The 576,716-nt window shown below is 36.3% G+C and overlaps 2 protein-coding genes and 1 non-coding gene across 4 annotated transcripts; 2 read left to right on the top strand and 1 right to left on the bottom strand.

Moving 5' to 3' along the window:
- The first annotated feature begins 118,525 nt into the window (after positions 1-118,525).
- On the top strand, positions 118,526-346,464 carry LOC150101959 (forkhead box protein P1-like). Its single transcript, XM_090399943.1, has 14 exons — positions 118,526-118,708; positions 146,590-146,712; positions 176,393-176,605; positions 195,921-196,194; positions 201,047-201,359; positions 209,127-209,331; positions 214,083-214,326; positions 222,653-222,730; positions 222,957-223,033; positions 226,030-226,131; positions 245,632-245,762; positions 336,685-336,790; positions 339,736-339,917; positions 345,781-346,464. Exons 1-14 carry the CDS (start codon positions 118,526-118,528, stop codon positions 345,965-345,967), a joined length of 2,418 nt encoding a protein of 805 aa, XP_090256069.1. The 3' UTR covers positions 345,968-346,464.
- Positions 346,465-452,380: 105,916 nt separating this feature from the next.
- Positions 452,381-556,958, bottom strand: LOC150101957 (protein shifted-like). 2 transcript variants are annotated; one of them, XM_090400024.1, is made up of 9 exons: positions 556,293-556,958; positions 532,411-532,550; positions 512,110-512,215; positions 489,662-489,805; positions 486,513-486,617; positions 484,513-484,608; positions 475,986-476,081; positions 469,607-469,732; positions 452,381-452,585 (listed from the first exon to the last, which is right to left on the bottom strand). In XM_090400024.1, the coding sequence occupies exons 1-9, from the start codon at positions 556,420-556,422 to the stop codon at positions 452,545-452,547; spliced, it is 984 nt and encodes a 327-aa protein (XP_090256150.1). In that variant the 5' UTR covers positions 556,423-556,958; the 3' UTR covers positions 452,381-452,544. The 2 variants fall into 2 exon arrangements, with proteins under 2 accessions (XP_090256150.1, XP_090256151.1); XM_090400025.1 differs by having other exon boundaries at positions 512,110-512,212; positions 556,293-556,957.
- TRNAV-CAC (transfer RNA valine (anticodon CAC)) lies at positions 555,069-555,141 on the top strand. The gene has a single exon. It is a non-coding gene; the product is annotated as a tRNA-Val (tRNA).
- Positions 556,959-576,716: the final 19,758 nt, after the last annotated feature.

The raw sequence follows: 576,716 nt of genomic DNA, 5'->3' as shown, positions 1-576,716 counted from the left end.
ATCTAACTGTCATAACTGATGGGGCTGCAGTTTTGAATCCCCAATAAGGCATCGATGTTTAAAGTTCCACTTAACAAGCTTAATTGCTTCGTGATTGTGGTGTGTGTGTGTGTGTGTGTGTCTTTATGCCTACGCAAGCAGTTGGAAGAATGACAAGACGATGTATCCATTAATTCTCGACATAACGAGAGAAATCTTTTTTTTTTTTTTTAATTTGAAGGTGTCAGTTGTTTTCGTACAGAGGGAGCAGTGTTTGTTTATCTTTGAAACTTGGTTTTATATCCCTCATACAGGCAAATAGGCTAGTGAACACACGCAATTAAAAGAAACAAATAGACAAAAAATTAGTGAGCGCAGAGATGGTGGATAGCATACTGTGTAGATCGTAGGTTATCTGATGTAAAGCGCCCTCCAGTGATGATTCCTTGAACTCCATGGAGGTCTCACGTAATAATAATAATAATAATAATAACTTAATCCTCAGAGCTTAATTGATCAACAGCAACAAAAGCTTTTCTTGAACGAAAGCATTTATATCGTGTAAAAATGCAAGTCAACTGATGAGCACATGCAATTAATAGAAATAACAATCACCAATTGTTATTTCTGCCTCAAAATTAAATCCAACATCTCAACTCACCAACCAACTATCGCGCCTTGCTCAAAGTTTGATTTTATGACATGCCCTGCCATAATTCATCACGCAGATAATTCTGTATCTTGCTGTAATTATCGTTGTTCTACATTCTTCTTTGCAGCCATTAATCTAATTTATGCCATAATTAAATGGTCATCGCGAGGCCGACACTCGAGTTGTGAATTTAGCTCTTTCCTGTGTTTCTTTTGCTTATCCATCTTCCTGTTTCATCCCTTCCTCTCTCGCGGTCCATTTTCTGCAGTTTGTCTACCTGATAGCAACATCGACCGAAGACAAATGACCTTCGTGTCTCAATGTAACGACGGTTAACCTCCGAATGACCACTGGCAATCGTAGTGTCAATTCTAGCCCGCCCTTCCGTGATGGGTGCCGGTGGTTAGTTCTAATGACCTCCGGAGAGGATGGCTAATTGGCCTCTAAGGTATCTACGCTGCAGAATGGAGGTCAGCAGAGAGCGGCTACGGACAACCACCGTGTGACGGGGAGGGAGAGAAATGGATACGTGAATGCTTGCAGCTGGGAGGAGCGGAGTTCGCACACTAGAGGGAATAAAGTGGCCCTGTTATTGCCTACATGATTCTTATGGCTACTGGGAAGAACACAATAAATCTGGACAATCCTCTCAGCTAATCCCTTAATTTTTTTTTTTTTATTCTGAGGATGAGTAATGAAGACCAGTTTTTCGCTGAAAGTGCCCGAAACATCTTGCTATGCATTCTCTTTTTCTATGGTGTGCAGCGGTTCTTTCTCATTGCTTCTTTTTCGTATGTTTGTGTGCTAGGAGTTCCGTATTGTGTACGCTTTTAGAATTATCGTTCTTGTTTTTTTTCTGTATATATATATATCGTTACAAATGTAATTTGTGTTCAACTTCAGAAATTACGACTTGTTTTTCTTTATGAAAAAACTCCGATGATTTCAATGATACGAAATTTAATAAGAAACTCCATATGACAGAACAAAGATGGCTGACTCGTGTACAATGACAATTTCATCCCCTCATAATGTCGACTATACATCCTTAATGATAATTTTTTTCGCTATAGGATTACGTACAGTTGAGGATATACCCATCAAAAGTGACTTCACTAGTACAAGCATGAAAAAAAATTAGACAGGCTGTAGCTGTGGTTGCTTCGGAAATGTCGAAGCGACTATAGTAAGAGATAAGTTACAGATAAGATATATGCCAAGTACACGTGAAGATCACAGTAAAATGATTCATTCTAAATGAAACATTTTATGCTTCGGCCTGTCATTTGTTTTATTGGTTAATACCATATCTTCATTTTTTTCAATAAATATTTGTGTTTAAAATATCTGTATTATTTTATGTAAAGTTTGAATTATAATCAATGCACAGCTATAGTTACAACAGGAAAATGTCGTGATTTGTACTGTTAATGTAATCTTAATTTTTTTTTTGGAAACCTTGGATTCATCCATCACTCATACCCATGATTCTTTTTTTTTCTGGAGTTAGGTAAAAAAAAAGGTTATTACTTACTAGCAGGAAAACAGTTGGACGGTTGAAGATCAACCTTCCAAGCTGTACATGCGGTTTCGCTTAGAATGTTAAGAAAAGTGTCATCAATCAACTCAGCCTCTTGTATCTGTGTGAATATCAGTAGAGATCATCTTTAACATCACTTCTTAATTAATGATAAATATCGATAACTTTCGCCATAATTTTTGTCATCTCATCGATAGCAATTTAGTAACAATCTTACTTTTTTACCAAATATTTCCAAGATGGGGAGAAAATACTTCATTTCATTGAGAGTTAAGTTCGTTTACCATCCTCGCTGAATTCCCTGACAGATTAATTTCCTATAATTGTTCATTATAATTCCTTTCTGTTTTTCTATAATTTTATTGTTCATCTCGTGAGAAACTTAGTCTATTTTATATCAGTTAACTCTCTTATCAACGAACAAAAACTACTTTTTCTATTTTATGCCTTTTGTATTATGGAAAGAGAGGTGCGATAAATTAGAAAGAGAGAGAGAGAGAGAGCGATTGAATGAGAAAATGAGAGACTGATAGAGGATCGGTTTGATTTGAATTACTGTAAAGAAAAAAAAAGGCTATAAGGCAGTGATCCAATGTCATATGTTCGTTAACTGCGTGTGTTTTTCTCATCAGTTTGACTGCGTTGAGCAATGAAACATCCTGTTTTTTCCGGGAGAGACGATCGTGTTTCTTTCGAACCGACTAACTCATCTTCAGTTGAAAAAGTCTTTTTAAAGCTTCCTCAGATTCAAGAAAGGATTCTAACTTAAATTTTCCAACCAAAGTACATCATCACTAGCTTCTGAGCTGTGAAATGGGAAAGACGAAAGTTCTTGATAGTGAAGGTAGCGACAGAGCGAAACAGAAAGAGAGAGAGAGGGGGGGGGGAGAAGGTAAAATAAGAAAGAGAAAGAAAAGAAAGAAGAAGAGAACAAAAGAGAAAGAAAACAGAGAGGGAAGACGTAACATGGAAGGAGAAGGAGAAGGTGGAACTTGCTGAAGAAAGACAGAATGAGAGAATGGATGATAAAAAGAGATTAACGAATGAAGAAAAAGGCTTAAAAATAAAACACAAAAGGAAATGAAGACAAAGACAAATCGTGAAATAGAGATAAAGAAACGAGAGAGGGGAGAAGAGGGAAGAAGAGAAGGAGGAGAAAGAATAAAGATGAGGGAAATCGAGCAACAACCATCTTAAGCAGTTTTTTTTAATAATCATTTTTCCCAAATGAAATGGCCGAGAATATTTTTATGAGATGTTGTCTTTTTTGAAAACTAGTCATCATACGAGCCCTCATTACGAGATGATACTAAATTATCCCAATTATCTTGCAACGCACCGCGCACACTCTATCAGGAAGTGATTTAGAATAATTACTCGTAATAGACCTGTCGGATGATCGAGCAGTTACTCCTGCATCTCTTCAGACACTGGTGGATTATGTCCTCTCTGAGAATTACACATTTCGCAAGTTATCTCAGAATGGTTCTGAAGTCAGTATTTTCTATTGACGGCACGGGAATGGATAGAATATTGGATTGCTCCGAGTTTCGCTAGCCATGTAACTGTGGTTATTACTGCCTCGTGAAATATAGCCTAATAACGCGTTAAAACATGCAAAGGTATTTATGATGGACAATAATGTTATGCTGGTTATTCAATAATATGTTCAGTATGCTAAAATAGTCCGTTTGATTTACAGAGCAATGAAAACAGGGAAAGACTGCTGGCATGGAGTTAGGGTTTTGGAATCTTCTGTCATTCCAGTTCATTAGAAGAAATAAAAGGTGGAGACATTTTTTTGGGCCTAACACCGAAGCAGGTAGGTCATATTTATTTATTCTCACTAAGTTATTAAGAATGAAAATTAAATCAAAACTAATAATTCTGTTACAGATATTTCGAGGCATTATCAAAAACTGAATGGAAGACTAAAATAGCTCGTGGTATTGTGCAGTCTGATAAATGATACGCCATGGCGCGCGCGCATGCATACACTAGAACATTTGCTGTTCTATCCTGTTGTACGAGTAGATCCCCCCCCCCAAACAATTCCACACGACGGAATAGGGGATGGTTAATCCTTATTCCCGTAACCTCCCATGTCTGTATAATGTGTATGTGTTCTGGCTGGTTTGTCTGTTTGAGGGATGAAGAATCCGAGTTTCTGGAAAAGTAAAAACCGTTCTACCGCCGTATGAGACAGACTAACTCAACTTCAGTTGAAAGACTCTGATAAAGCTTCTTCACGTCCGATTTGAATTCGAATCCAAGTCTTTAAAACCTAAGGACATCGCCGAAACAGACTATGCTACGGCGGTTCGCTTATGGATTTAATATTGTTTAAAAAATATTAAATCTTTCTAACCTTGTCTAACCTTTACGAATTGTCATCAATTCCATCAGACAGAAGAGAACCAACACTGAGAATCAAGCGACTGGCTGATACACCATGACAATGCGCCAGCACAATGATACGAGATTACGTATCATTGTAACTGTCCAAACACGGTAATTCTCGTCATCCCAAAGATCCACAATTTCTTTCACTGAAAGTGTCAGGTAGGATGCGATAAATGCCAGTTCCAAAATTACCAAAAATGTCCAGTTTTAACAAAACAAACTTCTTTTTCAGAGCAGTAACCTTCCTGTGGAATGTCTTCTTATTATTAGACATCTTCAAAGAATCTAATGATTCATCGCGGGAGGGCACTCCGCTTCACAGAATCCACTGTCTACTCTACATAATCATCCATTTACACAGAATGCCATTATCGTATATACAAACTACGCCACAATCCATCAACTACACACAACGCCAAGTCCTGAGTTCATGTTCGATGATATATTGAATGAAAGATAGCAAATTGGTTGTTGTCAGCAAGTTGTTGCAGGCTATGATTACAGTAAACAGAAAGCCAGAACGATATTTTTATTAGGAGTGTTTTTTAAACATTTCATAAAAACCGATACCATCGCGTGACTTTTGGTGTAATAACATATGAAATGCACATAAATGACCACGTAAAAGATTTTAGCCGAACACTAGTGCCACCTGGTAGTTATTTAACTGGATATTTAATTATCAAGAACACGTGTCCTACTTAACATATAACCCACCACCTTTCGGTTCAAAAAAAAAAAAAAAAAAAAAATCCCCATCGAAGAAAGAGGAAGAAGAGATAGGGATGGAATTAAGACTACACGAAGATTCTATTTTTATATTAAGAAAATATTGAGAAGGGCGTTGTTCATGAAGTCAGTGTGGCCTCGAGATTAGAATGAGATTTGAAAATGGCGTTCATTTTCATGTGATTCATTTCGGTACGCGTGCGGCCAGACCTGATCAATGTAGCCACCTGAAGTCTAATGCAAATTTTGGTGTCCCCTTCCCTTCGAAGAACCACACACACACACACACACACACACATACATCCTGGGTAATGATGAAAGTGACGTCATTAGGCAAAAATAGAGCGGCTTAGATCGCGTGCTGGAAGGGGCAGACGTAGATGAGTTTAGATGAGACAAAAAAACACGCTTTAAATAATGAATGGTGAATAATTGATGAAGAAAAAGGAACGAAGTCTTGATTGAGAGACATCAAGGTGGGGTCTGGCACATAACCAGGGCGGTTTTTATTCTCCTTTTCCCTGACTTTAATCCCCCTGCAGATTTATGTGCATAATCAGAAGTTTATGTAGTTCGTGGGATAATAATCACCTACAAGGTAACTGATGCTCTCTGCGCGCATACACCACACACATCGAAAGACGAGTTATATACTGTATTGCACTGATCCACCGCTCGTTTTTCTGCAGATATATCCTTCTATCTATCTGTATATTACATTCATTGTTATTTTTATATTTCTCTTGGATTAATCTCATTTCTCCACCGCTTTTCACTTTTCATAATCTCTTTTGTTAAGTTTCCGGAGCAGTCTGAAGAATACATACAATTGGTAGGCATAATTTCTCCATGCTCATATTCTTCGCTGTTATTGCATAATACTAAAAATTTCTCTCTCGCTGGTACTATTCTGGAATTTCTCTTTATTATATCTATTCCTCATCATTTTTCCATTCCGATTCTGTACGTGTGGACGCGCACGTCTCGCTGTCTCATTTTTTGTTCTTTTTCTTCTCATTCTCCTCTTGCTTTTCTTAACTTTCTCCCTCTCTCTCTCTCTCTGAAACATAGCCTATAACATAGCAAGTCATTTTCGTTCGGTGTCATAGCAATTAGTGTATGGAGACAGCAGTGAGTGTATGGTTCATTAGGGAACATAGATTAAGTGATTACCTTTTGTCGATTGGCAGATTATTATTCCAAGCCGTTAAGAATTAAATCGGATCCTTTGCTATCGAAAAGATTGTATCAATCTCACAATGACCTTCTGGAAAGCGAGAAACGAGATAAGATGCCTTGCAGATTGGTGTATGCATCCCCCTAACTATGCTTCTATTCACGACTGGAAGGCGCCATCTACAGTGCAAAAGACAAACCATCAAATCAAATGCCGTGTATATCGTTAATTAGTATTTATTCGATGTTTCTAAGAAACCGTTCTTGCCTAATCCTCGTAAAATTCCAAGAAGCGCCCTCTTGTGCCACACATTAAGTTTCGTCTTCAAACACTGGTGGTTTCCCTTAATAGAGAGCCTTTTCTCTCTTAGCTTCTTTTATTTATTTGTGAATCGAAAACAAACACGCGTAGAAAATGTCTGGTGCACAGTTGGGGAGGGTGAAGGTGAAGGTGAGGTAGCGGTACTGAAATGGAGGCGACGGCCGAAGTTAGAAGCGCTCTCTCGTGCCGCGATTGGCACATGTTTATCTCTTTCTTCCAGTGTAAACACCACACACATAAACATTCTGTCTCCCACCGCTAAATGATGAGTTAACGCCACGAAAAAAGAATATCGACCACGTGGAGCCAAAATGTGCACGTGGAAAACTGAAGGTCATTTTTTTTCTTCGTACAAAAATCGACTTTTTATTTTTTTCTATCGCGAATCAGACTAAAATATCTTCCATCAGTGTATGAAGACACAAGTAATCTATCAGACCTACGCTTCTCTGTGTGTCTATAGATTGAATGTCTCTATGTATCTCTTTCGATCAATTTATTTCCTTGTCTACCTTATTTCTATTTCTATCACCGTATTTGTGTGCCTACCTTATTCCTTATTTCTATTTCTATCACCGTATTTGTGTGCCTACCTTATTCCTTATTTCTAACTATTTTATCAACTTATTTCCTTGTCTACCTTATTTTAACAATTTATTTTCTAGTCCACGTTATTTCTATCTATTTCCACCAATTTATTTCATCGTCCACCTTATTTCTTACCATTTCTATCAACGTATTTCAATGTCTACCTTTATCCATTTTTACCAACTTATTTCCTCATCTGTCTTGTATCTATCAGTTTATGTCCTTTTGTCCGCATGCTTTTATTTGTTTGTTTGTTTCTCTACAATACTCTCTCGTACGAAAGACATTCAAACGGATAGACTCATTTAGTTTCTTCTATTTAACATTAAATTCCATAAATTCCAATAAACAACCCAGTATAACTTACGGAATTGGAGCAGGTTGATAGATACCATCGTGAACTGTTGAAATGTTGCCACACATGATCACTGACGATTTAGTTCATGTTTAACAAAAAGGGTGGGAAAATTAAAGATATTTAACATGTACTTGCCTTCCGTGCTGCTTACCAGACGAGAGAACCAGGTACAACAAATAAACATAATCAGATTTGTTTTTCAGATGACTATACCTGTGATTATATCCGAAGAGGACCTTTGACTTCCCATGGTATAATACCTAGTGGCCATCTTTTCTTTACAATCCGATAATCCCTTGCTGAAACTTGTCTTCTAAAATGAATAAAGGTTTATAACATTTTGATCCAAGCAGCTAAACCAGGGAATCCTTTACCATTCGAACAAATCGCTGTACTGTGACTTACCCAACACGGACAATCACTAAGCATGATGCTGTGTGGTTTGGGTTTGAAGTAGAATGCCCTTACCACCCCTACTATGTTGATAAATTTAAAATAAAATAACCAGAATTTTCAGAAAAGTGCATCTTCTGTGACCATGTGACCAATTTCGGCTTATCTTTTAATATATATACGTATATAGAGTATATTATATATATATATATATATATATATATATATATATATATATATAATATACTCTATATACGTATATATATTAAAAGATAAGCCGAAATTTGAAACGTTTTTATGTCACGTTTTTTGTCTCCAGCTTACCGGCTTACCAGCCCGGAACTCGGGGGTTTGGGCGCCGTAGCCGCCAGGGGGGGAAGAACCCCCCCTAGTATATATATATAAAGGATCATTTCGTGACACAAAAATGTAGATATCACTTGTGGCTTAGTTTCATTACGATACTACAAAGTTCCATCTATTTATGCACAATTAATCAAAATTGCATAAAACCTGCATTGAGATAAGCTGCTGAGTTCCAGAAACATCACCGTAGTGGAAATTCTATCCTTGACCTTTTCCATATATATATATATATATATATATAGAAAGAGAGAGAGAGAGAGAGAGAGAGAGAGATTATGTATGTATGTACCTAAGATTTATGATAACCGCTAATAAACACCACCTAATTTCCCCACCTTTGCTGCGAGTTGCCCTAGTTTGTACTACGTACTTGAACTACGTGCTTTAGCTTACGCTAGTAGTCGCCGATACTTTTATTGTTACTTTATATATATTCGGCATGAAACTCTTTGATTCCGATCTTTTAGTTTCTTATTCGGTTTTAAAACAATGTGGGATTTAATATCCCCTTAATTTAAATAACGCTAATAAACACTTTATTCTGAAATTTTATTTCTATTTTTATTACCTTTAAGTAATAATTTGTACCATTCAATTATGAATAATTAAAATTCTCTGCCTAAAAGCAAAGATATATGTAATAACTAAAGTTTAATGATTTTTTGTATGAGCTTGCTATTTTATATAATATAATATAATAATAATAATAATAATAATAATAATAATAATAATAATAATAATAATAATAATAATAATAATAATAATAATAAACTTACTGATGAATGCTTTGAATCGCTTCTTGGATGCTTCTACTAAAATGGCAATCCAAATCTTTCGCAAAAGTCATGATTATAGAAAAGACAATGGATTTTTTTTTTTTTTACAAAGATAGATTAGGAATACGTACACGCTTACATTTCACCGATATCGTAATCTGTACGTTAAATCGCTGTATATGTGAATTTAAAACTGGTGTAAATCAGTACTGTTAGATTTAGCCAGATTTATATTAAATCAGATATCTGTTTATCACTATTATCTGTCCATTTTGTTTGGTTTTAAATGTAAACTTACTCACGAAAGGTTGTAAACTTGGTAACATTTTTCAATCCACTTCAGACGACCAATAAGCAGGATGATGGTGGTGTTTATCTCATAGTGAGTGAAGAAAAGCATTTACTACTGAAAGAACTTTCACAGTCTGTTGATTAAACAGTAGATGAACTGTTCACTCGGACAACTAGGCCGGCTAATCTATAAATTATCCACCATATAAATCTGTAAAGTATTCAAAATATTACCTTTCTTAATAAGGAATAATATCTATTTTATGTGGTATACTTTCCATAGACTTTCATTCTTTCAGCCGGACCATCCTGATTTCTTCCACTGATGCTGGCTTCCAGAGATGTGTCATCCCATTCCACTTCACTCCATAAATTTTTAGTGGGATTTAGATCGCGGGGGTCTGAACTGTTCAGTCCATTGGAGGTACGTTCTTATCCTCAAACCAAACCACAGAAGACTCTGGCACAGATACAAATACAGAGCATCACTGTAAAGCTCCTTAAGAGTAGGAAGTGCAGCATTAACTAGTTTACAGTAGTATTGATAAGAGGGACAAATTCTATACTACGACAAACAATCCTCATCGCGCAATCATAATTCCGGCAACATATTTAGCAATTACGACAATACGGTCCTCTTCGTATCGTTCGCCAAGCTCCGCCAGACGTTCTCCCATCCGTCAAAGTAGACCGTAGCGAGAATCATCGCTTCAAACTATCCATTTTACTTATCCAAAATCCACTTTTTGTGGTTGAAAAATCTCTGTAGCTTGTACCGATCAGGAAGTCGTAAAGCCCTGGGGATCATTTTAATTCAAACTAAAAGTGGTGCTTATTAACGTCTTTTTTTTCTTTTTTTTTTGACACCGACGAATCTTTCTAGAACCATGATCTACGTCGCTTGCATTATCTCTAATATGTCATGCAGAGTTTCAATATTTTGGCCAAGCAGTGTACCAAAACCTCTTATGAGCCAACATAAATCTCTTTCTCCCGTTATGTATTTAATTTTGTTTCTCTTTCACCATTTTCTTTTGTCTCTGCATATTGAGAAGAACGGCTTTTATCCTTTGAATAAAAGGAATTAGGTAATCTCGTCTAGAACGAAAAGTCTTTCCCTCTTGGAAAGTCGAGTTAGTTTTTATTTTAGTAAAGCGGACGAACCGACCAGAAGAACACACGTAAGTGCAGTAACTGATGGTCTCACAGTTTTAGTTGCTTTAGCATAATCTGAGCAACCTTAACAATCCTTATGGATCTTTGTTTCTTATCCTTTTTTCCTTTATTGTTCTCTAATTTATATCATCTTCCTTTCCTCTTTTTTCCTCTGGTTGTTCTCTTAGTCATTTTTTATGTTTTTCATTTTAATAGCATTCTTCGTGTCTGTTTTCCTTTCATTCTTTTTGTTTTATCTTACTTTTTTTTCTTTTATTCTTTGTTATGTAATATCTTTCTCGCTTTTTCAATAGCTTTCTACATTTAACTTTCTCTTGATAAATATTTGATCTCTCAATGTAATTTCTACGTCTCTATTTCTCAAGGTCACAAAACAGTTGTTTAATTTATTTTAATCTACAGTGTTTATTCTATCTGTTTATTTTACTCTCTACATCCATCTGTCTATCCATTCATTAAATTTTCTTTGTGGTTTTCTGCTTGCTTTCATCCGTTTCTTTAACGTTTCTTCATTTGTCGTTTCTTGTGTACTGATCTCATTATGAGAAGAGATAAAAAGAAAACATTTCTCAAAGCTATTCAAAAGGAGAGCAAATATTCAAATCAACATACAGAGTTTGTCTAAGTATTACAATGCTATTCAACAGATTCTGCCACCTATTAGATATAAGTTTCCAACGATATTGTATGTGTTTCTCAATCAATGGGACTGACCATTGAAGACGGCAGCAGAATAATTAGTTACTTATTTTAATAAACTTTATTGTTTTTGTTTCTCAAAAGTAATTCACCTTATCACCAACACTTGAAATGAGTACATAAGTTAATACAGGGATTTGTATCATATACTGGCTGCATTGACCTAGCGGAAAACTCGAGAATTACCTTTTAAGTAATGCGTTGGTTTTCCATCAAAGGTTATCTCAGGTGAGCCACCATGCATGGGCATGTTTTTGACAAAAAACAGATGAATGTTTATATCATTAACTATATCAATAGATTTTTCTACCACATTCCCACCCTAAGTACAAACAGCATCCATTAAAACAACAATCCTAAAACAATCTCATTTCAAAAGAAGTTATTTAACTTATATTCTTAACTTTGAGCTCAGAATAGAAAAGCAGTTTTAGATAGTTTTTTGAAGTTGAGAGAAACTAAAGTTATAAAAACGCGATAGCTCTGTGCACAGCGAAGTACATCGGAGCCTGTATTTCCTTTATTTGTTTTCGTATAGTGCGAAGATGTAAACCAACCAAATATAACAGTAGAAGTAAAAATATTACAACGACGTGTGTGTCCACATGTTCTAGATCGTTGGATCCCTTCTCTTCAATCCCCTCAGGAGGGAACGTTTGGTCGCTCTGCAGATCAAACACCATTTTAACGTTAGGCCACTAATTAATAAAGTAGGATGTAGAAAACAAACTTATAGTTTAAAATATCTCCTCGAAAACATCGAAGCACACTGATCTGTCGTGTCAAACGACTAGAAGAGAAGCCAGCACACACACACTCACAGAGAAAGAGAATATTTGTCGCCATACACAATTCATTCAGAGGAAACAATTCATTTAAAAATATCATCGTAAAATTTCCAGTCAAATCAAACAAATTTTACCAGACTTCGAGGCAAATATGACGACAGCCAAATTACTCTTGCGATCTCTAAATAAAAGTAGTTCAAAAATCAGTCATATTAGTGATACAGATCAGCTATCTTAACCAAATTCCAAGGAATTTTTTGCAATTATGCAGGGGTGCTCACTCTGACGATACGAAAAGCCATCGACAGGTTAAAAAGCGTCGATCTCAACACTTTTCTTCGGCTGCCTTCAAGAGCGGCACCTTATTTTATTATTTTTTTACACATTATGACCCCCATACTTAGAACGATCATTTCCAGTTGGGTCGGGGAGGAAAAGGGATGGAGGTGGGGGGAAAAGAAAGAAGGGGGAGGAGAAAGCTCACTTACATACCACTACCCTGTACTTGAGTACCCTCAGTATCGATTAGCTGTGGTATTAATCGATCTCTTGCACGTGCATTCGAAGCCTGCCATTGGATTACGTAATCATCGCGGCTATTTGTAGAAGGGATGTTTGGCCGTGGCTGAGGAAACAAGCTAAGTTAATATTACGGGCACATTACGGCCCTAGCGGTTCCGACAGCCTTCCCGCCACTTGGACTCATAAAAGTTCGTTTCTTAATTAAGCGAAGAGAGAAAAGACGCGAAACTAAGTAATATAGTTAGAGACGGTCATTTTGAAAAGGGAAGATTCTATGACATTCATGTGTATGTGTGCGTGTGCACCTTTTTTTTTTTTCATTTTTTAATGGAATCTAGATTTTCATTTAATATTAGAACTTCGAAAGTATTTTATTCAGCGTTTTTATTAATAGGAAGTTTAGAAGGCACGTATTTCAATTTTCTCTTAATTTAAAAGTAAAACAGAACACCCTACGTGCCATTTTGAATTCCCCAAATGTACAATTTTTTTCTATAAAAAAGTGGGAAGCTCAGAATGAGATGATTTTGACGCTAACTCCCTTTTTAGCTGATCCATTTATTGATTATCCACTCAATGGAGTTTGCCAGAGGTCGGGAATGTCTACACTTCTGATACCGACACTTTAGTATCTTATAACGACTCGTTTTTTAGACCAATAAAACTTTATTTTATTAGGATTGATCCAATACGGATTTGATGTTTCATCATGGGATGATACAAGTTTATTATTATACACGAATTTAAATTTTTTAGAAATACTTTATATACTTCTGAGAAGCAGATAACTTTCTTGAAATAAGAGTAAGAAGGCTGATGGGTTGCTAGATCGATAACAGACTTGATTTTAGAGGGCCTAAGTTTCTTTTTAGGCAAAAAATATTATCATCAGTAAAATAAACACTGACAAAAAAGAAAAAAAAGTCTTAAGAAGTCCAAATTATCGGTCTGGTTGGCTAAGAAAATAACGTCTCCACTCTCAAAGCAAGTTACGGGTTCAAATCCTCTTCCCCCAATGTGCATACATGCTTATGAATTTCTTTAGGTAGGAGATAAATTTTGTCAAACGATTTGAGAATGCTAGTTGCTTATTGGAGGCCTGAAGTGGCTTAAAAATTTCATGTTTGATATCAATAGGAGGATTTCCAGAATATTTAACTCTTAGCCCACTCACAGCACTAATACTGATGTAGGATACGTTTACACCCTTTTCGTGGGTGGGATTCGTATTAAAAAATTCTAAATAAGTTAATAATTAAGTGGTTATTATGAGATATTTTATTCTTTGGTGCGTCTTGTTTATTAAGGAAACTGCAATATTATTAGTATAGCCCCTGACAATCATGATCTTCACAGACAACTGTGAAAATTCGTACACTATGTTTTCTTGCAATGTATATTCGATTAATAAAACTGATTTTTTTCAATATTTGTTGTACACTTCCATATGACTTTTATATCGCAACAGTAAGTGTGCATGTAAATTTCTGTGTTAAAATTATGACTGGCGCGTACACGTAATATTTTATATTAAAGTTTGAAAAATTATTATCAGTTTAATGTTAATAAATCGCGAAAATCCGCACAGAGATGTCGTTCCAGTCACTGCAGCTAAAAACAGTTGCGTGAGCTCATTTACCTTCATGTGTTTTGGAGGGAAATGTGGAGAAAACCTTGATCATATCAGATAGAACGTCCTTGTACATCTCGAAATAATACTGTGATGCTGCCTGCCAAGCGACACAGGGATCATGAGTTTATCAATGCTTTGCTGTTTCTCATTTATCTAAGTTGTATTTTAAACCTCTCAACTTCTCCAGTATTTTTTATTCCCTCTTACTATTTTATAATTAACGTTCCGTGCTTGTCGACAAATAAGAAGGCAAAGTATAAATTGTAAATGAAATAAATAGTTGGGAAGAATTTCATTCTGCATATTTCACGGGTTTTTTATTATAAGATTTATTTCACTTGTCCAGTTCCAAGCTTATAATAATTCTATCTTATTTTTGAGATTAATGACTTAGATTGTAAAGATTTTTAGTTAACAGATTGTAAAGATTTTTAGTTATTTTTAATTAACAGCTATATCTTATTAATGTTGGGTAACTTTCAACGAGACTACCATGCTACTAACCATTAAAATTATTAAAATATGTCGCTAAAATCCTAAGCGAAATAAAACTGAAGGCACCCAATAAACAATGCTTTAAAACCCATGTATTTCATTTATGGAGGATACTTTGCCTTCTTATTTTATTAAATTATTTTTTTCCTGAAGTTTTTATTCTTCTAGAGCAAGCAGTCCGGATTTAACATACCTATGTGACTCAGTCGAAAGATCGACACGTGACCTTTTGGAAGACGTGGATTCGTATCCCTCAATGAGGAGTGAAATATTTAGGTGGTTTCAACTCGAGCCGAATTATCCGGTCTCAGGTAGGTGGAAGGGAGCCTCCGTAACTCAGTCGGTATAGACAAAGCCCTTTGGTCGAAAAGACCTGGGTTCGAATCCCGTCAGTGACGTGAGGAACCTTTATCTGGTCTCTTTCGACGAAAGGTTAGTCAGTCTCATACGGAGGTAGGGGGGGTTTTTCACCCGGAAACTCGGGGTTTTCGTCCCCCTGAACAGGCAAACAGGCCCCATAATAGGAAACACTGGGAGGCATAGAGCTAACCACCTTATCCTCGAGTGGCGGTTGCGAAGTCCAAAAATACTTGGAAAGGTCGTAGGCGCTTAAGTGCCTGTTAGGACCACTGATAGGATAGGATGATAGGTACTGTAGGTGGAAGGGTCTTTCTTTCAGACACTGTTTTTTTTTTTTTTTTTGGTTTGTTTTTAACCTTAGTACTGAAACAGACAAATCGGCTGAACATATCTGAAATACTGTATAATATACCCACTGTAGCCTTGCCTTCTTTGCCATAATTCCAATAACCCCTAAACATTCTGTAATGTGCATTACAGGATGAATGACGTACGCTATTTCGTAAACAATCTAGGACTGGTTGTGGTTTCAAAAGATTTAGTCTGTCAGTGTCAACAAAGGACAGTAGGTAAACCAGTATGGAGAAACAAGTGGGGGGGGGGAGATAGAGTAGGAATTGTATGATTGATTTTCTGAGCACGTACACGTTCCCGTATGTCATATTTCGAATACTTTCTATCGCGTTGCATCACATACTGCTGGTGCAGTATTATATACATGTTGAGGTTATTTGCATTCATTTTTAAGAAAGAAAGACAACAATGGATGCCCTTTACTTCTTTTTAAATAGGGATTTCGGTGTTTTCTAACCTATCCAATATTGCAAATAGTAATTAGATTTAAACGGAGTAAACTTCTCTTCATATACGTTTGCAAATCTTACAGTTCAATCTGTGAGTAACTATAGAAAGCAGCTGCTGTTTGAAATTACGGCCGAAGCAACTACGGCTATGAGGCCAGTGTAATTGTTGATTTTGTGTGTTCTTTTGGGCGGTTTCCCTGTTTTTCGAGATAAAAAGCCAGAATTTTGAGAAGGAAAAATCTCCGCTACTCCACAATTGAAAAATCCTCATAAAAATTCTTCGTGACTTTTACGGGATGCGAACTTAGATTTTGCCAACTAAAGGACTTCGTCGATACCGAATGAGCCACAGACGCTGTTCGGAATGGTACTAAATTTCAACAATATTCTCAAATTCTAGATACGCTGAACCTGAAAATATCAACCATTTTTTTATATCACGTGCATATTTATTCAGAAAATATCCGCATAACTGTGTAATCTTATCTAATACATTTAGTACCTTGGGATAAAGATTAAATAATCCAGAACGTTGTTCTAAAGGCCAAACATAGAGCTATTCAGACCTCCGATAAGTGGTGGGTTGTCTCAAACCGGGAGATGAAGATTCTGAACAACACTTAAAGACCTTTACATTTATCCATCCCATGGATAAATTCCATGGGATGGATAAATGTAATGGGATAATTCCAAACCACAGACATAACAGTCTGTGGTTTGGAAATCCAAACCACAGACTGTTAATAGAAGAATGGGGACGATATCCACCCTGGCATTATTCGAATAAAATCATTAAATAATAATTTGTGTATGTCATAGAAATATCTGCATGTTCATGATAAAACGTTATAGACGTGATTATATAAATGGTTAGACTATCGCTAGGGGTATCCAGAGAGTTCACTGAAAAGGCAATTAATCGAAAGACAATTCATCGAAAAGGCAATTAATCGAATGAACAATTCATGGAACGACAATTCGTCGAAAATGCAATTCATAGAAAAAACAATTCACCGAAAATTTTAACTTTTCGAAAATGTTATTATAAAAGTGATCCATTTAGAGCAAATACTGAACCGTGCAGAGTGAGAAAACAATGTGCTACTTAGGGAATAATTATGGAACAATATGGTTTCTTATTGTCTTTCTTGTCCGATAAGTGTTTCATGTCTGTTCATGGGACTGATTTGCCTGTTTCCGGGAGGAAAAGTCCAGGCTACGCAGGCTCCATTATTATTATTATTGTTACTAGTAGTAATATGCGACTTCAATGCAGCAATTATTATGGGATAAATTTTATCTCATCTTCTTTATACTCTCTTTTACCTTGCAGTGTTGAGGGTCCATTGATCATCTGACCTCAATCCGTTTACAGGATAAGGTGGTCAGCCCTATGCCCCGGTATATCCTATGGCCTGTAGTGTTAAGTTCTCAAGGCCAGTTTGCCTGCTTTGCTTGATGAAAACCCCCAGAATAAACTGGGGAAAAACCCTGCTGTCCACGCCCAAGACTGGCTAACTTGGCTATGGCTGTGGAAGATCCTTCAGCTCCTCACGTCACCCCTACGGGAATCGAACCTAGGACACTCCTTCCCCAAGCATATGGTTGCGAAGCGCATAGCCACTAGGCTAACCGCGCGGACGGGATAAATCTTATTCATCCCATAATAATTGCTGTGTAATAATTCAAATAGAATTATTATGGGATGAATAAAAGTTTCAAATAGCGAATCTGATTCAGATTCGCTATTTGAAACTTTTACAAGAAAATGTCGAACAGTTCCAGTTTTCAGTTCAGCTATGTTCGGGGCAACAAAGAAATAACGTGTCCAAATTATGTCATACAGTAACTCTGTGACTAGCGGAATTAGTAGAAGTTGTCAATACAAGAAGATGTCTGCGCGGTTCAGTTTTTGTTCCAAATGAATCACTTTTATCAAAACATTTTAGAAAAAACGTTTTGAAATGATATTAGCAATTCCGCTTTGACTGGATCAATTTATGAAATTTTAGTTAAAATTTTCGGTAATTTGTTTTTTAGATGAATTGCATTTTCGACGAATTCTCGTTCGATGAATTGTCTTTCGATTAACTGTTTTTTCTATGAATTTTCATGGAACTATCGCTAGGAAGCGTTCAATCTCAGTAATTAATTTTAATTACGTATATCATTAACAGGTTTATAAATAGTCTGACCATATTTTTTTATATCTACATCTGTGGCAGTTTTATATAACGAAGTTTTTTTTTTCTTCTTCAGAATCTACATGTGTATTATAACAAGGTTGTGTGGTCTTCCCTCCTCTTCCAAAATATTAATATAATTTTTGAAATAATAACTCAGCTGTCGAAATGGTCTCAGAATGTTTTGAATCCTAGAAAAGCGTTAAATTCATTACACAGAAATAATCATTTGATAATAAAAGAACTTAACATAAAATCCATTTCTTTGTGATATAATTATACTGACATCTATTTTCTGGACAAGCCTCACTTGAAGATTCTGTCATGGTGCTCCCATAACCATCGAAAAGCTGGAAATTCAAACATTTCGACAAATGGTAACTTGAAAACGATATAATAAAAATGCAAATAAATAACAAAACATTGGGAACCCATTAAAACATGAATGTACTGAAAGGAGGAAGAAACAACACACGAAAAACACGCATAATAGCCAGCATTATTATTATTATTATTATTATTATTATTATTTTCATATGAATTCCACCTATAAAATGTGCCTATTCTACTGTAGATCGCAGTCCTAAAACAACTATCGAACTTTTTCAAGCTATTTCAGTCCGAGGGGAAAGGTTAACATCAGCGACAAAAGACAACTACGTCTATAAGCAGAAGTCTCAATCTCAAATCAGGAATCTCAGAACCACGCTCAAAGTTTTAAACACAAGTATTATACGTATATATCGAGAAATTACTGTGATTGATAATAAATCATATCATATTAATTAATACTAATATCATATTAATTAACATTAATAACCGAGTTATTTCGTCCTGATTGATAATAATTTATATTAATAAAAAATAAAATAAAGTTTACTTTTAAAAAACTTCCTTTGCTATTTGTAGTTTATATAATCAATAATTCTTTGAAGAAATCACATTCAATACATAACATTATGTTGTATTCTATTTGAAATATGTATATAATTCTGATGCTTGAATAATTAAATGTATTTTTACTTTTTTGTACAATCTTTCGAATATCGATCGTAGTGCCATCTTATGTCAAGTATGCCAAATGCGGTCATCGAAATATCGGAACTCGTATCTCTATTATTGGTGTATAAATGGTCCTCATATGTTTTTTCCTATATATATATAGGAAAGTAAAGCAAAAAAAGTAAAACTACTTCATAGACCTTTGCACACAGAAGCCAACGCAGGCACGGATAAATAAGCAAATAATATGATACTTTAGTTGGGAAACTGCATGACTTATCAAGTAACAGCGTACTTTATTATTTTTATTTACCAGTGTTTCTCAATCGAACAACGTTCCTTTGAACAACGTGGCCTTTAGAACAACGTTCTTGATTATTTAACCTCTATCTCAAGGTACTCTTCATTGAAAAGATTTCAATGAAAAGAGTTACCTGCATATAAAATCGACTTTGCTGTCAATACCTTTATTGGTATTATTGGTCCACTGCGATATATATACTGCTTGGAAAGAAGTCAACGAACGCACTGTGAGAAACAAATACTCATGTCGCCACTTCAATAAGATGTAAGACATCCTTTCACTGCGATTACTGCAGCAATCCTACGGGGCATACTTTCCACAAACGCACGATTGCGATCAATGGGAATTTTGGACCATTCTTCCTGTACGCATGTAATGAAGTCCCAGACTATTGTGGGGAAGACGTCCCACAACAGTCTAGGACTTCACCTGACGCTCCAGTTAATTCCACAGTTGTTCAATAGGGTAGAGATCAGGGCTCTACTGAAGCCAGTCAAGTGTAGTGATGTTCATGTCCACAAACAACGCAGTTACAGCAGCAGCCTTATGGCATGGTGCATTGTCTTGCTGAAAGAGACAATGGTCAGTTCCGTAGAAACTCCACAAAGTAATTCCATTGTCCAGAATGTTCAGACAGCTCTCGGTGGCACCACAAACAGAGATCCGAGACTAAGCCAAGAAATACAGGACCATACCATCACACCGCCACCTCCGAATTTCATAGTTGTGGTTACGCACTCTGTTAAGAGTGTTCACGTGCATCCATCTGCTCGGTAGAGGTTTGTAGCGTGATTCGTCGCTCCATAACACCACAACTTTCAAAGCTTTCACGTCCCACTGTACACGCCCTTTGCACCACTGAATACGATGCTGCATCTTGGTTCGGGTAATGTGGGATTTGCATATTACGGTTCTAACATGGAAACCCATGTTGTGAGCCTCGGTTCTGAATGTCCTTGTGCAGATTCGTGTTCCATTCGATGTCCAGAACTCCGCATTCAACGTGTCGGCCGAAGAATTGTGGTTTTTACATATTATCCTTTGTAGCACCCTACGGTCACGTTCGTTGCGTGTGGTGGGTCGTCCAATGCGGGTAACACTTGCAGTTGAATCCTCCCCTTCCACTCGGTGTGGTATCATTAATTGTTGATCTGGAATGGCCAATTTGTGAACAATTTGCCGAACAGATAGGCCTGCGACATGACATCCTATCTTTCACTCTGTAAGAAATTTCACTCGGACACAGCTGCTTCATCCCATGTGACTTGTTACATGGCACGATGCACCTTGTCCATGGGGCGGTGTCCCTTAACTTCTTTCCAAGTAGTGTATATATACAAGGTGGTTCAAAATTCCACGTACAAACTTTGAGAGGGGGGGGGTAGAGAACATCAAAATCAACCATATTCACATAAGAAAGCATGACCGGAAACGCCACCCGAAAGTGATAGGTGGCGCTGTTCGCCAGCGCTCCAGGTGAGTAACTGGGGCTTCCTCATTCAATCTTTCGACGTCGTACGAAGAACATGCGTCGTTTTACGAACACTGAGATGGCAGACATGCACCTCGTTTACGGGTTAGTTGACGAATGCATCGCGAAAGGTACCCAAACAGACGTGTACCGCATCACCTGCGCATTTGCATCAGAATTTGTGTGACTATGGATCATTCAGGGATCGCAAGTATGATAGTGGGCGGCCACGATCGACGCTAAATCCCGCCATGGAAGAGGAGGTGTTGCATGCGATGGACAATAATCCAGAGACAAGCACACGTGCCGTTGCCTCTGCTATAGGAGTATCTCGATCCAGTGTATTGCGTGTTTTGCACTCTGAGTCCTTACATCCATTTCATTTGCAACGAGTCCAGTTACTGATGGCCGAAGATTATCCTCGACGTGTGGAATTTGCACAGTGGTTTCTGCAGAAAAGTGCCGTAGACCCAGATTTTCCAACTTGTGTTTTGTTCACTTGTGCTAACTGCCTTGTGTTATTTCTGTATCTTTGTGTCCCTGTTAGTACCTTCCGGTGGCATTTCCGGTCATGCTTCCCTATGTGAATATGATTGATTTGATGTTCTCTACCTCCCCTCAAAGTTTGTACGTGGAATTTTGAACCACCCTGTATATATACATGTATAGACTATGGCAAATTAGATACAGAAATAAAAAAATAGAATAGATAAAGCTTGCATGGTGGAGAGCTAGTTGAATAAATTTATATGGAACAGAGAGAAGCCAAACACTACACTAGAAGTATACAATACAATGTTCAAACCTACTTGAATTTATGGATCTGAGAGTTGGGTTAGAAATAGGATAGTTGATTAACAGTCGAGACAAATTAAGGGAGTGAAAATATGCTTTCAAGGGTGGAAACATATTAAACATGAAGATATTAGGAAAGAACTTGACATTGTTAGCATTCAAGAATGGGTGGCCAGAACTAATCTAAAGGTGTCGTAGGTCACGTAAACAGAAGAGGAAAGGAAAGGTTAGCAAAACATGTGTTTGATGCCAAGATGGCAGGAAAAAAGAGCTCTATCTACGTGGATTGATGCAGTCAGAGGTGTCCTGCAAGACAAACATATGATCTGGCAATAATAGTGTTTACAAGTCACAGACTAATGCGAAGGAAAACTCTTGACAGGAGATAAGTAATAATATAAACTTAATCATATATAGTACTGTCACAGTACTTTGTATACTTCTTGAGGATATATATCAAGATACTGGTGATGATGATGCTATAGGAAATTCAGTGGAGTAGTTCGTAGCTCCTTTTTTTTGTCACTTTTTTGCAAATTCGATGATCCCATTATGTGATGTTCAGTTATCCCGAAAAAAAGAGTGCAAATTACTTAAAAAAAAAAGCCTAGTTCTCATTGGTTTTCTGTGCATCATTATCCAATCAGTATGTATTACCTGCTAAATAATAGAAACATAGGCAAGTACTAGATTTAGTAATCATGCCCAGTTAAACTTAGGTAAAACACAACAAACCATCAAAACATTTAGCATGTATTTATAAACACGTGTCATAACAGCAGTTTCCAGAAATGAAAAACAAATGAATTTTATTTTATAATCATCATCTTTAGCTAGTTTTGTTTTGACTTCAACTCTTTTATAACTGGGAATCACGTGGGGAGATAAGAGAATCACTCTGAAGTGGAGTAGTTCGTAGCTCCTTAATTACACAAAGAGATCTTGCATGTTTCTTCGATCTAATTTCTCTTAAAAATATACTTTTTGAAAAAATATTATTTTCTTAGCCTTTGATCATTTTCTGGTGTTTTTAGATGCTTACAACATGTATAAGTATTATCTATTAAATTAGCTTTATCTGACTGGATGGAATTTAAGAAATTAGTTTCAGAATCTCTGTTAAATTTGTCCATTCATATTAATCCTGGTTTTCATTTAATCATTTAGTTGAAAAATTTAGGTTGTTGAGAATTACTGCCAAAAAATTGCTGTTATGACACGTGTGTATAAATACACGTTAAATGTATGTTATTTAATCTGTTTACATTGCGAGATTAAAAAAAAAAACCGAAAGGAAAAACTCAGTCGTGTTCTTGCTTAATTGTCTATCTTAAATCCATGTAGGCTTGTTCTACACGACAGTATTCTATTTTAATTTAGTAAGATTATCTTACGATCACTTCATTGTGAAATCAGTCCTGTTCATGCGTTTCCATTTAAAAAAAAAAAGTATATGAAGAGAGAGAGAAAGAAAGAAAGAAAGGGAAAGAGCTGTGTCACGTGTTTGAAGACTGTGAAGAGTTCTTTGTTAGTATGAACAGAAGTGCAACGTAAGAATGCATAAGGACTTTACTGAAAGCAAGATGGCCTACGCGGGCGATGAGGACTGAGTCCATTTGTTTTATTATTCACAGCAATTAAGCACTCGACTGGGAGAATGACAAAAGAAACTCGGCAAACTTTTGTTTATGGATGACGTAGTCATTAACAGCAGAGACAAGTGGCTACTCTAAGAACAGATTTGGGGAAGGAGTAGAAAAGCTTGGAGAGAAGAGGCCTAAAAACAAATATTGGAAAAAAGTGTGAGAGGTGGGAGGGAAGAATCAGGGACAACCACAGCTTTGAAGGACAACCACATGAAAGAGGGATTAAGGTGAGCAGTTTAGTTACTTAGGAAGAGGGTGAGGAAGCTGAATTTGTCGATAAAAATGCAATGAAGAGTGCATGAGAGTAATTAGAGGAACAATGATGTAGGAATATAGAAACTGCTGAAGATATTTCATTACCCTATAGAAAATTGTGTATTGTACGTAAATTTAAATATTTCATCTTGATGCTCCATACTTTTTTCTCTATGTAATAAAATAATTGTGTTTATTTGTTGTTAAATAAGACCGATGTAATATCATGATTCATGTCGCCATGGCAACAATAGGTTCCGTTTGCGCACATATATCAGGGATGCTTCTGTAGTGATCCGAAAGATATCATAAATAAATATACTTTCTTATTTAGCTGTTTGGTACTAAGTTTATAAATTAAGTGATACATTTTTTCTGTCTATATTATTGGATAATATGACACTAAGCCTCCAATAAGCTGAACGGTGGTCTCACACCGGGTGATAAAATTCATCTGCTACCTAAAGACAATCGCAAACATCTATGCCTACAACGGATTCAAACCGCAGCCTGTTGGTTGGAGAGCGGATAAACTACTAGGCTAACTAGATCGCGATAGGTGTGTTCCTTCTGGCAGTTTGCCTGTTTAGCAAAATGTAAAACTCTAGTTTCCAGGAGAACTTTTCTAAAGCGAAATAAAGCACAAATGAAAGTAAAATATGAATTTACATTCTGAATCAGTATTTGCCTTTCGTTTTGGGATAATTATTTTACTCTTTGTTGTTTAACTGGAAATATATAATATTTTTCGCTCTTCATTCTTGAGGGAATGACTGTCTTCTCAGGAAATCAGAGGTAGGGTTATAAGATCCCTATTCACTCTTCCTTCTGGATCAGTCACTGAATATGAGGTTAAATGATCACCATCAGTGTTCCAACATCAGTTCCAACAAGGACTTAAGCGCTCACAACGTCTCGAGTGTTCTTGAATTTTGTAACCATAATACCATTATAAGATGGTTAGCACTATGCCTATAAGTATTCTGTCCGAAATGCGTATGGTCAACTAGCCAGTTTGTGGGACAAAAAACCGAGTTTCCGAGAGGAAAAATCCTTCCGTGTGAGACCGCCTACTCACCTTTAGTGGAAAAACCCTGATCTTGGCGTGCTACACCGGATTCGAACCCAGGTCTTTCCAATTAATTGCTTCGTCTATACCGACGGAGCTGCAGACGCTCTTAAATATTAGGTTACAGTGTCTAAAATTTTCACCGTGGCAGCTAAGGCCATAAAACGAAATAATACCCCTCATTTGGATTGGAGATTGCCAACTCTTTGCAATATAGGCATATTGCAAAGAGTTGGCAATCCCCAATCCAAATGATCCCAATCCTTCCCCAGTTTCTGTTAAATCGGCTACAAGTTCTTGATGGGATACGGACCCAGGTCTTACCAATCAAAGAGCTGATGCCACTTGCACCGGGGAGCTGTTGTGGATTCCGACAAAGCAACAAGATGAGTATATGTCTGTTAACTGTGTCTATCGTCTAGTAGGTTTGACGGTTAAAAACCTTGTTTAGGGGAGGAGAAAACCTACCTATCACTCCGTATGGGACTAAACTCGTTAGTTGAAAGGTTCTTATAAAATCTTATAAATAAAGGGAAATGTTGAAGGTGTATAACTGGTTCATGTCCATGAAGAGAGCATCGCCTGATACTTCCTTTGTTGGCGCTCACATTAATAGCATTCGAAGTTAAAACTTCGAATGCTATTAATTACGAAATCTCGAAAACAATTTTGGAGACCTCTGCATTTGGAAATCCATTTCAGTGGTCTTAATCTCTTCCATGTGAAAACTGTTCGCTCTTGAGAATGAGGCTTAATTTGGAGGGAAAAAAAAGAAGAAGAAAACGCCGACAGATATTGATAAGTCTGGAAGGTATCGCACAGGACTTTTATGAACTTAAAACACATTTTTGTTCTCTTCGTTTCTCCAGTAAGGTTTTCGGTAAGCTATTCACAAACATAATGCAAGCCTAAATTGTTGGTAACTACTGTGGCTTAACAACTTCCATAAAATGAGTTAAATAGGGGTGATAACGCAGGGATGTTTTGTTGTTTAGCATAAAGCACTACGACTCAAGTTTTGTGTATCTTTTTCACTATTTCTGAAGATTCCATTGGCAATTGGGTAAGCCTAAAACAATTTTTTTACTCGCATCCAGTTTAGCGCCTGTCATCACTACAAAACAATATGTCAAGTAAACTGTAATGAAAGTAAAAAAACAGCATTTAACGAGTATAAGGAAGTTAATTGTGTGTGTGGGGGGGATTAACCTACAACTCTCCTAAAACTGAATATCCTACAATTAATATTAGCTAGAATATTCAGTTTAATGTTAATTATTAAACTGGTTCTTTGACATCCGTCAGTAAAGAAATCTGATTTTATGAATTTGCTAAAAATCTGCAGTACCATACCACGTGTATTGCAGATTTTTTTTTTAAATTCTAAATTAGTTCTGTTTAAATTAATTTCAACATTATATTATAGCAATTGTTTGTGAAATATTTGTTTCATAACATGTTTATTTCATATGCCCTTCACTTATACAGGTTCCTTTAGCTTATGTAATATGCTTTAAAAGATTGATTAATCAGAAATACTTTCCAATGAAAAACGGATCTTAACATAACAAAGTTGTCGGTACTCTAGCGCTCAACCTAGGAAACTATATGACGATTCAGTGATGGGTCCATAGATGGCATCGTGATTTTTCGCAAGAAGCGATTTGCATTTTGTGTTCATATAAATAGAAACACATACGTAAAAACGTAGGATAAGCTTTCTATTGTATTATATAAAAAAATCAGTATTTAGATATTTCATTTTTATTTGTAAAAGTTTTTTGTGTCTTATTTTGTGTAGCACGTATACAATGTCTATTCTCTAACTCAGTTTTTCTCATATTCTTCTTTTAGAACAATATAATCATAAGTTAACACAAATTCAACTTTTTGGGGGAAAACGTATCAGTACTATTTCAGCATACAGTAGAAGGACATAAAGGTAAAAGTACATTGAAGGACATATTGTGAAAATAAAATATAAATAAATTTCCCTGCTACACTTATATATTGCTTTTTCGAATGTTATGCAGTTGCAATATTGTGTAATATCCTGGTGTATTTATTTAAATGACAATCTTTCTATCTCTTTCCACTTTAAATGTTTTTTTTGTTTTGTTTTTTTTTCCATTGCGTTAAGTGACTCTTCTTCGTGGTCGTATGAAAGTGGCAAAGCCGTAACAACATCATTAAAATACGCAATCATTAAAACAAGTACATAACTGATACAAGTACCTAACAAGTACTGAGCCGTGATGTCACAAGCTACTGGGCATAAAAGCTGATCACGGGACTATGTGCGGGAATTCAAACCAGCTACACGTGCGCGCGTGTGCAAGGAAAAAGAGACAGAAAGGAAATATCCAGATTTCGTCAGCTACTTCCAATAGCTTCGCTGACTGTAGGGTCAGCATTACAAAGCACACAAAAACTGTGGTTTTAAGAAGTGCTAGGTATTTACCCCCCCCCCCCATCCCTTCCACCTACCATCATTTACTCCCCCCGTTGTTGGTGTTTGGCTATAACCCAACCTGGCCACACCCTTTCTGTGTCACGTAATCCAGCTGTTAACTCGTTCAGTTTCTCCTCCCCCCCCCTTCCAATAGCGACCTCTAGCCGCAGCTCCAGGTTAATTGGAATTCAGCGCCGGTCGTCGGTCCCTATTTAGAAAAAATCTCTAACGCTGCCATGATTAATGTCTCTGGAAACGGGTAATTTTAGTAATTTTTGTCAGGCTTCGATCGGCGGGTCACGTGGCTCTGCGCTGCACATGAAGGCTTGAACGGGGCAATAATGAATAGCGTAATTGCGGAAATGAGTGACAAAAAGGGCACGCATGAGAATAAAAACGGCCCTTTATTATCTCGCAGTAATTACTTTATCGGTGGCGCCATCTCGTGGCGAGGTTTTTTTTCGGTGTTAAGAGGGGGTGGGTGGCAAAGAGGGAATTTTTTTTTACAAAAAAATTAGGACTTTCTAAAAAAAAAAGGAGAAATCTTACATTGATGAAGAAAATTTTTGGTATTATGTTCTAGTAGAATTTTTATGACTACCAAGATAAAGAAATGGAAAAAGGCGAGTTTAATAGTGAAGTTGACTAATTTAAACAATGATTTAATAAGAAAGATATAATTACAACATTAACTGTAAATACCTTTTGTTTTTTTATTGTTTTTTTTATCTCACTTTGCGTACATAAATATCAATAAGTGGATCTGACATGTTAGCACTTCACGCTTAGTTGTGTACATTATTTCACGCTGTCAACTATTGCAGTCGAACAAAGCTCTTCAGTTCTGCCCTCTAGTGACAAAAATGTAATTGCTCTTAAAAACTGTCTTTTGTTTAAAATTCTAAAACATGTTTATCACAAGCATTACGATGTTTTTTTTTTTTTTTTTTCAATTGCAATTTCAAAACAGCACACTTTTATCTCTGGATAATGGATTTCATAAACAATATTCTTGTCATAAATACTTCAACAAGTAGATGCTTCCTAAATGAATAGCGAAAAACAAAATTTAAAAAATGCTTAATGTTGCCGCATTTATATGTTTTCAAAATGATCTAAGTTAAAATGACAATAAAAGAAAATTATTATCCATTTTTTATTGGTTATTTTCTACTTTGTTTTGTGTATAGTGACAATTAAAAAGTTTGTATATTTTTATAAAGTATTTCAGTCACCATTAATAATAGACTTAAAAGAAAACGAAGGAAGGGAGAATCGATTACCAGTTTACAGAAAATATATAAATTAACACTTAGCATTGTTTTATTTAATTCTACAGATTTAAAGTATTTAATGGATAAATATTTCGAATTGAAATTTGATATTTTTTTGTTCACAATAAATGGTAATTATTAATTTCTGAATGTAACGATTGATGCAAAAAAGTAATATTTGAAATGATGATGGACTGTAAACCTTTTATCTATCTAGTAACACTCACACAGTTGTTGTTAGCTTATGGGAATATTAAGGGATACCAGTATTGACATTTGGATCCGCGATGAAGTATTGGTCAGAAGTTAATTAACACTTTGTAGCCGGGAGCCATTGCAGATTAATATCAGCATAAGTGTTGATATTAATCTGCAATGTGCAAACACCATAAGTGTTGTGTGGTCATGGGGGAGTTTGCCTGTTTAGAGGGACGAAAAATCCGAGTTTCCGGGAGGAAATCCTTTACTTCCCTATAAGACTGGCTAAACTCCCCTTTAGTCGAAAAGACCTGATAAATATTCCTCCCGTCTAACGGGAATCGAACCCAAATCTTTCCGACCAAAGAGGTTTGTCTAAAGCGACTGAATTAACTACGGAGGCTCCACACACACACACACACACACACACACACACACACACACACACACACACACACTGAATTTAGCATAACAGTAATCGGCGTTGCAACCCTCGAAACCAAGATGGCGTGATAATAGCAGTTAAATAACTCTCCAGAAGGAAATATAGGAAACATCTAAAATCGACTCAATTGGAGAGGATAAGAACTAGCCGGTCAGCTGACCGCATTCGTAAATCTAGAGTCGCCTACTCGAAGGCATTCGAGAACTTGGTACATAATTCCACAACTTACAGCTCAAAAAATGTCGAGAATGAGACTTCACTTTGAATCGTACTATGTTCAACTATTTTATAGCAAATGTAACAATTTCACTTGTAACTGTCAATTACAAGTCATAGCGTAAATGAGAAAAATGCGATTGTCCCTTGCACATTTGCAAAGTAATTCGTGGATCACTTATTCAGCAGTTCAATATAAAAAACTTAGGGAGTTTCTAATCTGTTTCAAAACAGAAACTTAAGGCGCATACCTACTATAATTATCAGACGGAACTACTCAGTAAAAAAGAAAAAAATCGACAGTACAATTTTCATACGAGTTTTTTGACTCATCAGTACTACAAAATTAGCACGTTCGGTAATGACGAGGCTATTTCGTTAGGAAACATCCTAGGTTCAAATCCCGTCTGGGACACGAAAAACTGTTATAAAGGCATTTTAACTGAAGATGAGGGAGCCTGTCTCATAAGGAGATGGAGATTTTCCTCCCAACGCGAATTTTCATTCCGCAAACCAAACAAACTGATTTTTCTATGGCAGTGGTGTTCAACCTTCTTTACTACACGAGCTACTTTTCTATAAAAAGTTATTCGGCGATCTACTCTCTTATATAGATCACGTTCCCCCAACCTGGTATCTGATTACGCACAAATAAACAACTAAAAAAAAAAAAAATACACAACTAAAAACTTTATTTGTGTATTTAAAAATTTATTTATCACTTTTAATTATTTTAATACAACAAAAAAAAAAAAAATATATATATATATATATATATATTAGAATAAAATACTTATTTCTCTATTTTGGAAAAAAAAAGTTAGAAAAAACAACAGATTGATTACAAACTCACAAGTTACAGGAAATGGTGGTTGATTTAAAAAAAAAAAAAGTTAATGTGAAATTTGGTATTGTTTGGACCTCGCAATATTTTCATAGTCAAGTTGATATGAAGAAGTGACTAATCGCAGACAATCATCCAAATGATCATTTGTAATTTGGTTTCTTAATTGATTTTTTATGACGGTCATATTTGAAAAAGCGGATTCTAACAAGCATGTAAATTCGAAACACGACAGAATTTTTCGCGCAATGTCAGTTAATATTGGGAATTTTTCATGTGCATACTTCCAAATGACTTCATTGTTTATTGATTTTAAATGTAAACTATTCTGAATGTTTATTATCTCAAATTCTACTTCAGCTTGGTTTATATCAAACAGCCCACTAATTTTATTTGAAATTTCTGTGATGTTCAAGTTTTCTTGAAATGGAATATTGATAAAAGATACAATCATTTCAGTTTTATTAAAATCTTTAAATCTTGAATTTATTTCTTCCTCAACTAATTCTATTTCACGAATAAATTATTTTAAATCATAGCGAAGCATTTCTTGATTTTGTTCAAAAAATTTTAATAAATATGGGAGATGTCTAAATTCGCGGTCAGTTATATTTTTCTTTAATAAAAGTAAGTAAGTTCAATAAAAGGAAAGTTTTTATTGAACTTAACATGTCAATTAAATTTTTATCTCTACCTTGTAACTCTAAATTTAAATTGCTTAATTTCGTACAGAAATCTACTAAAAATGATAAGTGTAACAACCATCTTTTATCACTCAATTGTGGATAAATATCTCCTTTTTCATCAAGAAAACTTTTTATATCGTTAATTAATACAAGACATCTTTCTAAAAATTGACTTCTGCTGAGCCAGTAAATATTATTGTACAACAGAAGTTCCCTATCATCATCATCTGCTTGTAATTTAAATAACCGCCGTTGCAGGGCTTTTCCTCGAACAGAATTTACAATTTTGAATGTAATATCTTAAACATCTTTTGTGCTTAATCTTTTACTACACAGCACTTTTTGGTAAATAATATAGTGGTACGTTAAAAAATCTGGATATTTGTCATCGTTTTTACATAATGAAATGAAGCCTGATTTATTACCTATCATTGCAGGAGCACCGTCAGTAGTAATAGACACAAGTTTAAAATGCGGAAGTTTGTGTTGTTTCACAAATTCATCAAATGCCGAAAAAATGTCTTCTCCCCTAGTCCTTCCCAATAATGGTATAATTTTCAAAAATTCTTCTTTACTTGAATAATCTTGAAATACCATGCGAATAAATACCATTAACTGAGCAATATCAGTGAAATCGTTTGATTCATCAAATTGTAATGAAAAGGCAACACATTGGTGAATGTTTGACATTAACCTGGCCTGGAAACTTTTCTCTGGCAATTGGAACTCTTCCTTTCGGCAATTTGAAACCTTGTCTGCGGCCTAGAAGTAGTCTCTCTCTAGCGACGTCTCGAACCGAAAAGCTCCTTTCTGGAAGCGGGACTCCTCTCTCAAGCAATGTGGACCCGGGCAGTCTCTCTGACGGCGACCCTGGACCGGGCGTCCTCCTCTCTGACAGCAATTCTGGAACCGGGACCCCTTCTGCTTGCTTTAGTTCCTGTTTATTAGGCCTCCTCTAAGACCTCGCATGAAGTTTGGCAACCCCTAAAGAATCGGTATGACTCTTTCATCTTAAGTTTCAAGTTCGGCACGCCTTTTGTTCTCCTCCGCTTTCTTTTTTGTTGCCGGCCATTGGAAAGTTGTTTGAACTCTTTCTGACTGACTTCGGAGATGTTTACACTTAGAGCCTGCAAGTCTTTCTCATACATACAAGTTTCAATAAGAATCTTTCTAATGCCGCCATGTACAGCTTCGGCGACAAAAACATTGCCTTTGTTTTTAACACTGTAACATATTCTTATTAAAGCAGTATATACAGTTAGCTTCAAAAGAGTTATTTACAAAAGCATCTAATACAAACTATACTGAGACAAACAAAGTTTATTTTTTTTTACAATATTCACATGGGACTTAACCTAAGTAAAAAGTCGATGTAATGTGCTTTGGAATATTTAATATTTAAGCTACAATCGAGTTTTTACACTTTGCTTATAATCGTATTCACTCGGCTCGCTGTTTGACTTCCATTGATCCAAATTAATTCATTTACCCGGACTTATAAGAAAATTACTGATTGATTTGACAATTTTAACGAAAAATAAATAAATAACGAAAAAAAAATAATACAAAATAATGATAAATAAAATATTATGTTTTCAGTTTTAATTAAATTTGTAAGTAAGGAGGAATACACAAGAGATCGACCAAAAATCGCTCCGCGATCGACGGGTTGAACACCCCTGTTCTATGGTGATCCAATTCATCTTGAGAAAATGTATGTTTGAATGTGTATAAATGAATGAAGGGCATCTCAAACATCTATGCCCTAAGGTGGGATCGAACCCGCTGGAGAGTGGATACGCTAACCACTCCGCTAACTGTACACACACATATTATATAATCTACAACAAGAATTATGTCCAATATTAATCTTGTATATCTACTAAACTATGATAGAATATTTTCTCAAATATTTGCATTGATTATAAAATGTTAAAAGCATCATCTTCGTTCCAATGTTTCCATTTAGTTCGAAAGACCTGTGTTTGAATTCTCTCCGGGATGCGAGAAACATTCATAATGATTTTTTTAATTAAATTACGGTTAGCAGTCTCATATAAAGTTGGCAGGGGTTTATTGACATGTTTTTGAATAACTAGATCTATATCAAGAAGAAAGAAGAAATCTGTTGATATGTTTATTTATTTATTTTAAATAACTGGAAGTTGTAGTCTTTAGGATAAACTGTATGGAGGAGCCTGTATCAAAGGACAGAAGTAGGTGGAATGAAAGAGGACCAGAAGAATTTCTGGTCAGATGTTGACCAGTAGCTGGTCGTGTGTTTATAGGCTTGAGGAAAGTGGAGGAACGATGTCTGCCAGTTTATTGAAAGAGTTATGAGGCGGCAAACTGCAAGCCTGTGAGAGTGGCTGGAGTGGGTCTCAGAAATACAGGGGTTATCAATTAACTGGATGGCATTAAGCATTTTAAAGAGGTTTTCGGTGAACCACCTCATATATCAGAACAATATTCGAAGGCGGGACAATTTGGGGATTTATACAGTGTTAGGAGTATATGCGTAAGAAGCAATGGCTTGGGTGGAAAAGAACATCTAGTATTTTTGGAAGGGAAGAAGGCTATGAATATGGTTGATGTGATGTGATGTGCTATTGCAGGAGATACTAGAGGTGTAAGTCAGTCTAAGAAGAGAAATATGGATGTTATCAAAGGCGAGAAGAGGTGAACTGTGGTTATTCCTCACGAACTAAAATAGAACTGTGTTTTCGTGTCATTGCCCCCCCCCATTCCCCACTGAAATATAAAAGGAAGATCGGTGTTTAAAGCATTGATTACGGAAGATCTTGTAATTTGTGATATATGAGTGTCAACAGCAAAAGTGGGTCGTTTATGATAAATACGTTTAGGGAAAAATTCCAAGCATGATTAATGAGCGTTAGGCATGGGGTCAGCAGAAAAGTTTCCAAGGGAGGACAAAGCAAAATTTTCCCGAGGGAGGGGAAGCTTGGAGACAAATAATTACATCAGTAAATTTTATTTAATTATTTGTTTTTTTTTTCACAAGTAGATCCGGGGGTGCCCCATTTGCTTCTCCCCTCTTTGCGGACGCCCATGGCGTTAAGGCTACTTATCAACAGGTGAACTTTTAAGTTTAATTTCTCTTCATCAAGTTTATGGTATCTCCTCTGAAGTGAGACGCTAGGTCAACAAGGACAATGTAGCCTTGCTAAAGGTAAGTCCATACTATAGATGAATACTAAAAGTCGATTAAGTTCCGTTTTATTTGTTGTAAGTATACTTAAATTTCAACTCTTCGAAAAACATGTCAATAAACTTCTAAGTCCTCACTTGCACCCCACACACGGCATTGATGCAAGGATACTTGCAAATATATCTCTGTAGGTGAATATTTACTCTCCTCTCTCTCTCTCTCTCTTTTACTTCCTATTTTTTAGATACCCAGTACTTTTTTTGCTAATATAATAGATATAAAAAACACTCCACATATATAACAAAATGAGTCAAAGTGCTGAAGAAACTGGAGGTTGGCTGCAATTTAGAGGTATTCACTTTACTAACATTGTTTTTTTTATCAGAGGTGTTGTTGTTATGATATTTCTCGAATTTTAGTGGATAATTTACATTCTCAACACTTAAAACAATGACATCAGCCAAGTAACCACTTCTAAATTGCAGTCAACCTCCTATTCCTCAATGCTTGGCTCACTTTTTTACCTGTGAATTTTTCATGAGATATCACTTTTTTAGATGAAGTAGTTAAAACAGTCGACAAATGACTGGTCGAAATCTGTTAAATAATGCTATCAACAGCATTTTACTTTACCTTCTCTACTTTATTATCCCCACTACCCATTTTGGCCCAGTTCTGCGGAAATTGTCAAGGGACCCTTAAAGAACGTAAGAAACAGCTAAATTCCAAATTTGGTTGAAAGAAGCAATTTCTACAGCAATGTGTGAACTGAAGCTCCTCCCACTCTAATTCTCTTCGTTTTTAGCTCGATTAGGCGGATTTTCTCAAGAACATTCAGCAAATTAAGTGCCAAGAAGAAGAAGAAGAAAAACGAAACGTTTTTTGAGGCGGTTTTCGCTATTTTCAAAGTATTCTAGTAGTTTTTTTTCTGAAAATTAATTAATTGAGTTTAAACTACAAATTTGACAGACTCTCTCTCTCTCTGTGTGTGTGTGTGTGTGTGTGTGTGTGTGTGTGTGTGTGTGTGTGTGTGTGTGTGTGTGTGTGTGTGTGTGTGTGTGTGTGTGTGTGTGTGTGTCCTACCGATGAAAAGTTGTAAACCTATAGTACCAATGCATGGGGTTAAGGGTTAGCTAATCCGGAAACCCTGCTCTAGAAAAAAAAACATGGAATTTTTCACACTTCATGCCTCCAAAAAGTACAGTGGAGTTTTCACATCAGGCGAGCAAAAAAAAAAAAGTCCCTTTCTTACCATGTTACACTATTTGAAAATATTAAAGCATAGCAAGAAAGTATATTTTGTCGCTAGGTCAGGTTATGTCCTAGTATTGTGCTTTATTTTTTCGTCGCGACCCATAAAGAGAAATATATTTTGATTGCAATCTAACAGAACGTTTTGAAATTAATTATTTTCTTTTTCATAAACATCTCAAGATAAAACTCTACGGATACATTAGCTGAAACCCAGTTAAACTTGAAAAAGAAAAAAAAAATTATTACTTGTCATAAAAGTAAGTCAAGTAGTGATGTAGGAGTCAATCAGCATAGCCTTATTCATATTGTTGTTCTTTGCGTAACGAACAGATGATGCAGGTTTTCTGACGTCATATAATTGTATTATAGAGCCTGTTTTTAAACAGATTTTTTGTTCACATAAATTATCTAACATTATGTCCCTTAACCTAATATAATTAACATATGTCATATCTTTTTCTAAATTGTGGATCCTCTTCACTCCCTAAAATATCACACACATTTAGATCCCCTCCACATCATCCCGCCCACTAAAAAAGAAAACAAATATCAATTAATTGTTTAAATTTTTCATATATTTTTGTTAACCGCAAGTTAAATAATTACTGCTCACCAGCATATTTTGACATCATGCGATAAATCAATAAATGTATTTTGTTTTCATTTTCCAATTTCGTGTAACTTTTGAATGATCTTTTTTAAGATTTAAGTTTCTAAAATGAAAAATTGAAAAATTTTAAAACACATGCTCGATTCCACTGTCCCGTGATTTTCCCTACTTTCTTATTACTGGTTGGCACATTTCCCTCGTCTTCCCTTAAAACACGATGACATCGTTTAAGGATGTCAACATGCTACTTATTAATGACAAAACAAAAAAAAGTTATCAAATTAGTATGCGAGAAATGGATGTAAATTTAGTCGGATTTCGATATATTTCTGGTCGGACAATGAAAATAAATGTTAGACCAATATTAATAAGAATAAAAGTTTGACACCACTATCGCTACCTTCATAAATCTCTGTTTAAGTAAAAGTTGGTACAGAGCAGCCGACAATACGGAAGAGACAGGTAAGTGAAGGCAAGAAAAGAACTAAGAAAATCTAGAAGAAATAGTGAACAAAATTATCAAAAAAAAAAAAATATATCATTGAAAGCAGTAAAGGTTCACTCAACACTAGTTAAAAAAAATATGTCAAACACTAGTCACGGTTAGGACTTTCTTGTCCTGATAAGATGAAAGTAGATTATAATCCACCTTTCGATTCAAACAGGTAGATATTTCATAATCACGTGGTATTTCTCAGCCATGAACACAATACACAAACTGCTTCTTTCAGATGATTGCCAAGTGCTCGCTGCTTGTCTGTAGTAGCCCAAATATCCTCTCCTTTGGCAAGTCGTCTACCTGTCGACCGTTGCTCACAGCGACAACCGGAAGTGACGACGTCGCTATATCACTTCCGGAATTTCTAAAAGTTGCCGATATCATCAAGATCATGGAGGCGTGTGGTCAAAGATCCGACACCCCGAGCTGCTGACTACATTTCCAGCGATGTGAATTTGGCGCCAAATCGCTATGGTGACAGGTCATAAATCACATGCGTGCTACGGAAGATCGATGGAGGGCAACGTGGCCGGAGACTCCAATTTAGTCTCCTTGCTGGAGTGGCTGCTGAGCGCGAGGCGCACATTGTCAGTCTGTGCTTCTCGACACATCAATCACAGGAGGGGAAGACTTGTGGTCACACTGGGAGGAGAGGGGTAGAGAAGGTTTCTTCTCTCTCTCTCTTCCTCCTGGAGTTTTTATCCCCCCCTCCCCCTCTCTAGAAACCATTCTCTTTCATGATATTAATCTTTTCCGGTTCATATTTCACTACAGCTCCCCTTATCTCCAACTTTAGCATGCACCATGAAACAGGGGGCGCTGCTGGCTTCGTATTCTCTCGCTTTTTCCGGTCAGATAACTTTGGAATCTTGCATTGAGAAACACCTTCAAAGTGGTCCCGACGTAAAGACAAATTATACACGCTGAACTTAATTGGGTCCTTTCCATACGATACTGTTATTTATTTTAAACTTCTTATTCCTCTAAAGTTAGGCAAAGTCGAGACAATGACGATCCATCACCACAGATAGTGAATCGTGAATGTCCATCTTACCAGCATCCGATCATGCGTGAGTCAAGAAAGTTGTGGTCGCTATTTTGGAACATCGATAGGACCATTTACCTCGGAGTTGACAGGCAGAAATATCTCTAGCGAATTTCCAAGTGCGTTTACTCAATATTCATACTCTCTGAGTTTTTTTTTTTCCCTAAAGAAAAAAGTATTCCATGCAAATAGTCTCGTTCCCAGAAATTCCCAGTGATCAATCCTCGTACTAAGACTAGATTTAATAGAATTCTTTGGATTGTCTAAGGAAGTAGATCTAAAATTTTTTTGTTAAATTTTCCACCCGTAGTGAAAATATCATACTGAGTGAAATAATTAAAAAAAGAAAATAAAAAAATTGTATATATTAAAAATTATTTCTTTTTAATTTTTTTTCCTCAAAAATAATTAGCAGTTTAGGAATTCACTGCATGTTCCAATTATTATTTGTTCAGTTCATACTTTTCTTCGCTGTCGTTATTGTTTGATTTTCCTTGATTTGGTGTCGTGCTATACGACGCATAAATCCACGTGAAGTTTGGGCACCTCCTACTGCCTCTCATATTCCTGCCTAATCCTTCAATGAGACTAGTGATATGTCGTCCTTTCACACGCAATGCTTGTGCTAAACAGAGTGCTTGCTGCACGTGGTCCCCGACATTGCATTATAACTCGATGCTAGGCCATACTTGGTGTATATCTCTCACTACAAAAATTGTTCCGTATAAGAGAGATTTTACGTCAAACATTTCCTTGCCTAATTTAAATCATAGTGAGTTTTGAAAATCCATCTGCTCAGCGATTCTTGATTTCTTTTCGGAGATTTTTTTTTTCCTTTTGTGGAAATTATACTTTAATTCAATATTAATTTAATTACAATTTAATTAATATAAATTGCTAAGACTGTTACATAAAGTGGAGAATATAGGATTGGATTATAAAACATTAGCACGAATAAGATGACACGGCTGACTGACAGATATCAAAAACTGGTATGCGAGTCTGCAAGATTTAAGGTAACCAGTGGTGTACCACAAGGATCAGTCTTTGGTTTACTATATTCAATTTGTATATTAATAAAATTGGGAAAGATCTGACAGGCGACATACGGCTATTTACTGATGATGCAAAGATAGGTAGGGTAATCAAGAATGTGGATGATATGCAGTACTTGCAAAATGATTTGAATGGATGGAATTGTGAGTATGGGAAAATAGCTGTCAGTTCAATGTTAATAAATGAAAGGTCATACATTTTGACGTGATTAGATATCCGATGTCGTATTATATTTGTGGGATTATGCTAGAAGAAACTGATGGGGCTAGGGATCTTGGAGTGTTAGTAGATAGGAAGTTGAAGGTCAGAGGTCATGTAGCAAAGATTGCAAATACAACTCAAAAGGTAACTGCAATGCTGAAATAAACTTCCACATGTAAAGATAAGGATGTCATTTTGCCTCTTTACAAGGCCTTGATAAGACCTCACTTGGACTATTGTGCGCAGGTCTGGTCTCCTGGTTTCCGTTGTGATTCTGATATATTGGAAAAAATGCAAAGGAGAGTGTTAAAAATTATATCAGGATTGTGGAATACTGATTATGAAGAGAAATTGAGAATTTGTAGACTGCAGACACTAGCAAATAGGGGTGATATGATTGACACTTACAAGCTTCTTAAAGAGTCGTACAGGATTTAGGTTGATGGAATTTTTCATTTTATGGAAGGTTGGGGAGAGGACAGAAGGGCAGCTGAGATTCCTTGGAAGCTAAGAATGAATGCCGCCAAGAAGGGAGTGAGATCTAGATTTTTCTGTCATACAGTGGTACGTAATTGAAATGAATTCAAGAACAAGTATGATAGCTCGTGCATGTAGTATGGGATTCCTTCAATGAGTCCCTGACTCCCTAGAGGTCTCTGTTAATAATACTGAACTTTATGGCAAAAAAAAAAAAAAAAAAAAAAAAACCAGCATATTATTTGGAAAACCTCTTTCATAATATCCTAACAGTCGCCATTACTATGATAATATATGTATGCACAGAAATCAACTAATAAGCATATGCTATATAAATATATAAACATATGCAATATGTTTATATATTTCTGCTATTCATTACTAATTTAATCCTTTTGCAACAACACGTGTATAACTACACCAGTACTATTACGTATTTCTTGTTTATATTTGATGCATTTAATATTAATGATATTGTTTTCAATTCAAATGACATTTTACTATTCAAAGAATTAGGTGAGCATTTAAAATAATGTTTAATGCTATTTGAATTAAAAATACGCATTAAAAATATAATACTCTGGTTTCATAACTTGTTTCAACCATAATTCAAAACAACCATGAAAACAATATGCCATTTAGATATGGCGTAAGCATGATGTTATCACTAACAAGGAGTATGGAAATAATCCTCGCATTTCTATGGAGGTAAGCGCGAAATGGCATGTGTCCTAAACAACAGAATAAGTAGATAAGACCAATTTTGTTTTTTCTCTCAAAAATATGGGATTTCGGAAGAGGTGGGAAAAAAAAGGCTTTTTACTGTTCTTGATTTTCCTTTCCACGTCTTTTTTTTTTTTTAATATAAAATGCTAGTTTCTTTTATAGTTACTATTGTAATACGTCTAATGCCACGTTTCTATAAATTGCTGTAACTGTACGGTCCAAAACAATAGCACTCTTGGGGAAAATCACAAATTGCCTGCGCCTATCCTCAGGGAGCAGCAATTAACTACCAGTGGTTCGCTATACTGCTCACGTATTTAACACCTACCTTTCACTAACAACAGGCTTTGGAAATAAAACAAAATTTAAAAATTGGTTCACGCGAATCCAATCAGGTTTGCCGCAGCATGATCCTGACTATCCTGAAAGAGCTGATAAAACTCAATTTTCCAATATACCACTTACTTTATCAAAGTGAATTTACTGAACAAAGCAAATACTATTTATTTTTTATACATTGTTTTAGAAATCAAAATCAAATATATTATTAATATATTTCAATTATGCACATTTAGATCGTAGTAGGGGAAAGTGTTTGGCGAGTGAGGCACTTGACTATTGGGGGGGGGGGGTAAAATAGAAATACAAAAAAAAATTTTTTTTTCAATTAATTTATAGAAATAATTTACCGAAAAGTGTAAAGGATATTTTCCGTAGATTTTGAATTTTTTTCAGATTGTGTACTTACTATTATAGAGTCAACCCATTTGCAAAAAATAGCCTTGAAACATATGAAAAATTTCAGTCGATTAGAGATATTGGAAGAATCTAAAAGTTTTAAACCAAAGCAGATCAAATTTTATGAATATTAAATCAGCCACATCCTTCATGCGTATAATCTTGCGGGAATCTTTTCATCCATTTACTGTAGCCAGAGAAGTTGAAGTAAATTCAAAACAATAAATACGTACCTCAGGTCAATAATGGATATAGGACAATTACCTGATATAGCAATATAGTGTACTGAACATGAGATCAAAAACAGAAACACAAAAAACAGGACCATATAATAGCTTTGCTTCAATGAAAGCCAGAGAAATTGATTTATGAATTTCTTATTGCTTTATTAGTGAAAACTGGTGTATGTTAATCTTATATCTAGTAGACGTATATTTAAGAACGCCTATTGTTATTATTACATGACAACTCCATGGGGGTCCAAGGACTTTTCGTGGAAGAACACTCTACTCCACTATACGCAGCTTACCATCTCTCAACGCTACCATCAACACACAACGTCCTCTACCGCCCATCACTACAGCAAATGGTAGTTTTGTCTGTAAATTGTGTGTGTTCTCATTGCCGATTTGCCCGTACGCGGGAAATAAAACCCGAGTTTTCTGGAAGAAAAACCCTGCTACCTTCTTACCTCCTGTTAATTTAAATATAACTTTCTTAATAACTTAAGACAGCCACGATTTCACAATTAAAAAAAAAAAAAAAAAAGACGAGAATGCAAACTTTACTTCAATTGCAGATATACCTATCCGGTTCTGATTTAGATTATAATATTTAGTCTGATAATCTGTATTGTCCATTATAGACAACCATGCCAGAAGGTGTCGCTCTGGTGCTAGGAAGCATTATTCCCAGATCGTGTATGCACTGTATCTGACGTGCATACACAACCTGAACGTGTGTGTACCTAGGAAATGGTATCATTGTGAGGTTAAAAAAGTACTGATCTTCTGTGCAGGGATTTGCACCTTGTAATGTTTCCTGCCGACTTCAGGCAATACCGTCTTATTTATTTTATTTGCATATGTGTAGGGGGGGGGAGGGCGTACGTGCGTGCATAGTAGGGACATGTTGAGATAGAGGTGGGAAGAGACTGGAGGTAAGGACCATCTTTCTCCTCTGACCGGATCAGGAAGATAGTGACTTTTTCAGGCCTTTCACGCCCTCGGAAAGAAACTATTTTAAACAATGTAGAATATAAGAGCATAAGAAAAACGTCCTGGATATACAAGCAACATAAGATATACTACAATCTAAAATTTTTATTATGTATATAGTGCTAATTTAATAATACGTTTAGCATACATAAAATGAAATAACGTGTGTCCATCCTTTCATTTTTTAAAAGGATTATATGTACCCAGTCAATCTGAAAATAACTATAAATATTAGAAATTGGCCGGCCTTGTTGGCTGAGTGGTAGAGTCTTCGTTCTCCAACTAAGAGAACACATAGAATTGTCGATTTCTCATGCTGATGTCTCAAGACTACATCGTTTCTTACGATTTTCTTTTGAAGTAAACGCCCTCGGAAAGAATTATAGATTATTTAAAATTAAGTAAGGCAATTAAGTGTATTACGTCTGCTAACTTGATGTTCATCAGCCAGGATGTAGGTTTTACAAGAGAGAAAAACCTCCAGTTTCCTGGGCGAGAAAAAAAAAATCAACTCGCGTCTCCTTACGAAATCGGTTTCAATTCAGCTTCGGTAGAAAAGGCCTAGAAAATATTCCTTACATCCTTAATGGCATGTTTAAGACAAGGCTGAGTTAACTCGATCTCGGTGGAAGATGGAGTTTTTCCCGGAAACTCAGGTAAGTTGAGTTTTATCAAACTAAGTGTAAATAAGCTTACTTTGATTATGCAGTTCATTTACCCGAACGAATCGTTTGTGTTATTGATCATTTACACCACTTAAATAAAGTAAAACACAATTTAAAAAAAAAAACATTAAAATTTATAAAGAAATTAAAGATTCGCACTAAAAGACAACAGGAGATCCTAACACTGAAAAGACATCTTTTAACACTTTCATTGCCAAACCGAAAATTGGAATTTCGTGTGGTGGCCAAATTTTTTTTATTTTATTTTTTATTTAGTTAGCGACGTCCACGTGATAACGCGTGATCAGCCGTTTGGTGAGGACTCGCATCGCGTAATCGCGCGATATCGTTCATTGCCAAGCTGAAAATTGGAATTTCGTGAGGTGGCCAACTTTTTTTTTATTTTTTATTTAGTTAACGACGTCCACGCGATAACGTGATCGGCCGTTTGGTGAGAACTCGCATCGCGCGATATCGCGTGTTTGGCAATGAACATGTTAAACGTTGGCATCCACAAACTAAACAAGCAGCTAAAAAAATAAATAAAACATTTATTTATTTATTTATGAGTTTCTATATCCGACTTATTCGACAAACAAATGATTCTTTTATTATAGAGATATATTATAAGAAACTATAACACATTTTAGGAATGTTAGTCAAGTGGGTAATATTTATTATCCTACTAGTTTCACCGATTTTTGCTATCGTCATCTTCAGGGATACAATTGGTAAGCGATATGAAGGTAACAGACTAGGTTTTAACTGACAGTTTTAATTCATACAAAATTAGTACATGCGAGACAATGCGCGTCTCTCGGGAAAATTATTTATTTGTTACGAGACATAATGTAATTGGCGTGAAAGTTCATTTCTTTGATGTTTAGTGATCTAATTAAAGTTTTCCAAATTTCCATTAGGATTAGACCTTGATTCTTATTTAGGTTTCCTGTTGAACGGGCGACCGTAGCCGCCTCCTTGAAGGTTCTGGAATGGCAATTCCCTTCTATATAAGGCATATGACTCTTATCCCACTCAATCAGATAGTTGGTAGAGGCAAAGTGTCAAGAAAGGCCAGAAATATCTTGTCTGTTGTTTCTGACATATCCTATGTGTTCCTTCTGTCTCGTTTCGAAGCTTCTAGAGGTCTGACCAACTTAACTAACACCACAGGAGCGAGGTATATTATATACTCCATAGTACTTGTAGAATGGATGAGGGTCTTTCGGTGATCTTAAAAATTTCCGAATAGTATTGACCGGCTTGAATGCTACTCTAATATTGTGTGGTTTTAGAAGGATAGCCAATTTTTTGGAAATGCTGCTGACAAATGGAATAGTTATAGTACTGATGTATTGGGTGTCATCACGTTGTCTTTGTGGTATATCCGAAAAGAGAATCTTGTTGCAGAGATCTGACCAATGTAATTAAATTACATTGGTCAGATCTCTAGAAGCTTCGAAACGAGACAGAAGGAGCACATAGGCTATGTTAGAAACAACAGACAAGATATCTCAGGCCTTTCTTCCCACTTTGCCTCTACCAACCATCTTATTGAGTGGGATAAGAGTCATATGCCCTATATAGAAGAGAACTACCATTCTAGAACCTTCAAGGCGGCTGCTATGGTCGCCCGTTCAACAGGAAACCTAAATAAGAATCAAGGTATAATCCTGCCAGAAATTTGGAAAACTTTAATTTGATCACTAAACATCAAAGAAATGAACTTTCACGCCAATTGCATTATATCTCGTAACAAATAAATCATGTTCCCGAGACACGCGCATTGTCTCGCACTGTTCTACGTTTGTATGAATTAGAACTGTCAGTTAAAACCTAGTCTGTTACCTTCGTATCGCTTACCAATTGTATCCCTGAAGATGACGATAGCAAAAATCGGTGAAACTAGTGGGATAATAAATATTACCCACTTGACTAACATTCCTAAAATGTGTTATAGTTTCTTATACAAGTAGTCAAGAAAGAAAATCACAGAGATATATTATGTCAGCACTATTATACTAACAATATATAACCAATGCTGAAACAGGAATCTGAAGAGATCTCTCATACGTGTTTGCAAAAATGTACGACAGCTGATAATACAAGGTCATGATTTATTTTATGTGTTTGAATTAATAAGTTGACTACTTATAGCGACCAGTGAAGTTGCATAACTCGCTGTTTATGTAATTCATTCGTATTTACTGCAACAACGTAGAAGTAGAATAACATATACAGTATATTTTTCTTTTTCTTTCTTTTTCTTTTAACTAAAATAATTAATTACTAAAATAAAGGATACTAACCAAGAATAATAATTAATACATTTCCCTAAGTTGAAGTGAAGAAAACAGCCTACAAAAATTGTTTCTCGCTATATTTTTTCTTAATTACATTCTACATGTTCTACGTTTAAGTCTTTTTTTTTTGTAAATTTTAGTTTTAATTTTTAAATATTTGAAACAGAATACCATAAACATTTCGGGTTTGTATTTGGTAGCAGAAAAGTGCTAGAAAAGTATCTTGATGTACACTTATATCAGTGAGGAACAACAACAACAAAAAAAAGTTCACTTACATGATGCAGTTTTAATTAAACTTTCAAAATAAGAAAACGGATGTATGGCAATTTATGATTAATCGTAAATGTTAATAAACATAGCAAATGGAACTAGTGAATCCTGAAAATATTATTATGGATCTACTCCACATCGATCCACTGAATGTTGATCTTCATCTAGGTCTTTTCACAGCCTTCTTGGCATCAAATAATATGATTCTCCCATTGATACTATCGCTTCGCTCCTTTAATTTTTCTTAGAACTTTCATATATGTGGTTTTTAGTATATCAGCTAGTTTAGTGTTTTGGGCTAATTTCTCTCTTTCCATATAAATATATTCAGTTTAATAAGCACCGCAACAGCTTTGTTTATTTTGCTATATATTTCCATATTTAATTTGCAGTCTTGAACTTGGAACTTTTTTTCGTTTATCGATATAATAATTATGCGGTATACATCATATTCAATCAATTTATTAGATCATAAATTTAAAATATTTAAATTTTATTAACTTTAAAATAATTTAAATTTTATTAAATTTTAAAACATTCAAATTATACACTATTGAAAAGAAATATATTTGGAGTCTATACTTACACACACGCACACATCTTACAAAACTTTCTTGCTTGGGGCAGGGGATCCTGCTTTCTCCGTATGCGACTGAAACTTACCTTCAACTGAAAAGCCCTTACGAAGAATTTTCGAAGATTTTTTTTTTTGGGGGGGGGGGGGGGGAAGCAAGCGCGGTAATGTTAGTATTTTTTTTTTTTTTTTTTTCATATTACAATGAAATTAAAGAATGACTTGCCACAATAGTCTTTTTATTATTAGTATTATTATTATTTTCTTAAAACAACCAGCAATGAGTAATCTAACAAGTTTTGGAGTATCTTTTGAAACCTTAACAACTTTCGTCGGCCCTTCTCAACCTTCGGCTACCAAAGCTGTCCCCCCCCCCCCCACACACACGCATAATATGCTTGGCTTGAAACGACAAATAAGCTAGAATCAGCCTTATTTCCCTCTCTCCCTTTCCCATAGACATTCATTAAAATGAAGTGGGCATGTCAAGTTTTAACATATTAAATAAGAACAAAACAACATAAATTTAAATATTTCAAAAATTCGAGAGAAATACCGTATCCCCCCCTCACTAAAAAAAAAAATAGGTGTTATGTATTATCGCCCTCATCCTCGTCCATAAGTGGAGAAATACAGTTTTAATGGGTATCGGGACATCCCATATTAAAAATGGCTTATGGCTTATCTATAATAAAGATGCTACACTAGTTTGGTTGCGTAACCGAAGTACTATAGCAGTCGCCAGGGAAAATAAATAAATAAAATTTATTTCAAATAAAACTATTCATATTAGTTGTTGCTCCGACTTATATATAATTAAATATGCACATTTGCTTAAGTAATTAAACAATATTAGTTATAGTAACGTTACTTTAGTAATAATATATAATGTGTAAACACACATTATATATATTAAATCCAGCTAACGTTTTAAGAATTCATGAATATACTATTGTTCGTTCATTTACAGCCCGAATTTTGAAATGCAAGAATTTATGATTTCATTACCAAAATATAATATGCATAAATCTTCGATAAAAACACATTTAATATATACTTAAAGTTGAAACAACCAAATTAAAAAAAAAAACAGTAATAAGAAAGACCTTAATTTCGCTTTTATAACTGAAGGAAATTGTATACTGGATATAATACAAGCATGCCATCTACTGTAAATAAATGGAAAGCGAGTGAATTATGATGCGGATGTAATTAATTGATTTAGTCGTTTGGCAAAATAAACTTAAACATACTTTTTGCATACGATTTCAGTTGCATTTTCTTTTGCTTATCTGTTCATATAAGTTCGCTTTACTTTTTTTCTTTTTTGTATCGTGTTCTCTGTGTACTGTATTAGGAAGTCGATACGAACAGATGTATCAGCGGAAATGACCTTGAAAATGCGAATGTACGTTACACATGTGGTATCTGTTGTGACGATAACGGACTCTTAAGAGTCACCGTTGAAAGAAGGGAGAAAAAAATGGGACAAAAAAAAAGTAGCCGAGTATTTCTGTCACTGGCTCAAAAGAATATGATTCCTTAGACTAAAATAGTGTCTCTTGACTAAGTGACTATCGATTGGATGAAAAGTGATGGTGTTGTAAGGCGTTAAAACACAGCTGCAAAAAAAAAAAAAAAAAAAAAGAGGAGGTTGGAACGGAATCAATAATTTATTCAGAGCGAATCTTTTAGACATCGAACATTACCTTGTAAATCTGTTCCTCTCGCGAAATCTCCCGCCCTATCTCGTAGTCAATGCACATCTATTTCACCAGTCAAATACGGCACACAGCAACCTGCCATGGCGTGCATTTGGCGTAATAGTCTGTCACTGTTGCTTACAACCATCTCTCACGCGAAGGGAGTGTAAGTTACTCGTGTAACTGAACCCGGCCGAAGTTTCTGCCCATTGCTTAGGGTTTTCGTGCAGCGATGAGAGGTGGTCATGTACGCATGGCCACGCCCAAGGTGTTGGCCGAGCGTGCTAAGGCAAATGTGCCAAAAAAAGAACGCTATTGTTGAATGCGAGTAGAAAAGCTGGCTAAGGCGTAGTGTAGAGTTTAAGGGACACTGTGTTATGATGGGAGTGTTTTCTTGGAAGGGCCATTTGTCAACGTGTATTTATTGAAACCTCCGCACGACATTAAAGTCAAACTTAGAATTGAGGATAAAAAAAAAAAGTGACAAGTTGGTTTTGATGTGCATTTTTTTTTATTTTTTGACAGCTTCTATACGAAGGATAAATACTGTCAGGTGACATAGAGTTATTTATTGAGGTTGACCTCAATATTGTCAATTTCTCTCACTTGTTTTTATTTCTTTTTTATTTCTTTTTTTTTTCTAATGGAAGTTAGAATTCCCAACATTCGAAAGGACTGTTTCGAGTCCATTCTTAAGCATGATTCTATGTTTCGGAAAACAAAACATACAAAAAAGTATAAATAATAAAATAAATATAAAATAGTATAAATATAAAAGTATAAACATTTATAAATATCTGTCGATGTTTTTTCTGCTTATAAATGCCACCATGCTGATCACTTTATAAAATATAACTTTAGATGAAGGTCAACGATTGAACCATCTGAATGCAATACATCAGAAGACAAAGGCATACAACGATATGGACTTTCATCTAAGTTCAATAATCTTCGTTGATGAATACCAAAAGGATCAGATCAACGTTCTTACAATCTACTTCTGCAAACCTAATAATTCCATAAAATTATTTCCGATACCAAGTTTTCTTACTAATCGTTAAAATTATCATTATGAGTTTTAATGATGCTTTTTTTTTCTTATCCTATCGATTCATCCATAATTTTTTTTTTTTTTTTTTTTTTTTGTGGTTGCTTTTCAGCGAACAGTATTTTTTAGCAATTCTAACACACAAAATTCAGTTAAACTTATAACTGGGGATGGATTAACGTTGGAAACAGAAAAGTATCGCTTGCTTTGGAAATACTGATAAAACAGAATTGCTGTAAAAGAAATAACAATAATAAAATAAAATAAAAACGTCGGATGATAAATGAAAAGAAACAAAAAATTGATATGGTGAGTTCGAGTTTCGTTCAGACCGTGTCTAAGTTGCCTCCCGTAATAATATAATCGTATGATGATACATGGCCGTGAGTCCGCTTTACGGGGAAGTACGGCACCATCTCAGTCCCCCAAATTTTATCCGGGCTCCGGAACCGGCATAGCTGACGAATCAGACCTATGGCTGAGGCAGTATTCCTGACTGTAATCCGTGTGTGTTCAGTGGACCGGTTTGCCTGCTTGCGGGATGAAAAACTCCAGATAAACTGGTGGGAAAAAACCTGCTGTCCACGCCTAAGACCGACTAACTTGGCTATGGCGAAGATCCTTAAGCTCCTCGCGTCGTCGACGGGAATCGAACTTAGGACACTCCTTCCCCAGGCATATGTTTGCGAAGCGCATAGCCACTAGGCTAGCCGCGCGGACGTTGCCTCTCGTATTTTAACAAGTCGGAAAGACAATGACGGATTATAGATGCCTGTCCAAATCGCCACCATATAAATAGCTATACAGAAAACATTCAGCAAAACCTTAACAAATTTCGCTAATATACAGATATTAGCAAAGTAAATCCGTGAAAAAGGACATTTATTAACCTGCCCGCTTTCTTATAAAAGCAGGCAGGTTAATATGTTAATCGGGAGAAGCAGCTAAGGCTACGAGGTCAGTATCTTTTAGTTGTATTCTTATGGCCCGTTTGCCTGAACTATTAAATATTAAAGTTCTAAGAAAAGTTTGAAGTGAGTTTCAAGAAGAGAGACTTGCGTTTTCAAAAATCTGGGTGTTATCAAACGTAAAAAACGCAGAAAATACCTTTGAGCTAAAAATAAGACAGAATTGACTTTCATTAAAAGTCAATTATATATGTTTTACTTACGTTAAGTAAAACATATATAACTATAATATTTTATATTTTAACGTAAGTAAAATATTTTACTTACGTTAAGTAAAACATATATATAATTAGGTGTAGTTCATAGTAGCCAATATCTTTTTTAAAAAATTGGTTTGTAAAACTGACCATGTGTATAGTAAGAATTAAGCTTGGTGTCTTTCCGAAATTTGACTGGAAGAGTTGCGATAACAAAAGAACACAGCAGGATTTTTACTTTGCAAAACTCCAAACAGCATAGCATTGCATTGGAGTTTTGAAAATTAATTCGTATATTATGCATAAACATAGTTATAAAAATCGGGATTCACAAACTTTTTTTCTTAATCCCGCGAAGCTGAATTATTAACTCTAAAGGGGATTCCTAAGCGCCTTTGTAGCTCTGTCGACTTCGATAAGCCCTTTGGTTGCAAAGACCTGTGTTTGAATCTTGTCTAGGAAGAAAATAATCTTTATTCAGTTTTTGTTGTTGTTGTTTTAATGAAGATAAATTAACGGATTTCATACGGAGGATGAGAAGCTTTTTATATTCCAAAAACTTTGTTTTTTTAATCCCGCAAACCGGTCCGGAGAACACACGCAATTTACACACAAAAGTATATATTTAGGCATAAAACTTACCACCTTATCCTAAAATGATGGTTACGAAAGCTAATTTTGGCCGGTCATTAGCCTTTAATAGCCTGTAAGTACCGCAGATTATTATTATTATTATTATTGGGTTTCATGATTTCGGGTGGTGATATGTAAGAATTACTTAGTTTACTTTAAGTGTCTATCTTACAAGGAAGTTATATATGTCTCTGTGTAAAAAGGCTTTCTGAAGTTTCAAAATCATTTTCTTATCAAAGTATACATTGAGCTGTTCTCTATCAAACAAGCTTATAGTAGTAGAAGTGAGCAGACACTTAAAAATACACTTTAAGAAATTTAAACCCTCGTCCCGCAGTTTTCTCGAAACGAAAATGCTACCAGACAGAAATTTAAGAATATCATCGAACAGTTTGTCATTAAACTGAGTGGTAGCTATGCACGTAACAAACCGAAAGGGTAAATTTGTAACTTAAAAAATTACCAACGGCATCCATCCTGGCAGGTATCAACACTACATTACACGCTCTTTCTATCAGGGGAAAAAATCTCCATATTCCATATAAGCAAATTCCACTGATTTTAAAAATGAATTGAAAGGTTATTTGCTGTTTATCGAAGTACATCTCTCGGGAACATCACAAAACACGTTTCCAAAAATTAAATGGTAGTAGTTATGCAACTACCATTGGCCAACTAGCCATTTCGAAATAGCCCATAAGTAAGTAGTGTATTACAGATTTGAAGAATCCGTTTTTTAAGATCTTTCAGAAATGCTTATACTAATTTCCAGCTAGTTTAACTCATTGTTTTGAGTTTGTTTTAAAAGAAAACTTACTTTATAGCATGCTTCCGAAATTAAGTCATTAAGGTTTTTTTTTATTTCAACATACTTGTTAACCCCAAAAACTAACCTTATTTCACAATGATTTGACAATATGTGCATTAATAGTCGTGTATGTACTTCTGAGTGCTGATTTATTACTCTGTATTACTACTATTTATTATAATAATGTATTATATTTTTATATATAAATTGATAAATTCTGTGTCCGCGCGGTTAGTCTAGTGGCTATGCGCTTCGCAACCATATGCATCGGAAAGGAGTGTCCTGGGTTCGATTTCCGTCGTCGCCGTAAGAAGCTTAAGGATCTTTCTCAGACATAGCCAAGTTAGCCGGTCTTGGGTGTAGAACAGCAGGGTTTTCTCTCCAATTTATCTGGGATTTTTCCTCCCGCAGGCAGGCCAACTGGCCCAGTGAACATACGAGATACAGCCATAGGATATACCGGGAGGCATAGGGCTAGTCACCTTATCCTCGGGACGGGTACAACCTCGAAGACTCTGTAACAGGCTAGTAGACCTAATATGTAGTAGGAAGAAGAAGAAGATAAATTCTGTACAAAGTGGACAAAATCATTAACAGTTAACTTATTATGTAGAAAGCACATGCCACACAGGACCCTGAATTTATCGAATCTTATTTGAATTCATATAATTAAGCTGGCCAACTTTCTCTAGAAGCCTAATTCCATGCCATCACCTAGAAGAATTCTTTTATCACTAGTCCCACACACCTCTTTCCTCCTAAAAGAAAGTTGTAGTTTGTTAGAAGAGTATTAATACTCTTAATACCCTTCTAATTCTCTTAATACGTTTCCAGATAAAGGCACTGACCTGTTTTTCATTATCACCCAATGCTTCTTATTATCAATACTAAGTACTTCAGAGTTTTGAAAGTGCCTACCATCCGAAGGAAGATTTAAAAAGCCCAGACTAACTCCAAACAGTTCAAAGTTCCACTTGTAAAACACCTATAGGCATCATATTCATATTCAGGACAAGCCAAGCCAATGTGTAGAACTCTTCGGTGATGGTTTAAGCTAAATGGATCAAATCCTGTCAACTCATGTCCTACTGATGACATCTCACCAGTATGTTCGAACTGTACATTATTCTCACAAATATATATATATATATATATATATATATATTTTTTTTTTTTTTGTTCAGTCCGTATCGATAATGTCCTTTGGTCGGAAAGACCTGAGTTTGAAAACCTTATCTATGGTGAGAAGACCCTTTATAAGAACTTTTCAAGTCAAGGTGAGCGAATCAGCCTCATAAGAAGGTGGCAGAGTTTCGCTCCTGAAATCCCGTTGTTTTCGTCTACAACAAGTCAACTAGCAGAAGTATACACACATTTAGTAAACATAATATACTTGTCCCATAACCTTTATTGTTTCTGCCATAATTCCAACCAAAGTATGTACCTCTTTTATATACAAATCTAGCCTATAAAAAAAGAAAAGCAAGGGGCTGTTATTCACGATCGATTAAAATGTAATGGAAACCGCACTATTTCCTGCTTCCATTCTTGATAAGATGGAAGCAGGAAATATCCTTCATTGGTAAGAATAGACGATAAGATATCATCAATTAGGCACAATCCGAGTCGATTTGATAGCAGCATCTCTCTCTCTCTCTCTCTCTCTCTCTCTCTCTCTCTTTGATTAGGTACGTCAATGTCAATCTCTGTGCCAATCTTCATATCGTCCTGCAATGTCCTGACAACAGATCCGAATTAGAAACAAACTAAGCATCTTTTTAAGAAAGTTCTTACACGAAAATCGCAAACGAAACTACTAAGCCACAGAAGACAGATAACCCTTACGATCTGTAGTTGTGGAGCATGCAGAACGTTCGTCATACCCAAATGGCCGAACTTCGTGAAGCAAAAAAATACCTGCAAATTTCCGTAGATAAAATGGTATCAGTAGAAGACACCTGTACTCACACTTAGGGTTGTAAATCGCTCGCTCCGCCGTACTTTACTACCTCCTAATTCACTGTGAAAGGGAGGGGGAGGGAGATTCGATTGGAATTTATCTTCCTAATGTTCCCTGTCTACATGCTGCCAATGTGCTAGGTGAATCCAATCTGTAGGAGCTGCTCGTATTTCTTCTCTGAGCCAAAGCAGGGAGGGGGGAAGAGAGGTGTGATCACTTAGAAATATTCTTTCCCCTCTCTCCCTTGGAATCTGGTTTAAAATCTTTTTTCACGAATGCCCGGACTAACAAGGAATAGTGTCTTTGTGAGAGCTTGTCATTGTTTAATGTAGTGCAAAATTTTAAAGCAGTATTCCTTTCCTGGGGTACAAGTATATTTATTTTATTTTATTTTTTCAAAAATTATTATAAACCAAAGTTTTGGTTCGCCTTCAAGCTCACTTTGAAAATTATTAAAATAAATTTAAACGATGAAAGCCATTTCATAACTCAAGGCATAACTTCTTATTAACTCCTATGTTCCTACAACAAAAAATTTCCCTCTTCCAAATATTATAAAATTAGTGTAACTAACCATCAAAAATGAATATAAGTAATAAATTCGTTCAAGTCATACTAATTGTAGTCGTTTGTCAAATATTATGAAAAACAATTATTCTGAATATAATAAGTTAGTCTATGCCAGTGGTCGCCAAAGTGGTCGATATCGACTCCCAGGGGTCGATATAACATTGTTAGGGGTTGATTCGGGCTCAGGGGTCGATAGAAAAATATAAGCCATCATTGTACGGGTAATATTTAATTTGGTTAACTTGAATTATCTCCATCCTGAATGACAACGCAATTAAGAGTGAATCGTGGGAACAGTGACATGAATAGGACCTGTAAGATGGAGCAAGGTCCTGAAAATAGTTACGGAGGCCAAACAAGTAGGCCAAAATGACGTATTTACCAACACGCGTCTTTTTTGCTTATCCTATTATAATTACGTAATAGTAAAATAGGGTGGGGGGTCAATGAAAAGTAAAGAAACTCTTGAAGGGGTCGACGGTCAAAGAAGTTTGGCGACCTCTAGTTTATGCGGATTAATACAATAAAAACTCATCATCCACCGATAGGTGGCGTTTGTTAATGCATATGAAATATATTTGTTTACAAACGAATGAAAATATGAAACATACATACATACAACAGCATAAAAAAAGCAAGAGCAGTGACTAGAAGTTAATGAAAATATTCGAATGCTTGTTCTTCAGAACAAGCATTCGAATATTTTCATTCTTTTAATTAACTGGTTTTAAACTTTTAAAATTATTATTTTTATGCTGTATTCCACAAGAAATAATAAGTACCTAAATTGTTAGATTTGATATTTAAAAAAAAAAATAATAACGGATTATGTTTTCTCCAAAATTTGTACAAAGAGAAAGCGTAATTTGCATATTTGCTTTTTTCTAAAATAGCAATTTAAAGATAAAAGGATTATTCTTTTCTGATATATTAATTATTGAGCAAATTATTACTTTGTTAATATAAGTTCTTTAAGTAGCATAAATACCTTTGTAGCAAAAACGAAATACCTAAGCCTAACAGACGATCTCAACTCGTCGCTGTCGGGGACAAAGTACATCGCACAAGTTGCTCTTCCAAGGATAAAATTTCAGCATAACTATACTAAATGAACTTAGTATTTACAGAATTGTTCTTCGAAAAGCATTTGATATGATTCATGTAGGCGTGATTGAACTAAATACGCTTGTTGTATACCAGGTGTGTCACACAAAGTAATAAGAAATAACGCAACTATAAATAGCTTATGAATGAAAGTTGCGCTCCCTAGACTATAATATTAGATTAAGTTTTGCGCGCAATTTTTGAGACACCAACAAATAAACATATAATAAACAACTAAATACAAATAAATATACGTATTTATATTTTATTTAAATTAACATGTCAAAAATAAATTATATATATTTTTTTATTTGTTTGCTACATATAGATGGCACTACGAACAGAACATGATATGTGCAAAAGACATTAATTTTCAGCTACCTTTAGCTGATTAATTATAAATAGCTTAGGAACGAAAGTTGCGCTCCCTAGACCATAATATTAGATTAAGTTTTTGCGCGCATTTTTTTGAGACACCAACAAATAAACATATAATAAACAACTAAATACAAATAAATACACGTATTTATATTTTATTTAAATTAACACGTCAAAAATTAATTAGATGTATTTTTTTATTTGTTTGCTACATATAGATGGCACTTCGAACAGAACATGATATGTGCAAAATACATAAAAGAAGCAATTTTGAGTTGCCGTTAGCTGTTTAATTATACATCATTATTTCACTAAGTACACTTGCGGTCTAAGTTTCAGAAATTCTCCAAGAGTTGAAGGTAAGATAATTGAATCACGTGAAGTGTGTTTGTATAATAATAATAATGTTTTGAAAGCGCATGATACAAGTATAACATAAAATAAAGATGTTCTGATAACTTCGAAATTCAGTTCATAAACTACATGTCGTTTCTGTAATTCTTTCGGATATTAATATTAATATTTCAAATAATTCCAATTATCAGATAAACTCGATCTTTTTATTTATTTATTTATTTATTTTAACTGCTTCTGATCTGAATAGTCTATGTAAATCCACTTTTCCAATATAGAAACTTTATTTTCTTAATTTAAGAAAATTTCTTGCCCAAATATTTAGAAGTTTTAATTACACACCCGTGTACTTTTGAATAACATTTCTTAAATAAAGATACCAATATTTTATGCATAGGTTTTCAATGAATTGAAGTTTTCTAAGGACTGAAGGCGATATACAGATTGGTAATAACATTTCATCATATACTTTAACAGTAATTCGCAATAACTTTTTTTTTTTTTAAATTAAAGTTTGATCCCTGTCAGCAATAGTCAGGCTACTTTAGGCATGACAGTCTATAGCTATATCGTGTTATCATGAACAGCTCAGTAAAAATTCGTGAGTCTGAACTCGCATAGTAGAAACACATATCTGGTAGAGAATAAGTGAGTTTCTCAATTCGAAATTTAGAAATATTTGGAAAATCAAGAATTTGTCTATAAAAACTAAAATGAGAATATTTAACTCAAATGTAAAGGCAATACTAATATATGGATCAGAAACTTGGATGTTAAACAAAAAGATAGTTAACAGTGCCCAGGTCTTCCTAAACAAGTGTTTAAGAATGATACTGGGAATATATTGGCCAAAACAAATATTAAACGAAGAATTATGGCCATGTTGCAACAGATACGTGAAAGGAAATGGAGGTGGTTGGGGCATGTGTTGAGGAAAGAAGATAAAATAATAGTAAAACAGGCTCTAGATTGGAACCCACTGGGTAAAAGAAGACGAGGAAGGCCAAGAGAAACATGGAAAAGAACAATACTGAAAGAAATAACAAATATTAATAAAAACTGGAACCAAATAAAAGCAGAAGCAAAAAACAGAGTCCGGTGGAAAATGATGGTGGAAGACCTATGCTCCCAGGTGGAGTGAAGAGGATTAAGTAAGTAAGTCATTGCGAAAAATCCAAGGAGGTCAGAAGACCTGACAGCGTTTGCGAAGGAAAGAACGCTGACTGACTGACTGACTGTGTGTGTGTGTGTGTGTGTGTGTGTGTGTGTGTGTGTGCGTGCGTGCGTGCGTGCGCGCGCTCGTTGCGTGTATTATCGAAGCATTTCTCTACGAGATATGCCATGAAGGACAGCAAATATTAGTACTTTTAAGCAGTAATTAAGCGGTACTAATTAAACAGTTTAAGCTTGGCTTAAATGTCTATAACTTGCGCGTAAGTTTTACTGTTGTTCAAGCATGAACGGACTGTTCTTATTAACCATTATTTTGTAGGATATGACAACAAAAAGAATGTTCAGTACGAAACCTCAAATACGAAATGCTGTATAGGAAATACTCTTTTCCTATTTTTTTTAAAAAAATATATCTGGCAATTATTTAAATCTTATAGCGAACTCACTTGGGTATGTGGTTTATTATTTTAAGCTATTTATTGAAAGAATAATTCTTGAAGAGGTAAACTACTTTTAACTATCTAAGTTATAGTCTAACTTGCAAACAAGAAATGGCACTAATCATAAAATTCAAAACTACAGCAGAGCATTTAAAATAATTAAACAAGCTTTTAATCTAACAAAGGTACAGAGGCATAAAAGAATTATAGCACGCAATACATTACCAAAACCGATGAGTGAAACCTGGACCATCAAGAAGAATGAACAATGACTTGTAAAAGAAAAAAGAAAAAAAAAATGCCCTCCTATATGAGACCGGCCTACTCGTCTTAGTTAAAAAAAAAAATTGTGAAAAAGTTCTTTGCTTCCTAGACGCGATTCGTATTCTGATCTTTCAAACCAAAGCGCAATCCTTACGAGGGTGGTGGTGGGGGTGTACCACTTTATGACTTTATGAACACACGGATGGTTGTAGTCTTGCCCGTGGACCTTGTTAAAAATTAATAAATAAATAAAAAATAAATAAATTGAATTATTTATATCATTAACATTCAGATGAAACTTGGTTCTCGCGTTAGTTAGATCTGAATTTCTTTATAAACTTCTTGCATATTGTTTATGTTCTATTATTATGATTGTTACTGTTTCATTAACGGTATAATAACATTGTCAGGGGTAATAAACGGCGAAGAAAGTATTTATTTTATATTACCTTTCACTCAGTATATAAAATATTTTATTTTTTAGACTGAGCGAATGAAACTGTGTCTTTTGAAATGATATCGTCATTTTAAAAATGCATAATGTGATTTTTACGTTCTTCTGTTTAAGATTATATTCCTCGATGAGTCTTTGGACTCCCTGGAGGTGTCACATAATAATAATAATAATAATAATAATAATAATAATAATAATTTATTTCATGATCACGCGTTCTGCCTTTTCCAAATGTTATAGTCGCTTTCGATATTGGACCATTGCAATCTTAGCTCGTTCGTTTTTGACATCATGTTTTGTATAATTCTTCTTCTTCTTGGTCTGTTACAGAGCTATCTTAAATTGTTATAAGTCGTATCCTTCACGAGGATAAGGTGACTAGCCCTATGACTCCCGGTATATTCTATGGCTATAGCTGCGTATGTTCACTTACCTGCTTACTGGAGGAAAACCCCCAGATAAACTGTGGAGAAAAACCCTGCTGTCCACGCCCAAGACCGGTTAACTTGGCTATGTCTGAGAAAGATCCTTAAGCTTATTACGACGACGTCGGGAATCGAACCCAGGACACTCCTTTCCCAGGCATATGTAGGGCCGGCTCTACCGACGGTGCAAAACGTGCATTTGCACGGGGCGGGAAGTTTTTGGGGGAGACACAATCGACAGAAACTATATGAAAAAAGAAGGGGAAAGGGGCTGCAAAATTCCAATGGGTGACCCTGGGCATATGGTTGCATAGCCACTGGCTAACCTCGCAGACGTTATTAAACGTCCGCGACATATACCTTTAAAGGCTCTCGACATCCCGGACTGCTTTTTCTAACCATAATATTAAGTTAAGATGGTTGGTCTTATGCCTAAATATTCATTCTTTGAGTGTAAATTACTTGTGTTCTCCTTTGCCGGTTTTCCTGGTTGCGGGATGAAATATCCAAGTTATCGGAGCACAGAAAAAACCCTTCCATAGCATGTGAAACCAGCTAACTCACCTTCAATCGAGGTCCTGATAAAGGTTCTTCGCGTCCTGGACAAGACTCGAACTCAGGTCTTTTCAACCATAGGTCCTAGTCAAAACCACTACGATACTGAGGCTATAATATGGCGTATTTTTTTTCTCTATGCCTTGTGGAAATACGTTTGCATCCATAGTGCTACGCCTCCCAAAGAAAGACCGTTGTAAAGACCGTTTAATTTATAGTCGTCGACTAGAGGAACTTTTTTTTTTAAGCGGTTCTTCGACGGTTCTCTAGTTAGTTGATCTCTGGCACGGCCGAGTACGGTTTCCCCTTCCGGAAACTCGGGTTTTTATTCTCGCAATTCAAGGAAATCGACCGTAGAACTCATTTTATTTCAAACAATAATATATAGTGTGTTCGGGGTTATGTACTACGAGATGGTAGCAGTTGTCTCCTGTACCCTCCTCCTCCTCCTTGGATGTCTATTAAAATTACTGATTTCCTTAAACCACTGTATGTGATGGCTAAGGGTGGAGTTTGGCTACCCATCAGTCTTCAAAATTTAGAGTTAAACGGCCTCGCCTACTCCCTTTGGGAAATAAAAGGCGTTATCGGATTTTTTATGAACGTTCTTTTTCAGTTAAAAATGAATGCTTAAATAATAATAAATCATTTTAGAAGATTTGGAAATATAGGCAGTTATTCGTCTTTAAATAACTACAAACTATGAATAAAGTACTGGATGTCAGATATATATACTTCAAAAATCTTACGTGAAAATTTTCAGTGGTTAGACATTATATCCGTCAATATGCTTTTCGAATATTATTTAATATATATGATATTGACGGAAATTATTCAATAAAATTGTGTGTACGGTATACTGATAATACGACAGTATTTCAAAATAAATAAATAAATAAATAATAAATAAATAGCGAATTCTGGTATGTGAAGCATGAACTCAAATAGATATGCGCCACATAAGTTGTCACTTTTACTGATGATGTGGGAAAACTGTGTTGGAACACAACAATTTCGCACGTTATCGTCCCCAAAATACAGGTAACCCTCGTATAACGCGGATGTTAGGTTCCGCAGAAATGCCGCGTTAAATAAATCGCGTTATGCGAGTCTCAGATCACATAGAAAAAGTAGGGTTATGTTCCGAAATCGTTTTTATTTATTATTTTTTTAAATTATATAAATAACAATGACATATCCAACAAAAAATATTTTTTTATTTAATTCAGGTAATTCACGTAAGTTAAGGAAACATAAACTATGAAACAAATACATAGTATAAAAATTACAAATTGCACTTAAACTTCATTGCACATAATGCATAAATGTTTTAGGCAAAATGAAATAGTGCATATTTTAATCTTTCATAGCACGAGGATTTGAGGATTGGTTAATAAACACTGGTTTTGTCATGTAATCATCTGATGCATTACTACAAAACAGTACAGTAATTCTATCTTTGGAAACTTTGAATCCAGGAGCTGATCTTTCATTTTTCGAAATATAGGTGCGTTTTTGCACTTTTTTCTAATATAACCGGATTCATCCGCATTGAACACCTGGTCTGCACCATAAATGTTTATAAACTTTGAGAGTTTTTTGTTTAATAAGATTTCCATCCATAGGAATTTTCTTTTGAGGTGCAATTTTCTATCGAAATCATTAGAGATTTCTCCATTTTTCCATTAGAATATCGCGTACACGAGCAACGCGCTTTGCACTTATCGTTGACCCAGCAATAAAACACTTTCTCGGATTTTATGTTCATTTCGTTTGGTTGTTCGAATTGTTGATTCATTGAAATTCAAAGTCCCTGCAAAACCTCCTGACCTTTCTCCAGTTTTCAATCGATCCAAGATTTTGAATATTTTTCTTCGAGAGAAACTAATTTTGTTTTCAATGTTGGTTTTTCCCTTTCGTTGCAGGTTGTGGCCATTACTATAAGAATAATTTTTTACACAAAAAAGCAAGCATTACATATTGTATGTAACTCACCAGAAAATAAAGTGCTCAGCTTGAGATGAACACACTTATCATCACACTTATCATTTTTAATGCACTTTCCTGGCAGAAACGAGGACAATTTTCAACAATAAACGTTTTATACGGTAAACAATTGAGGTACATGCGTGCTAAAGGGTATTTCCCCTAATATAAATTCGCTACTTATAATTACATGCGGGATACAGGCAGACACAAATTTAACGAAGATAAAATTTGATTTTTAAGTCTCGCGGTGATTATTACAATTTTAGACCGCGTTATATCGAAACCGCGTTGTATAAGTACCGCGTTATACGAGGGTTACCTGTATTTATATGTTTGTTCCATCATGTCGTGGCTTAGAAGTAAAAGTCGGTATTCGGTATCTTTAACCAAGAAACAACAGCGTGCTGTACATCGCCGTCAGTTGTCCCTTCTGAGGATCAAAGATATGAAGATCTCTGGTTGAGATCAGGACTGTGCTTTGGGTATGAATTTCCTGGTTGTAGCGCCATAACCTTTTGCGCGTATGTAGTTAACACTCAACAAGAAGTCCACTCCTATTATCTCCGTAGTCATGCATTTTGCTCAAGGATGTATATATATTTTTTTCATCTTCAGTTATTTATTATCTTCAGGTTTGTGTTCAAATGTCAAATAACAATGTCGTTATTTTGAAAATAAAATAAAAAATACGTTTTAAAGAACATTAAAATGGATAAAGTTAAATAAACAAGTTTTTCGCCTGTGGCCGAGTGGGCTGCGAATACCCTCTTTCCAACCAAAAGGTGCGAGTTCAAAGCACGCCATCAGCTCGAACTTGAGAAACAACAATCGCTTTGCTTATTGGAGGTCTGAAGTGGCTTGAAGAATTTCCGTGTTTGGTTTCCAGACCTGGGGTTCCAGATTATGTAAAAAATAAAAAATAAAATAAAAAGTTTTTTTAATCTTTTAGCCTACCCACGGTTAGCAGCGTAACTAGGTTTTTAGAGAATTCGTAGCTAAGCATAAATAAACGGTGTAACAATTTCGATAATCAGTAAACTATCCAGTCACCATTCTGACATCGTTCGCCTTGGTAAATGCTCTAATGCCGAAGCGTTCCTACGCCTCTGCCCGTAATACTGATGTTATCGCGAATGATGTCAGCGTTGCACATTAGCTTTTCATGCAGCATGTTATGTGTAGTGATTATTATCATTGTTGTTATTTCAAATCATACTGCCTGAGGGCAGTACCTCATACAAAATATCTTACCGCCCCCTGTATCTACCCTGTCGCTTCTAATTTTCCTGCTCACCGCACATTTGTATAACTTTCAAGAATGATGATCGTTTATGTTTGTTGTTTCCTCTCCTCTGCCTCTCAAGAATTGTAGGTACCACTCCCTCATTCTATCCTTTTTCCTATCATTCTACAGCTTTTCTCTGGGGACCTTTCCAAGAGCTTCATCCTCTTCTCACCTTCCAAAAGTCCAAATCCGTGCCAAATTATCTTGATGTAGCCTTAAAAATGGAACCATCCTTTTCTCTACTTGTCAAGATCCTTCTAATCATTGCATCAATTTCTATATTTCTTTGATCATGTTTGCAGTGTGTACTCCCAACTTTAATTCCCACTACTAACTTCTGAACTTCTGAATTGTAAACTCCACTTTCTCAGATTTAGCTACATTGAACTGAATGCTCCTACTCTTCTCTTCGCATTACCAAAAAAAGTATTCAAATCTCACTGAAAGGCCGCGATATCAGTATCATGTATAACTGTCTCTCCAGGTTTTCATCATTTGCAAACAACTGTATAGCATATGAATATCTCGGTCTAAGCCATTCACCATATCATTAATATGATGATTAAATAGCAACAATCCAAGAAGAGAGTTCTGTGGAACCACAGTACTATCCTCTTGCTCTGGGACTGCTACTGCATAAACATTTCTTTGATATCTGTTTAGAGATCCAGTTACTGTTGCAATTCAGTAACCGACTATTCGATCCTTTTTTCAGTTTAAGTGAACTTGCCATCCTGCAGATGTGTCATTGAAGAGCACAACAAACAAACAACTCATCTCGGGAGATCATTCTGTACTACACAATTCGCGTTACAAACCAGTTGTCGATTATTATTGTGCGTTCTCTGACCGGCATGTCCGTTTTACGAAAAGAAAAACCCTAGTTTTTGGGAGTAAAAAATTCTGCTGTAATTGGTTTAGTAAAACAGGACTTCGTCTTCCCTATTAATAGCTGCCTTTTCTCTTTATGCAGGTCAAAAGTAATGGTGCCCTTTGAGTGAAATTTATTCGAGGCGATTGGCGGTGGTGTGTCATAATGTGAGATTGTTTTCTTGGTTTGGAATGGAATCTCTTGTCTTGGTGTCTGGAAAAAATTAACACGGAACGTTAGATTAATATTCTTGACCTTTTTTGTTTTTTTCCTGTGACTATTCTATGGAGACCGTCTAGTTTAGTATCAACATGATTACGCAAAATAACAGATATATGACTGTGGAGATATGATTTGAGGAAATAGAAGTGCATCGAGTCAACCTGAATCCTATAGAGTAACCGAAGTTCTATCCCCCCCCCCTCACACACACACATAACCAGATAATTTCTTTTCTAACTTCCCAGTTTCGGTCTTCGCGTACAATGATTCATTTCAACATACTGTATCTTACTTTTCCCCCAACCGTTTCTGTTTCACTGTCCTCCTTCGTACTCACTCTTCGCATCCAGTTGTATCTTTTGTTCTTTTTCCAAGCATTATTGCAAGGGATGTAGCCATATCTAGGAACTAATTGTTATAGCGTATTCAGAACCTCTCTTTCGAGCTATTCTGGCTACATTCATAATCAAAGTTCTCTTATTGCTCCTCAGCTAATACAGTTATTCTCTTAACAGTTTCGTCTTCTATCTCACGGTTGCTAACCTTTTTTTGCTCGAATCCTACACGATTAGCACTATCTCTCATATCATGTGTTCCTGCTTCTCCCTTCTCATCACGGCTGGTGTGATACTTTCATGCATACCTCAATCATTCCTTTAACACACATCGATGTGTGTCTTTTTTTAACTCGATTTTTACTTATGTGTAAACCATCTCTCATTTCTTCCGCTTTTCTTGCTTTCCTATTTTCACTCCTATCCTATTCTCTCTCTCTCTCTCTCTCCGCCTGTGTATCTGTTTTACACTACGTTGGAAGTTTTTTTCACTGGGTTAGACTATAAATTATATATTTTATTTAATTCTTTATCCAAGTGTAAGCAAACAAAGTTTGTGCCTGAAGTATCTTCAGGACTGGGGACTTCTGCTTTGCTTCAACCTTGGTATTCACCTCTGGGTCTGGCTCCCACTGGAGAGACCTCAATGAAGGTCGAAACCGATCTGGGTAGTGGCCCTTCCCATAATGCATAGCAGTATACATGTCCACAAGGAGATGTGCTTTGCATTATGAGATACTAAGGAAAGTGATCAGAACTCAGTCCATCTTTTCCACGAGTCGCCCCAATCCTGAAGATACTTCAGGTGAACTTTGTTTGCTTACACTTGGATAAAGGATTAAACGAAATATATAATTTGTTTTACACACCTTTCACACCTTTATTAACTTACTTCCACTATCTTACCCTTTCCCAATTTTTTCATTTCATTTTTTCATGCGAGTGCATGTCCTCACGACATGTACTCGCTTCTCATCCAGTTACTTGCATCTTCAGTCTTCTTTATTGTATTCCCATAATATTATCAGTTCATAAAACTGTTTATATTGTAGTTTGGCTTATCTTTAATTGCTTTGCATAATGATTTTATTGATTGATCTATAGCACTTTCATGCTAAACTGAAAGAATCGTAGTTAGTTGAGCAACAGTTTGCTTATATGGTGTTCTTTGTGCACGGTTCGGTATATTTATGATAATTGATGATATACCAAATCAAAAAATCTTCTCGATAAAGGAGCATGATTTCTATATTATTATCAGAACCTTATAATAGCACAACAGCGAAGCATTACGCTAGGTTGCAATGGGGGTTGGGGTTCAGTGTACATGGTATATAGTGCAAATAGAAAGTTGCTGTAATGGCTAAATTAACAAGTGGATGAATTTCAGTTATTTTATAAAAGTTGGACATTTCTTTCAATAAAATTCAGTCCAAGAAGGATTTGTTTTTTCTTTATAAATCAATATTCTGTTATCTCTTTTTATTTTTATTTTTATTTTTATGTATGTTGATTTTGGTATCCCTTTTAATCTTACTTTGCAAAGTTAATGCAACAAAAAGATAAAAAAAGGTACAAATGATCAGTTTTATTCCTAGATTGAATAAGAGGAAAAGATTGGATCTACTATAATCAGTCTTATTGGTGAACTGGTGCTATTATAAGTAATAGTCAATAAATGAGTATATAGAGTATTAACTTCTAAACCCAAGGCTGTATCATTTCAGGCTAAACAGAATCCTCTTCACCTTATCTTACGTTTTGATTCCTTGTAAATCCTCAGTCAATAATAATAATAATAATAATAATAATAATAATAATAATAATAATAATACTTCCTTATAATAATACTTCCTTCCTTATCTCCTTAACTTAATAATACTTCCTTCTTGGAGTAACAGTAATTAGATTTCTCTTGGATTAAACACATAGCATCCATAGTTGTATATGTATCCATATTTCGCCAGCATTGTTGGCTCGATGGATTGTGTATCCACTCTTCATATCAAATGTTCGAATTCCATCCATAGTAGGCATAGATGTTTATAAATGTCTTTATATGACGGATGAGATTAATTTCATCTCCGGTGTGAGACCATAGCCCTTCTTAGAGACTTGAAGTGGCTTATGGCTTGGAAAAAAAGTTCTATGTTTGGTGGGGATTGAAGGTTGTAAACTTACAGTATATTCGTATTAATAACGTGGGTGGCCTAAGTGTTCAATAATCCAGATGTATTGAAAGGTTACAACCTTCGATTGTGGGATTCACATACAAAAATAAAATATTTGCTATGTGCCTCTTCTACCGATAGCGCATGGGCAATGTTCATACAAGTTTTCATTTATAATTGCATCTCACTCCTCAAAAGTCGGAAACACTTTTGCTGCAACTGTCACTAGTTTAAAGTTCAGCTTCAACTGCCGCTATTTATCCTCTTTACGGGATACTAGCATCAGTATCCCCAACTAACTGTATAACTCAACAGCATTAAAAAAAAGTAAATGTCTTCAATTTTCTTAATAAAATCCAAATATAAAAAAAAAAACTGTAAAACGACTAATTAAAGAGAACATAAAAGATTTTGTCCACGATAATTTTTTGTTGTTGTTCGTTGATTGTAAACGTACGACATATCGACAACAATTATCAATCAACATTGTCACTTGATAGGAAATACACGATGTCTTTAGATACCCGAATCTCGTCATGAAAGAATAATCGAGTTCAAAGTATCTTATTTCGCGTATCAGTAGAGTGATACCCTTGTGTTATCGCCTATCTTTCGTCATACACTTCTCCCCCTCCCCTCTTTCCTTGTATCCCCCAACAAAAACCTGTGATGGCAAAGATTTTTATCGCTAGCTGAAGGTGTTTGTTTAGCTCTCGCGCATAACACTTAGCTTTCCCCCATTCACTTCCCAGCGTTCTCATCGAACGCCGACTTTAAATTGCTCCTTAAAACACACATTGTCCGTTGTGAAAGGGTTTGGAAGACGAAGCAAGAACTACACGCAGAAGTGAAAACTTGTAATGTTTGCGGTACAGATTTTATTTCCGTGGTTACTATGGAGACAGGCTGACTCTCCACGTCCGGGGCTATGTTTGCTCTCGTCCCGGCAGCAAATCTTCCCCCCGAGGTTCTAGGGCGGTCACGTAATGGTGGTTCTTAGTAAGTCCGTGGCCAATGACACGTAGAGAAAACACTACGCCCTCTGTTTGCTGACGTCTGGCTTCCACCAGAATGTCAACAATACCTCTCTTTGTTGCTATGGTTACCGATCACTGGTCGAAGGTTCTTAATTAATGTTGGCACTATTTAATCATCGTGACCCCCCTGTGGTTTGTGATGATATCCTGACCAGTCCTGGTTTGCCTCCAAGGAAAAAAAAATAAAATAAAATAAAATCTTCATGCGTTTGTTTGTGCAGCTAGCAAAGGTTTAATGCTATTTGTCTGCTGCACATTCCTCCATTTTTTTTTTTTTACCTTTCCAATTTGTTATATCAATGAAAATAGCATCTGAGCTCACCCAGATTTAAAATAGACTTAATTGCCGATTTTTCTAATTACTGTATCTGTTTTCGATTCTTGGAATCATTGAGTGTTCCATCAATATCCGATGGTGGCGCTGCTGGACGAGATATTTACATATTACTACCACTACTGTTTCTTTGCTAATCGGAAACGTGGCTCCAGGCTTTGTATTTTATTTATTGATGTCGATTCGTGTCTATTTGAAATTCCATTTTGACTAGAGATTGACAGGATACAGGTTTAAAATCATTTTCGATTAATATCCTTATCCATTGAGGATAACCTCTATTTTGGATGCCATCTTTTTCACTTAAAATTAACAAAAATTTCATTAAAAAAAAAAAAAAAGCAAACCAGCAAAAGGGATCTCTCAAAATAGCCTGTATGTTTATCAGACGACAATAATATCTAAATACTATCGATTTAGATCAATGCAGATTATATTTTATTACTTACTGCATGTAGCCATAGCTTGTTATCTATTGCTATCTATAGCTCAGATAATTCAAGGGCATGATTTCAGAAACAGATTGCTAATTCTGAATTTAAAAGCGTAATATATTCAGTGATTTCTTTATTGTGTTTAGTAGATTACGTAAAATCACTTAAGTTAATTAGGGATTATATATATAATCTATATTATTTATTTTCACTCCACTTCTTCTTAGTTTTCATTTCTTCTTGTTTTACAGAATTTCCGTGAATTGCTTCCCAAAATATGAAGTACATCGTCCCTTAAAAGTGCGAATTTTCTTACCCTTTCGTTTCCGTGAAAAAGCACCAGAGAAACATCAGGTAAGTTTTGAATTTACTGAACAATTTATTCAGGTATATACAATTCAAAACTTTTTAGAAAACTACATTGGTTATTTGAATTAGGATTTAAAGACGTAACCGTGGAATCTTAGAGGAATTCGATGTGACTTCAATACTGGGTTCATGAATCGCGCTTGCCATTAGACAAGCATAATGAAAACAGTTGACAAAGTATCTGGGTTACATGTATGTTTTATATCGGCCGGGTGATAATCATTGTTACGCTAGTGAAGAATACACACACACACACACACACACACACACACACACACACACACACACACACACACACACACACACACACACACACACACGTTCACTGCAAGTTAAGGACATAGGATTCTGATCGCCAGGTAGCGTTTGTCTAACGCGATGAGTTAATGATAAATGTCTTTTGTTTCTTGGAGAATTTTACGATATCTGAAAGTACTGAGCAACGTCCTTGTAGTATTACATTTTGTTTTAAAATTGACGAAACAGCAAGTGAACCATATTACTCATTGGAAATCGAAGAACCTTCTGCGATGAGCGTAATGATTCCATGGAGATCTTGAAATAATATTAATGATGATAATAGTAAACTGCGTATGCAGATATCTCTGTGAGACATGAACATATCGAGGCAAGAACCTCCAGAAATAATAAAATTGTGGATAACGTACGCAGTTTGTTTATATATATAATGTAAATCTCACTCCAAAAAAGATTGTAAACTTAGTACATTAGCGGCCTAATTTGTTTTATTCTTTTCATATTTATTCTGTAAATATAAGTTGAAACCTTTCTCTAGTGACTCTTCAGGCCTCCAGTAAGTGGGATGGTGGTCTTACACGTGGTGATGAAAATCATTGCTCACTTAAAGCCATTTACAAGCAGTAATGAGATTCGATCCTACGACTTATTAGCAGAAGAGTGGACACGCTATTCACTAGGCCAACCAGGCTTGCAGTTCATATGCTTAGGCACTTAGGCTATCATATATATATAATATAATATATATAGATATAGATATATATAAATAAATAAATATATATATTAAAACTGAACACGAAACACATTTATTTCAATAAAGTTTGTGCACACAGATTTGATGACATCAAGGCCATTAAACTAATTTTGATTAAAACACTTTTTGAACATCCGTAAAAGAGATTTCGATAAATGTTTCCAGCAGTGGAAGAAACAATGGACAAAGTATGTTCTGCAAAAAGGGTCACTTTGATGGATACTGTATTCCAAATCCTGTTAAATTTCTTATTCTTTATGCAGTGAAATCATATGATTTATTTATTTATTTATTTATTTTTTGAACGGACTAGAAATAGAAGAAATATAACGGAGGAAACAGAAGTCATAATGGCTTCTTATAAGCTTCAGAGATATCTGTATAGGACGCTTTAATTAAACAAAAAAAGAAAGATGTAACTGTGAATAGGCTGCAGTTTCGATTTCCACCGTGGTTATGGATGTTTCTGAATGTTCTATAGCTGGGAGATGAAGTTCATCGCTCAGCGGGAGAACCACAGTCCCATTTATTGGAGGCCTGAAGTGGGTCGAAAAAGTTCCATGCTGTGTCTAAAGCAGGGTTACCTTCTTAATATATACCTGTTTCCATTGCACATCATAATATGCAGAAATACGGGTGAGAAGCTTGTTTTTTCTTTAGATATATATATATATATATATATATTTAAATATAGTAACCCCATCCGGTAAGGGTTGAAAACTTCCATACATTAGTTCCTAGGTGGCTTAAGTAGTAAGAAAAAAATGAGAGGGCTATTGATGTTTCCTAAAAAGATGCAGATTGTAGTTTCTGGGAAGTACTTACGTTGAAATCTTGTTCCACAGGGCAAATGTAGTAGGCAGTGAATGAATGGGAAGTTAGTTAATATTGTCAGTTGCAAGTTGAAGTGAGAATAGGTGATGGCTAACTAGTGCTTCAATTTTTACTGGTTTTGAGGTGTGCAACGTAGTTATCTATGCACTTTCAGATTAATAATCCTCACAGAAGTCCCTGTAAAAAGATGTAGAACAGATAGCGTATCACGGGCAGAACAAAGTTAGAAAATCGGAACCATGGTTTTGGAGGCTAAAATTAGTCTTTTTAAGGATTGTAATGAGTTTCATCGTTTAGTGGTGTAACACTGGTCGACGAAACTCTTTCATGACGTACTTTTTTAATAATTTAATTATTTTCTTTTAGACAACCCTCACGGAGTTTCAAAGCTGGAAAAAGTGTTACAGGCATGTAACTAGATTTAAATCCATTATTTAATCCTAGAAAAACGAATGATTTACTGACTTGGTCCCGAGGCCAGGAAAATTAAAAAAAAAAAAAAAAAGTTTCTCTCTTTATTATTTAATTACATTACTTCTATCTTTAAAAGCGTAAACTATCCCTGCTGTTGTCTTTGTAACAGCACTTTTAATCCCCCCCACTTCAGAATTGTGTATAAAGGAATAGCTTAACACTTAAAATAGCAGTGTGCTGTTCTAATGAAATAAGGTTTATTTTATCTCATTTTTAAGAAGACAAAAACGATCTCTTGACATACAAACATTCAGTTTTAAATTGGACGATGTAATTTTTGATTAAATTGTAGTTTAATCTTTGTTGCATGGAACCTCAAGGTTCAGATAAGCAATAAAACCATCAAGAGACGCTCTTTTCTGTTAGTTTTCAGAAGGCTATAGCAAGTTTTTCCTCCGAGAACTCCAGTTTTGCTTCTCGGCACACATCAATCCGAGAACGTGCACACGTCTGATAGACATAACTACTCATGGCCTTAGTTGCCTCGTTTATAATTCAGATCCCCTAAGTAAGCTAGCATTGATGTAACTTTTATATGAACGAAGCGACTCTTGTCAAGTGGTTCTCGTGTTTTCGGTAACTCTTGAAGAATGGGGTTTAAGATAGCCACAAGATCGTCTTTTTATTTATTTGTTTCTGAAAGTTATACGTACTGTTTTACAATATGCACAAACTATATTGCTCCTTCGTTTACAAAAAATAGAATAATAGTTGATGTTTCTATCAACCAGATTGCTTTACTGTTAATGTTGAAAATCCGTCCCTCTGAGATGGGTTGAATCCTTGATTCAACCCATCTCAGAGACAATGTAATGCAGTCTACTATCCATTCCTCTGCTGCATCCCTTTAAGAACAAATATTTTTACCTTTAGATATGTGTGTTCACAGGGCCGTTTTGCCGGATGAAAAACCCTAATTTCTTGGAGGGAACCCCTCCACCTCCGTGTGAGACAGACTAACTCACCCTTCAGCTGAAAAGTACTGATAAAGGTTCCTTGCGTCCGAGACGGATTTGAACCTATGCTTTTTTTTTTTTTTTTACCGAAGCGCTTCGTGTATACCGACTGAGCTACGGAGGCTCTAATGTTGAAAATATAAGTCGAAAATAATGTTTCTAGTTGTCATCAACAACAAGAAGATGCTATTCTTTTCTCATAACGTGTTGAAAGACGAGCAAGAAAAAGTTTCATCACATGAAAGTGCTGAATTTGTTGAACGAAAAAGAACAAATGGAAGCTGAAGTTGGCTTCAATAGGAATAAACGAAACGAAACTAACGCAGATCGGGTGAATACACAAAGCGGAGTACGTTTAAGAGGTTAAATGAATAATGATGAGCATAAAAATCAGCGTAGACAGTGTAGACGACCATCGTAGACCAAGCAGCAGTTGATCATCAGAATCAGAAATAACAAGAAATGAATCAAACATATATATATATATATATATATATATATATATATATATGTATCAGCAATTGCAGTTTTGTGTGTGTGTGTTAATTAATTTAATTTACTTTTCCGTTCTGTTTACTTGTTTTACGCGTGCTGAATGTTTTATTCCAATTTTTTTTCCCAAAAACAACACTCTACAATTGACGCAAAAACCGGACGTAACGTCATTGAAGCCTAGCTTCACATCCGCCTTAAACAAAACTTATACTGTATATAAAACCTATTGTACACTAGCGGTGGTTGGACTGAGAATTACAGTAGGTAATCAGAGAACCTTGCTCTGGCAGGCGTCACACCGAGAAATGAAAATCGTCTACCATCTAAGGCATTCACACATATATCCAAACCAAAGTAGGATTCGAACTCACTGCCTGTTGGTTGAAGAATAGAAGCTCTATCCACATGGACAACTGATCCGGTCATCTATACAGCACGTTCTTCATAATAAACCAGTTACTGTATAAATGTAATGATTTTTATTGGGTTTCATTTATTATCGTATATGTTTTATTTCCCAATAAATTATGAATGATATTAACTTTGATAATAAGTCTTGCGATTCTAAATACAGTGATGATCAATAAGGGTTTGATTATATCAGTTCATATTGTATGGGATCAGTTCGTCCTGGATTGTATTTGGTGTCTGATTTGATTTACAGACGGTCTCTCTCTCTCTCTCTAGTTTCCACATCGGCACGTTCATGTGTCATAAATCGCTCCAGTTTATCTTTTCTTTTCTTTTTGTTTAGTGTACACAGAAATTTTTTCCCAAGAAAAACAAATTGTAAATACATTACTCATAAATAACGGTACGATATTTCCTCTTTTAGAACTTGAGAAAGCTTTATTCCAAAACAGAATTTACGTTCTTTTAAGAATTTTAGTGGTGTGCCAACAAATGTCCTCTCATTCCATAAGGTTCGCTACCACGGATCATATGAACAACACATTTTTAGTAAGTCGATAGACCAAGTTTTTTTTATTTTTTTATTTTTTTTAAAGTTGATTTAACCTTGAGAAAAGTTTCTAGGTCTTCTGCTCAGCACTGAGTCGCGTAAATGGAGTGGCTCAGTGACTGAGTCACTTTGAATGAAGTGCATCACGTATCTTTCCACCTACATATCAGGAGATTTTGACCTTGTCATTATGTCTTGAATATTAATTGTAGGCGCTGCAATCTATTATTAAAATTAAAATACTCCATTAACTAATTCAAATCAAGCAAATAACAGGTTTCTTTATTTTTTGATTTTTTTTTTCTCGGAATCGTATAGAATAAGTTTGTAATGGATTCTGCAAGCCAAAGCTACATGATCTGTTCCGACAAAAGAGAAAGAACACCATGACGAGGCTAATTTATGTTGTATATGTCGAGACATGACTGTACACTTGTTTTAGAGATAACTACTGGAATTAATATTCAACTCAGATGTACTTGATGTTGAAAGTTTCAGATGTACTTGTTAGTGCTTCGTTTGAATATTAAATTCATTGCGCTTCAGAGAGAAATTTTATTGTGGTGATGACTCCAGCAAAGTGAATTTCCAACTACATTTTAACAAGCGCAGCTTGTTAAAATGTATGCAAATTCTCCTCTCCCATCGAATCGGGAGATTTACGCTCTGCTGTAACCTTAATAGTCTTTATAAATGTCATATTAGAATGATTGGTCACTTCGAAGCTTCCTCAGTCGGAAGACCTTTGGTTGGAAATACCTAGGTTCTAATCCCGTCTAAAACGCGAAGAACTTTTATCAGGGGTCTTTCAGTCGAAGATGAGTTAGTCAGTCTCATACGGATGTGGAAGGGGTGTTTCCTCCCGAAAACTCGTTTATTTTTTTATCATGTAAAAAGATATATCTAAAGACATTAAATATTTATCCCTAGAGGGATGTAGCAGATGAATGGCAGGATGGCTGCATTAAATTGCTTAAAAATTCCTAATCACCCTGTCTTGGACGAGCGAGAATTGAACGGATAGATTGATGGTCATTTGTGATTGTCGACCATAAAAAGAGTAGAGACCATAGTCCGACAGTGTCACTTACTAAATGCCTTCCGATTCAGCTTTCCTAGCACAGTCTAAAGAATGATCCATGCACTTTGTATAGTTCGCTGGATATCTCTTGTGTTTTGCAGAGATGGAAACCCAAGTTTTCGAGAGGAAGGAGCATCATTTCCACGTCTCAAATCGGACGGCTAATTCACCTTTAGTTGAAAACCCTTATCTGTGTTCCTCACTTCATAGACTGCATTCCCACCTAAGTCTTTCCGGTCAAGACGGCGTCCTTGCTTTCTGCGCATCACTACACAGACATGCATTTAAAGCTTCAAAGATATTTCATCTACAAACTTTTAATAGCATTTCCTAAAAAACAGAAATATACTCGCTTTTGTTGCAAGTTTATTTTTCGTTCTTTTAATAAACTTACCTGGACTGCAAGCGCCTTTCATTATCCTCCATTCAAACTCGGAAATGTTTCTCAGACTCAACACCAATCATAATTGTTCTCTTTGCAGAGATAAATACATCGATGATAAAAAGGAAATAAAGAGGTCTTCTCGGAGCAGATAAATAATTCCATCCATCGAGGATGCTGCCATAATGGTGGAAATAGGTGCTCTCCTTAACCCATTTATTATTTTTTTTTCGTTCTGATTTCTTCCAATAATCCAAATCTCAGTTTCTAAAGCTCGTTTCTTTCTTTGCTTCACTCCGGAACTCTTTATTGGCTCGGCCTTCGTGTGATTTAGTTTATTGCCAATCACAAATGGTTTATTGATAAGTCGGAAACTGGTACGGGAGCGAGGTAGCTATCGGTAAAGTAATAAGAAAAGATGCTAACGCGATGTATGTAATAATGTCGAAATTACCCAGAATACTATTGGATTTCCTTTAGCCATTGTTTCCTCCACTCCTGGCTGTGCATCTTAATTCCCATTCAAAGATGGATAGAAGACATGCACGCACCTAATGTGTATTGGGAGTAGTTATACATCCCCTATAAGTACTCTGGCCCAACTCTCATTATGCAACTTCAGGTATGCATAATGAGATTAACACCTTCCAAACAACTGACTGCAGGTTCGTAGTAGAAAAGACGCAGATAATAAGTAAAAAAAAACCAATAGATAGATGGATGAATAGATAGATTTTTTTATTAAAATAACAATCTTGTGTACAATAGATCAATCGCCATTAATTTGGAGGAACTTCTATTGCATTCAGACAGCGTTTACCATTCTGGCACAATAAAGTGAAAAATCGGGAGTAAAGATAGAGAACAAAGTTTTCAGGCTTCTATTACATGCTATATGTTTATTATTGTACAAATAAAGTCAGTTTAGTATAATGAATTTCTTCACTAATGTTGCTGTTAGTGAGTTGAAGTGATTGGTATTACCATTTCCATGATTATCCAGGAGTTGATCCCGTGTTCCCAACTCACCTTTTGCTTGTTCCAAACAAAAGGTGAGTAGCCGTCGACTCCATCTTTCCGAAAAAGTAGTGCACTTTGTCCTCCAGTATGTAACGGAAGATGACTCGATCTATGTCTTTCGGGGATGGTAAAACCTAGTTTTAAGAGGAACACTTGGAATGTTCATAAAGCATTTTTTGCTCAAGGTAAGTGAGCTGGTTTCATACAAAAGTGCATGTTCTTTTTTTCTCGGAAACTTAAGTGTTTAACCCACAAAACATACAAACCAGCGGGAGAACATATGCAGTTAGCAGATGTAATATACTCCTTGAATGGCCCAAGTCAGAACGCTAATGTTGAAGATCACTACTTAATGAAGAGATATTTGCACGCTTCGTGGTTTGTTGAATTTATGTTCATATGAGATCATACGAGAACTACAATTTTCCGAGAACGAATGAATCACTTTTATATTTACAGGGTATTCTAAATAGCTGTGTATACCGAAGAGTTTTCAGTTCTATGAAAGAGGAAGAACTTCTTCTGCAGCAGGTTTTTTTTTCTCCCGAAACTCGGGCCTACAAACAAATCGGCTTGGGAACACACGCAATTTGTGTCTTTTCCCAAGCGACAAAAGATTAGTGTTGGTGATGATGGTAGTGGTGGTTTGCAGTAGTTGGTGGATTAAGTGATGGTGACGGAGATTTGTAGAGTAGGAGCCCTCCCTCGATGAATCTTCGCACTCCTTGGAGGTATCACGTAATAATAACAATAATAATAATAATAACAATTTGTGTAGGAAAACGTATTGTGCTATTCTCTACTGTATTCTCCTCCAGTATGAAGGCACCACTATAAATGTGGCGTGCTCTTTTGCCTTATGGTGGGACTTTGTTGTGTCTGCTAGATTAGGATGTTGTATGTCTCTTTTATACTGGAATAGGTGTGACTTAAGTATTACCGGAATGTACATTAAAGATAGTCACCAGATCTTCTGCTGTTGATAGCTGAAGTCTCGGATATGATCTCAGACATTGCTAAGAAGCAGATAGTAGATTCGGTGAGGTCTGCTAGGATTGTTTCCTCGATTCCAAAGCTGTGAGTGAAATTCGCACTCCCTGGAAAAGATAAGAAAATATGTCTGAGTTTTTTTTTTTTTTTTACCATAGTTTGCGAAAAAAGGTTTAACGAGTATTTCCAGAGACCTCACTGTTTCGCTATATCCACTGAGAGTAAATTGTTTTAGTTTTTGCCAGACACTGACAGCATTTTGTGTAATTATTACTCTTCCTTTAATGGATGCAGGGACTCATACTGGAGCTCTTCCCCTCCCCCTCCCTCGTAATGTTTAAAGCGTTAGTTAATGTATATCGGCCTGTTTGAATTTCTAAATATTTGTTCTCTCAAAAGAAAAGTTCTTGTGCATAGGAAGATCATTTTGACCTTTTCAGTTGCCGCACCACAATCCAGTAACTTTCTGCGGCTTGCATTTGGCTCCTGAGGGTGCTTGCTGTAATTGATACGCTGCTTTTATGTGCAATAAACTACAGCCCTCCTCTTAGCTTACTACGCTGATGACAGCATCAGCGTAAGCTCTCATAGTAGAAGAGATGAGACGGACAAGTTACGTCGAATTGTTTTTAGGAAATAGCATTTGTACAAATAGGGCTAGGTAATAAAAATCTTATTTTATTTTTCTACCTGTAGAGCATAGGTATGGGAGAGTCGGCCGAACTCCTTAGTCCAACCAAAAGCAACGTTAATGCTGACTGAACTAAGGAGTTCGGCCGACTCTCCCATACCTAGCTAATGAACAGACATAATCTACTGACCTAAGAGCCTTAGTTGCTTCAGCAGTAATTCAAAATAACCCAACCCAGGTGGTGAGGTCTGTTGTTTACTTTCATACAAAAGTAGATGTAACATTCTAATGGCTTGAGCGATGCCCTGACCAAAACTATAGGCTTTCAAGTAGTAATGATTCTTTGATGCCATCAAAAAATTTACTTCGTTTATTAATTAGCCGTGTTTTTTTTGTTGTTGTTTTGTTTTGATTGGCAGTATTTATGAGGAGCAGATTATTGTAATAAATAATCTGCTGCTCACAAATTATATTGGGGATGTCATCTCTGTTGTCTGTCTCTTACATCACTCTTTACACGTTTTGACGATAACTTAAATTTGGATATTATTTTGCTGTCGGTGATGATGACGAGTTGCAAATTTCCCAATTGGGTGAGGTCATCAGCCATTTCTATCTGGAGACTTGTCTTTGAAGAATTACTGCTTTTTGTCATGTCATGAGTGGACTGATATGCCTTATGCTATATCAGGGATTAGAGTTGTCTGATTTCATCGAAGATTTCTCCAACGGTATTCTTAGGTGTTATATCAGCTTTGTACATCCTTTGTAGCCACACAAGAAGATGCAGAAGAATTTCTGATAAACCATGTTTATGTGCTTGCTATTAAATTACAATTGAGCGTCTACCTAAGCTCAACTGTTGGTTGTACTTCAGGGTGGATACCTAATTTTTACATGAAAATACTCCCCCCCCCCTTGGCAGCTATATAGCGATTGTTGAACATACAGCATATTTCTTTTTTTTTTTGTTGTTGTTGCCATTTAATTATAGTGGCTGGGGACAGTGCAGTTATGATCACATACACGTGATATGTATATTGCCTCTTAATAACACTACAAAATAATAGAATGTATGATATCTCTAAAATCGCTTAATTTTGTGCGCTTATAGAGCCTCTCTTTTAGACCTTCCCCCAGGAAAAGACATTTTCCGGGCGGATATTGAAATTTATAAATCTCGATCAACTGATGATTTGAGACTCAATTCCTGGAGGAGTCAAATTAGTAGTATTTCTTTCTATTCATTATTGGATCATGGTTCTAGTTGTTACATGCGCGTATTTGAGATCTTTTTTGAATGAATTCCAGAACTTGGATTGGGGAGAGAGAGAGAGAGGAGAATATAAGTAAAATAGATGAGATATATGACAAAATAAACAAGAGACAGGAAATTCAGAAAGAGAAAAGGTGAATAAATAGTGAGAAAGAGATAAACGTGGAAGAGGAGAGGGGGACAAAAAAAGTAATAGAATGATATGAGGGAAGAATGGGAAGAAAGGACAGAATAAAGAAAGAGAAAGGAGAGAGAGAGAGAGAGAGAGAGAGAGACCCACACACAGGAGGAAGACTTGTAGAGAAAGAAGATGAAGAATGAAGAAAGAAAGAAAGAAAGAAGGAAAGAGAGAGAGAGTAAGAATTGAAAGAAAAAGTAAATAAAAAAGAGGAGTTATAAAGACTGTATAAAGGGGAATATCAAGATAGTAAGAAGAGAGAAAGAAAAAATATAAATTTATAGTAAAAGAAACAGAAGCTGAAGAGTGATTGGCAAAGGGGAAAAAAGAACTAGAGAAAGAGAGAGAGAAATATGAAATATAAATTAAATATGTTGCCTATCTAAGCAATCAGCTAACTAGGGACAGAGAGGCGATGATGCAAAATATAGATTTAAAAAAAAATCGAAAGAGACTGAAAGACAGATAAATAGACTGATGGATATAATGAAAGTAATTTATAATGGAAATCGTGTTGAATTTTGTTTTCGAAATGCATGACAACGGTAAACTCTGTTAGTACGTAGAAGAAAATAGGGATAATGATGCTTAATTGCGCAGAAATTTGTGAAAAAAATTGCTGTGAGCGATGACGAGATAAAGATAAAAAAAAATCTGAAATTTATTGACTGCCATAACTACAATGATTATGCACGGCATCGACTTTATTCCATCCCCCATTGGGCTCCTAAGTCTCCCAACGATGGATTTATTTTGAAAAGACATCACCACGATACACTACTGACCAGGAGGCCCATGAGAAAGACAAAATCGGAACCCAGTGAGCATTGCGCACACGACCAAGTCGTTAATTAGTAATTAAGAAAACTTCGATTCCATAATTATTCGATTAAAAGCTAAAAAAAAAAAAAAAGAAAAGTTTTTGCTCAAATAAAAAAAAAATAAAAAAAATCCTGAGCGCTCATTCCAAACTTTTCGCTTCTCTTTCTCTTCCCCCCCCCCCCAGACAAACGTCCCCGAATATTAGTGAGTCAAAGATAAACAGATTAGCAAAAAAATGATGAAGTACTTTTCTCCCCAGCTTTGACTGAGATGACACGAAAATTACTTTCCCATAATATATCAAAGAAATTTGCATAGATTGTTAAATAAAAACCCGTCCATTAATTAAAAAGAGGGAAAAAGATCTTTAAATGCAAGTGTTTTTAATGAAGATGTGCCCAAGAGAGGAAAAAGAAAGACTAAAAAGGAAAAGCTTCGAAAAAAATGAACACTTTACCGATTCGTCAGACTGTTTGTAATGTTCTGGTCAAACAGAACGAATATAAAAGCAAACAGCGCTGTAATTGAACTTTTGATAAAACCTGAAGCAGTGTAAACAACTTAGTGGTCGGACTGAACCTAAAAAAAAGCGAGATACAAAACAAACAGGAGTTTAATTAAAAATTTTTGTCAGCGAGTTCTTTGTGACAGGCGTGTTTGGTGCTTTGGCAATACGAGAACGGGAGACAGATAATTGATCTATACATATTTGGGCATTTTGAATTAGTTTCTTCTCGCGAGAGAGAGAGAGAGACTCTCTCTCTCCCCTTCGTATATCTCCCCCCATCCTTTGCCCCCCACTTTTTTTTTTTTAACTTGGAAGATTTAACAGTGTCTGTCATCACTTAATTAATGGAAGTATAATGTTCCAAAGTGAGTTATGTGTCTTCGCCACTTACAAAAACCTACCTGCTTCTCTGTTAGTTTTTAATCCGCTCTTTTCCCCCTAAGGGCACCGAAAGAATTGGGGAAAGCATAAAAAAAAAACGTTAAAAAACTGGCAAGAAACTTAAGAATTTTTCTGTGTCCGTTCTGCTAAGAAAATTACCATCTTTAACAATATAACTGTCTTTATTGAAAGTTATAGGGGGATTTTTTTAGCCCTTGGAGACTCTACACTGCGAATTAAATTACTATCTGCTGCAAATCAAGATGCGAAATTGTACATTTAGGTGTTGTTTTTCAGCGATATTTAATCTCTCTCGAATATTTCTTTAACTTTGAAAAAAAAAAAAAAAATTTCCTCGAAGATGATGAAGCTAGCCTTAGAGGTATGCATAAGTTTATTTGACCGGATTACTCTGTATAGAGCATCAAAGTGAATATAGACCAAGGCAACAAATACAACTTTTCCTATTGAAATGCTGTTTACGAAATGTCGACTTTTTTGGAATAGATTTTTTTAAAGTTGAATATTGGAAAATGTGAAATTCACATAAATATAGGTATGCATGTTTAGACCTAATCCTATAGATCGGAAATTAAAACCAAAAAATAAAATAAAATAATAATAATAATACTATTACATATGATTGGATAGCAGCCATTCTCGACATCTTTCTTTAGTAGTATGAAAATATACACTCGTGAGCCAAAACATTATGACCATTTACCTAGTAGCATGCTGGGCTTTGGTCGAGATAATCGCTTGCATCTCTTGGTGTCCTGAGGTATCCTAGACCAACTAGGTTGAATAACGTTCCGTCTATGAGAAGATGCTATGTTCCACAGTATTCCAAAAATATTTGATGGTATTCACATCAGGAAAATAGACGGCCAGGGGAACACATGGAACCCTTGATATGGTATCCGAATTCTACTTGTACTGTACAGTGCGAGTCTTGTGACACGAGGGCGTTATTGTTGGAAGAATCCAGATCTATCGGCTTACATTGTCACCGTGTAGGCCAATGCCAGATCCGAAACAGTCCCCCCCCCCCCCAGGTAAGAATTGGTAGTCAGCGCGTGTTTAATAGATCCGCGCGGTTAGCCTAGTGGCTTTGCGCTTCGCAACCATATGACTGGGGAAGGAGTGTCCTAGGTTCGATTCCCGTCGACGACGTGAAGAGCTGAAGGATCTTCCTCAGCCATAGCCAAGTTAGCCGGTCTTGGGCGTGGACAGCAAGGTTTTTTCCACCAGTTTATCTGGCGTTTTTCATCCCGCAAGCAGACAAACCGGCCCCGTGAACACACAGGGATACATCCAGGAATACTTCGAGGCATTCTATCCTTGTATTTCGGTTACGAAATCCAAGCATGCTTGGAGGATTGTGGCCTTTAAAGGCCTGTTAAAGCCATTGAGATAGTGTGTTCAATAGGGATGAGAGGATCAGTAATGTTCACGGAAACAATCCCTATAAAGGAATATCTCCATCACCGGCCTATTTCCGGCCAACCGCGCAGTTTGATTGACCGAAAACACAAATAGATGGTCCTAATGTTTCGGTTCATGAGTGTATACTTTACTTAAGAAAGTATGAAAGTATTTTATACTGTTGCAATTTTCATCATTCATTTGCTACCAAAACTTGTGAAATTTGTGACTTGTGGTTAGCGGAATTGTATAATGATAATAAGCTGTAGCAATGACAAGGCGGGATTCGGAATCACTTGTGAAATGGAGGCTTTTATTCGCTAAAGTCAGCCACTTGTTTGTTTCTGAATAATGATGAGAAAGGTGTCAGAAAGGTGTCCAAACAATTCCAACCGTAAATTGTATGTAGTCAAGTTCATATATCAGTTTCGTATATCCCGAATAAGGGATGGACGAAGTGGCAGCACACTTATAAAATTATTTATATTTTAATTTTTCCTAGATATTTATTCCCATTACTTCTTGGATCTTCTGGAATCCAGCCCACGCTTTTGTCACCTTTTATTACGAATCCATTAGAAACAACATTGATTTCACGATAATGTGTAATGTACCTCCGAATGAAGTTCCCAATCTCTTCTGTTATTTAAGAATCCGCAGTCAATGTTGGATTTAGTCTTTGCGAGGTCCTAAATCTCGGTATTTTTTTAATTTTATCTTTGTCAACTTCTTCAACGAAAAAGTTGAATATTGCAGTACACCATGAGTGGAACGAGGGTGAGATAAACTAGGATCCCTGCTCTGGTGACTAGACATATTTTTATGCCACTTCAGACCAATCTCCAATAAACATCATGGTTTCGCTGGTGGTGTCACACTGGACGATGAAAATCATCTGCTCACTGTTTATTTATTTATTTATTTTTGTACGATAAAAGAGTTTCATAAATATCTATGCCACCGTCAGTAGGATTCGAGCCTTCAGCTTCTCTTTCACACACAGCAAAGGTGTTATCCACTCGAGCCATTGTGTGTGTGTGTGTGTGTGTGTGTGTGTGTGTGTGTGTGTGTGTGTGTGTGTGTGTGTGTGTGTGTGTGTGTGTGTGTGTGTGTGTGTGTGTGTGTTGTTCTCTCTTCTTCTGGAGGCTTTAGTAAGCATTATTATTATTGTTGTTGATCAATGTTAATAGCTGATGTCTCTTAAAGCTTGGAGCACTAATAGCTCGCTTATTGTGCTTAATAGAAAATCTTTACTGGACCAGTTACAGTTACTGGGTTATTCTCAATAAACTTTCTCTTCTAGAAAGTTCATAGAGCAGTTTGAACTGTTCTGATACTCTGCATGACTACTTTCGCAAGTAGTTATGCCACTGAGTCGATGTATTATAATATTAACGAACCTCGAACCTCAAAAAAAAAAAAAAGAAATCTGTGAGCGCCATTTTTTATTTATTGTAGTTCATTCAGCGAATAGGGAAAATGCCATAGTTGTACATCCTTTCGTACTGCAGTTTTGGTGGGTATTAATAATAATTATTATTATTAATTATTATACAAGCGCCTCCATGGAGTCCATAGACTCATCGCGGGAGATCCATTTAAAAAAAAAGTAATAATCAGCAATTATCAATGCCTGTACAATATCTGTCATATTTTGCCTCGAAATCATTTACCGACAAGGCGCACAACTGACTCTGGTTAAAACATTGATATAAATCAATGTTTTATATCAATATAAAATGGGCATAAACTTAGTCATTCGCACATTCCACAGCCACTAATTCTCTATGTTAATGCCATATGCTAGTGTTAAATGCACATTTTAGTGACAAATAATTCGGCCCATCGCCGAATTATTCTTTACTTCTATTTTGCCTGTAAAAATCTATCGGATTGTGAACATGCGGTTTGCGAGCAGACTTTTTTATCTTATGAAAACTGGGCAAATTTACAAGGCGTCTGTTCAAAAACTTCTTAGATCGTCTGCTATCTTATTTCTAAAGCATAAATAGACGATCATCTTCACAGCTTGCAACGAATTAGGGAAATCATCTACTTTAAGCGTTATTATAAGTTATATATATATATATTTAACTGCGATTAAAAAAAAAAATCTAGTCACGTCAGAATGCCAGTACAAAATGCCTTCACGGCATTGTCACCGTTGCGACACTTAACGCTATCAAAGTCCGCCAATAGAAACAACACAATAACTTTTGTCGATTGAATTCAGTTAAGCGAAATGTCACGAGATGGCAGCACTAGAACCATTAAGTACAAAACTGTGTCGTTTATTGGGAGGCGCATCGATATTTCCGACTTGAGAAAGTTTGAAAACATCACTCCTCTACCGGAAACACGTCATCTGTCACCCTGTCATGGCAATCATCACTCTACGTCTCTATGATCTATGTCGTACTGTCATTTTCCGATGCCGCCGAAGATGCAAAAGCGCCAACAGTGATACGAGTTTACAGGGCGTATATAGGTAATAAAGTTGTTTTCGTAGGGGGCCGTCTCCTTTCTGCCACATGAGAGTTGGCTAGAAAAATTAATGGGAATTTAACGTTTAGAGAGAAGTGATAAGAGAAAGAGAGAGAGAGACTATTTAATAACAGAGAGAAAATATTTCACGTCTTAGCTGAAAACTAAAATCTAGAAGTCATAACCAATCGACTGAGCAAAATTTATGTTCAAGTCGTTTCGACGTTACATCCTTTAATTTTGCGTCGTTATTTATTAACAATAATGCAATTATCCTTTTGGCTTCACGATTTCAGAACTCAATTAAAGCCCAATTTCAAATTATGGTCTCTCTCTCTCTCTCTCTCTCTCTCTTCTTTATATATATATTTTTAAAAAAAATTTTTTTTTTTTAATGTGAAGTTCTAAGGTTTGAGTGTTGTGATGACATCTTTTTGCCGGATTCAATACAACATTTAATTGATAACAAAGAATAATTTGCACGAAACTGTTCTGTATATACTAGAATATTCTAGTTAATAAATAAAACACTTCCTAAAAATATTGTTATAAATGACCTAAAGTATAATATATTGTCTTGGTATGCAAACTTCAATGTAGATTTGTTGTACCTTTAAATTGCCTCCAAGAAAACGTTTACCTTGTAAAAAAAAAAAAAAAAAAAGCGTACTCATCGTGGTGATGGGATATCTCAGTCAGTCCTCTCCTGAATTCAACTGCAATTTGCTGTTATCACATTTTCCATTTTTTGCAAAAATGCGATATAGACAAAGCTCAATCAATCCACTTTTTTTTTACACATAAACGTTCGACTTCTGCTGCTTGCATTTTCTAGAGATGTTTCTTTCATCAAAATTGGCATCGAAAACTACCTACTTAAAATCTATTAAAACGCATCTAGCAACCATTCGATTCCCCTTAAAAAGTTCATTCGTAACAATCATCCTTCTTATGTATTTCACAAAGAACACAAATCCATCGCATACAATTTTTTTCTTTCTACTCGACTCATCCACTGTACTCTTAACGTACATTAGGTTGAATAATCTGGTGGATGGGATTACTATAAAAAAAAGCATTTAACACAAATGTTTAATAAAATCTCTCTAAAGTAGCAGTACAACATGATAATCTTCGCTGCTTCCTTCCATTTGATTGCAAGCTGACCAATACAGTTCAATCCAGGTAAAATACTACTCTAGTGAAGCGCTGCAAGCTTTTTGTTACAGAAATCTGCCCGTTAAAGAATAAATGTTTATAGTATTCTATAACGTCAGTGGACCAGGAGTCAAATAATTCAATACCCTGGAAGACCACATGGTAATGTCACTTCAGGCCTCTATAGCATGCAAATTGGTTCCACATCGAGTAATCTTAATCCGCTACTATCTCCAATTAACTCTGCTTGAAATGTTCCTTCTCGCAAATATATTTTATTTATTTTATTTACCGTGTTAGTCGAATATAATTCGCACTTTTTTTCCCAAAATTAAAGCTAAAAAATCGTGTGCGAGATATATGCGGGGATTTTCGGAAACGAAATTTTTCAAAAAAAAAAAAAAAAAAAAACTGAAAATGGGTATGACTTGCCAAGAATCTCCTATTCTCTATCTCTACTTCTGGTCTCGAGAGCGGTTTCCTTATGTGCATCGTCAAAGTCATCTACCCAAATAGCGTTATCTTCTTTCCTATTATTTCAAGCAAAAATTACCAGTAATTTACAAGACTTGAGATACTTAATGAACAATCCTTCACGAATGACTAATGAGGAGTGAAAGCAGAGTGCGAAGCAGACAACAATGGTAGGCCAGTAGAGAGAGAGAGAGCAGCTATGAAAATGTGCATACGATTGGTGCGACATTAACAAAAGATCGCGTGACCCAACGACAAAGGCAAGCCGACAATTGTGGAGAATTGAAATGCTAATTCTCTTCAGCAGAATTCCATAATATCTGAAACTGCCATAACAACATTCACTATATATTTCTTAGTTTTAACACGTTCATGATAGGGTGGTGTTTGCCCGTTTATCGTTCCGATGGAACTTCTCATTACCATTTGTGTACCGCCTCCACGTCGCGCCGGGGGCTCAACTCACAAAATGTTTCAACCCTTCTGTCGAATTTTATTGCTGCTTGTTTTGGTGCTGCTTCTGCGTCCAGCTGGCGGGCTGACTCACACACACACACATTATATGGCATGGTAATTCAATTTGAAGTTAGCCTTTGTAATCTGTCTTAATGACATCGAAAATTTCAAATGCAATCAAACAAACAAACTCTTATTTCATGTAGAAAAATTGAATAATAGTTTTTAGTTAGATACTGTGTTTTCCGGTGCAACATATGGTTTTGCTTGAATTTATACAGCGTAGTTTCTGTGAGAGGGGACATGTGATTCATTAGTTAGTGCCTTGTTTATTCCAGTTGTTTCTATTGTACTATTTGTTGAGAAGTATATTACACAGACTGCAAATGTCTCTGTACCTAATTCAATGATTCAATAAAACTACTTGTTTTTCTTGCGTCTGCGGTATAGGGACTGTTTGGGAGGGCGTGTTGTTTACCGCGGAGAGCGAGTTACTATCGCCCCGATGTGAACGTGTTTAAACTTTTTTTTTATATGCGAAACTTTTTAATGTCTTTTTTTCGTAAAGTAAAATCAGGGGTTCGAGTTATACGCGAGGGCGATTTATATTCGAGTAAATACGGTATTATAAAACACGGTGATTTTCCCTTTGCTTTTCTTGTCTAAGACTAATCTACGTCTGTAGATATCTGTGTTCACGGGGTCGATATGCCTGTTTTCAGGAACGAAAGGTCTGATTTTGTTACAGATAAAATTCTCTACATCCCCATGAAGCCACCTGCTCACCTTTGAATGAAAAGTCCTCATAAAGGTTTTCTTCGCGTTATAGACAGGACTCGAACCCAGGTTCTTTAAACCAGAGTGTTCCGTACATGTGTCTGTGTGTGTTAATTAAATTATGTAAATATGCCAATACACATAATTGAAAATAGACTGAATATGCATTGTATGCCAAGAATATATTACATCTGACCTATCACGAGGTAGCAATTAAAATTACCTCGTGGTAGGGCAGAACACACACAAACTAGAATTTAAGTAAATATCTTTCGAATTTAGTTAGGATTTGGGTCTGCATAATTGAACAGAGTTAGATTGCATGTATTCTTAGAGTAAATTTCATCAAATAAGTCATTATAGCCGAAGTGATATTCAAAGGATTTCTGTGTTTAACTTTTGCATAAGTTTATTGACAAAACGCTTTGACCCTTTTTTTCCAGTGATGTAGATTTTCTTTGCAGACAAAAATGGTTCAAGACAAGAATTATTTTTCAAAACTTTCAACCTGCTTACCGAAGGAAAATCATAAAGAATTTTTCAAGTGATAAGTTTTTATCCCTTGATTTTCAGTGAATGGATCTCTGTCCACAGAACGCATTCTGTTTCGATCTTTGTTTCGAGGGCAGCACTTATCAAATTAAAGACAAAGCACGCGCAAGTGATTAGAAACAACTGGTGTCGTTTTACTTCGACTCTCGCAGAAAAATCTGAAAACTTCCTCGAAAGCATTTACTTTTAATGAAGGGACACAAAGTTGCATTCACCTCCGTATCTCGGTTAGTAACGACGATACTCATTTTTTTGAAAAGATCGGAGTTTTCGAATTCCGTCTCGGATGTGAGAAATGTTTATAAGGATTTTCGGCCCGCACAAGACGTTTCAGAATGTGTAGCAAATCAAAAGAAAACAAAACAAAAATATAGGTTTATAAGAAGCCAAGTTACTTGACCATAACAAGCTATTGAACTTAATATGGATAACAATTATTCATTAAGAAAATCCTCTAATACTTTTTCATTCCCCCACTGGGAAGAAGGAACAACTTTTTATTTTTATTTTTATTTTTAGCCCTAACGTTTTCAAAATGAACAGCAACTTCCACTTCTCACCGTCAAGGTTGAGTGCATTTTCCGCAGATGCTACAGAGAAATCCTCCTAATCCTAATTATTGTCTTTATGTAGCGGACCTGCTTGACTGAGATAATGGTCATGAAAATATCTCTGTTTGTGAATATCTGCGTAACAGGTGCATTTCCATCACTCAGTGTATGACCACCACTACTTTGCTTACTGGCGGCCTGAAGTGGCATGAAAAAAGGTTATGTTTAGTTTCTAAAGCAAGGTTTGAGGATTGTTTACCCTTAGCTCAACCACTCTAGTAATGTACTGTAGAAATTACAACCTTTGAAGGGTAGGATTTACATTTTAAGAAAATTTACTGTGTGTGTGCGTGTGTGTGTGTGTGTGTGTGTGTGTGTGTGTGTGTGTGTGTGTGTGTGTGTGTGTGTGTGTGTGTGTGTGTGTGTGTGTGTGTGTGTTCTTTCTGCAGTCGATTTTGCTCATTGTGGAATTAAATACTGTTCTTGTCTATGGCAAAGATTTACGTCCCTGGAATTGATGAATAAAAAGGCCAAAAAATGGGACTTGTCGATTATTAGAATCGAACCTATAATAGTCTTAATTCTGGAATCCTAGTTATGGATATTCACATGAGGTTCCGCTGGTCTGAAATAATTATCCAGCACTTTTATTATATAAAAGAAATGAAAATTGCATAAAAACGGTAAAATCTATTAAAAATGTACTTGAGTAGTGCCAGTTTTCAGTATTGGACTTCTGCTTATAGTCCGGAGAGTACTCCGGACTATAAGCAGAAGTCCAATAGTAATTAGCGGAAAGATTTTCCTTCCATAGAGACTCGGATTTGCATCCCACAAAACAGTAAACTCTCCCGGACAACATATGCAATTAACAGAAGGATGCACTGACGTCATACATAGCTCTAGTTATTTCAGCTATAATTCCAAAACTCAAAATCACAACGCAAACTCTCTCTCTTCCCTCTTAGTAAAGATATTTTACTAAAGCTATGGTTAATGATTGGTCAAGTGGGATCGGATCCTACTTGATGTGTCTTTGAGAAGAAAAACGAAATTGTTGTGCATTAAAATTGAGTCCGAGGATATGGAACAAAATGGCAGTCATAGTTCACCACTACTAAGTTATACCAATAATGCGTTTCTTCAGTTACTCATAATTTCTGAGGAATTATACTTTAAATTTTATATGCTTTCGAGTGGACAGCGTCTTCTTGAAAACAAATAAATGTCCTGAATACACACTAATATTTTATTGCCTAGGTCAAACTGTCCAAACAGTGGAGAGTAACACATTCTTTTGATTCTTACATGTGAAGTGGCAGGCCAAAGAAAGTGGGACGAACAAGAATGTTAATTATCAATGATTATGATTAAACAGCTGTAAAAGAAAAGTTTCAGTGTCCTGACAAGTGAGCTACGCTTCATTTAGTGATTTAGAGTTCAAATATTTCACTGATTTTCTAAACTGTTTTACGTTTTGTGATTGTAACGGAATGGTAATTAACTGCTTGTGAAAAATTATGCGATAAACCTACATTGTGCAGTTCGTGTCTTATTTACTTAAATAAGACACGAACTGCACAATGTAGGTTTATCGCATGATTTGGACTAGATTTTAACTCATAAATGACGTGTTTCGCCATAGCATTCTTGTATAGTGACAAATATTCATCATCACAAACATCTGTACAGTTGACATTTGTTTTACGTAAATTTGCCATTCCACAAAAAAAAAAAAAAAAAAAAAAAAAAAAACTGGAATGATAACGAATGTTAATAGAGATTCTAAATACCAAATTCTGTAAATTCCATCGTGCCAGAGGCTAACTGTTGTGGTGAATCTTTTTTCTATAAAATGGTCTCTTTATATCGGGAGGGAGGGTTGGATCATCATCAAGTAGATTTGAACTTTGTTACCGCCTTTGCGATAAACAAATTGCATTTACCAACTGGGCTACCACTGTAGAAATATTAATATCTTATTGTATTATTTTGCCAATAAAAACGATCCAGTTGAAACGTGGATATATTTCAGTCTACGTTCCTGGTAACAGATTTTATTAAATTCTTTACAGTCCCAAAATTTGTGTACTGACTGATGAACAAAACTAATCTATTGCAATTTCAATTTTTGTGAGTGACTTTTAAGTACTATTTTTTATCGTTTTAAGTGAGTTACTACAAAAGTTGTTTGAACACTCATGCATCAACATTTTATATTAAAATATTGACACGAAAAAGTTCATGTTTGGTATTCCAATTTTTCCTTTCTCAAAATAGATAGAATATTCAGTGAACGAACGAACATAGCAGACTATACTTGCATCAAGACGACGATAGCTATCCTTGTTAACTGTAAGCCAGCTCAACTTTCCGATCAACGCATATATGGGATAATCATTGACTTGAAAATCTTCTTGAAAACAGTTGCATTTCTTCACGAAGATCCCAGCTTAAGATTTTTATGTTTATTTCTGACATCATATCCTTTTTTTTGGTGTGTGTGGGGGGGAAATCTGACGTTACGATTGACACTGACGTTATGTTAACGCTACCATTGACACAACGGATGGTGGTTTAAGTTCTTAACGAGTTTTGAAATATACGTGGAAATAATGTTTGGTATTAGACGCATTGACATTTATCAACATCATGAGGTTCGACGCCTCAACAAGAAGATACTGGTGTTAAAGATGGGTACGAAAACGAGCAAATGAAATTGCTAAAGATGTTGAAAGAAGGGGAAAAGAAGAAAAAAAAACGCTGCCAAATGGTTGGTAGCGCTTATGGAAGCGCTTATGGAATTTTACGCTCTATGGAAGACCTACCCATTTGCGTCTTCCTGTATATGCAATTCGCTTTCCGGCAAAAGCCACAGAATAATCCGGAGAAGTGTTATAACTGGTTAAAAGTATTTTGTATAATACAAAACTACTCCTTAATATGCATCTATCTTCTAACTTTGCCACCACCACCACTGGTATATTATTATTACACGACACCTCCACGTAGTCCTAGTACTCGTTGCGGAGACCACGCTACACTACACCATCTACTACCAACTACACAGTACTTTTGTCTTTTAATTATGCGTTCTCCGTCAAATTTACTAGTTTTGCAGGAGACCAAACCGAGTTGTTTCCATATGTATATGAAGGCTGTGCTGTTTCATCTATCCTTCTGTCTTTCATATATTTCTATATTCTTCCTCTTCTGGTGGTTTCTTATACATACTGAGCATTTTTACTGTCAGTTAAAACCGGTTCTGTTTAAATACAAACCTATACTTCCTTAATCTTAAATATCCTTCCCCGGTCTTGACTTGCTTGTTCTACAGTGAGGTATACGACAACTTTGAGAATTTCAGAGTCACTAAAATTAACCCTATCTTTATTTTTTAGTAGAAAGAACGTTACTTAAGAGATGGTTATGGTTAATAATATTCCAGTTTCTAGACAAGATCAAGTTTTTCTGCTTGGAATTCATTTTAATCTCTCATAGCTTGCTCATTTTCTGTGTTTAAGTTTTGTACATCTGAAAAAGGCAGTACATAGGCTCTGTTTAGGCTGTAAGTCCGCAATTAAAATGAAGGAAGTACAGGAAGATGGTTTGATGTTAAACCAGGTGTGAAACGAGGGTGTACATTATTTCTACTGTTATTCGTCATCTATATGGATCACATTACGAAGGAAAGTGGTATTAAACCTGATATCAACATTGGAAATGTTAATCTCAGCTCTTTACTTTTAATCAGATGATGTTATACTCCTAAATAAATGCAGTACATGTCTGCAGGATCCCCACGAAATTGAATAACTGCTGTGATAAATTCCGTTTGAAAATCAGCAATAAAAAGACAGTGACGATGAAAGTAGGCAGAAACATTAAAAATATCAACTCGAGAATGGAGAACCTATAGAACAAGTAAAGCATTTCAACTATTTAGGCACACTTTTTAGTGAATATGGCAAATTAAATTTAGAAATAAATAATAAACTTATCAAAGCTGGTATGGTAGGAAGTCAAACTAAATAAATTCATAGGGAATAAGATAAATTAGTCGATTTTAACGTAATCAATTTTAACGTATAGATCTGAGAGCTGGGTTAGATAGAGCAGTTGATCAAAAACTGGAGACCACAGATATGAAAGTTCTGAGAAAGATTAGAGATGTGAACAGATGGCAGAAGTAATCTCAGGTGGTATGGTCACTTAAACAGAATGGGAGAGGAAAGATTGCCAAAACAAGTGCTTTTTGCCAGCAGAAAAAGGTCCATATCGACACAAAGAAGCAAATCACAGGTACTATGATATAGTACGGCTCTGTGAAAAGTTTGCGTCTTTATCTGTTCATGTTTTCATCTCGTGGTACTCCACGCATATTTATCGCACATGTGATTATCTGGCTGTGGTTTTTGCTTTCAATTTCAGTTGTGCAGAAGACAGGTCAGGTTGTGCTTTAATTCGGCAGTGTTGAAAGGGGAGGTCAATTCGAGAGAGAGAGAGAGAGAGAGAGAGAGAGACGAAGGCTCGAAGCTTGGAATTTGTTTTAATTTTCAATTTTAATTTGGATATCCTTAAAAATATTTTCCCTCTTAATGAATATCATATTGTTTTTCTAGTACTCTTTCTCTGTAGGCGAAAGAATACGAATGTGAATCCTGATTGCGATGCTGGCTTTTGTTGTATGTGATGTGTTTCTGTTATTGGACTTTATTGCATGTTTTCGGTGTTGGAAACATAACTGAGTCCTTTACACGCTGTTCATATACAGATAAAAGGTTAGGAGAGTTTAAATCATATTAATTGCACTATTTATAGAAGAAAGGCTACTGACCGCCATCGACCTCTTAGCTGTTAGGGATGATGGAACTGAGAGACAATGGGAAATTAAACCTAGTTCTTTTAAAGCGAGCGGTTCAGCGTTTGTTCAATTGAATAGTTTAATAATATTTATTAAATAAATATTTCAATAAATGAAATATTTATTAATTACTGATCGAAAAAGAAAATTGCTGTCTCGACCAAGTGCGCATGTTACAGTTGGCCTTGATCAAAGAAAGAAAGAAAACTAAAGTTCATTCTTTACTTTCAAAATTAATTATAAATAACAGTTTTGTAATGCAGAAAAGTCGTTTTTCTGACTTAGCTGACTGAATGGATAGCATCGCTTCTCTCCAATCAGCAGGCTATGAGTTTGAATCCATTGTAGCATAGATATTTGAGGGACGGATTGGTTGAAGAAGACTGTTGTATCATCCAATTAGAATTCCCATCTCATTTGAAAACTGGCTTATAGCAGACTGTTTCCGTTTGGAGTTTGATTAACTTGATTAACTTCATGTATGTTTTTAATGTAAATTTCTTCATTTTAATTAAGTCGAATGCTTTCGTAATATGCTTTTATGTTGTTCTTCCCCTCCCCCCCAAACTAGAACCTTTTACAGATTTATATCTACCGGTGGAACAAAGTTATCACTGATATTTCCCATTATAAAAGTAAATTATTATATCGCGCAGATCACTTAAACTAATAAAATACAGTAAATACAGTGCTCTTTTTAAGTGGATAATAAACATCGGTGTGCGATATTTATGGTTCTTTAATCTGAAATATATTTAATTTTGCAATTCATTATTTATTTATTTTTTTTAAAGATTTTCATTCCTAATTCTTATGGCTTCTTAAATATATATAATATAATAGGAACTTAATTTCTGAGATGCTTCATTCTTAAAATGATGTGTCGCTAAGAGTTTTTCAGAGTCTTACCTGAAAGCTCTATTAAATAGAACGATTACTGCAGTTCTCCTCTGTGTTAAAAGTAAAATTCTGTCTGTCCATAAATTTGTGACAGCCATGTGTGTGTGTGTGTGTGTGTGTGTGTGTGTGTGTGTGTGTGTGTGTGTGTGTGTGTGAGGGAGGGAGGGATGGAGGTAGAGAGAGAGAGAGTACGGCGGTGGGTGGGTGAGTCAGTCTTTGAATAAAAACCAAAGTTTCAGAAGGGAAAAACCTTACATTCTTCGATCCAAGATTGGCTTAGTCAGCTTTGGGAGGAAGAAGAAAATGAAAAACGTTCTTTCTCAAGTCCTTAAGTGTTTAGAATCCAAATTTTGCATATCAAGCGGTATGCGCTGTCGATCATGTCACATAGGTCATTCCTTCAACTAAAACGTAAGAGAATTTTTTTTTTAATACATTTGTACTTGTTGAATAGCTTGGAAGAATATGGTAAAATAAAGTATCGTACTTTGCTGCTGTTTTATATGAACATTTGAGAAAAGTCACTTATTAGCTGAGATTGAGACTGTTTGACTCACCTTCAAATGAGTTGTATCCACTGCAAAAAGATCTCCCTGGTACAGTGGGGAAGGCACACGTCTTTACTAACCCAATCGGTACGGAATACACAAAACAAAACTCAGGTTTTACATACCGCTTACCGACCAGAAGAACACACGCAATCAACGGACTTAATACATCGGCCTCACAGCTTTGGTTGCAACTCCCAGCAACAATCATTGGCGTTTAGGAATTGTCATCTGGCGGTCCGATATGTCATCTCTTTTTCTCTAGTCATGTTGTATCGTGGCTTAGTGATATTGGAAACCACCGTACTAAATGACTGAAATTACTAAGAAGTTTGTCGATAATAGGAGACTCGAATCAGAGGTCACATGAACACTAATACTGCACTTAAATTACCGGGTTCATTTGCCGAGTAGCTTGCAATTTATTTAGTCCTCCCTGTCTTCTCGAAAATTTGCTTTTAGCTGCAACCTGGACTCCAATGAGAAGCAGGTTCTGGTAATAATCGTGAACCAAACCCTCTGCTACGTTAAGGCCACCTCTATGGGGCAGTTGCAGTCTTCTTTACCATTGTTTACTTCTTTGGTGTGGGACTACGGTAGAACTAAAACTATGAAACCAAGTCTTGGCTTTTCTCGCAAAGTTTCGGAAGGAAAAATCTTACTATCGTCTTATAAAACTTGCTAACCCACCTTCTGTTGAAAATTCCATAAAAAATTCCTTCCGTCCTAGATGGAATTCCAATCTGCTTTTCCAAACAAAGGTCAAATGTCGCGTCGGTCTCGTGACTGCACTCCGGAGTGCCATTATCTATGATGTAAGGAATTTTATAACAGCTTTACAATTGAAAGGGAATTTGTCATATGGAAATAGCAGATTTTTCCTCTCTGTGTACATCAGGCGAATTCCTTTTTTAGTTAATCACACGTTTATACTTGCCTTAGTTGTTGCGACATAATGTTAACGTATTCCAATCCACCATGTTAGCTGAAATATGTGGTTTCCATTTGGCTAACTTAAAACAAATAAGATAGTCTAAATCTCTAGACATAGATCAAAATAAAGTAAATTACACTATTGTTAGTTCTAACCTCATAGTACATAATAAAGGATTCTGTTATGTGAATTTATTTCTTTTCACTTTGTGATAAAAATAACTCAAGTCGGTCGGTGTTATTCCATCAAAATTACATACACGAGTCACACGGTCGGAGTAATTCCAAGCAGCGAATATAAGCAATAATAGGCAATTAGCGTCATTATAGAAGCCTGCAGTTGTCATTCGCATCAGTGCTTTCAAGCGAAATTCCACGGCTTGTTGGAAACAGTTATTCTATGATGGAAACAAAAGCAAAACACAATTTTTCTGCAGATCTCCATCCATAAAAATAATCAAATAGACGAGTATTCTCCAAGGCGAAATTTGTGATATCTCCCATAAAGATTCCTAAACACACAGCTATCCATCATCTCGTGCTCATTATCTTGCTGTCATATTTTTGACCTTCCTCTTCGCCCCTCAACGTTTATTCATCTGCAAACTAAACGTATGAACGTGGTTATTAGGATCTCCTATTTCGGATCTACACGACAAGCTTGCATCTATTTATTTTACTCTGATAGGATTATAATGGAGATGTTTGCGGATATAGAACCGTATAGAATCTTTGCATTCAGTATGCTGATGGGTTTGTCTTTAATGACATGTGTGATTTAATACAGAAGGATGCTTCATTTTAATTAAATATGAATTTTAGGACTGTTTAGAAAAAAACCATTCAGTTTGCTTGCAACCCCTCGCTAAAAATAAAAGACAAGAAAAGATGAATATGCAAAAAGCTAATATCCAAAAAATGAATAAAAAACAAGAAAAAAACACGCTTTGTGTGTGTGTGTGTGTGTGTGTGTGTGTGTGTGTGTGTGTGTGTGTGTGTGTGTGTGTGTGTGTGTGTGTGTGTGTGTGTGTGTGTGTGTGTGTAAATATATGGATAGTACACCTGTAATTGCAGGTGTGACTTTTTATGAATGCCGAACAGTACTCGTATATTCATGCAGAGGATACGGGAAATTACAGTTTGTCGTTCTGTTGGACAATGTGGACCATGTAGGACACTTGATTTTACTCCATGCTGACTAACAGCTGATGGCATTGGGAATTTTCATTTAAGTAGGGAAAAAAAAAATCGTTCAATGTTTTAATATTTGCAATTTATTGTGATACTGTGAATGATAGTTCAGAGTTTTTTTTTTTTTTCTCTAAATTTTGAATTCAGTATCATCTCTATACATCTGGCTCGGTATACATCCCATCAGTAACTGAACTATGCCCATAAGAACGTCAGCATTTACAATCCAACTACAGATTGTAATTTTCTCTTAGTTTTTGTAGTGAAGAGTCACTTTTGATGCATGCGTACACTTTTTCCTTTTTACGTAATCCTGTATTAAAATGAGCCTCCGTAGCTCAGTTAGTATAGACGAAGCCCGGTCGGAAAGACTTGTGTTCGATTTCCGTCAGTGAAACGAAGAACCTTTATCTGGTCTCTTTCGACTAAAGGTGAGTTAGCCGGTCTCATACGGAGGTAGGGTCCCCCAGAACAGGAAAACCATCCCCATGAACACACATGAATTACAGTCATGAATGCGTCCCAGGCATATGCCGGTCCCAATCCCTGATAAGATCGCGGGGGGGGGGGGAAGCAATGGTGAACTACTCTGAAATTTCATCAGGAATAATTTGTGAGCAATGCTATAAAATCACCTACTGTCGGAAACGACTGAAAGGGAAAAACCAGGAGTGTATTAAAACGACATAGTGTGGAAGATCGGGACTACGAGATATCCGCAAAAACTTGTAGCGATTCCCTAGAGTAGTAGACATTTCTTGTATTAGATGTAGTTTCTGGAGGGGAAAGTTGTAGTGATTGGTCAAATAGCAATTTTTAATAAATCGACATATAACACTTCTGTTACTTTATTATTTGTAATATTATGTATCGTATGTTTTCTTGATTAAAATATTTTGTAGGTAACGGTTCATTGTCATAATTCCTTTCTGAGAATGTTTTATGAAAATTTTCATTGGAGGTTCCGCGTAAAATAAACTTTTATATGTAGGTTTACGCAGTCTCAAAAAATTTAAGAAACACTCTTCTAGCTGACCGTTTCTCAACGTGTCCAGTTTCTTTAAATTTATTATTTTAACAATTGGTACTGTTATTATCAAGTGGATTAGCCTGACAGATTCCACTAAACTCTCTCGTTTCATACACTCACATTTTGCGTCTAATGAAATTGAGATCACTCACCTCTTTTTAACTGTCGCCATCCCATCTTGACATCTACCCAATCTTAAATTCAGATTTAAGCAAAGAAAGAAAATATTTGGGGCGATACATTTACAAGGTTAGCGTACTCCATCAAATAATAATAATAATAATTCTTCTTCTTATTGTGCTATCTTCTATCGAAGGTTAGCGACCATCTTGGCGAACAAACTGCGCTCTTGTGCTAATCTGAGCAGTTGTGCACTGCTCTTTCCTGTCCACTTCTTGATGTTGTCAAACCATGATATTCTTTTTCTTCCTCTAGTTCCTTTGCCATCAATTCTTCCTACCAAAATAGTTTGTAGAAGTTGGTATTTGCTGTTTCTCATGATGTGGCCAAGATATGATGTTTTTCGTTCCTTGATTATTTGTACAAGATGTTTAGCTTTGCCAATGGATTTTAAGACATCTTCATTGGTAATTTTTTCTGTCCATGATATCTTTAGCATTCTTCTGTATAGCCACATCTCAAAGGCTTCGATTTTCTTGATGGTTGTCGCCTTCAATGTCCATGTTTCAACTCCATAGAGCAGAATAGACCACACGTAGCATTTCAGCATTCGGCATCTGACTTCCATGTTTAGGTCTTTATTGCAGAATAGTGTTCTCATTTTCATGAAGGACTGCCGTGAAACTTCAATCCTTGTCTTTATATCTATGTCTGGATCCCACCGTTCATTAAGCCAGCAACCAAGATATTTATATCTTGACACTTGATCAATATTTTTCCCATTGAGTGTCAGTTTCATTGATGAGGCTGGATGTTTGCTGATGATCATGTATTTTGTCTTGTTGGTGTTTATATTTATTCCCATTCTTTGGTTTTCTATGTATACTCTGTCAATGAGTTTTTGGAGATCCATAATATTATCTGCAATTAGCACGGTGTCATCTGCATATCGTAGGTTGTTAACAATCTTTCCATTTATTGTGATTCCCTCTGGACATTCTTCCAATGCTTTTTTAAAGATTACCTCTGCATATATGTTGAACAGGAGTGGTGAGAGCACACATCCTTGTCTCACTCCTCTTTTGATGTTAATATCACTGGTGGTAATGTTGTCTAATTGAACGGTAGCTGACTGATTCCAATACAGATTTGTTATTAGTCTTATGTCTTGTTCGTCTAGCCTTATTTGTTGAAGGACTTCTATTAAGTTAGTGTGTCTGACTTTGTCGAATGCTTTTTCAAAATCTATGAAACACATAAAGACAGATTTCTGTTTTTCTATGCGTTTTTGTATCAATATTTGGGTACAGAAAAGGGCCTCTCTAGTACCAAAAACATTCCGAAAGCCGAATTGTGTTTCACTTAGAGTTTCTTCACTTTTTCTATAAATGCGATTCTGAATTACTTTCAAAAATATTTTTAATGTTTGGCTCATTAGACTAATAAGTCAGAAGTCACCACAGGAATTCGCTTTGGGTTTCTTTGGGACAGTGATAAATGTAGATTTGAGCCAATCTGATGGAAATTCATCATTTTCATATATTTTATTAAATAGTTTTTCAAGAAGTTTGATGTTATCTGGTTCGATTAATTTTAAAAATTCTGTTTGCACACCATCTGGTCCACTGGCTTTTCCTGTTTTACTTGTTCGTATAGCATTCTCTATTTCGCATTTCATGATTGCTGGTCCTTGAATGTTATCTTTTATATTTATAGGTTTCTGTCTAGTATCATTGAAAAGTTCTGTTACATATTTTATCCAAATCTGTGCTTTATTCTCTTCTTCTAGAACTATTTTTCTATTTTCGTCTCTTAGAGACACTATTTGCTTTTTCTTCAGTTTTCCGGAAATTTCGTTGATTTTCTTATACAGATTGAAATTATCATGTTTCTTCTGAAGCAGTTCAATTTCAGTACATAAATTTTTCATCCAATTTTCCTTGGCTTCTTTTATTTTTTTCCTGATGATGTTATGTGTTTCTGTATACCTGGCTAGGTCTTTGTTTTTCTAAATTCTTCTTGTATCAATAAGAGAAAGAATCTCATCTGTCATCCATTCCTGTTGTTTTATATTATTCACATAACCTACTTCTTCAATACTTGTTGCTACGATGGCATTCTTTAAGCTATTCCAAAGAGATTCCACACTTTTATTTTCTTCTATGTTAATCTGTTGTAATCGCAGGTTAAACTGTGTCTTAGCACTTTTATTTATGTTCGGGTCTTTCAGTTTTTCTACATCAATTTTCTTTTTCTTCTTTTGTGATTTTTTAGCTGATTTTAATCTAAGACGTACTTCTGCAACTATGGGATTGTGGTCTGATGAGATATCTGCTCCAGGATAAGTCTTTGCACTCTTTATACTACTGTGGAATCTTTTATTTATCAGTATATAATCAATTTGATTTCTGACAATGTTATGTTGGTTATCTTGAGGCGATTTCCAAGTGTACAGTCTTCTGGGTGGAAGTTTAAACCAGGTATTTATAATAATAATAATCAATAAAAAAAAAGAGAGTGCTGAAAAGTTTTGCTTGGAGTAACAACAAATCCTACAGCAGTTTCTACTTAAGTTATATTCACAAGATGTTAGATTCTTGTTTTATCCTTTGCCCAAGCGTCAAGTATGAATTACACTCTGACCAAGCTTACGATCTACTCCTACTTATTAGAACGAGCTGAGCGCACAGAAATAAAATCTTTGATTAGGTGAAATATCTTAAGGTATGGTACGTTGTTGTTTTGAATTATGACCAAAGCAGCTGAGGCTCAGGGGCCAGTGTAATATGTCTGCTAATTGCGTGTGTTCTTCTGGCTGGTCTACCTGTTTTGCAGAATAAAGAAACCGAGTTTGAGACAGAGGCAAAACTTTCAACTCCCGTATGATATTAGCTAACTCACTTTCGGTTGAAAAGCTCTAATAAAGGTTTATTGCCTCCTAGACGGGGTTCGAACCTAAGATTTTCCGCCCAAAGGGATTCATGAATACTGAGTGAGATACGCAGGCTTTGCTGAAAAGGAAAGAGCAAATGATATTATATTTATATTTGTGTGTAAATGTTGTAAGAATGATCTATACACTAGCAAACACGATTCTAAAAAAAAAACTATACGTTCTTGTGAATGATCCAATCTCTCCGCGCGAGCTATGCAAAAGTGTAACAGACTGCCTTAAAGGTTTACTGTTGCTTTTTTTTTCCGTTTTGTTTAATGCCATTCGGAGACATATACGTAAGTTTTTCCCTTGAGCAACAACTGTAAATACATCTGTCTTCGGCAATAAAAAAAGAAAGAAAAAAAAAGAGATATCTTAAAACGACATCTATTCGGTATTTCATCGGAAATTAATTTGTTCCAGACAACCTTTATAGTTTGTACCCCGTTTTCTGAATGCTTTATAAACTTTGTTTTGCCTCGCGGCGACAAGAAACAAAACTGTAACCAAAAAAAAAAAAAAAAACATGCAACAAAAAATGTGCCCAATAAAAATGACCGACAGTTTCCAACTCAGCGATCACTTTTCATCAAAACGGACGATGGTAAATATTTATACCGTCCCCTACGAGTGATGAGGGCGATAAATAGTCTCGTACGGTCGACTCTAGAAGACATCATTTGCTGTCAGTGAGTGCGTGAATTTCATAAGAAGTTTACTCCCTCAGGCCGGTCCCCGACAGTCATTGGAATGACAGTGATAATGTAGTTGCGATAATGTCACAGCAAATGACGGTTTTTGTGGGAGTCTCTGTGTCTAAGATCATTTGTCAGTCTGTATCCTTGAGATAAAACCTCCATCTTTCCCGTGGGGGGGTTGGCGGACAGGGGGGGTAGGGAGGGTAACGAGAAGGGAAGATATTGCTCCAATTCTTTTATTCTGCAAACGCACGTTTATAGTTTTAGGTTTTTCTACTTTGATGCGCATTTTATCTGCTGCGGTTTCGAACGCTAATGGGGTGTGTGTGTTCAGACGTGGCGCGTGCATCGGATGTGGGGGAAATTGTCACGTCGATAGCTGAAAATTGTTGGGGAAGTTGGTTGGAAATGTGCGAATAAAAATGGCATTTTTCTCCGTCGAGTAATATGATTTGGGTTAATGGCTCGGCAAAAAGCAAAACAAAAATGGAATCACTGATACCACAGAGAATCATTTGAACGAAAGATTTGTTTAATGTCAAAAACTCATCTCGCAACTTCTTCCCTTTGCTCTCCCTCCCCCGCTTCTACTTCTTCTTGATGAGGGTAAAAGGACGGGGGGTAGAAGCAAAAATTAGCAACGGGGGGGCTCACCGAAATGGATAGAGGGAGACAGAAAGAGAGAGAAGGGGGGTTAGAAGGAGGTACGGCACACACACACACACACACACACTTACAAAAAAAGTTCCAAAGTCGTAGTCATCACCATGCAGGCCCACGGACGCGAAAATGGCTATTTAAGGTGCAATTACCACAGTTGGTTTGATTTGTAATTGACAGTTCATGGCGATAACGGCAGATTATATTTCTTTGGTACACTTCGGATGGCCACTAAACTTTTCTTGAGATTTGCTAGCGCCATCTCCTGGAAACTTTCAGTACTAGATCACTTAGATGGCATTTGATTTTTTTATCTTTTAGACATACACTCAGGAACTCACTATTTAAAAGGTAGCGTTGTTATTCACTTGATATCGTCACTAGTTAATTAGTAACTTCCTATCAATTTTGCTTTTATTGTTTGGAAACTACTTTTAAACACAAGGCCATTTTTAAGTGACAAAAATTCTTTTTTTTTTTCTTTCTTTTTGGCAGTAGTTAGTTTCTTATAACAGTTCACTGCTCTCTATCAAAAAGAACTTAATAAATAAAGAGAAATGTAAAGATCTTTTAAAGTAACCGTATTGAACCAATAAGCACTATTTTTTCACCTTTCGCATGTGGATAAATGATGATATTAAAGGCTGCTTTATTCTATCCCTAAATGGACGAGAGTTTTGTCTTTTGAATCTCATCCTTATGACGAGCCACAATGTGGCGAAAACTGTCTGACGGGCAAAGAGAAAGAATAGTTGTCGAGTCTTCTCCGTTTGCACTTTCGGAACACCTGTACAAACTGGAGGTGTGAAAGGCTCTTCGGCGAATAGGCTGAAGCCGATAAAATAAAATAAAATAAAATAAAATCATAATCCAAACAAAGGTGGCAGATTTCTTTAGATAGAAGATAAATTTCATCACTCCGTGTGCGACTCCCATTCAGTTTATTGAACGTTGGAAATAAGTGGCTTAAAAAAGTACTTGGTGTGATCTCTACAGCAGGATTTTCGAATTATCAAGTCTTTAGTCCACCCACGGTACGAAAGAAAGCCATGGCTGATAAGTTGTAAATTCAGCCTACAGTCTCACGTGCCAAGACTTTTTATTGTAATTTTTTTCTTTTTCCACCTTCTCTTTTTACTATACACGTTTCCGTATCCAGCGACTTGTAACGCCATTTGGAAAAACACTAATTTATAAATGATATCAATCCACACGTGTTTTGCCATCAGGGTAGGACTGTTTTATAATTAAGACAGAGCCTGTGTAATTACAGCTGAATGTTTCGTATAGAAATCTCTAGGTCCTTCTGATGCCTATTGGGTATATGCCCTGTCCACGCGCCTTAACTGAAAATTAATTTCAGAGAACAAGCAGAAAGGGTTTTTATTTTTATGGTAACTGCATATTAAATAGGGAAAACTTTATATACATTTTTATTTTTATTATCAGTGGATCACAAGTTAGATAAATAAATCAGGAACCTTTCTGGAGGCTAAACATGATCTTTTCGTGTCATTTTTAGGCTTCTGATAAGTAAGTTGCTGGTAGTGATGTTTCACCAGTCAATGAAAATCATCTGTTTCCCATTTCTACTTCTAAGTTGCGGCCTATTACTGTAGGAGAGGGTAAACTCTGGATTCTCTGCGTAGGGTGTTTGTAATTTTGCTATTGCAATGACAACAAGAAGCATTGGAACCCATAGCCAACAGACTGTGCGTTTGAATCCCCTTGTGGCATAGATGCTTACGAATGTCTTAAGTGATAAGCGATTTTTGTGACCCAGCATGAAACTAACGCACCGCTTATTTGAGAGCTTGAAATAGCTTCAAAAAAAAAAAAAAAAATCTTGTTTCATCTTTAGAGCAGGCTTTCCAGTTTTCCTACTCCTTAGCCCACCCTTGGTAGCAAAGTACGATATGCTTACAACTTTTGTGGGCGAGATATCCATTAAAAAATGTAACAACTTCACTGAAAGCTCATCCAATAACCTTTAGCGTCGAAGGCACACAATGTTTATCCCTGTAATTACAAGCATCCCTTTATGCGGTACTTGTCTTGGGGGGAAAAAAAGTGTGTTGTTTTTGTAATAATTGCTTCATTAGTACTTTGGATAGGCTGAGGCAATTTCCTAATCGCCCTGCGACAATATTTAGCTGCCCCCCCCCCAATCTTTGTCCATTATAGTTCCATAGGGAATAATTATTAAATTCTATGCGCTTATAAAACAATCACTTGCCCTACAAAGTGAGTTACGCCCTGATTTGCTGTTCTCAACAGATTCTGCAAGCTTACCAAAGATGTTCTACAAGTTTTTACCCCGGAACTCTAAGAAATCGAATGCCGATTGAATCCACTGAGACATCGGGTTGCCGAACCCGATGTTTCAACATTTTGCTTAACTGACAATATCCTTAATATATAACAAAATAAGAACCAAATTTCTGTTAATAATATTTTAAAGTTGAACAAGCGATAGAGAAATAAGAACTTAGCATTGTTAAGTCATTAAGAATAGCTAAATATAATATGCTCACTATTCAGCTGTGAAAAATCAAATATTTTCAAAAAGTAATGTTGTTGATGATTTTGGACTGACACGCCTCTTCTGATGCTACCGGTCAGAAAGGAAGACAGGCTCTATAAAGCTACGAAGAAATTATTTTTATACATTTATTTTAGTTTCTTCCTTCGCTGCTACCCAATTATTGTAATATTTATTGATTGAACTACCATCAGAAGTGCTAGCTCGGATTTAATAACGTACGATTTCCAGCAATTAATGATTTAGACTCAGAACTGTCGGTGTGAGATCGCTCTCTTGTTACCTCTGCATTGAACCAAATTAATATTATTTTCGTAGTTTTTTCTTAGTATGACTTATCCTCTTCCCCACTCCACACACACACACACACACACACACACACACACACACACACACACACACGCACGCACGGGAAGCTAAGGATATTACGTAGCGGTATCGCAAATATATACCGAGCAAGTTGAGAGTGTCGCAAACATATGTTCAGTTGTGTCTAATATCGGTCGAGTGTGTTTTGCCTTAAAATCCGTAGGGTATTTTGAGTTCAAAGGTGATCTGCGTTTATTTGATATATGGAAAAATCAAGGGAGTAATTTGTCATTACAAGAAAATGAGTTCTTAGTCGATCTCTCTCTCTCTCTCTCTTTTCGGACAGCAAGTTAAATGATTTTGAAAAATCATTCTTCTTTAGAAATATTTTGGATCAAAGAAAGCAGAATTTTTACAACAAAAAAATGAATAGTCGATTTTATCGAAAAAAAAGGACATCTGTAAAAGCGGATTTGCAGTAACCTTAACAAATAAATCCAAGTTGTTTGGACCAAGCGGAAAGGTACAACTCTGATGAAACTCATTCCAAGAATAAGGCTGAACTCGCTTAGTATATGTAAGTCCACATAAAATTCAGTAACATCATTTGGAATTCTAAATTGTTATATTATTTGAATGTTTTATTTCCTATTTATGTGTATAATTTGTTTGATAGTTGGAAACGAATGCGACTTTAGGCTCCCATGACATTACATCCGATTCCACCGGTTTTGCACTCCCAAACGTCTTTTAATATTAACAGTCAGTAGTAAAGAATTTCGATATTTCCCAGTCCAATATATAATTCGGATTGGAAAACATTAGACTAAGAGTTAGATGCCGTCTTCAGCAATCAGGCTGTAGATTTCAGTGCGGCTGTGCCATGGATGTTTGTGAACATCTTTAGGCAGGAGATGAATTTCATCATCCGGAGTGAAACTACCACTTTGCTTATTGATTGCCGGAAGTGATTTAGAATAGTTCCATGCTTGGTCTATGAGTGTTAAGTTTTGTTGTACGCGTTAAGATAGAATGGAGAAATTAATGGATCAATGTGGATGTTTTATGGGCAACTTCGTTTTTCTTATCGAAAAAGCTCCTCTATAGCGCTATCACGAAGAAGGAAGCCGAAACAATCAAACCAGCCGTAGAGTACAAACTAAGAACAGTCATTAATGTCGGAAAGTATTGCCAGTATCTAAATTGTCCCCTGTGCAAGTGCTACTTGTGCGTGAAGATTTGGGACGTGGAGTTAAAAAAGTGTTTGAGCACCCGAAATTCGATATGGGGACAGGCTGAAGACTGCACATAGGAATTAGATTCGCTCCCTTAAAAATGCCAACCAACCGATTAACAATTTGCATCCGTAGGTAAAAGTAGAGCCTCCGTAGATCACTTAGTTTAGACGTGCTTTGGTTGGAAAGATTCAGGTTCGAATCTCATCTATGACGTGAACCCTTCTCAGGTGTTTTTCAATGAAATGATGACTTAGCTGGTCTCATACGGGGATAGTTTCTCTCGAACCCACGCGGTAAAGTGTTGGTTCTACACACAGAGCGTAAATCAGGAAGGAAGGTAAGAGTGTTCATCGCAAAGTATCGTCACTTTTTTTTTCTTTTTGTAAATTGTTAACTTTTTTTAATTTTGCTGCTGAGCTATACTTCATTTGTCCACCTTTTTTTATTTACCATAGTTCCCTCTTCAATTCCAGTTTTGATTACTTCTCATATCAGGTGAAATGGATATAAGATTGAAACAATTTCCACGATGTAAATATTTTCTTCCAGAAAAAACTGACTGATTGGGTGTATTAAGATCTTCCCTAACACTTTACCTACAATTTTTATTCCAGAATAAATCCCCCTCCATTTCTTCCCCCCCCCCCTCTACTTTCTACAAAAACGCGATCTTTACCATCAATAGATGTGCAACTTGACCGCCTTTGCGTCGAATCCCTAACTGCCTTTCAATTTCCACCCAAGCCAACTGCCGAGAAGCACCTAACAGCCCGCGCGTTCCCATTCAGGTTAGCTGAGCCATCCTCGGGGTAGCACACGAGTGGAAAATTGTTGTTGAAAGGGAAGTGCAGACATGAGGCATTATACGAGCGAATCTCGGGAGGGTTGGGAAACTTCTTGGAAGAGACGTCGATTAGTGAGAGAAAAAATACTTAGTGGGATGTAAAGTAGTCCCCTTCTGTCCCTTTTTTTGATATGTTAGTAACCACGTGCGAACTAATGCAACATTCCTTGCCCAGTTACCTCTAAACGGGCGATCGTTTAAAATTAATTTCAATGGTTTGAATTTATTCTGTCCATTATGCATTAAGCCTAACTCGAGCACATTTCTGTTCGGACGAAACAGATAAAAGTTTTGAAAGAAGTTTTAACTGTGTGGAAAAACTCCAGTTCGTTAATTCTCTGATGTCGGTTATTTTAATGAAATGCAATAAAAATTTATGTTTGCTATTTTTAAATAATATGACTGTTTTAGGGAAGTTTCTTAATGCTAATAACCTATCTGGTATCATTACTGAAATTTCATCTTGGGACTTATTTGTGTGTGCACGTACTTTCACGTATTTTGGATATGTTTTAGTCAAGTCCATTTCGCCGATAATATGATGTTTAACTGTGTTATAGTCTAACATCCATAAAGTCTATTAATCTACTTATACATACGTGCAAAACATTAAAATAGAGAACCTGTTTTATATATATTCAGAATAACAAAATACTGACATTTCCATTTTATAGGATATAAAAAAAAAATGCAAACTACATTGTGCAAATTTGCACATGCAGATTTCAAACTATTAGTCCTAATTTTCATCTCCTAGGTGGCAGCACCTACTCTTTGTTTTACCAAAATAGCAACACGACAAGGTAAACAGTAGATTTTGTGTGCATATATATATATTTCTTTATATAGATATTTTTCTAGCGGAAAAAAATATATAGCGACTTTAAAGTTTCGTATAAAGCCTAAAAATATTTACAGATGTTTGCTTTCTTCGAAAAAAAGAAACTTATAGTATAGTCCTTACATCCTGTTTTGCATTACGGTGTCCTCTACATACTGAGACAATTACATTCTAGTAATATGTTATGTCTCTAGTTATGAAAATGCTATCGATACTCTCTATCTCTCTCTCTGTGTCTGTGTGTTTGTGTGTGCACTTAGGACAACGACACGATTTAGGTCTAGAACAGAAATATAAAAATTAAATATCATTAAAAAAAAAAAAACATGGTAATTAAACAAACACATTTTCAAAACTTCATGAAGCTCTCTTTTACACTCATCTATACATTTAATTCCAATGAGTGAATTTGGTCCCACCTCGTGGGTCTAAAACGCACCTCCGGAGATAGAAGGGATGTAGGTTGTTTTTGCGAACATTTGTTTGTTTGTTTGGTGCGTTCCTGTCTGGCCTCCTTCCTCTTGTTTTTGTCCAGATCACACCCGGAGACTAATATGGCAACCACATGATGAAGGGGAGTGTCAACGCACGTGTGAGGCCATTTACCCGACTTTATCCGGTGGAAAAGTTTACTGTTAAAGATGTCTTTCACTAAGAAGAATGTCTGTTCACGAAGTTGCTGGAAAGAAAGACAACAAATACGCGATCGTTTCGTTTTTCATTAACTTCCCTATTTACTCGAGTTCATCCCATATTGTGAGAAACGTCCGCCAGGTGGTGTCCCATGTTGCGTAACAGAAATCCCCGAAAACAACCGTAGTCATCGCCCCTATAGATAACTCAGACTAGGTATTAAATAATGTTTACAATAGTACATTAATGATCTTAAAATGATCTTTCGCTTCATCAGGAATTCCAAAACATGTACGAGGCCCCTCTTTGTGTTCCATTTTTCGCTTAGAAAATTATAGCATCGGCATGCTAGTTGCCTCACTGCTATTGCGTCACAAGCTTGTTTTTTTTCTCTTTTTTTTATATGCCAAATACTGGCCTTTAAAACTTTTAACGTTCATATAGACGGAAACACAGTTGCTCCCTTAAAAGTACCCCATGACCTTTACTTACGTAAAAAGCTATCAAATGAAGAGGAGGCCCTTCAAGGGACGCAACCAGGAAGTGTAAAATTACATTACATTTACCTTAAAAACGAAAAATACTTCTGACAATTTTATTGTTCTTTTAACTTTTAAATTTCAACATAAATAACTGAGAATTTAAATAATTTAAACCTAAATAGAAGTAGTCCAAAGTTCGATTTTTTTTTTTTTTATCGTTTTAAGTTTTTGTGGTTATGTTTTGCAGATAAAAACAGAGAAATAATTTAAACACGTAACCATGGAAACGCCAGCGTTTTGTGGCTTTGAAAGGCAACAGCGATGAAAGAAACATTACATACACAATTGAATGCTGTTGCCATGGTAGCACCCGTGCCAGTCATTGAAGTTAAAAGAGAAATTGACGCTTAAAAATTTCATCAAAAACAAGCTTGTAAATTTTATTTACAAAACAAAACTAACTAACTAAATAAAGTACTAAAAATGCGATTTCTATTTTAATACTCGGCATTGTTTTTCATGACAGTTTTAATTGGTGAGATTGAACTTTTTTTTTATTTTATCCGTGGAACTCCTATAAATGTAAATGAAGAGTGTAGGCGTAGTAGTAGTGACTGATCTGTTTGATATAGTGATTCGCTTTGCTATCGGGGAGAGGACACTTAATAAACGGTCCAGCTTCATATATGACCTGAAATCTCAGTGGTATTACAAATTACTATAAACGTCTGCGCATCCCCAATTTTCCCTCCAACAGGTTAATACTGCGGCCAGTGACCTATTTACCCTAGGTTCCATTCCCTCATCCCCTGTTTTTCTGTTTGTAGTGTTACAAGTTTTCTCATAGGAAGCTTTGTATTCGTGTTCAGAAGAAAAGGACGCCTTATTGCGAGACGGAGCTTGGGGGGGGGGGGAGAACTAAAATTAACAGAATTTTTGTAACTAAAATATACAGTCCTTGTGGGTGTAGTATCAACTGAGCCCAAGTGGAATTCGGTCACCTTTTAGAATTTTCCTGTTTGTAATATTGAATACGTTACTGAAAGTTCATTTTGACACTTAAATGGCTATTAGTACGATAGCTTTTAACATTGCATACATTCACTTGTTTTCATTTTATTATTTGTAAATGACCACATTAGAAGCCTCTCTCTCTCTCTGAGTATCATATGTTCCCAAAGATTAAAGTACTGTTGTTATTGTAAATAATTTTAAATTCAGTACATTGTACTGCGAGTAACTAGGGAAATGCTCTAATTTTAAACGCAGTATCTGAAGCTTTTTAAAGCTCAAACTTCACAGAATCTCCGATCTTTATCTGCAAATAATAGTGGCGTACTGCTGTCGCCTGCTATTATGAATAGTAGGGGGACAGCAGTGTCCCGAATCACGGCCTCATTCCAAAGTTGAGGTGTAATTCTTTTTATAATTTTATGCTTGTCTGTATGCGATATTTATTTGTTTATAAATGTATTGGCATAATAAGGAATTTAGCTTGATGCGGGGGGGGGGAGGAGCTTATATTATTTGCTATGAGAAATCTGAGCTTTTCCGGTATGCCACTGATATCCAGTCTGATAAGGCGATTTGCATTATCGTCCCGTACATATTCAACCAACTTCATCTCACATAACCAACCCCGTCTTTTGAGTTTATTGTACGATCTGTTTAACTTAGCGAATGGCTGGTTTTTGGTATCAAACTGATTAACAACACAGGATACTAATATTGGCGATGCACCAAAGAAACCGACGAACCCCCCCCCCCCCCCCCCGCAAAAAAAAAGTATATTATAGAAATTGTGTTGGAAGTACTTGTTATTTCGATAAATCCAGAAGTTTGAGTTATATTGTTTTAGAATTACGGCGGAAGAAATTAAGGCCAGTTACATCTATTAATTACGAGTGTTCTTCTGGCCACTTTGCCTGTTTTACGTGTTGAAAACCTTTCTTGCTCCGTATGAGACCGGTTAACTAGCTCAGTTGTAAAGCTCTTATAAAGGTTCTTCGCATTCTAGACGGGATTCGAACCCACGTTTTTTTTCAGTCAGAGGGAACCGTCGTTACAGACTGCGTTATACAGTCCCTGCTCAGAAGTAATTAAGGTTGCATAGCACCACTCTCAGAAGGAGGGGGGAAGAAAAGAAAACGGATCTCAGGAAAACTAGCTTTGTGTTCAGCATGGATGCATGATCGATATTACCATCACGAACGTGGGGAAAAAGACTTTCTCCGATCAGGACCCTTGGCTATATATAATCGTAATGACTATAAACATCAGATTGTGACCTGTAAAAAGAGCAAGAAGATTTCGGTGGTACTCGCGTCATTCGCGTCGGTGGTTACTAAATTTGCTGCTGTCTGCCCTTATTTCGATAACAGTGATGGCACAACAACACCATTTTCTGACCTTAAAACGGTCACAAAAACGTAATACTCTGCCACTTGGTAGACGCAAGCAGAACCCATTGTTGTCATGGGAACGTGGAAGAGTAACTTCACCATCTTAGCCAAGCAGAACCATTTTATCATTCAGAGAGAGAGAGAGAGAGGGAGAGTGATGTTGCGTGGAATATTCAAAGATCTGTAAATCCAGTATGCCTGAAAGAATATGAAATAAGCAAATCTCTCTCTTTCCCTAAGGTATGACATTAAATAGCTCTTACGCTTTTTCTTCAATATGGAATTGTCGGTTGTCTCAAGTTATTGTCTTTCACTATTCTGTGTGTTATATTTGGTGTTTTTCTTTTGATAGCAAAATCAGCGAAATTTTACCAAAAAATTAGCTTTTTTGTTTCTCTATCGAACCACGGACGGCTGGATTAAATACTGATGCTATATTGGCGTTAATTCGATCTGTAAAGTATTTGTGCACCAACAAATATAAACAGTATACTGTTAATAATTCAACTTAGATGTAAGGGAAAATGTCATGGCCTTAGTAAATACATCGAATAGTAGATATTTAATCAAGATAGCGTACAAATCGCATTATTTGATATGAGATATAAATACAACTGTTAGCAATGATAGTGGCTCCTTAAAGGTAATTTCAGTTACATCATTTGCTTCATGCATTTTAATTGCTCTCTTCCGTTCAGAATCAAAATCAACATCTCAGATGCGAAGCTGGTATTTTGCTGTAGGACAGATGTGCGCAGATTTACTTTTGAGAAATAACGTATAACCTAGTAGAAGAAACAGCTTAATTTCTTGTGTGCCAAGGAGCTTATACCAAGAACTAACAGACTTCAAAAGAGAGAAATTCATATCGTTTTAAATATGTAGATATTATCGAAACTAAGAATTCGTGAGGATTATCGGGAACTCGCAAAAAAATGAACTTTTTTTTTAGTTTCCCTTTTTACGAGAAATCAGAACAGAAGTGAGTTTTCAGCTCCGAAATTATCAGAGTTATCCCTTCATCGTTCCAAAACGATCTAGCGATCATTATAAGGAGATGGAGACAAGTTAATCTTGACTTTTTTTCTTTTTTTTTTTGATAGTGGAAGATTTGTCCATTTGCAGCAGAGCGGGAAGTGTACTTTCATTAGGAATTGGCCTGAATTTTCATTCGTTGAATCCATTAAAGCACCACGGAAAACGGCAGGTAAGAGAATGGTAACTCCGAGGTATTTAGTCATCACTGGAGAAGTTCAGGAGTAAAGATTCGTTCACATTGATAGCAGTTTCCTTTTCAAGAACAATGCCGTATAACACTTTTATAATTTAATTGTCGTAAAAATTTACGATCCCAAGATAGCGACATCACATAACTGTAATCTGCCGTACAAAATACTCTCCAACTAATCTTTCTCATCTCAGCACAATTAAGTGTCTAAACGCCTCTCTCTTTCAATATGTATATACGGTCTTTCTCTCTCTCGGCTCCATAAAACAGATGCTCTCTCATTGGTCCGCACATTTCTTCTGTGATCGGATCATTAATAACTATCTTCAGTGAGAAATTGACAACTTGATGAGAAAACGTTTATCCCCAGTTCAGATATTCTCTTCTTGGGGGGAGATGTTGGCGGTACACTTGCTGAAATTCCACATGCTGTTTACTTATCACAGTATGATTCTAATACTGATTTTCCATTCTATTTAAAAGGATTCCTCCCCCCCCCCCTTCGCTCTTTTAGTAGAGCATATTGTACTTTCATTACGATAATTTTAAGAGTTTTTTTTTTTGACACCCTAGACTGTCATTTCGATTACTAATCGAGGTCTCATCAGTAAGCAAACAAAAACCTTCCAGGATATTACAGATTAACTCAAATGTAAAAAATATCGCTTGGCATCAAGAAAACGGAATGGGTAAGTGTCAGGAAGAGAGTATTTACCCCTCCCCTTCCCTTGCAAGTATCACTTTTTCAGCAACTCAAACGCAATAAAAGCAATTTTCGAGCACCCCCATAGTTAATGGCAGATATATACGGGATCACGTGTTCCATAGTATGATGCAAACGCAGTGCAAAATGCTATCACGAAAGAATCATACATTCTAATTCGTTCCATCGCTGCTAATTAAAGCCTAAAACTCATGCCATATGGTGCGTTAATAATAGTTCTTTGTCGATGCCACGTTGTCAGAACCGAACGTTGAATCGGCCGTTTCGTAACACGATCTGCAATGCCCGATTTTCCATTAAAATTCAATGTGGTAAACAATAGGAAAGGCACGACTTCTAAAACGGGCATGCCTTTAAGATGTTCTTTTGGGGGCATTTTTCAAAAATGCGTAAGCGCCTGTTTAGATTTATTTCATTAGTCTCTGTAAGCATGTTACTTCAGGAAAATAGCTGGATGAATTTTACTGAAGTTTAGCAGTTGAAATCTTTATGATATATTAGTCGAGCCACGGCAATTTTTGCTTCATTCAGACCGTTTGTAGGATAAAACATGTCGAATTTATATATATATGCAATTCAATAAATATGGGATTTAGGATGACATTGGACGATGATCTGCGTGGTTATATATTGATTTCAGTTTTTTTTTTTCCTTCTTTTTTTCCTCGCGGTGTCGAGGTTCTATTCATTTAACCGCAACCCTACTCAAGGATAGGGTGGTTAGCCCTATTCCTCCCGGTGTATCCTAGGTCTGTAGAGGCGTTGAGTTTTTAAGGCCGGTTTGCCGCTTGCGGGATGGAAAACCCCCAAATAAACTGGGGAGAAAAACCCTGCAATCCACGCCCAAGACCGGCTAACTTGGCTCTGTCTGAGAAAGATCCTAAGCTCCTCACGTCAGCGACGAGAATCGAACCCAGGACACTCCTTTACCGGGCTTATGGTTGCGAAACGCATAGCCACTCAGCTAACCGCGCGGATTTCAGTTTATTATTATTATTATTATGATTTTATTATTTTTTTATTGGAAAAATTTGGCAAAAATGATTCAAGGTAATATTGAATAATTCTGAACGGGCTAAATGGAATTTAATGAAATTTGATATTCCGGATGTCTGTTGAAATTTGTCATTTTAGTCTCATTTGTAGTGGTATTAATTAGACAAATCACAATTATATTTCTCCAGTACATAAGCTAAAAACAATGGAGGTATCGTAAACGATGTGTTATAACTTTTGATATACTCGTCAGATTTTTGCAAAAGTACTTTCTACTCAATAAATGGAGTTATTTGAATAAAGCAGATTTGTCACAGACAGGGTAACATATAATCTATAATCGAAATTCAACTTAGAAAATTTCGAACTGCATTGTGTCGAAATATTATAAGATTGTTGTTGTTTCGGAATTATGGCCGATGAATCTATTATGTCTATTAATAATTACGCGCGCGCGCGCGCTTCTGGCCTGTTTGTCGGATGAAAAACCCTCTCCTTCCGTATGAGATCGACTAACTCGCCGTTAATTGAAAGTGCTGAACTAGATGCCCCCAATAATTATAAGAACATGTATCCAGCCATATACATACATTTTTTCGTATATTTCGTTATATTTGTTTCAGTTTTTCCGTTACGATTTCTTTTCTGCAAAGCAATTCAAACTGATGACAATAATAATTTATTATAATTATAATATATTATTATCTTAAACCCCTGGTTTGATGGACACGCCAAAATCGGCTCTATATAGGTTCAATCACCATATTGTAATGGTGCCACTATATAAGAATGTCATTACAAACGCACATTTCTAAGACTCTGCAATGATTTATTTATGTTTTTTGATAAAAGAGTAAAAATGTTTTATTTTAAATTTCGCCAAATCCTTTAGTTAGAAAAACTCGGGTTTGAATTCCACATAGGGCGCGAGGCTCGACTTCAAATTACTGTATAATTAAAACATTCCAATTCAGTTTCTGCAGTTTTCTCGAGCGCTGCTAGTAAGTCCTCTTCCTCACATTTCTGGATTTTAGTTACTTCATTAGTTACCCTTAGATCTTAATCATCCATGGACACATTTCTTCCATAGTTCAGTAGATAAGACGATCATTTTGGTTGGATAAATCTGGGTTCAAACCCTGTAAAGGACGTGAATAACATTTTTAATAGCCTTTGAACTGAAGGTGAATCAGCCGGGCTTATCCGGAAGCGGCAGGCTTTTTTCCTTCCAGAAATTTGGGTTTTTTGCTGACCTATCATAGCATATTATATTTAACCTCCCTATCATAGCGTTAATTAGGTTTCTATGAAGCCAAGTTACGTGGCCATGACAGGAGAAGATGCCCTTTGTTCACTGCAAGACAAAGGACTTTCTGAAATTCTGTCCACACCATTCTCTTTTTTTATTGCTCTACTCGCAATGACATACTCTTCTACATTATTCTCTCCATTTGATTCTTCAATCCTCCTGGCATGTTTCATTTGTCGGTCTTTGGTCAAGGATATTTTTGGTTATCTTCTATCCTTCCATTTAGCCACCTTCTATCCTTCCGTGTTTCATTTTAATCATGTGGGTTTAATATTTTAATAGGATAAAATTGCAAAAATCACCAACCGGATTCATTTATGTGAAACTGGACATTATTATTTTTTCTCTTATTAACTAAAAAAATCGCCAAACTCCTACTCCTTCCTCTTACAGAGTCTTTTAGAAAATGAGTGGAATTTTAAGTCGCGCTTTTTTTTTTTAATGTTAATAAGATTCGTTGTCTTCCATTAAGTTTCGATTGTTTAGAATTACGCCATAATTATGCATGTGTTCTCTGGCTGGTTTATCTTTTTTTTTTTTTTTGTTTTTTTTTTTTTGTTTGGAGAAAGGGAAATCATTATTTTTTTGGGGGGGGGGGGACTTTTCACCATCATATCAGATCGGCTAACTCACCTTCAGTTGAAGGTGAGTATGAAGTTCCTTATGAAATTCATAGGCAAGATTTTAACATGCTTTTTGTCAACCAATAGCCACCTGTCCTTTTTGACACGTTAATTAAGAAAAACCTGTCACATGACAGGTGTCGTTGTTGAGAGCATAAAGCTTTCTAGAGAGATTTTGTCATAACGCATTTCTGGAAGAAAAAAAAAGAAAAAAAAAGTACGTTATCTTCTTATCCAGACTGTTGTTCTCTCCGGGTTTCTTGCATTCATTTTGGTCGAAAAGTTGCGGTAGATGCAAACGACTGAAATATTTTAGGCAAGCTTTCCCCAGGCAGCAATAGTATCAGTATTAAGTAATCCCGCTGTCTTGTCGGTTCTTTCCTTGCGAGCATAAATAAATAAGCGAAAAGATCAGTTCATATGGCGACCTCGACTTGACAGAAAACTGCTCTAAACTTTGTGCCATTACGATCATTCCAACATTATGGTCTACATGTGGGATTGAAGTTTCAACCTCTGGAGTTGTGTCCCATGGCGCCAATAGCTAATGCCAGATTACTCTTAAGTATAGAAGGTTATAAAATATTTGTTAAGTATTCAGATTGGTTAGATGTTTGGGATTTACTACCGAAGCACGATTATGTCTACAAGTTTCGTGTGTTCACCTGGTCGGTGTTCCCGTTCGCAGGATGAAAAACCCGAGTTTCCAGGAGGGGAAAAGAAACTCATCGCCGCATGAGAGCGGCTAATCCACCTTCAGCTGAGAATTCGCTGTAAAAGTTCCTATCCTAGACGGGATTCCAATCGAACGGTTCGACTAACTACGGAGATTCCAAACCTGCAGAACAACCTTTTGATTTCGCGAGGTTCCTCAAATACTCCACAAATATCTCACCCCAAGCGGTCACGATGAATTCTTGCAGTTATCATCAGATTTGTTGGTGGTGGAGAGGAGCCGTTGTTACGAACTTTCGTTCCATTCTTCCCAAAGACGCTTAATAAGAATGAGATCCGGTGACTGGGTGGGGGTGGGTGGAATAACTTAAAGTCACTTTCATGTTCCTATAAACATTTTTTGAAATGCTTGGAAAACATACTCCAGACCATCGTTCCACCGTTTCCACTTTAAGCTGTTCTGACCAACCATGATATGTTCTGACCAACCATGATAACTTTGTGTTGATGTTGTCTCCATGCTCTTGCAATTTCGTCTTTGCAGTAGTTCTGAATGTTCCTTCGCTCACCGTAGCCGTAACTGTTTGTTTTGGTTGTACTGATATGGCATCTTGAACAGTCATCGTTCTTCATTCGGGACAGTGTCCGACGAGTGTGAGTTCACATGCACTTCCTCGCAGTCTGTGATCGTACCGCACAGTAATTTGACCAGCTTTGTGTCGGATTCGACGATTTTTGTTGATTCTTCGTCTGCCTCTCGCATCGATCATCTCTTTCAGGACGCATCCCCAACATTGACTTGACGCTTTCTGTTTATCACGCCATTCTCTGTGCCCTGGAGATACTGTTGCACATGACCATTTAGCATGGGAATGCCTCTGATATTTTCAGTTATTTCTGAAGTGTGTTATTATAGCTGATGTTTTACACCATAACCAAAGCTTTTTATTCATAACCAAGCGCATAAAAAATGATATTGTTTAAATATTACCATCTTTGTCTTCATGATAAGTGCAATCAGTTCTCCGAAGATACAATCTCCGGGAGTAGGAATATTGTGAATTTGTAGTAAAATATATTAAACTCTCCTTAAGTCAAACAAGTTCTCAACGTGTAATATTCGTGATTTTTTTTTGTCAGAGAAGTTTCGAGATTATCTTCTCTAATCCGTTAGTTTAGTATTTTGATATCTGATAGTATAACGTTGAATAAATGCATCTACGCCAGAATTGAATATTGTTCTCAAGACGAGAAGGAAGAACTAAAATATATTGATAAAGTAATAAAAGTTGTACAATCGATTTGATTATGTAGCAGTCCGCCGTTTACTAGTTTCTAAGTATTAATGCTAATCGTCAACAACAATAATTAATATACTGGAAAATTTTGATTCTAATTTTCGGATGGGAAGGAATGTCGGATTCCTTAGATCCTCTTTGCGTGCGTACGGGACACTGATATAAGTGTTATGTGGTTCCTTCCAATTTCTTGGAGGTCAGAGTTCACATTTCGTCTAATTAATCACGTGTAATTATTCTGGCGATTTCTTCAACTCAACTGGTGACGTTGTTGCACGTCAGACCTTCGTTTCGGTTCGCGCGCCTATGTCATGTCACGGTAGGTAACCCTTCCGACGCATGGACCCTGAACATGCACACACACACATAGTACGAGACGGAGCGTGCGAGTTGTGAGCACATTGTTTAAGCCTGTTGTGTGTGCGGGGTGGGGCGTTTCGAGGCTCGTTCCATCTCTGCCATTGGCCAGCGAGGCAGTGCCACGACGAATAACGGGACTGCGGAATTTATGTGAAGCTGTGGTCCGCGATCTCCAACCGAGCGGCCGTTTGCTGGCGTGACCTAGACCCGTGACATCACGGTGGTTGAAGTGGACAACGTGAGGTCAGCCACACGTACGACGCTCCGGAGGTTTTTTTTCTTTCGCGGTCAGCGGCCGTGGTCAGTTTCATACGGACAGTCTCCGCCACAGCATTCAGCCGTGAAGTCGCTGACGACAGAGTTGGTTATCTGGGTCACGTGCAGCCACCACAGTCGTTTGTGTCGATAAAAAAAAAAAAAAAAAACATTAAAAAAAATCTAAGAGCGGGTGTGTGTGTGTGTGCGGCACGAGCGAGTGGACAGTGTCATGAGGCCCAATGGAGAGACGGAGAGCAGACAGAATTCCCCCGATATTCCGCTCCGAGATACGGTGATACAAAACGGTTCTGGGAAATGCTCCCGAAGTTCTCTGACGGCGCTAGGGACAGTAGGCACCAACGGTTCCTTTCCCAGGTCGGTTGAAACCCGAAGAAGCGAGGAACGCCTTCACGTAAGTAAATCTTTACGATGTTGCGCGTTTATCTCCTGTAAACAGTCGTCGCGTGTGTATGTGTACGTGCGTGCGTGCGTGCATGTGTGTGTGTGTGTGTGTGTGTGTGTGCGTGAGAGAGAGAGAGAGAGAGAGAGAGAGAGAGAGACCTCCCTCGGTATTGAAACTTGTCGATAATCATGCACAATACAATAGTCCACTTTAATTAAAAGGATGGTTTCCCGAGCGCATCATAAAAGATTTTTTTTGTCTTTATTTTTCTTTAATTCATTTTTTTTAATGCAGAAGGCATTTCTGTAATGAATTAGCTTACCATCCGTTATCCACTAGATGACGAGATCAATAATGAATGCCGAAACGATGAATATGGACATTTGGATGAATGTTCGCCTCAGCTTGTGACGAATAATCAAGTATTGCTGATTAGTTTGAGTTTCCGGCTTGTCAAGTGTGTCATTAGAAATATGCAGATATAGAATATTACACGGATACGTTTTTAGCCTTGTAACATGAAATCAGCAAGGGATTAATTAAAAAACACACACACACACACACACGGAAAACGGAGCGACGAGAGCATAAAATGTTTCACAGCATTATAATTTAAGACAACCCCCCCCCCTCTCCAATCACTAATCACGATTAGTGATTGGAGAGGGGGGGGGGGTTGTCTTAAATAGGGAATTGGAGTAATCGTGATTGTGCGCAGTCATTTTAAAATTCATGAGGTGGCAAAAAAAAGCAAAAAAAAAACTTTGACTTAGATCTGTTTTCCGGACCAACATCCAGCACAACACTCCCACTGATTATCGGGACTGCTAGTTGGGGTGTGTTACGTAGTTTATCTCATGATCATTCCTACAATAAATTCTAGAATCAATAAAACTGAATTACCTACGTCTTTGATTAAAAGTCATTATAGCTTCTTAGGATCACCGTCGACTCTTGCAAGCCTAGAAAACAAGAAGGCAAAGTACACCTAATAAATGGAATACATAGAGCTTTTAATGCGTTGTTTATTAAGCTTGATGCTGTATTCATTTATTTAATCCCATATTAATATGAGATTTAATGAAATTAAATAAACTCTTCACTCAATAAAAAAAAAAGCTACTGTAGACTAATATTAAACTTTACTCACTGGCTTATGAAGAACAGACCTCATTGGCAATATCATTTACATTGAACTACCTGAATTCTATACGAATTAAAGCAAGGACGAGGGGAGGGGGCTCGTCAATAGCTCTCCTGTGGCCAGACGAAGCTATTTAAAAATAGATTTGAAACGAAAAAAACACATTTTTCTGGACAGACACAGTGAGTACCCATTAGGCGTTCTACTGCAAGCATTGGAGTTAAGAATTCTTGACCTAACTGCGAATTTTGGACTTCCCTTTCGTGGGCCCCATTGGGAGCTATCGTGTTCCGCGGTGAGAGCTTTCATTGGGATCCTAAGAGCTTTCATTTGGTCCGTTTTGAATTCTTAGATCCCTGAGTTTCGTGCTTAGGGTAGTTTTAGCACTGCCGAAAATGTACTTCATCATTTGGAATTTGCCATTATTTTACAGGATCTTCACCACATTTTTGGTAGTGCAGTGCATTTAAACCGAATAAAGAAATCGTCTGGTTCTAGAGCGTTTCTGCACCTTCATTATAACATGAAAGTGCTAAGAATACACTAATTTGAGAAGAATAAGACTCTTCCCTGCTGATATTTCTGGTCTAATATAACTTAGTTATCATACTTAGTCATATGTTTTCTTACGTATGTTTTTGTATTTGTGTGTTGCGGAAGAAATAAATAATCCCTTCTAAGTTGGGGTAATTTATCCTTGTTCGCAAGCGGTGTGGAAAAATTCCTCTCATCTCAGATAGGGTTTTAACACGGTCCTTTAGGTGACGTTTGAAGAAGCTGTTACATCATAAAGATGGGACTGGAACCTACGTCTTTCCATCCAAAGGTCACCGTCGAAACCGACTGGGATACGGAGGCTCTGCATATAATATTAGTTGGTTTGTATAAGCAGTGCATATTGTGTTAACCATCACTGATACGAGATTTGAAAATAAAACAAAACAAAATTACATCATGGCGAATGATTATAGAAATAATGTAAATCCTGTAAGAACTCGCGATAAATCTATGTATGTGATACACATTATATCTTTGTATTTTTGTTCTGTCATTTAGCACGTTAACCTTTAGTTTAATCTTTCCCTTAGTAATATTCTTGCCTCAGGTGAAGGCCACCTGTACGATAAAAAAAAAATGTTGCCTTTCCCCTTAAGGAAACTAACAAAGTTCCTGTTTTCTTACACAATCGAACCTTACTTGGGGCCCCTACGTTTGGCAGGAGCATGACCTCTTAGAAAACTCATTGCAGTAATCGATCTGTTCTTTGCTCTCCCCGTAACTCTTAGCCTCCCCTTTTTTCCCCTAATGTTTCAATATTTTCAACAGATGGTTTTTCTATGTATGTTTTTAATAATTCATTACTGCTGTTGGTTTTTTTGAATCTCGTACGTTTTCAATTTTAAAGACAGCGAACGTTTCTATAAATATAAAATGTTAAAACTTTTTTTGTTTCTTTGAAGTGTTTCTTCCTTTGTTCTTTTGAAGTTTGTAAATAGGACTGCGTAAAAAACAAATATTGTCTTGGGCACAGAACTTGCTGTGCTTCTACCGTGTCAATAGGGAAAACGGGTTTATGAAGGGGAGTCCGATGATTTAAAATTGAAGGTAAAGGTTTCATGTTCTGCCAAACACACACGCACACACACACAACACACACACACACACACACACACACACACACACACACACACACACACACACACACACACACACACACACACACTAAAATTGCTTTTTTCTTTTTCTTCTTTTCATTTTGAAATAACAGCTGCTTTGATCTGCCATTGAACTGACGTAATAATCACTCCATTGCCTGGAGATCAACGATCAACTTCTTCCAAAATGGATTGCGATGATCCTAAATTTAAAATCCATAACCAAATCGACAAGTTACCGATAAAACGAATCAAAAAGAAAAACACATACTCTCTCTTTGTGTACTAGCTGATCGAAGTTTACAACAATGGATACAGACATGAAGTATTTTTGCATTGATTTCGATAGTCTTGCAAATAGTAAATCACCCGCGTATTAAATTATGTTTAACAAAATGGTGAAATATTTATTAAGAAAGCTATCCTATTGTTAATGATTTCGAATCTAATAATTAGCATTTTTCAACATGAGCTATAGTTCTGTATGTCTCTCTCTCTCTCTCTCTCTCTCTCTCTCTCTCTCGATCGCTCGCTCTTTTTTTTTCTCTTCCAATTAACTTGGTTTAGGTTTGAAGAAAATGCCGTTTAAAATTCCAAATCGCAGCAAAAATTATTCCAACTTTCTCAAGAGCTCTAAAGATTATTAAAGTACGTTGTTTCCGTCCTCAGGGAAGGTAATAAGATATTCAGGTCGAGAAAAACGGCAAAAATTACATTTGACGTAACGATAGCTCCACCAGTGGCCAAATACAGTAACTTTAGGGAGTTGGCAATAGCTAACATTAGCTTATCAACCCCCTAATGATGTAAAAACCTTGTCTCGACCGAAACGGTTCTCGTCCATAGCAATCATTCAACAACCAATAATGCAAATATACGTCGAAGAAAAAGCACTCCTTTGGGCTACTTTATGGCATTTCTATCGATTTCTGAACAGCCACTAGGGAAATGGAGAAAAATATATCTGAAGAATGCCCTAAAGCTTCATAAATCCTAACAAAAAAGATATTACAGTGCTTCGCTCTAATCTAAGTGCTATTTTGTATCAGGTGCTATTGACATGAATGCAGACTTCTATAAATAGGGTTTCTTCTACGTTTGTTTTTGCACACGACACTTGACGATCATAAATGTCCACGGGAACAATGGGAGCGACGTAGGACGCTAAATATTAGTCAAGGGATTGGTATTAGACCACAGACACCTTTTTTTTTTTAAAAAAAAAAAAAAAATTTCCTTAAATGGTGGGTGCAGTTTCAAAAGTCTAAATGTGATAACAAGGACCAAACTTGATGAGATCGTGTGTGGAAAGACACTCTGTTTTAGTTAAAAGTTTCCTTAATTATTAGTTGGATGTGGGCCTTGCCATCATTCCTCTTTTCTTTTCTTTTTTTTTTCTTGGTTCTTTTTTTTTTTACTCCCCTAGGTGAACGGGAATATTTTCTCGCACATCTGTAGTTTCCTCAAAGATCTAGCACGGTCAAGGGCAACCAAATCAGTCTGTCACGTCCACTAGCCTCTACAACTAATGTCGTTGACCTGTTTGTATGTCGAAAATTACAGGATTTACTGCTCTTTCGTAATATACTCCCTGTGGGCCTCTTTTATTCTCCAAATGAGGGATGTAACTATAACAACAGCAGCCGTTATTCAAATACACACAGCCACAAACCAAATTACAGCATCATTTCTGCCCTTTCCTGTTTTTAATTATTATTTTTTTTTTCATCCTCTCTGCTTATGCCTCTCGCTCTCAAACTTCTTCCCATATAAGTTCCGAATACCTTTGGTTTTCTCACTTTCTTTCAGTCTTACTTTAGTCCATCTTTCCACGTCTATTTGTCTTTCTCTCGCTCTTTAGCATCTCTTTCTCAGTCTGTGTGCTTGCGCTTTCAATTCTATTGGCTCTCTTTGTCTCTCCCTCTCTCTCTCTCTCTCTCTCTCTCTCATTCTCTGATTTTTCTTCTTCCTTCTCTCTCTCGTGAGCGGCTTGTTAGTACTTCTCTTATCTTTCTCTCTGTGTCTTTAGAATTTCTCCGTCTTGAATATTTTTGCTTCTCTCTTTCTCTTTAGTTTTTCTTTCTTTCTTTTTATTTTAACACTTCTTTTGATTTTTTGTGTCATTCTGTATCTCCTTAGTGTCTCGTTCGTCATTTATATAGTTTTTTTTCCTCTCTCTCTTTCTCTGTTTAGTATTTTTAATCTCGCGTTTGCATTTCCATGGTTCCGAGTTCTCTCTCCGCAGTTTCTTTTACTTCAGTAGCATTTCTCTCTTTCCGTGTCTTTTGATTTGTCTCTCTCGCTCTCTCTCTCTGTTTAATATTTTTGATCTCTTTCATCCTCTGTTATCTCTTTCATTCATTCATTCTGTCATTATATCTTTCATTCTCTGTTAGTTTTTCTTTTATCTTTTCTGTTATCTTTCCGCATCTATTTTATCACCTCGGCTGCTTGCCTATTTTTTCACGTCCTCTTTCTTTTTTTCTTTCTTCCTCGTTATTTAATTCAAGATGTTACTGTTTCAGTTTTGTTTATATAAATGTCTTTATATATCTTCTGTAGAGGTGTATCTTTCCACGATTATCACCTAATATGTCCGTCTACCTATTTCTGACCTATTTTGTCTGTATGACGTGGTTTTATTCTGTCCAACTTCTTATGCAGTGAGACCATTTTTTCTTCCCCCCCCCCTCTATTTTTCTGTTTTCTTTTGCTGTTAGGCTGCTTGCCTGTGTGCTTTTAACAACTCGTTGATCATTTTATTTCTAGGAAGCTTTGGATCCATAATTTATTCAATGGCATTTTACTAATTTACTACAAACAGAGCAGGAACTAAAGTCCGTTTGCTGTCTTAGTTTTTCTATTCAATTTATTTCATGTTGATTATAATGGATACGTCTAGTCAGTATGTGTAAAGGAGTCACAAATGATGCTGGATATACTTAGTAATGGCACATCATTAATAGTTGATGTGCGCAATAGATTCGTATTAAACAAATCTGTTACTCAAAATGTGTCCTCTTTTGAGGCAGCGTATGAGGGTTAAAAATCACGTAGCGTGTCACTAAAGAGATCAGAAATTCAAAAGATGATTAATGCGCTGTACGAAGCGATAAAAACAAACCACTTATTTGCTTGCACACTCTCACGGGTCAAACTATATGGCGATGCTCTAGTGGTGGTGGAGGAGGTAGGGGAGGAAATGACTTCAGAATGGATGTCCGTGCTGTCAGTGGGTTTTACGTCGGTATTATTTAAGTCCGGCTGCTCTTTATTCGAATGAGTCTATGTACGGAAGAAGGAACGGACAAAACGAATCTAGAGAAGTTTCGGATAGAACCTCCAGATGTTTGAGGGTCACTTTATTCAACTGCGCACACGCGGAAATTTGTTAATATTGCCGACACTAGGCGGGTAATAAAACTGACACCGACTGCTGTAACTCTTGGGGACACCGAACCGTTCACAATACACCAAAGCAACACAAGCAAACTCGTGGATATTTGGTTCTTAGGTATCTTACTGTACCCCCCCCCTCCTCCTTCCTTCCCTCCTCCGTCCACTGATCACACTTCAGGAAACTGATGGACAAAGTGACAGGTCGGAAGTCATTATTCCGACAATGCTTTTACGCAAGTGTTGTGCGAATTGCATTCGTAGCACCATGTGACGACAATGCTGCTAAAAATAACCGCCGGACCGCCGAAGAAAGCGGATAATGACAAAAAAGAATACCCCTCCTTTTCCCCGCTCCCTATCCGACCCAAGGGTTCTACCAGCTACCAAGCAACAGTATGGTCAACAACCACAATGGCTATTTTTAGTACTGGTCACTGTAAATCTCTCTCCCCCCCCCCTTATTGACCTCGTCCCTCGCTGGTCCGCGCGTCACAAACAACGCGGGTTATATTTAGGTAAGAAATGGAAGAAATTCGGAGACGAAAAAAAAAACATACGTGCACTACCTTCTTGTAAGCTGAAGGTTGCACCTCGTAGACATGTGAAATTCTCCGATTGTCCTTCTCGAAGTTGTAAACAGCTTCTGGTCATGCAGGAGCCAAAAATAGTTGTTTACTAAATAGCTCCCCATAGTTCACACTCGCTGTTGCCTTCCTGTCTGTCCGTCTTAATGTGTTTTGCGTAAACAAAGGGAGTAGACTGTATTTCTTTTATGTTCGATATGAGCAGCGTTTAACACGCTACAGTCCTGCATAATTCAGTAACAATCCAAGATAACGTACTACAAGTGCAGTTGTTGCAAAACATCTAAACTTCCCTAACTTGTAGGTGGACCCCCTCCAAAAAAATACTTTGTAAATTTCCAGATCAATTTATTTCTGTTTATTTATTCTGTATTGACCACGTTTATTCTGTATTTAATATACGTGGTTGACCGACTGGATAGTAGCATATCCGCTCCCTAACAAACAAATTATGAGTTCGAATCTCCCCGTAGGCATGTATCGTTACGAACGTCATCACGTGGTTTTAGATTATTCTTCTTCTTATATGAGGCTTGAGAAAATGTTCCATGTTTGGTCTCTAGACGGTTTACGAATAATATAACAGGGCCGCCCTGTCATATTATATTATGTTACACCCTGTTAGTCTAAAGAAGGATACAGAATCAGATTTCTGTACAGAAAGATCAGTCAACCAAAATGTTGTAAAGATTAGGATGGTTTTGGCAGAATGTGGGTAATGATTTTTTTTTTTTTTTTTTTAATTTACAAGCTGATACATCACACAATAGTACATAAAGTTAACATAAAGAAAGTTAGTTCCCTCCTCGAACTCTTTTAAGAAAATGAGCCATGATAAAATCCACTTCTGTGTACGACGTTTACATACTGCTATATTTCCATAATGCAATATTTTGAAAGATAAATCACCAGCTGGCTTCTGTTTGTATTCAGCAGTCTTTTTTTAATTATAAAGGATTTTTTAAAAAAGGGTGATATGTTTTTAATCTGAAAAAAAAATCAAATTTCTCTGAGAAATTCAAATTCATCCTAGCTTCCTTATGATGTGATATCGTTATACACACATTCCCTCTCAATTTCCTCGTCATGTAATGCCATACTGTCCTGGAATGTCATCTGTGACGTGTGACATTGTATTAAGGATGATCCCTGGAAAATTGATTTCGCCCTCAAGCAGATTTTCTGCGGATGTCCGGACTATTTTATTTCATGAGTTTTAAGATGATAACGGATATTAGTCATCACGAGTAGCTCTGTTATTCTGTGATAAAACTGAAGTTTGAAAAGAAAGAATATTGTTAGCGGGGAGGAAGGATCTGTGAATTATTCTATACAATATATAAATTTATTCACTCATATATGATAAGAAGTGTGGTTTTTTTTTATCTAAATATACAGCAGGAAAATACTTAAATTCCCGAAGAATATCGCATTCTTTCTGCTTATGGTAAACTGTCAATTATCGTACCAAAACGAAAAATCTTTAAATAGACGTCATCAAGGTTGTGAAAATTAAACTATCAATTTCTTTGCTCAGCAAAGGAGCGTGCAGACATATCCTGTTTATTGTACGTCGACTTTGCTTTAATTACAGCAACTGAACAAGCCTACAAGCCAATGAACACATCGATTTTCGCATAACTTGACCACCTTTGACAATCAGCATGCACTCCTCGTTGACTTGCACGCACACCGTGCAAGTCAATGAGCCTTTAAGTGGTTTGTATGCAGTACTTTGTTCATAGGTTTCAATGGGGGCGTAGTTCTCGACTGGCTGTAGTAGTGCGACGTCACTTCCTGATCATGCGTTAAACTCTCTTCCGTTATATGGTGAATACAGGTCTGGCTATCGTTTCTCATTGCCCACTACTGATCATTTGGATATCCCCATCGATTTAACCTTTGTACACTGCATTGATTCAGTGACATAAATTTCATAATCTCATTGACTCTTTACAAACGCGTTTAAAAACTAATGAAATTATGTATTATCCTTTTCACACGCATTCAGTAAATATAGACAAGTATATGATTATAATTGCACGTTTACGGGGGAGAGAGAGACCTCATATTTGGATGGATGTTATTTTTTTTTTTCTTTTGTCATTTTATAAGTTTCGCAGTCTGTTGTATGTGTGTCCCTGTTTTTTTTTATTTTTTTGAAATGAGATGCGTCAGATATAGTCACAAAATATACTATAATGATAATGTCTACGAAATTATTATTATTATTATTATTATTATTATTATTATGTATTACTCTTCCATTCCCATGTAGAGTGACAATGTGGATGCGAAAATGTCCAGTCCCTGTGTATGCTGGATGCATTAGATTTGCGCTGCAAAAATATATTTGAGTCGATTTTATGTTTTGAAGGGAGAAACCGAAGCAAACTAACTCCTAGACCGTAGCCTGAAACCAGCTAACTTATTATACTAAATAAATAAATAAATAAAACAAAAACATCGGCAGTGAGTCATATTCCTGATTGAAACTGTTGTATTCAACTAACTCGTGATTTTCCTCCCACCTCTTGGATAATAGGTTAGTTTGTACTTATTCATTCTCATTATATCTTTTCAGCCTTCGTAGCTCAGTCGGTGTAGACGAAGCCCCTTTGGTCGGAAAGACCTGGGTTCGATTCCCGTCTATGGCTTGAGGAACCTTTATCTGATCTCTTTCGACTAAAGGTGAGTTAACCGATCTCATACGGAGGTGGAGGGGTTTTTCTCCCGGTAGCTCAGGTTTATCATCCCTCAAAACAGGCAAGCCGGCCCCCTGTACACACCGGTTACAGTCATAAAATATACTACGGAAGGCAACGGGAAACCACCTTGCCTTATAATCATCTCACTGGTATAGTAGCACATAGCTATCCCCCTCCAGTTTGAGTGAATAGGAAATATTTCTTTTCACTTATCCATTTTTATTTATTTTTATGTTTATTCATGTGTTGTATAAGAACTAAAAATACCAGAATTTTCCAATCGTATTAATCAATACGATTAATAATACTTAACGAAACTAATATAATTACCAGCATGTTCATCTGTTACATATTAATTACCTTGCATTCTTTATAATAACTGTCATTAAATTTAATAATAATAGTTAACAACTTATTCAATGATAATTATTAATTACTTATCATATTAATATCAATTTCCTTTAAATTTACAATAATCAACAGGGTAGTCATTAACAATAATTAATGTATAGTAATAGCCATTAATAATAATTAAAAATACTTACATGTTCTAGACAATACTGCTTATATTAGCCATCCTTAGCCTTAACATTCTCTCAAACAGAATTAAAATAAGCACATATACAAAACGGTCATTAGCCGTTGTTTTATATGAAGCATGTAATTGGAGGATCATTGACTAAGATGAAAAAAGAAAGTTACAAATTTTCGAAAATAAAATTCTTAGCGAAGTCTTTTGATTTGCAAGAGATAATACAACAAGAAATGGAGAAAATCAAATGCCCTACCAACTCCATTACTTTGTAATTGCATACATACGAATCATCCATGCGTCAAATTATACTATTTACTCTATCCTTGACATTTACTAATCATTCTTGAAACTATTTAAATTATCATTGGGCACTAACGCTTTGTTGGAGATCATTCCATGCATTCTCTATATTTTTCCTTCAGTAGAGCACTGGTGTAACCAAGTGCCGGTCTGGTTAGCCCTTTGTTAGCGTATCCGCTCTCCAATCAACAAGTCCGGTTCGAATTCGGTCGTGGATGCTTGTGATTGTCTTTAGGTGGGGAGATGAATTTCCCGAAGGCCTGACTGGCTTGAAAAAAGTCCATGTGTGGTCTCTAGAACAGGATTTGTGATCTATGTAAAAATATACTTAAAAATAGGAAGAAAAATCCTTAGCCCCCTCACACAGTACTAATGTATTATGAGAGTCACATAAAAATTTTAAGTTTCTCCTTTCCTTCTTTTACTACACGTTACAGTGACCAGCTGAATCTCTTAACTCGTGATAGCTTCACGCACTCACTAAATATCTTCGATTCTTTTTGGCATTCATTAAAAATCTTAAGGGACCAATGGTGAGAGCCGTAATCTAATGTTGCACTACCCAACTCATTATAAAAGGGGTTCATAACTTCTTTTTTACTTCCACGTGAAGCTTGTTTTAATAAACAAGCAATTGCTACTAGAGAAACAAAAAAAGGGAAATAAAGAAAAGAAGGGAGAAATTTCTTGGATAGAGAGAGAGAAATACTAATTCTCTCTATTCTTATTCAAAGGGAAAATTTTGTTTTCGTAAGATTTCTCCTTGATAACCGACGAAAATCAGCTATTCGAAACGGTTGTCAGATCAGTGAAAGTTTAATCAGAATCACTAATAAAAAACGAACATTGCGGGCTCCTTAGCAGAATTTGCCCTGTTTTAAGTAGCGTAGTGCCAAGACAACTTCGATGAGGAAGCTTCTATCTCCTAATTTCTCTGGTGACATTCGGAACTGTTGCAGTTTCAAATGCTATGAAATCAAATGAGATTTTATTTGTACTAACTTGAGCATTATGTAATCCTAAATATCAGCAATGCCACTACATCATAGCAGTTTAATTCAGTCCGCAATTTATCCATCAGCACAGTCTCTCTCTCTCTCTCTCTCTCTCTCTCTCTCACTAGTCAAAAGAAATCCCAATATCCCCAGTAGGGAATAAGTAACAGCATGTGGGGATCTATCTCTTATGCAGTGATTGAAGAATGCTCTATAACTTTGATTTACATCTTTCGCGCTGAAAGCCTTAAATTACACGTGTACTTAAAAATACAGATATCTCTTCTTGGACAAAAGATACCACAAGTGTGAAAGAAACTTTCAAATGTTTGTCTGAAACACAGTTTTCAAAACATTGACGAAATTTTATTAACATCTGAATTATCACGCTTTATTCGGAGGTGATTTTGAATGCTTCGCGTGCTACCAGCTGCGCCCAAGAAGTACCGGTTGACCAATACTGGTTTGTATACTACTGAATTGATAATGTACAGCATAAAAAATACAGCAGTAAAGAAGCAAGTTCAATATACAAGCCTTCTCAAATTATCGCAGCAATGCTAAATTTCCAGTACCAAAAAGTGCGCGTGCACACATAACATTACACTGTCGGGCGAGATCGACAGCAAACGTACTTACTAGCAACAACTTTTTTTTCCACTGGCATAGCTAAAGCGCTTAACGCTTTAGCTATGTTAGTGGAAAAGATAGGGGGGAAAAAAAGATAGTGTGAAGTCTTATTTTATTTCCATACGCTTATACTTTCTCTCATACTTTCGATACATTTCGAAACCATCTTAGTAAAACTCTTCAAGATGTTTTTTCGGAACCATTTTCTCACACTTCAATAACCATGGAAGAGAGAACCTCCTTAGCTGAGTGAGTAAAGTCGATGCATTTGATAAGAACGGCTTGGGTTCGAATCCCGTATACTGAGCGAAGAACCTTTATTGGGGATTTTCAGGTGAAAATGGAAGTTCTTCCCCCCCCCTCCTGCAACATAGACAAATAGCCCCGAAGAATCGATGTAGTTTACAGATATCATGCGATGTTCTACCCGTAGTTGCTTCTGCGGTAAATCCAAAAATAATCAACTAGTTATTGACGAGATCACATTTGAAGTTGCGCAACTTCGCCGTACATCATGGACTTACCTCTATTTGGTTATTTCCTAAGCTGAAGACATCTGAAAGGTATCCACAACAAACAAGTCAAAGCAGAGGTGAGGAAAAAATGGTTTGCTAAAACAACCCGAAGCTACGACGGTTTTTAAAAAATTGTTATATCTCAGAAATAGTGTACTGAATAATAAAGAAGAGACCAAACTATCTTTCACTTATTATTATTATTATTTAAACACTGACACGTCTGTTTTTGGTGAATAGCTATTACAAGGGAGGCGTTACTTTTAGTACGCCTTTCATATATTTTCTATAGAAATTGTTGTTTATGCTATATTATAACTGAGTTTCTGTAGTCCAGCAGTTTTCGACGATGCCGTTTGATAGAATAGATCTGGGTTCGACTCCCGTATAGAACGCGAAGGACCTTTCCGCTGAAGGTCAGTTAGTCTCATACGTTGTGGGCAGAGTTTTTTCTTCTCCTCTCTCTCTCTCTCTCTCTCTCTCAGGTAGACATAGGACTTACCATCTCATACTAAAATTATGGTTACGAAATCCAAGGATACTTCGAAGATCACTAACGCTTATGAGCCTGTTTGAACACTAATGATGATGTTGATCACATAATAACTAATACTACTAATGACTAGTACTTCTCGGAGAGAGTTAAATTAATATCACGTAAATATTTTGTTTCCAATTTCTGTTTTTCTTAGCCACATATATATCGTGCTTATCGGCTTAAAGCGCGATTTTTATATTTGTGAAGCAGTTGGACTTGAACCCAATACGTTTGAGAGTAATGGAAAGCAGCTTACCACTTAGCTAGGGGGAAGCTCATCGATGTCTGCAGCAATTATTGTTATCGGGGAAGCGTTACGTCATCTTATTCTTCGTCAGTCAGTCACACGAACGAAACTATACTACTGTACTATTAAATAAAGGATTACTGTATTTCTATGTCGATGTCCGTTACATCAAAATTTATTATTCATGATTTCATCTTCAAAAAAAAAAAAAAAAAGGGAGAGAGAGGTATGCCATTTCAAAGTGATACAGTTGTGTTGTATCGAAATTTGATCATAGTTTTTCTTTGTATAGTTAGTTATACTTTGACAACAAATTAGTTCGCCATGATTAAGAAAATGCCTTTAAAACAAATACTCGTTATAAAAGGAGGATGAAAAAAACATTACATTTAAATTAATTAAATTTAAAGATAAACCTTTTTTTTTTTTAGCCCAAATGAAACAGCAGAAATTGGTGCATGATTAAATTTATTTCATTTTGGCATCAATACCGCAGCAAATTTAATTCAGTTTATATAAACATGACATTAAACTGCACGTACTGACTCGCGTAGGATGAACAAACGCAAAGAGTAAAATCCAATAAAAACATTTCGAAAGGAAACACTATAATTTATTCAATAGACCGCTCCTAAGTAGAAACAAAGCACTCATACAATGTACTCATACTAATATGTATAAAACAGGAAAGATAATGAAAATAATGAAATAATTCGCTTTATAATGCAAAAATATTTTTATATATTTTATCTGGCATTAATACAATGCCTGCGCATATGAACACGTAAACCTAGTTTTTCCTTTAAGCTTTACTTGTTATATCGAAATTTTTCTGTTTTATTTTTAGGAATATGAATTACAGAACAATGTACATGTTTTTATTCCATCTTCTTTAATCTCATGAGTAAAAATATCATTTTGTTTATTAACCACATCGTTTCGCATTGAAATCGAAATGGACTCAAATCTTGTTTATAATATGAGAAATTTTCCAGGTCTTTTCTGTCACGGCTAAATGAACATGTCTAAGAAAACAGGGAAAATGTTATCCTTATGAAAATTCCAATCTTTATTCCACAGAATAGATAAATCTATAATTTCTCTATCTTCATGGTTAAACATGATAATAGAGAAATTGCTTGTTATTAAATTTAATGGAATAAGATTATTCGTTTTTTTTTTTAATTTCTGCGTTGTGAATAACCATTAACTTTCTTTATTATCAAAATACGCAAATTAGCCGGAGTAGATATTTATTTGACAGATTTAATATATTAAAAATGTCGCCGTCCGTTGACTAGCGATTCGTTAAAATGGTTACCAAAAATTACTTATACATAGTTGTTAGTTTGACAGATCAACGGAGTGATCATGTCACTCCGATATTAAAAAATAAAAACCACGTGATACTCCTAGACCCAATGGCACGGCATGCTCCTGTTAAACTTTTTCTTTCAAGAAGGCATTTATAAACAGCTTGTTTTTGAGATTAAATCCAGTCATTTTAAATATTATGAGCGTTTTCAAAACTGCATCCCCCCCCCACAAAGAAATAATACTAATTCTTATTTTCTTTATTTAAATAGTTTTCTTTCCCGAAGAACAATTGTAGCTGGTAAGCCTAATCTCTTAGTGAAGAAAGTATAATAGTTTAAATTCCTAGTCGCGTTCCTAGGAAAGGATGTGGATAATCATTTGGACAACCGAAAGCTGGCTTTTTTTAATCTGCACAGTTATGTCATTCAATAATCCTTATTTGCATAACCTTTATACATTTTCATCCTTGGTCTTAAAAAATGAATTAAGATTTCTCAGTGTCATTTTTTATTTTTCCTCCATGTTGGAAAATATGTTGGCATTTTTTTTTTTTTTGTTTTACCATGTTTAGCGGATCTGTGAAATCTCAAATAGCCTCTTAACACTCGGCAGACCGTCAATATACTTTTCTCAGTTTAACACCACTTTGAATTAGTATAAACTCAACTAGCAATTGAATATTTGAACTTCTTGTCTACTAAATGTGGAAGTGCTTCGAAAGCTTACTGGACTGCGCAGATTGGGCAGACAGCGTAGAAAATGTAAATTGTCAACTCTATTTAACTGCATTGGACTCTCCAAGGGAACAGCGTTATCCTCAAAAGCAAATAACGCACATACTCGAAATGCAATTTTGAATGGAAATGCGCGTAATTAAGGTCTTCGCTACATCTGTGTAACCCACATCCGTTTTATGGACATGGCCGTGTTGTGTGTTGACCGCTGGTCAGTGTTACGCTACGGTCACTCGAGAGTGCTGACCTTGAATGAGGGAAGCAGCTGTTTACTACCTCTCCAGCACTTACAAGAATGTTGGGGCGGAACAACAAGGACAATTGACCTTTGACCATCTGCGTCCGGAGCAGAAGTAAATCACGACCTGAAAATGCTTCCAAAATAAATGATAAATCAATTACCAAGTTAATTGATCTGACTATTAGGTTAGATAGTTAATTGTTAGTTAATTCCTATCAGCTGTAACTACATTTTTCGTGTTGTAGCGAGATTTATTTTCCTTTCTCCCAAGTCTCTCTGTGTGTGTATCTGCTTTCGTACGTAATATCATTGCTTTGAGTATGCGAGGGATTCGTCTCTAGGGGGAGCTAGTTGACCAGTTATGCTGTAATCGCTGGAGACCACACATCATCACGACACAGTACTGAATTACGACGTTTTCCCCGTTCAAGTGTCGGCAACGAGGTGCGAAGCAGATAGCATCGCCGATAGGCATGGCTTGTCGGCACCTTGAATTCGTTTCCCTCCGGACTGCGGGAGCAAATTCTCATTGTTGGGTAGGATGACGAATGTCGGAGTACAGACGTAAAAAAAAAACGGCGACACACGGCAGATAGATCCATTCAGAGCCGAATGTACAGTTTCGTAGCAACGATACAGCGGCCCATTGACACTATTATCGCTCTTTGCACAGTCGCGAGGTTGCAACACCGTAAAGTGCAGCACACTGGCAATATCCGTCTCAATATTCCAATTTTCCTTAAAGCACAACTTGGCGATACACTTTGGAGATCGGGCGTTCACTTACGATCTCCACCCCGCCTTCACCCTCCGTCCTGAAATGATTAACCCATCTCAGTTGGCAGTACCGACTGGTTAAGTTTTCTGATAGCTGTCTAAATGCACGCAAGCATCCAGGAAGGCACACACGTGATAAAAGCCGAGGATGTTCATGTGTGTCATGATGGGAACAACGCTAGTCCCGAGCTGTGTCGTGAACGAATATATTAATCACACAACAGGGTGGGGCTCCGTTACTTTCTTTCTACTTTAATGAGTTAAGCTATAATTTTTTTTTTTATCTTCATGTTCTTAGAAGTTGCCTGGTGCCAGCCCTTGACATTTCCTTACACTATCATCCACGAGCTGAGATATTATCAAAGTTCAATGTCTCGTGGTCCTTACTTTACAATCCTTCAATAAATACTGTGAGGGGAAGGGGTACGATAAGGCCGTACTTTATTATAAGAGAATCGCACCCCTACTCCCTCACAATTAGGAACAGATTTTGTCTGAGACGGTAAACATTTCAGAACTATACGAACTCCTATTTACAACCTGACAGTAGAAACTGTAGATTTTATACGCAGAAATAGCATGATCATCCAGGTCCCAACACTAAAAATGATACATTGTTTATTGTATTGTTGAGTATCAAAGGATTTTCATCCATTGCATAGAGACAAATGTATCGATATTTTTTCTATTACTTGATTTTCATCATATTTAATATGAATTTTATCTTTCCCGGTGTGAGGCTCGTACGACTTGCTTATAGGAAACCTGAATAGCTTGAAAAAGTTTCATATTTCATCTCTAGATGGTTTCTGGATTATCTATTAATCCAATCAAGTGATAAAAACTGATGTTTATAAGTTTACAACTATTCATAAGTGTTAATCTCTCTCTCTCTCTCTCTCTCTTTCTCTCTCTCTCTCTCTCTCTCTTCCTATAAAGAGACTCTTCCTATAAACGTCTACTTTAGACGTTTCAGTTACTTGGAATATTTTCAGTTTCAGTGGTGTTGTGTCCTATTAAGTGGCAACAACCGGTTGTTTTAAAATTATCTGGTTTCGGATGAGGAAAAACAGCACTTGCCGAGAACAGACTTTCCACTCAGAATAGTAGAGTTTCCATTCAGAATTCAAATCTAGTTTTCTTTTCCAGTTAAGTTGCACGTGGGATAAAACCTTTCAGACCATAGCTAAGGCAAATTCTAGGGGCTCATCGGGCGACACGTTTTGGAGTTTCGTTGATTCATTTGATAGTTTACGGTTGTCGTTGTGTTGTTGAATAGACTAGAGATTTCATGAAGAGGGAAACCCTCTCACGACTGTATGACTGACTCCAGCTAACTCGCTTTCCGTTGAAAAAAAAAAAAAAAACATTTAAAAATCACGTATAAGACGGTAGACTGCGAAACATTGCCTAGATCCATAGTACAAGAATTTGAGCAGGCTTTACTGATGATTTCTTCAAGCCTATATACCCACTAACCTGTCTTAATAACTCGATCAACTTCCAGTATCACTGATCATGCATCATAATCCATCTGCTATTTTTGTATTTCGAAATGATTTGTTATTTTCCATTTTATGAAATTAATCAAAATGGTTGTCTTTATAATATATGTACACTTCATTCTTTACATCGTTTTCGGTACCCTGTGCAAATGAAGTAGTTGTGAAGTAGTGAAGAAACAAATGAAGTAATATGGTCCATTTAAATCCGAATTAGCCTCGATTGATTAGATCTCAGATGGTGGTAGAATCTTTTTCCTTTCTGCAAACTTTTATTCTGGGTGTCAGTGACTTCATGCTATGTGTTACAACTTCACAGTACTATTCCATATAATTAATCGTTTACCTTAATCTATAAGAAAACAAGTTTTGCGTGAATTCATAAAAATTATTAGTTCTATATTTCTCTACTAGTTTCGTGTATCTCTTTTTTTTTTTTTTTGTATACTGGAAGATTGTGTGTGTGTGTGTGTGTGTGTGTGTGTGTGTGTGTGTGTGTGTGTGTGTGTGTGTGTGTGTGTGTGTGTGTGTGTGTGTGTGTGTGTGTGTGTGTGTGTGTGTGTGTGTGTGTGTGTGTGTGTTTATAATTATTAACTGACTTAAACACCAAGAAAAAATATTAGAGATTTAATAAAGTTTCACTACTAGTTTCATTGGAAATACCGACTTCTTCAAGTGAATACAGTACCATGGAGAAAACAACATCTTAAAAATATATTGTACTTGAGACAAACAAAGAGTTTAGAACAAGTGGTAGTTGTGTTTGAAATTGTGTCCGAGCGTTAGTTCTGGCGTGAAGCACTGTGCGTGTGAATGATATCATGAGTGCGTCAAAACTGGATTATGCGCTATGTGAATCGGGCAAGCTGTAACTGAGATTGCTGTTTAGATGGGACAGGGTCGAGAGCTATTTCTTTGGATTCCAAGATACGTCTCTCTAATTCATCGGAGCATTTATGGATGTTTGAAGTTAAGTTCCAGTCTGTTTGATGTTGTCGTCCTTCAACGTTGGTATTGGCCGAGAATAAAACGTGGCTGGATAGGGCACTAGCATGGATTCTGTTATAAGAAATGTCAGGTTGGTGTTCTTCTAGGCGGAGAGAGATGGACTTTTCTGTCAGGCCATAATATGGTTTGCAGCAACTGCAAATGATTTTGTATACTCCCGGGAACTGAAGAAGGTTGTGTTTTACTTTAGGTTGACTGAGGCAAGATCGGAGTTTTGGAAAGGTGGAGAAACATGTTTTAACATTAAATTTCTTCAGGATTTTCACCAGTTTAAGAGAAAGAGAACTTATATACGGTAAGGAGATGTAGGCTGTTGGGTTTGAGTTATCTTCATTACTATATTGATTACGTACACTAAGATGATTATAGATACTTTTAGGAGAGTAACGGCTAAGTTTTTGTTGAAGTTCCTCTTCTGACAAGGATCTCGCCCGATGAGCTCGTGTGGAAATAATTCCTAATTACTGAGGGGGGGGGGGGGTAGTGGAGAGACGAAGCATGTAGGTATCTATCGGTGTGCGTTGGCTTTCTAAAGATAGAAATCTTGAGACCATCCGTTTTCTAGTAAGTTTTATATCTAGAAAAGCTAAAACATCATTAACTTCTGGATCGGATGTGAAGTTTATATTTTGATGAAAATTGTTTAAATGATCCAGAAAGGTTTGAAAGTTTTCTGAGCCGAGCTCCCAAATTAGGGAAATGTCGTCCATGTAACATAGCCAGATTTTGGGTTTCAGTGTCGCTGTGGAAATGGCCTTTTCCTCAAAATCTTCCAGAAAAACGTTGGCTAGCACCGGAGAGAGACAACGGGCTACCCATTGCCAAACCGCTGTTCTGTTTGTAGATCTTGTCTTCAAATAAGAAGTAGCCTGAATCCACTCAATGCACAAAATATTTTTAGATAACTTGTTTTTTAAAAGACTAAGGACTTCCTGGGTTGGAACGTTGGTGAATAGTGGGACTATATTGAAGCTTACCATTCTGTCTGCATCGTTAAGTTGAATGTTCTTGATCTTCGAGACAAAATCTGCCGGGTTCTTGATAAATGAAAAGGATTTTCCTATGAGATGTTTCAAGGAGGAAGCGAGATATTTTTAACTTATATATATATATATATATATATATATATAAGTTAAATTACAACAGGCCTTTACTGATGTAGACGTAGGTTTCTGTGGTTAAGCAGTTCCACATAATAATATAAAGAGTTTATTAAAAATAACCAATTGAAAAACCTGACAAGTTTCGTGCGTCGTAAGACTTACACCATCAGGAGTAATGGTACATGAAAGTTTTACACAACAAAAGCTTATTGACAATTAATTACACCTGTTAGATGTTTTTAATAACTTCACAACTGTTAAATAAATTGATAAACCAAAATACAAATGATGTACAATATTCGTTACTGAATGCGTGTTGGAACATAGCTAAAACATCTAATATGTGTAATTAATTGTCAATAAGCTTTTTGTTGTGTAAAACTTTCATGTACCATTTCCCCTGATAATGGAAGTCTTATGACAAACGAAACTTGTCGAGTTTTTTTAATTGTTTATTTTTAATAAGCTCTTTATATTACAATGTGGTAATGGATATACCGGAAACTACCTACAGAATAGGCCTTTACTGTTTCAAAACTAGCCGCTTCCAAAGCAGAAGATTTGGTTAATTTACTTATATATATATATATATATATATATATACATCAGTGGCGCACCCAGAGGGGGGAGGGGGGGCAAGGGGCCCGGGCACCCCCCAAAGAAAAGGAAAAAACACTAGAAAATTTTCCGAAAATCTTTTCCTAATTAAAATTCATTTTTTTTTTATTTATGTTGTGTGCCACTTATGAATTAGCGATCACTGCAGATGCTCAGTTATAGGTCGTATGCGATGTGTAGTGTGTATTCGCAAAACGTCTACTCAACTCGGCCCCCCCCCCCCTCAAAGGTTAAATCCTGAGCGCTCGGCCCCCTCCAAGATTAAATCTTGAGTGTGCCACTGATATATATATATATATATATATATATATATATATATATTGTGTGTGTGTGTGTGTGTGTGTGTGTGTGTGTGTGTGTGTGTGTGTGTGTGTGTGTGTGTGTGTGTGTGTGTGTGTGTGTGTGTGTTAAATAGCCATGTTAAAACTAGTTTTTTTATAAGATAGTTTGAATTATTCTAACTGAATTGCTTGCTATAAGGTCAATAAATATACATACTGCCACCATAACGGGGCAGACATAAAATAACCCAGAGAGGAAATGAACACTTTTCAAACGGGACAATTACGAGCTCTCGAACACACGCGATGAACTACAAACTCCTTGTATTTGTGGGTGGGAAGGCTGGCTCCGTTTCCTGTTCTTCGAATGTTCATTTAGAAGCTTTAGCGTGGAAAGGGGTTCGGGGATGTCGGTAGGTCAGATGTGAAAGCGCCCGCTAGCTCAAAACGGACTTGACAGTTCAAGGCAGCAGCAGCAGGTCCCCTAAGGACAGTAGTGGTTTTCGCTCCTTGGCGTGCCGTTCATTAGAAGCTATTTAAAGAAAGTCTTGGCGTTAATCCCCAAACTTCCTCTACATTATAACCTACAGGTGACCTCTATGACCTTTGTTTGTTGGCTCCCCAAGTATCCCCTCCTGACCAACGGTTACCATTGGTTTTTCTTGTTTAGGGTTACCCCCCCTGCTTCCCACCCCCGTACCCCGCTAACTGAACTGTACTTGTTTCCTTGCAATACAACTAGGGAATGCGGCTTAATTATATCAAGCTGTTACTCCGGGACGGACCTTTTACCTGATCGCTGGACTAGGGTTAGTTTTCAAGAGGGTGACACACACCACGCCAGTACCTTGCCTTGTCCCTATACCGAACATCATGAATGACCGATACATTCTGTTCAAGGTCGTAGACTGGGAGGGAGTGGGCCAACACACCAATCTATATCTGTAGTGAAAACGTGATTCTGTAGGTATTGAGAGGACAGACATTCAACCCCGGCTACTTTGTTTTCTTTGAAATATCTGCTTTGTTTTGTTCGTATCAAGTTCAATCTAAACCCATGTAGTGTGCATTTGTATGAAAAGAAATTTCTTTACATAATTATTGTTAATTGTGACAGAGGAGGGTTTACGCTAACTTTTAACTCTGATGTTAGCAAAGTATAACCGCAACCATGTTCTTAATTAGATATGTCTGTATGTGTTGAGCCATTTGAATTATGCGACTTTTAAGAACTAATTCAACATAGATGATTCGAACCATGATTGTTATTATTTTATTCATCTTACTACGCTGCTGTTTTTACTAAATGTTTTTAATCAGTTTCGACATTGAAATTAGAAATATTAAAGCTCAGAGCATTGGTTGCTCATAAAGAAACGTAAATCAATACCATTACAACATCTTTACATAAAAAAGTACGACTATATAAAATCTTCGTTAATTATGGAGACACAAGCATGCACTAATAACATTTCCTAACATGATTAATATGGGAATCACAAAACAGGCATTAGCTGTGATAGTCATTCTGTATACAGATATCTGCACGTGTTAAAATTATAATAATCGAAAGCAGAATCGTCAGCCTTCCAGGTGTGAACATGTTGCTGTACTCGCATCCATAAATCTAACAATAGCCAGTCTCACCTCATTCTTGACGTGCCCACGCAGAGAGTAGACTGCGTTGGAGTTCATCAACTCTTCATCATTTTAAAAATTGTCTATTTGATCGTATATTCCCGATCATCGTCATCATATTGTTATTTTCACCTCTTGTTCGAACTCCATTTGCTTCTTTTGTTTCCATGCATTTCTTGTGACATTTTTAATTATTTTTAGTTAATTTTGTGTGTATGTTTTTCATCCGAATTTCAGATACCATTTTCGAATGTGTTTTGTTTATTATGATTTTTTTTTAATTTTTTTTTTTTTTTATTCTCAAATGTGATACTTCGGGAGGTTGCATGGAGTGCAAAACAAAATCACTAATTGAAATCTGCGGATGGATCAAAGAATACCACATCATCCACGTAATATCATATATAATTAGTATAATGTATAATAGCACTAATAACTGCCTGTTAGTTTAGTACTGTTAATTATTTCAGAGATTATCTCGTCCATTTAAAGTTAAGTTATGATTTCCCACGGTGCAATGCAAGGACATCTAACTCATCACGAGTAGTAGAGCAAGAACAATCTCTGAACCAAGGGCTCCACTGTGAGCCTTCGTAGCCCGTCTGAGCTACGGTGGTTTGTAGCGAATGGTAGAAGGATATTTTAAAGATAAATCTCTGGATGCGAATTTCTGCTAGGCATGAAGAAAAGTGGTTCTAGAATCTTCAGGGCTACTTTTAACTCTCCTTAAATTTTTTACCTCTACAGAGATAATATCATTTTCACTTATTTTTTTTTCGTTGCCCTAAAAGAAAATGTGCTGTGTAGGTCTCATCTTCCTGTATCAGTTGCCCACGTGTTTTTAAAAAGTGTATTTAATATATGAAAAAAAAGGATAATTTAAAAGGATCACTTGATTACGATGTTTGTTTAATATGAAAAATGAAATAGGATTTTTTTTATATAAATCTTTAAAACAAATACTACTATTGGGCTGAGATGTCTGAGTGCTACCCTACAGTATAGCAAGAGTGAACCTAGAACACGGTCGCTATCTGTTTGTTGTTGTGACGATGTTCTCTGTCTCTTGTTAGTATAGGTTGTTCAACTGAATCATTCAGCGTTCTCGATGACTGTTCTAGTGTTCTGTGTGATTCGCGCTAAGTAGCTTCTCACCTAACCTTGAAAAGTTACTTCCCTACTTGGCTCTGCATTTGTGGGGAAAAAAATTGAAACGTTTTCTGTCATCCTAGTTAGGCGAAAATCTTGACAGTAAAACACCAACTCTGTTCACTGCGAACACATTCCCAGGAAGGCTGGTGTTAGGTTGGGTTGTTTGAAATTTCAATCGAAGCAACTAAGCCTAATCAGTTCGGTTATCTGCATATGCCATTTTGCCATTTTGCCGATGAAAAACTTGATATTCCAGGAGGAAAAAGTCATCCACCTTCGTGTGAAACAGGCTAACCCTTAAAAGAGCTGTTAGAAAGCTCCAGGAAGACTGAGAATTAGTTGTTTGATAGCGACTCTAAACACTCTTCACAAATTCTCTTGATAGTTAGTCGAAGGCTATTGTAATATACAGTAGATATCAGTAGAAATACACACATTGTGCAGTATTAGTCATGGAAATATTTTCTTCAGTTTCCGCTCACTTAATCAAATATAGTATGACTTTTGATACTCGAATCCAGTATACTGTAAATGTCAATTTTAGTTTGTAAGGGAAAAATTAAAATAAGACAAACGAGTATTATCCTTGCACTTCATTGAAAAGTCAAGTTCACGTGACTTGTTAATAACATGCGAGTATAGTCCCGGTGGAATCTTTTATAATATTATTGTTATTATTATTATGTGACATTTCCAGGGAGTCCAAAGACTCATCGAGGGAGAGTGTGCCAACAGCATCGAACGATTGTACCCTTCCAACTACTAACCGCGCTCAAACTTGCTTAACTTTTTTCGCGCGCCATTAGTATGGAATCCTTTTTTACTTTTATTACTAGCAATGCAAGGAATGCCACAAACAAAGTTATATCGTAAGCTTGTAGATTCTTGAAAATGTGGATGCAATGAGTACCAATATAAAATGGTTCTTTCAGATGAACTACTGAAATGACGCTGAGAATTCTGATTTTAGTATTGAGAAAGTGGACTGTTCGATTCTTCCTACAAAAACATGGCGTATGGTAAAGGTGAATTAAAGCTAAAAATGGCATCCCACGATTACGTGATTTTTCCTGCAGTTGTCGCTCTTATTTTCAGTGCTCTTTCTCTCCGCGTATCGAAGTGAAGTGGGTACGGCTGTGGTTACTAGTAACAGCGAATAAACAGGATATGCGATTTTGGCCAAAGGAGCACGTAAGCATCCTGCTTGAACAACTGCTACGTAACAAACATGGTGTAATATGAAGTGGCGTATCTGGAGCGAGTCGTTGGACCTAGTCTTTCCACGGATGAGGTGCGATGTAGCTGCTGGATAATTTGGACGGTGACAGGTAAATGCTAAAGAGACTTTCTTGCATCAAACGTTTCTGAACTGATGATAGGCCAACATTACGCTTGGTTTTAACAGCTGTAGATAGAATGGGACTCATATTACCCCAATACTCTGTCAGTCATTTCGGGTGGAGATTACAGAGATATAGATTAGTCTTCCTGTTTCACTAGGGCAATACTCTCTGCCGGTCAGTTACCGTAATAGACATTAAACACGTCGTGGCGCCCTCTTTTTTTAGGATTTTCGACCGTTTTTCAGACTTGGCGCTGTATGCATATACAGCTGTTGTTTTCTACATTATCTACTACTCGGAGTTTTGCCTGTTTCATCAACTCCTCCTAAACGGCGAGACATAGGATAATCAAATTTAGTATTCAGCCCACTCCTTTTATAATTGAAATCAGTGAAAGGGTTTGGCCGACCTTCTAAATCACGGAATCTAACATTGAAGTAATTTCAGTTTATGGTAGTTGCATTCTCCGAACATTAAATGCTATAACCAGCAAACTTTTATGCAGTTTCTCTTATCACTTAAACAGTTTAATCCTCAACTCAGAGATGGAGGAGGAAGGCATATGTTGGTGGTTTGGCGTTATGGCAGCTGCATCCTTGTATGTTTGGTTACTAAATTCAGGAGTGGATGCCTTCTAGTATTACTTAAACCAGTCTAAGGATTCGAGCCCTCTGATCCATTCTATATCTGCAGGCACTTCCAGTACAAGTTGATATTGCAATAAATAAAAGAAAAATGTCTGGGTCCACCCTTCTACATTATAAGAGTAGATGAACGCATTCTACCGACAAAGATAGAAAACCTACAAATATTACAACTTGCAAGCTTAATTTTTAATTCTACAACTTTAATTCGTTATTAATGTGTAATTTTCCCTTTACTTTTGAAAAATAAAGCAAATACAGTAAAAGGTAGTTTTATTCTCTCTTTCTTTCTCTCTATCGAAGTGAACTTCTATAGCGTGTCCACCTTTTTCAGAAGACAAGACACAACAATGTTCGCTTCCTTAACTCCACCCTCTCTTTTTTAGGCTGTGTGATGGCTTTGGTGGTGTTCCTTTACGAACAAGACCATCACACATAGCACTTACATAACACGTACATAAAAGCAACCGCCTGCCCACCGAGTGGACACCAAGTCCCATGCGGAGTTAATCATATGGCAGACTGTGGCTCGAGTAGGCCCCGCCATGTGGACAAGAATCGTTTCCCCCATTTCTCCACCAACGAGAAATTTGTTTGTTTTTCTGTGCATCGCATTTCCGTGTATCGCCAGATTCCTTCCTTTCTCTCACACTTCCATCAGCTGTCTTCCTTCCATTTCCTCGCCTCTTTGCGCCTGTATTTTCTCAGGTTTTCCTTCTCTCGTTGTATAATCTTATACATATCTTCCCTTCCCACTTTTCTTCCTTTATTGTATTTCTCTTTGTTTCTTTGTCTTTTCTTGTCATAGTCATTAGTATCTCTATTTCTTAATCTATCGTTCTTTCTAGTCGCTCTCTCTCTCTCTATCTATTTCTCATTCTCTCCCTCTCTCAATTTATTGCTCTTTCTAGTTTCTTTGTCTATCGCTGTCTCAATCTCTCAATTTAATTTTGTACTTCGTACCTTTAGAATAGTTTTTCTTGCTTTCGTAATTTAACTTGTGCATCTCTCTCTCTCTCGTTTTCTTTTCTTCTTATGTAGAAATTTTGTGATATTCTTTCTATGTGATCATATTTGTGGGAACAGTCCTCCTAGCATAAAATTGGCTTAGCAATGATTAGGTGCTGCCATCTACCGAGCAAGAACTAAGTAGTACTACTTTCAAAGTTATTCGGAAACCTTTAACAATCAACAAAGACAGCTTCAGTTTAGACAAAGTATCAATACGAATGTTTTGTAAATAGAGTGCATTCAACTTAAATATAAATATATATTTTGCGTTAAAAAAAATTCGACAACTATTTAAATATTGAGTTGCATTCCAAGTTCATTAACAGCTATTTAGAATAATCTGATCTCTGAGTGTGTTGTCATAAATTAAACTCCAAAGTGTTGTAATCGTTTTAAACCTACCAGAAGTCTATGTACAGCATTTGATATACCCGATTTCAATTATGTTCAATAGATGTTATCGTCGGTAACATTTTTATATTCGTTTATTTTTAATAAATAGGAAAACGATCTGTTGATAACAAAATAATTGGCTTTCAAAGGTAGGCGGATTTGCTTTGATTTAATATTATGCGTAATATGTACGATTAGTTCTGTTTAGTTGCTTTTTGTACATTAAATACGTTTTCGTAACGCTATAATATATATTCTTCCCGGTAGCTTATAAGAACTTTACGAATAATTTAACTCAACATCAAACGAGCATTCTCTCCATACTGCAGTTGAGCCCTTTATAAGGACTGAAGATGAGTTCAAGTTTCAATCGCCGTATAAGTCGATCTCGTACGGCGGTTGAAAGTTTTTTCCTGTGAGAAACGCAGGTTTTTCATCCCTCAAAACAAGCAAACAACAAGCCCATAGACTAAGTTGCGTCAGTTTTAATTTCAGACGATCTAACCCAACCCAGCCGATTCTGGAGATACCTCTTTGATATTGGCAACATATAATTTTGTATCGTTTGTCACAAAAAATGACCTAACTTATACTATACGTTGAGACGACAAATTTACGTTCATATCCTCACCTACTAAATTCAACTAAGACAGCACAGTTGTCATATCCGTGCTTGGCATACAGGTGGGCGAAAGACGTAATAGACACTGTGCACCTGTGAGATTTATGTAACCTGTGAGATTTATTATAAATTTTTAAGAGTATGAAAGTAAAAATTCAAGTAGCGGAGGTCTTAAAGAATTCTCCAGTGTTGTAATTCTCCAGATGTTTCTTTTAATTCATTTTTTTTCTCCTTTGCTTTTTTTTTTTTTTTAAAGGACCATGACATGATGGACCATGACTGTGCAGACGCAGCCATCAACTTGTCCACCAACCAAACGTCGAGAACAAACAGCGTCACAACAAATGGTAGCGTGGATTCAGACGATGGCGATACATCTGTGAGTACACCTGTTCTCTTTGTTGCGTTTAATTTATATTCCATGTTATTTTCATGTTGATAGAGAAAGAGAAGGCGCGTTTGCGTTTGTTCGCGCTCTTCTTGAAAAATGAGAAAATAAAACACAAATGAAACAAACAAACAAACACAGTGTTCTCTTGACGGTATCCTATTATCTGAGATGCAAATTATTTCGAACCTCTTGATTTGTGTGTGTGTGTGTGTGTGTGTGTGTGTGTGTGTGTGTGTGTGTGTGTGTGTGTGTGTGTGTGTGTGTGTGTGTGTGTGTGTGTGTGTGTGTGTGTGTGTGTGTGTGTGTGTGTGTAATGGTAAAATCACTCGTATCAAAAAGTGGCACATAATGAAGGTTGACACGTTGCCATAATTAAATAATAATAATAATAATAATAATGAATAATAATAAAATAAACAGATTAAAAAAGGCCTATATTGGTTCGAATAGATCGTCGTCTCCAATCAACCGCCTGTGGGTTCGAATTCCATCCACGGTACGGATGATAGACTTACGACCTTTCGTGGGTGGTATACACTTTAAAAAAAATAGAAAAGAAAAGCCATTATGTCTCCTATATTCACTTTTCCTTTGATCGTTATGAAATACGAAAAGAAAAATAAAAGTATATATGATTTTTTTTTTTACATGAAAAATCGCAATAGCATGCGCAAGGAATAGTTTTGCACAGCAAATGCTAGGCTAGTCGGTCGCACTTTGGCTGCTACTGGCCCAAAAGTTTCAAATGCGAGAACAAAATATTTCTTGCGAAATCTAGATTTCACTTATTTATATCAGTGACAGAATGGTTGCGAAAGGCAAAGAGAACATAAAATTTCGCCATTTAATTTCTGTAAGAGTTCATTTTGTTCAGTTTCAAAAACAAACTAGTCAGTGCCTTGTGTGTAAGGAAGAAATCACTGTAAACGCATCGATTTCAAACTCTACTCGAAACTAGTACATCGATTTCAAAATGAATCAAGCGCATTTTGAAATAGATTTCAAAATCATTTGCCTGTATTTAATACAGGTCGCTCTCCCAGACAAAAACTCCCAAATATTAATATTACTTATAGATTTATACTGTATTCTTATCTTAAAATATTTAGAAGGCCCTACTTGTAGAATAGAATATTCTGTTTTACACATTTAAGGTATCGAAATGAATCAGCTGGTAATCGCTCTTTATATTCTGTTATGACACATCTACCCTGCTTACTGGAGGCCTGAAATGGGTTGGAAAATTCCCTGTTTGGTCTCTAGCTCACTCGTGGTACTAGTGTACGATGGGTTGCACCCTTTCGTGAGTGGAATGCCCAAAAAAAAAAATAACGAAAGGATTGCTTCTCTTATCCCCCCACTCAATGTGCCACCATAGAATAGTCAGAAGAACTCATCACGTATCCTATGTTTTGAAGAAAAAAAAAAAGAAGAAGAATCCTTCCTTGAAAATAATACAGTGATAGAAGGAGTTTCCTTTAGCCTCTGTATACAACTGAAACTCTTGATTTTTTTTTTCCTGTCACAAATCGGAACAAACCAGCTTCAGAACACACTCAGTTAACAGACATAACGTGCTGATCTCGTGATGATAAAATCGCTTGTATAAAAAAATGGCACATAATGAAGGTTGGCACGTCAGTATGCCATAATTACATAATAATAATATTAACAACAACGTATTATTATTATTATTATTATTATTATTATTATTATTATTATTATTGACTTAACGTACTTGGAACGAAAATTGACTGTCATATTTACCAAAAGAAGGACCACTGACGCGATATACATAACACTCTCCTCCATTTTGCAACTTATTTACATGCACACTAGGGGAAATTTATTTCCCCATTTTTATTTATTTATTTTATTTATTTTTTTCATGGGAATCCCTTCCACGAAAGTTTGCAAACCTATCTTACATTAGTTGTTATTATTTAGGATTATGGCCGAAGTAACTAAGGGTATAAGGCCAATGCATGTATTATGTCTGGAAATTGCGTGTGTTCTGGTCAATTTGCCTTTTGGCGGGAATGAAAAACCAGACTTTCAGATAGACTAGCTCACTTCCAGTTTCGTGAAGAGAAACCATGGAACTTTTGCAGGCCAGTTAAGTCTACCGATTAGCAAGGGGATGGTCTCACCAAACGACGACTTTTGATTCGAATCTTGTCTTGGACGAGAAAAGCTTTTTCAGTTGAAGGCGAATTAATTTATCTCATACAAAAGTGGTAGATTTTTTCTTCCTGGAAACTTGGTTGTTTTGAGGCATAAAAAAAACGCCGAGTTTCCAGGAAGAAAAAATCTACCACTTTTGTATGAGATAAATTAATTGTGTTCTGCCAAAAAAGAATGCACGCACGCAAAATTAACAGACATACTGTAAATACGTTCACTTCACTACTTTTGAAATTCTTCTCCCACCGTGTGCCAACAATCCCGAAAGAGTAGCTTTTCATGTGTTACGATTTTTTTTTTTTTTTAATTCATAAGGTAATATCACTACAAGACAAGAGTGGTCTAATTATCTTGCAGAGGAATCCTTAATGAATAAACGGAAAGTTATGGAGGGAATCACCGCCTAAGGGATCCAAGAAGATAAAAGAAAGCTTATTTTGGAGGCGCGTCTAAGCATTGGAAAAAAAATATTAAATACAACTGAAAACCAGAATGCTAAACATTAAATATTTTCTGGACCATCCTCTATTCTACACCGTATATATTGCCTTTTTTATGACTGCAAAAATAAATTTGGGCATTAAGATAGAGTTCGATCTGATTGGAATGAAGATACTTGCAAACGAACCGGATAAGTGCGTAACTCTTCTTACGGGTAAGACGTCTTACAGTCTGCTAGAAAGTTGATGTAGCCAACGTCGCGGACACGTACAACTGCACAGTATTGGTTCTTGGAGAAACACAGATTTTTTTTTTTTTTTCCTCCACTTATTCTACACGGTGACTTCGCTCATCGAATCTTTCTCGGACGGCATCAATACGACACCGAGATACGTGACATTGTTCAGGTATTTTAAAAATGAATGCGCTCAGAAAGTGATTACAAAAGACCACGGAAATCCCACCGAGCGAAAAAATGGCAAAACATTGAAGATTTAAAGGAGAGAAGGGGATGGGGGAGGCCGAGATGTTAAAATAGGCGAGCGAATGCAAATAGAAAGCCACGCAAAAATCCAATAGCGCCAACTAACACTGACACTAATAATAAGGTATTGGACACATCTTCCTATTGGTAAGATCAACGCAAACAGCTCGCCAGGCAAACACACGTCAACCAACAAAATGGGTAGTTGTCGTCTGCCACTCCACTAAACACTTATCCAATGGAAACGGATGAAGCTCTTTGGCACGTGTGCAGGAGGCGTGGCTGCTTGCTGCAATGTGGAAATTATAGCTCTCAGTGTCTCGATGAAGTGTACAGTTAGTTTTTTAACTTCCCTACGCCCACCTTTTCAATGTGACAAAAATGCCGAGTTGCCGATAAGGTTTTTCCGAAGTGTCTCCCCCCTAAAGCTTTGTAATGTGCGAATGTTCGGTTCCTTTGCGTCTTTTGTACTACAAATGAAGATTTTTGCACCGGTGCCGGATCCCATATCCGGAAGCCGACCCACACATAATGGGTGTTATTCCACTAGGCCTAATACCCATCGGCTTTGTGCGTCTCTAAGTGCACACCTTATCGATTAGCCTCCGGGTTAGTTGAAAAGGGACGCCGGCAACTGTGTCACTACTTATTTATTCTATCATTCAGAGAAACGGTTGGGTTTATTCCGGTTGCTATGGTCACCAATGGTTCCTCTTCCGCGTGAACCGCACCTGAGACATTAGACCAAGGTGAGTGTGTGCTAAAGAGGCGAAAGGGTAGCGGAGATGACGTGACCACGTGCCACCTCACTTGAGAATGAAGCAAGCGAGCGACCTGTAACTGGACGCAGGTCAGACGGCGGTGAACCCCAAGCCATTCGTCAACGACACACGCCGAGTGTACGCTTGTTACGGATGATGACTAATAGAGGAAGCAGGACCGTTCGTCATTGCGTGTTCCGTAAGTAAACGAATCTACGTGTGTCAGCACTTAATGCGATTTTTTTTTTTTTTTTTTTGCTGAGCATCCGTCGTAATTGTTGACAAACAAAAATAGAACCTTTTAACTCAATATGCTTAAACTTAGTAGGCGCCTTTTATTTTGATTTTTTTTATTGACCGATTTTAATCTAGTTGAGAAATGGAAATCGACATCTTGCTCTAAGTACTTTGTTTCATTGTTTACAACGCTTTATTGAGCATGCGCGAGTGTTAACAACAGCGGAACTAGGGCTTTGATCCTATCAACTTGATCTTAAAACTTGAATCTATTTTTGTAGTTGAACTTTTAATAGTTTGGTACTGCGCGAATGCTTAAATGCATTTTATTTAAACCTTAATACATGAATTATAAAGCATTTATCGAAACAAGACTACTATTATTTATCAAATAATAGTAGTCTTATTTGATTTATCAAATATGACTATCAAATTATTTATCAAAAACGGAAAAGTATAACTTATGAAATATTCTAAATAGAATGAATAGTACAATTTAATTTAGGTACATCATCAATTTTATATTAAAAAAGTACTATCTAAATATATGGATTTTATATTAAGAATTAATTTCTGTAATATTTGTTTAATATTTAAAATAAAGTTTCTTTTAAATTTAAACCATTTTATTTTTGTCATCCGACAGCATATATTTTATAATTCTTATTTCAATATAGCGTTCTTCTTCGATATGTGATATGATTATTATCAGTACGATTTATTGATAGGAAGTTTGGTATTGAGGATCTCTATTACGTCAAGTTTCAAATAGGAACCATTTAATAGCAAAACGATATCTACAATCGTAAGAGTGGCAATGAAAGCGATATATTTTTTTAATCCTTTATCCCAGGGGAAGCAAACAAAGTTTGCGTGCATAATTCTATGTATTAAAGGAGGTTCTCTACCCAGACCGGTCTCGACCCTTATTGAGGTCTCATCAGTGGAGCCAGACTCAGGAAGATACCAGCGTTGAATTAACAAATAAACAAAATAAATACGCTAAACATGGCTGAGAAATTTCTGTAGTTATAATGTGGGCACTGTTAAGATTAAAAATTGTAACGATTATGTCACATGACAACATGAGTTCGAAATATTTGTCATAATCAGATTAACTGGTTTAAATTTCACGTGTTTTAAAATTTTTTTTTTCTTGTTTTAATATAATAAAAAAAGGTTCGAAAGAAAATTTCAGTTTGCGAGTGATTTAACTTGGTCTCAGAGAAGACTGAAAAAAAAAAAAAATAATAATAATTCAGTTTGGTAACGTGAACTTTTGCTGACCAAGTTTCAAAGGTCTGGCTAAAATGCAAATGGCATCCTAACACTTATGTCAACATGTGTAGGTGTCTGATTTCTCTTTCTCTAACTGCAGATCGTTCGTCGTTCCTCTTATTACCGCTTGCTTTAATATCGTTTGCGTGTGTTCCTTATTCTGTTGCATGTTTGCAGGAAAATTTCCGTCCGATTTGAATTGGAAAGTAGGTCAGAATCTATTGAGAAATATAAAACTTCATACGATATTCAGTTCGAGTTCGTTTTTCTTTAATACGCAAACGAATAATGAAATTTTGAGGTCTCGTATTAACAAAATGCGTAAAAATACCCATCGAAAATCCAATTTTTAAACCTTAAATGTATATAATTAGTTTGGTATCATTCCCACGAAACTGGCAATTCAACGTGGCCTCGACCGTAACATTGTTTCTTATTTCGGTTTTTTAATCACTGATATAAGATTTATTTATTTGTTCTGTATTCTTGGCCTTACAGCTTTAGAAACTCTTTCGCAGTAAAGGTAACTTTTAAGGAATTATAATACAGTCAAGTAACATAACTGAATAAACTATATTTATTATACATACCGCTTTTAGTGACTTGTAGTAAGTTTTATTGAATGATGGACATCTATTTAGTGCTGTATTTCAGTGCTCTGTTAAATGGACAATTTAATAGAGCACTGAAAAAAAAAACAACAGACGATTTTTTCTCAAGTGTCACTGCAAGAGAGTCAGTTAACGTTAGTAGCACAGGCCCTTTGTATACAACAGCTTTCGCAACCATTTTGATTGGGAAAATTTGGTTCGAAAGACCTGAGTAAGAATCACGTCCAAAATGAGAAAAAAATTTTATGGATTTTCAAATGAAGGTGAGTTGTCCAGTCTCATATGGAGGATGAAGATATGGAGATTGAGTCTTATTGTTGCTAGAATTACATTTATAAAAAGCGAAATTATTTGTCGTAATCATTGGACCTAATACATAGAAAGACGGGATGGAACATTACTTCGCGATGTATGATAAAAGAATGTATATTCGTTTAGCCTGTAGCTTTATATATCAGTATCCGTTATCATATCGATAAAAAGTTTGCAGACGAATTTTTTCTACTCTTTTCAACAATCATGTGATCTTCAGCTTTTTTTTACACCTTTTCGCCGTTGTGATATCGTGGTCATCTGCCTGTTCAAATTGCTTGTGAATGTGAAACTGTATAGCAAGTTTGTGGCAGTAGACACGACATGCTTTCTATACACTTTACTTCAAAATATACTAGCACTGATTTCTCTTCGCAAAAGAGAACCCAGACCGCACTTAATCCTTCCAACCCCCCAATATCTTTCCTGGAGGACTGCTATGCACCTTACCTCAGAATGAGTGCTTGCTTAGTATGTTCCCGTCAAGCTATCATCTTATGATTTTAATGTAAATTGGGGGAGGAGCCTTACCTGACAGAATCGCTGGAAAGACAAGCTTCTTTATGTTTATACTGCGTTTGCTTATCTTTGTGCGTAACAAATTCAGCAAACACGCATGCATATGTCCCTCATATTCAGTACCGTGTAGGTAGATCCAAGAACTCACCAACGTAATGAACCTTCAGGAGTTATAGCATGCTAACAGACAAGACAACTATGAACTATCAATCATTACTTGTATCGTACCTGGCAGACATCGTTCGTTACTGTTGCAACAGCAGTCGTACTCATCAGAAACCTTTATCCCCTTGTGACTTCCGCTCACAAAAAAAAAAAAAAAAAAAAAAAAAGGAATTTTGCCTGCATCATCAAATAAATTTTATCACTCGAAAAGGTCAGGGAAGCGTTTCCAAAAATGTGGTCTCCAATTTTTTTTTCCTCTAAGTTTTTTATATCGGCAAAATAAACCCTGTGAACCCCCACACAAAGAGAAATACGGATGATACATAGTTAACTGTAATTAACTATGGCCAATTTATGTTAAAACAAATCAATTTATTTAGTCCATGTCATTTCATTCTTCATTAACACTAATTTCTAAATTCTGTAATTCTGCCTACGCTTTGTCGTGATTCTACTGCACGAGCGAATGTTCATCCCTTCTCTTTGATACCCAAAAGAGAAGGGTAGAACACTCGCTCATATAATGCATATGTACTGCTGTGAACCTGTGTCCTAGTGCAGTATGACCTTTGATGTCTTTGCGCCATAAAAAATCATAAAAATCGAGACAGCCCATACAAAGGGCTGAAAATTTTAAATCTTCAGTGTATTATCGCCTAATGGTTTTAATTTCTTGTCCATGAATTGATTAAATGTTTGGTTTTGTTCTGTTGCTCTTTAGGTGGACATTGGACATTTTCGGAAAGATTACGCCGCACAAAGCATATCGTGGTATTTAAGCTATGAATCCAATTTGAATCTTCCCGATGATATCTTCTGCTGTGAATTTAACTTGGAGCTTAGACTATATTCATCTTAACCTCCGCATACGCCTTCTGTTTATATTGGATTTATTTACCTATGCTCATGTAGAAATAGATTCTATGGGTCATATAGCCGCGTCAGTCCGTTTGAATCTCCTAATTCATCCCAATTCTCTATAACCTCCTCAATCTTTGCTTCTTAAATGAATTACTGATATTTTAATGAGCATCCTGCTCCATGTACTCCACCATATACAAATTGAGTCCAGCTGAGAAGAGAGTTTTTAAAGGGAATCGGGAGAGATCTTCAGAAAATTGCACAACCTTTATAAGAGTTATTTATTGATTCCGACGTGTGTGTGTGTGTGTGTGTGTGTGTGTGTGTGTGTGTAGTTGATTTCCTTGTCACAACTGATTGATGTATTTTTTTTTCTGAAAAAACAAACAAAAAACAAACTCCATACGTGACTTAAGAAGCGAGGCCATTTCATACTTGACTGGCACGTTATACGCATCCCTAACTATATCTGCCAGATCTCTATTAACCCACTTTACTTTTATTGCTCTCCACATTAGTATTCTCATTGTAAGTGTGATCATGCATTCTGCAAAGACAATTCTCTATCATTTTCTTCCTCTTTTTTTTTTTTTTTTTAGTTATTCCTACTCACTGAATTTCCTATTGCTCAACTGATTCAAATTCCTTTCATTTTAGTTCTCGATATTCTTTGTATACTTGCCAATCTTGCAGTATAATGGATACACCCCTGAAAAATGGGTGTCTTTTAATTTGTCTGATTTTTTTTTTATTTTGTAATTTTGTAGATGCATATTTTCCCTCTGCTGTCAGTCTGAAATTGATATATCGCTGTTAAAATTGATATATCGCTGTTCAGATATTATAGCTATTCGTTTGTTGTTTAACAATGAAGACTCTAAGGCGGTTGTGTATTATGTCTGTAAATTGCTGTTAAATTCTGAAAAAAAAAAAAAAATTCTGATATTCACGCATAGCTATAAAAACGCTGCCTTCTGTTACCAGCTTATTGTTTCGAAAATCCTTTAATTCCTTGCCCATAGACCATACAACTCAGTCGAAAAGTCTTCGTAGTGCATCAAGAGTAGAAATCGTGCTTTCTGAACAAACGGCATCTTCCTCTTTTATCCAGACGGTTGTCTGATTCTCGCATAGACTTCATAAGTTAGGCAGTATAAGATAAATTTGAAAAACATTTCTGTTATTGTTCTGAATTTTGACTCCCAAAACCAAACGCTTTTATTTTAAATTCTTGACATGATTCCTACGAACTCTGCCTACTTCAATTTCTTGATACTACTTGATAATATTCTTGATTCATTAGTGTCTCTTTCTCAGAAAACGATAGTAATGAATTCCCGCAAATCTCTGGTTAATCTGTTGCGAAGGTTCCAAATTTTGTTTTTCATGTCAGATTTGTCGAGATCCAGGTGAAATGCACTCTTGCAGTTAAGAATATTGCCGACCCACACAGTGACATTTTGTCTCTAACAAATATTACGACACGCACGCACACACACACACGAGAGAGAGAGAGAGAGAGAGAGAGAGAGAGAGAGCGCCTTATGCTGAGGACGCTAATGAAGAACCGATGCCACCGTCACATCGAGCAGAGGGTGCAGTGGGTCACTGGAAATGTGATCTCCGGTAATCTATAGAACGTGCACGTTCCTAGTCAATAATTTGACATATGTGTTTTTGGAATGATACACGTAATGTGTGAATTTAGAAAGGTTAGGAAATCGTATTCATATATAGACCAACCGGTAATGTTCTTTAATGATATTCAATTCAAAAACATGAAAGGAATTAATTAAATAAATTATATTACACGCATAGCTATAAACGCTGCCTTCGTAACGGAGTTTCTGTGTCCCATTTCCAGATTTCATCATGGATAGTCGAATGGTGTTTAGGTTCAGAGACAGATTATTGATGAAGTTAACAGGTCCGTTGTTGTCCATTGTTTTAAAAATAACACCGACACATGTAACTACGTGTGTTTTAAATTAGTCCTCTGGGTTCGGTAATCCTTTGATCAGCTTCCGCAGGAATCGAGTAGAATTATTACAAATTCACAATAAGCTTCGTATCTAATCTCCATCTTTCTGAATTTTATTTTATTTTTATTTTTAAAAAGTCACGATTGCCCACGTGTGATTGAGATTATGATTTGATTTCGTTGCATTCGATGGGAATGCAATCGTCACTGCAGCTTCTTTGAACTTCTGTACAAAGCTATGCTTAGCTACTCTTGGGATATGTATCTTTTTATTTGAATTGATATTAAATAATGTTTTTCTTTTGTAGTATGAACATCTTTTACGTGTTCTTTTTTTTTGCTAATGAATGCGCATTTATATATTCTGGAATTTCCTAGTTTCTTGATGCGCTGACGGTTTCGAGATCTTTACTCTTTGCTTCAAGATTATTTCCACCAGAACAGTTAGATTATTTGGGCATTTCCTCGGTAGGAGATCGACTTCGCTCTCCATCCAACAAGCTGTGGATTCGAATCCCACTCAGGATGTATGCTTACAGAACATTTTAGGTTGGAAACGATTTTCGATGCCCATGGTGTGAAATCACTACCCTGCTCACTGGAGAACCGAAGTGGCATAAAAATTTCGGTGTTTGGTTTCTAAAGCGGAATAATTTCCAGATTATCTAACTCTTACTAAATGTACAATAGGTTTTTAACTATTCACGGGTGGGATTCGCATAAAAAATAACCAAATAAAAAAGTTTTTCCGGTTTCAACACCGAGATGCCATCTTCATAGCGTGCCTTGATAAATAGAACTGCATATATTTGTAGTCTGCATATATTTCATTCCTTATGAAATGAAAAATGAAAAAAAAAAAAAAAAAAAACTCCGATTTCCGAGGGGAAAAATCATTCCATACCGTATGAGACTGTAGTAAAGGGAAAACGTCAGTTGAAATGCACAGAAAAACATCTTATGAACAGTTGCTAAGATATAGGACCAGTACGTAAGATGCTAGCATAGGAACCAAGACATGAGATTAATTAACAAGAAAACCATCGTTACAAATACGATCTCTCTCTCTCTCTCTCTTTCTCACCCACTCACCCACGCGCGCGCATTAAGTAGTGGAAGTCAAAGCAGAACACACCTTCAAAGCCAACAGTAGCAGTTGCATTTAGTTCACCATACAAGATCGTATTCCTAAGCTGATCACCGAAACCATCGCATCTACTTTTGGAAAAACTGGGTGGTATATATACAAAGCATGCGAAATTAGTTATCTACGTCAGATTAGCTAGTTACGAGAAATTAGGCTAACGAAAACATTAAAAACATAAAAAAAGAGGAGGACACATGAATCTGTCCTAGCTTTTCATAACGCGAACGAAAAGCATAAGTATGGACTTAAACAAAAATGCCACACGTATTCCTTAAAGACTACGTAAAAAAGTAAAAAAAAACAACTAAACAACACCCAGATAATCCGCACTGCAATAAAAGCCGATGCCTTCTCGACCACATGTGATAAACCTTGATAAAAACATTTCAATCTAAAAGAGCGCGGAATACAAATTATATTACATGCATCAGGCACTTGAAATCAGACTATCTCACACGAGTTACGCGTTGATTCAACTGATTCTGCTTGTAGAAGCGAACTGTAATTGGTATTTGTTAACTGATACGCACTTTAAATGAATTGTATGTGGTCACATACTGTGTCATTATTCTTAAAACAAACATACTGTGTCCTGTAAACCCTTATGTTGTTTGCTGCGAGTGAATCTTAGTGTCATCTCTATCAGATTTCATCGAAAGCTATGAACTGATTACGTTTTAATATCAAATTATGGACTGTTACGCATACGAACAGTTAGAATGATCATGTAGCATAAATCTTATATCACGCAAAAGTTCATTAAAAGGTGTCAGGGCGTGTTACTATATAGATGGCGCAGTGCTAAACAACTTCAAGCGAAGAAGGAACGACAGCTGCACATACAGACGCACAATAACTTACTTGTCTGCGTTAAAGATCGACTAACTCGGAAATCGGCTAAAAAGTTCCTCTAGTCGGCAACTAGAATCGAGCCAATAGCATTCTTTCGGATGATCTCAATCTAGAAATGTTGTTCAATTGTGAAGTAATTACAATTACTTTAGGAATAGTAGACAAGTACAAGTTTTGATTCTGAGTATTATTCATTTACAAGGATTTTACGTGTGCACTCCTAGTAACGACGCAAATATTCATAGATTGTATTCCAACTCCTGACAGGTCTCACGTGTCACATCCACAGTCTCGTTGATGCGATGATTTCATGAATACTTTCTTTCACTTCAATGGTTCTTGGCAGGTGGAATGTAAACACTTCTCTTGATATACGTTCACAAATGAATAAATCTGATAGAGTAAGATCGAGAGATCACGTAGATTGATCAAGAAATTTATCATTTCCTTTACGTACGCGCCTTCAAAATGGCTTCTGAAGAACCAGAAGTAGTCAATTTGCTCAAATTGCAGATGCAACTTCACCTGAAATAAAAATGATACTTGAGCGGAGAAACGTAACACGTCTCGGCTGTGTGGCTAAAGCAGTATTATAATTATAAGCATTTGTAATATGGTAAAGGTCTTTAGGAAACAATCGAGTGGAGTCACTAGCTTAGAGGGTGGATAATAACTTTTCTCCAGTTTGATTTCTTTGGAATTACGACTGAAGCAACTACAGCTACGATGCCTGAGTGTTTAGCCTGTCAATTGTGTGTTCTCCGGCTGGTTTATTTGTTTTGCAGGATGAAAAGACCCAGCCTCTTCCATAAGAGACCGGCTAAACTCATCTTCAGCTCTTAAAAAAAAGGTTCCTCGCATTCTAGACGGGATTCGAGCCCAGAAGTTTATTTCATCTAAATGACATAATCGATACTGACTAAGCTACAAACTTTCCTTTCCCTATTCTGGCAGTTTAAATATTAGACTTCGAAACAGGCGGGAATTTTTTGCTTCAAAGGGAACAGGAAATGGTCATAAAGGCAATTGCTCTTTGCTGTGTTTGTGCAATACTTCCTGTCTTTACAGAGAAGTATACTTCTCTGTAAAGAAGTCTACTTCTCTGTATACGACCAATTAATGCAACCCGGTCCACAGATTGGGGACCGGCTATTTTTGTACACTTGAAGATGAATTTAAAATCACAGTTTTTTTTCTTATGCTCAAATCTGAGTATTTAGTCATTATTTTAAATGCAAGTTAATTGCTTTAGAATGTGTTCAGTTTCACACCCAGAAGAAGTGTGCTGCTAGCTGACGTCTTGTTGGTTACGTTATCATGCAGCTAAATTGTAGATTTAAATGAGTACTATTAGCTAAACAATTTGTCCAGTTAAATTAAAAAAAAAAAGAATTAAAATTATCAACTTTGTGCTCCCCTATAACCATCCTCCCCCGTACTGATGCCGCAACTTGGTTATTGTAGTTTTCAGGTTCTGCCTCTCTTTCTTTCTTTCAGACAAACAAACAAACCATGTTCAATACATACCTTACAACCATCATAAAGGATATTTTAACCTAGCGTAACTACATGCATTGCTTAGTCAGATATAGAAATGCATATTTCTATATCTAGCTACATGTACATTTCTGTATTCGCGCCAAAAAAAGGGTGAGGGGTGGATCCATTCTACACAGCGCCATATTTCTTCACGATTACTGGATGCCAGCCACCCCTCACAAACATGCCATCCTTTATAGTAAATTAATGTTAGGTAAAGTTGAATTTTCTAAATGCCATCCCAGGAAAAGATTCATGAGTCTTCGACACCTGCAGGGGTGACCTGATTACAAAGCTGGCGACTGCTCTGACGGGCAGCCGATAACGTAATGCCCGAGGGATACGTCATAGTAGCCGACAGTGCGATAGAAGTCGAGATACACATAACTAGTGTAATATAATAGTAGCGGAGTACTTAGAATCGAAAAACCTGGAGTTATTTTGATTACAATATTCTCTGAGTGCTTCATTTCAATTAATAGGATCCCCTATTTTTTTTTTTTTCAATCAAATAATCCTTTTTTTTTTTTTTTGGCTATAAAGTTTAGTCGGTACAAATTTCTGTTTGTTGTAGCTAGGATAAAAATAGGAATGCAGATTCTTTCCTGCTCTTTGTCAATCGAAAAGCATTAAAAAAACTCACTAAGAACAATTTTCTGTGTCGTTTTGCTTTCTAAAGTGCAAGGAAAGGTGATACAGTATTTGCTATTATTTTATATCATAGCACATTGCTTCGTTGTGCTATTACATAACTGTAAGGTGATTCAAGTTATTCTGTCAGTCTTCTTCCATATTATTTGTATCCCTTTAATTTTACATACTTCCCGTCCCCCTCCGACGCCTTGACTTTTGAGCTCTCCAAAACGAATGCTTTTCCTTCTACCTAATTCCTCTCACCGTGCTCGTGCAATTTTTATTGTATAATTGGTTCGAACTGAGTTTTTTTCTCAATCCAACGAGGTCTTTACGTACAATCAAACAAAACAATGCAAGACTTGGATGAATTGATTTCTATTAAACTTTATATTTAAAACTTCGAATTAAAAGGGTCAAGAATTTAATTTTTTTTTTCTTAAGAGTAACTTAACTGCACGCGTCAGTGATTCGCGCAGTGGAGTCATCCTTGGGTCTCGATGATTTTCATCGCATTCTCAGATTATTAATCTCACCCATGACGCTGACTTGTGACAAAAAAACAGACAAAAAAAACACGCGAATGGACACCTCTTGAAGAAGATGAAAGCTTGATGAAACCTGGAATCCCATCCAAATACTGCATGTTCAGTGATATTTTATTTAGACGAGACTTGGTAATGCAAATCTGTACAGTTTTATCACAGTTTGAGAAGGACAAAATAAAAACTTCGTGAAATAGACTTATCTATTTTTTCAATAAGCTCGTGAGTCATTGAAGATGCATATTGTTTCTTCTCTGGTTTGCAAACGGCGAGTCTGAAGGTGCGTCATTTTTCCAAAGAAAAGAAATAACTATTTGACACGCAGTTTACGCATATAACTTGAACACGCTATTCATTAAAATGCGTACCTTTCCAAGAACCACCAGATGAAGGGCTTTCATACAACATACTCGGCTTTAGAACCTTACGAACTGAACAGCAGTTTCGGCCTTAGGCTGAAGTTTACGTTCGCTTGCTTGGGATTTAGTGCTTAATTCCACTTTCTTCTAATGTCAGATGCTATTTCGATGAATTCGAAACACCATATTACACGGGGAAAACTCACGTGGCTATATCACAGCTGTTACTCTCAAACTTTGCAAAACACAGAACGTTTTTTCACTTACTGCTATGAATTTGCCGCCATCTTTAGTTTCCCCATTCCCGTGACTCGCATATCATCCATTCACTGATGCCGTATGACATACTGCGCAATTCCAACGTTTCCGATAAACACATGCAACAGATGAGCTCGCTTCGATGTGTTTCGTTTTCGCAGTTTTCTTTTATCTATCCCAAAAATACGGATTTAAAACGTGAATTTTTGAATTTCATTTGGCACCCCTCCCCTATCTGTATCTGATATTATCAGCTATCACCAAAATAGATTATAAACAAAATGAGGTCGAGCAAAGGGATTTTTGGCTGATGTCCAATTATCAGCAGAAAACTCAATGACAGAAAGAGAAGGAAAAACGAAAACTGAACAGATATGCAGTCATGCTTCATGGTAGGTACACTTCGTGTCTGGGATACTTATAATTTGTATAATTTAGGCCGATATGCTCTTTAATAATCATGTGTTACACTCCCAAAAAACTTCTATTAGAGGATGTTATTCATTTTAGTTTTTTTATATGAGATTAATGCACATTATTGAAATGAAAGTGAATTTTATACACAGACGCCTCAAAAGAAAGAGAAAAAAATTACCCTATTGGCGAGTTTGCCCTCTCTGATTTTTATTTTATTTAGTTATTGTTAGACACTTTGTAGTTGTCTAGAGAATTGGTGGAAGATTCAGTAAATAGGATGAATTTCTTTTTGCCTTTTGCTGAATACAAAGTGACAGAAAATTTTAGCCTATTTTCGGTAAGAAAATAGATTTCCCAGATCACTATTGAAGTGACTGCATTTCCCATTGGAATTTCAGAGCTGAAATTTTATACATAATAATCCGTGAGTAAGTGTCACGATTTAAGATTAACTCAAAATAGATAGCACAAAAGATTGATATATTGATTTTTTTCTACCCGAATTTAAATTGCACTGAGTTGTCATAGTATTTTACAATAATGAAAGGACTCCTTAAGTTGGGCATATTTTAGCTTAATTATAAGCTTATATTGGGTTCTACTGAGTGGGCAGTTCAATCTCCTCCGGTAGCCAATCAGAGATAGCTGGCCCATGTCTATCACTAATTATAGCAGCCACCGATAAAGAGGCTGGCAAACAAGTGCTGCCATCTCTTGGTACCTAACCCTAACAAGATATGATAATGTGGATACTATAGTCGATTTTCTTGAGTTTACGGGACGAAAAACCCGAGTTGTTTCTGGGAGGAAAAACCCGCTTGCCTGTGCCAGAGATCGACTAACTCCAGAACGCCTCGTCTACTCCCTATTAGGGAATAAAAGGCGTTAAGTTGATTGATTTGATTGATTGGGATTCTATCCTGCCTTTAATTTTTAGGGTCCTAAGGCAAACGATATCTCTAAAAAGAATGTGTGGAACCAGGTTATATCTTACTTATAGGAACTCAATGATCATTTCCAACGTTCTTCTCATCTGAAAAGGTAGAATGCTTTCACTATGAAAAAATAATGAAAGACATTGCAACCAAACTACGAAGATAATAGTTAACAGAAGCTACAATTACGAGATTTAATTGTAGACTTATTGTTAAAAGAATATAATAATAACAGGGCGGCCAAACCGGTGTTCCAAGTACATTGAAGAACCCAGCATGCTGGGATAAGCAGCGAAGCACACAGAATTAAACGTGTGTCTTGACTGATTATAATATTCATGCGAAGATACTGCCTGTGTAAAGAGAATGCATGCATTTTTATATGAATCCCATCCACAAAGGTTGTAAACCTGTTGTATATTTGCTACACAGTGGGTGGTTAAAAGTTACATAATCTGGAAATCCTTGCTTTGGAGGTGTAGTGCGTTTTTCAAGTCGTTTTAGGTTTCCAATATGATATGGGTGGAGATGGCTCATACCTGGCGAAGAAAATCGTCTTCTGCCTAAAGACTTTTTACTTAGACGATCAATGGAAAACTTATTAGCTTATATTGTAATTGAAGCATGCCAGAAGTGAGTTCATACTTCCTCTATTACTGCGAAAAGTCATTCAATTGACTGCACCATCTGGCTATTTGCGCTATTACTTGAGATATTAAACCATCTCTTTTGAACAGAAACTTGATAACGTGAGCCACCTTAAACTCAAACTTCACAAGCATGAGTTTCAGTTCACAGCTGACAAACGCGTTAGAAGCATTGGTTAGTTTTGTTGTCGGACTGTTAAGAACAGACTACTTGATGAGTTAGCAACAGATGTTGTCTGCCTCTTGACCTGTTTGAAAGTTTCTCTCTCTCTCTCTCTCTGTGTGTGTGTGTGTGTGTGTGTGTGTGTGTGTGTGTGTGTGTGTGTGTGTGTGTGTGTGTGTGTGTGTGTGTGTGTGTGTGTGTGTGTGTGTGTGTGTGTGTGTGTGTGTGTGTGTGTGTGTGATAAAATAGTTTTGTTTGTTATCCGTTATGCCGAATGTAACATCATGCTCTCTTGTTTCTATGGCAACAAAAATTTCCGCTTACTCAGAGTAATCGATGCGTATTTTCACTGATATTGGAACAATATTGTCAAATTGCAAGTAAAATACTTACGTCATGTGAACTGTCAGCTAATATGATTCGCAAGTATTAGCGTTTAAAGCCATGTCCTTTCAGTAAGTGTCATTTACAAAATTAAAAAAAAAAACAATGAATCGAATCAATGAATCCTAGAATTTAAAACCGGACGAAAAAACTGACCTTTCAATCCTTGACTTTAATTTCTCTTTTTGTCTTTTCTGTGTGCACTGAAAATTATCTTGTCTTTAGACAATGTAAATTTATTAAAGAGGAAATTTTCTGTTAATAAAAATGAAAAGAAAACAAGAAAACATGACAAATAAAATCCACAGCACGCAACATCCTGCATCTGCATAGTGGTTTGTCAGCTGTATTTATGCGTTGATTGGCTTGGAGTTATTCGTGGAGTGCTACCATTGACAAACGGCCTTGAATATACATAAGGAAAGTTTGCATGACGCGATTGGAAAGAAAAAGAAAAAACAACAAACCATTCTCGCGCACAAACACACACACACAGGACTTGCGTAATCCACAATCAAATCGAAAGGTATTTACACATGGCAAAATCCAAATGTCCTTCGCCATGAAGGCCTCTAAGACGTAACCATGGCAAAGTCTATTTTTCTCCGATTACAATTAGTATTTCCACGTTGACAACGTTTGCATCGTTTAGCTAAAAAATCATCTGCTTATTTGTATACGGACAAGTATGATTTTTGACATCTGATACGGCGATCTTTCCCTAAGTTATGTAATGAGCGGATAATTTTCATCTACTCCTGTAACAGTGAGTTCGTTCAGTTGTCATGAAAGATTTCCTTTAATAGTAAGGCCATGAATTTATTTATTTTATAAATGAAATCAAAATGTTCTCTTTAAAAAGATGAAACTCTAAGCTCGTATAAGAATAAGAGAGATATTAAATTATTTTATTTATAGCTAAATACTATGTTTCAAATCACTTTTGATTTAATAATATCAAAGAAGTGCTACAAAAATTCAATGCTCTGTTAATTATTCCTAACAAGGCAGAGATCATCTATCCATGACGTACTTGAAGTGGCGGTTACTATAGCAACGCGCAGATGCGTTTCTTATTATTTATGTGTGTGTGTGTGTAATTCACATTTTTTTTCCAGAAATACTTACGAAAAAATAAATGCATTATCATCAGATCACATGTTGATGCTATTTAAGACGATACAATTCTCTATGAATTTTTGTTACATCAGGAAGTCCTCCATAAAGACTGTGTGTGTGTGTGTGTGTGTGTGTGTGTGTGTGTGTGTGTGTGTGTGTGTGTGTGTGTGTGTGTGTGTGTGTGTGTGTGTGTGTGTGTGTGTGAGAGAGAGAGAGAGAGAGAGAGAGAGAGACAGCGAGTTAACCGGTCTCACACGGGATGACAAATTTTTCCCCTCCCAAAAAAAAACTCGGATTTTTCATACCACAAAACAGACAAACGCTGGAAAACACAGGCAATAATAACCATAATATTCTGACATCATAGGTTTAATTGCTTCAGTCGTATCCACACTAATATAGTGCATCGAAATCAAAGAATAAAAGATAACTGCCTTGATCATAAATGTTATTGTGTGTTAAGTAACGTCTAAGAGTATTTCAATCAAAGTAGGCATTTTTGGTGTTTCCTTTTAGCAATATATCCCATTGGTTTTAAAAATCTGGGTTCGAATTCTGCTTAGAATGCCAGGAATCATTCGAATCGGCCATAATTCCCATCAACCCATCCTGGGTCTTTCTTAGTAGGATGGTTCCATTCTTTATTTCTTTCTGATGGTGGCGGGGGGGGGGGATTTTGTTGTTGGATTTGGATAAGCTCCTCGAATCATATTGAGAAAACTGATGATAACGATACCTATCACTGTTATGTCATTCGACCTTGTATTATGTTTAGTTGAGCAAACATAAACGAAATATTTATCAGAGATTGTGTAATTTGTATAGGAAATATGCAAATTGTAATCTAATCTTTCTCAAGGCAAGTCAGTTGGATACCAGTTTTATAAAAAAAAAAAAAATAATAACAAAAACAAAAGAAAATAAGAAAGCAAAAAGGATGCTTGCTTAAGGAAAAGAAAGCATGTTCGGGAGTGTCCTTTCCAATTCTTTTTGATTTCGCCATGATAGAAATAGAAAAGAATTAATAGTTAATAGTTCTTGTAAATGTTTAGTAGTAGTAGAGCATTAAAAAGAGAAGGTGTTAGAAAAGGAACGATAAAACTGTAGATTATTGGATGAGGTATTTATGGTTTTATTCAATTTGTGTAATTGCTTATTATTATTATTATTATTATTATTATTATTATTATTAATTTTCTTCTCGGATAGAGGGATGGAAAGCAGTGATAGCTTGAAATCAAATAAGAAATTGAGAATGATAAGCGATGAATGGGGGGGGGAGAAGGAGGAAAGGGGTGTTAATTTCTCAACACGTCACATGACCTCCTCTCAACTTCCACGTGCTACTCGGGGTCAATAGATGCGGTCACTTCTCACGTTTTCTCCGCATCGGCAGCAGCGGCGTTCTCCTCCCGACCAACTTAACTTGTCCGTTAGGGGTAGAACATGAGGCCGAGCAAGCTCTGACAAGCCTGGTGATGGATGACACGAACGCACAGTCAGTCCCTGATTACCACCATCGGTCGACCATTGATTGGTATCACCACTACTGCCAGTGCTCTACTACTTGTGTTGGCTGTTGGGCTAGCTTGGGGGGAAAGAACAGAGAGAGAGAGAGAGAGAGAGAGAGAGAGAGAGAGAGAGAGAGAGAGATGGGAAGAAGGGGAGGGAACACATTGGGGAGCACACAAATCTCGTGCTACTACGACCATAGCTAAGTCCTCTTTTGTCCTAAACCGACATCAATCTCTGTCGTATTTAGTCGGATCTGTGGTGTCAGATTAGATGTCACTTGGGCTAGAAACGTCTCTTTTTGTGCAGGTGGCGCTCTTGTATAGCTGCTGGTGGCGGTGCTTAGTTGTTGCTGACGCGATAAAAGTAGGAAGCGCACCTTATAGTGAAAGAGGGCAAGATTGAGCTTCATCCCATTATGCACCGGCACCTCGTAGACACTGGAATACAAACACTTGGAGAATAGCGGGTTGAGCGAAAAAGAAAGACGAAAATAGACTAGAGGTTTCTTCACTTTATTCCTCTATTTGTTCTATCTATTGTTTTCAGTTTTTTTTTTTTTTATTCTTACCACAGCGGTGTTTACACTGACAAACAAATAAGGAATATAAAATGGGGAGGATACAGCTTGCAAGTCCAGTCTTTGACACATTCAAATATACGTAAATTGTATTTACGCCTAGAGAGCCTTATTACTAAAGAATGTGTGTGTGTGTGTGTGTACGTGTGCGTGTGTGTGTGTGTGTGTGTGTGTGTGTGTGTGTGTGTGTGTGTGTGTGTGTGTGTGTGTGTGTGTGTGTGTGTGTGTGTGTGTGTGCAAGCTTCCAAAACTCAGTTGGTTTCGACAGAGGCCTTTGGTTGGAAAGATCTGAGCTCGACTCTCGTCTATAGCAACCATGAACTTTTATCAGGGCTGTTCAGTTAAAGATGAATTAGCCGGTCTTACGGGGAAGAAGGGTTTTATCTCGAAAAGTATGGTTTATCGTTCCTCAAAAAAAACAAAACCTGCCTAATGAACATATATCTACGAACATAAAATGCTCGCCTTTAGGAGATGCAGCAGAGGAATGGCAACCCATATATATATATATATATATATATATGGATTGCCAATCATTCAGTATAAGGACAATCTAAATTAATATATTATTCACAGTAGCATTGAGAATTAGGAAGTCTACTGTGAGAAAAAGAGAAAGGTTGTTTTGAATTATGATCGAAAAATTAAGGATATGAAAGCCAATGTGTCATGCGTAATAATTGTGTATATTCTTCTGGCCTGTCTGCCCATTTTTCAGATGAAAACTCAGATTTTTACAGAAAAAAAACTACTCAGTCACTTTTGTATGAGATCGGTAACGTAACTCACCTTTAGTTGAAAAGTCCTAACAGTTCGTTGGACTGTGGACGAAATTCGAACCCGGGCGTAACTAAAGAACATCATTGATACCATCTAAAGTACGGAGGCTGGGCGGAATGTAAATTTAGTAACTCGATCTTTAAGATGAGACTATTTATTACGCCTGTGTAATAGATATATATATATATATTCAAGTTAATGTTACTAACACATCGTGCTGTTTCTCGTATTCTATACAAATTTCAAAAACTAAATTTTAATCTACAGTTTCCCGTTACTCAGAATATAAAGAAAACTTTCTGTGTGTAAGTCAGAATTTCTTTTTTAACAGAAAGAATCTGATAGAAGCAACGTTCCATTTAGCGTCAAATTGCTGAGATTGTTTTGCATTTTAGAGATTTGCACCGTGCAAGATATCGCGTGTTTCTTTTCCCCAGCGCGTGATGTGATTCTTAATACTATGCCCCAGAAGCGATTTTGTAATCTGGTCGTTTCACATACGAATACATAAATCGGTTGTGTCATTTGATTCCATTTGATTACGTTCTTATCTATCGAGACATGTAGTGTTTTTCGATCCGGTTTTTCTGTTATACGGAAAATGAAAAATAATCTGTTTTTCAGTTTGTCAGTAAAACTAAAATGAATGCTTTGGGAAACGACTTGAGGGTTTTATTTCCTGATAAAATTGTCTTAAATAGTTATTAATATATTTTATTGGATGGCCAAATAATTAAATGATTCTTAACTTATGGAGTTACTCAGGGAGTTTATTACAAGAGTGTGCTGAAAATATATATGGTCACATGACCATCAAGGATGATGTAAAAAATGGACTTCAAGCAAAGAGATGCATACAAGGATTTGATTTATTGATTTTTATCGGGAGTAGAATAATGATTCATGAATGCATGCAACGAAATAAAAATAATTAAATATATTAATGACTGGATAATTCATTTAAATAATAAAACCAAAATGAGGAAAACAAACGAGTGTACTTACCAGAAGAAAGAACAGAAAAAAATAGAAAAGGATTATGAAAAATTAAAAAAGGATACTATATACAGTATTATACTATAGTGCATTGTATTATGCAATATTTTGTACAATAGCAAAAAAATTCTGCTTATGAGCGACTTTCATTCATAGATTCAACGAAAATATGAGTGCCGAACTAACGCTGCACGTTTGCATAATAAATCAGATAACATTTTTTAGAATACCAATATTATATTCAGCTACACCAACAGAAAATATCCATTAAAAGTGAAAGATGTAAGCTTTGCAGTCCAGCAGAAATGGACAATAACCACAGACTTCTTAAAGTGCAATTGCATTACAAACGGTACAAACCAATCTCTCGCTTCTCTCTAACCCCTTTTCATTCTCCAAAGACAGACAGACAGAGAGAGAGAGAGAGAGAGGGAGGAAATCGCACTCTTTTAGTTCTAAAATTTTAGAAATTGGGAAAAAATGGTCCCCCAAAGATCGGATCGACTGACTCTGGAATAGGCAAAGAGTAGCCTAGAAAAAGTTCCTCTTATCAGGTGTGTGTGTGTGTGTGTGTGTGTGTGTGTGTGTGTGTGTGTGTGTGTGTGTGTGTGTGTGTGTGTGTGTGTGTGTGTGTGTGTGTGTGTGTGTGTGTGTGTGTCCATCCATCCATTCATCCATCAGTCGTCGTCCTAACAGGCACTTAAGCGCACACGACCTTCCAGCTATTCTTGGGCTTCGCAACCGTAAATGTCTGTAAATGCGTGTGTTCACGGAGCCAGTTTGCCTGTTCTGGGGAACGAAGAAACGAAAAACGAAACGAAGAACGAAAAAACTTTACCTCCCTATGAAGCCGGCTAATTCACTCTTCGTCGAAAGATATCAGATAAAGGTTCCTCACATCACGGATGGGAATCGAACGTCTTTATATATATGTATTTATTTTATTTTTATTATTATTATTTTATTTATTTTTTGTTTTTTGCTGACTGAGGTAGTCCGTCCTATCTATAAATGCCCGACTATTAGGCATGCTGTAAACAGTTGGAAAGGAGAGAGGATCCTGGCAGTTTCTTATGTACCTCTGCGAATAGTAACCTGAGTAGTTTGTAGAATGTTCTTATCCTTTACAGTTTAGGACACGGCTCAATCTGCCGGACGTTACAATCTTTCGTTCTGTCTCTTACGTCCGTCAGCTCTGGATGTGTCAAACGGTGACAGGATCTTTTCTGTTTGTCTATTTTGGGTATATCTAAGACGCGGTAACAGATAGCTATCCCTAATTAGGGCATTAGTTTTGTGAAATACTCACTAGTCTCTCTCTCTCTCTCTCTCTCTCTCTCTCTCTCTCTCTCTCTCTCTCTCTCTCTCTCTCTCCATTTCAAAGTCACCACCTAGGTCAAGACAGTTGTGTATACTACTGACAACTGTCTGATGCTATATGCCAGTATGATGGTGTCTTCACTTCAATATATTTTCTCCTGAGTACAGTCACAAGAAACGAAGTGATCGACCAAAGGAAGGCAAAAGATTTTGGCATTCTTTTCCGACTTTTGAACTATATGTTAGTTAGTACTTCATCTCGCTTTTGTGGTTTCTGAAATCGCTGCTCGTATTCCATGGTTCCACTTTATCTTCTACGCTTTTATAACATAGAACGATAACAGAGTAGCCTAAACTTGAACTATACTCTTTTGGTAATTATTTTAAAATATGAATACAATTTTTTTAAAACAAAATAGAGGTATCTACTGTCCCCCGGGTACATAACTGTTCAAATCTCGTATGTGCTACGACAGGAATTGTCTTGTCTTGGCAGTTTTCAGACTAAGATAAGTTACGATATAAACGGGGAAGGGTCGCCTGGTAACTCGAGTTTTTTTTTTTTTTTTTTTTTTTAAAACAACTCAACACAGCCAGAAGAGACTATGGGCTCAAGATCAATCACCTTATTCTGTTAAAATGAACTTTTTGAAAATCAGTTAATTTAAATTAAGGCCATCAATTTAAATAAAGTTTGCTTATACTGTCTTGTGAAATGTTTCCAGAAATAAATGAATAAAAAAAAAAAACGATAGGCGTATTCTAACATTTAATCTCAATAAAAGGTGTTCACCTACTGGCCCTTCATGGGAAATAATATTGCGTTGGCACCAGATCAAATCAAGACAAGTTGTTCACATAATTATGGAATCGTAATTAAAGAGTTGACTTACTAGCTTTTTACTATGATGTGTTTGTACCCCTGATTATTTGATACACTGTAACACTACGTGAAATTCCGATAACAACTTGTTATCCAGAGAACACCTGTAGGAACAAGTTATTTTCCGATAATTTCTCTTCAAGATTTTGTCTATTGTTGAATTGAGGTCCGAACGTTTGAAAGATAAATTAATATGTAAATAGTTTCTCATAAATCTTTCTACTTCGTTGCCAAAGCGTCAGTGGAAAGATGTAGTCCGAATCCTATTTTTCAGATGAAGCTGAATTGGGCAGTCTCAGTTGGAGGTGGAAGGAAATTTGATCTTGGACAAATGGAGATTCTCTTCCGGGAGAATAAAACAAGCAGAGATCGGCTCGTTTTATGGAGAGTCAATACTCTCTTCATAAACTTGAATCTCATTAATTTTGAATAACATGACCATTAAACTGATTGTAAAGTAACTGCATTAAATAAGGCTGATCCAAAGAGAGGAAAAAACCTGCCGATTACAGTGTTAATGAAGAATATAAATCCATTTTATCGAATACGAGAAAAACAGTTGAAAAATTCATTGATCTAAAATGTTCATTAAAGGAACATTTTACTGAATGCAGGGGAAAAATAGTCTTATTACCCAACTAACGTCAAAGATGGCATCGGATTAGGTTTCAGCATTGCTCAGTTGATAGCGACACATGTGGCTGGGAACGAATCCTGTTTGCGTCCTAAAGAAATTATGATTTAACTCAACGTGTATAAGTGAAAGGAAGAACGAGATTCCGAAGCTCTGCTTTTTTTTTTTTTTTTTTTTTTTTTCTGTCCCTCAAGGCACGCAAGCGGGAAAGAAAACACACTCGGTTGACAGACATAATAGAAAACTATGCAGATAGAGTAACTGCTCTATTTTAGCATTAATTAGATTTATATGAAGCCAAGTTACTTACCCATGACAGGCCATCTCATTTTTCTTTTAACACGTTAAGAGGAAGATGAGATAAGAAAGAAAGGCCGTTCGGGGTATAGAAATATTGTAAAGTCACGATCTTTTGGTACAGATTGCACAGAAAGAATACTGTTACTCATCAATGGTGAAAATATCTGAAAATTACCTGAACTATGAAATTCAGAGATTTACTAGATCAAAAACACCAGAAGAAAAAAAAAAAAAACGAGCACGCGACCTTTTTACTCATGTATCCGGGCACCACACTTTACATATTTTCATTTTCATCAACAGTGGCGGAAATATCACAAAACTTAGTACTTGCGAAACTGAAACTTTGCTAGGCACCAGAAAGTCGTGAGGCGATAAGGCTTATTAATGTGTATAATTATATAAGCATAGTCATTTCAAACTTTTTGCACACTGTACTATTTCCGCTAAACTATATATTCATTTGACAAAATGCATTTACAGGCCTTTAATATAATTTTCATTACTGTCCAACATTTGAGTAAGTCTTGTATTCCAGTCAGCAAATTGTATTTTGTTAACGTGTTTGTTTGATGTTTCACCCATCAGAAACCTCGTCAGTGATGCTGAAGCATTTCTCACGGTGTGATTCTTGCAACTTAGGGACCAGATCGAAGTGTGAAGGGGCCCATGCCATTATAGTACGAGGGAAGGGATAACGAAACATTTGCCTTCTATACTTTACCATAAGGTCAGCTGATCATTGTGCGATATTCGACCTAAGTCAAATTCTTTCTCAATTTTGAAATCTTATTTCGTGGAATAAGAATATCAAAAAATAAATAAAATTGCTGCGACTCTGACAGTGAAGTGCGATTTACTAGGACTTGATCCTATTACCATTTAGGTTTCGTTTATCACAAGTGTCTTACCTGCTAAGTTGAAAGCTCTGGATTCTGTGGGGAGTGGGATTTTTCCTCTTGCAAGTAGACAAATTGGCCAATAGAAGACATGCATTTTACATAATACACTAGCCTCATGCCGTTCGAGATGCAATTCGAACCTCCAGAACTTTTCAATTCTTGGGAATCGCTGCTGAAAAGCTTCTATTAAAAATAAATACAAGATTATATATTTATCTCCGATGTTTCAAGTTACTTAGTACTGAGAGTTTTTGCTCTCTTAAGATTTCTGCCTGGTCTCTGACGAAAACCAACTAGTTTGAAACAGCTATCTAGCCAGTGAAACCTTTTCAAAATGGACCAATAGGAGGTGAATATATGGACGCTTGGGCAGCAATCATCTCTCCTATAAGCTAAGGCAACTCGTAAATATCGGCGAGTGTATTCCCGTAAGCTCTCTGGTCAAATTTCATACGAAACTTTTATAGTTTCTATATTCGGCTTTGAAATAATGCTGGATTTAATATTCACTTGATTTTTATAAATTTTAGTACAAATAAGATTATATTTTATATAGTTCTTTCTTCACTTATTTCGTTTGTTCTCTCATCTCGTAAGAGATGAAGGGAGCTCTTAAACAGTTATAGCAATAAACTGCGAACCGATTGTTTGATTTTTTTACATGACAAAAAAAAAAAAAATTAAAAAAAATACGGATATAATCTGCACAGGTCATTTAGATCAGCGTTCTGTAAGGGGTGGTTCGGGCGGTCCAATAGTACTTCTCAGGGTTTTCTTAGTGGGCCACGAGAGAATTTTATTAGTAAATAAATAGGTTATTTTTTTAAACTTAGTTTGTAAATTTTCAGATACATTTTAAAATACGATATATTGAAAATCATATTAAAAAAGTTTTTTTACATAAGTCATATAATTTGAATATAATAATAATATGCATAAAGATTTTCCCAAAAAAGAAGTAGCAATCCTACGGGCGTACTTTCCACAAGCGTACGATAGCGAACAATGGGAATGTTGGACCATTCTTCCTGTAGGCATGTAATAAGATTCTAGACTGTTGTGTGGCAAACGTCCCCTGACCCCACCCGACACTCCAGTTCATTCCACGGATGTTCATACACAGATGTAAGATTAGTCTACAAACCACGCAGTTATTCGTACAGCAACCTTATGGCACGGCGCATTGTCTTGCTGAAAGAGACAATAATCAGTTCCGTAGAAACGTCACAAAATAGGAAGCATTCCATTCAGTACTTCTCGCAGTTCAATGTTCGTAGCACCATAGAGGTCCGAGGCCAAAACAGAAAAACAGACCATATCATCACACCGTCACCTCTGATTTTCAAATTTTGGGTTACACACTCTGGTAAGAGACATTCACTGGGCATTCGCCCCACCCACACTCGTCCATCTGCTCGGTAGAGGGTGTTGCGTGATTCATCGCTTCATAACACAGCTTCCCAGCTTCCACGTTCCACTGTACACGCTCTTTACACCACTTAGACAGTCCTACGATGGAAACCAATGTTGTGAGCCTAGGGTTTGAATGTTTTTGTGCAGATTCATGTTTCAATGCTCAGAACTCTGCATTCAACGTGTGGTCCTACAAATGGCGGTTTTTACATGTTATCCTAAGTGTGATAGGTCATCCACTGCGGATAGCACTTGCAGTTGACTCTCTTCTTTTCCATCTCAGTATAGAATCACTGATTGTTGACCTGGGATGGTCCAATTTGTCAACAATTTACCAAATAGATAGGCCTGCAACATGGCATCCGATCACAACGCCTCTTTCAAACTCCGTCAGTTCCTTTCTCGCAGTGATTTCACCTTCACACAGTTGCACTAACTTGGGAGCATCATATTCTTCCGATTTATACCGGCTACAAACATATGACTCGTTACATGGCACGATGCACCTTGCCCACAACGAACCCCCCCCATGGGGGGGGGGGTTCGTTGACTTCTTTCCAAGCAATGGATCAGAGCATGCGAATGTATAGTAGTACTTAAAATAAGCCACTGTGTGTCACCACAGTACGATGAGAAATCCTATCCTAATTTTTCACTGAAATATATTAAGGTTGTGTGTTATGACAACTGCGCACGGTATTGCTCTTAGGGACGCCTCTTGAAGGTTCACCTTTGGGGATAAAATATCATCTGTCGATAAAGTATGGGTTTAATGCTTCTGTAGTTACTTAGTTTCGTGATTTGCATTTTCTCTTAAACTCTCACACATTGTTATTTTTAATGGCATTCGGTCTGTTCTTTAGTCATATTCTGACTTTTTTTTTTTTTTTCCCCAAAGCTTTACGCTGTTTTTTTTTTTTTTTTTTAAGTATTCTTGGATGAATAGCATAGGTTAACAAGACAACAACAAAAAGTTACTGCACGTATGATAATTGTGCCAATCTTATGGTATATTTATAATATAGAGAGAAGAGTGGAGAGCGATTTTAATATTTCATGCTAAAAACTATTCTGTCAAATAACATATCATTTTACTAGTAAGACTATGAACGTAGACTTCACCAATGAAGATAATTCAGCAGAACAGGAACATGCACATTAACTAAAACGTATACGTTCATACTTGTGGCGTAGTGCAGTAATCTGTAATAAAGTCTAATCTGTTTGTAATCAAGTCTTAACACCAGATTGATACATTTAGTTTTATTTTTCAATAAAAAATCTCCTTGTCGTATTCCATCCTGCACATCATATAAGTGACAATTTCAGTCGACATTTAACATCTCAAAGCGTATTTTTAAAATAATTCAAAAAAGATGAGTGTTGCAAGTCTAGCAAATACAAATTGTTTTCTTTCCCTAGGCTATTTCACAAGATAACTGCATGTTTAAATCATTAACTTTATAATATAAAGACCAATTCATTGGCTAATTAGAAATATTTACGAATCTTGTAGGGTCTCAAGAACCAAATGCTCAAAGTGGGTCATTCATCCGGTGATAAGATGCCTGCTGACACCTCACTCCCAGGGCCTCCACCTCTCTTGATGATGAGTCCTCAGGTTCTTGCACAGCAGCAAATGCAACAGCTGTTACAACATCAGGTGTTATCTCCAAGCCAATTACAACAACTGCTACAGCAACAACAGTCCATATTTCTTCAGCAGCAGGTAAGACCGAAGCGACGGAATGTGGCTATTACAAGGAATAGCCACGCTATTCCTTGTAATAGATTTTAGCACTGTTTAATATATTTGGTTTGTTTGGTAGATTCTTCTCTTTTACCGGAAAGGACTACCTTCGTGATTAAAGTTATGTGTAGGACTATATATGTAAAGGAAGCATCTAAAGTTTTCGTTTACACGAAAGGTTTTTTCATCTTCAAGTTGCAATTGCGCAACATTTTTTGCAAAAAGAAAACAAACAAACAAAAAAAAACGAGACTTGGCATCTTACTGACATGAGAGCTTGTGTCCAAGGTCGGAGTTGGGACAACTTATGCAATGGCATGTTTTACTTCAACAGTCTTTCAGGATTTTTTCTTTCTTTCTTTCTTGCATCTTCTTTTTTTAAATAGATATTACATAGCATAATGATAACTTGTGACGTAATGGAAATTAAACCGGTTATTCGGACTTCATACCCAGTAAACGAGATATTTATTTATAATAATAGTAATCTGCCGTATCTACAGGTCTTTGGCCCTCAACCCGCCAAGTATCGTTGGTTTTCGTAACCATAAGGTTAGGATGAGCCTCCTTAGCTCAGTTGGTTTAGCGTCTTAGACGAATTTTTTAGTTGGAAAGAACCGTCTCTGACGTGAGGAATATTATCAAGTGTTTTCAATTAAATTGTGAGTTACCCAGTCTCATACGGAGGTGGAGGATTTCTTTCTCCCGGAAACTCAGGTTTCCCCCCTCAAAAAAAAGACCAACCTTCCGGTAGAACCAATATACAGATATAGGACATCACAGGAAATAAGGTTTAACTATTCTATTCCATCGGATTTAGTTTTGAATGCCTACACAGTAAAGTGTGGGTCTACGCATAAGTGTAAATCAGGAAGGAAGGAAGGAATTTTAGGATAAGGTGGTTAATCTTATGCGTAATATGTATTGCATGTGTTCTCCTGGATAGTTTGTTTGCATGCGGGACGAAAAAAGCAAGTTATCAGGAAGATAAAATCTGCCATGCGCTTCTGGTCGCTTGCCTATTTTGTGGGATGAAAAACTAGAGTTTCCGCGAGAAAAAAACAACAAAAAAACCTGTTACCTTGTGAGATCGACTTTTTCACCTTTGGTTAAAGATACTTATGAAAGTCACAAGATTCTTTGCGTTCTGGACACGACATAATTCGAACCCAGGTCTTTCCTTCAAGGCTGTGTAGTCAAAGCAGAAATATACTTTGGAAATGGATCAGTGATGTTCGAAGTTCCATTGCAATCACAGTAAGATTGTTTCGATTTAGGACATTATACTCGTATAAGCTGGCTATTGTAGACACTTGGAATGTTCCGTCTGACAGCAGTTAACAGGAAAATTGGTAAAGTAAGCATTAATGAGTAGTAATGGTTTCGTAAAAGAAATAAAAGCGAGAATATGACACAAGTATATGTTTTCTTGTAGTTTTGATGGCTTTCTGTAATGATTATAGGAGAAACCTAAACGTTCCCACTAAAGAAGCTATGATTGCAAAATGTTTTCTTCTTAGGGAAAAGTAAAGGTAGATCGGATAGTCTGAATCTTATACTACTAAAATTGCGTTTATATGAGATGTGAAGATGGAGAATATAGTGATTAATTCATAGGAGATTTGGTTTAAAAATATCGAAATTCATTTCTGTCATAAATCGTGCCACCAGATGATGCAGCGCGCGCGCCCGCGCGTATGTGTGTGTATGGTGACGTGACTACACACGCTACTCGTCCAAATCATCCGTGATTAGCGTAGAGGCTCGTTTATATTTTCGATCACGAAGGCATTGTGTCTTATGAATACGTTTGACATAATCACACCGCTAATAAACAGCTGTATTTGTAAGTTTCGAAGCATCTCTACGATGCAGTGAGTAAACCATCTGTAAGGATCCGGAGAATATCAACTCTACTGTCACTGCACGCTCTCTCAACTCTTAATGAAGAGTTGTACTGAAAATTTCCTAATAATGCTCCCTGCACTTTTAGCATTCGTTTTAGTCTTCTCTCTCTGTCACTTGCCTTGATGTATCGTTTGGAAAATAGAGTTTCGCTTTGGGATCAGAAGTACTCTTGGTTCTCTACTGTCTGCGAATGTCCAAAAAATGCAAGCTACTCCTGTAGTAGCCAACATGCCCTTAAAAGTGAAAATGGCTACCCTACTTAATCTTCGAAGCCTGGTTTTGTAATAAGTGTGGAAAAGGGGCCATTTCTGTAACCCTCTGTTTTTGAAATCCCGGACAGTTAGTTTGAGATTGAGTTACGAGCTTCTCCTCTTCCTTGTCTTCTTCGAATAGAAGTGGAGATCGCATACATAACTGTGATTTAGCGTTCGAGTTAAGTAGCATTTTGCTAATGTGGAACCGGCATATTTAATGGACATGACTCCATATAAGTTTTTCCTTCCTATTTTTTTTTCTCTCAAGCTAAATGATTTGAAATTATTAATCAGAATTACACTACTAGAATAAGTATTCCAGCAGCTTCCTGATGCTTCAAAAAAAAAAAAAAAGTGTACCTGTTTTGAAAGCACTTCTGTATCGCACTCGTGAGAACAACATGATCTTTGCCCTTCGGTTGGAAAGATCTATGCTCAAATCCTGTCTGGTACCGGAAGAATCTTTATAAATACTTTTCAAGAGAAGGTGAGTTAGCCAGTCTCCTATGGAGGTGCAGGATTCGTCGTCCATCAAAACCATCCGAAGAGCACACGCAATTTATAGACCTAATATACCAGTCACGTAGTCTGTCGAAGAAATGCTACAATTTCATTAATGTTCCAACTTAAGTTTTGTCACGTAATTCTATATATAACTTTCCGTCCTTTTATCAGACAATGTATAATGAAACGTGACTGAACATGCATCCACATAGAAAAATCATCCAGTGAGAAAGGCGAGTTTTTTTTCAAGCTGAAAAAAAAACTAGCTTCATAAGCTGAAGCATACAACATTTAGTGTGCTGCTTATATCTGTTTTGGTTATATAACACTAAACGGCCGAGACTGGCATATGCACGAGCTACATGATCTAGTCCTCAGGAAATATCAGTTAAATTTCACAACAGGTTTTGTTTGACATCAGTGAACTAAGTATTAATTAGCATATTGTCATAATACTTTCTAAAGAAACCTCTTAAACCTTATCTTGTGCAAAAATAAAAAGTTTCTCTTTGTATCATATTACGTGTGTTGACTCAGAATTGTTACAGCAATTTGTAGTGAGAATATGTTTTCTAGGAAAGTGAATTTTAACTCCCCAATACAAAATATATATATATATATAACATCTTTATTCGTTCGGGCTTTAGTTGACTCGGTTGTAACTAAGTTCTTCAAAATGTAAACAAAGGATAAAAACAAAGGAATGCTGCATCTTCAAACCCTTGGCTGTACTATTTTGATTAAGTATTGGAACACCGGAGAAATACAAATATCAAATTATGAAATTCTTAAGACGGTGTAGGTCCACCCTTTAGCGTAGGTAAATCAACACATTTACTGAACATGATAAACTTGAGTTACTTCTGAACGTTACCTCTGTGAAGATAAACCTCCAAGGAGACGTTTTTCTATTGAACCCTTCTAGGTTTACTCTAATAAATGTTAACGTTTTTGCCAGTCAGTTAGAAACATTTTATCCTCAAACCAAGTTATAATAAACTTTGCTGTTTAACGTGAGGCATTATCATGTTGGAACAGGTATGTGACCCTACCCTTCACCGCAGAAAATTATGAGTGAAGGAATAGGCAGCGATATCCAGAACGTGTAGATACAATTTCGTCGTTCATGGTAATGTCGGGGAAAAAAAAAAAAGAGAGATTAATTTTGTACAATGAAAATAATTTCATACCACCATGCTGTGCATTTGGGATCAGACTCGTCCATCCGATGGGAGACCGTAGTGAGATCCATCATTCTAAAATATACCTGTTGACTAGGAATTCTTGTTATCAGAGGATGGTTGGTTGGCAGAAGCTCACGCAAGGAAATACAGTGAATGAATACTTTATGTACTCTTCGCACACTGGTATTCACATCCTTAAGCTTTCAGATTTTTCTCTGTGGTTGTGTTGCACCTTTTCTTGCAAGACTTTACAACATGTAGTATAGTCGTGAGGTCCCTTTTTGTGAAAATTTGCAATCTGCATGGCCAAAGTTTCTCTGATATTTCTGTTCAATCTCTGTTTTTATACAATGCTCCATACCGATGTGTTGGGGAAGTTTAACGCCTCAGTAATCTTTGTGCTCAGCCATGCAATATGACATCTGACAACCTGTCACGTTCGATGTCTTTTAAGCTCTGCTCCGTGTGGTATTTTAGTTCGAACTGGACATGACACTTGACTGATTTCTCCTTTATATACGTATCTTCCTAGAACGCAACGTACATCATTTGTATAGCCACTCGTCGTATATGTTTGCGCTTCTGCTTCTACTTCTACATTTGGAATTTTCAGATGGTACAGCAAAACAGTGTACAATTAATAGCGAAATAATTAAATTTGATAAGGAAACCATAAGGGTAATTTTGCTCGAAAAACTGAACATGTCCACACCAGCTTTCCAAATCGCGTGGATATAGTTTTTAGGAAAAGTATCACCTGCCTTCTTATCCCCACTTATCTTCATATGGCAACTGCAGGTTCGTTTTGGAAAGATTTAATAGTACTGAGTGACGATATGCTAAAGAAGCTGATGCCAACTTTGAAATGAATCTACAGAGGGAGAGAGAGAGAGAGAGAGAGAGAGAGAGAGAGAGAAGAATGGAATTTTGCTTTTATTTAAACCAAAGACTATATATCATTAGCATAAGTAGAAGAGATTCTCAAGGTGAAGTGTATGCCCCCAGCACGTTGTGTAATTCTGTCTAATTACAAAATTGGCAAAATTATGGGGAGCATTGCGAGAGGATTTGTACAGATGAAGATTATGGATTGCTGTTTCTCATCCCGATTTGAACTCAAATAGGCTTCTTACTATACTGGAAGAGCTGTACTTGTATAAGTTTATGAGACATGGGATTTAGAAGTCATAGATACTAAACAATAATCACTGAAGAAAATAAAAAAAAAAAAGAAAATTGCTGTCTGTTATAATGTTTTTTTTTTTTTTTTTTTAGTTTGTAAGAATATAAATTTCATGTTCAAATTTCTCGAAAAAATTTATAAAAATTGTGTCATCTTGGAAATATTTGATTTCTTAGGAAGTAATGCTTGGGGAATCACATTCACAACTTTGCAAGGTTGCAAAATTACTAGTCGACAACCCCCCCCTTTGTTTTTTCTTTTTAAGGACGATTGCTTTACGAAACTGTTATGAGTTGTAAATATTAGTTTAAGCATGCACTTTTGCTCTATAATGTTTTGTTCATTGCACATTTCTTGCTATAAACACACCTCAAAATGCTTACGATTTCCTGTTTTTTTTTATTTATTATTATTATTTTTATATAGATAGGAAACAAATTTCTGTGTTCTCTAATTAAGGTTGCTAAATTTTCAAATGCTGAAATCGAGATATGCATACGTGACGTTCTGTTTGACGTATGACTATAGCGATATATTATTTACTGTTATTAGCAGACATTTAAAAAAAAGTACAACGTAATTCACTGGTTCGTATTTGATTTTGCTGCGATGCAGGAAATTATAATAATATACTGCACATTGTGATTTTATTCCTGCATATGGACTACGCGACATTTACCTTCAGTTGGAAAGACTTGTTGGGTTCAAATCCTGGCTAAGATTTGAGGATCTTCATAAAGGCATTTTAGTCAAAGGCGAGCTAGCTAGCTGGTTTCATAGAATTTTTTGGATCAGAAGGGCACGTTTCCTGACCGAAGCAGTTGTTATTGAAAGATATTTGTCAGGGATGGCGTCATTTACTTATTAAGCAACGCCTGACAACAATCCATCTGACGTATTGTTTTGGTGTATGGCTGCACTCAACACGTTTGTAATTCTTTCATTTGGTTACACATAATTTCTGAAATGCCAAATTCTGTAGGTCATTTACGGATGTCTTAAGTAAGCAAAATACTAATTTTGAACATCGTGGCACACGTCATGTAGTGTTCATGTTCTGCCAGATCGCGATGCATGATGGATATTGTCACTGAACCCTTTCATTTTGTGGATGGGATTCATATTAATGTATATAGTGATATTTGATCCACACTGTGGTTCAGATGTAGGTTTCCGATTACAATTTGCAATTTTATTTCGGATGATGTTTAGCTAATTAAAATTTTAATATTCATTTTTATCAAGTTGCGTTTTAGTATGTATCGATTTAAACATTTCAGTGTTACTATATTATTATGCTTCACGTGCATAAGGTCTAAGAAAATAGGGTTTTTATAAATTAAAAATTACTTATCGTAGATTATATTTCGTGTGTTTTCTTGAGAATGGGTATAATGTTGGAGCTGTTGTTTTCCATTGTTTTCAAGTGTGGTTCCGGAATCAATCTTATTGAAAACTGTTGTGAAAGTTTCATTGCCATGTTAAAAAATGAAGGTAATAGTAAATCTCCTTGAAATAAGCGTCTTGCCTTAAAAAACAATCTATGTGAAAGGAAATCAGATGATTTCCTATAGTCAATACATACATGTGGAACTTAGTTTTTTGTTGTCTTTTTTGACTTTCTGAAGGTCTCTTTATCGATTTATAATTGATTTTTTGTTTCTCTAAGGTTTCTATAGTTACCCTTTTTTGTTTAAAGGTTAGAGGGAAGGAAATTTCTAACCGGTGATTATAAATGGAACCTGCCACAGTTAGCATGTTATTGCGATAGTTATTTGGTGAAGCTCTTTTTGTTTTTATAGGAATGTTCTTCCTACCTATATCTGTAGTAAGTAATTGAATTGGTGGGCTAAAATTTATTTTTTATTTGGTTCAACACGTCATTATTCTAAGACTTTTCAACCAAGATTCTATGAGAGTGTCGTTGATTGATTCTAAACAAGCAATTCAATCTCTGATTGGTTCCTCATAGCGAGTGCGTTTCTTGGATGATGCTAAAATTCTTTGCTTTAATTCTTCTGTTGTTGTTTTTGCCTTTAAATGGTATCGTTTATTTCAACTACTCCCATTTTTCAGATTTCCTCTTTTATATTTTTATTGCCAACGTTAGATGGTTTCCACTTTTTTTTTATGGCACGAACTTCTTTTTATATTTTGTATGTTAATTGCTTTATTATCAGTTGTGGTGCTGTGAATTAGTTGATTGGTTTCTTTTAATATTTAATAATTAATAGTTTAAGGTATTTCCTTCAGACAGGAGACAAATGAATACACTCGCCCTTGATGAATAGCTTCAGATTGTACAAAATATAATATTTTGAAATAAAAAATAGTTTTCTAAGCAATTATTTTTAAATTTAATAAATCACAGAAGAATATGCGTAATATACGAGGGCATGGATGTAACAGATTATATTTTCCAAAAAATCAATTTGTTTTTACTGTTCTTCATATTCTTCTTATTTATTGACTCTTCCTTCTTGGAATGGTTCTCACACAAATGTTCCAAAGAATGATACAGCACTACTAATAACTTTATGGAACTCCTCCTTATTGGGACATATTGATTTTTAAAAAAATAATAACAATAAGGTTGGAGAGGGGAGATCTTGTGCAAGTACTTTTTTTTTTTTTTTTTTTTTTTGCGATTCGGATTTTTATATCGAGCCTTGCCAGATTTTGTTTCAGCATTAATAGTGCTTAAACATAGAAAGAAACGACTGTGATCGTTTTTCATAATTCTTATTGTCTCGGACTCGTTGAAATTCTGATTCTTATGACAACAATTTTTTTTTTTTTTTTAAATAGACAACCATTATAAACTCAAGGTTCTATACAAGGTCATCTAGAGCAGTCTTTTACAAACATCCAATGTCCCCTGTGGGTCCGAGAGCGAGCATGCAACTGCTCAGGCAACCAGGCCGGTGATAATATTTACTGACTCTTCTTAAATGAACTTTTTTTTTTTTTGTTTGTTTTTATTTTTTTTTTCTTTTTGAACTTAACTCATGTTTTTAATCTTTCTTTGCAGTTCTTCAAAGTTCTCTCTCTATAGAACTTCTTCAATCCATTAACTCTTGTCAATTCATTTCAGAGTTTGGGATTTTTTCCATCCCTCTAACTAACCGTACTTGATACATTCACTTTTGTTATGTTATCCTTGAACTAGTGGGTTTGATTCATAGTAACATTATTATATAATAGCTTTGTTTAACATTGCTAACTATAGTTATGTGTCCATTTGTTTTATAGTTCCACTTCCTGCTTAGCGAAGGAAATTGAGCGCTGTTGCACATTATTTCCTGGCGTCCACGAGCAATAGCATTTAACACAATCCTTGTTGACGCGGGTGACAGCTGATCCGATATGGTGGACTGTGTTCTAGTTTTAGAACTGTTATGAATGAAATGAGATACTTTTAGTCTGGTTTATCTGAATCGACCAATCTAGCTTGGGTGATCCTTCTTAACAGTACTCTTAGCTTCATTGAAGCAAGCAGTTCTTTCTACCAAGGCAAAATGGTATCTCCAGGCGAGGATTATTATTATTATTAGTTTTCTTTCAGGAGACATTATAGCATAAATACGGCGATTATTATTATTGTTATTCAGTTTCCTCCCTGCGACACAAATTTCTCTAGGATAGCAATGGCATGAACACCATAAATTTCTATTTTCTGCGTACAACTTATGAAAACGTTATAGCCAAATGTTTCGAGATCATTGCTGTGGAAGGTGTTCATGTTCGCCTTCCGCGGTGCAACTGTGAAGTTGATGAGTTATCCATGTCTCATACGGTGGAAGTGATCGGATTTTTTCCATGCGGAAACGAGTTTTTTTTTTTTAAATTCCGCAAAAGAGGCAGACTAGTCGGCGAACACACGAAATAGTTCTACTAAACATGCAATGCTAGAAAAGAATGGAACACAGGCAAGATATCCACGTGCGATTACTCACAGTATTGTCTCGCCTTCAGTCTCGTTACATATCGAACCCATCAATTTCGTATGTGTGAAGAGATTCACACTGTCTTTAATCATTGTATATGAAGTGAATTTTAATTAATCTATCTCTCACCTATAATAGTTATCTGTTTTTTTCCTTAAAGCTATATTAACGCAGTCCTTAACTGACCGGTTTCTGAAGGCCATTCTACATATTTTATGTAGATTAAAAAAAATCTTATATTCGTTCCAATTTTTGTCACTTCCTTTTTTACTATGCCCTGAAGGTTAGTTAAGCTAATGCAACAAATTCCTGCTATCTTATGCACTCCTTAAATGAATTTATTAACTTCCATTAAGTCTCATCTGAAGCCTCCGTTGCTCAGTCGGTTTCGATTATGCTCTTTGGTTAGAGGGGTTCAGATTCCGTCTAGGATGTGAAGAACTTTTATCAGGCCTTGTCATATGAAGGTGAGCTCATACGGAGGGGAAAGGGTTTTACTCCGGAAACTCACGTTTTACTTTCTGTTAGATAAGCAAACTGGGCAGAAGAAGACACGCAATATACAGACATGGGACGCCAGGGGAATACGGACTAACCACCATATTCCGTCGGATTTGGTTTAAACGCCAGCATGGTGCTGCGTGACTTTATGCATAAGGGTAAAACAGTTAGGAAGGAAGTGTCGTCATTCTTATTAGACTATAAAACTTAATTCTGCGCACCCAGGTAACTTTACTGAGTACCTTCAAATCTCTTGACGACCATCTAGATAAAATTAGTATATATTAAACTTACTATCTTTCTGAGCTTTATGAGTTGCTAGTATGATTCCTGTGCTTAAACTCCTGTCAGCCACAAAATAAAATAAAAATCTTCTAACTCATTTTCACTAAAATGAAATGAAAAGGGATTAGCCCTAGCTCGAAAATCGACAACTTAAGTGCATTCCTACGGCATGATAGATAGAGCCGATTTTTCTCGTGGGCCTAAATATAAAAGTTCCTTATATGTACTCGTTTGTTCTTAGGTTGGTTTTGCTTAGTTGAGGGATTAAAAGTCCAGATTTTTTTCAAGTAGGAAAACTCTACTTGCCAGCGCCAAAAATCGGAATTTGGTTGGAAAAAAAGGCCTAGAGAAAAAAAAAAAAATACTCTAGTCGGTGACTAGAATCGAACCTATATATAAATGTTCATTCATTTACTAACGCTAGAGATTACTGTAAGGATATGAGCACTGTGCCAACCAAAATAAATAAATCCTTACATTCATTTATCCTTTCCAAAATTAATTGACCATGCCACCATTGAACGTGTGCCATCTGTTAGATGAAGACCATCTGACCAAATCGTATACTCTTGTCCATAGTCTGTATTCGTGAAAACGATTTAGGACGTGCAGAAATTTAGAAAGTCCGCAACCTTGAACCAATATCCATAAATACATTAATGATTCAAGTAACTCTGCTCCTAATCTGTTAATGCTTATGGGTTCGGTGTAGTTGGTGGATAACGTGGTGGACACGAAAGTTATAGAGTGGGTGCCCTTCTTCGATGAGTCTTTGGACTCCTTGGAAGTGTCACGAAATAATATGTTCAGAAAAACTTAATATGTTGATTTTAATGTACTTCACAATATCTGAGTCATTAAGTAATCTGGATTTATATATATTATTTAATATTGTTTAAGTTGTATCATGTTATATCTTTTCCTCTCCACACACACACATACACCTCAGATAAGTGCCGTCTATTCTGTAATTAATTTTTTCTGTAACTAAAAAACAAAACAAGGAAGTTTTAGAAAAATATCTCTTGGCATGCATCCACATCTGGCTCACGGCACTATCGCGTGGTTCAAACTGTTTGTATTCAATGTTTAAATTCAATATTTTTTTTTATATTTCAATATTTCTATATTTGTTATTTTTAGTCACTGATGGGACTACTTCAATTCAAGTTTGCGTGGTTCGAACTGAACCACGCAAACTTGAATTGAAGTAGTCCCATCAGTGACTAAAAATAACAAATATAGAACTTGATTTCACCAAACAAACTTCCTTCCAACAGAAACATATTTCGTTCGTCTCACTGATTTATTTATTTTTATTATTGAAAATGTAAACTTCACAAGTTTTGTTTCCACTGTATATCGGATTCGTATTTTTTTTTTTTTTTCATTCTTTCCATGTTGCTTGACAAGTTACTGTAAGCCATCAATAAGATGGTTGGTAGTCTCACACAGAGCAATGGCATTCATCTTCCATCTAAAGATATAAAACATTCATGTCCACGGTAGGATTTGAACCTACTCTAACCACGTGATCGGCAAATTATCTCAACCCTACCCTTGTTAATAATGCATAAATAGGTTTACAACTTTTCATGTGTGAGATTCACATGAAAAATAATAAAAAAATCCTACTAAATTCATCATGGGATGGTCGAGGAGTTGATGAAACAGATGTTTCATTTTAAAACAGGGGTTGTCTCGCTAAGTATTATTATTATTATTATTATTATTATTATTATTATTTTCAACGGAATCCTTTTACAATGCCGTAAAAGTAAGGTTTTATTTACTATTACTTCATAGTACTATGCATTTTTAGTAATACAGCATTTCGAATTCAGAATTTTTCTTTTACTTCGACTTCAAATTGTTCAACTTTTTTTTTTTTTTTTTTTTTGTATTAGATTATTCAGCAGTTAAAGGTTCTACAGTAGCTATCGCGAACAAATGAACCTTGCTAATGGTTTCATGGGGCAAAAGGGTAAAAGTATTCTTTCGTTACACCGTGCCTTTTGCCACGAACTTTTCTGTAATCTGACTACATACATGTTGAAGTTTGCTTTTTCGAATCGTCATATACACGTTTTTTTTTGTTTTGCTATTATATTTACTTTGTGTACTTATATGTCAAGTACGATCACACAATTTACCAAATCGCTACAGAAGTATCTTCAGTTTCTTATTATATTATTCTTTCACTATTTTTTTTTTATATCATAAGAAATTAATAGCAAAGAAATAGTTTGAACTTTTAACACGAGCATTCGGTATTCTAAACACTTTCAACACGTACTTCCAACGTCTCTAAAAGCAGCTCATTGGTAATTAAGTATTGCACAAAGTTCGTTAGAAATCAAAGCTACTGGTTAGCGGACTGGCGTCTTTAGACTTTGGCTTCATAAAACTATATAAACTAAGAAGATCCTGTTTAAGAAAGAGAAGGATATTACGTAACATTTTTGAAACTGCAGTTTAAATTTGTATTTGACCGTTTGTAGCAGTGCTACAAACACGTTTAGGCATTACAGTGGAGCTTTTTAGCACTCGTTATGTGCATATACAGTAGTATATAACTTCGCGAAACTAGCGCTGTGATACACCTAAAAGTTCTTGTTAAGAATCATGGGGGGGGGGGGGTGCGGAATTCGCATAATCCCGTTGCTTTTCTGTGTATGAAACTTTGTGCTTATAGGAACGTATAAAATTTCATTGTAAAACCTCATTAAAATTGTAAACTAGTTGTTCCTTTGGGGATAATTTTGAAATACGTTTTTTGCTTGAGATTTAGCTGAGGCGATAATATGGTTGGTTTTATTCCATTTTCTTGGTATTCACTACTAATTAAAGCATATTATGGATATAAAACTAAATATAGCAAAATAATAAATCTTCTTATTAATACCATTAATAATGTTATCCGGAAAAGAATGTTTACTTTTGTCCCCCACCAACTTGTTAGGTTTATTTATCCGTTGTTAATTGCTCTTTGAATAAATAAGTAAGCAAAACAAGACTCAAGTTGCCGCTTAATTTTTTTTCAATGATATTGAGGAAGTCAGTCTGTTTTATGCATGTATAAACAAGAAGATTGATTTTGATTATGCAGATTTTGTAGCAGCCTCCAAAGGAGATCAGTAGAAGTCATTCTGATCTTTTATATTGAATGTTGAGTATACAGCAAAAGTTAGCAGCTTCTTTAGAGGAGAATGATGTCATTTGGAGGGGGGGACATGTCTGTACATGCCATTGCGTTGCTGTTAATCATCCCAGGTCCCTAGTTGGCAATACAGAAGAATTGCAAGACCATTGATATCACAGCCCGAATACTTTTAGGTCCAGTAAGGCATAAAATACTAATACGAACCTGCTTTCCTTCAGAAAGTTGATTATTTTATCTTGCTGTCAGATCCTAGAGAATCTTTGGGAATAAAATCAGCCACAAGCCATCCTATAAGTATTTCCACAACAGCTATAGAACTCACTGCTATGAATTTTCATTGAACAACTATAGTACACATGCCTTTTTTTTTTTTTTTTTTCCAACAATAATGAATATATATATATTGTTGATATGGGTTAAGGTATAGACCTTGGATTCTGGATCATTAGAAATTGGCTCTATGGAGTGACAAGTCATGCCACACGCTTCTAACACAATGGATGTTTGGGCATGGAGGATATTTTTTAATTGAGTATTGTCTCACTGATGAATTATGAAGATGACTATAATGATGTGATGATGCTCTGCAGATCAGTTTGTGTCGTAGAACATAGAATCATGACTACCATTCATAACACTGATGTTCTGGACCGGTAATATAAAATGGCAATATAAATGGCAAGTAATATAAAACTGCCACAGTGAAGAATATGCACTGTGGCAGTTTTATATTACTTGCCATTACACTTTTCAGCTCAGATAAAAAATTTTGTTTGAAGAGAATAAGATCAGAAAATTGAAGTAGGCAGTACAGAGTCTGGATCTGAACCCAATTGAACATTTGTCTTCATTAGTGGAACCTGCTAATGCACCAAATAGTATTGGAAAGCATTTACTTTAAAGAAAAAGACTTCCATGAGACATATGTTGACATTATTCATTTTAGTTATTATTTTGTGACACCTCTGATGAGTCCAAAGACTCATCGAGGGAGGACACCTACTCTACAGCTCTCCATCTCCACCACTCCATCCACCAACTACACCAACTTCTACTATCATCATCTACATCAATGCCATCTACTGCCCACCACCGCCACTAGTATTTTTTGTCTGTATATTGTGTGTGTTCTGAAGGGCCGATTTGTCTGTATGTAAGATGAAAAACCCGAGTTTCCATGAGGAAAAACCCTGCTACCTCGGTATGAGACCAGTGAACTCAATTTCAATTAAAAAAATCCATATAAAGATTCCTCCCTTCACAACGAAAATCAAACTTAGGCCTTTTCCATTCGAAGGGCACAACAGCTTATCATTTCCATCATTATTTCTATCTTTTTTTTATTTTTTTAATATTTGTGCATATATTTATATATAACCATATGTTCAGAATTATTGAATTTTATTTGTATAATATTGATTTTGCTCAACATTTTGTCTCTTCAATTAAGCTTAATTATTTAACCATTGTCAGTAAGTTCAAGGAGAGTATGATAGTTCTTATGTGAATAACAATTAGTATCACTCTCCCATTATGTATCTTTGACTGTATGGAGATGCCTGAGAAATTAATAATAATAATAATAATAATAATAATAATAATAATAATAATATATTAGAGCTTTTAAAATTAATTTTAAAATAAGGCTGCTTTTTATTTGGTGTATGTTTTTAATAATAATTTTTTGTTATTCAAATTAGAAAAAGAATGAATATTGGACAATTTAGTAAATCCATTATTTTGAAAATAAAAAAAAAACATCTGTAGAACTTGCAGTATTTCAGACATAATACATACCTGTTGAAATTTAGGGCCACAAGATGGCAGCACTTGTCTACAGAAGTCTCTCCCACGAGGGTCTTGGTTCACTAATAGTTTCAGTCTCACCATCAGTGATGGCTGAAGGGTGGATAATACTGCTGCCCACCATTCTTTAAAAATATTAGGGTTAATGAAGCTTTGTCCATGCCCTTTGGAAGTAAAAGGCTTTAGAGGATTTAATTTATTTATTTATCTTGAAAAATGTAATTTAAAATATAAAGAAGAGTGTGACTAATTTAAAATAATTTTCTAGTAAAAATTGTTCAAAATAATTTTCAGTTATTTATTACATAAAAAATTATTACAGATTGTATTATAATTTTTAAATTATTAATTGAAGAAACAGTCATTATTAAACTTTATAAAATATTATGTGCATTATATGACAGTGATAGCATTCGCCAAAATCCACTGAAACAGAATTAAGATAGAAATGTACAGACAAGCATTAGACTTATTGTTTTTATGGACCGGAAACCTGGAGCATAATAGACCAAGATAAAAAATAAAATAAATAAACCATGCATTTCTTTGCAAATAAAATCCTTGGAAAACTCTCTGTACCTTCAAGAGATAATATAACAGAAGAAATGGAAAAGACATAATCACAATTATAATCTCTACTAACTGAGGTAATTAGAGCTTACAAACTGAGGTAGCTTAAGCATGTGGAAAAAGTTAAACAACAGATAGAATGCAATCTAGAAGAAAACCAATGCTGGGAGAATAACACCTGAAAACAGAGTGAAACAAGAATCCTGAATTGAAGAGCACAGGATTGAAAAGAATAAATGGAAGAAGAAGAAGATAGTACTTACAGGAAAGAACCTTAGAGCAGTGTTTCGCAATGTGGCATGTGTACCCCTAGGAGTGTGCAGAAGGTCTTTAGAGTTACAAGGCACTTTTTTTTAAAAAAAAATTGATTGTTTTTTTACTCATATTTTTGTCACCTTATTGTCACAGATAAGTATAGCTGTTCTATATTTAATTTTTCAACAACTGATAAATCTTAAAGGAAGTTTTAAATAAAATGTCTCTTATCATGTATTGACTGATCTCTTGAGACTGCATCTGTTCTGTGGTTCAAACTGTTTGCATTGAAGTTTGAATTCAAACAGTTTGAACCATGCAGTCAGAACTTTCCAATAAATTTCGTTAAATCTTTCTTTTAAATCAACTGAGCCTGGTTGGCCGGCCAAGTGGTTAGAGTATCCACTTTCCAGCCAAAAGGCTGCGGGTTTTTGAATCCCACCATGGGCATGGATGTTTGTGATTGTCTATGGAAGTACTAGTGGTGGTGGCGGGCAGTACATGGCATTGGTGTAGGTAGGTGGATTGAGAGGTGTTGGACTCCCTTGAGGTGTCTTAATAATAATAATAATATGTATTTGATATTTTTTTAACAAAAGCTTCACATGTTTGTAATTTATTATAATGCAAATGTTAAAAAATAAATACCTTCATAATTATTCATGTTTGGATAAAATATTATTTTTTTTAATAACTTTTCCCAAACTCTCTTTTTCTTAGAGAGGATATGGTGAAGTTACTAAAATTTTAAAAGGAGTACTATGTAGGTACTAAACATTTGGGAAGCACTGCCTTAGAGGGTCAAAAGGGAAGAAGAAAATCAGTTTGCAATCATTTTACAAAAGCTATTTGCAAAATGATTGGCTATTTAGTGACATGCTTGTAATTTATTATAATGCAAATGTTAAAAAATTAATACCTTCATAATTAATCATGTTTGGATAAAATATTATTAATAACTTTTCCCAAACTCTCTTTTTCTTAGAGTGGATATGGTGGAGTTACTAAAATTTTAAAAGGAATACTATGTAGGTACTAAACATTTGGGAAACACTGCCTTAGAGGGTCAAAAGGGAAGAAGAAAATCAGTTTGCAATCATTTTACAAAAGCTATTTGCAAAATGATTTGCTATTTAGTGACATCCATGGCTAAGACACGTCAGACACTTTTGTGCATTTAAATAATCAACATCTAAAAATAAGCAGTAGAAAAATGTGGGATTGGTGAATTTTGTGTTATATGTATCAGTTTTGCCACCATGAAAATTCTTCAGTAATTTATTTAAATCTGTACTAAATTAGTTGATCTCAGGGGCTTCGTTTGGTGATCCAGTTACTCCTCTGAGACATAAAACTGACCTGAAAAATTTGATAGTGCTACATGTAAGTTATGTATAAACTAGGAATTTGAACATTTCATGAAGTTCATGCTATTGTTATTGCCAGAATGAACTTAAGTGTCTCCTGTTGGAAGAGTGATAATTTTTACTGATTGCACAAATATTTACATCTGTGCAAAGAAGTTCAAAATTCAGCACTGAAAGTGTTGCATACATATTCCTTCTACAATGGTTTGATTTTTTTTTAATTTATTGTTTTTATATTAATTATGATTTGAGTTTATTGCTTTTATTTAATTAAATTAGCAATTAAGAAAACTTAATAGAAATATCTTAAAATATCTAAAATCAAAGATAGTAATAATAATAATAAAAATAATTAGGTTCGGGTAGGTTCAACATTTATACATGGAACAGTAATCATTATGCGAGAACTGAACATGTTTCTTTGTTTTAATGCTTCTCTGGTTATTATTGGTTTTGCTTAGTATTATCAAACATCCTTGAAGTTTGTGTTAAGCTTATCTGAGAATGATATTAAATAGCTATGATGTAGTGGTTTTGAGATTGTATCCTCACTATATGACTGAGGATACAATCTCACTAATATATGCACATATATGCCATCCTGGTTGGCAAAGTGGTTAGATTATCCGCTTTCCAGCCAAAAGGCTGCGGGTTCGAATCCTGCTGTGGGCATGGATGTTTGTGATTGTCTGTGAAAGTAGTAGTGGTAGTGGTCGACTGAAGATGGTGTTGGTTTAGATGATGCGATTTGTTGTAGTTCATGAATTGAGTGGTGGAGATGGAGAGTTGTAGAGTAGGTGTCACGTAATCATAATCATAATCATATACATGTATGCTCATGAGAAGGATCACAGTGCATATGTGTATGTACACTGATATCTTAGAATATAGTGATGCAGTATGATATGGTATTGTTTTACTTATCTGCTTATTAGCTTGAAGAGATTTCATTAGACATACAAGGTACAACTTCCCATTTATTGTAACATGTTTGCAGTGCTCTGCAAACATGTTATTGTAATATTAGTAACTTAATAAATAATACATTTATTTTGTTCTTCTGGTACTGCGAAGCACTACTATGGATAATCACACATACCTAAACTTTTCATTATGTCTAGTTAGAACAAATTATGAAACTAATCATATCTGGAATATAATGTCATGTCATATTTGGCATGTTTGGAATATAAAAATCTTGATGACTTTGCTGTAGTGATTATTGCAGTTGTTTTGTATGTTTTATAGTTTACTTACTGTATATTGAATAGCTAGTCTTTTTGTTTGATACATATTTCTAATTATTCTAAAGTTAATATTTTAGAAATAAAAATGTAGTGTTTTAAAAGCACTGTATAGTGGCACAGGTGTTTCACTACATCTTGTGTTCTCTCATTGCATTACAAATAAAGACAGCATCATCATCATCTCTTTCATCCCAGAAGTGTTTTCTATTTTGTACCAAACCATTTTATAAATTTCTTGCTCCCCTTCCAGAATATTGTTCTGGAAGGGGAGCAAGAAATTATAAACAAACAGATCTGACATGAAAATTAACTATGGGTATGCATCTTTTTTTATAATCCAGCAATCCCTCAATTATTTGATCACAGCAGGAAACCAGTTGCTTGCCAAAAAATTAAGAGATCAGTACTGCTGTATCAGAAGTCAGTTCACACACTAACCCCTTCAAGAGTCAGGTTAATTGACAGTCTTATTATTTGAAGATCAGATAATTGAGTGATCACTGTATAAAGCTAAATATAAGCCTTTCAAAGTATTGCTACAAAATGTTAACTTCTTGTATGATATGTCATTGGTAAGTTTAAATTTTAAAAATACTTTTGAAAGGTTTATATGAATGCATACTGTTGTTTACCTTTCCAAAACCATCAGTACTATGAGTTTGAACTCTGCAGTACTGTATAACAACTAAATTACCTCAACCAAGCAAAAGATTAAAAAATGTTTCTCCAATGTGTTGTTAAAGAACTGCAGAAAAGAACCATTTGCACACTCAATTTGGGAATCTGTGGAGTCGACTAATATCATACTGCATGTTTCCATAGGCTGTTATGTAATTATTATGTATGAACACCATTGCTGTATTGTCTACATAGAATATCTTACCTATTGTAGAACATGATGTATGTAAATGTTTGGGATCTGGAAGGGAATTTTGCAGGTCATCACTGGTTAATTCTTTACTTCAGATTAATCCTATATTTGTGATTTGCATTCTCTTTTAAGTAATTTTAAAACCACACAATAGAGACAATAATAATCATATTGCTTGAATATTTTTTGCTATGATTGATTAACATGAATATTCATAAAATTCATTCCACATTTCCATCTTTCATTTAGCAACAACAACAACAACAGCAATTAAAACAGCTCGAGTCAGTAATTCCACAACTTCAGGAGCAGCTTCAAATGAATACAATCCAACAAAGCCAATTGCTACAACAATTGAATAACTTGGCCACAGGGGCACCAGCTGATAAAGGGCCTGTAAATCACCAACAACTCCAGCTTCAGCTGCAGCAGTTGGCTTTGCAGCAACACCAGCTTATTCAACAGCTGCAGCTTAGCCATAGGCAGTATCTATTAGGATTACAACCATTTGTTCTGCCTCAAGGTAAACTAGTATTTTCATTTCATTACTAGTATTTTCTATGAATTTTTAGACTTATTTATAATCATATTATGTATCAGGTATTTTATCATAGTTTTATATAACTGAGTTTTACTTCTATATCAACCAACAAACCAGAATTTAAACAAATTTGTTTTAATTAATTAATATAATTGTAATTATTATTAATAACAGACCACTATGGAGTCTAGTCTAGCCTAGTCTAGTTGAGTAAGTCTCTGCTTAACTAGTTTTTTTTTTATTTTATTTACTGAATCCCATCCATGAAGGTTTAAAACAGCAACCAGTGTCCTTGTCAGTATTGCAACAGTCTCTGGGATACCTTTACCACTTTTGCAATATATTCTCCGAATTTCAGGTTTCTATCAATCATCAACCCCCAGATCCTTTGCCTTCTCCAGTTCCTCCAACACAGTATGCAGCCTCGATGTATCCCAAACTTCAAGGCTTTACATTTAGCTGAATTAAACTGACCCTCATTCATTTTCCTATCTGTCCATTGTATTCAAATCCTCTTGAAGGGCTACAACATCTGCACTATTACTGATAACCCTTCCCAGCTTCACATCATCTGCAAACAACTTTGAAATCCATAGCCATATCCCCTTGAAATCCATGGACAAGGTCATTGATATAAAGGTTAAACAATACAGGCTTCAGTACTGAGCCCTGTGGCACCCCACTTGTAACTTCTGCTTCCTTGATACAGCTCTCTCATAGGATCTTATCTCTCATTAGAGAGTTGTGATCTTCCTTGATCACAACTCTCTAATGAGACGGCCAATCCCCAATCCAGTTCACTAATTTGACATCTAAACCAATGCTTCAAACTTAAGTATCAGCTTATTATGTGGCACTCTATCAAATGCCTTTGTAAAATCCAAAAAAAATTGCAGAATATGCCTTTCCCTCATCAATTGCTCTTGTCACTTTATTATAAAAGGCAATCAGATTACTAAAACAAGAGTACCCCTTAACAAATCCATGTTGACTCTCACAGATAATATTACCCTCATCTGTCCATTGCTGTAAATGATCCCTCACTAATTTTTTCAAAGTCTTAACAACTACTGATGAAATACAAACTGGTCAATAGTTTGAACACTTTCATTCTACTACCACCCTTATACAATAGCACTATCTTACTCTCCTTCCACTGCTTGGGTATACCTACCTTTCCTGTGACCAGACTTTCATTGAAAAGCCAGGTTAACAGAGCTGTCAGTTATTTAACACATTCTCTCAAAACCTGTGGCAAAATCCCATCCAATCCCATTGCTTTACTGAAATCTAAAGTATTCAGTATTTGAAACACACTCTCTTGCACTTCTAAACTTTGACCTTTCCCCATTCCTCTAATATTAAACCCTACTTCTCTAGGATGAAATACCAATAAAAATGATATATCAGTGCCATTCTCTTCTCATATTCCAGTTTTGCCTTCCTTACCATACTAGTCACTCTCCTGACCTGTCTTATATTCTTCATGTATCTACTCTCCACTCCTCTCCTTATATCTCTTCCATAACCTCTTTCACCTGCAGCTCTCATTTGATATTGTTTGTCATCCACTTTGCACCAAAATTGTGTTCACTTTCATTTTCATTTTTTCTTTTGCAGCATACAATTTTCCATTGCTGCTAATAGATATTTCTTCACCAGTTCTCAAGCACTGATGATGTCTCACCCTTCCAATTCCTCCATCCATGGAACTTTCCCAAGCTGATTTCTAAGATTATTATAATCACTTGCCTTATAATTCTACATACATTCCCTTCTCTTTGATACTCCTATGTGTCTATTCCTCTTCCAAGTCAAACCACATGGCCACTCTCTCCAAATGGAGGCAGAGATGCCATCTTAATTATAATCAGATCTTCTGATGCTATGATTAAATCTAAAACTTTTTAACCTGATGTTCCTACAACTGCATGTTACCTAAGACATTTGTCCCTCAGAAATTTCATTCCCTGACTAATTCTACTACATTCAGGTTTCTCTTCCCAATTTATATTGCTAAAGTTTCCCATAACATCATTCTTTTTGCAGTTGCCAAGCTTAACTGCCTAAACATCTCCCATTCTTCATCCTCTGTGCTCCCTGGCTCATAGCAACACTCCACTAAATATGTTGTCCTGCCCACCTCACACCATATACTCTCAAAACCATTAGTGCCATTGCTATTCAAATCCTCCACTCTGAGAGAATACAACCCATCACTTATCATAAGCAGTAATCCACCACTGTTTTTCCCTTCCTATCCTGTCAAAAAATGCTATATCCTGCTACTTCTATTCCTGTCAGTATATCATCTTCTGTCAACCACATCTCAGAGATCCCAATAATCTTTGGACAGGCTGAGGCTCTCACTGCCACCATTTTGTTTCCTTTATTCTGAATACTTCTGAGATGTATTCAGAAGTAGACATTTGTATAAAGAATCATCAAGACACTCTCACTGTTTCTATACCTAACATTATCCTCTCCAGACTCCACTGGATTCAGCATTACACAATGTATTCCCTCTTCTCCCATTTATTTAACTAACAAATTGTTGCTGCAATGAGACCTGGTTGAATGAGGATGATATACTGCAATGAGTGTAGCATTTTCCAAAAAGATAGAAAAAAATAGAAGACAGGTGGAATAAAGAGTTGTTCCCAACAGGTGGAAAGAAATAAACAGGATGGTGGTTTGAGGTTGTGAGCTTGGGGCAAACAGAAATATTATCATATAGTGGGGTGTTGCTATAGACCATGAAATATTGAAGAAGGTGATTGGGAAATATTCCAATAGATAGGATTAATGTATGATTGAATGGCAGATGATAATATATACAGGGTGTTCGGGATAAATTTGACATATTTATAATTAATTATATTTTTCCGTAAGTTACATGTATTAACACACACTTCTCTTCATTTAAAAGTTTGGACCCTTCTTCATTCATATACAAGATGTCAGAAAGGATGGATAGCTGGAACCCACCTGAATCATGGAAGAGAATAACTTGTATCATGATGATTCGTGCCCGCCATCAAAATAAGGATATTACGACTGCTGCCCAATGCTCCCTGAATACAGTAAAAACAATCAGGCATGAACTAGAGACTTGCAATGGTGACTACGAGGATGTAGCAAGAAGAAAGATCCCTAGCAGACGATCTGATTGCGTTCGTACAGCAGAATTCCTCGCAAATCTGCAGGAACAGGTGTTGAAGAACCCTGGCATTGGAATTCGGGCTTTGTTCGTGGAGTTGCTAACTGTAGTCAAGCCCTGGATAACAAGGGTAGCCAATGGTAGGCCGTATGTATGGCAGCAGGATTCGGCCCCTTGCCACACCTCTGGGAAAAGTCAAAAATGGTTGTCTGAAAATTTCTACGACTTCACCAGTCCAAATGTTTGGCCTCCAAACTCCCCAGACCTTAACCCCATGGATTATTTTGTATGGGGCGCAGTTGAAAAAGACACCAATCACACTTCCAGTAATACAAAAGCCCAGTTAATGGATAAAATTAAAACAGTTTTTGCGGCCCTTCCCAGGGAGACTGTAGCATCAGCTTGTTCGAGGTTCCGAAGCAGAATTGAAGCTGTGATCGATGCTAATGGTGGTTATTTTGAGTAAATCTTGTTGATAGTATTGTAATTAACTCTGCCTGTAATGTTTTTTTGTCAATTCATTAAATTTAATAGATACAAAGAAGATTTTCTTTTTCCTTACGAAACTGTCAAATTTATCCCGAACGCCCTGTATATGCATTGATTGAAATCAAGAAGCAACTTATAAAAATAAAAAGATAAGCTACTTAAAGATCATTACTCAACATGATGTGTTAGAGATGGCATGAGGGACATTACTGTTGAATTTAGTAATGTTCTAGAAGATGATAATTGAAGGTGATGATATAGTGCCATGTTGCCACCAATTGGCTTGCATGATCATGTGATTGATATAGGAGGTGGTCAGACAGGTGAAAATTTGATTGAGAAAAAGAGAGATGGGGGAGGACTGCAGAACAGCAAGCTATGGCAAGCTCAGGAAACAGGTTGGTGACTAACTGCAGCATGAGCAATTGAGGTGTTTGTAGATCAGTGATGCTTAAGACCTAGTTTAAGATCAGTTGATGATACAGTGCCAGACTGTTTCCAGAGGCAGACAGATAAATGGAGTGAGTGTGAAATGGAGGATATATAAAGAGGAGATTCTTAACAACTTAATGAGGAGTATAATGTGACCAATATTATACTCCTTAATTGGAGAGAGTAGCAGCTGATGGGATGTTGCTGCAAGAGGATTTGAGTAAGTAGATAAGATAAAAGTTCAGTGTTGCTAAGTTAAGGGTATGTACTTTGACAGAATGATGAAAAAAGGTATCACATTAGTGGAGCTTTGCTCTAAAATGTGGAAGAGGCAAAGGATTTAGGAATGAATAGTGAATAGAAAGCTCATGACTTGAAGTTCATCTGAAAGTCACTGAAAAGTGCTGCCATATTTGAGAAGGAAATTGTTACTTACGGTTGAAGAGTGATAGTGCATTATATAAACCACTGATCTGACCGATCTGACCAACATCTGGATTATTTTTCTTCCCCCCACACTACACACATTTTCATGTGGACAGTAATAAATATAATAATTACTTTTATAAAAATATGAAAGAAATTATAACTTGCTTTTATGTTTATATATATATATCTAAAGAATTAATGTGATAATTTCATGCAAAGATTTATATAAATGAAATACATAAATATTAAGAAATCAGTTATTTGTATCTATATTTTTTTCACATCATAATGATTCATACACATATCAACGTTTCTTGTGAACAGGAGTTGCTCCTAGTGATGTACCAAATGTGTGGAAAGATGGACTGTCAGATGAAACATTTAATAAAACAAGTTTGAATGGCATATTACATAATTCTCCTAATAATCATTCATCACCTGTTCTCAATGGGCAGCATGACAATTTTGCAGCTTCACCGTCTTTAACTCCCACATCATCTGCTAGTCAAAGAACCGCAACTCCAAAGGAAGAAAATAGGAGATCTTCCAGTCCTCTTTCCCATCCCTTATATGGCCATGGGGTGTGCAAATGGCCTGGGTGTGAAGCTGTGTGTGATGAATATCAAGTTTTTATAAAGTAAGAAGTATTGTTTATAAAAAACTACACTTAAAGTTTATAACTTGTGAAATGTAGTTTTGTCTATTTAATTTATGAAATATTTGATGCAGAAATTTACATTTAAATATCACTAATATTAGGATGAATGAATGAATGCATAAATATTAACTGAAAGCAATTTCTAATTCCCTGAAACAAAGTTCACATAATAAATTTTCTTATGGAAGAGAGAAAGTACTTACTAAATTAACATTATTCTTAATTTTCTTCTTCCCATGGCTCTACTGCCCAAATTGAGCCTTGGCCTCCTGATTTGTTGTCTACAACCTGTCTATCCAGAACCTTACATCTCCAGTTTGGAGACATTGTAATATGATGCTGCTATCTTAACTAATGGTAACTATACATCTCATTCTTGGTTTTCCTCTTGATCTTTTGCCAAGAATTTTTCAGTTTATAGTCTTCTCAAGAATACTGTCATTTTCCTTACAAAAAAACATTCTGCCCACTGAAGCTTTTTGAACTTAATTATACTAGATATTGTAGATTTCTTAGAGAGTTCATATAACTCATGGGTACATCTGATCCTCCAGAGGCCATTATTATCCACTGGGCCAAATTCTAAGGATTTTGCTTTTTTGGAATCTGATTTCAAAATCTGAAATCAGATTCCAAGTGGAAAACTTTCAACATCTATCTCTAATCCAGAGTATTTTAGTAATAAGGCATGACACCATTTTGGCTACTTGTATGTGGGAATATGACTTCTGCATTACTTCAATCTTGATATCACTTCTGGGTTTGGCTCCCACTGATGAAACCTTAATAAAGGTCAAAAAACCGGTCTGGGTAGTTACCCTTCCCATAATGCATTGCATTATACATCTCTGTAAGGATATGTACATTGTATTATGGATACTAAGGCAAGTGATGTGAAGCCATTAGCCTCTATATACGAGTTGCCCAGTTGCAAAGTTACTCCATGCACAAACTTTGTTTGCTTAGACTTGGATAAAGGATTAAACCAAGAATATAATTTCTTCACATCTTTAATTTATACTATAACCAAGTGGAAAAGCTCTCAACAGATTTTCCATCCATGCCATAAATATCCTGGTTTCACATCCATAGTTGACAGTGGACAAGTTATCAATTCATACATTTGTACTTTAGGTACAAATATTCCAGTGGATATCTTTTGAGCTGAATACACATGAGAGAGAAAATAAAAAGACTGATCACACCTCTTTATTCAGTTCTATACTTCTGATATGTTTTGTTTTCTATATCTACCAATATGCACATTTATAATTTTGGAAGTAAAAAGAGTAAAACAGAAAGTTTGCTGAGAGCTTTATTCTCATGCGAGGCTAAAGAAGAATGATGAATATACCATAGGATTGGAAAGATCTGAATTTTGAATTCCATCAATTATGTGAGAAATCTTTTCTAAAACTTTTTGGATGAAGCTGAGATGGGCTGTTTTTTTTTTTTTTTTTTTTTTTTTTTTTTTTTTTTTTTTTTTTGCACCTTTTGTTAGAAAATGAGTGTAAAGAGGATGGATAAAATGAGTATTGATATGGAAGAGTAATAAACCAAGGAACATGGGAAACAAATTGTGAAGGATGGGAAAAAGAAGAAGAAGATGGATTTAAGGTTAAGAGAGACTGATTATGAAGTACAAATTAAATGATGTGAGATGAGTAAGCACAGGGATGAGAAGAGCTCCCATGGTCAGCAGCCTGGAAGGTGCCTGAGGCTTGGCAATATTGCACGTGTTTTTGTCTTTCTCAGTATTAACATTATCATTACTAGTCCTTGTGGAAGATCTGAAAAACTTTTCACCAGGACTTGAATCCTCTCCATTGGCCCTGAGTAAAGTGTATGAGTGAAATAAGAGGTGTAGCATTGAGAGTACAGTAACCAGTTACAGAAAGAAAGAAATGTGGAAAGAGTGGTAAATGTAATTGATCATGCCCAGGAAAGTAAGAAACTATGGTGATTCAGAGAGAGAAGGTTGGGAGACATTACAAGTTAATAATGACAAAAGTGTGGATTATTATGGTTCTTTAGAGTACAATACTCAATTTTATCCATTTCAAGGGATATGGACAACACTTTTGCTTCAGGCAGCTGTATAAAAAAACTACTCGATAGAATGACTTGCAATTTCACATGGATGCTTATGACAGATGTACCAACTTAGAAAAAAAATCTCCGAGGCCGAGAACTTTCAAGACCACCCTCATACGTTAATATCATGGGTGACCTGCACATATTAAAAAAAAATTATTGCCAAACTCGCCTCCCTTATTTCTGATAATTGTGGCATTAGCAGATATCTATCAGAAATAAGGGAGGTGAGTTTGGCAATAATTTTTTTTAATATGTGTAGTTCACCCATGATATTAACGTATGAGGGTGGTCTTAAAAGTTCTTGGCCTTGGAGATTTTTTTTTCTAAGTTGGTACATCTGTCATAAGCATCCATGTGAAATTGCAAGTCATTCTATCGAGTAGTTTGTTTTATACAGCTGCCTGAAGCAAAAGTGTTGTCCATATCCCTTGAAATGGATAGAATTGAGTATCATGCTGTTATAAAATTCTTTGTAATGGCAAAAGAAATTAATTTGAAGTTATAAAAGTTTATGGGCACTCTTCTCCTTCATTTTCGACAATTAAGAAATGGGCTGCTGAGTTTAAATGTGGCCGTACCAGCCTCGAAGACGATCCACATGAAGGATGTCCAAAAAGTGTAACAAGATCAGAAAACATTGATCAAGTGCACGATATGGTATTGGATAACCGTCGAATTAAAGTGCATGAAATTGCTGAGACTATAGGCATTTCAAAAGAATGTGTATAATATATTTTGCATGAAGAATTGAAAAAGCTTTGCGCAGGAGAGGTGCCACGCTTGCTCACAGCAGATCAAAAATGCACTCGCATGAATATCTCTGAACAGTGCTTGGAGCGTTTTAACAAGAATAAAACTGATTTTGAATGTCGATTTATTACTATCGATGACACTTGGATTCACCATTACACACCAGAATCCAAACAGCAGTCAAAACAGTGGACAGAAGCCGGTTGTTCAATGCCAAAGAAGACAAAGTCGGTTCCATCAGCAGGAAAGGTCATGGCATTGGTCTTTTGGGATTCTAAAGGCATTTTGTTTATTAATTATCTTGAAAAGGGTAAAACAATAACCAGGGAATATTATTCAAATCTTTTAACCAGACGACAAAATTCGTGAGAAAAGACCTGGTTTGCTAAAGAAAAAAAATCATCTTTCATTAGGACAATGCACCTGCCCACAAAGGTGTTTTGGTAGTGAGAAAATTAAGGGATCTGCACTATGCATTGTTGGAACATCCACCCTATTCCCCAGATTTGGCTCCCTCTAACTTCTATCTCCTCCCAAAACTAAAACTCTACTTCGCTGGTCAGCGTTTTTCTTCAGGGTATTTTGCAGATCTTACTGAACCACTACAGGGATGGGCTAATAGCACTGGAGCATTGCTGGAATAAATGTATTAGTCTCAAGGGAGATTATGTTGAAAAATAAAAATAATTTTGAAATTTTAAACTCAATTTTTCATTGTTAGGTCGAGAACTTTTCAGACCACCCTCATTACTGAGACGTGGTTGACAGAACAGGATATAATAACAGGAATAGAAGTAGCAGGGTACAGCATTTTTTGGCAGAATAGAAAGGGAAAGCATGGTGGTGGAGTACTGCTTATGATAAGTGATGACTTATGTCCTCTAAGAGTGGAGGCTTTGAAAGGCAGTGACACTAATGATTTTCAAAGCATATGGTGTGAGGTAGAGATAGGCAAGATGAGATATTTAGTAGGGTGTTGCTACAAACTAAGGAGCACAGAGGGTAGTGACCAGGAGATGTTTAGACAGTTGAGCTTGGCAAGTGCAAGAAGAATGATTGTTATGGGAGATTTTAACTACAATGGTATAAATTGGGGAGAGGAAGATGTATATAGCAATAAGGGAATGGAATTTCTAGAATTCTTGAGGGACAAATATCTTAACATGTAATAGAGAGAACAAGAGGTTCAAGAGTTTTGGATTTGGTCATGGCATCAGAAGAGCTGATAATAAGTGAGATGACCACATGGTCACTCTCTCCCACCAGTTGGAGAGAGTGACCATGTGGTTTTGACTTGGAAGATGAATAGACATGCAGACATCCACTTTGGGAAGTTTCATGGAGGGAGGAATTGGAAGGCCAGGATATCATTAGTGCTTGGGAAATTGTGAAGGAATATTTGTTAGCAGCAATAGTAAGCTGTATTCCACAAGTGAAGAAGAGGACACAATTTGGAGTAAAGTGGATGACAAACAATACTAAACAGAAACTCCATGCGAAAAAGAGGCTATGGAAGAGATATAAGGAGACAGGTGAAGAGCAGATGCATGAAGAATATAAGACACAAGCCAGGAGAGTGACTAGTATGGTAAGAAAGGCAAAACTGAAATATGAGAAGAGATTGGCACTAAGATCCAAAGAAAATCCTAGGGAATTTTTTTAGCTATGTGGCCAGTAGGTGAAGAAACAATTGTGGAAGAATGACATTGTGAGATAAAAATGGGCATAGTGGAGTTGTTCAGTGAGCACTTTATTGGAGTATTTCATCCTGGAGGAGGTTTTAATACTAGAGGGATAGGGTAGGATCAGGGTTTAGAGGTGCAAGAGGAGAGTGTGTTCCAAATACTGAGTACTCTGGATACTAATAAAGCTGTTGGACTGGATGGTATTTCACCACAGGTTTTGAGAGAATGTGCTAAAGAACTGACAGCTCTGTTGACCAGGCTTTTCAATAAAAGTCTGGCTGAAGGAAAGGTACCTATAGAATGGAGGGAAGGTAAGATAGTGCCATTGCATAAGGCCGGTAGCAGACTGGAAGTGTCTAATTATAGGCCAGTTTGTGTGTCATCAGTAGTTGTTAAGATCTTGGAGAAATTAGTTAGGGACCGTATACAACATTGGGCAGATGAGTGTAATGTTATCTGTGAGAATCAACATGGATTTGTTGTGGGGCACTCTTGTTTTAGTAATATGATTGCCTTTTATAATGAAGTGACAAGAGCAGTTGATGAGGGAAAGGCATATACTGCCATTTTTTTGGATTGGGTGCTACATGATAAGCTGATGTCTAAGTTGCAGCACATGGGTTTAAATGTCAGGTTATTCACATGGATTCAGGATTGGCTGACTGATAGGTATCAGAGAGTTGTGTATGGTGGAGCAATATGAAGGAAGCAGAAGGTTACAAGTGGGGTTCCACAGGGCTCAGTACTGGGACCTGTATTGTTCAACCTTTATATTAATGATCAATGGATTGCAAGGGGACATTCAGTTGTTTGCAGATGATGTGAAGCTGGGAAGGGTTATCAATAATAGTGCAGATGTGGCAGCCCTGCAAGAGGATTTGAATAAACTAGACAGATGGGAAAATGAATGGTTTTGTCGGTTTAATGCAGCAAAATACAGTCTTGAGGTTTGGGATCCATCGATGGGAGGTGCATACTCGAGTGGAGGGGCTGTACTGGAGGAGGTAGGGGAGACAAGAGATCTGGGGGGGTGATGATTGATAGAAAACTGAAATTCAGGAGCATATTGCAAAGGTGGTGATGGTAACTCAGAGAAGATTGCTGTAATACTCAGAAGGACGCTGACCTGCAGAGATAAAAGAGTTATCATTCCGTTGTATAAGACCCTGATCAGCACTTAGATTATTGTTCTCAGATTTGGTCCCCAGGATTTGAAGGGGATAAATTGACTATGGAAATGGTACAGAGGTGGATAACAAATATCGTTTCAGGACTGCACAATATGAGTTATAAGGATTGACTGAGGAAATGCGGACTGCAGAGTTTGGTGGATAGAAGAAGGAGAGTTGATATGATCGAGCCTTTTAAACTGTTGAGAGGCAGTTACAGGGTAGATATTGGAGAGTTCTTTCACTTGGTGGAAAGGTGGGAAGGAGTGATGACAAGGGGCCATCCCTGGAAGTTATGAAAGGAGGCTGTACGCAAGAGGATGAGGAGTGGTTCTTTGCATGGAGGGTGGTTGAACCTTGGAATGCATTGCCTGAGAGAGTGGTTGGAGCAGGAACGGTCAGTGAGTTCAAGTAGTGGTATGATAAACTTTGTGTTTCCTAAACATTGCCTCCCACGATGAGTCTTTTGACTCAACGGAGGCCTGGATAATAATAATAATAATCATAAATAATAATAATAAATGTTTTCGGATAAACCTCATTTCCAGCTGTGCTGTATGGATGGTGGTGGATTAAACAAATGGGAAGAGAATCACCCTGATGATGTGTGGACAGCAGGAAGTGGTGGCATTATGGTATGGTGGATGTTTTCTTGGGAATTTCTTAAAGCCCTAATACTTATAATTAATACTGTGAATGCTACAAAGTGTCAACCATTGTGGTTGATAAGGGACACCCAATCACTTCTTTTTAGATGGAAGAAGTGTGTTCTACTAGAAATGCTATATACCATGTTGCTGGTGTTGTTGGAGAATGGTTCACTGAACACAACAACAACTTCCAGATATTACCATGGCTGTCATATTTTATGGATTTGAATTTCCACAGATCTGCAAATGTTCAGAATAGAGTTTTCATATGCTAGATCTTTCAACCCAAGTAATCCTGGATGTGTTCTATGGAATTCAAATCTATAAAATATATAACTGCCATTGTAACACCTAGCAGTTGCTGTTGCATTCAGAATTGCAAACTACTCTTGAACAATTAGAAATACATACACGTTAACACAAGAATAATGTTTAATTTGCCAAATATTTCAGTCTGAATATTACAGACCATCTTCAGTGGCTACATAGGAATAGTTTTAAAAAACAAAGTGGAATACAAACAATTAATCATTCATACATAGAACGTATGAATGTTCATATCAATTGTTCGTATTCCACTTTGTTTTTTAAAACTATTCCTATGTAGCCACTGAAGATGGTCTGTAATATTCAGACCAAAATATTTGGCAAATTAAACATTATTTTTGTGTTAACGTGTATATATTTCTAATCTCTTGAACAATACCAGCAACAATTATGACAGTGATGATAATATTTTGCCCAGGCAGTGTGTATAACTGCATTTATTATTATTATTATTATTATTATTATTATTATTATTATTATTATTATTATTATTATTATTATTATTATTATTCAGGCCTCCATTGCCTAAATAAATAATATTACCCTATCTTCCCCATTCTGTATATGAGTTCTTAACAATTTTCTCCAAAATCTTAATTACAGAAGCAATGCAAACAGGCCTATAGTTTGATGCTTCCATTCTACCACGATCCTTAAGCAATGGTACAATGATCCTTAATATAATGGTATTTCTAGGAACCTGTCCCATTGCAAGGCTTTCATTAAACAGCCAAGTTAATGGCACAGTCAGGTTTTTGAGTTGTGCACAGAGCACAACTCAAAAAACGGACTTTTACATGTGTTTAAGAAGTGGACGCAATATTGGGACAAATGCATCGCGTCTCACGGTAGTTACTTCGAAAAAGACCATGTAAATGATGACGATTAAAGGTAATCTGTTTTCTGTATAAATATAGTCTTATAACTTATTGAACAGCCTACGTATATATCTTTTTAAAAAACTTCTATAAATGCATGAAAAAATGTTACCAGTGTTTTTATTTACCAAATCAGTTAATGAACAAATTTTTGTAATCTTTAATACATATCATTACAAATACCATTTAGACACTTGAATACAGAACACCAGTTAGATGACAGAAGCACAGCCCAAGCACGAGTTCAGATGCAAGTGGTATCGCAACTAGAACTCCAACTAAACAAGGAAAAAGATAGGCTTCAAGCAATGATGGAACATTTACATATGAAAACTCCTATGTCTAGCAGTGCCACTGGAAACAGTAAAAGTAGCAACAGTCCCAAACCTGAAGCAGTAAGATTTACTTATTATAAATCATTTCTTTATATTGAAAATATTTTTGAATTAAATATAGTGTTTTGAGTACAAAATGCATTCCTTGTTTTCACCAATATACATAATTATAGGAGGTTAAATTAAAAATAACTCACACACTAGCAATTTATTTTTATCTTTTGTTTCTATATCAGCCTTCCTCACACAATGTGAGGAAGGCTATTTCAAAGAGTGGAGGTAGATGAAATGAAGCCAGAGGTGTAAGTGAGCCCAAGAAAAGAAATCTGATTTGACCTGGAGATCTGGGTATTATCTAAGATAAGGGAATGTGAGGTGAGATATATCTTGTGAAGAGTTTTGGTAACATTGATCTATGTAAGGTCTTGAAGCCTGGAATGTTTGTGCACCACAGGATTTGTTATTTGAAGAAGAGGAATAGAAGAAGAATAAATCCAAGGATAGGATTTGAGTTCAGTGAGAAATTATTTATGTACAGGAGGAAGAGCAATGGATGAAAATACCCTTGAGATTCCACATCATGGCGAGAAATTTGAAGAGAGGAAACTATCCACCAAGACATGCAGTGAATTAGAATAGAAGTGAGGTCCTTATATTCTATACAAAACAATACTTATCACACGTTGAATGTTAACAATATTGAAAAAGGTTTGAATGGTAACAGCAATTATTTGCAGATAATGCAAAGCTGTAAAGAACTCTGATGAGTTCTTCAGATGCAAAGCCATTTGATGATTTTACAGGACTTGAATAGGCTGAATGAGTGGGCAAGTAAATAGGTTTCCTGTTCAGTTTTATGGAAAGGTTTTAAAATTTGGGGAGCAAAGATGGAATACAGAATATAATTGGTGGGGATATCTTAGAGGAGGAGGAGGAGATAAGGGAATTGGAAATGATAGTGGATGAGGACCTAAAATTTAAGGAATGCCTTGCTAAAATTGGGAGGACAGCACAATGGATTATGGCAGTGATGCAGAGGACACTGATGTATTGAAGTAAGGAGATTATGGTTTCATTGTATAAGGCTTTGAACAGGCCATATGTGAATTACTGTTCAAAGATTTGGTCAGGGTTTTCCAGAGGATGAAAGATATTGGAAAAGGTCCAGAGACAATTGACTAAGATGGTTTCTGGTCTCTGGAATGTTGAATATGAAGAAAAATTGAGGGAATGCAATTTGCAAAGTTTAGTGGATAGAAGGAGGAGGGAAAAAAGGATTGAGAGATATAAATTGGCAGTAGTAGACAATTGGAATGCATTAGCTGAGAGTGCAATGAGTGCAGATATAGTGGATACATTTAAGGTTTCATGAATTGTGTGTGTGTGTGTGTGTGTGTGTGTGTGTGTGTGTGTGTGTGTGTGTGTGTGTGTGTGTGTGTGTGTGTGTGTGTGTGTGTGTGTGTGTGTGTGTGTGTGTGTGTGTGTGTGTGTGTGTGTGTGTGTGTGTGTGTGTGTGTGTGTGTGTGTGTGTGTGTGTGTGTGTGTGTGTGTGTGTGTGTGTGTGACACTGGGACCTTCTATGATGATTCTTTTGACTCCATGGGGTCTGATGAGGAGAATAATGATATCTTATCTTAAATTCTCTCAACATTAGCATATTTACCATCGATTCTGGCAATGCATTCTACTCATTTACTACCTTCCATTCCTGAAACCAGTTCTGGCTAAGCACTGCTGTGGCTCAAATAAATCAGTATGTGTTATTATTAGGCTTAATTTAATTGGGTTTAGCAACTTTTTTGTTTAATTTGAAAATGTCTTCATCAGTGCATAGTTCTACAGAAGGCTTACAGTTTTATTCTCTATCTCATGAGTAAATTAATCTATTTTAGTCGGATTAATATGTGTACAATGTTGACTGCAATGTACAAATTGTATAATTGTTTTTAAATTTTTTATGGGATTCCCACTCACGAAAGGTAGTGTTAGATCTTGAATGGTGGCTCTATCAAGAATAGAAACTGCTCCATTCAAGATTTAACAAGAGAACAATATCAAGCAAAAGCATACTTGTACTCTTGGCAAAGCAGACATAATATGTAAAGATGCAGATATTAACTTTGCTTAAAAAGGAATTAAAATATAAAAGAAGAGGTTGAATGTTAAATTAAAATGAAATCGAAGTAGGAAATAAATATTAAATTGTACTATGTTTAAGGTTATTGTCTAAAATAGATGGAATCTTAATTTGTCAAAAACATCAATGTTAAAATATGCCATGTATAAAGTCGTGTATCATTGTGCGAACGAAAGTTCAAAGGTTGCAGTTTGACCACCAAAGATGACATAATGAGCGATGAGTAGGCATTCGTGGAAGGCATTCGTAGACAAGTGTGGGGTTTAAAATGGATTCACATTGTTGAGAGGGGCTTCCTTTTTGCTTCTTTTTACATTTTTTCTCCTGGTTCCTGTGGTGTTCCCCAGTCGCATGTGCCCTCCCCATGGGTCTTGTGCTTGAAGTTCCCAAGCGGATCAGCATGCCTGATACCCGACAAGACGTGTGAAGACGGCAAAGTGGCAGCGTGTTACCCGTTGCTGAGCGACGCGAATCGAAGAAAATATAGCACGAGATGACGGCAGTGTTCGAGTTTTAGACCATCAGTGTGGATCTAACTGATGGTCTAAAAAAATTTTCTCTTTGAGAAAGCAGCAAAGGATTCCTTTGAAGATAAATCGTGTTAGAAACGGCAACGCAAAAAGTTCGTAAGCTCAGAAGAAACAAGAGGCTAATTCAGGATGAGCACATGACTCCCACATGCGGCAATCCATCGTGCAGAGGGACAATCTATAACAAAGAACAGATGGAAGGATCGAGAAATTATCTAACAAGGTGGTAATGTACAAATCTTCCCATTTATGTGTTATCTATTGGTGAAGGTGTAAATGGACAGAGTTTAGAAAATAAGAGAGAGAGATTAAGTATAATTTCTGGGAAATTCCCACGCTACTCCTCTTAAATACTATTAATATAATTAACGGCTATTTTAGCCTGTTTTTGTTTAGGAGTGTCCCTTATATTTAATACATTGGCTAACATAACTCAAAAGGGGTACATTTTTTATTCTGCCATAATTGCCTTCTATACTTGCCCATAATGCCCTAAAATATATATATACCCCTTTTGAGTTATGTTAGCCAATGTATTAAATATAAGGGACACTCCTAAATAAAAACAGGCTAAAATAGCCGTTAATTATATTAAGAGAGAGAAATTTTTGAGACAATTTCCTGTGTTAATCGAATTGGACTGGTGGTCTATGTTCATAAGTTGTCTAGACCAAGTTTAATGTGTATGGTCGTTAGTAGCAGTAATCTAGTTTAATACAGACATCCATGTTTTTTGATATAGATGAACATAAGATTCTCATGAGTGTGTTTGAATAGCCTGTCTGTTCGATTATTATTACCCTGCTTTATTTGTATTTAGTATTAACCTTGATTTGTTTGATTATATGTGTTGTTTAAATTGTAATGTTCTTAGATAAATAATAAATATGTTTACCCATGTATACCTGAGTTTGTCTGAGCAAGAGATTGAATTTTACCACTCACGAAGATATCGAACCTATGTTTAGAGGAAAAAAGGGGAATTTAAGATTGTCAAGGCCATGACTGTATACTGAGAACTCAATCTACCTAACTACTTAATCTATATAAGGTATTATCTGAATTCTGGGAAAGTTTCTTCGGATAAGAATTTCTATCCTAAAGTTCTGATTGGCACAGTATAAACAAATAAATTTCGTCAGAGCTCGAAGAGAGAAATGGCCCCAGAAAGTCAGTTTAGAAGCCAGATCTCAGTAGGCACAAGGAGAAAATAGAAGTAAAATATTTAAGAAAACAATGGCATAACAGTAGTAAGCCCATTAAACATTAGTGTCATGCTTGGGCTAGGAATTTTTTTTTCTATTTTTATTAATTTTATATACTTTTTTTGTATTTTTATTTTATAATCTTGCTCTAGAAACATGGAACCATGGTCTAGAAACCTTGCTCTAGAAACAAAACATGGACCTTTTCAAGCCACTTCAGGTCTCCGATACGTAGAGTGGGATATCTCACACTGGGTGATGAAATTCATCTCCCAGCTAAAGACAATTATGACCAGCCATGCTTATGATGGGATTTGAACCTAAGTTCTTTGGAGAGTGGATATGCTGACCACGCAGAATGGCAAAATATAGGTGTATATGGTTTTTTTCCTTTTCTGTCTCATATGCTTTTCAAGGAGGATGTATAGATTTTAACATAATTGGATTTTTTAAAATTTATCACACTAATCATTTGACTTCAGGACTGTTATCTGAAACAATAGTTATGATATATTAATTTTATTGATATATGGTTTACAGGGTTTAAATGCTATAATTAAACTTTAATCTTCATAGATTGGTTAAGACATATAAACTAATCAGAGGTTGTTATCAGGTTGACATCGAAGAGATTTTTCATAGAATGGGAGAGGGGTAGAACAATAGGCCATCACTGGAAACTGTATAAGGAGGATGTGAGCAGAGGAGTGAGGTAAAGGTTTTTTGCATGGAGAGTGGTTGGTGAGTGGAATGCATTGCCTGAGCATGTTGTGTAAACACATTGAATCAGTTTAAGGTGCAGTTGAATGAGCTTTGTGTGCAATAGTGTGTACCTCCAATGATGAGTCTCTAACTCCACGAAGGTCAGATGTCAATAATAATAATAATAATTAATAATGTATTATGCAGGTTTTTTAATATGTAATTTACTCATTATAGGCTCCTCAAGCTACAAAATCATTATTACCTGTGCCATCAATTCCTCCATCATCTCAGTTAGCCATAGTTCCCATCAATTCATCTCATCCCTCCTTGTCAAGTATGACAACAATGTCAACATCATCTCCATTAATGTCAGTCCCTCCCAGGTTGCTTCCTTCCTTAACTCAGTCACTGCATCCACCTACGCCAAATACAATTGGTCCACTTCGGAGGAGGCTGAGTGATAAGGGATATGTTTCAGGTAAATTACTTTTGCTACTGTTAAAATATTTTTATTTTAGCATATTATGATTACAGTAGTAAACAAAATTTCTACTCCATACTTGCAATATTTATTTCATAATAAATTTTTTAAAAATTGCTTACTTACATATTTGACTTTAGAAATAAATACATTAGCCAGACATATTCAATGCATTTATATATAGGGAAGGCTTTTGTCCAGCAGGCAGCAGAAAATGGCTGGTGATCATGATGATTGTGTTTAAATGGGATGAAGATTGAAAAGTAATACGTTACATCATTAGCAACAAGAAAAAAGAAGACCTACTAAAATACAATCATGTTCTTTCTGGTCTTGTTGTTATTATTATTAATATTATACTTTGATGAATCATTGGATTGAATTACTGGACTGCAGTTCCTCCAGGCAGGCAGTTCACCAAAGGAAGGGCCTTCTACTTCTTTCCTCTTGAATATTTTCTGCCTTTGTTCTGTCAATAGTTATCGCTTCTAACAGTCTTTCAAATTAATTACTTCAGTCATTCAGGATATTTTATCTTCAGTATTTATGCCACTTTATCATCTCAGATTCTTTTTACAGCACTCTTTCCTCTAAGTTTGTTTAATAATCTCCAGAATATTTTGTCACCTTCATGTATTTATCTTCTAAGCTTCTTATGACTTTTGTTCACCTGCTTTTACAAATAGCTTAGCTTTTTAGAAAGTTTTCTTTATATTCTTTCAGGACATGCCTCTACTGTGAAATTTTGTTTTTTCTATTCTTGCAAACAGTTGTACCATATGCTTCATTGGCTGAATTAATCAGTGTTTTTTTTTTGTAGAATTAGTCCTTAGGTTCTCTAAAGTTTTGTTCTTTTTCCAATCTCTCATTTTTTCTTGAATAATAGTTTTATATTTGAGTCTACACATCACCTCCAAAAGTTACTTGCCTTTGATTGTTTTCAACACTTTGGTAGATTTTTTTTTTCTTTTGAATATATATCCATTTCAACCTTCCTCAGAACTAAAAGATGACCACTTTGAATTTCATTTCTCCTTTATATTGAACTACTGTGAAAATAACTATCAACAGCATATTCAGTAAGACTTTTTTTATTTCTTATGTGTCATCTCCACATGAATTTATACATATCTCTCTGTTGAAATCTGGGGATAGTAATGATTAGTCCATGTTCTAAATAGAAATCTGGCAGGTACTTATTATTAGTTTTACTCTTTTCTCCATATTTTCCTAAAATATTACTATATAGTTTGATATCCATTTCCTGCTCTGCTACTTAGATCTTCAACAAGGATAGCTTTTTTTTTTTTTTTCTTTATGGCAGTTTCCTTTCTAATACTTCTACTAGAACTTTTCTATGGGATATCATAGGCACAAATAAGTCTTACTGTCTAATTTCCCAATTTCAAATTTTGCCACATCACTCTATTTAAGATTTCCTACCATTCAAGAAATTTCATTTTTCTCATGTTTAGCATTGAGTATTATAGCTTGCTACTCTTCCTTTCTCTGGTCACTGTTGCCTGAATATTATTATTATTATTATTATGTGACACCTCCAAGGTGTCCAAAGACTCAAGGGAGGGCACCCACAATACAATCTCCATCTCCACTACTTAATCTACCAACTACACAAACTGCCAGCTAGGATGCAAAGACCTTTATAAGGAATATTGAAATGAAAATAAGTTACATGGTCTCATTAGAAGGTGATGTGCTTTTTTTCTTCCTAGAAACTTGAGAAACATCCTTCAAAATGACAAAACATCCAGAGAATACATGCAGTTGATAGACATAGCTGATATATTATTAGTGTTATTATTACCCAAGACCCCATGGAGTTCCTTTTATCAAACACAAAGCTCATCATACTGCGCTTTAAACACACTCAAATTCTCTGCAGATACCCACTGTCACGCAAGGCATTCCAATCATTCACAACTCTGCATAAAAAAACCTGCTTCTCACTCCCCTATTCACACCCTCTTTATACAGTTTCCAGGGATCACCTCTCGTTCTCCCCTGATCTCCCACTATTTTCTGTAGAAGCTCTCTAGTATTGATCCTATAACAACCCCTTAATAGTTTGTAGGTCTCTATAATATCTCCCCTCTTCCCCCTTCCCACCAGACTCTGTAAGTTGCATCTTCTCAATCTTTCCTCATACTCAACATTCCAGAGGTTACAAACTAGCTTAGTCAGTCGCCTCTGGACCCTTTCCAACATCTCTTCATCCTTCTGAAAACCAGGTGACCAAAGCTGGGCACAAATTTGGTTAGGACACACAATAGTCCATGTGTGGCCTAATCAAAGCCTTATACAATGGAACAAGAATCTCACTACTTCTACAAATCAGTGTCCTCCGTATCATTCTCAGAAGCCTTTGTGTTGTCTTCACAATTTTGGCTATGTGTCTCCTAACTTTCAGATCCTTATCCACTATTACCTCCAGTACTCTTATTGCCTCCACCTCCAACAATATATCCTCACCAAGCATAAATTCTAATTCCCATTTTTGTTTTCCAAATCTTAAAACCTTACATTTTGCAACGTCGAACTCATATCCCCATTCCCGTGCCCAATCACTGAATTTATTCAAGTCTTCTTGTAAGGCCACAACATCTTCTCTACTCTTCGTGGTTCATCCCAACTTTGCATGATCTGCAAAAAATTGAACATCTCCATCCAAATCTTCACCAATATCATTAATATACAAGTTAAACAGCAATGACCCTAAAACAGACCCCTGAGGCACGCCACTAGTAACTTTCCTTTTCCTGGATATCGCTCCTCCATACACAACTTGTTGATACCTATCAGATAGCCAGTCTCCAATTCTTCAGTATGACCTCTGGTTCTCCCACTATTTTCTGTAGAACCTCTCTAGCATTGATCCTATAACAACCCCTTAATAGCTTGTAGGTCTCTATCATATCTCCCCCTCTTCCTCCTGTCCACCAGACTCTGCATCCAATCCCATCCACTCCAGTTTGACTATCAACTTATCATGCAGTAATCTACCTAAACTCTTTGCAAAATCTAAGTATATTACTCCTTTGTCCATGGAAGCACTCACCTTATTGTAATAAGTAAGTAGATTACTAAACATGACCTCCCTTTAGTAAATTCATGCTGTCCATGAAAGATAATACCATTGTTGTCAACCCAATTCTGAATCCTAGTTCTCACAAGCTTCTCCAACAACTTAACTACAACACCTGACACACAGATAGGCCTATAGCTTGATGCTTGAGTTTGATCACCTCCTTTATGAAGTAGCACAATCTTGTCCTCCTTCCACTATTTAGAAACTTGACCTAGTGCAAGACTTGTATTTAAAAAATATGTCAAGGCCGGCGTCAACTCCCGGCACATTCCTTCAGAATACATGGTGATATATTATCAAGTCCACAGCCTTATTTACATCTAGTTTGCTCAACTCCCCATACACCTCTTGCTCACTTACAGTCAGTCTCTCTTCCCCATCATCAACTGCTCTCAACCTCTCCATGAAGTTACATTCACAAGATTGAAAGACCTTTATGAACTGCTCATTAAGTGTTTCCACCACACCTGCAACAGCTGTCGTTATACCATTTTCTCCAATCAGTGTCATCCTTCCATAATCATTCTTTCTTTTGCTGGCTACATATTGAAAGAACTCCTTAGGATTCTTTTCGGCTTCATTAGCTAACTGCTATTCATACCTCTCTTTAGCTACCCTCATCAACCAAGTCACCCTCCTTGCCTGGTCTTTGTAGTCCTCATGGAATTGGTTATTTCCACTTCTCTTATGCTGCCTCCATAATGCCCTTTTTCTCTGTACCGCATGCTTAATCTCTTTATTCATCCATTTCACACCTACCTTATTTAACTTTCTCACCCTTGGAATACATTTAGACATTGCATCTACTAGATAGTTTTTGAAAATCCTCCAAGCTGCATTGATCTTTTTTCCAGCTAACTCCTCATTCCATGCTACACCTGCAAGCTGTCTCCTGAGTTCTTCATAATCACCCCCCCCCCCCTTGTAGTTCCACATATACTCTTTTCTTACAGAGGTCCTCACACTGCTGGCAACCACCCAGGTAATCACCTCATGGTCACTCTCACCAATTGGTGGGTGAGTTGACACTTCATTTATGATTACATTCTCTGATGAGATGACCAAATCCAAGATCCGCAATCCTCGTGTGCCCTCTGTTACATACTGTCTGAGGTAGTTATCCCTCAAAAACTCAAGAAACTCCTTTTCTTTACTTCAGTTGCTATCTCATCATTCCAATGTATATTGCCATAATTAAAACTGCCCATTATGATCACTCTTTTCTTATTTGCTTGCTAATTTGATTATACATTTCATAGTCACTACCATCCACATTTTCTGGTCTATAACAACATCCAACCAAGTATTTCATTCCATTCACCTCTATCTCACATATGAATAGGATTAATCATCCTTTTACAGCATGAAGTCTCTGTGAAGCTCAGTTACTTTGTTGTGACAGGCCGTTGAACTTAACACAATAAGGTGAAAATGAGATACTTTTTTTTTATAATAATTGAGGTGCCCACTGTTGCATTGTTTTCTCATTTTTGCTTACACCATTATAGACTAACCACAACTACACCAACACCATCTACCGCCCACCACTACCACTAGTATTTCCACAGACAATTACAAACATCCATGCCCATGGTGGGATTTGAACCCGCAGCCTTTTGACTGGAGAGCAGATACGGTAACCGCTTGGCCAACCAGGATCTCTGTCCTTTCTTTTAGTTTCAGACAGAATGGCTCTTTCATAATTGCTTCCATGTTCTTTACAACTGATTGCTGCTCATTATTATTATTATTATTATTGTTGTTATTATTTTCCTGGGCATCACCATTAGACTCATTGAAGGGAGGCTCAAACTAATCATTATTCATACAATATTTATTATACCTCTTCTTGAACTCATTCACTAGTGAAGCAATCACAACCACTTCTGGCAATCCATTCCACCCATTCACCACCTTTCTAACACCATCACTAACCACACACTTATACATTTCCCAAGGGCGATGACCTCTTGTTCTCTCCCTTCCAGCTATGTTTGAAAAAATCTTGTATTAGTCCTGTAAAGCCTATATAGTTTTCTATCATGTCCCCTCTTTTTGTATATCAGCTAGTCTGTAGCCCACAGACCTTCGGATTCTATTCTCATGTGGAGCATTCCATGGACTTACCAAGGATAGCTTGGTAAGTCTATGGAATGTCTTGATCACTCTGGAATCCATTCTACCACTTCCTCATCCCTCTGTAATCTAAGTTACTGAATCTGCACACAGTAGCCCAATGTGGCCTTATTAAATCCTTATGAAGGGGAATAATAGTCTCCCTATCTCTGCTTCTCAATGTGTTCTTCAAAACCAAGTAATCTGATGTGCTATTTTGGCCAACCTTTGCAGTATGTCCTCTAAACTTCAATTTCTCGTCTTCGTTTCCAAATATCTGGATTAATTTCTTCAGTTCAGTTTTGACATTGTAGTATGCATCTTGTAATCTCTTCTTGCACTTACACTTTTCTGATATAGATGCTTAGATATTGATTATCACTCATGTTGATGTTTTGTGGAATAAACATATGCGCAGAGATAATAATTACTAACTAAATTTATTTAGCTAATAAATTATTATACCACTATTTCTCCTTGGCCACCAAGACATTTTTTTCATGGGCACAATGAAAGATACTAAGCACACATATGCAGGTGCTCTAGCAGGATGGCAAACACCGACTGAATATGAGAACTGGGATCCTGCATTTCTGACTGCCATCTGTGGATGCAATGATGGAATATTGCTGAAAGTCTCAAAATGATGGTCTCCTAGGTGTTTGATAAAGTAATGCAGCTACTCTCAGATTTATATCTACTTCTATATAAAAGGAAGGTTTTGTTCAATTGGATCCATTGATCCCTATCCATGGCATGCTTTGCTACCCAAAACAGCTGTAGTGCAGGTAATGGACATAGTTGCTGTGTTCCTCCAGATGGATATTAGCTGTTCTTCCTGTTTGTCCAAACTAAGATAGTTTGCAGGAGTAAGGATATAGACCTGAGAATGGTTCAGATGATGGAGAGGATCTACTGGTGAGCAGATAGGGTAGCTAATTTTTGGTTTGGCTTGAAGGAAGTCTGTCTTGCCTTTTTAGAACATGTGAAATTTTTCTAAGGTATCCTGGATGTAGGGGATGCCAATGGATATTTTGTGTTCTGGATTTTGGAGAGGGATGGGTGGGGTTTAGGGAATGTGCAGAGTGAGTTCTACTGATTTTTTGAAGGGGAAAGCCATTGGTTAAAAAAGTGTCCTAGATTTGATTGATTTCTGTGGGTTCTAGCTTGATTTGCTAATATTTTGATGGCCAATATCAACATCTCAGCATCGCTGCAGCCATAGAAGGTGCCAGTTAGGATTGTAGAATCTCACCATTCACTGTCAGTCTGTTGTTGCCTTCATGCTAGTGTGCCTTCTAATAAATTATTATACCAAAATATTGTCATAATAATTTACTAGCTAAATAAGTATAGTTAGTAATTAACACCTTAATGTTTCTATGACTTGAACTTTTCACACCTTTGTGTCTGATGAATACCATGTGCAATTTTTTAAAGAAATTATTATTTAATTACTAGTTTCATACACCACTTTTGTGTACATCCTCAGATTAAAAAAACCAAACAAACAAAAAAAAAGGTATATATACAGAGAGAGATTTCTGAATTAACAACTGTTGTTTAAATTAAACTTGAAGTAGATGTTGATAATCATCGCAAGATGTCAGAAGCGTGGCTCATTGTTGCCATGTGCTGTATAAGTTCTCCCGTAGTCTAATTCATTAATATGCAGGTCTTTTATATACACTACCCATAGTTGATTTAAGATGAGACTGTTTTTAATTACATTGAATAGGAAATTGTGTCCATTTGCTTGCTTCTTTAAATCTATGTACATAACTGTTAAATTCTATGTATGGCAGTTTAGTGAGTTGCCAGTTTACTTGAGATATTTTTCTTTCCATTATATGAAACACTAGTCCTGATTTATGTATCCCCCCCTTTGTACTCCATATCCTTGACATGTTCTTTTTTATGGATTTCTCCAGATCAAAAATGATGTGAAAGTAATAATTAAATAATAATTTTTTTAAAAATTGCTCTTGGTATTTGCCAGACACAAAAACATTAGTTAGTAATTATTGTCTCTAGACATGCTTTCTCTGCTAAACATCAATATGACTTTAAACTTTGTCACATTAAACTGGCAGCTGTCCTTTGACCATACTGCCAATCTGTCTAAGTCATCCTACAGGATTTCTGCATCATCTTCATTGATTTTCACTCTTCCTAGTTTGCATGATTGGTAAACAACTGAATATTTTTCCTTAAATCATTTCCTATATCATTAATTCCATAAGCTAATTACCAGTTATATATCATTAATGTACAAATTAAATAGCAGTGGTCAAATATTAAGTCCTGTGATAAACCATTAGTTGCCCATCTTCTCCTGGATTCATATCTCCCATATACTATTCTTTGATGTCTACCATCAGCCATCCTCATGTACAAATCACCAGCTGTATATCCATCTTCATCTTCATCCTCACCATCTGCACTCATTATTCTTCTTCTTATTATTATTACGTGATGCCTCCAGGAAGTCCATTACTCATCGAGGGAGGGTACTTGCTCTATAACTCTCTGTCTCCACCACTCAATCCACCAACTACAACGAACCGTAGCTACACCAACCAACATTGTCTACTGCCCACCACCACTAGTATTTTCACAGACAATCACAAACATCCATGCCCACGGCGGGATTCGAACTCACAGCCTTTTGGCTGAAGAGTGGATACACTAACCACTTGGCCAACCAGACTGGTATTCTTCCATAGCTGTTCTTCCTTTTAGTCTCAACATAGCAGAAGAACTCTTTTGGGGATTTTCTTTGGTCTGCTAAGCTAGTCTTTCATAATCTGCTTTACTTTTCTATAACCCATACTGGTCATCATTATTGCTTGTGCCTTGTATTGTTCATGAGCTTGCTGATTGCTTTTCTCTTTATGTATCCTCTACAGCTTTTTCTTTTTTTTAGAACTCCCACTTAATGGTGCTATTCATCCATCGAACTCCTATCTGGTAAAAGTTTGAGATTTAGAATTTTCTTTTTTTAGCCATCATCTTAATTGGATAAACTCACAAATTAATATATCATAAAAAAAATATCATCATCCAAAACATTCTCTTATGAATGAATTTTTCTGCTTCCAGGACTGGACTTACCGACATACCCTGATTCCCCGATTCGACGAAGGGTGGCAGAAAGGGTTAATGTTGATATTACAGAAGGTAATTATAAGTTAGAAATATTTACTTCAAAATTATTTTGCTTGTTTTATTTTCAATGTTTATGATCCTAGTGGAAACTTGATGGAAATTCTTTAGCTTACTAAAAATAGATGAATTCTAAAATCCTATTCAAATTTATTTCAAGGTATCGTTAGTATAAATATTTTACAGGATATAATATTTTTGCATTTTTAAATCCATTATATTTTTATATATCTGTATGTAGAAATTCAGAGGAATAGAGAATTTTACAAGACAGCAGATGTCCGTCCTCCTTTCACCTATGCGTCACTCATCAGACAGGTAAATGCTTCAGCAATAATTCTTTAGCTATTTCAACTGGAATGGATTAGTTATCTACATACATTCAAATTTTAAAATCATTTATTAACCTAGTCTAATAACTGTTAACTATCAATTTCCTTTCCATCCAGCCAAATATCAATTAATCACTCATGAAATAATATTATTGTAGGCAGTAGCTGATTACATATGTTGCTGGATATATAATAATTAAATGTCAACAGTATAAGTACGTATTCAATGAGCAGTTTATCAGGGTATTTCATCCTTGTGAAGGTGACATTATGAGAAGCTGGAGTGTAGAGAGTATGTATGGTGGAGGAGGGACTGATGATAATGAGTGAGCAGGAGGTATATGTGGAATTGAGTAAACTTGATGTTAATAAGACAGTAAGGCTTGACTGCATGTCTTAAAAGAATGATCCAGGGAATTAATGGCACTATTAGCATACCTGTTTAGCATCTGTCTTGCAAAGGGCAAGTCCCTAAAGAGTGGAAAGTGGAAAACATTATTCCACTTCAGAAGGGGTGAGGGAATAAGACCAAGACTACAAATTATAGGTCAATCTATGTGTTTGGTTGTTGAGGTGTTTGAGAGTTTGGGGAGGACTAGGATTCAGAATTGGATTGATAATAGCAATATTCTCTATGATGGTCAGCATGGGTTTGTGAAAGGGAGTGGAATTCATATTTAGCAATATGCTCATGAACTACAAAAATGGTGATGAATTTATTGGATAAGGAAGACACATGTACGGTGTTACACTTGGTTTTTCAATAGCTATCAATAGATTGTCACATAATGAGCTGGTCACTAAATTGAAATGGATGGTATTCTATAAGAGACTAGTAAGTCAGATAGGTGATTAACTATCAAATAGATATCAGTACATTGTATATGGGAAAGTGGTCTTTATCCCAAAAGAGCAAGTTCACTAGCAGAGCACCACAGAGATCTCTTTTGAGAGCATTATTGTTTGCCAATGATACAAAGTTCAGAAGAACTATGACAAGCAGAGCAGATCTCGTAGCTTTGCAGGAGGTTCTTTATACACTATGTTGAGTGGGCAGGTGAATTGAGCTATCAGTTTAATGTTGCATAGTGTAAGGTCATGAAATTTAGCAGGCAAGGCTGGAATGCATAGTATACAATTAATGGGGAAATTTTGAAAGAGGTGGAAGAGATGAAATATCCAGGACTGATACTGGACCAAGACTTGAAGTTTAGGAGTCACATTGCTAAAACTGTAAGAACATCCCAATCAATTATGGCAGTGATGAGAAGGACCTTGACTTGTAGAGCCTTGTGAATTGAAGAAGGAGAGGGGATATGATTGAGACCTATAAGTTGGTGAGTGGATGTTGCCACATTAATGTGGAGGAGATTATTCATAGAATAGAGGAAGCCAAGGGTAAAACAAGAGGCTATCCTTGGAAGCTGTATAACAAGGATGTGAGCTGAAGGGGGATGAATAGCATGCTCTTTGCACAAAAATGAGTTGATGAATGTGCCAAATGCAGAAATTGAATGGATTTAAGGCATAGTTTGTCTTTTTGCATGATAGTGTGGGCCTCCCTTAATGAGTCTTTTAATTCCATGGAGTCATTGGCATTAGCATATTACTTAGACATCTGCTAAGTGAATCCTGTAAGAACAAGAGAAATAATTTGTTGTAGCGCAGGCCTTGCACCGAAACAAACTGTTTTTGCAGGTTTCTTATTAAACTTTCTAATCGCCTAGGCCTTCAAATCTCACTATCAACCACTAAGAAACCTGACATTTACAAGATCATGTGTGCTTTGGATTGTGCTACATAGGATGGATTGGGCAGGTTGGGAGAGATGCATATGTTTGAACATCTCAAAGATGTGGAGAAGAGAAGGAAACACAAATCAGGATTGGCGGCATGTACAATGGAAACCAAACATGAAGTATTATGGCAGCAAACTGAAATGATCTACATATATTATGGTTTCTACTCAAAAGTGCTCAGAGAGAGTCAGTAAAATATCCTCAACAGTGCAACAAAGTATGATATTACACAATTATGGTTCTCTCTCTCTTTCTCATAAAACATGTAGTGCACATGGAAGCCAGTGGTACACATAAAACCACAAACCATCAGGTGTCTACATAGCACAAGCATGCATTTTATTTTTAATCCCTCTTTTTCAAATATTTACTTTGTGATCATTATCTCTTTGTATTTACTATATTTCCTGATGATGTGAAACACAGATTATGCCACTAAACTAGTTGAGTGTGTGAATAAATATTTTCTACTATCAAATTGTTTTATGTGTTTTAATACAGCATTACAATTTCCTTGTGTACTTATAATGCAGATGCCTTCACAGTGAAATAATATTCCATTGTTCATGCTTCACTTTGAATGTACTTGTGCAATGATAATGGCCTGTCAGTTTCAGGCCAAAATATTTGCAATAATAAAATTATTTTTATTAATTCTTGTGAATACGGGTTTCTAAAAATAACAGAAAAAATGTTTGGGGATTACAAAATTGAGTTTTTATGCAAAAAAAAGAGGGAAATAAGATTAAAACTCAAAGAATTTTATAGCATACACTTTATAAGATTTTATAGAATATAGATACAGTTTTTGGTACGTTTTACATTTTACAGTACATTATAATATAATTTTTCAATACGTGGCAGGAAGAGAGGGAGAGGGATCACTTCCGAGAATGGAGTAATAGTGTTAGCACTTCTGGAAGACTTGTTTTTTTTTTTTGTTTGTTTGTTTGGTGTGATAACTGAGTAGAATTAGTTACCAGAGAAAATTGTGAGTGCGTTTATAGAAGAATTCTGATTGCTCTTCTGTTATATCACAGACCTCCTACAATGTTTTCAGAGTACATTTTTTGGAGAGAGCGTGTATCAATGGCATGAAAACATTTACTGAAATATATGAAGGAAATTTCTCATCGTTCTTTTATATTTATGGACTCCCTGATATTCAGTTTTTATATTTCAGGCTATAATTGAATCTCCTGATAAACAGTTGACTCTCAACGAAATATATAATTGGTTTCAAAATACTTTTTGCTATTTCAGAAGAAATGCTGCTACTTGGAAGGTAAGTTTTTAAGAGGCACTTTTTTTTAGATTAGTTATTTATATTTTAATAAAAACTATTATCATTTCACATTTATTCAGTTTTATTTATGTATAAAATAAATGGCTCATCACATATTTCTGCAGGAAATGAAATAAAAGTCCTTTTTTATATATATCTACAGAATAATACACAACTTATGATAGATCAGTTGACTGATTTTTTTTTTCTTCTGTTGTTTCTGTTAGCAGTTAATAGAAATGATTAAGCTAAAATCCTGAAACTACAGTTTTTTTCTTTGCAGTACTTCTACATCTAAAAGAGTGTTCAGCTGAACTGACTATTTCTTTGACGTGGCTGTATAATTTGAATCTCAGCACTGTGAAGATTCCACAGGAGTAAGAAAGAATGTATGATAATCCCATTGCACAAGAGTTGTGTAAAGAATGATGTGTCTGATTTGTCAACCTTTTAGTACCTTTGAAGTGGTGGTGAAGATTTTGGACACAGAAATGGGTTGAGAAAGAATCTATACTTCTTAATGAACAGAACAGGTTTACTAAGGGAGGGTTATGTTTGAGTAACTTGTTCACATTTTATAATAATGTGACAGTTGAGGAATGGATATACAATGACTTTGTACTTTGCTAAAGCATTTGGCAGGATTCAGCATGAAAGGGTGTTGTATAAGTTGAAGGATATGGATTAGATTATAAACTACTAGTCTGGTTAAGAAGATGGCTGACTGAGAGATATCAAAAAGTAATGGGTGAGCTATGTGAGTCTGCAAATTTAAGGTGATCAGTCTGAAAATGAAAAGAATGGAAAAATCATATAAAAAGAATGTATGATATCAGATAGACAAAACAAAACAAAATTACTGAAGAAGACATTGGAGAGAAGAGAGAAATGCCTGGGAACATTGAGGCAAGGATGGAGAGATTCACTAACTTTAACACTGAAAGAATAAAAATTAAATTCCAGTCTAACACTAAAAGTTTAAGATATATGTGCAAGAGGACTGTGAATGTGTGTGTGTGATAGCCATCTTATAATGGCTATTGCACACACACACATTGGGTTTGATTTGCATCTTCCAGACCAGGGATCAGTCCTTGGTCCATTGTTATTCAGTCTTTATATTAATGACATTGAGAAGGATTTAAAAGGAGACATACAGCTATTTGCTGATGATGTAAAGATTGACATGGTAATCAGGAATACAGTTGACATGCAGCACTTGCAGAATGATTTGAATAAATCATTGTAGTAGTAATAATAATAATAATAATTATTATTATATTTAGCCAAGGATTACATATCAAAATGCACTCAGAATGATATCTTTATTGCAAAATCCCTCAGTTTTCCTTTCTTTCATTTTCCTCTCACCTTTCTAATCTAAGATTAATTGAATAACCTGATTGAGAATATTACCGTCCCTCATGCACTTTATGATACGTAAATATGCATACATTTTATAAACATTTATCAACCTATAACCAGTTGTCTTGCTATGATATTGAAGAAAATGCGAATGCCAGACCTCTGCTATTTAGAAAACAGATATCTCCAACACACAGTTGTGGCTTTTATGGACACCAATTAACATTAGACCATTTAGTCTATTTAGAAACATTTTTATATATTCCTGAAAAGGTGAACACTTTGCTGTCAAACTAAGCTTAATTGCCAAACAATATATGCAGTAGGCAGTGCTCTATATGTTGATGACTTTGCAAGTTACTGTTGAATATTCTTGTAACACATCAGGGTAATTGAAAGGCATATCTTCAACAAGCAATTAGTCATATCTGTTTAGTAATTGGTTCAGTTTTTCAGGTGGAAAAAGTGTCTATGTACACTTTTTTTGAAAATGCACTCTTTACTCAATCCCAAAGTTAAGAATGGGACAAACTTATTTTCTCATTAGCAACAGAAGTTAAGTTCTTAGGGCTCTGACAGAAAGCTTATATTCATTGTACACATTCATCAACTCAGAAAAAAGTTCAAAAGAGCATTGAATATCCTTTGATCTTGCTCTCTCATTTACAGAATGAGGTACAGATTGATTTTCTTGCTTGCCTTTATTGTGCACTTGTTTTATCAGAGCTTGATTATGGGTTCCAAGTCAATGGTTCTACAAGAACAAGTATATCCCAAGATGATTGAACCTATTCAGCATCAGGATATATAAATAACTACTGGTGCATTTTGCTTATCACCTATTCAAAGTCTTTATTGAAGCAAATGAATCTCCTTCTGTTGCATTGATGGAAACAGTTGTTTCTTGACTATGCCCAAAAACAAAGTCTCTTCCTAAACATTCTGGATCTAGTATTTTTTTCTATCTTGGGAAGTTCAATATTACATGCATCAGACTGCCAGTTTGGTTTGTTTGTAAAAGATTATGCAAGCTCTTAGCATGAATGCTGACAATATCACCTACACTGAACCTATTAGCATTCTTCCATGTGCTCCATCATGCAGCTTCCTGCTGAACCAGATAAGGAAATCTCATATTCCATCATCAGTCTACTTGCAGGTGTTTAATGTGCACAGAGCACTCTGATTTCTTATCCATTCCAACAGTTTAAAATCTGAGCCCTCTGTTGGTTATACTGCTTTTTTTTTTTTTCTGACTACATTGTATCCAGTCAGATTCCACTTGAATGCAATGCAGAGATATGGTGCAAACAACATCTTTAACTTGATTTTACATCAGACCATCTTCTGTGCTTCTTTTAATTCTAATTGTTGACTTAACAACTTAAATATATGCTGTATATTATCCTCTTTACACCATATACTTGTATCATTCTGAACAGCTTTCTCTTTACACCTTGTTGTATGTCCTTTCCAATCTACAAAACTTAAATACAGATCTTTATTATATTCTTATGATTTCTCAACTTCAAATATTTTGAACTTAAAAGTTTTAAAGTGAAAACCTGATCCTGACAACCTGTATTTGTCCTCCTATTTTGTTCTTCATCAAGTTTCTTTTCAAGTTATTCTTAGATTCTTCAGTATGTATGCATAAATCTTTCCTGAAATGCTTAGTGAGGAAATTCCTCTATAATTCTCATGTTCAGTTTTCTTTCTCTTCTTATAGTTGGATACTGTGTGAGAGCTCTACTCTAGTCAACTAGAATTCAGCTTTTTGACCAGCCCTTCCAAATTGTGCTGCATATAGTGCAAAAATTTTATACCCCATTTTTCTTTTTAACTCCTACCTATTTACAAGTATTAATATGTACTCTAACTACATTCCTCTTGAATATTTTCTGCCACCCTTCTCTCACTCCTTGTTTCATTTAATAGTCTTTTTAAAGTAATTACCTCACCCATCTAAAATTCCTTTATCCTCAATTTTTATACCATCTTTATCATTTCTGATTCCTTTTACTGTTTGCTCCATTTCTCAGCTTTTTCACTAGACTCCAGGACATTTTGCTACATTCCTGATTCAGTATTTATCTTCTGTCTTCCTACCTGCTTTCATCACTTTTGTTTAGCCACTTTTACATTATTTTTTCTGTGTATTCTCAGCATATTCACTTGCTGGGAACTTTTCTATGTGCTTTCTTCATTTTTAAATTAAAAATTTGAATTTAAGATGCCAAGAAATTATAATCTTGGTTCAATCTTTATCCAAGTGTAAGCAAACAATGTTTTTGCGTGCAAAGTAATTTCACAACTGGACAACAGGTATATAGAGGCTAATGACTTCACATCACTTGCCTTAGTATCCCATAATGCAAAGCACATATCCTTATAGACATGTATAATGCTATGCATTATGGAAAGGGTCAATATCCACACCAGTTTCACTATATAAGCAAAGGAAAGTCTCCAGAAATTCAGGCAATTCCCCAGATCACTCTAAACTCAGCAAGTGCAAGTGACCCAAAGGATCATTTTACTCAGCAGTGTCTCACTTAGCGACAGGCTCACCTACATCACTGAGGAGAGCCATAAACTCAGCAGTGTCTCACTTAGCGACAGGCTCACCTACATCACTGAGGAGAGCCATAAACTCAGCAGTGGCTCCACTCAAGAGAGACACACACAAAAGACTGCTACTGAGCAGAACCACTCATATCTTACCATGGCAGGATAAGTGGGAGCCAGACCAAGAAGTGATACCAGGGTCAAAGTAATGCAAAAGTCATATTTCCATATACAAGTAGTCAAAAAGTGTCACACCTTATTACTAAAATACTTTGAATTAGAGACATGTTTAAATTTTTTCCACTTGATTATACTATAAATTAAAGTTGATAAGAAATTATATTCTTGGTTTAATCCTTTATCCAAGTGTAAACAAACAAAGTTTGAGCATGAAGTAACTTCACGACTTGGCAACTAGTGACTTTACATCACTTGCCTTAGTATTCCATAATGCAAAGCACATATCCTTATGGATGTGTATAATGCTATGCATTATGGGAAGAGTCACTACCTAGACCGGTTGCGACTTTTATTGAGATCTCATCAGTGGGAGCCAGACCCAGAAGTCATACCAGGTTGAAGTAACCCAAGTGGAAAAACTTTCAGCATTTGTCTCTAATCCAGAGTATTTTAGTAATAAGGTGTGACACCTTTTGGCTACTTGTATATGGAAATATGACTTCTGCATTACTTCAACCTTGCTATTCACTTCTAAGTCTGGCTCCCACTGATGAGACCTCAATAAAGATCGAAACCTATCTTGCATTATACTTGTCTGTAAGGATATGTGCTTTGCTTTATGGTATACTAAGGCAAGTGATGTGAAGTCATTAGCCTCTACATACAAGTTGCCCAGTCGTGAAGCTACTTCATGTGCACATGTTGTTTGCTTGCACTTGGATAAAGGATTAAACCAACAATATAGCTGCTTGTTTAACATCTTCAGTCCACCACAAACTATTTTTCTTTTCATGGGTAATTTTTATTTTTGAATTGCCTTTTGGATCATGTGAGTGTTTCAGCAATTATCATCACTTATAAGTTTATGGAAGAAGTTTTATTTTTTCAAATAAGTTTGAGAAAATTTACTTAACTGAATTTTTTTTCCTTTAATGACTTGAAAATGGTTTCTGCAGCTGCTTTTCAAAAAAGTCTGAGTTTTTATGATTTCATTCAAAGCTTAGTGGGAAATGAGAAATAGCAGAGGGACTAGAGTGATTCATTTGAAGTTATTAAGTAAACTTAATATTAACCTGTTAGCACTACACTACTTGATGACATATAACTGTATGTTCTAAGAGAGTGTATTAGGGTGATGATCATGCTCTTGACTTCATTGGTTCGCAAGAGCATTGGAGCAGAAAAGGTCCCAGAAAGAATGAATAGTTATTACAGAAGATTGGTGAGGAAAAAAAAAAAAGACATTCAAGATTCCTTATGATGTCAGTGTGGGTTATTTAATGAGTGAACTTGTTTTAGCATTTTTTAATAAAGTGACAAATTTTGTTGACAAAGTAATGCACAGACAGTGATATTTATAGACTTTTGAAATGATATTCAAATTCAAGAAGATAATTTCATTACTGATAAATGAATTATTAATAATGTACAATTGTGTTATTATATTTGTATGCCCAATAAGTTACTGGGATATTGTGAATTAGATGTGATTCTATAAACTCTAAACATGCTTGTGGCCATTTATGATGGGCATAATTAAAAAATAAAGCTTGTAAGGATAGGAAAAGACATTTGTATATGAAATGTAAATAACTAACCAATAATAAACAGCAGTTATATAAATTGATAGCTCAGTAAATAACTATAGTGAGGAGATTATTATCCAATGAACTAATAAAGTTGATGAGGTGATTCATATAGGCATGGCAGGAATACATGTCAGTTGATGGAGTAGCAAATCATCTTGTACAATTATCTGTTTCTGTCCTCTAAAAGAAAGGTATCTGTTTCTGTGTTTTATTTATATTTCATTTTACTTTCTAAGAATTTTCTTTTATTTACTAATGATCAGTATACATTATTTACATAGTAATGTATATATAAATAATTTCCAGTTGCAAACAGGTGGATAATTCCACCTGTATACAAATTCTACCTTGATTGCTAGTTTTTTTTTTTTTTTTTTTTGTTCTATCTTATGAATAAGAGATGTCCTGCATAAGCAAGTATTTAGTTGAAGATCAACAGATTTGGATTCAAGAATAGATGAAATTTTGCTCAATACACCTGTTCTTTCCTTTTTACTCAACACTTTTATTCAACAGCCACCATACTGCAGATGCAAGAAAAACAAATAGCTTTATTTATTTATTTTTTTTTTATGGTGTTGTACTACCTTACCCCAGTCCTGAAGATATTTTCAGGCACAAACTTTGTTTGCTCACACTTGGATAAAGGGTTAAACTAAATTTATTATAAAATAGCTTTATTGTATCACTAAATAAACAGTATATATATATATATATATATATTGGCTGTCCATATTGAATTTATATGTTAATGAATAATATAAAAAAGTTTTGAAAAGGGATTGGAGTATTCATTTGTTTGCAAATGATACATTATTATTATTTTTTTTATTATTACTTGACACCTCTAAGGAGTCCAAAGACTCATCAAGGGAGGGCACCTACTCTACAGCTCTGTCTCCATCACTCAATCCACCAACAAGCCACAACTGTATCAACGCCATCTATCGCCCACCAGCGACACCACTGGTATTTTCACAGGCAATCACAAACATCCATGCCCACGGCGGGATTCGAACTCGCAGCCTTTTGGCTGGAGAGCAGATACGCTAACCACTCGGCCAGCCAGGCTGGCAAGGAGAGATATTATATATACATTGGAGATGTTATATCCTGTCAGGAGGATTTGAATAGTTTGCAGTTGGTTATGAACATGGGATTTAATTGTTCAGTTTTCTAAATGCAAAATTGTACACTGGAATGCAATATGAATGTTACATAGATTACTGATATCTGTATTCTGTAAAAGTTGGATAAGAAGTGGGATCTATGGGGAGCAGACAGGAATTAAAGTTTGGAAAATATTGATCTCTGTGAATAAGACAACATAATATTTGCTGCAGTGCTTAGGAGGATGCCTACATATCATCATTGTAAGGTTTTAGTTTAGTTGCCAAATAGAGGACCTTTTTTTTTGTTTTTTTTTAAGTTTGTTGATGGCAGCAAATACATAAGTAGGATTTTTTTTTTCCGTTCACAAAAAATGCTGATTTTTAACCCTACTACTCAGAAGAATTAACTCTACAAATCATGATATTTACTTAACAATACTTGTTGGGATTTAAGCAATAATGAATGCTGGAAATAGCCAAGAGATTCATGCTCTCATTGATGAGGATTCTTCAAGAATATATGAACGATTTTAGACTAGAATTGAGTTTTTCCTCAAAATTACATGGATCTTTTTTACAGAAAAACTTAAACAGATCAAAATTCACTAAATGAACTCACACAAACTTAGCTTATATACTCATATGAGATAAGTACATAAAGACCTGTTTTATAAAAATATTTGATGATATGCATATTGCCCTTAAATAAATAACTTGAGTGGATAAATGAAATGGCCTAAGGTAGTTTCTGGTCTTTGGAATGTTGAGTATGAAGAAAGAAATTAAGAATATGCAATTTATAGTCTAGTGGATAGGAGGAAAAGGAGTGATATGATAGAGATGTATAAGGTGGAAAGGGGTTGTTATAGGATTAATGTCAAAGAGGTTTTCATAAAATAGTGGGAGATAGAGGAAAACAAGAGGTCATCCCTTGAACCTGTAAAAAGAGGATGCAAGCAAATGAGCGAGAAGCAGGTTTTATGCATAGATAGTTGCAAATGATTGGAATGCATTGCCTTTCATTGGAATGCAGAAAATTTGAATGTGTTTAAAATAGAGCATGGTGAGCTGTGTGTGTGTGTGTGTTTACTACTCCATGAACCCTATTGTTGACTCCATTGAGATTCTTGGAATAGTATAATAAAAATTACTGGTTGTTCTCAAGAGAAAGAAATGCAACACTGTAGACATTGAAAGAGATCTTTAGTGTGCTCCATCTCTCTCTCTCTCTCTGAGCTGAAAACAAAATTTGACTAGCTGGTAGGAAAATAGCAGTAGCATCCCTTATGTTATGTTTAGATATTTATTAATTAATTATACATGCTTTCAATGGTTTTTGTCATAAATAGTTTACCTGTTCTGTAGTAATTCCTGTATTATATGCTGATTCTGAAAGCTGCATCTGTTTTCAGTATAGCATACAAACTTACAGGTTTTTTCCACAAAATGTTAAGTTTATTTTTTTTATGAGTGAATCAGTCATAAGTGCGTCATTTTCATAAATAATATCAATCAAGGCAGAAGTGTAAAGGAGTTTACCCTTACAAGGATAGCATAATGCATCCATTACTATTGCTGATTTGGTAATGCATAGATGATGTTCCTTCGCTTGAAAGAAAAATCTTGAATTTCTACTTAATGAAGTAAAATATGAGGAATATGGTCAGACACTTACAGAAGACTTAGCAAGTGTTTGTATAACGTAGAATTTATTTTTTTATATCCTTAATCTAGTTATTAAAATATTAATAAAAGTAACAAACATATTTATAGTTTTGACCACTAGAGTGTGTTGTAATTGCAGGTACAACTTTTGAGTCGGGTTGAGTGGCATTCTGTTAATATGTTTATTTCATTCTGACTGTCTCTTTTTTATCTTTTCATTTATGGGTTAGTAGTAAGGCATATACATTGGTTGTTCATAATGATATTATTTAAGGAAATGACAATATAGCTACATATTAATTAGAATTACTTTTAATTCATATTTCTGATATTTCAGGAAAGTTAAATTGCCATCATCAGGAACAATGAACAATCTGATATGTTCATGAAGGCACTACTACACTGGGTAAGTAAGACCGAAGCAGAGCAACAAAGGTGGGCCTCGAATCCTAAATAGTGCTCTCTAGTGGGCTAGGATGGATGTTCTTAGCTGTCGGGTTGAAGTTCTGAGTATGAGTGTTTCTCAGTTTTGATGTAGTTTCATGCAACCAAATTTGTTGAGGTTTGGATAGTTCCTTAAGGGTGAGATAGATTCCATATTTAAATTTGCTCCCATAGAGTAAGGTGGCCTTTTACCAGTATATCTGTGGCAGGCATCCAAGGCATGGTCAGCAAGCCTTGCGTGGTAGGTAGAGTGATCCTTAAGCAGAGGTTAGTTTAGCTTATGTGTGTGATTATGTTTATTAAGAACTTCCATGGCATTCCCTTATCCATTTTTGTAATTACAATTCTTTTGTTATCTTAGACCTGCCAGATGTCTACCAGGTACTGTGCAATTATAATCTGTCCTACTGTGGCCAAACAGGCAGGACAGCCAACATGAGAATTGCTGAGCACAAGGACTACATCCAGTTCCATCACTTGTTAGGTCTTGTTAACCATGCCTTGAACACCTGCCACAGAATATACTGGAAAAAGGCCACCTTACTCCACAGGAGCAAATTTTAATATGAATGACTTCTGGAATCTATCTCATCCTTATGGAACTATCCAAACCTCAACAAATTTGGTTTCAGGAATCTGCCTCAAATCTGGGAAGCACTCATCCTTAGAACACACAGCCAAGAACATCCATCCTAGTCCACTATGGGGCACTGTTTGGGCTCTAGACTTGTCTTTGTTGTTCTGTTTTGGTCTTATTTACCCAATGCAGTGCCTTCATGCACATATCAGATTGTTCATTGTTCTCTGATGATGGCAATTTAACTTTCCTGACATATCAGAAATATTAATTAATCTGATTAATATATCGTCTATGTTGTAATTTTCTTAAATAATATCATCATTTATGGGTTGTAATGTTATGACAGGCATCATAAATCTTTTCATTTTTTTATTCTATTGAATTTTGTTTTAATCACTATTTTTCTATTTTTATATATAACTATTTTTAATAAATGGCTAAACAAAAGTCATGAGAAGACTTTGGTAAGAACATAGAAAATAAATATCAAGAAGGTGGCAAGATATTCTGGAGGTTGTTGAAGAAGATCAGAAATGGTGGAAAGAGGAAACGGAAAGAGGATAGAGGAAACTGTAAAAGGAACTAGAGATGATAAAGGCGATATGAAAACTGAAAAAAAAGATATCCTTGAAGTATGGAGTAATTACTTTGAAAATTGCTAAATGAAACTAGCAGTGATCACAGCACAGTGATAAAAACACTGACCAGGCATGCAATCAGGAATGCATATCCATGCTTGAAGTAGAAAAAGCCATCAAAAGTCTGAAATGTGGAAAGAGAGCTGGAGTAGATGATATTAGACCAGAAATGCTCAAGTATGGAGGTATAAAAGTTTTACAGTAGCTACACTTGCATAGTTCAGAGGACCGGGACAGAAGGACGAATTCCAGATGATTGGATTAGAGCTCTCATAGTACCCATATATAAAAAGGGAAATAAAACTGATTGTGAGAATTACAGAGGTATTTCTCTACTGAGTGTTCCTGGTAAGATTTATGCCACTATACTCGAGAAATGGTTGAGAAAGATTGTGGAAGAGAAGCATGGTGAGGAACAAGCTGGATTCAAGCCAAATAGAGGCTGTCAGGATCAGATATTTGCTTTACGACAAATAGTTGAAAAGTCATGGGAATATAACAGACATCTGTATTTAAGTTTTGTAGATCTGGAAAAAGCATATGACAAGGTGCCAAGAGAGAAGCTATTCAAAATGCTACAGTTGTATGGTGTCAGTGGATCATTATATCAAGCAATACTTAGTCTTTATTTGAGTTGTAAGCCAGCAATTAGAATTGAAGTACAGGAAGATGATTTAATGTTAAATCTGGTGTCAGACAAGGATGTGCATTATCACCTCTGTTATTCATTATCTATATGGATTACATTATGAAGGAAAGTGGTATTAAACCTGATATCAAAATTGGAAATGTTAATGTCAGCTCCTTGCTTTATGCGGATATTGTTATGCTTCTAAATAAATCCGCTACAAGTCTGCAAGATTCCCTGACTAAATTGAATAACTGTTGTGATAGATATGGTATGAAGGTCAGCAATAACAAGACAAAGATAATGAAAATAGGCAGAAGTATTGAAAATCTCAGCTGCATTGTGAATGGAGAACCTATAGAGTAAATAAAACATTTCAGCTACTTAGGCACAATTTTTAGTGAAGATGGTAAATTAAATATGGAAATAGACAACAGAATCAACAAAGCTGGTATGATAGGAAGTCCACTGAATATTGATATTTATATGAAATAAGAGAGAAATAAATCAAAACACTAAATTAACTGTATACAAGACAGTGTTCAAACCAGTTTTAACTTATGGATCTGAGAGCTGGGTCAGAAGTAAAACACTTGACCAAAGACTAGAGACCACAGAGACATGAGAGTCCTGAGAAAGATTAGGGGGCATGAACAGATGGCATCAATGGCAATATCATATTAAAAACGAGGATATTCGAAAAGAACTTGATATTGTCAGCATCCAGGAATGCGTTAGCAGAGCTAATCTCAGGTGGTATGGTCACTTAAACAGAATGGGCGAGGAAAAATTAGCCAAACAAGTGTTCTCTGCCAGGTTGGCAGGAAAAAGACAAAGAGGAAGACCAAGATATAGGTGGGTTGATACGGTAAAAAGTGCTGCCTTAGAAGATAGATATATAAATATAAGATCTGACAATGTTGTAGCTTTGACAGGTAACAGATTGATTTGGCAGAAAATTGTAGGTAGAAAGTTAGTAATGATGTAAATTTTTCATGTAGTACTATCATATCCTGTACACCCCTTGAGGGTAAATGTCAGAAATTTGATGATGATGATAATGAACTATTTTTCTTAGTGTTTTCATTACACATTATATATCTGTTGTATTTTTAATGTTTTTATTCTTGTTTCACATGCATAGTTAGCAAGGGTGTTAGAGCATAAGTTTTTTTCTTGGAGAGTAGTGAGTGAGTGGAATAGGTTGCCAGAGTCTTTTGTGGGTGCCACGACTGTGGATGAGTTCAAATCAAGGTATGATAGATACTGCACAAGTGTTGGATAGTTCTTGACATAATGTTTAGCGCCTTCCTCGATGAGCCCAAGGATTCCTTGGAATAGCTCATAGTAATAATAATAAGTTAGTATTGATCAGACTACTGATTTCTAAATTCTGTTGTTTCTTTTGTCAGATATTTATTTTTCTATTTAGTTGAATTTAAACATTTTTATATGTTATTAGTCTCTAGGGATTGTTTTTTTACTTCATTATATGTTATATTTTACTGTTTACAGTTATTCTTATGTATTTAAATTTCATAATGTGTTCATTATGTTCCAATTTATATCTTATTAGTGCAGTTGCCATTCTTTTTGATTTCTTTGTTGATATTTCCATGTTAAATCTGTTGCATGGAAGAATGGCATGCATAATCGTAAATTGTTTGATATTCTTTTAAGATCAGGTTACCTGGTTTGGAGGTGATGAGAATATATTAGAAAAGGTCCAAAGAAGACTAACTATTGAGGTAGTTACTGATCTCTGGAATGTAGGATATGAACACAAATAGAAGGAATGCAATTTGCAAAACCTAATAAATAGAATGCAAAAAGGGAATATGATTGCAACTCTTAAGTTGGTAAAGCTACTGGGTTAATGTTGAAGAAATTTTTTATATAATAGGAGAGATGGATAGAACAAGAAACTATCTCTGGAAACTGTATAAGAAAGATGTGATCAATAGCATAAGGCATAAGTTCTTGCATGGATAGTGGTTGGTGAACACAATGCATTGTCCAACAATGTGGTGAATGAACACATTGAATGAGTTAAAAGCACAATTTGTTGAGCTTTGTGTGTGTGTGTGTGTGTGTGTGTGTGTGTGTGTGTGTGTGTGTGTGTGTGTGTGTGTGTGTGTGTGTGTGTGTGTGTGTGTGTGTGTGTGTGTGTGTGTGAGTGAGTGAGAGAGAGAGAGAGAGAGAGAGAGAGAATATGTTAATTATTATTTATTTCAGTCTCATCTGTGCTTTCTAGCTGTTGTATTTCTGACAGTTTTATTTCTTCTTCACTAAGTGTTTTCCCAGTGTTTTCTTTATATAACTGGTATATTTATATATTCACAAATTTCTTTTCATTGATTTTTGATCATTCTCGTACTTGTTTCTGTGCTCCATAAAAGTCATATTCCAACTATTTAGAGTTGCTTTTTTATTTCATTTCTTATTTTTTTTACTCCTTCATATTGGGCTATATTAGTCTTATCTTGTAAATGTTTATTAAATACTATTTGTTTTGTTTCTGATAATACCTGAAAAAATAAATAAATAACAAAATAGCACCTCGTCATTTTCAAATAGTTGTATTGCAGTATGACTTTCAAAATTCATTTCTTAAGCTTGCATTTGGATGATTTTCCTCAAACATTTTAAAGATAATAGTGAAGAACAAAACAGTATGAAGACATCAAGAAAAATGAAGAGAAAATACCAGCGAAAGGAACATAAACATGATGACTGATTGCTGATAGATGTTACATATGAAAATGACCCACTTATCTAAACCTAAAAATGACATTTTCTGATAAATATATATGTATAAGAAAAAACGTTTCCAAAATCAACATATTTAAATAATAGAAATTCTACTACTAGAACCAGATCAATTTTTAGAAAGTTTAAATTTGCAGGCCTGTGTTATTATGATCATTTATTTAGTCATTCTAACAATAACTATTATGAGTGATATCATTATTATGATACTGAATATATCATAATATCATGCCTTTATTATACAGCTGATCATTTAATGTTGATGCATATTCTATATATATATAATACATTTTATGTTTTAAATGCTAATAATACTTTCTGTATTTTTTGTGGTAAAAAATTGGACATTGAATTGGTTTAACCTCCCTACCGACCAATGTGGATGAAATAGTGACACCAAATTGCACTTCTTATCCATGTTATTCAATGGGTTTTAGAGCTTCGTATCCAGATTTAGCTCGACGTCTATAGACGTCATGGCCGGTTGGGGGTTAAATAAATAATTGAATACCAGTTACTTTCTGATAACAATACTTAATTATTAAAAAAATAATTATATTTGAAAGGAGAAGGAAGTAAAGATTTTGTTATTACATTATCAGACTTCATACAGTCAAAAGACTCATCGTGGCAAGCCATAGTGCTTATCAAACCACATCATAAACTCATTGTCTGCACATTTAGCCTAGTGGCTTTGCGCTTCACAACCATATGCCTTGGGAAGGAGTGTCCTGGGTTCGATTCCCATTGCCAACGGGAGGAGCTTAAGGATCTTCCTCAGCCATAGCCGAGTTAGCCGGTCTTGGGCGTGGACAGCAGGGTTTCCCCCCAGTTTATCTGGGGTTTTTCATCCCGCAAGCAGGCAAACTGGCCCAGTGAACACACAGATCTACAGCCATAAATACTTAACTCCTCCATGAGGGGGGGGGCTCAACTTGCCCCAATAGGGACGGGGAGAAAAAAGAGGAAACTCCATATGAATAAATAAAAATAAACTCATTTAATGATTTTGCCCCACCACCTTCATACACACTTTGGCAGTAAATTCTACTCAACCACTCTCCTAGCAAAAGCTTTTTCCTCACTCTGCCTTATACAACTTTCAGGAATGGTCTCTTATCTCTCTCTCTCTCTCTCTCTCTCTCCACTACACAAAAATCTCCTTGATGTGGTAAATTCCCTTACTGACTTATATATCTTGATCATATTACTTCTCTTCTTCTTCCTATTTATGATGCTCTGTAGATGGCATTTTCTCAATCCATCTGCATAGTCAGTATTGCACAGAACTGACGTTTCCTTTGTCTCTCTTGAGACTCTTTCTAAAATTTCTTTATCCATTCAAAAACTGTTACCAAATCAGATGATAATAGTCCATATGCAGTCTGATCAAGGGTTTAAACCTATAGTCTCTGTTTCTATATGTCAAAGTCCTTCACATCCTTATCATAATCCATTGTGGTATCTTTGCATCATCGAATTGGTGAGATCCAATTCATCTACCCACACAGACAATACATTATATTTGACATGAAATTATATTTTCATCTTTATTTTGTTCATAGCATGAGAAAACAAAAATCTTGATACAAAACCAAGTCTGGCACTTATTCTCTTGCATACTTGCACTTGCATTGCTTATCAGCACTCATATTCATTGTTTATTCTGATTAGTGCCATTCCGCTTGCTACTGCTCTAAATATTATTCAGTATCCTGTCTTTCATCACCATTCTCCTCATTCATTATTCTCATTCATAAAAACACCAAGATCCATTAGGATATCGCATTTCCTATAAACTCACGCTTTCTCATTCCTGTTATACATTCTCTCAGTACACACAGTATCAACATCTCCTTGGTCACACGTGCTATATTTCTGACTTAATGTCCTCAAAAAATCTCCTGAACTTCATTTATCTAGCTATGAGTTACTCACTGCAGCAATCTTGTTCTTACTGACATCTTGATTGTGCTCACATGTACTGTGAAGTTTTCATAATAGATGGTGAACTACCAAAACAACTTCTCTTCTTCCTCTTTCATTTCATCTGCATTTGTTCATTGGAACAACTTCTCTCTCTCTTTCTGCCTTCCCAGAAGATTACAGCCTTCATCTATTCAAGAAACATATCAATAGATTCCTGCTTTCTTCTTAAGCCATTGTCTAGATAAACAACAACATTTTCTCCAGTTAGGTATCTGGAGAAATTGTTATTCAGTGAGAGAGAGAGATTAGAAATAAGAAAAAATCAAGGAAGTAAGTCTCTCAGGGAGGAAGCAGATGAGCTTCTGAGTGGGCATCTTAAGGCAACTGAATGGGAACAATCAAAGAACACTAACTGTAGTTTCTGAGGTTACAAATATGAATGCAGCATTCATTAGAATACTAAAAGATACCTGTAGGGCTAAGGGATATTTCACTTCATGTGTACTAAAGTAGAACATTAGGAATAGAGAAGGAGTTTGGGGTACTGGTTGGCCAGGCCAAACATTATAAGTATTAATAAGACTTAGCTGATGGAAGAGAATATCGTTACAGGGATAGAATTTCAGGAATAATATATTTTAAAGGAGAACAGAGAAAACAGGATGAGAAGAGTAATACTGAACTTCAAAAGGGTGAAAGTTCTGCAAGGTGGCAGGAGCAGGGTCATAGGTGCATTTGAGAATATCTGATATGAGATAGAGGCCAATAGACAAAAATGTACAAAGGAAAATGTAGGTGACATGCATCAACAAATTAGCTCAATGAACATAGATTAAGTCACATTATGGGACTTTACTGAGAATGTAGACTGAAAAAATGAAAAAGGACACCACATGTGAAAAAGGCAATGAAATTTATGCAGCTGCTGAAGAGAAATAATTACCAATAAGAGCACATGATGAAGAGAATCTGATCGGTATTTGTTTAGTACTTATCAAGATAACATGGCAGTGTATTTCATCATTCCCAACAAACTGAACCATCAGCTGTGTAGCAACACTCCACCATATATTTCATCCTGATAGCCTCCACTTCACACTAGATAGCTCACTGCTACATCGAGCATTATTACTATTATTGCTTATTTGAGTTTCTGCCATAACTAGACTGATGTCATTAGTAGTACCCCCCCTCCTCTTCTGTCTCTTCTCTCTTTCTTAAAAATACTATATCTTTTACACTCAATTCCAACTACTATTACATCTCACTTTGAAACCCAGATTTCACTAATGTCAGAAATCTTAGGCCACAATGATGCATTCACCAAGGCAATAAACTCAACCTTTTTGTTCCCTCCTGGCATCTGTGTATAAGTTACATCATGGTTTTTTTTGTATGCTTACATCTGCAGTCTGCTTGGTTCACTTGGGCAACTTTCTCTTTCCCATTCCCACTCAAAACGTGAACCCAAATTATATAGGTTATTATTATTATATATGTATATATACACATATAATAATATGTACATACACTGAGCTAGCTTTGCATTAGGAACACATACCTAATAATGCATTGATCCACCTCTCTGTGCATGCCTTGCAGATGCCTAGGAAAAGATTTCACAAGGTGTCGAACATCCATGCATAACTCGACCCATGTCTGCTACAGTAACTCTGTCAGTTCACACTCATTCCATGGAGGAGGATCAGCTATTCTCACACCCTCTTCTAGCATATCCCACACGTGTTCAATTGGGTTATTACAGTCAGAGGAGTTTGGGGGCCAAGGCAATGTGGCAAATTCATTGTCATGTTCCTCCAACCACTCAATAGTTGTACGAGCCTTATGACAAGGTGCATTTCCTGTTGAAAGATGGCACTGTGGTTGAGGTAGACCTCCTGCAGATATGGATAGAGATGATCGGCTAACAGGTCCCTGCAACATTCACCATTCAGTGTTTGTGGGACGATAGCCAACAGACCTGGACCATGCCAGGAAAAAGCTTCCCAGATCATAACACCACCTCCACAGGCCTGTTGAACCTGAACTGTGCAACCAGGGGATAGGGCTTCATGCTGTTTATGCTAAATGTGAACCTGGCCATCAGCATGATGCTGCAGGATACAGGACTCATCACTCCAGATGACCTTCTATCTGTCAAGGGTCCATTGCCGATGTTCCTTGTCCCATACAAGGCATTGTTTGTGATGCCTGGCCATCATCATGGGTACCCTTGTTGGTCTCTGGTTGCAGAACCCCAAGCAAAGCAAGGTACAGTGCATGATACATGTGGAAATGGGTTGAACTGCCCCCACTGTTGTGCTGGTGGATGAGCTGTGTGACTTTTGCATGTCATTGCTGAGATACCAGTCATGACACTTGATGTTCATCTCTAGGATCAACCATGCATGGCTGACCAGTGTGAGCCCTTCTGTTGGATATCTGTTCACAGTTAATCCAGTCCTGGTACACTCTTGATGCAGTGGTACAGGAGCAACCAAATGCAGCTGTTTCCAAAATACTGGCACCTGCCCTCCGGGCCCCAACTATCTGCAGTAGCTGCATGTGATGTTGATATCACGAGGTGCTTCGTTATTGTGCCAAATATATAAATTGAGGGAGGGAGTGTTCCTAATGCAAAGCTAACTCAATGTGTGTGTGTGTGTAATACATACATATTATTTTTCTTATCCTATTTAGTGTTTTAAAACATTTCTCAACTTTTTCTCACTTCTGAGTTGATTATCTAAAGATTTATTTGAAATCTGGAATGTTGATACAAATTAAGAGAAGAAAATTTAATTTTCTTATCTTCATTTGTATCATCAGTATTGGTGTTGTAATACTTTTGTTCAGCAGGGCAAAGGTTCTTATCTCAGTCATCTACTCTAGCCTCTACTTTTGATGCCACTCTATTTCTGTCAGGTTTTTGGCAGAAATAGAGTGGCATTTTGGTCATTTTTAAAGACTTAAATTAACAGTATGTCTGCAGATATATTAATAATAATAATACACTAAATACAATATATCTATTAAAAACTATAATATACTAAAATATACTAAAATACATAATTAATGTAAGAAACACTCAATAATTTTTTTAAAAAATCACCTGTCTTATAGGAGCATGAAATAAACCATCTTCATTCAAAAAAAAAAAAGCCTTAAACCAGGCTCTGACATTGATGTGATTGATAAATAAATAGATATATTTTGATATCTGACACCTCTCTGTAACAGCAATGTCCTTTGATTGAAGAGGTCTAGGTTTAAATCTCATTCAGAATGCAAGAATTATGAGAACATTCCAGCTGAAGGGGAGCCAGCCAGTTTCATATATGGAGGTAGTGGGGTTCCCCCTTTCTGAAAACCCTTCCGTTATTTCTACAAACAGAGAAACCAGCAGAATACATATATTGAGCAAGATAAACCAACTGTGGAGATAGGATTAACTGTCCTGTGACATTATTAATTAGAGTTACTTGGCCATGAACAGGCCATTGAGCTGAACACAAGGAAAAGATAAGCTGTTTTGATCAGTATTTTAAAACTAACATTTTTCGCTTTTAAACCGTGAGTTTTATACGAAAGAATGTAACGAAGAATATCTGCTGAAATCCTTGTTAGTTATTGATGAGGACTCCACTTTGGCCATCTTACTTGGACAACAGTATTTGATTAGTCTTCATATAATCATTGCAGTAGATTAAGTTATTGAAATGAATTTCATCACACTAATGTTTATTACATTGCAAATTATGGTATCCTTAAAAGGGATACCACTGAAAGGATATTAAGGAGTTATCATATTGCTATAAAGTGTCAACATCACAAAAGTATTGTATAATCATATCATACTTTATTTAGATTCATAGAAGCATCAGCTCTCAACAATAGGAATATAGTTTTTCCTGTGACGTTTAACTTTCTCAGTGAACCTCTATCTGCAAAAGGTATTTATTTCATTCTAAGCATCATATAAGATCTATTCAAGTTAGTAGAGTTAAGGTAAGTTTTTATTTTTTGTTGGTAGAATGCAGTACGTCACAACCTAAGCCTTCACAAATGTTTTATGAGAGTTGAGAACATTAAAGGGGCTGTGTGGACAGTCGATGAAGTAGAATTCTACAAACGTAGGCCCCAACGACTACAAGAAAGAATAGGGTAGGTTTGTTTGTTTGTTTGTTTTGATGTGCTTCACTGAGCATTTGCTAATATCAGCCTCTTTTTTTTCCCCACCCTCTCCCTTTCTCTTCCTCCTACAATTACCTCTTCAATCTGTTTTTCTTTTACACTTTATTATTTACATTTTAATTATTTTACTTTTATTTAAATATATTTTAATATACTCTAATTATGATTTTCAATATATATTAATCTTTTGTGTTGTATTCTACTTTTGCACTTGTCATATTATTTTTCTTGTGTGTTGCTTGCTTTGTGCTTCCAACTATTTTTCTACCTTCATTCTTCTTCTTATTATTCATGTTCACCCTTCCACCTCTGCTCCCTCCTTTATCTGCACAGAATGCGATCCGCACCAACCTGTCCCTCCATAAGTGTTTTGTCCGCTACGAGGACGACTTTGGATCGTTCTGGATGGTGGACGACTGTGAATTCGTAAATCGGCGCCACCTGAGTCGTGGGCGTCCTCGAAAATTTCCTGAACCTGAACACATCCCTTCCACACAGTAAGCTTGCTTTTTTTTCTCTTGCTCTGCCACACTGTCTGCTTATGCACTCTACTGACTATGCTGCTGTTATGTGTTGTGAGTAGTACTGATAAATGACAGTCTTGATTTTTGGTATGGAATATATATTGTTAAAAGTTTCATGTTAACAGAAAATAAAATATACAGTATATGTTATGCTAAAATGCTAATAATGCATTTCAAGCCAAGTATGTTACAATATTTATTTCTCTCTATAAAACAGCATTATGAAGTAGCAATTTAATGATTTTTTTAAATTTTTTGCTTTAAATATATAATTTTTGGCATGTTTGTACTGTATTAGCAAAGGAACTTTTTATTGCATGAATTCTTTCATAACCGAAACCTTTATAATGAATTGCATCTGCTTTTATTATTATATTCTTACATAGTCTGTAAGAAGTTAATTCATGTTTTATTTTATTTTTTTTTTCATAAGAAGTAGAACAATCATTTCAGTTATCATAAACTTAAAAATTAAGCATCTGTCTATTCTTTAATAAAAACATTCCATAAATGTGGAACCATACCACAAATTATAAATTAAATTTATGATTTAAATTAAGTCAAATTTATAGGAAACTATAAATTTATTATAACTAAGAAAATATTAATTGGGGTTATCCAAGTAAAATTATATATATTTACAGAATAATTGACTCAGTTAAATGACATGTTTAAAATTATTAACTGACTTAAACACCGAGTGTTTGAGAGCTTTTTCTCAAGAAATAGCTCTCAAACCCTGTCCATCTAAACAGCAATCTGAGTTACAGCCTACCTGATTCACATAGCGCTGTAATCCAGTTTTGGCGAACTCATGATATCATTCACGCATACATGGTGCTTCACGCCAGAACTAACACGCTCGGACTCAATTTCAAACACAACTACTACTTGTTCTGAACTCTGTTTTGTCTAAAGTACAATATATTTTTAAGATATTGCTTTCTCCGTGGTACTGTATTCACCTGATGAAGTCCGCACTTCCGATGAAACTAGTAGTGAAACCTTATTAAATCTCTTGCAATTTTTCTTGGTGTTTAAGTCAGTTAATAATTTTAAACATATATATATATATATATATATATATATATATATATATATATATATATATATATATATATATTTATTCTTATTAAAAATAAAAACACCTTGCAACAACTTCTATAGGTAAAGTTGATAAGGCTCTGTATTACTAAAACCTTGGTATTTAGGGTCTAGCTACTCACTGAGGAGACCTCAAAAGAGATTGAAGCCGGTCTGGGTAGTGCCCCATCCATAATGTATTGCAGTATACATCTTTTAGTGAGATGTGCTTTACATTATGGGAAAATACTAAGAATAGTGATCAGAGCTTTACCCACCTTTACAATGAGTTGCCCTGGTGTTGTACCATCTTTAGACTTCAACTATGTTTCAGGCGCAAACTTAATTGTTTGCATACTTGGGATTAGGAGTTAAATAACCAAGCTTCTAAAATTACTTGGTAACCCTAATATATATATATAAACAGTTACATATTTTTCCATTGCAAGATGCATACATGCACCAAATTGGCTGTTAAAAATATGCTGAAAATATCTCCCTTGCTCTCACAAAGGTTAGTTGCTTTTGTAATTTAGTTAGCTGTTTTTGTATATTCTCTGAGGTTTGTTTCTTGATGTTCTTGATGTTCTGCTTACTCAGAATTTGTATATTTTATTTCATTATACCCAAATGAAATCTGTTTGTGATAAATTTAGCAACCAGCTATAATCATCACAAAATAATGCAGTGATCCTCCATCAGTGAAACCATATTCGTTCAGGCAGAGTAGGGGGGTATGCATCCAGTCTGAAACCAGCAATATCACGATCATCATCAAAAATAAACTGCTGAATAATACTTCTAATATAAATGGCATTTTAAAAAAAATCAGCTCTGTTATCTGCTTTCATAAGAGCATTACACCTCAAACCATTTTTTATTGAATATAGAAATTTTTCAAAGATTTCATCATATTTGACACTTATAGTTAAGAGAGCCTTCTGAGTGGTACAAGCTTTATCTGCAGATATCTCAAGAACTAAATGAAACTGTTAAGGTTAGGGTACCTCCAAAAAATCATAGTTTTGAGGTAAAAATAAGAAAAAAAAATTTTTTTTGGTTTTATAAAGTTTATATACTAAAGAATATATTCCGTAATTTTCGTACTCAAAAACTTCCTACATTTTGAGTTATAGTTATAAACTTTAAATTGATTTTTCTCTGGTTTTTAAATTTTAATACATTGCAGTTGGTTTTGGCAAGTATCTTAAAAACTATTAATCCTAGAATATTAATTTTTTTTAACACATCTTAATATATCTGGAATATATTGAACTAAAATTATAATCATTGATATGTATTTTTATTTTTTAAGTTTATTTTTCAAACAAGCAAGATTTGTGTAATAATCTTATATGGACAAATTAAATTTCATAACTTTAAAGGAACTGATATTTGCTCAATAATATTAGTTTATATTGTTTAATAAACATGATAGAATATCTGTAGCAAATTTGAACTAAAAAAATTATTTGTTTCATAAAAAAGTGATACAAAAATACGTAATTTTCTAATAAAAATTCGATTTTTTAATTAATCAAATTAATTAATTAATTAATTTTTTATATAATTAATAATAATTATTTAATATATATTTTTATTTATTATTTATCATTTACTAATTATAATAATTAAAACAAAATTTAATTAATTTTAATTTTTTTCCAATTCCATGGTACACCCTATCCTTAAGTCATCTGTTACTAGCTACTTTGTCCATCTCAGCATTCTTGCTGTACAACTTGGATTCAATGTGAAGAAGCTTCATCTTTCATGTGGCTGGGGATACCCTTCCATGTAATAATAATAATAATAATTATTATTATTATTATTATTATTATTATTATTACACACTCCATGGAGTCGGCAGACCTATTGCGGGAGGTTCATTCAACAGACAACACCTCTGGTTCTTCCCCTCTTGCCCTCTACTCTTTTTATAATCCCCTCTGGATTAATCTCATAAAATCCTCTTACTAACTTAAATGTCTCTATCATATCACCTCTCCTCCTCCTATCAACCAAACTCTGCATTCCACATTTCTTCAAACTCTCTCTTCATACCAGCATTCCAAAATCCCAACATTGTCATAGTCACTTACTCTGGACCATCTGCAATGTCTCCACATCACATTGAAAACCAAGTGTGGTCTGACCAGTGCCTTATACAGTGGCACAACCACTTCTAAATTGCAAAGGCAGCACTACAATGTGCAGCCTTTGCAATGCTAACAATATGACTTCTAAACTTCAGTCTACTGTCAACCATCACTCCCAAATCTCTGTTCTCATCCACTTCCTGCAGTATGGCACCATCAATATAGTACACAGTCTTATATTTCTGCACTCCAAAATGCAATACCTTGCATTTATTGATTAAAACTACAACCCCACTCCTTTGTCCAAGTAAAAAGTCTGTTTAAATCTTCCTGAAGGGAATTAACATCAGCAGTGCTACTTATAATTCTTCTCAACTTTGCATCATCAGCAAACAACTGAAGATCCCCAGTCAGTCAGTCCACATGATATATCATTTACAAACAAGTTAGTAAATGATATATCGTGTGGACTGAACACCCAAGACCCAAGAACAGAACTCTGGGGAATGCCACAGGTTACCCTCCATTTTTGAGACACTGTTCCAACATACACAATCTGCTGGTGTCGTTCAGAGTGCCAATCTCTGACCCATCTCTAACCAATATACTATCTATTCCCATCCTTTGTAGCTTGTACACCAACTTATCATGTAGCAAGTCAAATGCTTTTGCAAAGTCCAAGAATATCGCTGTATATGATTCTCCCTTATCTAACACACTTGTTACCTTATCATAAAGTGCGAGTAAATTACTAAAGCAGGACATACCCTTTACAAATCCATGCTGACCATCATAAAGGAATGCTATGTCCATCAACCCAATCCTGTATTCTATTCCTTACCAATCTCTCCAACACCTTGACCACAACTGCAGTTATACAGACCGGTCTATAATTGGAAACTTCTGTCTTAGAATCATGCTTTTGGAGTGGTACTATTCTGCCTTCTTTCTACTCCTTAGGAAACCTATCCAATGCAAGACTTTCATTAAATAACCAGGCCAACTGTAGTGCACATTCCTTAAGAATACTTGGTGATATGTCATCCATTCCCACAGCCTTATTAACATCTAGCCCAACCAACATCTGATACATCTCTGATTCTTTCACTTCCAATTCTCCTAATACTTGCCTCTCATCTATATATTGCATTCCATCATTTACACCACTGTGATATACGCTGATAAAGTGCTCATTTAATAATTCCACTATATCCTTTGCAGCTGTTAGTCTGCTGCAATGACTATCCACCAATGTTAATCTACCATAATTATTCTTCCTGTTGCTTGCCATGTAGCAGAAAAATTCTCTTGAGTTAACCTTAGCCTGACCAGTCAATCTTATCAGACATACTAACCTCTTTATTTCAACTTCACACCACACAGATTCAAAATTTGTGCATAATGAGCAGCATAGTCAAAGAAATGTCTCATGTAGATTACCAGTTTTGAAAAAAATGTTTGGAATATGGTATATTATTACTATGATTATTAACTAGCATCCATGAAGACTCATCATGGATTATCATGATGGACTTTAATCCAGTCTCACTCAGCCAGTAACATATCTGTTATTACTATAATTATCATTATTATTATCATTTAGATCACAGTGACTCTAATGACTCATAACACTCATCTTAGACAACACACTCTATCATATCACTCCATAAACCCATCCATTGTCTGCACATTCACTACTCTATCAGGCAATAAATTCCAAAAGTCCAATCACCCTCCACACAAAGAAGCCACTTCCCACCCTCCTACTCACCACCTCCTTTTGCAACTTCCAGGGATGGCCTCTTGTTTTTGTTCTTGTTCTTCCATCTTGTTCTAGTATATAAAAATCCCCCCCCCACCCATGTCAATCCTGTAAGTACCCCTCAACAGTTTAAAGTCTGAATCATGTCACCCCCTTCATCTTCTATCCACCTAATTCTGTAGTTTACATGCCCTCAGTCTACCCTCAATATCCTTATATTGAACCTAAAGCTCATTCGTGCTCTTAGCATTCAGATCCACTTTAGCAGTCGTAAAACAAATCTACCCCTTAGACTCCTTTCTTTTACGTATGGTAAGTTAAAGCTACGTATTTCCCTCTTGATCAATTGGCTGGCCTTTTTAAAGAGATGCAGAGACAATAACCTTATTCCTATCTGCATCAGGCTAAAAAAGAAATTTACGTCTGCCAAAGCACTCTGTATTTATGACCGCACAGAAAAAGTACTTGAAAGAATTACTGACAATTCGGCCAAATATACCCTGGAAAAGAATAAAGAAAAACTCAAGACCAAATTATTATGATTATTATTATTATTTTAACGGTGTCTCCATGGAGTCAAAAAGACTCATCGTGGGAGACCCGACATTGACACACTAATCATTATTTAGTGTGTCAATGTCGGGTCTCTCCTTAAGAAACAAACCCAACAAACAGGATAAAGGATAAAACAGAGAAGCTACTCAAGTCCGTCACTTCTTGGCCACCGGACATGGTTAAAAAACTCAAACCCCACTATCCCCCCCCCCCCAGAATATATGGGGTCCCAAAAATACACAAGCAAAATGTGCCGCTTCAACCAATTGTGGAAGGAATAGACAGCCCCAATTACCACTTAGCCAAGAAATTAGCGTCAACACTCAAGGAGTTGGTAGGTCATTCCCCCTCCTACATGAAGAACACACAACACTTTATAAACAAAATTAAAAACATAACACTCGACAAAGATGACTTATTAGTCAGTTTTGACGTTTTTACCCTTTTCACAAATGTCCCCATCAATGACACAATTCTCCTACTACAGAACAAATTTCCACCTGAAATTACGGCCCTCTTTGCCCACATACTACAGTTCGGTTACTTCATGTGGCAAAAAAAGTTTACCTACAAAAAGAAGGTACAGCCATGGGCTCACCACTATCCCCCCCCCCCATTCGCTAATTTCTACATGGAAAAATCAAGAGCCCTTTGCTCAAAAGTTGAGCAAAGGGCTCTTGATTCCGCCACGCTAAGATCAACAGTCTGGCTTAGATACGTTGACGACGTGTTCATGATCTGGCTGCACGGGCGACAAACGCTAAACACATTCCTTAGCCACCTGAACAAACAACATGAACGCATACAATTTACCATCAAAATCGAAAATCAAAACTCTCTCGTGTTCCTAGACACACTAGTCACACGTCTTCCTTCAGGCAGTCTATCCTTCACGGTCTACCGAAAACCGACACACACGGGCCAATAGATACATGCTAATTCATACCACCACCCATCACAAAAATATGGAGTCATTAACACCCTTAAAAACAGAGCTACAACAATTTGCTCCAACCAGCAAGCCCTGAAACAAGAACTAAAAATCATCAGTGAACACATTCATAAATAATGGCTATAACAAAAATACTATTAATAAAATACTCCATAAAACAACAACAAAAAAGAATCTAGATTACAGTAAAACCATAGCCATCCTATACATTAAAGGGTTATCAGAAAAAATCAACAGAATCCTAGAACATTATAACCTCAATGCCACCTTTAAGCCACCCACTAAACTTAAAACCATATTCAGCTCCTCTAAGGATCCTCTCCTCTCATTGGCATATCCTGGAGTCTATTGCATCCACTGCACCTGTAACTTACTGTACATTGGTGAAACAGGACGGACAATCCCTATACGTAAGAAAGAACACATTACATATATTAAATATAACCATTATGGTGAAGCAGGTCTCTCAGATCATGCGCTCAACACCTTACACCAAATCAACTGGAAAAGCATCTGCTCTTTACACCATACAAAAACCTGGTATGAAAGGAAATTTAAGGAAGCCTGCGAAATCCTGCTGAACCACCCAAATATCAACAACAAAGATGGCATGAAAATTCCAAGAATCTGGATGGCACACATTCAGCCTACCTAATATATAAGATCCAGCATAAGTCAAGGCTCTAGCCAATCTTCAGCTAGTATTAGAAACCATTTCATACCAACTCGCTGGAATGCACATGTATAATCATGATGTTAATATATGTATATAGATAGATATATAGACTTGCTGTCGCACCCAATGTATTTCTACAACCAACAGATAACACTAATAATAGGACTCTAGCGTTGATGTGTATATATATATATATATATATACAGGGTGTTCGGGATAAATTTGACAGTTTCGTAAGGAAAAAGAAAATCTTCTTTGTATCTATTAAATTTAATGAATTGACAAAAAAACATTACAGGCAGAGTTAATTACAATACTATCAACAAGATTTACTCAAAATAACCACCATTAGCATCGATCACAGCTTCAATTCTGCTTCGGAACCTCGAACAAGCTGATGCTACAGTCTCCCTGGGAAGGGCCGCAAAAACTGTTTTAATTTTATCCATTAACTGGGCTTTTGTATTACTGGAAGTGCGATTGGTGTCTTTTTCAACTGCGCCCCATACAAAATAATCCATGGGGTTAAGGTCTGGGGAGTTTGGAGGCCAAACATTTGGACTGGTGAAGTCGTAGAAATTTTCAGACAACCATTTTTGACTTTTCCCAGAGGTGTGGCAAGGGGCCGAATCCTGCTGCCATACATACGGCCTACCATTGGCTACCCTTGTTATCCAGGGCTTGACTACAGTTAGCAACTCCACGAACAAAGCCCGAATTCCAATGCCAGGGTTCTTCAACACCTGTTCCTGCAGATTTGCGAGGAATTCTGCTGTACGAACGCAATCAGATCGTCTGCTAGGGATCTTTCTTCTTGCTACATCCTCGTAGTCACCATTGCAAGTCTCTAGTTCATGCCTGATTGTTTTTACTGTATTCAGGGAGCATTGGGCAGCAGTCGTAATATCCTTATTTTGATGGCGGGCACGAATCATCATGATACAAGTTATTCTCTTCCATGATTCAGGTGGGTTCCAGCTATCCATCCTTTCTGACATCTTGTATATGAAGGAAGAAGGGTCCAAACTTTTAAATGAAGAGAAGTGTGTGTTAATACATGTAACTTACGGAAAAATATAATTAATTATAAATATGTCAAATTTATCCCGAACACTCTGTATATAGTTTTATGAAAAAATTGAATGACTAGAACCGAGATTTAATTAAAAAGGTTTTAATATAAACACACTACTAGTTTCAGCCTGTAACAGCCTTCTTCAGGTGACATTATAAAAGAAAAAACACTAAACATTGAGGGGTTAAAAGACTATGAACAACATAGACAGTCTTTATACATAATTAGCATGAAAACGTTGTAGTTGTATTTGAAGCTGTTCTTTCATTTGTTGCAAATACCCTGGCGTATATAAAATATTATGTGACTGCGATATTCCTTATTTCGGGCATACAGACAAATCTATCGAAATGCGTATGGAAGAACACATGAGAGACATTACTTACAAGAGACAGTGAGCAAGTGCATTATCAAGTCATATCCTTTTCTCGGCTAATCCTAATGATGATAACCAGTCACAAAGTCTGCTGGGAAAAATCTACAAACATCTTCCGTTGCAGTGACGAAATAGAGAGAAAAATTGTGGAATCGAGAGAAATCATCTTCAATCCTGTTCATCTAAATAACAACTTAAGCTACAACCTCCCAGATAGTCATTCAGCTGTAATCATGTACTGGCGTTCACGTGATGCAGCAAGCACACACTCTCCCAACAATGCAACAAATGAAAGAACAGCTTCAAATACAACTACAATGTTTTCATGCTAATTATGTATAAAGACTGTCTATGTTGTTCATAGTCTTTTAACCCTCAATGTTTAGTGTTTTTTCTTTTATAATGTCACCTGAAGAAGGCTGTTACAGGCCGAAACTAGCAGTGTGTTTATATTAAAACCTTTTTAATTAAATATCGGTTCTAGTCATTCAATTTTTTCATAAAACTATGTATGTTAACCGAGTCAATGATCATTCTGTCATATATATATATATATATATATATATATTTTTTTTTTTCACCAGAGGTCAGGCCAACAATTGTTGTAGTGGTTGGTCAGTAACTTTAACAAACCAGTGTGATTGTGTGTAGCTTGTTTTCTGTGTATATTGTGTATGCTGCAGAAGATGACCTTGACATAAAGGTCGAAACGTTGAATGTAGATTTTAGTTATATTAAACTAAAGTTTTTATTCAAACACAGTAGTTGTCTCCATAATTTTTAAAAAATGTATGTCTACTCCTTAAACTCTTGGCTACACTCTTAAACAACTTCCAGGCAGCCTCCTCTGACTCCATGCTATACATAATCCCTTCCATTTTAATATAGTAAACTTTCACAAACTTTGAAGACTCTGTAATACTACCACTTTTCCACCCATCCACTGAGCTCTGCAATTTAGATTTCCTCAGTATTTGCTCTCCTCATAATCAATGATCTAATGCAGATATTGTCTTGGTCACTCACATCTCTACATCCTCTTGAGAGTTTCTTCATCATCCTGGAAATCAGGTGACCAATTTGCACCCATAGTCCATGCTACTGTAACAAGACTGTTGTCTTATTATACACCGTGTAGTCTTTGCAACTCTTGCAGTGTTCCTTTTGAACTTCAAGTCCCTGCTTACTATCATCTTGAGATCCTAAATCTCATCTACCTGCTGGAATACAGCTTCAGCCATACACTAATACCTATGCAGCCTTGTACTTCTGCAATTCATAGTGTAAAACAATGCATTCATTAACATTAAATTTTACAGCAACTCCATTCAGATTGTTGTGTCGTCCATCTTGCTAATTGATCCATTTATGTTGGTTGGTTGGATCTATTCTTATTTCTTTAAATTCCATTTTATTTTTTATTATTATTATTATTATTATTATTCAGGCCTCCAAGGAGTCAAAAGACTCATCGAGGGAGGTCCTTTCTAAGACAAAGTCTGTCAAGACTCATCGAGGGGAAGTCCCCCTCTGAGAAACACAAAGTTTATCATACCACTCCTTAAACCTACTGACCGTTCTCGCTCCCACCACTCCATCAGGCAATGCATTCCACGGCTCAACCACCCTCCACACAAAGAAACCACTCCTTACCCTCTTGCTCACAGTTTCCTTTCGTAACTTCCAGGGATGGCCTCTTGTCATCACTCCTTCCCGCTGATCAACCAAGCGAAAGAACTCCCCAGTGTCAACCCTGTAACCACCTCTCAACAGTTTAAAAGTCTCAATCATATCACCTCTCCTTCTTCTATCCACCAAACTCTGCAGTCCACATTCTCTCAGCCGATCCTCATAACTATCCTTGTACAGTCCTGAAACCATCTTTGTCATCCGTCTTTGTATCCTTTCCACGGTTAATTTATCCCCTTCAAATCCTGGGGACCAAATCTGAGAACAATAGTCCAAGTGTGGTCTGATCAGAGACTTATACAACGGAATGATAACCCTCTTATCTCTGCAGGTCAGTGTCCTTCTCATAATAGCAGCAATCCTCTGTGTTACCTTCACCACCTTTGCAATATGTCCCCTAAACTTCAGGTTTCTATCAATCATCAACCCCAGATCTCTTGTCTCCCCTACTTCCTCCAGTATAACTCCTCCCATAGAGTATGCAGCATCCCATCGATGTTTCCCAAACCTCAAGACCTTGCATTTTGCTGCATTAAACTGAGACCCCCATTCATTTGCCCATCTATCTAGCTTATTTAAATTCTCTTGCAGGGCTACCACATCTGCACTATTACTAATAATCCTTCCAAGCTTCGCATCATCCGCAAACAACTGAATATCCCCCTGCAATCCACTGGCTATGTCATTGATATAAAGGTAAAACAATATAGGTCCTAGTACTGAGCCCTGTGGGACCCCACTTGTAACCCTCTGCCTCCTGGAAACTGCTCCACCATACACAACTCTCTGATACCTATCAGACAGCCAATCCTGAATCCAGTTGACCAATCTGACATCCAGACCCATGTGCTGCAACTTAAATATCAGCTTATCATGTGGCACCCTGTCAAATGCCTTCGCCAAGTCTAAGAAAATTGCAGTATATGCCTTTCCCTCATCTAATGCTCTTGTAACTTTATTATAAAAGGCTAGCATATTGCTAAAACAAGAGCGTCCTTTCACAAATCCATGTTGATTCTCACAGATAACATTACCCTCATCTGCCCAATGCTGTACACGGTCCCTCACTACCCTCTCCAAGATCTTAACAACTACTGATGACACACAGACTGGCCTATAATTAGACACTTCCAGTCTGTTACCACCCTTATGCAATGGCACTATCTTACCTTCCTTCCATTCCCTGGGCACCTTTGCCAAAGCCAGACTTTCATTGAAAAGCCACGTTAAAGGTATTGTCAATTCTCTAGCACATTCTCTCAAAACTCGTGGCGAAATACCATCCAGTCCCACAGCTTTACTGACATCCAGAGTACTCAGTATCTGAAACACACTCTCCTCCTGTACCTCAAGACCTTGTACCAGTCCTATCCCTCTAGCATTAAAACTGACTCCTCTAGGATGAAATACTCCAATAAAGTGTTCATTGAACAATTCCACTATGTCCTCTGCATCAGTCACTCTATTCCCATTTTTATCCCACAATATCATTCTTCCATAGTCATTTCTCCTCCTACTGGCCACATAGCTAAAAAATTCCCTAGGATTTTCTTTGCATCTTAGGGCCAATCTCCTCTCATATTCCAGTTTCGCTTTCCTTACCACACGAGTCACTCTTCTGGCCTGTGTCTTATATTCCTCATGCATCTCTTCACCTGTCTCCTTATATCTCTTCCATAGCCTCTTTTTCGCATGCAATTCCTGTTTAATATTGTTTGTCATCCACTTTACTCCAAATTGCGCCCTCTTCTTCACTCGTGGTATACAACTTACCATTGCTGATAACAAATATTCTTTCACAATTTCCCACGCACTGGTGATATCCCGGCCTTCCAATTCCTCCCTCCATGAAACTTCCCGAAGTTGACGTCTAAGACTATTATAATCACCTGCCTTATAATTCCACATAAGTTCCAGTCTCTTTGATACTCCTGCATGTCTATTCATTTTCCAAGTCAAAACCATATGGTCACTCTCTCCAACTGGTGGGAGAGACGTCAACTCAGTTATTATCAACTCTTCTGATGCTATAACCAAATCCAAAATTTTTGAACCTCTTGTTCCCTCTGTTACATGTTGCCTAAGACATTTGTCCCTCAAGAATTCTAGAAATTCCATTCCCCTATTGTTACATGCATCTTCCTCTCTCCAATTTATACTACTGAAGTTAAAATCTCCCATAACAATCATTCTTCTTGCACTTGCCAAACTTAGCTGTCTAAACATCTCCTGGTCCCCATCCTCTGTGCTCCTGGGTCTGTAGCAACACCCCACTAAATATCCTGTCTTGCCTACCTCTACCTCACACCATACGCTCTCAAAATCATTTGTCTCACTACCTTCCAAATTCTCCACTCTTAGAGGACATAGGTCATCACTTATCATAAGCAGCACCCCACCACCACGCTTTCCCCTCCTATCCTGGCGAAAAATGCTATACCCAGCGACTTCTATTCCTGTTATTATATCCTCTTCTGTCAACCACGTCTCAGTGATCGCAATAATTTTTGGCCAGGCTGATGCTATCTGCGCCACCAATTCCTCTCCCTTATTCCGGATACTCCTGGCATTAGTATACAGTATATAAATGCCATTGTTTCTATACCCAGCATTATCCCTTCTAGACTCCACTGTTAGATGCTGATTGATAGATGCTGATTTTGTTAGATGCTGATTGATACTAATCCGAATATAGAGAAATTTATATTATCCTGCACCACCCTATATTCAGATTAGTCTATATAATATAGTGGAATCAATCATCAACTAACTTTTGCAATCTCACTTTTCTACAGGCCTAGGTTAATATTATAATTTAAGGCTTCCGCAAGGTCCGATAAACTTTATGAGCAGTGCAATGAAAAAGAATCATGCAAACACTAAATTGGAATCAATAAAACAAAACATTTAATGCAGGGTTACATAACATGTACATTAAGTATAACTTTGAAAACAAGATAATGCAAATCAACTTAGTTCAAATACTCATAACAAACATAAAACATTAGACATCAGACATCCAGCTGTCAATTTTACATTCTTCCGAATAATTAAAAAATGGTTCACACAGTTCAAAGTTACAGAATCTTACAGTAAATATTCTTAAAGTAGAATTCTCTAATTCTCTCTTAGTCAACAAACACTTAATTCAATTATGAAGCAGTTATCACTTCAAGGGGGGAAACACTTTAAAGCTCCATACTTCGGCTAATTTTATTAGAACGCCACAGTTAATGTTAAGATATATCGGGCAGAGCTAACTCTTATTTCTTCATGCTGAAATATAAAACAGTGGGCTGCTCTTACTGGGTTACATCCTTTGCACATTGGATTCAATATAGGCACACTTAAAACTGAAGTTAACTATCACTTTGAAGTAACACTATTCAAAAGGAATCTTCACTATATAACTGAAATATTAAACATAGAGCTTCACGAGTCTTGACGCACTCGTTTTAAGGTAATCTACTTATTCCTTATTTTCTTCTACACAGCGAAATAAGATCGTAGCGCTAGAGCGGTAGTATTTGAAACTACTCTAAGATATATAACAATATCGTACAACATAGTGTTAAATAGGGAAAAGTGCATTTTAAAACAGGTGTTTTTAATCATTTTAAGGAGTTTTTTGATTTTAGTTTATGATTTTATGAACAAGTATATACATGTACTGTCATGGCAATTTTTTTATGTGTCATTACTTGCAAAACATCTTAAAAAATATATTTTGTAAACTGGTTTTAGGTTATCCGACATCAGAATTTTTCTTCAATAGCAGTTTTCAATCTATATTAGATTTATTTATTTCACCTCAACTTCACATTGGGACATATTAAAGAAATTTATTAAACAATTAACTCCAAAACCGTTATGTGATACAAGATGGGAATGGAATAGAATCAGTTAGAGCTGTATGTTTTCAAATTCCAGAATTTTTAAATACACTAAAAGAATTATCTAAAACTGCATCAGATAATACTATCAAAGTAGAAGTGGTTTCAATATATGAACAAATAGATTCATTTGAGTTTATACTAAGCCTTGTAATTTGGTATGAGCTTTTGTCAAAAGTTAATTTAGTAAGTCAAGTATTACAAAATGTAAAAATTCTCATAGACATATTAACTAAATATATTAAAGAGTTAGTACAACATAGTGTTGTAAGAGCAGAGAATATCAGGATTTGATAGCTGTTTTGAGATTGTTAAAGAACTGTCAAATCTATTAGAAATAGAAATTAAATTTAAAGAAAGTCGAGTATGTCGACGAAAAGTATTTTTTTGATTATGAAACGCCTGATGAATCACACATAGGTGATAACAAAGGTAATTTTAGGATAAATTTCTTTTTTGTAATTTTAGATACTGCTCTAATCTGTCAAAAAAAGATTTGAGTTGTATGAAATTCACCAAAAATCATTTGGATTTTTTTATGATATGAAATTAATAAGAAAAATGACAGAAAATGAATTAAAATTTTGCTGCAAACAGTTGTATCAAAAATTAAATACAGATATTGATGAATCTGAATTCTACAATGAATTAATTATTTTTAGAAATATTGTTCCAGAAGATACACCCATTAATATTTTAAAATTCATAATTGCAAATAATTTGTCGGATATTTATCTAAATATTACTACGACATTTAAAATATTATTGACTAGTCTAGTTACGGTCGCATCAGCAAAAAGGTCATTTTCCAAATTAAAATTAATAAAAACCTATTTGCGATCTTCTATGTCTCAAGAACGTTTGTCATCCCTGGCAATAATATCTATAGAGCATGAAATTGCAAAAAATTTGAATTTTGATAGTGTTATAAATGATTTTATTGATAAGCGCATTAGGTTAAATAAAATTTAATATATTAAGATTTCTTTTAAATCTTATAAGTTGTTATACATATATTTCATTCTTTATAGTAAAAATTGATATTTTTTTCATATTTGTATATTATTATTTATATTATTAAATAAATCATTGTTCTGGCGTATTATATGATAATGTGTACTTACATAATAAAATAATATATCATGTACATACAAACACATTTATTTTTTAACTAATTTTTTCCCTTTACTTAAATTGATGCTAAAGAGCATACTTGTTTATGTGCATAAATATTTTTCATATTTGATTTAATTAATTAACTAACAAGATATTCTTCCATTTAAAATTTCCATAAATGTTACTAACTTTCCAGGGCCCCGCTTTTCCATTTCGCACAAGGCCCCGCAAAATGTAGAAACAGCCCTGACAGACACCCCCATGGGTAAGGTGCAACATATCATGTAATAAATTATATGTTTATAGCCAGTATAAATTGGAGGAATATGATGGTTCCAAGTCAGTGCAACTATGTCCAGGTGAAATGTCTGCGAGATAGGAACTGATGAAGTTTAAAAGAGGCGTTGTGATTGGACGCCATGTTGCAGGCCTATCTGTTTGGCAAATTGGGCTATCCAAGGTCAACAATCAGTGATACCATACTGAGATGGAAGCACAGGGAGTCAGCTGCAAGTGCTACCTGCAGTGGACAACTCACCACACTCACTCAACCTGACTGCAAGGTGTTACAAAGGAAAATATGTAAAAACTACCATTAATTGTCTGACACATTGAATGTGAAGTTCTGGGCATTGACTGGAGCATGAATCTGCACAAAAATATTCAGAACTGAGGCTCACAACATGGGCTTGGTACGAGTGCAATATGCAGTGGTGCAAAGAGCATGTACAGTGGGATGTGGAAGCTTGGAAAGCTGTGTTATGGAGTGGCAAATCACACTACACCCTCTGCCAAGCAGATGGATGGGTGTGGGTATGAAAGATACCCAGTGAGCATTTCTCACCAGAGTGCATAGTCCCAGCTATGAAATTTGAAGGTGGTGGTGTGATGGTATTATCCTATATTTCCTGGTTTGACCTCAGACCAGTGTTTGTGCTGCCACAAAAATTGAACACCAAGAGTTATAGGAAGATTTTGGTCAGTGCAATGCTTCCTGCTTGGTGGCATTTCTATGGAACTGACCAAGCAAGACAGTGTACAAGGCAACCATCATAAGATTGCTGCTGTAACCGTATAGTTTGTGGACATGAACATCACCACAATTGAATGGCCTCCACAGAGCCCTGATCTCAACCCTATTGAACATCTGTGGGATGAAGTGGAGTGTCAGGTGAGGTCAGGGTTCTAGACTGTTGTGTCTGCCCCACGACAGTCTAGAACCTCGTTACATGCCTATAGGAAGAATGGTCCAAAATTCCCATTGATCGCTATCGTATGCTTGAGGAAAGTATGCCCAGTAGGATTGCTGCAGTCATTGTATCAAAAGGAGATCCTTCATCTTATTAAGTCGGGTGCCATGGCTATTTGTTCTTCTGTTTGTTCCATTGACTTTTTCCCAAGCAGTGCATCTCTAGTTTCTTTACTTCTGTTTCCCTAAAGTATTTGCTGCCTATTGGCATAAAAGTATTTTTTTTTTTAATAAATATGTCATTTAATAAATAAATGACTCGGATCTCAGTCAGTAATAAATTTAGTTTAATACTTTATCCAAGTCTAAGCAAACAAAGTTTGCACCTGAAATTATCTTCAGGACTGAGGTAAGGTAGGGCAACACCAGGCAACTCTGAGCAAAGGTGGACCAAGTTCTCATCATTCCTTGTCTCAATATCTCCCATAATGCAAAGCACATCTCCTTGCGGACATGTATACTGTTATGCATTAAGGAAAGGGCTACTACCCAGACCGGTTTCAACCTTTATTGAGGTCTCATCAAAGAGTAATGAGAACTTGGTCCACCTTTGCTTGGAGTTGCCTGGTGTTGCACTACCTTACCTCAGTCCTGAAGATATTTTCAGGTGCTAACTTTGTTTGTTTACACTTGGATAAAGGATTAAACTAAATTTATTATAGTCTAGCCAAGTGAAAAATAAACTTCCAACATCTCAGTCAGTATATAAAAGTATGAATATATATATATTTTTTATGTTGAGCCAATACACAGGAGGTTGGTTGGTCTACCTATAGTACATTAGTATCGTGTATGGGTAGTGGGTTGGGAAAGGAGGAATTTATTTACATTTGATTTGAATGACTTTAAATTGTATTCCTTGGGAAACACAGCAGGTGGGAGACTTCCACAGTGAAGCAGTTGCAGGGATGAAGGAAAAGGAAAAGAAACTTGTTCTGTTTGTTTCTAGGTGTACTGTGAAGGGATGTTGTGCAGCAGTTGCACGTGTTCCAATGAGCTTAGTACTGAGCTGAGGAATTATTGATGTTATTTCAGATGAGCATTTCCCGGGGAAATATTTGTAGAATATACATACTGCAGAGACCATACGTCTGTGTGAAAGTGGGGGGAGAGAGTTGGTAAGGGATGGATCATTGATAAGTCTAATTGCTCTCCTCTATATTGAGTTGAGCATTTTGAGAGAACTTTTAGGGGCTCTGCCCCATATGTGGGAGCAGTATTCAATAGCTGGGCAGATTTGTGATTTGTATAATGTTAATAGCTGTTTGGGGTGAATTAACGTCTTGGGTGAAAGAGAAATCCTAGATTTTTTGAGGCTGAGGATGCAATGGTTGTGATATGTTTATGCCAGGAGAGGTTTGATGTAAGGGTGATTCCAAGAAGCAAGATCTCAAACTGTCTGGAAATTTGGTTATCGTCAAAAAGGATACTGGGAAAAAATGGTTCTTTTTTATGGGATATATACAGAACTGGGTTTTATTGGCTTTGAAATTTATGAGGTTATCCAAACCCCATTGTAGGATGGCTTGGAGATCAGAGTTGAGGGTGGTGGTAGTTGATGTTCTGTAGGTTGAGGTGAGTTGTGTAGGATAAGGCTTATCAAATGCAAGCGAGGAGTGTAGTGTGCTGTCATCTGCAAAACTGTGTATTGGGTTAGGTCAATTGCAGTAGGTCATTGATAAATAGCAGGAAGAGGGTTAGTGAGAGGACAGAACCTTGTGGGACCCCAGCATTAATTGAATGGCAAGAGGATAGGGAGCCGTTCACCATCACACACAATGTGCATCCAGACAGAAAGCTGGCAATCCAACTACAGAAGTCCTGGGTCAGACCGAATGATGGTACTTTGCCTAGTAGGCCTTTGTGCCAGACCTGGTCAAAGGCTTTGGAGATATCTAGTGCAACCACTTGAGATTAGCCAAACCTCTCCATAGCATTTGTCCAGAGATGGGTGACGTATGTGAGTAGATCTCCTGTTGATCGGCAGTGGCAGAATCCATACTGGCGGTCATTTATTTGGTGATTATCTTCAAGATAGTGTAGGAGTTGGGAATTGATGATTTTTTCCATTACTTTTGATAGGACTGAGGTAAGCAAGATAGGGCGGTAATTGGATGGATGTCACCCTTCTTGGGAATGGGCTGAATATAAGCCAATTTCCAGTTTGTGGGCTAGATTCCAGTGGTATAAGAGAGTATATATATATATATAGGTGACATAGGATAGGGGTCACAAACTTTCAGAACAATTGGGGGAATGCCATCATGGCCAGGAGACTTTTTTTTTGTCTAATTTGGACAGTAGGAGATAGAAATAATTGCCAGGTGGTTAGCATATTAGCTTTCCAGCCATCAGGCTGTTAGTTTGAATCCTGCTATGGGCAGCATGGATGTTTGTGATTGTCTTTAGGTGGGAGAAGAATTTCATCATCCAGTGTTAAATCACTGCTCCACTTATTGGAAACCTGAAATGCATCGAAAAAGTTCTATGTTTCGTCTCTAGAGCAGGATTTCCAAACTATGTAAAAATAATTTAAAATACAAAAAATATATAAAGTTAATAAAAAAGAGAAAAAAAAATTCATATAGGCCACCCATGGAACAAATGTACCATTGTTTTCAAAAACCTTTCATGGGTTGAGGCCACATAAAAAAAAAAAAGCAATTTAAACTCATAGAATTGACTTATTTAAACTGAATGTTACCTTCAACATGTTTCACTGTCTTTTTTTTTTGACTGATATCAGCTACAGGAAGATATTATAAACTAACAAAGTAATTGTTATACAATTGTTATTTTACAAATTGTTGAAAGATATTGAATAGACAATTCAGTCATGTGTATCATTAAACATATCATGTGAAGTCTGTATACTGTTGTGTAAACGTTGTGTGCAATTGCTGGCATAACAATTTAACTTGAATGTCACATATACTAATTAACATAATAACTTGAATGTCACATATGGCCAACCTGTCTGGCCAAGTGGTTAGCGTGTCCACTCTTCAGTCAAGAGGCTGCAGGTTCAAATCCCGCCGTGGGCATGGATGTTTGTGATTGTCTGTGAAAATACTAGTGGTGGTGTGTTTGGTGGTAGATGCCGTTGGTGTAGATGGTGGGTCGTTGTAGTTAGTGGAGACAGAAAGTTGTAGAGTAGTTGTCCTCCCTCGATGAGTCTTTAGACTCCCTGGAGGTGTCATGTAATAATAATAATAATAATTAATGACTTCTAAATGTCATGCAGTATAATTCCTTCGTGTCTATTTAATGTGACTCCTTGAACATTTTAACAAAAGTATTTTCTTCTAAATAAGTCATGAAGGCTGCTTGGCAATCTACAGCATAATGTTCTACAAGGATGTGTGCCAGAAGTCCTCATCTTTCTTCTCTTATTTTCAGTGTTGCCTGCATGCTCTTTTTTTAAATAATTTTTAAACTTTCTCAGTTTGATCTACTGCAGGATCTAGGAATCTTATATATCCCAGGGTGTTTAGAGAATTTAGAACACTGTCTTTAGAGCAATAAAACTGCTAACTGATTTGAAGGCTGTTCCGATGTTGATGGATTTTAATAATTGAGCTATCTGTCTTGAAAAGTTGCCCATATATGGTAAGGAGATAATTAATTCCCAGTTATCACAGTATAGTTTATCAGAAAATAGCAATTTCTTCAACTTCTTTGGGTAGCCATTTGAAGGAATTGGCAGAATAGGATTTGAAATTCTTTTCTTTTAATTTCATCATATTTAAATACATTTAATTCTCTGTTTTTTAATGTTCTGGTGATACCAAATTTTTGTCAAGGATTTTTTTTTCTGTTGTGACCTCTTTTATGCCATCAATCACATAAAAGATTTACATAATAGTGTACAGACTTTGTATGATGTGCCTAATACTATAGACCATCGGTTTCCATCCGGTGGTATGCGTACCCCTGGGGGTATGTACTGGCTGTTCAGGGGTACACGAAAAATAATCAGTAATGGCAGAAAAACAAGTAAACCACTATTTTACATTAAGATAGGCACTGAACAAAAGTGTCAGTATTTAAACACAGCTATTTTAAAAACAAGGGGTACAATTTATAGAAATGGGTTTAAAAGGGGGTACACAAGTGGAAAAAGGTTTGGAACCACTGCTATAGACTATAGATATGATGGATGTGTCTAATACTATAGATAGTGAATAGACTGAACTGTCCATTCACTAAACATGTCCAAAGTTACTTTCAATTTAAATTAGTAAATTCTATGCATCTAACCCACTTGATTATTTACATAGTTGATAAAAGTAATTCAAGTATCCACATAAAAATCAGTCCCGAGTTTTATTTCCTTTTTTTTTTTTTTTCAGTTTTGACGATGGTAGCACCTTCCCTTTCTCTTATTCATATGACAGAAATCTTTCAGCGATCAAACATCATAAACTTTGAGATCATGTATTATCAGCACCCTAAAAATGATGATCTCCATTCCATCCTTCAGTTGGATGATAATAACATAGTCATATGTAATGCTTCCAAAACTCAATTTTGTCTTTTATTTTTCACAAAAAGGCCTTATCTTCCCCCCCCCCCAGCTTTGATAATGCTCACTTTAATAATCAAGACCACTGCTTCTAACTTTCCTGGCACATCACTTCTGTATAGCATCCTAAGCATCAGAAAACCTTGTCATTTTTTTTTCTCCTCTCATGAGTATTTTTCATCTGTTTAATGGAATAAATACAGCACATATAAATAATTAAGCAGAAAACAATAAATATAAAAGATTAGACTGAAAGCCTAAAGTCCTATGAGGAATGTGTTGCTCAGAAACGAAACCACTGGATTATGATCCCACTAATTCTCAAAAGAAAACATTAAAAAGGCTTTTTAAAAATGTCACATCTTGGCATCCTGAAATAGTTTAAAAAACTCAAACCATTTTGTCTCCACCTCCCTGTATATATAGATTGTCAAAAATTCATAAACCCAATAATCCTCTCCATCCCATAGTGTTGCTACTGGCTCCCCTCTTTTAAGTTAGCCAAACAGTTAGCTAATTCCTTAACCCTACTTACCAGTTGTTGTTCTTCTTTTATTAAAAATTCCACTCATTTCAAATCTTTAATCCAAAATTTAGTTTTTGATAATAACAATATCATGTTAAACTTTGATGTCACCTCTCTTTTTACCAATATCTCTCTTTCTGTAGTTTTAAATTAACTTAAAAATGTTTTTTTCTCTAATATCATCAAGCTTTTTAATTTTAACATTCATTCTAGTTCCTTCACTTGGAAAGATAATGTTTATAAACAGATTGAGGGTACGCCCAAGAGCTCTCCCTCCTCTAGCCAATTATTATATGGAGCAATTTAAAAAACATGTTCTAAAGATTAATGTTCTCTAATGTGTTAAAAAACGTTTATATAGATAAACGTTCTCTAATGTTCTTTCTGGCTAAGATACATTATGTGTTCTCTGTTTGACCACATGGCTCTCAGACACGTTTGGCTCTTTCCTTCTCCATCTCAACAGGCAGCATCCAAGAATCCAGTTCACTATAGAAAAAGAAAATAACAATAGCTTGCCTTTTCTAGATACCCTAATACCTTATCTTCCTAATGGCACTCTTTCTTTCTCAGCTTATAGAAAACCCTCCCACACAGGTAGATATATGCACAAACTTTCCCATTGTCCCCTCTCAACAATATGGCAATATCAAAACCTTGTTAATAGAGCCTCCAGTCCCTGTCTGCCACAGCTGAACTCTCCTTTATTCACCAGACTTTACTGTCCAGTGACAATAATATCAAAAATAAAAACTACAATACCAAAAATATGAGCAAATTAATTGTTCCTCACATCCCTCTTAACATGCTGACTATAGTAATGCTATCATTGTTCCTTATATTCAGGGCACCTCAGAAAAATAGCCAAAACTGAGGTCTCTTCACTGCATTCAAACCTTATCTGAAGCTGGCCACCCTCTACCTCCTCTCTCTCTCTCTCTCTGTTCCAGGCATTTACAAAGTTCCTTGTTCCTGCAACTTATCATATTATGGTCAAACTGGGAGATCTAACATCTGCCTAGAAGAACATAAAAAATACATCTTTTGCCATAAGTATGGTCAGTCATGGCTTGCCTTGGATATCTTGCACAGAATCAAATGAAAAAAAAAAACTACTGTGCTTCACCAAAACAAATACAAATTTGAAAGACTTTTTTTTAGCATCAGCAGTAGATTTTAAAAATCAACAGATTCATAATTTTTAATAAACATGGTTGTATTCATTAAAACTAGCCAACAGCATCTATAGAGGGCACCCCCCCCCTCTCATAGGACTTTAGGCTTTCAGTCGAATCTTTTCCACTTATTGTTTTGTGAAAATTAGTTTGTGTTTTTCAATTTTAATATTCTTTCATTTCCCTGATGATGTCTCAGTGACTGATATGAAATATCATCATCGTCATCGTAAATTTCCTGATATCTACATGATTAAGTTTATATTATTATTAATCTCCTATCAACAATTTTCTTCCAAATTAGTTTATTACTTGTGAGCACTCCAATATTGTCATATCTAACATTTTGTGCTTCTAAACCACTTTTGACTGAATCAATCCATCTAGACCAAGGTCTTCCTCTGGGTCTCTTTACTGCAATCTTGGCATCAACTGTTTTGCTAACCTATCCTAACCCTTAAGTGGCCATACCATTAGATTAGCTCTGCTGACACATTCTTGAATGCTAATAATGTCAAGGTCCTTTCTAATTCTTAATTTTTAATATAATTCTTCCAGTCATGCCATCTGTTCCCTCCCCTAATTTTTCTCAGAACCCTCATATCTGTGGTCTCTAATCTTTGATCAAGTGCTTTATTTCTAACCCAACTCTCAGATCCATAACTAAAAACCAATTTCAACACTGTCTTGTATACTGCTAGTTTGGTGTTTTGACTAATTTCTTTCTTCCATATAAATGTATTCAGTTGGCTACCCACCATAGCTTATTTCCAGATTTAACTTGCCAGCTTCACTAAAAACTGTGCCTAAATGGTTGAAATATTTATTTATTTTATTTAATGTACTTAATTCTTTTTGTTTTGCTTGTAATTGTTTATACTTTTCTTATTTATTTATACTCCCTATTACTTATTTAGTGTTTATTTTTTGAAACTATTTTGAATAATTAACGATTACGCTAGTAGTCCTTCAGCAGTAACGAATGATGGCGGATTCAGCTGCAGTCGCAAATGGTGTGTCGCGAAGTTCTCCACCATTTAGGCACTCTATTATAAGCAATATAATAAGGGAGTTTGTGGCATGCAGTATTTGCGACATGTATGCGTCTCAGGAATTGGATATCTGGCTTGTGAGAGAGGATGGGATGCGTGTATGTTTAAAGTGTAGGCAGTGGGAGGAAATAAATGCAGCAGATATCTCAATAACTGACCTTGTTGCTCCAGGAATGGGAAATGAATACAGGAAGACGAGTAGTGTGATAGGAGAGAATGAAGGAAAAAAAAATGTGAATGAGAAAATAATAGTTGATAGTGTAGAAGGCGTGGGTGACTGTGAAAGTTTAGGAGATGGTTTTGTTTGAGAGAGTGAATTTCGATTTAAAGTGAGTGAGTGACTAACCTGCAGAGGGAGATAGAGGAGCTGAAAGAGGAGGTGGAATGTCTTGGGAGAAGAATGATAAGTATGAAAGATGAGATTAGGAGAATGGAAGAGATAAATGCAAGGAAAATCAGAGTAGGGGAGAGAGAGTTTTGGGAATGATAGGAGAGGAGAGAAATTGAATGATAAAAGAGAAGAAAATGGAATTGGATATGGAAATGGAAAGAATGGAAACAGAAGAGAGGTATGAGAGTGCTAGAAGAGGAGAAAATGGAAACAGTAAGAGAGAGAGGGAATGAGAGAGAGGTATGGGAATGCTAGAAGAGGAGAGAATTGAAACAGTAGGAGAGACGGAATGAGAGAGAGAGGTATGGGAATGATAGAAGAGGAGAGAATGGAAACAGTAGGAGAGACGGAATGAAAGAGAGGCATGGGAGTGCTAAAAAAGGAGAGAATGGAGACTGTAGGAAAGAGGGAATGAGAGAGAGGTATGGGAATGAAAGAAGAGGAGAAAATCGAAACAATAGGAGAGAGGGAATGGTAAGAGGTATAATGTATGGGGACTCAATGATCCGTGGAGTTCAAGATAGGATGCGTGAGGGGTGTTTGCCAGGAGGAAACGATAGAAAGGGTGGCTTTTACAGTTAAGAGAGGTGAAAGAGTGGATGAGATGAATGTGATGGTGGGAACAAATAGATTTGAGTGGTGGTGTAAATAGGGCAGCGAGAGATATGAGATTCTTGTTTGAGGTGGCATAAAAGAAGACACTGAGAGGAAAGATAGTGTGTGTGTGTGTTGCCTAGGTATGATAATGACGAACAGAGAAGAAGAGCGGTAATATTGAATGACATAATAGCTAGAATGTGTGACAAGAAAGGACTGGAATATGTGGATGCTTGGAGTGCGTTTGAGGACAGAGCGGAATTGTATGAAAGAGACAACTTACTGAACGAGGAAGGACATAGGCATCTGGAGAGATTGCTGTTCTGAAAAAGTCAGTGTATCCCAGGGAGGATGGTAGCAGGGGTGGCCTCTTGTGGGAATGAATACTTTGGAGAAGGGGACGACATCAGGTAACACTGAGCCCAATGGAGTCTAGAGAGGATAATGCTGGGTATAGAAACAACGGCATTTATATGCTATATACTAATGCCAGGAGTATCCGGAATAAGGGAGAGAAATTGGTGGTGCAGATAGCATCAGCCTGGCCAAAAATTATTGGGATCACTGAGACATGGTTGACAGAAGAGGATATAATAACAGGAATAGAAGTTGCTGGATACAGCATTTTTCGGCAGGATAGGAAGGGAAAGCATGGTGGGGGAGTACTGCTTATGATAAGTGACGACCTATGTCCTCTAAGTGTGGAGACTTTGGAAGGCAGTGACACTAATGATTTTGAAAGCATATGGTGTGAGGTAGAGGTGGGCAAGACAGGATATTTAGTGGAGTGTTGCTACAGACCCAGGAGTACAGAGAGTGGGGACCAGGAAATGTTTAGACAGTTGAGTTTGGCAAGTGCAAGAAGAATGATTGTTATGGGAGATTTTAACTACAATAGTATAAACTGGGGAGAGGAAGATGCATGTAGCAATAAGGGAATGGAATGTCTAGAATTCTTGAGGGACAAATGTGTTAGACACATGTAATAGAGGAAACAAGAGGTTCAAGAGTTTTGGATTTGGTTATAGCATCAGAAGAGTTGATAATAACTGAGTTGACATCTCTCCCACCAGTTTGAGATAGTGACCATATGGTTTTGAAAATGAATAGACATGAAGGAGTATCAAAGAGACAGGAACGTATGTGGAATTATAAGGCAGTTGATTATAATAGTCTAAGACGTCAACTTGGGGAAGTTTCGTGGAGGGAGGAATTGGAAGGCCAGGATCTCATTAGTGCGAGGGAAATTGTGAAAGAATATTTGTTATCAGCAATGGTAAGTTGTATACCACGAGTGAACAAGAGGACACAATTTGGAGTAAAGTGGATGACAAACAATACTAAACAGAAACTCCATGCGAAAAAGAGGCTGTGGAAGAGAGATATAAGGGGACAGGTGAAGAGAAGATGCATGAAGAGTATAAGACACAGGCCAGAAGAGTGACTAGTATGGTAAGGAAGACGAAACTGGAATATGAGAGGAGATTAGCCCTAAGATCCAAAGAAAATCCTAGGGAATTTTTTAGATATGTGGCCTGTAGGAGGAGAAATGACTGTGGAAGAATGATATTGTGGGATAAAAATGAGAATAGAGTGACTGATGCAGAGGACATAGTAGAATTGTTCAATTAACACTTTATTGGAGTATTTCATCCTTGAGGAGTCAGTTTTAATGCTAGAGGGATAGGGAGGTTTGAGGTTTAGAGGTACAAAAGGAAAGTGTGTTTCAAATACTGAGTACTCTGGATGTCAGTAAAGCTGTGGGACTGGATGGTATTTCACCACGAGTTTTAAGAGAATGTGCTAGGGAACTAACAGTGCCTTTGACCTGGATTTTCAATGAATATCTGGCTGTGGGAAAGGCTCATGGAATGGAAGGAAGGTAAGATAGTGCAATTGCATAAGGGCAGTAGCACACCAGAAGTGTCTAATTATAGGCCAGTTTGTGTGTCATCAGTAGTTAGTAAGATCTTGGAGAAAGTAGTGAAGAACCGTATACAGCATTTCGCAGATGAGGGTAATGCTATCTGTGAGAGTCAACATGGATTTATGAAGGGGGTGCTCTTGTTTTAGCAATATGCTAGCCTTTTATGATAAAGTTACAAGAGCATTAGATGAGGGAAAGGCATATACTGCCATTTTCTTAGACTTAGCGAAGGCGTTTGATAGGATGCCACATGATAAGCTGATATTTAAGTTGAAGCATATGGGTCTGCATGTCAGATTGGTCAACTGGATTCAGGATTGGCTGTCCGATAGATATCAGAGAGTTGTGTATGGTGGAGCAGTTTCAAGGAAGCGGAGGGTTACAAGTGGGGTCCCACAATGCTCAGTACTGAGACCTATGTTGTTTAACCTTTATATCAATGACACTGTCAGTGGATTGCAAGGGGATATTCAGTTGTTTGCAGATGATGTGAAGCTGGAAAGGATTATTAGTAATAGTGCAGATGCAGCAGTCCTGCAAGAGGATTTGAATAAGCTAGATAGATGGGCAAATGAATGGGGGTATCGGTTTAATTCAGCAAAATGTAAGGTCTTGAGGTTTGGAAAACATCGATGGGACACTGCATACTCTATGGGTGGAGTTATACTGGAGGAAGTAGGGGAGACAAGAGATCTGGGGTTGATGATTGATAGAAACCTGAAATTTAGGGGACATATTGTAAAGGTGGTGAAGGTAACACGGAGGATTGCTGCAATAATGAGAAGGACACTGACCTGCAGAGATAAAACAGTTATCATTCCATTGTATAAGACACTGATCAGACCACACTTAGACTATTGTTCTCAGATTTGGTCCTCAGGATTTGAAGGGGATAAATTAACTGTGGAAAGGGTACAGAGGTAGATAACAAAGACAGTTTCAGGACTGTACATTGTTAGTTATGAGGATCGGCTGAGGGAATATGGACTGCAGAGTTTGGTGGATAGAAGAAGGAGAGGTGATATGATTGAGACTTTTAAACTGTTGAGAGGTGGTTACAAGGTTTACACTCTGAGTTCTTACGCTTGATTGAACAGCTGGAAAGAGTGATGACAAGGGGCCATCCCTGGAAGTTACGAAAGGAAACTGTGAGCAAGAGGGTGAGGAGTGGTTTCTTTGCATGGAGGGTGGTTGAACCATGGAATGCATTGCCCAATGGAGTGGTGAGAGCAAGAACGGTCAATGAGTTCAAGGAGTGGTATGATAGACTTTGTGTTTCTTAGTGTGGGACCTCCCCTCGATGAGTCTTGATAGACTTTGTGTTTCTTAGGAAGGAACTCCCACGATGAGTCTTTTGACTCCATGGATGCCTGAATAATAATAATAATAATATTTTACTTGTTCTATAGGATCTCCATTCAGAATGCAGTGAAGTTTTCTATGCTCCTGCCTATTTTCATATTTTTGTTCTCATTATTGCTGATTTTCATTCCAAATTTGTTTCAGCTATTATTCAGTTTAGGTAGAGAATCTTAGAGAATCCTGGAGACCTTCATTAGATGCGTTTAGAAATACAACATCATCTGATAAAGCAAAGAACTAAGTTTGACATATCCAATTCTAATATCAGGCCTAATGCCACTTTCTTTCATAATGTTGATCTGTATAGATGATGAATAAGAGCGGAGATAATTTGCATCCTTGTCTTATCCCTGGTTTTACCTCAAACCATCTTCCTGTATTTTCTTCCATTGTAACTACCAACTGACAACTTAAATATAGATTATGTATTGCTCTTATAATGTTCCATGCACCCCATACAATTGATGTGTTTTGAAAAGCTTTTCCCTGGGTTCCTTGTTGTATGCCTTTTTCAAATCTTAAAGTAAAAATCAGATCTTGTCAGCCTCTATTTGGCCCGAACCCAGCTTGTTCTTCTCCAAGTTTCCCTTCCACAACTTTTCAAGTATGCTCATATAAATCTTACCTGGAACACTTAGTAGAGAAATTGCTCTATACCTTGCTCTTCTCACATTCAGCTTTATTCCCTTTTTTTTTTATTGAGGATACTATGAGAGCTCTACTCTAATCATTGGGAATTTGACCTTCTGACCATGACCTCTGAATTATGCAACGTAGCCCCTGCAAACGTTTATATCCTCAATACTTGAGCATTTCTGGTCAGATATCATCTACTCCCGCTGCCTTTCCACATTTCAAGTTTTTGACAGCTTTTTCTACCTCAAGTATTGATATGTAATCCTCTTTGCATTCCTCTTGAAAATTTTCTTGTACAGTTCTGCTTAGTTCGTGTATCAATTTTTCAAAGCAGTTAGTTACTCCTGACATCTAGGATAACTTTCTCTTCAGTTTTCATGTCACTCACCTTTATCATCTTTGATTCCTTTTACAATACTCGTTCCTCTATTTCTAAGCTTCTTCAATAGCCTCCAGAACATTTTACCATATTTATTTTCTACACTGTTATCAAAGTCTTCCAATGACACTTGTGTGTAGCTACTTTTACACGTAACTTTGCTCTCTTACATTTTTCTCTGTATTCTTTTAGGGCATCTGCCTCCTTATTCACTGGAATTTTTGGTATGCTTTCTTCTTTTCCAGGACTGCTTCTTTAACTTCTTGTGTCCACCATGGTGTTCTTATTTTTCTATCCTTGCAGACAACTTCATCACATACTTCCCTAGCTGAATCAATCATTGTCTTCTTTAGAGTTTGCCACGGAGATTTCAAGGTTTGGTTCTTGTTTCCAGCTTGTTTTTCATTTTTTATTTAATAATGTTTGTATAGTCAAGTCTACAATTTACTTGTAAAATTTGCTCAGTAAAAGCGGCTTTGAGATGAAATATAAGAGTGATTAAACATGTTAAATTATTTATATTTGTATGTGCTGGATTTATTCCAGTAAACCTTAAAATGAGTTCAAACCAGCACATAAGTCCAAATAGTGGATTTTTCATCTATCTTTCTATTTGTCATTTGTACAGCACAAATGCTGTACAAATGCTGCCTCTTCCTACATTACATTGATATTTGTTATAGGCTCTGCTGTCTCTCAGTAGGAGTGATTCATTTTTTTTTTAATGCAAAGTAGTCTCACAAAGCAGTGCAAGACAACTACCCTACTCATTGGAGTGAATCAGCTTGAAAAAGTTCTGTGTTTGGACTCTTAAAAAAGTTTTTATGGATTATTCAAATAATGTAATCCTGCATTTTGGAGTGCAGAATTACAATACTGTATATGGTATTGGTTGAACCATGTTCAAGGGGGCAGATGAAATTCAGGATCTGATGGTTTACAGATACATGCAAGTTTAAAATGTATGTATTGAAGACTGTATACAGTTTATTGCTGCTCCGATAATAAGGACACCAACCAGTAAAGATAAGGAGATAGTTGTATCACTTGGTATGATCTTAATTAAAGAGCACACCTGGTTTCCACACAGCGAAACTCTGTAGAGGCTCTGGAGATAAGTAACTTAAGTAATATCAGAACTCTGGAATGTTGTTCATTGAAAAGAGTTGAGAGAATGTAATTACACATCTTTATTGATAGGGAAAAGATGAATGATATGATAGAGATGTTTAAACTAAGGAAGAGGATTTTACCAGATTAATTTGGAAGTGATTGTTCATAGAGTGGGGGAGACAGGGAAAGATTGAAATATGAACAATGGTGGCTAAATGAATGCATTGCTGAGAAGTGTTGTGAATACAAATGGTGTGAGTGAGCTTGAGGTGCAGTAAGACAGCATATCTGAGTGAGATTTCCATGCAGGTTCTGTTATTATCAACAACAACAATAATAATAATAATTTCATCCTCCAATATAGTCACAAGATTTATTATGGATAACATAGTTATTACCATATTTGTCATACTTCCTTAAAATTCATTCACTGTCTTAACACTCACCATACCTTCTGACAATATGTCCATTATCTTGCTATTCTGCGAAAAATCTATTGCTGAGTCCTTTTCTCACTACTCCTTTATGTAACTTCCAGAAATAGCCTCTTATTCCTTCAACCCTTCTACTCTCCTAGTGATTTCCTTGGTATTAATTTAGTAAAATCTCCTCATCAACTTCTCTTTATCTCTGTCATGTCGCATCTCTTCCTGCCTTCCAAGCTTAGTTACTTATCTTTAAACTTCTTCTATAGTTTCATTGTGCAGTGTGAGACCACTACCCTACTTATTGGAGGTGTGAATCAGCTTGAAAAAGTTCTGTATTTGGACTCTTAAGAAGGTTGTTCTGGATTATTTAAATAATGCAACAAAATATAATAATTAATAATAATAAAAATCTTTACCCCCCCTCCCCTTCCTAAGTGCTTATGTACTATAAGTTTGCAACCTTTCATGGGTGGGAATCACATAAAACAACAATATGAATAAAAAAGTAAAATAATATAAGTAATATGAACAATAGAATAAGAGGATTAAAAATAAAACTATGAAAAACAAATTTGTTACAGAGATTCATCACAGAATCCATAATACTTGTCTTCAGACCACTTCCAGAATTTCTCCACCACTCTGAAAAGGACAACGACATCCTTGTTAGGTGCATTTTTTGACACAGTATTGACTCACAACTGCAAGAACAAAATTATCATCATCATCATCAACATCATTAAGAGTCAAGGTTTCATTGAGGGAGGCCATACATCACCCACACTAGCTGTCATGCCATCATAAACTCATTCACACTGGACATACTCCGTTTCAACAGGCAAACTGTTTCATTCACTCACTGTGAACAAAGAAATTCATTTTCCCCCTACATCATCCTTTCTTAACTGTGCAAACTTAACTTCCACGAACTCCTTTTGTCCTATCCCCACATTCTATATTACAAAAAATTGCTACTGAGCAATATCCTATAACACTCTTTCAAAAGAGTATAGACTTCTATCATATTACCTCTTTCTCCTGTCACCACTGTCTGCAGTCCACATACTCTCAATCTCTCCTCATAATCTACATTCCACTATCATCTTTGTAACTCTTCTTGGCTGCCTTTACATAACCTCTTTATCTTCCTGTTGGGCTGAAGTAGTCCAGGATGATTACATGAAGACCTTGTACAGAGGCAAAATGACTATCCTTACATATCAGTGTTCATTTCAACATTTTGATTATTCTCTGAGTTGTATATACAGATTTTGCTATATGATCTTTGAAGTTCAGTTTCCTATCCACCAATAACTCCAAGATCCCTAGCCTCGTCATTTTCTCAGCATAATCCCACTAATATAATATGCCAATGGAAATCATTGAATAGATAGCCATTACCATTTCTCACAGTTCTAGCCTATTCAAATCATCCTGTAAGTGGTGTATATCAGTATCATACATGGTTGCCCTGCGTGTCTTTGGATCATCAGCAAACAATCGAACATCTGTCAGGCCCTTCCCAATGTCATTAATGTATAGATTTGAACAGTGGTCCAAGGACTGATCTTTAGGGTGCATTATCCTCTTAAATATACAGATTCACTCCTTCCACACACTTTCAAATGCCTTAACAGTATTAACAGTATCTTAGTGTATCCATTCACTTTATCCAACTCAGCAATAACATTATTATAAAATATGAGCAAATTGCTCAGATGTGACCTCCCTTTAGTAAACCCCATGCTGTTCCTTCCTTGTAAAGTATAGCTTGTCTCTCAACTCATTCCTGCATTTAAGTGCTTACTTGAATGCAGGAATGCATCTCGAAACTCTTCACAACCATTCCAGAAATACTGATAAGTCAGTAGTTAGACACATCAGTTTTTTGAACTGCCCTTGTACAATAGAATTATCATACATTCTTTCCATTCCTGTGGAATCTTTCCAGGGCTTACAATCAGATTATACAAACATGTCAAAGGCCTAGCCAATTTGGCTTCACATTTCTTTAGCATAACAGTATTATTTAAGGAAATTAACAACATACACTATATATTAATTAGAAAAACGTTTTAAATTAATACTTCCGATATTTCGGCAAAGTCAAATTGCCATCTTCAGGGTACAAAGAACAAACTGATATGTGCATGCAGGCACCACATAGGATAAGTATAACTGAAGCAGAAATAACAATGGTAAGCCCTAAAATAGTGCACCTTGGTGGGCTGAGATTGTTGTTCTTGGCTGTTGGGCTGAAGATTTCAGGATCATTGCTTCCCAAATTTGAGGCAGTTTTATACAATCATATTTATTGAGGTTAAGGTAATTCCTTAAGGCTGAGACTGATTCAAATATGAAAAACTGTTCCTGAAATCTGGGAAGGAATGCCTGAGATCTTCAATCCAACATCCAGGAACACCCATCTCAACCCACCAGGGCACTATTCTAGGACTTTAGACTTACCTTTGGTGTTTCTGCTTTAGTTATACTTATCCTACATAGTGTCTGCATGCACATATCAATTTGTTCTTTGCTCCCTGAAGATAGCAATTTGAAAAATTGGAAGTATTAATTAAAAAGTTTTTTCTAAGTAATATATAGTATACATTGTTAATTTCCTTAAATAATATCATTATGGATGACCAATGTATAAGCCATTAGCATGCATGCTGATATCCCATCTGTCCTTATTGCTGAATTGTTATCTAGGTTACGCAAATCTCTTGAACCTCCTTCTCATGTACCTCTGTCTTTTCATCCAATATACTGTTATCCTATGTAGTGCCTGCATGCACATGTCAATTTGTTCTTTGTTCCCTGAAGATAGCAATTTGACTTTGCTGAAAAATCAGAAGTATTAATTAAAAAGTTTTTTCTAAGTAATATATGCTATGCATTGTTAATTTCCTTAAATAATATCATTATGGATGACCAATGTCTAAAACTTGGCTTTGTATACAGTACTGGCTTGTATCTTTATATTTCATAATTCAGAGAAATATGTGACAAAGTTGTCTTCAAGAATACAAAAATCAGAGCTATATGGTGGACTCAAGAAGTTATCGAGGCAGTCATGGTTTTTCGATTGAAGGTGAGTTACTGATCTCATATGGAGGTAGCAGGATTTTTTTCTCCAGAAACTTGGGTTTTTCATCTCTCACAGACAATTTAGCCTTCAGAACATGCGCAATTTACAGACAAAAAATAGTAATGGTGGTAGTGGACAGTAGATGGCATTGGTGTAGATGATGTTGGTAGTAGCTGTTCAGTGTAGTTGGTGGATGAAATGGTGGAGATGGAGAGTTGTAGAGTAGGTGCCCTCCCTCAATGAGTCTTTTGACTCCTTGAAGGTGTCATGAAATAATAATAATAATAATAATAGTGGTAGTACTGTGCACCATGTTGCATTCACCAGGTTGATAAACTTAGCAAAGTGAGTACTCATTATATGAATAATCTCGTTTGCTTCTGACACAGAGGTACCATCTGCATTCAGTAAAATAATTCTTCCATATTCATTCTCTCTTTTACTTTCAGCATAATGATAACATTCTTTTGGGTTGTCTTTATCCTGCTCTAATTTCTTTTCAATCTCCAACTTAGCTTTGCGTGCAGTACTCTTTAACTTTTCTGGCCTGTTATATATTTCATAATTCAGAGAAGTATGGCAAAGTTGTCTGCAGGAATACAAAAATCAGAGCTACGTGGGGGACTCAAGAAGTTATGAAGGCAGTTATGGAATTGTAAATAAGTCAGCATGTATGCTGAGAGAATAGAGACAAAGATGTAAGAAAGCAAAGCAATATCTAAAGCTAAATAAAAGTTATGGGAAGACCATTATTACTGCTGGACTTTGTAAGGGCATTTGGCAAATACCAAATGGAAAACTATTATAAAAGTTGAAGCAAATGGGAAGGGGGTATAAAGCTAGTAGCATGGATGGGGGGGAGGGCAATGGCTGACAGAGAAATACCAGAGAGTAGTATGTGGTGGAGTGGAATCTAGGGGAATGAGGGTGACTAGTGGAGTACCTTAGGTTTCTCTACTAGAGTCACTATTTAACTTGCATATCAATGATATGGAGAAAGATTTAAGGGGAAAGGGGGATATGCACTTGTTTGCTGATGATACAAAACTGGGGTGGGCAACAGTTAATAAAGGTGATGTAGATATCCTATACCATATTAGTGTCATGAGAAGAATAAGAACTAGATAATCTGGGAAGCTTGCTCTAGTGATTAAGTATGGTATTTTTGTCCTGAGGTGTTTCAGGCCTGTCATAAGGATAGGTGTCTCATACCAGATGATCAAAATCATCCATCATCTTTAAAGACATTAACACATTTCCTTCCCACAGCGGGATGTGAGCCTATAGCATATAAGGTAGAGAATAGAAATGGTATCCACTTGGAACAGAATAAAAAATCCAAGCTAAGTCTTTCAGGTGGGTGAGGTAGCTATAAATGTGATGTTATTATTCTAGGAAAGACTGGACAAAAGTTAATTTGAATAATATTTAATCTTACTGAGGATTTGGATGTTATCATAAATAAGACAAGATAAAAAAAAATCTTTCTTATCAGAAACAAGGCAGAACACATTTTAGTTTTCATGAAGCTGAAATAAATTATTCCCCCACCCTTTCCTTTTCACTTTAGAATAACAAGGATATCACCTTGTTATCCTAAAGGATGGCAAAAATATCACCATGTAAGTACCAGTGTTAGATGTTCTTTTATCCAATTTGTTTGAAAAAGAAGGATTACATTTATTGTTATCAGAAAATGTATCAATTGGATTTGCAATCAATGAGAAATCACTGATATAGGAAGAAAAGAGTGGGTGAAAGAACAGATCTCCAGAATAGATGTGCATCAGTGTGAGAATCTGAAGATAGGAAACTGTTGACCATGATATGCAGTGATTAGCAGGGAAGGAAGCTTGTTACCTAATTGCAAAAAGCAGGCGAATCACTATAGGATGTTGTTCTGTGGTAGAAGTCTATAGCAGATCCAGTTAGATGTCATAGTCAAAATAGTAGCTTTGGTATATTATTATTTCTCTTTATGTGGCTTTGATATGAGCACATCTGGAAGCCCTCACTAACTGTCATTCATACATTTCTTAGCGCACCTCGTCTTAAACTCATTCACTGACAAAGAACTCGTAGCCACCTCTGATTACCCATTCAACTTTTTCATTACTCTCCAAGCAAAAATCTAATCTTCACATCCTTGCTAACACTCTAAAACAATTTCTACAGATAACCCTGTTCTTTTCCCTCTTGTCATGTATTAAAAAAATTCATTTGCATCTGTTCTATGAACCTTCAGGCTCTCCTTCCAGGTGTTATTCCCCTTCCACACACACACACCTATCACTAGCTTCTCAGTCCCTTTCTACCATTTCCTCTCCACTGAAAAACCCAGGCAGTAAATTCTCTGCACCAGTAGTCAAGACCTGGACATATCAAGCTTTATAAAGAGTTTCTTGCAGCACATTTCTACTAATGCAGTACATACTTTGTGTGACTTTTCTACTCAAAGTTTCACTTTACACTTTGTCACATTGAACTGGTAATAACCATGATCTATTGCCTGCTGTCAGTCTATTCAAATCATCCTTCAGAATCTCTCCATCATCTATAGCCCTCTCCAGTTTAGCATCATCAGCAAACAAATGGATATTACCACCTGAAATCATCCCGATATTAGTAATATAAAAATTAAATTGTAGTCATCCAAGTACAGATCCATAAGGCACCCCACTGATCCCTGCCTTCTCCATGATTTGGTTCTTCCTTATATCTTATCATGTCCATTTATCTTGGAATCTAGTATAGGCAAGATTCCAAGGGCACAAAAACAGAAAGACAGCAGGGAATGAGTTAAGGGGACATTCAGTTGTTTGCTGATGATACAAAACTGCAGAGGGCAGTAGTTGATAAAGGTGATATAGATATCCTGCAGGATTATTTAAATAAATTGGCATTGTTGACAAAAGATAATGATTGTCAATTTTAATTTTGCAAAATGTAAGTTTATGTATATGCACTTTGGGTTGAAAAGATGACATACTATCACATTGATGGTACTGGATTGCAGGAAATTGATGAGACCAAGGACTTGGGGATAATAGTGAAGAGAAAGATCAAGTTCTGAGGGCATATTGCAAACATTTGGTAAAATAGCTCATAGGATCTTGGATATTGAAAAACATCCTAAGAAGTAAAGATAGGAAAGTTGTTATCCCTCTTTATGAGGCTAATTTGGCCTGTTTTGACCACATCTTGACTATTAATGCACAGATTTGGTCGCCTGGGTTTCTTGGGAATCAGGAAGTGGTAGAGAGGATTCAGAGACCAGTGACCAAGCTGGTGACATGTCTGTGGAATTCTTCCTATGAGATTGGTTCAAGGTGTGTGAGTTACCAAGTTTAGCTGATAGGCAGAAAAGAAGGGACATGATAGAAACTTATAAGATATTAAAGGAATTTTAAAAAATTGGCATAAAGGAAAATTTTCAATATATGACAGATAGTCAGAGAACTAAGGATTATTGTGGACTTCTGTAAAAGTAGATGGTAATGGCGTGGGGGACTAGATTTTTGCTTGGAGAGTGGGTGAGTGAGTGGAATGGATTGCCAAAATTAGTTGTGAGTGCTCTGACAGTGAATGAGTTTAAGGAGAGGGTATGATAGGTATTGTGTAAATAATGGTTAGTGTGGTTCTCCTGTGATGAGCAAGCAACTGGATATTTTCCCTTAAATCATTTCCCATATATTGATGTACAAATTAAATAACAGCAGCCCAAGTACAAAGCTCTGCAGTACACCACTAGCTGAGACCTTTTCCCAGATTCATTTATCCCATATACTACTCTCTAATGTCTGTCCATCAATCATGCTCTTTTCTGTATCACCAACTTTCATTCTGACCCCATTTGCTTCAAATTATTTAACAGCATTCCATGTGGTATTCTGGTGAATGCTTTTGCAAAGTCCAAGAGTATCACTTTGTTGTCATTCTTTCATCCAACTCAATTGTCAGTTTATTATAAAAAAAATTGTAGGCAAGACCTTTTCACAAAACAATGCTGCCCCTATAGGTATCACAGAGTATCCATCTATTCTTTAATTCTGTCTTTTATCAACTTTTTCAGTATCTTAACCACTCTCAACATTGGTCTGTCTTGGAGCCTCCTTTATATAATGGAACTATTTTATCCTCTTTTCATTCTGTTGGTATCTTCTTGGAACTAAGATTTAAATTAAACAGTTTAATGAGAGAATCTGTGAATTTCCAGGGATATTCTCATAATACATGGGCTGACATCTCATCTAATCCCATGGCTGTATTTGCATTTAGGTTATGCAATATTATAAGCACCTCTAATTCATCTATCTGTTCAGTCAATATCTCATCTAGCATTGCAATATCTTCACTTGGATACACCTACTTGTGAAATGATCACTCAGTAACTCAACTATTTTGTCTTCTGATACCCTCTAACCAGCAGCACTTGTTATTTATTCTTCTGTTGCTGTTCTTACTCTTACTTCCCACATAGCAAAATAATTTTGGGATTTTCTTTCATCTGCTCAGTTGACCTTCTCTCATAATCTAGTTTGCCTTCCCTACCATATTGGTCACCATTCTTGCCTGTGCCTTGTACTACTCATGAGTTTGCTGATTGTCTTTCTCTTTTTATACCGTCTACAACTTTTTCTGCATCTCCTGCATAATGATGCTATTCCTCTATGTAATTCCTACCTGGTTTATCTTCCTAGCTTTTATTATTATTATTATTATTATTATTATTATTATTATTATTATTATTAAACAAGACCTCATGGAGTCAAAGACTCATCTAGGAGGTCCTTTTATCTCACACACATCTCATCATACCGGGTCTTAAACACATTCAAACTCCTTGCAGACACCATACTCTCAGGCAAGGCATTCCAATCACTCACAACTCTGCACGAAAAAAACCTGCCTCTCACTCCCCTACTCACACCCTCTTTATACAGTTTCCAGGGATGACCTCTGGTTCTCCCCTGATCTCCCACTATTCTCTGTAGAACTTCTCCACCATTGATCCTATAACATCCCCTTACCAACTTGTAGGTCTCTATCATATCTCCCCTCTTCCTTCTCTCCACTAGACTCTGCAAATTACATCTTTTCAATCTTTCCTCATACTCGACATTCCAGAGGCCAGAAACTACCTTAGTCAGTCGCCTTTGGACCCTTTCCAACATCTCTTCATCCTTCTGAAAACCAGGTGACCAAATCTGGGCACAATAGTCCATGTGTGGCCTAATCAAAGCCTTATACAATGGAACAAGAATCTCCCTACTTCTACACGTCAGTGTCCTCCTCATCATTCCCAGAAGTCTTTGTGTTGTCTTCACAATTTTGGCGATGTGTCCCCTAAATTTTAGACCCTTATCCACTATCACTCCCAGATCTCTTATTTCCTCTACTTCCAACAATATATTCTCACCAAGTATAAATTCTGCATCCCATCTTTGTTTTCCAAATTTTAAAACCTTACATTTTGCAACATTGAACTCACATCCCCATTTGCTTGCCCAATCACTCAATTTATTCAAGTCTTCTTGCAAGGCCACAACATCTTCACTACTCTTTATGGTTCGTCCCAACTTTGCATCATCTGCAAACAACTGAATATCTCCATCCAAATCTTTGCCAATATCATTAATATACAAGTTAAATAGTAATGGCCTTAAAACAGATCCCTGAGGCACTCCACTAGTGACTTTCCTTTTGCTGCATATATTGCACCCCCATACACAACTTGTTGATACCTATCAGATAGCCAGTCTCCATTCCAATGCACTAATCTAATATCCAACCCCATCTGCTCTAGTTTGACTGTCCACTTATCATGAGGTACTCTATCAAAAGCTTTTGCGAAATCCAAGTATATTACTGTGTATCCTTCTCCTCTGTCCAAGGAAGCAGTCACTTTATTGTAATAAGTAAGTAGATTACTAAAACATGACCTCCCTTTAGCAAATCCATGCTGTCCATCAAAGATTATACCATTGTTGTCAACCCATCTCTGGATCCTAGTTCTCACAAGCTTCTCCAACAACTTAACCACAACACCTGACACACAGATAGGCCTATAGTTTGATGCTTGAATTCGATCACCTCCTTTATGAAGTGGCACAATCTTGCTGTCCTTCCACTGTTTAGGAACTTGACCAAGTGCAAGACTTGTATTAAAAAAATATGTCAAGACAGGTGTCAACTCTCTGGCACATTCCTTCAGAATACGCGGTGATATATTATCAAGTCCCACAGCCTTATTTACATCTAGTTTACTCAACTCCCCAAACACCTCTTGCTCACTTACAGTCAGTCTCTCCTCCCCATCATCAACTGCTCTTAATCTCTCCATGAAGTCACAATCACAAGATTGAAAGATCTTTATGAACTGCTCATTAAGTATCTCCACCACACATTCTGCAACAGCTGTCTTTATACCATTTCCTCCAATCAATGTCATCCTTCCATAATCATTCTTTCTTTTGCTGGCTACATATCGAAAGAACTCCCTAGGATTCTTTTTAGCTTCATTAGCTAACTGCTGTTCATACCTCTCTTTAGCTACTCTCACCAACCAAGTCACCCTTCTTGCCTGGTCTTTGTAGACCTCATGAAATTGATTACTTCCACTTCTCTTATGCTGCCTCCACAATGCCCTTTTTTGTCTGTATCGCATGCTTAATCTCTTTATTCATCCATCTCACAGCTACCTTATTTAACCTTCTCACCTGTGGAATACATTTAGACCTTGCATCTACTAAATAGTTTTTGAAAATCCCCAAGCTGCATTGATCTCTTTTCCAGCTAACTCCTCATTCCATGCTACACCTGCAAGCTGTCTCCTGAGCTCTTCATAATCACCCCCCTTGTAGTTCCACATATACCATTTATTCACAGGGGTCCTTGCACTGCTGGCAACCACCCAAGTAATCACCTCATGGTCACTTTCACCAATTGGTGGATGATTTGATATCTCATTGATAATTACATCCTCCGATGAGATGACCAAATCCAAGACGCTTAATCCTCTTTTGCCCTCTGTTACATACTGTCTGAGGTAGTTATCCCTCAAAAACTCAAGAAACTCATTTTCTTTACTTCCAGTTGCTATCTCTTCATTCCAGTCTATATTGCCATAATTAAAATCACCCATAATGATCACCCTTTTCTTATTTGCTTGGCTTATTTGACTATACATTTCACTATCACCACCATCCATATTACCAGGTCTATAACAACATCCCACCAAGTGTTTGATTCTATTCACCTCTATCTCACACCATACTGCCTCAAAACCACTGGCCCCATTTCCCTCTTGCATCTCTACCTTGTATGGACATAACTCTTTCTTTATCATCAATAGCACTCCCCCTCCCTTTTTACCCCTTCTATCCTCACGAAACACATCATACCTTTCCATCTCTATTCCTGTCAGGATGTCATCCTCATCTAACCATGTCTCACTTATTCCGACAATCTCTGGGTGCACAGACGCAATTAATGCAACCATTTCATCCGCCTTGTTTCTTATACTTCTAGCATTGGTATACAAACACAACAACTCATTTCTGGATCTACAGCTAGTTCCACTGATACCACTCACTCGATGTGATCTCTCCATGCTGGACTGGGGCCATTTCCCTTTCTGCTTCTTCATTTTAGAACCCTTTGCAATTCCATCTGTTTCCTCTTGATCCCTGGTCATCCCATTTCTTTCCTGCATACACATGCTCTCACCTCTTCTTGGAGCATCCACCTTTCTCATGCTGTGTACCCCTGTCCACCCTGAGCCTCCCCGTTTCCCTGCTCCTCTTGCACACACCCATTCTCTCATTTTCTATACTCATACCACTCACTTCCCCATTCATTTCCACTCCTTGAATCTCTCCTGTCTTACTCTCCTGCTCTTCCACATCACTCCCCTCTCGATCTGATTCATTCTCTCTATTCACTTCTCCACTTTCCAGCAGCAGTCTCTCCAAGCGACTCACACCATAACCACCCAAATGCAGTCCATCGCTCCCATACAGCTCACTTCGTCCCTCAAACTCATTCCACACATTAACAAACTGTACTCCCATCTCCTCACACATTTCAGCCAGAATATCATTCATAATCCTTGCTCTCCACCTCATTTCACCACAATCATACCTAGGCAACACACTGACCACCCTTCCTGTCACACTATTCTCCTTTATCTTTCCAAGCAGTCTCCTGACATTCATTTTGACATGCTCTTTGTTCTCTCTCAAATCATTTGTACCAATTAATACAATTAACTCTTTTGCTCGTTCCCACCTCATATTCAATGCCTCAATCACTCTACTCATTTTACCGCCTGGAAAACATACCTTGTGCATTTTATCCTCTAGCACACCTTTAATAATGGAGTCGCCATACAATGCCACTCGCTCATGTTTTGTTAACTCTTTCATGCCATCATGATTTATTTTAATAGTTTTGACCTGAATTCTCTTAATTTCATTCCGCATCCATTTCATTTCTTGCTTCATCCAATCCAATTCACCTTTTGAACCTCGCGACACATTCACTCTATCATTAAATCTTTCTAACTCTCGACCCCCTCTTCTCACTTTCCCTCTCATTCATCCTTCTTTGTTTCCGTACTTTCGGTCCAACATACGTCCAACTTTCACTATCATTCTTCTCACCTTCACTCTCACATATCTTTCTTTGTTTCCATACTTTCGGACTAACATGCATCCAACTTTCGCTATCATTCTTCTCACTTTTACTATCATTCATCTTTCTTTGGTTCAGTAGTTTCGTTCCAACATGCGTCCAACTTTCGCCATCAGTCATTCTTTTTTCGCTATCATTCATTCTTTCGATTTTTTACTTGCGATTTCTGCATCACGCCATTTCTACTTTCATTCGTTCTCTCAATTTCGTTTCTTTCCGCCTCACTTTCATCCCTTTTAACATCCGTTACGGTTGTCAAATCACTCTTTTTCTTTTTTCCTGATTTTTTAACATTTTTTCGCCTGTCTTCCTCACCATCCTTCTCTTTCAAACGTGCACTCGCGACACAATCGGTAATAGCACTTTCTGTCATCAACTTCATATTCGCATTCATCAATTCCTCGTTCAGGTCACATTTCGCACATACCCTTCTTCCATTCGCACTAAACATCCACAAATCATTTATGTAATCGAAGGAATACATATAACAGACCTCACACTTAACGAACCGACTGAAATCCAAATTAAAATCATGGAATGACAATGCCGCCGCCATTTTTTTTTTTTTTTCTCTGCAGGTTACTAGGTCTAATATTAACGTTTTCGTATTTAGTTTAAGCAAGAAAAAAACCCCACACTAATAATATCGGTAGCGTACAACGTTTACAGCCGCTCTTAAACAATTACGCATATATACTTAATTATTCCTAGTAAAACTTATCTGAATCAGGAGCTCTTCAAAATATGTCCATAGCGCTTGACCCACTAGCACCCTCCCTGGTGGGTATATAGTCTGATGCCATTTCCTTCAAACACCCCTTAACTACCTTCCATGTACTGCTAACATATTTCCTCCTCCATATTCCTCAGTTTGTTCTTAATCACCTGCTTTGTAATTTTACATCAGCTCCTTCTTAACCAAAAATTCCACATCTAGCAATCTCCCAGGTCAAGATTGCTTGATCATTCTTCCTGGCTAGATGCAATCGTTACTGCGAAGTTCTCTGATGCTATCACCTGATCAGTACTCTTGTATCTCCAGTCATTTCCATTATATGTTGTCTCAACTAATTATCTCTCAGCAGTTGTATAAATTCTATTTTCATCCCTCCCTATGACCATCCCTCCTTCCAATCTATGTGCCCATAGTTGAAGTACTCCCCCCCCCTACACACACTCACACATGCACAATGTTACTCACCCTGCACTCATTGTGCTGTTTTCCCAAGACATTCCATCTGCCATATTCTCAGCATCTCCACCCCCTTTACCTCTATTTTCATATTAGTCCTTGTCATGCTGGTCACTGCATTATCTCTAATGATGATACACTTTTGCAAAGTAAGTAATCACATAGTATTTCAAATATTTCTTGTGCTTCTTCCACCTTCCTTATTTGTTAAAGCTGTTCTTCTATAATCATTCTTTCTTTGACTCACATTATAGTCAAGAAGTCTTTGGGATTTCCTTTAGTCTGCTTGGTTTGATTGTTCCTCCCTTCTTATGCTGGTCACCATTTCTCTGTTTTCCACCATTCATGAGCTAACTCATCATCACATTTCTCTTTATTTTGTCACCATAATATTTTCTCTGCAACTCCTGCTTAATGATGCTTGTAATACATTACCTCTCACCTGATTTATCTTCCTCATCCTGTGCATGCATTCTGATACTGCTTCTCTCAAAAATTCCTTGATTATTTCTTATACTAATATTCTTTCACACTGCAGTGGTAAGTCACCAAGATGATATCTGGCAGTGGAATTTTGCATATATATATATGTGATGATGATGAGAATATGGACTTTAAAGTTTGAGAAATAGTAGGAGAGGAGATGTGATGGAAACATGCAAGGGAAATTTGGAAGCTCATGGCTTCTGTGTATGTGGGGAGGAGACTTGGGGTTCATCCCTGGAAGCTCAATAAGAGTGCAATCAAAAAGAATGCAAAATACAGGTGCTTCTAATGCTATGTGGTGAGTGAATGGAATTAGCTTCCAGTATGCATTGTGAGTGCATTTTCAATGAATGTCTTCGAGATGAGAGTTAATAAGTATTTAGGAACTGTACCTGCAAAGGACACTTCCTCTCTGAGTTCCCTAACTCCACAGAGTTTCCTATATATAATAATAATAATAATGATAATTGCAGTTTCCAATGCCATGACATTGCTTCAAACTGTTTTTTAATCATAATCATTTTTGTCATAATCACCAACTCTATAGTTCTACACAACACCCTTGAAAATTCCAAATCCTTAGTCTCCTAGTATGTCATGAGTGCATGATTGTTCTCCCCATATGGAGGAAGAGTGGCTACTTTGATTATGGACAAATCTTCTACTGCTGTCACCATATTCAGTACTCTCAAAACTTCTGTTCCCCCCCCCCATCAAATGATCTTCGCAGTATCTGCATAAATTCCATCTCTTTTGCCACTTGTCTTTTTTCTTTCCTTCAGTTCTCCCCTCCCCCAGTAGTTGAAGTCTCTTATGATAATCACTCACCCTATGCTTAGTGAGCTAATTTAGTGCTGCATACCATCTGCATCTTCCTTTTCACCTCCCCACAAGCCTGTAGCAGCAACTGACTATATATTCTGTCCCACACCAGATGGCTTCAAATGTGGTGCTTCCCATGATTTTGCTTCTACCTTCTGGCTGAACTTTTATTCTTATGACTGCAGTTCTGCTTTCATCACCTATCCTATTCTCTCTCTCTATCTCCTCTTATAATATACAAAATATCTGTTACATTTTATCTTTATGACTATATCCTTCTTTATCAACAAATGCCTATAATTTTGGCTAAGTCAAATTAACCAGTGCCATAATCTTCTCGCCTTCATTCTCAGTGCATCTTACATCAGTACATTAGCTGCAATATCTCCTTGATCTCACAGATACCCTTTGCATATTTTAAAGACTGTTCCATTCTGATTTGTGATTCAATAAATTACATTTAGCATTCTTTGATCATTCCTATTCTGATACTTCCTTGCACATGCACTCTCATGCTTTGTAACCAACAGACACCTAACTCCAAATCCATTCATGTGCAGTCCATCAGTCATATATATATATATATATATATATATATATATATATATATATATATATATATATATATATATATATATATATATATATATATATATATGGCCAAATATATTTTGTCCTACTACTTGTATACAGAGGCTGTTGGCTTCACATCAACAGCCTCTTTATCAGTCATTTTGCTGCATTTACCATTCTCCAAAGTATGATAACTGCTCAAACCTCTTCAGAATGCCTCTTCACAAAACTCAGCCATCTGCAATCCAACCATCCAAAAAATGAAGTCATCTTCCTGGACAACCTCAACTTCCATAATTCCAACACTATTGACCAAACTGGATGAGAGGCAGGAATCTTTGCCTTAAGCAATGTCCTAACAAAATCGTTCATGTACTTACACAAATCCCATATAACCCTCTTCACTCATCCAATACTTTGGATCTCTTTTTAACCAGTTTTCCCTCCAAATACACCATAGAAGTCATCTCTCTTCTCGGCAACGCAGACCAAAATTTTGTATGTCTCATCTCTCTGCTCTTCTTCAAGCTACTCCTGACCTCGCTTCCTTCTAGAAAGGTGCCAAATGGGATGGCCACTGAACTTCTACTCCTCCTTTTCATCATCTGACTATTGCCTCAGCTAATCCCAACACCTTCTCCAAATGAGTCAGAAATTATCCTCACCAAGCATGAAGGCCTTCATTCTCATTCTACCCAGAATTCTCATCCATTTCCCAAGCCTTGGTTCAACAGAAAATGTATAAGAGCAGTCTAAGAAAAAAAATTCAGCTTACTTCAGGTGGCTTGCATCAAGAACTCCAGCTTTACACCTTGCCTATACACACAACAAATGCAAAACAGTCATTAGCAGATCTAAATCCAGCTTCATAAAGACCAAAAGTAGAAAACTTGCTTCCTATCCAAATGGAAACTGTGTCTTCTGGCTATTGCTTTGGCCACTGGATGAAACTTCTGCTAACTTCTGCTAACCTGCACCTCCACTTCTCTCCCTCTCTCTTTCTCTCATCCTGATGGCACTGCTTCATCCAAAAATAAAGCTAACCTCCTAGCATCATTCTTTTCCTCAAACTCCTGCATTAATGACCAAGAAAAATTGCCTCCTACCATATCAAAATTCAAGCACAATATGCCTCCTTTAGTTTTTTGATAAAACAAATCAGAAAATTATTAAATAACTTGGATACTAAAAAGCCTCCTGGTCCTGATGGCTTGTCTCCATTTGTTGTTAAACATTGTGCCTCAGAGCTAACACGTATTCTGTATTGTCTCTGTGATCTGTTTTACATAGCTGATACATATCCCAATGTGTGGAAGCAGTCACATATATAGCCTATTTCAAAAAAAAAAAAACTTCCTTTGTGAAATGAAACAGTTTTGTCCCCTTTCCACTGTTTTGGGAATTATCCTATTGCAAGACTCTTGTTAAGAAGGTGTCAGAGCTGTCATTAACATACTGGAACATTGACTCAAATCACATGGTGGTGATTGTGTTATCATGTGAGCTCTGAGGATGAAATATATTGATAAGTTACTCATTTACTATCTCAACCATATCTTCTGTAGTGGTTACCATTCTACCATTTTTAACAACTAATGTTATTTTATCATAATCATTCTTTCTTCTACTAGCCACATGTTGAAAGAAACTGTCTGAAATTTTTCTTGGCCTCATTAGCTAATCTGTTCATACTGCCTTTTTTTTTACCATCCTTACAAAGCAAGTCACCTTCTTGGTGCTTTGTGCTTCTTTGTTCTTCTCATGCAATCGATTATTACAACTGACCTCCATGATGTCCTTTTATTCCAGATTTTATGCTTAGTTTCTTCATTCATCTGTTTTTTTTTTACCTTCCTCATCCCATCTTTACTTTTTTTGTGTTAAGTGCAGTAGCTTGTAATGTAACTTTGCTTCTTAGAAACCTTCTAAATTATTATGATAAGGTAGTTAATCGTATCTTCACCATCTGCTTTGTCTGTAAATTGTGTGTGTGTGTTCGTTCGTTCGTTCATTTGTTCGTTCGTTCGTTCTCTGGCCAATTTGCCTGTTTGCATGATGAATAACCCAAGTTTCTGGAGGAAAACCCTGTCACCTCCATATGAAACTAGCTAACGTACCTTCAGCTGAAAAGCCCTGATAGTAGTTTTTCACATCCTTGGTTTGAATTCTGTCTAGGATGTGAAGTTTTTCACATGTGAAGACAGAATAATTCTGTCTTTCTAGCCAAAGGGCTTCATCATCAATACTGACTAGCTACGGAGACTCTTACCTGCCTTATTTACCTCCTTATCTTTGGAGTAATCATCTGTATGTACTTTAATGATAAGGAGGTAACTCTTCTTCCCATTATTTTTCCTATTATTATTATTATTATTATGTGATACCTCCAAGGACCCATTGTGGGAGAGCACACTACTCCACTACAACTCACTGTCTCCCTTACTTAATCTTCCAACAACACGACACTACTACCATCAACACATAGCATCATCTGCCACCCACCTACCACCACCACTAGTATATATATTGTCTGTAAATTGTGTGTATTCTTATTGGTTGATTTGCTTGTATGTGGGATGAAAACCCTGCTATCTCCATATAAGATCAGTTAACTCATCTTCAGTTGAAAAAGCCCATATAAAGATTCTTCTTGTAATGATGAGAATCAAACTCAATTATTTTCCAATTGAGGACTGCAATGTACCATTGTTTTTCCATTTGCATATTTGCATGACAGAGATAAGATAGTAGATAAGAGCACATTTCCTCTTATCTATCTTATTTACCTCCTTATTGTTGGAGTTCACATCTGTATGTACTTTAATAATAAGTATTTAGATGATGGTTTCAGGACTGTACAATGATAGTTATGAGGATTGGCTGAGGGAAGGTGGACTGCAGAATTTGATGGATAGAAGAAAGAGAGGTGATATGATTGATTTAAACTGTCGAGAGGTGGTTATAGGGTTGACACTGGGGGAGTTCTTTCGCTTGGTTGGACAGCGGGAAGGAGTGATGACAAGAGGCCATCCCTGAAAGTTACGAAAGGAAACTGTGAGCAAGAGGGTGAGGAGTGGTTGAACCATGGAATGCATTGCCTGATGGAGTGGTGAGAGCGAGAACGGTCAATGAGTTCAAGGAGTGGTATGATAGGCTTTTGTGTTTCTTAGGGTGGGACCTCCCCTCGATGAGTCTTGATAGACTTTGTGTTTCTTAGGAAGGACCTCCCACGATGAGTCTTTTGACTCCATGGAGGCCTGAATAATAATAATAATAATAATAAATAAATAAGGTAGGTAAGAGTCTCTCTAGCTAGTCAGTATTGATGATGCCATTTGACTGGAAACTGGATTCGAATTCTGTCTAGGATTTGAAAAACTTCTATCAGGGCTTTTCAGCTAAAGGTGAGTTAGTTAGTCTCATGTAGGTGGCAGTTTTCCTCCAGAAACTTGGCTTTTTCATCACGCAAATAAACTAGCCACAAGAACGTGCATGCACACATGCACACAGACACTTTTTTGGCTAGATCTTTTTACTGTCAACTGCATTATGAAAGAGTTTTCATATACAGGATGCTCATAAGTCATGAAGGGGTTTAAAATGGAGATAATGCTTTTGATTATTAATTTTTTTCATTTTATTTTTTTCAGGTATTCTAAGGAACATTTGGAAAATAATCATGGAAAAGTTCACAACCTAACAGTGAGCCAAAATCATGCTATTTTATTTTGAAATTCAGGACATTTTTGGCAAATCATTTTGTGAAGATCTGCAGTTAACTGCATCATATTCTCCAGATCTGATGGCTCCTGACTACTTCTTCTTTTGGGGTTACCTGAAGGAAAAGATGCATGTGAGCAAACCCCAGATAATCCAACAACTGAAGGAGAATATTCGTGGAGAAATTAGGATGCTGCAGCCAGAATCAAACAGCTATCATGGAACATGCCATAGAAAGGGGTCTGTCTTTGTGAAGCCAAAATAGAATTCATTTACGTGATGTGGTTTTTCATAACTAATAAAAAAATCTTCAGGTTCTGTATCTCATTCTAACAAAAAAATAATTAATAAATAAAAAGGTTATTAAATGTTTAAACCCCTTTGTGACTTATGAATCCCTCCCCCATATATATATATTATATATATATATATATACACATGCATGTTGTCCAGGAGAATGCCAAACTTCAGAGGTTGATTCCTTGAGCAATTTTAAACTAAAAAGTATGTTAACATGAGTCAAATTTCTAACTGGTACATGAGACATGGTTTGGTTCCATGTTCAGGGACCAAAACTGATGATAATGCATCAGGAGGTTTTTTACCCATATTATTCCTAGTGAATAATCCAACTGCCACTTAGTCTGCCATATTGTGTCTAATGAGAGCCTAATTATAACACTGTTGAATTATAACTGTTGAAGCCACACTTGGACTGGATATCAGAACTTCCTGTGTGGGAACCATGTCCACAAGTCTATCATCCTTACTGCAGAGTAGCATCAGGCCTCTGAAACATGGGATATAAGGACAGATTGAGAGAATACCATTTGCAGAGTCTGGCAAACAGTAGGAGGGGGTGGGTGGATGATATGATTGAGGCATATGAATTGTTACGATATGGGGATTGTTATCAGTTTAATGTCAGTGAGATTTTTCATACACAGTTGTATATAAAGGGTAGAATCAAGAGAGTGGCAAGTAGATTTTTTGCATGGGAAATTGTTCATAAGTGGGATTCATTTCCTGAGCGTGATTGAGCGTGATAAGTATGGAAACAATGTTTAAGACAACAGGTTTTGTTTGTGACAGTGAGAACCTCCTACTATGAGCCTTTGACTTCATGAAGCTAATGGTAATATTCTACCTTTTCACTGTGGCCACATGTTTTTTCTTCAAGTTATGGAAATCTCAAAAGTTTTGCTACTAAAAATCCTAATCCTTTAAATAGGAATATATTTGCTGAGAATACCTGTGAATTGGATAAAGTATATTTACAACATGATAATCTGTATGTCAAAATTTCTTCTTTTAAAAAAAAATGCAGATATGTTAATTCCCACATTTACTAGGATAAAAAAAAAATCTCCTACATCACTGGAGTGCATAATATCTATGTTTGAGTGAGCCATTTTCTGTTTCTCAATTGGTTATGTTTGATAAAAAAAAAAAAATTATCTGATAATTAACATCTTTGCAATCACAGAATTAGAGGTTCACACTTTTAATACTCTGTACACTCTAATTTATGAGATCTGGTTATCCACATATTAAGAAAACTCACATGATCTAAGTACCGAAATTCTTAATTGAAAGTCTCCCACAATGATGCTCACAAAAAACAGCTAAGTTACAACTGATAGATGAACTGATTATCAGTCTCTCCAGCTGCCCTTTAGTAGACAATGAACTAAATATACTTTCCATTTTGTAAAATCTTTTTCTGATATCTTGTTTACCTCCACCACATACAGATTAATATTAATCATCTTTCTAGCGATGAAACCTGTTGGTTTCATCGCTAGAAAGTATCATCTAACTTACATCATAGAAAAACATATGTTGTACTTTAAATCAACAACAATGCAGTTTAATTAGAAAGACCCTGGCTTTCAATTCCATCAAGGATGCAAAGAACTTTTATAAGAGCTTTTCAATTAAACGTTAGTTAGCCAAGCTCATATGAAGATTGGCAGGATTTTCCCTCCTGGAAACTTGGGATTTTCATCCAATGAAACAGTTGGCAAAACCGACCAGACCACGTGCAATTTATAGACATAACATACATGCTGATAGCTTTAGCTTTGATTATATATCCAGAACAGCTTTTATAAGGCAGTGGTGCTAGAGTCGCGGTAGCACATGTCGGGGAATTTGAGCTGTGCTGAAGAAAGTGCTTATTAATTGGTGAATAGACCGTTTTTTCTGTGTTTTTGTAGTGCTAAGTTGTTTTCTGGAATACAAGTATCTGTCAGTGGTTGTTTTCTGAAGTTAGTTGTCGCGATATTGTGTATTTTGGTTACGTTACTGAGAAGACGGGGTCAGAATCGAATGCATAACGGTGGAAAACAAGACGAAGGATAAGTTTTCATTATTTAGTTATTTCATTTTATTTATTTATTTATATCTAGTATACTTAAATGTTCTGTTTGAAATTGTTTGTACTTATTTAGTGTTTATTTTTTTACACTAATTAGTGACACTATTTTAAATAATGGCAGCAGCGGCATTTTGCGCGATATCATACAGGATTTTGTAGCATGCAAAACTTGCAGAATGTATGCGTCCTGGTGATTGTATATGTGGCAGGAGAAAGAAGGGGGAAAACATATATGTGCAAAATGCAGGCAATGGGAGGAACTTGGTGATTTAGAAATGACCATAACTGACCTCGGTGAGTCAGAGACTGGAGATTCTCCACGTAGATGGTCCATGATGGGTATGATAGAGGGCAAGAAAAGTATGAATATAATAATAAGAGTGGGAAGTATGAAAAGGTCGAATGATTCTGAAGTTTTAGTAGATAGTCTCAATTGGGAGGATAAATGGCAAACAAGAATGGCTAACTTACAGAGAGAGATATATGAGCTGAAAGAGCAGGTGTAATGTCTGGGGAATGAGATGAGGTGTGAAAGATGAAATTAAGCGAATGGAAGAGACGAATGCAAGGCGAATCAGAGGAGGAGTGAGAGAGAGTTATGGGAATGAGAGAAGAGGAGAGAATAGGAACACTAGTAGAGGAGAGGGATTGAGAGAGAGTTATGAGAATGGCAGAAGAAGAGAGAATAGAACAGTATAAGAGAGGGAATGAGAGAGAGTTATGGGAGTGATAGAAGAGGTGAGAATGGGAATAGTAGAAAAGAGGGAATGAGAGAGAGTTGTATGAATAATAGAAGAGGTGAGAATAGGATAAGTGGAAGAGAGGGAATGAGTGTCAGATATAGGAATGATACAATAGGTAAGAATGGAAACAGCAGGAGAGAAGGAATGCAAGGGAGCACAGGGACTAGAGATAGAGTGATGTCGGGAACGGCACTGGGACACACTGAACGAGTCAGTGTGTCCCAGTGTCAATGGTAGCAGGGGTGGTCTCTTGTGGGAATGGGTACTTGGGAGAAGGGGGATAACATCAGGTAACACTGAGCCCAGTGGAGTCTAGAGGGGATAATGTAGGTATAGAAGCAATGGCATTTTTATGCTTCATACCAATGCCAGGAGTATGCGGAATAAGGGAGAGGAATTGGTGGCACTGATAGCATCAGCCTGGGCAAAGATTATTGGGAACACAGAAACGTGGTTGACAGAAGAGGATATAATAACAGGAATAGAAGTTGCTGGGTACAGCATTTTTCGGCAGGATAGGAAGGGAAAGCGTGGTGGTGGAGTACTGCTTATGATAAGTGACGACCTATGTCCTCTAAGAGTGGAGGCTTTGAAATACTGTGACACTAATGATTTTGAAAGCATATGGTGTGAGGTGGAGGTGGGCAAGACAGGATATTTAGTGGGGTATTTAGTCCCCACCCTCTATGCTCCTTGCTACAGACCAAGGAGCATAGAGGGTGGGGACCAGGAGATGTTAAGACAGTTGAGCGTGGCAAGTGCAAGAAGAATGATTGTTTTATGGGAGATTTTAACTACAGCAGTATAGATTGGGGAAAAGAAGCTGCATGTAACTATAAGGGAATGTAATTTCTAGAATTCTTGAGGGGCAAATGTCTTAGGCAACATGTAACAGAGGGAACATGAGGTTCAAGAGTATTGGATTTAGTTATAGCATCAGAAGAGCTGATAATAACTGAGTTGGAGAGAGTGACCATATGGTTTTGACTTGGAAAATGAACAGACATGCAGGAGTATCAAAGAGATGGGAACGTATGTGGAATTATAAAGCAGGTGATTATAATAGTCTTAGATGTCAGCTTGGGGAAGTATCGTGGAGGGAGGAATTGGAACGCCGGGATATCATTAGTGCTTGGGAAATTGTGAAGGAATGTTTGTTAGCAGCAATGGTAAGCGGTATTCCAAGAGTGAAGAAGAGGACATAATTTGGAGTAAAGTGGATGACAAACAATATTAAACAGTTCCTACATGCGAAAAACAGACCATGGAAGAGATATAATGAGACAGGTGAAGAGAAGATGCATGAAGAATATAAGACATAGACTAGAAGAGTGACTAGTATGGTAAGGAAGGCGAAACTTGAATTATTATTATTATTATTAAACAAGACCTCATGGAGTCAAAGACTCGTCTAAGAGGTCCGTTTATCTAACACACATATCATCATACCCTGTCTTAAACACATTCAAACTCCCTGCAGACATCATACTCTCAGGCAAGGCATTCCAATCACTCACAACTCTGCACGAAAAAAACCTGATTCTCACTCTCCTACACACAGACTCTTTATACAGTTTCCAGGGATACCTCTGGTCCTCCCCTGATCTCCCACTATTCTCTGTAGAACTTCTCCACCATTGATCCTATAACAACCCCTTACCAACTTGTAAGTCTCTATCATATCTCCCCTCTTCCTTCTCTCCACTAAACTCTGCAAATTACATCTTCTTGATCTTTCCTCATACTCAACGTTCCAGGGGTCAGAAACAACCTTAGTCAGTCGCCTTTGGACCCTTTCCAACATCTCTTCATCCTTCTGAAAACCCGGTGAGCAAATCTGGGCACAATAGTCCATGTGTGGCCTAATCAAAGCTTTATACAATGGAACAAGAATCTCCCTACTTCTACACGTCAGTGTCCTCCGCATCATTCCCAGAAGTCTTTGTGTTGTCTTCACAATTTTGGCGATGTGTCCCCTAAATTTTAGATCCTTATCCACTATCACTCCCAGGTCTCTTATTTCCTCTACTTCCAACAATATATTCTCACCAAGCATAAATTCTGCATCCCGTCTTTCTTTTCCAAATTTTAAAACCTTACATTTTGCAACATTGAACTCACATCCCCATTTGCTTACCCAATCACTCAATTTATTCAAGTCTTCTTGCAAGGCCACAACATCTTCCCTACTCTTTATGGTTCGTCCCAACTTTGCATCATCTGCAAACAACTGAATATCACCATCCAAATCTTCGCCAATATCATTAATATACAAGTTAAATAGTAATGGCCCTAAAACAGACCCCCGAGGCACTCCACTAGTGACTTTCCTTTTCCTGGATATCGCATTCCCATACACAACTTGTTGATACCTATCAGATAGCCAGTCTCCAATCCAATGCACTAATCTAATATCCAACCCTATCTGTTCTTGTTTGACTGTCAACTTATCATGAGGTACTCTATCAAAGCTTTTGCGAAATCCAAGTATATTACTGTGTATCCTTCTCCTCTGTCCAAGGAAGCAGTCACTTTATTGTAATAAGTAAGTAGATTACTAAAGCATGACTTCCCTTTAGCAAATCCATGCTGTCCATCAAAGATTATACCATTGTTGTCAACCCATCTCTGGATCCTAGTTCTCACAAGCTTCTCCAACAACTTAACCACAACACCTGACACACAGATAGGCCTATAGATTGATGCTTGAATTCGATCACCTCCTTTATGAAGTGGCACAATCTTGCTGTCCTTCCACTCTTTAGGAACTTGACCAAGTGCAAGACTTGTATTAAAAAAATATGTCAAGACAGGTGTCAACTCTGTGGCACATTCCTTCAGAATACGCGGTGATATATTATCAAGTCCCACAGCCTTATTTACATCTAGTTTACTCAACTCCCCAAACACCTCTTGCTCACTTACAGTCAGTCTCTCCTCCCCATCATCAACTGCTCTTAATCTCTTCATGAAGTCACTTTCACAAGATTGAAAGATCTTTATGAACTGCTCATTAAGTATCTCCACCACGCATTCTGCAACAGCTGTCTTTATACCATTTCCTCCAATCAATGTCATCCTTCCATAATCATTCTTTCTTTTGCTGGCTACATATCGAAAGAACTCTCTAGGATTCTTTTTGGCTTCATTACCTAACTGCTGTTCATACCTCCCTTTAGCTTCTCTCACCAACCAAGTCACCCTCCTTGCTTGGTCTTTGTAGACCTCATGAAATTGATTACTTCCACTTCTCTTATGCTGCCTCCACAATGCCCTTTTTTGTCTGTATCGCATGCTTAATCTCTTTATTCATCCATCTCACAGCTACCTTATTTAACCTTCTCACCTGTGGAATACATTTAGACATTGCATCTACTAAACAGTTTTTGAAAATCCCCAAGCTGCATTGATCTCTTTTTCAGCTAACTCTTCATTCCATGCTACACCTGCAAGCTGTCTCCTGAGCTCTTCATAATCACCACCCTTGTAGTTCCACATATACCCTTTTTTCACAGGGGTCCTTGCACTGCTGGCAACCACCCAGGTAATCACCTCATGGTCACTTTCACCAATTGGTGGATGATTTGACACCTCATTGATAATTACATCCTCCAATGAGATGACCAAATCCAAGACCCTTAATCCTCGTGTGCCCTCTGTTACATTCTGTCTGAAATAGTTATCCCTCAAAAACTCAAGAAACTCGTTTTCTTTACTTCCAGTTGCTACTCTTCATTCCAGTCTATATTGCCATAATTAAAATCACCCATAATGATCACTCTTTTCTTATTTGCTTGGCTTATTTGACTATTACATTTCACTATCACCACCATCCACATTACCAGGTCTATAACAACAACCCACCAAGTATTTGATTCTATTCACCTCTATCTCACACCATACTGCCTCAAAACCACTGGCCCTATTTCCCTCTTGCATCTCTACCTTATATGGACATAACTCTTTCTCTATCATTAATAGCACTTCCCCCTCCCTTTTTACCCCTTCTATCCTCACGAAACACATCATACCTTTCCATCTCTATTCCTGATATCCCGACAATCTCTGGGTGCACAGACGCAATTAGTGCAACCATTTCATCCACCTTGTTTCTTATACTTCTAGCATTGGTATACAAACACAACAACTCATTTCTGGATCTACAGCTAGTTCCACTGATACCACTCACTCGATGTGATCTCTCCATGCTGGACTGGGGCCATTTCCCTTTCTGCTTCTTCATTTTAGAACCCTTTGCAATTCCATCTGTTTCCTCTTGATCCCTGGTCATCCCATTTCTTTCCTGCATACACATGCTCTCACCTCTTCTTGGAGCATCCACCTTTCTCATGCTGTGTACCCCTGTCCACCCTGAGCCTCCCCGTTTCCCTGCTCCTCTTGCACACACCCATTCTCTCATTTTCTATACTCATACCACTCACTTCCCCATTCATTTCCACTCCTTGAATCTCTCCTGTCTTACTCTCCTGCTCTTCCACATCACTCCCCTCTCGATCTGATTCATTCTCTCTATTCACTTCTCCACTTTCCAGCAGCAGTCTCTACAAGCGACTCACACCATAACCACTCAAATGCAGTCCATCTCTCCCATACAGCTCACTTCGTCCCTCAAACTCATTCCACACATTAACAAACTGTACTCCCATCTCCTCACACATTTCAGCCAGAATATCATTCATAATCCTTGCTCTCCGCCTCATTTCACCACAATCATACCTAGGCAACACACTGACCACCCTTACTGTCACACTATTCTCCTTTATCTTTCCAAGCAGTCTCCTGACATTCATTTTGACATGCTCTTTGTTCTCTCTCAAATCATTTGTACCAATTAATACAATTAACTCTTTTGCTCTTTCCCGCCTCATATTCAATGCCTCATATGAGAAAATGTGAGAAAAATATGGGAATATGAGAATAGATTGGACCTTAGATCCAAGGAAAATCCTAGGGAATTTTTTAGCTATGTGACCAGTAGGAGGAGAAATGACTGTGTAAGAATGACATTGTGGTATAAAATTGGCAACAGAGTGACTGATGCAGAGGACATAGTGGAATTGTTCAATGAACACTTTATTGGAGTATTTCATCCTGGAGGAGTCAATTTGAATACTAGAGGGATAGAGTAGGTTTGAGGTTTAGAGGTGCAGGAGGAGAGTGTGTTCCACATACTGAGTACTCTGGATGTTAGTAAAGCTGTGGAACTGGATGGTATTTCACCACGAGTTTTGAGAGAATGTGCTAAGGAATTGACAGTGGCTTTGACCCGGCTTTTCAATGAAAGTCTGGCTGTAGGAAAGGTGCCCATGGAATGGAAGGAAGGTAAGATAGTACCATTGCATAAGGGTGGTAGCAGACTGGAAGTGTCTAATTATATGCCAGTTTGTGTGTCATCAGTAGTTATTAAGATCTTGGAGAAAGTAGTGACGGACCGTATACAGCATTGGGCAGATGTGGGTAATGTTATCAGTGGGAGTCAGCATGGATTTGTGAATGGGTGCTCTTGTTTTAGCAATATGTTATCCTTTTATGATAAAGTTACAAGAGCATTAGATCAGGGAAAGGCATATACTGCCATTTTGCTAGACTTAGCAAAGGCATTTGACAGGGTGCCATATGATAAACTGATATTCAAGTTGCAGCACATGGGTCTGGAAGTCAGATTGGTCAATTGGATTCAAGATTTGCTGTCCGATAGGTATCAGAGAGTTGTGTATGGTGGAGCAATATCATAGAGGCAGAGGTTACAAGTGGGGTTCCACAGGGCTCAGTACTGGGACCTATATTGTTTATCCTTTATATCAATGACATTTTCCATGGATTGCAAGGGGATATTCGGTTGTTTGCAGATCATGCGAAGCTAGGAAGGGTTATTAGTAATTGTGCAGATGTGGTAGCCCTGCAAGATGATTTGAATAATCTAGATAGATGGGCAAATGATTTGGGGGTGTCGGTTTAATGCAGCAAATTGTAAGGTCTTGAGATTTGGGACACATCGATCGGATGCTGCGTACTCTATCTGAGGAGTTAAACTGGAGGAAGTAGGAGAGACAAGAGATCTGGGTTTGATGATTGATAGAAACCTGAAATTTAGGGGACATATTGCAAAGGTAGTGAAGGTAACACAGAGGATTGCTGCCATAATCAGATGGACACTGATCTGCAGAGATAAAATGGTTATCAGACCACACTTAGACTATTGTTCTCAGATTTGGTCCCCAGGATTTGAAGTGGATAAATTAACTGTGGAATGGGTATAAAGGCAGATATCAAAGATGGTGTCAGGACTGTACAATGTTAGTTATGATGATTGGCTGAGGGTGTGGACTGCAGAGTTTGATGGATAGAAGAAGGAGGGTGTGATATGATTGAGAGTTTTAAACTGTTGAGAGGTGGTTACAGGGTTGACACTGGGGAGTTCTTTCACTTGGTTGAACAGTGGGAAGGAATCATTACAAGAGGCCATCCCTGGAAGTTACAAAAGGAAACGGGTGAGGAGTGGTTTCTTTGCATGGAGGGTGGTTGAACCATGGAATGCATTGCCTGATGGAGTGGTGAGAGCGAGAATGGTGAATGCATTTAAGGAGTGGTATGATAGACTTTGTGTTTCCTAGGAGGGACCTCCCTCAGTGAGTCTTGATAGACTTGTGTTTCTTAGAAAGGACCTCCCACGATGAGTCTTTTGATTCCATGGAGGCCTGAATAATAATAATAATTTTTAGCTGAAGGTGAGTCGGCTAGTCTCATAGAGAGATGGCAAGGTTTTTCCTTCTGGTGACTTGGATTTTTCATCCTGCAAAACAAGCAAACCAAACAAAAAAAAGCACCTGATAACATATATAACACAGTGGCCTCACAGCTTTATTAGCTTTGACTGTACAGCTCAGTACCACAACATAATATTTTTCAGAATATTTTCTGAATAACATAATAATATGATGTAGTATTTTTCAGAATGCAATGCTTTTATTTCAAAAACATTCCTTTATCTGATACAAGAGCAAACTTGTAGGAGAAGATTAATTTTTCAACAGTAAACATGAGCAAAGGCAACATTACTCTAACCAGTAGCGCACTTGGGATTTAATCTTGGTTGTGTGTGTGTGTGGGGGGTTGAGTAGATGATTTGAGAATACGCACTACGCATCGTATACGACCTATGACTGAGCATTCTGCAGTGATCGCTAATTCATAAGAAGTATAGAAATAGAAGAAACAACACAACATAAATTTTTAAAAAAAATTAATTAGGAAAAGATTTTTGGAAAATTTTCTAGTCTTTTTTCCCTTTTTCTTTCTTTTTTTTGGGGGGGGGAGCAATCCTTCCCCCCTCTGGGTGCACCACTTACTCTAATCATGGATTCCATAGCTTACTGTTGAAAAATTAATCTTCTCCTACAGTTTGCAGTACCTGTACAGTTATCAGTAGAGATTAAACAAAAAATCAGTTTAATAAAGTATCACTGTTAATATTAGTATCACTTCCAAGCTTCCATGAAGTCGGAAGACTCATCATGGGAGATCGAACGCTCACAGACCACAATAACTATCATACCTTGCCTTGAACACATTCATTGTTGGAGTACTCATTCTGGCAATGCATTCCACTCGTTCACCACTCTCGAAACAAAAAAAATCTCTTTTTCATCTCTTTACTCGCATGATTTTTGTTCAGTTTCCAAGGATGACCTCTTGTTCTTACATCACCTATTATCCTATGCAATCATCATCATCATCATCATCAGCTATTTTCTGTCTACTGCTGGTCAAAAGCCTCCCCAATGTCCTCCATTCAGTTCTATCTTGAGCCTTTCTAAGCCACTGAGTTCCAGCCATCTCTTTGGTCTTCCTCTCTCTCTCTCTCTCTCTCTCTCTCTTTCCTTCTCTGGAATACCATTCTGATATTGACTTTGTCCATTTTTGAGCATTACTTCCTGTAATATGATCTGCCTATTGCCATGTGGATCTTTTAATGACTGTTGTAATGTCTCATACCCTAGTCTGAGCTCTGACCTGTCTTGCACTGTCTATCTAGAATGCAATACCGAGTAATGATCTTTCAATGATCTTTTCCTCTGGGTAATCCTCAACTTGTTGGTTGAGGATTACCCAGAGGAAATCCTCAACCAACAAAAAGTTTTTAGTCAAAGTCTATGTTTCACTTCCATAAGTTGAACATTTTTCTTCTAAGGCAGATTGGGATGTTTCCTTTGAATGCTTCACAGTGTTTTCCAAAGGCCATTCATCTAAGTTGAATTCTATATATAATTTCTTTTTTATAGGCTCCCTCTACTGCAATCTTCTGTCTTAAGTAAACATAAGTGGTTACTATATCAACCATATCACCACTCCTCCTCCTATCTGCCAAGCTCTGAAGACCAAGTTTCATCATTCTGTCCTCATACCCAGTATTCCAGAGTCCTGAGACAGTCTTAGTTATTTGCCTCTGCATGCTCTTCAGTGTTTCCCCTATCCCTAATATAGCCAGGTGACCAGGTGCACAGAAATCCAAATGAGGCCTAATTAGCACCTTACGAAGTGGAACTATCCTTTCTTTATCTGTAAATGTCAGAATTCTTTGCATTATGGTAACAATTTTTTGGATGACCCTTATGACTTTTGTGATGTGTCCCCCTGAACTTTAGTTCCTTTTCTACCAATATGCTCATATCCCTTGCTTCCTCCACCTCCTGAAGCAAACTTCCTCCAATGGGGTAAATCTCATTTCATCTTCTCTGGCCAAAGTGCATAACTTTACACTTAGCAGCATTGAAGTGACATCTCCATTCTTCAGCCCAAAGCACCAACCTATTCAAATCCTCTTATAACAATAACACATCAGAAATACCTCACATTGCTGTTCGTAATTGAGCATCACCAGCAAGCAACTGAATATCCCCTTTCACACTGTGAACTATATCATTGATATATAAGTTAAACAACAGTGGTTTAACAGAACAGAACCCTGTGGCATCCCACTTGTCACTTTCCTTTTTTTGAAACACTGTACCTTCATACACAACTTGCTGGCTTCTATTAGTCAATCACCTTTGTAACCAAGCTACCAACTGACTATTCATCCCCACCCTGCCCAATTTCAACAGTAGTTTAGTTAATAAACTCTTAGACAATGTTACTTTGTCTAAGAGTATCTTAGGCCATGCAACATTTAAACTCCTCAAGGTATATCATTCTATAACCCCCCCCCATACAGTTTTGGTTTATAGGCTCACAAATCTGGTTGTCCTTTGAAGCCTATAGTTGATTTTGTTGGCAGCATTAATAAACTAAGCCAAATTCATGTCCAGTATTGTGTAGTCTCTCACAGATTGCTCAATTTCACACACACATACAAAGATTTTATGCTGATATTGTAGAGCTATTATTATTTGTAGTTAACTCTATATATTTCATCTGTAAGAAACAAAACTTTATAAACAAATTGAAGGAACTGGTATTGACAGTCCATTATTTCCTATTCTAGCAAACTTTTTTGTATTATCTAAAATGGTAAAGGTTGTATGTCTTCAAGATTGGAAGAGGATAACTGATGGCCTCCTCTCCTATATTGGTTACAGCAAATTCATTTTCTCTTGATGTTAAAGACAGTATGGATATTTCTCCCTCTTTTTTTTTTATAGATGGAAAAGAGTTGAAAAAGTTTTATATTTTGGTCTCTAGAACAGACATTCAAGATTATCTAACTTTCAGCCTGGAATGACTTTTAATGGGATTATATTGATCAAGTGCATATAATAAACAACTATGTTATACCAACTAGTTTCACCAACTAAGTCTGTTGGCATCTTCAGGGTACATAACTGATGTTATTATTAGTATTATTATTATTATTCAGGTCTCCATGGAGTCAAAAGACACATCGTGGGAGGTCCTTCCTAAGAACATAAAGTCTGTCAAGACTCATCGAGGGGAGGTCCCCCTAAGAAACACAAAGTCTATCATACCACTCTTTAAACTCATTGACCGTTCTCATTCCCACCACTCCATCAGGCAATGCATTCCACGGTTCCACCACTCTCCATGCAAAGAAACCACTCCTCACCCGTTTCCTTTTGTAACTTCCAGGGATGGCCTCTTGTCATCACTCCTTCCTGCTGTTCAACCGAGCGAAAGAACTCCCCAGTGTCAACCCTGTAACCACCTCTCAACAGTTTAAAAGTCTCAATCATATCACCTCTCCTTCTTCTATCCGCCAAACTCTGCAGTCCACATTCCCTCAGCCGATCCTCATAACTATCCTTGTACAGTCCTGAAACCATCTTTGTCATCCATCTTTATATCCTTTCCACAGTTAATTTATCCCCTTCAAATCCTGGGGACCAAATCACAGAACAATAGTCCAAGTGTGGTCTGATCAGAGACTTATACAACAGAATGATAACCCTCTTATCTCTGCAGGTCAGTGTCCTTCTCATAATTGCAGCAATCCTCTGTGTTACCTTCACCACCTTTGCATTATGTCCCCTAAACTTCAGGTTTCTATCAATCATCAATCCCAGATGTCTTGTCTCCCCTACTTCCTCCAGTATAACTCCTCCCATAGAGTATGCAGCATCCCATCGATGTTTCCCAAACCTCAAGACCTTACATTTTGCTGCATTAAACCGATACCCCCATTCATATGCCCATCTGTCTAGCTTATTTAAATCCTCTTGCAGGGCTACCACATCTTCACTATTACTAATAATCCTTACCAGCTTTGCATCATCCGCAAACAACTGAATATCCCCTTGCAATCCACTGGCAATGTCATTGTTATAAAGGTTAAACAATATAGGTCCTAGTACTGAGCCTTGTGGGACCCCACTTGTAACCCTCTGCCTCCTTGAAACTGCTCCACCATACACAACTCTCTGATACCTATCAGGCAGCCAATCCTGAATCCAGTTGACCAATCTGACATGCAGACCCATGTGCTGCAACTTAAATATCAGCTTATCATGTGGCACTCTGTCAAATGCCTTCGCTAAGTCTAAGAAAATGGCAGTATATGCCTTTCCCTCATCTAATGTTCTTGTAACTGTATTATAAAAGGCTAGCATATTGTTAAAACAAGAGCGCCCTTTCACAAATCCATGTTGACTCTCACAGATAACATTACCCTCATCTGCCCAATGTTGCATACGATCCCTCACTACTTTCTCCAAGATCTTAACAACTACTGATGACACACAGACTGGCCTATAATTAGACACTTCCAGTCTGTTACCACCCTTATGCAATGGCACTATCTTACCTTCCCTAGGCACCTTTGCCAAAGCCAGACTTTCATTGAAAAGCCATGTTAAAGGCACTGTCAGTTCCCTAGCACATTCTCTCAAAACTCGTGGTGAAATACCAGTCCCAAAGCTTTACTGACATCCAGAGTACTCAGTATCTGAAACACACTCTCCTCCTGTACCTCTAAACCTCGAACCAGCCCTATCCCTCTAGCATTAAAACTGACTCCTCTAGGATGAAATACTCCAATAAAGTATTCATTGAACAATTCCACTATGTCCTCTGCATCTGTCACTCTTTTTTCCCATTTTTATCCCGCAATATCATTCTTCCACAGTCATTTCTCCTCCTACTGGCCACATAGCTAAAAAATTCCCTAGGATTTTCTTTGGATCTTAGGGCGAATCTCCTCTCATATTCCAGTTTCGCTTTCCTTACCACACTAGCCACTCTTCTGGCCTGTGTCTTATATTCTTCATGCATCTTCTCTTCACTTATCTCCTTATATTTCTTCCATAAGCTCTTTTTCACATGCAATTGATAAATGCAGTTGATAAATGATGACAAACAATATTAAACATGCTGTTTAATATTGTTTGTCATCCATTTTACTCCAAATTGTGTCCTCTTCTTCACTCGTGGTATACAACTTACCATTGCTGCTAACAAATATTCTTTCTCAATTTCCCACGCACTAATGATATCCCGGCCTTCCAATTCCTCCCTCCATGAAACTTCCCAAAGTTGACGTCTAAGACTGTTATAATCACCTGCATTATAATTCCACATAAGTTCCCATCTCTTTGGTACTCCTGCATGTCTATTCATTTTCCATGTAAGGCACTAAAAAGTAAAAAACTTTTACAAAACCTATAATCAACCTATAAACTATAATCAACCGATTCCAATTATATTAAACAAAGAACAGAGCATGTACAATACATGCATAGAGTGTGCATGATCTCACTTGTTGTTATTTAGGAATGTACTATAGTTGGCACTGTAATTCAGTTCTGGCGAGTTGAGAGATCTAATAAGGGTCTTCCAGATCACAGGTAAGATTAGTCCTTCGTTCCTGTTAAGGTTTTGTATGCAGCAGGCAACTGTTATGGCCTCTTTAAAAATTTGGGAGCAGAAGTCCTCCTCTATGTAAGGAATTGTGCTTCCATCCCACTCTATGGTATGGTTAGTTCATGAGAAATGAAAAGCTAATCCCGATTTTTCTTCTCTGTTATTATTGACGTCACCTATGTGTTCTTTTTGCCTAATTTCAAGGCTCCTTGAAGTTTGGCCATGCATGCTCTCTGCATGTATTGTACATGCTCTGTTCTTTGTTTAATATAATTGGAATTGGTTGATTATAGTTTGTAACAATTTTTCTTTTTAGTGCCTTACATCAATTATGTACCCTGAAGATGCCAACAGCCTTAGTTGGTGAAACTAGTTGGTATAACATAGTTGTTTATTATATGCACTTGATCAGTATAATCCCATTAAAAGTCATTCCAGAGCTTTTTGGTCAAGAAAATTAAACATTTTTTAACTTTCAGCCTGTTCCTGGTATATGAATATACTCTAGGTTTACAACCTTTTGTGAATGGGATTCACATAAAAATATGTAAATGCAAAACAGGCTGGCCGATACCAAAGAATGTGTATGCATGATAATAAATCAATATTGTGACTCAAGTGACTTTGAGCATAGCATCATGGTTAGTAACAGACATGTGAGTGCACAAACTAGGTAAACTGTTTTCCCCACTGATTATGTGGTTCAACAGCTGGAAACTATCCAATCAGTGGATAGTTTTCAGCTGTTGAGTTTTGTGATTAGAAAGAGCATGTTGAGCATGTGAGAGATTGATAGAAAATTACAAGAACTTTGCAGTCTAATCAGGCCATAATTAATTAAATGGCTATAATGAAGCATACTATCAAAATGCATAATATGTCAGATCCTCATGAACAGAATATATGTCAGATCCTCACAAACAAAATAGATAACCTCATTCAGTTTCCTAATAGCAAATATCTGTGGGGAAACTTGATAGTGGACACTTGAGCAATGGGAAAAGGTTTCCTGATCTAACGAATCCCACTTCTAGTTATTCCATTCTGATGGTAAATATGAGGAAAACATAATCAGTGGATCAGTGTGCTAGGCAGCAAAAATATGAAAACACACCATACAAATATTGTATGGTGTGTTTTCTTAGCATGTTATTAGGTCCCTGGTATTAGTGGAATGGCAACTGAAAGCAACAGCATAATCAAATATTGTTTCCAACTAGGTGCGTTTCATGGCTGTTTATTCTTTCTTATTGCTAGCAAAGGTTGGTCAATTGGTTGGGCCTAATAATGGCTTGCAAAAAGTTAAGCAAGTTTAAGCACGGTTAGTAGTTGGAAGGAGACAATCGTTCGATGCTGTTGGCACACTCTCCCTCAATGAGTCTTTGGACTCCCTGGAGGTATCACATAATAATAATAATAATAATATACTTTTTAATGATAATCCAACTCACAAAATGTTTTAAACTAACAACACATTACAGTTAATTTTCGCTGTAGCAAACCTTATGGGATTATGGGAATAGTTTGTTATAGTGGATAGTTTGCTATCGTGAATTTTTTTTAGCACATCATTGTATCTAGGTTTTGTCATGACTTTTCAGCTTATTATAAATGAGTTTGTTACAGTAGTATTTGTTATAGTGATAATTGGCTATGTAATATGGGTGAGATAATCCAGGAACTCTGGAGACCAAACATATGATATATTTTCAATTCACTTGGACCTCTAATAAATAGGTATGCCATTTACTAACCAACTAAGCCAGCATGCATCTGGTTGTCAATATTCTCTCACCATTCCTTAACTTACTAGGATGTGGGCTTCACAAGGTAATGAAAGCTTTCCATAGGAATACTAACTGTGGCAGATCCCCCACCCAGTCACTAACAGCTAATTGCATCCTGTTCCAGAGATGGTTAATTCGATTCGGATCCATGATCAAGTAGGCTATAAATTATGATAGAACCCACATGCCCCTTGGAACAGCTTTAAAGTTCTGTGCCTTTTTATCTCACTGGAAGTAACTATTACCAGTTGGATAAACTGTGAACATGAAGGGGTATAGGCTTGGGCAGTAGCAGTATTTAAGCTGAGGGCATTCAAGCATCATTCCTCCAGAAAAACTGATCCTTCCACATGAAAAAACTGGTCAACTGATGGCATGATCTGATCTAGCTGTCATCATGGAATAACTGAAATAAGTACTCATAGGACTAGGTGATGTTTTCTACTCCTAAAATGTCTAGTGTCTGTTGATGTGCCCACCATACTACAACTACTTTGTTTAATTGATAGTAAGAGAACTTGATTAGGCCTGCATTCACAGGAGTATATATGAAGCCTAGCACAATTAGTAGAATAAGGAGAGCATGTGCCCTTCATTTAGAAGATACCTAGGTTCAGTGAGGTAACTTAAGGCAAGTTAGCTAGTCTCATATGGAAGCAGCAGGGTTTATTCCTTCCAGAAACTTGGATTTTTAATTCTATAAAACAGGAAAACTGGCCAGAAAACATATGCAATTACAGACAAAAGTTCTGTGTAGTAGGGTTGGTAAATCATGGATCATGAAAAGTGGCCTTCCATATGAGTCCTAGTACTCCACAGAGGTGTCATTTAATAATAATATATATGTATACTATTTAGTATTCATATATATCATTTTAGTATTTATTATATATTTATGATATAATTGAAATTTATTATAAACTATGTGAAACTATTTGCATTATTATATTCTCAAAATTATCATATTATACATTTTATAATACAGTGATGGCTGAGTTGTATAAAGGTGATGGGTTTACAGTGATACATACTGCTGGACTTTGCAAAGGCCTTTTGAGAGGATACCGCATGGAATTCTAATCAGTATTTCAATTAAGGGGATATTAAATCCCACATTCTTTCAAAACCGAATAAGAAACTCAAAGATCGGAATCAAAGAGTTTCGTGCCAAATATAGTGAACTATAAAAGTATCGGTGAATACTAGCGTAAGCTAAAGCATGTAGTACAAACTAGGGCAACTCCTCGGATATGTGTTTTACATTATCGGAATTACTAAGAATAGTGATCAAAGCTTTACCCACCTTTGCTACGAGTTGCCCTAGATGCTAGTATTGTTTGGTTAGATGAATAGGAGGATTGGTTGATGCAGAGATATATCAGAGATTAGTTTATTCAGGAGTAGAGTCCAAAAGAAGGCCTGTAACCAGTGGTGTGCCGCAGGGTTCTGTTCTTGGACTGCTGCTATTTTGTTTGTTCATCAACAATATAGGAAAGGGTCTGATAGGAATTGTTCAGTTATTTGCTAATGATGCAAAGTTGGTAGAACAATAGTTAATACAGATGATGTCAAAATTTTTCAGGATAATTTGAATAGATTGGCAGAGTGAGCAAAAGAGAATGGATGTCAGTTTAATGTGGCATAGTGTAAGGTTATGCATTTTGGGGTGAAAAGATTAGCAATGGTATACCACATTGGTAGAACTGTACCCCAGGAAATTGAACCAGAGACTTGGGAGTGTTAATGGATAGGGAGTTAAAGTTTAGGGGACACATAGCAAAAGTGGCTAAAGCAGCACATAAGATCACTTAGTTACTGAAGAATACTTTGACGAGCAGAGACAAGCAGGTTATTGTTCCTCTTTATTGAGCCTTGTTAAGACTCCCCATTTTGACTACTGCACGCAGATCTTGGTGATAGGGAAGAGGTGGAGAGGATCCAGAAGTGAGTGACAAAGATGATAACAGGTCTATGGAATGAACCTTACAAGAACAGGTTGAAGATTTGTGGGTTACAGAAACTGGTTAATAGGCGGAAAAGAGGTGATAGAGACATTCAAATTACTGAGGGGTATTTACAAGATTAATTCAGAGGTAATTTTTCAGAACAGGGTGGTGGTGGTGGTGGGAAAACTAAGGACCATCCTTGGAAACTGAGTAAGAGTGTAGTTAGCAAGGGTGTTAGAACTGGGTTTTTTGCTTGGAGAGTGGTGAATGAGTGGAATAGGTTGCCAGAGTCTGTTGTGATTGCCATGACTGTGAATGAGTTTAAAGCAAAGTATGATAGATACTGTGCAAATGCTGAATAGTTCTTGACATGATGTTTAGGAAATAAAGATAATGTTATTACCAGTTCATGGTCTCCTAAGAAGTTAGCTAGCGGGATTTTTCCTCCTCCAAAGCAGAAAGACCAGCCAGACAACACATTTCATGAACACACAGAAAATACACTTGTGAGATAGATTAGTGGAAAGTAGCCATACAAGGTAGACTAGTGTCTGTAGTGTAGACATTGACCTTTTGTGATGAATGAGCCTTGGGACTCCATGAGAATGCAGTAATAATAACAGTAGTAATAATTCTTTAGGTGTTGCAGCAATGTTAGCCCTCGCATATTTAGATGCATTCCACATTTTTTAGATAGGATGGCATAGATTCTCTAGAGTTGTAAATAGTTCAATTCCACTTTATCCCACAGATTCTCATTTGATTTGCGATCCAATGACTGAGTTGACCAGTTAAGTGTGATAAAGTTGTATTCATGTTCTGGAGCCCCTCCCTCAATGATTTGAGCCTTCAGATTTTGTGCATTATTCTGCTGGAAGGAAACTATTACCAGAAGGATAAACCATTAGCATGAAGGGATGTACATGGTTTAAGTAGGCTGCGGAATGCAGATGTCACTCCACTAATATCAGGCACCCTGGTCTTTTTCCCTTATCTTGTTTTCACTCTGAATGAACTGAGATTCATGTATCCAATGTATGATTTGGTGTTTGTACTATATCATAGGTGCTTCTTTTTTAACCGTCAGGAGTGGAACTTCATTAGATTGTCTACTGCTGAAAGGATGTTAATGCATTGTCCATTCCAGTATGCTCCTCTGTAGGTATGTATTGTATTCTGCTGTCATTTGACCTCTTTTAGCCTATCCATTAGACTGCATGATACTTGTTATCCTCCACCCTCTCTCTCTCTCTCTCTCTCTCTCTCTCTCTCTCTCTGTTTGTCTTCCACATCAACAAGCCATCTCCAGCAAAAGCACTGCTTTTGTTGATGGTTACTGGTTGCTGGACTATTATAGGGATTATGCATGATGAGTTGAGAAAGAAAATAAGCAGCGAAATAGTTAGCAGCAGGATGCCATTGCCTTCTGTCTCTGGAGAATGGAAAGGAGATTATTTAAAGCATTTATTATGGAAGATGTTGGAACTTGGAATGTTTGAGAACTACAATTCAGATACCATAAGGTTTGTCAAGTGAAGAGGGAAAAAGAAAAATGGAGTGTACTATCATCAGCAAAATAGTGAATAGGGTTGAGGAGAAAGAGCATTGGTGAACTTTGTGGTATTGGATCCCTGGGATATTCTGATTTCGGTGAGGAATTCAAATCTGAAGAGAAGTTGCTTCCATCATGAAACATTGTGAATGACCTGAGATGAATTGGCGATCAGTTTGAAAAATGGAAGTCAGGTCAAAGAATGATAAATTGTTAACTCAACTTCTATTCCAGACTCAATCAGTTGACCTGAGAATATTGAATAACTAAATGAATTTCTCCAAACTTTTCTGTGGCTTATGACCATTTCCAGAATGATTCTACAGAATTGTAGAATCCATTTTGGTGGTCACTAATTAATTGGTAAGCCTTCTAGATGGCAAAGAAGTTGACTATTTACGAACCTCTTCATTATTACAATTATTATTTATTTATTTATTTCCAGCTGCAGGATAGATTCCGGATTATATGAAAGATTGCAGAGATAATATAGGATGGATGTTAATTCTGAAGCATAAGATTCAAATAAAATTGGTGGGAATATCATATATGCTATTCAGGAAGATTCTTTTGGTGTCAGTGAATGACTACAGGAGATATATCATACAATGTGGATTTTTTATGTTTTTTTTTTAATCTGCAGTATAGACTTGGTATGAAGCTGGAGTTTTTGTCTCACTATTTCGTGTTGGATATTTTACTTGGACTACCTGAACATTTTTTATTTATTTATATGTTTTATTTATGTGAATTCCACCCAAAAAAGGTTACAGATCTATTGAATATTAGTATGATGGGTAGGCTAAGGGTTAGATAATCCAGCAACCCTGCTGCAGAAACTAAATATTGAACATTTTCAAGCCACTTCAGACTTCAGTAAGTAGATAGTGGTCTCATATCTGATAATGAAATTCATCTACTGCCTAAACTTTGGTTCTTCACAACAACTGTTAAAAAGAACCAAGGCTTGGATTTTGAGTTGAATTGGTAATGAATGTTTGCATGGCAACACTATCAATAAACTAGTCATCAGCAATATTGATATCGTGAAATATAATATTTCCAAAAATGGCACTAACTTAACAAAATCTCATCCATATGAAGTTTTTCTTCATAGTGGAGAAGACTGATATGATGATAGTGACCTTTTATGTTCTTCCGCTTCATATTTGCCATTTCTTTCCTAATTTTAATTTTTACTTCTACCCACTTTTCACCTGAAGATGAGTTAACTAGTCTCATAGAGGCAGTAGGTTTTTTCTTTAATAAAACAGGAAAACCAGCTAGAGAACATATTTATTTAATACACATAATATATTGGTCTCATACCCTTATATTGTTCAGCCATAAATCCAATCAAATCAAACAAATCTACTTGTTCCATGATCTTTTTCACTTTCTTATATTCCACAGGGATCTCATTGAATACACAAAACTAAGCAGTAAGACACTGGGATCCAGTGTCTTGCCACTATGTTTGTTGTACAGTGTGACCTGTGGGTATCTGTTAAGAGAGATCCTGGTGGTTTGCTGCTTTGCTCTTCCCCATGCTTCTGTAAGATGGGCAATCCTAGATTACATCTCCTTTGGCTGTCAGGCATGCCTGTGAGGATCAGCATTTCATTGAGTATCTTTCTCCACAATCTTGGAACATGGGTTCAGGGCTCACTGTTTTAGTAATAGGATGTTTAGGATGGTCCTGACATCCCACTTATGAGTGCATTTATTGCTTGCCAGATAATGGACACCATGTGGCTTCATGGTTGGTGGAAACTCTGGAACAAACAGAACTTAAAATTGCTATTCTCTGATCCTTTTCTTCGTCATATACCAAGCATCCTCTGTACTCTACGGTCCAGTGACTTCAAGAATAAGAAACAAAAACATCTAACACAGCTAATATACCTATTCTAATAATACATTTTGCAGGTGAAGACATAACAGGAAAAAAAATATTAACCTTCATCATTCATTAGCTGCCAGATTTGTGGAAAGCATTAGTTCTCATCTAATAACAGAAGTCAAGCTAATATGAATCCTTTTAATTCTTGGTATGGTGACTAACTAGAAATCTAAGTGCTGCTGACAACCTTGTTTCTTTTTAGATGGGATACCACCCAGAGGCATAGCGAGGGGGGGGGGGGGGGTAGTCTTCCCCGGGTGGCACTTTGAAACCATTTTGAACTTTTGCAGTTAATTCTAAAATACAGTCTCGAGAACTCATTTCTAAATACTGTAATACTATTGTGAATTTTCCTCACAATTACTGTAAGTGTTGTTAGTTGTGAGAAGAGTTTTTCTAAATAAAATTGATTAAGAATTACTACATTACTATGAAATAGACTTCGCCAATGTCATCGACGATTTTGTTAACAGAAAAGCAAGAAAAATAACATTTTAGAATGTTGAAATTAAATTTTACTTCAAAAATAAACATAGTGTTTTAATTTACTTCACTATACGTTGTTTTGACTTTTTGTAGTATTTTTGGTGTGTATTGAGAGGGGTGGCAAACTCAGGGACCGCCCCGGGCAGCAAAAGCTCTAGCTACAGCACTGATATCACCCCCATGTATAATGAAATTATACAAGGCAATTGGCAGAGTTTCTAACCAAGTTGTTTAATTTAAGTCTCTTAATGCTCTAAGGCAGTGAAAAGAGGACAAAATCATTCCATTGCATAAAGAGGTTCCAAGACAGAAGTAACAAATTACAGACTTACAAGGGTGATCTTAAAAGTTCTTGGCCTCGACAATAGATGGCAACACTATCAGCAAGATTTTTCTTTTCTAAGTTGGCACCTGTCATAAGCATCTGTGTGAAACTGCAGGTCATTCTATCAAGTAGTTTGTTTTATACAGCTGTCTGAAGCAGAAGTGTTGTCTGTATCCCTTGAAATAAATAAAATTGAGTATCATGCAGTTATAAAATTCTTTGTAAAAGAAGGTTTAAGACCAAAAGAAATTCATTCGAAGTTCATAAAAGTTTATGGGCACTCTTCTCCTTCATTTTTGACAATTAAGAAATAGGCTGCCAAGTTTAAATGTGGCCTTGAAGATGATCCACATGAAAGATGTCCAAAAAGTGTAACAACACCAGAAATCATTGATCAAGTGCACGATATGGTATTGGGTGATTCGCGAGTCAAAGTGCATGAAATTGCTGAGACTATAGGCATTTCAAAAGAACGTGTAGGATATATTTTGCATGAAGAATTGCAAATGAAAAAGCATTGAGAAAGATGAGTGCCACACTTGCTCACAGCAGATCAAAAATGCACTTGCATGAAAATCTCTGAACAGTGCTTGGAGCATTTTAACAAGAATAAAACTGATTTTGTGCTTTGATTTATTACTATGGATGAGACTTGGATTCACCATTACACATCAGAATCCAAACAGCAGTCAACAAGTGGACAGAAGCCAGTTGTTCAGCACCAAAGAAGACAAAGTCCGTTCCATCAGTAGTAAAGGTCATGGTATCAGTATTTTGGGATACTAAAGGCATTTGTTTATTAATTATCTTGAAAAGGGTAAAACAATAACCGGGGAATATTATTCCATCTTTTAGCTAGACTAGACGAAAAAATTCATGAGAAATAACCCGGTTTGCAGAAGAAAAAAATCATCTTTCATCAGGACAATGCACCTGCCCACAAAAGTGTTTTGGCAATGGAAAAATTAATGGATCTACACTATGAATTGTTGGAACATCCACCCTATTACCCAGATTTGGCTCTCTCTGACTTCTATCTCTTCCGAAAACTAAAACTCTTCCTCACTGGTCAGTGTTTTTCTTCAAATCAAGAGGTGATTGCAGCTGTAGAGGGGTATTTTGCAGTTCTTACTGAGAGCCACTACAGGAATGGGATAATGGCACTGGAGCATCGCTGGAATAAATGTATTAGTCTTAAGGCAGATTATGTTGAAAAATAAAAATAATTTTGAAATTATAAATTCGTTTTTTCATTGTTAGGCTGAGAACTTTTCAGACCACCCTCATATTAGTATCTCAGGAGTAGTGGTTATGCCACAGAAAGTCATCAAAGGCAAAATCTAGGAATGGATAGATAGGAATATCATACTTGATGATATGGGATTTGATTTGGACTTACAGCTGAAGCAACTAAGGTTATGAGGTCAGTGGATTATGTCTATAAATCACATGTGTACTTCTGGCTGGTTTGCTTGTTTTGCAAGATGAAAAAATGAACTTTCATGAGTATGATATTCCTTTTATGAAAGCTATATTTATGAATGTACAGCATTATGATGGATACATTTTCCCTTCAATATACAAAAAAGTGATTAAATTACTAGGACAAGGTCTATTTTTCACAATGCAGTGCTGTCTCCCCTAGAGAATATCATATTCTTATCCACCCATTCCTGAGTTTTTCCTGACAAACTATTGTCAAGTGATAGTTGAAATATTTACACATTTATACTGCTGATTTTGCTGATTGCAAAAAAGTATATAATTTTTGCAATGGCATTTGACAGGATAATATACGGAAACTCCAAATTGGAGCAAATGGAGTTTGGTGTTAAGCTGGTGATGTTGATAAGGTGGTTGTTGTACAGATGTTAAAGAACAATATACAGGGTGTTCGGGATAAATTTGACATATTTATAATTAATTATATTTTTCCATAAGTTACATGTATTAACACACACTTCTCTTCATTTAAAAGTTTGGACCCTTCTTCATTCATATACAAGATGTCAGAAAGGATGGATAGCTGGAACCCACCTGAATCATGGAAGAGAATAACTTGTATCATGATGATTCGTGCCCGCCATCAAAATAAGGATATTACGACTGCTGCCCAATGCTCCCTGAATACAGTAAAAACAATCAGGCATGAACTAGAGACTTGCAATGGTGACTACGAGGATGTAGCAAGAAGAAAGATCCCTAGCAGACGATCTGATTGCGTTCGTACAGCAGAATTCCTCGCAAATCTGCAGGAACAGGTGTTGAAGAACCCTGGCATTGGAATTCGGGCTTTGTTCGTGGAGTTGCTAACTGTAGTCAAGCCCTGGATAACAAGGGTAGCCAATGGTAGGCCGTATGTATGGCAGCAGGATTCGGCCCCTTGCCACACCTCTGGGAAAAGTCAAAAATGGTTGTCTGAAAATTTCTACGACTTGACCAGTCCAAATGTTTGGCCTCCAAACTCCCCAGACCTTAACCCCATGGATTATTTTGTATGCGGCGCAGTTGAAAAAGACACCAATCGCACTTCCAGTAATACAAAAGCCCAGTTAATGGATAAAATTAAAACAGTTTTTGCGGCCCTTCCCAGGGAGACTGTAGCATCAGCTTGTTCGAGGTTCCGAAGCAGAATTGAAGCTGTGATCGATGCTAATGGTGGTTATTTTGAGTAAATCTTGTTGATAGTATTGTAATTAACTCTGCCTGTAATGTTTTTTTGTCAATTCATTAAATTTAATAGATACAAAGAAGATTTTCTTTTTCCTTACGAAACTGTCAAATTTATCCCGAACACCCTATATATATAGGAATTGAATTCAGGAGATTGCTTCTGGGCACTATATTTGGGCTGTTGCTATTTAATTTAAACATATTTGAACATTAGTGATTTAAGAAAGGATTTAAGGGGAAATATCTATTTGTTGGCCAATGATGCAAAACTGGATATGGGTAATAGTTAAAAATAATTATGTAGAATACCCGCAGGATGATTTAAATAGACTAAATTGTGGCCAAAGGAAAATTATGGAACTGGACTACAGGAAATTAATGAGGAATTTCAGTATAATGGTGGATGGGTAGTTGAAGTTCAGAGGAAATATTGCAAAAGCGGTCAGACCTCACAAAATCATCATGTTTTTTGAAGAGCATACCGACAAGTGTAGATAAGAGGATATTATCTTTCTTTATAAATCTTTGAAATTACCAAATATGGATTACTGCTGTGCACAGATTTGTCACTTGATTTCTTTGAGGATGAAGGAATGATGAAGAGAATCAAGAGGTGAGTGAACAAGATTGTATATGGTGTATGGGGTGCTCTCTATCAGGATATATTGAGATTTTTGAGCAAAAATTGATTGATAAGTGGAGAAAAAGGAGCATGCTGATTAATATGAGAGAAGCATAGAAGAATTTTTCAGTACTTGACAAGACAGGAGATAACAAGGAATCGGCATTGGAAATTGTGTAAGAGCATAGTTTTCACGGGATTAGATCCCCCCCCCCCCTTGGAGAGCATTGAATGAGTGGTTTGAGTTGCCACAATCACACGAGTGTTCTCTTAGTAAATGAGTTCAAGAAGAGGTACGATAAGTATTGTGTTAATAATGGTGTTGATACAAGGGTTGTTTGAAAAGTTTGGTAAATTTCCAAGAGACGGTGACACAATTCGTTCATTCATACCAGTATTGGCACGTATCATCTTTTTCATAACTCCTGGCAAAATTTTAGCTATGTGCGATGCGTAGTTCTCATTTGGCAAACATTTAAAATGACCTTATTCACATTTTTCACGTCTCTCCTACTGTTTCCATTTTCTCCTCTTCTAGCACTCCCATACCTCTCTCTCATTCTATCTATCCTACTGTTTCCATTCTCTCCTCTTCTAACATTCCCATACCTCTCTCTCATTCCCTCTCTTCAGGGGCGTGCCAGTAGTGTCCGGCGGCTGTGTGCAAAACTTTAGTTTGCACCCCTATCCCCCCCTCCAATAAAAAAATCACTTTAAAAAAACATTTTTTTTAAGTATTTCCTCCTCTTTGGTGCCTTTACTATCCTGGTGCTTGTGTGCATTGCACACATTGCACATATGGCCAGGTGCCTGTGCCTCTCTTTCACTGTTTCGATTGTCTCCTCTTCTAGCATTCCCATACCTCTCTCTCCTACTGTTTCCATTCTTTCCTCTTTTAGTACTCTCATACCTCTCTCATTCCCTCTCTCCTACTGTTTCCATTCTCTCCATTTCCATTTCCACATCCAATTCTATTCTCTCCTCTCCTATCATTCCCAAAACTCTCTCTCTCTCTCTGTCTCCCCTACTCTGATTTGCCTTGCATTTATCTCTTCCATTCTCCTAATCTCATCTTTCATACTTCTCCCAAGACATTCCACCTCCTCTTTCAGCTCCTCTATCTCCCTCTGCAGGTCCGTCACTCTTAATTGAAATTCACTCTCCCAAACCATCAAAACCATCTCTTAAACTTTCACAGTCACTCACACCTTCTACACTATCAACTATTATTTTTTCATTCATATTTTTTTCTTCATTCTCTCCTATCACACTACTCGTCTTCCGGTATTCATTTCCCGTTCCTGGAGTAACAAGGGCGGTTATTGAGATATCTACTGCATTTATTTTCTCCCACTGCCTGCACTTTATGGACACATGCACCCCCCCCCTCTCTCTCTCTCTCACAAGCCAGATATCCAATTCCCAAGATGCTTACATGCCGCAAGTACTGCATGACACAGACTCCTTTATTATATTGCTTATAATAGAGTTCTTAAATGGCAGAGGACTTGGCGACACGCCATTTGCGACTGCAGCTGAATCCGCCATTATTCGTTACTGCTGAGGGACTACTAGTGTAATTGTTAATTATTCAAAATAGTGTCGCTAATTAGCTTACCGACACTATTTTTTATATATTTATGTAACACTATTAAGTATTACAAGGGGATATTCAGTTGTTTGTATATGATGTGAAGTTGGGTAGGGTTATTAATAATAGTGCAGATGCGGCAGCCCTTCAAGAGGATTTGAATAAACTGGACAGATGGGCAAATGAATGGGGGAATTCATTTGCCTATCTGTCCAGTTTGTTCATATCCTCTTGCTAGGTTACCACATCTGCACTATTATTAATAACCCTTCCCAGCTTCACATCATCTGCAAACAACTGAATATCCCCCTGCATTCCATTGACAATATCATTGATATAAAGGTTAAACAATAAAGGTCCTAGTACTGAGCCCTATGGGACCCCACTTGTAATTTTCTGCCTCCTTGATATTGCTCCCTTATAGATAACTCTCTGATACCTATCAGGTAGCCAATCTGGAATCCAGTTCACTAACCTGACATCTAAACCTATGTGCTGCAATTTAAATATCAGCTTATCGTGTGGTACTCTGTCAAATGCCTTTGTAAAATCCAAAAAAAATTGGCAGAATATGCCTTTCTCTCATCAACCACTCTTGTTACTTTGAGTCATATTATTAAAGCAAGAGTGCCCCTTCACAAATCCATGTCGACTCTCACAGATAACATTACCCTCATCTGCCCAACACTGTAAATGATCTCACTAATTTCTCCAAGATCTTAATAACCTATCGATGAAACACAAACTGTCTATAGTTTGACACTTCCCGTCTGCTACCATCCTTATCAATGGCATTATCTTTCCTTCCTTCCATTCCTTGGGTGCTTTTCCCGTAGCAAGACTTTCATTGAAAAGCCAGGTCAATGGAGCTGTTAGGTCTTTATCACATTCTCTCAAAACCCATTGAAAAATTCCATACAGTCCCACAGCTTTATTGACATCCATAGTACTTAGTATTTGAAACACACTCTCCTCTTGATGTTGAAAGTTTATTTTTCACTTGGTTAGAGTATAATAAATTGTTTAATCCTTTTTCCAAGTGTGAGCAAACAAAGTTTGCACCTGAAAGTATCTTCAGGACTGGGGTAAGGTGGTACAACACCAGGGAAACTCGTTGCAAAGGTGGAGCAAGCTACCAACACTCCTGTCTCGGTATCTCCTATAATACAAAACATATCTCCTTGTGGATATGTCTAATGTTATGCATTAAGGGAAGGGCCACTACCCAGACTAGTTTCGACCTTTATTGAGGTCTCTTCAGTGGGAAGGTCGAAACTAGTCTGGGTAGTGGCCCTTCCCTTAATGCATAACATTAGCCATATCCGCAAGGAGATGTGTTTTGCATTATAGGAGATACTGAGACAGGAGTGTTGGTATCTTGCTCCACCTTTGCAACGAGTTGCCCTGGTGTTGTACCACCTTACCCCGGTCTTGAGCAAACTTTGTTTGCTCACACTTGGATAAAGGATTAAACTAAATTTATTACACTCTCCTCTTGCACTTCTAAACCTTGAACCTGCCCTATCCTCTAGTATTAAAACCTACTTCTCCAGAATGAAATACTCCAATAAAGTGTTCATTGAACAACTCCACTATGTCCTTTGCATCAGTCACTCTATTTGCATTTTTATCCAACAATGTCATTCTTCCACAATCATTTCTCATCCTACTGGCCACATTGCTAAAAAAAATTAACTAGGATTTTCTTTGGATCTCAGGGCCATCTTCTCACATTCCACTTTTGCCTTCCTTACCATACTAGTCACACTCCTGGCCATACTAGTCACACTCCAGTCTTAGATTCTTCATACAGCTTTCCACCCCTGTGCTTATATCTCTTCCATAACCTCTTTATTACCTGTAGTTCCTGTTTGATATTGTTTGTCATCCACTTTACACCAAATTGTGTTCTCTTCTTCACTTGCAGTATGCAGGTTGCTATTGATGTTAATAAATATTCCTTCACCAATTTCCAAGCACTAATAGTATCTTGCTCTTCCAATTCCTCCCTCCATGAAACTGCTCTAAGTTTATATCTAAGACTATTATAATCACTTGCCTTATAATTCCATATACATTCCTTTATCTTTGATACTCCTGCATGTCTATTGTCTTCCAAATCTAAACCATATGATCACTCTCTCCAAATGGAGTCAGAGATACCAACTCCATTACAATCAGCTCTTCTGATGCTGTGACCAAATCCAAAACTCTTGAACCTCATGTTTCTTCTACTACATGTTGCTTAAGACATTTGTTCCTCAAGAATTCTAGAAATTCTATTCCCTTATTACTACATGTAGTTTCCTCTTCCCACTTTATACTGCTGTATTTAAAATTTCCCATAACAATCATTCTTCTTGCATTTGCCAAGCTCAGCTGATTAACTTCTCTTGCTCCTCACCCTCTCCGGCTTGTAGCAACACCCACTAAATATCCTGTCATGCCCACCTCTACCTCACACCATATACTTTCAAAATCATTAGTGTCATTGTCCTTCAAATCCTCCACTCTGAGAGGACATGTCATCACTTATCATGTGTTTTTCCTTCCTATCCTGTTGAAAATGTTGTACCCTACTACATCTATTCCTGTTAGTATATCATCTTCTGTCAACCATGTCTCAGAGATCCCAATAATCTTTGGACAGGCCGATGCTATCAGTACCATCAATTCATCTTCTTTATTCCGGATACTCCTGGCAATAGTATAAAGAATCAAGGTATTGTCACTGTTTCTATACCTATCATTATCTCCTGCAGACTCCACTACAGGAAATAATAATTTAAGCATTACCCGATGTATATTCTCCCTTCTCCCAGGCACCTCTGCCCACAAGAGGCTACCCATGCTTCTATCCACCCTGATAATTCTAGTTTCTTTGCATTGACACACTGACTCGTTCAGAGAAGAGCAGTCTCTCCAAATGCCTAATTCCTTACTCATTCAAATGCAAGCCATCTCTCACATACAGTTCCTATCTGTCCTCAAATGCTCTCCAAGCATTCATGTATTTCAAGCCTCTCTTTCGATGCATTCTGGCTATTATACTATTCATTTGTACAAACAAATGAATAGTATAATAGCCAGAATGTGTCAAAATGTGTTAATTCTGCAGTATAGAAGCATGATTTGGTGAATACCATATAAATCAGAATAGTTGATACCTAAGCTATTACAAATTCTGTGTATTTCCTGCCAAAAATTAGACGTGACATGCAGTGAGCTATTCATGATATAGTGAGAGGCAATTGCCTTGGTCATGAGCCAGGTGTGTGTGTGTGTGAGAGAGAGAGAGATGAAAGAACAGAAAGACTAAGGTTGTAGCCTTAGCAAGGGATGACCCAGAAGGTCTAACTGCTATTTGAGCAAGAGGCAAGTTTCTGCATTTGATCCTTTCAAAGATGAATTTAGATTTATTGATGGTTTCTTTCAGATTGCAATTTCAGGCTGCAATGTATCATGAGCGCAAAGCTGAAGTTTTTGATTTGAACCACTTGAGAATAGATCAAAGTTTATATTGAACTGTTTTGGCCTTTCTGTATTTCAGGTTTCCTGTAGTTTCTTCTACCTCAGGTGCTAATATATCTGGCTGCATTTCTCTTGAATATTTTCTACTGGTTCTACCACTGATTATCTGTCTTGTTTAACAATGCAACTTGTATGTTAAGTAAATAATGATCACTTAATTTCGAAATAATCCGAGCATCCAGAATTTTCTTATCTTTCAGTTTTTATGTCACCTTTATCATCTTTGATTTTTTTTTGTTTGCATTGTTCTTTTCTATATTTAATCGAAGCTATTGAAAAATCTAAGATTTTTTCAATAGCTTACACAACATTTCTTTATTTTTGACATTCTTATGAAATCTTTCCATGACTTTTTGTTTAGCTTATTTTGCACGTGACTTAGCTTTCTTACATTTTTTTTCTTTATTTCCTCATGACACATTCTGACTTACTTTCTAGGAGCTTTTGATATGGTTTCTTCTTTTCCAAGATCTCTTGATTCCCTGTATGTACTTTTATCCAAAACAATGTGAAGATATCACTGTAAATTATTATTATTATTATTATTATTATTATTATTATTATTATTATTATTCAGGCCTCCATGGAGTCAAAAGACTCATCGTGGGAAGTCCTTCCTAAGAAACACAAAGTCTATCAAGACTCATCGAGGGGAGGTCCCCCCCCTCCCCTAAGAAACACAAAGTCTATCATACCACTCCTTGAACTCATTGACCGTTCTCGCTCTCACCACTCCATCAGGCAATGCATTCCATGGTTCAACCACTCTCCATGCAAAGAAACCACTCCTCACACTCTTGCTCACAGTTTCCTTTCGTAACTTCCAGGGATGGCCTCTTGTCATCACTCCTTCCCACTATTCAACCAAGCGAAAGAACTCCCTAGTGTCAATCCTTATCATTGTCACTCAATGACAAGTTTTACACAAAACTTTACATTTGCCCTTTTGTTCTAATTTTGCATTCATGGCAAAATTGCAGAATGCATTACACATGTTATGGTGCACACAGCTCAATACCACATGGCAGGCTGACTCAACAGCGTCTATGCCACTGACACCTGTCAGCATGAGACTGTAACTCAATCTGTTGCTGAGTATCTAGCACAGTCCAGTTTCTTTTTGATAGCACCTCCTAGTCAAATATTGCTATAGGCCAGGAAATATGGAGGGTAGTGATGAAGAAATGTATGATTAGCGTGGGTTAGTGAACAAGGGATGGGTGATCATTATGGATGATTTTATTTATGGTAATATAGATGAAATGAAGAGATAGTATCTGGGAATAAAAAAAATGAATTTTTTGTGTTCTTGATAGACAGCTAACTGTCTTAGGCAGTATATAACAGAGGGTTGAGAATCTAGAGGATTGAGAATCTTAGATTTGATCATTTCTTCAGAAAATGTGATTGTGAATGTCACACCTCCTGCAAAATCATGAGGATCATGACGTGATCGTCTGGGTGGTTGCCAACCATATGATGACATATATGAGGAAAGGATATACAGTGGAAAACCTTGATTGTCGAACATAATTCATTCCTAAAGGCTGTTCGGAAACCAATTTGTTTGAAAACTGAAACCATTTTCTCATAAAAATTAATGTAAAATGGAATAATCCATTCCTGAACCCCAGATGATTACTTATTTAAACCTTTACAACAGTACTTCATGCATAAAATCGTATACAAAAATAATGAAAATGCATAAAATCTTACATAAAAAAAATAAACCCAATAAATAGATAAAACATAGATGAAAAAGGGTGATCTCTTTACACGAAACTTTGCACCTCACTCCATTTTGCATACATTTCTTTTATCAAAGAACTAGGAATCCTCCCTTCCTTCCTCTGTCTCTGAAGACATTTCTGTGTTTTGCTGCTCCTTCTGAAGGTGTTCCAGTTCTTCCATGGTAAGCTCATTCCTGTGGCCTCCACATCAGCATTGCCAACTACCAAGCCCATGCTTTTGCCCAGAGACACAACATCATTGACAATAGCAACATACTCAGTCTCAAAGCCCTGAATGTTTCTGTCTGCTACACAATCTGGCCATAGTTTCTTCCAGGCTGAGTTTATGGTCCTGTAAGTCACTTGCACTCAGGCTTTGTCAAGAATATTAAGCAATAGAGGATATTGAAGTGATATTTCCAGAATTCTCTGAGTGTTAATTCTGTGTCAGAGGTCACTTCAAAACACCTTTGAAACAATGCTTTGGTGTAGAGCAGTGGTCGCCAAAGTGGTCGATATAACATTGTTAGGGATCGATTCGGGCTCAGGGGTCAAAAGAAAAATATAAGGCATCATTGTACGGGTAATATTTAATTTGGTTAACTTGGATTACCTCCATCCTGAATGACAACGCAATTAAGAGTGAATCGTGGGAACAATGACATGAATAGGACCTGTAAAATGGAGCAAGGTCATGAAAATAGTTACAGAGGCCAATCAAGTAGGCCAAAATGATGTATTTACCAATAAAGGGATGTCGGTAATTTTACATAAATATATTTTATATATTATTTATCCCTCCTATCAAATATGTAATGTTAAGACGGAGGTCAAAAACCAAAATGTATCCCTTTGACGTTAAGCCAATATAATAATATATAATATATTATGCATACAATAAACACTGTAACTATAACATAAACAATCTAAAAACTCACCCCGTCTTTTTTGCTTGTCCTATTATAATTACGTAATAGTAAAATAGAGGGGGTCAATAAAAAGTCAAGAAACTCCTGAAGGGGTCAACGGTCAAAGAAGTTTGGACCCCTGGTGTAGAGTTTCTTAAAGTTCGAAATGGCTTGCTGGTCCATAGGCTGGATTAGAAGAGTCGTATTAGGGGATAGGAACTTCACTGTGATAAAATCAAACTCCTCCACCAACTCGTCCTCCAAGCCTGGAGGATGAGCAGGAGCATTGTCCATCACAAGAAGTCATTTTAATGGCACATTTTTATCTTGAAGATATTTTCTTATATTTGGGGCAAAGACTTCATGGATCTGCTGAATAAAAAAATTGCCTGGTTACCCAAACATTTGTCTGAGATCTTTGTTTAGTAAGAACTTTAACTCCTTTTGCACCATCAGCTCCCTTGATTGCCTCTTTATTTTTGAGTATTGTACAGATCATTGATATCGCCATACCAAACTGCATAGCAAGATCCGAGACACAAATGTCATTTTTCTCATTTTCATGTTTGGATAAAATTTCTCTTTCCACCTCTATCGTGGTTCTAATAACTTTTCTTTTCGCTTTGCTACTATCATTATCCTTCTTCAGTCCCATGGTGGCTTATTTAATAATAATTTATTAAAAAAAACAGCAAAATACAAAGAAAATCAAGAAAAGGCACTGCAAATTTGAGCCAGTGTCTGGATTGAGAGGAGGCTGTGGCGTAAGTGACACTCTCTCACCATACATCTCAGCCTGGGGATCATGTGGTTGCCAGTTTGCCTATTCGGGAACCGAGATTCTGTTTGGAAACTGGTCCGTTTTTGGTTTGGAAAATATGTTCGGGAACCGATTTGTTCGAGATGAGAGGCATTTGACAAACGAGGTTCCATTGTATGTGGAACTACAAGGCTGGTGATTATGAAAAGCTTAAGAGATAGTTTGGAGCTATAGCATGGAATGAGGAGTTAAGCACAAAAGAGATAAATTCTGCTTTGGCACTGACCAAAAGCTATTTAATGGAATTGGTCTGTGAATGTATTTCAAAGGTTAAAAGGCTGAATAAGGTAGGTATCAAATAGATGAATGATGAAAGGGATTAAGCATGAAATCTGGAAGAAAGAAGCACTGTGGAGGCAAGACAAAAATGGATGATGGTAATAATCAGTTGCATGAAAGTACAAAGAGCAGGCCAGGAAGATGACTCAATTGGTAAGGACAGCAGAACTGTAGTATGAACAGAAATTAGCAGATCAGACCAAGAAATATCGCGAAAGTTCTTTCGATATATAAGTAGAAGAAAGAATGATTATGATAAAATTATGTTAATGGATAAAGATGTTAGTTTGATAATTGCTGCAAATAACTTGGTCAAGGTATTCAGTGAGAAATTCATAAAAGTATTTCATCCTCATCATTGTCTCATCATGAGAAACTCAAGTGTAAAAGAAATGGAAGAGGATGGACTGGAGCGATCAAGAGGTATATGAGGAATTATGTAAACTTGATGTCAGTAAGTCAATAGGACTTGGTGACATATCACTGCATGTCTTAAGAGAATGATTTAGGGAATTAATGGCAGCCTTGACATAACTGTTGAACAAAGTCTCGCCACAGCCCAAAGTACCAAAGGAGTGGAAAGAGGATAACATTGTCCCACTTTACAAAGGTGAAATGGAACAATTTGTTGATAAGGCAATATACGCAGACAAAGCATATAATGTATAGACAAGCTTTCTGTGTATCTGGAGTTGTAAGGTGTTAGAGATGCTGGTGAGAGCTGGGTACAGATGTGGGTTGATAACAGTAGTATTCTCTGTGATGGTCGGCATGAGTTTGTTAAAGGGAGGTTGTATTTTACTAATTTACTTATGTACTGTAACAGGGTTATAAATGCTTTGGACAAGGAAGATGCACGTACAGAATATACTTAGATTTTGCTAAGGCTTTTGATAGATTGCCACCCAACAACTAAATTAACTAAATTGGAATCGATGGGATTAGATATTAAATCAGTGAGTTTTGTAGTTGGTCAGCTATCAGATAAGTATCAGCAAGTTGTGTGTGTGTGTTTGTGCAGGTGGGGGGGGGGGTGAGAGGATATTCTGAAAGAGAAAAGTTATTAGTGATCTGCCAGGTTCTGGTTTGGAGCTGTTGTTGTTAACTTGTATATTAATGATATTGGAACTGGTTTAACTGGCAATATGCAACTTTTATAGATGTAAGGATGATGAGGAATCAAGAAGATGTGGCCTTACATGAGGATTTAAATTGACTGTGTGAGTGAACATGTGAGCTGAATTGTCAGTTTAGTGTTGCAAAGTGTAACGTTCCAAAATTTGGTAGGCAAAGATGTGGTGCAAAGTCTACACTTGGTTTGGAAATTTTGAAGGTAGCAAAAGAGATGAAAGATCTGGTAGGGAACAAGAACTTGAAGTTAAGGAATAATGTCAGTTGTGAAGTCATCATGTCAGATTAAGGAATTTGAAGGATATTAAGAATGTGAAGGATTTTGACATGCAGAAATAAAGAGGTTAGGGTTTCAGGCAATCAAATCTGTAATCTATATGACCTTGATCAGGCCTCATATAGATTTCAGATTTGAGTGCCTGGTTTCAGGGTGAAGAGAATATATTAGAACAAGTCCAGAGAAGATTGACAAATATGGTATATGATCTTTACAATGTGGAATATAAAGACAGATTGAGATTCTCTCTCAAAGTTAAGCACAAAAGAGATAAATTCTGCTTTGGCACTGACCAAAAGCTATTTAATGGAATCGGTCTGTGAATGTATTTCAAAGATTAAAAGGCTGAATAAAGTAGGTATCAAATAGATGAATGATTTTGCAGGGCCTCATGAATAGAAGGAAGAGAGAGGATGTGATTAACATATATAAGTTAGTTAATGGTTTGTTACTCGATTAATATGTCTGTGAAGAAATTTTTCATAGGAAGAGAAATGGAGAAACAAGATATAACAAGAGTTCATTCTTGAAAACTGTACAAGGAAGGTGAGCAAGAATAAGGAGCAGGTTCTTTGCATGGAGAGTGTTAAGTAGAATGCATTGCCTGAAAGTGTGGTCAATGTATAATGAATTTAAAGTACAGTTTGCTTTGTATGTACAGTATTAATATTACCTCCAAGGCTTTATGGAGTCTGAAGAGTCATTGTCAGAAGTCAAACACTCATAGACTGCAATTAACTATCATACATTGCTTTTAATACATTCAGTGTTGGAACACTCACCACCCACACTGGCAGTGCATTCCACTCATTCACCACCTACCAAGCAAACAATCTCCTTTTCACTTCCTTACTCACATGACTGTTGTACAGTTTCCAGGGATGTGTAAGATTCTCTCACCAGTTTATGTCTCAGTCATATCACTCCTCCCCTCCTTTCCACCAAAGCTCTAAAGATCACATTCCCTCAATCTCTCTTCATGTTCAGTATATAAGAATACTGAAATAGTCTTAGTTATTCACCTTTGTACTCTCTCTCTCTCTCTCCCCAGTGTTTCTTTATCATCAATATAGTCAGGTAACCAGATCAATGCAAAGAAATCCAAATCAGACCTAAGTAGCACCTTGGAGCTATCATATACTCATACAGTGGAACTATCACATCCCTTATTATATGTTAGTGTTCTTTGCATTATAGTAGCAATTTTATTGGTAGCCGTTAAAACTTTTGTGATGTATGCCCTGAACTTCAGTTTCCTCCCTATCCATCAGGATCTCTAGATTCATTGCTTCCTCCATCTCCTGAAGCACAGTCCAGTATGATAAACCTCATTCCATCTATTCTGGGCCAAGGTGCATAACTTCACATATAACATCATTGAAATGATATCCCTATTCTTCAGCTCAAAGCACCAACCCATTCAAATCCTTTGTTAAAAACATCACATCAAAACCTCTTTACATTTCTCTTAATAATTTAGCATCATTAGCAAACAACTGAATATCTCATCTTACACCATGAATTATGTCATTAATATACAACTTAAACAATAGTAGCTCCAGAATGGAACCCTGGTACCTCACTTGTCGCTTTCCATTTTGAGACTGCACTCTGATACACTACCTACTGACTGATATCAGTCAGCCATCCCTGTAACTAAACTACCAAATGACTATCCATTCCCATCCTGCTCAATTTCAGCAGTAGTTTATTATGTGGTACACTAACCAGATTACTAAAGCATGACCTTCCCTTAGCAAACCCCATGCTGCTCTCTCTCAAAAGATTTCCATTTTCATTATCAAGGTGTGTATTCTATCTCCAATCAGCCTCTATAACATCTTCACCACTATACCTTATGTATGTACTTGCCTATAGCTGGACACTACTGGCTTGGATTATTCTTTATGATGGCCCTATTTTTTCTTCTTTATGCTTTTCTTGGATTGTTCCTGTTGCCAAATTTCTGTTGAAAACAACCAAGTCAAGGGCACTGTCAGCTCTTACACACATTCCTGTATTATCTGTGGTGATATTCCATCCATTCCCTGACTCAATGAAAGTCTCAAGTTAATAATAATAATAATAACAATCATTCCCTCTCATTTATTCTGAACCTATAATAACATGAGCAACAATTTTCCAGGATCCATTTACTGTTGATTTCCTAATTCAATGAATCTGCTACTTCCATTACTTCTGTTTGCTCGAATTGAATAACCTTCCTTCTTTGAGGTATTCCCAAAGACTACAGTCTTCAGCTGTTTGGAAAAGATCTAGGAATCCTGCCTACATTTATTTGCTGTAGATTTTACAATCTCCTATTATTATTATTATTATTATTATTATTATTATTATTATTATTATTATTATTATTACCCCAAGACCTCATGGAGTCAAAGACTCATCTGGGAGGTCCTTTTATCACACACACATCTCATCATATCGTGTCTTAAACACACTCAAACTCCTTGCAGACACCACACTCTCAGGCAAGGCATTCCAATCATTCACAACTCAACTCTGCACGAAAAAAACCTGCCTCTCACTCCCCTACTCACACCCTCTTTATACAGTTTCCAGGGATGACCTCTGGTTCTCCCCTGATGTCTCACTATTCTCTGTAGAACTTCTCCACCATTGATCTTATAACAACCCCTTACCAACTTGTACGTCTCTATCATATCTCCCCTCTTCCTCCTGTCCACCAGACTCTGCAAATTATGTCTTCTCAATCTTTCCTCATACTCAACATTTCAGAGGTCGCAGAAGTAATCTAAGGGAGGGAAAACTCGATAAACCATGTAGGCCTATGAGAGTTGCAAAAGATTACCACTAACTGGTGCCTATGTAGTTTCTGTTTCTAGGAATCATGTTGTGGAATCAAGTTTTTTTTATATTCCATGATTTCCATAGCAGCATTTTTGCTCTACATCTTTTTTTTTTTATATATTCATTTTAATCTATATGAAGTATGTAAATATTTCATACCTAAAAGATACCAAGTTCTTTTATATGTATATAAATATAAACTTGGTTTTAATCCATTTCCCAAGTAAGCAAATAGACAAGTAAGTCAAGTTTGCGCCTGCAAGGAGTGCAAGTCTGGGCGACTCCATACGTGGTGCAACTCGTGGTAAAGGTGGAATAAGATCTAATCACTATTCTTAGTATTTACCCTTAATGCAGAGCACATCTCCTTGAAGAGATGTATGATGCTATGCATTAAAGGTAAGGAGCCACTACCCAGACCGGTTTTGACCTTTATTGAGGTCTCATCAGTGGGAGCCAGGCTTAGAAATACCAAGGTTTAAGTAATACAGAGGTTATAAATATTTTACCAAAAGAAGTTACCATAAGGTGCTTTGACCTTATTAAATAAAAATCTCAGGATGAGAGATAGATGTAGAAAGTTCTTTTACCTTGGGTATAATATACGTTAAAGATACCAAGCTATTTTATATGTATATAAATATAAACTTGGTTTTAATCCATTTCCCAAGTAAGCAAACAGACAAGTAAGTCAAGTTTGTGCCTGCAAGTAGTGCAAGTCTGGGCAACTCTGTACGTAGTGCAAGTCTTAATAATAATAAGTAAGAATAAGCTCTGATCACTATTCTTAGTATTTACCCTTAATGCAAAGCACATCTCCTTGAGTGCAAGTAGACTTGCATTACTTGCAGATGCAAACTTGACTTACTTGGGAAATGGATTAAAACCAAGTTTATATTTATATACATATAAAATAGCTGGGTATCTTTAACGTATATTATACCCAAGGTAAAAAAACTTTCTATTTATTACCTACTTATATTACATCAAACTCTAAATATTATGTGGACATACTTGTGTTCACTATTACAGGTAATCAATAGTAACAGTAATAGTACATGTGTGTGTGTGTGTGTGTGGGAGGGGGGAGCACAATCTTTGCATTTGCAAATGAGTATATACATTTATTATATTCTGTATTATATTCTCTATATAATAGTATATTCATGTGCACACACACACACACACACACACACGTGCGCGCGCGCAAAAAAAATATTAATTGGATATTCCAATATATATTGGAATATATATATATATATAAATGTAAATGTCTAAGCAGCTGTGTTCAAATTGTTCTTTCAGGTCTTTGTCACTGTCCTCTCAAGAATCCCAAGGCTTGGGGAAGGAATCTTCTAGGTCCCACCATAATTCAGGACTGTATGGAGAAAATACAAACACCTCCTTACAGGTAAATAGAATTATACCATCAAGTTTTCTTGCCTTTTATTGAATTATAAATTTTGATTTGTGTTGATTTGATACATAACTGTTTATCTAAAATTAGATACAAAATCGCTTGAAAAATTTATATTTTTTGCCTACCTTGTTGGCCAAGCGTATAACATCTCAAACCAACAGATTTAGTTTCAAATTCCCCATTGAGCACATAACTGTCTTTTTTTTATTAATATTATTATTATTAATGTGGTATATAAATTAAGTGGATATTAAATCCAACATAATTTCAGAGCCGAATACAGAAACTATAAAAGTTTCGTATTTGAAAGTTGACCAGAGAGCTTGCAGGAATACACTCGGCATCATGCTACGAGTTGCCCTAGCTTAATTTATATTATTATTATTATTATTCCTGACACCTCCAAGGAGTCCGAAGACTCATCGCGGGAGGACACCTACAACTGTCTCAACCACTACACCGAACCTCTACTACGAATCATCTCCATCAACGCCATCTACCACCCACCTCCACCACAGCTGGTATTCTATGTCTGTAAATTGCGTGTTTTCTGAAGGGCCGATTTGTCTGTATGTGGGATGAAAAACCCGAGTTTCCAGGAGAAAAAACCCTGCTACCTCCGTATGAGATCGGCTAACTCACCTTTGATTGAAAATCGTCCAGATAAAGATTCCTCCTGTCGTGACGAGAATCGAACTTAGGCCTATTCCAATCGAAGGGTGCAATGTACCATTGTTCTTCCAATTGCGCCACGGAAACGCTTAAAAAAAGTGCTATTGAGCTGAAAGCTCTAGTCATGACTGGGTAACGGCAATAGCTGAGCCTCAGTTAAAACTTCATTGGCTACAGCATTGCCATTCGTTACCCTGGAAGTCCTAAAAAGGACTTGAACCCTTCATCCCTTCCGAAAATAATTTTGCATCGGCAAATTGAAGCTTATTAGCTCTTTATTTTAGTAAATGTGGTATAGATTTTCATAGTTCTGTGTGTGTGAAACTATTGCTCTGCTTATTCGAGGTATAAAGTAGTTGAAAAAAGTTCTGTATTAGGTTTCTAGTTTATCTAACCCTTAGCCCATTTACAGCACTAATGTACTACAGGTTTACAACCTTTTTGTGGCTAAAATTTACATAAAATAAGTTCAAAAATATTATTCAAATCCATTAGCCACTAAGAAAATCCATTTAATTTCACTTGAAGCCATTTATTTCATATTTTCTTAAGAAATAATTATAACAAAGAATTCATGACAGAATGAAAATGCATATTTTATTAAATTTTAGATTCATGATTGATAAGAATAAAATTCTAATTATCATGGACTTTTATTAATTTGTCCATTGCATGTAAACAAATGTATTTTTGGGGCTCTTACCTATATTAGTATATCAGTTTTCATATTGGGTTTGAATTCCACTGTGGTATGGATGCATGATGGTAGATGAATTTCATTGTCTATTATTGTTATTATCCAGGCCTCCATGAGTCAAAAGACTCATCGTGGGAGATCGTTTTTAGGAAACACAAAGTTTATCATACCACTCCTTGAACTTATTGACCATTCCCCCGCTCCAACCACTCTCTCAGGCAATGCATTCCAAGGTTCAACCACCCTCCATGCAAAGAAACCACTCCTGACCCTCCTGCACACAGCCTCCTTTTTAACAACAGTTTAAAAGTCTCGATCATATCACCTCTCCTTCTTCTATCCACCAAATTCTGCATTCCCATCTTTGTTATCCACCTCTGTACCCTTTCCACAGTTAATTTATCCCCTTCAAATCCTGGGGACCAAATCTGAGAACAATAGTCTAAATGTGGTTATTATTATTATTATTATTATTGCACTCTCCATGGAGTTGGCGGACTCATCATGGGAAGTTCATTTAACTGACAACATATTTATCATACTGAATCTTAAAATTATTAACACTCCTTGCATTAACAACACGTTCTGGTAACGTGTTCCATTCACTGACATTTATCCATGTAAACAAATTTACTCTTCACACCCTTCTTCACCAGATATGAAACCTATGAAAAATAATATGAAACCACCATCTTGCTTATTGAGGCTTATTGATAAAGTACCATCTTTTGTGTAGAATACCTTCTGCCTTAACTGTAATGCCATAGATTTACAATCTTTCACAAGTGTTATTAAATTGAAATTTTTTTCATTTTTCATTAAAAAAAAATAAGACACCTTTATTTTGTCTTGTTTATAGTATTTTGCCTATTTCTTTCCATTAAAATTTCTTCAGGTTATTTATAACATGAATAAATTTTAATCAATACACACAGTTTATATTTGTCTGATTTTTATGAACTGCAGGCAAAAAAAATATAAGAAGGAAAGGAAGAAAGAAAAAAGATTAAAAAATGGTCAGAAAACTATGGACAGAGAAGGGACTCACGTTTAAGGAGACTTAAACTTTGAATGCTTTCTTATAGTTTGTGCAGTCACATCAGTTCAAAGACCTTGTATAGAGGGTTTTTTTTTTGTCTTACCTAGATCTTATAATAACTTATTATCATCTGCAACAAATATGAATTACTGTATTATTTATTATACATATGTGCATTTTACTAACATAGTAAAAAAAAAAAAAGTATGTAAATGTGGTACTAATCCCAAAATCAAAAATTGAGAAAATGTTGTGAACACACCAAAAAATGCTAATAAATGCAAATCTAACTCATGTCTAGTTAGAAAACAAATTGACAAATGTCAGAAAATGCACCAAAAATGTTATATATAACTTTTTAATATCTGATACGTGGAAGAATTAAATTATTTATACCTTTGATTTAAATTTTTTGCCACAGATTAGAAACATGCAGTTATTGCCATGCCTTACTGTGGTGATTTGTGACCATCTTGACATATATGCTGTATGTATATATTGTTTGCTTTTTTTTAAATTTTTTATTAGGCTACACTGGCAGACAACAATTTGTCAAGTTTCTTAAGTTCATCTTCCGCAAATACAGCAACAGCTTCCACTCCAATCACTTCTCCCACTCCAGCGTCTGGTTCTTTTGCACCTCTTTTGGCTATGAGCGAATCAGACAGGTATCTGATGGATATGATGTGTAGAGGAACAGGTAATACCAAGTAAGTATATGTTGAGGTTTTCAGAGAATTCGAATAGTATAGTTATTAATGTTTCCTGAATATAATTTTGCAACCTGATCTTTATTTATCATGTTCATAAACTGGAGCTTAGTTTTGCCATTTATGATAAAACTGATATTAATAGAAAAGCAATATTTCAAAACTGATATTAATAGAAAAGCAATAATGCAACTGATGGCTTTATTGGCTGAATGGATAGCATACCTGCTCTTTAACCAACAGGCTGCAGGTTCATATTCTGCTCTAGATGTGGATATTTTGTGAATGTCGTTAGGTATTTTTTAAGAGGTAAAGTTTATTATCTGGTATGAGACTAGATAATAAACTGCTTGAAAAAGTTCTATGTTTAGTCTCTAGAGCAGTTTCCAGATTACATTAAAAAATATATATATATATATATATATATATATATATATATATATATATTTAATTTATTAAAATAATCAAAAAAAGTAATACATTTTTAATAAAATTAAAATTTTAAAACAATTTAAAATAATTATTTCAAATTATTTTAGTTGAAATATTTTGTCTTCTTCTGTTCCTCTCTCCATCAGCACTTATTAAATTCATCCTTCCATGCTTGTTCTTCCTTTTACTTGCCATGTAATGAAAGAAGTCTGAATGTGTTTGGCCTGCTTGCTTAGCCATCTTTTATAATCCACTTTTGTCTTCCTTAGCATACTGGTCACCGTTTAGTTTTGCTTTGTAGTACTGAAGGGCTTGTCGATTGCCTTTCTCCTTATATATCCTACAAAACTCTTTTCTTTTTTTTTTGGAAACTCCTGCTTATTGATGCTATTCACCCATTTAACTCCTACCTAGCTTATCATTTGAATATTGCTTTCTTCAAGCATTTCTTGACTATTTTCCCTGCACCTTCTTATATCTTTTTCCTCTAGATTCTTATGCCATGCCACTGCTCTATGCCTGGTTCCTCAGTTTATTATAATCACTGCTTTGTAATTACACATAAATTTCTTGAAACTTCCACATTTGGCAGTTTCTCAGATCAAGACCACATGATCACTCTCTCCAATCAGAGACAATGTCAGTACCTTGATTATTGCCAAGTTCTCTGATGCTGTTACCAGATCCAGCACTCTCACATCCTGAATCTCATCCTGGTCTCTATCTCACACCAGATACCCTTAAATGCACTATCCTCCACATTGCTATCTTCATACCATAGAAAAATTTCTTTCCTTGGTTACAAAGTAACTTCTTCTTGCATGGCACTGCTCTATGCCTGGTTCCTTGGTTTGTTATAATCACCTGCTTTGTAATTCCAGATAAACCCCCTTGAAACTTCCACATCTGGCAGTCTCTCAGATCAAGACCACATGATCACTCTCTCCAATTAGAGGCAATGTTAATACCTTGGTTATTGTCAAGTTCTCTGATGCTGTTACCAGTCCAGCACTTTCATCCTGGTCTCTATCTCACACCAGATACCCTCAATGCACTGTCCTCTGCATTGCTAGCGTCATACCGTAAATTTTTTTTTCACTTGGTTACAAAGTAACTTCTTCTTGCCAAGAAATTATGTTCTTGTTTAATCCTTTATCTAAGTGTAAGTAAACAAAGTCTGTGCATGAAGTATATCTCTAACTAGGCTACTTGTATGTAGTGGATGTTGACATCGCATTAATTGCATCGATATCCCATAATGCAAAGCGCACTCCCTTTCAGGCATCTTTATTATTATGCATCATGGGAAGGGTTATGACCTAAATTGGTTTCAAACTTTTATTGAGGTCTCATTAGTAGTAGCTCAACCCAGAAAGATAATACAAAAGTTGTTTAAATGCAGAAGCTATATATTTTCCATATACAAGTAGCAGAAAGGTGTCCCACCTTATTATTAAAATACCGTTATCAGAGATAGTTGTAGAAAATATTTTCACTTGGTTACAAGTGTGTTTGCTTGCACTTGAGTAAAGGATTAAACAAGAATTGGCAAATACAGTTTACATCTTACTACTGAAACTCTTTTGGGCTTTATTTCTTCAGCTGGCATTATCAAAACCCTTCCTCATTCTGTCCTCTCTCTAAACATAGTATACCCATTGCATTCTGTGCCTATGACTATATATCCTCCATCAGCCAAGTTTACTGATGCCTATAATCTTTGGCAGTTGAATTGCCCATGCTAAAATTTCTTCCCCTTATTTCAAATGCTGCTGGCAGTAATGTACATGAATAGTAGTATCCCCTTTGACCCCCCAACCACACCTTGTGTTGTCTATCTCACTTAATTTCAGAACCTGAGGCTTTGATCATTCTTCTACTCATTTACTTCACTCATATCAAGGATGCCTGCATGACACACACACACACACACACACACACACACACTTGCTTGCAGTGTCCCCCCACCCCCATAAAAAAAGAACTTTCTCATTCTGGACTTCCCAATTTTCAGTGAACCATACTTTCTTAACCATCATAAGTTTATATAAGTCCTTAAGTCTGTCAAACTCACTCTACACATTCACAAACTCCACATTATTCCTTAATCAAATCTTTTCCATGTAAAGTCAAAAGTGAATAAATGAGCAAACAATAACCATCTCACTTAAATTAGGATATAGAATTAAATTATATGCTTTATTTACATCAGTAAATTTCCATCCCATCTTCCTTTTCATGTTAGGTTCAATGGCTTGTCATTGTCAAATAACTTATCATCTTAGAACCCCAATTACTGGTAGGGCAGTTAATTCTATCTGCATTGTCTACTGTGTCTGTAAATTGCATATATTCTTCTGCCCAGTTTGCTTGTTTTGCAGGATGAAAAACATGAGTTTCCAGAAGAAATAACCCTGCAACTCCCATATGACACAGGCTAACTCACCTTCACTTGAGAAAGCTCTGCTAAAGGTTCTTCACATCTTAGATAAGATTCAGGTCTTTCCAAAGTGCATTGTCAATCATAACTGAACTATAGATGCTCTCATCAGTAAATTAGTTTATCAACACTGACTTCTCACAAGCTTTCTTAATGAACAATTTTCTTTTCCATCTTAAGCGCTTGTTTTTTTCAGATTAACTATCTGAATTGGCCAGTCTTTTTGGTTTACTCCTTATCATCACTTCCTGATATATATCAAGGACAGTGAATACATTTAAGTCAAGGTATGATAAGCTGTGCATGTGAGAGTGGGACCTCCCATGATGAGTCTCTGGACTGCATAAGGTGTGTTAATAATAATAATAATAATAATAATAATAATATCCTCAGTGAGTACAGGATACACTGCAGTATTACATAATTATTATTACATGACACATCCAGGGAGTCCAAAGTCTTATCGAGGGAGGGCACCTACTCCACAACTCTCCGCCTCCACCACTCAATCCAACTGCAAAGAAACCACTCTACTTTCATCATCTACACCAATGCCATATACCGCCGACCACCACCACTAGTATTTTCAGAGATAGTCACAAACATCCATGCCCACAGCGGGATTCGAATCAGCAGCCTTTTGGCTGGAGAGCAGATACGCTAACCATTCAGCCAACCAGGCCAGCAAAAGTTCAAGATAGACTGCCTGAAGATAGACTTGAACTCGAAGTCTATCTTCAGGCAGTTTAGCAAACACCTCTTCCACTGAGTTGTACAGGTTCTTCAAGTTTGTATTATTTTTGTTATTATATTAAGTTTCTATTATTACTAGCTTCTTATCAACAATTTTCTTCCAAATTAATCTGTTATTTGGCAATATTGAATATTGGTAGATCTTACAGTTTGGTCTTCTGTGATGCTACCTGGTGGACATAAGTCCACCTAGATCTTAGTTTTCTTATGGATCTTTTTCCTGCCATCAAACACCTGCACTTCATAGGAACTTTCTTTGAGAAATGCAAATTGCTAAGACCAATGTTTGATGGATGACTAATAATATCCTGTTTGATATTTTGTGATCTGAACCTTCGTCATTTTATTGTTATTATTTTAGTATTACTATGATTCAGGACCTCTGTGGACTCACAAGACTCATCGTGGGAGACCCACCCTAGAAAATGCAAAGTATATCATACTACTCCTTGAACTCATTTACCACTCATTCTCTCACCACTGTATCAGGTGCATTCCATGATTCAACTACCCTCCATGCAAAGAAACCACTCCTCACCCTCTTGCTCATGACTTCCTTTTACAATTTACAGTAATGGTCCCCTGTCCTTGCTCCTTCCCCTTGTTCCAAACATAAGAACTTCCCAGTGAAAACCCTGTAACTACCTCTCAACAGTTTAAATGTCTCAGTCATATCCTTCTATCTACCCAACTTTGCAATCCGCATTCACTCAGCTTATCCTCATAACTAGCATTGTACAGTCCTGATATCATCTTTGTTCTGCTTCTGCACTCTTTCTGAGGTTAATTTATCCCCTTCAAATCCTGGAGACAAAATTACAGCATAGTAGTCCAGGTGTAATCTGAACAGGGCTATATACAATGGAATGACAATCTTTTTATCTCTGCTGGTCAGTGTCCTTCTCAGTATTGCAGAAATCTCTGGGTGGTAACCTGAATTTCAAGTTTCTATCAATCATCAGCCCCAGATCCCTTGCCTCCTCCACTTCTTCCAGTACAGTTCCTCCAACAGAGTATGCAGCCTCCCATCGATCTATCCCAAATTTCAAGGCTTTCTATTTAGCTGAATTAAACTAACCCCCATTCATTTGCCCATCTATCCATTTTATTCAAATTTATTTAAATCCTCTTGAAGGGTACCACATCTGCACTATTACTTCCCAACTTCACATCATCTGCAAACAGTACTAATGTACTATAGGTTGACCAACCAACCAACCTCTTGTGTATAGGCACAACGTTAAAAAAAAAAAAAAAAAAGAATAATAATAAATAAAAAATAAAAAACTGAATATCCCATTGACAATATCATTCATATAAACATTACAGGTCCTGATGAAAGCATATTTCACAAAATTCATAAATTATCAACTATCTGATTTCGTTACTTATAGTGCCACACCTTTTTTTGCACATATTATTATTATTATCATCCTCTATTCCACCCTCTTCAATTCACAACGATAATTTCACTATCATATTACTGATTCTAATCTGTAATTTTGGATTACACAATTCCATTTATACAATTTATGCCACAGTTCTTTCAAGGACAGTGAATACATTTAAGTAAGGTTTCGAGTATTGGATGGGTTTCAAAACACTGTTCATCATTGCTGCTCAGTATAGCAGAAATAATATCTTTCCAAAGTGAAGTATGTTACCTACATATAAACTATCCTGAATATAAAAATCTTTTCATGGATATAAAAAACTTTTCCCAAATATTGCCAGCCTTGTTGGCCGAGTAGTTAGTACATCCACTGTCCAGCCAAAAGGCTGCAGGTTCTAATCTTGCCATGGATGTTTGTGATTGTCTGTGAAATACTAGTGGTGGTGGGTGGTAGATAGCGTTGGCGGATTGAGTGGTGGAGACAGAGAGTTGTAGAGTAGGTGCTCTCCCTCGATGAGTCTTTGGACTCCCTGGAGGTATCACATAATAATAATAATAATATAATTTTTTCTTCTAATTTACATAATTTATTTCATCATCACTATATTTTATAATGCCACATATGTATTCATTTTATAAAAGTTGACAATTGTTATTATTTAATATTCCTATATGTGTTTCTTTAGTCTACAATTTAATGTAGATCCACTACTGTCATAACTTCTTAAACAAATAATTGAAGATAAATACAAGTCAAATGTTTTTTAGTTATTAAGTTGGCAATAACTTGACTACTTTCATATGACTAAGAGCAAATTTTCATGTGGTATATTTTCATATTTCAGTCCAGCAATTGCTAGCAGAATTCAAATCAAGCAAGAACCAGGTGATTTGGAAGATCCGAATGGATCTACTAATAATCATTACCTTGTTGAAGAACCTGATGACAACAACTCACTGAGTAATAATATGGAGGAAGCTGAAGATTTGTCTCGTCCTTCTTCAGAACCTGCTATATCACTATGTCCATGAGTGATATAAATTGCAGCAAGAAAAATGTTTCGAAAAAAATTATTTCTGAAGTGAATCCTGTCTGATGATAAATGACATCATATCTTCCAAATACAGTTAATTTGGAAAAGTGAAAATAGGATGACTGACTTCATATTACATTGCTTGAAACTGGTGAGTACTATCTACTGTCACCTTGGTGCTGGCCACTACTGTCTGTCTGTCAGCTGTAAAGGGAAGACTTCTGTCATCTGTGGTGTTCAATGGTGATTACCCGTGAGTACTAGATCTCCACAAGATCTCCACTGTATTATCCAGTCAACAGATGTAGAAGTTATTGAGACAATTAGTATTAAAACGTTAGTCATCAGTGATAAGTACGTGATTAGATCAAGTATTTATGAAGCTGTTAGACATGTTTATTTAGGAATCCGACTTAGATGTAAATATATATAATATACATAAATGTATCTTTACTGCTGAACTGTGGAAAGAAACTGAGATTCCAGTTAACTGAAAGCACAAGTCTTCTTAGAACATCCTTTGATTTTAGTTTTAAATATTTTTACTAATTTAACAAGAAAGGTAAATCAAGAGAAAGACTGCCAACCAAAGAACTTGCACACATCAGTGATTTCCTGCTATCAGCCTGATCTGTAATAACAGTGACTTAAGTAGAGCAAGAGCAAAAGACAAGCATCTACTCAAGTAATATCTCAGAAAGATCATTGCCAAAGATCAGGTAACATATATTTATAAAACAGAAAAAGAAAAAAAAATTAAACCGCAACAATCTGATCATGAGTCAAACTATATTTATTTTAAAAAAAATTCTAATGATTAAATTTGCTCACCATGTAAACATAAATACTGAAACTAAAATATTCCACACCATCTGTTCTTTGAATAAGAAAAGGACCATTTATGTACAGAAAAACGATTTTCTGTTGGTTGGCTAAAACTGTTATGTATTTTTAGAACTTCAAATCTTTTTATTTCATGAGTTGTCAAATAATCTTTGATAAAGCAAAAATGTTATCATATCATCAGCGATCATATGGTGCAGTACCTTGAATTTGCTTAAAGGCAGTTTTTTTTATTGTTTCCTAATAATGAGTTTAACTAGTGCCACATTTCAGCACATTTCTAGTGCCATTTTATTTTGTTTTTAACAAGAAAAGTCATGAATATCTCCCCATCTTATAAATTTGCTCTGATATATATTATACTAGTGGAGTTGCCTTCATTGTTTAAAATGGAAAAACTTATGAAATGTAATTTTAGTATAATGTTTGAACAAAGAAAGGCTAACAAAAAAAAATATATATATATATATAAGTCACTAATAGATTGTTTTAGAAAGTATTGGCAGCTTGTAATATTTCATTGTACAAATTAAAATTTCCAAAACTTGGTACCTGACTATATAAAACAGAGTTGTTAATAATTGCATGTATAGGATCAGGGCCATACTTATGCACAGGCGCATGAGGCTGTAGCTGGGGGGCCCTGAAAAATTGGGGCCAATTTAAGGGCCCTAAACAATGAGGAAGGGACCCTGGAGCACTCTAGCACCTTGAAAAGTGTAAGTACAGCCCTGTATAGGGCAGTGGAATCTCATATTAAAACTCTATAAACTATAACTATCTCATTAATTTCATTTAAATTTTATTATCTTGATGTTAGCAATACTGTCTCCATTGTCTTCTTTGGCCCACTATCATATAGTAATATCTGTATCTGGACAGATGCTTACCAGTTTTTGTTGAATTTCTTTCGTTTTCTTCCCCTCCCCCCATTGACTTTCTTAAATTTATAGTATCAAAAAGTTTTAATAATTTTTATTACCATAAAGAAACACTTACCATAAAAAAAAAACTTTTAGTGATATAATCTCAATATACTCTGTATATTTGTGGTATATCACTTATCATTTCATCTCAGTTGTGTTGTATGTAAAATATCACGATCAGAGTTAAAAATGAAGCAAAAGACATATTTTATTCAGTTCTCCTGAACATGTTCCTTAGTGATAAGTTATATTTTTATGAAAGAGAAATTACATGGTATTAAGATCAGCATATATTTTAAATATGACAAATTTTTGAAATTATTTAAGCAAAATTTAAAATATTTGGCTTAAAAGGAGAATAATTTCTTTTCTTATATTTTCTGCTTAGTTTTTACTCATTTTACACTTATGATTTAAGCTCAGACCAAGTGGTTGGTTATCAAAAGAAATTAAATTATATATTATAATTATTATTACCTAACTACTTTGGAGTCATAACATTCATAGCAGGAACTGCTGTTACTCTAAGACAGATAACAGCTGCTTTAGCATTAATGTTTCCTTCATTCATTCAATAGTGTACTCACTGTCTATTAAGACCAGTGCATTTCTTATTGCATAACAGCCTTCATAAAGATTCACTGCATATTTCCTTGCTAATAGCACCTTTATTGTATTTTCAGGTAAAGCTCATGTTTCGACTTTCAACTAAGCTGATCAATTACCAGGATTTATCCCCCCCCCTTGACATTATAGCAATTTTATATTCTATATGACTCTCTACAAATTCCAGCTTCAGTCATCCTGAACCCCACCCTTCCCACCTTCATTTTCATATCCAACAGCTCTGCTAAATTAATATGCAGTATGACTAGTTGTAATATAGGTCTGTTATCATTTGGAATAAGGGACATAAAGTTATTTTTCTTCAACAGTAATTTTTCTTTTTCTTAATGCACACCCTACCAAATAATTTTTGCTTCTCTCTCTCTCTCTCTTGTTATCTTTTCTCAATTACACTGCACCTAGTATAGCAGATGACATATATTAAACTTGTTTCCCTGCCCTGTATTATGCACATATTCGATTTTTGCTTTAAATTGGTTTCTAAGCTTCTGATTTACAGTTCTAATTTTGTTTATATGAGAGTTAACACACAGTATGACAGAGAGAGAGAGAGAGAGAGGGAGAGAATTTGAATTTTATTGGGTTCATTACTGTTCTTCTGTCTTTGTGCCATTGAAAATCCTTTTTATGTAGATTTTTTGAAAATATGTCTGCCTTGACAGAATGTTGTTATATTTTGAATAATACATTATTAAATATCCAAAATGGTTAAAGTAGATATTAAATTCAGAAACAGAGTTTTGTCCATAACTTTACATTGCTGTAACAACCATTGTACAGGTCATCAACACATTGATATTGACATGCATGTTATTTCTAGATACTGACTTTTTTTTTTATTTCAATGTTTGAAAATAAACTTCTTTCTGAAGACAAAACAAATTGTTGCATCTGATACTTGAAATAATCTCACTGAGCATTTAATGTGTAAATATTAATAATATATTTAGGTTCAAGAATGAAGTGTTCAACTATAAGCAAGCTGCTCTTACAAAACACTTCTAAAGATCTCTCATCTGATTCATTAAAGCATAGCTTTGTTCTTGATATTAAGTTTTGATTATGTACTGATTACCACACAAAGGACATACTGACTGTAAACAGGATTTCTACAATTCAAATAAAATAAAGAAAACACACAATTTAGCCTTATAATATTTATTGTTTGCCCAATAAATATAAATGATGAATTTTTTTTCTTAAGTTTAATAAATGATAATTTATCAGGAATCCATTTTCTGCTGAAAGTGAGACTTTACCTTCCAGCATATTCGATGAGGAATATTCTCCCATGAAGCCATTTCTGAAAATTACAGAATAATGCAATGAGTAAGAGAGTAGGGAGGGAATATTTTTTTAAATGCCAAACAGTGGGTGACTGAAATGCACCACTAGAGATGATGGTGAAGGTAGAGATTGTGACTAAATTTAAGGTACAGTATGACAGACATAATAGTTAGGATAGATTTCCCTAGGATAGTTAAGTAAACTTGTATTACTGAGATGTATGAATATGTATTATAATCTGGGCACTAGGCAATGCAAACTGCAATATAAATTATATTACCAGCAGACAAGTAATGTCATAATATATGTTTATACATTATAGTCTGTCCTTCCCATTCTATATAATCCCAAGCTGACTAAGAAAGTGTTTTTCATTTTGCATGCTTTTTTTTTTTTTTTTTTTTTTTTTTTTTTTTTTTTTTTTTTGCACTTTAAGGTCCTATTGCACTCATGTAGTAAGATCTTTAGAGAACCCAACAGCTACTTAGTAGTTCTTCTGGATTTCAGTATTTTTTCCAAGAATGACAGTTTAATCAATCAAATAGGAAGACATTGCAACTTCTTGACAGCTATTTCATGCAAAATCTCATCACCAGCAGAGTGGGATATTCTTTTAAAACAAATTCATTTAGAACAGCAGAGAGAGGCTGTGATATATAGAAGAGGGTTTACTGCAAGGATGTGGTAGACAATCCAAGGCCTGAGGAGTTTTGTTTGGAATAGTCTAATGAATAAGCATATAAGTAAAATTACTGAAAAATTCTTCTTATTATTGTTATCCAAGCATCTCTTTGGAGTCTGAAGACATTGCAGGAGGCCTAAACTACCCATTATTTGCATAATGCTTTTCATACTTTTTTTTTATGTTTCCCACCCACAAAAGGTTATTAGTAAACCTATAGTACATCTGTACCATGGCTGGGCTAAGAATTTTTTCCTTTTTTTTTTTTTTTAATCAATGCTTTTTTTTTTAATAATCTTTTTATTTATTTTTGCATAGTCTGGAAACCCTGCTCTAGAGACCAAACATGGAACTTTTTTCAAGCCACTTCAGGCCTCCAATAAGTAGGGAGGCGGTCTCATACTGGACAATGAAATTCATCTTCCACCTAAAGACAATCACAAATATCCATGCCTGTAGCGGGATTCGAACCCCGTAACCTCTGTTGGTTGGAAAGCAGGTATACACTAACCACTTGGCCAACCAGGCCAGCAGATATTTCTTCCTAAACTCATTCATTGATGGTGCACTCACAACTACCTCTAGTAACCCATTCCAGTTGTTCACCACTTTCCAAGCTAAAAATCTAGTTCTTATCCTTGCCATCCACAGTGTTACTCAACTTCCAAGGGTGACTCCTACCCTTACTCTCTTCTCTCATGTCTTGTATTGAAAAATTTCTTATAAAGCAATCCTATAAAATGCCCTTAGAAACTTATACCTATTATATCACCTTTTATGCTTATCATCCTAATTTTGTAACTCACTCTAACCTTACCAGGAACATTCCACAGCCTTGTTATCATCCTGATCACCTGATTCTAAATCCTTTCCAACTCTCTTTCTCGCCCCAAGAAACCTACCAAATGTGTGCATGTACATAGTTATCATGTCAAAGCTTTATAAACAGCAATAGTAACTAGGAATCCTTTATGCTATTTGGCCCACTTTTACAATATATCCTTTGAACTTCACCATCATCCCCAAATCCCAGTTTTATCACTTTCTTGCAACATAGTCCCATCAGTGTAATACACATCTTACAACCCATTCATCTCAAGGTGAATAACCTCACGCTTTGTCACACTGAACTGACAACCATTATCCTTTGTCCAACCTTCCAGTCTATTTAAATCATCCTTCATTACATCACCTTTATTAACTATTGCCATCTCTAGTTTAGCATCATCAGCAAAGAACAGCTGGATATTTTCCTTCCAATTATTTTCAGTATCATTAATGTACAAATTAAACAGCAGTGGCCAAGTACACCCTATGACACACTAATATCAACTATCTTTTCCTTCATTTCTCTTGACCATAAACTGCTCTTTGATGTTTGTCTATCAGCTACCTTGTTATCCATGTCACTAGCTTCATATCCATCTCTTTTTGATCCAAGTTAGATAATAGATTTCCATGTGCCATGCATGGTCTTTATCCATTTCAGCTGTCATTTTATTGTTGAAAGTGAGTAAATTACTAACATCAAACTTGCTATTCACAGAGTCATGTTATCCCCAGAGAGAGACATCCTCCACCCATGCCCAAAGCTCTTGATCACCTTTTCTAGTACTTTAACCTCCTGAGGTACTGATCAGTTTGTAATTTGTTATCATTTATACAAGAACAACTATCATGCCTCTTTTCATTTACTCTGCAAGTACTGAGACTTGAATCAAACAGCCTGCTCAGAGGCACTGCCAGTTTCCTTCACATTCTCATAATATAATAAGATTTCATAATATCCTAAGCACCTTCATCTGTCTCTTTTCTCACATCAGTGACCATTTTTTTTTACACCAGTCATTGCATTATCTCCCTTGCAAAGTGATCATTTAATACTCAAGTATTTCTTCATCTGTGACCCTCCTATCTGCATTCATTAAAGTTACCCTTTCATGATTAGTCTTCATTTTACTTACTCTATAGCTTATTTTATTATATTATTTTACCCTATCACATAAGAACTCCGACATTTCTTTGTCCTCAGCTAATTTCCTCTCATAACCTGTTATTTCTGTAATTTCATATGGTTCCTTGTAATTAATTTTAGTGCAAAGCACTACAAAGTATAGGCAATAAAAGTGACCAGCATGAAATCACCAATCAAAAGAGTTTGTCCCATTAATTGGCATGCCTGAAGAAGAAGGCCAAACCTGGTTTAATCCATTCTACAAACACTCTCATCTCCCACTCAAATAGCTTTGAATGCTAATTTGCATTAAGAATCAGGTATAAACTCAAACTTTATAATAATGGGCTGTAGATATAGATATCAGTCACACTTTAAATATCTGTGCATTAGTGGTCCAAAATATTCCATAATTAATTGTGGGAGAGGAGAAAAAGCAGTCTTCAGTCTGAGCAAGATTGAGAGAAGCTATATATTGAATATTACTACTCAAAAGACTTGACATGAGTTAAGCCTACATACAGAAAATTACCAGTGCACTACAGTCACTAAACACACGTGACAGCATATGCATTTAGTGTATTCCTGAGTTCTTTAACCTTTGTTTAGTATTATTGTGTCTTTTGTATCATTTAAAAAGTATTTAATAATTTATTTAATAAGAGAAGGGGTAATCACTATGCAGATTGCAGTTCTGAGTCTTAAAGCTCTAACGATAATGATCTATTGCCTAAGTTTTCATTATTTACATACGAAAATCTTGTTTCACAAAAAAAATGTCAGCTACATTTTTTATGATAATTATTAACATGCAGTTAAGAGACTAATAGTAGGAGGTCTCACTATTAGCAACATATTTATCATATTGTACCTTAAACTCATTCACACTCTCACATTCGAAAGTGCTGGCAGTGGAGTCTGTTGTGAATGTTGTGAAACTCCGTGAACAGCATATAATCATCATTTTATATTAGGTTATATTCTTCATATTTTAATTTTTACTTATGCTTTAGCACAGTTTCACTCTTTCATTTTTTTTTTATAATGTGGTGGACCTTAATGTATAAGTTATCTTTTCTAAATGTAAAACATTAAGGTTTTTTGTTGGTTTCAAATTAGTTAAAGAACACTGAAAATTAATCTTAGCTCCATTTGTGATACAGTTCACACAAGCTATACCAGTTTTGTTTTTCAAGAATTTTTTTAAATACCCACTTCATGTTCCAGATTTCCTGTGGTTTTTAAGTATAATGATATCCATGCTCCTTCCCATTTTAATGTTATCATAATTCTCTACTCATTTTCATAATTGGAACAGTATGCAGGCTAACATCAGATGGGAGTCATATCATTTTTGATTAATTTGAATATTGAGGATGTAATATATTTTTGTTAAGGTATACACATTCATCAAATAATTGTTATAATGAGATTTTAACATAGTAATTTTATGTTATTTTACATTTCTTGAAGTATCTAAATAAATTATTTGTATATTTATGTGGAAGTTGATAAATGGATAAATGCACAATTTTTTCTTTTTTGTTTCTTCCTTTCTGTTTTTTTTTTTTTTGTTTTGTTTAACTTTTATTTCGATTGCCTTTAACAATCTGTTTTATTATTATATAATGAAGACAAGCAATTCTATTTAATCTACAGAGATTCTGCTTTTACTATCATACACTTCTGTAATTAGTAAAGGAAACTATGCATTCTTTTTACTTGTCTTCTTGCTAACATCAAATATTTGAATTTTATTGCAAATGCATGAAATTTATGGAGATTTTTGTTACATTTACTAATCAATTTTATTTAATACAATAATTCAGACTCAACAAATGAAATGTTTTTGCATCATATTTCACATTTATTGCTACAAATTACTACAGTGAGAATCATGCCAACATACATGAAAAGTTATAAGAAGCTGTTAGGTCTAAAGGAAGCCTAAATAACCCTCTGTATTAGTTTTATAACTAGTACAAGAGGCATTTTTTGTTAATTGCAAAATACTGTATTGTAATTATATTTAAAATTTTTAAATTTATTTTAAAAAAATCCACTTTTATACTCTGTGAAAAAAAACAGTGGATAATATTTATTCCAAATGTTTTCACAAAGGCACTGATAAAAGATGTTTGTATATATCTATACATTTCACTAACTTTTTTAATTTCTTTCCTCTCTATAGCTTAAAATCTATAGTGTTATCACGATACGTTCAATCTGTTTATAAAACGACCAATACCATTATATCAGTATCTTGCTGTCCATTCTCCATATAAAATGAAATGTATGTTACCTTCATTAAAATAGGCTTTTTTATATTAAATAATCACAATCACATATTATTTTGACTAGCAAATACTATTAGCCAGCTAAATACCTTCATATGTACACTGCCTTTTGGCTGAAGAAAAGTTCCGATAATTATTCAAGTTATTGAGTTTTATTTTACTGTCTATAAAATTTGAAGGCATTCGTTTGTTAGTTCCAGCTGTATGTGATTCTCCCTCCAGAAATGATAAATAGCTTTAAAAGTCTTGTTTTCAAGCTTTAAACTCATACTTTTATATAAAAACACTTGATTCCTTTATAAAAAGTGCTGTCAGTATTTTATCAGTATTTCATAATTAAATTTCTTAGCTTTCTGATGTTGAAAGGATTAAAATATCCTTTAAAAAAAAGGGGGCATTTTTGCATTTCCTATATAAACGTACCACCGAAATGTAAATATGTTGCTATATCATGGCTATGTAATATTAAACCGTAAATATCTTTTAGAATATAGGCTTTTCACAACTTTTTGGCATTTCCAAGTGTAGTTAAAACAACTGTGGTATTTTTGTAGATCTGAAAGAAAAATAAAAAAAAGCCAATATTATGTAAAGATAGCTAAAGAAGCAATACATTGTTAACAGAATGTAGTTTTTATGCATGTTCTTATATGTAGATATACATACACTTAGATAGAATGCTGGGAAAACATGTAATTTTATCCAGTAAAAAAAAAAATAAATAAATAAAAAAGTATATGAATAGGGATTTAGCAGAATCTAACAAATTGCTGATTTCTCCTTCTCCACAAGAAAGCTAACATAATTCAATTCTGTTTACCAAAACACAGAAAAACAAAACAAAAAAAAAATTGTTTACTGAGGGGGAAAAAACATCCTGTTTAGTTCTGCCTGAAAGAGTCAAAGTAACAAGACAGAATAACAGGATATTTGTGAAAGTTTTTAGAATATATACTCCTGCATTATAGTTTTTTTAAAGCACATTTTAGATACTGACATGCCATGTCACAATTAGTCATTTTGTCCAGAACTGTGACGGTGTCGGTAAGGAGCTTAGAACACAAATAGGTAAACTTTTGTAACAGGACACCATCTGTGACGTTGCTCGTATAATCTTTGTGAATATGAGAATCGTTCAGTTATATCTAGAGATATTAGCTGTTCTTGCAAATTGTCATAAAAGTTTGCTTTGTATTCTTCCATATGATGTGAAGTTTGATTTTTAAATTTTTAACTGATATACAGAGATGGTTTTGAGACAAAAATTAATCAATGAAAATTTATTTTAATATATGTTAAGATGTGTTTATATAAAAAAAAATACTGCAATAATTCAGTGTCTGCTACATTCCCCAATGATTTCTAGATGAACTGCAACAACAACAAAATCACTAAATGAGTGAATTTAAAAAAAAAAAAAAAAGGAACTGCCAACTGTTTTACCAGTTTATTCTGCCAAGGCTGCACTGTGTGTGTATCAGATTATATTAGGAATAGAAGTAGTTTGTGAAATGAAGGTAACTTTTGATACTTTTGCTAGTAATATGGCACAAAACATAGTTGCCATAGTTAACATGTACTGATGAATTTAATGAAACAATCTAGTCCTAGAAGTTCCTGTATGAAGTACATATATTTATAGCACAATGGTTGTTATACAATGGCATTCTAGTAAGAATTGAGGAATATTCAGTGGAATAAGAGTTGTCACTAATAATGCAGTGCATTATATTTATATACAAAAATAGTAAAAAATGAAAATCTACCATATAATCAACACTAAACTTTTTTTGGTATTATTATTATTATAACAATATGCATGTTAATATTAATACTTTTGCAAAATGTACTCATGTTTTTGCACTTTGATTTGAGAATACTGTCTTCAGTATTCTCAAATCAAATTACTTTAATATTAACAACAAAAAAAGTATTTTCTATAATCAAACACTGCATTAATTCAGAACGTCATTTATGATAAATATATTACGATAAAAATCAAATGATAATAATAATTATTATTATTATTCAGGCCTCCATGGAGTCAAAAGACTCATCATGGGAGGTCCTTCCTAAGAAACACAAAGTCTATCAAGATTCGTCGAGGGGAGGTCCCCCCCCCTAAGAAATACAAAGTCTATCATACCATTCCTTGAACTCATTGACCGTTCTCACTCTCACCACTCCATCAGGCAATGCATTCCATGGTTCAACCACCCTCCATGCAAAGAAACCACTCCTCACCCTCTTGCTTACAGTTTCCTTTCGTAACTTCCAGGGATGGCCTCTTGTCATCACTCCTTCCCGCTGTTCGACCAAGCAAAAGAACTCCCCAGTGTCAACCCTATAACCACCTCTCAACAGTTTAAAAGTCTCAATCATATCACCTCTACTTCTATCTACCAAATTCTGCAGTCCACATTCCCTCAGCCGATCCTCATAACTATCATTGTACAGTCCTGAAACCATCTTTGTTAATAATGACCAAATATGAGAACAATAGTCCAAGTGTGGTCTGATCAGGGACCTATACAACGGAATGATAACTGTTTTATCTCTGCAGGTCAGTGTCCTTCTCATTATTGCAGCAATCCTCTGTGTTACCTTCACCACCTTTGCAATATGTCCCCAAAATTTCAGGTTTCTATCAATCATCAACCCCAGATCTCTTGTCTCCCCTACTTCCTCCAGTATAACTCCTCCCATAGAGTATGAAGTGTTCCATCGATGTTTCCCAAACCTCAAGACCTTACACATTTTGCTGCATTAAACCGACATCCCCATCCATCTGCCCATCTATCTAGCTTATTCAGATCCTCTTGCAGAGTTGCTGCATCAGCACTATTACTAATAATCCTTCTCAGCTTCGCATCATCTGCAAACAACTGAATATCCCTTTGCAATCCACTGACAATGACATTGTCAGTGGATTGCAGGGGGATTACCCTAAATATTAAACAATACTGAGTCCTGTGGGACCCCACTTGTAACCCTCTGCTTCATTGAAACTGCTCCACCATACACAACTCTCTGATACCTGTCGGCCTGCCAATCCTGAATCCAGTTGACCAATCTGACATCCAGACCCATGTGCTGCAACTTAAATATCAGCTTATCATGTGGCACCCTGTCAAATGCCTTCGCTAAGTCTAAGAAAATGGCAGTATATGCCTTTCTCTCATCTAATGCTCTTGTAACTTTGTCATAAAATGCTAGCATATTGCTAAAACAAAAGCACCCCTTCACAAATCCATGCGTTGACTCTCACAGATAACATTACCCTCATCTGCCCAATGCTGTATATGGTCCTTCACTACTTTCTCCAAGATCTTACTAACTACTGATGACACACAAACTGGTCTATAATTAGACACTTCCAGTCTGCTACCACTCTTATGCAATGGCACTATCTTACCTTCCTTCCATTCCATGGGCACCTTTCCAGCAGCCAGACTTTCATTGAAAAGCCAGGTCAAAGGCACTGTCAGTTCCCTAGCACATTCTCTCGAAACTCGTGGTGAAATACTATCCAGTCCCACAGCTTTACTGACATCCAGAGTACTCAGTATTTGAAACACACTCTTCTCCTGTACCTCTAAACCTTGAATCTGCCCTATTCCTCTAACATTAAAACTGACTCCTCCAGGATGAAATACTCCAATAAAGTGTTCATTGAACAATTCTAAACGAGCTTCTACTTTCTACTGATTTTTACACTTCCCATTCTGTATTGCCATCGCATTCTCGAGTATTATCAAAGCAAGTCAGTGAAGAAGAAAAAATGCAATGAGTTTTTCATAACATTTGGGCTATCTGTAATCTCAAATATATTTATATATATATTTTTTTTATTAGATTTCTAATTTTGGAGCTGAAATAATTATGTGTATTAACCAAATGTGTAAAGAAATCAACTGAAACATATTCTGTCTTTTTTCCATCTTCTTTCCAACCAATGATGAGTTGCTTCATTCCATTCACCACCATCTCTTCTTCTTGGAAACTTGAGTTTTTTCTTCTGTAACAGATTAAACTATCAGATAAACATGTCTAGTGTGAGACATAATACATATCCTTTTCCTAACTAGTTTAATTTATTTATTAACTGAATATATAGTGCAGAATATTTTCTTTGAAGGATTAGTGATCTGCTGAGTGAAAATCACTTCTTCTCCAATTTGTTCATTATGACTGAAGTCAAGGCATTAGAGATTACTTTTGGAGAAAAATAAACCAAGGTTAAACTTGGTAGTATACTATACCATACCAATAAAGAAATTTTCCCCTCCTACTAGAATATAAGGTATTTTGGATCATAAGCTCTAATATGGCTGCATCTATATTTGAATTCTACTTTCTTACTCCCCTCTTTCACCATTTACATGAGTATGGAAGTGTGTGTATGCGCAGCTTATAGCCTTTTCCTCTTAAGTATTTTGGATCTCTTAACAATAATTAAATATTATTCTTATCATGGGACTTCTGTGGAATTGTGAGACTCAATTTAGGAGGTCAGCTTTAGTTATTAAAACCCTATTGTACTGTTTCTTCAATTCATTTAATCTGCACTGCACTGCACTCTCTCTCTCTCTCTCTCTCTCTCTCTGTCCTCTTGCTCTGATCTTTGAAAAATCTTCCCAATATTCATTAGTGCATATCTCTCAACAGCTTACATGTCTCAGTCATATTACTCCTTTCTCTTGGTCTACCAAACTCTGCAGATTACATACCTTCCATCTATCCTGATAACCAACATTCCACAGTCCTGATATTTTTGTTACCCACTTTTGTAGCCTCAGTACAGTTTCTCCATCTCCTTTAAATCCTGGCAATCAGTCCACAGTAGTCCAGATGTGGACTGAACAAGACCTCATTTAATAGATTACTGCAGCATTATCTGTGTTGGTCGACATCCTTTCAGTCCTCTGTGGTTGTCTGCGCTACTAGTGCAGTTATTTCTCCTGAACTTCAAATTTCTATCTACTGTCATCCCAAGATCCCTTGCCTCTTCTACTTTCTTCAGTATAGTTCTACCAATAGAGTATGTGCAGCCATCTATTTGTGACATCCCCTACTCATTTGTTCATCTCAAAACCATATTCAAATCCTTATAAAGAGCCACAACACCAGCAATTACTAATCACCTTTCCTAGTTTTGCAGTATCTGCAATCATTCAGATATTACATAACAGAAGTTACTTTTTTTTTTATTTTAAAATATAACTTTTCAAAATATTTACACTTTCAAATGGTTTTTGTAACAAAAAATAAGGAAAACTTTCCTGCTATAGACAGGGATGTTCTTTTTAGGTTATATAATAATCTAAGGAAATATATATATTATTGACAACTCTGAATCCACTTGTTCCATAATTTCTTAATCCTTGCTGAAATCTCTGTCTTGATTGAATAAGAAGCTGTTTGGTGAACGAAGGACTTGCTAGAAAATAAAGATGGGGAGAAAACAAAAAATAGTTTTTAAGGTAAAAACGCCACCTAGTGTGGTTTATTATATAAGAGCAATAAACTTACTACACAAACTGTAGATGTATGGTAGGTGTAACTGATCGCTGATGTGTCGGTCATTGTTAATTGTTACACAGGTAGACTGTACCAAACGGACCAAATAAAAGTAAATAAAAAGTAGCAGTAATCATCTGGCCTTGTTTATTTAAGTAAAACATACAGCATTAAAGGATGTATTAAAAATCAGCACCCATTCTATTCTTGTAAACATTTTTTTTCTTTTTTATGACATTTATACTCATGAAGTGCTCACAGGCTGTAGAACATTAGTAAGTAAGTATTATGGGGTTTGGTGAGGTTAGATCAATTGGAAGCCCTGCAAGCTGACTATATTATCAAACATTTTTAGTTTAACAAAAGAATGATGTAATATTTTTACGCGTGGATAGGCTTATGTGTTCATCAGACATTTTTGTAATAGATTTCACGGTTTGATATGAACACAGATGATTAAGAAAATAACTATTTAGGGGAGAGGGCGCTAGTGGGTCAGGCGCTACGAACGTGCTTTGATGAGCTCCTGATTCAGATAAGTTTTACTAGGAATAATTAAGTATATATGCGTAATTGTTTAAGTAAGAGCGGCTGTAAACGTTGTACGCTACCGATAGTATTAGTGTGGGTTTTTTTTTCTTGCTTAAACTAAATACGAAAACGTTAATATTAGACCTAGTAACCTGCAGAGAAAAAAAAATGGCGGCTGCATTGTCATTCCATGATTTTAATTTGGATTTCAGTAGGTTCGTTAAGTGTGAGGTCTGTTATATGTATTCCTTCGATTACATAAATGATTTGTGGATGTTTAGTGCGGATGGAAGAAGGGTGTGTGCGAAATGTGACCTGAACGAGGAATTGATGAATGCGAATATGAAGTTGATGACAGAAAGTGCTAGTACCGATTGTGTCGTGAGTGCACGTTTGAAAGAGAATGGCGAGAAAGACAGGCGAAAAAATGTTAAAAAATCAGGAAAAAAGAAAAAGAGCGATTTGACAACCGTAACGGATGTTAAAAGGGACGAAAGTGAGGCGGAAAGAAACGAAATTCAGAGAACGAATGAAAGTAGAAATGGCGTGGTGCAGAAACCGCAAGTAAAAAAAATCGAAAGAATGAATGATAGCGAAAAAAGAATGACTGATGGCGAAAGTTGGACGCATGTTGGAACGAAAGTACTAAACCAAAGAAAGATGAATGACAGTAAAAGTGAAAAGAATGATAGCGAAAGTTGGACGCATGTTAGTCCGAAAGTACGGAAACAAAGAAAGATATGTGAGAGTGAAAGTGAGAAGAATGACAGTGAAAGTTGGACGTATGTTGGACCGAAAGTACGGAAACAAAGAAGGATGAATGAGAGGGTAAGTGAGAAGAGAGGGTCGAGAGTTAGAAAGTTAGAAAGATTTAATGATAGAGTGAATGTGTCGCGAGGTTCAGAAGGTGAATTGGATTGGATGAAGCAAGAAATGAAATGGATGCGGAATGAAATTAAGAGAATGCAGGTCAAAACTATTAAAATAAATCATGATGGCATGAAAGAGTTAACAAAAGATGAGCGAGTGGCGTTGTATGGCGACTCCATTATTAAAGGTGTGCTAGAGGATAAAATGCACAAGGTATGTTTTCCAGGCGGTAAAATGAGTAGAGTGATTGAGGCATTGAACATGAGGCGGGAACGAGCAAAAGAGTTAATTGTATTAATTGGAACAAATGATTTGAGAGAGAACAAAGAGCATGTCAAAATGAATGTCAGGAGACTGCTTGGAAAGATAAAGGAGAATAGTGTGACAGGAAGGGTGGTCAGTGTGTTGCCTAGGTATGATTGTGGTGAAATGAGGCGGAGAGCAAGGATTATGAATGATATTCTGGCTGAAATGTGTGAGGAGATGGGAGTACAGTTTGTTAATGTGTGGAATGAGTTTGAGGGACGAAGTGAGCTGTATGGGAGCGATGGACTGCATTTGAGTGGTTATGGTGTGAGTCGCTTGGAGAGACTGCTGCTGGAAGGTAGAGAAGTGAATAGAGAGAATGAATCAGATCAAGAGGGGAGTGATGTGGAAGAGCAGGAGAGTAAGACAGGAGAGATTGAAGGAGTGGAAATGAATGTGGAAGTGAGTGGTATGAGTATAGATAATGAGAGAATGGGTGTGCAAGAGGAGCAGGGAAACGGGGAGGCTCAGGGTGGACAGGGATACACAGCGTGAGAAAGGTGGATGCTCCAAGAGGAGATGAGAGAATGTGTAGGCAGGAAAGTAATGGGATGATCAGGGATCAAAAGGAAACAGATGGAATTGCAAAGGGTTCTAAAATGAAGAAGCAGAAAGGGAAATGGCCCCAGTCCAGCATGGAGAGATCACATCGAGTGAGTGGTATCAGTGGAACTAGCTGTAGATCCAGAAATGAGTTGTTGTGTTTGTATACCAATGCTAGAAGTATAAGAAACAAGGCGGATGAAATGGTTGCACTAATTGCGTCTGTGCACCCAGAGATTGTCGGAATAAGTGAGACATGGTTAGATGAGGATGACATCCTGACAGGAATAGAGATGGAAAGGTATGATGTGTTTCGTGAGGATAGAAGGGGTAAAAAGGGAGGGGGAGTGCTATTGATGATAGAGAAAGAGTTATGTCCATACAAGGTAGAGATGCAAGGGGGAAATGGGGCCAGTGGTTTTGAGGCAGTATGGTGTGAGATAGAGGTGAATAGAATCAAATACTTGGTGGGATGTTGTTATAGACCTGGTAATGTGGATGGTGGTGATAGTGAAATGTATAGTCAAATAAGCCAAGCAAATAAGAAAAGGGTGATCATTATGGGTGATTTTAATTATGGCAATATAGACTGCAATGAAGAGATAGCAACTGGAAGTAAAGAAAATGAGTTTCTTGAGTTTTTGAGGGATAACTACCTCAGACAGTATGTAACAGAGGGCACAAGAGGATTAAGGGTCTTGGATTTGGTCATCTCATCGGAGGATGTAATTATCAATGAGGTATCAAATCATCCACCAATTGGTGAAAGTGACCATGAGGTGATTACTTGGGTGGTTGCCAGCAGTGCAAGGACCCCTGTGAAAAAAGGGTATATGTGGAACTACAAGGGGGGTGATTATGAAGAGCTCAGGAGACAGCTTGCAGGTGTAGCATGGAATGAGGAGTTAGCTGGAAAAGAGATCAATGCAGCTTGGGGGATTTTCAAAAAATATTTAGTGGATGCAATGTCTAAATGTATACCACGGGTGAGAAGGTTAAATAAGTTAGGTGTGAGATGGATGAATAAAGAGATTAAGCATGCAATACAGAGAAAAAGGGCATTGTGGAGGCAGCATAAGAGAAGTGGAAGTAACCAATTTCATGAGTTCTACAAAGACCAGGCAAGGAGAGTGACTTGGTTGGTGAGAGTAGCTAAAGAGAGGTATGAACAGCAGTTAGCTAATGAAGCTAAAAAGAATCCTAGGGAGTTCTTTCGATATGTAGCCAGCAAAAGAAAGAATGATTATGGAAGGATGACATTGATTGGAGGAAATGGTATAAAGACAGCTGTTGCAGAATGTGTGGTGGAGATACTTAATGAGCAGTTCATAAAGATCTTTCAATCTTGTGAATGTGACTTCATGGAGAGATTAAGAGCAGTTGATGATGGGGAGGAGAGACTGACTGTAAGTGAGCAAGAGGTGTTTGGGGAGTTGAGTAAACTAGATGTAAATAAGGCTGTGGGACTTGATAATATATCACCACGTATTCTGAAGGAATGTGCCAGAGAGTTGACACCTGCCTTGACATATTTTTTTAATACGAGTCTTGCACTTGGTCAAGTCCCTAAAGAGTGGAAGGAGGGCAAGATTGTGCCACTTCATAAAGGAGGTGATCGAACTCAAGCATCAAACTATAGGCCTATCTGTGTGTCGGGTGTTGTGGTTAAGTTGTTGGAGAAGCTTGTGAGAGCTAGAATCCAGAGTTGGGTTGACAACAATGGTATAATCTTTGATGGACAGCATGGATTTGCTAAAGGGAGGTCGTGTTTTAGTAATCTACTTACTTATTACAATAAAGTGACTGCTTCCTTGGACAGAGGAGAAGGATACACAGTAATATACTTGGATTTCGCAAAAGCTTTTGATAGAGTGCCTCATGATAAGTTGACAGTCAAACTAGAGCAGATGGGGTTGGATATTAGATTAGTGCATTGGATTGGAGACTGGCTATCTGATAGGTATCAACAAGTTGTGTATGGGGGTGCAATATCCAGGAAAAGGAAAGTCACTAGTGGAGTGCCTCAGGGATCTGTTTTAGGGCCATTACTATTTAACTTGTATATTAATGATATTGGCGAAGATTTGGATGGAGATATTCAGTTGTTTGCAGATGATGCAAAGTTGGGAAGAACCATAAAGAGTAGTGAAGATGTTGTGGCCTTGCAAGAAGACTTGAATAAATTGAGTGATTGGGCAAGCAAATGGGGGTGTGAGTTCAATGTTGCAAAATGTAAGGTTTTAAAATTTGGAAAACAAAGATGGGATGCAGAATTTATGCTTGGTAAGAATATATTGTTGGAAGTAGAGGAAATAAGAGATCTGGGAGTGATAGTGGATAAGGATCTAAAATTTAGGGGTCACATCGCCAAAATTGTGAAGACAACACAAAGACTTCTGGGAATGATGAGGAGGACACTGACGTGTAGAAGTAGGGAGATTCTTGTTCCATTGTATAAGGCTTTGATTAGGCCACACATGGACTATTGTGCCCAGATTTGGTCACCTGGTTTTCAGAAGGATGAGGAGATGTTGGAAAGGGTCCAAAGGCGACTGACTAAGGTAGTTTCTGACCTCTGGAATGTCGAGTATGAGGAAAGATTGAAAAGATGTAATTTGCAGAGACTAGTGGAGAGAAGGAAGAGGGGAGATATGATAGAGACCTACAAGTTGGTAAGGGGTTGCTATAGGATCAATGGTGGAGAAGTTCTACAGCGAATAGTGGGAGATCAGGGGAGAACCAGAGGTCATCCCTGGAAACTGTATAAAGAGGGTGTGAGTAGGGGAGTGAGAGGCAGGTTTTTTTCGTGCAGAGTTGTGAATGATTGGAATGCCTTGCCTGAGAGTGTGGTGTCTGCAAGGAGTTTGAATGTGTTTAAGACCCGGTATGATGAGATGTGTGTGAGATAAAAGGACCTCCTAGATGAGTCTTTGACTCCATGAGGTCTTGTTTAATAATAATAATAATAATAATAATAATAATAATATTTCGCTGGTATTATATCCAGCATCTTCAGAGCACACAACACAAAGCCCCACTGTTACACCGGATTGTGGTTGTTTTGAATTTGTAACAAACTTTGAGTTGTGTGCTCTGAAGATGCTGGATATAATACCAGCGAAATATTAGCTTTTAAGTTAATAAATAGTTATTTTCTTAATCATCTGTGTTCATATCAAACCGTGAAATCTATTACAAAAAAAAGGTGTAATATTTTGTTCTATTTTATGCTTACATATAGATGTACACTATTATGTAGGCATACGAAGCCAGATCAGACAGAATAGGTTCATTAACCTTCTTGTGGGCCTTCTGTGTCTATATTTTGCATGTTCTGGCTGGTTTGTGGAATAAAAACCACTTGCTATCTCTGTATGAAACTAGCTAACTCGCTTTCAATTGAAAAGCTCTGATTAAAGTTCTATACATCCTAGACATGATTTGCACCAAGGTCTTTCCAACAATATGGCATCTTTGAAACTGTTCTTTAAGCAATACTTGTGCCATGAGAGGTTTCTTTAATTCACACAAAAAAATTTAAAGAATTTTAAAAATTTATTCACATGAAAAAATTCATTTATTTTAAATAAAAATTATTACTTATTTCCTTGTGTTTTTTTGTGTGAATTAAAGAAAAGAAATCACTGAAACTGGCTGAGCTACAGTGGCTCAGTCTAGTGTTGATGAATTAAAATTAAAATTTCAATTTTAATTCAACATTAAAATTGAAATGCAAAGATGAATTTTTGAATTCAGCTACATGTAGTTTTTGGTCTAGGAATGCACAAATGTTGACCTGCTAAATCATTTTTTATTTCATCTAACCTGCAACATACTTGCAAAAATGTTATTAACATACTAAATCACTAAAGAAGCTCTTTTCGTTCTTGCATATAATATTTGTTCAATAAGGAAAAGTTCTTTTCCAAATGTAATTCAATCAATGCAAGTAATACTGATCAGTAATACTGATTAACTGCAAAAAACTTGCAGTTAATCAGTATTACTGATTCTTTGCAACTCATGTCAAAGATGCATTACTATTTTTTCTCCAGATATGAATCTGTGAACAAAAGACTGTTTAAAACATAATTTATAATGATCATTGTGTTTTAATAAAACAAATATTTTAATAAATACAAATTTATAATTTTAAAAATATCAGTTCATATCTGAGAAATTAATTTCACTAGCTAGACATGAATAATTTTCAGAAGTATGCCAAATTTTTAACCACAATTTTTCATTCTTTGTTTTTGCACTCTTTTTGTACTGGAGGTATGCAATAACTCAGATCTCAAATTATTGACAAGATATTATTATTATTATTCCAAGAGCCCTTGGAGTCACAGACTCATCTAGGAGATCCTTTTTTCATACACATCGCCAATGTTCCCTCTAAGCTGTGCGCACACGTTTTAAAATGTGCGCACACGTTTTACAACTAGCGCACAAAGCAAAAAATATGTGCACACTAGATTTTCAAGATGAAATTAAAATTTATTAATTAAAGAAGTTCCACCTAAACATTAACCTATAACCTAAAAAATATTTATGTTAGCTCTGTGATTAATGTCACACAACTTACTTGGTGATGATAATAATACACACACTTAGAATCCTATCTAGTACAGTCGGTATCGTGTTGGCCTCGTATACGTGAAGTCCCCGGATCGAGTCCTGCCCAAGGCTTGTGAATCGTGATTTCCGACTGTTTACTGGGGAGGCTACTGCTGTGTGTGGGAACACGGTGGGGAGTTGGCGTGACCTGGCTGACGTCCCATTGACACCAGAAGGTAAAGAGTGAACTAAAATCTTTTAACTTTTTTACTTAAATGATCAGTATGGTGACTCATATGGGTGCACACATACTTTTCAAAAGAAGGCAAATTTCTGCGCACATGCACAGCAAAAAATCAGAGGGAATATTGCACGCAGCTCATCATATTGTATCTTAACCACATTCAAATTCTCCGCAGGCAGCACACTCTCAGGCAATTCATTCACAACTCTCAATGCAAAAAGCCTGTTTCTCACTCCACTACTCACACTCTCCTTATATAGCTTCCACTATTGTTCTCCCCCAATCTCCCACGATTTTATGAAAAACTTTTTCAATGTTAATCCTATAACAACCACTTGTACATCTCTCATATCATCCCCTCTTCCTCCTATCCACTAGACTTTGCAAACTGCATCCTAATCAACCTTTCTTCATATTCAACATTCCAGAGATCAGAAACTATTTTGGCCAATTGCCTCTGGACCCTCTGCATCTCTTCATCCTTTTGACAACTAGGTGATTAAATCTGTGTACAGTAGTTCATGTAGCCTAATCAGAGCCTTATACAATGGAACAAGAATCTCCTTACTTCTAAAAGTCATTATCCTCTGCATCATTCCCAAAATTCATTGTTTTCCTCACAATTTTGGCAATATGTCTAAATTTCAAATCTTTATCCACCATCATCCAGAGATCTCCGATTTCCTCCACCTCCAAATACATTGCCAACAAGAGTAAATTCTACATCCCATCTCGTTTTTCAAAATTTAAAACCTTACATTTTGCAACCTTGAACTGTTATCCCCACTTCCATACCCATTCACTCAGTCTATTCAAGCCTTCTTGTAAGACCACAATATCTGCTCTACTCCTCATAGTTTGTTCCAACTTTGTATCATCTGCAAAACAACAGAATATACCCATTCAAATCTTCCCAATATCATTAACATACAGGACAGCAATGGCCCTGAAATAGATCCCTGAGGCACACCACTAGTGACTTTCTTCTGGGATATTGCTCCTGCATACAACTTGATGATACCTATCACACAGCCAATCTCCAATCCAATGCACTAGTCTAATATCCAACCCCATCTGCTCTAGTTTAACTGTCACCTTGTCATGTGGTAATCTATCAAATGCCTTTGCAAAGTCCAAGTCCATTTGATGGACAGCACAGATATGTGCTGTCCATCAAAGATAATACCATTGTTGTCAACCCAATTCTGGATTCTGGTTCTCACTAGCCTCTCCAACACTTTAACCACAACAATTGACACACAGATTGGTCTATAATTTGAAGCTTGACTTCTGTCATCTCCTTTATGAAGTGGTACAATCTTGTCTTCCTTCTGCTCCATTGGAACTTGACCCAATGTAAGACTCATATTAAACAAATATGTCAAGGCAGATGACAACTCCCTGGCATATTCCTTCAAAATATGCAGTGATATATTACCGTATTTTCCGGTGTATAAGACGCACTTTTTTACCTTAAAAATTCATCTTAAAAATGGGGTGCATCTTATATAAGGAAGGTAAAGATTGTTTCCTCTTTTCAAAGTCATATGCACTCCCTTTTATGTTCCAAGATCTTTATAGGCGGTTAATGGTGCAATCAAATTGATGCGTGACCTTCACATGACTTCTAGCGCGTCATTGGCTGAGAACGGGGAGTCCCTATTCAAGTTTCATAATATCTTATCCGAGTAATCAGTTATCAATGTTTATTGGTATTGAGTTGACATGTTGAGATATTTTGTGTTAGGTTTTAGGTTTTTTCCATAAAATTGTATTAAATTTCTTGGGTGCGTCTTATACACCGGAAAATACGGTATATCATCAAATCCCACAGCCTTATTAATATCAAGTTTGCTTAATTCCTCATATGCCTCTTCCTCACTCACAGTCAGTCCTCCTCATCCACTGCTCTCAAACTCTCCATGATGTCACATTCACAATGATGAAAGATGTTCATTAAATATCTCAACTATATCCTCCACAGCAGGTGTCCTGAAACAATTTTCTCCAATCAATGCCATCCTACCTTAATCGTTGTTATTTTTGCTAGCTACATATTGAAAGAACTCCTTGGAATTTCTTTCAATATAAAAGAGATTTGAAAGAACTCCTTGGAATATGGAACGTAAAAAACTTCACCCCAGCCTCACCCGCTAATTTTTAGTAGGTGAGGCTGGTGTGAGATTTCAGGAGATCAATGCTGTTTGGCTACTATTTAATTAAAACTATCTAGTAAAAGCAATGTCCATGTATTCAAGTGTCAGAAGGTTAAATAAGGTAGGTATGAAATGGATGAATGAAGAGATTAAACTTAAGAGAAAGAAAGAAGGATTTGTGAAGGCAGCATAAGATGATAATATGATTATGGTAGGATGACATTGAATGCAGAAAATGGTATAAGGACAACTGCTGCAGAGGATATAATTGAGATATTTAATGAACAGTTCATAAAAGCCTTTCATTCTTGTGAATGTGACATCATGGAGAGCTTGAAAGCAGTGGATGTTTAGGAAGACAGAGACTGACTGTGAGTGAGCAAGAAGTATATGGGGAATTGAGCAGACTTGATGTTATAAGGCTGTGGGACTTGATAACACATCATCACATATTTTGAAGGATTGTGCCAGGGAGCTAGTATATGTTACATTGGAATCAAATTCCAAAGGAGTGGAAGGAAGAAAAGATTGTATACTGCTTCATAAGGGAAGTGATACAACACCGAATATCAAAGTATAGGCCAATCTGTGTGTCAGGTGTTGTGGTTAAAGTGTTGGAGAGGCTAGTGAAAACCAGCATCTAGCACGGTTTACAACAGTGGTATTATCTTTGATGGATAGCATGGATTTGCTAAAGGATAGTCATGTTTTAGTAATTTACTTATTATAATTAGGTGATAGCAGCATTGGATGTGGGAGATGGATACATAATAATATCCTTGGACTTTGCAAAGGTTTATGATAGATTGCCACATGATAAGTTGATAGTCAAACTAAAGCAGATGGGGTTGAATATTAGACTAGTGCATTGGATTGGAAATTGGTTATGTGATAGGTATCAGCAAGTTGTGTATGAGGGGGGAGGGACAATATCCTGGAAGATTAGTCACTAGTGGTGTACCTCAGGGATCTGTTTTAAGCCACTGCAGGCTTGATGCTGATGTGTGGGACTTATTGGATGGCACACATTCAGCCCACTTAGTTTTCAAGCAAACCCTGACTTTAGGACTCTAAGCAATTTTTCAGTCCAAGGATATTATTAGCCACTATCCATACAAGTTTGTTGCAATTTATATGTATACTTATATAATTTTTAAAAAAAATTTTTATATATTATTTTTCTGTGTGAACACGTTACTCTCCAGCTCAATTTAATTTTGTAACCTAATTGGATAATAATGATAACAGGCCTCTAGCTTTCATGTAGTAAGGTTTTTTTTTCACCAGAGGTCAGGCCAATAGTTTTAACGGTTAATCAGTAACTTTCGAATACTATGTAGATTATAGTACAGCTTGTTTCTTTGTATATATATGTATACTCCAGATGATGACCTTAATGAGAAGGTCGAAACATCAAGTGTTTATTTTGGTTTACATTAAAGCAAATGTAACAACTACCATATTAGAATAAAGTTTTATTCTAATATGGTAGTTGTTTCCATAATTTTCATGATGTAAAGAAAGGTAATCTTTATGTTAATAATATTGGGTAGGATTTGAATGGGAATGTTCAGTTGTTTGTAGATGATGGAAAGTTGGGAAGAGCTACGAGGTGTGGACAAATGTGGCCTTACAAGAAGAGTTGAACAGTCTGGAATGAGCATGGGAATAGGGATGCCAGTTCAATATTGCAAAATGTAAGATTTTAAAATTTGGAAAACAAACATGGGATGTAGAATTGACTCATGGTGGGAATATATTGTTGGAGGTGGAGGAAATCAGAGATCTTGGGGTGATAGGGATAGTTTAGAGGACACATTGGCAAATTGTGCAGACAACACAATGAATTTTGGCAATGATGTGGAGGATATGCACTTGTAAAAGTAAGAAGATTTCAGAATCTCCTTAGTTCTTATTAAGACCTTGATTAGGCCATATGGACTACTGTGTACAGATTTGGTCACCTAGTTTTCAAAAGGTTGAAGAGATACTAGAAAGGGTCCAGAGGTGGGATTGACTAAGTTAGTTCTGTTCACTGGAATGTTGAGTATGTTGAATAAGTTGCAGTCTAGTGGATAGGAGGAAGAGGGTGATGTGATAGCAGATACTCATTTTTGTATAAGTTGGTAAGGGATTGTTATAGGATTAACGTTGGAGAGTTTTTTATAAAATGATGGGAAATGGGGGAGAACAATTGGTCATCCCTGGAAGCTGTATAAGGAAGGTGTGAGCAAGGGAGTGAGAAGCAGAGAATTGTGAATGATTGGAATGTATTACCTGAGAGTGTGGTATATGCAGAGAATTTGAATGTATTTAAGGCACAGTATGATGATTTGCATGTATGAAAAAGGTACCTCCCACAATGTGTCTTTAACTTCATGGGGTCTTGGGATAATAAAAACGTGCATTCTTACTAAAATGAGCACCAATATATCTAGCTGATTTACAGAAATAATTCATTGTTATCCATTTGATGCAGTGTTATGGAATGATTAGTTTGCCAATGAACATGTAATTGGAGTAAATTCTATGTAATCACCTTTTCAATTCTTTACCAATGCTCCTGAGATATGATTACTTTATTATTTGTCCAATATCTTTAAATTTTAGGCTATTTGCGATTATGGTATTATTTATATAAACAGTTAACACGACAATGATATAAGTTGTTAAGGAGCTAACTTTAACATTTGTTTTGGATTTTATGGCAAAGAAAATAAATTATATATTAGAGAAAGAGCCTGTGTGGATGTGGCGTTTGCACTCCACGGTGCTTAGCCACATGAAGGAAGACTTAGTTTCAAATCTAGTCGGCGACTAGAGGAAATTTTTCTAAACCTTTCTTTGACTGGTTCCCGAGTTAGTCGATCTCTGGCACAGGCAAGCGGTTTTTTCTCCTGTAAACTCAAGAAAATCGACCGTAGAACCTACACTATTTCAGACATTAAATATATTTTGTTGGGGTTAGGGACCACGAGTCACAAAATATATTTAATGTCTATTTCAGACATTAAATATATTTTGTTAGGGTTAGGGACCACGAGATGGCGGCACTTGTTGAGCCGTCTCTTCACTGCGTGCTGCTTAATTAGTGGTAGCCTTGGGTCAGCTATCTCTGGTTGGGTACCAGTGCAGATTGAACTGCCCACTCAGTCTCCAAAAGTTAGATAGTGGGTTCTACGGTCTCGCCTGCTCCCTATAAGGGAATAAAAAGGCATTAGCTGATTAGAGAATTAGCAGTGCTTTTCACCAGGATCTTTTTTATGTGGAAAGAAGAAGAGATTATTCTGTTACACGAAGGAGGCACCAAGACATTAGACAAATGATAAACTAAACATTATCTCAAGAGCAGTAATAAAGATAATTTTAAGGTTGGTTAAGATAGATAGGAATGTGAAATTCTATGGGGGGGGGGACAGCACAGTTTTTGATGGATGCCTTGTCTTTTACTCATTTACTCTTTTTTTTTTTTTTTTAAGAAAGTGACTGGTGAATGGCATAAAGGATGCCATGATACTGCTGGACTTGCAAAGACAGTTGACAGAATACCAAATGGAATCCTATCAACTGTAAGAAATCGATAAGGCTAATATTTTCATATTGGAAAAAACACAAACAGGGATGGATAAGATCTTACTTGGGCTATTGCTGTTGAATTTGTACATTCATGATATCCAGAATGGTTTGGAGGGCAGTGGTTAATAAAGATTATATAGAAATCCTGAAGGATGATTTAAATAGACTGATGATTTAAAGTGTAGGTAAAAGACAGCAACTACCAGTTCACAGTTGCAAAGTTTAATGTATTACATTGATGGAACTGGACTGCAAGAAATCAATAATGCTAAGATTATGGAGTGAAATAAAGAAGACATATTGCAAAAGTAGACAAAATAGATCAAAGAATCACTTGGATATTGAAAAACACACTGACAAGCAGGAATAGGGAGTTATCCTCTTTATAAGGTTTTAATGCAATGACATTTAGATTCCTGTGCACACAGATCACTTGCCATGGTCTCTTTGAATGAAGAAATGGTATATAGATCCAGAAGCACATGACCAAAAGTGATGGCTATTGTATAAAATGCTTCCCATGAGGTTAGACTGAATGTTTGTGGGTTACAAAATTTGGTTAATTAAGCCAAAAAGAGAGGGGAGGAAATATGATTAAGGATATGATTATAAACAAAAGTGAGGACTAGATTTATCTGGCTTGCAGAATGGTGAATGAGTGAAATAAATTGATGCCAGAAGGTAGTTATGAGTGCTTTTCAGTCCATGAGTTTAAGGAGATATGCTAAGCATTATGTGGATAATAGTACTGACCTCCCACAATGAGTCTTTGGACTAGGGATGCCCAGATAATAACATTGGATAACAGAGATTCATATTATCATCACATGACACTTCCAAGGAGCTCAAAAATAGGATGGCACTCTCCACCACACAACCCACTATCCGAATTACTTAATCTTTCATCATATATACTACACTACAATCTATACACTATGCCATCTACCAGTTAATTGATAAAAGTACTAATTTACTTTGGTAATTACACATATTCTCTGCTTATGTATCAATATATTCAGTACATTTGGAATAGTGGATGGGCTAAGCATTTTTTTTTCTATTATTTTATCAATTTTATATATATTTTTTATCTCTTTTTCACATAGGAAACTCTACTCTAGAGACCAAACATGGAGCTTTTTCAAGCCACTTCAGGCGATGAAATCCATCTCCAACCTAAAAATAATCACAAGCATCCATGCCCACTGGCCGGATTTGAACCTACAGTATGTTGGTTGGAGAGTAGGTATGCTAACCACTTGGCCAACCAGGCTGCCAGTTTTAAATGCAAAATTTTGTATTCTGTGTTGTTCAAGAGATGATATGGGACCTGGGTCAAGAAAAAAGCAACAATTCAGAAGGAACATATTGCAAAAGTCATAAAAAGTGCATGCTGAATTACCATACAATGATAAGGATGACACTGGCAACTAAGGACACTATGTTTAAATACTTAATAATATTTAAAAATTGGCTGAAAAATAATTCAAACACAAAATAAAAAAATGAGAGAAACCAGTTATTGTTCCACCACTATTATTATTATTATTACAGGCAACTCCAAGGAGTCCTTAGACTCATCGAGGGAGGCCCTAACATCATGTCAAGAACAACTATTCAACATTCACACAGTATCTATCATACTTCGCCTTGAACTCATTCACAGTCATGGCACCCACAACAGACTCTGGCAGCTTATTCCACTCATTCACCATTCTCCAAGTAAAAAACCTAGCTCTAACACCCTCGCTAACCACACTCTTGTCCAGTTTCCATGGATAACCTATAGTCCTCCCACCACCAGTCCTGTTCTCAAAAATATCTTCTGAATTAATCTTATAGAAACCCTTCAGTAATTTGAATGTCTCAACCATATCACCCCTCTTCTACCTATCAACAAATTTCTGCAACATACAAATCTTCAACCTGTTCTCATAAGGTTCATTCCATAGACCTGCAATCATCTTGGTCACTCATCTCTGGATCCTCTCCACCTCCTCCCCATCAAGAAGAAACCTTGGGGCCCAAATCTAGGCACAATAGTCTAGATGGGATCTTATCAAAGCTCGATACAGAGGAACAATAACTTGCTTGTCAATGTATTTTTTAGCAGCCAAGTAATTTGATGAGCTGATTTAACCACTTTTGCAATGCGCCCCTAAACTTCAACTCCATATCCACCAACATTCCCAAATCCCTGGCCTCATCAATCTCCTGGAGTACCGTTCCACCAATGTGGTATACTGCTGCTAATCTTTTCACCCCAAAATGCATAACCTTACATTTTGCCACATTAAATTGACATCCATTCTTCTTAGCCCAGTCCTCCAATGTATTCAAATCATCCTGCAAAATTCTGACATCTTCTGCATTCACTATTGCCATATCCAACTTTGCATCATCAGCAAACAAATGAATTGTTCCTCTCAGATTCTTTCCTATACCGTTAATGAAGAAATTAAATAGTAGCAGTCCAAGAACAGAACTAGTGACACACCACTAGTCACAGGGCATCTTTTATTGATGCCCTCTATATTGATGTGTTATATGTTATATTAACTATCCCATTCTGATCTCTTGTCCTTCGTACTAGCTCAGGCACATTATATACTTTCTTACACTCAGCTGCCTCGCTGATGCCTGCATATCCTCTTCCCCTCCCTTAATGGTTCTAGTTTCCATGATTTTGCACATCCACTTTCACTTCATTCAGCAACACTTTTTCCAGTCTCCGTTCATCAAATCCATTCAGATGTAAGCCATCCATTTTGTACAAATCCTTTTGCCCATCAAACTCACTCCACACGTCCACAAACTCCACACCACAGCTTCTGCATAACCTGCGCATAGTGTCATTAGCAATTATGGCCCTCCTTCTAAACTCTTCTCTGTCATACTGTGGCAACAGACTCGTTATTCTAATTAGCCATGCAAGCTAAAGAGAATCCCAAACAGTTTTTTCGATATGTAAGTAAAACAAAAAATGTATATGGCAGAATGATTTTAAGGAATGCCGATGGTAGGGAGGTTACTGAATCAGTTGATATAGTGGAATCACTGAGCGAGCATTTTGCAAGATTATATCATCCAGGTGGTGATATTGCAGGAATGAAGGAACCAATAGCTTATACGGGAATTAAGGTGAATAGTATATTACAAAACTTTAATGTGAATACATCTGTGGGATTGGATGGTATACCAGCTCGTGTTGTATGTGAAGCGGCTAAAGAATTGTCAGTGTCCTTGACCATTTTGTTTAATTTGAGTCTCGGTTCTGGGTTAGTCCCGAGGTGGTGGAAAGAAGGGAAAATAGTTCCACTGCATAAAGGAGGTTCCAAGAATGCTGTTGTAAATTACCGACCGATCAGGATATCAGGAATTGTTGTCAAGATTTTGGAGAAAGTAGTTAAGAGAAAAATACAGGGATGGTTAGATGAAAATGGAATATTGTATGGGGGACAGCATGTTTTTGTGAAGGGTAGATCATGCCTCAGTAACTTGCTCATGTTTTATAACATGAGCAAGTTACTCATGACAGCTGAACTGGATAAGGGTAATGGGTTTACAGTAATACTGCTGGACCTTGTTAAGGCCTTTGACAGGATACTACATGGGATTCTAATCCGTAAACTGCAGCATATGGGGATAGATATAGGGTTGGTGAGATGGATAGGAGGGTGGTTGATGGAGAGATATCAGAGAGTAGTTTATTCAGGAGTAGAGTCCAAAAGACGGCCTGTGACTGTGGTGTGCCACAGGGTTCTGTTCTTGGATCACTACTATTTAATTTGTTCATTAACGATATAGGAAAGGATAGCTGCTCACTTCCTTCAGTTAAGACTAAATGTTTGTTGAATCAACTTCGAGAATGTTTTTAGAGCTGTTGAAGTTTAGCAAATGTGACAGAGACGCTTATCAAATTGTGATGAATGAAGAGAGGTGTTCTCATGTTAAAAAATATAAACTTGAACACAGCAGTGAGATTGGATGGCATGTCAGCCTGTCTACTGTGTGAATATGGAAGAGAATTGGCATTGTGTCTACTCTGCCAAAACTCCAGGGGAGTGGAAAGATGGTAATAAAATTCCTTTGAATAAATGTGGCTCCCAGACAGAGCTATCAAACTAAAGACTAACTAATTAAAGTATTGGAAACTTTGGTTAAAGGTAAAATCCAAGATTGGGTGAAGAGAAATACGATAGCCCATAGTGCACAGCACAGCTTTTCAAGAGTAGATCCTGTCTTATTAATTAATTCACATTTTATAATAAAGTGAAAGCGGAACTGTACAAAAGAAATGGCTACACCATGTTGTTATTGGATTTCGCAAAACCCTTTGACAGAATACCACATGCAAAACTATTACAAATGTTTTTGCAAATGGGAATAGATATGAAGATGGTCTCATGGATAAGGACAGCAGACAGACAGAAGAGAGGACTATATGGTGGAGTGGAATCATGAGGAGTAAGGATGATTATTGAAATGATCAGCTCAGCGTGCTATACTAGGGGGCACTACTCTTTAATATACTTTTAACCTATACTTTCGGGAAAGATTTAAGAGAGGATATTCAGTTGTTTGCTGATAATGCAAAACTGGAGAGATCAATAGTTGATAAAGGTGCCTTTGATCGGATATATATATCTTGGTTCCCATCCACGTAGGATAACAAGAACCTTCATAAAGGTTTTCTCATCAGAAGTTGAGTTGGCAGGATCCTCCTCCAGGAATCAATCCAGGAAAAAAAAATCGGCAGGAGCAGAAGCAATTTATACAGATGTAGCAAACAAGCAGATTTTATTGACTGTCCTATCACAAGCAATAACCCGCTTGCTAAGAAGCCAAAGTACTTCACTGTGTCAGGCCATAGAAAAGTAAATAACATACATAAATTGTTGATATGGTAAGGGAAAATTGGGAGAAAGTAAACATTGAATGGAAGTCAACGAATACCATAGAGTGAGGAACAAGAAGCCATGGCGCCCAACATAGTAAGATGTAGCACCTCCTTCCATTGCGATCATTTCAGCAATCTTACGGAGCATATTTTCAACAATTGTTCCATAGCAGTTAATGAGAATTTTGAGCTATTTTTCCTGTAGGACATGTAATGAAGTCCTGGACTGTTGTGGGGAAGATGTCCCTTGACCCACTATACGCTCCATTTCATCCCAGAGATGTCACAATTCAGTTGCGATAAAGGCTATGTGGACACCAGTAAAATGTAGTAACGTTCACATCCACAAACCACGCATTACACTAGCAATCTGTGACACGGTGCATTGTCTTCCTGAAATAGAGAATGATTAGTTGCGTATAGTTGATATAAAGTAGGATGCATTGCATTATATAGAATGTCGAGATACCTCGTGGAGTTCACAGTTTGTGACACCACAAACAGAGGTCATAGTCCAACCCATGAAAGGAGCACGCCATTATATCCTCACCTCCGAATTTCATAGTTGGGGTTACACAATCTTGTAAAAGATGTTCACAGGTGATTCGACACATGCACATAAATGAATTGTTAGATATAAATTGTTCATTTAGGAAAGAAAAGTGCACAGCATTTGGACTATTCTCAGTTTTCGTTGTTCTCCCTGGTTTCAATAGCGAAAAGAACTATAGCTTTGTTTAACCGATTGGAGATGCAGCTGACATTAAATATTACCATGCTGTACCATCATGTTATTCCTATTTGAACAAACTAAGCAATCAACCTTATCATTTGTCAATTTGCACCATCTTCTATCTCCTCCCTAAACGGAGATAAGGTATCACCAAAGGTTAGTAAGACAAGATTCACTTCAGAAATTGAATAAAAAATGTAATTAAAAAATTTAATAACAATTTTTACCTTTTCCAAACTACATTTAATGTGTTGATCAATCACAGCATTTCTTTATACGTATATTGATTGCAAAATTATTCTTAATAATTAAAAATTATGAAAAATTAATTTTAAATAATTAAAAATGAATAAAAATTATTTTTAACACTTTTAAGGTTGATATCGATTGAATGGACGCATTATCATATATACATATTTGGTATTACTGTGTTCTCTTTTATTACTAATGTAAGTCTGAAAGATCATAATTCAGCGTGTGTAATCTCTTCTATTATGACCTTCCACCATATAGGTTGCTGTGCTTTTCTTTGTGCCATTATAATGGCCTATTCCACTCCATCCTCCGACTACAGCACCTTCCATCATGAAGGTTGCTCTGATTTTCCTTCCTCCTCTCCAATCGCCATCCATAAAACCAGTTCATAATTGCGCCATAAAAATGGCCATTTCTAACCAATACCTCCGCTCCATCCTCCTACAGTAGCATCTTCCACCATATGTTGTGTTTTCCCCAACCTCTTCTGCAATCCTCGTCGTAAAACATGTTCATAATTCATTTCTTGCCGCCATAATAATAATGGCAGATTCCTTCCAAATCCTCCTCTGCAGGGACACATGCACAGTTTATTTAACATAACTAATTGCCATCATCATCGTGATGTTTGAGTTCCTGTAGGGAACCAATCATAATGTTGACAACTTCAACACACTCGCTGCATTTTAATGTGAAGTAAGAAACACTTTGTGACTAACTCAATTCCACTCCAGCTGCATCCACCCGCCTACCTCCTACCGACCACTCGGAATGCAATGTGTATCTGACTTGTGGTCACTTACGATATCATCACAGCTCCCTCCTCTTCAAATCATGAATCACGTGAGCATTCCCTGTATCTCTGACTTAGGCGTTAGGCTCAGTAGTGTATTTGTTAGCTCGTTTGTCTGTCTTGCAGTATGAAAAACCCAAGTTCCGAGGAGAAAAAAAAAAAACCTTACCCCTCTGTATTAGATCGAAAAGGCTTATAAAATCTTTATAAGCCTTTATAAAGATATTTTGCATTCTAGAGTGGATTATTCCAACCCAGTTCCTCAGATAGGCTTAATAAAAAGCATCGAGGATGCTAGCTGAAACATTACATCTCAACCGAGATCAACACAAAGAAAAAAAAATCCATTTATTATAAGTGCTGTACTTTTCAACGTTATTTTTTTTGTTTATAATACAATACCTCTCGATAGCATTTTATATAATTCATTTTGTAGCAATAGTTGTCAATGTGCTGTGCAGGCTAGTGCTATTATTAGTACTGTCTAGTATACTTGACGCTGGAGCTGCATTCAATGCAGATGGCACCAAACTGCTACCTAGTGGGGGTAATATGGGATTACGTGCAGTTTGGGCTGGTACCATTGCTGCTCCACCACTACAATATAATATATAACAATATGTGTGTGTGTGTGTGTGTGTGTGTGTGTGTGTGTGTGTGTGTGTGTGTGTGTGTGTGTGTGTGTGTGTGTGTGTGAATAAAAATGAATTTTTAACTTGGGGATATTGTATATTAGGATAACCAAGTAATTTTATAAGCTTGGTTATTTTTACTCCGAATCCCAAGTAAGCAAACAGTTAAGTTTGCGCCTGAAATGATCACTATTCTTAGTACTTTCAATAACCACATTTGAAAATAACCAAGCTTATAAAATTACTTGGTTATCCTAATATATATATACTGTATATATATATATATATATATATATATATATATATATATTAGGATAACCAAGCAAACTTGACTTGTTTGTCGGTTTGCTTACTTGGGAAATGGAGTAAAACAGGTTTAAAATAGCTTGGTATCTTTACTATTTATTATACCCAAGGTAAAATACTTTCTACATATATATATATATATATATATATATATATTTAAAAAAATAGGCCGAAATTTGAAACGTTTTTATGTCACGTTTCAAATCGGGCCTATTTTAAATTCTACATATGTATATATGCTATAAAAAAAAATAAGCTAACGCCTTTTTATTCCCGTATATGGGGAGTAGGCGAGGCCATTTAGCCCTATCTAACTTTTGGAGACTGAGTGGGCAGTTCAATCTCCAGTGGTACCAATCAGAGATAGATGGCCCAAGGCTATCACTAATTAAGCGGTACTCAGTGAAGAGAGACGGCTCAAATGTGCTGCCATCTCATGGTCCCTAACCCTAACACAATATATTTAATGTCTGAAATAATGTGGGTTCTACGATCGATTTTCTTGAGTGCCCGAAATGTTTAGGTTCTTGTCCCCGAAAATTTAGGTTCTTGTCCACAATCACTCCAATATCCCTCATATACTCTACCTTTTCCAAGGTATTTCCATCGACTGTGTGGTCTACATCCTATCTTTGCTTTCCAAATCTTACAGTTTGCAACATTCATTTGATCCTCACTGATTTATCCATTCATCCAGTGTATTCAAGTCCTTTTTCAAAGCCACGACATCCGATTTACTCCAGATAGCTCTCCCCAACTTTGCGTCATGTGCAAACAATTAAATTTCCCTCATCAGTCCTCGCCCAGTATCATTTATATACAAAATGGACGCAAAACAGACAATTGTGGGTATTCAACTGGTGACATTCGTTTTCTTGAAAAGCTCTCTTCCATAGACAGCTCATTGATACCTATCAGCAGCCAGTATCCTATTCGGCGCACTGATATACTATTTATCCCCACCCATTCCAATATAATTACCAGATTTTCATGGAGCAATTTATTACAGACGTTTGCAGAATCTACATTCAGCCCTGTGTATGCATCAATTCTTCACCTTATTATAAGAAGTAAGCGGATTACTAAAACATGATCTTCCTTTTACCAACCAATGCTGGCCACCACGAGTACGTTTCTGTTTTCAACACAATTTGGAATCTGTCCTAACTAACCTCTCTACCACTTTAATCAACTCCAAGAACACATAGTAGCCTATAATTCAAAGCCTTACTCTTATCAGAACAATTTTACCTTTGGATCATAATCCAGTGGAAGACTAAAATTAAAATGATATGTAAAGGCTGTTGTTAACTCCCTGGAACATTCCCTCAAGACACGTGGTGAAACAGCATCAGACCTGCAGCCTTATTTACACTAAGTTTATTCAATTCCTCATATACCTCCTGTTCAGTTACTAACAGTCCCTCCTAATGCCGGCCTGGTTGGCCGAGTGGTTAGGGTATCCGCTTTCCAGCCAAAAGGCTGCGGGTTCGAATCCCGCCGTGGGCATGGATGTTTGTGATTGTCTGTGAAGTACTGGTGGTGGTGGTCGGCGGTAGATGGCGTTTGTATAGATGATGAAAGTAGTTGCGGCTCAAAGAGTCTTTGGACTCCTTGGAGGTGTACTGTAATAATAATAATAATCCTTTCCACTGCTCTCGATTTCTGCATGATGTCACAATCACAAGAATGAAATGACTTTAAAATTGCTCATTAAATAGATTAAATGTATCCTTTGGAGCGATTTTCCATTTTCACCAATCAAGTCATTCTTCCATAATCATTCTTCCTTCTTCTTGAAAAGCTCTAGAATCTGAATATTGAAAATATTTTTGGATTTTTTTAGCCACATTATCTAACTTCTGCTCTCATACTGCACATTTGCAACCTGTGTAATCATGCGAGTCACTAACCTTGCCTGCTGTTTTTACTTCTCATGCAATATCCCATTTATCCTGGTTGCTATATCCCATTCATTTTGTGCTTCTTCCATAATACCTTCTTCTTCCAGATTGCTTCCTTAGCTCTTTAATCAATTCCACTTTCCAAGTTATTATGGCAAGCTGTTTCATGTACTTTTCGTAACTACCAGCCTTATAATTCCATATATATATATATATATATATTTCAAAACTCCAAACATTCATTATCTTTGCCCCACACGCAGTCTTTTGATTCCAGTCTATATTACTATAATTTAAGTCACCCATAATGATCACTCTTTTCTTTCCAAGTATGCTAATTTTCCTATACAATGCCTTTTCATTACCTTCCATATCACTAGGTCTACCTCAGATCATACTACCTGAAAACCAGAGACACTATTTGCATCTTGCAAACCCATCTTAAATGGGCACAACTCATCTGCTACCATGAACAGTACCCTTCTCCCATCTTTCATCTCTGTCTTCATGAACAATATCATATCCTTTCATCTCTATTACTGCGAGGATGTTATTCTCATCTAAACATGACTCGCTTATATGAGCAATTATGGGGCGAATCAACTCAATAAATGCAACAATTTCGTTTCACTTATTTTGAATACTTCTGGCATTAGTAAACAAGTATAAGAAATTATTTTTGGTTCTACAACTACGGACAGCACTTCGCTTTTTCTCTCCAATGCCTTCCTCAGTCTCTTTTTCTATATTATCACCAATACTACAACTTTACAACTTTCGTCAGATCCAAACTCTTCCATTCTCATCCCAGACCACATCGATCCTTTTTTTTCCCCTCACACATTCTCCTCTGAATGCAGCATCCACGTTGTACAGGGTGTTCGGGATAAATTTGACAGTTTCGTAAGGAAAAAGAAAATCTTCTTTGTATCTATTAAATTTAATGAATTGACAAAAAAACATTACAGGCAGAGTTAATTACAATACTATCAACAAGATTTACTCAAAATAACCACCATTAGCATCGATCACAGCTTCAATTCTGCTTCGGAACCTCGAACAAGCTGATGCTACAGTCTCCCTGGGAAGGGCCGCAAAAACTGTTTTAATTTTATCCATTAACTGGGCTTTTGTATTACTGGAAGTGCGATTGGTGTCTTTTTCAACTGCGCCCCATACAAAATAATCCATGGGGTTAAGGTCTGGGGAGTTTGGAGGCCAAACATTTGGACTGGTGAAGTCGTAGAAAATTTCAGACAACCATTTTTGACTTTTCCCAGAGGTGTGGCAAGGGGCCGAATCCTGCTGCCATACATACGGCCTACCATTGGCTACCCTTGTTATCCAGGGCTTGACTACAGTTAGCAACTCCACGAACAAAGCCCGAATTCCAATGCCAGGGTTCTTCAACACCTGTTCCTGCAGATTTGCGAGGAATTCTGCTGTACGAACGCAATCAGATCGTCTGCTAGGGATCTTTCTTCTTGCTACATCCTCGTAGTCACCATTGCAAGTCTCTAGTTCATGCCTGATTGTTTTTACTGTATTCAGGGAGCATTGGGCAGCAGTCGTAATATCCTTATTTTGATGGCGGGCACAAATCATCATGATACAAGTTATTCTCTTCCATGATTCAGGTGGGTTCCAGCTATCCATCCTATCTGATATCTTGTATATGAATGAAGAAGGGTCCAAACTTTTAAATGAAGAGAAGTGTGTGTTAATACATGTAACTTACGGAAAAATATAATTAATTATAAATATGTCAAATTTATCCCGAACACCCTGTATAATCTACCCGTAGATCGTGACCCCTCCCGTTTCCATGTTTCTGTTATGCTTCCATTCTTTCGTTTACTTCATTCACCTCTCCAGTTGAAAGCCGCCCTATTCTGCTTTCTTTCTCTTTCATATCACCTCGCACCACCTTATTTATATTCATTACGGGTATTACATCTCCTTGAAATAATAATCTCTCTCTTGCTGAATCTAACCAAAACTATTTAAATGCTACCAATCTTCTTTATATAATTTCATCCGTCGCTCAAATTCTCCCACACTTTCACAAAATTCACCTGCACTTTTTCTTCTCCCATAAATACGCTAACATATCATTCATAATCTTTGATAAATGTCACAATTCATTGCTATCATAACTTGTCAACACACTGACTATCTTTCCTATCACACTGTTAGCTTTTACTCTCCTTAATAATCTCTTAATATCCAATGCGACATTTTCTCTTCATAGATCCAAATCATTCGTCCCTACTGCAACCACCAACTCTTTTGCTCTCTTATGACTCATGTCCAACTCTTCAATCACTCTGCTCATTCTCTCTCTAAAAACAAATGCCTCTTCTCATTCAGAACACCTCTAATAATTGAATCTCCATAAGACATCCGTTCCACAATCATTCATTATATCTTCCTTCCAATCTTTCTGCCCCTCTTCCATGTATGCCCGTAATTCTTTTTATTTTATTTCAAATACATTTCATCTCAATTCTCATCTTCATCAACTTTGCTTACATGTTCGGTTACAATATGGGATAACACGAAGATTCATTTCTGATATTTTCATGCAATTTCATATATTTGTTTTGGTTACTTTTGGTTGTGCAATTTCCACAACACACCTGACACTGATGTTTTGACAATTATAACTGAGGATAATCGATCCATCTATTTTCTCATGAGCAACATTCTGACCTTGAAGTGGAAGCTGCTTAGAATATACTTTGTGTTTGCTTGGAGTAACAGCCATAGGGTCGGATGTATCCTAAGACATCATGCAACTACTACTACCTTGATGTGATGGACTGGCAAAAGGCGAAACTGCAGTTAGAGGTAATAAGAGTGAGACACCAGGTTCAGTATATAAAAAAAAACAGCTAATGCAGCCAGTAGGAGAGGCCATTTTAGCCCAATCTAACGTTTGGAGACTGCGTAGGCAGTTCAATCTCTACTGGTAGCCAATCAAAGATACTGGCACAAGGCTATCACTAATTAAGCGGCACGGAGTGAAGAGAGAGACGGCTGAACAAGTGCCGCCATCACATGATCCCTAATCCTAACACTCGTATCTAATGTCTGAAATAATGTGGGTTCAACAGTCGATTTTCTTGAGTTTATGGAACTAAAAACCCGCTTGCCCGTGCCAGAGATCGACAAACTCGAGTACCGTTCCAAAAAAGGCTTAGAAAAATCTCTTCTAGTCTCTGACTAGATTCGAAACCCAGGTCTCCTTTGTGAAATAAGCTCCTTGTCGTGCAAACGCCACATCCACTGAGTCAATATAGTTTGTGAAATTTGACAAGCAGATAACTCAGGTGACACAGAACAAGAAACTAATCTTTGGCTATATCTACATTGCCCTTATGTGTGGATATAGCTGACCGACCACTATATATTCTGGAACCAAAATCCAATAATAATAATAATAATAATAATAATAATAATATTCAGTGGTTTGCTGATAACGCAAAGATCAATAGTTGATAAAAGTGTTATAGTTATTGTGCAGGATGATTTAAATATAATGATTTTGTGTGACAAAGGATGATGGTTGTTAATTTAATTTTGTAAATTTAAGCGTTTACACTTTTATTTTAAAATTTTAAAGTTTTATACACTTTTACACCTAGGTCGCGCCACACCCACATAAATAAATTGTTGACATCTTGTTGGTTTTTTCGACCATTCTCTGCTTTTAGAATTTTAGTCTGGATCCCAGCAGTTCTCCATATGTATTGTGCAAACGTTTGTATAGTGGAGTGTCAAGAGCATTATAATTGGCTTATTTTTAATACTTTTAAAATTTATATTGTTTACATGGACGTGCTATTAGAAATGCGTACTTGATATATTCATGTTCTCTTTTTTTATTAATGGAAGTAGTCTGTGGAAGGACATAATTCAATGTGTGTGTGATGTCATATACAACAATGGCTTTCCACCATATAGTTTGTTGTGCTTTTCCTTCAACCACGATCCAATCCTAATCAATAAAACAACTTCATAATTTATTCATTGTTCATTATGACAAGCGATTCCAACCAAAACCTCCAGTCCATCCTCAATACTGGGCAACACCTCTCCAATCGCCATCCATAAAAACCAGTTAATTGGTTTTTTGTGCCATAATAATGGAGAATTCCAACCAATTCCTCCTCTCCAGACTCCACTTAAAGTACACATGCAAAGTTTACTTTTTACATAAACTTATTGTCATCATCATCATGTTGACAACTTCGACACGCTCACTGCATTTTAGTGTTAAACAGAAAGCTCGTTTCTCATAACTAAACTCCACTGCAGCTGCGTCCACCTGCCTACCTCCTACCAGCCGCTCAGAATGCAAGTGCACCGGAGTGGGAGAATCAAGATTAGGATTTCGTTGGAATCCTTCCTGTCTCCAAATCATCAATCACGACGGGCGTTTAACATTATGACTTTCACAGGCATCCAGAAGCCAGCATAACCACCTCCTTAATCCAAAGGCACAATTACTGGTATTATCCAGCAATATCTTCTATTTATACTTTGCATCAGTACGTTTTCAGCAATTACGTATCATCACACGTCATCAAAAAAAAAAAAAAATGAGAATGAAACACATTTCTCAAAGAGAGAAAGCAAGAAGCCAAGAGAGTTGTGGCACAGGCGAAGGCCATGGCATATCAAGATCTGTATTATCAATTAGAAACAAAGGAAGGACAGAGAAAAATTTACCAACTAGCGAAATGTAGAAATAAAGCAGCTAAGGACATCTTACATGTGAGGCAAATCAAAGATGCTGAAGGAAGAGTATTATGGAGGGATGTGGACATAAGAAACAGATGGAAAATATACTTTGAGGGACTTCTGAATGAGGAAAATGCAAGGACTCACAGAGGAGATGGGCAGCCTTCTGAGGGGATGGTGCAGAACATCAGTAGAATGGAAGTGACGGAGGCCATGAAGAGGATGAGGAATGGAAAAGCGGTGGGCCCCGACAGAATTCCATTGGAGGCATGGAAGGCACTGGGGGAAGAGGGAATTGACCTGCTGTGGGACCTGTTCATGAAAGTTTGCCAACAGGAAAATATACCCGAGGAATGGAGGGAGAGTACTCTTGTTCCCATCTACAAGGGTAAAAGGGATGCACAAGACTGTAAAAATTACAGAGGAATAAAGTTGATGTCCCACACAATGAAGATCCTAGAAAGGGTTCTTGATGGTAGATTGAGGGAGGAGGTGGAGATTGCAAAGGAACAATTTGGCTTCATGCCTGGTAGATCAACAACAGATGCTATCTTTGGGTTACGACAGATGATGGAAAAATATCGAGAGAAACAAAGGGAGCTGCATCTGGTATTTATTGATCTGGAGAAAGCATACGATAGAGTGCCAAGGCAAGAAGTCTGGAGGTGTCTGAGGGAGAAGAAGGTGCCGGAGAAATATGTCAGGTTGGTGCAGGAAATGTACAGAAATGTGAAGACAAGTGTTCGGACCTGTTTGGGACAGACAGAAAGTTTTCAAGTAACAGTTGGCTTGCATCAAGGGTCAGCATTAAATCCGTTTCTGTTTAATATTGTGATGGAGGTGGTAACAGAGGAGGTGAGAGAAGATGCACCTTGGACAATGTTGTATGCAGATGACATCTTGCTGTGTGTAGATTCAAGAGAAGAAGCGGAAACTAAACTGGAAAGATGGAGAAAAGTACTGGAAGAGAGAGGTATGAGACTGAGCAGAAGTAAGACAGAGTATATGTGTTGCGCAGTGGGCGGTGGCCAGGAGACAGACCTGGAGCTGGAAGGAAATGTCATCAGGAAGGTGAGAGACTTTAGATACTTAGGTTCGACAGTGGAAGAAGATGGAGGAGGTGAGAAGGAAGTGGGATGCAGGATACAAGCAGGTTGGAGGAACTGGAGGGAGATGGCTGGAGTGTTATGCGATAAGAGGGTGCCGATCAATCTGAAAGGCAAAATTTATAGGACAGTAGTGAGGCCAGCTATGACATATGCTATAGAAACTGTGGCCCTGAGAAAAAATAACATTAGTAGGATGGAAGTAGCAGAGATGAGAATGCTTAGGTGGATGTGCGGTGTGACCAGAAAGGATCATCTGAGAAATGACTATGTCAGGGGAACAGTGAAAGTTACGAACTTAGGAGCGAAGATACAGGAGGAGGTTGAGATGGTTTGGTCATGTGATGAGGAGGGAGGACGAATATGTGGGAAGAAGGGTCATGCAGATGGATGTGCAAGGAAGGCGGAAGCGTGGGCGGCCAAAGAAGAGATGGAGGGAGCTGGTAGAAGAGGACTTGAAGATGAAGAACTTGTATGTGGTGTCAGCCCAAGACAGGAAGGTGTGGAGGAGACTCATAACAAACAGTGACCCCACTTAAGTGGGAGAAGCTGCAGATGAAGAAGAAGAAGAATGAAACACATTACTGTACATGTCCAACAATGTAGTCGACAGTTTTATTCAACGAACCAGATTTCCACTTTAAACAATAAGTAAAAATGTTATTCTCATTCTGACATTGAAGAAAATGTTTTATGTTATGTATTTCAGAACAATACAAAATATAATAATCGATTGCATTTGGAAGTTGTGTGTGTGCAAGTAAATTCAAGAACAGTTGGTGATAGCTGGTGCGAATAGCATGGTGATTTTCGATGAATCCTCTTTGGATTCTTAATAATAATAATAATAATAATAATAATAATAATAATAATAACAACGCAACAGATGGACGACAAAATGCCTTCATAGAAGTAGAAAGGAATTTGTTAACGATATGAGTTGATTTTCAATCAATGGGGCAGCATCACTCAATTTTCATGAGTAATGTTGCAGAAACCTAACAGAAACTTTTGAATTCCGTGAACTTCAATTAACTGAATAACCAAAATTTAAGTTAATTTAATTAATTTCCTTAAATTATAATTTAACTTCAATTAAAACAGTGAAATAAAACATTCCGCCACCAATGCCATTTATTCTTTATATGGAGTAAGTGAAGCAGTTTCATGTTCTCTCACTATTGTTATCCATTCAATGTAAAATCTGTTATACATTAATCGGGTAATAACCCTCCCCTAACAGCTTATGTGTATCGATCATATCCCCCCTCTTCAATTCCTACCCACCGTTTTCTGCAATTGCATTTTTTCAAAGTTTCTTCATGCTCAACATTCCAGAGACAGTCAATCGTCTCAGGACCTTTTTCAATATACATCTTCAGCTTTTTGAAAAGCAGGTCACCAAATCTTCGCATAGTAATCGAAATATGTCCTTATGAAAAGAGTTGCGGTTTCTGCTAAGTTTTTAGTGTAGTACCGTCTGTTTCCTTAATAGTTAATTATATAGGTTTTGTCTTATTCTTGCTTGCTCCTAATTTATTCATGCAGTTCAAAGGATTCGATACGATTCTATATCGTATCGAATTCTGTATAAAAATTCTATACAGCTTCAAATCCGAAAGGATTTGAAGCTGTATAGAATTTTTTTCATGTTTCTGTTTTCGCGTTTGTAATTTTGGACTGATAGCTATAGCAGTTCTGTCTTCTACTGTCTCTCTCTCTCTCTCTCTCTCTCTCTCTCTCTCTCTCTCTCTCAAATCTTGGTTATTGTATGTTCTTTGATATAGTCGTTTGAGTGCATTAGCACGTTTTCTTAGGAATGATAGTTCGTCATTCCACCAAGATACTGAACTTCTTCCATCGATGTGTAGCGCTTCTTGATTGTTCCGAGTGCTTGGTTCGCTGGATTTTTTCAGAGCTGATGAAAAGCGCAGAAGCAAGGAAGTCTATATCGGCTTGTGCTGATGCCCAGATTGCGTGCGTGCGTGCGTGTGTGTGTGTGTGTGTGTGTGTGTGTGTGTGTGTGTGTGTGTGTGTGTGTGTGTGTGTGTGTGTGTGTGTGTGTGTGCGTGCGTGTGCGTGTGTGTGTGCGTGTGTATGTGTGTGTGCGTGTGTGTGTGCGTGCGTGTGCGTGTGTGCGTGTGCGTGTGCGTGTGCGTGCGTGTGTGTGACAGCTCGTGCAAACTGTCTTTTTGGAATATTTATTTTCAATCTGAACAGTTTAATATGTGTTAAAACAGAAATGCTATTAATATATTAGCGACATAAAGTACTAAACGCTGTTCTAGACAAATTCACTATTAAGAAGTTTCTAGCATATTCAATAAAACTGAACTCTTCTGCAGAGATCGTTATCTAATTGGCCTATTTTGTTCATTTACTTCAATACAAATAAGTTTATCAAGTTATTTTTTCTTTAGTCGACCCTAAAGGAAAATACAGATCAATAATCCCACCGTGGACATAGATGTATGTGATTGTCTGTGGAAATCCTGGTGGAGGTGGTCACAGGTAGATGGCGTTGGTGTAGATTGCAGTCATTTGGTGGAGACAGAGTTGTAGAGCAGGTGCCTTCCCTCGATGAGTCGTTGGACTCCATGGAGGTGTCAAATAATAATAATATGGCTGATTTCTTTTTTGCCTCTCAAAATATGATTTAGTTAATCACGAAATGCGTCGACTGTCATTGGTTTAATCGTATTTGGAATGAATAACGGCTCACTTTCTTCGGTCAAGCACTACTTTCTTTGGTTCAGGCAACCACTGAAAGTAGTGCAGAGTTAATGTAAGATAACAGAATTGCTTCTCTGAACATCCGACATGACATGTTCAGAATTCAGATAAACATTGTGTAACGGTCTGACGTAGTTGCAATTTTTTTAAATACATCATTAATTTGCAACTTCTTTTTTTGGCATGGCGACTAACTGATATTTAAAAAAAAGTAGTTAATAAAACCTTCTGGAAATTTAATAGAGGCGCTGTGTATCTTTGTGGAAACGTGTTTGCTAACATAGCATTATGCTGCACAAAGGAACACTTTTCATTTCATTTTGAGCTCGCCAACTGGAGAAATGTTTTTCTTGCCATTAATCGACGAGTTCCCAAAATGATATCTTGCAAGGGCAAGTACGGTAAAGTCGGCTTTTACTGCCGATCATTTCACGGAAACTCACTATTAAATTTAAAAAAATCAGCTAACGCCTTTTATTCCCTTTATACGGAGTAGGCGAAGTCGCTTTTAGCCCTATCTAACTTTTGAAGACCGAGTGGGCAGTTCAATCTCCACTGGTAGCCAATCAGAGATAGCTGGCCCAAGGCTATCACTAATTAATCGCCACGCAGTGAAGAGTGACGGCTCAACAAGTGCCGCCATCTCATCGTCCCTAACCCTAACACTCGTATTTAATATCTGAAATAATGTGGTTTCTATGGTCGATTTTCTTGAGTTTACATGAAGAAAAAGCCGAGTTTCCTGGAGAAAAAACTCGCTTGCCCTTGCCAAATATCGAGTAAATCGGGAGTACCGGTCGAAAAGAGGCTTAGAAAAATTTCTTCTAGTCTCCAACTATATTCGAAACCAAGAACTCTTCCTTCGTGCGGTCAAGCGCAGTGGTGTACAAACGCCACATCCACTGAGTCAATATACTTTGTGCAATTTCACAAGTAGATAACTCAGGTGATACAGACCAAGAAACTAATATTTGGATGTATCCACATGGCCATTAGATGTGGATATAATCGATGAACCACTATGTATCCTCGAACCAAAATCCAATAATAATAATAATAATAATAATAATAATAATAATAATAATAATAATAATAATAATAATATATGTTAAAAATACCAAGCTAGTTTTATTCCATTTCCCAAGATATATATATATATGTGTGTGTGTGTGTGTGTATGTGTGTGTGTGTGTGTGTGTAATATTTATAATACATTACAAATGTGAATAATATTTTTTTTATGTCTCAGATAAATGGCATACATTGATACTGTAATAATTATATATATATAATATTTATAACACATTACAATTGCGAATAACAGTTACTTGCGAGTTAATAATTTTCTTCCTCGAAGCTTAGCAGAGCTTATTTGAGGAAGATAATAGATGATAGATGGTGGTGGTGGTGGTTTCATGATTATATTCCTACACTGGTCACAAGCCAGGTGTCGATTTTACTGTTTGTTGGCACGTGCTTGGAAGACTTCAACTGCTATTACAGTTTAATTTTTTTTTTTTTTTTTTTTTGCAAATAGGGTTGGATTTAGAGATGGTGTGTTTGTTTCTTTGTGTTCTGGTAGTGATGGTTTTTGAGAGGGGGTTTGTCATAGGTTTATGTGTGTGTACGTGTGGGGGAGGGGGAAGAGAGAGAAACAGGAATTGCTCTAATTTTCATTCTCGCTATAATATTTATATAGCGCCTGTTTCAGCTCTCTGTATGTTCCTAGGTTTCTGTTGTCGAACGGCAGTTTGTTTATCATGTCAGGTACGTAGAAGTTTCGGGTGGCTTTGCCGTGGTGATTGTTGTACTTATATGCTATGTAGTTTGTTGACTGTGGTCTTGTTATTTGATATGTTGTTCTGGTTACTCTATATGTTGGGCTGTAGTAGTGTTTTAACATGACTGTGTAGTGGCGTAAGTGTTTCACCTTAAATATTTTGTGTTTTGTCCGTGCTTCCTGCATAAGTGTGGGTTGTTCCCAGAATATCAGTTTTATCATTTTATCTTGCAACCATTGTAGCCTGTTAAGTCTGTAGTCTGCGCAGAATGCGTATGATGTGATTGCATATCTTAAAATGTTTTCACATAATGCTTTATAGATTAGTATTTTTGTGTGGGTTGCGGCAATGTCTTTTAGTCTGTATAGTTTGCTTGCTATTATCCTAAGCTTGGTATGTAGGTAGTTTGTATGGCTATTCCAACTTTGATCTGCATCGAAGTGAAGTCCAAGGTAGCATGTTGTTTTCACCTGTGTGATGGTTGTGATTTTAGGTTCAGCGCTTTATGTATAGGAGGATGAATGTTGGATAGTGAGATATTTAGTTTCTATGGGCGCGGTTTGGGGGGGTTTGAATACCATTAGCTTTGTTTTTCCAGGGTTTATATATATGCCGTTTTCGGTTAACCAGTTAGTGATTTGATTGATGTCGTGTTGCATATTTGTGTAAGCGATATTTGCATTGTTGTGAATGGATACTATGGCCGTGTCGTCTGCGTACTGGAAGATTCTACTTTTTATGGGGAGTTGGCTTATGTCGTGTGTGTATATGTTAAATAGAATGGAAGATAGTACAGCTCCATGCGGTACTCCACAGGTTACATGTACCTCTTTGCTGTATGCTGATCCTATACGTGTGATGTGCTTTCTGTTTTTCGTATATGCTTTAAACCAATGGAGTAGACAACCTCCAATTCCGATATGGGTTAGTTTCATTAACAAGGTTTTGTGTGTTAGTGTGTCAAAAGCTTTTGTTAGGTCAATGAATACCACTGATGTTATTCTGTTTTTATCCAATGCAGCGTTTATTAGATCTGTGAAATCTTCAAGGAATGTTGCTGTTCCTTTATTTTTTTGAAAGCCATATTTTGTTTTGGGTATGATTTGAAATTTTTCAACGTATGTGAAGAGTTTCTGATACACGATGCGCTCCATGATTTGGTTGATTACAGACAGCGTGGCGATAGGTCTGTAATTACTTATTATGTTTCTTTTTTCCTGTTGATATATGGGTGTGATTAATGCAGTCTTCAGTGTTTCAGGTATGTGTCCCGTTTCGAAGATTTTATTTAGCAGTTTTTGTATAACTGGATGGTGGTCGGTTGAGTGTTTCTTGATGCCTTTTGGTCTGATTCCGTCTATCCCCGATCCTTTGTTAGGATTAATTTGTTGAATTGCCAGTGATAGTTCTTTTGTTACTGTGGGGAACCACATCGACTGGGTTGCTCGTGGACCTAGTGGAGAATGTTCGTTTGTGTGAGAAAAGGTTGTTTCTTGTAGCTTTTGGACAGAGTTCACGAAGTGCTGATTAAAGTTGTTTGCTAACTGTTTGAGGGATTTGGGATCGCACGCAAAGTTGTGTTTTATTGTTTCTGAGGCAGTGGTTCTGTGTATATTGTCCAGCATTTCATTAATCAGGTGCCAGGTTTCCTTTATGTCATTCTGAGCTGTTGTTAATTTGATGCTGTAATAGTTTCTTTTTGCCGTTCTTATCTGTGTTGCTAGGAGATTCCGTTTTCTTTTGTATTCAGCTTTTAAAGCGATATTATTCAGCGACTTCTTAAGTTGTTTCCATAGGGCATCTTTTTGTTGTATGTCTGTTAGTATGTTGTCTGTTATCCATGGATTTTGTTTCGTTTGGGGGCGTATTTTTATTTTTGTTAATGCTTTGTTATATACTTTGTTAAATGCAAGTTTAAGATTATGATATGCAGCTTCTTATATATTATATACTATAATAATAATAATAATAATAATAATAATAATAATAATAATAATAATAATAATAATAATAATAATAATAATAATAATAATAATAATAATAATAATAATAATTATTATTATTATTATTATTATTATTATTATTATTATTATTATTATACAATATATAATAATAATAATAATCATAATAAAAATATAATAATAGAGCCTGTGTAGCTCAGTCGATGTGGCATTAGCACACTCCTGCCATTGACAGCAAGAAGAAAGACTTCAGGGTTTCGAATATATTCGACGACTAGAAAAAAATTTCTAAGCCTTTTTTCGAACAGTTCCCGAGTTAGTCGATCTCTGGCACGGGTTTTTTCACCCAGAAACTCGAGTCTTTCGTCCCGTAAAGTCAAGAAAATCGACCGTAGAACTAACAATATTTCAGATATTAAATAAGTGTATTAGGGTTTAGCGTTTACACTTTTATTTTAAAATTTTAAAGTTTTATACACTTTTACACCTAGGTCGCGCCACACCCACATAAATAAATTGTTGACATCTTGTTGGTTTTTTCGACCATTCTCTGCTTTTAGAATTTTAGTCTGGATCCCAGCAGTTCTCCATATGTATTGTGCAAACGTTTGTATAGTGGAGTGTCAAGAGCATTATAATTGGCTTATTTTTAATACTTTTAAAATTTATATTGTTTACATGGACGTGCTATTAGAAATGCGTACTTGATATATTCATGTTCTCTTTTTTTATTAATGGAAGTAGTCTGTGGAAGGACATAATTCAATGTGTGTGTGATGTCATATACAACAATGGCTTTCCACCATATAGTTTGTTGTGCTTTTCCTTCAACCACGATCCAATCCCAATCAATAAAACAACTTCATAATTTATTCATTGTTCATTATGACAAGCGATTCCAACCAAAACCTCCACTCCATCCTCAATACTGGGCAACACCTCTCCAATCGCCATCCATAAAAACCAGTTAATTGGTTTTTTGTGCCATAATAATGGACAATTCCAACCAATTCCTCCTCTCCAGACTCCACTTAAAGTACACATGCAAAGTTTACTTTTTACATAAATTATTGTCATCATCATCATGTTGACAACTTCGACACGCTCACTGCATTTTAGTGTTGAATAGGAAGCTGGTCTCTCATAACTAACTAAACTCCACTGCAACTGCGTCCACCTGCCTACCTCCTACCAGCCACTCAGAATGCAAGTGCACCGGAGTGGGAGAATCAAGATTAAGATTTCGTTGGAATCCTTCCTGTCTTCAAATCATGAATCACGACGGGCGTTTAACATTATGACTTTCACAGTCATCCAGATGCCAGCATAACCACCTCCTTAATCCAAAGGCACAATTACGGGTATTATCCAGCAATATCTTCTATTTATACTTTGCGTCAGTACGTTTTCAACAATTGCGTATCATCACACGTCATCAAAAAAAAAAAAAAAAATGAGAATGAAACACATTACTGTACATGTCCAACAATGTAGTCGACAGTTTTATTCAACGAACCAGATTTCCACTTTAAACAATAAGTAAAAATGTTATTCTCATTCTGACATTGAGGAAAATGTTTTACGTTATGAATTTTAGAACAATACAAAATATAATAATCGATTGCATTTGGAAGTTGTGTGTATGCGAGTAAATTCAAGAACAGTTGGTGATAGCTGGTGCGAATAGCATGGCGATTTTCGATGAATCCTCTTTGGACTCTTAATAATAATAATAATAATAATAATAATAATAACGCAACAGATGGACGACAAAATGCCTTCATAGAAGTAGAAAGGAATTTGTTATCGATATGAGTTGATTTTCAATCAATGGGGCAGCATCACTCAATTTTCATGAGTAATGTTGCAGAAACCTAACAGAAACTTTTGAATTCCCGTGAACTTCAATTAACTGAATAACCAAAATTTAAGTTAATTTAATTAAATTCATTAAATTATAATTTAACTTCAATTAAAACAGTGAAATATAACATTCCGCCACCAATGCTATTTATTCTTTATATGGAGTAAGTTTCATGTTCTCACTATTGTTATCCATTCAATGTAAAATTTCTTATACATTAATCTGGTAATAACCCTCCCCTAACAGCTTATGTGTCTCGATCATATCCCCTCTTCAATTCCTACCCACCGCTTTCTGAAATTGCAAACTTTGAAATATTTTCAAAGTTTCTTCATGCTCAACATTCCAGAGACAGTCAATCGTCTCACGCTCTTTTTCGATATACATCTTCAGCTTTTTGAAAAGCAGGTCACGGAAAATAATCTGATTTAGTCTTTCTTGCTTGCTCTCTGTACTGCTCATGAGAATGCTGATCACATCTTTCTTTACATTCCTTTCACGATGTTTCCTTTCTTATAGCTCTTGCTTCAAGTCTCTACCCATCTGCTTAATTTTCTTGATTTATCATCATCATATATATATATATATATATATACACTATCGCATACGTACATTATTAACAGGCAGCTAGAATTCAGGATGGCTCGAAACAGATCATCGAGAATAGACGAGGGAAACTGAGGACAATAAGAACCCACCACGTGGACGCAGGCTTATGGCAGATTCGAAAGGTGGGGGGGGGTGGGGGGGGGGGGGGGTGGGGGGGGGGGGGGGTGGGGGGGGGGGGGGGTGGGGGGGGGGGGGGGTGGGGGGGGGGGGGGGTGGGGGGGGGGGGGGGTGGGGGGGGGGGGGGGTGGGGGGGGGGGGGGGTGGGGGGGGGGGGGGGTGGGGGGGGGGGGGGGTGGGGGGGGGGGGGGGTGGGGGGGGGGGGGGGTGGGGGGGGGGGGGGGTGGGGGGGGGGGGGGGTGGGGGGGGGGGGGGGTGGGGGGGGGGGGGGGTGGGGGGGGGGGGGGGTGGGGGGGGGGGGGGGTGGGGGGGGGGGGGGGTGGGGGGGGGGGGGGGTGGGGGGGGGGGGGGGTGGGGGGGGGGGGGGGTGGGGGGGGGGGGGGGTGGGGGGGGGGGGGGGTGGGGGGGGGGGGGGGTGGGGGGGGGGGGGGGTGGGGGGGGGGGGGGGTGGGGGGGGGGGGGGGTGGGGGGGGGGGGGGGTGGGGGGGGGGGGGGGTGGGGGGGGGGTATTACATATACCAGCGCTTCCCAAACTGCGAGCCGCGGCTCCCTTGGGGGGGGGGGGGGGGCGTGAAATAATGAAAACAAATTTAAAATCCTTCAAGACTAAGTAGATTTTTTTTTTATCTTAAAGAAACGTATTTAATTTTTATTATTTCTTTTTTGTTATTTTTTATATTTGAATGGAAAAAAATCACACATTGGTGTTGGTTCACAAATTTTGCTTCTTGCGTATTTCGGCGCTTAATGAATAATAGTAAATATATGCTAATTCATATAAGTTTCATTTCAAAGCAGAAATCTAAGAATTGCAGATTCAAATATTTCACCTGATATTGACTTTATGTGTAGCAGTATTGAAACACATCCATCACATTAAATTGTTATTAAACTTATTTTATGTTTTTAATTCTTTCTTTATTAGCAATCGTTTTTCGTTTCATGTGCTTGTGTAAACATGTTGTTTCTCTCTTCTTCTCTTATTCCTTTTTTATTTCTCTATTTCTATAACCCTACCTTCCGAATTCTATATTCCTTCTACCCGAGAGCAATGGAATTATTTTTTTAGAATTTTAACTGCGCCACCGTGCCTCGGTATGGTACAAGAAATATGGCACTTCCAGTAGGTTACTAAGTATTTCACCACTAAAGATTACTTTATTTGCCCCCAGATTATCAACCTTTTCGTTCTGTAGTCTTGGCTCTTCACGCACTTACTATAAAAACCAAATTCACCCGCTTATGTTCAGTTTTTTTTTTTTTTTTTGGAATAAATGCATTGCAAATTTAAATAAGATCAGGCAAATTCTATTTAAAATTCAACAAAAACATTTAATTACCAAAAGATGGGCATATATATTACACTAGAGGACAGAAGGTGGTCCTCAGTTTTATTCTCAGAATAAAACATGCATATGACTCTACTTCAATTAACACAAAAATGCATCATACGTTATCTATTTAGCTTAATGAAATCTCTTTACCAAATTACTTAATCTTGAATGACCAGCGTTAAGAACATGTCACAGTCAATATAACAATTTTTACAGATTAGTTACTAAAAGCCATACATAAATATACACAAGCGTTAGATAATCTATTACCCAAATCATTCTCTTGGAATTAGCTATACTCATACATAGATGCATTATAAACTTCCAGATAAAACAAGTCATAAAAATTTCTCAGGTTATCAATGTCCCCTTCACTTGAATTGTCCTATCATTAATCTATTCTATAAATGTCACACAACAAGGAAAAAAAAAAAACACAATGTTCAAACTCACATGGGCTGTCTTCTGCTAAGGTGTACCTTTCAATTCCACGGGCTGCGACTTCCTACGTTTCCATTTTCTTTCGTCTCGGGTTTTGGATCTTCCATTCCTAGGTCCTTGGATTTTCGGAAGTTCATCAGGTCAGCTTGCGGGATTTGGGTGGCGAATCATCGGCGTGTTAAGCACACTGGCGAAGGGTCGCGATTTGTCGGGCCTTCAACTACTCAGTTGAGTGGAACGGTTCAGAGATAGGTTAGGCTCTTCTCAGCTGTTCGTCCCCGGTTCATCCTCGCTTCTGTGCTATGACGGCATGCGGCATTCACCCCTTTGACCTCCGGCTTCCCTCCTTCGGCTATCTCCTCGACAGGACAGGGCTTCACTCTAAACTTTTCTTATCTCATCTTCACTCTGCGTCTCTACGTTTTTGCATGTTCGGAGTACAGTTTTATAACAGCCTCCCTCTCAAAACCCTGGGTTCAGTTTTCTCACCCCGTGCACTTATGCGAACACCTTTCGCTATCCATGATTTCGGGTTCTAGAACTTTCGCCGATCCCCCTTTCTTTCTCCATCTTCATGTTTTAATCTGATTAGGAACATTCGTTTGAATCTTGCCGTCCCCTTTCTACATTGACCTTGAGGGTCACTTGGGTTTTGTTTTGGATTTTGCCTATCTGTAAAAACTCGATGTACTTGTTACATAAAATTTCTTCTTGCTACATCGAATTTTTACACTTGTACTGCAAATGTACAATAACAATAAATTATCTATATAAAAATATGAGATAATGTGCCATATCAAATGTGTATGTAAGATGCTAAAAATGTAATATTTGCATTTGATTTTTGCAATACTCGCTGTGTATGTTTTGTATTGAATATAAATACAATAAGAGTTATAATATGATTTCTTTTCGAGAAGGGCCGTGAAATATTTTAATTTTTCCAAAGGGGGCCCGACATTCAGAAGTTTGGGAAGCACTGACATATACGATCTATGGAATTGTATACGATATAGAATGTTTTGCCCCCCCCCCACCCAAAAAAATAATAATAAATGAAACAGAAAAATGCTGTAAATATAATATATTTCCTTAAGAATGAAAGAAAGGATCTTCCCATTTACTATATCTATGAAACTCAAATACCCGATTTTATTTTAAGAGTAAGAATAAGTGTTGAGACATTTTTATGCATCAGTATATAATCCAAGAAATAATCTGCTATGCATACTCCTGCATAGAATTCGCGTAAGGAATTGTATGAACTCAGTGACATCAGTCACTGAGTTCATACAATGGATGGTGAGATTAGGTGAAAAAAGATCTAAGCAAGAACCAGTGGAGTTTGTAGGTCATGGAACATATACCGGAGAAAACAAAGTACTGGAAGGTGAACGCATAATTTAGTATGAGTGATAACAAACAAGTAAACGAATAAACCAAGAAAAATTAAAAGTAAACTGTCCAAATGAAAAACAACCCGCAATGATAAAAATGAAACTGCCAATAATAGAAAACAAAAGAAAATGATATTAAAGAAAGAAAAGGGGGAAAAAAAACATAGGAGAAAGGAATGGAGAGAGAGAGAGAGAGAGAGAGAGAGAGATGCATGCTTTTTTGAAACTGAAAAAAAAAAAAAAAGAATGGTTTCTGAAGAGGACAACGTCATAAGAAATATATGAAGCGAACAAAAACAGAAAGAAGAAATGAACAGAATGCATTTACACAAATATATTATTGCAGACAATCAAAAATATGCATGTTATTATAGCATCTTGCATTGTTAATCATTCCAGAAATTGATTCAAGAGTAGTTTTTGCATATGTCCTTGCTTGTCTTTAACTAGCCATTAAACGTAGCATGTTAGGGAGAGAGATCAGATTTTTGTCAACGCCGACTGCTCTAAAATATAATTTATTGAAAATGAAACGAAATATTAATTGCATAAAGCATTTCTTGTTTGAAATGTATTATACAATCAGTATGTTTATTTTTCTTAGAAATGAGATCTATAAGTTTACTTACTAAATTAACGATTTTTTTTTTTTTTTTTTTTGTATTTATCAAAAAAAAAAAAAAAAAAGTGGTGAAAAGTCTCGCTAAGGATTAAGGCAGTAGCGTCGCGCCCCTGCCTGCCTAAACTATGTGTGGTTTGAGAAGGGTTTCTGAATTATTCTGGATGTTCAAGAAACACAATAGATTCCGTGTTTCTTCTTTTCCTCTTACCCGCATGCACAATAATGTGCTATAGGTCTTTTGGCCCTTTATAGGGTCAAATAATAATAATAATACTAAAAATACAATCTCGAGAACTCAGTTCCAAATACTGTAATACTGCTGCGAATTTTCCTCACAACTGCTGTAAGTGTTGCCAGTTGCGAGAGAAGTTTTTCTAAATAAAACTGATTAAGAATTACCTACATTACTATGAAACAGACTTCGCCAATATCATCGACGATTTTGCTAACAGAAAAGCAAGAAAAATACCATTTTAGAATGTTGAAATGAAAGTTTTACTTCAAAAATAAACATAGTGTTTAATTATTTCCCTGTACGTCGTTTTGACTGTTTGTAGTAATTTTGGTGTGTATTTAGAGGGGCGGCAAACTCAGGGATCGCCCCGGGCAGCAAAAGCTCTAGCTACACCACCGACTTTCAACCTCTGAATGGGACTGACATTAAATAAACAAAATAATAATAATAATAATAATAATAATAATAATAATAATAATAATAATAATAATAATAATAATAATAATAATAATAATAATAATAATAATAATAATAATAATAATGTTCTACTACTTAAATATAAAGAGCCAATAGGCTTCATTTCAGCGATATAATATACATATAATATACGATACAATGTGGGATTTAATATCCCCTTAATTTAAATAATGTTCTACTACTCTTAAAATATAGCCTGGCGCAGTGGTTATACTCTACAAACTATCATGTTTATGATTCAGGCTTAATTTAGCTTTCTTTCATTAATGTTTACTAACTTTACCGCTATCTTGTTTCCATGAGCAATTCTAAATATGAAAATTCACCATCTGATCTTAGGCTGCTCACCCGGCACTATACGGAGTTTCGAAACTAAACCTGTGTGACGAAGAGTTGTTTATCGATATCCCAAAAGTGACAGTGTGCTATACATGTTCATTGCGTGTATTGTATTATCATAAGAAGGAGCTCTTTTCATAATTTCACGGAGACAGTATATAAATGAAGGTGAGCTAATTTGCTCTATTATGTGCCAACTGGAAAATATCAAATGATGCGTGAAGGATTTTTGCTTATATGTTGCCCAAATTCATTCGATATATGAATTTAACAGTGAAAATGTAAATTTGGCAATACTTTTTTTTCGAAAACGACTAGTTAACTGTTTTCACCTAACTATTGATGAAATCTTTTCTACACATAAATATAGTGAAGAAAAGGACAGAAGTTGAAGTAGGTTCACCGAATTCGAGATTGTTGGGCCACCACGGCATGTGAATATTCTCTGTATGTTGTAGGCATACGTACTTTTCAGGATCTCTATGCACATAGTGAGAGTCTTCGTAGCTGGATCGAATTTGATTAAGCCTTTTAGTTGAAAACTCCTGTGTTTTCAACCTGTCTGTGATGCGAAAAACTTTTATTAGAGTTTTCAGTTAACGGTTTCATAAGGCCTCATAAAGAAAGGTTTTCATCTCAAGAAACCAGTAAACCATCCTCGTGAACACATATCTACAAACATAATATACTCGTTCTCTGAGGATGCAGTAATAGTACAGGACTTGTATGCCGGATGCATTAAAATGCCGTGATCTCTTAATCAGGACACTTAACCTCCCAAGATAAAAGAAGAAAAAAAGAAGAAGGAGAATCTACAGGTGTAAAGCAATACATAACATAACATGAGCAACTCACATATAAATGAAGGTGAGCTAACTTGCTCTATTATGTGGCAAACTGGAAAATATCAAATGATGCGTGAATGATTTTGCTTATATATTGCCAAAATGCTTTCTTAGACTTCCTCTGTGTCCATTAATTGATCTGTAGTTAGAGAACTGAAAATAGTATGAAGTTTTAATATGAAATGTAATAAAATCACCCTGATCATTATTGACATTTCTCTAATGTCATTTTCTTTACATACCCTGGAATACTATAGATGCGAAAAAAGCTGAAGAAATTGTATTAAAATTTATCTTAGACTAAAATCTCACTTACACATAAATATAGTGAAGAAAAGGACAGAAATTGAAGTGGTTTCACCGAATTTGAGATTGTTGGGCCATGATGGGCTTGATTATTGGAAAATAGTAATCATACCTAATCATAATTAAGAAAATTACAATTAAAACACAAAACTGGAAAAAAAAAATTGTAAATTTGAAAAGTAACTTACCTTTGCAATAAGGACGCTTGGCTTTAACGGATAAAATTTTTCCTTTCCTCTTTCCTGATATAAACATACCACTTAAACTCCCGCCATACGCACAAGCGGTATCCAATCCCACCGCAAATGGATAAAAACTCAATCCCCGCTCACTAGTGTGACCAAAATACACCATCTCTGGTCCCATCCAATATTTCGCCCATTCCTCACCTTCATTTGTTTTTCTCGATGGAATAAATCTATTTTCTGTAACTATCAAGTTCCTCATGTTTGTTAAATGTAACGGATTCTGAATATAAAGAGGGACTTTAGGAACTAGTCCAGCGTGGACAATAATTGAATTCAAAGATTCAATGACTATGACATAAGGAAACTTTCTTATTACATGAATATGGCTGCTATTCAATCCCATTTCTTTTAATTTCGATTTATTTGGAGAATAGAAAGCGTCTAATGCTCTTGTTTCATGATTTCCGCGTACGGAAAGAATATTATTAGATTTCTGAATTCTTTCTATTACTTTGTTACTTGCAGGGCCTTTGCCCACATTATCGCCAACGCTAATTACCAGTATGGCCTTTTCATCTTCCTGGGCTAGGTTCAGTAATTCATTAAATTCTTCAATGCATCCGTGGATGTCCCCTATAACAAAAACTTCTTCGAATTGTTTGACGTACTGATCACTCAAGTACAATAATAATTTACCTTTTGAACACTGCGTTGTTTTCTGTTTACCTACAAAATATATAATAATAACAATAATTTTAGTATTAAAATGAATGATCTGAAAATATTAAATCAGGTATATGTGTAAATAAAATAGAAATTAAATAAAATAAATGAATAAATTTTAGTTTAAAAATGACAAATTGTATGTGAATAAAGTGAAAATGTTTTTGAGATAGATAAATGTGTTAATAATACAAGATTGAATTTAAATGATGTCAGGTATAATTAACGGAATTTGCTAAGACACTGACCGTACCAACTTTGTTCATGGTTAAAAGCCACAAACAGAAAAGTAGCAGAAGTGTAAAAATAATCTCGCTTCAAAGTGACTAGCACAAACTCATTCTGGGCGGTTACGCTTAAAGAGTAGTTTATACGAATTAGAATACAAGGCTAACAGTCAAGGGATTACGAAATGCCTATGGAAATCAGCATGAGATGGTAATAACAACATAACATATTTAGTTTTTAAAATTTTCCCTACCCTTGATTAATACATGAAAATCCTTTGACAGCGTTGGATTTTGCAAAGACCTTAAGTAAATTGCATAGGCCCTATTCGAATTACTGTAAATGGAGATGGTGCATTAGCTTCATGGCAGATAAACAATTTGTGCACGAAGAAACAGTGGCTGGCAAAGAAAATTACCACAAATTCCATACGAAAAGGGAATATATTTGAAAGCAACACCTAACTCCACTGTTTCCTCCCACAAAACAAGCAAGCCGGTCAAAAAAATAAAAAATAAAAAAAAACACGCATTGGGTTGGGTGTTTTGCGTGTATTTTTTTATTTTAATTTTATTTATTTTATTTTTTTTTTGTAGGTTTACCCGTTTTGCAAGTTTCATCTGAAGGTGAGTTAATTGATATCATATGAAGGTGGTAAAGTTTTTCCAGATAACTCTGGTTTATCATTCTGATAAACAGGTGTGCCAAAAGCACACTTCCAATACAACCACGTTACTGAAACAAAAAAAAAAAAAAAAAAAAATGCAAACATCCATTCTAAAAGCAATTGCAGATGTCAAAGCACCTCAGGGAATCAGAATTACTTCTGGAAACTCCTATGAACCCAATCGTTGAAGTCACAACGATCCTCACCCTTTCAATTTCAAGAAAATATACCAATTCTCATCTTTATGCCTCACTCTTCGCACATTCATTCTCCCCCCCCCCTCCCCTCTTCAACCTACAAACCCTCACATGCTGCTTAGTGCCGATTATAGCCGGCTTTTGCGCGCCACCTGATTTAACATCCTCCTGTCCCCTGTCAGTCATTTTTGGCGGCTGTCCTGGGTGTTTTCTTGCACTAATAATGCCAGAATGTCTCCATATACCAACCGTTTATTTTGGATGCACCAGTTCAGGGCCGCGCCAACCCGAGGGTGCAAGGGGTGCACCGCACCCCTTGTTGGGATGTTCCATGACATCAAGTAACAGGGGGAGAGGTCCACACAATTATTGGTAGATAATAATAATAAACGTAATAATAAGCTAACGTCTTTTATTCCTTATAGGGAGTTGCCGTGGCCATTAAAGTTTAAACCCTATCTAACTTTCAGAGACTCAGTGGACACACACACACACACACACACATATATATGTGTGTGTGTGTGTGTCCCAAGGCTATCACGAATTAAGCACGCAGTGAAGAGGCGGTTCAACAAGTGCCGCCATCTCGTGTTCCCTCACCCTAACACAATATTTTTGATGTCTGAAATAGTGTGGGTTCTACGGTTGGTTTTCTTGAGTTTCCGGGAGAAAAAACCCGCTTGCCCGTGCCAGAGATCGACTAACTCGGGAACCGGTCGAAAATTTTTCGACCGGTTCCAGAGCCTCTAAGCCTCTTTTCGAGAAAAGAGGCTTAGAGGATCAGGAACGCAAAACACCCTCGGTTCGCAAAAATACAGACACATTTCTTATGTCATAAGAAATGTGTCTGTATTTTTATGGATAAGTGCAGGAAATTTTTCCATCTTTTAAGCAATAAACAAAGCGATATGTTGATACATCTTTCAAACATAAATGTCACCATGCTAATAATTAAATATTTAAATTAAAAATAAATTACATAACACTCACAAATCAAGAAGGCTATGTTGGGTTTCGATTATCATGCTTTAATAATAATAATATGAAAATATTATTATTATTATTAAATATGAAAATATTTAATATACACAAAATCTGAAAATATTTTGTCACACACACACACACACACACACACACACACATGTTAAAGATAAATATTTAAACATTAAAACTTTAACTAACCGGCAAGCTTTACACCACATTTTTCATACTTAAACTTTTTCTGGGCTTCCTGCTGTCTCGATGCTACCTGTAATGAGAGCGACAGGCTAATTTTATTATGAATTTATTTTTTATTATATATTTTGCAACTTGATTATATATGACTATAAATACATATACCAATTTGCAAAATGTATACGAATATATGGTGGAACAAAGGGTATTGGGTTTGTGAAATACATTGCTGTTTCACAAACCCAATTGCATAATGGTAAGCAATGTCGGAATGAATGCTTGATATTTTACTTTCCTAGTTTCTATTATATGATTTTCCTTAGGTAGTAGATGAATTTTATTGCCCGACGTACGAATCATATATCTGGTACTAAGTACTATACGTTGATATGCCAACCTGTCGTATATGGACCCAACATAAAAATAAATAAATAAATCTCCCCGCTTTCCGGAGGTCCTAAGTGGTTTAGAAAAGTTCCATATTTGCTCTCTAGAGCAGGGTCTCCGAAGCAGGTATTTCTTTTATCACCGGCCTTATTCACGCACAATCATTTGTAGATTTGAGTCACTTGTCGTATGTACTTTCCCAACTTTACATTTTTTTTTTTTTTACTTAAGCCACCTTTTTCGTTAGAATGTCTAAACATTTGTCGAGCAGTCACAATTTTTATTTCAGTCAAATCATTTGATTTTATTGAAATGAAAATTGTAATCCGAAGATAAAAGTTTCGGAAATATTATATATATATATATATATAGCAATAACTGACTAGGGGAGAGTTGTTTCATTAAGCTACGGTCGATTTTCTTGAATTTACGAGACGAAAAATACATTGTATTTTTCTCACAATCATTAACAAAAGGAATCAGTAATTATAAACACAAATTAAAATTATATTTATATAATATAATTATAAGCACAACTAATTAAATTGCCGCAGTACAGCTATACATATTGTTCTTCCAACTACCTTTGTCCCCCTCCCCCTTTTGTAACGTTGTAATCTCTATATTCACTGATATTTAAATTATCTAAACCCATTTCAGGTTTTTTTTTTAAACTGCATCATTACCAATCTGCATCTCTGTGCACTGCAGTTTTGGATAAGAAATTATCAATTTCATTAAAGGAACCATTATTAAAAATCTCGTCACCATGGTAACAGTAAATACTGAGATATGGAAAAACGGACATGTATAATAAATATTGATATTTATTGTGCATGTTATTATCAAACATTGAAAACATAATTGATTATGGACTATACAAAAATGCTTACATGGGGTTGCTTCTCTTTGATCCTTCCAGTGTTTTTTTTCCTTTTTGGCATCTTCTCAACTATTAATAAGGGAAATAAAATGTTTTCAACTGAGTCATGTTTTCTTTTTCATAACTACTTATATATATTTCATGTAAATACCTGTCACTTAGATTAATGAAAACATTTGCTTTAAATTCCAAAAGGAAAAATGAATGAGAATGAATGTCTATTAATTAGTTGTGTTATTTCCATGTCCGTGCGGTTAATCCAGCGACTTTGCGCTTCGCAACCATATGCCTGGGGAAGGAGTATCCTAGGTTCGATTCCCGTCGATGACGTGAATCGAAGATTAACGGTAAAAGAGGATTAAGGATCTTCCTCAGCCATAGCCAAGTTAGCCGGTCTTGGGCGTGGACAGCAGGGTTTATTTCCCCCAGTTTATCTGGGGGTTTTCATCCCGCAAGTAGGCAAACCGGCCCCGTGAACACACACGGATTTATTACACACCAGTGTGTAATAAAATTGAATATGTATTTAATAACATGTATGTAATAAAATGGAAAAATTGATTAAAGAAAGAATTCAGAAATGGGTGGATAAGAATTACACTCTTTGGGGAGAAACATGGCTTTGTTAAATGTCGGTGTTGCCTGAATAATTTACTAACTTTTTATAACAGAGTGACAGTTAAGTTGGACAAGGGAAATGGCTACACAGTGATACTCATGGATTTTGCTAAGACGTTTGACAGGATACGCAAATTAGAACTAATGAAGTTCGGATATTAAGCTGCTGATGTAGATACGAAACTGGCTGATGGACAGATACCAAAAAATAGCGTTTGAGGAGCAGAGTCCAGGATGAAAGAGGCGGTCAGTGTGTGCCACAAGACTCTGTGCCTGGACCATTATTGTTAATTTTGTACAATAGGAAATTCAGCTGTTTGCTGATGATGGCAAAGTTGGGGAGGGTAACGGAAATTCACAACTGGATGTATCAACTGTGCCAAATGGATTTCACATCCAGTCATAATTGTGTGTATTTAGGGAAGGAAAGTAACTTGAAATCTTTTCTTCCAATATTGTTAAATGTTCTGTTATAACGGAAATAATTCCCTCGACATTTTTATTATGGAACGAAGGAAACATATCTACTGTATTTTTTTCTGATATGTGGTTTTTCCAAAGAGATACTTTTTTCTGAAAAGCTGACAATTTGTCAGTGGATGTCAAAATATTTTCATTTTTCCCTTGGATACTTGCATTAACGCTATTTAAGTAATTAAAAATATTGGCTAAATATGCCATTTTAGCATACCAAATATCATTTTGAAGACATTTAACAAAAGCATCGGTACCTTCATTTTGAAAAAAAAAAAAAAAAAAAGCCAATAGTTCATTCTTAAGTTCTAAAATTCGGAATAACACTTTACCCCTGGATAACCATCTTATTTCAGTATGCAAACGCAAAGACTTGGCTTCCATAGATATGCAAAGTTTTTTTTAAAAGGCGTGCTTTTAAAGGTCTTGACTCGATGTAATTTACCTTATTTACAACTTGGTCTAGCACAGGTTTCAATATTGCCGGTAATGTTTTTGAAACTAGGGATTCTCTGTGCAAAACACAGTGCGTAGATATAATATTTGGGTTTATTTTCTTTATAAGGGCAACAAATCCTTTAATAGAGCCTACCATTGATGGAGCACCGTCCGTACAAATTCCTACACACAGCTCCCATGGAATTTTTAAATTTTCCTAATATAGACGTAATAGAATCAAAAATATCTTGTCCTGTTATACGTTCGGTAAGTTCTCCGCAGCACAGAAATTAATTCACTATTTCATTTTTATTAATGAAACGAACGAATCCTAGTATATGAACTTGACCGCTAATGTCAGTGGACTCGTCAATTTGTAAAGCAAAATATTGTTTGGAAAGTTTATTGGTAAGTGTTTTCTCGATATCATCTGACATATCTTTACTTTTATTTTTTATTGTATCGTCCGAATGAGGAATTTTCATTATTTCCTTTTTTGCTTCGTCGCCAAACATAATGTTTACTATTTCGCAACATGCTGGTAAAATAAGAGACTGTGGTTTTAATTTTACAGCAATTAATTCAGCCACCTTATATGATCCAAGTTGTGCCTTATCGGAAATTTTAACAGTCTTTTCAAAATATTTTGCTTGTTTAACTTGCATGCCCAACAATCTCTTGAAATAATTTTTAGTTTATGAAGCAGGATTGGCGTATTTCCTAGTAAGGTAGTGTTTCAACTTAGCAGGAACCATTGCGCTATTCGATAGTTTTTTTTTTTTTTTTTTCCCGCAGACAATATACTGGGGAATAACACATTCCTCCTCACTGGTCCATGTAAAACCGCAACTTAATATTTGTCTAAATACTGTCTATTAATTTTTCTTATTTTACTACGTATAGCATTATACGTAGTAAAATAAGAAAAATCTTCTGTATGAGACGTATTTGCAGCAACATCGTTAATCCTTCCAGTTGTACTTACTCCCATCATTAATATTTGCCTCAGAACACGTTTTCGTTTAATAATAAATTTATCCAATGCGTGCTACTACGATGTTTGGCAATCCCCAAACCAAATACAGATTAAAAATGGACTGTGCGCTATTACGATATTGCACAACACACAAACCAAACACACATCGCTGAATGCCTGTAAGAGACATTCTTCCCCGCCCCTCCAGCAAACACATGACCTCTAGACGATATTCTATTGGAAGTCAACGCGCATAGCAGTGTTCAGTTGTTAGGATCAGAGTAGCCAATTACACTCAGAACTGTGTCATGTGACATCTTTCACCGGCAGAACACTTGTAACCAGTTCCCCGAACACCGATTAAGAACCACTATTATTATTATTATTATTATTATGTTTATTATTCATCATCACGTATACAAATTATACATATTATACTATTCAACTTGTATAATTATGGCAATATTTCACAATACTATTCAATGCACAGTACAATGTTACAAAATAGAATTCAACTATTACTTTCATATTCTGTTGGTACTAACACTTATTATGGCTATTATTTTATTATGGTTAATAAAACGTTTTCTCATATATGCAAGTAGAATATAATATATTTCGAATGGTTTCAGTTATGATAAGTAATTCGTTTAGCGTAATGTAAGTTAGTTAATGCAAATATGTGTAACCAAGGGCCGTAGCCATAATGGTTACTAAAAAAGTAATTAGCTCAAAACAGACACCCGGGGACCGCATCTAAGAGGGTCACCAGTTATAATAAAGTACATGTTGATATTTTAAGTCCTAATTGAATGAACCAATTTGTAAATCAATACCTTAATGGGTTATGATATATGAGTTATAATGATCTCTTATTCTATACGTTTCATATAATTGTCAACATTCTTTAATCCCATAAGGTAGTTTCTCAATCTTTTTCTGAATACATATTCTGAGGTTATGGATTTAATTTCATTCGGAAGTTTATTATAGCTGCTCGTCACAATGTACTCGAAAGATTTATGAAAAATTTCTTTGTTAGCCTTAGGTACTTCCAGCGTGTTTCGACCGCAGCGCAATCCATAGTCTACATTATATTCCAAGAAACTTTCGGTGTTTCTTTTTACCTATAACAGACAACCACAGAGATATAGTTTCTGAAATGGTAGAATATTATGAACGATATACAGATCATTGGCTGAATGTGCAAAGTTGGTAGTAGCTATGGCTCTAATTATTCTGTTTTGTATTCTTATTAATGGAAGCAGCAGATGGTTATAATAGTCTCCTCCCCAACAGGTAATGCTATATTGCAGTGAAGAATTTACCCAGGAATAGTATAAACATCTTAAGAATGCTGCATTTTCAAATTTTTTAACGTAATATATTCTGTTAATTATGAACCTAAACTTATTTGTTAAGAAAGTGGTGTGGGAGTTCCACTTCAATTTGCTATCGATATGGAGGCCCAAATACTTAACGGTTTTTGTTTTTTTTTTGATTAAGCTACATCTACAATTTAGAGTATCACTACATTTCCTTTCATGCCATTTATAGTTCTACTGTGATCTAATTTGTCTGTTAATGTAAAGTACGTATATCTCGTTTCGTCAGTATTAATGTTAAATCCGTTGTTGCTAAACCATATACTTAGTTTTAACTTATCGCTATTAGTCCGATTTTTTAGATTTTCAAGGGTTGTTTCGGTGTATACTAAAGCCGTATCGTCAGCAAAGGATATCATTTTGTCAAAAAGTTTGTATTTACATAGATCGAACCCATATATTATAAATAGGATGGGTCCTAGTACCGACCCTTGTGGGACTCCGTATTTTATTATGTTTGTTGTGCTTTTAAATATACCATAGGTAGTATATTTTTTTCCATTATTCAGATAGGATCTGAACCAGTCATTAATAATTCCCCTAATGCCGTATTTGGACATTTTTAATAGCAATAGATCATGATGAACACAGTCGAAAGCTTTAGATATATCAAGAAAAACAGCTGCCGTGTGCATTCCTTCATTTATTCCACTATAGACCTTTTTATGAAACTCGAGTACCGCTTTTTCAGTATTGCTTCCGGATCTGAACCTGTATTGATTAGTAGCGTAAAAGGATATTGTATTTAAATAGCTATTTAAGCGTTTTTTTTATCAAAATTTCAATAGCCTTTGAAGATTGTGGATAGTATAGATATTGGTCTGTAATTTTTGATTTCATTTCTATTTCGTCCTTTAAATAACGGTACAACTGAAGCAGTCTTTAGATGTTCTATAAATTTACCGTGTTCAAAGGATTTGTTAATGATATTTGTAAAGAATTGTAATTTATGCCTAATGATAATGTTTAACTTTTTAACATTTATGTTGTCACATCCCACTTTTTTCCCTTTTTTTAATCCGATTACTACACTCTTCACTTCATCTTCGTTGACTGCATGTAGATACATAGAATTCTTAATCCATGGAAGGTAACTGACATACTTTGTCCTTTCTCCAGGGTCGAAAACACAACTTCCATAGTTGGTAAAGTGTTGTTCATTTTGTTAAGTATATTAGTGACGTCATTGCCCTCTGGAAATTCTCGCGTTTTCTGTTTTGTGTTACCTATTATCATATTGACCAACCTCCATTCTTTACTTTTATCATTACAACAAGAAAGAAATTTCGATAGCAGAGAATGTTCTTTTGCCTGTTTTATTTTTTTCTTTTAGATGATTAACGAAATTTTTATAGTCATATTCAAAATTTAGATTGTATGGATTTTTTTTATGCTTATAGTAGAGCTTCTCTTTTGTCTTTATCATATTTTTTAGTTCATCTGTTATCCAGTGAGTGTGAACGTCCTTTTTTTTTGTAGTAACTGTTTTATGATATTGCGATTTAGTGTCTGCATATTTAATCATTTTGATAAATTCATCATATAACTGAAACTGATTTGTGTCTAATAAGTCAGTTTGTGGCAGTTGATAATGTTTTATGTATCTTTCAAATTTTTTATAATTGGTAGCAATTATAAATTTATTCTGACTACCTGTGCAACTCGTGTTAACACTATCAGGTATAGATAGTTTCAAAAGTATCGAATGGTGATCTGCTATATTACTGTACCAGGTATCCCTGTACCAGGTATACTTATGGACTTCTCGGTGCTGGAAGAAGGTATTCATTATGGACAAGCTGTTAGTACAGCAGAAGTCCAGTAATTTCAACGCATTCGCGTTAAGGTCAGGGGCACCGTTTCTTCCAACCACACCCCCTCCATGTCTGGTTATCTGTTCCAACATGTGCATTGAAGTCACCCAAACAGCTGGGGGCTTGTGAGTATCCCAACACCCGCCTGAGCAGACATTGTCGGACTCACACCAGAGTAGTAGAGCTTTCACCCCTTATCCAGGTCGACAGTTCCAGAGCCTCTCCTCTTGGTTGAAGAAAGCCCGACTAAGTCTAGCCGGTAGCGCTTGGCTTCCTCAACCAGTTCCAACTCCTTCCCTATTAGATAGAAGATGTTCCAGTTGCCTAAAGCCATAGTCTGGTGCTATTGTCGTTGCCATTTCCGTCCTTTTGCAGAACCATTTCTTTGCGCTGCTGCCTCTAAACACCTCCCCGGGTAGCGGGCCCATTGATGAAGTTTCCTCTAGCAGAGTGCTGAGGAGTGGTGTCTAAGGGAGACTGTAACATATTTTTCGAACGGGACTGTAACATATTTTTCGAACGGGTCCCTCTGCCTAAAACCCGAACGCGTCCCTTGGTAACCCGCGCGACGGACTTGCGGTATGAACATTTTATTGTTAATTAAAAAACAACACTCAAACCTTTGCAAAACTAAAGGAAGTCATCAAATCTCTAGGTGCACATAAAATTTATCAAAAAGCGAGCCATTCTTACTTCTCAATCAGTTACGAGTTTCTAAACATGAATTAGCAACTAACAATTTAAAAATTACAGAACTAGAATCAGACTTGTCAAATATGTTAAATAAAGATTTGCTACAATTAATTCTAACTGTTTCAAAGAATTCAGGAAAGAAAGCCTTTGAAAAAAGCAATAATACTCTACATATTAAATATCTTAATCTACTTAATCGTTCAAAAAAGATCACTAACGAATTACCAACCGAAAAATGGGTGGTTAATTTATCCGACCGTCCACTAACTACAGATGAATTAAATGTTCTAGCAAAGGTCACAAATGTGCGATTTCACCAAAATGTTTCCCTTATTTGGACTTCATACATAATATAGAGAGAAACATCAACCATCTCTCTAGTGTTGAAGTCAATAGACTTCGTTTTGAGGTAGCTAAAGTGATCTACAATTTAGCTCACTTTAGCTACCTCAAAACGAAGTAGCTAAAATGATCTACAATGCCAAACCTTCGTAATTAAATATTCCACCATCTGAATTGAAAGCTATTAATTCTTTAAAACGTAATAAAAACATAGTCATTACTAGAGCTGATAAAGGGAAACAACTGTAGTTCTTGATACCAATTCATATGACCGAAAGATGAATTTACTTCTGCGAGATCGTAATACCTACGCCAAACTTGGCTATGATCCTACAAAACGTCAGCTCAGAAAACTAAATAAGTTACTTGATGAAACCTCATCCTTAGATGAAGAAACAATTAAAAAACTTAAGACATACCATGCTAGGCCTCCTAGAATTTATGGTTTACCTATCATCATCATCAATTTCCTGTCATGTACCCTCAAGGGGTGTACAGGATATGATAGTACTACATGAAAAATTTACATCATTACTAACTTCCTATCTACAATTTTCCTCCAAATCAGTCTGTTACTTGTCAAGACTCCAACATTATCAGCTCTTATATTTCTATCATCTAAAGCACCTTGTACCGTATCAATCCACCTATATCTTGGTCTTCCTCTGGGTCTTTTTCCTGCCAACCTGGCAGAGAACACTTGTTTTGCTAATCTTTCCTCTCCCATTCTGTTTAAGTAACCATACCACCTGAGATTAGCTCTGCTAACGCATTCCTGGATGCTGACAATGTCAAGTTCTTTCCTAATATCCTCATTTTTAATATGATATTGCCATTGATGCCATCTGTTCACGCCTCTAATCTTTCTCAGGACTCTCATATCTGCGGTCTCTAGTCTTTGGTCAAGTGTTTTACTTCTGACCCAACTCTCAGATCCATAAGTTAAAACTGGTTTGAACACTGTCTTGTATACAGCTAATTTAGTGTTCTGACTAATTTCTCTCTTATTCCATATGAATTTATTCAATTGACTTCCCGCCATACCAGCTTTGCTAATTCTGCTGTCTATTTCTATATTTAATTTACCATCTTCAGTAAAAATCGTGCCTAAGTAGCTGAAATGATTTACTTGTTCCACAGGTTCTCCATTCACAACACAGTTGACATTTTCAATGATTCTGCCTATTTTCATTGACTTTGTCTTTTTATTGCTGACCTTCATACCATATCTATTACAACAGCTATTCAATTTAGTCAGAGAATCTTGCAGACTTCTAGCGGATTTATTTAGAAGTATAACATCATCCGCATAAAGCAAAGAGCTGACATTAACATCTCCAATTTTGATATCAGGTTTAATACCAGTTTCCTTCATAATGTGATCCATATAGATAATGAATAACAGAGGGGATAATGTACATCCTTGTCTCACACCAGATTTAACATTAAACCATCTTCCTGTACTTCCTTCAATTCTAACTGCTGACTTACAACTCAAATAAAGACTAAGTATTGCTTGATATAATGCCCCATTAACATCATACAACTGCAGTCTATTGAATAGTTTCTCTCTTGGCACCATATCATATGCCTTTTCCAAATCGACAAAACTTAAATACAGATCTTTGTTATATTCCCATGCTTTCTCGACTATTTGTCGTAAAGTGAAGATCTGATCCTGACAGCCTCTATTTGGCCTGAATCCAGCTTGTTCTTCACCAAGCTTTTCTTCCACAATTCTTCTCAACCGTTTCTCAAGTATACTTGCATAGATCTTGCCAGGAACACTCAATCAGGAAATACCTCTGTAATTCTCACATTCAGTTTTATTTCCCTTTTTATATATGGGTACTATTAGAGCTCTACTCCAATCATTGGGAATTCTTCCCTGTGTCCAGGCTTTCTGAACTATGCAGTGCAGCCACTGTAAGACTTTTATACCACCATACTTCAGCATTTCTGGTCGAATATCATCTACTCCTGCTGCCTTTCCACATTTCAAGCCTTTGATGGCTTTCTCTACTTCAAGTATGGATATGTATTCCTGAGTGCATGCCTGGTCAGTGTTTTTTACCACTATGCTGTCATCACTGCTTGTTTCATTTAGCAGTTTTTCAAAGTAATTACTCCATACTTCAAGGATATCTTTTTCTCCTGTTTTCATGTCACCTTTATCATCTCTAACTCCTTTTACAGCACTCTTTCCTCCATTCCTAAGCTTCTTCAACAACCTCCAGAATATTTTGCCACCTTCTTGATATTTATTTTCTATATTCTTGCCAAAGTCCTCCCATGACTTTTGTTTAGCTAGTTTTACACACTGTTTAGCTTTCTTACATTTGTCTCTGTATTCTGTAAGAGTAAAAGCTGACTTATTTGCCAGGAACTTTTGATATGCTTTCTTCTTTTCCTTCACTGCCTCTTTAACTTCCTGTGTCCACCAGGGAGTTCTGATTTTTTTATCCTTGCACACAACCTCACCACATGTCTCTCTGGCAGAATCAATCAATGTTTTCTTCAGAGTTTGCCACTGAATCTCCAAGGTTTGATTCCTGTTCTCAAACTCTTTCATTTTCTTTTCAATAATCTTTGTGTATTTTAGTCTACAGTTCACATCTGAGAGCTGCTCAACTTTTATTCGCTTTAAAACTTTCTTACATGTTATTCTTTTCAGTACGAAATTCAATTTTATCCTGCTCAAGACTAAATAGTGATCGCTTCCAATTTCAAATCCTCTGTACACTCTGGTGTCCTGCACCAGGGAGAAAACATCACTATCAACAATAACATAGTCAATGAGACTTTTCTTATTCCTAGCCTCTTCTCTCCATGTGAATTTGTGCACATTTTTATGTTGGAACATGGTGTTAGTAATAACCAGTCCATGTCCTGGGCAGAAATCCAACAGATATTTGCCATTATTATTAGCTTTGCTCTTTTCTCCAAATTTTCCCAAAATATGTTTGTATGTCTCACAATCATTTCCTACTCTGCTATTTAGATCCCCAACAAGGACCAACTTTTCCTTTTTCATTGTGTCAGTTGCTTTTTCTAAAGCCTCAAAAAATTCCTCCACTTCTACCTTAGTAGAACCTTCTGTGGGACCATAGGCACAAATAAGTCTCATTGTCCAGTTCCCCATTCTCATATTTGCCCACATTACTCTACTTGAGACTGACTGCCATTCAAGAAGATTAGCCTCGTATTTTGTGTTGAATACTATGGCGACTCCTTCTTTTCCTTGATTGTCATTGCCAGAATATAACATTTTGTATTTATTGCTCAGAAAGATCTCACCAGTTTTGGTCTTTTTTGTTTCAGTCACCCCTATTATGTCGATCTGGTACTTATCTAATTCCTCAGCTAGCTCCCTTTCTTTGCCATTCAGGCTTCTTATGTTGATAGTACCGATCTTTAACTCTGTTGATGTTGAGTTGGGGTTTGTTTTCAGATTTGTTCCAGTAGCTGACTTTTCGCTGCTCGCCCTGGTTCCCTGGCGAAAACAACGGGGGCCTTGTTTAACCGGGCGACGCCCCAGCCGGCATGAAATTTTGTCATGTTTACCTAAGCTACATAAAACTAATGGTCCACTCAGACCCGTCGTTGACAGTATTAGTAGTCCAACTTACAAGCTAGCAAGATTCTTATCTAACCTCTTTCGTCCTCACATAGGCCATTCAGTCTCTTCAATCAAAAATTCTACAGAGTTTCACACAAAAATAAAAGACATTCAACTGTCAAATACCGACTTGTTAATCAGCTTCGACATTGTATCCCTCTTCACAAACATTCCTCATAAAGAAATAATTGAATTACTAACTAAAAAATTTCCGTCTGATATTGTGGAATTATTCAACTTTACTATTACATCAGGTAACTTCACCTGGAAAGGACAAATTTACAAGCAAGAAGAAAGAACAGCAATGGGATCTCCTTTATCACCAAACCTAGCTAACTTGTTTTTAGAACACCTTGAAGAAAAAATATTCACTTTAGAACTCAAACCAAAAATTTGGTTTAGACATATCGATGATGTATTTGCATATCGATTTGCATTATCGATGATGGATCATCCTGAACAGGAATTAAATCTGTTTCTAGAGAAAATTAACCTCCTTAACCACCGCATCAAATTTACAATTCCTCCGCTCATCATCCATCTCAGCAATCCGGCATTATTAAATCGCTAGTTTCCAGAGCACATAAATTCTGCTCCTCTTGAAGAATCTTTAAATCAAGAATTAGAAGCAATCAAAAATACAGATTTCCTGAAACGGATATAATCCTCAAAAAATCATCAGTCAATTTTCCACACATCAATCCAGACAAGAAGTCCACAGGATTCCTATACCTTACGTCAAAGGCATCTCTGAACGTCTTTCTAAAATTATAAAGAAGTACAATTTTGCCACTACTTACAAACCAATCAACCAAATTTACAACTTGTTACCTTCTCCTAAGGACAAACTCTCACCTCTGATATTGCCTGGAGTTTATGAGATTCCATGCTCGTGCAAATTATCTAACTTTGGACAGACAGGTAGGTCTGTTCAGAAACGTGTCTCGGAACACCAAGACCACATTCGTCTTATTAAACATCAGAACTCTGGTCTCTCTCAACATGGAATTGAAAATCCAAACCATATCCATTGGGAAAAGTCTAAACTTTTACATAGATCTCTATATAAATATGAACGCTTATACAAAGAAAGTGCTGAAGCCTTACTACACAGATCAAATTTAAACCGGAATGACGTTCTTACTATTCCTAAAGTATAGGAAATTATCATTCAAAATTGTATAAAATAATTAATTTTTATTTACTGTATTTTTTTTTTTTCAACACGCTACGCACGCTTATTGAGATTCTATTTAATCATGCGCCCTAACCGTATGTTATTCCTATTATTATTTAAACGACTGTACTGATGATATTCTAAGACACTTAGGATGAAATATTTACAATTAAATAATTTTCAATGTGGTTATTACGTGTATTTCTTTTAGTTTTAACATTCAATATAATGGCGTTCAATAGAAGTAAAATAGTGATAGATTTACTTGTCCTAAATAAAATATTAGGACAAGTAAACAAGTAAATATTTTCAAATACCTAGGATGTGATTTATTAAGAAAAAGACATAGACACCAAAATATCAAACTTTGTCAAAGTAAATGGCATAATAAATAATATATTTAAGCCATCCCTAGTATAAAAACACACTAGAATCGGACTATATAATGTCTTGTCAAAACCAACTCTACTCTACTATACAGAAGCGAAAGATGGACCATAAAAAGGAAAGATGAAAAACGAATTCAAACGGCAGAAATGAAGTTCTCAGAAAAAACAGCTAAATATACCAAGTGGGACCATAAAACAAATAAAGAAATTCTACAGTCCCTGAAAATAAAACAAATTATTTACTACATAAGACAGTATAAGCAAAAATGGCTAGAACATTTAAGCCGAATGGACAACAGCAGACTACCAAAAATATTATACAAATACAAAATAAGTGGAAAAAGAAGAATCGGAAGACCCAGAAAGAGATGGCATGAAATCAGAACAGGCCACCTGGCCTAAAATCCATGTTAGGAATGATAATAATAATAATAATAATAATAATATTATTATTATTATTATTTTATTTTTTAAATTTTTATATTTAAATTATATTGTTGTACCAATTATATGTTGTACCAAGCAAGAAAAGCAAAAATGGAAAAAAATTACCAATTTTTGTGGACCAGAGATGCCAAGATATTCATAAGAAAGTCACAAACTTCAAAGCCGATACAAATTAAAAGCACAGAAGACATAGAAAGGCTGCCATTGTGAAAAAAAAAAAAAAGCCTCCTAAATAGTTCAAAAAGAAGACCACAATAAAAATGAAAGTGAACCATCAAGACAGATGCAATAACACAGAATATATCGGCAATTTCACTTTGATCAGACCTTTCAGATCATTTATTTGACCTCCCAAACATCTGCCTACTTCCAACACAGCAACCAAATCAATAACAAATATATATATAAATATATATAACCAGTATCACCCTCAGATAAGCTAATTACAAAGCTTCGAGGGTGCAGTTGAGTTACATCCCAGTAGTAGTATTTAACTAACATTATTCACTTAACATTCTGTAATGAATACTTGTAGTAAACAGAAAATTGTGATAGTAATACTTCAGCTATATATTTAAACTTAAAATCATATATTTAATTTAAATTAAAAAAATTATTATGTAAACTGCAACATAGGTAATATTGTTTAACTTGTGAGTTATTAAGTGTAAAGTATTACTATGATTATTATTAATGGTAATATACATAATTATACACGCAAAAAAAAAATATTATTATTATTATTATTATTATTAAAATACATTATACAGGGGGGAAAAGAAAAAAAAACTGTACGATTTTCATTGTTACAAAAACAACAAAAACACAAACTTGTAAATAGGTAATCTTATGTTGTAAATATGTAATCATAATATTATTCATAATTTTAATTTTAAAAAAGGATTGAATTTCTTTTAAAAGAAAAATATGTAATCAAGTATGTATCACATGTAAACAAATGTATGCAATGTTGTATCATATGTAATAATAAAAAAATTATTATTATTATTATTATTATTAAAAAATTATTATTATTATTATTATTATTATTATTATTATTATTATTATTATTATTAATTAATTTATTTATTTATTTTATTTATATTAAAAATTGATTAAATATTTTTAAAGAAAAAAAAATAGACACATCCTGATTATCGTTTAAGGCAAAAATTTCGATGATATAGTATTGAATTCTTGAATTCTGTAATCCGACCGCATGCAAATATCTGAACCTCTCTGAACACCATCCGATATGAAGTTCGGTTAAGTGTAATTTGAGGTGTCTAATTTACAGCACAGAAAGATTTGTCCAATAGCGACGTCTTTCGTCCCTGAATAATGTGTGTGTGTGGGAGGCGGGGGGGAGTTAAAGTATACATTTTTACTGAATGTAATATACACCACAAAAAGTGTTTAGTTATTTCTGTTATACTCTAATAAGTAATTCCCTAATTTCTTTGTCTACTGTCTCATGCTGACGAAAGTATTTAATTTTCTTTTTAATTATATATACATAGATAAATTTTCAGTTTTAACTCAGTTAAGGCACCTACTACACATTATAAGAAATATCATATATTTTTCCTTATAAAGACCTGATCAAGTACTTAAAACCCAATTTTGATGAACTAAACAAGTATTTTAATTAATTAATTCGGATTATAGAGGTTGCACTGCATTTTATATTACCAGCCTGGCAATATGATCAAAATTTACCATGTTGCTGTATCGCGAATCATCGTTTAACTATCTCTTCGGTATCCTGATAGCCTGAAACCGATGAATATAGTCAAAAATATTATCAGTGCAATTGAGTAATAACAATAATTTGAAATAAAAAAAAAATAAAAAAACTCTGTCTTTAACAAGTTGAGAAACATTATTATACTTCTAGTGAGGCCTGATCTGTGCTTTTAGATAATATCAGATCACCAGTGACAACAGAGTTAGAATTAACTCAGGACATTTCCTGAACTTCTTACTCATTAGAATGCATTAACATTTATTATTATTACTATTATTATATCACACCTCCAGGGAGTGAGTAATAGTAGTGATATAACAGGTCCAAAGACTCATCGAGGGAGGGCATCTACTCTACAACTCTCGTCTCACTACTTCATCAACCTTCATCATCTACACGAATAATAATAATTTCTTTCTTTCAAATATTTACATATGTACAATGATCATCTATTCAGTATATTATTCTACAAGGTTCAGCACTTTGTGCTACATATAATGAGATTTAAATAGTAATGATGATAACAGTTTTTTTTATATATAATAATCATAATAATAATTTACAATTATATTGTTCAGAGTTACATAAGTTGTATGATATTACATGTTGTGGTTTACTATTTTTTTTTTCAAGTTTGAAAAGGTGTGATTATACAACAGTATTTACACATATGCAATCTAAATATTATGTTTCCTGATTTTCACAAACATACGGTGTAATCTCATGATTTACTTTTAAAAGAATTTTTTTTTACATTGCATACATTTCTTACAGTTATTTTATACATTACATTCATTTGTTTACGTATGATACATTACTCGCATTTGTTTACATGTGATGTTTACAGTACGTACATTGGTTTACATATAATGCATAATACATACTTTATATACATTGGTTTTCATGTGGTACGTACATTACATGCATTTGGTTACATATGATACATCTTGGATGAGAACTAATTTCTTTGCTTTCATCCTCGAAGCTTATATGTAAGCTTATCTGAGGATATAATAATAATAATAATAATAATAATAATAATAAACACAGGATGATTACGAGGCCTTTCCAAAAAAGAAACTAATATAATGGAATACTTTGTGACTTAACTAATGCGGTTAATTGGTCATGTTTTACCAATATAGATCAGCCTTCGCATGCCATCCCTTATAGTGGAAAATTGTGAAATAGTTGGCATAACATACACAATCTTAATTTTTTTTTTTTATGCATAGTATTATACTAAAATTAAACGAATAATGTAAAATAACTTTTGTTAGTCATTATGATTTTAATATATCGTATTTTAAATATCTGAAAATTTACAAACTAAGTTTAAAAAAATTATTTATTTAGTAACGAAATTCTCAAACCACACTTTGAGAAACTCTACACTAGAATAAAATTGATTGGAAGCAGATAACCAATTGATAAAGTATATGTCACATTCTAAGCAAAACTGCCGCGATTCCATCTCTAATAATACACTTTATTTTACATTACATTCATAAATAATAAAATCGGATAGCACACACTGTTATTGGCAATTTATTATACTTCCAAGAGAATTGCGAGTATTTGCAAAATATTTACATGATATTTTTAAGTTATTCATTGATAAACTAATATGCACCTTCAGTATTTTTATAAGCGATTTTCTAAAATACGATTTGTTATGACAGTAACGGTCGTATTTTAAAAATATATATATAACGGACAAATTTAAGAATTAGATTCAAATAATTTCTTATAAAGATCAAAATGTTTATCAACTAAAAAATAAAAATTTCAAGGGAACTAATTGAAAACAATATTATTAAGAAAAATTGTATAAACTGTATATCACTTAGAAAATTGACTTGAATTATTATAAATCCGATTCACAAAAGATTCTATGTGAAACTAAATGATTATCCTCTATTCAACACCTACCTAATACACAAAACCGAAAACTGTCTTACTTGAATTATGTGAAACTAAATGATTATCCTCTATTCAACACCTACCTAATACACAAAACCGAAAACTGTCTTACTTGAATTATGTGAAACTAAATGCTTGTACTTATCTGAAATGATTATATATCTCAAAACTAAACAACAGAAGAAGAAAATGGCGAACAGCGAGAGTAACAAAAAGCTGAGATTCCCTCTCGAATATTCAGATATATTAACGTTTTTTTTTTTTTTTTTTTTTTTTTTTTCAGTTTAACAGAAAATTTTAAACAAATCAAAGAATTCTTACTCTTACTGTTTTGAAGTATTGTATTTTAAAAAGCTTTTGGATATTGGTTATTGGATATCGTTGTTATTCATTTATTTTTTATTCTGTTTACAAATATTTAGCAATCTGGTTATTTATTATAATAAAGTGACAAATGAATTGGATGCGGATGCATGCGCAATTGGATATTTACATTTTGCGAAGACCTTTGATAAATTGCCACATGACAAGCTGGTAATTAAGTTGGAACTGATACGGATAAACAGTAGATTACTGCACTGGATTGACGATCTGATAGGTATCAGCGAGTTATTTATGGAAGAGCGATATCCCAGAAGAGGAAAGTTACTAGTGGTGTACCCCAAGGCTCTGTTTTGGGTCCATTGCTGTTTAATTTGTATGCAAATGATATTTGGAGAGATCTGAATGGTGATATGCAGTTGTTTGCAGGTGATGCAAAGTTGGAGAGCCATCAGTAATAGAGCGGATGCTGTGACTTTGCAAGAGGACTTGAATACACTGACTGAATGAGTACATGGGTGGGGATGTCAATTCAATGTTACGAAGTGTACGGTTTTAAATTTTGGGGAACAGAGATAGGATGTAGGGTACCTAATCGGTTGAAATATCTTGGAAGCGGTAGAGGAGATGAGAGATCTGTGTGTGATTGTGGACAAGGATCTAAAATTTCTGGGACATATTGCTAAAATTGTGAGGACAGCACAGTGAATAATGAGAATAATGCGGAGGGGACCTGACTTATGGAAAAAGGATATTATGGTTCCCTTGTATAAGACTTTGATCAGGTCACATATGGGTTATGCACAGATTTCGTGAGCTGATTTTCAAAAAGATGAAGCTGTATTGGAAAAGGTCCAGAGACCATTGACTAAAGTGGTTTTTGGTTTCTGGGATGTTGAATATGCAATTTACAAAAATTGGTGGATATGAAGAGGAGAGGGAATATGATCGAGACATATAAGCTGTTAAGAGGTTATTACCAGATTAATGTCAGGGAGGTTTGCATAGAATGGGTGAAGGTGGGGGAGAGAAAAAGAGGTCATCACAGGAAGCTGTATAAGGAGGGCGTGAGCAAGGGTTGAGAGCAGGTTTTTTGCATAGAAAGTGGTGAGTAATTGGAATGCATTGCCTGAGAGTGTAGTGAGCGCGGAGACAGAAAACATATCATGTGCACGCTACATAAACTCTGTGTGTGTGTGTATGTGTGTGTGTGTGTGTGTGTGTTGAGACAGTGGAACTTTGCGCGATGAGTTTTTCGACTTCATGGAGGTGTTATTATTATTATTTCTTGTTGCTAGTAGATAACTGTGTCTATTGCCTTGCAACATACATACTATACGTTATTTTTTTTTTTAAATAGGAATCTATTTATACGTGTCACTTTTCTTTTCTAGTAGAGTTTGTGTGTGTGTGTGTGTGTGTGTGTGTGTGTGTGTGTGTGTGTGTGTGTGTGTGTGTGTGTGTGTGTGTGTGTGTGTGTGTGTGTGTGTGTGTGTGTGTGTGTGTGTGTGTGTGTGTGTGTGTGTGCGTGCGTGCGTGCGTGCGTGCGTACAGATTCGTGTTTCAGTCCATTCCCCGAACTCCTCATGCAACATGTTGGGCTATCCATGAAATATCAATGCATCAATTATGCGATGTACACTATTATGCGTTTGTTCACCAAAAAACGAGGTCTTGCTGAGTAGATAAGTCTTTTGTAATTTGTCTGCGAATTATTTAATGGCCTTGCAATTTAATACGTTTCTAACACTCCATCTGTTCGGGAAGGAGTGATTTAAAAATTGTCGCACATTCAATGCTTAATGACAGAGGGTGCTCCATCCATAAAATGGGTAGCTAATTTATTTACAGAATTTTGCAGGACTCATAGTGTTCGGCATGCCCGCTCTCCAAACAAAAAGGTTGTTGCTTCGAATCTAACCTTGGGCACGGATGTTTATGAAAGCATGCTCTAGACGAGGGTGATAGCTCTTTGAGTTTATGACTTATATGGCTTGTCTTGATTGCAAAGAAAAAAAAGGTAACGCATTTAATGTATTCCATCTGCTAAGTTTTCTGTTCTATGAGTTTGTCCTTCATTGTCAAAAGAAAATTAGTCTAAACTTCTGATAAAATTATCAATGATTGCTGAGCTCTCTATTATTATAAGAGACCTCCAGCAGAATCAAGGATTCATCGAGAAAGGGCACTTATCACTCATACGTTTTAGAAAACATCGTTCACAATATCTGCGCTTACAACTACCAGTGGCAATCCATTCCAATCACGGACTATCCTGTGAGAGAAACATCTAACCATCACCTCCTTCTTGATAGCATCCATTCTCAACTTCCAAGGATGCCTTCTCGTTCTTTCCCCACCCTCCTAGAAAGGAAAATTCCATTAACTGAAATCCTGTATGACCCTTTCAGAAATGTATATTTCAATATAGATTTCTGAAATAATCTATATTTCAAAATCCTCATCTTTTTTGCACTTTTCTTTTGAATCTTTCTACGGTATTCACATTGCCATCGAAACCAGGAGAATAAACCTGCACACAGTGATTCAAGTGAGATCTTATCTAGTCTTGTAATGAGGCAAAATAATTTAAAATATCAGAGGTTTCCAAACGTATTTTATCAGCTATGGTGATTGGGAGAAACCTTAAGCTTCTTTCAGCATGGTATATAAAATCTAGTTTGTTAATCTTCCTGGGAGTCACAGCAAGTTTCAAGCCTTTGAATCAAAGGCTTTGATGAGTAGGCGACAATTTATCGTTGTTCAGGGTGTGGTTAGATAAGTTGATCGCGTGACTGTTCGCAGTTGGTGGCTCCTGTTAAACCTTGCTTCTGGTTGGTTGCTGATATCACTGGCCTGTGGTTGGCTTTTTTCGTTCACTGAGGAGAAATTCAAACACAGTATGTCCGTTGGTTTTCCGAATACCGTCTATCTTTAAGTCGAAGAAATTTGGATATGAATTTTGCTTTCTTTGTTTCAAGGATATGATTAGCGGAGTTGTCCGTAATCCTTTCAAAGATATTCTAACTTTTCTTTCTGATATTGGGATATCTTTGAAAGGATCCTCTCAGATAAAGAAGCTTTCTTAGTAAATAAATGAGACAAAGTACATTTTGTGTCATAAATTCTTTCATCCCGAACTTCCATTTTAGTTCTATGGTATATTCTCTTTGCACGTTCTGTTTTAATATTTTCTTTAAAAGAGATGAAGCTTGTAAAGAGGCCATGGAATTTGCAACGCTTTAGAAATATTAACCTGATGTTAAGGCCAATCTTTTTCAAAGTATTTTGGAAGTCTCCGATGTTTCTTGTATGTTTGCCATATATTTCTGTGTGGTTATATTATATACAGGTTATATACGAGGGTTGTTTGAAAAGTTTGATAAATTTCCAATAGACGGCAAAACAATTCGTTCATTCATGCCAGTGTCGGCACTTATCATCTTTTCATTACCCCTGGCAAAATTTTAGCCTCGTGCGACGCGTACGTTTGGCAAACATTTAAAATAACTGTGTTCGCATTTTTCATAAAAATGGAGAAAAACGAGTTTCGTGCAGTGATAAAATACTTTTATTTGAAGAAGTGGATGGCCGCAAAGATCAAAGCCGAGTTAGATGCAGTTTATGAGGACTCTGCACCAGCATTAAAGACTATTTATTTTTGGATAAATAAGTTTAAACGTGGTCGTAAGTCCATCGAAGATGAAGCACGCTCCGAACGCCCGACTGAGGTCACTACGAAGGAAATGATTGACGAAATCCATGGTATCGTTATGGAAGACCGCCGAGTGAAAGAGCATGAGATTGCTGAGATTGTAAGCATATCAACTGAATGGGTATATAATATCCTGCACGAAAAATTGCACATGAAAAAGCTGTGTGCGCGATGGGTACCGCGATTGTTGACTGGCGATCAAAAACGCTTGCAAAAAGACATTTCAACGCGTTTGGAGATGTTTAATCGCAATTCGCAGGATTTTTTTGCGAATCGTGACTGTAGACGACCCTTGTATCCATCACTACACACAATGCTCGGTGAAAGAGCACTGAAAAAAGCGAAGACTGTTTTGTCAGCTGGGAAGGTGATGGCCATTGCTTTTTGGGATTCTCAAGGAATTATCATGATAGACTATTTGGAAAAGAGTAAGACAATAACATGAGTCTATTATGCGTCATTGTTGGACCGTATAAAAGAACTGAAGAAAAAACTGCCAAGATTGGCGCACAAAAAGTGCTCTTTCATCAAGACAATGCACCGTTCTACACATCGGCCGTCACAATGGCAAAATTGCACGAATTGAAGTTTGAATTGGTTCCACATCCACCGTATTCTCCGGACTTGTCTCAGTGTGACTTTTTGTTCCAAACTTAAATATTTGGCTCGGTGGGAAAAAATTTTCTTCGAACGTGGATGTCATCAAAGCTGTCAATGACTATTTTGCACAAATTGACAAAGCCTACTTTTTAGATGGGATGAAAAAACTGGAAACTCGCTGGACCAAATGTGTTGACCTCGATGGAGACTATGTTGAGAAATAAAGATGATTTTTTTCCTAAAAAATGTGTTTAACTTATTTTTTTACCAAACTTTTCCTCATAAATATATATACCTCCTATATAATCACACCCACACCCACCCACACACACACCCACACCCACACCCACCCACACACACACACACACACACACACTCTAGATCTGCGGGATTTCTTCTTGCGCTCACACGCAATTAAATCGATATAAGCGTGTCTGACCTAGACGCCGTGACTGATTTGCTCGATGAAGAGCCGGCTCTTATACTCATTAATTAAACTTCAAAAGAAGTTCAAGCTGAAACGGCCTACTAGCATGATCGACCCCGACATCATTATCGAGTCACTCGACAAAGGGCTAGCACTCACATTTGTTAAAAAGTTTCTCAAAAAATTTGAACAAGAATGGCCTGGCTACTTAAACTTATATTCTTCACCCGAGGTTGATGATGAGGAAAATGAAGACTCTCCTCAAATGGAGGAAAAACTCAATCTAGTTGTCTCTGCCTCTAATCCTTCTGATCAAGGAGAGATCCACGCTCGTAAGAAGCGAAAAACTGTCGCTGCTGAGTCAGCAAATGATGTTGGTATGGACGAACCCGCTCCCATTTCAGACCCCTCTGCCTCCCCCAATGAAAAGGTGCCACCGATTATCCTAAGGGAAAAGCAGAGATGGACAACACTAACAACCATTATAACTAACTTACAAATAAGTTTTAGATCTGCTAAAAATGTAGACGAGGGCATAAAAATTCAGTCCGCCACGGTGGCTAATTATAGAAATCTCACAAAGGAGCTGGACGCAAGAGGAACACAATATCACACATTTCCACTTGCCTCTGAAAAAAAATCTGAAAGTGGTCCTGCGAGGAGTCTCCGAGGATTGCCATCGATGCCATCTGCTCACACATCTAATCTTTCTCCAAACTCTCACACTTTTGGCCTCCAGTATGTGATCAATTATTTTATATCTATATATCAACTTTCACACTCATAAGTTAAAATTGGTATAAACACTTTGTATACAGCTGATGTAGTGTTTTGGCTAATTTCTTTTTTATTCTATATAAATTTATTCAGTTGATTTCTTGGCATGACAACTTTGCTAATTCTGTTGTCTAATTCCATATTTGATTTGCCATCTTCATTAAAAGTGTGCCTAAATAGATGAAATGCTTGACTACTTTTATAGATTCTCCAATTCAGGGTGATATTTAAAAAATGTTTTGCCTGTTTTCGATGTCTGTGTCTTTTATTCTGACTTTCATACCAAATTTGTTCCAGCAATTATTAAATTTACTCAGGGAATTCTGAGACATGTATATCAATTTATATTATCGATAGCTAAGATTAATATATCCAGTTTTTATATCAGATTTAATACAATTCTATTTCCCTTCATAATGTAATCCATGTTGATGATGAAGAACAGTGGAGATACGTGTAACCTTGTCTCATAACTGATTTAACATCAAATCATCTTCCCGTACCTCTAATTGCTGACTTACAACTCAACTGTAGACTACGTTTCGCTTATATAATGTGCCATTTATGCCACATAATTGTATTGATTTAAACCTCTTTTCTCTTGGCACTTTGTCATTAGATTTACCATACTGAAATACAGATCCTATTTATATTCCCAATTTTGATTAACTCTCTCTCTCTCTCGCTATATATATATATATATATATATATATATATATATAGATAGATAGATAGAGAGAGAGAGAGAGAGAGAGAGAGAGACGGCGTATATGTGTGTGTGAGTGTGTATATGTCACATTCATCTACAGCAACAAAGAGTTATGATAAGACAAAATTTCACCACATTCTCACGTCCCACTGAACACGCTCTATGCACCGAAGACAACGCTGCATTTTGGTTCTGGTAATGTAGGGCTTGCATATTGTGATCCTACTATGGAACCCAATGTTGTGAGTATCGGTTCGAAAAATGTGTGTGTGTGTGTGTGTGTGTGTGTGTGTGTGTGTGTGTGTGTGTGTGTGTGTGTGTGTGTGTGTGTGTGTGTGTGTGTGTGTGTGTGTGTGTGTGTTCCAGTCGATTCCCAGAACTCCACATGCAACATGTTGGGCTACGAATTTCGGTTTTTACATAATATTATCCTTTGGAGTATCCTACGGTCAGGTTCAGTGAGTGTGGTCACTCGTCCACTGCAGGTGGCACTTGTAGCTGACTCTCTGCCCTTCCATCTCAGCATATCACAATTTGCCGAACAGATAGGCCTGCAACATGGTATCCTATCACAAGACCACTTTCAAACTTCCTAAATTCCCTTTTAGCAGCCATTTCACGTGATTGCAACACTAGTTGCAATCACGTGACTCGTTACATGGCACGATGCGCCTTCTCCATGCTGGTGTCCTTTGACTTCTTTCCAAACAGTGTACATTGCATAATTGATGCATTGATATTGCATGAATTACGTTTGCTATTTTATGCGTTTGTTCATCCAAAAAACGAGGTCTTGTTGAGTAGATAAGTCTTTTGTCATTTGTCTGCGAATCATTTAATGGCCTTGCAGTTAATACGTGTCTAACGATCCATCTATTCGGGAAGGAGTGATTTAAAAATTGTCGCACATTCAATGCTTAATGACAGGGTTCTCCATCCATTTTATGGATGGAGAACCCTGTCATTTCCTGAATTTGCAGGACTTATAATTCCAACCAACAGGTTGTTGCTTCAAATCTCACCTTGGCACGGATGTTTATGAAAGCATGCTCTAGATGACAGTGATAGCTCTTTGAGTTTATGACTTTATGGCTTGTCTTGATTGCAGAGAGAAGAAAAAGGTAACTCATTTAATGTATTCCATCTGCTAACTTTGCAGTCCTATGATTTTGTCCTTCATTAACACAAAAGAAAATGAGTGTAATACTTCTGATAAAATTATCAATGATTGCTGAGCTCTCTATTATTATTATTATTATTATTATTATTATTATTATTATTATTATTATTATTATTATAAGAGACCTCCAGGGAATCAAGGATTCATCGAGAGAGTCCACTTATCACTCACACTGTCATACGTTTTAAAAAATCGTTCACACTATCTGCGCTGACAACTACCAGAGGCAATCCATTCCAATCAAGGACTATCCTGTGAGAGAAACATCCAACCATCACCTCCTTCTTGATAGCATCCATTCTCAACTTCCAAGGATGCCTCCTCGTCCTTTCCCCACCCTCCATGAAAGGAAAATTCCATCAACTGAAATTCTGTATGACCCTTTCAGAAGTCTGTAAGTCTCAATCATATCACCCCGCTTTGATATGATGGAAATCATATCAAAGCGGGGTGATATCATTGGAAAATGATCATGATCATAGGGAGAAAAGGAAAAATAAGCTGTAAAATAAGAAACAGCTAAGCACGGAAACAGGTAAGTCAGGAAGTAACAGAAATCAGGTAAGCATAACGATGTTTGTAAAAACAAAGATGTGGGTTTTAAAGGAGAGGAATCTTACAACACGTTGCTCAAAATATTTCATATAACAGTTAACAATGGGGGGGGGGGGATAATAGTGAGCCCATGGCCGTGCCTTCTTTTTGTAAGTACCAAATGTTTTGTCACACAAAATAGTCAGACAGTAGTACATGCGCAAAGAGCGCAGTGATATCGGGAGGGAATTTGTCCTGTAATAGAAGGATTGTGTCATTGATTGGGACATTTGAGAAGAGGGCAGAGACGTCAAAATTGGCTAATAAATCACCTTTTTCCAGTGTGGTGTCTTTGATTTTGTTTACAAAGTATCGTGGATTTTTAATATAGGAGGGGGAATGACCTACCAACTCTGTGAGTGTTGACGCCATTTTCTTGGCTAGGTGATAACTGGGGCTGTCCACACCTTCAACTATCGGTAAACCTTAATTAATCTTTTGTAAACCGTAAATTCTCGGGAAACGAGCGTAGTGCGGATGTAATTTTTTAACTGTGTCTTCAGACCAACAAGTGACTGATTTAAATAGCTTTTCCGTGTTTTTTTTTTTTTTTTTTTTTTATTCGATTGGCTGGGTTATAGTTGACAGGCGCCGTTTCTGAGACTATTACATTATTTTTATTTTTTTTCTAAATATGTTGTTCGGTTCAAAATAACTGTGGTACTGCCTTTATCAGCTCTAGTGATTACGCTGTCAGGATTTAATTTTGGCGATTTCGAAGCTGCCAATTCTGATTTGGTTAGGTTGCTAATTATAGTTTTTGTATAATTTAAATGAAAAATGTTAGAGGTTTCCAAATGCATTTTATCAGCTATCTATGGTGATTGGGAGAAATCTTAAGCTTCTTTCAATATGGTAAATAAAATCTAGTTTGTTAACCTTCCTGGGCGTCACAGCAAGTTTGAAGCGTTTGCTGAGTAGGCGACAATTCATCGTTGTTCAGGGTTAGATAGGTTGATCACGTGACTGTTCGCTGAAGGCAGTTGGTGACCTCCTGATATACCTTGTTTCTGGTTGGTTACTGATATTACTGGCTTGTGGTTGGCTGTTTTCGTTCACTGAGGAGAAATATAAATATGTCCGTTGGCTTTCCGAATATTGTCGAGTACTGGACTGCGTTGGTGCGTAATGGCGGTTGCCAAGTGTTTATATATGTGATCAGTGATTTAAATAGTTGTTATGAAAAAGAAAATGTAGTATGTTCGAAATTAGTGAGTGTTTCGTATCGTGTATTATTGATGATAAACTGTGAATTTAATTGATATGTTTTAGCGATTTTTTATGTTTATTCATTGTAATAGTAGTTAATAGCTTGCTGTTATAAACAGTCGCTTAATTTTCGTCAGTGCATTATCCAGCGTCAACAGAGTGCTCGATCATCAGAGCAGGTAAGACTTTTATTTCATCTTCAAAAACATTTTTCAGGCCCTCTCCTGTTCCCTGCCCTGTGCAGCACTTGGTGGTTGAAGGGACAAGGCAGATCCTTTCCCCACTTCAAGTCTAGATTTAATTATGGATTCACCATATGAGGATCTCTCTTTCAAAGAACTTCTAGCTATTTTTCGGCAAATTGGTAACATTTTGCACACGAAATGGCCAGGAAGAGTTGAAGTTCATCAGATTATGGAGGTCGAGACAGAAGACCCTCAAACCTCCGAAATTTCTCCTCACAATACATATGACAACGTCACAACAACTGACATAGATTCCAATGATTATCAGGAAGTCAGCAGAAAGAAGAGAAAGAAAGAGTCTATTGCTGCAGAACCTGAATTTGTACCTCAAATGGACACATCAGCACAATCTAGCGCAAGAACAGAGACAAATATACCGACACAGCCCAAAGAGAGGATCCCACCAGTAGTCTTGCGATCTAAGGAGAAATGGTCATTGCTTGCAGAGACGATGAAGAAAAATAACATCAAGTTCTCATCAGCCAAAAACACAGATGACGGAGTCCGCATACAGCCTGAAGGAACAACGGACTACCGCCAGCTCACCAGACTTATGGATGATCATAAATTTCCATACCATACTTACCAACTCAAAAGTGAAAAGAACCTCAAGGTAGTGATCAGAGGATTGGTAGAAAACATAACATCAGAAGAAATAGCTACTGACCTTAGATTACAAGGCTTGGAGCCAATAAAGATTTCTCGAATGTATCGAGCAGACAAGCGTCCCATGCCTCTGGTCTTAGTAGAGATCAGTAAAGATCAGAGAGAAATTTATGATCTTAAAATAGTCTGCAATTTGGTCATCAAGACCGAGCCACTAAGAAGAAAGGCATCGGCTGGTCAATGCCATCGCTGCCAAAAATTTGGGCATGCACAAATGTTATGCAGAGCAGACTACAAGTGTGTGAAATGCGGTGGCAACCATCCCTCGCACACTTGCGTCAAACCAAAGTCCACACCTGCTAAATGTGCGAACTGCAGTGGCCCACATCCTGCTAATTACAAGGGCTGTTCTCTCTATCCATCCAACCTTCAAAAACCTAGACAGGAGTTAATTCAGCCCACGCAGAAAAATATTGTGAGATATGTGCCTGAAATCAAAGCACGAAAAGTTACACCAGATAAATCTTATGCTTCTGTGGTTTCCTCACGTAACACCGAGGCACTCCCTGCAGCTAGCAGTCAAAATTCCTCAGCAATTCTTGCTGCCTCACTAGGGGAGATGCTAATGGCCTTCAGCAAAACAAATCCAAGCCAGGCCGATACCAACAAATTCCTTAGGAATACTCAAGTCATCTTCTCCATGATTAATGACTAATTCAGCTTCAACATCAAATTCTATACAGATAATATTCTGGAATGCAAACGGTCTCAACAACAAAAGTTTGGAATTACAGGAACTTACAGATCATTTACAAATTGATATTCTCCTCATAAACGAGACTCACCTACGTCCCTGCGATAATCCCAAACTCAGAAATTATTCATTACTTAGAAATGACAGACTCAATGCCAGAGGAGGAGGCACTGCCATCTTTGTAAGAAGAAACATCCGCTATAATGAGATTAAGAAGACTAATACATCTAACCTCGAGGAGACAGGCATAGAAATTCATACCAACAATGCAGGCAGCTTAAAGATTTATTCTGTATACAACCCCCCTGGCAAACCTTTACTCCCCTCTGATCTCTCTCAGCTACTAGATACAAATGAAGCAATAATTGTAGCAGGAGATCTCAATTCTAAGCATCCTTTATGGAACAGCAAGAGTTTTAACAACAACGGAATGATCCTCTACAATTTTGCCTTGAAGAGAAATATTGTTATTGCAGGCCCAATCGAGCCAACACATTATGGAGCGATTGGCAGACCTGATGTTTTGGATATTGCTATTTTTAACAATATTTGTCATCAATTTCAACTTCAAGTGGTTGACGAGCTCAGCTCAGATCACAATCCAGTACTCTTAAGTTTAGGGGGGGGAGCCTGAGCTCATTCCCAACCAATCTCACACTAATTTTGCAAAATTCAAGGCTAAAATGAACACTATCATAGACTCAGTACCTACTATCTCCACCTGTGAAGAAATTGACGTGGCAGTCAGCAATCTTGAATGTAAAATACGCGCTGGCTTATCCGCAGCTTGTTCTATTTCCACCCCAGCTCAAGTCAACTCACTTCCTGAAGAAATCCTTGTTCTGATCAGGAACAAAAATAGACTCAGACGCCGCTATCACAACACGCTATCTCCGCAAGACCGTCGAGAACTAAATAGAGCATCCAACCAAGTTCGTTACGCATTAAAAGATCACAAAAACCAGCAATGGGAAAGAAAACTCTGTTCTCTCAAAGCTGAAGATAATTCTCTGTGGAAGTTGACTAAAGCTCTCCGTACAGATCGCTCTAACATCCAGCCCATTCACGGAGAAAGAGGTCTTGTTTACAGAGATAATGAAAAAGCCGAAGCTTTCGTTGATGCCCTCCAGCTTCAGTGCCGTCCTAATTATACGCATGCTGATCTGACCTTCATAGAGAGGATACACCGTCGTGTACGCTCTGCGCTTCGGAAACCTTGTAGCTGTGAAAATATCTGTCCCGCCTCACCTAAAGAGGTCTATTCAATCATTAGGAAGCTTAAAAACAAAAAAGCCCCTGGTCCAGATGAAATTACCAACAAAACAATTAAAGCCCTCCCACACAAAGCTGTCATGCATCTAGTAGCCATTATTAATGCAATTCTGAGATTAAATTATTTCCCCTCAAGATGGAAACAAGCTGATATATTCCTTATTCTCAAGCCTGGTAAGGCACCTCAAATGACACAGAGCTATAGACCTATCAGTCTTTTATCATGCTTAGGAAAAATCGCAGAAAGAGTCATTCTCAACCGACTTAATGAGGAGGTGAATAAAAATAACATAATTCCGAAAGAACAATTTGGTTTTCGTACCGGCCATAGCACTACACAGCAAATTCACAGACTGACTGAATTCATCACTACAGGCTTTAACTGGAAACAGCATACAGGAGCTATCTTTTTAGATGTTGCAAAAGCATTTGATAAGGTGTGGCACAAAGGTCTCATCTATAAATTAATTACAGCCAACATCCCTCTTTACCTTACCAAAATTATTAACTCCTTTCTACAGGACCGTAAAATCCAGGTCAAGTTGCGCGGAATTCGATCCTCAATGAAAAAAATCACTGCTGGTGTCCCTCAAGGCTCGCTGCTCTCACCGCTGCTTTTTAACATCTTTGTTTCTGATGTTCCTAGCACATCACTAACCACTATAGCTAGTTATGCGGATGATATGGCAATTCTTAGCAGATCTCTCAGGCCTAATATAGCTACTCAGCGATTACAAACTGCAGCAAGAAAATTGGAGGACTGGTTCAGAAAATGGAGAATATCTGTAAATGCCGATAAAAGCACTGCCATTCTCTTCACAAGAAGACAAGCATCTCACTCTGGAGAAGTTAAACTTTTTAACACAGCCATCCCATGGAGATCTACTACCAAATATCTAGGCATTCAGCTTGATAACCGTTTAAACTTTAACTCCCACATAGTTTATGCATGCAAAAGGGCAAACTCTGCAATTGTACAACTCTATTCTCTCCTCAATAGAAGAAGTCAAGTTAGCACTGAAAACAAACTACGGATCTATAAAACAATTATCAGACCATCGTTAACTTACGGATCTCCAGCCTGGGGTCACACTTCCCCCACCAACATCAACAAGCTACAAGTTATTCAAAACAAGTGCCTCCGTATGATTTTTAACGCTCCGTGGTTTGTCAGAAATGCTCTCTTGCACCGTGATGCCGATATTCCAGATATTCCCACGTTCCTCCATAACAGTGCTGCTGCTTATTTTGCCAAAGCAGCTGTTCATCCAAATCAACTCATTCGAGAATCTTCTAACTATGACGAACACGACAGGTGGAAACATAAGCGCCCGAAAACAGCTCTCCTTATCGGTTCAGGTTCCTCCATACAGCTCTAAATAGGGTGAGCCAAGTGCTCGCTAATCTTTAATGCAAGACTATTTCATAGAGACAAAGGGATTGGAGTCCTTGGGACTGATATCCATCATGCCACATCAGTTATCAGTTATCAGTCGAATATTGTCGATCATTAAGTCGAAGAAATTTGGATATGAATTTTGCTTTCTTTGTTTCAAGGATATGATTAGCGGAGTTGTCCGTAATCCTTTCAAAGATATCCCAACTTTACTTTGAAAGGATCCTCTCTCATACTGAACTTGTGGCTAGTTAGGTACTAACGACCAACTAGCCATAAGTTCAGTATGAGAGAGGACATGAAAGGGATGTTGGAAGAGGCGAGAGTGAAGAGAGAGAGAGAGAAAGTGAAAATCGTCAGTATTTTTTTTTATCATGATCGACATGATAAAAATGAATTAAGAAGGGCTATGATGGCAAATGATTCGATACGTAGGCTGTGTAGAAGGAATGGATGCGAGTTTATTATTATTATTATTATTATTATTATTATTATTATTATTATTATTATTATTATTATATATGTGTGGAGTGAGTTTGAGGGAAGATTAGATTTGTATAAGAGGCCCACACCTGAATGCATTTGGTATCAGGAGTCTTGAAAAGCTAATAACTAATAAAGTTTGTTGTTAGTTTCAGTCTTCGAAGTTTGAAATTCGGTCGTCTCTTTGATAAGTTTCCAAGTGTCGCTGTCTAAATTATGTTCAATGGTATTAGATAAAGAAGCTTCCTTAGTATTTTGTATCATAAATTCTTTCATTCCGAAGTTCCATTTTAGTTCTATAGTATATTCTCTTTGCGAGTTTTGTTTTAATATTTTCTTTAAAAGAGACGAAGCTTGGAAAGAGGACATGGAATTTGCCACTCTTTAGAAAAATTAACCTGTTGATGTTTAAGCCAATCTTTTTCCAAGTCTTTTGGAAATCTCTGATGTTTCTGTATGTTTGCCATATATTTCTGTATGGTTATGTCATATACAGGTTATATACGAGGGTTGTGTGAAAAGTTTGGTAAATTTCCAATGGTCGGCGAAACAATTCGTTCATTCATACCAATATCGGCACATATAATCTTTTTCCTAATCCCCGGCAAAATTTTAGCCGCGTGCGACGCGTAGTTCTCGTTTGGCAAACATTTGAAATAACCATGTTCGCATTTTTCATAAAAATGAAGAAAAACGAGTACTTGATAAAATACTTTTATTTGAAGAACTGGACGGCCGCGAAGATCAAAGCCGAGTTAGATGCAGTTTATGGGGACTCTGCCAGCATTAAAGACTATTTATTTTTGGATAAATAAGTTTAAACGTAGTCGTAAGTCCATCGAAGATGAAGCACGCTCTGGACACCCGACTGAGGTCACTACGAAGGAAATGATTGACGAAATCCCTGGTATCGTTATGAAATACCGCCGAGTGAAAGAGCATGAGATTGCTGAGATTGAAAGAATTTCAACTGAACGGGTATGTGTGCGCGATGGGTGCCACGATTGTTGACTGGCGATCAAAAACGCATGCAAAAAGACATTTCGACGCGTTTGGAGATGTTTAATCGCAATTCGCAGGATTTTTTTCCGTCGAATCGTGACTGTAGACGACCCTTGTATCCACCACTATACACAATGCTGTTGAGTAGTGCTGTGGAGTTTGCGAAAACCAAATTGCTCTATAGGTAGGATATTTAGCTTGTTAACAGAAACTTGAATTTTGGAGAGGATGAAGGTTATGCGGGATGTCATCTATCATTGTTCTCTATGCTGACGATACAGCAACACTGGCCAGATCTATTAAACCGCATCTTGTTACAAAGAAACTACAAGGTAACCTGTTGAAACTGGAACATTAGTTCTCCAATTGGAGACTGCAACTAAATCCTCAAAAAAGTAGTGCTCTTCTGTTGACAAAAAATTCAACATCTCCCAAAGAAGACATCTTTCTATTTAACATCAAGATTCTCTGGACAACAGAAGCCAAATATCTCGGCGTACTGCTAGATAGAAAACTAACCTTCAGCCCGCATACAAAATCCTTATGTGCAAAGGCATCAAAAGTTATCACTCAGCTCTATCCTCTTATCAATAGGAACAGCAAACTAGATATTAAAATCAAATTGCACCTCTGCCAGTTGATGATTCGTCCCATTATCACTTATGCGTCCCACGCCTGGAGCCATACTTCAAGCTCAAATATCCTTAAACTGCAAAACAAATGCTTACGTATGATCTTAAATGCACATGGTACATTAGAAATGTTCAACTTCATCGAAACACAAATATCCCTTACATCTACTCTTTCCTGTAATCTTTCGCAGTAAAGTACTTCTCGAAATCGTCCTCACATCCAAATGAATTAGTCCAACAAGCAGCAAATTATGATGAATCGAAATTATGCAAATATAGACCACCTAAAGCCATCCTAGTTCCCTTTCAAGATCTATAACTTGTCCAACTCGGACCGAGCACACGTAGTTCATAAATTTTTCCCTACTCAGTAACCTATCAGATAGCAGGGATTAAAAGCATTATGCTTCACCCTTATAGACGTAACGTTCTTCGTTCTGCACGCGCACACACACACACATACTCGTATATAAACGTAATTCGTTTATCAAAGGTCCTCTTCTTCTTGTGCCGTCATACAGCTGTACTTTAAGAGGTTACTTCCTAGGGTAAACTGTGTATTATCTCTAAAAATATATATACAATTATGTTGCATTTTAAATACTATATATAAAAAAAAAAAATTTTGTTTAAAAAATTAAAAAATTTAATGTAATAATGTTCATGATTTTATACCCACCATTTAAAGATATAATGTCATAATTCCTACTATATAAATTAACTAAAAACGGCCATTGTCAGTTATGCTGATTGAAATAACTGATTTGATAATGATTAACTTTATTAAAATTACCGTCATGAAATTGAAGAGAGGTCATCACTGGGGTACTGATTACAGAAATAATGAAGGAAAGAAACTAAAAGGTAGAAGGAAAGAGGCCACAAACAAAGAATTTCATATATAAATAACATAATGATGCTAACTGGCGCTAGCAGTTATAAAGAGGAGAACACCGGATAGAATGTGATGTGCTGCTATAATTACCAACAGAACTGGCGGTAGGGTCTTTGGCGCTCGTATGCAATTTCTATCTGAGCCCCTCTGTAACCATCCGGGCGTGTATGGTTCTTTCACGATAATAAAAATTTAAATTATTTGAAATTTCTTAAATAAATGTTGACAGAAAAGCCACACGTTGGTTCGCTAAATGTAACGAAGCGGAGTTGTTGACTAGGTAGGATAATCGTTAAAAACCCGAATATTCAAAAAATTCTTAAAAGTTAATGCAAATTTTGACAAATCCAATTCACTTTAATCGTTGAATATAATGATACAGGGATTATATTAGGGCCTTCTCACCGACCCAAATCGCTAAAAAAATTAAAATGAATTTTAATTAAAGTTAAAATTTATTTGAACTAAAGTTTAAAAAATTCTTTCATTTTACAAGTTAGTAAATTCTTAGTAACTTGTAAAATGTTTTTAATAATTTTTATAAGCGGAACTATCTTTTAGGAAAATAAAAGAAACTCAAGATAGATGGGAAAATAAGAAAAGAATTCAGAAATAATTAGAACATTTACTATAAGTATTCAAAAAAAATAACATCTTTACAGAATAACATAAATAATTAAATTACATAAATATACTTGAAATTTTTTAAATTAAAATTTCAGGGTTTTAATTTCATATTCACAAAATTAGAAATAATGGTCTTAATGTCTAATTCCGCACATATATCATTTTAAATAGCTATTAACTCCAAACTAACAACCCTTTTTTGTGACATACTTGTTCTTAAGTAGGTTTTAATCAATTTCAACTTGGAAAAGGAACGTTCACCGCTCGGTGATGCTCGTAGTCAAATTGTCGTGTCTTCTTTCGTCGTCGAACTTCCGTACCAGTTTTAAATTCTTGTTCTCCATCCACCTCTTTTAGAACTTCTTTAAAATTTGTATCTGATCGATACTCTTGTAAGAATATTTTTAAGTTTTCGACTGATTGTAAAACAAGTGTAATGTTCACAGTGGCGCACCCAGAGGGGGGGGGGGGGCCAAGGGACCCGGGTTTCCCCCAAAGAAAAGGAAAAAACACTAGAAAATTTTCCAAAAATCTTTTCCTAATTAAAATTCATTTTTTTTATTTATGTTGTGTGCTACTTATGAATTAGCGATCACTGCAGATGCTCAGTTATAGGTCGTATGCGATGTGTAGTGTGTATTCGCAAAACGTCTACTCAACTCTCCCCACTCCTGAGCGCTCGGCCCCCTCCAAGATTAAATCCTGAGTGCGCCACTGAATGTTCATATTTTTGTCTTGAAGCATTTTACTCATAGGTTTATTCTGTTAAGTAAATCACGCCAAGTTATACGAGAGCAAATAAATTTGTAGTCCTTTATTTTAGAACATAATATTTGTGCTTCATACTGAGTTTCTTTATTAAAATTTTCATTATTTAAAATTTCCAAAAGTGCATAAATTTCTCCTAACTGATATCGTAGAGGGCGGATTGCATTAATTTTACTATCCCATCGCGTTTTTGATGGCTGTTTCAATGTTAAATTTTTTACAAACTTTAAAAGGATTGCCCAATGTTTGTAAGAGCATGAAAAGAAATTGTATATATCTTGAATAATTGCAAAGAAACTAATTGTATTTGTATTCACTTTGACTGCATCGTTAATGATTAAATTTAGAGTATGAGCAGTAAATGGCACGTAAAAAGCTCGAGGAATTTTGTTCAAAAGCAAATTTTGGAGCCCATATTTTTTTTCCGTTCATATTTGCCGCATTGTCATACCCTTGACCTCGCATGTCTTCAATGGGGATGTCCATTTTTCCAGTTGTTCCATTATTGTTGCACATAAACCACATCCTGTGGAATCCAATATATCTACAAAACCTAAAAAGTTTTTTTTCTGATCTTGGCAATTCCATTGTCACAGGAAACAAAGCGAATAATAATGGTCATTTGTTCTGTTTTACTTGCATCAGGTGTGCAGTCTAAAATTATGGAATAATATTTAGATTTTCGAATTGATAATAAAATTGTATCCCTGATTGCGTTACTTAAAGTTTCCAATATTTCCTTTTGTCTGTCTTTACTCAAATAGTGTACCCTATTGCTTCGATGTAGGGCCCTTTCAACATGATTTTTCCATAACGGGATCAAACTTCGCAAACAGTTCGACTAATTTTAAAAAATTGCCGTTATTCCTTTCATATAATTTATCAGATGATCCGCGAAAAGCTAAAGTTTGGCTACCAAGGAATTTTATAATTTCAATCAAGCATTCTAAAACACTCGTCCAATGTTTCTTTTCCATTTCATACATGCTTTGAGTCTGGCAAGCAATAGTAGTTTGGTTTTTTAAATTTTTATCAAGTTCCTTCCATTTTAAGAAATTTTTCATGTGAGTTAAACTAGTCTCATGTCTATGCAAAGTTTTACTTAAATTTCTCCAATCGTTATAACCTTCTACAAGACTACTTGATTCAGTAGGTGCAAAACGTTTGCAACAAAAGCAAAAAAGAGAATTTAAAGTTTCAGAATAAATGAGCTATGTTCTTGGCACGAGCTCCCCATTTTCCATTTTCTATTATAATACTTCGCCAAATTTACGACCTATGTATCTCTGGGATATATTATATATTTCTTTTGAACAGGCCCCATTTCAATTAAAACAACCCGTAATTTTTCATCGATATTTCCCCATTCACCTGGATCTTCTAAATTTACAGAGACTAATAATGTGTTAGTTTCGTGGTCAACTACAACTAAATTTCTCCTAACTGTTTTTCACTTAAATCATGCGTCTTCTTATCTTGTTCAGTTGCAATAGTACTTTCATGAAAACTGGATGATATGCACGGTTCTTCAACTCTGATTTCTGATGTATCGAGTTGGTTACAATCTGCATCAGAATATTTTAACAAATTTATTAAGAGCCCGTTTGTTTCTAAATAACGGCTTCTATCGCAGCATGACACTTACGATTTTGTGCACCGGATAACTTTTTTTTAATTTTTGATTCCATTTCGATTTTATACGCACAAGAAATTATTACACAACACGACACAGAGACGAAATAATAGTCCGCACTGCGCTGCTGTCAGTAGCCTACTCAGATGCGTACCATATGACTGCCTAACTAGCAGCAAATGTTTTGTACGAAAATTCGTTTCTGCGCATAAAAACCGATCACCGTTTCACTTTAGATAGACTGCAATAGACACAACATTCTGTAGGCAAGTTTAGCCTGCTCTCGCTGCAAAATTGTAAACAGCCGGCTGATCAAAGAGGCGGCAATATACAATTTTTTAAAATTTTTATTCCGTGTATCCGGCCTTATTTATTTTAATATTGATCAGTCCAAGAATTTTTTGTTTTTATGATAAAAATTTTGTTTCCTAAAAATGAACTTATTAACCATGCCCTGGCAGCGTCGCCCCTTTCGTGGTGACGTCCGCATGCTCTGCATGCCAGCTTCCGCCGGCCCTGATTACCAATCTTCGGATTGATGCACCAAAGAAGAGAGAAGAGAAGAATTAAATCGAATAGTTAATTTGTTTAATAAATTAATTAAATAGTATATTCGTTTAATATTAATGCTACTAAGGACAATTCTCATCTCCATTATCCCTCAGCTATCGAAGAAATAACTTCTCAAAAAAAAAAAAAAAAAAAAAAATCCAAGTAATTTCAAATGTGGTACGTCCTTTGGCGGGAAAGAACAGAAATGATGCTATGATCATCCTGAGCAGGGGCGAATGTCTTGAAATTCATGCTTGCTCTTGTTATCATTCAGGGAGTGAGAGGTGTGATTGAAGTCTGCTTAGTGGAATAATGAATTACTGATCATTTAAAACTATATACAGATAACCCTCGTATAACATGTTACGGATACAACGCGGTTTCGATATAGCGCGGTCTACAAATTGTAGTAGCTCTTTATCTTTTGATATGTTTTTCACCATGCGCGACATAAAAATCTAATTTTATCTTCGTTAAATTTGCGTCTGCCCGTATTGCGCATGTAGTTATAAGTAGCGAATTTATATTAGGGCAAATACTCTTTAGCACACACGTGTACGTGAATAACAATTCACGTACACGTTACGTATTCACGTACAATTCACATGCCGTATAAATGTTTATTTGAAATTTGTCTTCGTTTTCTGCCAGGAAAGCGCATTAAAAGTCATAAGGATGTTAATTCCAAGCTGAGCACTTTATTTTCTGGTGAATTACATACAATATGTAATGCTTTTTTTTTTTTTATGTACAAATTTTATTTTTATAGTAATGGCAACTTAGAGGACTTTTGCTATATGGTTGAAAACGAAATTAGTGGATTAATCGATGGGGAATAGATTTAAATGAGGAGGAACTGGTACCAGTTAATAGAAGACGTTGAACCAAACGGCGGAGAAAGTTCTCCCGAAGATTCTGATTGTGATGAATCCGTTAAAGAATTCAGTTTAAAGATATTAGCAGAAGGATTGGACTTGGCAATAAAGTTAGGAAGTTATTTTACGGATAATGATCCCTCAGTGGAGCGTTCCGAAAAATTCACGAGACAATTGGATATTTGTTTAACTCCATATTTGAACTTAATAAAAAATTGCAGCATAGTGGTAAGCAAGGTCTTATTATTGACTTCTTGATAACTAAAACCAGCCGAAGTATGCAATGAGAATTATAAAAATGATGTCCAAGAGATTTTCAAGTGATCATGGGATCCAGTCATTCGTAAATAAAGAACATCTACGAAATGTTATTTTTGAAGAGAGTGTTACGATTAAAATATGCGCTTTATTTTATTTTGCCTAAAACATTTGTGCATCATGTTCAATGAAGTTTACGTACAATTTGTAATTTTTATAAGTTTATATTATGTATTTGTTTTATAGTTTATATGTTTTCTTAACTTACATGAATTACCTGAATTAAATAAAAAAAAATTTTGTTGGATATATCATTGTTGTTTATATAATTAAAAAAAAAACCGATTTCGGAACATAACCCTACTTTTTCTATGTGATCTGAGTCTCGCACAACGCGATTTATATAACGCGGTATTTCTATGGAACCTAACATCCGCGTTATGCGAGGGTTACCTGTATTTAGAAATTTATGTACATTTAATCATACAAATAAAGCATTTCTTTTACAAATGATATTCTATCTTTTTCCATTTAGCTACTTGAATACAAATTCTACCCTACGGTTCTTCTTTATGAACTGGTCAATAACATCGTCATAAAAAGTTGGTTGTAACTTAATTTTTCCAAGCACTTGTAAAGGTTGGCTGAAGCTCACTGACTAGAGCTACTTTGACTGTGTATGGCCTGTGTTTAAACAACAGAGTGAGATGACGTGAAATGGCTATGGGCGCGCATGAAATCACAGTGCTGCAGCGAGGACCTGGAAGCTCCTACAACCGAGCAAGCCAAGGTAGCTTTGACTAGCCGAGCAAGCATCGACCTTCGATACACAACGCAAAGCTCAATTATTGCCGCGCAAGCTTAAGACGTCTTCTCTCTACAAAAATAAAAGCCTAAATGGAATGCTTATAAAGGCATGCATTTATTAACAAATAAATATTTCTTCTTTCTCAATTAATGAGCTTGTGCAGCAAGCATGGAGAATTAGCCACTGATCCTGAGTAAATATGTAAATATTTGATGATCACGTGACACAGTAACCTAAACTTCAACTATGTGTATGGTCATTTTAAAGAAGGTCCTATTTCTACCAGGAAATTGATTAAATCAAATGAGGAACGTTAGCGTTACTGATGTATTTAAGGTATATGTACAGATATTAATTATGTAATAAGATCTGTAATAATATATAATAAATTATGCAATAATATTATATATATATATATATACAGTATATATATATATAAAATCAGCTAACGCCATTTTATTCGCGTATAGGGAGTAGGCGAGGCCGTTTAGTCCTATCTAACTTTTAGAGACAGAGTGAGCAGTTCAATCTCCACTGGCAGCCAATCAGAGATAGCTGGCCCAAGGCTATGACTAATTAAGCGGCACGCAGTGAAGAGAGACGGCTTGACAAGTGCCACCATCTCGTGGTCCCTAAACCTAAAACAATATATTTAATGTCTGAAATAACGTGAGTTCTACGGTCGATTTTTTTGAGTTTACGGGACGAAAAACCCGAGTTTCCAGGAAAAAAAACCCGCTTGCCCGTGTCAGAGAGCGACTAACTGGAGAACGGTCGAAAAAGGGCTTCGAAAAATTTCCTCTAGTCGACGACTAGAATCGAAACAAAGTCTTCCTTTGTGCGGTCAAGCGTAGTGGTTTGCAAACACCATGTAAATATTTACTCAGGATGATCAATCATATAAATATTGGCTTTACAATAATCTTCCTCATATAGATATTTGTTTGTCTTTCTCTCAAATTGAATACTTTTCATTTTTGTGTTTCAACTAAAGTAAATTTGTCATTACCACTTGATGAGTTAATATAAAGAGATAGTTTCTCTTTCTTGCAAAATTTTTTCTGAATATATATATATATATATATATATATATATATATATATATATATATATATATTCAGTTATAGAGTACTGTTCAATTTATCAAATTTGATCAGATTGCAAATTTTTGATTAAAAAGAGAGATGTTCTCTAATTGCATAAAAAGGAATAATTAATCTCTGTACATATCTCTTAAATGCATCAGTAACGCTAACGTTTCCCATCGGATTTAAATCAATTTCCTGGTGGACCAATAGGACCTTCTTTAAAATCATTATACACATAGTTGAAGTTTAGGCTACTGTGTCCTGGTGATCATCAATTTACAGTTACCCCCGGTAAAGTCATCCCCCCCCTTCCTTCTCGTTCTGTGGCCTCTTTACGATAAAGGGACTCTGCGACAATGAGAATTCCTACAGTAAAGAATACTTTCCTAGTTTGGAAGGAAATGCCGACTAGAGGTATCAGGTGCTTGATGACTTTCATCGCCCAGTGAAATGCCACCACATTTCTAATTGCAAATGGTTATTTACTAGAGAAAGGATTCCAGTTTCTATTCCTCATTCGAAATTTCTTCCCTTAACCATTCACAGCCACGTATGTTCTGGCATTACAACTGCCAAATGGGGAGACAAGTGAGTTTTACTTCTTTCCATGGTCGCATTGGCTTTGCTTTTCATTCTTTCGATCCAGATACCTGTCATCTTGTTACAGAAATAATCCACAGTTGAATGGAAGCTTCCTCATTCTTTTCAGAATTCCCACACTATATCTACACTTTCAATCACAAGTGGTGATTCCAAACTATCACAAGTGGCTTCAGATCAATGCCGCCAGCTTCCTTCACATCCTACAAATTTATCTGAAGTGGGGAAAAAAAATGCATGTTTGGTCTCTAGAATATGATTTCCGAAATCGAAATACACCTTCTGTCCCTGTTAGTCATTTTCGGCGCCACCCCAGTGTGTTTTCCTGAACTAGTGATGCCAAAAAAGTCTCCATTTGTTGATCATATATTCTTCTTCTGCAGCTTTTCCCACTTAAGTAGGGTCGCTGTTTGTGGTGAGTCTCATCCACAACTTCCTGTCTAGGAATGTAGCCACATCCAAGTTCTTCATCCTCAATTCCTCCTCCACCATCTCCCTCCATCTCTTCTTTGTCCGTTCGCGCTTCCTCTTCCCCCGCACATCCATCTGCATGACCCTTCTTCCCACATATTCTTCCTCCCTCCTCATCACATGACCAAACAATCTCAACCTTGCCTCCTGTATCTTTGCTTCCAAGTTCGTAACTTTCACCGTTCCCCTTATATAGTCATTTCTCAGATGATCCTTTCTGGTCATACCGCACATACACCTAAGCATTCTCATCTCCACTACCTCCATCCTGCTGATGTGATTTTTCCTCAGGGCCACAGTTTCCAAACCATACGTCATAGCTGGTCTCACTACTGTCCTGTAGATTTTGCCTTTTAGTTTGATCGGCACCCTCTTATCACATAGCACTCCAGCCATCTCTCTTCAGTTCCTCCATCCTGCATGCCACTTCCTTCTTAGCCTCACCATCCTCTTTCATTGTTGAACCTAAGTATCTAAAGTCACTGACCTTCCTGATGACATTTCCTTCCAGCTCCAGATCTGTCTCCAGGCTGCCATCCACTTTGCAACACATATACTCGGTCTTAGTTCTGCTCAGTCTCATACCTCTCTCTTCCAGTACTTTCCTCCAACTGTCCAGTTTGGCTGCCACTTCTTCTCTTGATTCTGCACACAGCACGATGTCATCTGCATACAACATAGTCCAAGGCGCGTCTTCTCTCACTTCCTCCGTCACCACCTCCATCACAATATTAAACAGGAACGGACTTAATGCTGACCCTTGATGCAAGCCAACTGTCACTGGAAAACTTTCTGTCTCTCACAGGCAGGTTTGAACTGTTGTTTTCACATTTCTGTACATCTCCTGCACAACCTGATATATTTCTCTGGTACTTTCTTCTCCCTCAGACACCTCCAGACTTCTTGCCTTGTCACTCTATCATATGCTTTCTCCAGATCAATAAATAACAGATGTAGCTCCCGTTGCTTCTCTCAAAACTTTTCCATTATCTGTCATACCCCTAAGATAGCATCTGTCGTCGATCGACCAGGCATGAAGTCAAATTGCTCTTTTGCAATCTCCACCTCCTTCCATCAAGAACCCGCTCTAGGATTTTCATTGTGTGGGACATCAACTTTATTCCTCTGTCATTCTTACAGTCTTGTGCATCCCCTTTACTCTTGTAGATGGGGGACAAGCGTACCTTTCCTCCATTCCGCGGGTATATTTTCCTTGACAAACTTTTATTAACAGGTCCCACAGCAGGTCAATTCCTTCCCCAGTGCCTTCCATGCCTCCGCTGGGATCCTGTCAGGGCCACTGATTTTCCATTTTTTGGCTTTATGGCTCCCTTCACTTCCACTCTACTAATGTTCTGCACCATCCCCTCATAAGGCTCCCCATCTTCTCTGTGAGTCCTTGCATTTTCTTCATTCAAAATCCCTTCAAAGTATATTTGCCATCTGTTTCTTATATCCACATCCTTCCTTAATACCCTTCCTCCAGAGTCTTTGATCTGCCTCACATGTACGATGTCCTTTGATGCCTTATTTCTACATTTTGCCAATTGATAAATCTTTCTCTGTCCTTCCTTTGTTTCTAATTGATCATAAAGGTCTTGATATACTGTGGCCTTCGCCTGTGCAACAACTCTCTTGGCTTCTCGCTTTTTCTCTCTGTCCTCTTCCACTCTTCACTCATCCTACTTCTGCTTTGCCTTAGCCGTCACTGCTTCTTGTACATCATTATTCCATCACCAATCCTCCTTCTGCTCTCTAATCTTTCCGGATGTTTCACCAAGCACCTCAATTGCACAGCTTAGAATTACTTTTGAATTATGTCTCCACCAGTCTTGTACACTTTCTAATCCATCCGAAATTCTCTCTAACACCTTCTCCCTAAAACGGTTCCTCACACTCTCTTCTTTTAAGCGAAACCACTTAATTTTCTTCCTCCCATGGCATCCAAAGGTTCTTATCTTCGACTTTATTTCAAAGTCTGCACACAGCAGCCGGTGTTGCTGTGCCACTTGATCTGTTGGGATTACTTTACAATTTGTTACTGCCTTAAGATGTTTTCTTCTAGTCAAAATGTAGTCAATCTGTGAACTATCGTTGCCACTTCTAAATGTTATCAAATGCTCTTCCCTCTTACAGAAGGAGTTCACAATTGCCAGATCAAATGCTACTGCAAAGTCCAAAAAATCCTCTCCCCTTCCCGGTTCATCATTTCCGCTCCACGGCCACCATGTACCCTTTCACAGTCCCTATTCTGTCTCCCTATGTGTCCGTTCAGGTCTCCTCCGACAATCACCATCTAGTTTTCTTCCAGTTCCCTCATTTCTTCATCTAGCACGTTCCAGAATTCATCTTTCTCTTCTGCTGTACAGCCAACTTGTGGGGCGTATACACATAAGATGACCAGTTCTTCTCCTAGATCCAGTTTCATTCGCATGATCCTGTCGTTCCTCCTATCCACTTCCAGTACTTCACCCTTCATTCTGCCACACCCCACACACAATTCCGACACCATTTCTTCCCTCTTTATTCGCTCCAGATTAGAAAAATTTATACCCGTCTCTTAGTTCCTTGGCTTTTTCTCCCTTCCACCTTGTCTCCTGCATGCATAAAATATATAAAATGTCCAACTTTCTCTTCCTCATCATGTCTGCCACCTCTCTTCCCCTTCCAGCCATGCTTCCAACATTCAACGTTCCCACTCGCAACATTCTCTCCACTTGCTGGGTTCGCTTCTTTAACCGCACCCGCCCTTAATGCGGTAGCCCTCGTCCACTTCTAGCAGCTGTAGGGCGATGTGGCTGTGCGTCGCTTACGTGGTACGCCCTAGCCCTTGTATCACTTTCTTTTCGACTCATTTAATCATATCTAGAGCTGGCAGTGAAGTTTTATGACCGGATGCTCTTCCTGACGTCAATCCTCGCCATTTATCCGGGGTTGGGACCGGCACCTATTGGGGCTAGTTTACTCCATTCGGGGGCTGCAATAGGCGAAATGACATAGCAAAATAGGAAAGATTCGCCCCTAACTCTCGATTACTCTAATAGCATTGGGGGTAAGGAGCAAGGAGAGAAGAAAGAAGCAAAGAAAGAAGAGTAGAAGGGCCCCCTCTACAGATAATATAACAGATGTATAGTGTGTATGCCATTAAATTTTGTGTGTGCGTGCGTGCTTACATGGTAGCTGATTTTCAGCTGAAGGCTCACCAAGTAGTACCCATCGAGTAATAAAAGATAAACGAAAAAAGTAAAAAAATAAATAAATAAATAAAATTATATATATCTAGACTAATTTTATATCTCTTTCAGAATGCTAGGCCAGCAGATAAAAGTTTCATTCCATATGACAGACGAGTTGAGAAGTTGATTCATGATTTAGAATAAGTCAATGCGTACATTATTGGGGAGAAATAACATAAAGCTACTGTGGAGTGAGTCCAATAGAAGAAAGGACCTACTTAGGTGGATGGTTTATACTTGAACGAACTTGGTTTTCAGAGTCAGTGACCACTATTATGGATTCCACCATTAAAGATCCACATCTGACATCGTTACTTACATCACTGGACAGGCAACATAACAGGGTTCAGATAAATTGGTTCTGTCGTTATTGATATGTCCAAAGCTTTGGGCCATATGTGGCATCAAGGCCTACTTAAACAAATTGCCATCTAGGAGGTCTGTTTGTCATACACACAACTCATCATACCGTGCTTAAAAACATTCGAATTCTCTACCCTCTCAGGCAAGGTATTTCAATCATTCACAACTCTGCATATAAAAAAAAAAAAACCCACTTCTCACTCCCTCCTTATACAGCTTCCAGGAATGACCCCTTGTTTCCCCCTCATCTCTCACCATTTTATGAAAAAGCTCTTCAACATTGATCCTATAACAACCCCTTATATGATGATGCCTTTGCGATGAAAGCAAAATATTAGATTAGTAATTAAATTGTTTAATTATTTATAAAAACTCTAGATGTTTCATTCCTCTTTGTTGCAGGGTAAATACTTCAGGTGTAAACTTCGTAAAGTTCTAATTACATAAACAAAACAAAACAAACAAATGATGAAATAACAAAAGAGGCATTTAATATATTTTAACAAATGGTACATAATACAGTGAATAACTCGTCTATAGGAAAAACAACATTTTACATGACTCTGGGCGGAGATAGAGATGACAGGAAGAGTAAAATTTGAGGTTTTTTGGGTTAAGTTACCCGTGGTATCACAAATATGGTTTTCGCTGACGTCTTCTTCTTGGCCGCCCTGCAGAATGAAAGAAAAGATTACTGGTTAAAATACTGACTGAAGCACGGTATATGTTTGTACAAGTTATAGATCACAAAGAAATCTCAAGCTGTGCGTGTGTGTGTGTGTGTGTATGTGGAAGGGATACATATTTTGGATTAATATTAAGGCAGTCAAGACTGTATTTATGCATAAGCAAAAGCCCTTTGTATTTTATGATTGATGATTAATTCTGTTGTACCATGAGGCAGAGTGCAAAGGGATGAATTCTTTAAACGGAAAAATTATGATTGTCTCATGGAAAAACCAGTGCCGTAACGAGGACGTGGCGAAAGAGGATCCTGCCACGGGCGCAACTAGGTTCGGGACGCAAAACGTAAAAAAATAAAAAGGTATAAGGTGAGTTAGCCGATCTCATACGGAGGTAGCAGGGTTTTTTCTCCCGGAAACTCGGGTTTTTCATCCCGCATACAGACAAATCGGCCCTTCAGAACACACGCAATTTACAGACAAAACATACTAGTTGTGGTAGTGGTGGAGGTGGGCGGTAGATGGCGTTGATGGAGATGATTCGTAGTAGTGGTTGAGACAGTTGTAGGTGTCCTCCCGCGATGAGTCTTCGGACTCCTTGGAGGTGTCAGGAATAATAATAATAATAATAAAAGCCCTCTATTTTATATTGTATTTTTAAATTTCGGCAATACGCCGCTTTAGACACAAATTCTGCGACATAGCGGAATTCCGCTACATTTGGTAACACCGGTGAGTTCCGTCTCGGGTTATATGGCTACGACAGCGCCTAATATCACTTGAACATAATATTTCTTTGCAATTGTTCTTGTTTTTGTCTTAAGTAAATTGTTCCGTCGCACCATTAACTATTAATGAATGTATTTTCTCATTTTATGATTTTGTAGAATTTTGTATCTTCAAATTCCCGTCTAATCCTAAATATTTGCATAGATAATCTAATACATTCTCCCGTTATCCCCCTAATGTCTATCTGCCCATCCCAAGTTTATTACCTTCCATATTATAATTTTAATCCCTTTATGATCTCCTTTGATATCATTCCATCTAGCTGAATCCCTCGTTTCATGACCCACCACAAAAATTATTCGACAGCCCTTATTTACACCTATCAAACCCAGGATCCAAAGAAAGTCACAATCTTCCCACCCTCAATATTTTCATTCGTCTCTACTTTTTGTAGATAGAATGAACATCTCTACTTTTTGATAGACAGAATTTCAAAAATCATGTAATTATTATTAGTCTTGTTGTCATTCATAAGATCAGTCGTGTTGTTGCTGTGTGTCGTAATTATTGTTAGATATTTTCGCTCTTTTGTGGAACGAAACATACTGGAAAAGACAGATAATTTCGTTTATATACAACATACTGAGTAAGTACTATAAATAATTTTATTAATAAAAATACAAATTTAAATTAAAAAACACTTGTAAGGTAATATGTCACCAAAAAACCTTCCGGTGCACAGTTTAAAAAAAATAAGAGAACAGAAGATCGAAAATATAAAGAAAAATATAACTCCGATTGATATTTTTATTAAAAAATCATCTATACCTCTAGTTCATTAAAGCTTAACTGAATTAAACCTGCCTTCTACTAGTAGTCGTGTTTTATGTGAAATTGAAACAGAAGAGAAAAGTACAATTGAACATCAAAACCAGGAAATCGAGAAGCAATGTAATAATGATAATTAATATGGTGGATGTTAAATTAGAAAATACTGATAATGCAAAAATAGATTTTAATGATCCCACAACATGGCACATAACCAATAGTAACATACAGATATTTGTTCAACATGCACCCGAGTTGTGCGATAATATAAGTGTTCATCCTGATACAGAAAATCGGCATTTTGATTTTAAAAAAAATGGTTTGTAAAAACCATGTCAAACGGAGAACAAGTACGCAGAAATTGGTTGATATATTGCAAAGGAAAAGATGCACTGTTCTGTTTTCCATGTATTCTTTTTGGAAAAAATCAGAATGTATGGACCACTGCGGGGTCCATACATTCGAGCCTGGCAGCATTTTGAATCCTTACCACGTCATGAAAATTCATTATATCATAAAATAAATTATGTCGAATGGAAAATTTTCGAATCAAAAATTAATAAAGGTGGTTTTATAGACGATCGATTGCAAGAAGCAATTTTAAAAGAAAAGTGGAGGCATATTTTAAAAGTTATTTTGGATGCTATTCTGCACTGTGTAAAAAAAATAATGATGCTTTGAGGAACCTGTGAAAAAATTGGTCATCCTGAATGTGGAAAGTTTTTGAACACGATAGAATTAATTAGTTATTACGATCCTATTATTGCGCAACATATTGAAAGTCATAAGAAAAATCAAGTTAATTATTTCTCGCCTATAATACAAAATGATATAATTAATATAGTTGCTTCTAACATTAGACAGCATATTATTTCAAATATTCAAAAAGCAAAATATTTTTCTATTTTATTTGATAGCACACCTGCCACTTCTCACCAGGAACGAGTAACTCAAATTTTGCGAATTTTGCGCTATGTTAACATTGATCCAGGGTGACCACATCTAGTACTTTCGTTTTAGATCTAGTACGCTTTATAAATTTTTAGTGTTCTAGTATGTTCACCAACAAATCTAGTACTTGTTTCCCTTCTGAATAATAATAATAACTACAATATGAGAGTTAGACATACGAGTTTAATATTTTTCTCTTCTCCCACCTCCCCATAATGTCACATTCAGTGACACAAGAATATGATTTCTCTTTTTTCCCTAACGCTCTCACTGTTCGCTAGTGTCTTTCCCTCCCCCTCCCCCTCCCCCACGATCGCGTACTCACGCAATCCGACTGGTATTAGCCAATGAAAATATATTCTTTGCTGTTCAAACACTTCTCGGGCGTTATAAGAAGTCCAGTGTTTTTAGTAATTTTATTAACAAAAACTTGTTTAATTTAACAAGTGACAAGAAAAACTTTCTAAATTTAAATTGATTCTAGATCTCAGGGGAAAGTGTGTAGTGCATGAGTCAGTAAAGTGCATAAACGAGCAATTGAAAGTGAAGATCTCAATGCCAGCCCTTCCCACTCACAAGAAACCACTTCTGACACAGATAATTCAGGTAAAAGAGAAACTGATGCTAGTTATGATTCAAATTCAGGTTTGCAAGGTTCATCTAAAAGTCGAAAAAATCATATAAGCAAAAATTCAAAGAAGAATGGTTGGAGGATCCCATTTTTAAATCCTGGATTTATTCAGGTAAAAGTAAAGGACATACTGCTCATTGTAAATTTTGTGATATAAGCATTAATGGTAGCAAATATCTATTCATTCTTTATGCAAACACTCTAAAATACTAGCAGATGTAGAATCTAAAAGCTCACCAGATATAATGTCATTATTTAAATCCAGTTCCAAATACCAGTCAGAAAAATAAATTCAAGAGGCAGAATTAAGATTATGTGCATATGATGCAGACCCCTTCCATACAGGGGTGCAAAGGGTGAAATGAACCCGGGCAGCACAATTTAGGGGTGATACAATCGAACACATTAATAAAAAATAGGGAATAAATAATACACTGAACTGATTGTGCATATTTGTCACCTTCGAATGTGAGAGATTTCAGTGTGGGACTGAGTCGCTTGGTAGTTAAATAAATGGTACGAGCTTCAACACTTACTTTAATCACTGCTCTCAGCACACTGAACAAACATTCTAGGAGTTTCTTGAGTTTTCTTCTTGATGGACCTGTGTTTCACTCATGATTTCTTCATGAGTGCAGGTCACAAAGATGCCCTCAACGATCTCGACCTTCTCTCTTTTCCATGTTATACCCATAGATTTCACTAGTGGATCTTCTCAACTTGTAGGTGGTCTTCCTGCTTTTCTCTTTATTCTTGTTGCCAGTTGAATATTCTATATGTCCATCTGTTATTCCTGAGTCTGGCTATTTGACCTGCCCATCTCATCCTGCTTTCATATACTGCAGTTACCATATCTTTTATGCCTGATCTCTTTCTTAGTTCAGTGATTCTAACATTCCATTTTGCTGATGTTACAAATCCTACGTTCCATTGCACGTTGAGTTATTCTGAGAGTCTCTTCTTTTCTTCTTGTGTTCCATGTTACATTATAGGAGTATGTTTGTTTATTATATAAAAATAAGGTTTTTTTACTATTCGTGTTTTTTTTCCTGATTTTAATATACATTCCTCTTAATGTGAAGTATGATAAAATGAATTGTAACATGTTATTGTACTTCGGAATCCTTTAATTTTTAATGGAAAGGGGGGGGGGGCACAAAAATTTTGCACTCCACTCAGGAGGCGCAAACCAATGGAACATCCCTGGATGCTGAACACAATCTGCTTTTGTAACTTATGGATACTCTTCCAACTCTATTGAAAACAATTGCTCCTGATAGCGGACTTGCTAAGAAAATACAATGTGCACGTATTAAATGTAACTATGTTATAAAAATGCTTTGGCTGTAGATTCATGCAACGAAATCTAAAAAAAAAAAAAAAAAAAAATCCTTTGATGAATGGACTCCTTTTGACAAAAGAAAAATTGAAACATTCATCAGCTCCAGATTTTACTATTTCTGAAGAGTTAATTAATTTAGCAAAATATGATACAAAAAATAATGAATAAATGCTTCCAGTGTTTTTCTTGTGGGTGGGACCCCTGTATATATGTAAATAGCATAATAAATAACTGAAAATTTAATGTTACATTATTTTAAACACTAAAATGAGACTAAAAATTATATGGTAAATTAATACACATGTGAAGTGCTAGAGTTACAATTGGGACTTCTGTTACGATGATTGACAACTGAAGTTCTTGGACTCATGGATGACTACAGTGACAGTGAGGTGAGTTTTTACTTTTTTTCTTTTCATATTTGTTGTACATGTGTTAATTTAGCAGTTTTATATCGAGTTCATCTATGATAATAAGGTAGTAATATCGTAAAATGTCTTAAATAGAGTGAAACGAAAGCAAATGAAAATTTCGTACTTTTTTTTTTTCAGATCTAGTACCTTTTCCTGCATAAGTTAGTACGAAATATTTTTGCTGGGTGGTCACCCTGCATTGATCCTGACGCGAATAAATGTAGCATTGAAGAAACCTTCATAGATTTTATTGTGACACATGATAAAAATGGCAAAGCACTTGCTAATGACATCGAAAAATAGTTAACATCAGACAGATTAAATATTAGAAATATAAGAGGACAGTCATATGATAATGGAGCGAATATGGCAGGTAAATACAAGAGGGCAAGCTAGGATATTACGTTTAAACAATATGGCGAGGTTTGTTCCATGCACTGCTCATAGCCTTAATTTAATAGGCGTTCATGCTGCACAAACATCTGTTCAAATGAAATCATGTTTTGGAACAATTTAACAATCGTTTAATTTTTTTTTTGTAAATTCTGCTAGTAGATGGGATCTTTTAAAGGAAAAATTATCTGTTCATCTTAAAGGTTTGACCACCTTACTGGCCATTATGGGTCAAATACGCATCCTCATACGCTTCGTATCCATCATATATTTCAATGTAATATCAATGGTATTACAATTTTAATATGCACTTCGCAGCCATTTTAACATTAACATTTCTGGTTAGATGGGTGAAGCAAAATTGCTTTTCATATTCCCCTTTGTCTTGTAAGGAAAGAACTTTGAATGGAGTGTTTATTCAATAAACACTCCATTCAAATGAATGGAGTGTAAATGAAGTTAGTTGTGTTCAGCTGAACTTAAGTTAAGATAGACTTTGGTCTTTTATATTTGTGTCTTTCTGCTTCATTATATTCTGAGGCTTGATTAACGGGTTTGGATGGTTACTTGTCTTGGTAAAGAACTTCTCAGCTAGATTTAGGAGAAGGGAAGAGATATAAGGGATATTAACTTCTTTATGGATCTGGGTGTTTCTTATAAACCAAGGGGCATTCAGAATCATCCTCAGGCACTTATTCTGTAATCTCTGAAGTTTTAGAATGTTAGAATTCACGGTGTGGCTCCATGCTGGGGATGTGTAAGTGATGACCGATCAAATTACCATCTTGTAAATTGTTAATTTTGTTTGCGTGTTCAGTTTACTTTGTCTGTTGATCATAGGGTAGAGCTGTGCTAAGACTTTGGATGTCTTTGAGGTAATGTAACTAATATGTTTGTTGAATAGGAGTTTACTATCAAGAATCACTCCAAGATATTTAACTTCAGTCTGCCATGGAATCGTTACTCCCAATAAATAAATATCCTCCATGGTATGAATTTTCTTTCTAGTAAACAATATAGCTGAGCTTTTCTGGGGGTTAACTTGGATCCTCCAGTCTGCCATCCACTTTTCTAAAATGTGTATGCTGGTTTGGAGTCTTTTAGTTGCCAGTTTTGGGCTCAGTGTCTTGCCATCAGTGCAGTATCATCTGCATATAATGCAGTGAATGTTGTTCTTGGGTTCAGAAAGATGTCCGCTACATAGATTGAGAACAGGAGAGGTGACAGAAGCGATCCCTGAAATACGCCTGCCGTGATCCTGTGTCTGGTCGAAACCATGTTGCCGACCCTGACCTGTATATATCTGTCTTTCAGGTAAGAATGTATCATTTTTATTAACTTGACTGGCAAGTTAAATTTTATCAGTTTGTAGAGAAGGCCTTGATGCCATACTTTGTCAAACGCCTTCTCTGCGTCGATGAAGATGGCAGCTGTATTGAGTTTCCAGTTAAAACCTTTAGTAATGATTTCTACCAGCCGGTGCACTTGTTGAGCTGTACTATGGGCCTTATGGAAGCTGAACTGTTCATTAGGCAAAATTCCTAACTTATCTGTTTCTGATTGGAATCTTGAGAGGATCACTTTCTCTGTCACCTTTCCGAGGCTGGACAATAGGCTTATGGGTCTGTAGCTTTCGGGAAGGTGAGGATTTTTTCCTGGCTTCTTCAATGGCATAATGGTGGCTGTTTTCCATGTAGTAGGGAAATGCTGGAATCTAAAGATGGCATTTGTAATGTTGACGAGATGGACTATGGCCTTTCTTGGAAGTAGTTTTACTATTCTGTTAGTTATGCCATCCGGTCCTGGAGCTTTTTTACTGTTTAGATGGGAGATGATATTTATCATTTCTGCCAGATTTGTAGGAGTGATATGTTCGGAGTTAACAGTGTTCTGTCTTAAGGTTGTCCTAACATGACGATGAATCTTGTACATAAGGTTGATATTTAGATTTGTATAAGATGGATTGCACTGAGATTCTAGGTTTTCTACAAGTGCTTCGTCTTTCTCTTCATCTTTGTGAACTGTCCCTTTCTTGGTTTTTTGTATAGGGGGTATGAGTTGCTTTTTGGTGCGGATTGCTCTTAAGAATTTCCATACAGAATGATCTTCAGTATTGATGTTACCCAATTTGGTTTCCCATTGATGGTTTCTGTGTTTTTGAAGAGCTTTCCGGACCTGCCTGTTTAGATTGTTCAATACTGTTTTATCTTGTGGGGTTCTGGTATTGTGGTATCTCTTTCTGGCTATATTTTTTGCTCTGATTAGCTCCATGATTTCTTCAGGGATACGGTTGGTTGGGTGGAAGACAGTGGAATGTCTGACTGATTCTATTGCTTTCGGAATTTGTATGGTTAAGTTATTTATTGCTGTGTCAATCTCTTCCTTTTTACTGATATTGGGCACCGGACCAATATAATCTGGAAGAACCTTGGCTAACTTGTCCCATGGTATGAATGTGTGCAGAGGAGAGAATTGATCTGATGAACTTAAATTAAGCACTATGGGACTGTGGTCAGAAGATAATTTGTTGACTGATTCCAATTTGAATTGGTATCTTAAATTTTTAAAGATGATAATGTCTAGTACATCGGTAGGGCCGGCCACAACAACAGAGTTGATGTGGCCGGCCCTACCGATGTACTAGACATCGGTAAGGCATTGCAAAGTTGAAAATTGTGTGGCCTTTGGTGTTAGTTGATGAGCTGTACCAAGCTGTGTGTTTTGAGTTGAGATCTCCTGCTATTATTATGGAGTCATTTGGACCAAGTATGGAGTCCAGATCTGTTGTCAGCAGAGGAAGGCTCAGAGAGTTATAAGCAGCATAGATCTTGAGACTCCCAGCATTGAAGGTATGTACCTCCACACCGGTGACTTCCAGGTTTACTGTTTTGGGCTTGTCTATTGTATTATGATTCAAATAATTCTTAATATATATGGCTGTGCCTCCACCTCTTGTGCCAATTCTGTCGTTTCTGTACATAGTGTATCCACGGATTTTTGGGTTATTAGCTGGTCTTAGGTGTGTTTCACCAATCAAGATGATATCAGCACTGAGATGAGTTGCAACTTCTTGAAGTTCCAAAACCTTGTTCAACAATCCATTTGCATTCCATGCGATTATGTTAAGAACTTTTGGTTTGAATTTATTACTCATGACAGATGGTCGTTATAATTTTACGTGCCTTGCAGGAATCTCTTTCTGGAAAATGGTAAGGACATGTCTTGCTGAATTCCTGCAGCATAGTGGCAAGTGAGGCTGTTAAAATGGATGTTACGTTGGAGCTTTCTAGCTCGAGAGATGTAGGAGGCTTAGTTCTTGCAGTCTCTGCATATGTTTTGGTCATGGTTGTTCCTTCCTGTGAGGTTGAAGGCGAGGTGTTTTCGGACTGGAGGATGATCTATTTGGTTGCTTAAAACGTTGTTACGTGGAGGAGCAAAATTGACTTTTGTTGATCCTCGATTTTTTGGATTGGAAAGGCATCCCTTGTAGTTGGCGGGGTGAGGTCCTCTGCAGTTTCCACAGCATGCTGGAGTTGTGCGTGGTTTAGTGCATGTGATGGTCTGGTGTCCCTCGCAGCACTTCAAACACCTGAAGGCTGCCTTACATAATTTTTGGGCATGTCCAAACCTTTGGCATCTATGACACTGACCTGCAGATGCTCTTTTCCTAAGAGGCTCAGTTGAAATCTTGAGTCCGCATACTACAGTCGGTTCGTAGATCTGCTTTTGTGTGTTGCGTATTTCCACCAGCACCAAAGGCATTGGTCTTTTATCAGATCTGAGCATCCTGCTCACTTTTACTGGGGATAGGCCCTGTCTGGAGAGATCAGTGTTCACATCTTCAGGAGTGATACCTTCAGCTATCCCACGTAGAACTACCTTCAGGTTCTTTTCGCTGGGTAAAGTGAAGGTGTGATATGGGACGTTAGCATTGTCCATAAATCTGGTCATCTGTCTGTAATCCGAGACAGTAGTGGGTTGTATTTTAACTCCCTCATCTGAGTTTTTGGCCCATGAGAATGAGATGTTTTGTTCTCTGAGGGCTGATGAGACAGGGATCCATTTTTCCTTATCCCTTAATATGACCGGTGGTATCTTTTCTTTAGGACTATTGAGTGCTTCTATCCCTGTTGTTTTGGGTTCTTTCACATTGGTGGAGATTTTCCTCTTCTTTTTGACCATTTGGAACTCTGTATCTGTTTCTAAGGTATGATAACTGCTGTCTTGGGATGTAGCATCTACCATACTTGGGGAGTGTGCAAAATCTGATTGCATCAGAGTTATGGGCTCTTCACCCCCACAGTAGTCACAGGACAATATGCCATCCATATTGTCCTGTGACTGCTGTGTGTGTGTGTGTGGGGGGGGGGTAATGTGTCAAAGAGCTTGACTTTTCCTGGCCAATTATCACTCAGCAGCCTTCCTAGTCTGAGGAATTCCATGTATACTTCCTCGAATTTGCCTCATTCAGAAGTTTTACAATAAAATACAACTAGCTATCCTATGATAGGGAAAAGGAGTGTCACGAAATCACTTGGCCACAGATTGAAATCCTACCTCCCTAAATAAAACCATAAAACCACCACTGGTCCTCGTTGCGGGTGGGCCTGCCGGCCATTAGACCTCTTGCATGTTTCATGCAGAAGGGGAGACAGTAGGAAACAAACTGTGTCTGTGCCAGTGCAATGTGCGTTTCGTGAAAAACCTTGTAAACAAACTAATCAGGCTCAGTCTGAAATAATATGTCCATTCACATCAAAATTGCACTCAAAACTCCACTTCGCATCCATGGAAACATGGACGTATATATACGTCCTGGTTGGTAGTGTGGACACGAGGAGGTCCGCAAAAGCCAATGCAGTAAAAGCCTTATGAAATCAAATGCCTTTAATAATACAACTTCTTAATGAAATGTGTGATGGATAAAGACAAGTTACAATAGACTCTGTAACAAATGCTCGAATGTTGCTAAAATTATTAAGAAAATTTAATTTTGTTGCACTATTAATATTTTGGGATACAATATTAGGAAAGATAAATAAAGTAAATTTATTTTTAGAAGAAAAAAAAACCACAGTCAAAAATGCTGCGAAAATGATAAAAGCTCTAAAAAATTAAATTCGACAGTACCGAAATGATTTTTTCGATTTGCTTTACAATTAATATTGAAACTCACATCCCAGAAAAGAGACGGTGCAAAATAAAAAAATATGCCTGATGAGAAAGCTACTGATGATTCGTTTGCCATGAATGAAACTGCATTACTAAACAACGAAATGCGTGAAGTTTTAGATCTAATACTCATACAACTCAATGATAGATTTATTGCTTTACAAGAGGTCGCAAACGACCTCAGTTTTTTTTTAAATGGATACGCTTCAAAAATTATGCAGCTAGATGATCTCAAACGATGCGCAGCTGACCTGGCATTGAAATATAATAGCGACTTAGATGCTCCAGAATTTGTATGTGAAATTGAGAGTTTGAAATATCAAGCCATAGAAGTTTTTGAAAATTTAGGCGATATGGATGCTTGAAATCTTGCAAAAAAATTACGAACTCTCATTACAAAGTACTGCATTGCCAACCTCTGCTCTAGAGAATTAATAAAGACACTTATCACCTAAAACTAATAATAATAGTAAAGTAGTAAATAATAGTAATAACAATAATAATAAAACTGTTCATCTAATACTGAACTTTAGATAATTTATCTATTTTCATGTTATTCTATGACATAATTTGAGGTACAAAACATTTAATTTAAAATGATAATATATTGCAATAAGTGTATTACTACCACCACCACAAGAAGAAACAGTTTGGTTTTTGGAAAGGTTCATGCTTCATTACTTCATTATTGCTGGAATCCATGCAAAGTCCACCACCATAACTTTGGGAAAAATTTGCTTATTAAACTTGATAAAAAAGATTCACTTACTCCTTGCACATTTTTTACCATACCACCCTTTGTCACAGATGCAATGCTGCTTCTCACAGATACCATGAACACAGTTTCTACATTCTGTAATTAAGAGCAGTCTTATTTTTTATTTTTATTTTCAAATAAGTAATGCACAGGCTATTTGCTGTGTAACAAATTTGTCTGCAAAAACAATTATGTAAAAAAAATTGGTAATACCAAGTAAAATTATAAATGATATACAAGAAATACAATAATTCATACACTCATGAGGCAAAACATGACCACCCACCTAGTAGTGTGTTTGGCCTCCACTGACTGAGATAACCATTTGCACCCATCCTTAGCATTGATCTCAACTAGCCCATGGAAGGTATCCTGAGGTGTTCTGGAGGTCAGTGACTGAGCAAAGTGATCCCACAAAGGTTCAATGGGATTCAAGTCAGAATTAGGTGGACATGAGGGGAAGACACACACAAGGAATGCTTGGATATGATCTTTGAATCATCCCATAATACAACAAAACCTGATGGATCTGGAAGAGTCTAGATCCATCAGGTTTTGTTGCCACCATGTAGGATAATATCTAATCAAAACAACCCCCAGGTAAGAATTATTGGTTATGGTGTGTTTAGTGGGAATGAGAGGACACTGTGCTGGAAACAGTCGTGGTGACAGCCCAAGGTACTGTCACCACTGGGCTGGTTCCAGCCAACTGTGAAATTAAGGCTGGCTAGAAACAAATGTTTTGCCTTATGAGTAATTTCATTTAGTTTTTTCTTACAAAACAGATGTTTTACAGTAATCCCTTCGTAATTATTTCTATACAGTAGGAAATCAGTTTGCTGGTCAGATAACTGAAGTTGATCAACTGAAGGTGCCAGTTGACTCACTAACCCATTCAAGGGTTAACAAAGTGAAGGTCCAGCTATTTGAAGGCTGAATAATTAAAAAATTACTGTGTATGTTTTGATTAGTTACAGCGGTGTATTTTAAATGGAGCCAGCAGTTGTAGATCCATGACACTTAAACTATAGAATGCATATAGTGGGAAATAGTGTCAGTGCATTGCTAAGGTATGAAAATGGTGAGTTAAGACAGAGAGCTAGAATCTTGCTGGCAGAGCTGTCTGAGGAGAAGGAATGTATGGCATGTATGGCCAGTTTTTGGAAGTATGGCATGTACAGGGTGTCCTATAATTCTTAGTGCAGTTTGATCTTTAACTGCTTCAAAAGTATCAGAGTTACAGAGTTGCAATAAATATCATTTTGATGCATGAATATTATTATTTCATTACATTTTTCTTCTTTTTTTTTTTTTTTTAGATTGGTGTGATTGAAGATGACAAATGTTGAACAAAAAGTCAATCGTGTCCTGTGGCTTGCTGAACTCAAGTCCATAACAGCAGTAAGAAGAAAATTCTCTACCCATTATAACAAGGATGTTCCTGACAGAAATTGAATTAATAATTGGATGAAAAAATTCAAAGAAATTGGATGAATTCATGACAAACCCAGATCAGGGAGGCATTCATCATGAGAAGTGAATGTACTCAAATTCGAAAGGGCATTTGATAAGAGTCCCAAGAAATCAGTGTAAATTTGGTTTGAGTTAATGTTTTAAAAAACCACAGTGCACAGAATTCTAACCAGCCAACTCCATCAACATGCTTACAAAATTATGATTGTTCAATACTACAAGAAGAAGATTATCATGCCAGATTGGATTTCTGTCAATTGATGAAGACACAAATGGAAAATGACACATGTTATTGACATGTTGACTTTTTCAGATGAAGCAACATTCCACATAAAGTGGGAATGAGACTCACCAAAAGTTAGTGTGTGGTGCACAGTTAGGAGGTGTTGCATTAGCAGGCCATTCTTTATTCTTTTTCGATGAGTCCACTGTCGGGGATGAATCTTGTTTAGCAATGCTTCAGAATTTTTTTATTCCCAAATTAAAGAGATTAAACCTTATGAATAAAACCATTTTCCAAAAGAATGGGGCACCTGTCACTATGCGACACAGGTACGAAAGTTCTAGATGACACATTTGCAGACACATGGATCGGTAGAGGAGGTGCTCTTGCGTGGTCACCTGACCTGACTTGGTTACTTTTTCTTATGGGGGTCACATCAAAACAGTTGTGTATGCTTCAAAACCTGCTTCTCTCACTGACCTTAAGACTTAAATTACAAATGCAATCAATGCAGTCACTGCTCAGCAACTACTAAACGTTTTCTGGAATTTCAAAAATTGCCTGGTTACATGCATCGCACAAGATGGCGGTCATGCTGAGCATCAATAAGAAACAAATCACTGTAGATAAAACTTAATTATATACTCTTTAAGCTATTATATGCTATAAATCTGTAAATTTTTATAATGTTGGACCTATTAAAGTTTAAAACTGCACACTAAGAATTATGGTGCACCCTGTATTTGAGAGAAGAATCAAATTATACAGATGTGAGGATTTCATTTGAATGCTTTGGAGTGAGTGAGCTGGAGAAACTGTTGCTAGATGGAGTTGTATCTAGCAACAATTGCATCTACCATCATTATGAATGAAAGGAAACTAATCAGCATCATCCTTTCTTCGCAAAAGTTTTCATATGACTGGCTACAAACCAGGTGATCACTTCATGGCCCTCTCACCAACTAGGTGAAGATAACACACTTCATTCAAATCAGATCTGACCACATCCAAGACTCTGAACCCTTGCATCCTCTCCATTACAAAATGCATGAGATAGTCATCCATTAAGAACCAAAAAATTCATCTTGTTCCCTGATGCTATCTCTTCATTCAAATCACCATACTTAAATCATCCATAGTGATCTATAGGCCAGTTTGTGTGTCATCAGTAGTTGTTAAGATCTTGGAGAAAGTAGTGAGGGACCGTATACAGCATTGGGCAGATGAAAGTAATGTTATCTGTCAAAGTCAACATGAATTTGTGAAAGGGCACTCTTGTTTTAGCAATATGCTAGGCTTTTATTATAAAGTTACAAGAACATTAGATGAGTGAAAGGCATATACTGCAATTTTCTTAGACTTAGTGAAGGCATTTGACAGGGTGCCACATGGTAAGCTGATATTTAAGTTGCAGCACACGGGTCTGGATATCAGATTGGTCAACTGGATTCAGGATTGGCTGTCTGATAGGTATCAGAGAGTTGTGTATGGTGGAGCAGTTTTAAGGAGGTAAAGGGTTACAAGTGGGGTCCCACAGGGCTCAGTACTAGGACCTATATTGTTTAACCTTTATATCAGTGACATTGCCAGTGCACTGCAAGGGGATATTCAGTTGTTTGTGGATGATGCAAAGCTGGAAAGGATTATTAGTAATAGTGCAGATGTGGTAGCCCTGCAAGAGGATTTGAATAAGCTAGATAGATGGGAAAATGAATGGGGATTTCGGTTTAATGCAGCAAAATGTAAGGTCTTGAGGTTTGGGATGGGAGGAGTTATACTGGAGGAAGTAGGGGAGGCAAGAGATCTAGGGTTGATGATTGATAGAAACCTGAAATTTAGGGGACATATTGCAAAGGTGGTGAAGGTAACACAGAGGATTGCTGCAATTATGAGAAGGACACTGACCTGCAGAGATAAAAGGGTTATCATTCTGTTGTATAAGTCTCTGATCAGACCACACTTAGACTATTGTTTTCAGATTTGGTCCCCAGGATTTGAAGGGGATAAATTAACTGTGGAATGGGTACAAAGAATGATGACAGAGATGGTTTCAGGACTGTACAATTTTGGTTATGAGGATCAGCTGAGGGAATGTGGACTGCAGAGTTTGGTGGATAGAAGAAGGAAGGTGATATGATTGAGACTTTTAAACTGTTGAGAGGTGGTTACAGGGTTGACACTGTGGAGTTCTTTCGCTTGGTTGAACAGCGGGAAGGAGTGATGACAAGAGTCCATCCCTGGAAGTTACGAAAGGAAACCGTGAGCAAGAGGGTGAGGAGTGGTTTCTTTGCACGGAGGGTGGTTGAACCATGGAATGCATTACCTGATGGAGTGGTGAGAGCGAGAACGGCCAATGAGTTTAAGGAGTGGTATGATAGACTGTTTGTTAGGGGGGGACCTCCCCTTGATGAGTCTTGACAGACTTTATGTTCTTAGGAAGGACCTCCCACGATGAGTCTTTTGACTCCATGGAGGCCTGAATAATAATAATAATAGTGATTACCCTTCTCTTGCTCACTAAGCCAAATAGCCTATAAATTTTTTGTCTCCACCCTCCACATTTTCCACCCTATTTACAATAATTATATACACAGCTCATTTTAGTGAACATATAAAATGTTCACTAACATTTTATAGTTTCACTAAAAATGAATTAAATGCAATGCTATTTTGTTTCAACGAATGCTTCAAAATTCAGTAAAAGAATGTCAGTAACAAATGCACAAAATCCCACAATCATGCCATTAGACTAAGGCAGGGATCAGCAACCTTTTCAGAATCGCAAACCACATTCAACTTTTATTTTTAATAATCGGGCCATAAGCATTTAATTTAGAGAAAATAGTGAGTGAAAAAATACTTAACCATGCTACCGGCCAAGACGTCTATAGACATCAAGGTTATCATGGATACGAAGTGCATATTAAAATTGTAATACCATAGATGTTACATTGAAATATATGATGGATAAGAAGCATATGAGGATGCGTATTTGATCCATAATAGCCGGTAAGGTGTTTAAGTTATCAATTTTTATTATGTCACTTTTAAAAAAACACAGAAATATTTAAAGCACCAGATATGAAACATGCATGAAAATGAAACTCAATGAAAAATTATTATCGCATAAAAACAAAGTAATATAGTTCATGCATCACAATATGTGTGTGTGTCCCTGCTTAATGTGACTTTTATGATTCCCTTAGCCAAATTATGTATATCCACTTTACAACCTGAGGTGCAAATTCAAATCGAAGCATGCAAAGTTCATCAGTCAGGTCGAGAAGAAAATTAATTTTTTCTAAACCTCATGGCAGAAAATGCTTCATAAATGTATGTGCTTCCAAATGCGACTATCATCTTCTTTGTAAAACTGATTAATCCTTCAAATTTTTTTGGTAAGCATCGATAAAATGTTTGGATATTTTCTAACGAAAATGATTTCTTTAATGTTTCATTGTGCTGTAATTCCAAAACTTCCATTTGTAGTTGGTTTGGTACATCATCAATGTTGACATTAAAAGTGTTCAAAAATAATCACATTTCGATGCTATTTTTATGAAAATAGAAAAATCTTGTTGAAATTTCAGTTTGTAAATCTTCAATAATATCAACAAAAGTTTCCTCTTGTTTGTATTTCCAAGTTGCACAGGTGATATCACGAAGTATAGGTATAAAATTATTTATTATTCATATTATAAAATGTATTATTTAAATCATTCAAAATACGAGCCACATGGCATGTATGTACAGTCAACTTTTTATGGGCCACCAAAAATGCACATTTGGAACACATGCGGCCTGCCAGTTGCCAACCCCTGCACTAAGGTATCAAAAATAAACGAGACTAAAATGCAATCAGTATTACCATTTACTACACAAAATAGTAATTAACTATTCAGAGCTGTCTCCCAAATAGTGGATAAAAACCTAAAGAGTCTAAACCTAATGTGTAAAGTATAACTTTACACTTTAGTATAAACTTAATATATTAGCATAAACTAATATTAGTCTATATTAGTATAAACATAAAGGATAAACCTAAAGTCCCTAACTAATTAAAAAAAGATTCTCAAAAAAGTTGGCTTAAAATTTACCATTACGCATAAGGCTATGCCTTTCTGTCATTTTTTCACACTGGGAACTTGTGTAGCCTTTACGACATCGGCATCTATTGATTCCAACACAGCGACCGCCATTAAGACATGGTATAGAACATTTACCTACAAAGGATCAAAATATATGTAAAACTTCTTTATGTTCAATAAAAATTATTTTTTCTTCAAAGTGTTTAAACATTTCATGCCTGTGATAGTCATAGATATGTTATTTCTCGGGGGGGGGGGGGGATTTTCTTGAAGGAATGGAGAATTGTCAGTGAATGGAATGCATTACCAGAATGTGTTGTTAATGCAAAGAGTATTAAGGATTTTAAGATTCTATATGATAAATATGTTGTCAGTTGAATGAACCTCCCACAATCAGTGTGTCAACTCCATGGAGGGAATAATAAAGGATAATTATCAGATTGAAATATTTTGCACTGCTGTGATGAAAACTAGTATTACTGAAATGTATTCAGATATATATGGATTATAAATGAATTTACTTTGTAAATGGTTATACAGTAACATGTCATGTATTATTTACTCTATCTCAGGCTCTGAGTTCAAAAAAGTAATTTAAACAATTCTAACATTATGCTGCTGAATAAAAGTAAAAATTATTGTCTCATATTACAAAATCAAAATAGGCAGCATAAATCAATTTTAACTTCATGAAAGATTTTAATAAAATTATTTTGTATCTTCTTAATATATAAAATATATTTAAAAATAGTTAATATCAAGTATTTAACCAACACTAAGTAACATTGATTAAATCAGCTGTAGGTTCAATCTGTAACTCGGTGTTAGAATTAATGAAATAAAATAACATTAATCAAGGAAAAGGAGGAGTAGCCATAGTATTCAACTAAATAAGAGGCTAATCTTCTTGAATGGCAGGCAGTTTCAAGTAGAGTGATGTGGGCAAATATCAGAATGGGGAACTGGACAATGAGACTTATTTGTGCCTATGGTCCCACAGAAGGTTCTCCTAAGGTAGAAGTGGAGGAATATTTTGAGGCTTTAGAAAAAGCAACTGACACAATGAAAAATGAAAAGTTGGTCCTTGTTGGGGATCTAAATAGCAGAGTAGGAAATGATTGTCAGACATACAAAAAATATTTTGGGAAAATTTGGAGAAAAGAGCAAAGCTAATAATAATGGCAAATACTTGTTGGATTTCTGCTCAGGACATGGACTGGTTATTACTAACACAATGTTCAAACATAAAAATGAGCACAAATTCACATGCAGAGAAGAGGCAAGGAATAAGAAAAGTCTCACTAATTATATTATTGTTGATAGTGATGTTTTCTCTCTGGTGCAGGACACTGGAGTGTACAGAGGATTTGAAATTGGAAGTGATCACCATTTAGTCTTAAGCAGGATAAAATTGAATTTCATATTGAAAAGAAGAACATGCAAGAAAGTTTTAAAACGAATAAAAGTTGAGCAGCTTTCAGATGTGAACTGTAGATTAAAATATACAAACATTATTCAAGAAAAAATGAAAGAGTTTGAGAACAGGAATCAAACCTTGGAGATTCAGTGGCAAGCTCTGAAGAAAACATTGATTGATTCTGCCAGAGAGGCATGTGTTGAAGTTGTCTGCAAGGATAGAAAAATCAGAACTCCCTGGTGGACACAGGAAGTTAAAGAGGCAGTGAAGGAAATTTGTTGAAAGTTTATTTTTCACTTGGTTAGACTATAATAAATTTAGTTTAATCCTTTATCCAAGTGTGAGCAAACAAAGTTTGCACCTGAAAATATCTTCAGGACTGAATATGGTATTGTACTACCTTACTGGGATAAGGCAGTACAACTCTAGGCAACTCGTAGCAAGCCACTCCTATCCCAGTATCTCCAATAATGCAAAACACATCTCCTTGCGGATATGTATAATGTTATGCATTAAGGGATTGGCAACTACCCAGATTAGTTTCGACCTTTATTGACCTTATCAATAAGTAAAGCCATCTCTTAAAATTCGGACGATCCATAGGCCACTCAATAGTGGGCGAAAGACCATCCATCTCAGCGTTGGTTCCACTCAGTGATGGCCTTCCACCCTCCACCACCGCCGAGCAGAACCGGTCATATTCCGACAAAAAGCATTCACCGACAAAGCCCCTCACCGGGCCGGGCCAGAGAACACTTTCCCCGGAGACTCAAATTGCTTCCTTAAGGCAAAAACCTTAAGAGAGTGAACTCATAATAGCCCCCACCAGTTTCGACCTTTATTGACATCTCTTCAGTGGGAGCCAGGCCCAGTGGTGGAGATACCAGGCAGAAGTAATAGCGAGGTCATCTTTACTTATAGGAGTTGCCAAAAGGTATATCACCTTTTTTATTAAATTACTCTGGATTTAGAGAAAGATGTTGAAAGTTTATTTATCACTTGGTTAGACTACAATAAATTTAGTTTCATCCTTCTACATGATTTCACGCAGAGAAGATTTATTGCAAAGAATGAAGAAGGTCACAAAATTATTTTCAGGACTGGGGTAACATGGTACAACACCAGGCAACTCGTTGCAAAAGGTGAAGCAAACTAACATCACTCCTATCTCAGTATCTCCCATAATGCAAAACATTATACATATCCGCAAGGAGATGTGTTTTGCATTATGGGAGATACTGAGATAGGAGTGATGTTAGCTTGCTCCACCTTTTGCAACGAGTTGCCTGGTGTTGTACCACCTTACACCAGTCCTGAAAATACTTTCAGGTGCAAATTTTGTTTGCTCACACTCGGATAAAGGATTAAACTAAATTTATTGCAGTGAAGGAAAAAAAGAAAGCATATCGAAAGTTCCTGGCAAATAAGTAAGCTTTTGCTCTTAGAGAATATTATTGCTGTATTATATTATTATTATTCAGGCCTCCTTGGAATCAAAAGACTCATCGTGGGAGTTCCTTCCTAAGAAACACAAAGTCTATCAAGACTCATCGAGGGGAGGTCCCCCCCCCCAAGAAACACAAAGGCTATCATACCACTCCTTAAACTCATTGACCGTTCTCACTCTCACCACTCCATCAGGCAATGTATTCCATCAACCACGCTCCATGCAAAGAAACCACTCCTCACCCTCTTTCTCACAGTTTCCTTTCATAACTTCCAGGGATGGTCCCTTGTCATGACTGCTTCCTGCTGTTCAACCAAGTGAAAGAACTCTCCAGTGTCAATCCTGCAACCACCTCTGAACAGATTAAAAGTCTCAATCATATCACCTCTCCTTCTATCCACCAAACTCTGCAGCCCACATTCCCTCAGCCGATTCTCATAACAAACATGATACAGTCCTGAAACCATCTTTGTTATCTGCCTTTGTACCTTTTCCTCATTAATTTATCTCCTTCAAATTCTCGGGACCAAGACCAAATCTGAGAACAATAGTCTAACTGTGGCCTCATCAGAGACTTATACAATGGAATGATAACCCTTTTACCTCTGCAGGTCAGTGTCCTTCTCATTATTGCAGCAGTCCTCTGTGTTACCTTCACCACCTTTGCAATATGTCCCCTAAATTTCAGGTTTCTATCAATAATCAATCCCAGATCTCTTGTCTCCCCTACTTCCTCCAGTATAACTCCTCCCATAGAGTAGGCAGCGTCCCATTGATGTTTCCCAAACGTCAAAAGCTTACATTTTGCTGCATTAAACCGAAATCCCCATTCATTTTCCCATCTATCTAGCTTATTCAAATCCTCTTGCAGGGCTACCACATCTGCACTATTACTAATAATCCTTCCCAGCTTTGCATCATCCGCAAACAACTGAAAACCCCCTTGCAATCCACGGACAATGTCATTGATATAAAGGTTAAACAATATAGGTCCCAGTACTGAGCCCTGTGGGACCCCCACTTGTAACCCTCTGCCTCCATGAAACTGTCCCACCATATACAACTCTCTGATACCTATCGGACAGCCAATCCTGAATCCAGTTGACCAATCTGACATCCAGACCCATGTGCTGCAACTTAAATATGAGCTTATCATGTGGCACTCTGTCAAATGCTTTCGCTGAGTCTAAGAAAATGGCAGTATATGCCTTTCCCTCATCTAATACTCTTGTAACTTTATTATAAAAGGCTAGCATATTGCTAAAACAAGAGCAGAGACAAATGTAAGAAAGCTAAACACTGTGCAAAACTAGCTAAACAAAAGCATGGGAAGACTTTGGTAAGAACATAGAAGAAAAATATCAAGAAAGTGGCAAGATATTCTGGAGGTTGTTGAAGAAGCTCAGAAATGGAGGAAAGAGTGCTGTAAAAGGAATTAGAGATAACAAAGGTGATATGAAAACTGGAGAAAAAGATATCCTTGAAGTATAGAGTAATTACTTCAAAAAATTGCTAAATAAAACTAGCAGTGATGACAGCACAGTGATAAAAAAAACGCTGCCTAGGCATGCAATCAGGAATACATATCCATGCTTGAAGTAGAAAAAGCCATCAAAATTATGAAATGTTGATAGTCAGCTGGAGTAGATGATATTAGACCAGAAATGCTCACGTATGGTGGTATAAAAGTTTTACAGTGGCTACACTGCATAGTTCAGAAGGACGAATTCCAGATGATTGGAGTAGAGATCTCATAGTACCTATATATAAAAAGGGAAATAAAACTGATTATGAGAATTACAGAGGTATTTCTCTACTGAGTGTTCCTGGTAAGATTTCTGCCAGTATACTTGAGAAATGGTTGAGAAGGATTGTGGAAGAGAAGCTTGGTGAGGAACAAGCTGTATTCAAGCCAAATAGAGGTTGTCAGGATCAGATATTCACTTTACAACAAATAGTTGAAAAGTCATGGGAATATAACAAAGATCTGTATTTAAGTTTTGTAGATCTGGTAAAAGCATATGACAGGGTGCCAAGCGAGAAGCTATTCAAAATGCTGCAGTTGTATGGTCTGCAGTGGATCATTATATCAAGCAATGCTTAGTCTTTATTTGAGTTATAAGTCAGCAGTTAGAATTGAAGACAGGGAGATGGTTTAATGTTAAATTTGGTGTCAGACAAGGATGTACATTATCACCTCTGTTATTCATTATCTATATGGATTACATTATGAAGGAAAGTGGTATTTAACCTGATATCAAAATTGGAGATGTTAATGTCAGCTCCTTGCTTTATACGGTGATGTTATACTTCTAAATAAATCCACTACAAGATTCTCTGACTAAATTGAATAGCTGTTGTAATAGATATGGTATGAAGGTCAGCAATAAAAAGACAAAGATAATGAAAATAGGCAGAAGCATTGAAAATATCAGCTGCATTGTGAATGGAGAACCTGTGGAACAAGTAAAACATTTCAGCTACTTAGGCACGATTTTTAGTGAAGATGGTAAATTAAATATGGAAATAGATAACAGAATCAACAAAGCTCGTATGGTAGGAAGTCAACTGAATAAATTTATATGGAATAAGAGAGAAATTAGTCAAAACACTAAATTAAGCTCTCAGATCCATGTAACTTATGGATCTGAGAGCTGGGTCAGAAGAAAAGCATTTGACCAAAGACTAGAGGCTGCAGATATGAGAGTCCTGAGAAAGATTAGGAGCATGAACAGATGGCATTAATGGCCATATCATATTAAAAACGAGGATATTAGGAAAGAACTTGACATCGTCAGCATCCAGGAATGCGTTAGCAGAGCTAATCTCAGGTGGTATGGTCGCTTAAACAGAATGGGCGAAGAAAGATTAGCCAAACAAGTGTTCTCTGCCAGGTTGGTAGGAAAAGAACCCAGAGGAAGACCAAGATATAGGTGGATTGATACGGTAAAAAGTGCCTTAGAAGATAGATATATAAATATAAGATCTGACAATGTTGTAGTTTTGACAGGTAACAGATTGATTTGGCAGAAAATTGTGGGTAGGAAGTTAGTAATGATGCAAATTTTTCATGTAGTACTATCATCTTGTACACCCCTTGAGGGTAAATGTCAGGAATTTGATGATGATGATTACGATGAATAACATTAATACTTTTTGAGAAATTAATATAGTCTAATATACCATTTCACAAACTAACTGCAACTGAATATATAAAAAATAATTAAAAAAAAAACAGCTAAGGATATTATATATCCATTTAGATTTAATAGCCAGATTGAATTTTCCTGCTAGTTTATAAGAATATAACCCTTGGCATGGGAGTTGCTTTGGTTTGCACTATTTAAAAGACATGAACTCAGCCCACAAGTCCATATATCCTTCACATAGTTACAAAAGCAAGCATTAATATACATGTGGTGCTAAAAGAAATAAGTTTATGGTCGAATTTTATAGTTGAGTGCCACTGGCTACCCAATAAAAAGCCCTAAGATAATAAAAAATTACAATGAAAATCTACTTACTGTATTCACAACGAGGACCATAATATCCTCTGCGGCACGCACAGGTATCTTTTTGAATACATTTTCCTCCATTCAGGCATTTCTCTCTGCAAATTCCTGAATAGCAAAAATCATTCAGTTTGAAATGGACTACAACTATACTATTTAGAATAAATTTCTAAATTATTTGATCTTAAATTAATATGGTTAGTGAGTGGAATACATTACTTAAGAGTGTTTAAGCTATGCTTGATGAGCCATGCATGGAACAGTGGTGACCTTATGTAACAAGTCTTAACTCCATGAAGGTGTAACACATATGACTATAATATTAATTAAATAAGGGCTTGACAAATATGCTCACCCACTTGGCCATGGTGAGTAGGTTTTGTCAGCTAGCAAGCTGCTGCAGACTGGACAAAATAGAATATATTTTTAAATAAAAAAATACTTACTTTTTTAAATTAAAAGATACAAAAAAAGAATATGTATAATATAAAGGATTCTAGTAAAAAATTAATATGACAAACTATATGTTCCAAAGAAATCAATGTTGTTTCTGTTCTGCTTATTTATATTATTTACTGACATATCCTTTGAACGGTTGGTTCTTGCACTATGTTCTCTTAACAATGACAGAGGACAACTGATGATTTTATGAAACTACTGTTGATTTATTGAGATATATCATTAAAAAAAAGGGGAGGTCTTATTTGAGTTGAATTTTGCATAATTTTGAGCCCTGATAATAATAATATCAAATAAGAACAAAACATCAAGTAGTGTTCTGATTTTCTTTAGGAATTTCCAAATTCAGTTCACTCTGAGTTGCACTCAACTTGTTGAAACTCATAAGTTATGGCTATATTAGTGTGATTTATTTAAAGGCATATAAGCAAACTGACCAGAGAACACATGCAATAATTAGATAAAAATCCTATCAGCAGGCAGTAGATGGTGAAGTGTGTAGATATAAGTTTAAGGTGTAGTTTGTGGGTTATCAGCATATTGCCCAGGTGTGATTAATGAGTTGAGAAGGCAAGCAAAGATTATCAATAGTATGCTAGCAGAGTTGTGTGAGAAGAAAGGCATTCATTTTGTGAATGTGTGGAATCAAACTGAGGGGCAGATAGAGCTGTATAAAAGTGATAGGCTACATTTAAATGGATCTGGTGCAAGTCAGTTGGAGAAACTGTTGCTACAAGAGAAAATAAAAGTGAAGTGAATGTAAGACCCGAGGAAGCAAGAGGTTTTGCGGAAGAGCAGGAGAGTAAGGTACGTGAGTTTGCAAATGGAGAGTTGAGTGGCACGAATGAAGAGAATGAGAGAGAAAGAACACAGGGTGGACAGCGAAACAGAGGAAGTCAGAGTGGACAGGAAGACACTGTGTGAGAAGTGTACATGGTTTCAAAAGTATATGTATGAGTACGCAAGAAAGGACTAAAATTGTCAAGGATATGGGATGACATTTAGGTGATAAATTCTGGGGAAAGGTGTGAAATCAATGATGATAAAAGGGAATGGACAGGGGGAGTGTGGAGGAGCCATATCTGAGAAGCAGGGGTCAGTGGGACTTGTTATACTGTGTTGAAACAGAAATGAACTAGTGTGCATGTTTACATAGGATAGAAGTATTCAAAACAATGGGGAATAAAATTGTAGCATTGATAGAGTTCACTCACCAAAAAATTGTTGGAATAAGTGAGACATGGTTGAACGAGGAAGATATCTGATAGGAATAGAGATTGAGGGATATAGTCTTTTGTGAAGACAGACAAGGCAAAAAGAGAGGAGGAGTGCTACTCATGATGGCAGCGGAGTTGTGTCCATCTAGTGTGGAGATGCAAGGGACAAATAGTGACAGTGGGTTTGAAGCATATAGCATGAAGTGGAAGAGAACAGGATGAAATGTTTGGCTGGGTGCTGCTATACAGCGCCAGCCCTAGGAATTTTGCCGCCCTGTGCATTAGTATATTTTGCCACCCCCCCCTCCCCTATTTTGCAACCCTCATTGTTACTAATATCGACATTACTGGGATCACAATTAGAAGTACTTTCCATGAGCTCAAAAGTTTTGGTTTCAGTCTTTTCACTTATTTTCTCTTGTACTAAATTAGCTGTTTCAGTTTTCAGATATTTTTGCAGATCCCCACTATGTTTCTGAATATCACGTTCTTTTTCAGATTTTCGTTAGTGATATTCTGTGCCTGATAGTTTTTTTTTCTTTTATCAGCCATATTGGAATATTAAAATTATTTTAAAAGTCAAATTCTAATAACTGAATCAAAAATAGTATTATTAACAATCACTACACAACTGTATTTATGTATTTTGATTCCATTTCTTTATTTTGTTTGTTTTGGTTTAATTGGTTTACTCTTGACCAATTATCTCATAATGATCATTTGGCCTCATTGATTAAATGAGATTTAACCTCAGGTCAAGATCAACCTACAGCTAACAATGGAAAAGGAAATAAATGCAAGATAGAAGGCGTTTTGCTATTGTCACGTCGTCTGATATTAACACTGACAGTGCGATATTAAATGCAACATAATACTACATTATTTTAAATGATTATGATTTTTAAAAATATACAGTACAATGAAATTTTATTATGTAAAAATTTAACTAATGACATCCTGAAGTCTAGCTTCAACAGACAAGGAATAAATGACATTTTTACGATTTATTTTTGTATAGTTTAGGGCAATTTTGCGCCCCTAAAACTTGTCACTCCGTGCAAATGCACGTGTTCAACCGTTGGTAGAGCCGGCCCTGCTGCTATAGACCTAGTAATGTGAAATGCAGTGAGAAGGAAATGTTAAAGGAAATTGGTCTGGCTAATAAGAAAAGGGTGATCATAATGAGTGATTTCAATTACAGTAATATAGACTGGAATGAAGAGACACCATCTGTAACCAAAGAGAATGAATTTGAGTTATTGAGGAACAGCTATCTTAAATAGTATGTAGCAGAGGTTACATGTGGATTGAAGGTCTTGGATTTGATTATCTCATCAGAAGATATTATTGTAAATTAAGTGTCACATCTTCCTCCAGTTGTGAAGTGACCATGGAGTGATCACTTGGGTGGTGGCCAGCTGTATCAGAACTTTTGTGAGAAAGGATTATATGTGGAACTATAAGGCAGGTGATTATGACAAACTGAGGAGGCAGCTTTCAGTGATAGCATGGAATGAGGAATTAGATGGGAAGAAAATCGATTCTGCTTGGTCTCTACTCAGGAACTATCTGGCAGAGGTAATGAAGTGTATTCCAAAGGTCACAAGATTAAATAAGGCAAGTGTAAAAATGGATGACTGAAGAGGTGGGGCACGCAATCTCGAAGAAAAAGGCATTGTGGAGGCAGTGCAAGATGATTAGCAATAATCAGTTACATGAAGAGTACAGAGAAAGCAAGAAAGGTGGCTCATATGGTAAGGTTAGCAAAGGTGCAGTATGAGATGAGTGGAGTTAGCAAATGAAACTAAAAGAAATCCTAGGGAGTTTTTTCGATATTATTATTATTATTAGACACCCCCAAGGAGTCCAAAGATTCATCGAGGGAGGGCATCTGCTCCACAACCCTGCCTCCGCCGCTCAATCCACCAACTGACTGCAACTACACCGATGCCATCTACCTCCGACCACCACCACTAGTATTTCCAAAGACAATCACAAACATCCACGCCTACGGCTAGATTCGAACCCGCAGCCTTTTGGCTAGAGAGTGGATACGCTAACCACTCTGCCAGCAGAAGGACGAAAGATTATGGGAGGATGATGTTGGGAAAATGACAGGGAGAATGATAAATACTGAGGAGGATATAGTGGAGGTGTTAAAAGAGCAGTTCATTAAAGTATTCCATCCCCTGTGATTGTAACATAATGCAGAATTTAAGAGCAGTGGGAATGGGGGAGGAACCAGTGATGAAGGAGCAGGAGGTATATGAGGAATTGAGTAAACACGATATCAACAAGACCACGGGAATTGGTGGTATATCACCGTGTGTCTTGAGGGAATTTTCCAGGGAGTTAACAGCTTTAACTTGCCTTATTAACATAAGTCTTAGAAGGGGCCCAAGTTCCAAAGGAGTAGAAAGAGGGCAAATTTGTTCTGCTTCATAAAAGGGATAATAAGACTAAGGCTTTGAATTATAGGCCAGTCTGCTAGTCTGGAGATGTGGTCGAGATATTGGAGAAGGTAGTGAAGACAAGGATTCAGAACTGGGTTGACAGCAGCAGAATTCTCTTTAGAGAACAGCATAAGTGTGCTAAAAGAAGATCATGTTTTAGCAATCTGCTTACTTATTATAACAAGGTGACAAATACATTGGACAAGGATAAGGGTAGCCAGTTTGCCCCCCATTCGGGTAGCCCCCCATTCCCCTTCCTTCTCGTCAACAAGATTTTAAAAATGCCATCACCATACCCTACATCCGTGGCACATCTGAAAAAATAGCCAAGATACTAAAACAGTACAATCTACACACAGCATATAAGCCCCACCGCAAACTGGCTACCCTTATCCGTTCTACGAAAGATCAGCTCCCTCCTCTCTCTCTGCCTGGAGTTTACAAAGTACCCTGTTCCTGTAAGCTGGCGTACTTTGGACAGACAGGCAGATCAGCATCCATCCGTCTAGAGGAACACAAGTCTTACATCTTCAAACACAACTATGGCCATTCAGGCTTGGCTGACCATGTTTTGGACACCACCCACAGAGTATCATGGAAGAAAACCACCATGCTCCACCACAGCAAATTCAAGAAAGAGAGACTTTTCTTAGAAGCAGCAGCAGCTCTCAAACACCAACCAAATCTCAATAAATATGGTTGCATTAAGCTTCCGAAGATTTGGGAAACGCTCGTCACCAGAGTTCCCACCTTACATTCCAGGCCACCTACTACTGCCCTTAGAGGGCACTCTACCTAGATAGGACTTTAGTGTCACCCACGTGGTTGGGCTTAGTATTGTTTGTTATTTGTGCATATGTTACATTAATTGTTTTTGTAATCCCCGTAGATGTCCTAGTGACTAGGACGAAATATAGGAAGTATTAAATTCTATTTTAATTCTTATTGAGTGTTGTAAAAAATCCATTAAGCCTCCAACATGAAACAGATGGGATTAGATAGTAGATTAGTGTGTTGGATTGGAGATTGGCTGTTTGATGGATATCAGCAAGTTTTGTTTGGGGGAGTTATATTTAGGGGCCATTATTGTTTAATTTCTATTTAAATGACATTGGAAGGAGCTTAATACTCCTGTTCAAGTTCACTATTGAATGCGACCACCTACCTTGTTTAGATACCTAAATTATTCATAATCGCATAGGTCATGTTGAATTTTCAGTTTATCATAAACCGAAATTTTCGTAGATATATTCACTCATGGAGAAGGAACCAGTGATGAATGAGCAGGAGGTCATTCATCGCTGGTTCATCCTCCAATCATCATTCATCACAAAAAATGGGTACAGAGCTCATGTGATTTGCTCTTCTGAGGTCCCTTTTGTTAGATGACCTGAATAAAATTAAAAACAATCTGATATGTAATAGATACAACAAAACTACCATTCAAAAAATTATTGATAATTATCATCCTTCCACCAGACTACAATCCGATGTGAAAAGAATTTCAGTACTGTACCTTAAAGAAACCTCGGAATAAATAGCAAGGATTCTTCAAAAATTCAATCTGTATGCTTCCTTCAAATCATCTCAGAAAATGTCTTCCTTTCTGCCATCCACAAAGGATGCATTACCACCTCTTTCCTTACCAAGTGTCTATCAAGTACCCTCTTCAAGCCATCTTTGTTATTTCGGACAGACTGGTGATTCTGCATTGATTAGAATTGAAGAACATCAAGACTATATTAGATTTTTGAAATCCGACAAGTGTGGCCTTGCTTCGCACACTACTGACACTAGGCATAGAGGGTTCTAGACTAAACTTCTTCATTCCAGCAAGTTCAGATTCTATTGTCTTTTCCTAGAAAGATGCGAAACAATGAAATTGACTGAACATGAACCAATCGCACTGCATGCCAATATCCAAGTTTTGGGGAAGTCATCACTATTAACTGTTCATAATTTTTATCTAAGCAACTTTTGACAATTGTTGCTTTGAACTCGAATAGTGTAATATCATATACGTCAGCAACAAATGAGACATGAACTAATATGTACTGTATTTGCCAGCATATAAGTTAGTGGCTATTGCTTTCTTTTGATGAATAGTCATTTTCATAGACACCGAAATTCTATGATTTGTAGTTTCACTTCATAGGTTATGTTTACTGTGAGTTGCTTTTTTTTTTAGATCCTCTTCCTGATTCTGCCAAGTTCTTATCATTTTCTCAGTTGGGGTGGCCTGAAATGCCTCTCTGCAGCCCTGTTTCCATTTTCTTTAGCATATGCAACATAGCTTGTATGCAATATTGTAGCAATGCCGACGTTTTTCACCCATAATTTGCCAAGAAATTTAGAGAAAATTTAACAGCATATCTGTGATTTAATAGCTATGATCATCGATGACAGTGCATATGCATCCACTGAACTCTACGTAACTGCTCTCACACACTGCAAGGAAGCAAGAAAGAAATCGCGTAACTATTTTCAGAACTGGGGCAACACGTATACATAGAGGCTAATGACTTTGCATCACTTGCCTTAGTATCCCATAATGCAAAGTACATATCCTTACAGACATGTATAATGCTATGTGTTATGGGATAGGTCACTATCCAGAAATGAAAGTAATAAAAAACTTAGTATCAGCATATAAGACGCACCCTGTTTTTCAGACCTATTTTCAAAGAAAAAAAGTGTGTCTTTCCACAGCTTATCTTTCCTAAAAGAGTACCATATAAAACGAATTATTAATATAGTAATCAATCATGGACAAATTTTAATTTTTACTATTGATTATTAGATTTGATTAAGGCGATTTTGATATATGCTGTAACATCAAGGGATTAATTAATCACGTTAATCAAGGGATACCTGTATATATATACTGTATATAAGTATATATAAAATCATGATGATGATAACACTAATATAAAACGGAAACACTGAGTATTATTTTATGTTAATTTAAAGTAAAGTAAGTGTGTTCTGAAATTGTAGTTGTTTCCATAATTATTATTATTAACATTTGACCTCCATGGAGTCAAAGGCTCATCATGGGAGGTCACACTATTGCATACAATGCTCATCCAACACACTATCGCACACAGTGCTCATTAACCATGCTTTAAACTGATTCAATGTGTCTACACTCAGTCAATGCATTCCAATCACCAACCACCCTCCATGCAAAGGACCTACTCCTCACTCCTCTATTCACACCCTCCTTATACAGTTTCCAGTGATAGTCCCTTGTTCTACTCCCTTCTCCAATTCTATTAATATTTCTTCCATGTCAACCTAATACAACCCCTGACTACCTTGTATGTTTCAATCATATCCCCCCCCTCTTCCTACTATTCACGAGGCTCTGCAACTTACATTCTCTCAATCTGTCCTCATACTTCACATTCCAAAGACCACTGACTACCTTTGTGAATCTTCTCTGGACCCTTTCCAACATATCCTCGTCACCACAAAAACCTGGTGACCAAATCTGAGCACAATAATCCATATGAAGCATGATCAAGACCTTATACAATGGAATCATAACCTCTCTATTTCTGCATGTCAGGGTCCTCTGCATTATTGCCATTATCCAATGTGATATCTTCACAACTTGTGTGCAAATGCGGCCCCTGAATTTCAGGTCCTTGTCCACCATCACTCCTAGATCTCTCATCTCCTCTACTTCTGTTAAAGTTTCCCCACTAAGTGTATACTTTGCATCCCATCGTTGCTTACCAAATCTCAAAACATTACAATTTGCAGTATGATGAGCTGTGTGTATGACAAAAGGATCTCCTAGATGAGTCTTTGACTCCATGGGGTCTTGAGATAATAATAATAATAAATCCAATCTTCATCACTCTTGTTTCTGCTGCATTTTTTATTGCAATATCTAACATCTGGATTTATAGAAGTATGGATATGTTCTGAATATGAACAAGAAATAAAGTAGCTTACAAAGCATACCATAAACAAGTGTATATTCTCATTTTTTTTGAGTTATGGTGAAAAAAAATTATCTGTTTTGCAAAAAAAAAGCTAAATTCATGTGTTGCTCAAAAACCAAAAGTGATAGAAAAGTTCTGTTTTAATTTCTGCAGTCATTAAAAAATGCATTCAGATCATCAAAAATTGTTATCTGGTAATAAAAACTTTACTACATAGTGTAATAGTTCAAACATTTCAAACCAAGCAAAAGGTGTAATTTCATTTAATTTCAATTTATTAAGCAACACAGAGATGTTGTACAGTGAACAACATATAAAGTAATTAATAAATTTCATTATGACTCCACATAATGAAAGCCTAAAACTCACTATAATGCTATAAATTATTATAACAGAAAACTTATTTTTTGAAGAACTTATAAAACAACTTTTCTATTCGAAAAAAACAATGCCTTACCTCCTTCACAATGTGGACCCTGATATCCATCAGCACAGGAACAAACTCCTGGAGAGATGCAAGTACCTCCATTCATACACTGAGGATAGCACAGAGCTGTAAAAACTCAAATTAGCATTTTTCTTGTGAATGGTAATATCAAATTAGCAGCCATAATTATATTAAGACATTCAATATTAATACAATGTTAATTAGTTTAATTCACCAAACCACCAAATACCACTTTTCAATGAACTTCCATCGATAGGCTGGTGATGAGCAATATATGGTCTCTCCCAGCCAGGTCAACCCGACCTTCTCATGGTATGACCTGTTTTCACAAACAGGGTTCCAGTGAAGAGAGTATTGCCCTATAAGCCAATCTTTCCTAGTCAGGGGAACTGTCAACCAAACTTCTGGGTGGTAGCTGACTTTCATTGTCCAGTGAACACTATTTCCATGCTTATAAGTATGAAGTGGTTACTTCATAATGGAATGATCATTATATGGAACAATTCATGTGTTTGTAGCCAGTAGTAATATGATGCTTCCAAATCAGTACAACTGTGTCCTGGTGAAATAACAGCAAGAAGGGAATTGAGAGAGTTTGAAAGAGGCATTGTGATAGGATGCATGTTGCAAGCCTATCTTCAACAAACTGTTGATAAACTGGAGTATCCCAGATCAATAATCAGTGATACCATACTGAAATGGAATCGCTACCCACACTCATTGAACATGATCCTAGGGTGCTACAAAGGACAATATGTAAAAACCATCATTCATCAGCTGACATGTTGAATGCAGAGTTCTGGGCATTCACTAGAACATGAATCTGCACAAAAACATTCAGAACTGAGGCTCACAACATAGGTTTTCATGGTAGCCACAATATACAAATCACATTACCTGAACCAACATGCAGCATTGTCTTCAGTGTGCAAAGAGCATGTCCCAAGGAAGCTTGGAAAGCTGTATTATGGAGCGATGAATCATGCTACACCCTCTACTAAGCAGATGGATGGGTGGGTGGGTGGTAGATGCTCGGTGAATGCCTCTTATCAGAGTGCATAACCCTAACTATGAAATTTGGCAGTGGTGCTTGATGGTAGTCCTGTTTTTTCTGGTTTGGTTCAGACCTCTGTTTGTGGCACCACAAACAGTGAACTCCAAAAGGTTAGGTGACAATGCACAACGAAGAACTTCATAAGGCTGCTGCTTTAACTGTATGGTTTGTGAACATAAGCGTCACCACACTTGACTGGCCTCCACAGAGCCCTGATCTCAACCCTACTGAACATCTGTGGGATAAACTGGAGCATCAGGTGAGATCAAGGGACATCTGCTTATGATAGTGATCAATGATAGTGTATGATAGTGATGAATTCCCAGTGATCACTATCATACACTTGCAAAAATTATGCTGAAAAGGATTGCTGCAATCATCACAGTGAAAGGCGGTCCTACATCTTATTAAGGTGGACAGCATTGCTCTTTATTTCTCATACTATGATGTCTTTCGACTTCTTTCCAAGCAGCGTAATATAATATAATAATACTATGTATTATTATTAAGAGAAACTCAATTTTTTCATCCCACATACAGACTAATCGGGCCTTGAGCACACACGTAATTTACAGACAAAAAATACTAGTGGTGGTGAGCAGTAGATGGCATTGATGTAGATGATGGTAGTGGTGGTTCGGTATTTGGTGGATTAAGTGGTGGAGACAGAGCTGTAGAATAAGTGTGCTCCCTGAATGAGTCTTTGGACTCCTTGGAGGAGTCACATAATAATAATAATAATAGTATTAAAAACATTTCGGAACATATTGCTAAAGTCCTAAGGAAAAAAAAAACACACATTGAACTTTTATTTATTTATTTATTTTACTATGGCTTGTGTGAAATAAATTTCTCAAGCTATAGATCACTATAATCATCTGAGTAGCTGTGGTACTAATTAAAACTATTCAAATTAAAATCATTTTAATAGAGAAACTTGAAACAGCCTACCTACCTGTTTTACAATATTTCCCCATATATCCTTTAGGGCACTCACAAATTCTGTGTTGATTACATCTTCCTCCATTGGCACATTTCTTGTCACATTCCGGATCTGGACCTACAGAGATTATAAATGTTGCAAAAGAACGTTCATTTTGATTTTCATCTTTGTTCTGTAGACTGATCTAATAATGAAGTAACTGGTACACAAATTTAATCTCTGAAAATCTTCCTGAAAATTTCATCAATAGCTATCAAACACAAGTATGATACATTTTATTTATCAAAAAAAAAAAAATTATTTCGAGTTAAGTCATTTTTGAAGTGTGAAAAATTTTCATTTATTAAAAAGTTCCAGTATTTATTTATTTTATTTTTGTAGACAGGAAAGAAAACAATTGTGATTGTTTCTAACTTCAGAAAACTGAAGACATTCCTATTAGAAATTTCTGATTTTTTTTAATTAATTTATTTTTTTAAATAAGCACACACATGCATGTGAGGTTATAATATCTGATTACAGGTAACAACAAATGAAACCTGTAATCAGATATTATGATCTCACATGCATATGAAGATAATAACTGTTGTTCTTATCTAAATACCACGTTCATATCAATCTCATTTGTTCCAATTTATGCAACATAATTAAATATGGTATCCTGTCATATGTCTTTGCAAAGTCTCTAGTAGAATCACTTGTAGCCATTTCTGTTATCCAACTTAATTGTCACTTTATTATAAAAAGCAAGCAAATTAGTAAGGCAAAACCTATAGTTCTGGATACTGACTGGCCTATAATATGGATACTGACTGGCCTCCTTTATGCAGCAGAACAACTATATTGCCCAATTTAAATCCATTGGCATCTTCCCAAAACTAAGGCTTAAACATCTTGGTGAGAGGAGGTGCCAGTGTCCTTGCACATTCTCATAATACATGAGCTGAATTGGCATTTAATCCCATGATCATTATATTAAGATTCTGTAATATGGTAAGCATCTCCAATTCATTTATCTCTATTCTCCCACGAGTTAATGTCCTGGTACGTCAATAACTCCAACTGGATGGTACACTCTTGCAAACTGATCACTCAGTACCTCATCTATTTTGTTTGCTTCTGTTACTATCAGCACATCCTTCCTTTTACTCATCACTAATGAAAGAACTCTTTGGGAATGCCTTTGGCCCAGGCCCGGCTCGAGGCAGGGGTGGAATAGACGAATGCCGCAGGCGGAAAAGTAAAAGGGTGGAAAACTTACAAAGTGTTTATGTTACAATTATACTGAAGGCCGAAAAAAATAAAAATAAACAATAATAATAATTAAATTGGATAGATCATATATTTCAAAAATATTAAATTTATATATACATATTTATAAAGATAATTATATTTTATTCTAATTATATAAGCTCCAAATAATTATTTTGATAATCCCTGAGATAGAAACATTTAGATCCAATTACATTGAGAAAATTTGATTCTCTTATAAATAGAATATTTTTATTTAAGAAACAAATTTAATCGGAAATTTTTATTTAGTAATTTAATATTTTAATATTAAAAATGTGATATATTAATAAATAATATAAATATGAAACCAAAGAGAGAAAAAAATATTTTTTTTGACTGGAGGGCAGAAAAAAAAAATCTTGCACACACTGAAAAATTTGCTCAGGCAGGCGCTGATGCATCTGAGTCAGAAGAAGGCAAGGTCATCAGAGTCGGATGCATCTGCAGTTGAAGAGAAGTTTTTGCTATTTAGTATAGGTAAATATTTGTGTATATTTAGCATTTTTATATATAAAATATAGTGTTAATATAGTGTTTATATATATATATATATATATATATATATATATATATATAGCATTTAGTGTTTAGTAGTTCCTTGGCAGTAAGTGAATGATGGCAGCTGCAGTTCCAATTACAAATGGCATATCACCAAATCCTCTGCCATTTAAGGACTCTATTTTTTGTAACATAATAAAAGATTTTGTGGCATGCAGTGCTTGTGGTATGTATGCATCCCAGGAGTTGGATATGTGACAGGTGAGAGAAGGGGGGGAGTGCATATATGTGCAAAATGTAGGCAATGGGAGGAATTTAATTAGTGAATCATGGTTCAATGAGGATAATACCTTGAAGAAAACAGAAATAGAAGAATATGATGTTTTTAGTGAGAACAGCAAGGACAAGGAGGGAGAAGAGAAGTGCTGCTGATGAGAGGATAATTATGCCTACATAAGATGAAAGAGGCACAGAGTTGCAATGGATTTGAGCAATTCATCAAAGTATTTCAGTGTGAGCAGATGGAAGTAGATATTAATAGGATGGTGCCCGTGTCAAAATGTGAGGAATGTGGATGTTGGTAACAGAGAAACATAAGAATTATATACGTATACCTGGTAACAGGGCCATTCCGTGGATTTGTGCCGCCTGGGTAAAAAATTTTTGTGCCCCCCCTTCCATTAAAAATTAAACGATCCCAAAGAACAATAACACGTTACAAATAATTTTATCATACTGTACATTAAGAGGAATGTATATTAAAATAAAGAAAAAACACAAATAGTGAAAAAAAAAAAACTTATTTCTATTCATTTTTTACTGAGATGTTCTTCTATTTATTTCCTATTTTTTATGAATGTGTTGGATTATACCACTCCTAAATTGTGCCGCTCGGGTTCATTGCACCCCCGGTATGGAACGTACCTGCCTGGTATGCTACCTAACACTACTTTCCAGTTAACTTACTTTATGTTAATTTTAATTCTTCTTTACGAGTAATTTGGCAAAGGTGAATAAGTTCTTCAATGCAATATAATAGACACGATATAATGCAGGGTGGCACATAAGTCCCAAAAGAGGTTTAAACATTTAATAACTTTTTTATTTAATTATTAATTATTTTTATTCTTTTTTTTGTTGTTTATTATAATGAAATACAGAACCTAGAGATTTTTTTTATTAGTTAAGAAAAACCGCTTCACGTAAATAATGCAGTGATGAAATTCCAAGGAGTATTAGAATTTTAATTACAAAATGGATGAATTTTTAACTAGTTTCTCGTGTGTGTCGTGTTTATTCCTAAATATTTCATGATAACATGACTGAGTTGTAATATCTAAATATCTCTGAAAAAATCTACAATTACTTACCATGATTAGCACATTGTTTCTGGAGGCGCAGACGAAGAGGCGTCCCTGGAAGGAACTTGCCTTTGTCGTTCTGTATTCTCAAGCCAATACCAAAAGATGCTATGCCACTTTGGTTTCCAAGACAGGGAAGAAAAACTTGGAATACTTCAACATAAGTAAATATATACACGGTAAGTTTTGTGTTGAAACATTATAAAAAATATTTTTCTGTATTATACAGGATATTCCTTGATATAACCAACAAACTTGAACAGAGTGTTCTAGAGGTGATTATAAGCAGAAAAGTCCACATCCACAGAGTCAGTTCAACTCTTATGTTATGGGCTGCAACATTGGAGAGAGAGTGATCCTGCTGTAACCATTAACTACTAAATCAGATTGTCATCCTACTAGTGGGTGTGCTTGTGTGTATTAAACCTTGATTCCCATTTGAACATTTCCAAATATGGAATATGCTGAACATAGTATTTGTATACAGTTTTTGTAATGGGAAACAGGTATGCTGTCCATTTCCCATTGCATATGTGATGAGGAAGAATAGTTCCTTCCACAAGCCCACATAGAAATTGCACATATGCAATGTGTGTGAAGGTGATGTTCTGGATTCAATACAGTGAAGCCCTGGCTCAAGTGTACACAGAATTTCATGTATGATTAGTGTTCACCCACTTAGGTATAAAGAATTTTGCACTCCAACAGCCTTTATTCATATCATCTGCAAAGAGTACAATACCTCTTTCCCAAAGATCATGGACCTCATGTGAAGTTATGTGATTGGAAAAATTGAAAGATCCTCTTTACATTGTCCATTACTTACTACTTAATCCTCTTCACTCCACCTGGGAGCATAGATCTTCCACCACCATTTCACACCGGTCTCTATTTTTTGCTTCATCTAGTATCTTTGGAAGGTTTTTCAGTTTGCCTAGCAAAAAATTTTTTTCTGAGACTGGGTTGCTAGCCCTGCGCTCGACCCTCCCCATTTATCCGGGCTTGGGACCAGCATGTCAAGTTTTCACTAGGCATGGCTGGATTTTACACTGTCTATAGAGAAGTTCATTTCATCCATGATAGTATAAACAACACATGGAATTCCCTCACTTGGGAACGGCAAAATCCAAGATGAAAAAGCATGCTTTTCAACACAGGTTTTCGGTGGCCATGACAAATTATTAGGCAACCATCACATAGTTAGACTACATTTCATACAGAAATTCAGAGCAGAGATTTTTCTGCAAAATAACCTACTGCTATATTTATAATATGTGCTGCTTACAATATGATGCTGAACATGGATACAGCACAATGGAGTACCAGTGCCACATTTCAGCAGAGTGGTAAAAGCATTTCTCAAAGAACATTTTAACCAGAAGATGGACAGGAAGAGGTAGACCTGTGCCATGGCTTCCCTCAATCAGCTGAACATTAGATGAGGGATTGTCTCTAATCTAGGATTTACAGTAACAGTAAGCAGGGAAAAAAAAAAAAAAAAAAAACAGCAACTGATACAGGAGATAACAAATTATTGATGGCATCAAAAATGAACTTGTCCACATGCAGTGGGAATGCTCAGAGCAATGAATAGAAGCATGCTTCTAGGCATAGTGCACCCAATTTCAACAGAAGGTAATGTCATTGTAATGATGGAAATTTGATAAATCAGCATAATGTAATTATTAAAAGTAAAGTAGTTGAACATAGTAATATCTGTATAGGATATGACATTCCCATAACATGATAGAAAGAATCCAACTGACCCATAATGTATAAAAACTTTTTTTGCTTAAAATTACCTCTAGAGTATATATACTACTGAAGTTTGTCAGTTAAACTGTAGAACACCCTGTCATATGCTAATCTATTTTTATAACACTAAATTAGCATAGCAAAAGTTCAACGCAACAAGTACTGCCTGTTAGGTCTATTATTATTATTCAGGATCTCCATGATAATACAAGACTCATCACGGAAGGCCCATCTTTGACAAAGCAAAGTTTCATAATTTTGATAATTTTTTAAATCTCATATATGTTTCAATCAGTATCTGATAAGCACGAGCAGGAAATGATTCCGTATTATATACCTACACAGTGGACCTACATAAATTTTTTTATACATATTATCAGAAGATTATACCCATTATTACTAAAACATTCATAAAAGCTAAACCCAGCTTCAAATTCAGTAGGATTAAGTTGCCTCAATATGTGTCTTCATCTATTTATCCTTATTATTACTGTTGTCATTCTTCTCTTCTGCTCATGGTGGATTGAGTTCCTCAAAGACAAATTTTTGCCATTTCTTTCTGTCTGCTGTCATTTTATGTAGTTCTATTATGGATTTAACTGGATGCTTTCTTTAACTCCTACGGTCGAGTTAACTTGAGTGTGGAAATAAATGGCGTCCTCAAGTGGACACCGCTTGCAGATTATGTAAATTTTATGAAACACTATTATTGCCATTTTTGTGAGTGAACAAGTGCATATCAAGAATGTATGATGCTGTCCAGACTTCTTACCTGTAAGAACTTTAATTGATTTTATTTATAAATTTTTTGCAAAATTAATTCAGCACATGGGATAATGTCAGTAGAATATAAAATCAGCAGTTAAAGGATTAATGTTGTCAATCCATTTCTTTCTTGGTCTTCCTCTGCTGGACTTTGCTTCAATTCTACCATTTAATAATATGTTTGGTAGTCTTTCTGGGTTCATTCTTGGATACATATTGGTTGGTTGGTGAATTTAGTACTCCTGTAAAAGTTGGTGATTTTTGTCTGTTTTTATTATGCTTTCACTTAGAAAATTTGTGTATTGTAGTAGACTAGTGTAGATTTTAGTGTTTTATAGTGTATTTAGTATTTTATCACATTTTTATTAAGATATTTCAATATTTAGCATATGTTTAAAATAGCGCCAAAAAAAAGGGCAAGAAATGTAATGCTAAAAAAAGCATCGCAAGAACAAGAAAGGTTAACCCTGCTAACAAGGTTATTGTACACATGAAGGAGGTTAATGAAAATGAATTAACTGCCAAAATAGCAAAGTTGAAGCAGATCATCAGAGAGACAATGCAGGAATTACAAAAAGTCGAGACATTTAAATGAGCATAGGGAGAAAAAGAAAAACGAAGAAACAACAAAGCAAGGAAAAAACAGGTTATTATTATTATCATTACTGGACAATAAAACAAAAAGACAAATGAAGATTAATAACAGCAGAAATTAAGTTTATGAGAAAAACTGCAAAGTATACTCTATTTGATCACAAAAGAAACAAAGAAATTATGAAAGAATTAAACCAAGAATCGGTAATAGAAAAAAAAAATATAAACATAAATGGATGGAACACGTTCAAAGAATGAAAGTAGAAAGATTACCAAAACAAGCCATCAAGTACAAGCCATTAGGAAAAAGAAAACCAGGATGTCCTCTTAAAAAGATTCAACGATGACTTCTAAGGCCGGAACAGGCCACGCTAGGCCTAAATTCTTGATATGCATGATGATGATGATGATGATTATTATGTTACACCTACAGGGAGTCAAAAGACTCATCGAAGGAGAGTGTGCCAACAGCAACGAATGATTGAACCCCTTCCAACTACTAACCGTGCTGAAACTTACTTAACTTTTTGTGTGACCCATTAGTAGCAGAAGCTCTACCAATTGACCAATAAGTCAGGAAATAATGGAAATCAGGTAAGTGACGTTGTTAGTAAAAAAGAAAGAAGTTATTTGGTATGGTGACTCTATAATAAAGCATGCTATAGATGAATGAATTATAACATCGAGTTTTCCTGGAGCGAAAATTAAAAATATAACGCAAGCAATTCAAAAACAGAAAACAAAAGTATACGAAATCGTAGTGTTAGTAGATACAAATGATTTACCTGACGATAAGTTCAGTATGAGAGAGGACATAAAAAGGGATGTTGAAAGAGGTGAGAATGAAGAGTGAGAAAGTGAAAATCGTTAGTATTTTACCTTGCTATGATAAAAATGAATTAAAAAGAAGGGCTATGATGGCAAACGATTCGATGTGTAGCCTATGTAGAAGGAATGGATGAGAGTTTTTGGATGTGTGTGGAGTGAGTTTGAGGGAAGATTGGATTTGTATAAGAGGGATGGCCTACACCTGAATGCATTTGGTATCAGGAGTCTAGAAAAACTAATAACTGGTATAAAACCTAACACAGAGTCAGGAAAACTAAATTATAAAGGGAGGAATGGTGTGAATGTGAGTGTAAGAGCGACAATGTTATATAACTAGACGGGAACTTATGTGGAATTATAATCAGGTGGTTATAATAGTCTTAGACGTCAACTTCGGGAAGTTTCATGGAGGGAAGAATTGGAAGGCCGGGATATCGTTAGTGCGTGGGAAATTGTGAAAGAATATTTGTTAGCAGCAATGGTAAGTTGTATACCACGAGTGAAGAAGAGGACACAATTTGAAGTAAAGTGGATGACAAACAATATTAAACAGGAACTGCATGTGAAAAAGAGGCTATGGAAGAGATATAAGGAGACAGGTGAAGAGAAGATGCATGAAGAATATAAGACACAGGCCAGAAGAGTGAATAGTGTGGTACGAAAAGCGAAACTGAATATGAGAGGAAGTTGGCCCTAAGATCCAAAGAAAATCCTAGGGAATTTTTTAGCTATGTGGCGAGTAGGAGGAAAAATGGCTGTGGAAGAATGATATTGTGGGATAAAAATGGGAATAGAGTGACTGATGCAGAGGACATAGTGGAATTGTTCAATGACCACTTTATTGGAGTATTTCATCCTGGAGGAGTCAGTTTTAATGCTGGAGGGATAGGGCAGGTTCAAGGTTTAGAGGTACAGGAGGAGAGTGTGTTTCAGATACTGAGAACTCTGGATGTCAATAAAGCTTTGGGACTGGATGGTATTTCACCACGAGTTTTGAGAGAATGTGCCAGGGAACTGACATTGCCTTTAACCTGGCTTTTCAATGAAAGTCTGGCTTCGGCAAAGGTGCCCAGGGAATGGAAGGAAGGTAAGATAGTGCCATTACATAAGGGTGGTAACAGACTGGAAGTGTCTAATTATAGACCAGTCTGTGTGTCATCAGTAGTTAAGATCTTGGAGAAAGTAGTGAGGGACCGTATACAGCACTGGGCAGATGAGAGTAATGTTATCTGTGAGAGTCAACATGGATTTCTGAAAGGGCGCTCTTGTTTTAGCAATATGATAACCTTTTATAATAAAGTGATAAGAACATTAGATGAGTGAAAGGCATATACTGCAATTTTCTTAGACTTAGCAAAGGTATTTGACAGGGTGCCACATGATAAGCTGATATTTAAGTTGCAACACATGGGTCTGGATGTCAGATTGGTCAACTGGATTCAGGATTGGCTGTCTGATAGGTATCAGAGAGTTGTATGGTGGAGCAGTTTCAAGGAAACAGAAGGTTACTAGTGGGGTCCCACAGGGCTCAGTACTAGGACCTATATTGTTTAACCTTCATATCAATGACATTGCCAGTGGATTGCAAGGGGATATTCAGTTGTTTGTGGATGATGCGAAGCTGGGAAGGATTATTAGTAATAGTGCAGATGTGGTAGCCCTGCAAGAGGATTTGAATAAGCTAGATAGATGGGAAAATGAATGGGGGTGTCAGTTTAATGCAGCAAAATGTAAGGTCTTGAGGTTTGGGAAACATCGATGGGATGCTGCATACTCTATGGGAGGAGTTATACTGGAGGAAGTTGGGGAGACAAGAGATCTGGGGTTGATGATTGATAGAAAACTGAAGTTTAGGGGACATATTGCAAAGGTGGTGAAGGTAACACAGAGGATTGCTGCAATTATGAGGAGGACACTGACCTGCAGAGATAAGAGGGTTATCATTCCGTTGTATAAGTCTCTGATCAGACCACACTTGGACTATTGTTCTCAGATTTGGTCCCCAGGATTTGAAGGGGATAAATTAACTGTGGAAAAGATACAAAGACGGATGACAAAGATGGTCTCAGGACTGTACAAGGATAGTTATGAGAATCGGCTGTGGGAATGTGGACTGCAGAGTTTGGCGGATAGAAGAAGGAGAGGTGATATGATTGAGACTTTTAAACTGTTGAGAGGTGGTTACAGGGTTGACACTGGGGAGTTCTTTCACTTGGTTGTACAGCGGGAAGGAGTGATGACAAGAGGCCATCCCTGGAAGTTACGAAAGGAAACTGTGAGCAAGAGGGTGAGGAGTGGTTTCTTTGCATGGAGGGTGGTTGAGCCGTGGAATACATTGCCTGATAGAGTGGTGAGGGTGAGAACGGTCAATGAGTTTAAGGAGTGGGATGATAGACTGTTTCTTAGGGGGAACCTCCCCTCAATGAGTCTTGACAGACTTTATGTTCTTAGGAAGGACCTCCCACGATGAGTCTTTTGACTCCGTGGAGGCCTGAATAGTAATAATAATAATAATAACTGTGTTAATGATGGGAATGGGCTTTGTCATGGAAATGTGGATGAAGAGAGAATGATTTCGAGTTTGTGTTCGTCTGGCTCGGACCCATCATATGTGTGCAAAGATGTCTGCATGTGTAAGGCATTAGAGTATAATAGAGATCTGCAAGTTATCCAACTGTATCAGGCAGACTGCAGACAAGACAATACAATAGAACAAAAAGGTAGATTATTGTCTGTACACGAATGTTAGGAGTATCAGAAACAAAAGGATAGAGTTTGTTGCCTTAGTCAATATGTTTTTATCTCTGATTGTACGCATTAGTGAGACCTGGCTATCAGAAGCAGACCTACTAACTGGTATCGAGTGTCAAGGGTACAGTATTTTTAGGAAGGATAGAGGGGGATAGGATAGGAGGGGGGCATGCTGCTAATGATACAGGATGACTTAAATCCAGTTAGAGTTGAGACCTATGATTGTAGTACTACTACTAACAATATTTCATGTGGCAGTGATTTTGAAGCAATCTGGTGTGAGGCGGAATCTAACAAGACTAATTACATAGTGGGGTGTTATCACAGACCTGGTGGATCGGTTGCTAGTAATAAAGAAATCCATCACCAAATAGAAAAAATGAGTGCAAAAAAGAGTAATCATAATGGGAGACTTTAATTATCCAAATATTGTTTGGGTAGCAGTAGAATCTCATGAGAAGAATGAAAATGCATTTATTGATCTGTTGCGGGACAATAGATCAATAAACGCAGCATGTGACAGAAGGAATTTGAGGCCAAACAGAGTTAGATTTGATTATAGTGTCAGGGGGTGTTTCAGTTAAAGACATAACTATTCTGCCTTTGGCTGGTGACAGTGATCATGCAGTACTCACTTGGAAAGTGACCTAAGTGTATGAAGGTTCCATTCAGAAAAGGTTACATGCTGAACTACAAAGCAGGAAATTATGACCAACAGAGCGGTATATTGAGTTCAGCGGAATGAGATCGGTTGCTGGATGGAAAGAATATCGACAGTGCATGGGAAGCATTTAAACAATACATAAATGATGCGATATCAGAATGTGTCCCAAGAGTTTGAAGAATAAATAGAGTAGGAATCGAATGGATGCATAATCTTATTAAGCAAGAGATTCGTAAGAAAGGACGATGTGGAAGGAATATAGTTCGCATAAAGAATGACATCTATTATGAACATTATAAGCAGCAGGCTAGAATAGTCACAACTGTTGTATAGAAAGCAAAGTCTGAGTATGAAAAGAAACTGGCTCTGTGTGCTAAAGACAACCCCCAAGAACTCTATTGATATGCTGCAAGAATTCCATTGATATATTGAATATGAACGAATAACTCTTCTAAATCCAGATGACATGAGGGTTACAGATGCAGAAGAGGTTGTTCAGTTAATGAGTGCCCATTTTGTTAAAAGCTATCAACCTGGTGAATGCAACATTGAGCTCACTGTTACCTCTTCACTAGATGAAATTATTATTATTATTATTCAGCCCTCCATGGAGTCGAAAGACTCATCGTGGGAGGTCCTTCCTAAGAACATAAAGTCTGTCAAGACTCATCGAGGGGAGGTTCCCCCTAAGAAACACAAAGTCTATCATACCACTTCTTAAACTCATTGACCGTTCTCGCCCTCACCACTCCATCAGGCAATGCATTCCACGGTTCAACCACCCTCCATGCAAAGAAACCACTCCTCACCCTCTTGCTCACAGTTTCCTTTCATAACTTCGAGGGATGGCCTCTTGTCATCACTCCTTCCCGCTGTTCAACCAAGCAAAAGAACTCCCCAGTGTCAACCCTGTAACCACCTCTCAACAGTTTAAAAGTCTCTATCATATCACCTCTCCTTCTATCCACCAAACTCTGCAGTCCACATTCCCTCAGCCGATCCTCGTAACTATCCTTGTACAGTCCTGAAACCATCTTTGTCGTCCGTCTTTGTATCCTTTCCACAGTTAATTTATCCCCTTCAAATCCTGGAGACCAAATCTGAGAACAATAGCCCAAGTGTGGTCTGATCAGAGACTTATACAATGGAATGATAACCCTCTTATCTCTGCAGGTCAGTGTCCTTCTCATATTTACAGCAATCCTCTGTGTTATCTTCACCACCTTTGCAATATGACCCCTAAACTTCAGGTTTCTATCAACCATCAACCCCAGATCTCGTCTCCTCTATTTCCTCCAGCATAACTCCTCCCATAGAGTATGCAGCATCCCATCGATGTTTCCCAAACCTCAAGACCTTACATTTTGCTGCATTAAACTGACACCCCCATTCATTTGCCCATCTATCTAGCTTATTCAAATCCTCTTACAGGGCTACCACATCTGCAATATTACTAATAATCCATCCTAGCTTCGCATCATCCGCAAACAACTGAATATCCCCCTCCAATCCACTGGCTATGTCATTGATATAAAGGTTAAACAATATAGGTCCTAGTACTGAGCCCTGTGGGACCCCACTTGTAACCCTCTGCCTCCTTGAAACTGCTCCACCATACACAACTCTCTGATACCTATCAGACAGCCAATCCTGAATCCAGTTAACCAATCTGACATCCAGACCCATGTGCTGAAACTTAAATATCAGCTTATCATGTGGCACCCTGTCAAATGTCTTTGCTAAGGCTAAGTCTAAGAAAATAGCAGTATGTGCCTTTCCCTCATCTAATGTTCTTGTAACTTTATTATAAAAGGCTAGCATATTGCTAAAACAAGAGCGCCCTTTCATAAATCCATGTTGACTTTCACAGATAACATTACCCTCATCTGCCCAATGTTGTATACGGTCCCTCACTACTTTCTCCAAGATCTTAACAACTACTGATGACACACAGACTGGCCTATAATTAGACACTTCCAGTCTGTTACCACCCTTATGCAATGGCACTGTCTTACCTTCCTTCCATTCCCTGGGCACATTTGCCAAAGCCAGACTTTCATTGAAAAGCCAGGTTAAAGGCACTGTCAGTTCCCTGGCACATTCTCTCAAAACTCGTGGTGAAATACCATCCAGTCCCAAAGCTTTACTGACATCCACAGTACTCAGTATTTGAAACACACTCTCCTCCTGTACCTCTAAACCTCGAACCAGCCTTATCCCTCTAGCATTAAAACTGACTCCTCTAGGATGAAATACTCCAATAAAGTGTTCATTGAACAATTCCACTATGTCCTCTGCATCAGTCACTCTATTCCCATTTTTATCCCACAATATCATTCTTCCAGTCATTTCTCCTCCTACTGGCCACATAGCTAAAAAATTCCCTAGGATTTTCTTTGGATCTTAGGGCCAACTTCCTCTCATATTCAGTTTCGCTTTTCGTACCACACTATTCACTCTTCTGGCCTGTGTCTTATATTCTTCATGCATCCTCTCTTCACCTGTCTCCTTATATCTCTTCCATAGCCTCTTTTTTGCATGCAATTCCTGTTTAATATTGTTTGTCATCCACTTTACTCCAAATTGTATCCTCTTCTTCACTCATGGTATACAACTTACCATTGCTGCTAACAAATATTCTTTCACAATTTCCCACGCATTAATGATATCCCGGCCTTCCAATTCCTCCATCCATGAAACTTCCCGAAGTTGACGCCTAAGACTATTATAATCACCTACTTTATAATTCCACATAAGTTCCTGTCTCTTTGATACTCCTGCATGTCTATTCATTTTTCAAGTCAAAACCAATGGTCACTCTCTCCAACTGGTGGGAGAGATGACATCTCAGTTATTATCAACTCTTCTGATGCTATAACCAAATCCAAAACTCTTGAACCTCTTGTTCCCTCTCTTACATGTTGCCTAAGACATTTGTCCCTCAAGAATTCTAGAAATTCCATTCCCCTATTGCTACATGTATCTTCCTCTCTCCAATTTATACTACTGTGGTTAAAATCCCCCATAACAATCATTCTTCTTGCACTTGCCAAATTTAGTTGTCTAAACATCTCCTGGTCCCCATCCTCTGTGCTCCTGGGTCTGTAGCAACACCCCACTAAATATCCTGTCTTGCCTACCTCTACCTCACACCATATGCTCTCAAAATCATTTGTCTCACTTCCTTCCAAAGCCTCCACTCTTAGAGGACATAGGTCATCACTTATCATAAGCATACCCCACCACCACGCTTTCCCCTCCTATCCTGATGAAAAATGCTATACCCAGTGACTTCTATTCCTGTTATTATATCCCCTTCTGTCAACCACGTTTCAGTATCCCAATAATTTTTGGACAGGCTGATGCTATCTGCGCCACCAATTCCTCTCCCTTATTCCGGATACTCCTGGCATTAGTATAAAACATATAAATGCCATTGTTTCTATACCCAGCATTATCCCTTCTAGACTCCACTGGGCTCAGTGCTACCTGACATCGTCTCTCTTTCCTATTGTTTCCATTCTCTCCTCTTCTTTCATTCCCATAGGTCTCTCTCTCATTCCCTCTCTTCTACTGCTATTCTCTCTTCTAGCATTCCCATACCTCTCTCCCCTACTGTTTCCATTCTCCCCTCTTCTAGCACTCACATACATCTCTCTCATTCTGTCTCTCCTACTGTTTCCATCCTCTCGTCTTCTAGCATTCCCATATCTCTCTCTCATTCCATCTCTCCTACTGTTTCCATCCTCTTCTCTTCTAACACTTTCATATCTGTCTCTCATTCCATCTCTCCTACTGTTTCCATCCTCTCATCTGCTAGCATTCCCATACCTCTCACTCATTCCCTCTCTTCTGTTTCCTTTCTCTCCTTTTCTAACACTCCCAAATTTCTCTCTCTCCCCCACTCTGATTCGGCTTGCATTTATCTCTTCCCTTCTCCTAATCTTATCTTTCATACTTTTGCTCTCATTCACAAGACATTCCACCTCCTCTTTCAGCTCATCTATCTCCCTCTGCAGGTCAGTCACTCTTAATCTAAATTCACTCTCCCAAACAAAACCATCTAAAATTTCACAGTCACTCACGCCTTCCACACTATCAACTATTATTTTCTCATTCATACATATATTTTTTTCATTCTCTCCTATCACGCTACTTGTCTTCCTACATTCATTCCCATTCCTGGAGCAACAAGGTCGGATATTGATAATTCGACACTTATTTCCTCCCACTGCCTGCATTTTGCACACATACGCTCTCCGCTCTCTTTAACAAGCCACAAGTACTGCAAGCCACAAAGTCCCTTATGATATTTCTTATAATCGAGTTCTTAAATGGCGGAGGACTTGGCGATACGCCACTTACAACTGCAGCTGAATCCACCATCATTCTTACTGCCGAGTAGCGTAATCGTTAATTATTCAATTAGTAAATTCCGTTAAATAAATAGAAAAAAAAAGTACAAACAATTGCAAGCAAAACAAAACATTTAAGTACACTAAATAAAATGAAATATAACTAAATACAGTAATGAACACTTAGCTTCGTTTTGTCTTCCACCATTATGCATTAGATTCCGAGTAATCAAAATATATTATATCGTGACAGCAACTAACTTCCAAAAGTTAGTTGCTGTCACGATAAGATAAGAGGATGGCTGATTGACAGATATCAAAAAGTGGTATACGGGGGATCTGAGTGTGCAAGGTTTAATGTTTTCCTTGAGGGCCTAACAGGACACACTGGTGGCATGTCATTGCCACCAGAGAATGACTAGAATGATAACTAGAACAGGCATAGGGTAAAACACTTGTAAAGGCTGAGGCCTATATCAAGTCTGGACATGATGTAAGAGTAGTATTGCCCATAACCAGTACAAAGATTGATAAAAAAAATAACAAAATAAAATAAAAATATAACAAGCGGTATACCACAAGGATCAGTGCTTGGTCCACTGTTATTTAATCTGCACATTAATGATATTGGGAAGGTGTTGAAAATTTATTTATCACTAGGTTAGACTATAATAGATTTAGTTTAATCCTTTATCCCAGTGAGAGCAAACAAAGTTTGCACCTGAAAATATCTTCAGGACTAAATATAGTGTTGTACTATCTTATCCAGTAAGTAGTGCAACACCAAGGCAACTCGTGGCAAAGGTGGAGCAAGCTACCAGGCACTTCTAACCCAGTATCTCCCATAATGCAAAACACATTTCCTATGTGGATATGTATACTGTTATGCATTAAAGGGATTGGCCATCTACCCAGACTAGTTTCGACCTTTATTGAGGTCTCTTCAGTGGGAGCCAGGCCCAGAGCTGGAGATACCAGGCAGAAGCAGTAGCAAGTCATCTGTGCCTATGGGAGTTGCCAAAAGGTTTATCACCTTTTTTAAAAAAGGTGATAAACCTTTTGTAAAAAAGGTGATAAACCTTTTGGCAACTCCCATAGGCACAGATGACTTGCTACTGCTTCTGCCTGGTATCTCCAGCTCTGGGCCTGGCTCCCACTGAAGAGACCTCAATAAAGGTCGAAACTAGTCTGGGTAGATGGCCAATCCCTTTAATGCATAACAGTATACATATCCACATAGGAAATGTGTTTTGCATTATGGGAGATACTGGGTTAGAAGTGCCTGGTAGCTTGCTCCACCTTTGCCACGAGTTGCCTTGGTGTTGCACTACTTACTGGATAAGATAGTACAACACTATATTTAGTCCTGAAGATATTTTCAGGTGCAAACTTTGTTTGCTCTCACTGGGATAAAGGATTAAACTAAATCTATGATATTGGGAAGGATTTGACAAGCGACATACAGCTATTTGCTGATGATGCAAAAATAGGTATGCTAATCAGGAATTCTGCTGATATGCAGTCTTTGCAGAATTATTTGAATAGGCTGGAATTGTGGGGATGAGAAAATGGGTGCAAGTTCAATGTCAGTAAATGTAGTCATTCACTTCGGCATGATTGGATATCCAATGTCGTATTATATTGGTGGGATTAGCCTAGAAGAAACTGATTAGGCTAGGGATCTTGGAGTGTCAATAGAAAGGAAGTTGAAGTTCAGGGGCCATGTGGCAAAGATTGAATTACAACTCAAAAGATAATTGCAATACTGAAACATTACATTTATGTTCACATGTAAAGATAAGGATGTTATTTTGATGAAAAATTCCATCATTTGAAATCCTGTATGACCCTTTCAGAAGTTTGTAAGTCTCAATCATATCACCCCTCTTTCTCCTGTTTGCTAGTATCTGCAGTCTACAAATTCTCAATCTGTCATCATAATCAGCATTCCACAATCCTGATATCATTTTAACACTCTCATTTGCACTCTCTCTCTCTCTCTCCAATATATCAGAATCACAACGGAAACCAGGAGACCAGACCTGCACACAATAGTCCAAGTGAGGTCTTATCAAGACCTTTACAAGGCCTTGATAGAACCCCCTGTTCTTCAGAATTTTAATGAGCTTGCTTCTGTTTATTGAGTCAAAAGTCAATAAAACAGTAGGAGAGTTTTTTTATTTTTGTCTCTCATAAGATCTGCTAATCTGTTTAATATGAAAATTGCATCTATTGTGCTTCTCCTATTTCTAAATCCCATTTGCTCTTTCTCCATCTGTTCTTACGAATGTTTAACTCTGTTTTGATGAATCCTGATAAATATTTTATAGCAGTAACTTAGAAAGGTGATATGTCTATAGTTAGTGCAGTATTTGATATCTCCTTTTTTGTGGATGGATATGATATGGCCTGTTCTCTATTCTGTTGGTAAATTTCAGAGAAATGTTGGGAGAAAGCATAATTTATTATGCTTTCTCTCCCTTTTTCCAGAAGTTCTTTTTGAATGTTGTCTATGCCTAGTGCTTTATCATTTTTCATTTGTTCGATGGTTCTATGTATTTCTTCATTTAGGATGTCTTTTGTGTTAGAAGGTTCTTCTGGATTGAAGGTGTCTTGATCTATGTTTTCTTTAGCTGCGAATGTTTCTTTAAAATGATTAGTCCATATTTCTTTTATTGTTTCCATCCTTTTGAAATATTGAAAATGGGTTGGGTGAGTATATTCTACTTATCTCTAACTATTTCATAAATGGTCGAATGATAAATTGAACAAATTATTTCATAAACTGAGTGAATGATTTAAAAGGTGAAAAATTTGCTATGAGAGAGGACTTGAAAGAATTACTAGAGGTAGCAAAAGAAAAGAGTGAGAGAGTTAAGAAAGTGAGTCTGTTGCCACAGTATGACAGAGAAGAGTTGAAGGAGGGCCATAATTGTAAATGACTCTATGCGCAGGTTATGCAGAGGAGTGGTGTGGAGAATTTTGGACATGTGGAGTGAGTTTGATGGGCGAAAGGACTTATACAAGATGGATGGTTTGCATCTGAATGGATTTAGTGTACAGAGACTGGAAAAAGTGTTGCTGAATGAAGTGAAAGTGGATGTGCAGAATCAGGGAAACTAGAGGAAGTGGATATGCAGATCAGCGAGGCAATTGAGTGTAAGAATGTGTATAATATAATAAGCCCGAGCTAGTACGAAGGACAACAAATCAGAATGGGATAGTTAGTATAGGCATCAAGATAGGCAGTGGGACTAACGGGCTTCTGCACTTCATGTATACTAATGCCAGGAGCAGTGGTGCACTCAGGATTTAATCTTGGAGGGGCCGAGCGCTCAGGATTTAACCTTTTGGGGTGGGCCGAGTTCAGTAGACGTTTTGCGAATACACACTACACATCGCATACGACCTATAACTGAGCATCTGCAGTGATCGCTAATTCATAAGTAGCACACAACATAAATAAAAAAAATGAATTTTAATTAGGAAAAGATTTTTGGAAATTTTTCTAGTGTTTTTTCCTTTTCTTTGGGGGGTGCCCGGGTCCCTTGCCCTCCCCCTCTGGGTGCGCCACTGGCCAGGAGTATTAGGAACAAGAAGGAAAAATTCTGGGAATTGGTTGGCTCTTCCTGACCACAGGTTATTGGCATTAGTGAGACATGGCTGGCAGAAGATGATATAGCTAGTGGGATAGAATGTGAAGGGTATAGTGTGTTCAGGAGGGACAGAGAGAAAAAAATGGTGGCAGGGAGTGTTATTGATGATAGCTGATGAACTGCAGTCAAGGAGAATAGAAGTTGAATTGCAGGATAGTGAAAAGTGCATATGAGGCTATTTGGTGTGAGACTGAGACTAGCAGAACAAAATATACAGTTGGGTGCTGCTATAGACCAGGTGATGGAATAATGGTGGAGATAGTATGCATAAGCAAATAGACGCAATGAGTGGAAGGAGGGTAATTATTATGGGGGGATTTCAACTATGGTAACATTGATTAGAAGGAGGAGATGACACATGGAAGGAAGGAATTGGATTTTATGCAGGGATAATTACCTGAGACAGCATGTAATGGAATATACTAGGAGTTCGAGAGTGCTTGACCTAGTAATTGCATCTGAGAATTTGACTGTATTGAATATGACCACGTTGCCACCAATTGGTGAGAGTGCTCATAAGTTCTTGACCTGGGAGGTGGCTAAATGTATGGAATTTTCAATTAAGACATATTAGGAACAAGAAGGAAGAATTTTTGGCCTTGGTTGGCACTTCCAGACCACAGGTTATTGGCATTAGTGAAACATGGTGACAGAAGATGACACAGCTAGTGGTATTGAATGTGAGGGGTATGGTGTGTTCAGAGTGACAGGGAGAATAAAATGGGGGGAGGAGTGTTATTGATGATAGCTGATGAGCTGAGGCCAAGAAGAATAGAAGTGGAACTGCAGGATAGAGAAAAGAGCACATCTGAGGCTATTTCGTGTGAGATTGAAACAAGCAGAACAAAATATACAGTTTGGTGCTGCTATAGAACAGGTGATGGAATAGATGGTGGAGATAGTATGCATAAGCAAATAGAAGCAATCAGTGAAAGGAGAGTAATTATTATGGGAGATTTCAACTATGGTAACATTGACTGGAAGGAGGAGAGGACACACAGGAGGAAGGAATTGGATTTTATGCGGTTATTAAAGGATAACTATCTGCGACAGCATGTAATGGAAAATACTAGGGGTCAGAGAGTGCTTGACCTAGTAATTGCATCTGAGGATCTGACTGTAACGAATATGACCAGATTGCCACCCATTGGTGAGAGTGATCATAGGGTCTTGACTTGGGAGGTGACTAAAGGTGTGGAATTTACAATTAAGACAGGGTACATGTGGAATTATCGGGCTGGTAAGTATGACAAGCTTAGGAGATTGATTGGTTCAGTGTCATGGCATATACAACTCCAAGAGCTAGAAGTTGATAGTGCATGGGAGGCGGTTAAGAAGTGTTTGCATGAAGCAATGGCTGACTGTACACCTAGAGTCCGAATAATAAATCAAGTAGGGGTTAAATGGATGAATAACATCATTAAGCTTGAGATGCAAAAAAAAGAAACAACTATGGAAGGGATTTAAGGAGAAAGGTGACCGGCAGGCACATGAACGGTATAAAGTGCAGGCCAGAAGGGTAACGAGTGTGGTAAGAAAAGCAAAAAAGGATTACAAAAGAACATTGGCCATGCAGGCTAAAGAGATTCATAAATAGTTTTTTCGATATGTTGCAAGTAAAAGAAAATATGTATATGGCAGAATGATTTTAAAGAATGCCAATGGTAGGGAGGTAACCGAATCAGTTGATATAGTTGAATTACTGAGCAAGCACTTTGCAATAATATATCTTCCAGGTGGTAACATTGTAGAAATGAATGAACTAATAGATTATAAGGGAATTGTGGTGAATGAAGTGGAGGTGAGTAGCCTATTGCAAAACCTCAATGTCAATACATCTGTGGGATTGGATGGTATACTAGCTCGTGTCGTACGTGAAGCGGCTAAAAAATTGTCAGTACCCTTGACCATTTTGTTTAATTTGAGTCTCGGGTCTGGGTTAGTCCCAAGGGGGTGGAAAGAGGGGAAAATAGTTCCACTGCATAAAGGAGGTTCCAAGACTGCTGTTGTAAATTAATTTGAAAAACTAGTCAAGAGAAGAATACAGGATTGGATAGATGAAAATGGGATACTGTATGGGGGGGACAACATGGTTTTGTGAAGAGTAGATCATGTCTCAGTAACTTGCTCACATTTTATAACACAGTGATGGCTGAACTGGATAAGGGTAATGAATGTACAGTGATTCTACTGGACCTTGCCAAGGCCTTTGACAGGATACCACGTGGAACTTTAATCAGTAAACTGGAGCAGATGGGGATGGATATAGGGTTGGTGAGATTGATAGAAGGGTGGTTGATGGAGAGATACCAGAGAGTGGTTTATTCAGGAGTAGAGTCCAAAAGATGGCTTGTGACTAGTAGTGTGCCGCAGGGTTCTGTTCTTGGACCACTACTTTTTAATTTGTTCATTAACGATATAGGAAAGGATCTGAGATGAAGTGTTCATTCGTTTGCTGATGATGCAAAGTTGGGTAGAGCAATTGTGAGTGCACAGGATGTCAAAATTTTGCAGGATGATTTGGATAGTTTGGAGGACTGGGCTAGGGAAAATTGATGTCAATTTAATGTGGCAAAGTGTAAGGTTATGCATTTTGGAATGAAAAGATTAGCAGCAGTATATCACATTGGTGGAACCGTACTCCAGGAGATTGATGAGGCCAGGGATTTGGAAGTGTTCGTGGACAGGGAGTTGAAGTTTACGAGGCGCATTGCCAAAGTGGCTAAATCAGCTCATCAAATCACTTGGTTGCTGAAAAATACTTTAACAAGCAGAGACAAACAAGTTATTGTTCCTCTATATCGAACCTTGATAAGACCTCATCTAGACTACTGTGCCCAAATATGAGCGCCATGGTTTATTCTTGATGGGGAGGAGGTGGAGAGCATCTAGAGATGAGTGACCAAGATGATAGCAGGTCTGTGGAATGAACCTTATGAGAACAGGTTGAAGATTTGTGGGTTGCAAAAATTGGTTGATAGGCAGAAAAGGGGTAATATGATTGAGACATTCAAATTACTGAAGAGTTTCTATAAGATTTATCCAGAAGATATTTTTGAGAATAGGACTAGTGGTGTGAGGACTAGGGGCCATACATGGAAGCTGGGCAAGAATGTGGTTAGGAGGGGTGTTAGAGCTTGGAGAGTGGTGAATGAGTGGAATAAACTGCCAGAGTCTGTTTTGGGGGCTATGACCGTGAATGAGTTCAAGGCGAGGTATAGATACCGTGCGAATGTCAAATAGTTGTTCTTGACATGATCTTAGGGCCTCCCTCAACGAGTCTGTCGACTCCTTGGAGTTGCCCGAAATAATAATAATGATGCAAAGTTGAGTAGAGCAATAGTGAATGCACATAATGTCAAAATGTAAATGCACATGATGTCAAAATTTTGCAGGATGATTTGCAGGGGTGCACCAGTAGTGTCCAGCACCTGTGTGCAAAACTTTAGTTGGTATCCCTATCCCCCCCCCTTCAATAAAAAAATCACTTTAAAAAAACCTTTTTTTTTTTTTTTTAAGTATTTCCTCCTCTTTGGTGCCTTTACTATCCTGACGGCCGCATGCATCGCACACATGGCCGGCTGAATTTGGATAGACTGGAGGATTGGGCTAAGGAGAATGGATGTCAATTTAATGTGGCAAAATGTAAAGTTATGAATTTTGGGGTGAAGAGATTAGCAGCAGTTATACCACATTGGTGGAACTGTACTCCAGTAGATTGACAAGGCCAGGTATTTGGGAGTGTTGGTGGATAGGTAGTTGAAGTTTAGGGGGCACATTGCAAAAGTGGCTAAATCAGCTCATCAAATCACTTGGTTACTGAAGAATACTTTGACGAGCAGAGACAAGCAAGTAATTATTCCTCTGTATCGAGCCTTGATAAGACCCATCTTGACTACTGTGCCCAGATCTGGGTGCTAGGGTTTCTTCTTGATGGGGAAGAGATGGAGAGCATCCAGAGACGAGTGACCAAGATGATAGCAGGTCTATGGAATGAACCTTATGAGAACAGATTGAAGATTTGTGGGTTGCAGAAATTGGTTAATAGATGGAAAAGGGGTGATATAATTGAGACATTCAAATTACTGAAGGGTTTCTATAAGATTAATTCAGAGGATATTTTTCAGAACAGGACTGGTGGTGGGAGGACTAGGGGCTATCTATGGAAACTGGGCAAGGTGTGGTTAGCAAGGGTGTTAGAACTAGGTTTTTTACTTGGAGAGTGGTGAATTAGTGGAATAAGCTGCCAGAGTCTGTTGTGGGTGCCATGACTGTGAATGAATTTAAGGCAAAGTATGATAGATGCTGTGTGGATGTTGAATAGTTGTTCTTGACATGATGTTTAGGGCCTCCCTCAATGAGTCTAAGGACTATTATTATTATTATTATTATTATTAATGGAGTCGCCCGTAATAATAATGGTCTTGGAGTGTTTATGCTTCTTCACACATTCCTGCTTTTTCTTCTAAATATGTGATTTTTGCTAATCTGTATGTTTTGTCTATTTCTTTTTTTCAAATTTTTGTATAATATTCTATTTTCTTCATTATCTTCTTTTGAGAGGTTAGTTTTGAATATTCTTTTTCTCTCCCATAAGTCCAAAATCTCTGGTGTAAGCCAATCTTCATTTATTCTTGTCTGATAGCCCAGGTGTTTTGTTGCTGTTTCTTTAATAATTTCTTTACCCCCCCCCCCATGACTATGAGATCGTATCTAAAGCAAGATTATTTAATTTTTCTTTCAACGTTCTCTGATAGTTAGATCTGGTCAAGCTTGGTGGTTAATTCTCTTTTTTTTGAAAGAGAATAAACTGTTGTCATTCAGTTCTACTATTGTCATTAATATTACTTTTATATTTATTTGTCAAAATGATGAATCCATTAAGCACTTTGATATCGATTTCTTTGAAATGAATAGAAACTGCAATGCTTTAATTGTGTGTGTGTGTATATATATATATATATATATAAAATATCTTTCATGATGATAATAATAATAATGATAATAATAATCTTTGTCAAAAAAATTCTATATTCATCAAAACTATATGTTCTTTTTATTATGTAAACTGCAGCATTATCAGTCCCAAGCCTGGATGAGAAAAAAAGGTTTACTTGCCAGCCAGGCTGGCAGAGTGGTTAGCGTATCCACTCTCCAGCCAAAAGGCTGAGGGTTCGAATCCTGCAATGGGCATGGATGTTTGTGATTTTCTTTGGAAATACTGGTGGTGGTGGTTGGCAGTAGATGGCATTGGTGTAGTTGTGGTCAGTTGGTGGATTGAGTGGTGGAGACAGAGTTGTAGAACAGGTGCCCTCCCTCAATGAGTCTTTGTACTCCCTGGAGGTGTCAAATAATAATAATAATTGTAACTAGCAACCACAATACATAAAAAAAAAATTCTTGCTACAGAAACCTCGAGGATGAAGGAAATTAGTCTAGTTCTGCTGAAAAACTACTAGAGAAAATGATGCAGGTTTGTGAAAGCTCTTTTAGAGAAGTCAACAGGCAAAAGGCTCTATAAAAGAATATTTTCACTCAAATCTGCAACCAAAATTGGATGATGGAGAATCAGGACAATATACAAATCTAGAAAAGCACATGAAATAGCAAAGAAAATGGATAGATACAAAATACAAATATTAGGATTAAGTGAAATTGGATGGAATGAAACTGGGGAGATGAGATTAACATCAAACAAATATATCGTATATTCTGAAAACCCTCAGAGGAGAGGAGAATAGTAGGGTTTAAAGCATGATTTGATGGACTTTGTATGTAATAGTATTTGCTTTCTATGACGAGTCTTTTGACTCCACGAGGTCTGGTGTTAATAATAATAATAACAATAATAATTCAATCAGTGTAACCATTTTTGATATGCCCGACATTTGTAAATAAACATAGCAATTTACTTTAAGGTCTATGACCAGTTCTACCGAAGCCACTTGTTGGTTGCGATGTCCACACCATACCTGCCTTTGTCTAATCACTTTTATCACTATTTACCATATATATCTGCTTAGTCTCAACTACGCCACTCACATTCCAATCTATTCCATTTCTATGCTGATCATCCCCATATATACGTACATTCATTCACTACTACTTCCAACTTCCATTCTCTTTATTCCATTGCGTCTCCCTGTCCATCAGAGTTCTCCCTGTTTTTCTGTTCCTTTTGCATTCCCATTTTCTCTCTTCATCTTTTACGCTACTATTTTCATTACCAAGCACTTCAGTCTCTTCTGAGCAAGGCAAGTAAGTGGAACTATTAGTTCAATGTTGCAAAGTGTAAGGTTCTGAAATGTGGTAGGCAACAATGAGATATAATGTATACAGACTTGGTGGAGAAATTTTGATGAAGGTTGAAGTGACAGGATCTGGGAGTAGCAGTGGTGGGCAAAAACCTGACGGTCAGGGTTCACACTGCACAAGTCACAAAGCCATCACATCAGATTATGGCAATGATGCAAAGGTCCTTAATGTACAGAAATAAAGAGGTTATGTTTCCATTATATGAGACCTTGATCAGCTCTAATATGGATTATTGTGTACAGATTTGGTTACCTGGTTTTCATGGTGATGAGGATATATTAGAAAGACTCCAGAAAGATTACTAAGGTGGTAACTGGTCTTGGGAATGTGGGCTATGAAGACAGACTTAGGAACAATTTGCAAAGCCTCATGAATAGGAGGAGGAGGAGGAGAAAGTAAATGCTTGAAACATTTAAGTTGATAAGGGGTTACCAAATAATGTAGAAGAAATGGTTCATAATGGGAGAGGACAGGTAGAACAAGAGACCATCTCTGGAAACTGTATAAGGAGGATGCAAGCAAGGGAGTAAGGAGCAGATTCCTTGCAAGGAGGGTTGGTGGTGAGTAATGAATTGACTGACAGTGTGGTGAATTTAAACTCATTCATTGAATGAGTTTAAATTGAATGAGCAGACCCATTGAATGAGTTTAAAGCACAATTTCATGAATCTTTATGTAACAGTATGTACCTCCCATGATAAGTCCTTTGACTCTATGGAGATCTGGTGTTAACAACAACCATGACAATAATAATATGATATACAATGAACATACCTCGTGGTTTCTTTGGCACTTTTCCTTTGGTGTCTATAGTAATAACTGGATTATTTAGAATGTCTTCATTGAAAGACTGGAGCTGATCAAAGTCATAGAAATACTGCTATAAAAAATAAGATCCATATAATTTTTTGTCAAGTATAAAAAATCCATATAATTATCAAGCTAACAGAAATATTAATAATTATTGATTTACATATATGTACTGCAAATTCCTTCAATTAACTCCTATGCTGACAATGAGACCACTTAGATGTGCACAATTAAATTTATCTGAATAATAAATGAAACTATTTAAATCAATTAAACCATCAGTCTAATAAACTGATGATTTTAACTAAATGCTAACTAAATGAAAATAAACACAAGTGCAACAGCTTGTATTTTAGCTTGAAACTACCCTCTTTTGATATTTTAATAATGGAATACAATCCATGTCTTAAACAACTGAAAAGCATATTCCTACCTAAGCATAGCATCTATTTTTTTTTTTTTTTTAAATCCTATTCTTTGATTTGTTTGCATGTAGAGTTATGATCAGGGCTCAACAAATATGCTCACCCATTTGCCCATGCAGTAGGTTTTGCCAGATAGCAAGAAGATGCAGACATACTGCATCTTCTCGTCCAAGGTCACGGGGGGGGGGGGGGGGGGTAAACTAGATCTCATAGGTTCACTGAAAACTTGAGAGGAAACTTGCAATCATAATTGTGGCTAGTCTTATGTGACCAGATGTACAGCATTATGCTGTATTGTACAGCATTTACCGGTTCTGTACAGCAAAACATACAGCATTTTTGAAATATTTTATTCACCTTAACAGAAAGAGTAAACTACGAATATACATTAGTTGTTTATTCTGAGGAACTTTTTCATGAAAAATTATTTTTTGATTATATGCCAAACTTTTAAAGTTCGACAAAATTATCATTGTCAATCAATGTAATCTAAATTTATATAATACCAACATCAGGGCCGGCTCTACCGACGGTGCAACACATGCATTTGCACAGGGCAACAAACTGCTTTTGGGAGCGGCAAAATCAGTCTCAAGTATACAAAAAATAAATCATAAAAAAAAGTCATTTATTCCTTCTCTGTTGAAACCAGACTTCAGGATGTCGTTAGTTAAATTTTTACATAATAAAACTTCATTGTACTGTATATTTTTTTAAAAAAATCATAATCATAATAATGTAGTATTATGTTGCGTTTAATATCGCACTGTCGGTGTTAATATCAGATGACATAGTAGAACACCTATTTTGCATTTATTTCCGATTCCATTGTTGGCCATGAGTTGACCTTGACTGAAGGTAAATCTCTTTTAACCAATGAGACCAAACGATCATAATGAGATAATTGGTTAAGAATAAACCAGTGAAATAGAATCAAAACACATAAATACAGACTGTATTTATGTATTTTGATAATACAGTTGTGCAGTGATTGTTAATAATACTTTTGATGCAGTTATTAGGATTTGGCTTTGAAAATAATTTTAACATTCCAATATATCTCATAAAATCCAGAATAAATTTTTTAAATTCATACTGAAGAGATCCTTTGATTAAAAAAAATATATATATATATATATATATATATATATATATATATATATATCAGGCGCAGAATATTGCAAGCGAAAATCGGAAAAAGAACGCGATATTCAGAAACAAAGCGGAGCTTTGCATAAATATCTAAAACAAAACTGAAACAGCTAATGTAGTACAAGAGAAAATAAGCGAAAGGACCGAAACCAAAAATTCTGAGCTCATGGCAAGTACGTCTCATCCCAGTAATGTCGATATTAGTAGCAATTGATTTTAATTATCCATGCAGATGCACATTTTCAGAACAAAATTCCAACATTAAAGGGTTAATTATCTCTCTCTTTCTCTAAAGAAATATAGTTTATGATAATTTTTCATTAACTTAAGAATCTTCATTAGCTAATGTTACTATTTAGAATTTATGATCAGACATGTTGAAGCCTAGCTTAACATCGTGACTTTTAAGACATCATTAAAGGAGTTTTTTTAGGGGAAAGGGACGGAAAAATATGGTATTGCACGGGGTGGCAAAATTTGCTATCGCACAGGGCAGAAAAATTCCTAGGGCCGGCACTGACTAACGTTTCATGTTTTGTTTTTACTACTATAATTTACATAGTGTATGTTTAATGCATGTTCTGTTTTGTAAAAAAATTTGTATTCTGTTTTGTAAAACTATTACCTATTTTTACTGTGCAATTCACAACCATCTATAATAAATTGTAACTGGGATAATGCCCGTAATAGATGTTATTACTATTATTATTACTACCATAAAACAAAGTTTAGATGTGATATCTGTTGCTTTTAAATTCCATTCATAAAATAAACAATTATGCATGACAGCAAAAGCTGTATTTCCCCCTTTTTTTTTTTAATAATAAAGGTAATTTATTATTATTATTATTATTCAGGCCTCCTTTTTAACTTAACAATTTAAGTTATTGTTAGTTTAAGGTCTTTCAGTACTTCACTCATGTCGATACAAAATCGATTGTAGAGCAAAGGAAACCACTAAACGATATTGAAAGTTTATTTTTCACTTGGTTAGAGTATAATAAATTTAGTTTAATCCTTTATCCAAGTGTGAGCAAACAAAGCTTGCGCCTGAAAGTATCTTCAGGACTGGGGTAAGGTGGTAAAACACCAGGGCACTCCTTGCAAAGGTGGAGCAAGCTACCAACAATCCTATCTCTTATTAAATTAAACTAAATTTATTATACTCTAACCAAGTGAAAAATAAACTTTCAACATCTTTCTCTAAATCCAGAGTAATTTATTAAAAAAGGGTGGCACACCATTTGGCAACTCCTATTAGGTAGAGATCACCTTCTAATGCTTCTGCCTGGTATCTCCACTTGAGCCTGGCTCCCACTGAAGAGACCACAATAAAGGTCAAAACTAGTCTGGGTTGTGGCCCTTCCTTTAATGCATAACATTAGACATATCCACAAGGAGATGTGTTTTGCATTATGGGAGATACTGAGATAGGAGTGTTGGTAGCTTGCTCTACCTTTGCAAGGAGTGCCCTGGTGTTGTACCACCTTACCCGAGTCCTGAAGATACTTTCAGGCACAAGCTTTGTTTGCTCACACTTGGATAAAGGATTAAACTATATTTATTACACGAAACGATATATTGACCATGGTTATAGTAATGATAATTTAAAGAAACTGATATTTTGTTGTATGTTTCAAAATCAAAGTTTTACCTGTAGACATAGTATTACAATTGTTTTTGATATCATAGATCCCAGGTATTCGCAAAAGTGATACTTTGCTATATCTTTTTTATATGTTTAAAAATTGAAAAGTTTATAATTATTTTAAAATATTTAATTATTTTTTAATAATCAGGTTTAAACCATGTTAGTAAAAAGAAAACAAAGGGATTGCTCCCTATAAGGATAGATTGAAGGTATGTGGATTACAAAATTTAGTTGATAGGCAAAAAAAGAGGGGACATGATAGAAACATAAAAGATATTCAATGGGTTTTATAAAATTGACAAAGGAAAATTTTCAATATTATTATTATTATCCTAAGACCCCATGGAGTCAAAGACTCATCTAGGAGGTCCTTTTGTCATACACACACAGCTCATCATACCAAGCCAAGATTTAAGGGTGGGATATTCAGTGGGATAAACAACTGACTGCAGACACCACACTCTCAGGAAAGGCATTCCAATTATTCACAACTGTGCATGCAAAAACCTGCTTCTCTCTTTCTCCCCCTCCTTATACAGCTTCCAGAGATGACCTCTGAGAGTTCACATTCCAGAGACCACTGATCACCTTCGTGAATTTTCTCTAGACCTTTTCTAGCATATTCTCATCACCATGAAAACCCAGCGATCAAATCCTTGCACAATAATCCATGAGGTCTGATCAAGACCTCATATGGATTATTGGGAACATTAGTTCCATCACTTTTAGATTTTTGAAATTTAGCAAAGTTATGCATCATTACATTGTACATTTTTATGTTATGTAGTACACAATTAGTATCGAAACAATTTTTATGATCGTACACAAACTGTTGAATATCTATACTTTATTATCATCATCTTCATCACCATCAGAGTACGATGCAGTCAAAAGATTCATCATGGGATGTACCACTCTGATGTACATGGTTCATCAAACCAGTAGCGCCCTCAGGATTTAATCTTGGGGGGGGGGGGTGCCCAAGTTGAGTAGACGATTTGAGAATACACACTATGCATCTGCGATGATCGCTAATTCATAAGTAGTATAAAAATAGAAGACACGATACAACATAAATAAAAAAAATGAATTTTAATTAGGAAAAGATTTTTGGAAAATTTTCCAGTGCTTTTTCTTTTTTTCTTTGTAGGGGGCCAGGATCCCCTGTCCCCCCTCTGGGTGCACCACTGCATCAAATCATGCCTTAAATCAGTGGTTCTTAACCTTTTCAAAGTCACGGAACACTTTTGATTAAGAAAAATTTGGGGAACATCAAAATTATTAGGGTCATAAAACTAACAATAAAAATATGCATGGACTTTCCTTTTATAAAAAATGGAACTTATTTTAATGCGATACTTGAGCTTGTTGGCTTTTGCAGATTTCATCAATATCAGGTCTAATATGTGATACAGCTAACTTTATCTCTTTGTCTATCTTAGTTAGTCTTTCACGCATTTTTTTTAGTTTTTATAATAAACTAAAATTTTATTGAGAAACCAAGCTCACACAAATATAATGTTGAAAGCCATAACAAAATTTTCAGTGCGCTTGTGGAGAGAGCTGGGTATTTGGCTTGGACACAAAAATTTAAAATTCCTCAAGAGTTATTTCAGAGAATTTCATTTGTAGAGTACGATCCATTGACAAGGTAACTAATTGCTCTTCTTCTTGTAATGAAAATTCACAACTCGATGCATTAACTGTGCCAAATGGATTTCGTATCCAGTCATAATTGTGTGTATTGAAGGAATGAAAGTAACTTGAAATCTTTCCTTTCATTATTGTTAATTGTTCTGTTATAACAGAAATAATTCCCTCAATTATACATAAAAATATAACGGAAAAACTCACGTAGAAAAATTATTTAATGGTATAATTTTCGCCCGTGTGTCACAGGCATCTTCAGTACAATTAGGCACAAAAATTAAACATTAACTGACAATTCCAAAAAGGAATGTGACATGTGACATCTTTCACCCACGGAACACTTGTAACCAGTTCACGGAACACAAGTGTTCCAGGGAACACGGTTAAGAAACACTGCCTTAAATGCACAGACCATCTCTGCACTCACACACTCTGAGGTCATGCATTCAATTGCCCACCATTCTTCATGAAAAAAATCTATTCCACACTACCCCCCCCTCCTGCTCACACCTCCTTATATAGCTTCCTGCAATGGCCACTTGTTTTCTCCCCATTTCTCTCTATTCTATGAAAGCCCTCTTCCAAATTAATCTGGTAATAAACTTTTAGCAACTAATGTTATACTTGGTGTTCCTCTCGGTCTCTTTCCTGCCATCTTGGCATCAAACACCTGTTTATTATTATTACTTTTTATTACATGATACCTCCAAGGAGTTGAGAGACTCATCGAGGGAGGGAGGGCACCTACTCTACTCTGTTTATACCACTTAATCCACTAATTCATTTTAAAAATTTATGGAATTTACAACCGTGTTAAAAAAAACTTTATTATCCCGACGTTTCGATCTCCACATCAAGATCGTCATCTGGAGCATACATCAATATACAAGACAAGCTGAGTTACATCATTAACTGTAAGCTAAAGAAACAATGATTTGATCATATGTTATTCTACTGGCATGACCTCCAGTGAAAAAAAAAAAAAAAAAAAATACATGAAGCTAAATTCTATTTGTGATGACAGGAATAAACATTGTTTCAGATGGATGGTTTTCTTTCAGAAACAATGATGTCCTATTTTTAGTATTACAATTCTTATTTTTGTTTTTAAGATACTGGATTTTTTACAGTCCTGTTTATAGTTGTTCTTAGTGAGGAACGTTCCGTGGGTTGAATGTATACTTTCCATATGTTTTGGATTTTTAGACCATCGTTATTGTTCACATTGGGGTGGTTGATAATAATCTCACATGCTTCCTTGAATTTTCGTTCATACCATGTTTTAGTGCGATGTAGGCAGCTAGGTGCTTTTCCAGTCAATTCTGTGTAAGGAATTGAGAACTGACTGGAAAAGCACTAGCTGTCTACATCGCACTAAAACATGGTATGAACGAAAATTCAAGGATGCATTTGAGATTATTAACAACCACCCCAATCTGAACAATAATGATGGTCTAAAAATCCCAAACATATGGAAGGTTTGGAAGATTCGACCCACAGAACGTTCTTCACTAAGAACTATAAACAGGACTGTAAAAAATCCAGTATCTTAAAGCAAAAATAAGAATTGTAATACTAAAAATAGGACATCATTGTTTCTGAAAGAAAACCATCTGAAAACCATCGCAAATAGAGTTTAGCTCGATGTAATTTTTTTTTCCACTAGAGGTCATGCCAGTAGAATAACATGTGATCAAATCATTGTTTCTTTAGCTTACAGTTAATAATGTAACTCAGCTTGTCTTGTATATTGATGTATGCTCCAGATGATGATCTTGATGTGAAGATCAAAACGTCGGGATAATAACAGTTTTTTTTAACACGGTTGTAAATTCCATAAATTTTTAAAATGAATGCTGATTACCATGTAACTCTAAAAGAAAGGATAACTTAATCCACTAACTACAGCGAACTGACACAATCATCAACAACTTGTGTGTGTTCTCAAGGCCGATTTGTCAGTATGCAGGATAAAAAACCCAAGCTTCCAGGAGAAAAAGCCCTGCTACCTCTGTAGATCAGCTAACTCACCCTCAATTGAAATAAACCCATATAAAGATTCCTCTCATCAGTTCCTCATCCAATCTATTTAAGTAGCCATAACACCTTAAATTAGCTCTGCTGACACATTCTTGAATGGTAATAATCTCAAGATTCTTTCTAATATCATCATTTTTAATATGATTCTGCCATTGATGCCAATGGTTCACACCTCAAATTTTTTTCAGAAACCTCATATCTGTGGCCTCTAATCTAGTGCTTTATTTCTAGCCCAACTCTCAGATCCATAACTTAAAACTGGCTTAAACACTGTCTTGTACTGCTATTTTGGTGTATTGGCCAATTTCTCTCTTGTTCCATATAAATTTATTCTGTTGTCTCTTTCCAGATTTAACCTGCCATCTTCACTAAAATCTGCACCTAAATAGCTGAAATATGCTTGTAGTATAGGATTTCCATTCAGTTATGTGTTCAATCTTTCTGCTATTTTCATAGTTTTGGTCTTTTTATTGCTGATTTTCATGCCAAATTTGTTACAGCTGTTATTCAATTTAGTTAGAGAATCCTGGAGACTTACACTAGATGTATTTAGGAGTACGTCATCTGCATAAAAGCAAAGAGCTAAGTTTGACATCTCCAATTCTAATATCAGACCTAATGCCACTTTCTTAAATAACGTGATCCATACAGATGAAGAATAAGAGTGGAGATAATGTGCATCCTTGTCTGACCCCTGATTTTACATCAAAAACCATATTCCTGTGTTTCCTTTAATTCTAACTGCTGACTGACAACTTAAATATAGGCTATGTATTGCTCTGCATAATGTTCCATTCACCCTACACAATTGAAGTGTTTTGAAAAGCATTTCTCTGGGCACCTTTTCATATGCCTTTTCCAGATCTACAAAACTCAAGTGTACTTAAGATACTTGTCATATTCCCGATGATTTCTCAACTATTTGTCTTAAAGTTTAAGACAAATAGTTGAGAAATCATAGGAAGCCAAATCATGCTGTCGGAAGTTTTTCACTCGGTTATGCTATAAATTAAAGATACCAAGAAATTACATACTTGGTTTACTCCTTTATCCAAGTGTAAGCAAACAAAGTTTGCACCTGAAGTATTTTCAGGACTGGAGCAACTTGTATAAAGGGAACTAAGACTTCACATCACTTGCCTTAGTATTCCATAATGCAAAGTACATCTCCTTGCAGACATGTATAATGCTATACATTATGGGAAGGGTCACTACCCAGACCGATTTCGACCTTTATTGAGGTCTCTTCAGTGGGAGCCAGACCCAGAGGTGATACTAAAGTTGAAGTAATGGAGAAGTCTTATTTTCATATATGAGTTGCCAAAAAGTGCCACACATTATTAAATTACTCTGGATTAGAGAAAAGTTGTGGGAAGTTTTTTCATTTGGTTATTCTAGGGCAAGTGATGTGAAGTCCTAGTTTCCTTATATGAGTTGTCGCAGTCCTGAAAATACTTCAGGCGCAAACTTTATTTGCTTACACTTGGATAACTTGACGGCCTGGTTGGCCGAATGGTTAGCGTATCTGCTCTCCAGCCAAAAGGCTGTGGGCATGGATGTTTGTGATTGTCTGTGGAAATACTAGTGGTGGTGGCAGGCGATATGTTCTGTTGGTGTAGTTGTGGTTAATTGTAGTTGGTGGAGAGTTGTCGAGTAGGTGCCCTCCCTCGATGAGTCTTTGGACTCCCTGGAGGAGCTATGTAATAATAATAAAGGATTAAACCAAGTATATAACTTCTTGGTATCTTTAATTAATAGCATAACCAAGTGAAAAAACTTCCAACAACTTTTCTCTAATCCAGAGTAATTTAATAATAAGGTGTGACACCTTTTGACAACTTGTATATGAAAATATGACTTCTGCATTACTTCAACATTAGCACCTCTGGGTCTGGCTCCCACCGAAGAGACCAGTGGTGGTGGTGTTGTGTGGTAGATGGTGTTGATGGAGATGATTCATAGTAGAGGTTCGGTGTAGTAGTTGAGACAGTTGTAGGTGCCCTCCCGCGATGAGTCTTCGGACTCCTTGGAGGTGTCAGGAATAATAATAATATAATGTGTAACTGTTAATGGTATAAACCTCTCTCTCTCTCTCTCTCGATGAGCCTTTGACTCAGAGAGTTAATGTAATAATAATAATAAGTAATTAACCTAAAAGGTTATTCAAGTAATGTCTCAAAATAACTAAAAAACACAGTAAATCTACTTCTTGCAGTTTTTGAATTTCAGTATTTTACTATTGATCCAAAGAACTCAAAAATTCAAAAACATTGAATTTTTGAGTCTGAGAAATAAATGGTGGGATAAATTGAGGGGGGGGGACTGGTATTTTCTTTAGAGCAGACGTTCTCAAAATAGAATAGGGATATGTGTGATTTTCTGTGTAGGTGGGTGGGGGGGGGGTATGGCATGTTATTTTTAATGACATAGATAGAAACAATTTTTAAACCTTGGATAGTATAGTTTGCTATTAGTTGCCATACAGTACTGTAGAATCCAAATTCATAGAGCCTTAGCGTTTTAGATAGTTCGTGCCAATATACATTCTAACACTTCATTTGGATAGTATTTTTTAAAAAATTGAAATTCTTCGATAAGATAATATATTAATCTTCCGACTACACTACTGCTATCAACATACACGCCATCTATCGCCCACCACCAATAATAATATTTTTTTACCTGTAAATTGCGTTTATTCTCTGTTTTGCCTATATGTGGGATGAAAAATCCGACTATCGGAGAAAATTCCTCTGACACCCCCTCATGCGATCGACTAACTCGCCTTCAATTGAAAAAAAAAAATCCATATAAAGATTCCTCTCGTCACGACGAGAATTGAACTCGGGTCTTTTCTAATCAAAGGGCGCTTGTTGATCTCCCGATTGCGCGATAGGGGCACTAACATACTGATTTTCATATCGGATGTATAATTAGTTGCATTTGGTCTGGAAGTACGATGTGAAATTTATCAAATTATTCACAAATGTTCTCTCCAAGGTAAAATTACGACATTCATATTTTTTATTATATGCAAACTGCTTAACTTTATTCTCTTCAAAAGAGGTTAATATACAGCTAATGATAGGATTTTTCACTACGAAAATCGGTAAACCTGGTTATTTCATATTATTTTCCCCCCCAAAGCGATTGTTCAGTTCTAAACTTGAACTGTATTTTCATACAAGCAGAACTTCTTTCAAGTCAAGGACAAAAGAGGGAGAAAGCCGTACTGTGAAAGCGCCTTAGGTTGAAGACCATTATCACACAGAATCTTCTTCTCTCTGATAAGCGGATAGGGGAAACAACTATCTGGAATTTTGGAGTGTTTTTCTCTACTGTGGTGATGTCAAATAAATTATCGGACTTAAATTCTAGGTTAAAGTGACATGGAACTATTTTTGGCTGATCTGTTGTGATATATTACTTCAACGTTTTTAGCCATTTGGAGCAAAATTTCATGCTGTTGTCGTAAGTCATCTTATGCTATTTAATAAGACAGATGCGAAAATCTTCTACATATATATAAATAGGTTACTGAAGGAATTTATTATTGATATAACTGTAAAAGCGTCGTGTTAAAGGGAATTTACATTTTTTTTTTAATGCACAATGATTTAGCAGGCGATCATCATAGTTGATGCTTACGCGAGGCCCACTCCATATAATTCGGACATTTAAAAAAAAAAAAAAAAAAAGCCAAATCCGACGGAACAGGTTAGCCTTATTCTCACAACATGCAGTCTGTCAGTCGCAAACACACATAATAACAACAACAAAAGCTAAAATTCCGATTTCTAAAAGAAAGTTCTGTTATTTTAATTATTACTCCATACTTTTGTAAGTAATTATTACTGCACTGAAAAGTGTAGTGCAATAATATTTTCACTAAAACTAGTGCGTTTCAGTGAAAATATTACTTTTATTTGTTTATTAATCTATGAATACACAATCGGAAACACTGCCTCGCGAGCTATCTTTCTCGAAGATCACGTGACAACAAGATAACTGTTTTTGAAAATTACAGTTATCAATACATCACTTTAACAACAACTAGAATTTAAAAAAAAAATAAAACTGGGTAGAGTTTTATTAATGCTTTTTTAAGGCTTGCTTTTTGGGTTTTATTTTTACTCATGATTTTTTAAGAATTTAACAAATTCTTAAAAAGCACGAATAAAATGTGTCTGTTTTTAATAAAATATTAACATTATATATAACATAACAGTTTTTAACATAAATGTTTCTATAATGTTCTCAAAAAGGATTCTGAATATGTTATTTATTATTATTTTTTATTTATAAAGTATCTCCCCATTGCCTCTTTGTGGAGAATTTACCAAAAGAGATGTGAAACTATCTAAATAGTATATGAAACATATTTCTATTATAATACTTTAGCAACTATGGGGGGGACCTCGAATTCTGTCAGTGGGCTAACTTGTTTCATTTCATCGGTAAATAACTATTTCCGAATGTATGTGTTTTTCAAATGCAAAGAATTCGTTTTTATGGGGCAAACTTTGCTATTTTTGTAAAATAATGAGCTTGGAGAAAATGGTCCTGCCAACTTCAAGGTCAAAAGAAAAGAAGCTTGCCATTAACAGCCCCTCCTTTTTCCCTTTTCAGTGGTGATATGGAGGCAGCTTTGGGAAAACACACCTCGGCTGGTATATCCTTGCGGCTAATGGGGAAAGCGACATTAACACAGTTGTCGGGAGCCGATGGTAAATGAACCGGAACGAAGAGCGAGAGGTTTACCATCATCTGTTCCCCCTCCTCTCTCTCTTTCCCGTAATGAAGTCGGCGCAATCAGAATATCTAAGAAAAGAAGACAAAATAGAAGAAACCCTTCTGGGGGTATCGGCATGACTAATGGTTTTCGCATCGGCTCCAATGGTGAACAAGTACACAAGGTGTAAGTCATTCTCGTCACATTCCCAACTTCGCACCTCCCCTCCTCCCTACTCACTTCTTTGAGTTACGGGAAAGGTCAAATCCAATCTCGTGTTCGGTGTCAAGAGGCTGATTGTCTCTTATCGCTTTCCCTTCCCACCCCCCCAACCCCCAGTTTCGGCGGTTGTCGAGAGATGTTCCTGCGAAGAAGTTTGGGCTGTGTAGCTCTCAATTGACGAAACGAGTCAACAGCAAACAATGAGCCCTGCTGCAGTTCACGTCCCTCTTTCTAAGCCCCTAGGATATGCGTACAGTGGGGAGAAAAAGAAAGAAAGAGAGACAGAATATAATTCGGGTCCTCTTCACAAATCACATTAAAAGCATAACATTCAAATCACCGTATATTCAATATTATGTTACTTACCGAATCAATCTATGAGCTCTTGAAATAATCCCAAGTTGCGAAGCTTTCCTCTTATTTGTGAAAACTGCATATTTTACATGGCAATATCAACTAACGAAAACATTACAAAAAACTTCAATATCTCATTGCATGAGATATTGGAGCACGAATGCATGACTAGTTTTATGGAACTAAGCTATATATATATATATATATATATATATATATATAGCTTAGTTCCATAAAAATTAGTTATATATATAGAAAGTATTTTACCTTGGGTATAATAAATGTTAAAGATACCAAGCTATTTTAAATCTGGTTTTACTCCATATCCCAAGTGGCGCCTTGCCTTTAATACAAAGCATCATACATCTTCTGCAGGAGATGTGCTTTGCATTAAGGGTAAATATTAAGATTAGTGATCAGAGCTTATTCTACTTTTACCATAAGTTGCCTTGGTCTTTGCACTACGTGCAGGGTCAGCTAGACTTGCAACACTTGCAGGCGCAAACTTGACTTGTTTGTCTGTTTGCATACTTGGGATATGGAGTAAAACCAGGTTTAAAATAGCTTGGTAACATATATATATATATATATATATATATATATCACACAGAGAGAGAGACACACACACACACATGAAGGGGGGGGTAGTCTAGAAAGTTCTGATAAATACCTAGAACAAAACTTAATTAATTTTAAAAGAAAAGATATCTTCTGAAAAAAACATTTTTGCTCTAGGTGTTTACCAGAAATTTCAGACCCCCCCTCGTATATTATTTCAATAATTTCAAATATCCGAATTGGAATCACAGAGTTCAGCTTTTGATTACATACATAAATAAACAACTGCACATCTGATTTCTGAAATAGCATTAAAATATAACTGCGAAGCTAAGGTGTGTTCTTTAGACAATGCGTTTTGTTCTACTACAAATAAGCCGCACGTATTTTTAGTTTGGTTAAGTATATTGAAAAAAAATGCTGCAGTTATTTTCAACTCAATAAACCAATCTTAACTAATGAATTATTTTCCCATTATTGACATTTCAATATTTTCCAGCATAACTGAAAAAAAAAAAAAACATGGATGATTAATTTCTATTATTATACGAAAATCTGCCAGTTTAACAAACATGCGCAAATATGAATTCAGCTTATCTACGCACATCGGATCAGTGATTTGGCCAGGCCTCAAAAGTTATAGAAAATTCCTCCAGTTAAAGTGTGAATAGACTTATCTAGACGAATTTTCTTTACTTTTAAAAGTATGGCTATGCTTATTAATCCTAAAGCAAAACGGTTTTTTCCTCCGTTAAAAAAAAAAATAAAAAAAATAAAATAAAATAATTGAATTTTTTCCCCTCCTCACAAAGCGGACAAACCTGCTTCAGTACAATGTACCATGTATGATAATTCTAAATAATACATATAGTTAACTTTACGTTATCACCATCTTTAGAAAAAGACAATGAAAAATTCCGGAGAAACTAGAAGTCAACTTTTACATCTCAAAGGCATCTTACGATCTGCTGCTTTATCAACGGCATAGTTTCTGTTAGCTATTCCCTTGCAAAGGAACAACAATTAGAAAGAAGCTTTTTTTTTCTTTTTCTTTTTTAATGTACATGGATAGTATAACAATGTAACAGTTCTGTGTGCATGTGGGTGGGTATCAATGCATTTATCTACACGATTCTCGTCTAACCAATCGTTTTTTTTTTTTTTTTTTTTTTTTTTTTTTTTTTTTTTTTTTTACATTTCTTTTTATATTCTTTCTAAAATTATGATAATCGCGCTATTTCCTACCTTTTTTTTTATCCTTGAAATTTCTTGAAACAGATTTATCAGTGATCTGAGATAATATTTAGATCACTAGATAAATCTACCCATTTCGAAATTTCACTTCCTGTTTTTCTAATTGAACCTCCTATTTTATGTCTTATTCACTATCAAAGAGTTTGGTTTTCTCTTTCATTCCACATGTCCATTTCTTCCCCCTCCATTTCTTCTTAGCAATTTCCAAATCATCCTTATTATAGAATACGGTTCTCAGATAAGAGATGAATGGCGTCTTTTAAAATCTTGAATTCTCAGAATTACTAAGAATAAAGTAATTGGATTAATCATTAAATCTTCTAACATCCGTACTTCAATTATGAAAAGTTTTCGCCGCTCAACCCGGTGATTTTCATTAGTTACTATTATGGATTTGTGTACTAATGCACTATCCCCAGAAATATCCTCTGTGTTGTAAGTCGAATGATTCCCCAAAACTTAGCGTTTAACTGCAGATAAATGTTATCTTTAAAAGTTTGGTGAACCCTTAAAATTGACATTCTGAAAGGGCATTCTAAAGTTCTTAGTCAACCATTTTCTGAGTTCTGATTTTTTCATTTTTCAAAAACATCGCAATCTCTGACTTCGAGAGATCCGATGAAATCAAGAGGTCCATTCTTAGTCGCGCCAACAACTAATCGAAATGGCTGCTGACAATGAGGCCATTACTTCAGCTGTGCACAGCGACCCACTCTAGCTTCTACAGATATAGTTCTACATAAATTTTATTTACTGCTGTGTCCTTTTCTGACTTCACTAGTGGAAAGTATCTGAATGTTTATGTATGATATGAAAAATATGATATTTTTAATGCAGGGGTTTTCAAACTGGAACACTGTGGCCCTGAGAGAGATTTATGAAGTTTCTATGAAATTTGGCACGCATTATTTTAAAAATTCACAACTTTATCATGAAGAAATTCATACACTAAGGAGTAATTTAGGTAGATATTTATGAAGTTTCTATGAAATTTGCACGCATTTGTTTTTCTTCACAATTTGATATTGGAGAAATTTAGACCTTTTACAGTTATTTGAGTAATAAATTAGCAACCAAATTTTTTCCTTCCAATTTTGTATTGCTTTTAATTTGGTTCGTAAGCCGAAACTGAAGGTGACTTACTAGCACACGTTTGAAGTCTTAACAAACAAGCTAAACAGAAGGGAAAAAAAATATACAGATTGTGCACTCTGAAACGAATATGAAGCTAAAATATGGCTCACTTACTAGGACTACATCAGTGCCTGCACGATCTTAGTTTGTCTGAGAGGTATATAAGCACAGGCAGTAATGCTATGTATAATACTGAATTTTAGTTTTTGTATTACTAACAATCCTTGTTGCTCATATATAGTCACTCCCTTGCGAACTCGAGGATAGAACAGTACTGAAAAAATACATGATAATAATAATTCAAACATGGTTTCCAGAGTTAAGTTTGCAACTCCTATATTCTTCGACACCGGTTTTTAAAAATAAAATTATTGGTGGATGTGAACAGTGTTCTCTCGAAGCTGTAGGTGCGTGGCCGCACACACGTATCCACACACTAAAATGTGTGCGGATTTGTCATCCTCGCGAGTGGTCAGGGAACAAAACTAATAATAATAAAATCATCAGTTCTCCTTCTTAATGAAAAAAAAAAATGCATTGAAATTACGCCAATTATCCAGATACTATAGGAATTACTTTGTAATCTGTTCAAAAATAGGTTATGTTTTAATGCTAAATACAAAAAAATACCCAATGCAAAAAATTGCCGTATGAGTTCCGTTAAATATACCTCTCAGACAAACTAAGATCGTGCAGGCACTGATGTAATCCTCGTAAGTGAGCAATATTTTAGCTTTGTGTTTTTGTTCAAAATGGAATAACTCAAAAACGAATGAACCCATTTTGATAAAAATTAATATTTAAGACTTCGAAGATCGTAGAGGAATTTTAAATTTTCTTAAAATAAGACCATAATACCCACGACTTTACATGAAGACCAAAATTAAAAGCAACGCGTAACTTCTCTGTGTGAATGATGGTTCGCGCAGTGGAGTTACCCTTGGCCGCAGGTGCATTTAATTGCTCCATGGAGGATATTAATTGCATCTGATGAACTTAAATGACATGACTTTGTCTGTTGCCTTTGGTTTATTTTATTTTTTATTTAATGACTCCCCACCTAAGAAAAGTTTTGAATATACAGTACATTAGTACCATGGGTGGACTGTTTTATTTTATTTTATTTTTTTTTTTACCTAATCCGAAAATCCTGCTCTCGAGAGCAAACCCGAAACGTTTTTAAGCCGCTCCAGGCCTCCAATAAGCGGAGAGGTGGTCTCGCACCGAACGACGAAATCCATCTCCGACCTAAAGACAATCACAATCATCCAGGCTCAAGGCGGGTTTCGAACACGCAGCCTGTTATATGAAGAAAGGGGGGGAATACGCTAATCAATCGGCCAAATAGACCGTTTTGGCTAGTTTTTCTGCACCCAATGTGCAGTAGGAATTATATTTTTAAGAACGTATGCTTGGCTATAAGGAAATAAGAGTATTTTCATTCTATATGCAGAAAACGGCATGGTTTAAACCAAATTAATATTATATAAATAGCAGTAACCTCGCTTGGATATATACCCTTGCAAAATGATCATTCAGATCTGTCACCATCAGTACTCATTAAGCTTATTCTTCTCTTACTTGACGAAAGAACGAAAAAACTGGGATTTCCTTTCGCCTGCTTGACTAGATTCTTCTCGTAATCTGATTTTGCCTTCCTTACCACGCTGGTCACCTTCCTTGCCTGGCCTTTGTACTGTTCATGAGTTTGCTGGTAATCTTTCTCCTTATATACCCTCCACAGCATTTTATTTTTCTGCAGCTCATGCTTAATGATATTACTCATCCATCTAAATCCTACCTGATTAACCCTCCTTACCTTAGGTATACAATTTAATATTGCTTCCTCTAGATGACCCTTAACTATCTCCGAAGCGCTACTAATATCCTTCCCTTGCAGGGTTTTATGTCATAGCACAGAATCAAGCTTCCTCTTAAGCATGTCATAACTGCCTGTCTTGTAGTTCCACATATACCCATTCTTGACAGAATATTCTTCATGTTTCACAATCTCCCAAGTCAATGCATGGTCACTTTCTCCAATCGAAGGCAATGTGGCCACCTTGGTTATGGATAGTTCACTCGATCCTATGACTAGGTCCGAGTCCCTTCTATCACATGCTGCCTAAAGTAAGTATCTCTTAGTAGGTGTATGAATTCGATTTCCTTCCTGTCATTTGATCTCTCTTTCTTCCAGTCTATATGTCCATAATTGAAGTTCCCTATCGACGTGCAATCATTGCAATAATTGTACTAGTTTACCGGTGCATGTCTTCCAGTTCAACCCTGGAACCCGCAGGCCTATAGCCAACAATCAACGTATATTTTGTCTTACTGGCTTTGATTTTACACTAGACTGCTTCAAATGAACATCACCCTCCCGCTTATCTCCTATTCTTTTTGGCTACAATTCATCTGCTATCATGAGCAGTACCTTCCCCCTGTTCACGGACAATTCACCGCAGAAAATTCATCGAATGAACAAATCATCGCGGGGACAGTTTATCGTAGGACAAATTCATCGCCAAACTATTGATAGCTGAAAAAATTCGCTGAAAATATTGTCCACTAGAAAATTAAAACGATATAGAATTGATACCGATGTATAAAAAGTAAATGCAGTGCAAGATAAATTTTTCAAAATATAATTTTATTATTATCTATGTATTAGTCCACGCGGTTAGCCAAGAGGCTGGTTGCTTCACAACCATATGCCTGGGAAAGGAGTGTCCTGGGTTCGATTCTCGTCGCTGACATAGCAAGTTAGGGTTTTGGGCGAGGACTGCAGGGTTTTTCTCCCCAGTTTATGTGGGGTTTTTCCTCCTGCAAGCAATCAAACTAGGACTGAGAACATAACGCTTCTACCGACATAGGACCAACCACCTTATCCTCTTATAACGGTTGCGGTTATAATTTTGCAAATATTAATATTCCATCAACAGAATCTGTAGTATCAAAGTAAGAAAGAATATTTATACCATTTTTAGACGAAACAGAAATGAGGAAACTCAACAATCAATAAAATATTACTTTCACTGTATAAGAATAAAAAATATATATATGAAAATCTAAATAAATAATACATAGATCTATTCCATTTTTACCTCTACAGTGTCGAGAGATTCCATTCCTTATAACTGCAACCGCTATGCGAGGATAAGGTGGTTGGCCCTATGCTTCCCAGTGTATCCTATGTCTGTAGAAGCGTTACATTCTCAAGGCCAGTTTGCCTGCTTACGGGAGGGAAAACCCCACATAAACTGGGAAGAAAAACCCTGCAGTCCTCGCCCAAGACCCTAACTTGGCTATGTCTGAGAAAGATCCTAAGCTCCTCACGTCAGCGACATGAAGCGAACCCAGGACACTCCTTTCCCACCCATATGTAACCACCATTTGGCTAACCGCGCGGACTAATACATAGATACATGATAAAATTTTATTTTGTGAAATTTATCTTGCATTGCATTTACTTTTAATATATCAGTATCATTTCAATTTTCTAGCAATAACATTTTCAGCGAATTTTTTCCGAATTCAATAGTTCGCGCGATGTTTTGTGTGATGAATTTTCCCTGCGATGAATTGTACCGCGATCAATGTGTCCGGACACGCCATCCTACCTTCTCTATCTCCCTGAAAATACTAAACCCTTCACATTTTATCCTTGTAACTACATCATCTGTTGTTAGCCAAGTCTCACTACTGCCTATAACTTTTGGCACGGTTACAGTAATCAATGCCTAAAGCCTTGTGTTCCTGATACTTTTTTGCATTAGTATATAGAAACTGCAGCATCCCTTTAGGACCCCAATGACCGTTACATCCTGAATTAAGTACCCTATTCAATACTTTTGCTTGAGTGACTAGATTCCGCCCATGGTCATTCTCACGCTCGCTCGCCTCACACACACTCAACTGCTTCCACCTACTTGCTTAAATTTTCCTGAATTTACGCTTCAGATGAAAACAGCGTCTCATACTGATGAAATATCGGATTAAGCCAAGTGTGCACTGCCTGGAGTGCTTATAACACAGAAGTGTATAAAGACGAGTTCAGTAAGTCATTCCATTAGTCACGCACACAAGCACACACACACACACACGGGCATAATGACGAAGTAAAGAAAACAACGTTAAACAAAATCATAATTGTAATCAATTAATAATACGTGAAATCGGGGCAGGATTGCACTTTCTTTTTTATTGTTTATTAAGAAATCAATACAACTCTTGCAGTAGATATTCGGTAAACTTACGATCACTTTCGAAACTTTGTAAGCTCTCAATCCCATCAAAGTGTCGATCGAAACGCAAGCGCTGTTTGTTTGTTTGTTTGGTGTAAACCAACAATGGATACTTATAATTTATTTCAATTGTCAAGAAATTCAGTTCATATTTACGATAAGTAAAGCTTTAAATCTGTCTTGTAATATGGTACATATGCAAACCCGCATCTTCACTCCATTTTCCTGTTTTACAAAGTTAAAAACTAACTACGGTCTGATAGCTATAAGTAATGAAATTATCTTTGGCTAGCTAAAAACTAGCTATTTATTTTTTAAAAAATATTTCCTATATAAGTTAATTTTCCTTAAAGTGTCCATGACATCTGTTTCAAAATACCCAACTGTATTTTACATTAGTTTTGTCGCTCTAAAATCGAGTTTGGCATTAATACTATCGAAAGTAGTATATCTAGTCATACATTATTTTAAGCGGTATGTGCAAGTACTGAGACGTTAAAATATGATAATCTTGCATCTAAAGAAGATGCTTAATTGTTTGTAATTGTAAATTTAAATTTAAACATTCCAAACATTAAATGGATAAGAATCCTATATTGTTATATAGCCAGTAAGTGAAACTCAAGATCGATAACTACTCGAAGGCAATACTCCTTCTTTGCTTCGAATTGCCTTCGCCGATAGTATTTCGGCATTGAAACTCATAGATCGTAGTTATCGATCTTGAGTTTCACTTACTGGCTAAATAACAATATAGGATTCTTATCCATTTAATATCTATTCAATTGCCAGAAAACTAGCCTTTTGGCTTTTATTTTAATTCCAAACATTTACAGACTAATAACTTACCCTATTATCACCTGACTTCCACGTAAAGTTCACCGAACTGACTTCGGAGGGAATAACCGGAAGATAATTCTCAAAATTGGGATCTAGGATATATGGAAGCACGACGCCATCTACAATAGCATATATTTCCATAGGAAATCCTGCAGAAATGCAAATAAATAAATAAATAAATGAAAATGACCTTGTTTCTCCAAACTGTTCAAATATAAAAATAAGAATCACTGTACATAACGACAAACAACATAAAATGTGTTATATATCAGTATACTACTTATTTAATAATTATTTAATTAAATAGCTCGATTAATTGTGTTAATAATAAACAAAAATGCCAGTGCAGACTAGTGGTCACTTCCATGGCGCAAAATCAGAATAAAGACATTACAAGTTCGATACTAGGACTAGAGGGACTTAACAGGCCTCTTCCATTTCAAAGTTTGTCGAACTTGAACGCAGGAAACACTAATTTACACAATAGTACCAGATATGGTTCAGCTGCCTACCGAACTCCAGAAGGCGGGGCTAAAGTTTTCTGTCTTCACCCTCGAGGACATGAAAAGATTGTACAGGATTTCTTTATTTATAAAGAAAATAAAATTCGCTATTTGATTTGGGGGAAATAATAGCATACACACGGAGGTATATATAGTTTTTTTTTTAATATAAAAGCACGATTTAACTTGAAAAATGAACCAAGATATCGGAATGAATTCTCGTTCACTACGATTTTTGAGAATTCTGTAATAAGCTTTCGAAGAACGTTTTAACACATTGGATACTCTTGTTGGATTCTCCTTATAAACGATTTCTGGGCTACCTAAGCTCATGGCTCTCTCACGTGGAGCAAGGTTCCATGGCTACGCCTCTGTGTCAAATGGAGCTTTTCCAAATCAAAAAATAAAAAACGAATAAATTTTCCTCTTGAGACAGAATTCCTTCGCTTCAAATTACTCGTCATTAACACATTTTTAGACCTTTGCAAAACTTCCATGGAATTGCCTACAAAAAGTCTCGGGGAAAAAAAAAATCGGTGTTAAATGGTTGTAAACGTTTACAGTTCACATTGCAATGGTGGCTTCTCCTCTCGTGGCTTTTCACCTAAAGGTAGGTAAGTTATTGTCAGAGGAAGGGTTTTTACCTCCTAAAAAATTAGGTTTTGTTCTCCTGGAAAACAGACAAACAGGAAACACGCAATTAACAGACATAATATACTGGTTTGATAATCTTAGTTGCTGCGGTCGTAATTCCAACTACACCTCACTTATGGCTGCCTCAGCTACGATTTTCACTGAACAAGTGAAAAAATTGTAATCATCAGAAATTCAATTCTGATGTATTTCCTACATCAGAATTACAGGGTGCCATTGTGCCTACAGCACGATGGCACCCTGTATCTCTTAAACATGAAAGGGAAATGGGTCATCTAGGTTAACGCTCGGTAACTGAAGCTTTGGCCTTAAAGCAGTGTTTCCCAACGTTTTTTTTTTGGATCATGCCCCGCCTCAAAGATTTCGATGCGTCCCCTCTAGCATAATAGTCAGTCAAGTTCTGAAAAAGTATAATATAAATATGTACTTTAAATAAAAGAGGAACATAAGGTAAAACTGTTTTTAATTTGACTTTCTTCAATGAATATAAATTTTATATTACACTTTGTATATTAAAAAACATAAATCGAACTGAACTCGGGAAAATAAAATCCAAGTTAATACGATGCTTGAGTTTGATGTCTGCTGCAAAGAGTTTTTATTTGAGTACTAATTTAGTCATTTACAATCTTAAATCCCCATGGTTTGTGATATCCAGATGATTTCTTTTTTTTTCAGTAACAAGCCATTTATTGCACTGAAGCCACGTTCAACTAAATATGACGACTGGAAGAGCAACAGCATTTTTTTGCAAAACTAGTTGAATTTCGGTATTTCGTTTCTGTCTCCTCAGAAAGCCATGCTATTGTTCCTTTTATGTCGAATAAAGTTCTAATAGACTCATCATTTTGCTTTTCTGAGAGTTCTTCTCGATACTGTATTTATGTTGACTGCTGTACTAGTGATGTACAGCAGTAAACAGTCAGCTTTTTTTCTCGGAAAGTCAGGGTTGCAACAACGACAATTTATCGCCGACAATGTGAATTTTTTTGAGTATTTCGGTGATGAGGTGACGAATGCAACATCATTTTCTAATTGTCCCAAAATATTCAAATTGTCCACGTTGGGAAACCTTGCCTTAAAGGTTGACCATTCGTAAATTCTCGACTAAGGATGTAGGATTAGCGTAGTCCTATTTTTTCGAAAACCCAGAACGATGTATACGTTTCTCATACGGAATGAAGAATAAGTGAAAGTTATTCAAAGAACTTTTTCCGATAAACAGTAACATCTGATTCAGATATCTAGGGGACATTCTCCTTTTAACACAAAACCAGAAGACCACTGCCTGGCTCTGATACTATCTTTGGAACTAATGAAATATTTAATTTTCATTAGAGAGATTTTAAAAAATTAAAAAAAAAACATTTGACAACAAGGAAATAGTTGCAAGGGAAAGATAAGTAGAAAATAAAATTTGTAACGCCAAAAAAAGAGGTGGGGGGGGGGCATTTACAACTATAGTGATGACAAAAACAGTTATTATTTATGTGTCCATTTACAATTGAACATTATTATATATTTGTTACAGATTTACAAAGATCTTTATTCATTAATCATGAACATTAAAATGATATTCTCAAGTGAGAGAGAAATATCCTATTGGAATCCGCTTAAAATCGAGTCATTTCTTTTTCCCTAAATATATATATATATATATATATATATATATATAATAAAAATAAAAATAAAAAAGAGAAAAAAGAAAAAGGGGAAAATAAAAAAATAAAAGTTTTAAAAATGCACCTTACCAGATTATACAACTTTTAATGCCACTTGGTTCTCAACCAAGATGAAATTTCTTCTTTTGGAAGAACAGACTTTCAAAATTCTCTTATATACTTTTGTACTTATTCTCCTAAGTATTCTTAGGAGAATAAGTACAAATATAGTACGTTTGTACTTATTTTTCAAATATAATACATCTATAGCTACCTCTGTTACAAAGAGAAGGTGTGACAGCTGGTGTGGGTGACGTATGGCCTCCCTAGATGAGTTCTTAGCTTCCTGGATGTCTCAGATAATAATAATAATCTTTCATTCGACGATAGGCATGCAGAAATGCACTCAATCGATTTCAAAAACTTAGGACTAAAAATGTTTCATCTATTCAATTTAGGGAGTTATTTATTTATAAAACATGTGTTTATTTCACAAATAAATAGATTTTATTTGTGCGTGTTTTTTTTTTTTATTACTGTTTCAAATTGCATTGTATTGTTCTTATTAGTATCGTCACTAAAACTTTTCTGCAAGTGTGCTGAAAAATAATTCTACACTGTTTTGTTGTTGTAGTTAATTTTGGGATTTTTTTTTTTTTTTTTTTTAATTTGGTGCTTGCAGCAGCTTCTCCACTTTCCCAGTCTTAGAGTAGGCCTTGTTTCTTATTTAAAAATTAAAAGTATCTTTCTATACACTTACTTAAAGTATATACACAAAGCAAAGTTGTATATACTATGAAAACATCGCGAACGTCAAATAAAAATAACATTTACGCTATATATTTAAAGTGCTTTGTTACTGTAGTTATATCAAAATAACAGTTTGGTTTCTTGACCTCTGTATAGTTTTTGTCTTGTATCTATCTACGCAACAGTCACATTTAAACGTCTGTCTATCATCAAAGTAACTAAATAACTCGCAAGGGATTAAAGTGACGACATAATGGAAAGAAAACTGCTGAGCAAATCCGTATGTAAACAGATAGCAGCGCCTCTTCCGTTACAGTAGACAAAGAAAATAACTTTTAAATCCTACTAGCGGAGAATATTATCAGCGTTATCTAACTTAGATTAGCTTCCCAAAACATTCCATTCTCAAGCAGAACGTTGGTCACATCATTAAAGTGAGAAAGAGAAAGAAATAATTTGAGTAACTTAAAATTAATATAACTTAAAACATCATGCATACCAATTTCACAAGAATGTGTTTTATCTCATTACAGTACTTGAAATGCTACAAAAAAAAATAAATAAAATAAAAATAAATAAAATAAATAATAAAAATATATATACAGTCATACCCCGACTTACGCGAATCTGGAGTTACGCGGTTTCTTATATGTACGTATTCCCGTCCCGTTTCACGCCTCCCCACTAGTCGTATTTTTCAGGCGCCGGCCGCATTCGCCAGTGTCGCACATGATGTGAACAAGCACTGACGTGTTTCGCGCGGTCTCCATTCATACACGATTTTTATTTTTATAGTCTACATACCTTGCGATTGTTTAATGTTATGTTCTTGATAAAAAATTTTATCACAAAAAATAATAATGTCATCCAAAAGAAGCAAGTCCGATTTTTCTACTGCTAGCAAGAAAAGAAAAACATTCACTTTGGAAACAAAACTCAACATTATTCAGGATTTTGAAGGCGGAATGAAAATTGGTGAGCTAGCAAAGAAGTTCGATCTACAGGAATCCACAATAAGAACAATCATTAAAGAAAGGTTTACAGATTTTGGAGGACATAGATTCTAACGAGGAACGAATTGTAGTCACAAGGCAAGGAATAAAAAAATCATTGGATTGCTATGAAGAAATTTTGCGTGACAAGAAAAAGACATTATGCCGTCAGACGAATCTATTAGATTTTATGAAACCATCGAAATAACTTTCTTTTTTTTATGTACGAAAAACTACAATTATGATTATATTTCTTAAAAAATATAAGTGTTTTTGTAAACCTCTGGTCCCAATTGTATGTTTGTATATATAAATTACATGCAAAATTATACCCCGAGTTACGCGAATTCGACTTACGCGCTTTTTGTTGGTCCCACCTACCGCGTAATTTCGGAGTTTTACTGTATATAAAAATTCATTATTGAGTTGAAGTAATTTTAAAAGACATACGAGATATTTGTTATTATATTCGCAATGCAAGCTCTTTTCAGTCCGAAACGCTATTTAACAATTTGAATTCAGAATCAAAAACTAATTAATTAAAATAAAATAAAATAAATTCAGCTTATGAATATCTATTCACTCACCATAGGCCATAAAAAGAACCTGAACCTCGCATGCTTCCAGGAGGCATGCGAGGTTCAGGTTCTTTTTACTTACTAGCTTGCATGTTTCCATCAATATTTCTCAAACTTTGAATTATCACGTTCCACCAGTCTGTCTTCATGCGTAAAACAAACCAGATACGAGTTTTGCTCAGCCAGCGCTGTATATTGTTGACTGTTTCCTCATTTCCATGGAATTCCAGGTGACCGTGTCTGAGCACAATATTCCAAATGTGGTATACCAAGGCCTGTTAAAGTGGAAGAATAAGTTCCTTATTCGTATACTTTTTTTTTTTTCAGAACTACAGTTATCCGATGTGATGTCTCAATAATAATGTGGCATATAAAGTTTAATTGACTGTCCACAACTAAACCTGGGTCTCTAGCCCCAGCAAGCACTTGCAGCAAATTTTCATTAATATAATAGTCTGCAATGCCTTCATTCCAAAACGCATAACCCTGCATGTAGCATTAAATTGGCACTCATTAGCATATGCCTATAAAATCAAGCTGTTCAAGTCAGTAGTCTGCAAGGATATGTTCCTTATCACCAGACTTTTCATCATCCGCATATACTGAATGTTTCCCTCCAAATTATCCATACTATCATTAATATACAAGTTCGCCATGAATGGTCCAAGGAGAGATGTCAGTCGAATCCCACTAGCCACCCTCATTCTCTTTGATTCAGCTCCTCCATAAACTCTTCGATACCTGTCCAGCCACTTTCCAATTCATGCCACAACCAATATTGCATAAAAGATTGTATAATAACTTCCTATGTGGAATCTGTTCAAAAACCTTGGCAAAATCTAAAAGAATCGTGGTATATATGCGCCTTATTCAACTCCACTGTCACTATTGAAAAACCTCAGCAAATTGTTAAAACAAGACCTACTTTTAACAAAGTCATGCTGGCTCTATAAAGACCCAACTGTTATCCATCCGCCTCTGGATCGATTTTCCGGCTTCTCTAATACTGTACTTAATTCTATCTTTTCATCTAGATCCATCTCATCTTCCGGAAAAATAAAAGGTCTGTCAAAAAGAAGAAGAATGCATACCTTAACAAAGGGATTAATTAACCACTTCCATTTCAGTGCACATTCAGCACTTTCCTATTGTCTGTGTATTTACTAAGTTTGTTGCCTACCATGATCGTTTTTCTCTTTGCAAGAATTCCTTTAGTTCAAACTTCTTTTCACTTTCGTTATCATGGTTATCACTCTACTGACTTGTTTTTTGTACCTTTTATGACTGCTCATAACAGTTCACATGATACAGGGATACAGGCTCCATAACATTTTCTTTTTTATGTGTGTCATGCTTTGTCTGAATGAGCAGTGGTCAAATGTTGTTTGCAGGAAGTTATAACTGGCTGCATTTTCAGAATCAATTTCACTCCTCTGCGATTAATCCCCCTGATTCTGGAAATGTAGCCAGTTATAACTTCCTTCAAATAACATTTGATCACTTTCCAGTAAAAGTTTCTCTGCCGTTTCGTTTTTCATACAATGGTACAATCGTAAGCTACCTTCACAGTTTATCATAATCATCTGCCTTATAATTCCACGTGCTCCTTTTTACTCAGAATTCATATGCATTGTCACTTTAATTGAGGAATTCTCTCAGTAAATCTATAAATTATCTTTTCTTTCTCTTGCATGCTTTCTTCTCCCTCTGGTCTATATCCCCTAGTTGAAATCACCCATAACGATAGCCCTTCTGGGTATCCATAAGAGTAAATCTGCATGTACAGTTATGCCACGCGGAGATGGGAAGAATAAAAATCAAAGACACACACACACACTTTCGTTAATTGTTAAATGATTTTAAATGTCAAGGAAATTAGTAATATTTATTCATTTTAGTCCTAGTTATGTGTACTGTTAGAATTGTAAACTATGAAGATAACCAAAGCATTTTAGTTGTTTATCGTCCAGTCTAACGATAAACAGTGCTCGATCTCAAACTCCACGAGTACGAATCCAAATTTGGATTCGGATTCGTCGAATTTGAGATCGAGTATCAAGTTCGACTGAAAATTTACACTCGCCGAGTACGACTACTCGGCGAGTGTAAATGTACGACTACTCGGCAAAACCCCAGTTGAGAGTCGCCTAATCTAACGATGGCAAGAATTGACAGCTTATTTGTAACTGGAATTAAAGTAGCACTTTGGTATCCTAAAAATATCATCACGAAAGCCAATTTGGGAGGTAAAGTTCTGTAAGGACCGCGAATTATTATCATCACCTCTGACGTGTCTAGTTCTATAATTCTTGAAGTCGCCTGTTCTTTTACTATTAGACTCGCTAAGAAATTTCCGGATATGATTTTAAACGAGTACTTTTTGGCTAATGGTGTTCATAGAATATTGGAAGGTGTGAGAAATATAAACTAACACATCGAATTTTTTATAAAACCAATAACCCGTGTGTGAATAATTTTCTTCATTCACTGGTTTTAGTCAAGTAGTAAAATCTTGTTTTTCTCCTTTTATTCAAATAGTAAAATTTCATTTATTATTAAAAACCTGAAACACTACATGACATTAACAAGGAATTATTTCAACATCACCTATCGAAACAACAGAGACACATATCGTAGAACACGACCTACAACAACTCTACATCCTCACCCCCTTCAACAACTCATACGGTTCTTTTGTGAGATCACATCAGATACCCATGCAACTCAACAACCTACCAAGAAATTTAAAACACGTAGATAACTAAAGAACATTAAAAATCGAACTCTGGAAAATATACCAACAAAGTTAAGATACCATTAACACTAATATACACATCACAAATCACTAGCATCCAATGCCTACATCCCATGCATAAACAGTAGCAAATCCCACTCTCTTCATAAAAGCTAACCCAAGCTTCGAAGTAGGTGGGATTAACTTGCCTTACTAATCTACAAGTAATCCCTACAAACAAATGCAGAAATTTGTTTGTATAATCACTCTTTCTCATACTTTGAAAAAAAAAATATACAAACTTTTTTGTATATTTTTTTTTTTCAATCTTCATTGTTAATATTAGAAAGAACATGTGTTGTAAATACTGTACATAATATAAAGGCAAAAAAGTATTATTAAAAATTTTAATTGAAATCCAATGTAGAAAATGCAGCACTTAGTGCTGAACTCTGTAAAATTATAAGGTGCAATGTCACATAAGATGTTTATTGCATGTATAAATATTTTAGCAATCAATAAATTATAAATTCTATTCTATTCTATTATACACATACCAGCCACTGAATTAGAAAGTTTTATTTAACAGTGTTGGATCTCCTTTCGCCCGAATTACAGCACATATGTGCTTTGGCATAGATTCCACAAGGTGTTGGATTGCATCTACGTCTACAATATACAAGCCGTTCACCAGACAGTCCTTTAACTGGCTCAGATTTAACGGAAGAGGACTTGGCTTCCGGATCTCGTTTTCTAACATGCCCCCATACATTCTCAAAGGCGTTCAAATCCGAACCAGTAAAGATGGTGAAAGTTGCAGTCATGCTCGCTGAACCACTGCTAAACAATTCTTGCGCGATGAACAGTATCATGACTTTACGATCATTATGAACAGTATCGTTTCATGGATGAAACGATACTGTTCATGTATCCACGAAACGACTGTCACCTACGATAAAAAGTGAACATTACAGAATGGACTTGATCAGCAACAATGTTCAGATAGAAAACCCGACCTTCCAGCAATATCAGGGGACCTTTTCCATACCAACAGAACATACACCACACCATGACACCATTTCCAGGACCTTGAGTTGTATTCACAAGGCAAGCTGGGTTCATTGCTTCATGAAGTTCTCGCCAAACTCTCTGCCTACCGTTGGTACAGAACAAGGTGTATCGTGACTCGTCAGACCACATGACTTTTATTAAGTCTTCCAGTGTCCAGTCAGGGTGTTCCTGACAGTACTGTAGACGAACTTTCCGGTTCTTCGCAGAAATCAGTGGTTTCTGTATAGGCATGCGATAGCCAGAACCGATCCTCTTTGATTCTTTGCGCATAGTTCGGTGACATATGGGTCGGAACAGCCTTCATTAAATACTTCGGTGAATTGCTGCATAACTAGAAGTTCTGTTTGTCCGTAGAAGCCTTCTCAGACGACGACAATCTCGTTCCTGATAGACTGTCCTAGGACCATAGTTACGCCTCTTAGACAAGCAGTACAAGTTATTTCCCCCTCATTAAACATCTGGAATATCTTACCTTTCGAGAAACAAGTCAAAGTTGCTGTTTATAAAATCGTGGCTGCAGCCAGACGGGGATCCACAATAAGTCCTTTATCGAACTACGAAAGAATCTTTGCTTTTTCCATTGTGATCAACACTATGGACGATTACTGACAGCACCTTTCTTAAGTAGTCATCTAGAACATAGGGTGAAGCACGTGGCAAGTATTTTGCATATATGCTGAGTAAATGACGTTTACAAATATCTGCATAAAGGTTTCTAATTCAGTGGTGAATATGTGTATGTAGGCACTTCTAGGGATTCGGAGACTCATCGAGGAAGAGCCATGGAAGATGTAATTCCTAGACACCTATCATATCATTCGCTAAAATATTCTCCAATGACGCACTTACAGTGTCACTGGGAGCTTATTCTATTCACCACCAAATGCCACGAAAAGAACTTGAACTTCACATTCTTCCTGACCACACCCTTACTCAGATTTCAGGGATGAACACGGTTCTTTCCCCACCACCTAACATGAGCGGCAAAAATCCCCTATATCTCAAACTCTGAAAACCACACTCCTTCAGTCTTGTTTTTATAAGCAGAATTTATTTGTTAATGCTAGAGTAGGTTTTTTTATTTATTGTTTTTCTAACGGAATGAATCTTACATTGATTTGGGATTTGATAGTCAGTATGTAAGACAGGAAGTAGACTTGTTCCTTCCTCTTTGAATAACTGTATACAAAATACTCCGAAAAGTTTACCAATTGGAGAATGATATATGAAATGTAATTAGTCAGCATTTAAAAAAAAATAAAAAGGTAAATTTCATGTGCAGTCGCTTTTATAAGATGGGGAAATATCGAGTACAGAGCCCTCCCTTGATGAGTCCTTGGATTCCTTGGAGGTGTCACGTAGTAATAATAAAAAAGGAACAAGTTGAATTTCGTGTTTGATGTATAATATTGAGAAGGCTTTCCTTGTTTGTTTTGGATTACATCTGCTCGTCTACCAGGAGCGTTAGAGTATCATGGCTCTTTTATTTCGCTCCTTTCAGTATTCTTTTTGGTAATACAAACTGTCTTCCTCGTCGTCTTCTTGTTTTAAGACCACGGTTAAACCATTGAACTTGTGAAGGCCAATCAAAGGATCAAAAAATCTGCTTTACTTTCATTTGTCAAAAATTATTTAAATATCTCATTTTTTTAAATCAATAATTATAATTACATGTATTGTAACTGTCGTGTCATGTTGTGCCATTATTTTACATTGTGGTAAAACTACATTTTTCATGTAATACTATTCATAATTAAATTCGTTCCCTATTCACTTCGGACAGCTAGGAGTCTTCTGCTTTGATCACTTTTGGGCTTTTAAGACTCATGATGCCAGTTTGATTTATGTAACCTTAATTCACTAGGACAAGGTGGCTAGTCTTATATCCATTGGAATATTTTGTCTATAAATTGAATGTGTTTTTCTGACCAATTTGCTTTGCACAATTGAAAAACCTTGAGGACTGCGAACTCATCTTTAGCTGAAAACCCCTGAAAGATTCTTCAAATACTGTACCACAAGAAATTTGAACTAGCTCTTTTCAACGGACATCGTTACTATGGCTAACTGGCTTTGTTGCGGATTTAATTGTATTTATAACATACATACAGATAAGTATTTCAGTGTGCTGGTTTTCCATTTATGGTTGAGATATGGTATTTGTCATATTTTCACATCGGACAGGAATACCAAACATTATTTGGAATTGGATTTTATAAAGTTAATAACACAGAGGGGGGGGGGGAATTCATAGAAGAAAAACTGCATTAATTCAACAGAAATTTATCGTCATCTCTGTTAGATCTTTAGTGTGCACAGTACGCGAACCAAAAGGGACATCGAGATCAACTATTTCCAAGACGGTTTCCTTTCGTTATTGAGATGCCATAACTCACTCTTGGTGAAGTAATTTACTTATGTTCATTATCAGTTAGATTACAAAAGAACACTTTTTATAACTTTCGCACGTGTATCACGCGAAAAGGTAATTCGAAAACGTATGGCAACCTGTATGGTATGATTTTAATAATAGCCATGTGACGTCTGGGAAACAAAATATGACATTCATCTCAAACTATCCAAATTATTTTGCCAATGTCATTAGGTAGTTAATATTTTCATCGTCCAGCATGAGACGATTACCCTGCTTATTTGGGGCCTGAAACGGCTTGAAAAAGTTTCATGTTTATCGTTCTATCCCTTTGCATGCTCAGAATACTAAATGTACTATGGGTTAACATCTTTGGGTGTGTATACTATGGGTTAACATTTTTTTTTTAATTCCACACACGAGAGATGCAAGAACCTACAGCACGTCAGGGCCGTGTGTGAGGTGCAGATGAGGGTTATGAAAGAAGAAACCTATTGACATTCTTCTTAAAGAGCTGTAGGTTGGTAATTTTGGGAAACACATCATGGGAAAGGCTGTTCCCCTGGAACAGCTATGGATGGGCAATCAATGCAAACCGGAATGTTCAAAAGAACAAGTATGAACTTTAGTGAAAGTATCCATGTAATAAATACATAGAAGGGACTCTTTGTAATGCAAATCTGCAAAACTGTTTGAAATATATCCAACGATATAAATAGACACTGGACAAAATGAGCCCTGAATGAACATGGGTCTCCCCTTTTTTCTTTTAGCACAAATGCAATAAATATATAGACAACAAAAAAAGTTTTCTCCCCATAACAAAGAATTCATTCCGTTTCTACCTCCTTTTGGTGCGTTCCAAATTATCTGAGTTTCCGGACCTTGAGTTGTCCTATCAGAACACTGACCTGTAAATAATTAATGAATCGAATATAAAACACAAATCATCTTCAGCGCCATCAGGAAAGGGATGAGGTGAAAAAGGTTACAAGATTAAGATTGAAAGTTTCGAAATCTTTCTAAGAAAAATATTTTGTGTATTTTTTCTCGCTAAATCAGTCCATTAATGTTAGAATTATCAAAACAACAACAGCAGCACACCATACGCTCAAGTGTGAAAACGACACCAGAGCAGAATTATCTTTTCACCATTACGATAAAAAAAAGGGACAACCTAGTTAACCCAGACTTTAGAGTTAGGTGTTTGCCGCACTATTTACACCAACAGCTCTGACATCATTATCGGAACAAGGTGAAATTCGACACCGACAACCGCAGACAGCTATTTTTCAACAAATCTCTCGTGGGAACCTTGTGGATCTTTAGAAGGCAGCTGGTCGAGAAACGCTAAATTTATTAATCGTCTGATGAAAACAGAGCGGCAACACACTGATAAGCAGCGATTCATTTCCATGAAATCCATATCACGTATAAACTGGCCCTAAAATACATTGATAAACAATTCAATAACATTTGGTGGACTGTTGAAAACTTTTAGTAACACAAAGAAAACAAATATATTTTGGATTCTGCTGTCAGGTGGGTTTCGCAAATTGTGTAAGCATGGATACATTTTGTCCGTACATACGCAAATATAATTTCTGGGCTCCAGTATTTTTTTTTAAATAGAAATTTGGAATCATTACAGGTTCGATTTTTAGTCGCTAATTAGAGGATTTTTTTTTTTTTAAATCGATTTCCAGAAGTTAGTTCGAGCTAAAGAGATCCGCCCATTCTCTTTGAGAAATGAAAGGTGTTAAAGGATTCATTATTTTTAATTTTATTTTATAAAATATTTATAACTTCTTTGTTTCAAAAGGAAGTAGGCAGGTAGGTACGTGAGTTTCCAAAAAGGGGCGGGGGTCACTAAAGAATGACAAAAGCGGGAATAATGTCTCTTTTTTTTTTTTTTGCACTGTTCAGCATTATGGATGTAGAAGCGTTACAAGATGCACAACCACCATTTTATTTTAATAATAGTAATACATTTATTAATAATTATTATTGTTATTACTTAGAGATGAAGTGGATCTATCTACTCCCTTTGGGGAATAAAAACATTAAAGCATTTACTTTTATTTGTTATTATTATAAAAGTTAAAAGAAGAATATGTCCGCGCCTTTAGCCTAGTGGCTATGAGCTTTGCAACCACATGCTAGGAAAAGGAATGTCATGGGTTCGATTCCCAGGTAGTTGTCGTGTAGTTGGAGAATTAAGTAATGGAGGCGGTGGGTTCTAGTGGAGTAGCGTGCCCTCTCGCTTCCTTGGACTTCTTGAAGGTGTCCCGTAATGATAATTTCTCCATATCCTACGTTTAGGGAATTTTGAACACTTCTAGATTGAAAATATCAGTTTGATAATCAGAGCCTAGACTTGAAACTTCACGATGAATTAAACTCCATTCATCAAAATAATCAAGAGTTAAATTAAACTTATCTCTTTCCTTAAAAAAGCAATAACCTACTTCTTTAGCCTCTTTCCATCCAATGCTGGAATTAAGGGCCTCTCCCTTAACTTTCCACTCTGTCTGTTTTTAGCCGATGTTAAATCTTTATCATTCCTCATCTTTGACGACCTTTCCTTCTCTTAGTATTCAGTAAGTTCTTAATTTTGTCCACCTTTCATCTGTAAGTACTAATATGGCCAGCCCATTTCTGCTTGCATGCTTTACAACACTTCACAATATCATCTACTCCATTCTAATATTCCTTATTCTATCCGTTTTTATTATGTGGAGCATTCTTTTCTCCAAGGCTTTTTGGGCCACACGCAACCTGTGTTACTGTTTTTAATTGTCGCCCATGTCTCACTTCCATAGGTAAACACTAGAATAATGCATATATTTAGAGCTTTCTGTTTTTTTAGGCATATTAGGTAAATCTCCTAACAAGTAATCTTTCTACAATCAAAATGATCTGTTTTCTTATGTGATTCTTCTATTTATATATCGTGTTTTTCCTAAAACTAACTAGATGACACCAAGGTAAACATAATCCTTCCCAATTTCAATACGATTACTGTTAATTTTACTTCGGTTTTATTTTATTTAATTTTAGTTAGATTAATCTTTAAACCTTTATTTTCCCCTGCTTTGTCATTGTCATCTGCAAAACATAGGTGATTGACATTTTTTCTATTGATGCTAATTCCATAGTTTTCTTATAAGACGTTCGTAAAGATTTCTAATGTGACCAAAAATAATTTGGGTGATATAGAGTCTGCTTGCCTCACTCCGATCCCAATACAGTTTCTTTCCCTGATGTTCTAGATTTATAATGGCTGTTCAGTTTCGATATACAGCTTTTAATAATAAAAATAAATGCATATAAATCATTGTTTATTGCTCCAATGCGAATTCATCTGTATTAGAATAAGCATTCGAGAAAATGTTTCGGAAGAAAAAAAAATTAAAAAACAAGTGGAATGTTCTTTCGTTTCTAAAACATATTTTAGCTCCCTAGCATTCTTCATTTTGTCACATCATACTCGTTCCGTTTGGAAGAACATGACATAATTTTAAATATATATATATACAGTCAGCAAATCACGTGATATAAGTTCGTGACATAATCTCACTAGAACCCTGCCTCCCTATCCCACAGGAAGAAAACGAACCCAGATGTTTTCTATTTTATTACACCTCTGACTCAACTCTGGACTTTTACTTACTTCCCTTTTAACCGCCCTCATTAATCTTCACTAAAAAATAAACATTACAAAGAACAAATCTTCCGTTACGGCACAGACTGCAAACATTAAACGATTTCTCTAGCGAAGCTAGTAAGCAGTTTATAAGAAATCTTTGTTTTGATTTTTGCTAAAATATTTTAAGACACTCCCCAACGAGAGAAGTACTTAACGATGCTTTGATTTAGAAAAGGCTAATAAAAACAGCCGCACTTCCTCCAGGTGGCGCAAAAGAGGCCGTTCGCTAAATAAATAAATAATCGTTCTGCATTATAAAATACGCAGTTTAGATTTCCTTCTAAGATTATGTGCAGTAGTCATGACCTCGTTGAAATGTTTGTATACTCACGCGCTAAACAGTCGAAAATTCAACTCTGCATGACTTGGTTAATAGTTCTTGACGTTCAACCTATTCTTGTCTTGATGCTTGTTCTATTTTGTGCTCATTAATTTATGAAGTTACTTTTAATCATGTAAAATTCGTAAATTTAATCGTAAAAAAATCGGCGTCATTACTTTATTCCTGAACCGCATGCCAAAATGAATCGAGAATGCTTTCATTTTAAAACATTATTTACTACTATATAAATACGAATTAAAGCATTTTAATTAATGAAAGTATATACTAATATATGAATATTTAATAAGCTATGTTCTCTGGCATTGACAAATAATCAATGTTGACTTATAAATATACTATTAATTTGTTTTTGAACCAACTTTCAACACGAGAGGGTGCAAAATCTACAGCACATTAGTGTCATATAAACAAGTGGTTATGGATAAAGAATGAGCCTTCTTAAATAAATAGAGGTTGCCGTGGGGGAAAAAAGTGGAAGACCATTTCGAAGAACACAGGAAGATGAATGAATGAGGAGGATGACAAGTTGATGACACAAATTTGAAGCTGAGCAGTAAATGGATGTTGAAGAGCAATTAGCAGTGCTTTTCGGTACAGCAAGTGTGGCAAGTGTCTAACTTGTGCCCCCCCCCAACCCAAAAATGACAAAAATTTTGAAAAATTTAAATGTAACAAGTTAAGTTTTACTAAATGCAATATGTTAAATACTTACTATTAACCCGATCAAAATGAGTTGCAGAATTTGTGTCTACAGCGGCGTATTGCTGAAATTTAAAAATACAATATAAAATAGCGGACTTTTATATCTATTTATTTATTTTTAATGTTTTGCGCCCCAAACCTAGTTGCGCCCGTGGCGGGCACCTCTTTCGCCACGTCCTCGTTATGGCACTGGTGCTTTTACAGGCGCAAACAAAGAGGATAAACGTTTGTGGCTAGTTCAGTGTAACATTAACGTGAAAATACCTACAGAAGAGACATAAGGCAGAAACAGTATCTATGGGAAACTGAACGGAGTGAGGGTCTGAAAGAGGGGGGGGTCCTTTATTAAACAAACTGCTCTCTTTTGGAAAGCAGCAAGAATTTTTAGGAAGTTTTTTTTTTTGTTGTTGTTTTTACTTTCCACCATAAATGTGGAAGCATTCTAAGGCTAGGAAGATTTAGGATTCGTTTAGCAGTTATACAGGTGAGATGTAGTGTCCTAAGAAAACCAACTTTTTTTTTTGTTATTTTTGTAAGCTGAAGAAGCTGTAAATGCGATTGTGTTAGTTCAAGGCTAGATATGTAAGTCAACCTCAGAAGAAAAATATAATTTGTCTGAAGATATGAGAATTATCAAAGGTTAGGGAAAAGTGCAAGTGAGACCTTCCCTGCGCGAAATAAGACTGGACAGTGTTTAATAGCATTTTCACTCAATGTAGAATAGCAAGATCAGCGACTATGGTACTGGTTATGAAATACACTATTTATCAATAATTATCTTCACACCCTGTTATTTGAAGTTATGGAACATTCCAGGTTTGTTAATAACATAAAAATCGGTGTACAGATAGTAGGAAGCAGTATTTCATCGTAGTAATTGAACACAGGTGGTATGGTAACACGATGTGAGCTCAGTGATTTCGAGAGAGGTGTCATCGTGGGCTGTCACATTGGTGACATGTCCATACGTGCCATTGCCACTTAACTGGAGCATCTAAATTCAACAGTTGGCGATGTGACCAACAAATTGAGACGTTCTGGGATCACTAGTGCAGGAAAACATCCAGAGTAACTGCCGAAAATGACTGACAGGGACAGGAGGGTGTTAAAATGGGTGGCACGCAAAAGCTGGCTATAATCGATACAGACCATCCGTGATGAGTTCCAGACCACCAGTAACACCATGGTGAGCACTAATATTATACGAAAAGAACTCCATTTACTGGATTTTCAAGGAAGAGCAGCGGCACAAGCCGAACATCGCAACAACGAACAAGTGGCTCGTCTGGCCCCTGGTGCAAAGAGCGTGTGAACTGGATAATTGGTTAGTGGAAAACGGTACTCTGGATCGATGAATCAAGGTTCACCCGTTTACAGTCTGATGGCAGGATGTGAAGGCAACCTAGCGAACGCTTGTTACCACAGTGTGTTGTACTCACAATAAAGTTTGGTAGTGGAGGGGTAATAGTGTGGGGTGCATTCAGCTGGTTTTGAGTTGGAGCACTGGTCGTTGTCCATGAAGGCAGCTCAGTAACCTTGATATTCTTGATAATCAGATGCTGCCTACCCTATGGGGTTTTTATGGAACGGACCCGTGTTACTATCAAGGCGACAATGTCCCATGTTGTGGGTGAGAATCCCGCTGTGGGCATGGATGTATATGATTGTCTTTAGGTGACAGAAGAGTTTCATTATCCGGTAAGAGGCTTCTCTGTTTATTGTGGACCTAAGATGACTTGAAAAAAGTTCCATGTTTGATCCCTAGAGAAGTTTTGAAGTAAAAAATACAAAAAAAATACACTGTTAAGTTCACTACCTTTCTTGGTTTTTTAATTAATTTTTAATTAAAATAAAATCATAATTTTTAAAAGTTTTTCTTTCAATTTGTTCAGTTTCTTAATTTTTGGGACACAAAACTTGACAAAACCATACCCCCCCCCCCCCATATACCATTCCATTCCTGGATTTTTTTTCCCCTTAACCAACTTCTCCAATACCTTGACAATCACTCCTGAGATGAAGTATGAATGTACATAGGCCTCAATATATGCTCGTAATTTGCATTATATAAGGCATATAAATAACTGTCATTATAGTAAACAAACTTCCGCAGATAGTCGGCATCGACGATATCCTCTGGTGGATAAGTTCGAATCCCATTTAGGACGCAAAGAAACTATAAGAAATTTTCAACCAAGATGAGTTTCCGGTCTCATACGGAAGTGGAAAATTTTTTCGCCCACAAAATAGGCAAACCGGCCAGACGCAATTAACACACACAAAACGCTGGCCTCATAGCTTCAGTGCTTCGACTGCAATCCTACACAATTACATCATTATAGTTAGAGGCATCGTAGCTCACTTGGAAGGCAAGAACCCTTTTTAATAGGGAAGACCTCCAAATCCCATTTTATAAAAGGCATGTTAACTCCAGATAAAAGTAAAATCCGCTGGAAGCAGGTTTTTATCCACGCAAAACAAACCATCCGTCATTACTTTGCTGTAACCTAAACAACCAACCCAAACTCAACCAGAGCAGTCACTGAGTTGGAGTAAGATTCTGAATATGTTTAGCCTTTGATATCCCTTAATATCAAAATTAAATCTGATACCTCTTAAAATAATAATGTTAGAATTAATCTGATCTATTTGAAACTACAAGATTTCTAAACATTTTAATAAAGATGGATAAAAATTCATATTTTTTAATCACTTGATGACAGATAAAAGTTTAATGATAATCTCGGAAGTGTCTAACGGTGACAGCGTTTTTTTGATTGCACAGTATTTAAGCTATAAGTGATGCTTTACTTACGATAGTTAAGAAATATGAAATTTTATTTTTCTTGATTTATATTTAGTTGCTTTTTACAAACAACTAACTCTTTTTTTTTTTTTTTTTAACCAGCCTCTTGATAATATTAGCATTTTATTTATTGATTTAGTGATGTGAAAGACATCTGTAGCAGTCGGGAATTCCGAGAATAGAATCGCCTAGAGCAATATTATAATTTAACTACGTAGATGTCAATAGGTGGTGCCACTTCTAGCCTGATGAAAGAAATTTACAAGGAAACTGTCGCATCGCACGCATCGTGTGATGCCTGTTACGAAATAAATCGCTACTTCGTTATGAATTTCAAAAGGTTACAGAATAAATAATGGCATCAGAAATACTGAATTTTATACTAGAATTCAAATTAAATATTTTCCAAAAGACCAGGCTAAAAGTGGCACCACCTATTGACATATACGTAGTTAAATTATAATATTGCTCTAGGCTATTCTTTTGTCATCTGCTAGAAAATAGATATTAATCCAAATTATTAGTGTTTCTTAATTTTGCTTTTCGACTGCCATTATGGGTTCATATTATTTGAAAGTAATTAATTTATTTACTCTTTTAAATGGCTTATAAAGTGGGGGGAATGATTAACTTTAGGAATGCGGCCATTTCTCGTAAATTTCTTCAAATATATGGCAGCCATTCCCGAAGTTAATCACTCTCCCCTTTTTATAAATCATTAAAATTATTAAATGACTTATTTTCATAAGTCATTTAATATCATTATTGCATGATTTAATATTATTATTATTATTCACACTTCTGCAGCTCAGGAACTATTTTTGTTTCGTATTTATTCAGCACAGAAGTGAACTTCAGTTTCATAAGATGTAGGAAAGAACGAAATGAGTATGCAGTTTGCTTTTAAAAAAATCTTTTCCAGTCTGAGCGAAGAAAGTTCCCGGATGAGGTCGTAAATTTCGTTCAATGCTTCCTTCTCGCCACATAATTAACAGCGATGTCAAGGAAGGCAATTAAAGTAAAGTTAAGCAAGCACTAACTCACGACCTCACCAACACCAGACAAAGAGTTTGGCGACCCTGTTCGTACTATTAACTTCACGAACTTGTTCCACCTGTTTCTCTTATCGCCTCTTTTGCCCGAGTCTCCCAAGAAGTGATAATTAAAATCCACGCTGCCCACCCGAAATCAATTATTCCTTGGCTATTTGCATCTTCCTAACTTATCACATCCGGTCTTACGGTGGCTAGTCTTTTAATCGGCGCGTGCTATCTCTCGACACCTTTACTATAGGTGTGTGGTCTAGACAGACGATAGTGCCACCTAAAGGAAAGCGAATATGACTAGTGTTGAAATTCGAAATAAAATTCTTAAATTTTAATATACAGTATATATAAATAAAAATACTCGTTAGTATTAATAATAAGTTAGTAATAGTAATAATAATAATAATAATAATAATAATAATAATAGGTGTTAGCTGATTTTTTTTATGTAAATAATAATAAAAGCAGACAATGAAAAAAGAATTATTGATGTGTTTTCCCGTTTTGATATCAGTTCACTTTAAGGTTTACGTTCTCAATCATATTTTTAAGCCTGTTTCGATCCCCCCCCCGTAATCAAATTGATTACGTTCTTAGCCACTGAGGTCAATAGTATAAATAACGTTGCTTCTATTACGCAACTGACAACACTTAACTGTTTGTTTACTCGTGAGTTCATGTCGATCAATACTAGGAATTTTGTGTACAAATATTTACGCGCGAAAATCGAGTCACTGGCTTCCTGGAATCACCGAGCCACTTTCAACATAAGTAAGATTTTTATTTTCTTTTATTTTTTGTGTAATCGGTGATGGGTATTTCTTAGTTACTGTTCAAAATTGTACAATTTTACACAGCTTTTTTTTATTGCTAATATTTTTTTTTCTCAATGCTTATTGTTCATGTAAGGATTTGAACGCATAGGCGAACTTCGACGCTCGTAGCTCTCTCTTTCTCAAGTAAATACAAGCGTAATAACTGAACTCTGGTAATAAGGCTATTCCTAATTTTTTAACGAACACCTGCTGGTGGGAACCCTCCTTTAATTTCTTTTTGGTTTAAGTTGATTTTGTATTTGGATTAAAAGTGATAACAAGGACCATCGTGCGTTTCATTTTGCAAACTTCGCCTACCCCCTTTTTAACCCCCCGAAAGCTTTCTCACAATTCCAACGGGCTCTTTTTCCACGGCAATTCACCGCGCCTGTCTATCCATCTTCGAATAACACTCAATAATCCTCCTGACAATCCCCATCCTTCATGAGAAAGGGGGGGGGATGGAGACGAGGGAGGGTAACTGTATCCGCTTTTGCAACCACTTGCATTATTCCAGGTGATTATTACAATAAAATGGCCGTTATCATCTCCGTAATATCACGAGGTCCTTGATGGCTCGGACGGTATACGAAATGCGTGCCTAGAGCCACTTACGGCAGCTATACGAGGTGTAACTGTGTATTCTTTGAAGCCCGTATTTATCGGTGCGGACGTTGCGCGAGCTAAGATTGATTACATGCTAGCTGTTCGTTTGACAAGTCTGCCTTGTGTACTTCTTTCGCCTTCTTATTGCTTTGCAAATGCTTGTCAACGAGCTCCGTATAACAACCCGGGACATCATGTTCTATGGTCGTTACCCGACAACCCTCCCCCTTTTCTCCTCCCCCTCCCTTCGCTTTTCTCCCCTCTAATCCCCGTAATGCGAACGCTCTCATCCTCATTTTCAAACGAGTTGCAAGGCTATTTGTCTCACAATACCATTTCCCGCCTCGAGAGAGTAGTAACTTCTATATACCCCCAAAAGACTGGCTTTTCTCACCCGGTATAAGAAAGTGCGAAGGTCGCTGTGGGGAGTTCAGTAGACCCTCCCCGGATTTCCCTATTGTCTGGTAAACGAAGCTTTTTTGTGTTTTCTCTAAAAGTGCTCTTTAAATAACTCCTAGACTCTTAACATGTTTGTTGTGAACTTTCTGGTTGCCATAGCAACTCCAGGTTTAGTTCGGGTACTTACTTATTTTATAGTTTCATAGATGAAACATTTTTCCATGGATTTCTTCTTTTTCTTGAAGTTCAGGTTCAACTTGGGTACATAAATAATCATTGATGGATCCTTCATATATATCATAAACATGTTCGCCATGGAATGCTTTAAAAAATAATTAGTGGTAGCTTTTTCCAGGCGCTATAATATTCTTTAGTTCTGTTTCTTTTGTTTAAACTCTTATATATTGTAATTAGTAAGTTTACTCTTTTGCAGTAAATAAAATATTATTTTGCAACAGCGAACAGCTTACTTTTTATTATATTCAAATTTTCAATCCTGTATGGAGTGTAATTCATTTTTTTCCCTAAAACAAATATATAAATAAAATGGCATCAAATGTGAACCTTATATTTAGGACTTGTATTCGCATTATTTTTTTTTTTCAAATAAATTCAAATTTCATCTAAATTCAAAGTCGCAGTAATTTTCGTGGGTCACAGGAGTCAACTTATTTTATTCCCACATATTTATATGCAAGAAATTATAATAAATTTCTGAATTTGTATCTTAGTATTTTCTCCAATTTGAAAGATTTTTAATTCAAATATATATTTCGCTAGATAAAACCAAACTGCGATAAGGAAGCACATAAGACACATTTCTGTGGTTTTTTTTTTTTTTTCATCCCAATATTAATATTGTTTCTTTCACTGAAGTTATTATCAATGTAACCAGTCACTATAGATAGATCATAGTTCTTGTACGAAGTTTCCGTGGTGTAGTGGTTATCACGTGCGCTTCACACGCGCAAGGTCCCCGGTTCGATCCCGGGCGGAAACAATTTTTTTTAATTTCTTATTATTACGCTATTAATTTCTATCTATTTTTTTTTTTTTTTTAATTTATGTTTGACATTCTCCTGAGACTAATTTCTACATGCAGTTAAAGCTACTTGAATATTTCTTGAACACATGGAGAAATATCATCGTTTGTAAGATTGTTATTATTACTGGATACAAAGCAACTATATTTTTCAACGTTGCATAACGTAACATATTTAGTAGATCTAAGTATGTTCATCATAATCAGTAATTATTTATTTACAGTTCTGTTAAAAAAAAAAAGGCAATTTGTTATTTACTTATTTCAACATAGGTATATTTTATTGAAACTGAGAGCCATATTAATTCTCTCATTTGGGTTTCTTTTAACTATATTATGCGTATGAGTATTGGTATATTACCAGAGCAATAATAAAATTAATATGAATATAATCCGGCTGTCTAGATTAAAGGTACATAATAAGTCAAGGTTGTACATTAAAATTATTGACAATGTTATTGGTGAATAATATCGTTATAAAATTAAATTTTCTCTCTCTCTCTCACACATATACGCACATAAGTTTTTATTTCTTTATTTATAGCCTTCAATAAAAGCAATATCACATCGATGTATAAGCTTATTTCTAATTTCATGGTCCAGATTTTTTGTTAAAGTAACTAGAAATCTGGTCGGTTTTAAATGTTTATGTGTTTAAGCGCCGCCTACGAAATAAAATATTCTGCTGCAAAACTAGCTTATTTTAACAAACAAAATTCGTGTATTGGTTGATTTCAGAATGCAGACGTTAACGAATGAACAATATTACTGGCTAAAAACAATTCGATTTGCTACATTGCAATGATTATACCAAGTCACACTACTTTCGACAAATCGAAAAACTCCTTGTTATAATAATAATAATAATAATAATGAAAATAATAATAATGAATCGATTTTTCTGTTGGTATAACAGAACTTTAGGATTTATTAATTTGTTAATTAGGATTTATAAATTTATTAATTTATTAATAGACATTTGCAATAATAACTGATTGCAAATGTCTTTTAAGATAAAGTACTCTCTCCCATACATATACAAGCGTCGGTTAAGAACACAAAGTATTTTTCTAAAATTAGTTGGATAAATACAAACATCTTCCACTCACCACTGAATTCCTTCACCTGTTTCTCATCGATCCACAGTGACATATCTCCGCCATCGTTGCGTTCCTTGTGTTCGCGAGCTGCAGTAAGAACCCCGAACAGCGCCAAGCAGGCGCCAACCCAGAACCACATCTCTCTCTTCACTTTCTACATTAAATCCAGAAAAAGCAAGGTACAAACTGACTGGCAAAAACTACTCGACTACTCCTTCCATCCTCAGCCCCTCATTCATAGCATCACGTCGGACACACTTTCGATTCTCTCGCCACCACGTGCGAGCACCACAAAGTGTTGCAACTGGCCAGTCGAGGTCGTACGACAACAGAGGAGTGCCTTGCTTACACTCTGCGGCCGGCTTCCGTCGCCGTACGATATAGCAGACGATTCTTTCTTTCTTTAGCTGAGAGAAATAGGTGCGGTATTTTTTTTTTTTGTCTTTTTTTCTTTTTTCCCCCCTTCTCGTTCTCTTTTTCTTTCAGCCGACTAGAAGCTTGCTGAAAAGGCACGAGTGGAGTGGCGTCACCTTTTCCAAGGAGAATGACGTAAGGTAGCCCAAATAGCAGACGACTCCGTAACAAACGCACCAGCAGATTACCTTCTCCTCCGGAAAAAGAAAAACAGGGGCAAAAAGAAATGAGCGAACCCGATGGAGAGGAGCAACATCGCGAGCAGGCAACTGGAACTGCGCGATGTATATCGCTTGCCCTTACCCAGTGACAAACACGTGACTGCTAAAACGCCAACGGCTGAGGGATTAATGTAGTGCTAAGTATTGGCTCACCAGAAACACAATAAAACATTGTGAGAGGTGAAAGGTAACCTAAGGGAGGGAAAAAGAACACATATTGGGGGGGGGGGGAATGGGAGGGAAGTTTCGCCAAATGAGAGATTGCACGTAGAAGGGAATGACTTCCAACATTTACACGCCTTTTCCTTAGTACCAGGAGTTTCTGCATTCTCAAGAATTTTGTTTGTTGCAGTTACAGACAAATTATAAGTAGCGTCAAATATGATATGATTGCTTTCAAGTTGTCACATTAATAACTTGAAAGTAATTCTAAAATTTTATTTTTATTTCTGAGAGCAGAACATTATTTAGGTCTCCTACTATGCTTTTCAAAATAACGAGAAAATTAATATACTGAAATGGAGAAAATCATTCTTTGTATAGCATGCATTTATAAGTTACGATTTATTAGAAATGTGCATATTTATAAACAAAGAAACAGAAGATATTTATTTTAATTATAAATCTCTCTTTATATGTACACATAAGTGCAAAGTTTGGTTTGATGGCAGACGAAAGCGATCATGCATAGTATTAGGAAATTAACGGTGCTGTATTTTATTTTATTATTTTTTTAAACCCACGGAAGGTTTTTTTGTAATTAGTACCATGAGTGAGCTAAGGATTTTTTCAATTTTATTATTTTTTTCCTATTTTTTTATTTATTTTTTACATAATCCGGAAACACCGTGTGATGAATTTCAATTACTCTTATCCTAAAATCACGGTTATAAAAGCCAATCTGGAAGGTAGTCTCCCTGTATCGCGAATTATTATTATTATTACAGGATATGGATGTGATGTCTTTGTGTCAGGACAGGACAGATGCGAAAGTCAGTCCAAGACATGATGTGGCTAGTGATCGGAGTATTGTAACATGCAAAATTGGCAATTCAATTACAATGGACAGAAGGAGAAAACCATAAGACTTGCTTGTATGCTGTTGCGTATGACAGCCAGATGAGTATGGCGGCTCGTGTAGGCAATGCAGGATGGGCATCAGTCAGTTCTGAGCACAGATTTTAGCACAATCAGAGGGACACCCTATACAACGAGAGACTTATTATTATCGAGGCGGCCTAAGAATTTTTCTTGTTATCCTTCTGGATAAAGATGAGAATAGGCCATGAATGTGTGAGGTATTCATGGTTCAATGAGAGATTTAACTTCATCATCTAGACAAGAGTTAGCGGAAAGGACTGATGGCAAGAGTGCCTTGGATTATATCAACTGGTCCGTTGGAAAATGGTTGTTTGGATCTGGAGAACAGGAACAGCAATAAGATCATGGCAATGAGCCATAAAAATCCTGGAAGTCATCCCAATTATTGTGCCAAAGGACGCGATGCTTACATTACTGGGAGAAGTTCGACCTGTATAAAAAAAAATGTGAATTTGAGTGATTATTTAGGATATTAACTTTTAGAGAGAAAGAATCCGAGGTTAGCATAGTCATCAGAATTAGGAGAGTGGCAATAAATGAAGGTAATAAAGTGAAGTAAGGAAATCTTCAGCCACAGATCATAAAGGACGGAATCAATGTTTACTCACCTTTGGCATGGAACTTATCAGACCTGATAAATGCACGTGTTCCGCCTATCTTAAGGAAGACATCATGCAGAATGTTAGGGTAGCTGAGGCAGTGGCGCAACCAGAGTGGCCAAGGGACACTGCCTCCCCAAAGAAAAAAAACACTAAGAAAATGTTTCCAAAAATCTGTTCCTAATTAAAATTATTTTTTTTTTTTGTGGGATTTAATATCCTAACTAATATCAAAACTATATGGGATTTAATATCCCCTTAATTTAAGTAATCATTTTTTTTTTTTATGTTGTGCGTGTCTTCTATTTCTATACTGCTTATGAATTAGAGATCATTGCAAATGCTCAGTCATAGGTCGTATGCGATGCATAATGTGTATTCTCAAATCGTCTACTCAACCCCCCCCCCCCCCCAAGATTAAATCCTGAGTGCGTTATTGAGCTGAGGTGAAACGAATTTGTAGTGGATGTCAGTTGAGGTTCTGTAGGGAATAAAAGATTAGGTTTGATTAAGTTAGGTGAAGCTAAGGATGTGAAATTGATTTTTTGGGGGGGGGGGAGGGAGATCAACTATAAGCATAGCTTCATAAATAATGCACCGGTAATTGGTCTTCCGGTTTTTTTTTTTTTTTTTCAATTATTTATGCCGCTGCAAAACTAGTAAGCACGTAATTCATCACGATAATACTATTTCTTAAAGTTTTGCTGATCGATCAAAGAGGAATTCAAAATGCAGCTGTATGTTTTCGATTCACTGCTCAAAGAATCAAAATTTCCTTTACGATTATTCTCGTCATAACAGAAACATATTTTCGACAGCTAAGACAAGCAGGTTAACTCTAGTCTCAACAAAAACAAAAGATCTGATACTCCAGTCTACAAAAACAAAAGAAGTCAACAGACATCGTAGTGTGAGGAATAAACAGCCACAAAGCCCACCTTAAGATGTAGAACCTTCTTTCGCTGCGATGAATATAGCAATCCTACGTGGCATGCTTTCCACATGCTTACGAAAGCGAAAATCAGAATTTTGGACCATTCTTTCTGTAGGCGTGTAATGAGGTCCTGGACTGTTGTCGGACGGACGTCCTTTGACCTCACCCGATGCTCCAGTTCATCCCACAGATGTTCATTAAGGTTGAGATCAGAGTTCTGTGGAGGCCAGTCAAGTGTGTTGTCCTTCATGTCCACGAAAAACGCAGTTACAGTAGTCTCAAGAGACGGTGCATTGTCTTGCTGAAAGAGATAATGGTCAGTTCTGTAGAAACAACACAAAATAGGAAGCATTGCATTGTCCAGAATGTTCAGATACCTCTCGAAATTCAATGTTAATGGGCACCACAAACAGAGGTTCGAGGCCAAACCAGGAAATACAGGATCATACCATTACACTGCCATCTCCGAATTTCATAGTTGAAGATTACACACTGTGGTAAGAGACGTTCACAGAACATCCACCACACCCACATCCATCCATTCTGCTTGGTAGATGGACAGATGTGGAGAAGACTGATGTTGTATTGAAGAAGCATTTGTCGTGGATCTCATAGAAATGAATAATAAATATTTGAAATGAAGAATCAATATCAAAGTTTTATTTCAACTCAAAAAATGTTTCTAAATTATTGAAATGCTAAACCATTCATCATCTGGATGCCCGATAACATCACATTACAATGAAATGTTGACAATTAAGACAAACAACAGGCATATTACAAATGATGCATGGGAAATGATGTATGCGAATGCCGTAAACAATATCATGTGTGTTATTATTGTAAGCAACGGCCGTCTCTAACTGGATTCATCTCTCTCTTACACACATACACACATTTTGAACAGATAGGTTTCATCTGCACCAAGATAATCGATTACTTCACTGCAAAATTCATAACGTGGTAGTTTGTCACAATGTTCTGCAAAAGTTACCGGAGAGAAACAGAGGAAAATACTTTTTTTTTTTCAAAAGAATAAACAGTTGTGCTTCGTACAGTTGTTTATTCTTTTAAAGAAAAACTGCTATAACTTCACTCAAAAAAAAAAATAAATAAATAAAAATAAAATAAAATAAAAATAAAGCATAGAAAATCCTGTCCGTCTGCCTAATGTATAAGAAATTTTCAAATTTTAATAGGAGTTTCGATATTTATTTACGTGTTCAAGTGTTATAATAATAATAACAACCCCATCCACGTGGCATCGCGGTATCGTACTGGAAAGACTTACATGCTCTCAGAATGCTAAGGGCTAAGCTGGCAGGAGCGTAGTTACCAGCAGACAGGCCTTATCATAGGAGCCAGACTAAGTGTACACAGATCCCTTTTAAAATGGTGAACAGAAGAAAGAAATCATCCATGGATCGGAACCTGGGTGAATAAGGTTTGCGTTTGATACTATTACTCCTGGGCATCAGATGGAAAACAAGCGAACAAAGGATTACGTAGTTCTTTCTTTTAGGGTTACACGGTGATCAGCACTCATATTTGTAGATTTAGGGACTCAAAAACACACGTGTTGAACAGATTATTTTATTAATTACAAATAAAATAAAACTTGACGTTTCGACCTCTATATCGAGGTCATCATCGGAAGAATACAACTGTATACAGAACCAAGCTACATGCTCATGCTTTCTATATCAGTAAACCAAATCTACGTAGTTAATAAATCTTTTTTCTAGCCTGACCTCTAGTGATAGAAAGGAAAAACAAAAATAAATAAAGAAAGAAATAAAATTATATATATATAAAAAAAAAAAAATATATATATATATATATATATATAAAATTATATATATATTATAAATAGATAAACGCAACTACAATAAACTGTTAGAGTCCTCATGTATTAATATTCTGGATAGTTACAAAATGATTTCTTTCAGTTGCTATTGAATGTTCTAAACACGTCACCAGGTTGTCTTCTTGTAGTGGGAATTTTTCTAATGCTAGTTTAGGATGTTATACAGGTTGTAGATGGATCCTGCACATTCTTGAAATGGTGAGGACATCATTTTTGTTGAGATTTGGGTTGTGTTTGAGCATTTCACAAGACTCTTTAAATTTTCTCTCAAACCAGGTTTTGGTGCGGTGTAGGGACTTGGTATTTTTCCAGTCAATTCTATGGTATGTTTGGAGTGCATAGTCAGAAAGGCTTGTTTTACCGAAGTGGAGGTATTTAATGTGTCGTTTGTGTTCGTCTTGTCTGATTGGGATAGTTCGCCCTGTTTCCCCTATGTATGGTATGTTACAAGTGCAGTGTATTTTGTATACCCCTGGGTGTGCTAGGTGTGGAAGAGGATCTTTAGAGGAACTGAGTAGGTGTCTTAGCTTATTTGGGGGTTTAAAGGTGGTTTTAATGTTGTATTTGCGAAGTGTTCTGTCTATTTTTTCAGAAATGCCTCTAACATAAAGAATGGCAATAGCATTCTTGAAATCTTTTTTGTTCTTACTCTGTGTTTTTGAGTCCCTAAATCTACAAATATGAAAGGATTACGTAGAATTATTATGAATCGAGTCAAGAGAATATCAAAAGCGAATGCATGAAATTACAAAACGTTTTCGGATACTAGTGGCGTTGAACTTGAAGAACTACAAAGACATATTTTCACTGAAATCCAGGAAGAATTTGAAACAGTTGACCAATGTAAAAAAGCAGATGATCTAGAAGTTGACTAACAAGATTACTTAAACGATAAACAACAAAGACTGCCACTATTGACATTGAAACAAAGCTGAAGACAAGATTTAACCAAAATAGTGAGCAAAGCTAAATCAATAGCTACAACTGCAGCAATATCAGCCGATTTGTTTCTTCAAATGTTTCTGTTACGTTAGCTTTGCTCAATATTTTCGTTAAATCTTGGCTTATTATATTTTGTTTTGCGTAACCTAAAGATTCTTGGTTAAGCAATAAAAAGAGATGAATAAATCATAAAGAGGTATCTACCACAAAGTGGAAATTAAGTTTGCAATAAACAAAATTTGAGCGGAAGTCAATAACGTAATGAATCAAGAACAAGGAAAAATTAAAGATAAAATCAAGAACAGCCTTATTAAACGTACAGCCTTGAAACAAACCGACTGCAAATATCAGAATTATTGTTGCGATTAAAAAAAAAAAAAACGGTTATTGTTCATGAATAAAAGCAGAACAAATCACTAGAGAAGACAAAATACTCTGTTTAAAACAATCCAGCTTCAGTACTACTAATCTTTTATAATCTATAATATTGTTATTCGTTCAAATAAAGAACACATGACAACGAGAAGGACATCTCTGGTTTTAAAAGACAAGCGGGAAAGGAATAACTTGCATGCCGACAATATTTAACTATTCATTGGCTTCTTGCAAGCTCAAATAGTAACCATTTATAACGATATTAACTTCTGCTTACTGAACAAAAGGCTTGTTGGAAAAACTCCAGAAGAACAAAGCCAATTGTTCATCGACAAAATGAGTTTGAAAAATTCCACAAGACGAAAATCAAGATAGCACGTGGCATACATTGGTTATAAGAAAGAATTTAACGCCTTTACATAACTGGATAAGAAAATGTATAGATATTTTTTTCGTCAGTAAAAAAAAAAACGTTTTATGGAGATATTTGGTGACTATGGCATAACACAGTTTAAAAGGAGGTCGATTGGTTATGACAAAACGAGAGTATTAGAACAAGGTAATGTCCATGATGTGATTGATTTATTTAGATTTTACAGTTAGGTAACAAATTTATTATTATTATTATTATTATTAAGTTGATATAAGATATAAATATAATGATTATCTAATTTGCCATGTTTGTGTATAAATATAGGTCTAAAAATATATTTAAAAAAAAGGAAAAATAAATAACAAATATGAGAGAATGAATGAGAAGTAGATAAGCTGAGTGAACTGGACAAGCCATCCTATACGCCATCAACGGCGTATCAGTCGGCATATTGGCGATTGGTCAACATATTGTTCAACTGCTGTTGAGTTGGTCGGTCTCAGACCGTGGCTATGGAGGTGTCTTTCCTGAGCTTGCTAGAGTTTTTACCCTTAAACATACAACGGACTTGAAAAAGATTTTGGTTCTAGTTACGTATACATCCTAACATGAATCTGGATATTTCATGGAGTTCGGGACATAAGTCTTCTAGTGAAAGGCCGATAATAATTTAAATATATATATATATATACATTTATTCTCCTTCAAAGAAATGACATGTACACAAAAGAATATATAAACAAAATTAATACTGTAATAGAAATATTTTTACAATAGGTATAACTGATATATGTAAAAGATTAAGAATAATCATTTTAATAACGATATCAATAATAATCTTATTGGTCTTCCAGTGTATTACACTTTTTTTAAAATACCTTGATGAGCGTTTGTGATTGTCCGTGAAAATACTAATAGTGGTGGTGGGCAGTAGATGGCGATAGTGTAGTTGCGGTTCGTTGTGGTTGGTGGATTGAGTGGTGGAGACAGAGTTATAGAGTAGGTACCCTCCCTCGATGAGTCTTTGGACTCCCGGGAGGTGTCAAGTAATAATAATAATAATAATAATAATAATAATATTAATAAAAGTTTCATTGCTGAGTACTTTTTTTGTTACAGTAAGTAGAATGAATACACAAAACACATAAACTGAATATTCAAAAGAACATTAATCAACAGAACGAATATATTTTTTTAGACAACAATACTACATTTTACTACTTGTGGTTCAGTACAAAGTGTAAGTATCCTTATAATTTATATAACGTCCAATTGGTATAATCATTCCCTGAATGGCTATTATTAATAATAATCACATTGATAATTTACCATATATAATTGCAGTTTTTTTTTTCCTTCAAAATTTGAGAAAGTGTGATTATACACTGTATTTACTTTTCCAATTCAAATATTATATTTCCTACTATTTCGTACAGTCATACAGTACAAAGTAAATTCATTATTTACAAACATTTTTAATAATCTTATTATATAATATATCAATATTACTATACATAATAATAATATTCCTATGTAATAGATAAAAATAGAATGTAATAAAACATTAACAAAAGAAAAACGTGTGATTATATTGTTGTTTTTTGTACTCTTTGACTGTGAATTGGTAAATCAAATGTGGACGATATTTGTTTGCGCGTGTATGTGTGTTCATATACTCATTATTATTATTATTATTATTAGACACTTCCACGGAGTCCAAAGACTCACCGAGGGAGGGCACCTGTTCTACAACTCTGTCTCCGCCACTCAATCCACCAACTGACCGCAACCACACCAACGCCATCTACCGCTGTCCACCACTAGTATTTCCAAGGATAATCACAAACATCCATGCCCGCGGCGGGATTCGAACCCGCAGCCTTTTGGCTGGAGATCGGATACGATAACCAATGGTTGATACTCATGCAGGATAAATAAGCTATCATCCAATAAGAGAAAAAAAACAAACAAACAGTAATAAAATACTATAAGGAAAGAGAAAGTTGGACCTACAAACCTGATTAATCCACTTAAAGTTAATGTTAGATTCTAAGACAGCAAGGTACACACACGTATACTTCATCATTATTTTCAGGAAAGTAACACGTATATGTTTATAAATACTTCTTCTCTCTTCCATCATCTACGCGGATGATGATGAGACCGAATGAACTCTTTCCACTTCTGTCTGTCCCGGGAGAGTCCGAAAAGAGATTTATAAATACTAATGTATGCTAAACTAGAGGTGCTTAAGCAGTTAAAACAAATATCTGATACATTAGATCTTAAATTTCATCCGAAGTTTATGTTAATCTCACAATTTTCAAGTATGCTTACTAATATGTGACTAGAACACGTGAATTGCTGGAATATAATGTGTATTACTATTTTGGAAAGATTTGAGAAATGAGTTTTGAAATGATTGAAATTATTATTATTATTACACGACACTTCCAAGGTGTTCAAGGACTCATCGCGGGAGGGCGTTGTACTCTACTTTTGTCACACACATCTCTTACGACATGCACAGACGAAATGGAGACAAAAATAGAGCAAATGGCTGCTATCATCTCATGTTCTCAATCCTAGCTAATATTACTATGTGAATATCGTTTGAGCTATACGGTAAAGTTTTCCTAGTTGAGGGATTTAAAATCTGAGTTTTCGGGTACAAGTTTAAAAAAAAAAAGCTCAGAAAAATTCTATCGTGAACTGGGATTCGTCCAAGAGTTTCTTCGCGAGCCTGAGTTCACAGACATTACCACGAGACGATACTAAAATCTAACAGCTCCAATTACTAAATGCAATTAGTCATTTCCAATTATGATTTAAAGCAACGCAGTTTCAGTTCATTTTTATTTCGGAAACCAGCTGTAGTTCGTGGAAATGTAGACATAAACATTATTGGTATCGATAGATTTAGGACTGAACTTGAAAACCGATTGCTTGGAATTGCTTCATAATAATAAATAAATAAAGAGAGAGAGAGAGAGATAACAGCTCAGAATGAAGCGAAAAAGATGCGCATGATTACTCACTCCTTTTGCAATATGACGATGTCATGTAATAAATAGTAAGATAAGATTTCCAACAGCCTTTGATGAGCAAATGACAGCCGCTGGTTTCATGCCAACCCATGTCATCACTGTAGCCTTCTCTAAATAAACACTACGAATGACCAACTTGATAACTTTAACTTAATGAGTAGGCTAAGATAGTGCACGTCCTATGCAGGTCGTTTCTTGTTTTATCATGCGTCTTATGCAGAAATGTTATTCTCTCCACCAATTTTAATTCAGTTCCTAGAAACAAACATGAAGCTTTTTTTTTTCAAGTAATTTTTTTTTGTCTTCAAAAGGCTACCCAAAATACTTTATTCTGAATTTTTTTTTTTTTTTTACGATTTGTTTCTTGTTTATTTTTATGCCATAGCGCTGACATAACAAAAAAAAAAAAAAAAACCCAGTTTATTTGTGTTGCCAATATAGTATTGTATAGCGGTAGCAGACGAAATAAAAGTTTGTGTACGATGATACTGTACAGCAGCTAAAAATATTACTCAAGGAAGAGACCAATCGAAATCTAGTAAATACGAACTGTTTCAATATGTTCTGTTATTTGGGGGGGGGACTCAACTTTAAGTTCCATTTTCAATGGAACTTAAAGTTGAGTTTTCTTCATCTCCAGACTGGTTTTCGAAGTTTATTTTTGCTTTCCACGATTACAGTGTGATGACTTAAATTTTTTGTGTTTTTTTTTTTTTTAAAAACCGAACTGATTTTAAATTATGAGAGAAGTTCTATGGCTCAGTAGCAGATGAATAAACTTCTCTCGATTTGGTTAATATTTTTCACGTCTACATTATGCTGGAATACGTACTGAGACAGCACTCTATTCCAGAGATTTCTCAGTTCCACATTCGAGTGTGGGCCTTTTTTTTTTTTTTTTTTGGCTCCAATCATACTTTTACGTTCTTATACTTTCCGCCCATTTGCGATAATATGAATCAGACATTTAGGACAAGTCTTCCTCCAACACGAACACCAGTCAGGCAGGATCAGTGCGTCAAAGTACCATTATTCGACGCAATGCTCTGGACGACATGCATCGTTCCAGGTCGTCCTAAAGATCTTTCTATTGGGCTGAAATCGGAACTTTGTGCTGGCCAGTCTTTTTCCCCCACATAATTTTCCTAAAACTATAAATGGTTCGTTGTCGTGCTGAAAGAGACATGGATCTGTGATGAAGAACGGCCACAATATCGGAAACAACATTCAGAAGTGTCGCAGATTGGTCGGCATTCGTCCTTCTAGGCATTGCAACCAAATCATAACATCTCCGCTATCACACTTCACAGATGAGACGATGCACTCGTGCATGAGACATTCCCTTGGCATCTTTCACCCACACTTGCCCATCCGATCGGAAATCGTGATTTGTGTTCCATAACAAAGACTTCCAGCGCTGTATGGACCAGCCACGATATTCTTCACATTAGTTAGTCTGCAATATTGATCACCATTATTGATGTGTGCCTTATGTGCAGATGGCCTTTTCATAGAAACCGAAAGTATACAGCTCATTACATAGTGTCCTACTAATAACTGGAATTTCTGCAGACTTTAAATTCGTGGTTGATCCTTTTCACATTGGAACTCCCAAGATTCCCCGAACCGCCCTTTCGAGTATCCTTAGGTCATTTGATATTAGTATTTCCTGTACGTTTCTTAGCTGAGGTGGACCTTCACATTTCCAACGGCTGCTTGTATCGTGTTATGTAGTCCTTGACCAATTTTCATTTCAACTAAAGGACATGTGTTAATCTTTTGATTGCAGTACTTAGTGAAAAGATGCCGGGTCGCATAGATTCATGGAAGCGAAACAAGGTGAACACTCTAGTGCGTACTAGCAGAGTTCAGAAGATGGACCAAATGGCTCTCGTCGCCATTGTATGTAGATGCTAGTGATTTCAAGCTCCAGTAATGTTAAATTTGCATCTTATAGAGTACATTATAGTTCTGCATTCTTAATACTGTATTACAATCTTTTACTACCTGCTTATTCACGTATTACACCATTTAGCAAATAATGTGAAAATGTGACAGGAGCATCACATTTGCGTATTAATCGGCCTGGCTGGCCCAGTGTTCAGTGTATCCAACTAACAGGCTGCAGGTTCGAACCCTTTCATGGCCATGAATATTTGAGATTGTCACTAGGTGGGAAATGAATTTCATCACCCAGAGTAAGACCACTATCCTGCTTACTGGAACCCCCGAAGAGGCTTAAAAAGTTCCGTGAGTGGAAGCCATATATAAAAATAAATAAATATTCACAAGAACGTCATCATCTTCCTCTTCACCGAACCGCCAATGGATGGAGCATGTGTCTAACGAAGGGATGCGACTTGAGTTTTGATCAGCGAGCATTCTAGTTTTGTGAACATGTTTTAAACTACTGAACATTCATTCTGTGTTGTTTACGTGAAAGAGCATAAATATGCCCTCTTAGGAAAACGTTTTTCTACGGAAAATCGATTTTTTTTCACAAATTTCTTAAAATGCCTAGATGATTTGTAAATAATATCAAGGAGAAGCGTGCAGTTTATTTATTTATTTTTTAAAGCTAGAGGATAGGCTGTTTAGAATTATCCTCAAAGCGATTAGAATTTCAGCAGATAAAATACACTTACTATTATCCGTCAATGTATTTGGTCACGTGTGTTCTCACGCAGGACTTTCTCGAAGGGAAACCAAGTATCTATGTTTAAGACTAACTACTTCTGCCTCGGAGGAAAAGGTCTGGATAAAGTTTCCTTATGAGATCCAACTCGTTTCTTTCGAAAGACAATACTGCGTGTCGTTCTTCCAGCAATACTGCAGAAGAAGGTGTGGGATGGGGGGATAAGTACGACTCCTATCTTTTTTCTGACGCGATCAGGGATATTAGGTTCCTTTTCCTTCCCTAAAAAGCGTCACTTGATTTTTAATTTATAAACAAAAGAAATCTATGCTTTCATTCCATAAAATATAATGTAACTATTTTTACATTATTTCTAGTGATAAGTTGGCTATACCCTAAATCAAACGGTTACAAGAATATTATTTATTTATTATTTTTATTTTAATGTGTGGCAGCCTAAATCTATTTATTCGTTCAAATATAGGCGTTAATAAGTTATTATAAGTAAACGTATAATATTATGTTATCTTGATTTTGCAACAAGAAAGAAAGCTCTTCCAGAAAGTGCTGATTAGTAGACTTTTTTTTTTTTTTTTTTTTAAAGAATTTCAAGCAAAAAGAGGTTTTTCTGATGGTACCTACCAACCGATGAAAATACAGTATGTATAAAACGAATTCGTTAAATAACCAATGAATGTCTTTAAGATAGCACGAGATGGCAGCACAGTCTGCCTATAATTATTGTTCTTGATCACTGTGAACTCTTGAAAGCGTTCTCGCAAGGCATAATAGTTAGGGACGAATCAATGTACATTAAAATACAGAAAAAAAAAATTTTTTTTTTTTTTTGAAGATAAGAAATTTAAGTAAAAAAAATAAAAATATAAAGCTTTAAATTAATATCTCTGTCACTGTAATAATAATAATAATAATAATAATAATAATAATAATAATAATAATAATAATAATAATAATCCTTCCGAAAACGTAAGTACGGCCCTGTCGATTTTGAAAACGTCTCACATACACCACGAAAGAATAAGTATAAAAGTGTGTAGGAGGAGACCAACAAACATTTGTTGACAAGATGAGAAAAGATCTGGATGGGTACTTATTTTAGTCCCAGTGTAACTGAGACTAAAAGTCCATTTGGTATGCAATCTTCTGCTTAACACCTAAATGGGTACAAAGACATGTTACAAAGAGGCAAGTCTTAGTAGAGGAGGATACGAATCTGTGTCCTAGATGGAGACACTGACATAAGGATTTTGAACTCTGCTTAGAGACATTTGGCAAAGCCTATCCTCTACTCCAGTGTTTCTCAAACTTCAGATATCCGCGGACCCCTTCTTAAATTTTCATTATTACGAAGTACCCCCTAATTAATTAATTTAAAAAATTAATTAAAACTAAATAAATAAATTAGTTAAAACGAATAAATTAATTAATTAATTAAAAATATTAAAAAATTAAATATCTATTTTATTTGAATTTATATGTTCATGTAAACAAAAAATATGATTTATTTTTAATAGAACAAACTTTATAAAGATACTATAAAGTTTTACTTACTTGAAATAATTTATCATTAATGAGAGGAGTGAAATTGCTTATGATGATTTAAAATTTCAGCAAAATTTGGCTCTAGAGTTGTTAATTTCAATCTCAGATGCGGTTCGACATCTATAATGCGATTCCTCTTCTTCGTCTTAATATCTACAAGGGCCGAAAATCCAACTTCGCACAGATATGAACTTGGAAATAGAAAAATGAACCTTAGAGCTTTATCTGTTAATTCAGGAAATTCATTCTGTATTTGTAGCCAAAATGATGATAACGTATTCTTGCTGTATTTATTTTTTAGGAAACCATCAGAAGCTAGTTCTGAAAGTTGTTCTTCTTCTATTGACGATAGACCCTTTGGCATAAATTTGTTTTTATTGAAAGAGTATCTTATCCACTCAATATTAATGTCCAATTCAGGGAAATACTTTTCTAAATTCATTTGTAAGCTTTTTAAATGCTGCATGATAGTAATTTTCACATCATCATCAATTTGTTCATTTGAACTTGCGAACAATTCATGAAGCGATGGAAACGGGTCAAATTCTCCATTACCAACCCGCTTTTGACATAACTTCATTTTTGCCAACGTGGCGTTCACTTTATCTTGGACATGAAATATAGAAATTTCCTTGCCTTGTAAAGATAAATTAAGACTATTTAATACAGTAAATATATCTGCCAGGTATGCTACTTGAATGAGCCATTTCCAATTATGTAAATGCTTTTTTAATTTTTAATTCAAACTTTTCTTCAAGAAACACTTGTAGTTCATTCCGAAGTTCAAATAAACGAGTAAGGACTTTTCCACGAGAAAGTCAACGAACATCGATATGGAAAAGGAGAATCCCTGAAACAAGCCCTTCTTTTAGATCCGACCACGGATTTCGCTCCGTCCGTGCTTAGTCCAATACAACTTTTCCAATCAAACTTGTTTTGATGCATAAAGGTATTTATACTGTTGAATATTTCTTCTCCTGTTGTATGTTCTGGCAAGGGTTGGCAATATAAAAGGTCGTCATGAATTTTTTGATTTTTTTCGTACTTAACGAACACTAGAAGATTTGCAATATTTGTAATGTCGGTGGAATCATCTACCTGCAACGCATAATAACGACTCTTACGTATATCGGATAACAATGTTTGTTGTATATTTTCAGCCATTTCAGTGATTCTTCGATGAACAGTACTATTTGAAAGGCAAATCCGATCAAAAGATCTTTTTGCATTATCTCCGATCATAATTTCCACTATTATTTTGGCTGCAGGCTTGACCAAAGTTTCACCAATTGTTTCCGCTGCACCACTTTTTGCTACTAATAGCAACACACGATATGAAGCTTCTAAAGCCTTCATGTTTTCACCTCCTGACACGATCGACATCACTTTTTGAGATTCTTTTAAATTTTTTAGTTTATTTTGAAAACATTCGACAGGTTTGTCCTTGCGTTTATTATGTTTCGATTCAAAATGGCGATTTAAATTACATGGTTTCATGCCTTCATTTTTTAAAGTTTCACCGCAAATTACACATAATGGAATAGGTTCCTCTTCATTTCCCGTCGATGAAAATCCACATTTCAAGTAATTTATATCGTACTTACGAAGTTTTCCCATCTTCTTCCTAGTTGGGTCTTTAGAGATGTCAGACGACACACACTTATCAATTTCATTAATTGATCCAGATACAATATCAGCAGTTTCTTGTTGCTGACAGCTACTTGTATCTACTATGTTCCTCTCTTTTGCGCATTTTAAAAATCCAGTCTTTAACCAGTGATTCATACTTAAGAATTTGAAACCTAAAAAAAATTACCGTATTTAACGAACAGTCCTTCAACAAATGGCTAGTGAAAGCAGAACTCGAAACAGACAGCAATGGTAGGCCAGTAGAGATAAAGCAGCTATGAAGACGTTCACATGATTGGTGCGGTATTAACAAAAGATCGCGCTACTAATTAACAAAGACAAACCGACAGTTCAGTTGAAATGCTAATTCCCTTCAACCGAATTCCATAACATCTGAAACACATTCACTATATATTTCTTAGTTTTAACACGTTCATGCAAACAAAACCATATGTTGCCGGTGCACCATATGGTTTTGATTGTCTACTATACAGCATTTTATGTGGGAGGGGTCATGCGATTCATTAGTTCCGTTTTTTTTCCCAGTTGTCTCTAATTGCAATGTTTGTTAAGAAACGCCTGCAGATGTCTCTGTACCTTATTCAGTGATACAATAAGAACGTTTTACGATCTCAAACTCAAATATTATTTCATGCGTTAATGATGCATAGCCGAAAATTGCCACGGACCCCCTGAAGACCTTTCGCGGACCTCCGGGGGATCCGCGTACCACACTTTGAGAAACACTGCTCTACTCTAGAGATAATTCCAGAAACAACAAGAATATTTCTATGCTTGTAAAGAGTGCTTCTGTTTATTTGGAACCATCTAAAGACTGTTGAGTTTGAGTGGCTGCTGCTGTGGTAGATATAACATCTGTATCACTATCAAATCTTCAAACGGATTCTGAATTTCAGTAAGAGCGATGTAGATTCATAATAAGACACGAAATGTTCCCTTTCTTACATCATTAATGTAGTGAATCTTATTCAATACATGAGAACAAACACTGTGATGAACTGTTCTTATTTATGTGAGGTGAGATAGAAACTCTTTTGATGCTCGAGTTTTATGTCCTGTTTAGAGTGTGCCAAAAGTTCTCCAAATCCCATAAAACCGAATTTTGTTGAGAGCAGATAAAGAAAAAGGAGAGCCAGAATATATATATAAAAAAGAGAAAATAAAGATGGGATTACAAAATGTTAGCATAAATTTAAAAACCAAATGAAAAAATAAATAAAATAAGTCGACCAAAAATCCAAGAGAAGGATGACCATTCGCATTAGTTGCTTTGAATAATCTCTATGAACACGATCATGGTGAAGAAGAGCCAGTCTGTTACTTTCAATCACGCAGTTATGATAGTTGGTGCTACGAAGAATTTGCGAAGAAAACATAGACAGTTTTATTTACAAGAAGTTGTAACAAAAACATATTATACCTAGATGTATTCAATTCAGTTTTGTACAAAAAAAAAAAAATAGTGTTTGGATGGGAGGGTCCTTGCTGAGATCCACGTTATTTAGAGCGAAACAGAATACCTCAAGGTATTAGAGCCTATGCTATTTAATATCTTCATTAAATTTAAGTTGATATATTACGAACATTACACATAAACTTTGACGCTTTGCTGATAATGTAATGTTGGATAGAGAACCAATCATTCAGATGATCTCCAGTTTTTTATGATCGTAAAAGACTGGACGAGTGGAAAGGGGAAAATGATATTTAAAATTTAACGTGAACAAACGTAAGTATATACGATTCGGTAATAGATGGATAAAAGTTGAATCAATAGACATGGGGAAAGAGTTACGGTAATATAATGATTTAGTTGTTTTGGCTGCTCGAAATTTAATATCACAAATCATATTGGCAGTATGATAACTAATTCTTCTTATTCTTTCTCCTTAGGCCTTAGACCTGTTGCGACATTACTCATTGCATTCAGTTCCTCCAGCTCTTCCGTGGTTCTTCCACCTAGTCTTCTAGTACTTGGTTTCCATTTTTTTTTATTCATCTAATTATTCTATGTTTTTGCATTCTGTTGATGCTCTTGTCACCACGTCTTTTTTTTTTTTTTTTGACTGTCTGCTATTCATTCAGTTATCATAAGAGCAGAAGACCTTCTATCTTTACAATAACTGAATAGCAACCCACATTTAACAGAATACGTACAGCCATATTCGAAGCGCCAAATACATTAAGGAATTAGAGTTAGACTATCTAGTAGCCCACCCTGATGATGATGATGATGATAATAATAATAATAATAATAATAATAATAATAATGTACTATATATTTAACCCTTGATGACTGAGATTCACGTGAAACATATATTATTATATTTAGAATATGTTTCTTCATCCCATAAACACAAGAATATCGACCGTAGAATCCACACTATTTCAGACAGTAAGGACTCCGAGATGGCGGCACTTGTTTGCCATCTCTTCACCAGGTGACGTTTACATTTAGTGATAGTCTTTGGTCAGCTATCTTTGATTGGCTACTGCGGAGAATGAACTTCCCCCTTCCTTAGTCTCCGAAAGTTAGATACAGCTTAAATGGCCTCGCCAGGAGGAATAAAAGGCATTAGTGGATTTTAAAGTATTTGCATAGGCTTGTGATAATGTTTCTTCTGGCATAATGGTATATGCTGTCAGAAGAAAGAATGTAAGCATTTGATTCCAGTTATGGAGTAGAGGAACATATTTTATATATATATTTAGTTTAGGCACATGCAAGCATGGTTTTCCTTCACGAAAAACATTTTTTTTTTATCCCAGTACCTTAGAAGGAATCAGTCACATAACTCACACCATTACAGACTACAAGATAATTGGGCTTAGGATCACGAGATGGTGGCAGTTAACTGGTATACCCTTGATGTCTCTAAGTCTGTAACAGCCATGGACTCAGCTTTCTTTGATGGCTAAGGGTGGATATCAGCTGCCCATTTGTCAGAAAAAGTTAAGACTAAAACAATTCGCCTACTCTCTATGGAGAAGAAAATTGCTTAGAGAATTTTTTATCCTTTATCTGATATATAATGTTAATCTTTATTATATTTTTGACATTTAAACTGATTTTATCTGATAGTATATATATATATATATATCTAGTGTAAAGTATTTATGAGCTCATTTAGATCATTCATACCACTGCTGACCTAGAGATGGACTTACTTAAACTTCATCTAGATCGGCAGTGGTATGAATTTCATCAGGAGTAAGACTTACTCCTGGTGAAAAACCACCACCACTATTACTACTACTAATAATAATAATAACAAATGAGTTAGCTAATATTCAGTGCAAGTAGGCAGGATTTTTTCTAATAAATAAAATAAATAAATCATCTAACGCCTTTTATTCACTAATACGGAGTGGGCGAGGCCTTTATACCCTATCTAGCTTTTTGGAGACTGAGTGGCAGTTCAATCTCCACCGGCAGCCAATCAGAGATAGCTGACCCATGTCTATCACTAATTATAGGCGGCTACTGATGAAGAGACCAGCAAACCAGTGTCGCCATCTCATGGTTCCTAACCCTAACAGGATATATTATTGTCTGAAACAATGTGGGTACTACAGTCGATTTTCTTGAGTTTACGGGATGAAAAATCCAAGTTTCCGGGGAGTAAAAACCTGCTTTCTCCAGAGGGGAAATCAAGTTTTAACTCTGCAAATCAGAAACTGATTGTAAAGCTCACATGATATTCATGTGAGCTTTACATGAATATCATGTGAGCTGATTCCAGAGGTTCTTTCTTATTCCAAAAATCTTTAGTTTAGGAGGGTAACACGCCGCAAAAGTGCACTCAACCTGACGATGTTAGGATTAAACGAAGTACTGCCAATTCACTTTTGAAAAAAAAAAAAAAAGCTTAGAGAATTTATTTATTTTTGTAAACCGAGCTCTTTTAAAAAAGTTTAGTAAATCATCGCTTATGACAAATGCTCTACTTTTCATTCATCAAATGTGGTCCTGGACGCTAGAATTTTCACCATTTTAAATAAAAGGACTATCCACATTCGAATTCAAGTATATTATTTATTTCCTGGAAATAAAATGATGTTTAGAAATTTGTATTAAAAGGAAACCGATCAACAGTATGCCTGTAAAATTTTATGAACACTGTCTCAACCAATATTAATTTGCTATTTGCAGAAGACCATTCATAGGTTAAGAATGTAACCTTGGGTATAATCTCAAACTCGAAGGTTATCAATACATTCCGTTCCTGGAAATATATTATTACTGAAACATAATTAATATGCTACTGTATAACGAATGAACATATTCTATATAATTATTTCTGATTCCATCACCCCTCAACAGGTAATCTTGACGGTAATCAGCAATTAATAACTAACTGGATGTTTTTCGGTGTTTTTCTTTCCATGCCAGACATTAAACAGTCGATTTCTGTCTGGACAAGACTTTTTGTTATTTCCGATAGAGGGCAGCACACCTGTTAGTAATGTAGACTAAATAATAACAATAACAATACAAAAAAATAAGATTTTGCTTAACCGAATGGCTACTGGATTGTATTTTTTTAAAGCGGGGGAGGGGGAGGGGGGGGGACGCGATTGCGGACGAATGGACTCATCTTCTGGGAATAAATGAAAGTGATATGTTTATTAATTTAAGGTTTATCTTAATTGTAAGTGAATAAATATTTAAATATATGTAACATTAAGTTCGTTTGTTTTCACGGAATATC

This window comes from Typopeltis vanoorti, chromosome 11 (genome assembly GCF_054136105.1).
Source record: "Typopeltis vanoorti isolate ZY-2024b chromosome 11, IOZ_Tvanoo_1.0, whole genome shotgun sequence".
NCBI classification, from domain to species: Eukaryota; Metazoa; Arthropoda; class Arachnida; order Uropygi; family Thelyphonidae; genus Typopeltis; species Typopeltis vanoorti.
Note: the sequence above shows the minus strand (reverse complement) of the source record. Positions and strands in the feature narration are given on the sequence as shown.

Bases quoted from the DNA above. Each gene is read 5' to 3' on its own strand.
- LOC150101959 (XM_090399943.1), top strand. From the start codon at position 118,526: ATGAGGCCCAATGGAGAGACGGAGAGCAGACAGAATTCCCCCGATATT. The intron at 226,132-245,631 runs GTAAGTTTTTAA...TTTTGTTGGTAG, and splicing joins GAAATGCTGCTACTTGGAAG to AATGCAGTACGTCACAACCT. The intron at 339,918-345,780 runs GTAAGTATATGT...TTCATATTTCAG, and splicing joins AGAGGAACAGGTAATACCAA to TCCAGCAATTGCTAGCAGAA.
- LOC150101957 (XM_090400024.1), bottom strand. From the start codon at position 556,422: ATGTGGTTCTGGGTTGGCGCCTGCTTGGCGCTGTTCGGGGTTCTTACT. The intron at 489,806-512,109 runs GTATGTTCATTG...CTTATGTTGAAG, and splicing joins AGTGCCAAAGAAACCACGAG to TATTCCAAGTTTTTCTTCCC. The intron at 486,618-489,661 runs GTAAGTAATTGT...TAATCTCTGTAG, and splicing joins GAAACAATGTGCTAATCATG to GTCCAGATCCGGAATGTGAC.